The sequence below is a fragment of the Neofelis nebulosa genome, chromosome 1 (assembly GCF_028018385.1).
Source record: "Neofelis nebulosa isolate mNeoNeb1 chromosome 1, mNeoNeb1.pri, whole genome shotgun sequence".
Lineage (NCBI taxonomy): Eukaryota > Metazoa > Chordata > Mammalia > Carnivora > Felidae > Neofelis > Neofelis nebulosa.
This window is the reverse complement of record NC_080782.1, coordinates 152,455,181-153,018,002: the sequence shown is the minus strand read 5'-3', so window position 1 is coordinate 153,018,002 and position 562,822 is coordinate 152,455,181. Positions and strand designations below refer to the sequence as shown.

Below are 562,822 nucleotides of genomic sequence, written 5' to 3'. Positions count from 1 at the left end.
ATGTCTGAACTAAAATTTAAAACAATTATAAGGATATGTGGGCTCTTTCCATAATTTGGCTATTGTTGAAAGTGCTACTATAAACATCAGAGTACAAGTGCCCCTATGCATCAGCACTCCTGTATCACTTGGGTAAATTCCTAGTAGTGTTATTGCTGGGTCCTAGGGTAGATCTATTTTAAATTTTTTGAGGAACCTCCACACTGTTTTCCAGAGTGGCTGCACCAGTTTGCATTCCCACCAACAGTGCAAGAGGGTTCTCATTTCTCCACATCCTCTCCAGCATCTATAGTCTCCTGATTTGTTCATTTTAGCCACTCTGACCAGCGTGAGGTGGTATCTGAGTGTGGTTTTGATTTGTATTTCCCTGATGAAGAGTGACGTTGAGCATCTTTTCATGTGCCTGTTGGCCATCTGGAAGTCTCCTTTAGAGAAGTGTCTGTTCATGTTTTCTGCCCATTTCTTCACTGGATTATTTGTTTTACAGGTGTGGAGTTTGGTGAGTTCTTTATAGATTTTGGACACTAGCCCTTTATCCAGTATGTCATTTGTAAATATCACAGGCAGGATGGAAGTGGCTTCTGGTGGTGGTTCGAGTATTACCTTGCCTCCATGTACATGCCTTGTTTGATTCCACATCCACACTGTGTCTAGGCTACTCTCTGCCCACATGCCCTGATTTGACCTTGACCAACCTTAGGGAGCCCTGGAATCTTTGGCTTCGCCTCAATGTAGCTCTGTCTGCACCGACCTGCCATGGGGTGGGAAGACAGAGGCATCCAGGGTAGACCAGATGACTAGGACTTTGTGAGTGTCAGAGAGTGGAGGAGAAGGGGAAGTGGGTAGGTAGGAGAGGGGGGTGGGCAGGAAGAAGGTGGGAGAGGAGGGAATGAGCAAGGCTAGTATTTACAGAGCAACTACTTCATGTCTGGCACTAGGCTCAACATTAAACATATGCCCCAAATTCATTTCAGAAAATCACCCCACAGCATGTAATGATATGGTGTAACAGTCAGCTTGGTCTCTGTAACAAATACCACAGACTGGGAGGTTTAAACAACGCATTTATTTTTTCCCAGTCCTGGGAACTGGAAGCATGAGATCCAGGTGTGGCAGGGCTGGTTCCTCCTGAGGCCTCTCTCCCTGGTGTGCACATGCCATCTCCTCCCCATGTCCTTACACGGTTGTCCCCTGTGTGTGTCCACGCCCTGATCCCCTCTTCTATTAAGGACCCCAGTCACATGGGATCAGATGGGATCAGGGCCTACCCTAGTGACTTCCTTTTACCTGAACCACCTCTGTAAAGACCCCATCTCCAAATATAGCCCCATTCTGAGGCCCTGGGGGTTGGAGCTTCAACATGTGAACTGGAGGGGACATGATTCAGCCCATAATATACTGCCAGTATTTTACAGGGAAAGAAAATGAAGGTAATAGGGGATTATTCAGAAAGGTTTAGCCTTGTATGTGATCTAGCTGGGACTTAGAATGGATACATCTCCCCCAAATCGGTGACAGGCTGGAGCAGAGAGATCATGGGTCTTGCTGGAGGAGGGTTCCCACCCTGTCCTGTCCCTCACCCTGAGGAGGCCCCAAGGCCTCTGGGGGCTGCCGTTCTGAGCAGATGGTCAGGGGGTTGGGGTCGTGTGTCCAGAGGCAGAGGAATGGCCTCAGGGGTGACGAGAAGGACAGTCCAGAGAACGCGTAGATGAAGGATCCATTGCCCATGCTGTAGAAGGACATTCTGCCTGCATCACAGTCCAGGAAAACGCCCACACGATACAGGGGCTCCGAAGGGTGCAGGTGAACTCTTGGGAAGCCAAGCGCCCAGAACCCCTTCTTGTACAGCTCCAGGGCCCAGAGTCCAGGCTGGGGGGCCTTGAGGATCCTTCCCGTCCAATCCAAGCTCTCCAGACACACGCCTAGGTTCCAGGTCTTCCTGTGCCCCACCTGGACCTCCCAGTAATACCTCCCAGCTGAGAACTGCTCCAGGCCCAGCACACAGGGGTCCCGGTCGAATCTGCTGGGGGCGTTGGGCAGCTCTTGTTCAAAGAACAGCTGCCTCACAGTCTTCCTGTCCTCAGAGAGAGCGAGCTTGGGGCTTGCAGTGTTGGGGTCCAGGGATGGGCTCACTGTGGGAAGAGGAGAGGATCAGATTTAGGGGTTAGGGTCCCCACCTATGCTCCTGCATGGAGGTGGAACCATGCCTCCTTGGGAGTCCCTGTGCGTCCCCATTCTCTGTCCAGGACCCTGTGCACACAGGCCATCCCAGAGCAGCGGAGGTGGCTCCCTGTGTGTCACCATTCTCTGTCCAGGACCCTGTGCACACACCCCACACTTCCCACTGAGACAGTGTCCTGGCTCTGCACTCTCTGTGTTAACAGTGTCCCCCACAGTGATTGTGCCTCAGAAGATCTGGCTCTCTTGCTGCCCAGGCTCTGCAGCCCGTCTGTCCCTCCGGTAGTAAACAGGAGCTAAGGTCTCTCAGGGCAGCTAAACTTGGTGTTTACAGCCATGGAACCAGCATTTAGCACAGCATTTCTGCACTCTGCAATAGAATGGATCACACATGTGTGCACATACGTGCACATACACATGAGCCCATGTGCATACACATGAGTGTATGTGCACACATACACACAAACACACACATGCACATAGATGTACAACATGCAAACACAGCACCCATATGCACACGCACATACACACAGAAACACGAGTGCATGTGCATACAAGGCACACATGAACACACATGCACAAATGCACATACTTGTACACACTGCACACACACACATGAAAACACATGCACATATGTGCATAACATGCACACACATGAGCACATAAATGTACAACATGCACACGTAACACCCACACATACATGCACTCACACATGCACCCATAAACACACATGCAGGGAGCAGACCCTTCCAGCCCCCAGCATGGTCCTCACCATAGATGATGTCCTCTGGCCAGCCTGAAATGAAACAGAAAGATGTGAAACTGTAGGGTTCACTGACCAGATGGGGCGAAAGCTCATGTTCTGTGAAGCTAAGTCAAAACAGGATGTAATGAGCTCTCGCAGGGACCCTGTAAAGGAAGAGCAAATATCCCTTCTTCAGCGCCCAAAAAACAATCCAGGTCACTGTATTCCTAGGGAAAGGTTTTGTGGGGCGTAGCCTGATGGCCCAGCCTTCCCATGTCTGTCATAAAGACACATCTCTGACCTGTTCCCCAGATCGGGGCCTGACAGCTATGAGCAAGGACACAGGAGGCAGGGAGGAGAGCAGACAGGCGAGTGGAATGATCCATACTGATGATCCCCGCGCTCACAACAAGATCCTCTCAGGTGACAGGCTTGCTGCTGTATTTGTTGCTTGAGCATTTTCAGGATGTTGTCATCACCCTCGACTGATAGACTTTCCCAGGTTCAAGCTCACATCTGTCTCCACAGCAGAGACCCGCCAGTCTTCCCCAAGTCACCCAGTGAAGAGCAGCCAAGCACCTCTTAGTGATGGAGGATCTCACTGGGCATATGGTATGTGGGCAGTCCCTGAGCTGTCTCTCCCAGTCCTCCTATGCTTGAGGGTGCACGAAGGAGAGCCTTCATGCAGGGCTCTACACAAGTGCTCTGGCTGGAAGGGGCACGTCTGTCCCACTGGGGCCTGCTTACCTTGGGGCAGCTGTTCCTCTTCTCTGTTCAGTCTCTCTTCTTCCAGCTGCACCCTATTCCTGTCCCTCTGACGTTTCCAGAAAAGACAGGTGGCTCCTGCCACAAGACAGCTGCTACAAGCCCCACCACAATGAGGATCACAGGCACCACTGCCCTCCATGCCATTGATGGGAAACTTTTGGGCACCTGAGCTAAAAGAGAGTTTGGGGAGGCAAGAATACCAGGGTAAGAGAGCACCTGTGTTCTTAGGGCACACAAGCCACAGGGTTAATGAGTCAGGGGACAGGTGCTTGTGAACTAACCTGACATGACCTGAAAACATGTGTGTGCCTATGCACAGACAGACATGGACAGACACACAGGAGAGAGATGGTAGACAAATGGCAAAAGGTTAAATACTGAGTGGGTCTGCATTCTGTGTATCATTCCTGCAAATTTTCTGAAACTTGAGGTTGTTTAGAAGGAAAATTTTATACAGAGTGAAACTTGGGAGCCCCCAGGTGTCCTTCAGAATGTGAATGCATAAACAGGCTGTGGTTCATCCAGACAAGGGAATACTGTTTACTGCTAATACGAAAGGAGCTATCCGTGCAGCCACTGTGGAGAAGATGATGGACGTTCCCCCCCAAAATAAAAATAGAACTACCACATCAATCCACTTCTGGGTATTAATCCAAAGAAAACAAAAGTATTAACTGAGAAAGATAATGCACCCCTACATTTATTGCAGTGTTATTTACAATAGTCAAGATACGGAAACAGCACAAGTGTCCACCTATGGATGAAAGGATAAAGAAAAATATATATATATATTTGTACAAAGGGATGCTATTCAGCTATAAACAAGAAGGAAATCCAGGCATTTTCTGCAATATGGATGCACCTGAGGGCACTTTGCTAAGTGAGGTTCGACAGGGAAAAATGTGTAGGATCTCATGGATAAGTTAAATCTAAAATGAAACAAAACACCATCCAAACCTCCAGAAAACCAGAAAGCCTAGTCATAGACGGAGAGAACAGATTGGTGGTTTCCAGAGGTGAGAGATCAGGAAGCTAATGGGTGAAGAGGGTCAAAGGTGCAAACTTTCAGTTATAAAATAAGTCCCAGGGAGGTGACATACAGCATGGAAACTATAGTTAACTACTGTGTTGTATAGCTGGAAGCTGACAGACTAGATCTCACAAGGTCTCATCACAAGGAACTATGCGGAGTATTGGATATTAACTACTGATTGTCTGGGGTGCTCAGAGATCTTGAGGTCGAATGGAGCAGAACACTCACCAGGTAGGTGGCTCTTGGTCTCCATCCTCTCCTGGAGGAGGGGGTTGGAGATAGAGCAAGAGATGTTCCCCATGCCCCTGTCCCAGACAGTCACATTGGACACCACCGCAAAGAGGCCCGTCGGTAACACTGTGAGGTTGGTCGTGGAAGGTAGGGTCTGTCCCCTGAAGTCTCTCCACTCCACCCGGGGCTCTGGGTACCAGCCCTCCGAGGTGCACTCTGCCCTGATACCTTCATCCCGGCCAGCTTGCACTTGGATTCTGGGCTCAGAGCCCAGCCCTGTGGGAAGAGACAGGCTTTGCAGCCTCTGCAACCATTACCATATCTGACAGAAAAGCACAGATCCTGAAAATTTCCAGCAGGTATCAGGGTTTTTCAGACTACTTGCTTTGTGTAATATTTATATGCCATATATGCTACCCTCTTCTGGGAAACCACAGAACGAAACAGAAAAGGCCCAGGAAGATCAAATTACCTTTCCTGTATTGCAAAATCGGTGTCTTTTCCTCTCTGTGTCTCTTTCTGCCTCTGTCCTCCCATCCCTACCTCTGCTACCCCTCTCTCCGGGACAGTGGGGGTAACTTTGAAAAGGAGCCAGGTGTCCTGAATGTACCTGTCCTTGTGAAACACATTAGTGCATGCTGTGGGATGCGCCCAGGCTGCCACAAACACATTAGCGCCCACTGTGGGAAGCGCCCAGGCTTGGGTCATAATGGGACGATCTGCAGCTGGGGGAAAAGGTCTCAGGCAGACCAGGAGAAGGTCAGGGGCCCCAGCAGCAACCCTCACCTGCCACTCTCAGCCACAGGGTGGCGTCTGCAGACCCTGTGCTGTCTTTGAACTTGCAGTGGAAGGTCCCGTTATCGAACACGGTGACGTTGTGTATGGTCAGCACAGCTTGGTCCTTGGCCAGGCCAGCCGTCCAGAAGGTCGTCCTGCCCTTATACTGCCACATCTGCTCTTCAGGCATGTCCCTGCCTTTCTTGCTCAGGTGCACGGCTGGGGACAGCTCCTCCCTGTACCACCTCACCTCCATGTCCTCCGCACTGATATTGAGGGACAGATGGCATTGCAGCTTCGCACTTTCCCCCACCATAGCCAGGACCGGTTGGCCGGGACCAGAGACAGAGAAATCGGCTTTTCCTTATGAGGTCATAGCAGAAAGCATGGGTTAGGCCAGGTGAGAGGAGACCATGGGCCATCCCCCCCACCGGGCACAGGGTCCCCGCCCCGCCCCCCCCAAACTGTGCCCAGTGTCTCCCCCTGCCCACGCCCAGGGGACACCCACCCACACAAAGGTTCCCCACCACCACCCCATGCTGGTGCCCAGGGTCCTTAGGGAAGGACTGCTTGAATCAAGTTCAGCCCTCTACTGTGTTCCTGTCCATGCATGGGGTTCCCTCCTAACATGGGGAAGGGACATGGGGAGCTCTCCTACCGTTTGCAGAGAGGCTGCAGGACAGAAGCTGCAGGAGGAGGAAGATGATGGAGCAGCTGGGTGGAAAGATGTCTCGACCTTGTGTGTTTGCCATGGCTGCTGGAGACAGAGAGGCCTGAGCCCCAGACACTGGAGACAGGGCAGGACTGAGTTAATTTCTGTCTCTCTCGGTTTCTGTCTCTGTCTCTCTGTATTTTTCTGTTTCTCTCTGTACCTGTCTGTCTCTGTCTCTGTCTCTGACTCTCTTTCTGTCTCTGTCTCTCTCAGTTTCTGTCTCTTTCTCCTTCTGTTTCTATCTTTGTCTCTCTCTCTCTCTGTCTCTATCTCTGTCTCTCTGTTTCTATCTCTCTCTGTCTCTGTCTCTATTTCTGTCTTTGTCTCTGTCTGTCTCTGTCTGTGTGTCTCTTTGTCCATCTCTGTCTTTCCCTGTCTCTGTCTCTGTCTCTCTGTTTCTGTATCTGTCTCTCTCTGTATCTCAGCCTCTCTTGGTTTCTATGTCTCTCTCCAACTATGTCTGTCTCTCTCTTTCCTTTTTTTTCTGTCTCTGTCACTCTCTGTCTCTGTCTCCCTTTGTTTCTCTCTGTTTCTGTTTCTGTCTCTGTCTCTCTCTGTTCCTGTCTCTGTCTCTATCTCTGTATGTCACTGTCTCTCTTGGTTTCTATCTCTGTCTCTCTCTGTTTCTGTTTCTGTCTCTGTCTCTGTCTCTGTTTCTGTCTCTGTCTCTCTCTGTTCCAGTCTGTCTGTCTGCTTCTGTTAGTCTCGGTTTCTGTCTTTGTGTTTCTCAGCTTCTCTCCCTGTCTCTCCCTGTTTCTCTCTCTGTCCCTGTCTGTCTCTGTCTCTGTCTCTGTCTCTTTCTCTCTACTACTCTATCTCTCTCTGTCTCTCTTTCTTGTTCTCTCTCTCTCTCTGTCTTGGTGGGGGATGAGTCAACACTGGGAGGCTAACAGAAGTCAAGGAAACATGGCTAGGGGAGAGAAAGGTCCCTTTTCACTATCTTGGCCCCTCTTACTCCTGCACAAGTTGCTTACCCTAGAGACAGAGACACAACAGTGGCCACCTGCTCTTGTGTCCACCTACTTGTGGATGGCCTTTCTCTTGTGGTCATGTGTCTGCAAAACACCATGGACACATCCTCCTGTGAACGGGCTCTGTCTCCTCACCTGTTTGTGTAGGAGCCTTGCCCGACCTCTGGCTGTGCTCTGTCATGGAACATGAGCACGCTGGGAGAGAAAAGCCACCCCCTAGTTGGGTGACTCCAAGGCCAGAAGTACCTCTGTCGACCCCTTTACAGCCCAAGGAAACTCGCAGTTGGAGGAAGGAGCACTCGAGCCAGAGGGCTCCTAGACAGACATGGCCTGAGGCCAGCATGTTCCAAAGATTTATATTTATGAACTCAGCTTTGAGAACAAGTGTTCTGAACCACATGTGCTGGTCTGGGCGATTCGGCCCAGCACCTCCTCATGCAGGACTGGCATGAGGAGGTATGTTGGCACTTGCCCTCATTCTCTTCCGTGTTTGCCTTCCTTTGGTCAAAGCCACTGGGGTCTCCCTGTCACTCAAGAATAGGGGAGAGGTGGAGAACACAGACATGTGGATGAGTGCCCTTAAAATAGAAAGTACTCACCTTTCCAAATAGTAGTAGGGCTGGAGGGCTTCCCAGGGAGATTCTGTGGCCTTGAGGGGATTGCTTGACTTCTCCACAAGTTCCAGGAAAGGTGTAGAACAAGTCTTCCGGACGTGATAGAACAGCGGCTGAGCTCCCCAGCTTCTGTAGAATCCTAGGAGTTTCTGGAAAAAATGATCAACTGTGCCTTTCTGGAAGGTGCAACAAAAAAATAAACAAACCAAGGGCTTCTTAAAGGGTGTGTTTGACAGAACTGAACACACTAAGTGTTGGGGAGCAAGGCCCTGGTAGCAGGAGATAAGGGTAGAGAGAAAGACCCAGCAAGGAACCCCTGGGGTGGGGATGGCTGTCTGGGCTGGTGCCAGGAGCCCCTAGGTGGAGACCTGGCTCTTGAGTGCGTGGATCCAGGCCAAGGGCAGAGGCTGGGGGACTCAGATAAAGTTTCTGCATTATCAAAACACCTCCAGTCCTGGACAGGCTGGGCCTGGTCCCTTTGGGAAAGTTTCTCATGTTCAGGTTGAAGTTGGTCAAATTCTAGCATTTGCCCCCCACGCCAGACTCCTGTGCAGGAATTCAGGCCACCTCCTCCTCCATGTCTGGGGCCATGACAGTCTTTCCTCATTGGGGACCTGACTTGGGCTGGGCTCAGAACACTCGGCCCCATTACCCCTTGTGTGAGTAAGACACTGGCCTGAACCCTACCTGTTCTTCCCTCCTGTTGACCCAAAAGTCTGCACATTTTCTGGGAGAGTTTTGGAGGGAAAAAAACAGGGAAAGTTTGCGTCCCTCCTGGAGGTGGGATATTTGGTTGAATTCAGCAGAATGTTATGGACTGAAGATTTGAGTCCCCTTCCCAAATCCGTGCTCACACAGGGACTGATGCTGCCAACCCACACCGTCCTCTGTGTTCCTATAAGGAGAGCGAACTATTTGGTAATCAAGTTGCTCCCCTGTTCTATATAAATACGAAGAGTTATGCTGCCACTAATTTTCATCTCCCTGTGCATTGCTTTAAGCGGATAATGACATCATCTAAAACCCAGGTTGGGTTTACTTCTGAGTCAGGATGGAGGACTGGGGGTGTGACATTAGAGGAAGCACCTAAAGGGTTTGGCAGCCGTGATGGAATGGATCCTGAAGGTGGGCACACCTGGACAAGTGGTCCTTGGTGAGCATGCACATGGTCCGCAGCCTTTTACCTGAGTGGGAAGAGCTCCTGGAGAGAGCAACCAAGGCCCTCAGGGGCAGGGATAAACCCCAGATGGGGACGGGCTCCCTGAGTCAAGGTGGAAGGAAGGACACAGGGGGCCCCAGACTGTAGAGTCCCATTGCCATGGCATGTCCAGGACAGGTACATGCAGACAGACAGAGAGCAGATTGATGGTTGTCAGGCAGTGGGGATGAGGGGGGAAAAATAACCACAAAGCAGTTCGGGGGTTTGTTCTGGCACGAGATCCAGGTGGTGGCCGTACAAGCCTGTGTCAGTGTGCTGAATGTCTCTGGATCGTTCACTTCAATGTGGTTGACTTTGTGTTATGGGAATGTCACCGCAACTGGAAAAAAAGAAAAAAAAAAAACAAATGGAAAACACATAAGGTAGAAGGGAAATCTCCAAGTTGCAGGCTCCCAGGCGCCCCTGCAGAGATGCGTGTGCAGTCCAGCACTCTGCTCCAGGGATGCGCCAGGACCCAGTGAGCTTGCGTGGTCCACGCGCACCTGCACCTGCCTTGAGCCTGGCTCCCTGCAGTGTCTGTCCTACAGAGGGCAGAGGCCCTAGGAGAGCTGAAGGGCCCCTCCCCGTCCCCCCCACCACCCCGCGCCCACCTGCCCCTGCCACACGCCAGCCTCTTGCTTCCTGCCCTGGGCTGTGTTCACAGTGTCTTTTTGGGTCCTCCCAGCATTTAAGCTGGTGTGTGCCCTCCCCCCACCCCATCACGGGTACTTGGCTCAGCTCTCCAAGTCCACTGAGACTTTATGGCTTGGCCGCAGGCACCGCCTGGGCCACCCCCTTGCAGGACCCACCCACTCCCCTGGCTCCCTGGCCTCCAGTCCTACAATGGGAGGGTTCCTTCTGCACATTAGGTCCTTTGTCACGTGATCTCCGAGAGGTCCTTGCGTCTCCTGCACTGACCTCAGTGAACGAGAGGGCAATGCCTCCACCAGGAAGATCCTCGAGGACTCCTCCAGGGAAAGAAGCAGCTGGGGGGTGGGGGGTCGCGGTGCAGGTGCCATGTGGTTGGGGCAGGGAGGAAAGGTGAGATGTCCTCAGAGAAATACTGCGGTATCAATGCAATGAAGCGCTTGGGTCATCCAGTTCCTGGTGGTAGTTCTTATCAACATACCTCTGCATGGGTCCTTTGTGTCCCCGGGAAGGCAAGTGCTTGGTTCATGCAGTGCCCGGTGGTAGTTCTTTCCCACAACCCTCAGCCTGGGGCCTTTGTGGTCCTGGGTAGGCAAGGGATTGGGTCATCCAGTGCCTGGTGGTTGTCCTTACCCACACACTTCTGTGTGGGGTCTTTGTGGCCCTGGGAAGGCAAGTGCTTGGGTCATCCAGTGCCTGGTGGTGGTTCTTACCCACAACCCTCTGTGTGGGCCTTTGTGGTCCTGGGAAGGCTCTCATGAGTATAAGAAGGAAACTCTCCCTTACCTCCTATGGAGCTGGGGGGGGGGGGGATGGTGGAGAGTGGCGGTTAATGTCTGGCTTCCCTCCCCTTCCCTCGCCTTCCTCCTCCTCCTGGTGCTCACCTCTCCGACCTCCCCTCCCCCTCCTCCTCTTCATTTCCCAATCCTCCTCTCCTTACTCTTCCACCTCCCCACCCCTACTCCCCTCCCTGTCCTCCTCCCTCATTCTCTGCCCTCCCCTCCTCCTCCTCTTCTCCCCTCCCTCACGTCTCCTCCCCTCTCATTCCTCCCCTCCCCTCCTACTCTCCATACTCCTTCTCCTCCGTTCCCTTCCTCCACCTCTTCATTCTACTCCCCCTCTTTCTCCCTATTCTCCCCTCCCCCTCTTCCCTCACTTCCCCCTCCTACCTTCCCTGTCCTCATCTGCTTCTCCTCTCTCCTCCCTTCACCTCCTCTCTTTCCTTTTTTTTTTTGATATGAAATTTATTGTCATATTGGTTTCCATACAACACCCAGTGCTCATCCCAACAGGTGCCCTCCTCAATATCCATCACCCACCCTCCCCTCACTCCCACCCTCCATCAACCCTCATTTTGTTCTCAGTTTTTAAGAGTCTCTTATGTTTTGGCTCCCTTCCTATCTAATTTTTTTTTCCTTCCCCTCCCCCATGGTCTTATGTTAAGTTTCTCAGGATCCACATAACAGTGAAAATATATGGTATCTTTTTCTCTGTATGACTTCTTTCACTTAGCATAATATTCTCCAGTTCAATCCACATTGCTACAAAAGGCCATATTTCATTCATTCTTTCTCATTGCCATGTAGTATTCCATTGTGTATATAAACCACAATTTCTTTATCCATTCATCAGTTGATGGACATTGAGGCTCTTTCCATAATTTGGTTATTGTTGAAAATGCTGCTATAAACATTGGGGTACAAGTGCCCCTATGTATCAGCACTTCTGTATCCCTTGGGTGAATTCCTAGCAGTGCTACTGCTGGGTCATAGGGTAGATCCGTTTTTAATTTTTGGACGAACACCCACACTGTTTTCCAGAGCAGCTTGACCAGTTTGCATTCCCACTAAAAATGCAGGAGGGTTCCCATTTCTCCACATCTTTGTCAGGATGTATAGTCTCCTGATTTTGTTCATTTTAACCACTCTGACTGGCATGAGGTGATACCTCGGTGTGGTTTTGATTTGTATTTCCCTGATGAGGAGCAACGTTGAGCATCTTTTCATGAGCCTGTTGGCCATCTGAATGTCTTCTTTAGACAAGTGTCTATTCGTGTGTTCTACCCATTTCTTCACTGGATTATTTGTTTTTTGGGTGTGGAGTTTGGTCACTTGGCTTCTTAGCAGAATTCATTTCCTTGTGGCTGCATGACTGAGAGCCCCAGCTTCTTACTGAATTTCATATGGGTCCACTGTAGATCTGAGAGGGCACCTGAAGTCTCCTGACATGGCATGTTTCCTAGTCCAGCAAAGGGTCTATCTCTCCAGTGTACTAAGTCCTTCCTTATATGATGAATTGTAATCACAGGGGTGCCTTCCTATGGCCTTTGTCATATTAAATTGTCTAGAACAAGTCACAGGTCCCTCCACACTCAAGAAAACTGACAGTAGAAGCCACCAACTGGGGCAATCCCATACATTTCCAGACACTGACAAAAGTCCCGGGAAGACAAATTTACCCCAGTAGAGAACCACTGCCCTACTCCATAGATGTCCATACACACAGTCACAGGCAGCCTTTCTTTGTAACATAGTTTGGGAAGGTCAAAACTCCTGCACCTTTCTACTTTTTGGCATGTTACATAAAACGGAGTGAGCATCTTTTCTATGCCTTGGAAAATTGTCATTTTCCTCCTAGTTTTGAATCAGCATCCAACCTTTTATCCTTTGCATTTTAAATGCTGTGACATATCTCTGAAAATTACTTTAATGTGAATACTTTTGGCCGCATCAATTACTTTAGGATATCTCCACCTTTTTGTCAAAACTGCTTTCCTTCATTATTTTGAACGTGCTATTTACACTGAGTTCTTCTGGATGGATGTCTGGAGACAACTGAACATAGGTTATGTCCACATTCCCATGAACAACTGTGTTTGTATGAGTCCACTTACATTGGATTTTAATCTAAACTCTCTTTGCATGTCTTCACTGCACTTGAATCTCTGTTGACCAATTTCCTCTTTGGAAAATCCATTTTGCAAAAATTTTGTGGACTCATCACTAAGCATCAAAGGGGGCAACACAACTACAAGCTTTTCTAGCTATGTGTGAATTTAATAACAGATGCACAGTGACCAATCCCCAACAGACTTTGAAAGAAGCGACACGATACGTCAGGGAGAGTGATGCTCATGTTATTTACATACTGTGGTAAGTTATGTTTCTACTGTTGTGTTGTAGGGGCACCAGGGTTTTTCAACAGAACCATCATGAATGAAAAGTTTATATAGTACAATTATATACTCACCGCAGCTATATTTTCAGAATGCACAAAGGCAAGATGCTGAAACCAGTAGAAAATATATATGCAAATGGGTGAAAATAAGAAAAAAAATGACCACAGACAACAAATGAACCAGAAATTTTTCCTATGAGAATATCCTCAGAAAGACTCTACAGGAGAATACATGAAGCTCTGCACCACTGCCTTCACCAGGAAGGATGTGTGATGACAGGAAAGTAGAAATAACATTAATGTCCAAGTGTCACAAAATGAAATAGGATAATTGCAAAATATGTTCATTGATAAAGCACTGTCTCAACGTTAAATGCAACTAAATTAATGGGTGTTCCTAGGAAATTACTCTGAATATCAGAAATAGTGAAGAACAAGAAGGTTTATAAAAACTATACATATAATAAATGTATAATTTTAAATTATAGTTTAAAAAATAATAGGGATTGGAAGGACACCTTGAAATTATTACAAATTTCCCCCATGGAGATAATGAGGATGACCTAGGATGACAGATAAAGAGGACTCTAATTTCTACCTATAGACGCATTTCTTATTAAAACTGAAAAGAATCTATATTATGATACTACTTGTAAAATTATTTCTGGATTGTGACTATGTGGGTAATTGACTTTCATTTTGATTTTTATGAAATTTATTTTATTTATTAAATTTAGAAAGTGGAAATGCTAGAAGTAGGGAGAAAATAACTGTAGAAATATATCCAAGCAATAATCAGTTATTAAACATCTGTATGAAAACAATTTCTTCCCCAATTTTTTTTCCTGTTCATTGTACACTAACTTTTTCTTTTGTTACCAGTAACAAAATCAGTATGTCAGCATAAATCTAAATTACTTTTTTTTTTCGGGGGGGGGGGGAATCTAACCCTTTATTTCACTTCAAAAGTTCAGCTTTGTTTTGTTTTGTTTTTTAAATATGAAATTTATTGTCAAATTGGTTTCCATACAACACCCAGTGCTCATCCCAACAGGCGCCCTCCTCAATACCCATCACCCACCTTCCCCTCCCTCCCACCCCCCATCAACCCTCAGTTTGTTCTCAGTTTTTAAGTGTGTCTTATGTTTTGGCTCCCTCCCTCTCTAATCTTTCTTTTTTCCTTCCCGTCCCCCATGGTCTTCTGTATCAGCAGGTGGAGAATTTCCTTTAGTGCCTGAGCCTGTGGACAGTGTGGAGGCCACAGTTATGACTAGTGCCTCCCAGCATCTCAGTGTTTTGTCCAAACATGAGGTGATGATGTACTTGTGCCTAGGGGCAGTCTGGTAAAGAAACGCAGATATAGAGGTGAGAGTTGGGAGGGCCCCCAAGGATTTCCAATGGCATAGGAAAAAAGGAGAAAAATGCAATAAAATGGAACAGCCTGAGATAATAATGTTAAAGTTCAAAGCTCCTCATAAGGCTAAGGATGCTGTTTTTTTCTGCATGTGTGTGTGTCTATGCATTGGCCTCATTCATTATTTTTTTAAGGTTTTAAAAATCATTAAAATGAATTGTAAGCATGCAGGTGCTATAACACAGGCATCTTTGGAAAGTCCTGTAGGTAGAGCTGACTCAGTGTTCTATTTTCTCACTGGTTGGTTGATGCCCAATAGGATTATCCAATTAGCATGCATAATCCTTCTTATCGAATCAGAAGAGGCTTCCAGGAGTTCTCATTTGACTACAATGAATATTACTGGGCTGCTCTTGCCTGGACCAGAGGCTTTGTTTTCTCCAGTGCCTGGCTGGTTTGCTCTGAGTACTTCGATCTGCTACTTCTGGCGGGTGCTCAGAGCTTCTGCCCTAATCCTGAGGAGAGCAAGGTGAGGAGCACGGAGAGGCAGCAGGAAGGGCAGCCCTGAAAGTGCATGAGGTACAGGAGCAGTTTCCCTTACATGGAGAACTTTCCTGGGTCCACGTGCTTCTAAGTGCCCTGAACCCTTGACTCCCAGAGCCCCTTTGTCAACATCTGTGAGCACAAAGCCTGGACAGGATCCCCTGGAGGGCAGAAGGCAGGAAGAATACATTATGACATGATGTGGTGTGTGTGTGTGTGTGTGTGTGTGTGTGTATGTGAGTGTGTGTCTCCCTGGAATGGCTGCTGCTATGGGAGGTCCCCTGCAGATACTGCCTGGTTCTGGTAGGTCCTTCCTGCAGGTGCTGCTGGTTCTAGTGGTCCCTCCTGCAGATGCTTCCTGGGTGTGCTGGTGCTTTCTCCAGGTGCTGTCTGGTGCCTCAGCATCTCCCAACAGGAAGGGACACCTGAGTTCCCACAGGGAAGAAGGCAGCTCCAGTGGTGCTCATCATTTCCAGGATCCAGGTCTATCCCATCCAGACTGAACTGGGCTGGGGGTCCCCTTCGGTGTCAGCGGTTCTCCAGTCAATCCAGAGAAGAATGAGGCTACATGGCTATCTTGTGCTGCTTGATTGAGAGAAACACCAGATGAGTCCCTTCATAGGTTAGGTGCGAAGAATAAGCCACCCTGCCATTCCATTGTTCCTTCTCACTGCTTTCCAGAGTTCTACTTTGGGTGATCCCCATGTTACTTCCAGGGTTTATATTGGTGCTTACTGGAGAGACCAGAGAAAGTGTGTCTACACCATCTTGTCCAGACAGGAAGTTCCCATTCACAGAGTTTTTATTGACCCCGGATTCTTCTCCCATTCTGAGCCTGTTTATGTACGTTGGTTTTGAGGGTCCTCCAACACAGCAGTCACAACATATACTTCCTATACCCTTTGTCGTTTTGAACTGTATTTGGTTGCCATGGTCTCCGAGTTACACGGTGCTGGAAATAAAGAAGCTGTGCTTGCTACCTTCATCAAAATATAGCAACGTCAGCACATTACTGACAACACCCCATTTTATTTGACAGGAAAATTAGGGTTCCAAAAAGAAATCTCCACTTTCTTTGATGCAGCTTATGAATGATTCAAAAAGTTACATCTGTCACTCCCATCTCTGGATTCTCTTTCAGTCCCCAGATTCCACCTGGACTGGTGGCTGGAGTCCAGCTTCCTTCCTCAGCAGCGATGTTCTCCTTACTTATCGCTATGCCTGGTGTCGGCTTTTTCTTTTTTCACGACCTTCTGCTCTGAACTCCCTTATTCCAATGAGTTATGGGGTATGTAGCATTTGTCCACGTTTCACAGGAAGGTTGGGAAAATTTTAAATGTCACAACACTTAGCTTTAAACCTCCTAAAATTAAAAAAAAAAAAAACTCCTAAAATTTTAGAAAAGATCAAAACTTAGACCTGTATTATTTTTGCCAGAAGCCAATCTTAGAGGGATTTCAGGATCTTAGAAATGTATGAATAAAGTTGGGAAACAGATGAGGGATAGACAAAAAAAGTATTGTTGCTGTGACTTTCTCCAGAGTGCTAGATGGCCTCTGTGTGAACCTTGACTTCCTCATCAGTTAGTGTGGTTAGTCAGTCACTAACCATGGGCTGTTTCCTGTCGTTATAGGGCAGGTTGTATTTCCTAATCTATCATGACAAGAAAGCAGGTCAGTGGGCCCTGGAAATCAGCAGCAGGGACCGGAGGGATAGATCACAAAGGGAGACAAGGAAAATTTGGGAGAGATGGATGCTCATTATGTTGACACTTTCACAGAACACGTGTGTGTGTGTGTGTGTGTGTGTGTGTGTGTGTCACACAGATGATATATGTTTCAACCAAGCAGTTTTGAAACCCAAAACAAAATGTATCAAGCAGCTTATTTACAAGATAATTACTAGAGACCTGAGATTTTTATGAGATAGTAGAGTAGGAAACATGTACATCATCTCTGAAAATATGCCCGAGACTTAGATCCATATACAGTGTGGGTGAACAAGATGAGACAAACCCCACAGGGGCATTCTAAGGATGGTCTGTGTAAGCCAAAGCAGGAAGGACCGCCAGGACCAAAGCCAGATTTCCCCAACCTGTACAGTGAGGGAGGGTGTCTTGAGTGTTGTGGGTGTGCACTTGGCAAAAGGGGGCGGTGAAACTTCCTGATCAGGTGTAGATTCCCACTGAAGGATTCTGAGGAGGGTCCAGGGATGTGAAGGCCACTTGGGGGCAGACGCTGTGTCTGAGGCAAGACTGGGAACAGCAGTGACTAACTAAACATGGCCTGTGGTCACGAGGCAAGGGTAGATGAGTACTAGATCATCCCAGGTAATGGACTGCAGGAAAGGGGATACGAGGCCTCACTTGTATGAAACAGGAGTTATTAAAACGGGGGTTGTTTCTGGCCCTTTCACACCTGCTGCATGACCATGGGCTACATGAGGTTTCCTATTAACTTTGCAGCTGGATTTATCTGTATTTATCCTCTTACTTTGATTATCAGCTGAGATGATTTTTGTTTCTTGGTTTTTATTTTCCAGTTCTTGCTGATTTCATATCTGACACGTGGGAAGCTGTAGGAGGGCAAAGTGTCAGCTGGTCAGGGAGCACTGACATACTGCCTTGCTGGTGCAGGGAAAGCAGAGAAGGCCCCAGGCTGCTAGGAAAAGGAACTGACGCTGGATAAAGCCAGAAAGGTCAACGTGCCATAAACCATTAAAACTGCAGATTAGAGGCAATCCACACAGTGTCAGGAGATGAGAAAGAAAGCGGCTCAGGAGGGCCCAGTCTAGGACGGAGATGAGAAGGACCCTGAACTCAGCTCTTCCAGGGACACGCAGAATCCACGCCTACTCATACAGCAATGTCTCCGGAGGAACTGAGCGTCAGGACAGACAGACTCTGGCAGTGCGGGGACCCCACTCCTGGCTCTGGGAACTGCATGGGGAGGGACAGCAGGGAGGGGCTGTGTGTAGATCCACCCGTGCAGGACACAGAAACAAAGCCACAGTTTAAAATGGCAACTAGAAGGTAAAGGAGCTCACCCTTCACCAGATATTGGGGGGCTTGCCGGAACTGTCCCTGGGTCCTGTTTATCCTGCAACTCAGTAGCGCTGAGTCCTAGCCCACACCAGGCCCAGATGCCCTGGAGGCCAGAGAAGGATCAGCAGAGCAACTAGGCTGTAAAGGAAGCAGAATTCTAAGTCTGCCAAGTCGCGCGGGAGCCACAGAGTGTATTGGGGAGCAGGTGGAGGAGGGGAGGGGAGGATGTAGAGGGGAGCTGGAGAATGAGGGAGGAGGACAAGGAGGGGAGGAGGGGGAGGGGAAGAGGAGTGGAAAGGAGAGGAGGGGAAGGGAGGAGGGAGAAGAAGCAGATGAGGGCAGGGAAGGTAAGAGGGGGAAGTGAGGGAAGAGGGGAAGGGGAGGATGGGGAGAAAGAGGGGGAGTAGGAAGAAGAGGTAGAGGAGGGGAAGGGAAGAGAAGGAGTATGGGGAGGTGGAGGGGAGGAATCAGAAGGGAGGAGGAGAAGTGGGAGAGGGGAGAAGAGGAGGGGAGGGGAGGGGAGACAATGAGGGATGAGGATGAGGGGAGGAGGGGTGGGCAGGAGGAGTAATAAGGGGAGGAGGATTGGGATATGAAGAGGAGGAGGGGGAGGGGAGGAAGGAGAGGTGAGCACCAGCAGGAGGCGGAGGAAAGGGGGGAGAATGAGGGAGGAGGAGAGGGAGGGGAGGAGAGGAAGTGGGGAAAAGGGGAAGGGGAGGAGGGGAGGAGGAGGCGGAGGAGGAGGGGAGGGGAGTAGTGAGAGGGGAAGAGAAGTGGGAAACGGTATTGAGGGGAAGGAGAAGGTGAGGAGTGGGAGGAGACCATGGAAGGGAAGAGGGTGGGGAGGAGAGATGAGCATGCGGAGGGCAGGGTAGGAGGGGAGAGGACAAAGTCGGGGGAGGAAGAGGGGTAGGGAGACTGATGGGGAGGGGAGAAGGGGGAGGAGCCAGAACATAAACTCCCCTGGAGGAGGGAAAAGAGTTTCCTCCCTATTTCACTAGAGCCTTCCCAGGGCCACAAAGGCCCCATGCAGAGGTTTGGGGGTATGAAATACCATCAGACACTGGATGACCCAAGCCCTTCCCTTCCCAGGGCCACAAAGGCCCACACAGAGGTTTGTGGGTAAGAACTACCACCAGGCACTGGATCACCCAAGCCCTTGCCTTCCCAGGACCACAAAGGCCCACACAGAGGTTTGTGGGTAAGCACTACCACCAGGCACTGGATCACCCAAGCCCTTGCCTTCCCAGGACCACAAAGGCCCACACAGAGGTTTGTGGGTAAGAACTACCACCAGGCACTGGATCACCCAAGCCCTTGCCTTCCCAGGACCACAAAGGCCCACACAGAGGTTTGTGGGTAAGCACTACCACCTGGCACTGGATGACCCAAGCCCTTGCCTTCCCAGAACCACAAAGGCCCACACAGAGGTTTGTGGGTAAGAACTACCACCAGGCACTGGGTGAGCTAAGCGCTTGCTTTCCCGGGGACACAAAGGCCCCATGCAGAGGTATGTGTATAAGAACAACCACCAGGAATTGGATGACCCAAGAGCGTCATTGCATTGACACCGCGGTGTTTCTCTGGGGACATCTCACCTTTCCTACCCGCCCCAACCACATGGCACCTGTGCCATCCGCCTAAGGGATGCGCCCCCCCCCCCAGCTGCTCCTTCCCCTGGAGGAGCCCCTGAGGATCTTTTGGTGGAGGCACTGCCCCCTTGTTCACTGAGGGCAGTGCACGACACCGAGGGCCTCTCAGAGATCACGTGACAGGGGACCTAATGTGCAGAAGGAGCCCTCCCATTGCAGGACTGGAGGCCAGGGAGCCAAAGGAGGGGGTAGGTCCTGCAAGGGGGTGGCCAAGGCGGTGCCTGCGGCCAAGCCATAAAGTCCCAGTGGACTTGGAGAGCTGAGCCAAGTACCCGTGATGGGGTGGGGGGAGGGCACACACCAGCTTAAATGCTGGGAGGACCCAAAAAGACACTGTGAACACAGCCCAGGGCAGGAAGCAAGAGGCTGGCGTGTGGCAGGGCAGATGGGCGCGGGGTGGGGGGGGACGGGGAGGGTCCTTTCAGCTCTCCTAGGGCCTCTGCCCTCTGTAGGACAGACACTGCAGGGAGCCAGGCTCAAGGCAGGTGCAGGTGCGCGTGGACCACGCAAGCTCACTGGGTCCTGGCGCATCCCTGGAGCAGAGTGCTGGACTGCACACGCATCTCTGCAGGGGCGCCTGGGAGCCTGCAACTTGGAGATTTCCCTTCTACCTTATGTGTTTTCCATTTGTTTTTTTTTTTTCTTTTTTTCCAGTTGCGGTGACATTCCCATAACACAAAGTCAACCACATTGAAGTGAACGATCCAGAGACATTCAGCACACTGACACAGGCTTGTACGGCCACCACCTGGATCTCGTGCCAGAACAAACCCCCGAACTGCTTTGTGGTTATTTTTCCCCCCTCATCCCCACTGCCTGACAACCATCAATCTGCTCTCTGTCTGTCTGCATGTACCTGTCCTGGACATGCCATGGCAATGGGACTCTACAGTCTGGGGCCCCCTGTGTCCTTCCTTCCACCTTGACTCAGGGAGCCCGTCCCCATCTGGGGTTTATCCCTGCCCCTGAGGGCCTTGGTTGCTCTCTCCAGGAGCTCTTCCCACTCAGGTAAAAGGCTGCGGACCATGTGCATGCTCACCAAGGACCACTTGTCCAGGTGTGCCCACCTTCAGGATCCATTCCATCACGGCTGCCAAACCCTTTAGGTGCTTCCTCTAATGTCACACCCCCAGTCCTCCATCCTGACTCAGAAGTAAACCCAACCTGGGTTTTAGATGATGTCATTATCCGCTTAAAGCAATGCACAGGGAGATGAAAATTAGTGGCAGCATAACTCTTCGTATTTATATAGAACAGGGGAGCAACTTGATTACCAAATAGTTCGCTCTCCTTATAGGAACACAGAGGACGGTGTGGGTTGGCAGCATCAGTCCCTGTGTGAGCACGGATTTGGGAAGGGGACTCAAATCTTCAGTCCATAACATTCTGCTGAATTCAACCAAATATCCCACCTCCAGGAGGGACGCAAACTTTCCCTGTTTTTTTCCCTCCAAAACTCTCCCAGAAAATGTGCAGACTTTTGGGTCAACAGGAGGGAAGAACAGGTAGGGTTCAGGCCAGTGTCTTACTCACACAAGGGGTAATGGGGCCGAGTGTTCTGAGCCCAGCCCAAGTCAGGTCCCCAATGAGGAAAGACTGTCATGGCCCCAGACATGGAGGAGGAGGTGGCCTGAATTCCTGCACAGGAGTCTGGCGTGGGGGGCAAATGCTAGAATTTGACCAACTTCAACCTGAACATGAGAAACTTTCCCAAAGGGACCAGGCCCAGCCTGTCCAGGACTGGAGGTGTTTTGATAATGCAGAAACTTTATCTGAGTCCCCCAGCCTCTGCCCTTGGCCTGGATCCACGCACTCAAGAGCCAGGTCTCCACCTAGGATCCTAGCCCAGCCCACACAGCCATCTTCACCCCAGGGGTTCCTTGCTGGGTCTTTCTCTCTCCCCTTATCTCCTGTTACCAGGGCCTTGCTCCCTAACACTCAGTGTGTTCAGTTCTGTCAAACACACCCTTTAAGAAGCCCTTGGTTTATTTATTTTTTCTATTGCACCTTCCAGAAAGGCACAGTTGATCATTTTTCCAGAAAGTCCTAGGAGTCTACAGAAGCTGGGGAGCTCAGCCGCTGTTCTCTCCTATCACGTCCGGAAGACTTGTTCTACACCTTTCCTGGAACTTGTGGAGAAGTCAAGCAATCCCCTCAAGGCCACAGAATCTCCCTGGGAAGCCCTCCAGCCCTACTACTATTTGGAAAGGTGAGTACTTTCTATTTTAAGGGCACTCATCCACATATCTGTGTTCTCCACCCCTCCCCTATTCTTGAGTGACAGGGAGACCCCAGAGGCTTTCACCAAAGGAAGACAAGCATGGAAGAGAATGAGGGCAAGTGCCAACATACCTTCTCATGCCAGTCCTGCATGAGGAGGTGCTGGGCAGAATTGCCTAGTCCAGCACATGTGGTTCAGAACACTTGTTCTCAAAGCTGAGTTCATAAATAATAAATATTCGGAGCATGCTGGCCTCAGGCCATGTCTATCTAGGAGCCCTCTGGTTCGAGTGCTCCCTCCTCCAACTGCAAGTTTCCTTGGGCTGTAAGGGGGTTGACTCTGGCCTTGGAGTCGCCTGACCAGGGGGTGGCTTTTCTCTCCCAGCGTGCTCATGTTCCATGACAGAGCACAGCCAGAGGTCGGGCAAGGCTCCTACACAAACAGGTGAGGAGACAGAGCCCGTTCACAGGAGGATGTGTCCATGGTGTTTTGCAGACACATGACCACAAGAGAAAGGCCATCCACAAGTAGGTGGACACAAGAGCAGGTGGCCACTGTTGTGTCTCTGTCTCTAGGGTAAGCAACTTGTGCAGGAGTAAGAGGGGCCAAGATAGTGAAAAGGGACCTTTCTCTCCCCTAGCCATGTTTCCTTCACTTCTGTTAGCCTCCCAGTGTTGACTCATCCCCCACCAAGACAGAGAGAAAGAGAGAGAGGGAACAAGAAAGAGAGACAGGGAGAGATAGAGTAGGAGAGGGAAAGAGACAGAGACAGACAGGGACGAAGAAAGAAAGAGACAGAAACTGAGAGAGAGACAGAAAGAGGCAGAGACAGAGATATAAACAGAGACAGACAGACAGAAACTGAGAAAGAGACAGAAACTGAGACAGAGACAGATGGAGGCAGAGAGAGACAGAGAGATACAGAAACAGGCAGAGAGAGACAGAGAGATACAGAGACAGACAGAGAGAGACAGAGAAAGACAGCAAGAGAGAGACATAAAAACTGATAGACAGGTACAGAGAGAAAGAGACAGAGAGAGACAGAGAGAGAAACAGAGAGATATACATAGAGAGAGAGAAAGAAACAGAGAGACACACAGAGACAGAGAGAGATGGGACACAAATAGAGACAGAGATAGAAACCTAGAGAGATAGAGACAGACAGAGACAGGAACAGAGACACACAGAGACAAAAACAGAGAGAGACACACACAGAGACAGAGAGAGATGAGACACAAACAGAGTGAGACAGATAGAAGCCAAGAGAGACAGAGACAGAGAGGGATAGAGAAAGACAGAGACAGGAACAGAGACAGACAGAGACAGAGACAGAAACAAAAAGACACAGAGAGAGACAGAGACAGAGAGATACACATAGAGACATAGATAGCCAGGTACAGAAACAGAGAGACAGAGAGAAAAAGATAGAGACAGAGACAGAGACAGAAACAGAGAGAGACAGGACAGACACAGAGAGAGACAAAGACAGAAAGAGACATAAACAGAGAGAGACAGAGGCAACATACAGAGACAGAGAAACAGGCAGAGAAACTGAGACAGAGACAGGCAGAGATAGAGAGAGACAGAGACAGAGAGACAGAAACAGAGGGAGACAGAGACAGAAACCGAGAGAGACAGAAATTAACTCAGTCCTGCCCTGTCTCCAATATCTGGGGCTCAGGCCTCTCTGTCTCCAGCAGCCATGGGAAACACACAAGGTCGAGACATCTTTCCACCCAGCTGCTCCATCTTCCTCCTCCTGCAGCTTCTGTCCTGCAGCCTCTCTGCAAACGGTAGGAGAGCTCTCCCCACCCTCCCATGAGCCATGTTAGGAGGGAGCCTGTGCATGGACAGGAACACAGTAGGGGGCTAAACTGGATCCAAGCAGTCCTTCCCTGGGGACCCTGGACAAGGGCATGGGGTGTTGTTGAAGAACCTGCGTGTGGGTGGGTGTCCCCTGGGCGTGGGCAGGGGGAGACACTGGGCACAGTTTGGGGGGGGCGGGGCGGGGACCCTGTGCCCGGTGGGGGGGATGGCCCATGGTCTCCTCTCACCTGGCCTAACCCATGCTTTCTGCTATGACCTCATAAGGAAAAGCCGATTTCTCTGTCTCTGGTCCCGGCCAACCGGTCCTGGCTATGGTGGGGGAAAGTGCGAAGCTGCAATGCCATCTGTCCCTCAATATCAGTGTGAAGGACATGGAGGTGAGGTGGTACAGGGAGGAGCTGTCCCCAGCTGTGCACCTGCGCAAGAAAGGCAAAGATGTGCCTGAAGAGCAGATGTGGCAGTACAAGGGCAGGACGACCTTCCTGATGTCCGGGCTGGCCCAAGACCAAGCTGTTCTGACCATACACAATGTCATGGTGTTCGATAACGGGACCTTCCACTGCAAGTTCAAAGATGGCATGGCGTCTGCGGAGACCACCCTGTGGCTAAGGGTGGCAGGTAAGGGTTGCCACTAGGGCCTCTGGTCTCCCCTAGCACTTATCCTCCAGCTGCAGATCGTCTGATCATGGCCCAAGCCTGAGCACATCCCACGGCATGCACTAACGCATATGTGGTGGCCTGGGCCTGTCCCACAGCTTGCGCTAACATGTTTGGGCCTGGCCTGAGTGCGTCCCACAGCGTGCTCTAATGTGTTTGTGTCGGTCTACACGTGTCCCACAAAATGCAATAATGCACTAGAACAGGCAGGTTCTGGATGCCTGGCTCATTTTCTAAGTCGGCTTCTGTTACCCACACTGATCCCAGAAAGAAAGGAATGGAGGTATGGAGAGAAGGAAAGAGGCAGAAAGAGATACAAAGAGAAACAGGAAAAGACACCAATTTTGCAATACAGGAAAGGTATTTGATCTTCCTGGGCCTTTTCTGTTTCGTTCTGTGGTTTCTCAGAAGAGGATAGCATATATGGCATATAAATATTACACAGAGCAAGTAGTCTGAAAAACCCTGATACCTGCTGGAAATTTTCAGGATCTGTGCTTTTCTGTCAGATATGGTAATGGTTGCAGAGGCTGCAAAGCCTGTCTCTTCCCACAGGGCTGGGCTCTGAGCCCAGAATCCAAGTGCAAGCTGGCCGGGATGAAGGTATCAGGGCAGAGTGCACCTCGGAGGGCTGGTACCCAGAGCCCCGGGTGGAGTGGAGAGACTTCAGGGGACAGACCCTACCTTCCACGACCAACCTCACAGTGTTACCGACGGGCCTCTTTGCGGTGGTGTCCAATGTGACTGTCTGGGACAGGGGCATGGGGAACATCTCTTGCTCTATCTCCAACCCCCTCCTCCAGGAGAGGATGGAGACCAAGAGCCACCTACCTGGTGAGTGTTCTGCTCCATTCGACCTCAAGATCTCTGAGCACCCCAGACAATCAGTAGTTAATATCCAATACTCCGCATAGTTCCTTGTGATGAGACCTTGTGAGATCTAGTCTGTCAGCTTCCAGCTATACAACACAGTAGTTAACTATAGTTTCCATGCTGTATGTCACCTCCCTGGGACTTATTTTATAACTGAAAGTTTGCACCTTTGACCCTCTTCACCCATTAGCTTCCCGATCTCTCACCTCTGGAAACCACCAATCTGTTCTCTCCGTCTATGACTAGGCTTTCTGGTTTTCTGGAGGTTTGGATGGTGTTTTGTTTCATTTTAGATTTAACTTATCCATGAGATCCTACACATTTTTCCCTGTCGAACCTCACTTAGCAAAGTGCCCTCAGGTGCATCCATATTGCAGAAAATGCCTGGATTTCCTTCTTGTTTATAGCTGAATAGCATTCCTTTGTACAAATATATATATATTTTTCTTTATCCTTTCATCCATAGGTGGACACTTGTGCTGTTTCCGTATCTTGACTATTGTAAATAACACTGCAATAAATGTAGGGGTGCATTATCTTTCTCAGTTAATACTTTTGTTTTCTTTGGATTAATACCCAGAAGTGGATTGATGTGGTAGTTCTATTTTTATTTTGGGGGGGAACGTCCATCATCTTCTCCACAGTGGCTGCACGGATAGCTCCTTTCGTATTAGCAGTAAACAGTATTCCCTTGTCTGGATGAACCACAGCCTGTTTATGCATTCACATTCCGAAGGACACCTGGGGGCTCCCAAGTTTCACTCTGTATAAAATTTTCCTTCTAAACAACCTCAAGTTTCAGAAAATTTGCAGGAATGATACACAGAATGCAGACCCACTCAGTATTTAACCTTTTGCCATTTGTCTACCATCTCTCTCCTGTGTGTCTGTCCATGTCTGTCTGTGCATAGGCACACACATGTTTTCAGGTCATGTCAGGTTAGTTCACAAGCACCTGCCCCCTGAGTCATTAACCCTGTGGCATGTGTGTCCTAAGAACACAGGCGCTCTCTTACCTTGGCATTCTCGCCTCTCCAGACCCTCTTTTAGCTCAGTTGTCCAGAAGTTTCCCATCAATGGCGTGGAGGACAGTGCTGCCTGTGATCCTCATTGTAGTGGCACTTGTAGCAACTGGAGCCACATGTCTTTTCTGGAAACGTCAGAGGGACAGGGATAGGGTACAGCTGGAAGAAGAGAAACTGTACAGAGAAGAGGAACAGCTGTCCCAAGGTAAGCAGGCCCCAGTGGGACAGACGTGCCCCTTCCAGCCAGGGCACTCGTGCGGAGCCCAGCATGAAGTCCCTCCTTTGTGTACCCTCAAGCACAGGAGGAATGGGAGAGACCTGCCCAGGCCCCAGCTCAGGGACTGCCCACCTACATATGCCCGTGAGATCCTCCATCACTAAGAGGTGCTTGGCTGCTCTTCACTGGGTGACTTGGGGAAGACTGGCGGGTCTCTGCTGTGGAGACAGATGTGAGCTTGAACCTGGGAAAGTCTATCAGTCGAGGGTGATGACAACATCCTGAAAATGCTCAAGCAACAAATACAGCAGCAAGCCTGTCACCTGAGAGGATCTTGTTGTGAGCGCGGGGATCATCAGTATGGATCATTCCACTCGCCTGTCTGCTCTCCTCCCTGCCTCCTGTGTCCTTGCTCATAGCTGTCAGGCCCCGATCTGGGGAACAGGTCAGAGATGTGTCTTTATGACAGACATGGGAAGGCTGGGCCATCAGGCTCGCCCCACAAAACCTTTCCCTAGGAATACAGTGACCTGGATTGTTTTTTGGGCACTGAAGAAGGGATATTTGCTCTTCCTTTACAGGGTCCCTGCGAGAGCTCATTACATCCTGTTTTGACTTAGCTTCACGGAACATGAGCTTTCGCCCCATCTGGTCAGTGCAAACCCTACAGTTTCACATCTTTCTGTTTCATTTCAGGCTGGCCAAAGGACGTCATCTATGGTGAGGACTATGTAGGGGCTGGAAGCGTCTGCTCCCTGAATGTTTGTTTATGTGTGCATACGTGTGTGTGCAGTGTGCATGTATGTGTGTATGTGTGAGTGCTGTGTGTGCATGGTATACATTTATGTGTTCACCTGTGTGCCTGTGTGCCATATGCACATTTGTTAGTGTGTGCACATGCACATGTGTGGTGCTTTGTGCACATAAGTGCACATGTGTTCTCGTGTGTGCAGTGTGTGCATGTTTATTTATGTGTGCATGTGTATGCACATGCACTTGTGTCTGTTCATATGTGTGCACGTGTGTGCACACATGTGTTTGTATGTGCACGTGCACTTGTGGACACATATTGCACACGTGTGCACATGTACTTGTGTGTGCATGCATTGCACACATGTACTTGTGTGTGCACCCACGTGCACATGTGTATTTGTGTGTGCACATGTACTCATGTGTGTGTGTGTGCATGTGCATGTATGCATGTGTTCTCCTTTCTATTCCAGGATGCAGAAATGCTGTGCTAAATGCTGGTTCTATGGCTGTAAACACCAAGTTTTGCTGCCCTGAGAGACCTTAGCTCCTGTTTACTGCCTGAGGGACAGACAGGCTGCAGAGCCCGGGCAGCGAGAGAGCTAGCTCTTCCAAGGAACAGCTACTGTGGGGACACTGTTAGCACAGAGAGTGCAGAGCCAGTGCCTTTCTGCCCCAGGGCACCATATAGGTGGGAAGCATGGGGGGAGAGTCTGGCTGTGGAGAGGGACCCCCAAGGACAGGAGGGGCAGTACTGTGAGCCACGAGCTGGGCAGATGAAAGCAGGTAGGGGATCTGGGGACACCTGTGCCACCACAGCCACATGGTGAGGGCCCAGGAAGAGACAGAGAAAAGCCAGTCTCCATTCATTCATTCAGTTACAACCATGACCAGATATCTTCTGTGCAAGCAACTGGCCTCCATTAGTGAATGTACAGCTTCCTCCTGTCCTCATGGAGCATAGAGTCTATGTGGGGATGTGAGCCACTAGTCAGCATTTGTTTTTTTAATTATTAAAACTGGAATAACTATGATAGAAAAGAGCCAGAATACTAGGAGGATGGCCAAGAGCATGTTCAAGTGGGATGTCCAGACCCCTGGGAATGGTGGGGTGCCAACATCTAAATGAAGGAGTGGGTGATGGCAAGACCACAGCCATACGAGGAGGGGTGAACTCACCCCTGTGGCAGGGAGAGTGGGGTCTGTGGTGTGTGACAGCTGGGCATGTGGAAGAGGTACCAACAGGGCAGGAAGGCTTGTGTGTGCCCCTGCAGAGCCTGGGAGGCTGAGGTAGAGGCCTGGACTTTACATGAAGCACCATGCAATATGAGTGAGAACGTGTAAGCAGGGGAGCAGCACTAATGGAGGAGAGGATACAGCTCTGAGATGGGTCCTGGGGCCACAAGCAGCAGAGTCCAGAAGGGGCAAGGCAGAGGGAGCAGCCCAAGGTGACCCCAGCTGCATAAGTCTCTGGCCCTTCTGGCTCCATCTAACAGAAGGTTTGGGGCAGATTTGGGCCAAATAAGTGAAAATCACCATGGACCTCCTAAGACTGAGCTGTTCTCAGACATCCTGCTAAGGACGTCAGATGAATCATTGGATATGCGAGTCTGGAACTCTCAGGAGAAATCAGGACTGGAGACAGGAATTGGGGTCCATGGCAAATATCTGGTATAACTGAACGTGTGAGTGCTACATTTTTTGCTACACCTAAAATTATTCTTTAAAAATTTCTCTTTGGAAAAGAATTAAGATTTTTTAAAAAGGGAAGATACAGGGAAACAAGAAAGATCCAAGATCTAGCATTGGAGAACCCTGGTATTTGAAGGTTAGAGCAGTGGTTGTGGGAGGGCCAAGGGAGACTTCACTGTGGAAATGTGCAAGTGCAGTGTGTTGAAGGAGCATTAACTTTCATGCACCTGAGAAGTAGAGTCAGGTGAACCCGGGAAAATGGCCCAGAAAAACTGGCAAGCATGGTACAAAGAGAGGCATCTCCTGTGGAGAGAACTGGGAGGGAGGTCTCAAATTTATTGCCTGTGTAGTTGAGCTAAGACTTGGTGAGTGGGGAATGGGAAGGTTCTGTTTGTGTTTGCTGTGGTTTTACTTTGAGGTCCGTGGCAGGAGAGCATGCCTGTTGCCTAAAAGGAACCATGTGGCATGAAGATGCCTGAAGCCTGAAGGGAGGAAAAAAATCAGTGAGAGAATGACGATGCAGAGAAGATAGTCAGCAGCTGTGGATGGGATGGAGCACAGGTCTACACTGTCGCCAGGTGGGGGGTGGTGTGCAAGGGTCCAGCGCATACATGATGGACAGCACAGGAGAAGATTCACAGCCAGGTGTGGGTGGTGTGCAAGAGGAATCAGTGTACACAGGACACAGACTGAGATCCAGGGACAGGTGTGGGTGGTGTTCAAGAGAAGCCAGTGCACCAGGACACAGGATGAGCTCCAGGGACAGGTGTCAGTGTGTGCAAGAGGAGTCAGTGCACAAGGACACAGGATGAGCCCCAGAGACAGGTGTGGGTGGTGGGTGGTGTGCAAGAGGAATCAGTGGACAAGGACACAGGATGAGCTCTAGGGACAGGTGTGAGTGTGTACAAGAGGAGTTAGCACACAAGGACACAGGATGAGCCCCAGAGACAGGTGTGGGTGGTGTACAAGAGGAGTCAGCACACAAGGACACAGGCAGTGCTCCAGGGACAGGTGTGGGTGGTGTACAAGAGGAATCAGTGGACAAGGACACAGGGTGAGCTCTAGGGACAGGTGTGAGTGTGTACAAGAGGAGTTAGCACACAAGGACACAGGATGAGCTCCAGGGACAGGTGTGGGTGGTGTACAAGAGGAATCAGTGGACAAGGACACAGGGTGAGCTCTAGGGACAGGTGTGAGTGTGTACAAGAGGAGTTAGCACACAAGGACACAGGATGAGCTCCAGGGACAGGTGTGGGTGGTGTGCAAGAGGAGTCAGTGCACAAGGACACAGGATGAGCTCCAGGGACAGGTGTGGGTGTGTACAAGAGGAGTCAGCACACAAGGACACAGGATGAGCTCCAGTGACAGGTGTGGGTGGTGTGCAAGGGGAATCAGTGCACAAGGGCACAGATGGTTCTCCACAGTCAGGTGTGCAAGAAGTCACTATAGAATATTTTTGTATCAATGTCAATTGTACGGTTTTGATCCTATTACTGTGGGTTATATGAGATGTTATCATGGGCATATTGTGTATGGTATTTTGCAACCTCTTTGTAAGTCTCAAACTGTTTTTTGACATGAATATTTTTTAATGATGAGGGAATTTGGAATAGAAGGAGCCGGGCCCATTGTTCAGCTAGTGAGTCCATGTTTGGCCATCATAGATATGAATATGGGTGGGCTCAATCTGCATGGCCCAGACTCTACAGGGAAAGGGTTTGCATGGAGCAGAGGGTGCAGACTTCAGGAAGCAGCAATGAGAAATCGGGGAGAACATTTGGTCTTTGCTGGAAAGCGAAAGGGAGCAGGGTTCCTTCCAGAAGGAAGTAGAGACCGGGGAGAAAGTTGTGGTTCTGTTAGGAGGAGAGTGTGTGTTCTGTCCAGCTGACAGGGATGGATGGTCAGGAAACATGAGTGTCTGGGGCATCGTATGCAGACCCCAGCAACCAGCAGCATGCCTACTGAATGGGCAAGGGTGGACACCAGCCAGGAGGTTTCTGTTGTCGTGAAGGTGTCTGCACAGGCAGCTGGGGCTCCCAGCTGATCCCCACCCTCCCTGCCTCTCAGGTGTAGACAGACCCTCTCCCAGGTGACATGATGAGGGCCTGAGGGCTCTGAGAAGGACAATGGGACAGGAGAGAAGGGATCTGTTTTGGAAGGTGTTCATCTCAGTTTGTGAGGCTGCTAAGGTGTCTCTCAGGGTTTTCCAGATGGGATCTCCCCTTCAGTGGTTGACCCCAGAGCTGTCCAATGGCATCAATGCACCTGTGACCTCATCTCATGTCACCCTGTCTCTTCACGTGTCCTCCTATGTCTTTCTCTCTATCTCTGTCTCCCTGTGTCTTTCTCTGTGTCTGTCTTCCTCTGTCTCTGTCTGTGTCCATACCTTTCTCAGTCTCCCTCTATCTCTCTTCCTGTGTCTCCCTATGTGTATCTCTCCTTGTTCTCCTTGTCTCTCTGTCTCTGTCTCTCTCTTTCCTTGCCTCTCTGTCTCTGTCTCTCTATCTCTCTCTCTATGTCTACCTGTGTCTGTCTGTCCCTGTCTCTCTCACATGCACGCCCACATAGCCCCCACACACACAAGTGCATATGCACACACACACATGCACATCCACATCCATCCTGACACACGGGGCCCTGGGAGCAATGCCTATCTCACAGTGTGCCCCCCTGTCCCCTCATAGGAATCCCCCCTGGTTCTCCCTGGCTCCCCCTGGAGCCGCCTTTGCTGCCCTGGGATGGCCTGTTTGCACAGGATCCTGGACAGAGAAAGGGGACTCACAGGGAGCCGCCTCCGCTGCTCTGGGATGGCCTGTGTGCACAGGGTCCTGGACAGAGAACGGGGACGCACAGGGATTCCCAGGGAGGCATGGTTCCACCTCCATGCAGGAGCACAGGTTAGGGACCCCAACCCCTAAACCTGATCCTCTCCTCTTCCCGCAGTGAGCCCATCCCTGGACCCTGACACTGCAAGCCCCAAGCTCGCTCTCTCTGAGGACAGGAAGACTGTGAGGCGGCTGTTCTTTGAACAAGAGCTGCCCAATGCCCCCAGCAGATTCGACCGGGACCCCTGTGTGCTGGGCCTGGAGCAGTTCTCAGCTGGGAGGTATTACTGGGAGGTCCAGGTGGGGCACAGGAAGGCCTGGAACCTGGGCGTGTGTCTGGAGAGCTTGGATCGGAAGGGAAGGATCCCCAAGTCCCCCCAGCACGGACTCTGGGCCCTGGAGCTGTACAAGAAGGGGTTCTGGGCACTTGCCTTCCCAAGAGTTCGCCTGCACCCTTCGGAGCCCCTGCATCGTGTGGGCGTTTTCCTGGACTGTGATGCAGGCAGAATCTCCTTCTACAGCGTGAGCAATGGATCCCTCATCTACGCGTTCTCTGGACTGTCCTTCTCGGCACCCCTGAGGCCATTCTTCTGCCTCTGGACACACGACCCCAACCCCCTGACCATCTGCTCAGAACGGCAGCCCCCAGAGGCCTCAGGGCCTCCTCAGGGTGAGGGACAGGACAGGGTGGGAACCCTCCTCCAGCAAGACCCATGATCTCTCTGCTCCAGCCTGTCACCGATTTGGGGGAGATGTATCCATTCTAAGTCCCAGCTAGATCACATACAAGGGTGCACCTTTCTGGATGATCCTGTGTTATCTCCACTTTCCTTCCCAGTAAAATACTGACAAAATATTATGGGCTGAATCATGTCCCCTCCAGTTCACATGTTGAAGCTCCAATCCCCAGGGCCTCAGAACGGGGCTGGATTTGGAGATGGGGGCTTTATAGAGGTGGTTCAGGTAAAATGAAGTCACTAAGGTAGGGCCTGATCCCATCTGATCCCATGTGACTGGGGTCCTTAACTGAAGAGGGGATCAGGGCATAGACACACACAGGGGACAACCGTGTAAGGACACGGGGAAGAGATGGTGTGTGGACGCCAGGGAGAGAGGCCTCAGGAGGAACCAGCCCTGCCCACACCTGGATCTCATGCTTCCAGTTCCCAGGACTGGAAAAAAATAAATGCGTTGTTTAAACCTCCCAGTCTGTGGTATTTATTACAGAGACCAAGCTGACTATTACACCATATCATTACATGCTGTGGGGTGATTTTCTGAAATGAATTTGGGGCACATGTTTAATGTTGAGCCTAGTGCCAGACATGAAGTGGTTGCTCCATAAATGCTAGCCTTCCTCATCCCCTCCTCTCCCACCTTCTTCCTGTTCACACCCCTCTCCTACCTACCCACTTCCCCTTCTCCTCCACTCTCTGACACTCACAAAGTCCTAGTCATCTGGTCTACCTTGGATGCCTCTGTCTTCCCACCTCACCATGGCAGGTCGGTGCAGACAGAGCTACATCGAGGCCAAGCCAAAGACTCCAGGGCTCCCTGAGGTTGGTCAGGGTTGAATCAGGGCATGTGGGCAGAGAGAGTATACTAGACACAAGTGTGGATGTGGAATCAAACAAGGCATGAGCATGGAGGGAAGATGAGACTAAAACCACTGCCAGAAGCTGCTTCCACCCTACTTACGGGTATGATGATGGAGGGAAGCTGGAAGGAGCCCGGGAGCTCCTGGGGAGAGCGCTCAGGGTTCCCCAGTGAGGCTGGTCCCCTGAGTGCTAGGAGAGGCCAATGGGGGCATGAACAGGATTGGGAGGTCCATCATGTGCCTCCCCTGGCTGCAGCTGCCAGATCTGATGTAGAGTGAAGACTTGCCCCCCAGACATGGAAGGGGTCTTTCTCCCAAGGAGGGTCCCTGGGCTGTGACCCCATGTGACCTTGAGGGTAACTCAACACTCACTCTGTGCACATTCTGTTGGTTAGTGTGTGTGCTCACACCCAGACATGAAAGAGAGATTCTACCTTAAGCAAGTTGTGTGCATTTGCACATACATGGGAATGTCTCATTTCATCCCAATGCCCCCCACCCCAGAGGGCTGTGTTGCTGCTCCCTAGAGATGGGGACCCAGGATGTGCACAGTAAGGGCCCCATGGTGGCCATGATGCACCTGCATCCACTGCTGTACTGGGAATGTCCTCCGATTTCTCCCAAGCCTACCCGTGGTCCCATGATGCCCTTCTGCCATGGGGCACAGGCCTCCCAGTGCCCACCTGCAGGGCTCATGGGGGCAGAAGGGTGCCCTACAGAGGGGTCACAAAGTGGAGAGGCAGCTGTGGGGGTCCACGTGGGCCTCCAGCTCCTCCTGGGTTCAAAGGGCATCAGGCAGTCACAGGTCAACATCACAATGTAGGGACAGCATGGGTCATGGTGAAGGATGCACTTGTGTTGGAAAAGAAGAAGGAAGGAAGAAAACTTGGGGAAACTTGGAGCAGATGTCTGCCGAGCAGATATCCAGGCAAACACTTGCAGCTCCTGAGAAACTGCAGTGAGTTCAGTTGTAGCCCCCAGAGGATTTGCCCACCCAGGACCTCACTATGTGGCCTCATGTGAAAATGGGGTCTTTGCAAAGGTGATAAGGTGGGGGGTGGATCTTGAGGTGAGAGCATCCTGGATCAGGGAGGATCTTTATGAGACAAGGGAGGGGGTTTGAGACAGCCATGTGGTGATGGAGGCCACAAACCCACAACGCCTGGGAGCTCGGCAGCTGGGAGAGGCAGAAGGGACCCTCCTGAGCCTTCAGAGGGAGTACAGCCCTGTGACATCTTGACTTCAGACTCCTGGCCTCCACAGCCCTGAGAAAACGCATCTCTGTCATTGTAAACCACTGGTTTAAGGTAGTCTCAGGGCAGCCAGAGAGGCTAATACTTATATCTTTGAGCCCAAATTATGCAGGAGGAATGGGACCTGTCCACAGCAGGGACTGTCCTTTGAGCACAGGACACACAGAGTGGAACCCAGGTTCCCGCTAGCCTGAGAAGGTTTTTTGAAGCTGTTCCCTTTCCAAATAAAGTCATTGTGGTGGTTTCTCCTATGTCCACTAGATGGGGCCCTGGAGTAAGCATGATTCTGGGTGTGTCCATGAGGTGGTTCTGCATGACATTCACAGCGAATCTGCAGACTGAGGGAAGAAGATGGCACTCCCTAATGTGGGTGGGCCTGATCCAATCAAGCTGACCACCCAAAGAGGGCGTTCTGAAGAGGACATCAGCTTCCTTCCTCCCCTTGGATATGAACAGACACACGACAGATCCACTCTTCTGGGTCTCCAGCCAGCAGACACCCTGTAAACCTTGGGATTTTCCAGCTTCCATAATCATGTGCACCATTCTTTAAAAATGTATAAGGAATTTTGGGAGCGCCTGGGTGGCTCAGTCTGTTAGCATCCAACTTTTGATCTCAGGGATGTGAGTTAGAGCTTTGTGTTGGGCTCTCCACGGGGAATGGAGCCTGCTTTTAAAAAAACATGCTTAAGGAATTTTTATAAATATTTATAAAATGTTTCATCTATCTAAATAATAAGTGCTATAAAATGTGTATATTTCTACACATATATAAATATAAATATTTATGTTAAAATTTATTAAAATGTTTAGATTTATAAATATAAATATGGAATATTCATGAAGTATTTTAAAATATTTTGTATCTATATAAATAAATAAGATATGTTATACAATGTGTATATTTCTATACATATATATAAATAAATATTTACATTATTTATTAAATGTTAATTTTATAAATATAAATATGGAATATATATACAGTATTTATAAAAGTTTTATATCTATGTAAGTATAAGTAAATAAATGCTACAAGATATGCATATTTCTGTAAATATATAAATGCAAAACAATTACTGAAATGCTTATATTTATATATATGAATAAAATGGACTATTTATAAATATTTTGTAGCTATATAAATATAAGTAAATAAGAAATGGTATAAAATGTGTATATTTCTATAAACATATAAATACAAATAATAATAAATAATAAATAAAAAGTCGAGGCCAAGTCGAGAAGGGGGTTCAGAGAAGCCTGACCAGAGTCTGGTCCAGGAGAGAGCATTTGTCAGAGGGAGGAAGGCCCAGTGCTCCATGCAGCCAGCCCCTGCCCAGCCCAGTGGGCTCCTCATGGAAGGTCATATCCACTTCCATAACCCAGTGGGCTCCTCCTGGAAGTTCGTGTCCACTTCCAGACCCAGTGGGCTCCTCCTGGAAGGTCGTGTCCATTCTCCAACCCAGTGGGCTCCTCCTGGAAGGTCATGTCCACTTCCCAACCCAGTGGGCTCCTCTTGTAAGGTCGGGTCCACCTCCCCAGCACAGTGGGTTCCTCCTGGAAGGTCGGGTCCACCTCCATGTGGGATAGAGAAGGCCCTGCATGTAGAAGGGTTGGATGTGAGCTCTGCATACACATGCAGTTAGAGCCAAGATGTGTACCCTGCCTCCTTGTCCCACACTGCTTCCCGGGAAGACACACCTTCCCATGCCACATTTTACCTGTCAACAGGAAGCAAGGTGAGGCAGTCAGTTCCTTGGGCCACGTTTATTCTCCTACTTATGGAAAGAGTGTTTTTTAGGCTTGACACAGATTTGCATCATAAGGTCAAAGCCAGGCCCAGAGCCTGGAAATGTTTGTTTCAAGGATGACCCCAGAAATGCAGCAAGGAAGGTAACACTGGGAGAGGAGGAAGACTGTTTTCCCTGTAAATTTGACTAACCAGAGACACAACAGGAGAAAAACAAACAGAAACTGATTAGCATGTGCATGATGCATACACGTGGGGGACTTGCAGGACTGCTTGGAACTTGGGTCTAAAAACTCACTTAAGACAGGAAAGTGGGAGTAGGTAGGGAGCTTATGGAAAAGCAAATGTCTTTTTGGAAAGATGAATGAGCCCTCAGGAAATAGACCAGAGATGTGCCCGTTTGGGACCAAGTTCATCTGGGATTGAGGCTGGCTTCTCTCCTCCAAGAAGAGATTAGGATTGTTCTTGGGGCGTATTTAGGACCCCTGAAGTTTCCTTTTTTCAGGCGGCCCTGCCTTAGGCTGATGTAGGATTTCAGGATCTTAAAGGCCTTAAACTGAAAATAATTATGCCGCAGTCCCATATTTTGGGGTGGCATGCCCCATCTCATCTCCAAGAAGCATACAAGTCTTATTCCAGCTGTGATATGACTCAAAACCACACCTCCAGTCATAGAGAAAATTAGCAATTTTGTCCTGAAAGAGTGAATGTAACAGTGTCTATAAGATATACAGAGGCTTTTACTAACTGAAAGAAATCTGAAGAGGACTTTTGCTTTTACTAAAAAGGTGAAAAGCAAAGATAGCATTCAGCATTTGATTGCAGCAATCTGTCCAGAGGCAGCGCACAGCAGACCAATGAGAGTGGCGCCACCCAGCTCCTTCCCCGGGAACCACACTTAGCATCTCAGCATCCAGCCGCCAGAAATTTGAACTATCTATGAGCATCTGTGCTTTATCTTGATTTATATTGTGCATCTGTTAGCAAGGGGTCAACATGGTGGAGAAGTAGGGGGATCCATACTTCCCACGTCTGTCAAACAAAGAAGTTCAGAAGCCAAAGGACTTTGAAAACCAGAGCCTGGGAGGAAAAAAGACAGAATCTACTAGGAAGAAAATGGGAAAGCTGGAAAAAAGATACGACTACTCCAAGGAACAAATCAAAACACACCTGGTGGAGGGTCCAAAATATCACTATGAGTAGCGTAATAAAATAATCAAAGTCACAACAATAGACAGCATGTAACAATCTCCAAAAAAACACCTCCTGAAGGGCCAGGACCTGGGCAGTGTATGACCCTCCTTTAATATAGAAGTGCTTGCAGGTGCAGAGCAGACAAAAAGCTTTTAAAATGTATAAGGGACAGAAAACGAGACAAAATGATGAAATGGAAGAATGTTCCTCAAAAGAAATTCCAGGAAGTAGCGACAGCTAATATATTGATCAAAACCTTTTAAGCAATATAACCAAACAAGAATTCAGAGTAATAGTTATAAAATTAATTGCTTGGCTTGAAAAAAGCATAGAGGACAGCAGAGAATCAATTGCTACAGAGATCAAGGGACTAAAAAATAGTCATGATAAATTAAAAAATGCTATAAATGAGGTGCAAAATAAAATAGAGGTAGCCACAGCATGGATTGAAGAGGCAGAGGAGAGAATAGGTGAATTAGAATATAAAATTATGGAAAAAGAGGAAGCTGAGAAAAAGAGAGACAAAAAAAATCCAGGATTATGAGGGGAGAATTAGAGAACTAAGTGATGCAATCAAGCAGAACAATATCCCTATCATAGGAATTCCAGAAGAAGAGAGAGAGAAAGGGGCTGAAGGTATACTTCAATGAATCATAGCTGAGTACTTCCCAGATCTGGGGAAGGAAACAGGCATTGAAATCCAAGAGGCATAGAGAACTCCCTTCAGATGTAACTTGAATCAATCCTCTGCATGATATATCATAGGGAAACTGGAAAAATACAAGGATAAAAAGAAAATTCTGAAAGCAGCTAGGGATAAACGGGCCTTAACATACAAAGGTAGACACATAAGGGTGGTAGCTGCCCTATCTACTGAAACTTGGCAGGCCAGAAAGGAATGGCAGGAAATCTTCAATGTGATGAACAGGAAAAATATGCAGCCAACAATCCTTTACCCAGCAAGTCTGTCGTTCAGAATAGAAGGGAGAAGTGTCTATTCATGTTTTCTGCCCATTTCTGCCCATATTTTATGATTCTTGGAGCAATTGTGAACAGGATCAGTTTCTTTGTTTGTCTTTCTGTTGCTTCATTATTGGTGTATAAACATGCAGCTGATTTCGGTACATTCATTTTGTATCCTGCGACTTTGCTGAATTCATGTATCAGTCCTAGCAGACTTTTGGTGGAGTCTGCTGGGTTTTCCATGTACAGTATCATGTCATCTGCAAAAAGTGAAACCTTGACTTCATCTTTGCCAATTCTGATGCCTTTGATTTCCTTTTGTTGTCTGATTGCTGATGCTAGAACTTCCAACACTATGTTAAACAACAGCAGTGAGAGTGGATATCCCTGTCCTGTTCCTGATCTCAGGGAGAAACCTCTCAGTTTCTCCCCATTGAGGATGATATTAGCTCTGGGCTTTCCATAAATGGCTTTCATGATGTTTAAGTATCTTCCTTCTATCCCAACTTTCTTGAGGGTTTTTATTAAGAAACGATGCTGAATTTTGTCAAATGCTTTTTCTGCATTGATTGAAAGGATCATATTGTTCTATTCATTTGTTTTATTAATGTGATGTATCACATTGATTGATTTGCAAATATTGAACCAGCCCTGCAGCCCAGGAATGAATCCAACTTAATCATGATGAATAATTCTTTTTACATACTGTTAAACTCGATTTGCTAGTATCTTGTTGAGAATTTTTGCATCCATATTCATCAGGGATATTGGCCTGTAGTTCTGGTTTTTTGCTGCGTCTCTGTCTGGTTTGGGAATCAAAGTAATGCTGGCTTCATAGAATGAGTCTGGAAGTTTTCCTTCCCTTTCTATTTTTTGGAACAGCTTGAGAAGGATAGGTATTATCTCTGCTTTAAACGTCTGGTAGAACTCCCCTGGGAAGCCATCTGGTCCTGGACTCTTATTTGTTGGGAGATTTTTGATAACCGATTCAATTTCTTTGCTGATTATGGGTCTGTTCAAATTTTCTATTTTTTCCTGTTTGAGTTTTGGAAGTGGGTGGGTGATTAGGAATTTGTCCATTTCTTCCAGGTTGTCCAGTTTGTTGCCATATAATTCTTCATAGTATTCCCTGATAATTGCTTGTATATCTGAGGGATTGGTTGTAATAATTTCATTTTCATTTGTGATTTTATCTATTTGGGTCATCTCCTTTTCTTTTTGAGAAGCCTGGCTAGAGGTTTATCAATTTTGTTTATTTTTTCAAAAAACCAACTCTTGGTTTCATTGATCTCCTCTACAGTTTTTTTTAGATGCTATATTGTTTATTTTTGCTCTGATCTTTATTATTTCTCTACTCCTACTGGGTTTGGTGTGTCTTTGCTGCTCTGCTTCTATTTCCTTTAGGTGTCTGTTAGATCTTGTATTTGGGATTTTTCTTCTTTCTTGAGATAGGCCTGCATTGCAATGTATTCTCCTCTCAGGACTGCCTTCGCTGCTTCCCAAAGCATTTGGATTGTTGTATTTTCATTTTCATTTGTTTCCATATATTTTTTTAAATTTCTTCTCTAATTGCCTGGTTGACCCATTCATTCTTTAGAGGGTGTTCTTTAACCTCCATGCTTTTGGAGGCTTTCCAGACATTTTCCTGTGGTTGATTTCAAGTTTCATAGCATTGTTGTCTGAAAGTGTGCATGGTATGATCTCAACTCTTTTTTACTTATGAAGGGCTGTTTTGTGACCCAGTATGTGATCTCTCTTGAGGAATGTTCCATGTGTACTTGAGAAGAAAGTATATTCTGTTGCTTTGGGATGCAGAATTCTAAATATATCTGTCAAGGCCATCTGATCCAATGTATCATTCAGGGCCCTTGTTTCTTTATTGATCCTGTGTCTAGATGATCTATCCATTACTGTAAGTGGGGTATTAGAGTCCCCTGCAATTACCACATTCTTATCAATAAGGTTGCTTATGTTTGTGATTAATTGTTTTATATATTTGGGGGCTCCCGTATTTGGCACATAGACATTTATAATTGTTGGCTCTTCCTGATGGATAGATCATGTAATTATTATATAATGCCCTTCTTCATCTCTTCTTACAGCCTTTAATTTAAAGTCCAGTTTGTCTGATATAAGTATGGCACTCCAGCTTTCTTTTGGCTTCTAGTAGCATGATAGATAGTTCTCCATCCCCTCACTTTCAATCTGAAGGTGTCCTCAGGTGTAAAAGAGTCTCTTGTAGACAGCAAATAGATGGGTCTTTTTTTTTTTTTTTTTTAATCCATTGTGATACCTTATGTCTTTTGGTTGGAGCATTTAGTCCATTTACATTCAGTGTTATTATTGAAAGATATGGGTTTAGAGTCATTGTGATGTCTGTAGGTTTCATGCTTGTAGTGGTGTCTGGTAGTTTGTAGTCCTTGCCACATTTCACTCACAGAATCCCCCTTAGGATCTCTTGCAGGGCTGGTTTAATGCTGATGAATTCCTTTAGTTTTTGTTTGTTTGGGAAAACCTTTATCTCTCCTTCTATTCTGAATGACAGACTTGCTGGATAAAAGATTCTCGGCTGCATATTTTTTCTGTTCATCACATTGAAGGTTTTCTGCCATTCCTTTCTGGCCTGCCAAGTTTCAGTGGATATGTCTGCCACTAGTCTTATGGGTCTTCCTTTGTAAGTTAGAGCCTGTTTATCCCTGGCTGCTTTCAAAATTCTCTCTTTATCCTTGTATTTTGCTAGTTTCAATACGATATGTCATGCAGAAGATCGATTCAAGTTACGTCTGAAGGGAGTTTCTGTGCCTCTTGGATTTCAATGCCTTTTCCTTCCCCAGATCAGGTAACTTCTCAGGTATGATTTGTTCAAGTACACCTTCATCCCCTTTCTCTCTCTCTTTCTCCCCTGGAATTCCTATGATACAGATATTGTTCCATTTAATTGCATCACTTAGTTCTCTAATTCTCCCCTCATACTCCTGAATTTTTTTATTTCTTTTTCTCAGTTTCCTTTTTTTCCCATAATTTTATCTACTAATTCACCTATTCTCTCCTCTGCCTCTTCAATCCATACTGTGGTCTCCCCCATTTTATTTTGCGGCTCATTTATAGCATTTTTTAGCTCCTCATGACTATTTCTTGGTCCCTTGATCTCTGTAGCAATAGATCCTTTGTTGTCCTCTATGCTTTTTTCAAGCCCAACATTAATTTTATGACTATTAGTGTAAATTCTTGTTCAGTTATATTGCTGAAATAGGTTTTGATCAATTCGTTAGCTTTGTTGTTCTCAATTGAGGATGATATTAGCCGTGGGTCTTTCATATATGGCCATATTATGTTGAGGTATGTTCCCTCTAGCCCTACTTTGTTGACTGTTTTTATCAAGAATAGATGCTGTGTTTTGTCAAATGCTTTTTCTGGATCTACTGAGAGGACTGTATGGCTTTTACTCTTTCTTTTGTTAATGTCATGTTTCCCATGGAATGACTTCCAAATATTGAATCACCTTTGCAGCCCAGGAATAAATCCCACTCTATAGTGATGAATACTTCTTTTAATGTACTGTTGGATTCTATCTGCTAGTATCTTGTTGAGATGGTTTGCATCCAGGTTCATCAGGGATTTTAGTGGGGCCTTTGGTTTTGGAATCAAGGTAATCCTGGCCTCATAGAATGAATTTGGAACTTTTCCTTCCATTTCTACTTGTTTGGAACTGTTTGCGAATAGTATTAACTCTTCTCTAAATGTCTGGTGTAATTCCACTAGGAAGTCATCTGGCCCTCGATTTTTGTGTCTTGGGAGATTTTTTATTACTGATTCAATTTCTTTGAGAGTTATGCATGCATTGCTTTGAGATGAATATGGATGCAAAAATTCTCCATAAGATACTAGCAAATCGAATTCAACACCATATAAAAAGAATTATTCACCATGATCAAGTGGGATTCATTCCTGGGCTGCAGGACTGGTTCAACATTTGCAAATCAATAAATGTGATACATCACATTAATAAAACAAAAGAAAAGAACCATATGATCCTGTCAATCGATGCAGAAAAAGCATTTGACAAAATTCAGCATCCTTTCTTAATAAAAATCCTCAAGAAAGTCGGGATAGAAGGAACATACTTAAACATCATAAAAGTCATTTATGAAAAGCCCACAGCTAATATCATCCTCCATGGGGAAAAACTGAGAGCTTTCTCCCTGAGATCAGGAACATGACAAGGATATCCACTCTCACCGCTGTTGTTTAACACAGTGTTGGGAATTCTGGCATCAGCAATCAGACAACAAAAGGAAATCAAATGCATGAAAATTGGCAAAGATGAAGTCAAGGTTTCACTTTTTGCAGATGACATGATATTATACATGGAAAACCTGATAGACTCCACCAAAAGTCTGCTAGAAGTCTGCTAGGAGCCACATAAGAGTTCAGAAGTGAAGTGATGAACTTTGTTATGTGAATTTCACCCCAATTAAAACACACACATACGCACACATGCACACGCACACACACACACCCACACACACACACACACACACACACACACACACACACTATGGCAATCCCTTACTCCAGAGTTCAACTTGGGAACATTTACAGGATGGCCAATTGGCCATAAGTCCTTCCATCCATGTAGATACCTCCAGGCTTCAAGTTCAGACACATCCAGGTTTTCCACATGCTGTGACTGGGTGTCTGTGTTCCCCATGTGGCACTTTTCTGCATTTTGCACTAGCAGGACCTCTCATGTTCAGCAATGTTCTGGACTGTGTCTGCTGCCCTGAGCCTTTCCAACCAACCCCTCCTCTTGGGATCCCTGCCCACCAAGTAGAGGGACTGGAGATGCTCCAATGGTCCCACCACCTCTGCCTGTCTACAGAGCATTCCTCCCCAGACTCACTTGGGCATGAGCCTGTAAGAAGCCACCATCCTCTGGGATTCTGTGCACATATGTGGCAGGGGCTTCTGATATCCTACATCCAGACCACGTACCTTCCCAGAGATTCTGGTCTCTGTCAAAATCTCCCATGGGTACTCAACTCCATTTCTGGTAGACAAGAGTCTGTGGTCCCATGACCCTAGAGTGTAAGGTGGTTGGAGGATCCAGTGGGATCACTGATGATAAGAAATCCACAGTGCTGCCCAGAACTCAGTGATACACTCCCCAGGGACAAGCAGGTTCAGTTGCTACATGTCGCCCACCAGGCTCTGCTGCTTTGATGGGTCATATAACATCTCTAAGCTCCAATAGCCTCTTCTGAAATGCTCGGAAGTGTCACTCCATGGTGCCACTGGAAAGCATAACTATTTGCAACTGTTCTGGGAGCAGTGAACTACAATTCACAGGGAAGGCAGTATCATTACACTGTCAGGAGGAACATAAGCAGATTGCCAAACCAGGACCAGTGGCAGCCAGGTGAAAAAACAAAACAAAACAAAACAAACAACACACAGATAAAAAATTAAGCAACTTTCACAAGGAAAAAAAAAAAAAAGTCAGTCAAAACCAATCTGCTCAGGGCAGTCTGCTGCCTGCAGGTGAAACACACACAGGTCAGCACAAACTTTTCAGAAAGCTTGGGGTCCAGGTAACTGCCTGGAGGGTGCAGAAGGGGTAAGAGCAGCCAGGACATAAGAAGCCCAGGAGGCCAGAGGGAGGAGGCAGTGTAACAAGGCCCCAGAACTATTTGGGTTTGTTTGTTTTTTTTCAAACCTGCTTTTCTTGCAGGCTGCCAGGTTGACCTGTTGACCTAGGTTTCTTTGCTAACTCAGCTAACAGGCACCTCTAGACTTCTCCACTTTTGTCCTGGTTCAGAACGGGCCAATACGGACCCACGTGACTGGGAGATTCTGGAAGAGCTCAGACCCTGTCTGAGGGGGGGTGGGGGGGCGCGGGGGACCAGAAGTCCGCAGTACAGAGGAAGGCACCTGCAGTTTCTGCTTCCTGCTAAAATCAGTTGTGGCCTTTGGGGACTGAAAACCATCCTGCAGGGGCGCCTGGGTGGCCCCCTCAGTTGGACCTCCGACTTGGGCTCAGGTCATGATCTCGAGGTTGGTGGCTTCCAGCCCCGCATTGGTCTCTGTGATGACAGCTCAGAGCCTGGAGCCTGCTTCAGACTCTGTGTCTCCCTCTCTCCCTGCCCTTCCCCCACTGATTTTGTCTCTCTCTCTCTCTCTCTCTCTCTCTCTCAAAAATAAACATTAAAAAAGTTAGTAAAAAAAAATTAAAAATTAAAAAAAAAAAACAAAAACCACTACCTTGGAAGCTCACACATTTTACGTCCTTACCTTTCTCTGCCTCCCCCCATCCAGGGCCGGCTGGGCCAGACTCAGGGAGGCTAGATTAAGGCTCACCTCTGGAGTCCTCTGCGCCAGACTGTTTCAGGCCATGGGCACTTGGAAGAACCTAAGTAGGGTCTTAGTTGCGGAGGAGCCGAGAGTACAACACTAGGTGGGAAAAAGGGGGTGAGCGGCGGGGGAGGGGTGGGGGAAGGGGGAAGTTTTCCTCAACCCTCTTAGGAGTCCCTGGCCGCGTCTGAAAATGAAACCGACAGAGGCACTGTCACAGGAGAAAAGCCTACGACCTCATTCAATAGAAGCTTTAAGGGAGACACGCAACCTTCCTAGGAGACAGACCGGTGTATTGAAGGCTAGGCTCAAGAAGAGTGCGCAGCCCTGAAGGAACAGGATTAAGAGCCTGGGGTTAGCTTTGCACCCAGGTGAGGAGCTCAGCAAGGCCTGCCTTGGGGTTCTCCGTATTCGGAGATAAGGCGTTAAGGGCCTGGGCCATTACCAGCCTGTGTGCCAACCTTGGCTGTAGGACTTCAGCCGCACAAAGACAAGGAAGGACAAGGACAGACGAGACGGGAAGAGACAGCAGTAGGTCTTCTGGCTGTGTTCGGTGTTGTAGCAGCACGGCCTGGACGATGGTCGCGCCGCCCAGCAGCTTGTGCAGCTGGGGGTCGTAGCGGGTGGCCAGTTGCAGGCTGACTGGATGATGCGCGCCCTCTTGCCTGCGTGCACCTTGCAGCCCTGCAAGTCTTGGTTACATGCCTCCCAGTCAGTCGCCGGCCAGAGAGCTTTATATTCCGGGAGCGCCGCCACTGGATGCTGTATTCATCAATGGAGTGTGGGGACTTGCGGCCCTGGATCCTCATTGGCTGCTGTGCGACGCCATGTCCTGCGCTTTGTCCAATCAGACGAGATCTGGAAAGTCGCTTCATTTGCATACAGCCCGGGAGTGCGGTCCTAGCTGAGCTGCCGGCTGGGCTCGCGCGCTTTGAAGGCGCGTGCTTTGGAGACGCCTGCGGCTCTCCGGCTTCCCGGTCGCCCCTGCGGGCTTGTCTGGCATAGGAATGGGTCTTTTGGCTCGGGCACACTCCTCAGGCCCCCGTTCAGGCTCCGGTTTCCTCCGAAGTTGCTGACCCCGGCTGGCAGGCGGGGTGCGCGGTGACCGCGAAAGCCCGCGGCAAGAGGAGGCCTGCAGCGAGCACAGAAACAAGGAGCACTAGAGCGGCTGGGCTGGACTTCCCAGAGTGTCGCCTACATCCTGGTCGCCATGGCACCCGGCCAGGCGCTGCGCCCCAGCTGTGCGCTCCCCTCCACCGGGGCAGGAGGGCCCGCTCGGTCACAGGAGGCGAAGAGGTGGCGCTTCGGAGCCTCGCAGTCAGAATAAAATTCCTCAAGGTAAGGAAAGAAAGGAGGCTGCGCGCAAGAGCGACCGGGAGAGGTTGCCTGTGCAAAAGGAGACCCCATCCTTGGTCACCGAACGAGTTCAGTGGTGGTTTTGCTTTGGGATTGAGACCGTTTACAAGATGATTGTTCTGCCCAGAAGGAGACATGAGTTTGTATCCATGGCCCACGTGTTGCGTTTTCTGTTGCTTTTTATGTAAATTTGCTCACTCGTTCGCGCAAAACCGACCTGAAGAAACAAGACTGTGGAGATGGTTGTCGTGTCCTTTGAAAGTTTCATTCTGACTGGTTGACCTACTTGACTATTTGTTGTGCTGATGATGTTTTAACTGACATTTTTTCCTTTCTAAGTGGTTTCATACTTACTTGGCTCACTAGCACATCTCTTCGCGGAGGAAGGTTTAATAAAACCTCAGAGTCCAAAAGATTATCTTCAAAAGGGGGGTGGGGGTGGGGGTGGATTTCAGTGTGTCTCATTTAAATTAGGTCTTCAGGGACGCCCGGGTGGCTCAGTCCTCTTGAGCTCAGGTCACCAACTCACAGTTCATGGGTGTGAGCCCCACATCAGGCTCTGCTATTACTGCACAGCCCAATGCAAACCTCTGCACCTCCCCCACTGACACCCTCGCTCTCAAAATAAATTTTTAAAAAATATTTAATAAATCATGACTCCAGAGTAAGATTCCTGTTAGGAAATGAATGAAACACCTCAACTTTGATAAGCCATCTGACTGAGGGGACTCCCGAGCGCCTGGCAGCTACTTTACTGCTTTTTTATTTCAACATATTTATTTTGAGAGCATGCTCCAGAGCGGGGAGGGGCAGAGAGAGAAGCAGAGAGAATCCCAAGCAGGCTCAGTACTGTCCTGGAGGAGCCAGAGGCAGGGCTCGAGCTCACAAACCTCAAGATGGTGACCTGAGCTGAAATCAGGAGTCGGATGCTTAACCGACTAAGCCACTCAGGCATCCCTTTACTGCTTTCTTCTGCCCAAACAAATGTCACTTTCTGATGAGTTCCAGCTGTTACCCAGTTTGTGGTCTTTTGTGCCCTTCCAGGAACTAGCCTTCCCTGAGAAGATTCTGGGCACGCACTGTGCCAGGTCTTTGGATGCTCCGGGGACAGCGACTCTGGAAGCCCAGGGAGACCCAGGGCAGGGGGCTTCTGGAAGCAGCTGCCGCTGGGGACCCCTGCCTAGCTTGGAGTCTTCAAGACAGGAAAGAAGGAAAAAGAAGACATTCCAAAGAGGATGGGCAGAGGAAGATCCCCAGAAATCTGCATGGTGCGTGGGGGGCCAGAGACCCGTGGAGTCTGTAGGTCTGGACCAGTATACATGCACATTAGAGTCGATGTTCTCTGTTCATTTATTGCAGCCCCCAACACCTTCCAGGATGTGCACCGCTGTCATATTCCAAAAGCTTCTCAGGATTTTCCCCCCTAAACATGCACAGGCACCCACACACTTGATGAGGAGCCAGTTACAGAAATCCAAGTGACTTACGCCACCCTGGAACTGACTTCCTTCCCAGGCGTGAAGTCCTGTGTTAGGTAGGGACCCCCAGTCCCTGCTGGGTCACCTTGGTGCCTTTTCTTCTGCTTTGCTGTCACTTCCTTTATCTTCATTGCCCTCCCCAAAGGCACCTACTCAGACAGGTACCATTCACCAGTTTGTGGAGTGTCCTGCAACCTTGAATTGTTCGGCGTGCACACATTTTAAGTTTCAGTAAAAAGTTCGTCCTGTTGTTTTGTGGTTTTTTTTTTTTAGTTTAATTTTTTTAATATCTTATATTTGAGAGACTGAGTGCAAGCAGGGGAAGGGCAGAGAGAGGCAGAATCTGAAGTAGGTTCCAGGCTCCAAGCTGTCAGCACAGAGCCCAATGCTGTGCCCGAACTCCTGAGCAGTGAGACCATGACCTGAGCCATTGTTGGAATGGACTGAGCCACCCAAGTACCCCAAATAGTGCCATCTTATACTTTATTTTTGTGACTCAGCATGGTGCCCTTAGACAGTCCAAGTTCCCCTGTGTCTAGTTCCTGTGTCCCCAGGGCTGCGGCCTACTCCGTGGCCTCCATCCCCCATTTGACTTCCCACCTCCGCCTTGTGGGGCACTGGAGTCTGCCCTGCCCACCCCCTCCCCCATGACAACAGAGACTCGAATGCTGGCATGTGCATCACCCTGTGGGCCTGGGGAGGACATCTTTGCAATAGGACATTTGTAAGCAGGGTTGCTGGGTCCAGGGTCACTACACCCTAAATGCCAGGACATCTGGCAGCTTGAACTCCAGAACGCAGCAGGAGAGCAGGGGCTTGGGGTAAGGGTGCGGGGGAAGGGGGGTTGCTGTCCACTGCCCCATCTCCATCCAGACATTGTGACTTCCAGGCACTACTAACTTTGAGCATTTCTCCCTGGGCTTCTGAGCCTTCTGGCTCCTCTTCTGCACCAGCCTGGGCTGTGGGTCTTGAACCCCATTACTCTGGGCTCTTCCTGATCTGCAGGAGTTTCCTGCATGGTCTTAGTATGACCCACGTCAGTTGTGACACGCCAGCCTGCGTTAACTCTGGCCGCGGGCCGCCTGGCTGAGCAGAACAGGCATTTTGTACAAGCCTTTGTATCTTACCTGAGGGGACAGTTCCAAGCACTGGGTGGCCCCACTGGCAGGCAAGGATTGACAGTATTCTCTTGCTGTGACCCCACCCCGCCGCAGGACCCCCACCGCCCACGGTGAGAGGGTGGGTGTCAGTGCCCAGGTCTACAGAGCTCTGCCCCTTGGGAGGAGCTGCACCTGCATCCAGGACACCATCGGCAGACCAGCCTCTCCCCGGACATCTCTGCTGGTCTTAGGCAAGCACATCCAGTCGGGGCACCCTGTGTGCACATCTCTGCAGGACCAGCTCCACCACACAACCCCCACACTGTAATGGGGACCCAGGTCATGCCCAACCTCTCAACACTACAAACAAGGTTCCGTGACTGTCCGAGGTGCACCGGGGCCAGAAGATGCTGTCATCCAAGGCACGCTGGAGTGCGGTGACACAGGGTACAGGGTAGCACCCGGCCCGGGGTGTAGTTGGCTGGGAGGCAATCTCTGAACCTAACCCCCAGGGCACCCTGCTAGGAATGTCTGTGTGCCCAGGGGCCCTGGGCCACTCCAGGTGGCCTGACCACGTGACACAGGGCAGGGTCTCTGGTCTGCGGCTGGACTTCATGGCACCTGTGTTGGGCACTTTTACTGGACTCTGCTGCTCCCCACTTCTCCCTTCAGCTGACCTTTACCTGTCTCCTCACCCTGTGATAAACAGTCACTGTGAGCACCACAGCCTTCAATGAGCTCTGGGAGCTTTTCTGGCAAATCACCAAGTCTGGGGGGCTGGGGGCGGGTCCCGGGCATGGGCCCCCCCCCCGCCCCACCGACCTCCCAGCCAGCCTGCCTCTCCTGTTTATGGAGCTTACTCTCTCAGGCGGCTGTTCAAAGCAGCGGTGCTGGCTCACACCCCCTCAGGGTGTCCTGACCCACATCATCCGGGTTCCTTGTTTCCAGCCCTAACAGAGAACTGGGGCGCCACCTCCCCGGCCCTTCCCGGAGCCTGTCTGACCAATGGTGTGGGCACCTCCTGCCGTGCTGCTGTCCTGCACGTCAATCAGCCCCTCCACTGGTCAATCCAGCACTCCGCAGAGTGCAAAGGGCCCCCCAGTGTGTCTCTCTGCCTGCCAGACTCAACATCCCTGAAACTGGAAACAAGCAGGTCCGCCTGGGATAGATAAGGGGGATCGGAGGGAAAGGCATTTGGGCCCTGTACAAAGGAACCAGTTTCCTCAAAGTGCCCCCGGTCTTCTAGCAGACAAACCTCCACTTCGGGGCCTCTGTGCAGAGCGCTGCCTGCTCTCCTCGGGCTCCTGCCCCTGCACGGACCTGGATCACACGGAGGGGCACACACGAGGACCGCTGAGAGCCCACACGAGACCTTGCTTTGCTTGTCCTCACACACAGGAGCTTGTGAAGATATTGTACAGTTTCTGTAAGATGTCATTTGAGCGCAGACTCGAAGGCAGGGGACTGGCCGGCCGCACAAATCTGGAGAGGCAACACTATTCCACAGGGGAATAGGGGTGCGAGGGTGGGGGGGTGCCACCAGGGAGCAGGCAGTTGGGGTGAGTCACGAGGCCCTGGAGGCCAGCGGGGCACTTCGAGAAACTACCAAGTGGGCAGTGGGCCTGGCTGCAACTGCAGGCCATCCACACTAGAATGTTCCTGGCTTGCTGGACACAGGCTCCCTACAGTGCCCTCCCTATGTCCACCCCACATCTAGAGCGGGACACTTCTAGCACCGTCCCTGGGTCTGAGGAGTCAGGATTATTGTTACTTGGCCATGGTCTCACGGTTTGTCCAGCACATCTCCACAGAGAAGGCAGGCAGGCAGCTGGCCAGGGTCACTCAGCGGAGGCAGAGAGCCCATCAGAAAGAAGTCCCATCTGCGGGAGCCCTCTTCCTGCAGCAGTGTGGATACAGCAAGTCCCTGGAGACCCTCTGGGCGGGGGAGGAGGCAGATGGGAGGAGGGATGCCAGGCAAACCGGCTGGAGCAAGCCCTCTCTACTGGGCTCCATGAACACCAGTCACACCCAAACTCTCAGAAACAGAGGGGCAATAGTGCTGAGGCCTCATCTGGGAATGTGTGAATGCACCTACGGGCCTTAAGTCTGCACCATCTGGGAAGACTCCCATCAGCCATCCTTAATGGCCCCGTGTCAACATTCTAGGACCCCACATCCCCATCTCTGTGCTGCGTCACTACTGCCTGCCCTAATGTACATGATGATGCTACCACTAAGTCACAACTCTGCCACATTCGTCTGTTGGAGAAAACCTGAAGCAAAGGGAGCCAGAGGCAGAGCGAGAGGGAACATGGCATCCACGTGCAGGCCTGGGGGTGACCTGCACCCACACTGGTCCTCTGCCCCAGGACACATCCTGTAGGGAGCTCTAGCCACAAACAGTTGACCTGCCTGCCCGCCCTCCCCTCCAGGTGCCGTGAGCCTTCTCTTCCCTGCACCCTAACTGGATGCCCCACACATGTGCAGGGGTCTGGTCTGTATGTCCAACAGAGCGGCCCCATCATGGGTGGAATTTAAATGGGGTGAGTGCCAGGCCTGCACAATCTGGGCTGCCTGGCAACCGCTGTGGGCCACGGAGACCCCAGGCAAATGAGACTCAGTGACAGCGACAAGAACTTTATGAAGAGTCGTGATACATTGGGGTCAACAGTACCCACCAGTAGCTACAGGTCTCTACGGTAAAACGGTTACAGCCTGGGGACCACGAATACCCACAGGGAAAGGGAACAGGGACACTACTAGGGGCAGTCTTGGCCCACCCAAGGTGGCCACCCGTGGTATGCATCCTGTGTGTGCACCTCGGTGCAGACCCTCATGGGTGAAGGTCATTGCAGGTCCAGGAGGAGGTGATGGAGGAGCTGCTGGGCGACAGGCCAGGGTGGATGGAGCTGTTACCGTCTGGAGCCAGCAGAGGGCAGGACATCACTGCAGGAGGGTGTGGAGGGAGAGGAAGCTGCTGTGAAAACACCCAGGCCAGAGGCGCCCCAGCCACCTGCTGATGCCTGCCCCCAACCCCACAGGGCCTTGGCACCCTCCTCTGGGGCCCGGACACAATGCGGGGGCCCACCTGAAGCAGCATGCTGAGCCCCAGGTTGCGGTGCCTCCTCTCCAGCTCCGAGACAGCCTGCAGCAGTGACCCAAAGCGCTCGGCCGGGTCTATGTCCTCGTCCTCTGCGGACCCCTCCTCTTTATCCGCCTCCTGCAGGAAACGCTCCTCCTCCTCGGCAAAGAAGGCCCGAAGCTTCTTGTAGTCGGTCAGGGCCTTCTTCCTGCGGTCCATCACGTGTCCCTGCAGGGCAGGCAGGTGGACGGCAGGGAGGGACACCTGTGTCCCAGGGCTAACCCTGGGGCCTCCCGCCTCACTTCTGCCCACCTGGGGAGAAGGGCTGGCTGCACAGCCAGCATCACTCCGCTGCATCCCTGCCAAATAGGGTCAGGGCTCACACCCACACCCTCTCCCTGGGCAGACCCCAGGCTGGAGGACACTTGCCTTCCAAACGGCAGCAGCAGACTCAGCCTGACCATGCAGGTCCCGGGCGTCATTCAGGTCTTTCCGCATGATCTCCACAGAACCCTTGTTCTCCTGGAAAGACACATGGTTACTGATGGGTGCAGTCAGAGGTCCAAGGTCCCCCTCACCTGGTCCGGGGGCAGACTCAGCAAAAACAGACTGCAGGGACCAGAGGGGGTCTCAACAACCCCTCTAAGCTCTCCCCAGAAAGAACTCTGATAGGAAAGAGTCTGCCAAGAATATAACCAGGTAACCAGACATAAGGCCACCCCTTGGGGGGTGCAGGGGGCCCAGTGTTACCGTCACCGATGGGAGGGATGGAGCACAGCTTTTCAAGAGTGCGCTGACCTAGACCTAGGGTTCCCCAGCAGAAGCAGAGCCCAGCTCCTGTCCACCTGCTAGCGGCAGTGCAGCCCCTAGCCACCACCCACCAGTGCCACCGCCCGGGGCTCACATGAACCCCAGGACCCACCCCTGATAATTTGCTGCCATGCTCTCTCCTCCCTCCTCTCAGGTGGGCACGGACCACCCTGTCTCAGCACCAAGAAAGGATCCATCTTTACTCTCGGAAATAGCACTGCCCCCAGCTCTTCGGGGGGGAGGGGAGGTGGTCCCCTGGGCCCACCTGCACCCAGACTCTCCAATGGCAGGTTTCTCTCCAGGGTCAGGTGCCCCACGCAATGGTCCACGGCACAGCCAAGGTTTCAGAACCAAGTGGGTGGGGGTCATGGAGCGCCAGTATGAAAATGGTCCAGGTAAAGGTGGGGGGCGGGGCCGCACTGGACCACAGCAGGTGACAGCCCAGGCCGACTGCCTGGTCCACTAGACAGAACCTCGGGGGGAGCAGGGGACACTGCCACAGGGTGACGTCACGCCTGGAGGAGGGGAATGAGGTGCGGTAGGTGAAATACGGGGGTGGGGTCAGCAGATGGACACTGTCTTCAGTACGGTGCAGGGAGGGGCGGAACTGTCTGAATCCTAGCTCGGAGAAGAGTGTCGGAGGTGGGGAAAAAAGAATACGGGCCAGGGATGGGGCGGGCACAGCCGCCTTACAGGGCTGGGGGATAAGGGGAGAAGGCACCGTCCAGGAGAGAAGGAAGGGGGAGAGGGCACCGTCCGGCAAATGAGGGGTAACCGAGCACACTTCAGAATAAGGAATCCGGATTGGAAACAGGACAGGGTACCGTCAGAGGGTTGGGGACCGGGGATGACTGGAGGACTGGGCCCCGCTCGGAGGATGGAGACTGCACTGTCCAAGGCCAGAAAGCACGGATGGGGAACAGGACACCAAGCAAGGGGGGGGGGGGGGGGGGGGATCCGACACCGGCCGAGGTGTGGGGGCGGGGAGCCGGGGTTCAGGCTGGGAAACAGAACACCTGCTGAGGGTGTAGGACAGACGGCTGGGGAGGGGAAGTCAGAGCAGCCCGGGGAGGCGGGGGTGGGGGACGCAGGCCGGGGACGGGACGCGCACAGATCGCCGCCCGCGCGCACCTTGCCGCGCAGCGCCTTCCTCCAGCGCGGCTCCCACTCTGGCGGCTCGGGCCCCGCGGCCATGCGGCAGGCGGCGCACAGCGGGCCCCCGTCGGCGCGGCACAGCAGCTGCAGCGCCGCTTCGGAGGCCGGGCCGTCTCGCGCGGGCGCAGCAGCCGCCTCCTCGAGCGCCAGCAGCCGGCGGCTGAGCGGCGGGCGGCCGGGCTCCACGGCGCGCTGCCAGCAGTCGTCGGCGCACTCGGGGCACGGGAAGGGCCCGTCCTCCTCGGCCCAGAAGCGCACCACGCACGCCCGGCAGAAGCGGTGGCCGCAGTCGGCGCGCACCGGCTCTCGCGGCGCGCGCTGGCACAGGGCGCAGGCGGCCTCGGCGGGCAGCGCCAGGGCGGCGGCGGCGGAGGCCCTCGGGAAGGGCGCGGGCGGAGGGACGGTGACCAGGAAGTGCGGGCGAGGCCGGCCCGAGACGCGGCAGAGACCGGGGACGGGGATGGAGAACACGGCCGGAGAGCCTAGGACGTGGACCAGGATGGCGACTGGGACGCGCGGGGCGGGGACAGCGGGGCGCCCCACGCAGGGTCCTGGCAGCGGTGCGCTCCACGCAGGGTCCTGGCAGAGGTGTGCTTCACTCCTTGGGATCCTGGCAGCCGTGCTCCCGTTACAAAGTCCTGGCAGGGGTGCGCGCTCCTCCTCCTTCGGAGTCCCGGCAGCAACGCTCTCCCCGGGAAGGTCCAGGCAGCGGTGCGCGCGGCCCCCCCCCGGGTCCTGGCAGCGATGTACTCCACCCCTCTAAGGTCCTGGCAGCGGTGCGCCTCACTCTCCCGTCCGTCGGCCGGCCCACGTCCTCGCACCCTGAAGTCTTACAAGGATGGTCATTTCCCCTTAAGTTACTCGTAAACAAGAGGGAGAGGTGTCATATTAGTATATGAAAACTAATTTCTAAATTTTTTTTTGTAAGCTGCCAGGACCTGGGCGGCGAGCACCCCGCCCCAGCGCTGTTGGGGCGGGGCTGGAAAACAGCCTCGGTGGGGCCCTCCCCTCCTGTAACGGCTGGGCACGCGCGGTCCTGCGTGGGCCTTTTCCTCGTGCAACTGCCACGCGCGGACCCTGCCGCATGCAGCCGCCCTGCACGCGCCTTGTCGGGTGGGTCCTTTCCCTGTGCAGCCGCTGGGCAAGCACCGTCCCGCGTGGGCCCTTTCCTCGTGCAACCGCCACGCGCTGACCTACCCCCAAGCAACCGCTCTACACGCATCGCCCCGCGTGTGCCCTTTCCTCGTGCAACCGCCACGTGCGGACCTTCCGCCATGCAATCCCTCTGCACGCCCGGCCCCGCGTGGGCCCTTTCCCCGTGAAAGATCTGGGCACACGCCGCCCCGTGTGGGCCCTTTCCCTGTGCAGCCGTGCAGCCGCTGGGCATGCACCGCTCCGTGTGAACCCTCCCGCAGAGCCTGTGGTCCATTCTCCTGGGCATCCCGTGGCCTGGAGGAATCCAGAGCCAGGAATTTTCACAGATTCAGACCAAAGAGATCCCAGATGACCCAGAGCTACAGGCCCCAGGACATTTGTTAGAATTTCTTTAGGACTGGCGCGGGGGGGGGGGGGGGGGGGGGGGTCGGGAATTGAGAGGAGGAGCAATCTGTTTTGTTGTATTAAAAACAACCAAGCGTGCAGTTTAAAAAAAAAAAAAAGTTACTGTAATTTACCACTACATAATTTTTGTTCTTTTAATTTATCTAAATTTTAGTTAATATACAGTGCAATTTTGGTTTCAGGAGTAGAATTTAGTGATTCACCACTTACATACAACATCCACTGCTTACCCCAAGTGCCCTCCTTAATACCCATCATCCATTTAACCCATCTCCCACCCACCTCCCTCCACCAACCCTCAGTTTGTTCTCTGTATTTAAGAATCTCTTGTGGGTTATTTTTCAACAAACCCCTTTCCCATATGTTCATCTGTTGTTTTTTTTTCTTAAATTCCACATATGAGTGAAATAATGACATTTGTTTTTCTCTGTCGTGTTCCATTCAGCATAATATATTCTACCTCCATTCATGTTGTTGCTAATGGCTAGGTTTCATTCTTTTTTGTGGCTGAGTAATATCCCATTGTATGCATAAGTATGTATGTGTCTGTTTATGTATACAACATACCACACTTTCTTCAACCATTCATCTCTGGTTGGACACTTGAGCTATTTCCATAATTTTACCATTGCTGACAATGCTGCTTTAAACATGGGGGAGCATGTACCCTTTGAATCTGTACTTTGTATCCTTTGGATAAATTCCTAGTGTAATTGCTGTGTCGAAGGGTAGTTCTATTTTTAAACTCTTTGAGGAACCTCCATACTGTTCTCCAGAGTGGCTGCACCAGTTTGCATTCCCACCAACAATGCAAGAGGGTTCCCCTTTCTCCAAATCCTCACCAACACCTGTTGTTTCTTGTATTGTTAATTTTAACATTACTTTTAAATGTTAAAAAATTAGTCTGTTATTCCATATGAGTGCAAAGTCTTCCAAATTACATTGGTTTTCATTTTTGTATGTTTGTAAAAACATGTCACAGACTTGAGAATACGGTAAATGGGCAGTGGGAAGTAAATGCCGGTTAGTTCTGTGGAGTAATCATCAAAAGAGGACTTCAAGCCTAGCATACCTGATTTGTTGGGTAAATTAAGAACTTAATGGAGAGAAAAGAGAGAGAAGGAAGGAAGGAAGGAAGGAAGGAAGGAAGGAAGGAAGGAAGGAAGGAAGGAAGGAAGGAAGGAAGGAAGGAAAAAAAGAACGGAAGGAAGAGAGAGACAAAGAAATTGAGCAAACTCCACGATGAAGTGGAACAATAATCAAGAACAATAAAGGTAAGTAGCCAAGCCAGGAAGTTTTCAGCCACAAATAATACAGGGTTCATAAAATTTAGTACAGAAAAATACAGTGGAGAAATACTGCCCTACCCCCCTGGGATTTGTCAGTTCACACAGTCAGCATTGCTGAGTAGATGTGGGGGTGGGGGGGAATACACCACTCTGACCAGTTATTAAGAAATAGGAACAGGTACACCTGGAAGGCTAGGTTGGTTAAACGTCTGACTCTTGATTTCAACTCAGGTCATGATCTCACGGGTCATGAGTTCCAGCCCCTGAGTCAGGCTCTGCACTGACAGCACTGACCTGCTTGGGATTCTCTCTCTCCTTTTCTCTCTGCTCAAGCTCTCTCTCAAAATTAAATAAATAAATAAATAAATAAATAAATAAATAAATAAATAAATTTTTTTTTAAAAAGGAAATAGGAACATAAGACTTTTTTCACTACTAAGTTAGCAGACCCCCCCAAAACCCTCATTTTGCAAATATTGCTTCTGTGAGACAGTGTAGTAATATGTAGTAAGCACCTTCAAATTTTTCTTAACATTGGAATTCCTTTTTTAAAAAATACGTTCTATTAAAATAGCCCAAAATGGAAATAAAGCCTTTCCTGATTTGGTTTGCTTTGGAGAAATGTTTGTCCATCCCTACTTGAGGAAAAAAACAAAAACCTCCAAGTTCCAATAACAGAATGAGCGAATCGTAGTAGCTATCCATTTGAAAATGTGTGCATGAGAGACTTGGGGTAATGAGAAATCACAAACATTGTTTCATAACCCCCTAGATCTGCTCCAAATTCCAATGCGGGCTTTTCCCCAACATCAAGTAATTCTCTGTGACATCAGCTGGGTGCTGTGCAATTTTAACTCAGTTCTACCCACGGACAGGGGCAGGCCCCACAGGTGAAGGGCTCAGTCCTACAAGACTGCTCCCAAATCCAGATGCCAGTTCCAAGTGCAGGTGTCACTGGTGCTTCCGAAGGAATGGCTATAGATCAGAGGTTCCAATCACACTGTCCCATCGTCCCTCTCCTGTAAGTGCTGTGCCCCATAGACATTAATAAACTTTTTCTTTCCTTACTCTGTTTTTCTCTTGTCAGTCTAATTCTCGGGGCCCCAGCCAATGAACCAAAGAAGGGTAAAGGAAAAAGGTTTTTCCTCCCCTACACTTTTCATTACAGGAAATAGTTACTCTACGTCTGCCTTGTGTATTTGATCTGTTTTATAGCATTTGGGGTCACCCTACGTTAAGTTCTGTTCTCATAAACCAGGCTGTCCAGAGGGACGGTAACCATGTGGTCAGCTATACACCTGGGGAAATGATTGAAGACACCAGGTGTTTAAGAAGAGATGATTGGGGGGGAAGGAGTCCTGGGGGGCCTCAGGGGGTTGAGCACCCCACTCTTGATTTCCACTTAGGTCCCAGAGTCATGAAACTAAGCCCTGCATCAGGCGTAGGGTCTGCTTAGGATTTTCTCTCTCTCTCTCTCTCTCTCTCTCTCTCTCTGCCCCTCCCCACCCTCTCTGTCTAAAAGCAAGTATTTTAAAAAATGTTTTAAAAATAGGGGCATCTAGGTGGCTCAGTGAAGGGTCCAACTTCAGCTCAGGTCATGATCTTACTGCTCATGAGTTCGAGCCCCATGTCAGGCTCTGTGCTGAGAGCTCAGAGCCTGGAGTCTGCTTCGGAGTCTATGTCTCCCTCTCTCTCTGCCCCTCCCCTGCTCACACTCTTGTCTCTTTCTCTCAAAAATAAATAAACATTAAAATTAAAAAAAAAAAAAAAAGCAGACTCGGGCCCGCGCCTGGCTGGATCAGTCGTTAGAGTGTGCAACTCTTGATCTCAGGGTCGTGAATTCAAGATACACGTTCACTATAGAGTTTGCTTTTTTTTTTTTTTTTTAAGTGACATGAGTGTTTTGGGTTTTTTTTTTATTTTTTATTAATTTTTTTAACGTTTATTTATTTTTGAGACAGAGAGAGACAGAGCATGAATGGGGGAGGGTCAGAGAGAGGGAGACACATAATCCGAAACAGGCTCCAGACTCTGAGCTGTCAGCACAGAGCCCGATGCGGGGCTCAAACCCACAGACCACGAGATCATGACCTGAGCCGAAGTTGGCGACCTAACCGACTGAGCCACCCAGGCGCCCCTAGAGTTTGCTTTAAAAGAAAGTCTGGAGCGCCTGGGTGACTCAGTCAGTTGAAGATTGAACTTCTTTGGCTCAGATCACTTGGTCAGTGGGTTCGAGTCCTGCGTTGGGCTCTGTGCTGACAGTTAAGAGCCTGGAGCCTGCTAAGGATTCTGTGTCTCACTCTCTCTCTGCTCCTCCCCTGCTCATGCTCTCGCTCCCTTTCTCTCAAAATAAAATAAGGAGCGCCTGGGTGGCTCGGTCGGTTGAGCATCCGACTTCAGCTCAGGTCATGATCTCAAGGTTAGTGAGTTTGAGCCCCACGTGGGGCTCTGTGCTGACAGCTCGGAGCCGGAAGCCTACTTCGGATTCTGTGTCTTCCTCTCTCTGTCGCTCCCTCGCTCGCACTCTGTCTCTCTCTCTCTCAAAAATAAACATTAAAAAAAATTTAATAAGATAAATAAAATGAAAATTTAAAAAATCCTGACTGTGCAAATGTCACATTTGGCAGGCGCAAAAGCAATAGGAGGTGGTTAACTGTCATTGCCCCTCATGCTACAGCTGGCGGGGTGGGCCTGGTGGGAGCAGGGAACAGTACCTCCCAGCTGTTAGGAAAAGGACGAAAACCACCAACTTCTCCCAGAAGCAGAGTAGAAGTTTTCAAATGCCCGCTGAGCCCCTCAGACCGCGCATGCGCCCTCCCCGGAACTACTGCCCCAAAGTAACCCACGGCCTCATTAGACTATATTTGCATAGTGGTTTCCCGGTGTTGGCTGGGAAAGATCCAAAATGGCGCACCGGAAAGAGGCCCTGCGGGGACTGGGAGGACGGAGGCGGGACCAGAGGAGCCGGAGAATGTGGAAATACTAAGGCGAAGGCGGGACCTTTCGGGGCGCGCTCTTCCCTGAGTTCCCGCTCCACCCTTCTCTGCGTTCACTGCCAGGAAACGCGTGCGTCCATAAGAGTCTGGGTCTGAACTCCGAGGGCGAGGACAGGGCGTCCAGCTGGCGTGTTGTCGGGGCCGGGCGGATCCGCAAGGACGGCGTGAGGGAGGGGCCTCGCCGCCCCCTTGACCCCTGTGCAGCTGGGACGCTGACCACCCCCCTTCCCCCCCCCCCCCCCCATCTTGCATCTCCTGTGCTTTCTGAGGTGGGAAACAGAGGCAAAAGGAAAAAAAAAAAAAAAAACTAAAAAAACTAAATCTCCTTACAACTTACAGCCCACTGAGGAGTCCCTGACTAGGGCGAGTGTAACATTCCTCAAGGAAGACCTAGTCCTCTTCATGCTTTGTTGGGGGGACAAGTGGTTATCTGACCGGATCGCAGTCATGCCTGACTGGAGTCTCCATCAGTTTGTAACTGCCTCAATCATTTACAAGGAAAAAAGCAATCTAATCACTAGCCAAACTTCCAGAAACCTATAGATTCAGTTTTCCGGGTCCCTGATGTCTTCCTCTCGCTGTAGGGGAGAAAATCTGATAGGCTCAGTCACTCCTCACAACCCCCCGTGCTGCCTCTGCCCACTGGTGCTGTCGCCGCCCTCTAATAAAACCACATTGTGGCACTGATGACGTCTCAAGAATTCTTTCTTGGCGGTTGGCTCTGAACCTCAGCAATTTCTACATTACTTCCCAAAGCCCTGTGCACAGAGACCCCACCATTTTCAAATCCTCTTGCTCTGCTCTCATCACTTGTGTTTTCTACATTTTGCCTGAGGCGTGGGAGGGAGGATCTTTGACCAAATCTTTGGTCTGGGGAGGATGGAGGGAGGCAGGGTGAAAGAAATGACCCAACACTGGTTTGCCAAACTAGATGGTATCTCAGTACAGGGAAGACAGTTCCCCCATCTCCTGAGGAAAGACACATCGACTAGGGTGGACAGGGTTCCCTCTTGGGGAGGCTCACCAGACCAAGAGGTCCACGGATGGAGGATGCTCCCCTGACCCAGGAACCGTAGTTGGGGCTTCCAGAGAGATGTCTCTGGGCCCCAGGCTATCCAGATGACTCTTAGGGTTCAGCGGGGACACCTGTAGCCCCAAAGGATTGTTACTGTCTTTGTCTTTCCTCTAGGTGGACAGGAGATCCCAACTCTTTGCCTACTGGAAGGCATGAAACAATGGATCTAAACCCACAAATTAACATGGCTAAGGTACACTACAGGCTGCCAGAAAAATCCTTTCTAGAAAGGCTCAGGGATGCTCTAACTACCCGTACCCATTTGGGCCCCGAATCCGAGGCTGGCCAACTGATTCCTCGCCCGGTCAACCCCTGACACCAGAAGACAACTTGAGAGGCTCCCCTGCCCAAATGCAGGTGGCCTCTTCCATGTTTTATCAGTGGGATTTAGAGGAGGAAGGCCAGGATAGAGAAAGAGAAGGGGAAAGGAAGGGCAGGACACCAGCACACTGCTGGCTGCCCTGTGACCTGGCCACTTTAGCCTCCGTGGTCTCGGTCCCCTGGAACAATGGCCGCTACTGGAAACTGCTACACTTTAGGGAAACCCAGACACTGGGGACACACATGTGTCCCCAGAGGGAGAAGCTATCCACTCCCTACCCCCTTTGCAAAGCAATGGGACACTGGAGGAGGGACTTCCCCCCAGGACTGCCCCTTCTCCATGGATGGCCCTGCAACAAGGAGACCCTATGCCCCTTCCAGCTCCTGAGCAGGAGATTACTAGGTGACCCTGGAAGTGGCAGGTAAGACTTCAATTCCTGTTGGATGCGGAGGCCAATTAATTACTGGGTCCTAACCTCCTCAGGGCCTGTCTCTTCTCACTGGGGTCTGTGTTGCTCAGCTGTCAGGACTCTGGGAGTATCTTCTCTGTCCATCCCCTGGGTCTGTGTTGCCCAGTTGTCAAGACTCTGAGAGTATCTCCTCTGTCCAGGAGCGCTCTGATTGCATGGACAGCACTGATTTTCCTGTAGCATTGCTGCTCTTGGTATGATACCTCTGTGTCCTTATCTGCTTTTTTTTTTTTAATTTTGTTAGAGTTTATTTCTTTTCAGAAGGAGAGAGCACTCAAGCAGGGGAGGGGCAGAGAGAGAGAGAGAGAGGGAATCCCAAGCAAGCTCCAGACTGTCAGCTCAGAGCCCGACACAGGGCTTGAACTCACAAACTATGAGATCGTGAACTGGGCCAAAACCAAGAGTCAGAGACTTAACTGACTGAGTCACCCAGGCGCCCCATCCTTCCCTATTTATTTTCCCAGAGTCTAAGGCATCTCAAGTGCCTAAAATAAGTAGGTAAATTCTCAATTTCCACATGGGTGAAACCTCCTCCTTTGCAGTGAAACCCCAACAACCCTCAAGGAGACAAGTAATAGTGAGGGAGCATAGGACAAGCTGACAGGTTACAAACTCCACTCCCCACCCTCCACCCCCTGGTGGAATGTGTGATATTCCTCAGACACTCCTGGCTGCCCAAGAACAAAGGAAAGGGGTTTTAAAAATGAAATTCCCTTACTGCCTACAGCCCATTGAAAAGTCCTTGACATAGGCAAAGTGACCTCCCTCTAGGAACTCAGCTGCCTGTATGAGGACACTTTGCTGGGGCAAAAGGGAATCTTGGCTTAACATTATCCTGACCCCCCAGGACCCTGTAAGTCTACTTCCTTTATCGCAAGTCCCCCAAGATAGATGCTGGCAATCATACTCCAAGCTTATGGCCCCCGATATATATCTCAAGGCTCTCATTACTGAGGTTTTATTAAACGGTAATAAATGGTGTTTCCCTAACAACAGCCAGCCCCTCTCAAGGTCCTGGAAACCTTGCTTCCAAAATTCCTTAGAGACTTACTCTATCCCTGACTGCCTCCCAACCTGAGGGTGTATAATCAGTTACCCCGTCATGACCCCAGTACAGCTTCCTGCCCACAGCTCCTGTCCTTGTGCTTTAATAAAATCACCTTTTTGCACCAAAGATGTCTTCAAGAATCCTTTCTTGGCCATCGGCTCTGGACCCCACAAACCCCCATCACCCCAAAACTTCATCACCGTGGTCTTCCCAAATCACAGGGCCCTAGACCTACTAACTGCAGACCAAGGAGGTACCTATCTATATGTAAAGGAACAGTGTTGTTTTTCCATGTTAACCAGTCAGGCAAAAGTCCAGGAAAACACCCAAAATGTCCTCCGTCCTCCACCAGGCAGACAAAACTGAAGAACGGGGCCATTCCCTCAAAGAAGGGAAATCCTTGTTGCTCTCTGTCCTGGGGCCTCAGCTCATCCTTCCAAGTGTCCTGGGCCTAGGCCTTGGCCCACACCTTCTTAGCCTCCTCTTTCACTTGCTCCCTTCCTGATTCGTTGGACAGTCCCTTGGAGTAACGCTGGACACACATTCCACACTAGAGAGACCAATCCTGACAGAAAGCAAGGAACTTTGACTCAGGAGCATCACCCCTTCACAGCAGAAAATAGTCACACAAAAGGCCTCCGCTGCCCCCCCTCAAGCCCCTCAGATTTCAGGCCAAAAGTCCTCGAGTGGGGAGTGATGGAGGAGGCAACTACCCAGGTGTGAGCAGGGAACCTGACTTACCAGCTGTTGGAGACCATCAACCACCCCACTGCAAGCAGAGCAGAAGTTGGGGACAGCCAGGGAAAGTTCCAGACAGTATGCATGCAGTCTCCCCAGTATCTACTGCCCCCAAGTGACCCACAACTTCATTGTAATACATCTACATTGCAGCTTCACCCCCACAGGTGTTACATGTCACGTACCCTTCAGGTTGCAGGAGACAGTGACCCCTTCCCCAGTGCCTCACCCTATACAACTCTCCCATCTGGCTGTCCCGGAACCAGATCCTTTTATAATAAGCTGATAATCAAACAAGTACAATGTTTTCTCTGGGTTTGTAAGAGATTCTGAAAATCACACCCATCAGGCTGATACGTCCCCCAAACTGGTAGACTTCCTAAACTAAAGACTCTTCCTTATGTATTTCCCTTTGGATTTTTCCACTTACTGTCTTCACTTTGGGGTCAAAAAGTGGGGGTAGGGATGAAGATAGGAATATTGATGATTAAACAAATTGCAAGTACTGAGAAAAAGAAAACTGTAGATAGGAAACATGGAAACATAAACTGCAGTTACAGTGTGATCTGTGGGAATCATTTTCCAGGATTTCTTAGGGTTTCAGAACAGGACACTTGAAAAGTCATCTTTCAGCCTGTTTTCAATCGTGATGTGTGTATTTAAAGCTGTATTCAGTCTAAAATACAGCTAAGCTCAATCACTCTTGCAGGTAGTATTTATTTCTTTTTATTACCATGTAAATATTTCTGGAGCATCTGTGTGGCTCAGTCGGTCACAGTTTCGCATCCGACTTCAGCTCAGGTCATGATCTCACGGTTCGTGGGATTGAGCCCCGCATCAGGCTCTGTGCTGACAGCTTAGCCTGCTTGGGATTCTCTCTCTCCCTCTCTCTCTCTGCCCCTCCCTTGCTCATGCTCTCGCTGTTGCTAAAAATAAATAAATAAACATTAAAATAAAAACAAAGGGGTGCCTGGGTGGTTCGGTCGGTTAAGTGATTAAGCGTCTGACTTCAGCTCAGGTCATGATCTTGCAGACTGTGGGTTTGAGCCCTTGAGTCGGGCTCTGTGCTGACAGCTCAGAACCTGGAGCCTGCTTTGGATCCTGTGTCTCCCTCTCTCTCTCTGCCCCTCCCCTGCTCTCACTCTCTCTGTCTCAAAAATAAACATAAAAAATCAATTTGTCAATAAATTATATTTAAAAAATTTTTAAAAATTAAGTTTTAGGAGAAAAAAAGAAAATCTATAATTCTATATTGCCAGAATTTCAATTAGACTACAATAAAAGCATGTTTGCTAAATAAATAAATAAATAAATAAATAGATAAATAAATAAATAGATAAATAAATGCTTTTAATACCACATACGAGTCCGTTTTTAACCCAAATGTGACCAGGTTATATCCTATTTAGTGTCCATATATATCAAATTTATACCTGATTTTGGTTAGTGACTTGAAACCATAGCACACTAGGAATGCAGAACACGACAGTTTAGAATGTAATGAGCCCTTTCACATGACTAAACAGATGATAAAGGTTTCTCATGCTCTCAAATGACAAGTGAGTTCCCTGCTTGTGCTAACAATGATTATGTTGATCTAGAGTTCCTTGCACTAGAAAGTAATGTCCTTCTTTCACGTTTTTGATCCATTTTACTTTACATTCTACCTTGCTAGAACTTAAGATGTAAACATGGTAGAAAAAATGAGAGATACTGGAAATATCTAGGCGTGATATATATGGGAGCTACTGCACGCTAAAATGTGTGGGAGCAGATAAGCTCTACTTAAAAGGAAATGTGTTTCGGGGCTCCTGGGTGGCTCAATCGGTTGAACGTCTGACTCCGGCTCAGGTCATGATCTCACAGTTCGTGAGTTCAAGCCCTGCAACGGGCTCTGTGATGGAAGCTCGGAACCTGGAGCCTGCTTCGGACTCTGCATCTCCCTCTCTCTCTGTCCCTCTCCCACTCTCTCTTTTCTCTCTCTTTCTCTCAAAAATAAATAAACATTTTAAAAAAAGGGAAATTGTGTTTCTTTAAACTCCTATATTGGGGGGCACCTGGGTGGCTCAGTCAAGTGACCAACTCTTGATTTCGGCTCAGGTCATGATCTCTTGGTTCATGAGTTCAAACCCCATGCTGGGCTCTGTGCTGACAGTATGGAGCCTGCTTGGGATTCTGTCTCCCTCTCTTTCTGCTCCTCCCCCACTCTTGCTCTCTCTTTCAAAATAAATGAATAAACTTAAAAAAATTAGCTCATATATTTTGGGGTGGGGAGGAGGCTGATTGCATCCAACAAAAAGATAACTGGAAATGTTGAGGTCCTACCCCTGGAGCCTGTTAATGTGACCTTATTTGGAAGGAAGGTCTTTATAGATGCAATCAGGTTAAGATGAGGTCATACTTGACCCATGTGGCTCTAAGCCAATGGCTGGTGTCCTTATGAAAAATGGGGAAATTGGGCCACACACCCATGCAGAAAGCCACATGAAGATGGGGACAGATTGGGGTGATGCGTCTACAAGCCAAGGACTGCCAGGGAGCACTAGCGACCAGAAGAAGCTACATGGAGGCACAGAATGCTCAGAGGGAACCTCGGATTTGGAGCCCCCAGAACCATGACACAATAAAGGTCTGTTATTACTTCAGGGTGCCCACTTTGTGGTAATTTGCTGTGGACACTGAATACACCGTTCAACTCAGTATGCTGAAGGAAAAACAGAGTAAACCAAAGTAAACACGAAGTAAAAAAGTAGATATAAAAGCAGAAATTATTAAGCCAAAAAATAATAAATAAACTACAAAGCAAACTCTTTAAATCTATGATTATATTCATCTAATGCAGGGTGAAAGGTTGTATAAGTTCTCCATTTATTGTGATTTTTTTTTAACAAGGAAAAATCAGCACTTAGATACAGAAGGAAACAGCATTGTAAAGGTCTTGTACTAAAGTGTTAATAAGTCGGGGGGTGGGAGGGAGGGCAGGGTGGGTGATGGGTATTGAGGGCACCTTTTGGGATGAGCACTGGGTGTTGTATGGAAACCAATTTGACAGTAAATTTCATATATTAAAAAATAAAAAAATTAAAAAAAAATTAAAAAAGAAATAAATAAAGTGTTAATAAGTCAAGTTATAACCCAAAAATTTTAATTAGAGATTTATGAACACTTACGTGTTATTTGAAAGCCTCCTTGAAGTATTCAACAAACTCTACAACACAGAAAGCCAAACTTTGCAGAAGGACGCAGAGAGATCACACAGATGGACGGACACATATCAGGTGAGCTGAAGTGAGAATTGAAGCAATCACCGGTCTTAGAAAGTTCACAGCCAATACCATGATGTTAACAGACAAAAACGTAGGACAGTACATTTGTCACCCAGAGGCACAGAAGGACTTCTTCAACAAAACTAAAAAAGTACAGAATTTAAGGCAAAATCAGTGAAATGGAAATTATAGCAGAGTTAAGAACAACTATTTTCTTAGTGATACTGTATTTCATATTCGAAAGTTGCTAAGAGGATAGATCTTAAAAATCTTGTGACCATGTGGGGTGGTGGACATTAACCAGACTTACTGCGGTAATCATTTCACGATATATCCAAATATCGAACAAAGATACTGTATACCTGAAACTAATGTAATGCTATACGTTGAATGGACCCCAATGAGAAAAAACAATAAAGGTCTAAATGTTGTTTGGCAACAACGTGAGACCAGTTTGCACCTTTACTAGACCAACAAGAATAGAAGAGCTGTCAGATGTTAAGATGAGCAAGGCTGTATGGAGAAGGAGGGAGGGTGGCCTGGGACGGCACTTCCTCTGGGGGGTCTCTCCCGTAATCTCACATGACTGCAACCTCACCAGATGAGTAAAGAAGGTCATTTCCTGGCAGGTGCAGGAACCTCAGGATATCTTTGAGACCTCATGAAGAGGAATTTGCCCAATTCTACAGGTATTGCAGCCTGTCTGATGGCAAGTATTTGGCTTGGCTTCCGGCCTGGAGAGGCTATTAAAGGTTCAACCCGGAGATTCCTTATAAAAGTTTCCAGCAAAGCAAACTTTAAAAGATCCTCATGACCAATCCCTATTCTTGCTGAGCTTATATAAATAATTAGGCCAGATTTGTTAAGACTGGATTTGTTCTACAAATGCATTGGTCTCAATTTTGCTATCTCTGGAAAGGGTGAGTTTTAGAACAACTAAATTTCAAGAATGCACAGTTATGGATGTTAAATGCTAGTTACGATTGTCTTTAAATGTTTGTTGTTTGCCTAAACTAGACAACTTGAAGTAAACTTCAGAAAATTGTTACAGTATTTCATATATAGGCAATCTTCTGTGCTTGTTATACTATGTGGATAATAATAAGACCCCATGGGCATATGATTATTTAAGCACCTGAACAGGATGGATCTCTAAATATGCAAACCATATCTTCCCTAAACCTGGTCTGATAGTTACCAGAAACCCACCCCTTTCAAAGACTTGGAGGTGGACTTTACAGATATACAACCAAATAGAGGATTCAGTTTCAGGTATCACCCCATGGGTCCATCACTCCAGAGTTAAGGCCAACTCAGATGAACCCTCAACCTGGCGAAGTGATCCAGATCCAGTCAACCCGCTTAAACTGACCCTCAAAAAGACACTGGCTCCTGAGATCTCCAGCCCTGCTCCAGCCACGCCCCGGAAGATGGCTGGCCTGCGCATGACAGAAGCTTGAGGAATCAACATGTGGACCAAGCCCAGGGGTTTGGATGCAACTCTGCCAGCCCTTGCCCCTTACTGGTGCCATAGCCCTGATCTTAATTCTTACTGTTGGGCTGATAGAGAATGCACCAACAAGCTGGACATGGGACAAAAGATGCATGCTGGGTCTCACATACCTCCTCTGAATGGGAGAATTATTAAGTATTGCCTATATATTATGATAACCTCTCTCACCTTCACAACTGCCTCTTACCCACTTTGCCCCCAGGATTGTTATATGACAGTAAGGGAGTCAAGGGCATTCAGCGCCTTCACCTCCCTCCACAAAGTTTGCTACAAGGGGAAAACATCCACTCTGTCAGTCACCCGGTGCCTCAATGATAAGTATTGGACCATAGAGATAACCCAAAATGTCGGGAACCCATGTCACAACAACGGCCTCCAGAGAGGGAAGAGAGCTTGCTACACTTACCTTCCTCAATGGGGGATCTCGGATGGGAGAGAGGTGCACAACAGATCCCTTCAAACAGTTATGAAGGATACCCAGGATAGGGTAATACAAGCCATAAAGGCAACCACTCCCCTGGGCAGCCTACCAAGGTTTGAACCTTTCAGCCCTCAATCAGATGCTTACCAATTCCCCACTCCAACGTTGGACTAACACCACTCTACCAGTCCTCCACAAAATAAATAATCACGCCCAAACCTGCTGGATGTGCTTCCCCTCAGCCGGAGGGCTTACTTAGCCACTCCTATCCCTTCGACCTGGGAATTCCTGAAAATCTCAAAACCAACACCTCTGTCTTAATTGGACCCCTGGCCACTGGGGTCTGGCTCACAAATGCCGAGAATCTAATCTGTACAGTCCCTGAAGGTATGAACAGTACCTCTCTATGAGGAAGAAATACAACCTTAAAGAGGAATGCAACCCGGTGTTTAACCCCTGGAGTGTTCTGTGTTCTAATTCGTCCTACCGATGCTTAGAGGCCAGCTGGACTCAGATATGTTATTCCGTCTTCCTAACCCCAGATATATCCATATACACTTAAGATCAGCTCCTAACAGCCTTTAGCCTCAAGTCCCGGGCTAAATGGGCAGTCCTGCTACCCATTCTGATAGGAGCGGGAATTTCAACAGGAATAGGAACCAGAAGAGGAGGCACAGGTTCATCCATAGGACTACACCATAGACCATCTCAAGAGCTAAATGAACAGGTGGAACGGGTGGCAGATTCTCTGGTAACCTTACAAAGCCAAATAAACTCTTGGCGGCAGTGACCCTCCAAAATAGGCAAGCCCCCGACCTCCTCACTCCAGAAAAAGGAGGGACCTGTATCTCTCTGGGGAAGGAATGTTGCTATTTCCTAAACCAGTCAGGAATAGTTATAACTAAGGTTAAGGAACTCAAGGAACGAATTCAATTTAGACAACAGGAAAGTATCAATGGAAAGGATGGGATCTCACAGATTGGGCATCCTGGCTTCCTGCCCTGGTGGAACCCCTCGTCTCCATAATTTTACTTATATCCATCGGCCCTTGTATACTGAATGCCATGGTACATTTTATTGAAAACACTGTTCCTCGCCAAACTACTGCACATATCTTAGCCTTCTGAGAGTACCAACCTGTAAAACTGAAAGGTGATGCTTACTAAAAGTTTTTTTAAAAGGCATCAAAGGGGGGAATGTTGGAGAAGTGGATAAAGTACACCAAAGATGGCTGATTGAGCTAAAGCAAACTCTGGTCTCTAGCTTAGAGACCCCTCCTCCGGGTTCTTCTTCCTTTGTTTGCTGCATGTGCAAACCACCAACCACCCCCGCACAAATATGGAGGCTGATAACTATAAATTACCCTTCCCGCTCACATTCAGGGCTCAGATCTTTGGAGAAATGGTCTCCTCTGACCCACCGGTGTTAAATAAGTCTCCGATCCACCAAGATCTCCGAATGCCGCTTGGTTTTTCCGCCAGTGTACCAGCCTGGTTCCTTAACAGACGCAGCCCTGGGAACCCACAGAAGTAGCCCCCTGAGGAAGAAAGGAGACTTGACTCCTGTAAGGAAGGGCAGAAAGTCCTAGAAGCACATGGCCTCCTAGTTTCTGCATCCTGAAGCCCTGACATCTGAGGCCTTGGGGCCCCAGCAAGGACTGCCGAGGCCATGGCTACCAGTTCCTTGCCCACAAGGTCTTGCCCACAAGACCTTTAGTGCAGACCCAGGGCTGCAGGTCCTGCAGACCCAGGGCTTCCCCATGCAGTCATGTGCAGCCACGTGCCCCTTCCTCTGGGTAACTGAGTGTCACAGCACTCTCTAGCTCTCTTTTTTATATTTATTTGTTTTTGAGACAGAAGGAGACAGAGAATACCAAGCAGGCTCCACGCTGTCAGCACAGAGCCTGATGTGGGACTCGAGGCCACGAATCTTGAGACCATGACCTGAGACGAAATGAAGAGCAGGTGGCTTAACCGACTGAGTCCCCCAGGCGCCCCCAAAAGCTGTCTCTCTGATGGTGGTCACCTCAGCATACCTGAATAATAATAGTAAGACCCCTATATTTTAAAATAGCAAAAAATGGCCCACAGTAAGAGGCAGTAGAGGCCACAGCCGGGCTGCAAGCTCAGGATTTATGGGTGGATTGTGGGAGGCAGAGGGGGGCACATTATGGGTGGATGTTGGGTGGCCAGGGGAGGCAGAAGGGGGAGCACATTATGGGTGGATGCTAGGTGGCCATGTAGATAGCCAATGCTTATGCAGGAGGGAGGTGTGACCAGGCTCCAGAAGGTCCCAGGGCCCAGTTGCAGGAGACAGCGAAGCCAGAGGCCAGGTTATCTATTTTTCTGGGAACAGCAGCAGGCAACTACTTTCTATGATGAGTGGAAGTTGCAAAAAGCATTCAGGTCTCTGACTTCTGAAGTCAAGACCAGTCATTCGTTGTAGGAAAAAACAAGCCACTGAAAAAAAGTGAGTATCAACCCACGGAGGCAAGTTGAATTCAGTAATAGTGTATGCTGGTAGCTTTGGGAAAGAACTGGAGTTTTTCCCTGAAGGAACACGAGATAAATCTGTGTATATCAGAATCACACGCTGTGAAACAAATAGGAACCGACAAACAACAAAATATGTGTAACTAACAAGAGAGAACTCATGGGAGTTATGCAGATGGGAACCCAAACCACAGGTGGGGAGGCGAAGTGAGCGAGAAGCCGGGGTGCAGGCCGGCGGTGTGCAGGAGCTCGCGTGGGTACGCGGAATAAGGAGGCTGAAACAGCAGCCAAAGCTCCCGCCACCACCCCCCTCCCCCAGCCCCTGGGAAAAGCATTTCTTGAGCCCATTCCCACTTTGGAGAAATTACTGGAGGTGGTTCCCTCTCTCAGATACTAGGATGCCTTTGCTGTCCCAGCAGAGGGCTGGCCACGGAGGTCGGAGACAGCCTGAGGCTGCAGACAGCCCACAGCAGGAGGAGACGAGGCAGAGCCTTGGAGGGGCTGACCCTGGGCAGCCGGATGCCCAGTGCAGGCCTACCACGGATTGGTGGATCCGGAGTTCTGAACGCGAGCCTCCCGTCGCCACCCCCCTCCCACAGTCCCGCTCCCAAGCGAGTCTGAAAAGCTGGCTCTCTCCCAAGACCGCGAACTGAGAGCCAAGGGCGTCGGGAAACCCCGCACAAAGTCACTTAGTTGGAACTGCTGGTGGCCCCCGTGGCTATCGTCGGCCGGCGCCGCCCCCCGGGGTCCCCGGGCGGGGCGGGGCGAGCGGGGCGACGACAGAGCACAGGTGGGGGACCGCGGAACCCCCTCCCCCGGCCGCCCTTCCAGCGCGCTGGGAGGGCCGGGTGGAAGCGGGGGGTGGGTACAGGGGTGCAGAGGTGCAGGTCGCAGGGCGTTGGGGTGGGAGCGCAGAAGTGCAAACGGTGCCTGGAGGTGTAGGGGTGCTGGGCACAAGGGCCACGGGGATGGAGAACTGCAGAAGGTGCCGGGAAGTGCAGAGGTGGGGGAAGACGGGGGGGGGGGGGGGGGGGGCACAGAACTGCAGAAGGTGTCAGGACCTGCAGAGTTGATGGGAGGCGGGGGGGGGGGGGGGGGGGGCGGGTGTTACAGAATTGCAGCGGGTGCTGGGAGGTGTAGAGGTGGGGGGAGGCAGGGGGGCGCACAGAACTGCAGATGGTGCGGGGATGTGCAGAGGTGTAGCACAGGGGCGCGGGGACGCAATACTGCAGGCGGTGACGGGATGCGCAGAGGCTGGGGGTGCGGGACCTTCGCCTCAGGGCCCCCTCACGCCCACAGCCGCCTGGGGGGCACCCCTTGGGCACACAGTCAGTCTCAGGAGGCCCCTGAGATGAACAGGAAGAGCCAAGCCTCTGGTATTTACCAGAACAGCCCATCTGGATTGGTTCAAACAATCCTACCCGATTGGCTGAGGCACGTTCTGGAGCTTTCCAAAGCTTCCCTTTCCCAATCGCCTTTGCTGCGCCCTCAGTTTGGTGTCTGAGCTTGGAATCTGTTGTGTTTTGTCCACGCTTGTGCCTTAATGTTTTCACCCCTGTCTTTGGACATCCTCGCGATTTCCTAGCATGCGGGTGACAATGGCAGTGCGGCTGCCCTGGACGGGAAGAGGGGGAACCTTGGAGAAAACCTAATGGCCTGGGGTGTCCCCAGGGCACGGTCCTGTGGGTGAGGCCAGCTGCCTGCCCAGCCCCCAGCCTCCTCCCTACACCCTTCCATCTGCCCCATTCTCCTTTCCCAACACCCTCGTGCACATCTCTCCAGAGCTCTCCCTTCCCAGATGCAGACCACCTCTCCTGAAAACTCAAAACCTATCAAATACATCAAGTATAGGAAAATCGTTCTCATAAAATGTCAGGTTTTGTGTTTTCGGGCGTATGTGCGATCCGGTTTCTAGATCTCTTCTGTTAAAAAGTAAACTGAGGCCTCTTGGGGCGCTTGGGTGGCTCAGTGGGTTAAGCATCTGACTCAGCTCAGGTCATAATCTCACAGCTCATGGGTTCCAGGCCTGCATGAGGCTCTGTGCTGATGGCTCAGAACCTGGAGCCTGCTTTGGATTCTGTGTGTCTCTTTCTTCCCCTTCCCCTCTCATGCTCTGTCTCTGTCTCTCTCAAAAATAAATAGACATTAAAAAATTAAGCTCCGGGGCGCCTGGGTGGCTCAGTCGGCTAAGTGTCCGACTTCAGCTCAGGTCACAATCTCGCAGTTCGTGGGTTCGAGCCCCGCGTCGGGCTCTGTGCTGACAGCTCAGAGCCTGGAGCCTGTTTCAGATTCTGTGTCTCCCTCTCTCTCTGACCCACCCCGTTCATGCTCTATTTCTCTCTGTCTCAAAAAATAAATAAACGTTAAAAAAATTTTTTTTAAATTAAAAAGAAAAGTAAACTGAGGCCTCTTAAAAATGTTACAAATTTATTTGAGCAAAACTTGATTGAAATCAGGCAGCACACAGTCTCCCAGCAGATAGCAGGGAGTGCCAGGGAGCTGTAGGAAATGAAAGACTTAACCAGGCAGAAGGGTGCAGGAATGAGGAAGTAATTCCAGGCAAGAAAGCAGGTGGCTTATGGCAAGGCCACTTTCCTTTGGGGAAGGGACGGCAGGGGCCTACCAGGCAGATTTTGTCACCAGTGCTGACCAGGGAATCCTGATTGTCTGGTCGAAGTTCCCATTTCTGGGAGAGCTAACACTGTCATTGATTGTTTCGGTTTGGTGAGCTGGGGCTTAGAAGTGACTCCATATTTGGGGTCTGGAGTCTTGTTTTTTTTTTTGTTTTTTGTTTTTTTGTTTTTTTTTTTTTTAATTTATTTTTGGGACAGAGAGAGACAGAGCATGAACGGGGGAGGGACAGAGAGAGAGGGAGACACAGAATCGGAAACAGGCTCCAGGCTCCGAGCCATCAGCCCAGAGCCTGACGCGGGGCTCGAACTCACGGACCGCGAGATCGTGACCTGGCTGAAGTCGGACGCTTAACCGACTGCGCCACCCAGGCGCCCCTGGAGTCTTGTTTTAATAATCCCTCCTACATTTTTAAAAAAATGTTTATTTATTTTTGACAGAGAGACAGAATGAGAGAGAGCAAAGCAGGGGAAGGGCAGAGAGAAAAGGAGACAGAATCCGAAGCAGGCTCCAGGCTCTGAGCTGTCAGCATGGAGATCATGACTTGAGCCCAAATCTGAGGCTTAACCGACCAAGCCACCCAGGCTCCCCCTCCCCTTCACTCTTGATGTTGCAGATTCTGCTACTGAACCAGTAGCTGCCCAGCAAAAACCCCTTGAGCCTCTGGCCACAGTCAGTCTTGATTATCTTTTAACTGAGTAAGGAGGTGTGTGCTGAGGCATTGGAAATCAAGGGGAAGGTTTGTGCCGGGCAGAATGACAGGATTGCCAGCATCGCATTGTGGAGAATCCAACAGACATTGGAGGTTAGATTATCCCCCTCAGCAATGGCCCGAGATATGTGGCCAGTGGCATTATCTGGTGTTTACAAATGACCAGATGGCAGGGGGAGCCTTCCTCAGTTTGGGATACGCACCCAAGTTTCAACATCTGGTGGCTTGGCAGTGGGGTCCGTGGTCAAGAGTACTCAGCAGGGTCCTTTTGCTGAATCTTGCTCTTGCAAGAACGTCAGAGTAAAACAACGGTCTGTAAATGGCAAAAGTTAAAAATGCCCATGGCCAGGGGTGCCTGGGTGGCTCTGTCAGTTGGGCTCCCGGCTTCAGCTCAGGTCATGATCTCGTGGTTCACGAGTTTGAGCCCCACACCAGGCTCTGTGCTGACAGCTTGGAGCCTGGAGCCTGCTTCGGATTCTGTGTCTCCCTCTCTCTCTGCCCCTCCCCAGCTCACACTCTGTCTCTCTGTCCCTCAAAAATAAATAAAAACACTTTAAAAAATGCCCATGCTCAAAGATTTGGTGAGTGTTCTTTTGATAAGGAAGTGTAGATGTTTCTGTGGCATACAATTTAAGGTGCTAGCTGGACAAGGAGAGTATCAACAGATTTCTATGTACTTTGAGCATTTCATGTATATTAGTAACATACACCCACACATACAACTTAAGGTTTACCATGATGTGTTTGAAGGTGCTTGCTGCATGATTTGTATACCATAATTGCATATCAAATCAAGCTAACTGGTCGACGTCTTTCTTTAACAAGGTGAGACACACGTCCTTTGAGATATTCCAGGATCCCTCTGGGAAATGTCAAAGTTATTTTGAGGTCAAAAGGCTCCAGGGGCTCCTGGGTGGCTCAGTCGGTTAAGCCACCGACTTCAGCTCAGGTAATGATCTCACAGTCAATGGATTTGAGCCCCACATCGGGCTCTGTGCTGACAGCTCAGAGCCTGGAACCTGCTTCGGATCCATGTCTCCCTCCCTCTGTCCCTCCCCTGATCATGCTGTGTCTCCCTCTCTCTCAAAAATAAATATATGCATATATATATATATATATATATATATATATATGTATATATATACGTATATATATGTATATATACATACATATATATACATATATATACATGTATACTGTATACATACATATATGTATACATATATACATGTATATATACATGTATACAGCTCTGTGCTGAGCTGTCAGCACAGAGGCTGATGTGGGGCTCAAACCCACATGTATACATGTATATATATATGTATATATATACGTATGTATATATATATATGTATATATATATATATATTTTTTTTTTTTTAAGTTTAAAGACAACATGGGGAGCCTATGTGGCTCGTCAGTTAAGTGTCCGACTTCAGCTCAGGTCATGATCTCACGGTCCATGGATTTGAGCCCCATGTCAGACTCTATCCTGATGGTTCAGAGCCTGGAGCCCACTTCAGATTCTGTGTCTCCCTCTCTCTCTGCCCTTCCCCTGCTCATTCTCTCTCTCTCTCTCTCTCTCAAAAATAAATAAACATTTAAAAAAAATTTAAGGCTCCATTTAGAATTTGATTTGGGGAAAATGTCAGAAGGTTTGGACATTTGGTTAAATAGGATCACAGATTATTATGAAATAATACTTACTCATCTACTCGACCAAAGTGGCAGTTTAAGATGTTAAAGGCCCGACCCTGTTTAGCTTCCAAGATCAGATGAGATCAGGGGCATTCAGGGTGGTATGGCGTAAGATGAGAAAACTGGATTTTCTTACATAATCAAAGACCTGCTACAGACAACGTGAAACACAGTAAGGTATTTTAGTAGGACACAAAATCTTTGCTGTCTGTGCAGATTACTTAAATGTTAAAAAAATCCTGGTTATAATTTCTTATTTTTTTTAAGTTTAGCTATTTATTTGAGACAGAGAGAGAATGAGCAGAGGAGGGGAAGAGAGAGAGGGGGATAGAGGATCTGAAGTGGGCTCTGAGCTGTCAGCACAGAGCCCTACATGGGGCTCAAACTCACAAACCATGAGATGGTGACCTGAGCCAAAGTTGGATGCTTTACTGACTGAGCCACCCAGGTGCCCCTGAAAATGTGTCTTTGATTTGGTGTCTGACATCTGTCCTCTGTGAGGTTTTATTTTTTTAATTTTTTAATTTTATTTATTATTATTATTTTTTCTTGAGAGACAGACATGAGCGGGGGAGGGGCAGAGAGAAAGAGGGAGACACAGAATCTGAAGCAGGCTCCAGGATCTGAGCTGTCAGCACAGAGGCTGATGTGGGGCTCAAACCCACAAAAGCAAGATCATGACCTGAGCTGAAGTCAGCCCCTTACCCAAGAGCCACCCAGGTGCCCCTCCAAAATCCTGATCTTTTACGGTATCTGCAAGCATCATGAAATGTATACAGGACATTTGGGGAATGGTAAAGACAGGTGGACCTTGAATTGTTTCTAGAACTGCATTTCTGCTTTTGCAAAGCAAAATCCCTTATGGGATAAGGACAGTGGCTTTTAATTCCCCCAAAGAATCATATTAGAGCCTGAGTGATATCAAGGCGCTGAGGCAGCCATCCAGCCATATTACACTCAATTTGCTTCGTGATATCAGGGACATTTCCAACTACAATGGAAAGCAAAAGATTCCTATGTTCTAGGTTTATAGCTGTGTGTCTTTGGAATATTTCAGTACATGCTTCAGCACAAAAGGCTTCAGAATGTTTTCCTTTATCTCTGTGTACATAGCTTTATTTAACTTAGGAGAAGAGGCCTAAAAATAAGTTCCTAGCAGGCTCTGAATATCAGCTTCCAGTTTGGCCAACCTGTGATGATAGAGCCATGTTTAAAAACAAAAATCCTTTTAGGGGAGCCTGGGTGGCCCAATTAGTTAAGCATCCTATTTCGGCTCAGGTCACGATCATGTAGTTCACGGGTTTGAGCCCCATGTCGGGCTTTGTTCTGACAGCTCAGAGCCTGGAGCCTGCTTCGGATTCTGTGTCTCCCTCTCTCTCTGCCCCTCCCCTGCTCATGCTCTGTGTCTCTCTCTCTCAAAAATAAATACACATTAAAAAATTTTTTAATAAAAAAAAACAAAGATCTAATTTTTAAAAATGTTTTTCTCCTGCCAGTCCGAATTTGGAAAGAAAGGGACAACGTGAGATTTCACCTTCCTCTCTCCATCAGGCACCACAGATGGAGATCTGCTAAGCCTTCTCACCCTTTGCCAGCTCCTGCTTTTACTCCCAGGACATCATCTGCAGGTTCTGGAGTGAGTCTAGTGTCCCAGCAGGTCTCATCTTGGTCACCAGAAACTGTAAAGGAGGAAAAACAATTTTCTGTCGAGCCTTTATGGTGACTACTTGGCTGAGCCCCCTTTTTCTCTGGGACACCTCTTCATCTAGGTTAAAAGTTCTCCACTGTGGCCACTGTGTCTCAGGATTATCTTTGGACATCCAGATGGCTAATAGACACATGAAAAGATGCTCAACATCACTCATCATCAAGGAAATATAAATCAAAACCAGGATGAGATACCTCTTCACACCTATCAGAATGGCCAAAACTAACAACTCAAGAAACAACAGATGTTGGTGAGGGTGTGGAGAAAGGGTAACCTTCTTGCACTGCTGGTGGGAATGCAAACTTGTGCAGCCACTCTGGAAAACAGTATGGAGGTTCCTCAAAAAGTTAAAAATAGACCTACCCTATGACCCAGCAATTACACGACTAGGTATTTACCCAAAGGATAAAAAAATGCTGATTCAAAGGGACACATACACCCCAATGTTTATAGCAGCACTATCACCAATAGCCAAATTATGGAAAGAGCCCAAATGCCTGTCAACTGATGATGGACAAAGAGGATCTCTTTTGCACTTCTAGTGGGAATGCAAACTGGTGCAACTGCTCTGGAAAACAGTATGGAGGTTCCTCAAAAAAACTAAAAATAGGACTACCCTATGACCCAGCAATTGCACTACTAGGTATTTATCCAAGGGAAACAGGTGTGCTGTTTCAAAGGGGTACATGCACCCCAATGTTTATAGCAGTCCTATCAACAATAGCCAAATTATGGAAAGAGCCCAAATGTCCATCAACTGATGATGGATAAAGAGGATGTGGTATATACATGCATTGGAATAGTACTCGGTGATGAAAACAAAATGAAATATTGCCATTTGCAACAACATGAATGGAGCTAGAGTGTATTATGTGCTAAGTGAAATAAGTCAGTCAGAGAAAGAAAATACTGTATGATTTAAGTCATATGTGGAATTTAAGAAACAAAGCAAATGAGCAAAGGGAAAATAAGAGAGAGAGAGGCAAAACAAGAAACTGACTCTTAACTATAAAGAACACACTGATGGTTACCAGAAGAGAGATGGGTTGGGGGTGTACTAAATGGGAGATAGGGATGAAGGAGTACACCTGTTGTGATGAGCACTGGGAGTTGTTGAATCAATTCTACACTTGCAACTCATATTACACTGTATGTTAACTAACTGAAATTAAAATTAAAACTTAAAAGGAAAAAGATTATCTCTGGTTGTTCAGCCTTTAAACAAAATCTGATTTACTTGAGGCCTCACATAGGACCCAATCCAACCCCAGACCTAGCCCAGTTTCTAAGTCGGACCCAGTCTGACTTCAGCCGATTTCCAGTCTGGAAAGAGACATGCTCTGATAAAGTCTGAAAGTTCATAACACAGGAGGACCAGGACCAACCAGGACTTACCCATGACCACTGGAGGCGGCAAGACAGCCATGGGCTCAGAGGGGCTCAGCAGGTGCCTGTGCCTGGTTCCCGGTTGCTCTGGGACTGACAGGGGTTTCCCTGAGGTCCCACTTCTGATACCAGCACTGCTGAAAGAGAAACTGAGGTACATTGAAAATTGTGAGAGTGTATTTCAGCAAAGACTGATTCGAATCAGGCAGCACCCAGTCTTGCAGACAAGAAGGCGTTCGGAGGAGCCGAAAATGAAAGACTTCTATAGGCAGAAAGGGGGGAAGCAAGGAAGTCATAAGGGGCCAAAGGTGGGTGATTATTGCAAGGTCACTTTCCTTTAGGGAGGGGACAGCAGGGGCCTATCAGTCAGATTAGTGGGACAGGGTGATTCCTGATTGTTTCATTTTAAGTTTATTTATTTATTTTGAGAGAGAGAGAGAGAGAGAGAGAGAGAGAGAGAGAGAGAGAGAGAGAGAGAGAGAGAGAAGAGAAGAGAATCCCGAGCAGGCTCCTCGCTGTCAGTGCAGAGCCCAACACGGGGCTCGAACCCACAAATTGTGAGATCATGACATGAGCCAAAGTTGGACACTTAACCTACATTTTTACCAGGTGCCCCAACATTTTTACTTTTTTTTTTCCTTTTTTTAGTTTATTTTTGAGAGAGAGTGTGAGCAGGGGCTGAGCAGAGAGAGAGGGATACAGAGGATATGAGCCAGGCTCCATGCTGTCAGCACTGAGCCCGCATCGGGGTTTGAACTCAGGAACCGGTTGAGATCACGACCTGAGCCAAAGTCAGACACTCAACCCATGGAGCCACCCAGGCTCCCCACATGACTTTTGCATATCTGTATGTAGACGGGAAGTAATAGAAATATACTATATACGCATGAGGACGGGAGCTCACTCTCGTGGAGGAACAAGTAACCAGAAAGGCCTGTGTGGCCTCCAGAGCATTTTGTCCCCTGACCCCAGCCCCTGGGGGCACCCGAAACCTGTCCTAGGTGGGGAATGGGTAGCTGTGCAGCTCAGGGGCTGAGGGGCCAGCACATCTGGCCTTTGTGTCTGCGTGTCTGTGTGGTCACTGAGATGGCAATGATCCATCCCACAAGCTGCTCACCCAACACCAGATTCAGTTCCCTGACCCGCCCCCCACCTCCCCTCCACCATGGTCTCCAGCCTTTCGTTCCCACCTGGAGCTGGGATTTGACTGAAGACTCCCTCTCTCCTGCCTGCTGAAACAACATGGAAATGAGCACAGGAAGAAAAGGACAGGCCCAGCCTGAGAAGCAACCCCAAAACCTTGCATGGGTGCGGGGTTAGCACCTGTCTCCTCCAGGGTCTTGTACGCAAGGCCGGTCACAGGAGCCCCAGCACCCCCGCCACAGCCTTTGTCTCAGGTGCACGCTGGAGGCTGTCTCCAGGACAAAGGCCGGCCAAGCTGCCTTCCTTCTTTGCTTTGTAAACCTGCAAAGCATGCAAGGAGGTTTACCTCTTCTCTGCAGAGCTCCAGTGTGCGTGCACTGTCACTGCAAGCACCCACCTACCTGCAGCTCCCCGCCCCAACCATTATGGTCTGGCACCCTTCCTGCATCTTCAGGGTGCTGCCTCCCTGCAGAGCCCTCCCCCCACCCCACACCCCTGCAGGATCCATAAGCAGCGAGTGCTGCTGTAGCTGTTGGGGGCGGGGGGGCTTGCAACATTTCATCTACAGCAATGCTCATTGGTGGGAATGTGTAAGACACCAGGCTGGGGTGGGGCAAAAACACTGCACAGCATCTTTATCCCAGCAGAGAAAAATGATGGTGTCCGTGGTGGGCACAGGAATTCAGGATGATGAAATGTGCTCCTTTCACTGACTCCATCATTTGTTGAGCATAGTTAAGGAATTGCTACCAGCACCAGGCACTGTGCACTGAAACCATTAAGAAAAAAAAAGTTTTTCTTTTTTATTTTTTTATCATCCGACCCCCTTTTTAAATTATTCTTCTAGAGGCGCCTGGGTGGCTCAGTTGGATAAGCATCCAACTCTTGATGTTAGTTTAGGTTGTGATCTCATGGTTGGTGAGATTGAGCCCTGCATCAGACTGTGCTCTGGGTGTGGAGTCAGCTTGGGATTCTCTCTCTCTCCCTCTGACCCTTCCATGCTCCCAAGTGCTCACTCCCTCTCTCAAAAAAAAAGACAGGTCCAGGGCGCCTGGGTGGCTCAGTCGGTTGAGTGTCCAACTTCGGCCCAAGTCATGATCTTACAGTTTGTGGGCTTGAGCCCTGCATTGGGCTCTGTGCTGACAGTTCAGAGCCTAGAGTCCGCTTCAGATTCTGTGTCTCATTCCCTCTCTGCCCCTCCCCCACTTGTGCTCTGTCTCTCTCTCTCTCTCAAAAATAAATAAACTGTAAAAAAAAAAAAAAAAAAAAGACAGGTCCTCCCCCAAAAAAAAGACCCTAACTGCCATCAATACCTTCCTGGGGTTTCATCACAGGAGGGAAGAAAGAAGTCCATGCCACAACCAGACAAACGTTGTCACAGACTATCACACCTGCTATCTATTCTCCAAAGGGCCCACTCATCTTTCCTAAACACCATTCACTGTCCCCCTCAGAGGCTCACAGCCCCCTCCCCTGCTCCAATTAGGATGGTATATAAGCTCTCAAGGGGCGCCTGGTGGCTCAGTCGGTTGAGTGTCCAGCTTCAGCTCAGGTCATGATCTCACAGTTTGTGGATTTGAGCCCCACATTGGGTTCTGTGCTGAACACTTGCTCAGAGCCTGGAGCCTGTTTTGGATTCTGTGTCTCCCTCTTGCTCTCTGCCCCTCCTCTGCTCGTGTGTGCGTGCTCTCTCTAAGATAATAAACATTCAAAAAAAAAAAGATGGTATATAAGCTCTCCAATCTCACCGCTTTGGGAGATAGTCACCCTTTTCCCCTGGGAGGCCCCCATGCATGTAATAATAAAAATTAATAAATTCATACACCTTTTCTCCTGTCAATCTGCCTGTTGTCGGTTCACTTCCCAGAACCAGCTATCAAAGCCAGGAGGGTGGAGTGAAAGCATTTCCTCCCCAACATTATAAATGTGTTAGAGCTTCAATATCCACCGGAAGTGAGCCTCACTGAGACAGAAAGACCTTCTCCAAACAGTGAGTTTCAAGACTATGTCAGAGAAGTCTGTGCTCACGAAATCTGCAGGCAAAAGAAAAGAGATTCTTGCTTGGAGTGCACCTCGTGTGCAAGATCGGGCTTCCGACGTCTCCCACTGGTGCTGGGAAGCAAGACTATCATTTTTATACTCATTAAGCTCCCACAGAAAAAAAATAATGATGGCTACAAAAGTGGTTTGGGGTAATGATCCAGCAACAAGCCTTTTTTTCTATTTCCTTAAGGCACCTTGTATTCAAAGGCTTTATTCTTTTAATGGAGTCAGCGATTGTAGAATTCAGTACAATTTCGTCTACAATACTTTCATCTTTCCAGGAGAGACCAATGATAAGATTTTGGACTTTTTTTTTTGTCAGAAACTGAAACACAGAGTGATGCATTGGTGTTTTACTATTTTTCTTCTACACAGCACATCATAAGTAGTGTTCCTTCTTCAAAATTGAGTGCAATTCACTATCCAAATATTTAAAATTTCTTGGCACCAATCAGCCTGATTTTCAGGGTCAGCTCCTGCCTCCCACGTGTTTAACTCAGGACATATTTTCTTCAGCCTTTTGCTACCCATCCATAAAATGGAGTTGATAATAGTGCATACCAGGAAAGTGTCTTATCAGCACTAATGTGAATTATGTATTAAATGGTTACCTAGATCATAATGAGCTCTATAGAAATGTTCGTTAAATCAACTCCATTTTTTAAGGTAAATAGATAAAATGGTCAATGCTGAGTATATCCAAAGCAGCTCAAGGCACCCACAATCTCAAGAGGCCCATGGATCTCACAGGACATGTGTGCACACACAAGACATGTTTGTACAGACCTATTTGTACATAGAGGGCATTTGTGTGGGTATCTTGAAAGCATCTTGCTGACTGTTCTGAAGCTGTGATCCATTTTGTCTGTTGGGGGCACCATTAAGTTTCTTGGCCTCTGGATAATGCTCTGGATGGTTACAGTGGCCAGGTAAGTGACACCCAGACCAGACCTTAGACCTTCTCAAAGTGTGATATGCATCTGAGTCTGTTTAAAATACATCTGGTGCACCTGGGTGGCTCAGTCGGTTAGGTGTCCAACTCTTTTTTTTTAATGTTTATTTATTTTTGGGAGACAGAGCATGAGCGGGGGAGGGATAGAGAGAGAGGGAGACACAGAATCCGAAGCAGGCTCCAGGCTCTGACCTGTCAGCACAGAGCCCAGTGCAGGGCTCAAACCCACAAACTGTGAGATCATGACTGGAGCCAAAGTCAGACACTTGACTGACTGAGTCACTCAGGTGCCCAAGAGTCCAATTTTTGACTTGAGCTCAGGTCATGCTCTCACCGTTCTTGAGATTGAACCCCACATCGGGCTCTGTGCTGACAGTGTGGAGCCTGCTTGGGAGTCTGTCTCCCTCTTCTCTCTGCCCCTTCCCCACTTGCTCTCTCTCTCTCTCTCTCTCTCTCTCAAAATAAATAAAAATAAACTTAAAAAAAAAAAGAAAAAGTGGGGCCTGGGTGGCTCAGTCAGTTGAGCATCCGACTTCGGCTCAGGTCATGATCTTGCAGTCTGTGAGTTCGAGCCCCACGTCAGGCTCTGTGCTGACAGCTCAGAGCCTGGAGCCTGTTTCCCATTCTGTGTCTCCCTCTCTCTCTGCCCCTCCCCCGTTCATGCTCTGTCTGTCTCTCTCTGTCAAAAATAAACATTAAAAATTTTTTAAAAAAGAAAAAAATACAACTTTTGAGTCAATACCTTTGAAATGGGGCCCAGGATTCTGCATTTCTATTTTTTCTTATGTTTATTTATTTTGAGAGAGAGAGAGAGAGAGAGAGAGAGAGAGAGAGAGAGACTGCACAGGGTAGGAGCAAAGATTAGAAGAGAATCCCAAGCAGGTTCCATGCTCAGTGTGGCCCAACACAGGTCTCAGTCTCAAGACCATGAAATCATGACCTGAGCCCAAATCAAGAGTCGGACTCTCAACCCACTGAGCCACCCAGGCACCCCAAGAGTCTGCATTTCTGAGCTTCCCAGGTGTGATGCTCAAGTAAGTAAATTCTTAACACCTTATATTTCCATCTTGGCATTTAACATATAAGAGACCTTAACTCATGTCTATAGGAGTTAATTTAATGGGGGAGGCAACTCAGGGACTGATAACTTCTTGTGAAAACAAGACAACATATCCAAAATGGAGTGCCTCATGCTAAGTGCCATGTCACAGAACCAAGACTGAATTTATTGCAAGTGTCAGCTGTCCCAGAAGTGGAGCATTAAGCTCCAGTGAATCAGGAATCACCTGATTGTGGGAGGCTGGGCCTGGTGCCAGGCTGAGACCGGGTCGAGCAACGGTTCCCTGTTGACTCAGCCAACCTGGTGGTTCCCCCTCCCATTCCCCCATTTTCAAGGGCATACGAAAGCCTTGTCAAGGCTGAGAAAGTTAACTCCTGAAGCCTGTGGTCTGTGGGTGTTGGCAGTAATGTTACCTCCCCTTTTTCTACCCTAAGTCAAATGGAAACAAACATGGGAACTGTGTTTTGCTAGCAATCTTATCAACAAGGTCTTGCCGTGACCCGTTTAGAAAATTCACAAGGAACACAGAACTAAATGTTTTGGTTGGCAGCGATTATGTGAAACCTGTTTATTCTTACAATGGCCTGACCCATAAGAGTCTTGATATAAAAGATTGTGTACAGCAACAATAAAGCCGTCACTTGGGCCATCAGCCCAGGGGACCCTCCAGTTCCCAAACTGTCTTCTCTTCTCTCTTTTTTTCCTTACATTCCCCTACCCTCAGGACCCTGATCTCGGTGTTTGTTGCACCGGTCGCAACACTGATCAGCACTAGTGAGGTAATCAGTCTAATAGGCCTCTTCCATTCTCTAAAAGAAAGTGACCTTGCAATAATGCTATTTTTCCTTTCCTGTGACTTCTTGTTCCCTCTCCGTTCTGCCGATACAAGTCTTTCATTTTGTACGGCTCCATGGAAATCTTCTCTATCTGTTAAATTGGATGTTGCCTGATTCTAAGCAACTTTTGTTCAATAGATTCTTAATATTTTTGGTAGGCCTCAGTTTAGCCTTTAACAATTCTATAAGCCTGTGTTCTGATGCGTTCACAGACAAGATGAGACCCTAGATACGGAGTACCTAGCACGCAGCGATCACTTCAAAAGAAATTAGTCAGCATTGAAATCAAAGGACTGTTTCCCCGGAAGCCCCTTCATCAGTCCTTCCACTTGCAAGTCTGCCCTGTTGCTACACCTCCAATGTGAGTGCCTTCACAGATTTTCAGTGTTCAGCCATTTGGATTTACGCCTGAATTCTGACATTGGACTTTTGTTGGGGGAATGATGGGAAATAAATAGTTAAGTTATTCCCATTCCCCTTTGCTGAATAAGCATCAGCTTGTCCTCCCTAGCTTTGGGCCTCAGAAATGTGTTTACCCCTTGCCCGGAGAAGATGGAGATGCAGCGTTAAACAGACTTTTATTTCCTTATTTATTATTATTGTTATTGTTTATGTTTATTTTTATTATTATTATGTACCCCATCCAGAACCGGTGACCACACAAAGGACCCTCCTCTCCCGGTTTGAACAAAGATGCTCAACCTGACTCCCAGCGCGAGGCACCTGTGTCTTCGGATTGGTGGGATTGCCGTGCAATAGGAAATAAGAGCCAGCATCCGCTATTTACATAAACTCCTAGCGGTCCCGGAGGCTCAGAGCCTGCCGTCCAATCAGATTCCCACGACTTGGAGGCTTCATTTGAATATGGACACAATAAATAGCGCTGCCTGCGTTCGGCGCACTCATCTCGGTTCCTGCGATCCCACCGCCCGGTTCCGGTGCCCGGTCCGCGGCCCCCTGCCCCTTCGCCCGCACCCTCGCGCCCCAGCTACCTCCACCCTAGCCGCCTCCTGGCGTTCCTGTGTACCCCGCAAGCCCCGAGCCCGCGTCCCTGCGACGCCCCCGCCGCCCCCACCCGGGCATCCGTGCCCCCCTTGGAGCTCCTGTGCCCGCGCTGCCTGAGCCCCGGAGCCCCCACCGCCGCGTTGCCCCACCCCCACGCCCGCGCTGCTCGGCCAAGCCGGATCCTTCCCACTCCGCCCAAGAAGGGCTCCAAGAAGGCCGTCACCAAAGCACAGAAGAAAGAGCTGCCGCAAGGAGAGCTACTCCATCTACGTGTACAAGGTGCTGAAGCAGGTGCATCCCGACACCGGCATCTCGTCCAAGATCATGGACATCATGAACTCGTTTGTCAACGACATCTTCCAGCGCATCGCCAGCCAGGCCCCTGCCTCGACCATCACTCCCTCGAGGTGCAGACGGCCGTGCGCCTGCTGCTGCGGGCGAACTGGCCAAGCACGCTGTGTCTGAGGGCACCAAGGCCGTCACCAAGTACACCAGCTCCAAGTGAGGCGCGCCGGGCCCTGGAACCCAAAGGCTATTTTCAGAGCCACCTCTGGGCTCAGAAAGGAGACTGCCAGCCGCTCTGGTTGTGATGTGCTGCTCCAGCAGGGTTCTGGGGGGCGCTGCAATGCGCCACGGAAAGCGAGACTGGACCTTCAAAGGCGCAGACCCTGCAAAGGCGCGTTGAGTCAGCATCTACCCAGCCAGCAGCCAGAGAGGGCGCGGCCTTAGCTTTAGGCAGAGACCCTGTCACCTCCAGGAAGGCCTCAGGCCAACCTCCCTACTAGCACCCCCGTGTCTCTTAATGGATTAGGTCTGCGTGTGCTAGACGGACGTGGGGTTCGATGAGACCCTGGGTGTTGGGCTCAGTCTTGGCGGTGACGCTTGGGCTGGTCCTTCCTTCCTTTGCCTCTTGCCAAATACACGAAAGCAGTGTTCAGTTTAAGCAGCTTTTTGTGGGCACCACAGTTCCTGTTTGAAAAATCAGAACAGTGGGTGCACAGGTAGTGGCCTCCATCATCATACTCTGCTAAAATCATTCATATTAGGAGATCGGTTTATGTGGGTTTTTTTTAATTTTTAATGTTTACTTTTGATAGAGAGAGAGAGAGAGAGAGAGAGCGTGAGCAGAGGAGGGGCAGAGAGAGAGAGGGAGACACAGAATCTGAAGCAGGATCCAGGCTCTGAGTCCCAGGTCACTCAGGGCTCCAACTCACAAGAACCATGAGATCATAACCTAGGCCAAAAAGTCTAGGCCCAACGGACTGAGACACTCAGGCGCCCCTATTTTGGTTGTTTTGTTTTTTGTTTGTTTTTGGTATATACTTTTTTTTAATTTTTTTTTCAACGTTTTTTATTTATTTTTGGGACAGAGAGAGAGACAGAGCATGAACGGGGGAGGGGCAGAGAGAGAGGGAGACACAGAATCGGAAACAGGCTCCAGGCTCCGAGCCATCAGCCCAGAGCCTGACGTGGGGCTCGAACTCACGGACCGCGAGATCGTGACCTGGCTGAAGTCGGACGCTCAACCGACTGCGCCACCCAGGCGCCCCTTGGTATATACTTTTAACGAAAGCCTTGTAAATGGTGATAGAGCCTTTTTGACAAAACGAATGGAGCACTTTAAACACATACACACAAGTAAACCATATGCAAGGTGGATTTAATTTGCCCACTTTATTTATAACTGAAGCAGCAGGCTTGACTGTGGCCCAGGCTTCTCTCGCTCTAAAAAATACCCCAGACTACAAAAACCACCACAAGAGCATCCCAGTCTGAAAGCAAAAGACTTCCCAGGATTTGGATTTCCAGTTCAGTCCCGAGAGGTGGGCAGAGGCCTTCTGATTCCTGGCCCCTAGGGGTGTCCATCTCCGGTGATGTCACGCTTTCATCAAATCTTAGCCTCCTACACTAAATTTTTTGTTTTGCGTTTGTACTTTTTTATTAAAGAGATAGCCCTTCCCTCTCCATCTTTGGTTTACTCCATAGTAATTAGCAAATTGGACTTAAAATTTTTGGCTGAGATGAGGGGAGGAGAGAGTCTCTTCAATGCATTTTATTTTTAAAGTTTATTTTTATTTATCTTGAGAGGGAGATAGAGAGTAAGCAGGGGAGGGGCAGAGAGAGAGAGGGAGACAGAATCCTAAGCAGGCTCCACGCTGCCAGCATAGAGCCCAATGTGGGGCTCAAACTCACCGTGAGATCATGACCTGAGCCAAAGTCAAGAGTCAGAGGCTTAACCAACTCAGCCACCCAGGTGCCCCCTCTCAAATACATCTCAGATGGGATACCTGCAAAATCCCTCCAGTGCTTTCCAGAGCCTTACTCTTTGGCCTGTACTTTTGGTATTTCAGGCCTAGAGAAGTCTTCCATTGTGTTGATTCCTTACTCTGTGAGTCTAAGCAGTTTTAAATACTCAGTGAACCCCTTCCTTCAGCCTCCAACTTAATATATTTTTTTTTAACGTTTATTTATTTTTGGGACAGAGAGAGACAGAGCATGAATGGGGGTGGGGCAGAGAGAGAGGGAGACACAGAATCGGAAGCAGGCTCCAGGCTCTGAGCCATCAGCCCAGAGCCTGACGCGGGGCTCGAACTCAAGGACCGCGAGATCGTGACCTGAACTGAAGTCGGACGCTTAACCAACTGAGCCACCCAGGCGCCCCACAAACATTTCTCTTTGTTGTAGTAGTATTACTGACTGGGCTCTGTATTCAGATTCTCTCCATTTTCTTCATTATAAATTCTCAAGGGCAGGAACTCTGTCGCTCTGCATCGTCCTTAATAGATTCTCACTCCCGTGGTAGGAGAGGGCCCAACCAGGCCCATTCTTCCCCTGGGGCTGCCTCAGCATCCTCCACACTGTTCAGCAAATAGAGGCAGCCTCCTCCCCTCCTCCTCCTCCTCCTTCTTTTACTTCACACTAATTCTGTGTGTCTGAGGAGTGAAGGGACTGAGAAATTAATCGACATTTTGCATTACCCACAACAAAACATTTTCATGCAACTGTATTTGGGAATTATGTTTATTCTGCTTCTTGATTTTATTTTAGGGACTAAATAAACTGCGTTGTTTCTCACTGCTAGCACAGTCCCACACTACTGGAGATAAGTTTCATTTTATTAAACCTAGGTCTGAAGCTTATTATTAAAGCAGAGAATGACCTGGATCTGGGACACTAGTTTCCTGTTACCAGAAGTGCTCGTTAAGATAGTGATGCCTAATCTCCTTCCTTCCATAGGTAGAGGAGGGCTCAGACCCAATCAGGAGGCCCCTGCTTCATAGTGTAGGACTGGATTCTGTAGTTTCCGAGAAGAATCAGACAGCTCTTGAGAGGATTAAAGGTGTTGATTTTGATGTAGATTACTGTTTTCAAATCTGGGGATCATAACTAGCAGGGAAAGAATTGAGTAAAATAACTGTGGCAAAACTTCCGTATCTATGAGTTGTGTTGTGTTGTTTTTGTAAATATCATTTCAGAGTGTGTATCTATGGATATACACTAATAATGGAAATGAAATGATGCACACTGCTATCATTGTAAGCATAACAATACTCTATATGTCCACTGATGCATAAAGTGAGGCAATAGGAACCACCATCAATCCCAATAAATGAGGTAGGTTTCACTAAAATTCTAACTGAGAATTACTTACGATCATGTATCTGTGATAACTAGCTATCAAAACTTATGTTTTCAATAAATGTGTACTGCCCAGATGACTTTTAAAACACTTTTTGTCACCTGCAAGTATTTTTAAATTTCAATTTACGTTGGTGTGTGTGTGTGTGTGTGTGTGTGTAACGAAAGGTAATAGATGAAAACACTCAAAAATATAGCTTACATTTGGATGAAATTCTCAGGAAGAAGTACAATGGGGGTGAGTTCAGGGAGGAAAAAAAGGATCATGTAGACTATCTCACTGTTAACGAAGAATTTGATCATGTGTTCTAAGAATTGATTACAGTATTGAATTGCTATTTCAATAGATATCTTTAAAAGATTGATGTGATCGTGTCACCCATATTTCAGTAAGAAAGATTTTTATAAGAGCATTATTTGAAAATGTGTCAAAGCTCAAGAACTTTATTTAAAAATTTATTTTAATTTCTTTGATGTGACCATTTTGCTTTTTTACAACGTCCTACGTTGGGAATTGCGCCCTTGTAACTATAACAACTAAGGATAAAAATATTTTAGATGCCAACTGAAAAACGTGTCAGATCTTAAATTCCTTTAGATTGGACCCACGCAGGAGAAGGAACAGGGTGGGTGGGCTTCCAGACGCTGGGGAGGAGGGAGCTCGGACTGTGACGTTCTCAGACCCTCCCGCCCAGCTTCCTCTGGAGATGATTTGCAAAACACGACTGATACCTTTCATTAAATGTTTGTTCCTTGCCTGAGCGGATGACAAGACCAATCGGTACATCTAAATCTCAGAGTGGCTCAAGGAAGTGCTTGTTAGGAATCCCCTATTTACAACGAAGAAAAGCCAAAGCGATGTCCTTTTCCAAGTAAAGGCTCTTCGTGCCAAAGCGCTTTCCCTGAGCCAAGATGACACTTCCCTTAATAAATGCCATAAATTCGAAAAAAGAGGTAATTCTGTGTCACTAATGCTTCACAGAAAATGTGGCTGAAAGAGGGAGTTATTTGTCCAGAAAAGGGAATCACATTAAAGGGGAATTACTTTCCTCCTGAATTGATCTCCCCCATCCCCACATAGGCTAAAGCTACCCGCAGCAGAAATCGGCTTGTTACATGTGGCTCGCGCGCACCAGACGCTTCCATCTCCCTTTCGGTTTCGAACGTTTTGCCTTTGTAAGGTCCAGTTACGCCAACATTCTCCCAGAAATGTTCACTGCTTCAGGATCAAGATGTCTGGTCGAGGCAAGGATGCAGCTGCAGGCGACACCGCCTGGGGCCGCGCAACACCGGAGACCTCACTTCCCAGCCCATGCATCAGAGACACTGGGGCGGGGGGATTGGCACCTCCTGAAAGAGGTGACCCGCGCCCTTCACCCAGACGCACGCCGCGCTCAGACAGGCCTGGGTCTCGGAGTCTGCGCGCGCAAGCGCCGGGGATGCACCCTTGCAGCCACCAAAGGACGAAGAACTCAAGGTGTCTACTTAGCGGGGCGATGCATCAACAGCCCTCCGCAGAGGGGAGGGTGGACACGGATCCTTGACCGCCAAGCCGGTTACCATCCCAGACCTCCATAAGAAACAGTTACACACTCTCGCCTTCCACGCACACACACAATGGCGCGCGCGCACACGCACACACACACACACACACACACACGGACCCAGTAACCAGGAAACCACTAAGGTGCACAGAACGGAACTGATTCACAGGACAACCCTTCACCGTGTTCGAAACCCTTTTTCGATTATGTGGGTGGCTCTGAAAAGAGCCTTTGGGTTCCAGGGCGCCCGGCGCGCCTCACTTGGAGCTGGTGTACTTGGTGACGGCCTTGGTGCCCTCCGACACAGCGTGCTTGGCCAGTTCGCCCGGCAGCAGCAGGCGCACAGCCGTCTGCACCTCGCGGGACGTGATGGTCGAACGCTTGTTGTAATGCGCCAGGCGAGAGGCCTCGCTGGCGATGCGCTCGAAGATGTCGTTGACAAACGAGTTCATGATGCCCATGGCCTTGGACGAGATGCCGGTGTCGGGGTGCACCTGCTTCAGCACCTTGTACACGTAGATGGAGTAGCTCTCCTTCCGGCTGCGCTTGCGCTTCTTGCCGTCCTTCTTTTGCGCTTTGGTGACGGCCTTCTTGGAGCCCTTCTTGGGCGCGGGTGCCGATTTAGACGGATCAGGCATGATGGCAAGTCTCTCCAAACAAAAAGAACGTGCGGCCCGAGCAACTGTATTTATACGTCCCGTATGCAAATGAAGGATTCAGAGTTCCTCGTATCTGATAGGTTCGAACGCTGCGTAACGTAATCACTGGAAAAGGTGCATGCAAATTAGGGGATGATGGACTCCTTTTCTGGTTGGTCTCCATTACTATCCAATCAGATGAGGTCAGCTCCACTACCTCCGGACCATATATAAGGGCTCAGTGGGGCTGGCGGCCTCGTTACTTTGGGTCTGTCTTCTCGTCTTTCTTCTCTCTCCGCGCCCGAGTTGGCAATGTCCGGCCGAGGCAAACAGGGCGGTAAGGCGCGCGCCAAGGCCAAGTCGCGCTCTTCTCGCGCGGGGTTGCAGTTCCCCGTAGGCCGCGTGCACCGGCTGCTCCGCAAAGGAAACTACTCTGAGCGGGTCGGGGCCGGCGCGCCGGTGTACCTGGCGGCGGTGCTGGAGTACCTGACTGCTGAAATCTTGGAGCTGGCGGGCAACGCGGCCCGCGACAACAAGAAGACGCGTATCATCCCGCGCCACCTGCAGCTGGCCATCCGCAACGACGAGGAGCTCAACAAGCTGCTGGGCCGCGTGACCATCGCGCAGGGCGGCGTCCTGCCCAACATCCAGGCCGTGCTGCTGCCCAAGAAGACGGAGAGCCACCACAAGGCCAAGGGCAAGTGAGGCTGCGGAGGCGGGCCGGCAACGGCCTTGTGCCCCGGGGGCCCTGTGACACCAAAGGCTCTTTTCAGAGCCACCCACGGTTTCAAGAAAAGAGCCACACTGACCACGCAGCTTTGTCTTACCAAGGCTGCGTCCTCCCGGGCGCACGGAGAGCCGGGCCCGAGGCACAATCCGGGAGCGGGTATGCGCACCGTGGCCTTCCGTGTTCGTTTGCCGCAGGGAATGCTACCGGACACGTAGCCGCCCTTTGCGTTTGAATCTCACTCCTAAACTGCGCCTGGGGTCTTAAGTTAACCCGCTCACCGTGAAGGTATCTGTCGTTATCGGTGACCAGTTGCCTTGCACTCTGCAACGGGTCGTTCGGTCACATTTAGACACCCAAGTACAGGCTGTCTGCTTATCCCAGGCCTGCATAACAGGGCAGATTCACCTGCCTTTGAAAATAAGTCTAGTTGTTAGAATCCGCTATTTGCGGTTCTTATGGGTAACCCTTAAAGATTTACGTTCTAGAACGTATGGGTGCTTGAGGGAGTGGATATTGCAAAGTTTTAGGAAACATGAGGTCGTTGGGAATTATGATCTGGAGATTAAAGTCTTGTAAAGAGTCTGTTCTAGAGGCATTTACAACATTCAGAAAGAAAATTATATTTTTAAACGAAGTGTAAACTTTTTAAAGAAAATCTTAACTGTAAGTAGAATGACCAAAAGGATTTAAATTGTTCAGTCTGGGTTGGTCAAACATTAATTCGAGTCCCTTAACCTGATAACTAAAGTTAGAGAATAAAATAATTTGTACATTGAGTTTGGTCAGCAAGACCAGGTTGTTAGGATTAGATTATGTAATATATGAGTGGATATTTCAGAAGATGACTGTTTACACGAGCTCCTCACTCTGTAATAAAGGGGAGTTGGACATTCCCAAGGGTCCTGGCGAAGTCGTCAAAATGTTAATACCACCTACCTCATGGGGGAGAGGGATTAAGTGGTTAATTCATAATAATTCCTTTAAAACAATGTCTGGCATGTGCACAACACACACACACACACACACACACACACACACACACACACACAGAGCTTGATAACTGCTAGTTATTCCTAGTATCAAGATCTTTGCCATTTTCATTAATTTTTTTATTATTATCACAATAAATGCAGGCCAGTAACACAATTCAGGAATATTATATAATTTATATTAAACTTAGTAAAATTAGGTCTACTCAAACCAGGGCTCCCTAGACACCATCTGGAGCTAACCACATATCTGCTGGTCTTGGGAAAATATCCTAGTGCTGTGAAAGTATTCGCACCAAGGATCTATAAACCCTGCTCTGACGGTGTGCATCTAAACACAGGAGTCTCCTGCAGCAGAGGTGGGTAGTGGACCACATTGCTGAGTGGGCAGCATTTCTGTGACACAAGCAAGGACTGTCCAAGAGACCATAGAGCCTTCTGGAGATGGATCCATTATGTTCAATTGTAGCATAAATTTTTGTTTATGCACTGATGTTCATGTAGGCCATTGTATGTCGTCAAACCCCTCAGTGGTATTTAGGAAATGTTTTTTCAGGGCCAGCAAGGTTAGGTATGCCACGTATCCATGGAGTTCCCAATTTTTAATTTCTCAAATGGGACGTTGAGAGGGAGGCAGTGAGGTGGGTGGTGCTCACAGAAGCAGCCCTTCATCTGTTATCTCTAAGGCTGAGCTGTCCCCTGGAGATAACATCAAGCAACAAGAGCTACTCAATCTTTTTTTTAACTTTATTTATTTTGAGAGAGAGACACAGAGTGTGAGCCAGGGAGGGTCAGAGAGAAAAGGAGACACAGAATACAAAACAGGCTCCAGGCTCTGAGCTGTCAGCACAGAGCCCGATGCAAAGCTCGAACTCACAAACAGTGAGATCATGGCCTGAGCTGAAGTTGGACACTCAACCGACTGAACCACCCAGGTGCCCAAAGGACTATTCAATTTTCAATGATTTGAAATTAAATACAAGGGGTGCCTGGGTGGCTCAGTTGGTTGAGCCTTAGACTCTTGATTTCGGCTCAGGTTGTGATCTCACAGTTCATGAGATGGAGCCCCAAGACAGGCTCTGCTCTGACAGCATAGAGCCTGCTTGGGATTCTCTCCCTCCTTTCTCTCTCTCCCTCTCTGCCCCTCTCTCATGCATGTGCACTCTCTCAAAATAAATAAAACGTTAAAAAATTTTTTAAATGAATAAATTAAATTAAACTCTAGGATGCAGTTTCTTAGCCTCCCTAGCCATGTGTGGCCAGCAGCCAACGCATGAACAGCACAGGTGGAGAAGCTCCATTGTGGAAAGGTCAGGTGGACAGCTCTGGTCTAAAGTTTAATCGTCTCTTGGGGGTTATCTGGTTCAGGAATGTGATGCAATATCCAGAGCTGCCTGCCTATGCAGGAGAAAGCCCATCAGACCCTCGCTTCAATAAGGAAGAGCCATATGGCCCAGCAATTGCACTCCCAGGTATGCACAAGGACTCAGTTACTTGTACACGCACATTTACAGCGGCATTATTCCTCATGTCCCAAAGGTGGAGACAGCCCAAGCAAATGGATGAACAAAATGTGCTCTGTCCACACAGTGGAACAGCATTCAGCCATAAAATGGAGTGTAGCACTGGTACATGCTACCACGTGGATGACCTTCAAAGACATGATGTTCTGTGAGAGAGAAAGGTCACACAGGGTATGATTGCATTTATAAGAAACAGAACGGGGGTGCCTGGGTGGCTTAGTCGGTTGATCGTCCGACTTTGGCTCAGGTCATGATCTCACAATTCGTGGGTTCGGGCCCCACATCGGGCTCTGTGCTAAACACTTGCTCAGAGCCTGGAGCCTGCTTTGGATTCTGTGTCTCCTCTCTCTGCCCCTCCTCTGCTCGTGCTCTCACTGTCTCTCAAAAATAAATAAATGTAAAATAATTTTTTTTTTACAGAAACAGAATGGACAGAGCCATAGAGATGGGAAGCAGATTAATGGTGGCCAGAGGCTTCCCGGGAAGTGGGGAGGATGGCGGGGAGACTGCCAGCCTCTACAGAGCTTCAACACCTTCTCCATGCTTACTGCGTCAAGTCACATGCTCCCTTTCCCCATCCCCAGATCGTCTCCGTCATGCTCCCCATGTCCCTGTGGTATGAGCAGTTTACTGAGAAAGGTGAACCAAAGATGTACAAGGTCCCACAGGAAGAATGCAGAAACACCCACACCCCCTGCCAGGAAACTGCTCCCAGCTTCCGGAATTCTCCACTCACCTCTTCCAGGTCCCATAATTCAACTTGCCCCTCCCCTGGGCAAGGGTCTGGCCCCAGCCCCAGCCCCACATCCATTCATTCTCATCTTTTTACCGACGTTTTCAAGAATCTTCCAAGTGAGCAATCATGAAGGACCCCCTCAATTTCTGTGTTGGCTTAGAGCCTGAGTAAGAGTGTTGGGTACAGGCCTTGAGGTGGACTGGGTCACCCAGCTTGAGAGCTGACCTGAGCTGTTCTGCCCACACGCTGCTCTGTCACATGGAGGTCCCACACCTGGTCATCAGAATTTACCTTCATGTTCCCAGGAAGGGCAGTTTCCATGCATTGCTCACCAAGCCTCGCCAAGGGTCTGCTTTTCCCTCATGCCCCTCCCCCCACCCCAGCAAAAGCTTGAAAAGTGCATCCTTCTCTCTGCCCACTTCCTTCCTCATGAGTAATTTGGTCCCAGGCAGGATTCTGGGAAGGGCAAGTCTCTGGGGAGGCCAGGTCCTGATGCTTCCCTCCTCCCCAAGACAGTGGAGCCCATGACCTCCCCTCTGGCCAATGCTGCCCTTCAGGACACCCTCTCTTACCCATTGCCCTGTCCTCAGCTTGCCACAGCCCCTGGCAGCCCTTCTGGGGGCCTGATCTGCCTGTTCTCTCCTGTGGGATGATGGATCAGCCCAAAATGTCCCAGCTGCTGGTCTGAGAATCAGTGGTTACAGTCGGGCTCCCCAGGAAAGCTGGTGGTTGGTGACCATGCCGAAGGCCAGATTGTGGGAATTTGGGATCAGCTGGGAGGGTATCATCTGAGGGGGGTATCTAGGGGGTCAGGGGAAGGGTCAGTGGTGGGGGTGGTGTTAATCTGGTAGGTCAATGTGGAGTCAGCTGGGAAGACACTGGTCCAGGTGGCCTCCTTCACATGGCTGGGTACCTTGTTTCTTCTTGTATACAGTCTCTTTCCAAGGCTAATTTGGGCTTCCTTACACCATCCCTGGAGGACAGAGTCCCCTGGACCCCTGAGGCTCAGCCTGCACACTGTGACTCATACCCCATGCTGGGGTTCACAACAAGTCTCACTCCACGGTGCTGGGAACATCAAGAGCCACGCTGCCATCCACCACGGGTTCTGTGGCTCAGCTACAAGGCTTCCTCTCTCCTCCTGCTCTCAAGCCAGGGCATCAGTGGGGCCCGAACGTCGCAGCAGCTGTCTTCCAGGAGCCACAGGCTGTCACCTGATTGGGAGTTCCATCCTCTCCTGGCGGCCAGGCTGCACTCTGCCTCACCCCCCATGGCGGCACCTCCTCATCTTCCCCAGGCAGACATGCCCTGTTGGAGACCATCAGCAAGCCGGGAGTCTCGGGATGCAGTTAGTCTCCATGTCCCGGGTCCCACCCCTAGTGCCACCTCCCCCAAAATAGATATGACCCCGTTCTAATGTCCAGAACTTGTGAGTGTGATCTCATTTGGAGAAAGGGTCTTTGTAGTGTAACTTAAGGGCCCTGAGATGAGGTGGTCATCTGGACCACGCAAAGAACTCTCAGAACTCCACGCTGAAAAAATCACTCTTTGATTTGTGGACAGGCCAAGCCCCTCTTTTGCCATTCACCCTGTTCCCTGCATCCTAATTCTCTGAGCCTGGCTGCCACCTCCTGGAGTGACTATTTGTTATAGTAGAATCTTCCATTCTGGTGGAGAAGACAAGGAAATAGAGTGGGCAGTGGGGGGGGGGGGGTGGGGGCAGGGTGGGGAGAGATGGATGAATTTCCTAAGATGTAAGTGTAGATAAAAGTGAGTAGAGGGGCACCTGGGTGGCTCAGTCAGTTGAGCGTCCGACTTCGGCTTGGGCCCTGATCTCACAGTTCGTGGGTTTGAGCCTTGTGTTGGACTCTGTGCTGACAGCTCAGAGCCTGGAGCCTGCTTCGGATTCTGTTTCCCTCTCTCTCTGTCCCTCCCCTGCTTGTGCCCTGTCTCTGTCTTTCAAAAATAAATAAATGTTAAAAAAAAATTTTTTAAGTGAGTAGAGTAAGTGGATCTTAAGGATAATAGAGACCCGAGGACCACAACACAAGGTAGTTAAACGTGAGGCACTAAATATTCATGATCACCAAGTATACTAGTAGACACTCAGCAATCGGGACCCCTGAGGCACTCGGTTTCCATTAGGTCTTAATCAGCTACATCTGGGGCTCTCCACAGGTGAGCCTGTCCCTGGGGGACCACACCTGTGTGCATCAGCCCAGCTGTCCTGGCGACCCCACCATCAGCGAGAAGGCTGAGTCAGCAGGGAGTGACAGGACACAGGACTTCCTGTGGCTCCCTGACATCTGTCCTAAGTTTGTCAGCTCACCCCATGTCTTCCACCTTGCTTCTGCTGGGAGTTTTGTTTTTTGTTGTTTTTTTTTTAAGTTTATTTATTTATTTGGAGAGAGAAAGAGAGCGTGCGAGATGGGGAGGGGCAGAAAGAAAGGGAGAGAGAGAATCCCAAGCAGGTTCTGAGGCTCTGTACACTCTGCGCAGAGCCCGAAGCAGGGCTCGAACTCCTTAACCATGTCATCATGTGAAATCATGACCTGAGCAGAAATCAAGAGTCTAACGCTCAACCAAATGAGCCACCCAGGCGCCTCTTTTCTGGGTCTTTTAAATGGATTTAATAAACCACCTGGTTTGAGGTTTCTGACAGGGCTGAGAGCTCTTCCGCGCTAAGCCCTGCAGTGAACTGGGGAGCACGTTAGTCTCCAGTGTCCCTCCACAGTGGTTGGAGGCTACCCCCAGGCAGGTGAGCGCGACAGGCCACTTAAATGGAAGCGCTGTGTTTCCTCCCCTCACTGCACTGGATAGTGTGGGCGACTCTCAGAGCCCCCCGACAGCAGGTGAAACCCTGTCTGCCCTGATTCCCGAGGACACCCGTGCACTTGGGTGTCGCGGTCCCCAAACAGGTGTACCAGGCACGCAGGCGTCCGCGTGTGACACATGGCCGTCTTCCTGCTTGTGAAATGCCATCTGCACACGCCACGTGTGTGGCCCGAATTGCTCCAGCTCCCTGGGAACAAAGCCCTTGAAAGCAGTCACTGCACGGAAGCCATCCAGAGACTGCGCACTGCTCAGAGCAGGAGCCGACTCCGGGTGTGGGTGGAAGTCACCCAGAAAAGAACATCAGGGACTCAGGAATGAGGGCCACCCTCCTGCAGGCTCCCAGATGCGACAGAACGGTTTGCAAAAGGCGCGGCCTCTTCAGAGGCCATCGGGGAGAGAGGACTCCAGTGTTTTTGCTGAAATGCAAAAAGGGACGTGGGCTTGATGGTGTCTTTGGAAGCCGGGGTCGCCATCTCCTGGCGGCTCCCAGAGGATGTGGCGCATGCGCTGGGCGTCCCTGGGCGTGCCGGGGACGCGCCGCGCGGGGTGGTGCCCTGGCCGGCCTAGCGCCTCCCGCCGGTGGTGCCACGGCGGCAAGGCTCGAGTTCGCGGTCCTCGGTCCTGGAAGGCAGCGCGCCATAGGGAGGCTTGGCGAACTCCTGGGGGTGGCGCGGCTCGGGGGAGCCGCGGTGGTGGTGACAGGTGGCAGGGATGCAGAGGGGCGGGGATACAACGGCACAAAGGATGCAGGGGTACCGGGATGCTGGGGTGCAGGGGAGCAGGGAGCTGGGGATTCCGCGCTGCTTGCACTTGGGGGCGGAGGGGACGGTCGCGGACTGCTGCTGGGGCGCGCGCGCCGAGGCTGACGGTGGCTTCGGAGGCTCCGGATCCTAGTCTCTGGGTGAAGACCCGAAGCCTTTGAGGCCCCTGTTTATGCTCGGGCACGTGTCCCGGTTGGTCGTTTCAAAAGCCCTGGGGCCAACCGCCCTAGAGGCGATCTCGCCCTGGTGGCCTTGGGATGCTGACCGCCTCGCCGCTGCTCCTCTGGGCTCCGAATCCCGGATGCTGACCGCATTGTGCAGACTGGAGGTCTCTGATTTCTCGAAGGGGCGCGCATTCCCTGGATACAAATGGCTAGGTGCGTTCTCCCCGAAAGGGATGCCTGGGTCGGCGGGTCCCGACGGCTGGCGGAGGCCTTTGCGCCAGTGCGCGCAGGGATGGAGCGCCCCCAGCACGCCTCCTGCAGGTCGGCTGTCCCCTCGCCGCTTCCCCGGTGCATCTATCTCCTCCTCCCCTATGCTCCGCGCGCATTTTGTTTTCCCGGTTCCTTCCCGGGAGGAATCCGCGCATGTGCACAGCTGAACGTTGTGGATGCACACATTTTTAAGAACCAAATACGCTTATGTATCAACGCTTTCCTTTATACCAAAATCGATAACAAGTCAACACAATCTTCTTACATCGTTTAACTTTTTTTTTTTTCAATTTTTAAAATGTTTATTTTTGAGAGCGAGAGAAACAGAGTGCAAGCTGGGGAGGGGCAGAGAGGGAGACACAGAATCTGTAGCAGGCTCCAGCCTCTGAGCTGTCAAGGCCAGAGCGAGGCTCGAACCCACAAACCGTGAGATCAGGACCTGAGCCGAAGTCGGACCCTAAACCGCCTGAGCCACCCAGGCACCCCTTCATGACAATTAATAACACAGATGACGTCCAGGAGCTGGATGCACACCTGACAGTGGCTCTGGGGGCAGGGCAGTAGTAAGTGCTGCTTCTGTCAGGTCCATGATATGTGTGCATGTTGACTCGGCCATTCTTATTCCTCTTGTTCACTGTCCTCTCCTCATGGTGACGTGCATGTACCTCCTATGAAGACACATTGATCTCCAGAGTCCTGTAATCACTGGGGGGTCCTGTATAATTTCCAGACCTCTGGTTGACCCAAGTGAGCACAGGGTAGAAACAAAGGAGACATATTTCTTTTTTTTTTTTTTTTAATGTTTATTTTTGAGAGAGAGAGACACACACCCTGAATGCAGGAGGAACAGAGAGAGAGGGAGACACAGAACCAAAGCAGGCTCCAGGCTCTGAGCTGTCAGCACAGAGCTCCATGTGGGGCCCGAAACCACAAACCGCCAGATCACGACCTTAGCCACAGTCAAACGTTTAACTGACTGAGCCACCCAGGCGCCCCAAAGGAGACATAGTTCTGTGCCCACAGTTCTGGAGGCCATGTCCGCATGTGCATGACCACTGATTCAAGGGAAAGGACATGTTCGTCATTACCAGGAGACCACTGCCACTTTGCCATTGTTTTCCTGCCACCCATGCAGTTTTCCCTGACACAAAACCACCAACAACGACAAGAACTGTCCTTGGGGCACCTGGGTGGCTCCAGCAATTAAGCATCTGACTCTGGCTTCCTGCTCAAGGCATGATCTCAAGGTTCATGAGGTGGGGCCCTGAGTTAGGCTCTGTGCTGACAGGGCGGAGCTGGGATTTTCTCTCTCTCCCTCTCTCTGTCCCTCCCTCAGTCGACTGTCTGTCTCTCTCAAATAAATAAACTTAAAAAAAAAAAAAAAAAGAACCTTCCTTTCTTCCACATGACTTTTTATGTGGCCTTTCGCGTGTACATTGTGTCCTCAGATTCGCTCCATTTAGCAATACAGATTCAAGAAAAGTCACCAATGTGCTGTTTACTTAGTTTCCGATCATGACAGCAGGTGGGTCTACCCTGCGCTAAATCTCCCTGTGCTGCTTTGAGTTCAGCGAATGTTCCCCCATGTGTAACCTTCCCCCCCACCCCTGCCTCACTCCCAGGAGTCAGCCACCCTGCTCCGCTGACCTGGGGTGTGGCCACAGGTGGCAGGCCCAAAAAACCGCTCCTCAGCCAAATATTCTCTTTATCAAGAATCCACGATTATTACCCTGTGTGGGAGAAGGGAGGAAATCAATGATCTCCAGAGGAGGGGCTTTCCCTAGATTATCCTGGGCCTCAATGTAGTCACATGTCTCCCTTCTTCTTCTTCTTTTTCTTCTTCTTCTTCTTCTTCTTCTTCTTCTTCTTCTTCTTCAGTTTATTTATTTTTTGAGAGAGAGAGCAGGGAAGGGGCAGAGAGAGGGAGAGAGAGAATCCCAAGCGGGCTCCTCACTGTCAGCACAGAGCCCAATGCAGGGCTCTCGAACTCATGAACCATGAGATCATGACCTGAGCCAAAATCAAGAATCAGATGCTCAACCGACTGAGCCACCCAGGCACCTCCCAACATGTCTCCTGGTAGGAGAAAGGCAGAGGGAGTGTGGACACACACAAGCGGAAAGGTGAACATGGAGGCAGAGATTGGGGTCATGTGGGCACAAGCCAAGGGAGCCCCAAGGAGCTGGAAGAGACAGGAAGGGCTCACCCCTAGAGCCTCCAGAGGGAGCGTGGCTCTGTGACACCTTGATGTTGGACTTCTGGCCCCCAAGCCCAGGAGGGTAGGGGAGCCCCTGTTGTAAGCCCCCCAGGTTGTGGTAGTTCCTTAGGGCAGCTCCAGGAAGTTGACCCACCATGGGCTCCCCCTGGCTGACAGCAGGTAGCGGGGGGGAAGGACCACGCCCCATTTCTGGAGCAAGCGCTTCTGGTGCAGCGAGCCAGGTACTCCTGTCCTGCACCAGAGACCCACACGCCCCAGAGAAGAGTGCTCCCCGATGCCAGACAGGGAACATGTGAGTCAGGATATTAATAATAATAACAAGATCAGAAAAGATCTTGGCTTATTTACTAGTAGGGGTGAAAGACAAAAGAGAGCACTGATTCTAGGTTTTATAATCCAGGATTCTTAAGAGACACAGAAGCTATAGGATATATACAGACAGATATATTTTAAGGAATTGGCTCACATAATTGTGATAGTGGTGACTCTGAAATCCATGGGGCAGGCTGGGGACCCAGGAAAGAGTTGACAATATAGGTCTGTCTAAAGGAAATCTGAGGTCACTAAGGTGAGTCCAAATCCAGTATGCCTGGTGCCTTTGTTTTTATTTGTTTTGAGAGAGAAAGAGAGCAGGAGAGGGGCAGGGAGAGGGGGAGAGAGAGAGAATCCCAAGGAGGCCCCGCACCGTCAGCACAGAGCCTGAAGCAGGGCTTGAACCCACAAACTGGGAGATCATGAGCTGAGCTGAAATCTAGAGTTGGATGCTTAACCGACTGAGCCACCCAGGAGCCCCATGACTGGTGCCCTTTTGAAAAGAGATTAAGACACACACACACACACACACACACACACACACACGCAAGGAGGGATGACCTTGTGAGGACACAGGGAGAAACGCCAGGGAGAGAGGCCTGGGGAGGGACCAGCCCCACCCCCGCCTGGATCCCAGACTCCCTGCCTCCAGGCCTGGGAGACAATACATGTGTGTTGTTCACGCTGCCCAGGCTGGGGTATCTGTTATGTCAGCCTTAGCAAATCAATACACAGGGACTCTGGCTCAATGCTCAGCTCATGTTCATGGTTTTATAAGACTGCTTTGCTACTGCACACAGTCACGTGGTCGACACCAAATGAACAACGCTTTTTCAAAATTTTAAAGAGAAAGGAAAAGAGTTTTATTTGAGCCCAAATTGGGACAGCTGCCTAGATACACAATCTTCACAAGGAAGAGAGTGGTCCATGGAAGGGACATTTGGTACAGGGTTATATATGCTTTTTTACATAAAGAGTCATAAGTCATCATGGTGAAGAACACTCCAGAAAGTCACAGATTTTATCTTATGTTTTTAGTATGTGCAAGGCTGTGTGACTTTAACCTTTTTTAAAAAGTGTTTATTTATTTTTGAGACAGAGAGACAGAGAGACAGAGCATGAATGGGGAGGAGCAGAGAGAGAGAGAGAGAGAGGGAGACACAGAATCCAAAGTAGTTGTCAGCATAGAGCCGGCCTCAGGACTTGAACCCAGGAGCCATGAGATCATGACCTCAGCCGAGGTCAGACACTTAACCAACTAAGCCACCCAGGTGCTCCTGTATGACTTTAATTTTAAAAACCAGGGAGGTTTTTGTTTTTCTTATCTTTGTGTTTGGAATGTTCCTTTTTGTTGTGTTGTGTTGTGTTTTGTTTTGTTTTTTAACAAAGCAGACATACAGAAATAGACCCCACGCTTTGAGGTTTTGCTGAATCATTATGGCTATGGTAAATGTTAAAGTATAGCTTCCCTGGGAACCCAGGATTGGGGCCCACAAACATTAAAAGTTGAAACAGTTCTTCATCAATGCTTATAAGCTCTGTGTAGGATACTGTTGAGAAGTTTTATTACTGCTTAACATCTGGAAGACAGGATCTTCCTGTCTCATCAGGATGATGAGTGTGATTAATTATATCCCTGAAATATCATACAAAATTCTTTCAGTCAACTGGGATGGCATAGGAACTCAGGGAAATATTTATGCATGAAATTATACAATATTTTGGATTTTATTTTTCAAAAGAATCTGAGCAAGAGAAGGAAAGACGTATAAAGTCAAAATTGGTCTTCAGCTGATAATTGTTGAAATCTAGTCCACCTGACTATTTTGTCTACCTTTGTATGTGTTTGAAATTTTCCAGTTTTATAAAGAAAAAAAAACAGTTATTTAACACATTATAGTTGACCCTTAAACAACACAGGTTTATGGGATGCCTGGGTGGCTCAGTCGGTTAAGGCATCTGACTTTGGCTCAGATCATGATCTCGCAGTCCGTGAGTTGGAGCCCTGCGTCAGGCTCTGTGCTGACAGCTCAGAAGCTGGAACCTGCTTCAGATTCTGTGTCTCCCTCTCTCTCTGCCCCTCTCTGCTCATGCTCTGTCTCTCTCTCAAAAATAAACAATAAAAAATAAATAAATAAAAATAAATTAAAAACAACACAGGTTTAAACTGTGCAGGTCCACTGATACACAGATTTGTTTTTTAATATAAACACAATACAATACTATAAATGTTTTTTCTCTTCCTTATGATTTTATTAATAACATTTTCTTTTCTCTAGCTTTATTGTACGAATACTGTATATAATACATATAACATAGAAAATGCATGTTAATTGACTGTTAATGTTTTTGGTAAGGATTCCCATCAACAGCAGGCTGTTTAGTAGTTAGGTTTTGGGGGAGTCAAAAGTTATACATCAATTTTCAACTGCTTAGGGGATCAGCACCCTAAACCCTGCCTTGTTCAAGGGCCAAGTGTATTTTTGTTTTTCTTGAGTCTGAACCACAGACTTTTTTTTTTACATGTTTTTCAATATATGAAATTTATTGTCAAATTGGTTTCCATACAACACCTAGTGCTCATCCCAAAAGGTGCCCTCCTCAATACCCATCACCCACCCTCCCCTCCCCTCCCTCCCACCCCCCATCAACTCTCAGTTTGTTCTCAGTTTGTTTGTTTTTTAATTTTTTAACATTTATTTATTTTTGAGACACAGAGAGACAGAGCATGAATGGGGGAGGGTCAGAGAGAGGGAGACAGAATCTGAAACAGGCTCCAGGCTCTGAGCTGTCAGCACAGAGCCCGATGCGGGGCTCGAACCCACGGACTGTGAGATCATGACCTGAGCCACCCAGGTGCCCCTGTTCTCAGTTTTTAAGAGTCTCTTATGCTTTGGCTCTCTCCCACTCTAACCTCTTTTTTTTTTTTTCCTTCCCCTCCCCCATGGGTTTCTGTTAAGTTTCTCAGGATCCACATAAGAGTGAAACCATATGGTATCTGTCTTTCTCTGTATGGCTTATTTCACTTAGCATAACACTCTCCAGTTCCATCCACGTTGCTACAAAGGGCCATATTTCATTCTTTCTCATTGCCATTGAACCACAGACTTTTTAAGGTCACCTTATTTATCATGACCCTGATCATAAGGTCATAATGAAAACCATGGCCACACATGTGTTAAGCATACATCCTGGGAGGATGTAATTTTATTACTGCCCTCATTTCTTTCCAGTGAGAGTAGACATATTCTGCTGTGAATACATTTTGTACCCATGTGTAACCCTAATGTCTGTTTGCTCCAACTTCCCATGCATGCCCCCAGATTGTCCTATTCGTTCACTCAAGAAAAATATTCCCACCCTGCAAAAACTCAGACCTAACAGTGCCTTCTTTTCCACGTTAGGGCTCTCTGGCACACCTGAGTTTCATCAGGCCGTTTTTCTGAAAAACAAAAGAAGTAAAAGGCGGCTTCCAGCTTTGTTGTATCCCCTTTGATTGAGCCATCTGTGAAGGTCCATGTGGAGATGTGAACCCTGCTTACACGTATGAGTCCACCTAGGGAAGAATGAGCTTTATTTTTACTACATAACCTCCCTGATTTGAATAATAGACGACTAAGTAGGTCCCAAGGGAAAATCTGTTTATAGGTGTCTACAGTAGGCCGACTGCAGCCCCCACCCCCACCCCCACCCCCACCTCCACCCCCCCACCCTCACCCGCCCCTGCAGGACTTGTCACAGGGCTAAAGGGACTTTGCAGCTGTCATTAAGGCTACAGATTGAAGATAAGGGGATCATCCTGGATTTCCCCCCATATAATCACAGGCGCCTTAAAAGCAGAGAGGAAGAAAGACGCCAGACAGAAGTTGGACAGATTGGAAACAGGAGGGGGATGTGACCCGCCCCTGCTGGGGGCACCTGGGTCGCCAGAGCAGGACTGTGGGCAGGGTGTGGGCGAAAGGAGCCCACACGCAGTCAGCTAGGAAAGGAAGCCTGGGGGCGATAATCCAGAGCCCCCAGGGAGGAAAGCAAGGTTGCGGACACCTTGATGTGAGCCCCGTGAGCCTCCACAGAGGACCCGGTTGAGCCTCGACCTCCACTGGCAGAACCGCAAAAGAATAACTAGGCTTTGTTTTAAGCTGCTATTTTGGGAGGTAATTTGATACGGCAGCAATAGGAAACCAATACGAAATATTTTTATTTTTATTTATTTTTATAAAGTCTATTTTCAAAGTAGCTGGGAAGGTTTGGGTAACAGAGAGGGTCTTGGAATTTACCGCAGAAAAAAAGCAGCCCCCTTGCAGCTAGTGAGCCTGGGGATCTAGGCGTTTCCATCCTTCTAACACCAGCCACATCTCGCCGTCACTCCCTCCCAGGAGCAGAAATGCGTTTCCAGTGCAGACGGCGCTGGTCCTAGAGAAGGTGGATGGCACCCCGGTACTATTTATATGGATTATATGCAAATGAGGGATTGGGCAAACGCAACATGTGATTGGATCAAAAAACATTTTTAAATAGCCAGAGGCAGTGCGGCTGTCTGATTGGATGAAATTGCTGGGGATGTCAGCCAGTCAGAACACAGATATCCCCAGAAGCCTTCCAAATACCGCTCCGGCCAGGCATTCCCAGGATGGGTTACTGGCATGAGTTGGAGACTTTCCCACCTGGGGAAATCTGTAAACATAACCCGTGATGTTGATGGTAAATTCATGATTCCTCATTGTCCTAAAACACGTAGCTCTCAAAGCCCAGCAAGACGTATAGGTGAAATCTATCATTTCTCGAGTATCAAAGAAGTCAGGGACTATCTTTATTCTGGAATATTAGAAAATGTAGAGAAAGAGGGTTTGGTAGTGTTTTTGTGGATTTTGTTTGTTTGAGTTTTTAATGCCTGGAAATCCTAGAGCAGTACAGAGTGTGGTCCTGAACCAGCATTGGGTCATTTGAGAACTTGTTAGGAATGCAAACTGGGGTTCAGCCCAGACCCACTGAGTCACACAGGGGATGAGGCCCAGTCATCTGCTTTGGAAACCTTTTCAGGTGTTCAGATGGATGTGAACCTTTGAGAGCCAGTGCCCCCACAGAAACAACTAAAACACAATTGAAAGGGCTCACTGGGAGATTCAGCGACACACAAAATTATCTTTCCTGTCTCCAAATGAGTCAGTAAAAAATCGAATGGGGAAAACTTTGCTCATTGTGGTAAATAAACAAGGGTAATCTTGGAAAAAGTAGAATTTATTTTCATGAAAGTATAAACCTCATTGGGAGGTGGATAGAGGTTTAAATAAAACAGGGAGATCCCATTTCCTTGGCTACTAAATTTGAAAAAAAAAATCTATTTTCCCTTAAATTGATCTATAAATTCAGGATTTTATTTGTTATTTGAAAAAAAATTGTAAAGATCTTGTACAAGGAAATAGAAAACAAGCAGGAAAAAACTCTTAAAAGTATAAGAATTTTCTTTCTTCCTTTTTAAAATGTTTTAATATTTATTTATTGTTGAGAGACACATAGAGTGTGAGTGGGGAGGGGCATAGACAGAGGGAGACACAAAATCTAAAGCAGGATCCAGGCTGTCAGCACAGAGCCTGACGGACGCAGGGCTAGGACTCACAAACTCCAAGATCATGCATGACCTTAGCCAGAGTCATACACTTACCCAACTGAACCACCAGGAGCCTTCAGAAATTCTACCTTAAAATATTAGGTACAACACTAAAACAACGACAATGACAAATTTTAATTTCTTGGAGGAATCATAGAATCGTTCAGTTTTGGAGAGAACGTAAGTCACCTCAGTTAGGTCTGAAGAGAAAAGAGATGCATGTAAGAGATGCTTAATGCATCTCTAATCTTTTATCATTTTTTGAAATTAATAATCTGTGAGTTAGGATCAGTGGAGGTCCAGCATCATGTTGCTGGTGAATTACTTTAGTGTGGCTGCTATTAGGGCTGGAAACAAATCAGAGAAGCCCACTGTTGCCATTAGTATTTACCTTTATCCTGGAATGTCCACTGTCACTCAGTATTTGGCAAAGAAGAAACTTTTAAAAGGTACCGGATATGCAGAAATGACAGAGTGCAGTTACACAAATACAAAACAAAACAAAAAACAAAAACACAAAAACATAAACCCTGTGCCCATTCAGTAATCGATTACAAACAAGGAAAAGGGAATGTAATAAGACATCCATTCAGTAGAGCACAATAAATATATACATAAATATTAATATATTGTTGAAAAATTTTACAGCTACAAATATCCTTGATGAAGTGTTTGCACATTGGGATGAAGAAAAGTGTGCAAGTTTGTAGATGGTTAAACATGATTCTAAGAAGCAGAAAATGGGGCACCTGGCTGGGTGGGTTGGTGGAGTGTGCAACTCTTGATCTCCGGGCTGTGGGTTCAAGTCCCACGTTGGATGTAGAAATTACATAAAAATAAAATCTTGGAGCGCCTAGGTGTCTCAGTCAGGTGAATGTCTGGCTCTTGACTTTGGCTCAGATCATTATTCCAGGGTTGTGGGATCAAGCCCCACATTGGGCTCCATGCTCAGCGTGGAGCCTGCTTCTGATTTTCTCTCTCCTTCTGCCCTTCTCCCCTGCTCTCTCTCTCTAAATTAAAGAGGTAAAAATAAAATAAAATGTTTTAAAATATTCCCAGCTTCACCAAACTGCCAGAGGGGTTCATGAGGCCAAAAAAAGAAAAACAAAATTAAATTCTTGCTATCTCTTCACAGTAAACAGAAAAAGAAAACCTCCCGAAGAGGCCAAAGTTACAAAGCACGATTAGGAAATGTATTTAACCACATGGCAGAATTCTTTCATACTGTGGAGTCCACGGGGAATCACTGCAGTGTAGACAACCCCACACCGAGCCTCTTATGAAATGGGCTAAACGGGGAGAAGACCCTGTCCTGAGGACCCCATTAGGGCTGGAGAAGAACCAGGTGCATTGCATGGTTTCGGAGCACTTTGGTGCCATGTGCATCCTTTGAATGCTGCGAGGTGGCTGATGGTGTGAGTGACTGGGGCGTGCCCCATGCCCCTGGCACTGCGTGGGGCTCTGGGCAACTCAAACTGAATGCTGTCTGTGCTTCAGGCCCAGAGAATGGGAAAGCAGGACCTGGACATGGTCAATGGGAGTTTCCTATAAAGGGGGCCAGAGAAATGGGGTACTAGCTGGGGTATCAGCAGGGTCCCCCCAACAACTGGGAACCCTAGCGTCCGCTGTAGCTGTCAGCTCTGGAAGGGCTTTCACACACTGTTTACAGGACCATCTGCCCCTGCAAGAACCCCACTCTGCCTTTAGACTGAGCTCCTGAAAGTCCAGATGGTTCCCAGCTTGCTGTCACGCGAGTGAGGGCGAATAGGGAGTTTTTACGCTGGAGAACGGCATCGTGTGTGTGTGTGTGTGTGTGTGTGTGTGTGTGTGTGTGAAAGAGAGAGAGAGAGATGACGCACACGGTCAACCCCCTGTGACCTAAAATCCCTAAGGATTTACAACAAAGCACTACACACAACCCCATATTTCCTTAGTTGTGTGTGCAAATTCCATGAGTGATGAGAGCAAGGGAAGAACATTCCAGGTTAGGGAGGGAGCTGGGTACCTCCATCACTGGATGGTAGTCGGTGCTTGGTTGCCAAGCTCAATGGTCAAGAATGAATTCTTGAGACGTTTTATGGTGCAAAAAGATGCTGATATCATAGCACAGGGACAAGACACATTGGGCAGAAAGAGTTGCCCTGGGATTGTGAGGAGTTACTGATAATATATATTTAAGTTTGTGGAGGGAGGCTGAGTAGAGATAATGCAAGTTTCTAAGGAATTGCTGTACGCTAAGACTGACATTTCTTGAACCTTGGAGGTCTGGCTGTTGTCAGGATAAGGTTGGTTTTAGTCTCTACTAAAACATCAGCATGAAGGCAGCCATGAGTTACTGGAGGAAGGTCATGCTCCGCATGCCTCAGGGATTAATGAGTGGGCTCCAAGTTGTAAGGACACTTAACGTTAGCTACATCTCTCTTCCCTTTGTTCTCCCCATCAAAGTGATCAGCACCAAAGGTATGCACAGACCTGATCTATAACAAAGTGTATGTGTCCTGGACAAGCCAGTATTTGGGAGGAAATGCTTGCATCTGAAGCGCTCTTCAGAGAGACCAAATCTCTCAGGAAGTTTTTTTAGGGGATGTGTTTCCCTGGGCCTCAGTGCCTCTGAGGGAGTAGGAACCACATGGAAGTCAGTTGCTGAGATCATGAAAACTTGTCAACTGAACCAACTGCGAAGAGGTTTTTGTTTTGTTTTGTTTTTTTAAATTTGTTTAATGTTTATTTATTTTTGAGAGAGAGAGAGAGAGAGAGAGAGAGCATTGAGAGGGGGAGGGACAAAGAAGGAGACACAGAATTCGAAGCAGGCTCCTGGCTCCCGGCTCCAAGCTGTCAGCACAGAGCCCCACGTGGGGCCCAAACCCACGAACCGTGAGATCATGCCCTGAGCTGAAGTCGGACGCTTAATTGACTGAGCCACCCAGGTGCCCCTAAAAAAGAGGTTTAACATGTGATAAAGGAAACTCTCAACTTTTCTTTTTTTTATTTTTTAATGTTTATTTATTTTTGAGAGAGGGAGAGAGAGCACGGGCAGGCGATGGGCAGAGAGAGAGGGAGACAGAGTCCCAAGCAGGCTTTGCGCTGTCAGAGCAGAGCCCGACACAGAACATGACCCCATGAACCGTGAGATCATGACCTGAGCCAAAATCAAGAGTCAGACACTTAATTGACTGAGCCACTCAGGTGCCCCAATTCTTGACTTTTCTGGTTTGTGGGCTCTGCCTTCAGGCTCCCAGGGAAGCTATACTTTAGCCTTTACCAAGGTCAAAAAGACTTGGCAAGGGGTGCCTGGGTGCCTCAGTTGGTTGTGTCCGGCCCTTGATTTCCACTCACATCATGATCTCATGGTTCATGAGTTTGAGCCCTGTGTCAGGCTCTGTGTTGACAGCATGGAGCCTGCTTGGGATTCTCTCTTCTTCTCTCTCTGCCTCTCCCTTGCTCTCTCTCTCTCTCTTTCAAAAATAAATAAATAAGCATTAAAAAAAACTCAGCAGAACCTCAAAGCATGGGCTGTATTTCTGTATATCTGCTCCATTATATATATATAACGAAATATATATATATATATTTATATATATATTATATATATATATTTCATATATATATTTCGTTATATATATATATATATATATATATAAAATATATATAACGAAAAAGGAGCATTCCAAACATAAAGAAAAACAAAAACCTTCCCTGGTTCCCATAAGATTAAAGGCATACAGCCTTGCACATACTACAAACATAAGATAAAGTCTATAACCTTCTGGAATGTTCTTCATCGTGATGACCTGTAACTCTTTATGTAAAAAATAAAGAATAATAATGATGATGATGATACTAATGTAACCCTGCACCAAATGTTCCTTCCTTGGAACACGCTTTTCTTTGTGAAGATGGTGTATCCAGGCAGCTCATATAAAACTCTCCACTCTTCAAAATTTAAATAGGTGGGGGAAAATTTTTTTTAAAGGTTTGCTCAATTTGCGTTGACACATGTAATGCAGATTATGGTTTCAAATCCCACTGCAGGTGGGGAGGGTGCACAATAGGCAGCCCCCAATTCCATGTTTTGTGTGTGTATTTGTTCAGACACATGGAACCAGGTAACATTCTGCCTCATGTCCGGGGAATGGACTCAAGTCCCCTGGGAATCTAGAAACATAAATCTAAAAACAGAACTGGAGCGACAGGGTGACTCAGTTGGTTGGGTGTCCTACTCTTGATTTTGACTCTAGTCATGATCGTGCGGTTTGTGGGTTCAAGCCCCATGTTGGCCTCTGTGCTGATAGCTCAGAGCCTGGAGCCTGCTTCAGATTCTGTGTCTGCCTCTTCCCCACTCACACTCATTCTCTCTCTCAAAAATAAATAAACATTAAAAAAAAAGTAAAAATAAAACTAAAGCTCTTGTGGTCAGAAGAGAAGGCCTTAGACATGCACCCAAACAGTCTCAAAGTGCCGCCTGGGTTTCCATCCTCAGCCACGTAGCCCAGGTTGATCCCCAAAGGGCTCCTTCCTAGGTGCTCCTGTGCAAGTCACAGCTGGTGCCAGAAATCCAGCATCCACCCACCAATGTCCCCTTTAGCCCTTGGGACACCCAGAGCTCTGGACTCTGTCTGCCCTGAAATAGGGACAGCTCTGGGAGATTAACCAACAAGTCCCTGTCAGACTGCGTCAGATCCACACCATGCACACCAGGAGACCTTAGGTGGGTCCCTTAGTCCCTCTTCTGGTGCTCAGCCAACCCAACCTGACTCAGGGATGGCAGTGGGGATTCTGTGTGACAATCATTACCAAATAAAAAAACACGCAGATTTAGTAAGGAGAGATTTTATCTGAAAGGATTATTACAAGGCAGGGGAAAGGACTATTAGGACAGGAAAATTCTTTTTTCTTTTTTTTCAACTTTATTTATTTTGAGAGAGAGAGAGATGCATGGGAGGAGTAGAGAGTGAGGGAGAGAGAGAGGAAAATTCTTGCCTCTACTCATCTTAGGACTTGGCAGGGGCTCTGTAACCAAAGACAGATTAAAGGAAAGCTTTTAGGTTTTATTGTGACACAGGACCCTTCAAAAGGGAATGAAGACTTACAGAAGGGGCAAAGCCTAAATGCTTTTACACTGGGTTGAACAGAGGCAACTGTGGGAAAGTAACTTAAATGCAAGGGGTGGGGGCGCCTGAGTGGCTCCGGCAGTTGAGTGTCCCACTTTTTTTTTTTTTAATTTTTTTTTTTCAACATTTTTTATTTATTTTTGGGACAGAGAGAGACAGAGCATGAACGGGGGAGGGGCAGAGAGAGAGGGAGACACAGAATCGGAAACAGGCTCCAGGCTCCGAGCCATCAGCCCAGAGCCTGACGCGGGGCTCGAACTCACGGACCGCGAGATCGTGACCTGGCTGAAGTCGGACGCTTAACTGACTGCGCCACCCAGGCGCCCCGAGTGTCCCACTCTTGATTTCGGCTCAGGTCTTGCTCTCAGTTTGTGGGTTCAAGCCCCGAGTGGGGCTGTGCGGTGATTGTGTGGAGCCTGCTTGGGATCCTCTCTCTCCCTCTGACCTTCCCCCTGCTCATGCTCTCCCTCTCAAACTGTAAAACAAAGAGAAAAAAAAAAAAAAAAAGACGTGGGCAGACCGAAGGAAGATCAGAATTACGTCAGCAAGGCCTGTGAGTGCGGGATCTGGTGGGTGATGATACAAACGCTTCTTTCCTCCAGGTACAGGTCAGTCTTCACACACAGGAGAATTACCTCCTATTTTCAGGAAAGAAAACGGAGGCATCCGAGCTCTCCTCTTACGTCTGCCGTTTTTCAAGTGCCTTTAGCTCAGAATAATCCTTGCAGGGAAGTTGCATTTGAGGATGGCACATCGGGGTGCCCAAGTGTCACTGGGGTGGGGCAATGAGGGATCTCCTTCCATAGGATGAAAGGAACACGACAGGGAAGCTGACGGGACAGTGGGTCAGGGAACGTTTGCCCTGGGCTGACGGGTTCCAGGAGGGGCCAGGGATCAGGACACGGAGCAGCACGGACGCTTCACCACATCCGGGCAAATGGGCACCTTGTTTGGATCCGCCTATGGAGACAGGCAGTTCAGCCAACTGTCCCTGGGGGAAGGACGGGGATGTGGACAAGTTGTGCCCCATGGTGTCACGGGTCAGCAAAGGGGCACCCCTGATTCTCGTCAGAGTCAGGCAGACACGAGGGGTGGGGGAACCCCTTTAACTGCTGGCAGGGAAAACTATGTGGTCACCCCGGAAAAGCTGAACTCAGAATGCAGGCTTCTAGAAGGGTCTTCGGGCCCTGGAGCGTTCGGGAGCCAAGAGGAGTGTTGAGGGGGAAAGGAGGGAGCTGTGTGGGAGAGGCAACGCCCACAACGACGCCCTTGGCGAGATGACCTGACCTTGACCCTTACTCTGACCCTAGCCCCTGGCCTGCAAGTGCATGAACAAACACTCCGTGGAACCAGGAGATCTCCTCACTACTAACAGTCTTGCCGCAGAGGTGCGGAGATAAAGGGGCAGGCGGCCGAGTGGAGCGTCCCGCGGGCCAATCAGAGCACAACTTACCATCACGCCACCAGCCGTCAGCCAATGGGACGGCCGAGGCCTCTATAAAAGCTGACACTGCCTTGGTTTTTGTTTTGTTTTTGTTTTTGTTTTTTGTCGATTTCCATCCGGACAAATGGCTTCGGTTTTTTCTGTAACACTGCAAGCCATGGCTCGCAGGAAGCAGACAGCGCGCAAGTCCACGGGCGGCGAGGCCCCGCGCAAGCACCTGGCCACCAAAGTGGCCCGCAAGAGCTCGCCGGCGACCGGCGGCATCAAGAAGCCGCACCGCTACCGGCCTGGCACAGTGTCCGCCACTACCAGAAGTCCACCGAGCTGCTGATCCGCAAGCTGCCGTTCCAGCGGCTGGTGTGCGAGATCGCGCAGGACTTCAAGACCCATCTGCGCTTCCAGAGCTCGGCCGTCATGGCGTTGCAGGAGGCGTGCGAGGCCTACATGGTGGGGTTCTTCGAGGACACCAACCTGTGCGCCATCCACGCCAAGCGCGTTACCATCATGCCCAAGCACCTACAGTTGGCACGCCGCATTCGCGGGGAGCGCGCTTAAGCGCCACGCGCATGTGTGGGCCGCCAAGCCCTGAGTCGTCACTCTCCCCCTAAAGGCTCTTTTCAGAGCCACCACCAGTCCACAAAGGGTGCTGTGCCAATCTGGGGTTCTTTCTGGCTGGTTCCAGCTTCCTTAGCTTCCAGTTGGCTGGTTGTGTTCCCTAGGGTTCATGCGGGGGTTTAACCAAATGAAAACCCTAACAACCGGGGTGGTTACCCATAAGTCCAAGAGTGGAGTGGAGAGGAGCCCACCAGAGTAGGGCTACCTAGAGAATGCGGTTGGAGGGCTTTTTCCCACTGGGTGCCAGCATGTTTGGTTTTATTTTAATGTTTTTTATTTAAAAAATTTTTAACATTTATTATTGAGACAGGATGAGCAGGGGAGGGGCTTCAAGTCTTTAATCTGTCAGCACAGAGCCTGATGCGGGGTTCGAATTCACACGCGAGATCATGACCTGAGAGGAAGTCAGTTGCTTAACTGAATGGGCCACCCAGGTTCCCCTAATGTTTATTTTTGACCCAGAGTGTGAGTGGGGGAGGGGGAGGGTAGCAAAAAGAGGGGGCAGAAGATCCAAAGCGGGCTCTGCGCTGACAGCAGAGAGCTCGGTGTGGGGCTCGAACTCCCCAACCAAGAGATCATGACCGACCTGAAGTTGGCTGCTCAACCGACTGAGCCATCCAGGCACCGCACAAGCATGTTCATAATTAAAATTTTAGGTTGATAGAACTCTAGGGGCTCCTGGGTGGGGCTCCTGGGTGGGTCAGGCAGTTAAATGTCCAACTGGGCTCAGGTCATGATCTCACAGTTGGTGAGTTCGAGCCCCGCATTGAGTTCTGTGCTGACAGCTCAGAGCCTGGAGACTGCTTCAGATTCTGTGTCTCTGTCTGTCCCGTGCCTACTCATGTACCGTCTCTTTCAAAACCAAACTTTAAAATAAATTTTGTTTTTAAAGTTGGTAAAACCCAGTCGCTGGCCAGTGCTGGTGACCTGCAGACGGCCAGCCTACACTTCCCAAGGTCCTCCTAGCTGAGTGAAGGCTCAGACGGAGAAACACTTGGTGTGAACGTGTTTACATGACAGCCCAATGCTGTCTGTGTGCAAGGGTGCATTTTCCAACCTCAGACCCAGTTTGTTATCCGTTAGACTTAATTCAAAAGCTTCAATGAAAGTAGCACACGCAGAAGTGTGTTTTGAATGTTGAGAAGAATCCTGAAGTTTTAGGATGTACACAAGCTTACAGTGTTCAGGGAAGCCCATGTTCTGGCTTGAAAATCAGTGCTAACCTTCAATGCTAGGCTCCTTCTAAGTAAATCCAAGTCTGGCCACTGTGTCTTTACTGTGCTCACAAGTCCCTTTTCTTGGCAAGGGTTTTTCCAATACGGGAGAGCTAACCCTCCATGCCCTTCCCCACATTACCATATGACCTGGGGCTGGGCAACTAGCTACATCTGGGGAAACCCAGATGATGGGAAACCATGCAGATGATGTGTCCTTGGCAGGATAGGCTACATATCATGATGGAAGACCATGGGGTGGGGGAACGGGGCGGGTCCACGTCATTCTGTTCTGTTCCAGAACAGACTCTGACAGAGCATGTTCTGCCCAAGGACCAGAGGTGAGGAGCAAAGAAAAACAAAGAAGTGATGATAAAGGAAGAAAGTAACTGACATCCCTCACAGTCATATAAATGGATAGTGAAGGAAGCCTTTCCCACACACTTATCTGAACCTGTGGTTGTGTCCCTGCAGCAGGGGTGGGGGGGGTTGAGGGGGTGGGAGGAGTGGGGGAGTGCAAGTTGGGGGGAGTGGCGGCGGTTCCTCATTGAGCAAACCCTCTGCACAAAACCACCCTCAGGAGATCTGATCTGGGCAGAGCCACTGCCAAGGGAGACACAGCCTCCTTGCTCTCCGGAGAACGTTCTGGCACCCTCGCAGCATGGCAGGGTACGAGAGAGAGGACCATGGGAAAAGTGGGAAAGGGAGACAGCACAGGGGCAGGACGTGCCAGGAGTTGCCTCACTTGTGGTGTAGCTGGGATCCCTCAGCAAACACATATATATGCACATCGCGGGAGTGCTGTCATCTGAAGTGCACAATTGCATGAATATTTGTTTCAAATTTTTTAATGTTTATTTATTTTTGAGAGAGAGTGAGACACAGAATCAAAGCAGGCTCCAGGCTCCAAGCTGTCAGCACAGAGCCCCACGTGGGCCTCGAACTCACGAACTGTGAGATCATGACTTGGGCCAATGTCAGATGCTTAACTGACAGACACCCAGGTGCCTCATGAATATTTTTTTAATGTTTATTTACTTTTGAGAGACAGAGTATAAGCAGGGGAGGGGTAGAGAGAGGGAGACACAGAATCTGAAGCAGGTTCCAGGCTCTGAGCTGTCAGCACAGAGTCCGATGCAGGGCTTGAACTCAGGAACCGTGAGATCATGACCTGAGCCAAAGTCGGACGCTCAAGCGACTGAGCCACCCAGGTGCCCCACTTTTTTATAATGGTTTATACAGATTAAATATTTTATTTTTTTAATGTTTATTGAGAGAGAGAGAGAGAAAAAACACAATTGAGGGAGGGGCAGAGAGAGAGGACAGAGGATCTGAAGCAGGCTCTGTGCTGACAGCAGAGATCCTGATGCGGGGCTCAAACTCACGAACCATGAGATCGTGACCTAAGCCAAAGTCAGATGCTTAACAGACTGAGCCACCCATGCACCCGTCAGGGACAGAAGTTGTAAAACTAAATGAAGGAAGGTAGGCCTGGACAGGATCGCTGGCTGGGGGTCAGAGTGGGACTACCCAGACAGACACCTGTGAGACAAGAACACACACACGTGCTCGAATTGATGAGAAAAAGCTAGGCTCTGATAAATCGAGATGGTTCATGGTGGGGAGGGGCAGGACGGGGCACATGGTGGTTCAGACATATCCCGTGGGCCAGCGATGTTCCTTTTCTCATTCATCATACCTCATGCATACTATATTCCGGTGTGTGCATTTACTGCTTAGTAAAATGAATCTTTCTCCTTATGCTCCTTACGGGCTGTGAATATATGCCCTAATTTGGTGGGGGGGGGGGGAGCAGGAGGGATCCTCAGTGCCTGAAATATTGCCAGCACACACACACACACACACACAAAGTGCCACACTGAAAGAAGAGGATGGGCCACGTGGATTCCAGCAATCCGTGGAGGACACAAGAGTGCTGGTTCAGGAGCCCCATGACAGGCCGTCATGGAAAGGAGGGCACAGCAGGTGCATTCAAGGACAGCCCTGTGGGGCTGGCACTCCAGAAGGACATGGGACATAAATAGCTGGGGTTGCACTGGGCCTGGGGCAGAGTGGGGAGCAGGCTGGGCTTCCCGACTAGGGAGTCAGGAGGAATCAGGGGCCCCCCACCCCTGACTCTTCTTAAAGGACAATGTTGGGGAATGACATCAAAAGACACAACCACCGTGGCACCTGATTAAGCATCTGACTCTTGATTTTCGCTCTGGTCATGATCTCACCGTTCGGGAGTCCGAGCCCCATATCTGGCTCTACACTGGCGTCGTGGAGCCTGCTTGGGATTCTCTGTCTCCCTTTCTCTCTCTGCCCCTCATGCACACACACTCTCTCTCTCAAAAGAAATGAACATAAAAAAAAAAAAAAAAAACACATGACCACTGATTGACCCGAGAGCTGGCCCCAGGCATTCAGAGGCCCCTCACTTCCACCCCTTGTCTTAGGAATGTGGCTCCCATTTGCCTTTCCCACTCCCAGAGGCTGCTCCAAGATAGAGCCTTGAGATGCTGATGTGGTGTTGAAAACAGCTATGTGATATACGTGGCTGAGTCCAGTTAAGGCCCCTTTATAAGTGTTTCAGATCTGGTGGGCCTGTGTGGGGATCTATTTGTCTTGCTGGCCCCCAAGACAAGCCTTGGGTATAAGTTCCCTTTGCTTACCACAGCTGCCTCCTGCCATCCTCTCTCTTGGATGTCCCCCTGCCTTCCGAGTCCAGGGACCCATTCCAGATTGCACCTGGGGAGCTCCCCGGGGGGTTACAAACCAGCAGATGGCTCCTGGTCATCTGCCAGCCCTACTGCCCGAGATCTCCAGCCATCCCACTGAGCCTGTCCTGCGGTTTTTGAAGGACATAATACCTTCATTTGAGTCCCTGACTCAGGTGTGCATATCCACCCTGAGTTGGGCCACAAGCCCTGGGCATAAGAATGTCTGTTCCCAGACCAGAGGGTTCCCAGAAAATCACATCAGAAAGTCCCACTAAGGGGATGCCCAAGTGTGTCCACTCCCTGTTATGGGGCGAATTGCGTGTACCCCCAAACTCTGCAAAATTCCTGTGCTGCAGTCCAACTCCCAGGACCTCAGAATGAGACTGTGTTTGGAAATGGGGCCTTTAAAGTGGTGTTAAGATAAAATGAGGTCACTATGGTAGGTCCTAACCCCTAGGACCAGTGTCTTTATAATAGGATAGGACACAGACACACACAGACGGGCGACCGTATGAGGACACGGGAAGAGGATGGCTGTGATGCTGTGATTGATAATGAGACATATTTGGTCTCCCTCTGCATGCCTGGCATAGAGCTCCCAAAACCTTTGGAATTTTCTGTAATGAGAATGATGGATGTCATGATGTCCATAACAGGCTCCTGTATCTGTGTTGTTGCAGTGACTTTGGAAAGCCCCCAGGGATGGTGGCTAGTGACTGGGGGACCCAACCATGGGACCAAAGGGTTAGAGGCTTCAGTGCCGCCTCCTGACCTCTGGGGAGGGGAGAAGGAGTCAATCACCAATGGGCAATGGGTTAATCAATCATGCCTGTACAATGAAGCCCCCATGAAAACCTAGGAGGATAAGGTTCAGAGGGCTTTCGGGTTGGGGAACAAGAATGCATCCACATACTGGGAGGGTCGTGCTCTCTCCACTCCATGGGGACAGCAGCTCCTGCAGGCGGGATCCATCCAGATCACGCTGCTGATTCATATGCTTTCATTTCTTCTGTAATAAGCCACGAATCTATCAAGTGAAACATTTCCTTAGTTCTCTGAGCCCCTCCAGAACATCAAACCTGAGGAGGGCCCGTGGGAACCTCTGATCTGTCGCCTGTGGGTCAGAGCACAGGTGACATCTGGACTTGGGATTGGCGTCTGAAGTGGGGGTGGTCTTGTGGGGCTGAGCCTGTGGGGTCTGATGCTGACTCCATGTGGACAGGGCCAGAGCAGAGTCCACATAGATAGTGTCCTAACTGAGTTGTGCTGTAGGACCCCCCCCCCATCTGCTGTCGCAGACTTGCTGGGTGTAGGGAAAGAACCCCTCCATCCCCCCTACATATATGTGGTGATTAGAAGTGTCAGAGGAGGGGTACCTGGGTGGCTCAGTCAGTTAAGCATCTGATTTCAGCTCAGGTCACAATCTCCTGGTTTGTGAGTTCAAGCCCCGCGTCGGGCTCTGTGCTGACAGCTCAGAGACTGGAGCCTGCTTCGGATTCTGTGTCTCCCTCTTTCTGCCCCTACCCTGCTCACACTCTGTCTTTGTCTCTATCTCTGTCTCTTTCTCTCTCAAAAATAAATAAAAACTAAAAAAAAATTTTTTTAAAGGAAGTACAAGAAACACACAGAAGTGCATTTTTTTCACAGCAGGCTCATCTACACACCAGGGAGAGACACCTGGGGACGAACCAGCCCCGCCACCACCTGGGTCTCAGACTTCCTGCCTCCAGGCCTGGGAGACAATGTATGTGTGACAATACACATCCAGGCTGTGGTATTTGTTATGCAGCCCAAGCTGACTGATATGCTATCATCACAATTAAAATCAGCACTCAAATTAGTTGTTTTTCTCCCTCCCACTAGACAGAGGTTTCTAGATTTGGGGGCAAGAGAGACTTGCCTTACTCTTGTTCTGGTGGGTGAAGCTGAGACTCTGGGGCTGTTGGTCATGCCATTTAGTGTCATGTGAAGCTCGCCCAGGAAGCTGGGACCTGGATTCTAGGCTTTGTCCACTGCCCTCCTGCTTCTCCCTGTTTGATGGACCCCACCAGGAACTCCCTCTGACGGTCCCCTGACCCATCCCCAAGAAGAAAGACAGGTGCTACCCAGGGGGCAGAGGGTGCACAGTGGACAGAAGGGCACATACAGAAGATGGTTACCCAGGAAAGGATAACATCAGACCCCAAAACAGGAAAGCCCCCGTGGTCTTAGCTGCCTGGATTGGGATATGGGAAGGAGCTGAGACATGGTCCTGGGGAGGCTGTCACCACCTGCTAAGGCAGCAGAGGCCCAAAGAGACACTGCCAGCCATCACTGCAGAGCCCTGGGCCTCGGGTCCCAATGGCTCAGATTCATCGGGGGTCTCATTAAGCCAGAGGAGCAACCTTCCCACATTTTCTAGAGCCACTGGCTTTGAGAGCTGGTGACCCCCGTCACGTGGTAGAGGCTGCGAACTGGCCTCCTGACTGAGGATGTGTTGCCGTATGATCACCGAGAGGCTGAGGGAAATGGGGCTATGCTACCCCAAAATACACCACCTCGGCATCCTGATGATTTTAGCTGAAGGCAATTGAGAAACAGCAAACACAGGAGGAGCTCTCTGCCCTCCCACCTATTCCACTTAAAAGCAAAGCAAAAATCCCCATTTGGTCAGGAAATTTCCATTGGTAAAGGTGCCCCCTCTCCTGTACCAGAAAGAGGACAGGGTGAGCTCCTATCACCAGAGATGGGACAGAGATGAGTCTGTGTAAACAACGCTTACCTATCATTGGTTCCTCCCTCAAGTTTCCCAGACACCCTCCTACAATTCACCTCCAGAAGCCCCAATCCCCTTTCCTTTGTCTAGTTACTTCTCCACAACCTGTCACCCATAAGCCAATTTGTGTTTTTGCTTCCTTTCTGTGAAGGCCCATACACATAACATTGCAAACATAAGATAAAATCTGTATGCCTTCTCTTCTATTAATCTGGCTGTTGTCACCTTAATTCACAGACCCCAGGTACAGAAGATAAGAGGGTAGGAGAAAAGATCTCCCTCCTCCCCTACAAGGTCCCTGGTGCCCATATAGTGAGTGTGAGAAACAACCCTTGCTGTGGTGAGCCTCCAGGATGCAGAACTGTGTGCCTCTGCCACAGAATCCTCACAGATACAGCTGGTTCTGTGGCAACTGCAGATAAAAACAATCACGTTAGCAAGAAATTTGGAAACCAGGGTCTGCAAGAAATGGTGACAGTAATGCAGGTAGGGGGCTACAATCTGGTAGGCAGGGGACAGGGGGAACGGGGTGGGGTAGGGTGAGCCACAAAATTGAGACCTGCAGATATTTGAGGGACTACACGAGGTAGAAGAAGACAAGGATGACTCTGTGTGGTTTCCAAAGGAAAAGCCAGAACCCCGCCTTGAAGCTGCAGGGTTGCCGGCACTTGACCTAAGGCCGCTCCCCCCAGATTCCTGGTACAGGACAGAAAAGCATGTCGCTCTCCAGGAGCCAGATGCCCATTGTGAGGGTTCCTGCAGGAAGGGTCCTGCTGTGTCAGGAGGGGGAGGGGAAGGGGAATGGCCCTCCAGCTTCCCCATCTACATCCCACATCACAGCTCTGAGGGCGTTCAGCTCATGCTTCAGTGCTGACCAAACCAGCCAGGCCCCCTTGAGTTCTCTTCTCCACGAGTCACCTGTGGGACCTCACCCACTGGGATGGGACTTCTGTGCCCATCCCAGCAGAGCCCAGCTATAGTAAGAATCCTGCTGAGTCTGCCTGGTGATAGATCTCACCCTGCCCCGACGCTTGATGTCTGAGTAAGTTCCTCACCCCCCATCTTTTTTTTTTTTTTAGGTTTTAAAATTTATTTTGAGAGGGAAAGAAAGCGCAAGTGGGGGAGAAGCAGAGAGAGAGGAAGAGAATCCCGAGCAGGCTCTGGGCTCTCAGCACAGAGACTGATGAGGGGATCAAACCCACGAACCACGAGATAGTGACCTGAGCTGAAGTCAGATGCTTAACTGAGCCACCCAGGCACCCCCCTCACCCCCCACTTCTGACATTTTTGTATATCCTTGACCTGCCTGAGTAAGAATATTGAAAACCCAATGCCACCCACTAAAGGTTTGTGTCTCTCCAAAATTCATATGTTGAAACGTAACTGCCAGTGTTGTGGGTTTTGGAAGCAGGGTCTTTGGGAGCTGATGAGGTCCTGAGGGTGGAGCCCCCACTGGTGACATTTGTGCCCTTATAAAAGAGACTCCAGACAGCAGCACCATTGCCCCATCCACCAGTGAAGACACAATGAGAACACACTTCCCACAAACCAGGAATTAGGCTTTCACCAGATACTGAATCTAGCAGCACCTTGATCTCAGATTTTCCAGCCTCCAAAATTATGCAAAATATGTTATTTATAAGCCACCCTGTCTATAGTAGCCTGTTAGGGCTGAGCCCCTCTCTCACTCACTGGTAGAAACCTCCAGCTGTCTCTGCTGCATTCAGAGTTCAGCTCAGTTGAAGTGAAAAGAGCATCTTTCCATTCTTGCTGAATAAAATGCCTTTACCACCTTTACCTAGTAACCAGCTCTGTGTATCTCAGATCAAATATGTCAGGGAATCAAAATATGTCACCCCTGAACATTCCACTTTGGCATAAGGGTTATTTTGAGCACAGGATGGGCTTTCTGCTCTTTTTCTATCTGCCTAAAAGCAGGGCATAAATCCCCTTTGTGAAGGAAACGGAGAATGACCTTATTACCAGAGATGGAGGCAGCACGGAGATGAATCTGCATAAGAAAAACCTTACTATAACCCTTTTTAGTTGGTTTCCCCCACATATATTTACCTTCTCACGATTTAACATCCAAAGAAGCCCAAACTCCCTTTTGTCAGTTCTGCACAATATATCACCCTTTGTTAAAATTGCATACAGACCCCCGAGTCTGTTGCTCTGGGTTTTTCAATTCTTTTCTATGAAGCCCCATACACATAAAAAAATAACATTAAATCAAATTCATAGGCTTTTCTTCTGTTATTCTGTCTTTGTCAGTTTAATTTGCAGACCTCAGACCAAGAATCTAAGAGGGTAGAAAGATTTCCTTTCCCTACACCTCAGAAGCCCTAAAGACTAAACACTACAAATGCACAAAAATCATCATTTGAAACTTTGTATTTCCTTTCATACTTTAATTTTGTGTTTCTGTTCCTCTGACTAAAAGTGGCAAATGTGGATAGAAACCAAACATCAAAATCTTTAGGTAAATCAGATCATGCTCTAAACCAACCTGGTTCACAACTGTGGCAGCATGTTAATGCTGGGGAAATATAATGAAATACAATGAAATTTCCTCCCAATCCAGTGAAACAAAGAGAGAAACAAACAAAGAAAACAATTTTGTTGTCGAATGAACATTCAACCAGACACACCCACCACGTGTTCCCCGTCCCTTCTTCAGACATTGAAAGGATGCATTTCAAAAGCACCAGGAAAAGGAAGTCTCTTATTTTCAACAGAGAGAACCAAACCTCTTGTTTTTTATTGTATTTTTTCTGACAGTGAGAGGCTTTCTGACAGCTTTAAAAATAGTGGTGCAGGGGCGCCTGGGTGGCTCAGTCGGTTAAGCATCCGACTTTGGCTTAGGTCATGATCGCATGGTTCATGAGTTTGAGACCTGCGTCAAGCTCTGTGCTGACAGCTCAGAGCCTGGAGCCCACTTCGGATTCTGTGTCTCCCTCTCTCCCTGCCCCTTTCCTGCTCGTGCTCTATCTCTGTCTCCCCAAAATAAATAAATGTTAAAAAAAATAGTGGTGCCAGATCCCTCCACAGAGATTCCGAGCTGCTCCTGCACAGAGTTGTGTAAAGCTCCCCGGGGGAGGGGCCCCTGGGTAGTTCAGTCGGTTAAGTATCTGATTTCGACTCAGGTCATGAATTCACAGTTCCTGAGTTCGAGCCCCATCTCAGGCTCAGTGCTGACAGCTCAGAGTCTGGAGCCCGCTTCAGATCCTCTGCCTCCCTCTCTCTCTCTCTGTCCCTCCCCCACTTGTGCTTGCTCTCTCTCTCTCTCAAAAATATAAACATTAAAAAAAATTAGGGGCGCCTGGGTGGCTCAGTTGGTTAACCATCCGACTTCTGCTCAGGTCATGATCTCACGGTTCGTGAGTTCAAGCGCCGTGTCGCGCTCCGTGCTGACAGCTTGGACCCTGGAGTTTGCTTCGGATTCTGTATCTCCCTCTCTCTCTCTGCCCCTCCCCAACTAGTGCTCTCTCTCCCTCTCTCTCTCTCAAAAAAAAAAAAGAAATCAACATTAAAAATTTTTTTTTGAATTAAAGCTCCCTGAAGAAGACCTAGGGAGTCCCCACTGTGTAGCCCTCTTACAAAGCTCAGCTCTAAAGCAAACCTTCCTTGGCAAGGAGTTCCCAGGAATGACAGTCGATGGTGGTTATGTAAGAAACCCAGTTTTGGAGATGTGTGGGAAGTGTGGGGGCCACTCCGGACCCCAGAACTGCCACATTATTTTAAGACAAAGTCACTTAAGATTCAACAGATGCAAAAGAAAGCTGCCTTGGGGCTTCTCTTGTTTGACTAAAAGCAGCAAGTTCTGGAAACGAGGTTGCTGGAAACCTCTCCATCCCCAAGGAGACGGAAAGACCACTGGCAGCTGTGGAGACAAAGCTTATCTCCTGTTCTCCCCCAAAACCCACTTGCCTTTCCTAAAGGAACCTGTTTTCCCCACAAAGGCTACCTGTCCCCCTCCCAAGGTGCGCATGAAACTTACACCCCTTCTAACCTTTTCTGGCTCCCCAAGGATACACAGTAAGGTAGTTTTTTGTCCTGTCATTCTGTCTGTCCTCCTCCAGGTATTGTCTGGAGCAGGCAAAAGATGAATCCAGTGCTGTCTGGGGTTTGCTTAAACAACACAACGTTCGGGGCGCCTGGGTGGTTCAGTCAGTTAAACGTCTGACTTGGGCTCAGGTCATGATTGCACAGCTAGTGGGTTTGAGCCCCGCATTGGGCTCTGGTGCTGACAGCTCAGAGCCTGGAGCCTGCTTCAGATTCTGTGTCTCCCTCTCTTTCTGACCCTCCCCTGCCTGTGCTCTGTCTCCCCGCAGACAAAACAACAGGCCAGATACATCAAACGTGGTAAAAGGCTCATCTGGGCACTTTATGCACGGGATTCGTTGCTCTCCTGTGGGTCTTCCTGACACCTTTTTATTCAAGGTTTGAACATTCCATGATTCTGTTCCCTGAAGGGAAAGACACCCTCCGCCCAGAACGCCCCAGCTGATGGAAAGGGCAGCAGAGGGGTCGTGGCTCTGGGAGGGGGGATTAGAATCAGCATCAGGCTGTCCGCCTGGAGCCTCTTGCACCGCCCAGGCCCAGGCGCACATAAAAAGGGTGAGCGCCCAGCCTGTCCTGGTCCTGTGCGTCTACAGCCACATGCCTGTTTTCACCGCCCTCCTGCCCTGGCCCAGCCTCAACCTCCTCATCTGTCGGGTCCCCCAGACCCTAGGACTTGGGGGTGCTCAGCCACCAGCGAGCTCTAGGTCCGGGTTGGGGGCAGCTACCCGCCGAAGCAACCTCCGGGCGGGGGCCGGACCCCAAGGGGTCGACCGTTCCCAGTGCCCGTCCGATATGATCCTCCTTTCCTAACCGGGGATCTGGACGACGCCCCCTCCCCTGGACCCGGCTCTGAGCACTAGCGAAGTCACCACCGGAGAGGTGGGGCTGTTGTGAGAGGGTCGCCCGCCCTGCTGCCTCCTCCAGCGACCCCACTTCATCCCTACCCGCACCCAGCGATCCCTTCACCTCCCGCACCTCCCCCGCTCCACGCCGCGGGGAGCCCAGACTTGCTCTGTCTTCTGCTCTCATCTCTTCCCCATTGTGGATCCACCCCTTGCCCCTTCCCCATCTCCCCCCTGCCTGCAACCCTCTTTTCCCACACCTCTCAGAAAGATTACCCCCCACTGGCCTTTGCCCCTGCAATCTCTATCATCCCTCTTCCCTCCCCCCGGCTGGGTTGCCAAAACCGCCGCCGTCCCACCCCTGACCCACTCTGCGCTGGCCCCCGCCTCATCCCCAGGCTCCTGACAACCCGCCCCACAAAGCCTCCCGCCCCCATCCCCTGCCCCCACCTGATAACTAGCGCCCCCCCCCAACGCCGCCCCTGCCCCCGCCCCTGCTGACGCCACAAAGCCCAGCACCCCCGGGGGCCCCCACGCCCCCTGTGACCACCGCCCCATGGTCTTCACTGCGCAAACGCAGGCTTTCCAGGGCGCTATTTGCGCGCGTGGCTGAGGACGACCGCGGCCTGTGGCCCCCTCCCCGGTGGTGAGTACCGGTCCCTCCAGGGAGAGGGCAGGCGGCACGTCACCCCTTGTGCGCTGAGGCTTTGGTGGGGACTTCGTGCGCTGCCCCTGTAGCAGACACAGCTTCCAGGATGGTTACAGCCTGGGACCAGACGGGTGAACTGGTTTTGTCCCTTTACAGAAAAGCATTCTCGGATGGAGGGTGGCCTGTCCATCCTCACTGACCTGGGGTCCTTGGGCGTGTCGCCTCCATCCTGAGCCAGACCCCCAGCCCACCAGCTTGCCCCGCTGTTTCTGTTGGCTGGGCAGCAATGCCCCTTAGGGTGGAGAGAGCAGACGGACACCCTGACCTCACAGTGTCTGCAGAGACAGCTCCAGATAAATTGAACCAGGGTCTGGGACGTGGGAGGCCTGAAGCATCCATCCCTGCTCACTGCAGATGACTGCAGAGAAAGGAGCTGGGATAGTAAAGTCCAGAAATGATGTTCCAATCCCCTAACAGGGCTCGAATAACACCCTGTGACCTGCAGAGGGGGCTTTGGACCTCCCTGGCATAGGGTCAGGGGTACAGCCACACCCAGTGTGACCATGTGTGTGCATGTGTGTGTGTGTGTGGTCTCATGTGGGCATGCATGTATGCATGTACATCTGTGCGTGTGTGACTGTGTGTGCATGTATGTGTGTGCTTGTGAGACTATGTGTGCGAGTGTGTATGTGTGTGCTCTCATGTGTGTGCATATATATCTGTGCGTGTGCTCTCATGTGTGTGTGCATGTGTGTGCGTGTATGTGCTCTCGTATGTACGTACATGTGTGCATGTGTGTGGCCGTATGTGGGTGTGCTGTCGTGTGTGCGTGCATATTTGCATGTATGTGTGCATGTATGTGTGTGCATGAGTGACCGTGTGTGTGCATATACGTGTGTGCGTGCATGTGTATTTGTGTGCATGTGTGCACTGTGTGTGCATATGTATGCTCTCGTGTGTGTGTGCACGTATGTCTTGCGTGTGTGACCATGTGTGTGCGTGTGCATGTGTGTGCGTGTGTGTGTATGTGTGTGTTCTCATGTGTGTGCATGTGTGTATTTGTGTGTGTGCTTGTGAGACTGTATGTGTGCATGTGTGTGCATGTGTGTGTATGTGTGTGCATGTGTGCATCTGCGCACATGTACATGTATTTGTGTGTGTGCATGCATGTGCGCACATGTGTGCATACATGTGTATTTGTGCGCGTTTGCGTGTGCATGTGTGCTGTGTGTTCTGTGCATGCGCGCACACGTGTGTGCATATATGTTCTCTGCACATGCGTGCTCTCGTGTATGTGTGCATATGTGCGCATGTGCGTGTGTGCTCTCATGTATGTGCATGTGTGTGCATATTTGCATTGCGTATGTGCATGTCTGCTTGTGCGCGCAGGTGCATATGTGTATGTGTGTGCACGTGTGTATGTTTCTGCGTTCATTTGTGCACGTATGTGTGCAAGCATGCATGTGTGTGTATTTTTGTGCGTATGTGTATACATGTGTGCGTGTGTGTATGTTCTGTGCATGTGTATGTGTGCATATGTGCGCGTGTGCGCATGGGTGCGCTCTTGTGTGTGTGCATATGTGCACATGTGTGTGTGTTTGCTCTCGTGTGTGTGCTCTTGTGTGTGTGCATGTCTGTGCATGCACTCACGCACACCAGGTGTCTTTTCTGCACTGCACCATGTGGCAGAACACCAGAGCTGACACGTAGTCAGGACAGTAAAAACAGACTTTGTTCAGGATTACTGTAATAGGGGATGAGAGATCCCACCAAAGAACTGGCTCAACTCAGTATAGGGTGGACCAGGGGGGATTTATGCCGGTTCAGGGGAAGTGGGGGTTAGTGATGAAAAATCTCTGAGAGGGAGATTCTTGCCAAACTGGCCAAACAGGATTCTTGCTGTAGACAGGTCAGTGGGAGGTGAGGAGCCAGATCAGACATCATGTGGGGGGTGGGGGGTTGGGGGGACGCTAACGCAACCTAGCAAGATTCTCCCTACAGTGGGTGGGGCCGGCCACAGACAAGGGTTTGGGGTGGAGAGGATCAAGGAGCATGTGAGGGACACTCCACTCCCTGCCCAGGAAGCATGGATGCCTTGGAACTTGCCAGAAAGCTGCAGGAGGAGGCCACGTGCTCCATCTGCCTTGACTACTTCACGGACCCGGTGATGACCTCCTGCGGCCACAACTTCTGCCGCGAGTGCATCCGGCTGACCTGGGAGAAGGCCAAAGGCAGGAAAGGGGGGAGGAAGCGGAAGGGCTCCTTCCCATGCCCCGAGTGCCGGGAGCTGTCCCCGCAAAGGAACTTGCGGCCCAACCGCCTGCTCACCAAAGTGGCTGAGATGGCGCGGCAGCACCCGGGCTTCCAGAGCAGAGACCTGTGTGCAGAGCACCAGGAGTTGCTGAAGCTCTTCTGTGAGGACGACCAGATCCCCATCTGTGTCGTCTGCAAGGAGGCCCGGGAACACAGGACCCACAGGGTGGTCCCGGTCGAGGAGGCCGTGCAAGAGTACAAGGTGGGTCACAGGGACGTCCTGGTGCACATGTAGTAGGCAGGACAAGAGCCCCCATAATGCACGGCCCAAACGTCCACAAAGCTGGTGGCCTGGAGTCCACACTGTTGGAGGCTCTGCCCCAGGTCCGTGCAGTTAGGGCTCCAGCACCATGGGCTGAGAGCCCTCATCCTGGTTGCCTGTCCTCACTGGACGGGGAGCTCTGTGGGGTCTGTTGTATGATCACACTAATCCCATTCCTGGGGGGGCCACCCTCGTGACCTGATTGCCCCCCAGGAGCCCCACCTCCTCACTCCACGCTGGGGTTCGTATTCAGCATGTGGGCTTGGAGACATGTGCCAAGCACAGCAGAAAGCAAATATAGGGAAACTCACGGAAGAGAAGGGTTGTTAGTGCACATGCATCGGGGCACCAGCTCGCCACCTTCCTGTAGGGCCATAAACCTTCCTGGGATGAGACCCCTGGCCCTCCTCTTTCTCTGGCCTTTACTCAGTTAAGGGGAGCCCCGAGAAGGTCTATTTCTGCAGTGCTGATCCTTGATTGGCTCCAGCTCATAATAACCCTCCTGCCCAAGGCGCATGTCTCGGGTGCCATGTGTTCTTCCCCAGGACCCCCTCACGTCCTTCTCTGGGGTGGGGGCACTGGGCAGATGCCAGGGCGTAAGGGCCTCTGACCCCACACTCTGCGGTCCATGTGTCTCACAGCTGAAGCTGCAGGCCGACATGGGGCACCTTCGGGAGGAGATGATGAAGACTGGGAGGCTGCAGGCCAGGGAGAGACAGACCTTGGCTGAGTGGCAGGCAGGTGCCCGGGGACCGGGTGCACACACAGGAGCCCAGTGGGTTCGGACAGGCCACACAAGAGCTGTGTGGATGCGAACACATACCCGGAGCTCAGGATTCCCGCTAGAATCAGGATCCAGAACACACGCCCAGCCCAGGCCGGCCGCCTTGGAGATGCAGGGACGCTTGGGTGCCGCTGCTTGGGGCTCAGCAGGTGACCCCACAGAGGGGCTCCCTCCCCTGCTAGGCTAGCTTCTTCTCTGTGGGTCACCAGGACCCTGGGGGGTTACAGCGTCCTAGGAGCTGCCCTCCCATCTGGCTGGCGGGGAAAGGGAGTGGACCCGGTCCGGGGTCCTTCACACCCGCAATCCCCCCTCCCCCACCGTCGGCTCCTGCAGGAGAAGGTGAAGGAGCAGAGGCGGCGCATCCTGGTGGAGTTTGAGAAGATGGGCCTCTTCCTCCTGGAGGAGGAACAGCGCCTGCTCCAGGCCCTGAAGACTGAGGACGAAGAGGTGGGAGCCAGGCTGCGGGAGAGCTCTGCCACCCTGGAGCGGCAGGGCCACTCCCTGGAGATGCTGCTGCTCCAGCTGGAGGACAAGAACCAGCACAGCCCACTGCAGATGTTGCAGGTGAGGGGGCGCCCTGCTCTCTGGGGGGAGGAGAGTCCTCAGTACACCTGCTCCCTTGGGGGGGTGGGGGAGAGTCCTCAGTACACCTGCTCACCTGGGGGTGTGGCGAGTCCTCAGTGCACCTGCTCCCTGGGAGGGAGTCCTCAGTACACCTGCTCCCTGGGGGGGTGGAGGAGAGTCCTCAGTACACCTGCTCACCTGGGGGAGGGGAGACCCCAGGACCCCTGCTCAGCTGGGGGGGAGACCTCAGGACCCTTGCTCACCTGGGGAGAAGGGGAGACCTCAGCAACCCTGCTCACCTGAAGGAGTGGAGACTTCAGCACCCCTGCTCCCTGGGGGAGGGGAGTCCCCAGTACACCTGATCCTGGGGGAGGGGAGACCTCAGCACCACTGCTCATATTGGGGGGTGGGGAGACCTCAGTACAGCTGCTTATCTGGGGGGGGAGGGGAGACCTAGCACCCCTGCTCACCTGGGGGAGGGGAGACCTCAGTACACCTGCTCACCTGGGGGGGGAGGGAAGACCTCAGCACCCCTGCTCACCTATCTGGGTGGGGGGGACTCATGCCCAGGTGTGGTCAGGTGGTGACTGCAGTAACTAGTACACACAGCGGCAGGCTCTGTCTCAGCTCAGGCTGCCTCACAAAGACCACAGGAGGTGGCTCACACAGTGGACTGTCTCCTGGTCCTGGAGGCAGGAAGTCTGGGATCCAGGCGCAGGCAGGCCTGGTTACTCCCCAGGCCTCTCTCCCCAGTGTTAGGGAATTAGGGTCCAACCCTAGTGACCTCACTTTACCGTAAATCGGCTCTTTAAAGACCCAATCACCAATAGGGTCCCCCTCTGAGGTCCTGCGGGCTGGGGCTCCAGTGTGTGAATCTGAAGCCCAGTCAGCCCATAACAGGCTCTCGTCCTGCAGATGTGTGTCCCCTCCCTTCCTAGCCCAGGGAGGTGGCCTGGGGGCGGCTGTCATTAGTGAGGTGATGTGGGGCACAGACACACCAGCCCAGATAGACACCCACGACTTCACAGGCAGGAGGGAGTCATGTGATTGCACCCCAGGATGACAGTCACGAGAGGCCACAGCTGGCCTTCCAAGGACAGACCGGCCCACCGAGGCCCTGAAAGCAGGGGGTTATGTTGGCCAACAAGTGGGTGATTCACCAACTATGTGGAGGGACGGAATCCACGGCGACAGATAAGATTGCACACACTCCTGTGTGCATGTTTCCACAAGAGAAGCAAATGCCACATGCAGGGAATCCATGCGTCCGTCCCGTTTGCCTGGCTCAGGCCCAGGTTTTTGTCTGTTGTCCTGACCTCTGTGGGTTTTGTCCCCAGGAAGGGGCCTGTTCTAGATGACAGGTTATATGGTAGCTCAGGCTACGTAGCTCAGAGGAACGTTTTGTCTTCTATAAAAAGCAACCTATCTACAAACTAACATGTGGACCTTTTTGTCACTCACAGTGATGCTGAACTACAAAAGGCACATTGATGGTCACCTGCCCTGTGCCCCCAATTCCACCCATAGGTTCACTGGCACAGCTTCCATGTCCCCAGGCATTATGTGGGGAGAACAGGAGGCCTGGCTGGACCAGCGCGTAGGATTCCTGTGTGCAGCCAAGACCGGGCTACACTCTGGAAAGTGGGCACAGGGCTGTGGGAAAACATCTTAGCCTTTCTAGCACTACAGACCAGAAACGCAGGCACAACGCCCCAGATTCCTCACGAGGCTTTGCCAATCTCCCTCCTTCTGTGTCTTGCAGGACATGAAGGAGCTCCTGAGCAGGTACGTGGCCAGCTGCAGGGGAGGCACTGATGGGCGCAGGGAGGGCTCCGCGTGGGGTCAGAGGGGACAATGACCCTGTGTCCATTGGAGGAGGAACAGCCTGAGTGTACAGTACCCAGAGGCCACCCCAACTGTGCTGAGGACAGTCTGCAGGGTCCCTGGGCAGATAGAGGTGCTGAAGAGTTTCCAAGGTAAGCAGGGGCCCAGCCGGGGGGACTGTCCTTTATGGGACATTCACACTCTGTACCCTTTCTGTTCCTATGGGGACACACGGTGAGGTGCCCAAATGGCCCCCCAGCTCCCAGCTCCTTAGCACCACCAATATGGACAGTTGGGGGAGGGACCCCAGTGGCCCAGGTGTACAGCTGGACTCAGCCCTGGGGCCTCGTTAGGGAGAGCAGGGATGATTCGCTGCCCCCTTCCCTCCATCTGCAGAGGATGTGGTGCCGGACCCCGCCACCGCCTACCCCTACCTCCTCTTGTACGAGAGCCGCCAGAGGCGCTACCTGAGCACGCCACTGGAGGGCGCGCTCCACAGCAAGGACCGGTTCCTGGCCTACCCCTGCGCCGTGGGCCGGGAGACCTTCTCCTCGGGCAGGCACTATTGGGAGGTGGGCATGAACCTCACCGGTGACGCTCTCTGGGCCCTGGGCGTGTGCAGGGACAATGTGAGCCGGAGGGACAGGGTCCCCAAGTGCCCCGAAAATGGGTTCTGGGTGGTGCAGCTGTGCAAAGGGAAGAAGTACACACCCAGCACATCTGCCCCAACCCCTGTCACGCTGGCCGAGCCCCCCAGCCACATGGGGGTCTTCCTGGACTTCGAGGCGGGGGAGGTGTCCTTCTACAACCTGAAGGACGGGTCCCACCTGCACACCTACGCCCAGCTGCAATTCTCCGGCCCCCTGAAGCCCTTCTTCTGCCTGGGAGCCCCCAAATCAGGCCAGATGGTCATCTCTACAGTGACGCTGTGGGTGAAGGGATAGGGGCACAGGCCGGGGGAAGGGGGGCGCGGGCGTCCCTGGTTTCTCCAGAAGGTGAGGTGGCTCCACTCAGCGCAGGCCACCTGCCAGACATATCTAAGGTGGTGGAGCGCTTGTGAGCCACTGGCTGGCTGCTCTCAAAGCTGAAGTGTAATCGCGATTAAAGCCTTTAAATATCAAGAGACTGTATTCACACATGCGTCATAAAGGCTTTGAAAACCGCTGGGTTTCACAGTGGGCCGATTCTAAGTGGGGACCTCCCGTGCCCGACGCAGCATGGGGTGCTGGTGTTTAGCCCCCACTCCGACACACGCCCACGCAGGGATGCTGCCTGCGCATAGGCTGCTTGTGACTCGCAGAGCAGGGCCCACCTTGTCTTCCAAAACTTCCACGTTTGCACGCACCTTTCGCGGGTGTCATGGGGAAGGGGGGACCATGGGAAGATGACACTTTTCAAACTGCATCGCTGAAACCCTCAGAGCAGTCCAGCCTTGAAGGTGCACCTGCAGGGATCACGGGTCACGGGGGGGGGAGGGGCGTGGTGGTGGGAGAAGAGTCCTTTCTGGCCCCCGCCCCCGCAGTTTCAGGCGCATTAACCGCCCTACGCCAGGCCGGGCACCCAGAATCCCAGTCGGTGTATGTCTACCTTAAGGCCAGAGTGCCTACAGGCCGAGCCCCTTCCTGCACTGATCCTGATCGTGCCCGGCGCAGGGGCGCACGGGAGACGGCTTGGGGCTCGCCGCCGCGGCCTCAGGCTCCCCTTGTTCTCGAAGTCGCTGTGCTGTGCGGGGAACCCAGCGAACGTGCGAGGCGCCCGCCGGCCCGGGTCCTGCAACCGGTCCTTCCCGGGACGCCAGGGAGAGGTGACCCACAGCCTGGAGCGCACGCGCGCGCGCGCACACAGCGGAGGCTACGCCACGAGGTCAGCGGGTATGCAGCCTCCAATTCGGTTGGGCCCGCGGGCCGCGTGGCCGGCCTCAGCCAATCGGGAGCTAAAGCGGGTTGTTCCAAAAAAAAAAAAAAAAAAAAAAAAAAAAAAAAAAACCAGCTGCTTCCTGCTTCCGCCCTGAAGCCTCTTCCTCCGCGCGTCCCTGGAGCCCCCGCGTCTCCGAGTGCTCCCCGGAGTCTCGGTGACGGAGGCCACACAGCCCGAGCCGGCGAAGAGCGCCGCCCATCTCCGCCCGACCGGCGCCATGGCCGCCCCCGACCTGTCCACCAACCTCCAGGAGGAAGCCACCTGCGCCATCTGCCTTGACTACTTCACCGACCCCGTGATGACCGACTGTGGCCACAACTTCTGCCGCGAGTGCATCCGGCGCTGCTGGGGCCAGCCCGAAGGCCCGTACGCCTGCCCCGAGTGCCGCGAGCTGTCCCCGCAGAGGAACCTGCGGCCCAACCGCCCGCTCGCCAAGATGGCCGAGATGGCGCGGCGCCTGCACCCGCCGTCGCCCGTCCCGCAGGGCGTGTGCGCCGCGCACCGCGAGCCTCTGGCTGCCTTCTGCGGCGACGAGCTGCGCCTACTGTGCGCCGCCTGTGAGCGCTCGGGGGAGCACTGGACGCACCGCGTGCGCCCGCTGCAGGACGCGGCCGACGACCTCAAGGTGCGCGGCGAGGCCCGGCTGGAGTCGGGGCCCGGGGGTGGGGGCTCGGCCCGGGCGGGATCCCGGGGGTGGTGTACTCCTGGCTCGGGTGCAGGGAGTGCACGCAGCCGGCTTCACACAGCACCCTCTGGTTGTCGGGGTTACCCTGGCCCGGGTTCTAAGGAGCACGGGATGTGTGTGCAGCAAGCCCACACCAGCATCCTCCTGGCTGGGGGTGCACCCTGGCCGGGTTGTAGGGGTGAGCGTGCAACAATGGAGACTGATACCCTCTTGGGGGGGTGGGGGGGAGTCTAAGGGTGTGTGTGCAGCCAGTCCCAGACCGGTACCATCCTGGCTGGGGTCTAGGGGAAACAGGGTCTGAGTGCAGCAAGCCTGCACCAGCATCCTTCTGGCCAGTGAGTAGGGGACACAGGGTACCTGTACAGCCGGTCTAGGCTGGCACCTTCCTGGCCAAGGTCTAAGGACGAGGCACAGGGTGTGTGTGCAGCCTGTCCCAGACCTACTGGCTAGGAAACCATTCACCAGTGGGGCACCGGCCTGAAAATCAGGAATGGAGCCCAGAGAAGGAGAAAGCAGGAAGAGAACCTTAGGTTCTCTGCGTAGACAGAAGTGGGCTCAGCCCTCAGAGGGCCATGGGCGAGGCAGGGCTGTGGGGTGGAGACGAGATTTGAGGAATCACTGGGTTGGGATGGGTGGGGACACAGCCATTTCCCTGGGAGGCAGGTGCCAGGGTCCCCGCAGCCCTCAAGCTTTCCGAGTGGGATGCTTGGAGCCACTTGTGCCACCTGACATGGCAAGATCCACCCCGCTTTGTTCTGGAAACGCATTTCCTCAAAATCCAGGCCAGCCCTCGCCCGTCTGCTGAGAGCTCGGGGCAGACACCCATGTGCGGTCCTCACTGGGCCTCAGGAGTGTTTGCTCCTGGGCCCCAGGTATTGACTACACGGCTGACACCTTGCCAACGTTTGGATTGGTGTGCGTTGTGTTTCATGGCCCAGAGCGTCTGCTGGCTTGCTCCAAGGACGTGGCATAGCCACGTGAACCAGTACTTGGCCAGTTTGTCACTGTTCTAGAACGAACAGGACAAACTTGGATCCTGATCTGCATCTGTGGGCTCGTCCTGACCCCTGAAGTCTTGCCTTCCACTTTGAGGCACAACACGTGGATGCCCCACCCCTTTTGTCGGTCCAGCAAATGTGCTCTCCTGTCACTGAGCAGAAAGTGACCATGCCGCTCTCCAGAGGCCCCTCTCGGTTAGCCTGATAAAGCCTCTTGGGGCAGCACTTAAACCCCTTCCTATCGTAGGGGAGGGCAAAGCTTTATGTCCAACTTGTTAGGTTCAGTGACTGAGGCTTGCAAATTAAGCTAACAAAGGCAGAGTAACAAGTGAAAAAAAACATAATTTTATTAGCCTTTAAAGAAAAATTTTTTTTAGGGGCGCCTGGGTGGCTCAGTCAGTTAAGCGTCCAACTTCAGCTCAGGTCATGATCTCACAGTTCGTGAGTTCAAGCCCCATGTCGGGCTCTGTGCTGACTGCTCAGAGCCTGGAGCCTGCTTCGGATTCTGTGTCTCCCTCTTTCTCTGACTCTCCCCTGCTCATGCTCTGTCTCTCTCTGTCTCAAAAATAAATTAAACATTAAAAAATTTTTTTTAATTTTTTTTAATGTTTTATTTATTTTTGAGAAAGAGACAGAGGGTGAGCAGGGGAGGGGCAGAGAGAGAGGGAGACACAGATTCCAAAGCAGGCTCCAGGCTCTGAGCTGTCAGCACGGAGCCCAATGCAGGGCTCAAACTCGTGAACCTTGAGATCATGACCTGAGCTGAAGTGTGACGCTTAACCGACTGAGCCACCCAGGGGCCCCATAATTTTATCAGTCTTTTAAATGTTCTATGGCACAAGAGCTTCACAGAGGCAAAATGAAAAACCCTTTTAGATATGGGATTATGTTCTATTTTGACAAAGGGTGATGATAAACTGGGGAGAAGTGGCTAGGCAAAAGAAAGGGAATTAGGGCTTGTAGGGTCAGTAAGTTGTGGGAAAGGAACTAGAGAATATATGGGGGGAACAAGTGATAGGTCAGGGTTATCTGAGTCATAAAGTCCCTTCAGGCACAGTCCTGTCTGACAGACATTGTGATGACTGCCGTCCCCTTCTGGGTACAGACAAGGAGGGCACCCTTGTGGGAAATTTCTGCTCTGCCTTGAGGCAGAAAGGAGGGCAGAGGGCTCTTCCTACATCTCCAGAGAGTCCTTGTGCCAGAGTGGCTCCCTCTGGGCTGGCACCTTCTGACCTCCTTCCCTGTACTAGCAGGTAGCTACCCTTCATGCTAGGGGTGTGCAGCACACCATCTTTACCTGCCCCCAAAGGGCTGTGCCTGGCATTTGCACACCCTGGGGTGCTGGGTCCCGCAAAGCACCACCTCCCCGGGCCTCAGTCCATCTAGAAGTTGGAGGGAGAGCGCAGTCAGTTGGAGAGGTGTGGGGCCTGCAGGGAGCCCAGAGCAGGCCTGGAGAAGGAAAGGGGACTGAGTCAGGGGAGGGCAAGGGGCCTCGGTGCTGGGGGGGAGGGGACTCGTAGGTTAATTTGAGGCTGTCCCATGTGTCGTGCCTGGCCGGGTTGACTGGAGCGGGGATGGGGCCCACCCAGCCAGGGTCACACTGGCCTTACCTTCCCGTAGGGTAAGCTGGAGAAGTCCCTAGAGCATCTGCGGAAGCAAATGGAGGATGCGCTGCTGTTCCAGGCCCAGGCCGAGGAGACCTGTGCCTTGTGGCAGGCAGGTGGCATGGTGCCCCGAGGTGCCCAAGGTCGGGGGGGGGGGCGGGGGGGGGGGGCAGCAGGTAAGCGGGCCCCTGCCTCGTGCTGTGTATGAGGAAGACTCCCTGCGTGTAACCCGCCCAGGAGGGTGAGGCTGGGGACTGGACAGGACATGGGGGCCCCAGGTGGGGTATGGATGGGGTCCCTGGGCCCTCAGTTGCCCTGTTCACCCTGCAGAAGATGGTGGAGAGCCAGCGGCAGAACGTGCTGGCAGAGTTCGAGAGGCTGCGCCGGCTGCTGGCAGAGGAGGAGCAGCGGCTGCTGCAGAGGCTGGAGGAGGAGGAGCTGGAGGTCCTGCCCCCGCTGCGGGAGAGCGCCGCCCGCCTGGGTCAGCAGAGCGCGCAGCTGGCCGAGCTCATCGCGGAGCTGGAGGGGCGCTGCCAGCTGCCTGCGCTGGGGCTGCTGCAGGTGAGGCACGCTGCGCCCCAGGTGTGTGCGTGCCGGCTCTGAGAAGGGATGGGCAGCGCTGTGCCCTGGGGGTGCCTGCGTGGGGGCTCTGGGCAGGGATGGGCTCACGGGGCAGAGGGAGGAAAGCAGAGAAAGCCACAGCCGGATGGGGCAGTCTGCACGCTCAGCTCACCCAGGTGTCACCCACCTGTGGGGGGGTGGGGGGGGGGGGGGCAGGGGGTAGCTGGGACCGGGAATCCACATGTGGCTGCGGGTCCTGCGGAGTGGGTGCAGATCTGGAACTCCTCCCGGAACTGCTCCAGTGCCTGTCCTGTAGCCCTATTGGACCTTGTGACAGGTGGCATCTGGGGTCTGTGTGTCACCAGGCTAGATCCAGAGGTTCTGGTCCCCTGGACTGTGAAGGGCTGGCGGGAGTCCTGTAGGATTCCTGCGCCAGCCCTGTGGGGGCCCTGAGACTCTGCCTGGCTCTTGGCAGAGGGTGGGAGTGAGGACGCTGTGTGTGTAGCCCTGGGCGTCTCCCACGGGTGGTGACCCTCCTGCGTCTCACTGACAAGGCAGAGGCTCCTGGCTGCCCTCCTGGGGTCTGAACTTGGTCCTTCCGCCCTGCTGAGACACCAGGCAGTTTCAAGCCTGGGAAAGAGGAAGAACCCAAGACCGAGTATCTCGCGGGGATTCAGGCAGAAGTAGGCTGTGGTCAGTGAGGCAGAGTCTGAGCCGCCAGCCAAGAAGGTCAGGGGAAGTGAACCAGGCTGGAGAAGGCAGGGACACCCCAAGTTCTGGAAAGAGGAGGGGTCAGCCCCAGACGTGAGATGATAACCCCAGGTCTGTATGAAACGTGATTTGGGACAATGTGAGATGTCCCAGTGGGTTCACTGGAGGCTCCAGTGGCGCGGGCACTGGGTTCACTGGAGGCTGTGGGTGGGTGGGTGGTCTTGACTGGCCTGCTGCACTCCTGAAAGTGGCCACTGCCCCCCAGTGCCCCCTGCCTGTTCCCCCACCTGCCCTCCACTGCCTCCCCCAACCTGCTCACATCTCCTGGCCTGGATCTTTAGCTGGCTGGCTAGCTAGAGGGAGGACCCCTGTCCCTTCTATCACCCCCCAGCCCCAGAGCCCCCCTTGCCTGTGCTAGGGGTGGGGTGGGGTCTGCCATGTGGAGGGGCAGGAGAGCAGACCCAGCAGTACCCTGTGTACTGGTGTGAGGGAGCGAGGTCATGTGCACCTGCACCCTCGGACCTCAGTGTTAGGCGGAGGACTGCTGCATGGGTTCTGGCACCTGGGTGGATGGGGATGTGCACCCTTATGGACAAGGAAGTGAGGGTTTGGGTGACTTCCAGGAACCCACACCTATGAGTCCCAGCTGTGTGACAGAGTCTGGGGGTCCCAGCTTCCCCCACCAGGCTCACCCTGTAGCCATCCTGGGTCCGCTCAGAGCCTTTTCTTAAAGGGATATATGTGTCTCCAAGGAGCCATGTGGTCTGCATGGAGGCCAGCCCCTTTCCTGGAGCTCAGGGCCCTCCACATGACCCTCAGGGTAGGTAGGGCCTTGCTCTCGCCTCAGGCCTTGTGACAACCAGAACTGCCCCCGTCATTCCCCAGTGCCCCCTGGGTGGGCTGCCCACCCAACAAAACTACCAAGGACAGGCTGTTTCTGCTTTGCATGCTACCCACACCAGGTTCCTTGTCTCCTCCCTGTATCCTCACATGGTTGTCCCCTGTCTGTGCCCCAGTCCCCTCTTCTGATAAAGACCCCAGTCATGTGGGATCAGGGTCCACCCTAGTGACCTCCTTTTACTCAAACCACCTCTGTAAAGTCCCCATCTCCAAATCCAGCCCCGTTATGAGGCCCTGGGGGTTAGGCCTCCAACATTTGGATTCGAGGGACACAGTCAATCCCTCATGCTGAGTACAATGCTTGTGTGTGACATTATGGGAGAGAGGAATGTCCAAGTGGAGAGGCCTCACCTGGAAGGTGGGTGTGAGTCTGGGACCTGTGGGAGGGCAGGCAGCAGACAGCCAGGTACCCTTGAGCCCTGGAGGCCAGGACCCCGCCCACATGTCCCACCACCCAGGGGTGCTGGGGGCTCTGGGTGGGCAAGCAAGTAGCCAGTGCCCTGCATCCTCTAAGCACATGGGGGATGTGAGGCCAGGTCTGCAGGGTGGCTGAGCCCAGGGTCTTTCCAGGGTCCCCATGTCCAAGCTGCACTTGGGACAGCCCACCACTGGTTCCTGATCACTGGTGTATGAGTGTGTGAGTGACTGTGAGACGGGGGGCAGAGCTGGGTCTTGGGGGACACTGGTGGCCGGGGCGTGGGGGGGCCCAGGGTCGGGGACAGGCGCTGACTGGCGTGTGTCTCTCCCACAGGACATCAGGGACACCTTGCGCAGGTAGGAGCCCCGGCCTCTCCCCGGGGAAGGTGGGCGGGGTGCAGGGCAGGGCTGCCATGGGGGGTGACACATGCTCTGCCCCCTCCAGGGTCCAGGACGTGAAGCTGCAGCCGCCTGAGGTGGTGCCCATGGAGATGAGGACGGTGTGCAGGGTCCCGGGGCTGGTGGAGGCCCTGCGGAAGTTCCGAGGTGGGTACCCTTGTGGCCCAGAGGACGCACTGGTCCTGAGCTCCTGCAGGCATGCAGGGTGGGTCTGTTCCTGTGGTGGACCAGTTCACAGAGACCTGGAGGGTTCAGGCACCAGACAGCAGCTAAGGGAGGGCCGGTCTGGATGCTGGCCTGGGCATGTAGGAAGAGCAGAGGTCAGACCACCGCCGGGGTGGACAGGTCCACCCGCACGGACCCCAGCTGTGGGGAGTCCAGGATGCGAGTAGGCTGGACACTCCTCCCTTGCCCCAGGAACTGGAGGAGTGGCTGCAGGAAACCCTTGGGGTTTCACAGGTCCTCTGAAGGAGGGTGCATCGCGAGGGAGCCTGGACCTCCTTCTGGAACATTCCGAATTGCAATGGCAGGTGGTTAGGTGATAGCTTTCAGGGAGAGAGGCAACATGGGGCGTGGCCAGTGCACAGCCAGCCCCCACAGAGGTCCACAGGGGCGCACAGGCAGGGCTGCCCACTTGATCCCCCAGTGACCTCCACTCCATCTGCAGGGGATGTGACCCTGGATCCTGACACCGCCAACCCCGAGCTGGTCCTGTCAGAGGACAGGAGGAGCGTGCGGCGGGGGGACCTGCGGCAGGCACTGCCCGACAGTCCTGAGCGCTTCGACCCCGGGCCCTGTGTGCTGGGCCGGGAGGCCCTCACATCGGGTCGTCATTACTGGGAGGTGGAGGTGGGGGAGCGGGCCAGCTGGGCGCTGGGCGTCTGCAGGGAGACAGCCAACCGCAAGGAGAAAGGCGAGCTGTTTGCCGGCAATGGCTTCTGGATCCTGGTGTTCCTGGGCAGCTACTACAACTCATCTGAGCGCGCCTTCGCCCCACTGCGCAACCCGCCACGGCGCGTGGGCATCTTTCTGGACTATGAGGCTGGGCACCTGTCCTTCTACAGTGCCACTGATGGCTCCCTCTTGTATGCCTTCCCTGAGACCCCCTTCTCGGGGACCCTGCGGGCCCTTTTCTCACCTCTGTCCAGCAGCCCCACGCCCATGACCATATGCAGGCTGAAAGGTGGGCCCGGGGACGTGCTGGCTCCCCAGTGACGGGGGAGCCCCGTGGCTCCTCACCCTGGCTCCGGGGATCAGGGACTTCTGGCTACACAGGACCCTGGGTGGGTAGTGCTGTCCTCTGAGCCAGGGAGGTACACACAGTGCCGTGCACAGATGTGCGCACAGCGGAACTGAAGTGTGCTCGCTCCTGCAAGCGTGCGCTGGCATGTGCGGGGCCAGCTGCATTCTTTCCTGGGGCCACAGGGCACTGAGACATTTCCAGTCACCAGCTCTGGTTTCGGAGCCCTACAGAGGTCTGGGGAGAGGCACCACGGCCTGTGGGACATTCTCCGGCTGAAGCCTGAGCCCCCGACGGCCCCGGAGCTGCCGGCAGGAGGCCACTCCAAGCCTGCCACCCTGTGTCCAGGTCCCGTCCACTACAAGGCAGGGCAGAATGGGCTTCGGAACAGCCAGGTACCAGGTGGTATGCGGAGGTGGCCAGAGGAAGCTGAGAGCGCAGGTCAGGGGGCCAAGTGACCACGCCACTCCCCCAAATGCAGACCACTTGGGTCTTCTGGAAAATGCCCTTCCCTGGCTCCCGGTCAGGTGCAGCAGAGGTTAGGGCCCCTGAGGTGAGCAGGCACAGGAGCCCACAGTCTCCCCTGGGCTGAGAACCACCAGCTAGACAGTCACCCTCTCGCTGATCCCAGAACTCTGTGTACCCGGTCCCTAGGCATCCCTGCCCTGCCTGGGGAAGGCTAGGCTCAGAGAGCCCCCTCCCTTTCCTCCTAACAGTCTGGGATTTGTCTTTGCTTTGTTCAGACTCTTGGTCACCCTGCTTAAAGGTGTGCTGCAAATTCTTTGTACCCTAGATTTTATTTATTGTAAGGACCGATGTCACAGCAAATAAATTAACTGTTGTCTGTAATCTGCTGTCTGCAGTTGTGGAGGTGAGGAAATGCACCAGTGAGGGGGATGGCCCCGGGAGGGTGACACATAGGCAGGACCCCGAAGGGTGAAGTCAGGGGCACAAGTCACCCCCATGGGCACAGCAGACTCCCAACCGCGTTCTCCTGTGCATTCATCTCATGCACCTGCCTCAGGAACATTTTTCTTGTTTTGTTTTGTTTTTCCAGATACCCAGAAAGTGCACAGTAGCTAAGTGCTCCATTTATTTGGTTATGCGTTCTCCCATTTTTTGACTTTTTGCTATTGTTACTTTTCTTTTTATGTTTATTTTGAGAGAGAGTGTGCGTGCACAAGTGGGGGAAGGGCAGAGCGAGAGAATCCCAAGGAGGCCCATGCTGTGAGCACAGAGCCTTATATGGGCTCGATCCCACAAACCATGAGATCATGACCTGAGCCACCATCAAGAGTCGTGTGCCTAGCGGCCTAAGCCCCCCCAGGTGCTCCTTGGCTATTGTTATAAATTTATACCACTTTGAACATCCTGGACAGCTCCCTTACGTTACATACCAATGGGCGAGTATTTTCTCAGTATAGCGGGGGTCTGGCAGTGTTTCCTGCCTCTTCCCAAGTGACTTCCTGCTGCGTCACTCCTGCTTGAGGATCAGGGAATACTGGGTGCTCCCACCTGCAGCAAGATTGGCCCTACGGTTTGGGACTTGGCACAGTGGCCATCGGGAATGCAGACGGCAGCATGACAGCCTCATGGGCAGGAGAGTGGACAAGCACCAAGCCACACCCAGGACACCAGGACAGATGCTCTGGCCACGGCTTTAGGAGGGCACTGGGTGCTGGTGTAAGGGTGGAGACCTCATTTATCCTCTGCCCCTCTGACGGCTTCACTGAGAACCCTGTAGTAAAAGATTAACAAGAGAAAAACAGGTTTTCGACACAGAGACTGATAGGAGATACCTATGGAAAATGAGTAACTCAGACCAGCAGCTTAGGTAGTTTAGGGGCGGCTGGTGGCTCAGTTGATTAAGCGTCCTACTTCACCTCAGGTCATGATCTCTCAATCCATGAGTCCGAGCCCCTCATCGGGTTCTGTGCTGACAGCTCAGAGCCTGGACCCTGCTTCAGATTCTGTGTCTCCCTCTCTCTCTGTCCCTCCCCTGCTCACACTCTTGAGTTTCTCTACCTCTAAAAAATAATAAACATTTTAAAAAAACACAGTTTGAAAGTATGACTTTGTGCAGACGTCACAGGACACAGGAAGTGGCATCAAGCTTCAAGGTGTCATGGGAAGGTAAACTGAAAAGGCTAGTTAGTGGGATCATGTGGATAGCCCTCCCGCCTTGCCACATTCAGGCTGACGGTCTAGAGCTCTCCTGTGACCAGTAGTCCTTCCTGGCATGGAGGACAAATGGACACCTACATTTGAGTCCCACTTTTAGGGACATGGGTACAGAGCTCATCTGCCTCCATCTCAAAATAATCCTAATGCCAAAGTGTGATATTTTCAGGTGGCGTATTCTGGTACCCTTCACCAGGCGAAACAACAGCAAGCTTCAGTGATGCCCATTCACAAGCACACACCCTAAATTCACCACCTTTCCACCTGGTCTCCCTGCTTGACTCTAGTGGCCTGAGGGTGCCATCCACTGTTCTAGATGGTGGACAGACCACAGCAACATGCCAGCTCTTGCCTGTGGGGCTGATGCCCTTGTGCAGGCGGGGGGGGGGGGGGGGGGGTTGATGACCAGTGCATGATGTCCTACACTGGCAGCAGCGGGTGTGAGCCCCTCCTCTGGTTTTCTCAGCCCCCTCATCCCCTCAGAGTGATGAGTGCTCTGGAGGCGGATAACTCAAGGCTGGGAGCAGAGAACCAGGATGCGCACCCCGTGTGCTCAGCCAATCCAGAGGCTTCCACAATAACCCAGCACAGAGCCTACCACTTCCTAAAGTTCCCAGACGCCTTGCTCCCTGGTGGCTCAGCCGTCCAACGGGGAGACAGCAGAGAAAGCAGGTAGAGAAGAGAAACAGGCATGGTGGGTTGTAATTCGTGGAATGAAGAAAATATTCAGGAAGGGAGCGCCTGGTCTAATCTCAGGGCATGGCTCCGTGGAGGTAAAAAGAACATTAAGAACTAAAACCATCCCTGCTGGTGCTGGCTGCTGGTCATTCCCTGCAAGCCCTTCCCCTCCTGCACCTCTCCTGGTCAGGAAAGCCTCCACAAGACTGTCTTAACAGACAAGCGTCTTGTTCCCTGCACCTGCGGGACACATTCCTGCATCTAGTGCAGCGGCCGGTAGTGAGGTCAGCACCATCCTCCCTCACACCCGCACAATCTCCTGGAGCGCTGCCTGCATTCCAAAAGCTTTGCTGAGGACTCATTGTACCCCCGCTTCACCTGCTGCAAACGTACAACTAACTGGGTGATTTCCGTAAACTTGGGCAGAGTTGCGCAACCATCCGTGCGCACCGCGTCCCACCTCCCTGGCGCGCTGGAATCCCTCCTGGGGTGGAGCCCCCCACCCCCAGCGTCCCTGGCCTGGGCCGCACCTGCTGCGTCTACGCGCCCTGGAGTCCACACGACCCGCGGTGCGTTCGGGGGCTGCCGCGAGTCTCCGCACCTGCTGTGCGCGGGCGCGGAGACCCTGAGGGACCCGTGGAGGACAGCTCGGTCCCACCTGCGTTGCGCTCGACAGCCCCGCCCAGCACCCCCACAGACTGGGCACTTCCCGGAACCTGGCAGGCTCTACGATTTCCTCCCTCGCCCAGATCCCTGTGTCCTAACCCCGCCCCCGCGGTCCTCTGAGATCCCCGTGTGCTCTGTGGCTCCAGACCCCGCCTCGCAGCCCGCGCATCCCCCGCCCTCCATGCCTCCCACGTACCCCACAGCCTCCCTGCTCCCCGCGCCCCAGTCCCCCACGTCCCCTGAGTGAGCGCGCCCGCCTGGCCCCTCTGCTTGGACCCCTGCACTGACCCCTCCCCTCCTGATTACCCCAGGCCCGAGGTCTAATTTTCACGCCAAAGAATGCAGCTGTCCCAAGCGCACACTGGAGGGATTTTTACTAAATCCGCCCATCTTGCCTTCCTGGGTAAATCCCATTGGCTCGTGTTCCTCTTCTTGGACTCCGTGAGCTCGTACTGTGTCAGGGGGCTTGCATTCATACCTGGGGACCGGGGTCTCCGTTCCCCCGCCACTGTTTTCTGAGAACTAGCTGGCACAGGACTGTGCTGTGACCTCATCCGATTCCAGGGATTCTGGGGAGTCTCTGTTCTTTCGCTACCATCTCAGTTTCTTTGCTGTGGCAGGTCTGTTCAGATTTTACATTTCTTTCTTTCTTTCTTTTTCTTTCTTTTTTTTCTTTCTTTTTCTTTTCAATGTTTATTTTTGGAGAGAGAGAGACAGAGACAGATCGTGAGCAGGGGAGAGGCAGAGAGAGGGGAAGACAGAATCCAAAGCGGGCTCCACGCTCTGAGCCATCAGCACAGAGTCCGACGTGGGGCTTGAACCCACAAACCGTGAGGTCATGACATGAGCCGAAGTCGGACGCTTAACCCACTGAGCCACCCAGGCGTCCCTGCTCCTCTCTATCTGCTTCTTAAAATTGATTTCAGCGTCTGTTCTGACGCTGGCATTTGCAGCTATAAATTTCCCTTCATGCCCCACTTTAGCTGTGCCCTATAACTACTGTTTCCATTCCCATCTGGCCCAAAACGCTTTCTAATTATGTTCATGATTTCTTTCTTGACACATGGATTATTCCCAAATATATTGTCTAGTTTGCAAATGCGTGTGGCATTCCCGAGTTTCCTTGCATGGCTGACGTCTGATAGATTTTGCATGCCATTAGCTGTGAACAGTCTGGGGCAGGGCGTCCCCTGGAAAATGTTCCAGGCACACCTGTGTTGTCCTGCTCATTCTGCTGCCAGTCAGTGTTATATTGTGTGCACACAGGAGTTTAATTTATGGGATGACCTGCTGAGCACTGGAAAGAATCCATTACTGATATGTCTCAAGAGAAAGGGGCATGCCAAGCCACCCAGGGCCACTTCAGGGAAACAGCAGTTTTGGTAGGAGGCAGAAGAAAGTAGTGAAGGGAGAGACCCAGGTTTGTTCCCCTGTTTTCCACAGGAAAGAGAAGGCAGGACGGGGTAAACAGCTTAGCTTGGCTGGTTTAAATAATTCTAGTGGGCTGTGGGGCAGAGGGGCTAGCTGTCCCATACCTGGTCCTGCATTGACTCAGGGCAGGGAGAATATTGGCTTGGTGGCTGAGAATCCAAGTTGGCTGGTGGTGTGGGATCTGCTCTGGATACCTTGCTTACAAAAGAAGAGCATTTACTATCTCTAAGAATTTTTCAGCCTGGGAAGGGGTAGTCTTTCCCCCTCACCCCCGTCAGAGAGGACATAAACACCAGAGCATGAAAAATACAGAAAATAAGAAAATATATGGGGCACCTAGGTGGCTCAGTCTGTTAAGCATCTGGCTTTGGCTCAGGTCATGATCTCACGGTTGGTGGGTTTGAGCCCCGCCTCAGGCTCTGTGCTTACAGCTCAGAGCCTGGAGCCTGCTTCAGATTCTGTGTCTCCCTCTCTCTGCCCCTCCCCTGCTTGCTCTCTCTCTCTCTCTCAAAATAAATAAACTTTATGTATAGATATATATTTAATACAACTGGCACTATAGACAAATAGACAAATCTAGAATCTGAGAAAACACAGCATACTTATGGATGTCAGATTTGCCAGGTTGCTTGATGGTGTTTGGTAATTCCATATTCTTGCTGTTTGTTTTCTATTTATCCTGTCCATTACTAAGAGGAAGCTATTGAAATTTCCAGCTGTTATTGTTCAAGTGTCTGTTTCTCCCTTTAATTCTGGCACTTTTTGCTTTATGATTTTTCAGACTCTTTTGTCAGGTGCATACATGTTTATAATTGTCATATCTTTGTAATATTAATTTTTTTATTATAAAACATCCTTTTTTTCTAGTAACCTTTTTTTGTTTTATAGATTATTTTCAATTATTTTATTATAACCACTTTAGCTTTTATTAACCATAAGACAGTTTGCAAGTTCAGCCTTTTTGATTTCAATCTATTTGTGTCTTAAAGTGTGTCTCTTATAAACACCATTTCTATTTGTTTGTTTATCTATTTTGCTTTTTTGATCAGGGACAATTTCTGCCTCTTAACTGGAGTATTTCATGAACTTTCACTTCAAATTATTTCAGATTGCTTTATGCAGGTCTATCAATTTGCTATTTATTCTCTATCTCATGTTTTCTGTGTTACCCTGTGCTCCTTTACCAATTTCTTTTATATTAAAGAAGTGTTTTCCAGTGGTCATTTTTATTTCTATTGGTGGTTCTTACTGATTGCTTGTGACATGGAAATATGCATCTTAATTTATCACAATTTACATCAGATCAATACTTACTTAATCCCAGTAAAAAACAGAAGATTTTATTCATTATAACTCTATTTACTCTCCCCTTCTGTGTGTGTATGTGTGTAGATAAATATAAATAGGTAGGTTGATAGATGACAGATAGATGATGTCTATATGTTTTAACCCAATGATACAATGTTTTCATTATTGCTTTATATAATCTTAGGTATTTTATTTCATTTTATTTTTTAAAGTTTATTTATTTATTTTGTTTAGAGAGAGAGCAAGGGAGGGGCAGAGAGGGAGAGAGAGGATCCCAAGCAGACCTTGCACTGTCAGCACAGAGCCCAATGAAGAGCTTGAACTCATGAACCATGAGATCATGACCTGAGTCAAGATCAAGAGTTCGATGCTTAACCAACAGAGCCCCTAATCTTAGGTATTTTAAAGAAATTAAGAGAAGTAGAGAGAAACATATTCATAGAGAGTTTTACATTAACCTACATGTTTCTCATATTTAGTACTTTTTTTTTCTTCCTCTGGGTTAGCATAACTGTTGTCAGTGCCTCTTCAGTGTAGCTCCATTCCTCACTTCATTCTGTGTGATTTTCTTGTTATATATGTTAGATCTTTACGTATTATCCTCCCAGATGTACAATTTTATAAATATTGTTGCATGCAGTTGTTTTTTTAATCAGTTAAAAACAAATTTTATTGATATTGTCTTTCATATCCTCCCATGTAACTGTCTTTACTGTGCTTTTTATTTCTTCAGGTCAATTTGAATTTTCTTTGGGGTCAATTTCTTTCTGTCTGAACAATGTTCTTTGGTATTTTTTGCAAGGGAAGTCAGCTATCAACAAATTCTCTCTGTTTTTGTATATCTGGGAATATCATTCTTTCCTTTTCCTTTGTGGAGGACAGTATCCATCTGTTTCCTGGATATGATTTCTCTGTTTTGATCATTTTCACCTATATGGATCATTGTCATCATCCTTACAATTATTTTTATATCTGTATTGAAATGCCTACTGATTTCTTTTTTTAGTTTTTATTTAAATTCCAGTTAGTTAACATATAGTGTAGTATTAGTTTCAGGTGTAGAATCTCATGATTCATCACTTCTGTACATCAGCCTGTTGCTCATCACAACAGGTGTACTCCTTAATCCCCATCACCTATTTCCCCCATCCCCCCCTACCTCCCCTCTCGGAACCATCAATGTGTTCTCTAGAGTAAAGGGTCCATTTCTTGGTCTCTCTCTCTCTTTCTCTCTCTCTCTCTCTCTCTCTCTCTCTCTGCTTATTTCTTTTATATCTTAAATTCCACATATGAATGAAATCATGCCTACTAATCTTTTAAAAATAAGGCTAAAAGCATCTAACAAAATTTACCATCTTCACCATTTTAAGTGCACAATACAGTAGGATTAATTATATTGGAATTCTATACCCAATTGTTGAACAATTTCCCTCTTCCCCCTGTCTCTTCTGCTGCTGGCAAGTACCACTCATGTTCTTGTGTCTAAGAGTTTGACTAGGTTAGATACCTCACAGAAGTGGATTCATGCAGAATTTTTTTGTGTGTGTTCCTGGTTTATTTCACTTAGGATAATGTCCTCAATGTTAATCCATGTTGCAGCAGATGTCAGGATTTCCTTCTTTTTAGTGGTCAAATAATATTCCATTATATGTATAGACCACATTTGCTTTGTCCATTCACATGTCCATTGCCAGTAAGGTTTTTTCCACCTCTTGGCTATTGTGAATATGTTACAGTGAACATAGTTATACAAATATCCCTCTGAGATCCTATTTTCAAACCTTTGGGGTACATACCCAGAAGCGGAATTGCTAAATCATATGGTAATTTTATTTTTATTTTTTAATGCTTATTTATCTTTTTTTCTTTTTTTTCTTCTGTTTTCAATATATGAAGTTTACTGTCAAATTGGTTTCCATACAACACCCAGTGCTCATCCCAAAAGGTGCCCTCCTCAATACCCATCACCCACCTTCCCCTCCCTTCCACCCTCCATCAACCCTCAGTTTGTTCTCAGTTTTTAAGAGTCTCTTATGCTTTGGCTCTCTCCCACTCTAACCTCCTTTTTTTTTCCTTCCCCTCCCCCGTGGGTTTCTGTTAAGTATCTCAGGATCCACCTAAGAGTGAAAACATATGGTATCTGTCTTTCTCTGTATGGCTTATTTCACTTAGCATAACACTCTCCAGTTCCATCCATGTTGCTACAAAGGGCCATATTTTATTCTTTCTCATTGCCACGTTGGTATGGACATTTTAACAATATCAAGTCTTCCAATCCATGAACATAGGATGCTTTCCATTTTTGTTTGGATTTTCTTTAATTACTTTTGGCAACATTTTGCAGTTTTTAGTATACAAGTCTTTTGCCAATTTGGATAAGTTTATTCCTAAATATTTTGTTCTTTTTGATGCTATTTTAAATTTTCATATTTTTGACCCATAACTTGCACTCTGGGTATAAATCCAATTTAGTTATGATGTGTTTAGTTCATGTGTTGCTGAATTCAGTTTCCTCATATTTTGTTGAGGATTTCTGCATCAATATTCATGAAGGATATTGGCCTGAAGTTTTCCTTTCTTGTCATGTCTTTGCCTGGCTTTGGTAATGGGGTCTAACTGGCCTCATAAAATGAGTTTGGGGTGTTCTTTATTTTTTAAAAATATTTTTAACATTTATTTACTGCTGAGAAAGAGAGAGAGAGAGAGAGAGAGAGAGAGAGAGAGAGCATGAGCAGGGGAGGGGAAGAGAGGGAGAGAAACAACAAAATCTGAAACAGTATCCAGGCTCTGAGCTGACAGCACAGAGCCTGACACAGGGCTCTAACCCACGAAGTGCGAGATCATGACCTGAACCGAAGTCAAACACTTAACCCACTGAGCCACCCAGTAACCCCTTGGAGTATTCTTTAAAGTTTGATGAAATTCTCCATTGAAGCCATCTGGTCGTAGGTTTTTCTTTATTAGGAAGATTTTGATTCCTGGTTAAATCTCTTTATGAGTTATAGGTCTGCTCAGGATTTTTATTTCTTTGTGATTCAGTCTTGTTACATTGTATGGTTCTAGGAATTTATCCATTTCTTCTCAATTACCCAATTTATTGGCATTCATTGTTCACAATAGGGTCTTGATCCTCCTAATTCATCTGGCATCAATTGTAATGTTTTCCTTTCATTTCTCAGTTTCGTTATTTGATTCTTCTTTTTTCTCAATTATTCTAGCTAAAAGTTTGTCAGTTTTGTTGATCTTTTCAAAAAACTAACTCTTAGTTTCAATGATTTTTCTATAGTTTTCTATTCTGTTTTATTAATTTTTCCTCTAATATTACCTCGCTTCTGTCACCTTTGGGTTTAGTTTGTTCTTTTTCTAGTTCCTTGAGTTGTAAAGTTAGGTTATTGATTTGAGACCCTTTTTTTTAATGTAGGCATTTACCACTATAAACCTCCTCTAGCACTGCTTTTGCTGCATTCCATATGTTTTGGCATGTTATGTGTTCATTTGTCTCAATATATTTTCTAATTTTCCTTGTGATTTCTTCTCTGGCCCACTGGTTGTTCAAGACCATTTGTTTAATTTCCACCTGTATATGTCCCCCCCCCCCCCATTTTCGTTTTGGTATTGATCTCTAGTTTCATTCTATTGTGGTCAGAAAAGACACTTTGTATGACTCAGGTTTTTTATTTTTATTATTTTTTTTTAAATAATTGATTGTCAAGTTAGCTAACATTCAGTGTATACAGTGTAGTCTTGGCTTCAGGAGTAGATTCCCGTGATTCATCACTTACAAACAACACCAAGTGCTCATCCCAGCAAGTGTTCTCCTCAATGCCCAACATCCATTTTCCCCACCCCCAACCCTAACCCCAGCCGCACATGAGTGAAATCATATGATATCTCTCTTCTTCTGACTGACTTATTTCACTTAGCATAATATCCTCCAGTTCCATCCACATTGTTGCAAAATGACAATATTTCATTCTTTTTCATCACCAGTCACTGTCTTTTTAAGTTTGTTAAGACTTGTGTTGTGGCCTAGCATGTGATCCATCCTGGAGGATGTTCTATGTTCACTTGAGAAGAGTTCATATTCTGCTCCTTTGAGGTGGAGTGTTTTGTATATTTCTGTTGGTTCCAATTCATCAGTAGTGTTGTTCAAGTGCTCTGTTTCCTTACAGACGTTTAGTCTGTTGTTCAACCATTGCTGAAAGTGAGGCACTGAAATTTCCTACCATAGTTATATTACTGTCTATTTCTTTCCTTCAGGTCTGTCACCTCTGACCTCATGTATTTGGGTGCTCTGCTGTGGAGATGGGGAACAGAGCCACTCCAGGCTAACATGCCCCAGATGCCCCATCCCCATCCTTGCCAAGGTTCAGGATATTCTGTTAAATAAATATTTTCAATTTGGTGCATGCTTTTTGTCAATTTTCAGTTTTTATATAGTTGCTTTGACAACTTTGTCCACTTTTAATGTTACTTTTTGGGGAGAGAATTTGCTGAGTTCCTCAGTCATCCATTTTTTAAGTGGCTGGGCAGGTTCTCCACTGTTCCCTTATTCATACAGGGATGAATGAGGCACTGGGAGATGGATTTCATGGACCTTGGAAGAAATATGTGCCCTGAAGTCTAGCTGTGTCCCCCTCAAACATACACCCCTCCCAGGATCCATTCAGTCATTGGGACAATGGGTCACAGACGAACTAGGTTATCTTGGGGCCATCAGCTCCATGTCCTTGCCTCAATGGCCTCTTTACTCCCTCCAGCCAGGTCCCCAGCACCCAGAGGACCCTAAGTGTACACTTCCAGACACTTGCAACCCAACTCCAAGCTTCTTGTGATGGTACAAAATTAACAAACATTGGAGACAGTTACTTCCTCATCTTTTCCTATCCCATTTGGCATAAATTGAATTTTACTCAAATTTTATTTCTAGATGGTTCTGTATGATTCTCTAAGCTAATTAAAAATATTTTGGCATAAGCATCCTAGATTAAGAATTGTCTGTATAAGAAGTAGTTATGGGGAGCCTCGGTGGCTCACTTGGTTAAACATCCAACTCTAGGTTTTGACTCAGGTCATGGTATTATACTTCATGGGATTGGCCCTTGCATTGGGCTCTGTGCTAACAATTCAGAGACTGCTTGGTATTCTCTCTCCCCCACTCCTGTACCCTCTCTCTCTCTCTCTCTCAAAATAAATAAATAAATTTTAAAGAAGAAGTAGTTATAACAAAAGTACTCTGATACTATCAGGTTTGTAAATTCTAAATTAATATTATTTGAGATTCATCCATTATGCAACTATAAAGACGTACCCAATAGCTGAAGATTTACAGTAATGACACTATTTATCTCTTGTACAGATTATTTCATTTTTAAAAATGTTATCATTAGGGATGCCTTGTTGGCTCAGTTGGAGGAACATGTGACTCTTGATCTCAGGATTGTGAGTTCAAGCCCCGCATTGGGAGTAGAGATTACTTAAATAAATAAATAAATACTTTAATTTTTAAAAAAAAATAAATAAAATGCTATCCTATCATTAATAAGCTCGCCCAGTAAACTCCTTTAAAATCTTTGGTTTTCATTCTAAATTGTGCTTGTCCAAAGATAACATTCATTTACTCATCCAACCAGCAAATATTTATTGGGCACCTCTTTTAGTCTGCTTTCACCCCCATAACAAAATACTGTAAGCTGGAGGGGATTAAACAACAGATATTTATCTTCTCATATTTCTACTGACTGAAAAGTCCAAGATCGAAGTGCCAGCTGATTTTATTCCTGGTAAGAACCTCTTCCTGGCTTGCAGATAGCCACTTTCTTGCTGTTCCCTCACATGGTGGGGAGAGAGAGCTCTGGTCTCTTCCTTTTTTTATAAGGACACCAATCCCATGATGGCTGCTCTACCCTCATGACCTCATCTAAACCTAAGTACCTTTCAGTGGCCCCACTCCTAACACCATCACATTGGGAGTTAGGGCTTCAACATAAAAATTTTTGTAGGAACCCAGGGATGCCTGGGGAGCTCAGTCGGTTAAGCGTCCAAATTTGGATCAGGTTGTGAACTCTTGGTTCATGGGTTCGAGCCCTGTGTTGGGCTCTGTGCTTAACAGCTCAGAGCCTGGAGACTGCTTCAGATTCTGTGTCACCATTTCTCTCTGTCCCTCCCCCACTCATACTCTGTTTGTATCTCTCAAATATAAATAAACATGTTTTTAAACTAAAAAATAAAATTTTTTGTAGGAAGACAAACATTCATCCCATAATAGTGCCTGTATCTGCTGGGCATTACTTATGGTGCTGGCGACATACCAGTGAACTCAGATCCTCTGTCTTCATAGAGCTGGAATGTGCCTCCTAGAGAAATGTTTAATAAAACATTGCGTGAGGTGGGAAGGACAGGCATATTTACACCAGAGAACACATTAGAGTTTTATACTTGTAAGGTGATCATTAGGTCACATCTTCATAACAAGTGATTTAAACAGAATCTGGCATATGTTTCATAGCAACCCGAAAAGCCAACTGGGAGGGCATGGAAGAATAAATCCCATGGTAGTATAACAATAACCAGAATAACATAACTATTCTAGAATAACACAGAACAACCCAGAATGTTTGTTCCACATGTGTGTGGTTGAGTGTCTGCTGGGTTCTGAGATGCCAGAATGGACATGGCCCTAGCACAAGAGGGAGACCAGCCAGATGGACATGGAAGAGGAAGTGGAGCTATGAACAGAGAAAAGATTCCAAGAAAGTGGCATGGCTATTTGAGTGTGCCTTACAGAGAACCTACTAGAGCATGAGGAGGGGTTGGGGAGGGGACATAGGAGTTTGCAGGTGAAGATAAGTAAGGATTGACCTTATTCTATAAGCATTGGGAAGCCACTTGGGGGGACAGGATGAAATTTGTGTTTTCAAAAGTCATGGTGGTATGGACAGCAGGTTAGGAAGCTAATTGGATGCAGAGGCAGTGGATAGGATACTGTTGTCATAGAAATGAGAGATGTTGGCTTGAATTGGAGTGATGGTCATGCATGTGGGGTAGGGGAGGGAAGATCTGACAGACTCAGGACATGAGGGACAAGGTGGAGGGGATGATTGGGTATGGGAGTGCTATTTGCAGAGAAATTTTGGTACCTGTTTCCAGATTGAACATCTGAGAAATGATAGAGCCCCGGATGAGGTTTGGGTCAGGTCGGGTGTATCAAGTAGAGACTGCATTGTGAGTTTTGTTTGATGCTGAGTGTGTGGGGGTCTTTGAGGTCTCCAGGCAGAAGGGTTGAGCTGGTAGTTAGCCAGGAGTTTCGAGTTCAGGAATAATCACAGCAGATGCTGTTGGGGTGTGCACCAAGACCACCAGTGATTCACTACAAGTACTCTCAGAACTCAGCAGAGTTATGGTTTATTATGGGAAAAGGTCACAGGTGAAGAAAATCACCTCAAGAAAAGAGGCACATGGGGCAGGGATACACCAAGGATACACCAAGAGCACGCTTCCAATTGTCCTGTCTCAGTGGAGTTGTGGATAGCACTTAACTGATCCAGAAACCATATATGGCAACATGGTGGCAGAGGAGTTAATGGAGCTTTGCTGCTCACAGAGACTTGGCTTATGGTCTGCAGTGCTGACCTCAGTACTTTAGTCTCTCCAGGGGTCAAAGTGATGCTGCATAGGTCTTGATATCTTCATATGGTTTTGGGTTACTATCTAATTCCTTTCATTTCAACCTCAAGGACTCCCATACTCGTGTGTGTGTGTGTGTGTGTGTGTGTGTAGAGCAGTGGTAATAAACTCTCTAACCTTTATACCTGAAAGTCACTAACACTGTATGTTAGTTATACTTTAAGAAAAATGTGTTTAAAAATAAACTCTCTCACCTTTTGTTTATAAGGAAAGGTCTTAATTTCTCCCTGAGTTTTGAAGGACAGTTTTGCCAGCTATAGTGTTCTTAGTTGACAGTTTTCTTTTCTTTTACAACTTTTCAATCCTGCCTTCTGAGCTACAATGTTTCTACTGAAGAATTGACTTATGATCTTATTTAGAATTCCTTGTATGTGATTAGTTGTTTCTCTTGCTGCTTTTTTTTGTCTTTCTCTTTCAACACTTTGATTATACTATGCTTCAGTTCTTAGTTTACCTTGTAGGAGTTCATTGATTTTTAGTTTTTTTTAATATTAAATATAATTTATTGTCAAATTGGTTTCCATACAACACCCAATGCTCATCCCAACAGGTGCCCTCTTCAGTGCGCATTACCCACTTTCCCCTCCCCCTCCTCCTCCATCAACCCTTAGTTTGTTCTCAGTATTTTAGAGTCTCTTATGGTTTGTCTGCTTCCTTCTCTGTAACTTCCCTCCCATCCCCTATGGTCTTCTGTTAAGTTTCTCAGGATCACATATGAGTGAAAACATATTGTATCTGTCTTTCTCTGCCTGACTTATTTCACTTAACGTAATACCCTCCAGTTCCACCCATGTTGCTACAAATGGCTAGATTTCATTCTTTCTCATTGCCAAGTAGTATCCCATTGTATATATAAACCACATCTTTTTTATCCATTTGTCAGTTGATGGACATTTAGGCTTTTTCCATAATTTGGCTATTGTTGAAAGTGCTGCTATAAACATTGGGAGTACAAGTGCCCCTATGCATTAGCACACCTGTATCCCTTGGGTAAATTCCTAGCAGTGCTATTGCTGGGTCATAGGGTAGATCTATTTTTAATTTTTTGAGGAACTGCCACTCTCTTTTCCAGAGTGGCTGCACCAGTTCGCATTCCCACAGACAGTGCAAAAACGTTCCCATTTCTCCACATCTTCTCCAGCATCTATAGTCTCCTGATTTGTTCATTTTAGCCACTCTGGCGTGAGATGGTATCTCAGTGTGGTTTTGATTTGTATTTCTCTGACAATAGATTTTTTTTTAGATTCTTGGAGTTTAGGATTTCTGTATTTCATTAATTAGAATGTTTTTAGCCATTGTTTCTTCAAATAATCTCTCTGACCTTTCTCTGTCTCTCTCTCACTTCTCCCTCTGGGATTCCCATAATGCCTGTGTTGAGACCTTTGATGTTGTGCCACAATCCCTTAGGCTCTGTTCACTTTTCTTCATTTTGTTTCTTTCTGATACTCAAGCTACATAATTTCAAATGCACGGTCTCTTTATTCTGCCTGCACAAATCTGCTGTTTAACTTCTCTTTTGGGGGACAGCTGGCTGGTTCTGTCTGCGGAGCTGCAATTTTTTATCTTTGGCTGTGAGTTCGAGCCCCACGTTGGGTGTAGAGATTGTTTAAACATACAATCTAAAAATATATATAAACAATAAAATAAATTATCTTTTTCAATATATTTCCTGTATTTTCAGCTCAGAAGTTCTTATCAGTTTTTTATGTATTTTCTATCGCTTTGTGGATATTCTCATTATGCTCATATATTTTTTTCCTGAATTCTTTTAGTTCTTTGCATTTGTTTTCCTCTAACTCTTTGGTTATACTGAAAGCAATTGTCTTCAAGTTTTTATCTAGTAAATCCAATGCCTGTGTTTCTTCAGGGACAGTTTCTGGAAATTTACTTTGTACCATTGGATGACCCATTTTTTCCCCTCTTCTTTATATGCCTTGTGATATTTGTTTTTTTAGAAAAGCAGACATTTGACAAAAGAAGTCACTTCCTCATGTCTTTTTTTGTTGGCTCTTGGCTGGTACAGTTCTCTACTGTTTAGTTGAACATGCTCCAAGCCTAGAGATCTTCTCAAGGTGTTTTGGGGACTTTTCTGATACATATTGCCTGGAACTCACTGACTTTTTAAATTCTCATGTACACATGGCTGCTTTTGAATGTCTTAATTTCTCAAAGAGAAATCTAGCTTCTCCTTAGGAGATAGATATATATAACTCAGCCATCAAAAAGAATGGAATCTTACCATTTGCGAAGATGTGGATGGAGCTAGAATGTGTCATGCTAAGCAAAAGGAGTCAGCCAGAGAAAGACAAATATCATATGATTTCACTCATGTGGAGTTTAAGAAACACAATAGATGAACATTTGGAAAGAGGAGGAAGAGGAGAGATGAAAACATACAACAGGAGACTCTTAATGATAGAGAACAAACTGAGGGTTGATGGAAGGAGGTGGGTGGGGGATGGGCTAGATGGGTGATGGGTATTAAGGAGGACACTTGTTGAGATGACCACTGGGTGCTGTACGTAAATGATGAATTACTGAATTCTACTCCTGAAACCAATATTGCACTGTATGTTAACTATAATTTAAATTTAAAAAATGGAGCTTCCTAATGTGTCATTTGACTAATGTCACTCTCTTACACTGATTAATTTTGAATCGTAAACCAACTTAGTATTCCTAAGGTAAGTCTTACATTATCATCATGGTTATCCTTATATATTGTGGGATTCTATTTGCTCATATTTAGTTAGGTGGTTTTTTTAAACTTTTTTTTGAAAGTTTATTTATTTTGAGCAAGAGAGAGTAAACAGGGGAGGGGCAGAAAGAAAAGGAGAGAGAGAATCCCAAACATGCTCTTTGCTATCAGCACAGACCCCAATGCAAGGCTTGAACTCATGAACCATGAGATCATGACCTTAGCTGAAACTGAGTTGGATGCTTAACTGACTGAGCCACCCAGGTGCCTAGTTAGGTGGTTTTTTTTCTGTTCTTTTTAAAATGGAAGTATAATTGACATACAGTGTTATGTTAGTTTCAAGTGTACAATATAGTGATTTGACAAATCTATACATTACTCAGTGCTCATCACAATAAGTATAGTTGCCATCTGTCACCAAACAATGTTATTAAAATCTTACTGTTCTACTTTTCATCTCCACGACTTCTTTATTTTGTAACTGCAAATTTGTACTTTATCTATTTCACCCATTCCCGCCCCCCCCCCACCTCCCTTCTGGCAACCACCAGTTTGTTCTCTGTATTTAAGAATCTGTTATTTTGTCTGTCTCTTTTCTCTTTGTTTTGTTCATTTGCTTTGTTTCTTAAGTTCCAGATATGAGTGAAATCTTATTTGTCTTTCTCTGACTTATTGCACTTAGCATAATACCCACTAGGCCCTTCCATGTTGTCACAAGTGAATGGGAAGCTCTCCTTGTTTTCTAAGGCTGAGTGACATCTCATTGTATGCATGGACCCCATCTTCTTTACCCGTTAATCAGTGGTTGAACACCTGGGTTAAAGAAAGTGAGATACTCCAAAATGGTAACTAAAGGACCCTCACTTCTGAAGATAATAGAGTATGTGAGCTTCTTACTATTCCCTTCACTAGATACAAATAAGAGCTCAGAAATTACATATAAAACAAACATAAGAAGACCCTTATGCTAGTCAACTCAGCATAATAAACACTAGGAGGTTTAAATAACAGACATTTACTTTTCCCCACTCCTAGAGGCTGGAAGTCTGAGATCCAGGTATGGTCACGGATAGTTCCTCCCGAGGCCCCTCTCTCATTGGTGTGTCCTCACATGGTCTTCCATCTGTGCCAGTCTGTGTCCTGATCTCCTCTTCTTATAATGACACCAGTCCTGTGGGGTTAGGGCCCACACTAGTGACCTCATTGTACCTTAATTAACCCTTTAAACACCCTATTTCCAAATATTGCCACAAATATAGTCACCTCAGAGGTCCGGGGGGTTAGGAATTGAACATATAATTTGAGGGGGTGGGGCACAAGCCTACAACAACCTTGAAAGGTAGAGACACAAGGTAGACCGTAGGGAACTTGTGATCCTAGGAGCAACACCATGGTGATTTTCCTGCATTTTCTTTTTCCCTCATGTGTCCCAGACTTGGAGAACAAGAAGCCAGCAACTCAGAAACACAAATGAGCACTGACAAAAAAATGTCCCCCAAAAGCCTATTCCTTCTAGCCATAAGACCAGGACAGGAACAGCCTAGCAGGACAGAAAACTTGAATATCCCAGACTTTGGCCCCAGCCAGGCTGTAATGAGCCTTCTCAAACCCACCCCTGCTGGGAGAGTTCCATAAAAGACCAAGTGGGGAGCTGGACTTTCAGCCTTGCTGTGCAATACCTGGGAGTCAGAGGAGACCAGAGGGTAGCTGCAATGCCTACCTCTGTTCAACAGTAACTAGAGCCCCCACCCTGCCAGCAATGTCAGTGATACCCCTTCCCCCTCTGCCAGGCAGTAATGAGGTAACATCAAACCTTCCCCTGCTGGAGTAGTGTTGGAGACAGCCAGTCAGGGCTGCTTTCCATCACCAACAACCAATTCTCTTATTCTCTGGACATCAGCTAGGCAGCCAACAATTCAATTTGGTTTTGACACTGCATACCTAGAATTAACATCGGATTCCACAGGTTAAAGGTCCAGACCCCACAAGTCGTTCCCACTTACAATCCAAGGTGCAAGTCCTAGGTCACCTGTACTTCTGACCAACCAACAATAAATTGGAGACTCCCACAAGCTCCTCCCCAGGTTTGATGATTTGCTAGAGTGGCTCACAGAATTCATGAAACACTTAGGTTTACCAGTTTACTACAAAGGACACAACTCAGGAACATCCAGGTGGAAGAGAGGCACAGGGAAAGGTACAGGAACAGGATGGTGCTTTAATACCCTCTCTGGGGCATCACCCTTTCCGGCAAGTTGGCGTGTTCATCAACCGAGAAGCTCTTGGAATCTCGTTGTTCAAGCGATTTTATAGAGCTCAAACTCCAGCCCCCTCCCCTCCCCAGAGATCAGGGATAGAGATGGAAGTTCCAATCCTCTAGGCACTTGGCCCTTCTGGTCATCCCGAGGCCACACATGGTTCCCATCCTAAGTCACTTCATTAGCATAAACTAAGGTGTGCTCTAAAGGAACTCTTCAGGAGTAACAAAAAAAACATTTGCACCACTCAGGAAATTCCAAGGAGCCTGGAATTTTAGGAACTCTGCCAGGAATGTAGGACAAAGACCACATATACTTCTTCTTATATTACAGGCAGCTAAAACAGAAGCCTTAAATAAGAACCAGAGTCTCATAACATGTTATGAAAGTGTCCACATATCAGTAAAAAGTCATAACTTGTCATAACTAAGAACCAAAAACTAAGAAGATCCCAAAATGAGTGGAAAGCAAAAAAAAAAAAAAAAAAAAAGACAAGGAATAGACACCAATATTGACATGACAATATTGTTGGAATTATCTGATAAATGTTTTAAAGCTATTATGATAAAAATACTTCAACAAAAATTACAAACACACGTGAAACAAGTAATAAGTCAAATGTTTCAGCAAAAAAATCAAGAGTCTTAGGAAAGAAGTAGAGACATAAAGAATAACCAAATGGAGGGGCGCCTGGGTGGCGCAGTCGGTTAAGCGTCCGACTTCAGCCAGGTCACGATCTCGCAGTCCGTGAGTTCGAGCCCCGCGTCAGGCTCTGGGCTGATGGCTCGGAGCCTGGAGCCTGTTTCCGATTCTGTGTCTCCCTCTCTCTCTGCCCCTCCCCCGTTCATGCTCTGTCTCTCTCTGTCCCAAAAATAAATAAAAAACGTTGAAAAAAAAAAAAATTTTAAAAAAAGAATAACCAAATGGAAATTTTGGAACTGAACAATACAATAACCAAAATATAATATAATATAATATAATATAATATAATATAATATATCTGGGGGCGCCTGTGTGGCACAGTCAATTAAACGTCAGACTTTGGCTCAGGTCAAGAGCTCAGGGTTCGTGAGTTCCAGCCTCGCATCAGGCTCTGTGCTGACAGCTGGGAGCCTAAAACCTGCTTCAGATTCTGTCTCTCACTCTCTCTCTCTCTCTCTTTTTCTGCCCCTCCCTGCTCATTCTCTCTCTCTCTCTCTCTCTCAAAAGTAAACACTAAAAAGACTGTGGTTTGCCTCTCTTCCCCCCCCCATGTCTATTTGTTTTAAAATAAATAAATAAATAAATAAATAAATCGTTCTAGGGGTGCCTGGGTGGTTCAGTCGATTAGCCATCTGACTCTTGATCTTGATCTGGTCTGGCTCTCAGGGTCATGAGTTCGGGTCCCTCACATTGGGCTCCATGCTGGGCATAAGGAGTACTAACAAAAGAAATAAAAATAAAAATTACTGTCCTAAAAAATTAAAACTTGCTCTTTGAAAGGCCTTGTTAAAAGGATGGGGAAAAAAGCTGCAAAGTGGAAGAAAATATTTGTAAGCCACATATCTCACAAAGGATTAATATTCAGAATACACACATAATCTTCAAAATTCAGGAGCACCTGGGTGGCTCAGTCAGTTGAGCATCTGACTCTTGATTTCTGCTCAAGTCATGATCTCAGGGTCATGGTATCAAGCCTTGTGTCAGGCTTCTTGCTGAGCGTGGAGCCTGTTTGATTGTCTCTCTCCCTTCTTCTGCCCCACTCTGTCCCTCTCTCAAAATAATAGACTTTAAAAAATCATTTTAAAAAGTTACCACATCATAAAGTACAACACAACTGTCAAAAACAAGTTGTGTTAGATTTGATCTCTAGAAACAGCTTACAAACAAAATGTCATAACAGATAAATGCAGGGACTTTGGGGCTGAGTGAGTTCATTCAACAGGGTTCAGTCTGGGAAAAGGGTCATGGATCATGCCACATGACATCAGAAAGGGCAAGTCCAAAACAAGGCTGTGAGGATGCACTAGCCACTGTGCACTAAGCACAGGGGCAGAGTAACAAGGTAGAACTCTCAAGGACACCTGGGTTTGCTGGGAAGTTAGGCCAGCCACCAGCAAGGACCAAGGGAAGCTGAGCCACTGGAGGAGACATTGCCTCTCTGCAGCCCCAGTGAGTATCTCTCAACATATGCTAGTCGGAGCTGGGCTGACCCTGCAAAATTAGATCTAAACAGGCTTAGACAAGGATATATCATCCCAGAACATCACACAGAGGAGGTTACCAAAGAAATGCAGTCTCAGAAGACAGGTTGCTCAAAGTCTCACCTGGGTCCCCATGTGCAGAGCCAAGCCAGCTGGGGCTGGATGAGCATGTGATGGAGAGGAAGGAGTGGGCTCAGATGTAGATCATGAGGACTGAGACTAGAGGTGTGTTCACTGTGTGTCTGAACAAGAGTGGTCAGGGCTACAGGACTGTGGAGGGACTCTCAGTAGAAGGCTCAGAGTCCCTGCGCACAGTGGACCTGTCCCAGAAGGGAGTGCTGGAGGGAGGCCATTCCTAACTGAAACTAGAATTAGAACTGGTAGAGATCAAACAAGGCAGCAAGTGCTTGTGGCACATCAGAACCACACATTCTTTCCAAATGAGATTTCCCCGTGAGAGTGGCCAGAACATCTAGCAGGAGCAGGAGGCAGGGGGTTGGGGGGACTCTGGTTCAGGATCCTTCTTCAGCCTCGACGGCCCTCCTGTATAAGAATCCACCTCTGCCTCCCTCTGGCGGGGAGGGACTGCTGGTCACCCACCAGGCTCCTTTCTGCCTCCGACTGAGATAGAGCTGCTGTGGCCAATTCTGGAGGCCACACCAGGCCAGGGAGGTGACAATGGGGGCCAAGCTGATGATTTTCTATCCATGCACTTTGGAGCATCCAGGAGCCCAGGAGAGGTGCCTTGGGGGCCAGCTGGTGGGGCGATGCTGGGGACCAACTGTCCCAGTTTCCCCAGGACTGTAAGCTGGATGAGCTGGTCACCTCCATTGAGGGTGCCCTGGCTGCCCCACTCCATGAACCAGGATGCCTGACTTCCACCCACTCCACAGGGAAGGGCAGTTCTGCTGTCTGATTGGCCCCCAACCTCCAAGTGAGGTGGCGGAACCCTCTCCTCCTTCTCCAAACAAACAAACCCACAAAGAAAGAGATAACACTTCATCCGGTTCTGCTTTTTTATTGGCCTGTCTGTTCATATACAGCGAGTCCTAGAGCGGAAACTGAGGGGCGCAGCCCAGAAGGGCGACCTCCCACCCCCCATCACACACACACCCTCTCTGCCAGGCCGGGTGCTTAGTGCACCTGGGCCAAGTTGTGCTTCTTGTACAGCAGCGCCCTCTTCTTCTCTCGCTGGCGCACGAAGGCTCGAAGTCGCGCGGTGGAGAAGGAGACAGCCGCGGGCTGGGAGCCCGCAGGGCCCTCCTCGGTTAGCCATGGACACTGTAGGCAGCTGGTCGCGCACGGCCGGCCCCTGGAGAGAGGGAAACGGTACCAGCTGAGCTCTGGGAGCGGAGGCCGAGCGGAGAAGGGACGTAGGGCGTGGGCCAGGCGGGGTGGGAGGGCTGGGCGCGGGGCGGAGCGCAGGGTGATGCGACGGGCAGGACGGCCACCTTACCAGGGGTGCGCACACAACGTGCTCCGGAGAAAAGCCACCGCGCCGCCGGACAGCCCCGCGTAGCAGCAACCCAGACGGATGAGCCCCTTGCGCAAGGCTTTCTGCAGGTCGCGTGTCCCTTCACCGTTCACCGGGTACTCCGCGCTCAGCCTGCGCGCGTGGGGGATCAGGAGACTCAGGTAACCATCGGGTGTGTGTGTGTGGGGGGGAACAGCGGGGGGTCTGGGAGAACCCTCCGTGGATGCCCAGTCTCTCCGCCCCCCCCCCCCCGCCCCTGCGCTCGGAGAACTCACATGATGAAGGCTGTCACGCCTATAGCCCAGATGTCGGTCTGTGGGACGGCACCCTGGCCCTCCAGGAGCTCGGGAGCTGGGAGTGAGTACAGGTCAGGGCACAGGTGAGAGGCTGGGGAGGGACGCAGACCTGGGGGCGGGGTTTCCTCCTGGCCCACCCTTCCCCCCAGGTCAGGTTGGCTTCCGCTCCCCGCGCACCCATGGTCTCCACGTAGTCCTTGAACCTCTCGGAGGGCAGGACCTTCTCCTGGGCGAGGCTCTGGGCGTTGCCCAGGTCGACGACCTTGAGTAAGTTGTATTCGGTGACGATCATGTTCTCGGACCTGAGGTCCAGATGCAGAATGCGCTGGGCGTGCAGGTACTGGGCGGCGCTAAGCATCTGCCATAGGTAATCCTTCACCTCCGACTCTGAGTAGGAGACCCTGGGGGCGCGTGAGAAGAGGGGCTCGGCTCTGTCCACGGCAGAAGGGGCGCGGAGACACAAGCCCTGCCCGTGGGCTTGGGAGGGGCACCCCCGCTCTGCTAAAGTTCCGGGACGTGGGCTGGTCGGTGGAGGCGGAGCCCGGAGGTGGTACGCACCGCGCGCCCCTCCGCGCTCCGACGCTCGTTACATTCCCGCCCCGGGACCAGCAGGCAGGCCACCCCTCACCTCTCCGCCAGGCAGGGGAGCAGCTCGGGTCCCGAGCAAAGTTCCAAGATGAGGACCAGGTGCCGGGGGCTGAGGTAGGCGGCCTGCAGCTGGGCCAGGTGCGGGTGGCGCAGGCTCTTGAGAGCCTCGTATTCGCGCAGTACGGCAGTCCTGTCCTCGGGGCGATAGGGAACGATCTTCGCGGCCAGCGCGCGTCCACTGGCCTTCTCCCGGCACTGCCGCACCACGCTGAAGCGGCCCCTGGGCGAGGGGGCACCGGCCAGGCTTGTGAGGACACCCCCCACGCACCCTCCTTCCCAGTATCAGTAAAGCAAGCCCAGCGGGAGGTGACCAGAGCCTTCCGGGAAGGGGGAGGACGGCACAGAGGCTCTGAACCAAACTTGGGTGGAGGCGCCAAGTGGGGAGGGAGGCCGGGCCAGCGGGGTGGTGGGCTGTGGCGGGGAGGTCCGCCTTCCCTTTACCTTCGGATCTGCGTCTGGAAGGCGAACGTCTGCGTGCTGGGGAGGGGCTGGGCTGGCCTCGAGGCGCTGCTCTCCTCCTCAGAGGCTACGGGAGAAGGAGTCAGTGACGGAGGCACCCCTCCAGCCCCAGCTCCCCCCACCTCGTCTCCTCTCCCCCTTCCCAGGCACCCTGACAGGGGCCCTTCTGTGAATCCCCACACTTTGACCTCATTCCTTGGGCCATGGAGATGCAGGGACCTACAGGTTAAACCAAACTTTCCCAGTGGCAGTCCCGGGGGCTCAGTCCCTTAAGCGTCTGACTCTTGATTTCTGCTTTTGTCATGATCTCATGGTTGGTGAGTTCAAATCCGCAGCTCAGAGCCTGCTTAGGATTCTCTCTCCCTTTCTCTGCCCCTCCCCTGCTCATGTTCTTTCTCTCTCAAAAATAAATAAAACAAAAATAAATTTAAAAAGCATCCCAGAGAGTACGTGTGACTGGAGTGGCAGCGCATGGCCACCGCCCCGCCCAGCAGGCTCACCCAGGTGGCTGGGCCCTCCCAGGAGGACTGGCTCTGAGGGGCTGCTGTAAGGACCCATGCCCGCCTTGCTGACGCAGGCCGTTCGGAAGATGTATGTGCCGCCCCTCGAAAGCTTGCTGGCACCGTAGCAGCAGTCGAAGATGTCAGAAGCCAGGGTGTTCCAGCTGCCACCTGGGCCACACAGGAGGGGCATGGGTGAGCACTAGTCCAAGGCCCCCCTCCCCAGGGCCAAGGGGTGGACAGACCCCTCCCAGAGGGAGCACGGAGTTGGCTGGGCTCTGCCTGAGGCCACCCAGCCAGGCAGGCTTCCCCGATGGGCACCCGGGGGCCACCGGGACGGCTCGCACCTTCCAAGCTGCACTGCACAATGTAGGTCACGGGGCCGTATGACTCCACGGGTTTCCAGACCAGCAGCACCCCATCGGCATATACCTCCCCGATGTCTGGGCGGGGGGAAGACGAGGGGCGCTCTGCGGGGCCACAGTCAGCAGTCAGGGTGGGGGGGGCCTTTCCAGGGCTTCCGATGCAGCTCAGAGCCCCTGCCCGCCCCGCCTTGCCCTCCTACACCTGCAGCCAGGACCCTGAGCCCACCATCCCCTAGTCCCATTCGTTCGGGGTCCCCTTCCAGCACTGACCAGTAAGTAGAAGGGCCCAGGGCCTCCTGTGGTGGGGGCCTTGGTAGGTGTGTACCCTGCCAGGCTCCCTTCCCACCATGTACTCAGGAAGCCCGTAGAGTGGCCCTCAAAGACAGCCCTCTGCCAGTGCCAGGCCCCCTACAGGGAGGCCTGTCCTGGCTGCTCAGGTTCACCTAACATCTGCTGGTTGGCCATTGCTGAGAATCAAGCCAGGGCCCGAGAGCTGCACCCACAGCTCCTGTTTGGCGTCCCCTGCACTGTTTTTGAGATCATAGTTTGACCATAATAGAAATACAAAATGGGAAGCAGCCTGGTCCTCCATTGGCTAGAAGAACTGGGAGGGGGGGTATCATGTGAAATGCAAGGAGAGGAGCCCCCCCCCCCGCCGCCCAGAAGGGCAGGGGAGAGGGCTGGGCCAGGTGGGCCACCCTGCCTCCTGCCTTCTGCCTCCCATCCTGGGGGTTCCAGCCTGCAGAGCGGACTCCTACCCTCTGTGGCCCCTCCAGGCCTGGCAGTGTGCTGGGGTGTGCACAACTGGCTGGTGAGCGTCACATTCTGTAGGCCTCCAGCAGAGGGGCCCGGCATAAACCCACCTTCAAAGTGATAAGGGGTCTCCAGGCACCCCAGAAGAGTCTCATCCCCTCCCCCGCCTCCGTGGGCCTGGAGGAAACCTCCAGAAGGAGGCAGTGGCATGTGGGGTGGCCCCTCTCCCTGTCCCCCCCCAGAGGGCCTGGCACGGTGCACCCACCTGCCTTCCGGAGGACGGCCGTGGTGGCCGCAGTCCCCAGTGTGTTGTGAACACTGCACGTGTATACTCCCAGGTCATCAGCATTCACCACCAGGATGGTCAGGAGCTGGAAATTCTTGAGTGTGGAGGAGATAAGGATGCGGCTGCTACTCTCCAGGGGAGTCCCATCTGCATCAGGACAGAGCACACCTGGGGAGCAGCTCGAATATGCACCCTGCCTGGAGACCGGTGCCCTCCTGGGGCCTCAGGTTCCCTCTGTACAGTGAGAGCAGTGCCCTCCTCCTTCCTGCACCCCAGCCCCAGGACACCTCCTTACCTTTGCTCCAGGTGGCCTGTGCAGCTGGCTGTGCTGACACTTGGCAGGCAAGAGTCACTGACTGGCCCAAGACCACCATTTCATCTGAGAGCTCCCTTAGAAAGGATGGCGCTGGGGAGCATGAAGGGAGGCAGGGGAGCCTTCAGAGATGATCCCCAACCTGAGAACCTGGACCCCTGAGGCGGGGATGCTGGGGAAGCCCACCCTCACTCAGCTCATCTTCAACACTAGCACCTGCCCCAGAAAGTCCTCCAGAACTGCCCCAATAATGGGACCAGAGCACCCCCCTTCACCCATCTGGGCTCCAGCCGCCGTGGATGTAAGCTTGTCTCCCACACTGGTCTGGGCACTGAGGAGGGGCTCCCATCCCCCACAGCTGGGTCCCCTCAGCTGCAGTGTGGCTCGGCCCCCCAGGGCAGCACACCCACCTCGGTCCTTGCTTTTCAGGCCCAGCCGAAAGGAAGCCAGGCCTGCCTTCTTCCTGGGGGGGCTCTCTTTCTCCAGACCTGCAGGGAGGAGGCCTCCAGAAGTCACACCTAAGGGACCCAGCTGCCACCCACAGTGGACTCCCACATGGGGCACAAGAGCCCAGATCCCACAGACTTTTGTTGCAAATGAGCTAAATTTGCTGCAGAGACCACCCCCTTCTGACCCCTGTCAGGATCAGCCTGTCCTGGGCAAGGGCACCAGGGACAGGTAAGACGGGGGCCACAGGTGCCTGGGGAGGCCAGGACTGGGTTGATTCTCTTTGTACCAGTGTCTCCAAGCCTCCTCATGTCCCAACACAGGGACCTCAGATGCACACGGGGGTTGCGGGTTGAGGCCACACAGGAGACCTCAGAAACAGAGGCCCCCATGTGGGGCAGGGGAGAGGACCCTGGAGCAGAGTGGCTTCTGTGTCACCCAGCTCTTCCCAGCCGCGGAGGCGAGGTGCCCCAAAGTGCAAACAAGACACCTACTACCTGCAGGGAGGGGGTGGAGTGGGGTGGGGAAGTCACCTTCCGGCCTGCCCCTCAGGAGGCGGGAGATGTGGGCCACCGAGGCCCTCACCCTCCTTCGCAGTCCCAGCTCCAGGGGCTCCTCCAGCGTGTGTCTCCTGGGGAGGTAGAAGAGGCCACCGGAGGGGGGTGACCATTTCCGCTTCCTACTGCCAGTGGCCTCCCCGAGCAGGGTCTCCATGTCCTCTGGCTCCTCTGTGATCTGCAGGCTGGCTGGTGGACTCAGTGCGCCTGGCCAGGGCCACGTGGCCTCTGGGAACTCAGCCAGCTCCTCCTCTGCCTCGGATTCCGGGGAGGAAGGTGACTCTGGTTCCACAGGCTTGGGGACCTTCCTGAAGATCATGAACTCGAAAGGGAGGTACTTGATGTCATACAGGTCAGACAGGTTGAGGTAGGCAGGCTCCACCTCTGAGATGTCCAGGGACAAGGTGTCCGCTGCTTCTGAGTCCCCAGACAGGTCTCGGATCTGCACCAGGGACACCTGGGAGCCCCTGCCGAAGTCTTCCCACGAGCTCAGCTCTGGGGAGGCCCTTGGGGGTGCCCCGCTGCCCTCGGGAAGGGGCGCTGCGCTGGCCTGGGGGGGTGGGCTCTGAGCCCCAGTGTCATCATGCTCCTCTGAGGACTGAGAGGTAGCCCAGGCCATCCTGGCCCACAGGGGACCCTGCCCCAGCATGCCTCCTGCATCCCCACCAAAGGCAAAGGTGCCATAACCCGCCACTCCTGCGTAGCCACCACGTTGCCCCAGGGAGAACTTCCGCATGGTGGCCTGCTCCTGAGGCCGTTGTGGGCTGGGCTCCGGTTCTGATGCATCCTCCAGCTCCAGGGTGGCATCCTGGGAGGGACCAGGCCCCGTGCCCACCTGGGAAGCCAGCCCTGAGGAGCTAGGGGGACTCAGCCTCCCAGGGAGACAAGTGTCCTTTGGACCCTCCATAGAGCCTGGCTGGCAGCTTTCTTGGGCTGGGGAGAGGGGAGCCTGGGTCTCCCCTGAGAGGAAGGGGCTGGAGGATGCCCAGAGGGGCCCCGTGCACTGCTCTGAAGGGAAGGAGCCAGAAAGTTGTGGTGTAACAGCCTTAAGGGGTTGACAGCCTTGCAGGGGAGCGGAACCCCACTGGGGATGGAAGGAAGGGGCGGGCTGTTCCCTACAGCTGTCCTGGGATGACCCCTCTTGCTGAGCAGACCCTGGGAGGCCCCCTATGGATGGCAATAGTCTTGGCCCCTGCTGGGATCCCTCTGGACGCTGCATCTCCTGGGCACATGTGACCCCTCCTGGCAGGCTCTCCCCTGAGGCTATCTGGAGGCCTGAGAGGCCTGGGGCAGGGCACTGCCCCCGGCCACAGGCCTCAGTGGAGGAGCTGGCGGAGTGTGGCTGGTCGAGCTCCAGGGATCGGCTGCGGCTGGGTGCCACTCGGGCGCTGGAGCCAGGCAGCCGCAGGGCGGTCTCGAAGGAGGGCGCTTTGGCCATCAGAGCGGCCTGCTCCTCCCGGGCGGCCTCCTCCTCCAGCGCGCGATGCTCCAGCAGCGGCTCCCGCAGGCCGGGCAGGGCCTTTGCGAAGTAGCCGCCCTTGAGCAGGTGCCTCCGCCGGGCGGGGTGCCGCCTGCCGCCCATGGCGGGGCCTCCGCGCTCCGGGGCCTCGCCTGCCTGCTGGTAGAAGAGGCTGCGGATGACACTCTGGCGGGGAACGCAGCCCGGGGTAGCAGGCACCTCTGCACCTGGGGGCGACGCCGGCCGAGGCGCGGCGGCGGCAGATGCGCAAGCCTCGGCCTCCTCCGGCAGGCTAGCGGATGGCCGCAAGAAGCCCCGCGGGTGCAGCAGCGGGGAGTGGGTCACCGGAGAGGGCGGCAGCGATTTGGCCCGGGCGAAGGGTGCCAGCTCGTTGTCGGAGGACGAGGACGAGCTGCTGGAGGCGGCGCTGGCGCCTTCGTGCAGGTGCCGGGCCACCCCGAGGGACGGGCTGTCGGGCGGGCCCTGGAGCAGCTCGGGAATGGAGCGCATCACCAGGATGGACTTGTAGCTCATCAGGGAGCGCTGGGGGTTGCGGGGGACAGGGGCGCGTCAGCCGCGTGTCCGCCCGCTTTGCGGCTCCTAGTGGTCCCTGAAGGGGCACCCAGGAACTGGAGCGCGTTACAAGCTCCACTCTTCATCCCCTAGGGCTGTGTCATTCTGTTCCTGCCCAGGCTGGGGCATTGCGCGTGGCACGCACCTCCTCCCAGACCCGCCCCGGGGGCTCAGAGAGCGCATGCCCCAGCCTGGCTTCCCTTTCTCCCAGGCCCTGCGGGGAAGCACAGCCAGCCCTGAGGGCCTGGTTTCTTTGCGGGCCTCCAGCCCCCACCTCGCAGCTCTGCCCCCTCTTCAGCATCTTTTGGGGGGGTCTAACCCTAACCCTCACCCCCTCCGCGAGGCTGCACTGCTCACCTGCCAGCGGCTGCGGGCTAGCAGGAACTTGAGTTGCTTGGTGTTGATGAAGTGGGCTTCCTCCGCGGGCACGGACTTCTGAGAGGGCCCAGGTGACAGGGACGGTGAGGGCAGACCCTGGTGCACCCTGTGGTCCACGTAGACCTCCGCCTCCCCAGCCCCATGGCCTGTTTCCCTCCCTGTGCAGGCCTGCTTGGGCTCAGCCTGCTCACCTGGAACCAAGGGTGGGCCAGGCACTTGGCTGCGCTAGGTCGGGCCCTGCGAGGAGAAGAAGGCCAGGGGTCAGGCCAGGTGGTCAGCTGCCCCAGGGGCAGGCCTGTGAGAACCCGGGGCGGGAAAGGGTGGCACACTCACTCTGGGGCCCTCTTCAGGGCAGCCTTGATAAATTCCTGGGCATCCTCGCTGAGGTGGGCAGCCATGGGGCTGCTCCAAGACACCCGCCCCTCCAGCACATTCAGGAGGGTGGCTCGGTCACTCTCACCGGCAAACGGTGACGAGCAGGTCAGGCTGAAAGCAGAGACATGACTTTGCCTTCAGAAGTGACCTGGATTTCTGGATGCATAGGGGGCAGGTGGCCAGAGCAAACAGTGCTGGGTCTTTTACAAGGCCCCCAGTGGCCACAGAGCCACTCCTATCCAGCCCTGAGAGTCCCAGAAATGGCCAATATTTGCCCAGAGATCCATGCTCAGCCTGGGACAAGGATCAAGGGTCAGCCTGGAGTATGTACCCAGCCTTAGCTTGAGGTGGGATCCAGACTCAATCTACACGAGCAGCCTCCTCGAGGGCAGCTGTAACTGTAATGAGGGAGCTCTGGGCAGACCCTTTAGGGAAACAGCTCAGTGCTTTGCCTGGTGACCCAGCCAAGCTCCTCTGGGCCACAGTGTGTAAGAAAAGAGCGCAGCAGAAACTACTTATCAGAGTTGGCTGACCGCTGGTTCCCATAATAGCTGCCCTGTGGGTCTTGGGTCTTTGATCTGGGAAGCAGCCAGTAGTGCACATGGCTTGTCATGGGTCTGATGGGGAAGGGATCGGCGCTTGGTTTCAGAGGGGGTGGTTGACAGAGGCAGGTGTCTGCTTACCTGAGATAGGAGATGACCCCCATGGCCCTGCAGGAGCAAAAGCACAGTCTTGAGTCATCCCATGCCTGGGCTTCGGGCAAAGGGTATGCTCAGAGTTGGGGGGTGTGGGAGGAGGGGCAGCGACTGTGTGTGGGGCAGGGGCTGCTGGCATCCCCAGTGGCCATTCACTTACCAGATGTCCGAGGCCTCGCTCACGGGAGTCTGCTCAATGATCTCAGGGGATACAAACTCTGGGGAGCCATACTTGCTGTATTGTGGCTCTGCTGGGGTGATTTTTTGGGCAAAGCCGAAGTCGCAGATTTTAATGTCCTCCCGAGCAGGATGCACCATCAGGATATTTGGGGGCTGTGAGACACAGTCAGGGAGAGGGGAGGCCATGCCCTAAGGAGGGGGCTCCCAGGGCCGCAGGGAACACACAGGGGTCTGTGAAGGGCTGTCCCAAGGCAACGGTGATGCCGGTGGGACAGTGGGCAGTCTTGGGGTAGGTTTTAGTGCTATTTGGGGACAGCTTCCAGTTCATCCAAGCTGTACCCCACCTGATATCACTCTGCATCCCCAGAGAGTCTGGAAGTGCTAGACTTGCATCTACCCGCCCCCTATGTTCAGGGTCCCTCCCTGGTCCCTGCAGGGCCCCAAGAAGGTCAAGCACCTTTATGTCCAAATGGAGAATGCTCTGGCCGTGCAGATAATGCAGCCCTTCTGCCAGCTGCTGGATGTACACCTTGACCTGGAACCGAGGCCAGGGCTCAGAGGAGGGCCATCCTTCACCTACTGCTCCACTCACCCCCAGATCTGAGCTGGGCACGGATCCCACGGGGCAGGTGGTGTGCAAAGCCTCCCAGAGCCCAAGGCCAGAGGATTCCTCCAGCCCGGAAAGCAGATGGGCCTGACCAAAGCCGGAAGCACCTGGTGTCTCAGGAGGGAGGGCCCCACCAGCCAGGTGGTGACTGGGAGAGGAAAGCAGTGGCCCCCCGGGGAAGGGGGGTGCATGGAAGGGCTTAGAGAGCCCTACTGAGGAACTACCACACCCCATGAGGCCCTGGGGAACCCCAGAAGGTTTCCAAGCTGGGGCGTGCTGGGTGTGGCCAGGGAAAACAGGAGACCGTGCAGTTACCTCAGCCTCAGTCACCACACTCTTCTTGAACAGCCGGTCCAGCAGCTCCTCTGAGGAACACCTGGGGCTTAGGTCAAGGAAAGCTCTGGAGTCTGGAACCCACCTGGCCCCACACACACCTCCTATCTTGGGGTGGGGGTGGGGGCCAAGCTGGGGAGGTTGGTGCTCAGACTGTGGAGGGTGGGAGGGACAGGGACCCCAAGGAGGGGGGCCAAGGTCAGCGGACAGCAGCAGAGTGGGAGGGGTGAGTAGGGCATGTGCACCCCTCCCTGGAGCTCGGGTAGGCTGCCTGAGGACCCTCAGCATTAGCGCTGAGTGTGGCCCATAAGTCTGACCTCCTTGCTGGGCAAGGCCCCGTGGAGCGTGGGATGGCCCAGTGAGGGCTTGTCTTGGACCCTGTGACACAGCTCTGCCAAAATTCCTGAGCCAATGGACCTCGAGCTACAAGGCCAGGGCTGTGTCCAGGAATAGCAGAACAGGCCCTGCTGGGGCCCTCGGACCTATGCCTGCCAAGGGTCTGCGTGCGCGCCCCTTTTCTCTGGCCTGGCTGTGGGATACAGCTCCAGGACAAGGATCAGGGTCTTCCGGGTCTCAAACTGGTCAAGCAGCCCTGTGACCAGCGGGTGGCTGAGCGTGGCCAGGATGTCCCTCTCGCGGTACGCCTGAGTGCGCGTCCTGCTCCGCAGGGGGATGAACTTGGCCGCGCAGAACATCTGGTTTCCCTTGTGCTGCACCCTCTTCACGAAACCGAACACGCCCCTGGGAGGAGGGGAGCCACGCTGGGGGCGCGCGCTGGTTCCCCAGGACGGGGTTGGAGGAGCGGTGGAGCTCCGGAGAGCAGTGCTCACGAGGGTCCTCCAGGGAAGGAGGTTTCTGGGGGACTGGGTTCTGGGTGGGGGTGCCCGTGCCATTGGGTCAGCGGGAGGGGTGGAGCTCCTGAGAGGCGGAATTTCCGGAGAACAGGGGGGCGGGAAAGGAGGGTGCTTCGTGGACGGCGGGGTCCCGAGGCGCAGGGGTTCCAGGGGATACTGGGGGCTCCCTGGAGAAAGCTGGTGCTCCGTGGGGGCGGGGTGCCGGGAAGCTGGGGCTCCCGGGGGGCTGGGGGCGGGGACTTGAAGGAAGGGGCTCTGGGAGGTGGAGGTTGAGGGGCAGAGTTCAGGGGACGCAAGGGTCCCCGGGGACCAAGGATTCCAGGGGTGCTGGGGGCTCCCGGGGAGAAGGCAGGTGCTCCGTGGAGGGTGGGGTTCCTGGGGCGCAGGGGTTCCCGGGTCGCAGGGTTTCCAGGATCCTGGGGGTTCCGGGGGCGGAGACTGGGAGGAAAGAGCTCTGGAAGGCGGGGGCTGAGGGATGGAATTCCAGGGATTCAGGGGTCCCCGGGGGCGCAGGGGTTCCAGGAGGTGCTGGGGGCTCTCAGGGCGGAGAGTGGGGGGAAGGGGCTCTGGGACGCGGGGGTGTCGAGGAGCGGCCCTCTCCTGGGGCTGCGTTTGTGAACAATACCTTCCAATTTCCTCCTTGACCTCATAGAAAGAGTGCAGCTTCCTTCGATAGCTTTGCTTCTCAGTGTCAGGATCGCTGTCTCCTGTAGTCGAAGAGCGGGAGTCGTAGGTGTAACTATGTCCACTTACCCCCAACTGGAGCGTGTCTGTGCTGGACGGCCTATGCTGGAGCCTGAGAGAGGCCGCAGACCACCCCCGTCCCATGCCCTCGAGGAGGGTTCCCTGGACTCACCCCCGTGGACCACCAGCTCCGCTTTACACAGCACCTGGCCACCAGCGTTTTGGGCCAGGCAGGTGTAGACGCCTGCGTCCTGCTGGGTCACGTCCCTTAGCACCAGGGAGTAGGTAGTCCCTTCCCGCTGCTGGCTGAGCCTGGCGCCGTCCACCACCTGGGCATCATCCTGGGGGCACAGGCGGGCGGGGCAGCTGTCAGCCCAACCGGGGGGTATGGACTCTATCCCTCCCCCGCCCTACTGCAAGTGCTTTGCTGGCGGGTGGGAATGCTACACACTCGCCAGTCCCGGCCCCCAGCCCGGTGCCTGTCCCTACCCGGTACCAGGTCACTGTGGGCTGCGGGTTGCCCTCGATGACCGCTTGGAACTGCGCGGTGCTGCCCCTCTGTGCCTGCACGTCTTCGATGGTGACCTGCATGGATGGGGGCCCTGGGGTGCAGGAGGGAGCCCATGGAGAGAGGTCCAGGCTGTGTCATCAGCCCACATTGAGTCTTGGAGCTGGGCCTTGCAGTCAGAGACTGCCCCCCTACAGTGGGCCAGCATTGACCACCCACCCACGCCTGTCCTGATACCCCCAAGCCTTGTGATACGCCCTGGGGCAACAAGAGCCCACCTGCCTCCCTAATGGGGGCGCCCCCCTCCTGACTCTGCCCAGGCCCCTGATGGTCAGGAAGTGCCTCCTTCCCACGAGCCTCTGTCTCTCCTAGCTGTCCAAGGGCAGGGCGTGCAGAGCATGTTGACGCCTGCTGGAGAAGGTGGCCCCCAGCAAACAGTTCACTACCTTCAGCCCCTCAACCCTCCCAGGTGACAGCCCTCACCTCTCCCTGGGGGGACACGGGCAGAGAGCTCCCCACCCCTGCCCCGCCCCAGCAAGGCTGGGACAGGCCAGGTGGCTCTGCAGGTTCCTCTGCACGAGTGTCCCTCCCCTGGTCCAGGGCACTGGGAGCACACACAGACATGACCCACTAAGCCCCCGCCTACTTGTGGCACCCGTGTCGCTGGCCTGGTACACGTATGTCCGATGCGTGGTCTCCATGAACACCTGGCTGTGGATGTCCCATAGGTCCACTGCTCCTGCTCCCGGCCAGGCTGTACCCTCCATCCTGTGGTCATGGAGCTGGATGAGTGTCTGCTCTTCTCCTACACCCCTGGAGTGTGGGCGGCTCTGCCTCCTCCCCACTGCACTACAGCAGACTTTTAGAGATGGGATGCACAAAGAGGGGACCCAGCCCCGGGTGAGGTGAGGGCTCCACCCCTCACCCTGAGAGCAGTCTCTCCTCTGTGCCCTGACCCTGGGATGTCCCCTCATGAACTGCCCCCACCCAGCACGCCAAGCAGGTTACCGGATGGGCACAGTGCGTCCCTGGGCCTCAGCATGGGCCCCCAAGTCCTGCTCCTGGCCCTCCTGGGGGAGAGGCTCTGGCACCTTCTGAGGCTCAGCTGGTAGGAGACAGGGGCTTAGTGAGAGGGCGCTTGGGATGGAGCTGGGACTGCCCCTCACTATGTGTCCCCATGTCATCCTGCAGGCCCAGAGAGTGGGAGCACAAGGCGGAGGAGGGACTGTGGGAGCGCAGGGCCCCTGTGGGTAAGAACAGACAGGGACTACCCTCCTCCAAACCCAGGGGTCCTGACCTCCCCACAGAGCCCAGAAGCCAATGCACCTTCCTGTCCTAGCTTCTGGCCTGGGCCATCAGCCACACGACAGGGTCCCAGCTACCCAGACAAGGGCCATTCTGACAGCCAGGTGCAGCAGCTTCTGGGGGGGAGGGGCCCCAAGGCAACATCCCTGGGGGGGCTCTCATCAGGCCAGGGTGGTGGTGAGGGGGTCTACCTCTCCTCTCCTTCCTCCTCCCTCTCCCTCCTCCTCCTTTCTTCCTCCTTCTCCTCCCTCTCCTCCTCCCTCCCCTCCTCTGTCTTCCTCCCTCCTCCTTCCCCTTCCTCCCTCCTCCATCTCCTCCTCTCTCTTCTCTCTTCTTCCTCCTCTCTCTTCTTCTTCCCCCTCCCTCCTCCTCCTCCTCCTCTCCATCTCCTCCCTCACCTCCTCCTCCCTCCTTTTTCTTCTCCTCCCTCCTCCCACTCCTCCTCTTCCCCCCCTCCTCCCCCCCCTCCTTCTCACCTACCCAGAAGCACAGGGCACTCAGGCTCTGTGCCCAGGGCTAACCACCAAAGCCTCTGGCTTCCAGGACAGATGTACTCAGGGTAGGAAGAATCTCCCAGCACCCACCCCCTGCCTATAGCTTCACAGTTGGGGAGCCTGAGGCTGAGCTAAAGTGGGCCTTGTCCAGATCCCCCAGTGCATGGGGCCATTGGGATGTCAGGGTCCCCAGGGCTCTTCCCATTCACCTGAATAGGATGGATACCTGGGGTGGCCAAGGTTGAAGCCAGCACAGGGGGGACCCTGAGAGCAGGTGGCACTTTGTGGTCAGCCTGAGGCCACTGGGCCTCACCAGATGCATCTGCAACCTCCGGGCCTAGGAGTTTGGGGCCAGCCTCCTGGAGTTTGGGTGGCCCCCCAGGGCCAGGGATGGGGCCAGCGTGGTCCCCTGTGGAGGGTCCTGGAGCCTCGGGGCACACCAGTGTCCTTGGAACAGACGTGATCTCCTTGTCTGCTGGCTCCAGGGCAACTGGGGGAGGGGCGGCAGCATCTGTGGGAGAGGCGGGTCAGCGTGTAGGGGTGAGGCATGGCCTAGGCCCAAGAAGAGGGCTCCAGAAACCTTGTCCCAGTCCTCAGAGGCTGCCCCAGTGAGCTGACTCCAAGCTGCCCTTCCCACCAATCTGACCCACCACACACTCAAGGCAGTGAGCCCAGGACTTTTGAAAATGGGGGCTCCTCTGGGCACAGGTGGGTCTGGACACCTGGCCTCTGTCTTGGTCCTCCCCCTCAGTCTCAGTTCATCCCATACCTTCACCCTGGGACTGGCCTCCACACCATGGTCCACTCCAGACCCCAGGGTACTGGGCCACCCAGGCCCAAGGGAACCCAGCCCCACACTCTAGGGAAGCCTGGGAACAGCCTGATGCTGTCAGGGGCCAAGGGGTCCTTCCTGCCCTCCCAGGCCAGCCATGCATGGCAGCGGCCTCCCCTCCACTTGCAGCCTAGCCCCACTGAGGCCACTGTACCCTTGTTGGCTCCCTGCCTCTAGCTCCTGGTACATTTTCCTCCCCCACCTGGGGGCCATTCTTCCTATGGTCACACCACAGCCTCACACATGCCCAGGGATGCCTACCACTCCATTCCCAGCAGGTCCCCCCGCCTGGAGCTCTCCCCTCACCCCAGACTTTTTCTCTTGTTCATCTTCTGTATCCTCAGACTCTCCAAGCTGGAGAAGCGACTGTCAGTCTGCTGTCTGTGTGCCCTCAACGGCACTGGGACACGCGTCTCATCCTTCCCCAGTCCAAGGAGGTCAACAGACCCCGAACACATCACAGCCTCTGTGCCCATCTCACCAACAACTCCCCAGGCACAGAAGGTAGGGAGGGCTGCTCAGCCTCCAGAGGGATGGGAATGACCACTAGTCTTGTCACAAGGTAGCACCTGTCACCAGCCACACAGCCTATGTGAGCAAGCTACACCGGCAAGCTGTCACGCCCTCCACCCAGGGAGCCTAGGATGGGCCAGAACCCACAGGCTGGTGTCAGGTGCCCACCAAGGGCTGCTACTGGTGGTCCCCAGGGCCAGGCATAGAAGGCCCTCCCCAACAAGTCGCCGGAGCCACCAGGCAGAGAAGCAAGAAAGCAGAGAAGACACAGTGCAGGGAACCAGTTTATTATCATCATCGGGGCCATCTGATGGGCCACTTCCCATGCACAGACCCTGGTCCACCCTGCAGAAAGGCTCAGGAGGGCCTGCAAGGCTGTGCCCCGCACAGGCCTCCCAGAGGCCAAGACAAATGTTCATGGTGAAGATGCGGCTGGGGAGCCCCCACCTGAGAGGAAGACCAGGACCCTAGCCTGGAGCAGACAGGACAAACCTGACATCCCAGCCTTGTGAACATGGCCAGACAGATACAGTGTCCCTGACTTATGTCTAGAGCCCTGAGCCCAGAGCTGCAGTCCATGAGTCTCTCCAGCCTGTACTCTTCAGAGGCTTCTGTACTTTCTGAGACTCCAGATCTGTATGCAGTGTCCTCAGCCAGACCAGGCCTTGTGAGGTAGCAAGTGCCTGGGGTAGAAGGGGCAGGCAGGCTCCAGCCCTGAGTTCTTGGAGAGTGGAGGGGAGGATCAGAGCACACATATCCATGGGGCACTGGCTTCCTCCACACAGCCACACTGGCTGCATCAGGGTGCCTGACAGCCAAGCCCCTGACGCTTATGGCCTCAACCCTGGGAGGGGCTGGGGGCCTTGTCCCCATCTGGGTGGATGTGCAGAGTGACTGTCTCACCCACTGTCCCAAAGCTGACTGTCTGGGTGGAAACCTCTGTTTTGAAACTGCTCTGGCCACTGTCTGCAGACCGCTGGACCTGGGTGCAGAAGGATGGCTTCCAGGAGGTAGCACCCCCAGCCCGCAACTCCTGCACACAGAAGGAGACTCCACTGGGGCCAAGGACTTGAGGCCCTGACGGAGACACTTCCCGGTGACTGAAAAAGCTGGATGGGCCTCGTGGGCCCAGGGGACGCCCCACATTGAGCAGGACAGGCTGCCCCACAGTGGGCTCACTGATCTCTCTCTGAAGCACAGAGACCTCGCAGGGTGGGTCATCAGAAGGGCTGGGCACTGGGCCATGACAGCCGAAGGTCTCCCCCTCCCGGGGCACGTAATCCTCCAGGTCAGCCAGCGTCAGCACTCGGCCGTCGTGTGTGAGGACCTTGGGGTCACGGCTCCAAAGGCTGTTGGTGCCCTGAGGCTCCTCTATCAGGAGGGCACCTCCTTCCTCCATCTCCTCCAGGGGAGCCTCTTCTTCAGCTGCTTGGGGAGGGAAAGGTTCAGGGGTCTCCTCTGGCCCAGCGTCCATGCAGAAGGTGAGAGGCTCTCCAGCACTGACTATGGTTCTGCCCTGGGCCTGGGGCTCCTGAGCCAGTAACTTGTTGTTGGAATTGTTTGCATTGGGGTCTCCTGTGGGTGTCCCACCTGACATCGTGAAGAGGAGCCCTGTGGAGCTGTCGGGTGCCTCTCTGGCAGGAGATGCACCCCTGGAGCCCGTCTTCTTCACCTGGACTTCAATAGTCTCCTCGACCTCTACCCACTTGGGTTGGGGCCTCGTGCCCTGGGGCAGGGCCGGCGTGTGGGACTCAGGCTCTGTCACGTACAGCGTGGGCACAGTGGGCCTCCAGCCTGGTTCCACCTCAGGCTTTCGAGGCTGGCTGGCCCCCAGTGAGTAGAGCACCTCGGGGGCCAACTGGCCTGGCCTGGGTGGGCTGGCAGTGCGGCGAGAAGGTGAGCGGGAAGGGGACTTGTTGGGGGACCGGCGCCGGCCACGGGGGCTCTTCACCACGGTGGTGATGGTCTCCTCTCTGCGGGGAGAGGGCCAAGAGGAAATGTGCACAGAGACCTGCAGCCTTGCTCAGTGCCCGCACCATCAGCACATGCAGGGGCCACATGAGTGATAGGGTTAGTGTCCTCACAAGCAAGTGGTGACACTGCACAAACTCCTACACATGTGCTTGAGCCCAACCTCTGGAACCTACAGAGAACCAAGGAAACAAAGCACAAAGCCCCATCTGGCTAACCTCAAACTCTAGTGTGCATATCTCAAAACAAGAGTTGAGGCATTAGGGGAGGGCCATGCCACATTACAAGGTGCCTCAAAACCCCGGACTGAGACTGGTTTACAATGTCTCTGTGTGCTAGTCTCTCCTCCATTTATGACCATCTCACTTCGGAGATCCCAGTGCTTTTTGTGCAGTTAATGGGAAGGTATGCAGGGACATAGCCATATGGCCTTCCTTGTCCATCCCACCAGTGCCTTATGCTTTATATCATGTGGGTTACCCCAGTGAGCCCTCAGAGAGCAGGAGCCATCCATAACATGTAAATAATAGAGATGCTCCTTTCATGGATGAAATGTAGAGTTAATCTGTATAAAGCTCAGACACAGTCACATAGCTCCAGGGATGGGGTACTTACTACTACCCCATGTATTGTGGGGCAGCAACGTGCCTTGGGGGAGGAGGGAGGAAGTCGAGGAAGGGTTAACCCAGGATCTCACCAAATGTCTGATGATAAGATTCTCCATAACTTGGACAACTTCAGGCCCCTTGAGGAGGTCATAGGTCCATGGGGACCAACCAGAGTTTCCCAGCCATCTGGTCTTAGACCAGTTTTTCTTGCCTCCTGGCTTTTGCAAGCTTTTCCACAATCTCCACCTGCACACACCCTCTAGTGGAAGTCCTCCCCGATCATCCAGGTCAAAACCAATTCTGTCTTCTGTGGTTTCACTCAGCTCCAAACCTCTTGTGTAATTTAAGTAGCAACAACCCCAGCCTTGAAGGCACCAAAGAAAGAGATGGCGGGCGTGGCACCGAGGAAATGGGTTATCCGTTGGCTTCCAATCATGAGACACCCTGAGCAAGCCTCTTCCCTGAACGTGAGTTTCCCCATCTCCCTAATGCTAGGGTTGGGCTTGGAGACATGTAAGGGACCTAGAGCTGTGCTGCCCACTAGGGTTACACTATTTTAATTAAATGCAAGTTAATGAGAATAACTAAAATCTAGCATTCAGTTCTTCAGTTACACTTGACACATTTGAAATACTTGGCAGCCACATATGGCTAGTGGATGCTCTTGTAGTGTGCAACATAGAGAATACTTCCAACATCACAGAAAGCTCTGTTGGACAGAAATGTCCTAGATTCTAGGGTTTTGAGTAGAATTCTGCCTCTGACCCACTGTGGGAAACAGCTCTCAGTCCCGGCTCCAAACTAACTGGTGTGATTCTGGGTCCAAGCTGGGTGTGCTGCTGTGAAGTATACAGAGTAAGTCTACCCAGCGGAAACAATGGAGCCATGGAGGCCCTGTAAGAGAGAGCTGTGAAGTGTGAAGGTAGTCAAGACCCCAGGGGAATGTGGGTCCCCTCTGGAGCTTCTGCAAAGTGCTGGCAGTCTGCGTGGTGAGCAAAAGCCATATGGTAGTCAGACAAGCAGGTGGCCGGGCCACACGGGCAAGGTCCAGGTGGGTTAGTGGGCATGCAGGGGGCACTGCAGTCAGAAGGAAAGTTAGGAACACGCCTGCACTTACATGATGATGGTTTTCTTGGGGACTTTAGTCTCCTGCTCAGTGACTACAAAGAAAACAGTCGGAATAGCCAGGGTTACAGATCAGACAGCGCTCTGGAGCTGAGCTGTTTGAATGGCATGGCCGTGTAGTAACCTGCTCGGCTTAGGAGCACTGGATCCAAGCCCTGCCTGGCCTATTTGTCTTAGCTTGAAGCCTCAGTTGTCATCTTTGAAATGGAGATGACAGAGCCTTATTTGAGTGTCTGGGGGATAAGAAAGTAGAACATCAAATGTGTCTAACATGAGGAAATGAGGGTCTTTCAGGGACCGTAGGAAGAGTAGGGGCCCCACCTAGGCAGTCCACACAGAAATTCCAGCTCTTTCTTCAGCTCATGTGCCCAGGGAGCCCTGTGAGTTTGTCAAACCTAAGGTCCCACTGCTCAGACAAAAACTGAAGGCTAGGAGTGGGGAAAGGAATGGCTCATGGGAATCAAACTGCGACTGGGATGGCTGGTGCCTGTTTTATAAAAAATCCTAAAGAACAAAGGCATCTCTCCAGGGAGGTGGCACATATGAGCTTTGTAGCGTGAGGCCATGAAAATCCCATCAGGAGCAACCAGAAATGCCTGGACAGGGTCCTGAGCTCCAAGTGAGTAAAGAAACTTAGGTCTCCTCATAGAAGCTACCTACAAATTCAACTGCCTTGATTACCCTACCTTTCTACCCCTCTGGAGCCAGCAGATGGAGGATCAGAGTCCCAGAGACAGGATAGGACTCATCTGGGACCAAGCAGCACCTATTCCAACCTGTCTCAAGGTCTCTTCCTCTGCAACTTCTGGGAAGGGCCAGGTTTGCCACAGAGATGCCCCCTCCCAACCACACCCTGCTGGACAGCAGGCAGTCAGCGGCTACCAGTACCCTTAGGTCTCAACAGTCCCTTTTGCCATTCTAGGGACAAAGCTGAGTGGGATGCTCAAAAAAGTCAAGTGGCATGGCCTGGGGCACACAGCACCCTGGCTTCGTGTGTGGGATTTCAGGCTTTGCTACAGTGCCATATAGAAAAAGGATTTTCCTTTTAGATGACCAAGAGTATTTTAAACTTGTCTCCGATTGGATGCACATGAATTAAATGTACCAGTTGTATCCGTATGGCCCTTGGGAGCCTCATTTATTTGTGTATATGTGTGCACACAAGCATGTGCATGCACACATGCATGTATGTATGTACATGTGTGTGTTTGTGCTAGCTGCCTCCTGGAGAGGGAAGCCCCCTGGGAGAAAGAATGGGATGCACCAACATGCCCTGTGTGTGAGGATTAAGTTGGGGCCAGAGAGAGCCAGCCTGTTTGCCACCTGAAGACTGGACCCTGTGTGCAGAACTCCTCTCCTCACCCCCCCCCCATGACTGGGGTCCCCTCCTGCTGCTCTATGGGGTGGTAGTCAGGACATGTTTTGGCTGCCTGGTGCTTTTGTTCCTGAACTGGCCAGCCACCTGATGGGCCCTAAGCTCCAGTGAGTACTGGCAGCTATTGGAGAGGTGCAGCCGTGCGAAGCAAGGCTCCTGGCCCAGTGCGGTTCCACAAGCGAGGGGGCAGCACCCACCCCACAAGGCTGGCCAGGGCCGTGCTGGCCATAGAGCCACCAGGTTAAAGATGAAGCAGCAGGATAGGGTTAGGAAGCAGTAGGCGCTGGGCTCCAATCCTGGGTCTGTGAGAACCCGCCTTCTTGGATGTGAGGCACCAGGAGGCTGCCCCTCTTCCAGACTCCACAGCCGTCGGACGTTGACAGAAAGTGACCCATCATGACAATGAAGTGAATGCCTCTGTAGGACATGCTTGTTGCCAGCCTGAGAGGGAGCACTGAAGTCCCTATGCAGCACCTCCCCTACATAAGATGCTACACTGCAGGAAGTGCAGGTGCCTGCAGACATCACAGGATCCTCTTGGGGGCAGGAACAAGGACCCCTGCCCTCTCTGTGATGTCTGTGGAGGGTCTCAAAGGCTGTGAGGCCAAAGTTCAGGTGCCAAGTAGGCTGACTGTAGGAGGGTCTAGATAGACAGAGGCGCCCAGGCATGGGGCCCCAGGAAGGACTGGATCCAGTAGCCCAAGGCATCACAGAAGCCAACATTCAGAAGTTGGGAGGACATGTATTCCAGCCCTTCCTACTGTGGGAGCTGAAGCCCCACCAGGTATTAGTCAAGCCTCTGCTTGTATGCCTCCAGGAACAGAAGACTTACCACCTTATAGGTGGGGATACTTGCACTGGGAGAAGCTGTCCCTCGGGCTGCACCCTGCCCCATCAGGCTGCTCTCTGGGACTGAGCAGGCCCAGAACAGATTCCAGTTGCCACCCTCCCCATCCCAGCCATTCTTGGGCTGGGCCCAGCTGGGATCTTGGACCCAGGCATGAGTGGAGGCGTGAGGTCCCCTGCCACCCACCCTTCACCTCCCACCCCAAAGCACATCTCCCCCTAGTGAGACACATCTCAGGACCCCAGGGGCCACCCCCGGCCAGGTTAGGGAGGCAGAGCCACGACATTCTGTTTTTCCCATGAACAACCCAACCCCAACACCACTCCCTCTCCTGGGAGCCAAGCTGAGACCCGGCAGCCCTGTGCTCTGCACACGGCAAAGCTGTCCTACCTAATGTTGCTGCCACCTATCACGAGGCCTGGCTGGCTACTGTCCAGCAGCCTGCCTGCCCCAGATAGGACCTTTCTACGCACTCATTACTGCCCCAGAGATGGTGAGGAAGATGCCACCCCCAGGGCAGCCCTTCAGCCTTGCTGAAGCTCTGGGCTCATGGCTCACCTCATGCTGCCCCAGTAGGGCGCTGGGACCCAGCCCTAGCTCCACGGTCTCTGCATCCCCTCCTCTCCCAGCCAGACCCCTCCTTGGCCCTCACTGTCCCTCCTCCAAGAAGCACACCTTGATTGGAAAAGCTGGTGGGAAAAGCCCAGCCCCACAGCACTCACCTTCCACAGCTGCAAGCTGCTCTCTGCGACGTTGTTCCCGGGCTCGCACAGCTGGGCTCTGCATGCACAGCTCTGCCCCGCCCCTCGCAGAGCCCAGCCGGTTCACCAACTGCAGGGCAGATGGCAGGAGCCTGCTTAGAGCCTGCGGCTCCCTGGGGACCATGCAGGTTGTTTGTAGTGGGGGCCCTCCCTGGCTGTGTCCCAGAGGCATAGAGCCTATCACCAAAGAAAGGGTTCCCACACAGACCCAGCATTGCCCAGGGTTTCCTAGGCACTGGGGACACTGTCTACACACTTCAGTGTGGTGGCCATATGGGCCCAAGCACTTGCATGGAACTGAATCTTTACCTACAGGTAACTTATTGATTTCAATTCAAATTGCATGTGGCCAGTAGTGACTGAATCAGACAGTATGGGTCCAGAGCTGGCTCAGGTCTGTGTGTTCCCACAGGAACCCCCATAGGGGCCAGGCCCCACCTAGGCTGCCAACAGCAGCCACACAGAGGGGGCTGGTAGCCAGGAAGAGCCACAGCCTGCACACACCATCCACAGACCACCCCCGGCCCTGCAGGTGGGCAAGTGGCTTTGGGAGAAAAGAGGATGCCACCCAGGGTTCCCATCTGGGTCCCTGTCCCCTGTCATGGACACTGGATGGTGGGCCAGAGATCCCCTCCTTCACTGGGGATACTGGGTGATCGTGGGCCAGGGATCGCTCCATCATCAGGGGCACTGGGTAATGGGGGGCTAGGGTTCTGTCTTCATCATGGTTCAGGGACACTTGGTGATGGTCGGTTGGGGTCCCTCCCTCATCAGGGACACTGGGTGATGGGGGACCAGGATCCCTCCCTCATCAGGGGCACTGGGTGATGGGGGACTAGGATTCTGCCCTCATCATGGTTTAGGGACACTGGGTGATGGTGGGTCAGGGTCCCTCCCTCATCAGGGACACTGGGTGATAGGGGGTTGTGGTCCCTCCCTCATCATGGTTCAGGGACACTGGGTGATGGGGAGCCGGGGTCCCTCCCTCATCAGGGACACTGGGTGATGGGAGGCCCCAAGCTAGTCCCCTCAGCTGCCCTTATGTCTGCCCATGTCACCTCGCACTCATAGTGGCCCAGGTCCTCCTTGTTGGCCGCCAAGATCTCCAACACCAGCAGGCCACTGCGGGGCTCGTTCAGGGTTCGGTATTTGCCGCTGGGTGTCAGCAGGGCCCCGTCCTTGTACCACCTATGGCCAACCCTACAGTGTGAGGCAGAGCCACCCCAGCCTCCCCAACTTGAGACCCTCCTCTCGCCCACGCCCTGCAGTCTGGGCTTGCACATGGAGCCCACCCACACTTTGCCAGCGTCCAGCAGACCCTGTCCCAGCCCCCACGCTGCCTGGCCTACCTGATCTGGGGGTGTGGGGCACCTTCGATGGTACAGGTGACCTGAACGTCCTCTCCCTCCACAAAGGGCACTGCCCGGACCTTTTTCACAAACCGTGGGGGTACTGTGGGGCCACCGAGTGGTGGAAGGGGAAGAGATATAGAGAGAGACACCATGATGGAGAGGGACCCTACTCCACCAGTGAGTTCCCCAGATGTGGTCGGAATCCACATGGCCACCATCAGCCCCACCCGCAGGCCTGTGCCCCCCATTGAGTCCCCAAGGTAGAGCAGGGTCCAGATGCCCCACACCCCAGCCTCCCTCCCAAGGCTCACCTTGCACCAGTATCTTGCCTAGGGTGCTGGCATTGCCAGCAGCACTGGCCGCGAAGCACATGTACTGGCCGGAGTCCACGCCAGTCAGGTTGTCCAGAATGAGGGCACATGAGCCATCGGGGTCCTCGATGAGGATGTGGTGAGGGTCCACTTCCACTGGCTTCCCGTCTGGAAAGGAAGGCAGGGCTGTCATGGAGGGGACCCTGCTGGGGACAGGAGGCTGGCCTGCCTGGGGGGTTGCAGTCATGGGGCAGCGATGGAGGAGCACTTCTGGAGCATGGACCCCTGGTGGGGAGCCTGGCTGGCCAAGCTGATCCAGAGTGCCATTTCCTTCCCCAGACCTCCATGTCCCCTGTGCAGCCTTGCAAAGTAGGCTCCTAGCTAGAAGTAGGGGCCGGGCAGAGGGGCCTGGCCCCAACAGATGATGTCCCATTCTGGCATGCAGACCTTCACTCATCTGCCCATTGATTCCGTTACTCCCCGGGACCCCACCCAACAGACACGCTCAGACACTGCCCATGTCCCTCATCACTACCCAACTGAACGTCTCCAGCTATCATGCGATTCTCCCCTGCGTGGAGGCCAGGAGAGGTGCATCTTTCCCCGCAAGGAACTGTGTCCTCCACAAATACCTAAAACTTCACAGGGGACCTTGTATGTGCCGAATGAAGCTGTTTAAATAGTTCATAAGCAGCATCATGACCCCTAACTCAGAGGAACCCGTGCCAACTGTTTTTAAGCCACGTCAAGTGACCCAGTCACTTTGGGGAAGAGGACACAGGCAGGCCTGCTAGTAGCCCCATAGAAGTCCAGCGTCTCCTAGAACCTGAGGTGTCTCCCCTGAGGGGGCAACCCACTTCCTGCAGCTAACATCTGGCCCCCAAACGTGGGGACTGGCATATGTGGCTCCAGCCAGAGGGCCTTGTTTTCTATCTGTATCTGGCTGGCCTCATGGTTTCCAAGCGGGGAAACACCCCAGACCCTTCATGCTTCGGTGACAAGAAGGGACACGGTCAGGGACGAGGTGTTCCAGAAGCGAGAGGAGGAAGAAGATAAACAGAAGGCCCCGCTGGGCCAGGTAACAGGACCCATGACAGGTCTGTGGAGTCGGTGGCAGACAGCATGAGGTCCACTGGGCAGGAAACCACCCCCCGCCCCTTCCCCGCCCCCCCCTCCCCCCGCCGCCGTGGCCTGTGGAGGAAGAGCCGTGGGGCCGGAGGCTGCAGTCTGGGCACCGAGAAGCAGGGTCAACAGCAGATCTCTGGGTGGTGCTTTGGCTGACACGCTCCCTCCTGACGCCTGACGTTGACTGGCTTCCTAACAAACACGAGACCCCATGCTGGGTGCAGTCACCAAGTCTGGATGGGCAGAAGGCAGGAGGGCCAGCACCTGGGCTGGGAGGCCAGGCACCGGAAGTTTGTGAAGGACTCCTTCGGATGACAGCAGAGGAGCCATGTCCCCACAGGGAGCCTTTGATGCCCGTCCTGTGGGCTGGTGGAACCTGCATGGCATCCATAATGTTGTGACAGGCTGGAGGAGGCGGAGGTGAGTGGAGGGCTATAGGAGCATTCTGACAGGTGGCCCTGAGAAAGGCTGGGATGTGACTGCTGCTCTGGGCCAGAAGGAGCCCCATCAGCAAGGTCACCACCTTGCGGGGGGTCCCCAGCCAACCAAGGGGCACAGAGCCTCGGGCGGTGATGTGACGTGGCTGCTAAGTCAACATCCCCGAAGCCAAAACAGTATTCGCAGAGACGCTGCTCCAGACGGAGTTTTGGGTGAGCCCCAAATGCGGGACATTACTGAGCTGCGGAAGTGTGTTGTGTCTTCCTGCTCCTCCACCCTGACCTGACAGGTGAGCCTTGGTCCCCTGTGCCCAGAGACCCCAGGCAGGGAGAGGTAGGATTTTCACAGCACCTGCATCCACTCACGGGACTTGAATGTCACCTTGAGGCCAAGTCAGAGTTCTGTGGCTGCAACTTCTACCTCTGGACCCAATGTTTGCGGTATGGAGTTCCCGGGCCAGAGGGAATGTGGGGAGGGGACATTCCAGTGTGTACTCGCCAGGCGCAGAGGTGGCAGCAGCCACCAGAGGGAGCAGGTGGCTGGTCAAAGGCAACTGCTCCTATGGCTCCAGTAGGTGTAGACAGGCCGGCTGTAAGGGGATCCCCCGTGCAGAGCAATGGATCCTGCTCTTCCACCCTCAGGCACTCAGGCACTAGGACCTCTCCACATTCTTGAGGCGAGGTCTCTGATTCGTGTCCGGGGCCCTCCATTCTGGACATGTGGCCCCTATGGGTGGGTCAGCACTTGCCCCTCTCTGCCTGCTCCTAACATGGGAAGCGTCCACCCATGACATTCTGCCGTTCTGCTGGCTGGCAAGTCAGAAGTCTCCCCACGCTGAGTTCCTCCACTGCAATAACCAACCTTTACCTCTTCGACGCCTACAAAGGGGACCCCCACCTACAGACTCATGTACTGGGACAGAACCTCTTAGGGGACCTTCCCTCCAATTCCCCCTCCCCCGCCCCATCATCCAGCTCAGGGGGAGACCCAGGCTATGCAGTGAGCGCAGCAGCGGTCCAGGCCACATGGTGGGGAGCCGGGTCCCAGTTCCATGGGCAGAGCTCAGAGCCAACTGTGTGGCTCCACTGGCGATGCTCTTCCCAGTGAAGGCTGCTATGTGCCCACCAGCCTTGAGCTGTTGCAAAAGACACAGCCAGAGAGGCTACAGACCAGTCAGTTGAAGACCCCTCCTTGGGGCGGTGAACGAGGTGAGGTTCTTGCATGGGACACCGCTCAGAGGCCAGGCTGGGGGCCGACTCCCTATCCTGGCAAATCAGTGTCTCCGTCAGCTACCGGTGGGGTTTCCTGCCGTGACGCTGCTTTGGGTCACAGAAGCTCTGTCCCTACCACATGACTGTGTGCGCTGCGTGTATTGTGACAGCATGTGTCAACACGGGCTGACCATCTGGCTGCCCCCACCTCCTCCATCCACCCCTTGGGGAGGCAGTCTGGTCATTGGACACAGCTATCCCCAGCCAAGTTATCCCCTCCAGAGCACTCACTGTCCACTCCTGGGTGGCACGTCCCCCTTTCCCCTTGGATGTGGGCCCCGGCCAGCACACCCTCCTGGAGGCAGCCTGGCCAAAACAGGTGGCCCCAGGGGTTCGTTCTTGCTTCCAGGAAACTGTATGAACCACTCTGTCCCTCCCAGGATGGAGGGTATGAACCTGTCCTCACAGGTCAAAGGTCTGGCCATGAGGGGACAGCAGGACGGACAGGTACCCTCCCAGGTTCTGTGCAGGGGAGGCAGCTGGGGATGAACCTCCTCAGACCCCAGGACGAGGTGGCTGCGGGGCCTCCCTCCAGAAGACGACCTTGGGGCCGCTCTCCCAAACTGCTGACGGGAACCAGTCCCTGTGTCCCCCAGCTTCAGCCTGTGGCTCTGACTGCAGGACACGGGGAAGGCCCCTCTTGTGTCCCAGCAACACCACCAGTATCCGCTCTAGCCCCATCCTCAGCCATGAAGGACAAACCAGTGCCCCTGGCTGCTCAACCCGAGGGCCTGCCCCTGGGACAGCTCCCCAAAACTGGGACTGGACTTGGTTATTCAGACTGAACTGAGGACTTGGAGACCTGCCTGCCAGCCCAAGTGACCCACAGTGAGAGTGTCTCAGTTTACCTGGGGGCCTTGGACCATGTCAGATGGCTGTACTACACTGTGGTTTAGGGCTGGGGCTTAAGGTCACATGTCATTAGCTTGACCTCTGCAGGGGCCGTGACAGGACACCTGTGCCTGCATGAGTGACCCCGAACAGAGACCCTGGACACAAGGCCACAAGCCACAAGGCTCAGAGGGATGTCCCCAAAGGGCCAGACTGAGTGCTGCCACGCATGCATGTGGGAGCAACATGCAATCTGCATGTATACTGGGTGGGGGGACCCTGGGACCCTTCCCCATGTTGCTTTTCCCTTTCCTGCAATAAAGCACACCCTGAGCGGAATGTTCTGCTGAGTTCTGTGAGTCCTTCAGGTGATTCATTGAATCCAAAGCTGGTCGTGACCCCCCCCAAAGTGAATTTGATGCCAGAAGTGGGCTGGTCCCGGGGACCCCCAGAATACAGCCGGTGTCAGAAGTGGGGATGGTCATGGGGACCCCCAATGTGCAGCTGATGCCAGAAGTGGGGGTGGTCCCTGGGGACCCCCAGAATACAGCCAGTGTCAGAAGTGGGGGTGGTCATGGGGACCCCCAAAGTGAAGCTGATGCCAGAAGTGGGGGTGGTCCCCGGGGACCCCCAAGCTGCAGCTGATGCCAGAGTGGGGGTGGTTCCAGAGACCCCAGACTACAGCTTGTGCCAGAGGTGGGAGTGGTCATGGGACCCCCAAGCTGCATCTGGTGTCAGAAGTGGGGGTGGTCCCATGGACCCCCAGAATACAGCCAGTGTCAGAAGTGGAGGTGCTCCTAGAGACCCCCAAAGTGCAGCTGATGCCAGAAGTGGGGGTATTCCTGGGGACCCTGACCACAGAGCCAGCCTCAGTGCCCTCTCCCTGCTCCTGGCCTCCTGGTTGCCCACCCAGAGCTCCTGAATGTTCACCAGGGAGGCCTGCCAGCTGCCCCCTCTGCCTCATTTCTCTAGCTGGCCGTGTTGCCTTCATGCCACATGTTTGTCTCCTGGTTTGCCATCTGTCTCCTCCCCTAGATGACCAGCACCCCTTGGCAGGGCCTGGTGCCTGGGACAGGGTGTGAGCCCTCGGAGAGCTAAGGAGTGAGTTTGGGGTGGGTAGGATCACTGTGTCGGGATCATGGGTGCACGCCCTCTGCCTCTGTCCCACCTCGTCCACCCACGCACCCACCCAGGCTGGCGGTGATTGTGCCCAGCCCCCCAGCAGGCTGCCCCTCCACCATGCCCCACACCCCGCACCCGATGGCCCTGCCCAGGCCCTCCACAGCACCCCACACCCCGTACCCACATGGCCCCGCACCAGCCCCTGCCTGGGATGGATTCCCTCCCAGCGCCTCTTCCTGGTGCAGGATCAACATCCCTTGAGCCCCAGGGGCCTACCTTTGTACCAGCTGACGATGGGCTTGGGTGTGCCTGTCACACGGCAGGCCAGCTTGACAGTCTCACCCAGCTCGGCTGTGCAGTCTGCCAGCTCCTCTTCGAAATCTGGGGGTTCTAGGTGCACGCGTGCACACACACACACACACACACACAACACACACACAGGCTTTGAGCACTTGGTGGGTGGGATAGCCCCCCCCCCAAGTCCTTGGTGCGTCCCTGGCACAGCCAGAAGCCTCAAGGTCAAAGAGTGAGATTGTTATGGACACCACCCCCTGCAACCTTCCATCCAGGACCTGGGTCCGATGGGAGTCAGGGTGAGTGAGGCAAGCTGGGTGGGTAACAAAGAACCGTGGAGAAAGGGGATCCTCTCTCCTGTCCTAGGTGGGGAAGCCCACCTGGGGTTGCCAGGTCCTTCACGTCCCTAACAGTCTGGGTGCCTGTCTTGTGCTGGGGTGGGGGGCTGTGTGAACCCCGAGGCTTCCTGTACTCAGGTCAGGCTCAGGCTCCCAATCTGGCAGCACTGCCATGGCCAGTACACTCACGCCACACGGGCAGGGCCAGGCGCTGCTGGATGCCGCAGATCTCCTTCACCCAGGAATTCTTGGTGATGACCGTCCGCGCCTGCAGCAGATACTTGCGCACAGAGTCCTCTCGCTCGTGCCAAACCTCGAAGGCGCGGTCGTCACCCTCCACCTGGTCATTCAGGTCGATGCTGCTCAGCTGTGGGGGGAGGCAGGATGCAGGCTGATCGTCTGGAAGCAGGACTCCACACCCCCTGCCCAGCCGGCACCCCCCTCTGCCCCACTCGGGCTCCATGGGCACCCGCAAACCTTCATCATGTTCCGGAAGACATAGCTGAAGGTGTCGGTGCGGGAATCCCGTCTCGGCTTGCAGACCACCAGGTGGTGGCGGAACAGGAAGACATGCCGATGGTGGCCCTTCCAGGGCATCCGTGCACCCGGCGCCCCCTCCCACACGATGAAGTGGCCCTGGGGAGCATTCAGCTCTCAGCTCGGTACCTGGCGCCCACGTGGCCCCGCCCAGGCCCTCCACCGTGCCCAGCACCCAGCACCCCGCACCCACATAGCTCCATCAGGCCCTCCACCGTGTCCTCTACCCCGCACCCATGTGGCCCCGTCAGGTCCTCCACCCTGCCCTGCACCCGGCGCCCACATGGCCCTGTCAGGCCCTCCACCATGCCCCACACCCCGCACCCGATGGCCCTGCCCAGGCCCTCCACAGCACCCCACACCCCGTACCCACATGGCCCCGCACCAGGCCCTCCACCGTGCCCCATTCCCCCCACCCACGTGGCCCCGCCAGGCCCTCCACCGTGCCCAGCACCCAGCACCCCGCACCCCGCACCCACATAGCTCCGCCAGGCCCTCCACCGTGTCCTCTACCCCGCACCCATGTGGCCCCGTCAGGCCCTCCACCCTGCCCTGCACCCGGTGCCCACATGGCCCTGTCAGGCCCTCCACCATGCCCCACACCCCGCACCCGATGGCCCTGCCCAGGCCTTCCACAGCACCCCACACCCCGCACCCATATAGCTCCGCACCAGGCCCTCCACCGTGCCCCATTCCCCCCACCCACGTGGCCCCACCAGGCCCTCCACCGCGCCCAGCACCTGGCGGATGGGCTCGCCCAGGGCCTGCAGGGTGCCCGGGTAGTTCTCCATGAGCGACACGTGCAGTTGGTTCTCAGCGCGCTGCGGCAGGGCCGACACCACGGCATACGCCTGCTCCAACAGCGCGCAGTTCTGCCTGTTTCTCGCCTTGTTGCGGATCAGCTCCTGGGGGAGAAGGCGTCAGGCCCGAGCCCCACCGCCTGCCCGACTGCCCGACCGCCCACCAAGGCCAGGGAGGGTGGCCACACGGCGACCCTGTACCTTGAGCAGGGCCTGGTACTGCTGGACCCGCTCCACAGGCTGTTCTAGGAAGTGCTGCAGGGGCGGCAGTGGTGGCTGCGAGGGGTCTAAGGCTGACAGCACGTCTTCCGTGTATTTCTGTGGGAACCGCAGCACGGGGTTGGGGACACACATGTGCACCCCCGATGGCCAGTGTTACCAGGGCAGAAAGCTGAAGGGCTGGGGCGTGGGGTACATGCACATGTGTATACGCATGCACTGCTCCTCCCTCCAGTGGGCCTCACACCCTCCTCCTGCCCCCTGCGGTGTCACCCTCTGAAGCTGAGCCCAGAGCTTCAGGGACCCTGCTTTTCTCAGAAAACTATGAGGCACGGGCTGGGGGGCACCTTGTAGAACTCCTGCACTGCTGTGCTGACCACCGCAGACTCGGCTTGTACGCGGCCTACCAGGAACTCCAGGTACTTCTCAAAGGCCGCCTGGTTCTTGATGAAGCACATGGCCACATCGTCATCTGTGTCACACTGCTGCAGCTCCCTCTGGAAGCTGCAGAACAGGGGACAGTGGTCAGGGGGATGGCGAGCCCTCAGGCTGGGGGAGAAACAGGCTGCTGCCCAGGTCTGGGCTGGGGAGGCTGCAGGTGCGGTGTGTGAGGGCATCCACATCTGCACACATGACGTGTGTGTATCGTGTACACATGCATGCCCACACGTGTCAGAGTGTGCGTCTGAATGCAGGTATGCACGCCTGTATCTGTGTACACAGAAGTGCATGCCGTGGGACGTGCCTCTCATGTGTTTGGAGAAGTTTCTGGAGCGTTCTCACATATGGGTGCTGGCAGCAGGCAAGGATACTACAGGCGCTTCTGTGGGCGAGCCAGGTACACATGCCTGTGTTCCTAGGGACATCTGTGCCCGTAAACAGGGGTGTGGTGCGCCAGTGGGTAAACCCAGTCAGTGAAGTTCTCTCAGGCATGCGTGAGCATGTGTGCATGTGTGCAGGTGCATCACTGATATGCATGCATTCGTCTTTGTGCACTTGTGACTGTCACGTGTGCTTGTACCTTTGTGCATGCCTGGCTGGCCCATGTGCACGTGTCTGTGTGCACACCTGGGGGCTCCGGAGCAGCCGTGGGGCCTGCCTACCCACCCACCTGCTGTGGAAATGGCTGATGTCCTGCACGTTTCGAAAGATGACAGCCTTCTGGGAGGCCACAGCCGCAGGTACATGGGGGCAGTGGTCCAGGTGCTGCATGTGGTGGCTTTGCAGGAACTGCAGCTTGCCCACAAAGGCCTGCTCAGAGCTCAGCAGCTCCTGGATGATGGAGCTGGGAGGGGATGGGGTGAGGAGAGACCCAGGAGCTCCTGAGGGGGGCAGGCAGCTTCCTCCTCCCATGCAGCCCACCGCCACCCACCTTCAGAACAAGCCCGGCAATGTGGGCAGCACCCCCAAGGCTACCTGGAGGCCACAAAGCCGCTCCTGCCCCTGCCTGCCGGACCCTCACCTTAGCCTTGTCTTGTATTCATCCTCAGACACGGCCTCCCCCGGGAACTCGGGGGCCTCGGTGGGCCCCCACTCGGGTGACAGCTGGTGAGAAAATGAGGGACGGTGGCAGGTGGTCCAGTCTCTGGCCCAGCCCTGCCCTGTGGGAGGACCCAGGGGTCCATCCCAGGACCCCACCCCAGCCATCCGGTACCTTGAGCCGCCTGTCCAGGTAGGCAGGGGACACCCAGCCCTGCCGTGAGGGGCTGGACTTGGTGGGCTTGGTGCGCACAAGCCAGCGCAGCGGGTGGGCGGAGTCCAGCACTTCCACATACTGGCCCTCCCGCAGTGAGATGGCATCCTGCTCGGCCCCCAGGGGCAGGTAGTCAGCCGTGACCACATAGATGTCGAAGATCTGGGGGGGATGATGCCGAGTCAGACCAGAGGGATGCCAGCCTGACCTACCAAGGCCCCCACAGCCCCCACAAAGACCCCAGAGCAGGGAAAACCCAGACTGGAGCCAGCCGGGCCTCCTGAGGCTGTGGAGTGCCTGGCATCACGTTGGGGGAGAAGCCATCCTGAGGTTCCAGAAGTTCCAGGACAAGCTCAACCCAACTCTGCTGATGGAAATCCCATCAGGGTGGCAGTGAGGCCACCCCAGAGGGCCCAGGGGTCCAGGCCATCCCAGGTGGCAGTATTATGCTCCCACTCCTCCCCCCACCGGTGCCCTGCCCGCTGCCTGCCCCCCACTGCCCCATCAGAGCACCTCGCCACGGGAGTCCCCATCCTCCGACTCCGAGGATGACTCCTGGACGCTGGAGGAGGGGCGGGAACGGCCATGCCAGGGGGATGCAGATGGTGTCTTAGATTCCTCATCGCTGTCACCTCCAGGCACCTGCAGCTTGGCTGGGGGCATAGGGCATGTGATGCCCAGGAAGGGCCTGGCCCATATCCCCTCCCCGTGGGTCCCCAGGGTGCGTGGACAAGGGAATTCAGTCACTGCCCCTACCCTTGCCCCACAGCCAGCGGCGCCCTCACCCTGCGTGATCTTGGCCGACACTATCTCTGTGATCTGGGAGGTGAGCTTCTGCAGGAACTCCTCTGTGCCCACCTCGGCCAAGGACAAGTGGCTACGGGCCTCCACCGCCATCGGCTCTCCTGGGGACCAGAAGCTGGCTCAGCTAGCTGCAGGCCCTGCAGACCTGTGCTCTCCAGGCCTGGACCTGGGCTCAAGTGTCAGCAGTGCAGAGGAATGCACAGACTTGGGGCCATCACTGCTGGAAGCTTTGCAGGGTCGGGTCAAGAGTGAATGAGGGCTGCCTGGATGAGTGGGGGTCAGCCAAGAAGTGATCCCAAAGGTGGGCAACCAGCACACAGAGCACATGGCCTTCCCTTCTCTACTTCTGTGCAGACTCCCTGCTTTCCATTAAAAAGTTACAAATACCCCAAGGTGCCAGAAGGCCCTGTGCAGGTGGCCAGGAAATGAACTGAAGGACCCTGCTGGGGACGGGGGAGAATCCAGGACCGATCAGGTCTGGATGCTGGCATGCCCAGCACCTGCCTCCTGCACTGCCTTCACCTAGCCATCACTGCCACCTGTGTCCAGGCCAGGAATCCACACAGCCCGCTGGGCGTGAGCTGTGAGCCAAGGGTCAGATCTGCAAGGCTCAGAAATGGCCCTGACACCAACTAGCATTCAGAATCAGGCCCAGGAGAGGGCAGGAAGCCCTGGCCCAGAGAGGACGAGCAGGTATTTCTGGAGCAGCTGTGGGCCTGGAGCAGCCTCCTCCATGCCTCACCCCTGCACTGGGTGCATTGACCCCCACCCTGCTCCCTGCTCCCAATCAGCCCATACCTTTCCTCTGCCCAGCAAGATCAGTGAAACCTGCAGGTTCTGACATCTGCGTGGAGACGGCTTGGGTCCTAAAGGGGAGGGGCATCCTGAGGGAATGCTTCAGCCGAAGCCCTGGTGTTACAGTGGGGACACTGAGGCACAGAGAGGGACAGGGCCTGGCCCAAGCCACAGAGTCCTTGAGGGGCAAGGCTGGGCTGCAGTCTGGATGGGGTTCCCTCCCAAGGGCGGCAACGCCCCACTCCCAGGCCTGCTGCTGCTGACCTGCTTCCCCTACTCACCCCTGCAGGAAGGTGGAGATGAGGGCCTCCTTCACCCCAGCATGCTCCTCTGCTGCCCCTGCTTCCTTGGGCACTGTCAGGAGAACAGGGTGAGCCTCAGGATGACGCCCCACAGCCCTGAGCCAATTCTGGCGGGGACCCGACCCAGGGTGTCTACCCCCAGCAGGGACATTGACCCTCGCCCTTGGGAGCCCCAAGGTGGAGTGGGGCCCAGGAGGATAACACTCAGGGGGGCAGGGGGTTTCTAGGAGGGTCTCATCCAGCTATGCAGAGCCTACAAGACAGGGGTGGGAGCTGGCCCATGGGGCTCTGTGTTCAGGGGGCCAACAGGAGAGGGCTCTGGGTCGGGGGCTCAGTGAAGGTCAGCTGCCCGCAGTCACCCACGCCCACTCACGGCCAGAGATGTGCAGGCTAGCGGAGCAGAGGGCCTGGCCAGCGCTGTTGCTGGCGATGCAGGTGTATGTGCCCTGGTGCTGTCTGCCCACATCCAGCAGGACCAGACTGTGCTGCTGTGCAGAGCTGGCCACCGTGTAGCCTGGCGTGTCACGGCCAATCCACAGCACGCCTCGCTCAGCCTCCTCCCGCAGCCAGTGCACGGCTGGGGCTGGGCACCCTGTGGGCAGGAGGGAACAGTGAGGGAGACTTGGGGAGATGGGAAGACTGAAGGGCCTTGGGGGGTGTCCTAGGTAGGAAGAGGGTAGGGCCCTCTCTGATCCTGGGGGAGGAGTCCCAGGTGGGAAGAGGGAGGGGTCCCGCTCAGCCTGGGGGAGGAAGGAGTCCCAGGTGGGAAGAGGGAGGGGCTCGCTCTGAGCCTGGGGGAGGAGTGCCAGGTGGGAAGAGGGAGGGGCCCCGCTCTGAACCTGGGGGAGGAGTCCTAGGTGGGGAGAGGGCAAGCCCCGCTCTGATCCTGAGGGAGGAGTCCTAGGTAGGAAGGGGGCGGGGCCCGCTCTGATCCTGGGTTTGGCTGTCCTTGTCAAGGGGCAGGACAGTAGGAGGGCCCCACCTTCCACCTTCACTGAAAAGGTGATGCTGGAGCCTTTCTTCACTTTCTTGGAGGTGAATCTTTCCAGGAATCGGGGCGGCACCAGCTGCTGGTACACATCTGGAGAAACAGCAAGCATTGGTGATGAATGCATGTCAAACCCCTGCTCCCCATCCTCGGGGCACCAAGGCCCCCCTCCCAGGTCTCAGCCCCATCCCATCTGGAGGTTGGGTCTCCACGGCCTACAGTGCACCCTCCTCCACCTGCGACGCTGTGTCCCTCACTCACTTTGCTGAGCCACCCACCCACCTCTGCCCACCCGAGTCGGCTCACCTGATTCTGGCTTCTCTTCGGGATCTTTGGGGCCTGAAAGAGGCAAGAAATGGAAGTCAGGCCTGTAGCACCAGGGGGCCTCCCTCCTCTGGGCCTGTGCACCTGCTGGGGGTAGGAGTCTGTAGGGGTGTCCCACCCACTCTCATACACACACCCCTCCACGGCCCCAAGAGTGTGGGCGTCGATCTGGAGCCAGCACGTGGGGTGGCACCCAAGGGCGAGTGAAGCCTGGGCAGAGCTGGGTCCCTCGTCCACTCCCTCTGGCATGACCTGGGAGCACCTTGCGATGCTCAGAACTTGGGACAAAGGAGCTCATACCCATCCTCCAAAAGTGACTCCTGACCTCCTCCTCCGCAGTCTCCTGGTGCTCCCACACTTGTGGGTCTGTTTCACTGCCTGCCTGCCCCCACCCAGGCCACTTGCACTGCCCAGGTGGGGACACCCAGTCCCCCGCACCCACCTCGGACCAGCAGCCGGGCTGATGAGTAGGCGGCGCCCACGGCGTTGCTAATGTAGGCTGAGTACTGGCCGGCATCCTCCTTGGTGACAGATACAACCTCCAGGGTGTGAATCGTCTTCCTGTCAGCCATGCGGATGTGTGCAGAAGCCGTCAGGGGCTGCCCGTCTTTGAACCAGTACAGCCGTGGCGCTGGGTAGCCTGGGACCACAGGGGACTGGTCAGCACACAGCCCCCGGCCAGCACGCCCTGCCCTCAGAACCCCCTGGCCCCCATGCCCACCCAGCCTCCACTGTCCAGATGGCGCTCCGGGCCATCTGTCTCTCTTCCTCACCTTTCACTTTGAGCTGGAACTTGGCCAGGCGCGTGCCAGGGGCCACCTGGAGGTCCTTCATCTCCTCCACCACCTGGGGCAGCTGCCCCTCCTCTGAGGTAGACTCCGTGCCCTCTTGCTCCCGGCTGGTGGGAGAACAGAGAAGGGGCATGAGGTGGACCAGCAAGGGGTCAGGCCTGGATGGCTCCTGCAGACCCCTGCTTGCTGGCAGGACACTGCCAGGGCCTGGCTGAGAGCTCCAGGACTCAGGTTCCGTCTGCCCAGGACAGCACTGCCGCCCCCCCTGGGCCTGCACCACCAGCCTGCTGGGTGCTGCCTGCGTCCACATGGACCTCTACCTGGACAGGTAGCCTTGGGCGCTGAAGTAGGAGGAGGTCTCCGTTGCATCGGCCGCAGTTTCATAGTCCGTGCTGGTCACTGGTAGAGGAACAGTGGCTGGAGTGAGCTCTGTGCCCCACCTGCCCAGGCATGGCCCCCCACCAGAGGCTAGCCACCTGGCTCTCAGTGCGAGTCCATCCCTAGGAGCCACTGACACTCCTGGGGGAGAGGCCATGGGGCACATTGTAGACGGTGTCCCTTCCACACCCCAGGCTGTCTCCATGTTTCCAGGCCTGTATCTAACTGCAAGTCCCAACAAATTGTCAATACTGGGTGATGCTGGGCCTTGTGACTGGCAGAGAGCGGCCAAGGCTATATCCTCCAGTCTTCCCCGCTAGGGAACAAGGAGTGACATATACAGCCAGCCGTGAAGGAGTAACAGGGTCTGGACTCACCCTCTGCTGTAGGCAGGATGTTCGTGTCCCCTTGACCTCAAATGTGGAAACCTGCAGTGTGCTGGTGTCAAGAGCAGGTGCTCTGGGAGGTAGTCAGGGAGTCAGGAGCTCCTGACAGCAGAGCCCCCACCATGGCAATGGCATTAGTGCCCTGACAGGAAGCAACCCCATGCGAGGAAGAGCTTGACTGCAGCCACGAGCAGTACACTTCTGTTGTTTCTACCGCCTGCTCTGTGGTCCCTGCTGCAGTAGCCCCAACAGCCTCCCCTTCCCCCATACAGAATATGTGGGACAATGGCTGTGATAGTGTGATTTATAAGAAATATGGACTCAGCCCTTGTCACTGTTCCTGGCTTAGAGGTCCTAAAGCCCTTGGGTTTCCCAACTGAAGACAGCAATGAAGGTGTCACAGTGTTCATAACAAGCCCAAGTTCATGTTGTTGTGGTGACTTTAGAAAGCCCCTAGGGATGGCGGCTGGTGGCCTGTGGACCCCACCATGGGACCAGAGAGTTGGAGGCTTCAGTCCTGCCCCTGACCTCTGGGAAGGGGAGATGGAATCAATCACCAATGGACAATGGGTTAATCGATCATGTCTATGCAATGAAGCCCCCATGAAAACTCAGAGGGACAGTCTCAGCGTTGGGGGGGATTGAAGGCTGGGGAGCACGTAGAGACGTGGGGAGAATGACGTGCCTGGAGAGGCATGGAAGCTTCCCATCCCTTCCCCAGCATCTTGATCTGGGCGTCTCTTCTAACGGGCTATCCCTGAGTTATATCCTTTTGTAATAAACCACTAATCTAGCAAGTCAAACATTTCCCTGAGCTCTCTGAGTCCCTCCAACACATTCATCAGACCCGAGGAGGGGCTGTGGGAACCTGTGATCTGTTGTCTGTGGGTCAGAGCACAGGTGATGTCTGGACTTGGGGTTGGCGTCTGAAGTGGGGGTGGTCTTGTGGGGCTGAGCCTGTGGGGTCTGATGCCATCTCCACATAGATGGGGCCAGAGCTGAGTGAATTGTAGGACCCCCAGCTGGTGTCAGAGAATTTCCTGTTGATCCCTTACAGATAGGAAATAATGGTGAGCCCTGTGATCACCCCAGCTTCCTGCCTTCAGTGTCCAGGTCTAGGAGGGGAAACTGAGGTTGGCAGAGCCAGGTAGACCCTGAGTTGAGGAGACAGAGCTGGCATCCTGGAAGATGAAGGCTACTGGAGTCCACAGGACAGAAGCCAGAGAAGAGAGAGCTGCACACAGAGTGGGGACCCTCTCACTGGAGGGTCAGCAAAGCACTGACTGGCATGTGCACATGGGGTAAGAGACCTCTGAAGGGGCCATGGACACAGTGCGGAGGATACTGTGTTTCTAGTCAGACTGGAAACTTTCACAATCTGTGGATCAGGTGCTCAGGAAGTCTTTCCTTTCAGTAGAGGGAGGGAATAAGCCCAGCTTCCTGGGCCCCACCTCCGAGGAGGATCTCAAGAAGGTCTGCAGACACACTGATCCTAAAACTCATGTAGAAATGCAAAGGACCCAGAGGCTCAAAACAGTCTTGAATGAGAGCAAAGTTGGAGGACCCACATGTCTAGATGTCAAAACTTACAATGAAGCTACAGCCATCAAGACAGCATGCTGGTGGCATGATGGTCAGATCACGGATAAATGAGACAGAATGAAGAGCCCAGAAATAAACCCACTTGTTTCATGGAAATGAGATTTTGACAAGAGTTCCAGGACCATCTTATGGAGGAAAATAGTCTTTTCCACAAACAGTGCTGGAACATTGGATTTCCACAAGACAAGGATGAATTTGGGCCCTTAGCCTCTCACCATATACAAAAAGCAAACCTAAATGTCAGAGCTAAACCTGTAAAACTCTTAGAGGAAAGCATGGTTGTAAATGTTTATAGCAAAAACTAGGTGATGGTCTTGTAGACGTCACAACAAAAGTACAAGCAAGCAAAGGAAAAGTAGTGGACTTCATCAAATTGAAAATTTTGTGTATCAAGAAAGTGGAAAGAAAACCCTCAGAATGGGGAAAAATGTTCAAAAATCATATATTTGATAATGGCCTACTACGCAGAATATATAAAGAACAACTCAAAATCAAAACCCAATCTGAAAATGGGGAAAAGACCTGAGTAGACATTTCCCCCAAAAAACATACACAAATATCCAATAAAAGATACATGAAAAGATACTCAACATCCTTAGTCACCAGGGAAATGCAGGTCAAAACCACACTGCTTAGGGCAGCAATTACTAAAAACCCCTGGGTGGCTCAGTCTGGTTGAGTGTCCAACTTTGCCGCAGGTCATGATCTTAAGGTTTGTGGGTTTGAGTCCCACATCAGGCTCTGTGCTGACAGTACAGGATCCTCTGTCTCCCTCCCTCTGCCCATCCCCTGCTCGCTCTCTCTCTCTCTCATAAATAAATAAACATTAAATTTTTTTAATAAATAAAAAGGTGAATAATAACAAGTACTGATGAGGATGTAGGGAATTCGAACCTGCATCCATTGCTGGTGGGAATTGACAATGGCACAGCCCCTGTAGAGCATGGCCATTCCTCCAAAAGTTAGCCACAGAATTGCCATATGACCACGTGATTCCATTCCTAGGTATGTGTCCAAGAGAACTGAACACGTATGTCACAAAACACAATTACTTGTACACAGATGTGTGCAACAGCATTACTTATAAGACCCAAGACAAGTGATTGATAAACACCACCTGATGAATGGATAAGCAGTCCACATACAAGGGAGTATTGTTCAACCTGAAAAACAGATGAGGTACTGATGTATTTTACAACACACATAGATCTCTGGGACATGTTCAGTGACAGGAACCAGACACAAAAGGCCACGTATCATATGATTCCATTTATATGAAATGTCCAGAACAGGCAAACCCACAGAGACAGAAAGTAGCTTAGTGGTCTCCAGGGGCCAGGGAAGGCAGAGTGGGGATTGACAGTGAATGGACACAGGGTTTCTTTCTGGGATGACAGAAATGCTCTGGTGTGGGAAATAAGCGTAAGAATTCCCTTAGCTTGGGGGCGCCTGGGTGACTCAGGCGTCAACTTCAGCTCAGGTCATGATCTCGCAGTTCTAGAGTTTAAGCCCCACCTTGGGTTCTGTACTGACAGCTCAGAGCCTGGAGCCTGCTTCAGATTCTCTCTCCCTCTCTCTCTGTCTCTCAATCTCTCTCTGCCCCTCCCCCACTTGCACTCTGTCTCTCAAAAATAAGTAAATGTTAAAAAAATAAAAATAATAATTCCCTGAGCTTGCACTAATGAGTTAACAAGGCTTAGGATGGAAAGCCACCTCAACAGGATGAAAGTGTCCGAGACCAGTTAGAGGCGGAAAGCCACTACAGGGTAGAAGCACCCGACGTTAGCTAGAGAAAAGGTGCTTTGTTAGCCTTGAGGCACCCTGCTCCAGCAACCTTACACTTTGGAGATAGGAGCTGCTTGGCTGTATCACCCACAGAGAAACACTGTCCATCTGGTGTATCATTGTGCTTTAATCTCAACTTTTTTTTTCAATATATGAAATTTATTGTCAAATTGGTTTCCATACAACACCCAGTGCTCATCCCAAAAGGTGCCCTCCTCAATACCCATCACCCACCCTCCCCTCCTACCCACCCCCCATCAACCCTCAGTTTGTTCTCAGTTTTTAACAGTCTCTTATGCTTTGGCTCTCTCCTACTCTAACCTCTTTTTTTTTTTCCTTCCCCTCCTCCATGGGTTTCTGTTAAGTTTCTCAGGATCCACATAAGAGTGAAAACATATGGTATCTGTCTTTCTCTGTATGGCTTATTTCACTTAGCATCACACTCTCCAGTTCCATCCACGTTGCTACAAAGGGCCATATTTCGTTCTTTCTCATTGCCATGTAGTACTCCATTGTGTATATAAACCACAATTTCTTTATCCATTCATCAGTTGGTGGACATTTAGGCTCTATCCATAATTTGGCTATTGTTGAGAGTGCTGCTATAAACATTGGGGTACAAGTGCCCCTATGCATCAGTACTCCTGTATCCCTTGGGTAAATTCCTAGCAGTGCTATTGCTGGGTCATAGGGTAGGTCTATTTTTAATTTTCTGAGGAACCTCCACATGAAAAGATGCTCAATGTCGCTCCTTATCAGGGAAATACAAATCAAAACCACACTCAGATTTAATCTCAACTTCTAATGCCACTCGCCCCCCGAACCCTTTGCTTGTTACACACACAAGTTATTGGTCCCTAGCTTATTGTTTCTTCAGCAAGTTCACCACATATGTAAAACCTTGAGAGTTCAATCAATACAGAGACAAAACCCCTGTTTGGGGCTCTTGTCTCCTCCCGGACATTAGCCTCTCTCATATGCAATTCTGCATCTGCTCTCTTGCTGGACACGAGAGAACTTCAGATTCAAAGTCTGCAACACTCTGGCACTGGATGGTCATGCTGGTCGCACAACATTATGAATATACTACAATCCACTGAATTGCACATTTTTAAACAACAACTTCGATGGTGTGTAAATATCTAAACACTTTAAATCCCAAGAGAAAAGGCAAATTTTGCACAGAGAAACAAAGGTAAGAATGGCATCCTATTTCTCAGGTGGAAACAATGCAAGTTAGTAAACAGTGGAACAGCACCTTTAAGGAATGAAAAAGAGGAAAAAAAAAAAAAGTCCTAACAAAAATATCTTCCAGAACCAAAACAGAAATAGACATTTCTTTCAGGCATACAAAAGCTGAGAGAACTCTAGCATACCCAGACTACAAAAAAGATGCAGAAAGATGTCCCTCAGGCAGAAAGAAAGTGAGAGCAGATGGAAATCCAGATCTACACAGCAGAATGAAATATCTCCTACTGGGTAAACACACAATCTGGTCTCATGCGAGGTAACTGACTTACTGTTGTGTGCAGTTGTGCTGATGATACTGACTCCACATTTGGCCCTACATCTTGTTAGTGTTGCTTGATGACCTCTCCTGGGCCCCTGTGTTCCCAGCCCCTTGGAAACTCATATACAGGTCTTAGAAGTGCCCGCCAAAGCTGGGATGGGGGAGGTTTGCTTTGGCCTCCCGTGAATCTGTTAGAGATAACCTAGTTTTTCTCAGACCTTATATACCCTTCAGTCTCCAGCAACCGAGGTCGCTTGTGTCATAACTACAGAAGGTGACACTGACACATCTCTTTTCCTTGCCAAGCAGTGTTCCCTACAATGGCTGTATCACCGTGTAACCATCGCCCACTGAAGGACAGCTGGGTTGTGACCAGTTACCGGCTGTTGAGAATAAGGTTGCTAAGAGCCTTTGGGTACAAGTTTTATTATGAATTTGGGATTTCATTTCTCTGGGATAAACACCAAAAACAGCAACTGTTGCATTACATGTTAGCTATGCGGTTGGTTTTGTAACTGACTGCCACCCTCTTTTCCAGATGGAGTGTACCATGTTACATTCCTGCCAGCAATGCATAATCAATCCTGTTTCTCTGCCTCCTCGCCAGCACTGGGTGTTATCTCTATTTTTTATTTTAGCCATCCTGCTAAGTGTAGAGTGATGTCTCGCTGGGGTTTTGATCAGCATTTCCCTGGTGGCTAATGATGGTGAATATCTTCCATGTTATTTGCCTTCAGGGTGTCCTCTGGTGTGAAACATCTGGACATGTCTTTTGCTCCTGTTCTAACTGGATTTTTAATTTCTTTTTTTTTTATTGTTTACTGTTGACCATTCTTTATATACACAGTAAAACTGGATTGTGAACAACTTGTTCTGCGAGCATTCCACAAGATGAGCAAACATTTCTAATAAATTTTAACTTGATAAACTGAGCGATGTGTTGCAATATGAGTAGTATGTGACACTGAATGTCACATGATTACAACTGAGTCAATGGTTCTCTCTCTCTCTCTTTCTCTCTTTCTCTCTCACTGCAGGATTGTGGGTGATTGCCTTCTATGCTCAGATGCTCATGCTCAGTCTCAGGCCATGGCATTTCACATAAATCAGTGGTTTTTCAAAACATTGGAAGGTGCCCACAACTGGCACTTGTGCTTTTTTTTTTTTTTTTTTTTTGTCACTTCCAATCACCTATGGATGGCCCTTTGCTTTTCCATACAAGAGTGAGCTTAGGTAGGAATGCTTAGCTTCATTCTAGGTCAGGCTGCCTGCAGATATAGATCATTTCCTCTGCCGCCTTATTGACAGTTACATTCAATATGTGACAAGAATTTATTAATACTGTAGTGAGGTCAACATCCATGTGAGTGTATAAAATGGCCCCCATGCAGAAGGTTCCATGGAACCAATAGATAGCAGTGATTCCATTAGTGATAGTGAAGGTTGCCCTACACAATAATCCTCCTCTCCCTTGTCTCCCTTACACCAGCCACAAACGTTTTCAGGGTAAGTACATGTTAATTTTTCTTTATATTTTGTATTTTCTTGATTATTTTGCATTATATTACAGTATTGTAATCATTTTTATATGAGTATTTGGGGGCTGTGGAGCAAATCATCTGAGTTTCTATTATTTCTTATGGGGAAATTTGCTTTGATATACGAGCACTTTGGATTACAAACATGCTTCCGGAATGAATTATGCTCACAAACCAAAGTTTTCCTGCACATATATTTCATGCTTTCCTTATTTTTATTGGTTTCAGAGGTAGAATTTATTGTATTTATTTTTAGATAAAGTCCTTTACTAGATATGTGGTTTGCAGATACCTTCTCCCATCCTGTACTCTGACAACCCTCTGCACGGGGTCTTTCTCAGAGCAAACATTCATAACTTTTACCAATTTTCCCTTTTATGGGTGTGCTTAGTATCAAATCTAAGAAGTGTTCTCCTGGATCCTAAATATTTTTTCCTATTTTTTTTTCCTGAAACCTTCATAGTTTTGTATTTAACATTTACATATATAGTCCATTTTGAGCTAATTTTTATATAAAGCCAAGGTCTAATTCTTTGCCTATAAATGTCCCAATGACTCCAGCACTACTTGAGATTCTATCCTTGAATCTGAAATTCTATCCTGCCTCCACTTAATTGCCCTTGCACTTCTGTCAACAATCAAATGGATGTACTTGTCCTGAGGCCCACCAGGAGTCTCGGCATTAGAATACAACATGCCTCCTGGTCCCTTATCACTCGGGAAACTTCCAGGGATTTAAGAACTGTGTGCTAGGAACCCGGAACAAGACCAAGTACATATTTCTTGTTGTGCCATAGGTAACCGCCCAAGTGTGCCAGACACCTCCAAACTGTCCCAGGCCCCTCCCCAGCCTAGGCACCTCCCAAGGAGATAAGGTCTCTGCCCCCACCCCAGCCACAAGATATGAGGCTCCACATCCTGTCCGACCCAAAACCAGTGCTCTCTGGGGGCTGCCACACTCACGGTCCACACGGAGCTCTGCCTTGGTGGACGACACACCCATGCTGTTCTCAGCCATGCAGCGGTAGACACCCATGTCTGCAGGTACCACTGCAGTGATGATGAGCTGGTGGCCGCCCTGTTGGTCCTCACTGATCATGTAGTGGTCATCCTCCTCCAGCATCCTGCCATCCTTGAACCAGCACACGGTGGGCACCGGCTGGCCTGTCACCACACAGTCGAAGCTCACGGGGTACCCGTCCTGCACCTCCTGATTCTGCAGCTCAGTCAGGAACACTGGGGCTGGGAGGGTCAGGCAAAGTATGCAGTGAGCTGGCCCCAGGGTCTCCACCAGTCAGCCCAGTTGCCAGCGGCTCAACGTGCATCCAGTTCACGGCACCCATTCACGTGGGAGTGCTTGCAGACCCCGGGGCTAAACACAATTCTGCGTCTGCCAGCTTCACCCCTGTTCTCTAGGAGGATCCTCTCCTTGCCAGCCTGCATCTCAAGCCACTGAGAAGCCAGAGGGATAGTGGGCAGGAAACAGGTAGGAGGAGCAGGTAAGGAGAGACATAAGTCGTGTGGGCTGCAAGCGTGAGAATGGCCCATAATTGCACAGGGGAGGTTTCCAGACATGAGGCCATGGGGGTTATATACCTTCTTTACTCCTAGGGAAACACAAGGGAATGATGGAGTAGCTTTAAAAGTAATGCTGGAGCAGAAGATGGGGGCCGTGGAATGCCACCTTTTATACTGGTTTTACCCCAAACCCTCACGGAGCAAACACAAACTCTGGAAAGTCCATATTCCTATACCCACTTCATAGACAACACTGAGGCTCAGAGTGGCTAGCATGTAACAGACAGAGCTGGACTTAAACCGAGCTCTAACCCCAAATTCAGGGCTCCTCCAGCTCGGGGCAGCTGCATCCGCAGTGGCCCCAAGCTGGAGCCCAGCCAGCTCCCTGAGTCTTCAGCTGACCCAGGTCACACCGGCCCTGCCCCTCCCCCTCCCGGCCCTGCTCCACCCTCCCTTCCAGGCCCCCTCTCGCCCTCCCTTCCAGGCCCCTCTCCACCCTCCCTTCCAGGCCCCGCCCCACCTTCCTTTCCACGCCCCGCCCCATCCCATTCTAGGCTCCACCCTTTACCGCCCCAGCCCTCCTCATCCCAGGCCCCTCCCCCTTCCAGGCCCCGCCCCCTCTTTCCCTACCCCGCCCTCCCTTTCCAGCCCCGCTCCTCCTCTTCCAGGACCCACCCTCTCCCTTCCTGTCCTCCCCCTCCAAGCCCTGACCCCGCCTCTCCCCCTTGTCGCCCCTCCCCCTTCCTGGTCCCGCCCCTCCCCTTCCCGCCCTTCCCCTCCAGACCCTGCCCCCACCCCTCCTCCCTTGTCGCCTCTCCCCCTTCCGGCCCAGCCACCGACAGCGCGCAGACTCACCGGCGTCTGTGGTCAGCGGCCGGGGCACCACCTCCTGAGCTGCTGCGGGGGCAGGAGCCACCTTGCTGATGCGCATCTCCACCCCCCGGGGCCCCTGCTCTGACAGGCTGATGTCCACGCCGATGCCCATGGTGCCAAACATCTCCCGGAAGCAGGTGACCGCACGGTGGGCCTCGGCAAGCGCCTCGAAGCGAATGTAGACAAAGTGCTCTTCTTCGCGGTACGTCCGCCAGTCCCCCGGCTCCTCCGCCTCCGCCGGGCCCTCGTCTGCGCTCAGGAAGATCTCTTCGTCCGATACTTCGGCCGGGCCCTTGGTGCGGAACAGGCGGTGCAGCCGCCGGGCTGCTCGGCGGAAGGCGTCATCCAGCTCGCCCCCAGAGGAGCTCTCCGCCTCGCTCTCCGTCCCGCTGACTACCACACAGGCGCTGTGGGCCACGTGGCCGAACTTGCTGCTCACCTGGCAGGTGTAGCGGCCAGCGTCTGCACGGCCCAGGCCTGTCACCAGCAGACAGCAAGTGCCGTCCCCAAGCTGGTCGATGTGGTGGTGCCGGCCGTCAGTCAGCTCCACGCCGTCCTTCAGCCAGCGAGCACGCACATCCGCCTTGCTGGACACCACACACTCCAGACGCAGGACATCCCCCACCTGTGCCTCAGTGTCCCCAAACGTGCGGGAGAACACGGGTCCTTCCTGCTGCTTCATCTCTTTGCGGACCTTGTAGCCTTTGAAGGCAGCCTGGATCTTCACCGCTGCCTTGTCCATGGACAGGTCACCCAGGTCTTCAGCCCTCAGGTTTCCCAGGGGTGGGTGAACTGCAGGTAGCTGTTCCTGATGCTTCTGTGGCTTCCCAACTGCAGGGATCCCAAGCTGTGTGCACAGGTAAGGCGGGGAAACTGAGGCCCATGACGGAGAAAGGACAGTGCAGGGACATACAGGAAGCTGGAAGCAAAGCTCATGTTTCACTTCACCATGCTGCTCTGCCTTCTGCCTGCCTGAAATTGCATAACTTTCACAGAGGCTGGATGCTTATGACTCCTATTGCCACCGAGAGGCAAGCCCACCCTCCCTGAAATCATTTCTAATGGTTACCTGGACAGGGACTGACAGGTTGTGAGGAACACCACAGAGAGACCAGTTTAGCTCTTAGCAGCCAGGTGGATGGTGGGTGGGAGGATGCATGGGTGGTGGGAGATGGGTGGGTGGATGGTGGATGGATGGGTGGGTGGGTGGGGGATGGTGGATGGATGGGTGGGTAAGTGGTGGATGGATGGATGGTGAATGGTGGATGGGTGGGTGGGTGAATGGTGGATGGATGGATGGATGGATGGGTGGTGGATGGGTGGGTAAATGGTGGATGGATGGATGGATGGATGGATGAATAGTGGATGGATGGATGGGTGGGTGGGGATGGTGGATGGAGGGATGGGTGGTGGATGGGTGAATGGTGGATGGATGGATGGATGGATGGGTGGGTAAATGGTGGATGGATGGATGGATGGATGGATGGATGAATAGTGGATGGATGGATGGGTGGGTGGGGATGGTGGATGGAGGGATGGGTGGTGGATGGGTGAATGGTGGATGGATGGATGGATGGGTGGATGGATGGTGAATGATGGATGGGTGGGTGGATGCATGGATGGGTGGGTGGTGGATGGGTGGGTGAATGGTGGAAGGATGGATGGATGGTGAATGGTGGATCGATGGATGCATAGATGGGTGGGTTGGTAGTGGATGGATGGATGCATGGACAGAGAATGGATGGCAGATGAGTGGTGAGTGGATAGGTGGTTGTATAAATGGATGTTAGATGTACAGATGTATGGATAATGGAGAAATGGGTGGGCATATGGCTGATGAAGATCTGAGACATCCAGGCCTCTCTTCAAAGGCCACACTGGACACTCACCTTGCTGGCCAGTGGTGAGGTGCTGGGCTTCCCAGCCTTCTTGAGGTAGGTAACCAGGGAGGGAGTGCCTGCCCGGGACTCATCGTCAGAGCTGGTATGCGAGAGGTCGGCTTCGCCAGTGCGTGCCAGCTCGTCTGCTGTGGAGTAGTCCTCAGAGAGGTCTGGGGCCACTTCTTCTACCTCCTGCCGCGGGCGTGGTGAACGACCATCCTCCTCGGGCAGCTCACTGATGGAGTCCAGCGTGGGTTCACGGCTCATGCGACGCTTCCGGGCCAGGGCCTCCCACAGCAGGTGCAGGTCACCCTCCTGGGCTGCCTCGGGGGGCAGGCTGGGCTGTGCAGGGGTCTCGTCCTCAGATCCCGTGGTCAGCACCACTAAGAAGGACAGGAGACTGGTCAGCAGAGTCGGGACAGACCCTCGACCCCAGGCTGGCCATGGCGGCTGTGTGGTTCCCCTCAGTAGGCCTCTGGCACCTCCCTGGGCCACCAGGGTTTTCTGGAGGTCCAGTCTTTATGAAGTTTCAGAGGCTCTGAACTGCTCTCTCAGCCTCAGCTTCCCCTGCTGAAGCCAGACTTCACCCTACCTTGGGCACCTGCACAGGAGGAGTGAGCCCAGGGGAGCACGGGGCCAGGATCAGTGCAGATGCAGTGGGACAAATAGTGTGAGGGGGTTCAGAGCACAGGGGAAGGTGGTCAGAGTGGGGAGGCTCATAGCGGGGGGTTCAGAGCACAGGGGAGAGGTGGTCAGAATGGGGAGGCTCATAGTGGGGGGTTCAGAGCACAGGGGAAGGTGGTCAGAGTGGGGAGGCTCATAGTGGGGGCTTCAGAGCACAGGGGAGAGGTGGTCAGAGTGGGGAGGCTTATAGTGGGGGTTTCAGAGCACAGGGGAGAGGTGGTCAGAGTGGGGAGGCTCATAGTGGGGGGCTCAGAGCATAGGGGAGAGGCCATCAGAGTAGGGAGGCTCATAGTGGGGGTTCAGAGCACCAGGTAAAGGTGGTCAGAGTGGGGAGGCTCATAGTGGGGGGGTCAGAGCACAGGGGAATGTGGTCAGAGTGGGGACGCTCGTAGTGGGAGGTCTCAGAGCACAAGAGGTCCCTGTGCATGAGGAGGAGGCTCAGAAGGCAGGGTCCGAGAGCTTAGGGGACCAGCAGTGGGTACCAAGGGATGTGTTGGCCAGGACGTGCTCAGGGAGCAGTGTGGCTTGAGGTACCAGCTCTATGATTTGTGACAAGAGACTCAGCCACACGGGTCTGTGCATCTCCCCACCAGACCTCAGTCTTCTTTGGTGTGAGAGGGGCTCCCCAGGAGGATCAAGGAGCTAATGAAGAGGAGGGGCTGGCTTACCCCCACCCGCCCCACCCTACCCCCACCCCCACCTTAGCTGGGTCCCAAGGACACACCCTGGAAGGAGGCAGCTGCAGAGGAGGCCGGGTCTCTGGTGAGGCCACAGTGGTACTCCCCCTGGTCCTCCGCTGAGAAGCCCCGGATCACCAGCATCCGCCGCTGACCCTGGCAGAGAACCTGGAAGCGCCCGCTGGGTTGGATGACCTCCGCCCCCTTCAGCCACACCACCTCGCCCGCCTCAGCCACCTCGCACTCCAGACACACGTCCTCGCCGGCAGCCACCTGCCGGCTCTCGGGAGCGAGAGGTGTGGGAGCTGGGTGCGCAGGAACCGGGGCCACAGGCACGGGGACTGAAGACACGGGGGTGGGGACCGCAGGCACGGGGGCGCTGGCCGCAGGCACCGGCTCCAGGGGCTCTGCCGGAAACAAAGTCACTTCAGAAAGGACGCGCTGGGGCTCTCCATCTTGGGGAGGTCTGGAGCACTCCAGGCGGGACTACCACCACCCACCTTAGGAAGGCCAGCCACTCACCGAGCTTCACTGTCTGCGGCAGGTGCACGGGCTCCCCAGCCCCCGCTGGGCCCACTGCTGCCACGCGGAAGCGGTAGGTCTCCCCGGGGGCCAGGCCGTCCACCACGCACTCAGGCCCAGGCACCAGCTCATGGCACAGCCGCCACTCGCCTGTGGCCGCCGCCTTCATCTCCACCCTATAGCCGCAGAGACCGCCTCCACCGTCGCTTGCAGGCGCCACCCAGGACAGCGTTACTGAACGGCCGCTGCGCGCCACCACCTCTGCGTCCTCTGGAGGGTCTGGGAGGCCTGCGGGGACGGAGCTGGTCAGTGGAGGCTCCCCGTCCGCGCCCGCGGGTGCCCAGGCCTGCCTGCCTGGTTTCTGATCCTGGGGTGAGAAGTGGGCACTGGCCCACGAGCCCCTGTACTTGGTGGCCCCGACCGTCTGAGAGCACAAAGGTCGTGCGCTTCAGAGCCAGGAAGACAGTGTACCCTGAGCCTACCTGGATGGCAGCCTCTGGGGCTGGAACAGCAGAACCCTGGTCGCAACCTGCCTGCCCGCAGGCGGCCCAAACCACCCACCTAGTACGGTGAGCCGCGCGGAGGCCACAGCGTCGCGGGCGGCGAAGGTGACCTCGCCAGCGTGCTGTGGCTGGGCACTGCGCAGCTGCAGGGTGTGGTGGCTGCCGTCGGCGGTGACCGTCCAGTTGCAGTCGTCCGGCTGCACGGCGGCCCCGTTGATGTACCACGTCGCCTCGCCCACCGGCACCGCCTCACTGAGCGTGCAGCTGAAGCGGACCTGCCCACCGGCTCGCACGGCCGCGTCCTGCGGGGACTCCAGTACCTCCAGGCGCCAGCCTGCGGGGTCCGGGGTATGCGGTGAGCGTGCCGGCCTGGAGGCAGGGCTGGGAAACCTCCCGGCCACCAGGTCCCGCCAGCCCCGCCCCCCTGCTCCTGGCAGAGAAGGAAGTCCGGCATCTGGCAGGAAGGGTCTCAAAAGACCGACGCCCCCCCTCCACCGCCAACGTCCTCAGCCCCCAGCCCTGTACCTCCACAGCGAGGATGCGGTGGGAGGGGTCTCAAGAGACCCCACACACCCGCTGAGCGGCAGCCGGTGGGAGGGGTCTCCAGATACACGCCCCCCCCCCCCGCGAGGCCTCAGCCCCGCCCCGCACCCCTAACCTCTGACTGTGAGGAACGCGGACGTCACCACGTCCCCTGCCAGGAAGGTCACCCGGCAGCTGTCCTGCGGCCGCAGGTTTTTGAGCAGCAGCAGGTGCCGCAGGCCGTTCTCGAAGTAGACCACCTCCGCGTTCTCGGAGGTTCGCACAGGCTCGTCGTCCAGCAACCAGGTGTGGGCGGCCACCTCGGGGCGGGACAGCTGGCACTCGAACAGCGCCTCGCCGCCTTCGAGTGCGTCCACGTTCTCCAGGCCGCGCACCACTGTGTTCTTGGCTGCAGGGAAGGCGGCGGCTCAGGGTGCGCTGGGGCCCTCTGCCCCAGGGCCCCCTGCAGAGTTACGTGAAAGAGCCCACCCCCATTAGAAGGGCTTAAGGGCTGACCAGCATGTGGCCCAGTGGAGGGCAGTGCACGGTGTCCACATGGGGCCACCACGGGGGCCTCTTGAGGCCCTGCCCACTCCCATACCGTCACCACGCTGGTAGCCTGCCTTGGCTGGTGGTCAGGGAGGGGATGCTTCTCCATACCAGACAGGTGAGAAGCCTCACAGGTATTCCCAAAGCTGACCAGCCCACAGCCAGGCTCAAACCCTGCCCCCAGCAAGAGTTATATGCCCCTGCCCAGGTTGCAGTGTGGGACTCTGAAAATGGCCCCCTTTCTTCCCAATCCTCATCCAGCACTATCAGACATGCTGGGCTGCTCCCCTCACTACAGGGACCAGAGAGACCCCTGCCCTACTTCCCCACCCCTCTCCAGCTCTCTCGTTCGCACAGTACACCAGACTTAATAGGTGGATGTGTGTTTGATGTGTTAAGCCATGAGCTCAGGACTGGGCTTGCCTGGCCCCAACAGCAGCCCAGGCTTACCACCTGCCACGGCCCATTCCCATGATACACCGCCTGTACAGTGATGCCAGTGGGAAGTCTGAGCAACTTCCTGGAGGAGGAAGAATCTCAGGCTGGGCATGACTGAGCTGGGCAGGGCACATGTGAGGCAGGAAAGGAGAACCAGGTGACCCAGGGCTGGTCTGGATGCTGGGAAGGGTGTGACCTTGACCCACATGACTTCAGGAAGCCGCTACAGAGCCTGACCTGGGCAATGGGGGATGGGGCAACCACAGCCCCAACTGCTCTCTGGGATACATACCCAACTAGAACCTATTCACAGCCCTAGTGCTCAATCCCAGCTTATCCACAGAGTACACATGCCCTGCAGGTAGGGGCATCTGCTCTGGACACGAAGCCCCAGGGAGTGAATGGGGTAGGGCATCTCAAAGCAGACATCCCCACAGGACCCACCCATGTCCCTCTTCTGGCCACCATCCCACTCCCGGGCTCCTCATACCACAGACCAGACTTCCCCACATCCCAGCTCCTTTCCTGCCCACATCAGAATCAACAGCACCAATGGGGGTTAGACATCCCAGATGTCAAAGCAGCAGTGAGCCCCTGCCCTTTCTGCCTCTCTGGGCTCCACTGTACACTACCCATCCCAGAGGGTCTCATGCCTCAGCTGCACCCCCCGCCTCCCTCAGGTCTGGGCTCAAAGGGCAGCCCCTCCCCATAGCTGCTGTCATGTCTAACTTCAGCTCCCAGAGGGACAGCCCCCTGGAGGGAGAGATTGCTGTCTATTCCGAGCTGTGCCTCCCGGGACCAGAAAAAGGTGTTTTAAAAACATCACTGTTTACAGAACCAGGACCTGCTTGTCCTGGCTTGGATGGCCCTCTCACTACCGCCTCCAGATCACTCCTCACTGGGCAGTGTTCCGATCTTCCCAACCAGGAACTGGCAGCGGCCAAATGATGTCCCTCCCCTGGGGGCTGCAGTCAACTGCCCCCCCCCACCCCTGGTCCCCCACAGGGGGACCTTGCTGTGTCCCCCTGGGACACAAGGGTATCCTTGCTGTGTGCAGACAGGGACACAGGGCTCCAGTGCCCCACCTAAGATCAGGGACTCAGGGCATGCAGCCCAGTACCTCCCTCCTGTCCCATCAGGCAGCTCCAGGAAGAGCAGAGGCCTGCCTGTTGGGGCCCTGTCTTTCCAGCACGGCCACATAATGCTGACTGTCACACCCGCCTCTGCACCAGGAAGGATGGCCCCAACCACGCTGGAGCCGTGCAAGGCCTCACCTTGCACCTGCAGCAGGGCCACCACACGGGTGCCCGCAGCCTCACAAGAATAGATGCCACTGTCGCAGGGCAAGGCCGGCCTGAACGACAGCCTGGCCACGGTCCAGTCCTGCTCTATGATGACACGGCGCCCGTCAGCGCACACCTCTTGCTCGTCCATCTTCCACGTGGCCTGCACAGGCCTCGAGTACTGGCAGAGGAGCTCGGCTGGGCCGCCCTCCTCCACGGCCAGGTCCTGCATGGCACTGACCACCTCCACCGTGGGATCTGTCGGCCGACACCCCGGTCATGTGTCAGCTGGTGCAGCGTGGCTGCACCCCACCCGCCCTCTGCTCTCAGCAGCTCAGCAGCAAGCAAGCGGTGGGGGTGGGGGGCTGCGGCAGGAGGAGAACCCATCGCGGCAGCCCAGGGCCCTCCTCATGGGGGAAGCTGTGCCCTCCCTGGGGTAGATGGCACTGGAGGCTTGGCCTCTGTCAGGGCTGGGCCCTTCCTGAACCCTCTGCCTCCCTCCCCAGCCCTGGTCCAGGGCATGCTTTGCCTCAGCAGGGACACAACACCCCTGCTCAGGGTCTATGAACTCTGCTGGGCCCATGGCACCCCCAGGGGCCTCGCCAACCTCGGGGTCCCTGTCCCGTCTCAGCCTGCTGAAATCCTACTCAATAACTGATCTGCCCCTTGGACATGGGCGAATGTCTGCACTTATTCCACAGAAGCACCGAGTGAAGCCTTGTTGGCCAGCCATCCTGGAGGACCGGACACCCCACTGTCATCCTCCCCAAAGATGGATCTTTCCCAGATGGTCACAGGACCCCAACTGAGCCCACAGCAAGGGAAGCATTGGTGAGCAGGGACAGAGCAGGCCAGGCCCAGGACCAGGAAGGGGGCTCTCACTCCCCAGCTGCCCTCTGGGAGAGCACCTGAGGGATAGACAGCCACAGAATGGTGACCAGGCAGGAAGCCAGGCCTGGCGCCCCACAGGGAGGTGGGCATGGGGTTGGCTTCACCTCTCCCCAGCCTGGCCTCCTCCTCCACAAATCGGTACAGCAGACCTCCCACCATGCCTGCCCACGGCACACGCAGAGCGATGCCCAGCTCGAGTCCTGGGGCCAGCCCTGGACCCGGCACCCTGGAAGCCCGCAGCAAGCGTTCAGGGTCAGCAGATACAGAAGCGTCAGCTCAGGGCAGGGTCCCATTGGCCAATACCTTTGACCAACAACTTGGCCGTGGAAACCAGGGGCCCTGCACGGTAGGTGATGGTGCCTGAGTCAGCAACCCCCAGGCCCGAGAGTGTGAGGGAGTGGAAGGTCCCGTCACGCACGGAGATAGCACTCTGGGGACCATCCTGCAGCAGGGTGCCATCCAGCCACCAGCGGGCCTCCGGCCCCCCCGCACAGGACACCTCACAGGAGAATGTGGCCGCCTCCCCCGCAAAGACGTCCACGTTCTGCAAGCCACGTACCAGGCGTGGTACTGCCTCTGTGCAAGAGGGCAAAAGGAGGGGGTCTGGGCACCCTGGGTCTGTGGAGCCAACCTGGGGTCTGCAGAGGCTGCCTTGGGGCTGAGACAAGAGGTCCACCCAGGCCAGCTGACCCACCTTGCTTGCAGAATGAGACACAGAAACCACCCACAGCAAGCCCATGGGAGGGCAGCTTAGCCCCCCTGTACCCAACACCCCCATTGGGACATGTCCTATTTCACCACAGGAGACTGGTCACCTGCATCCACGCCCTTTTCAGGAGGCAGAGCAGACAAGCCCTAAGGCTTCAATCCTTGGGGGGTGGGTGTGGGGTGGGAAGAAGTCATGGGGCCCCCTGCTCTCATAAAGTGCGGGATCTCCCTTGGGAAGTAAGACCGCCATCCCTGGGCATTTGGAAGTAGATGTTTCTCCTGTCCCCAGAGGTCCATTTACCCAGACGTGCCCCGAGGTCCTTCCAGCCCTCAGATTCTCGGGCCCTAATGTTGCATGGCAACTGCCCCTTGCCCTGTCACACAGTGGGGCTTGAACCCAGGGGCTTCCCAGATGCAGACGATGCCTGCTGTGTACCCCTGTACCCACCATGGCTGGGCCCTCCTGCAGAAGACCCCCCATACCCTTCCCGGGGTACACCATTGATATTCCAGCCCCCACCTTCCCTCCTATCCTTTCCCAAAAGTGCACACCTGACCATGTCCCCACCCTACTGCATCATCTCCCCATTCTCGTCTCCAACAGAGCTCCCAAGCTTGTCCATTTACCACCTACCAGGACACCCATTTGTACCCCACCCCCATGCTCATGGCCCTCCCATAAGACCATGGCCAGGTATCTTTACATCAGTCAGCACACTTCAACTGGGGACACCAGGCCAAGAGGGGCCAAGGCACAGCCCTCAGTGGGACCTGTAAGGCTCAATCCACTCCCACGCTGCCCCCTCACAGACACCCACTCTTAAGAACACACAGGCCCTTCCTGGACCCACCTGGATCACAACACCCAGGATACTTCCCCTCTCCCATCACTCAGCTGGAGGGCACTGCACTCTGGTGCCTTTCTCAGCCCCCCAGTTCACAGAGCTGACTGCGTCTGTCCACCCTCTCAAGATCTGGGCTGGTGGGGCACCTGAGACTCAGGACACACTCCATCTCTATGTCTAACTCTACCAGCAGACTGGGGACTCCCTGATGGCACAGCTTCAGGCCCTCTCCAGGTAGAGGCATGTGGGGTAGATTGATGCCAGGTGGATGGATGGATGTCCATGGATGGATGGTGGGTAAACAGATGGATGGTAAGTGAACAGATGGATGATAGGTGGTAGATGGATGAGTGGATGGATAATGGATGAACAGATGGACAGTAAATGAACAGACGTATGGTGGACAGATAGATGAGCAGTAGATAGATGGATGAATGAAGGATGGTTGGATGAATGGTGGATGCATAAATGTTGGGTGGGTAGATGAGCAGATAAACGGATGGTAAATGGACAAAAAGGTGGTGAATGTGTAATGGATGAATGTGTAGATGAATGATAGATGGTGGATGGATGGATCATGGATGAATAGATGGTAGATGGATAGATGAGCAAATATATAAGTGGGTGGTGATTGGACAGATGGATGGGTGGTGGATGGAAGAGTAGATGGACAACAGATGGATAGATGGATGGTAAATGGAAGGATGGATGGATGGATGGATGGATGGATGGATGGATAGTAGGTGGGTGAATGGTAGATGAATGGATAAGCATATAGGTAAACAGATGATACATAGACAAAAACATGGGTGGTGAACGTGTAGTGGATGGACATGTAGATGAATGATGGATGATGGATGCATTGGGCCAGCTTGACAACCAGGAGTAAGACAGCACAGGAGAAGCTCTCAGGGTCAGGCACTCAGAGATGACCAGCTCTGGGGACAAAGTATAACCCAAGTTGAAGGTCTTTAGGTCCTCCCTACATGCCTGGGACCTTGTATGCTGTTGTATAAAACCACATGTGTCACTTGGAAACCTGTGGATGTGCAGGCATGTATCAATGTAGACATGATTATCTACATGGCACACACAGGCGTGTGCCACAAGAGTAGACATTCACAGGGGAGAAATCCCAAAGGCCCAGGCCCACATCTCCCTCCTGTGGACAGCACTAATCCAATACTGGGATCCCACACACACTATCCTTCTGGTGTGTGACTTTAGCCATCAAGGGGTGGACAGTCACCATCCCAAGGTAAGATCACCTCTGGAAGGCATGGGCTTCTGGCCACACCACTGCCAACAGCTCCCCAACTAAGGAAATACAGACATCCGCAAGCAAGGGGCTGGTTAGGAGAGGGGGCTGCCCACCTGTGACCTTCAGCTGGGCTTCTGAGCTACATGAGCCCATTTGGAAGCTGATGGTTCCCGCATCTTCCAGGGTCACCTGAAGGAGAGAGGGGGTCTGTTCCATCTCTGCAGGCCTCCAGCCAGGTCCGAATGGAGTGGGAACCTCCCCTCCACTCCCCAGGGAGCACCATGGCTGGCCCCCAAACAGGTCCGAATGGAGTGGGAGCCTTCCCCCCCACTCCCCAGAAAGCACCATGGCTGGCCCCCAACCAGGTCTGAATGGATGGGAACCTCCCCCTGGCCATTACCCAGAGAGCACCCCAGCTGGCTCCCAGCCAGGTCTTAATGGAGTGGGAGCCTTCCTCCCCACTCCCCAGGGAGCACTGTGGCTGGCTCCCAGCCAGGTCTTAATGGAGTAGGAGCCTCCCCCCCCCCAGTCCCCAGGGAGCACCCCAGCTGGCCCCCAGCCATGTCTGAATGGAGTGGTAATCTATCCCCCCCCCACTCCCCATGGAGCACCATGAATGGGGCAGGACCCAGAGAAGCCACCTTGTGCAGGGTGAGCAGATGCAGTGTGCCATGCTCCACGGTGATGTCATTCATCTCATTGGCCTGCAGGGGCACCCCTCCCAGGGCCCAGCGGGCCTCCTGGCTGCAGGCCCTGGATAGCTGGCACCGGAAGTGGGCGTCCTGGCCCTCACTGAGCTGTACATCCTGCAGGGGCTCCAGGATGCTCACATCAGGGACTGCACAGCGGACACACAGCGTGGGCCTCAGCATCCGGGATGCCACTGCCGACTGTCAGGGGTGCCTCCCAGCACCCCATCCCACTTCCTGAACACAAGCATGTGGGGCACCCCTCCATCACACCTCCACTGTCCCCAAGTCACCCTTCACAGGGCCACTTCCCCACCCGTCCCTCAGACCCGGGGACAGGGACCCCGGCATTTGTCTCTGGCATACAGAGGGCTTGAGCTTGTGTGGCACCCGTTACCTCGGACAGTGAGCTGGGCAGAGGATGTGTGGGCGCCCACGTGGAAGGAGACGGTGCCCGCATCCTCAGGGGTCACACCCTTCAGCCGCAGCGTGTGGGTGCGGCCACCCCGCACAGCCAGCTCTGTCACCTCGTTGTTCTGCAGTGGCAGGCCCTGGAGGTGCCACTCCACAGCCGTGGCCCCAGCCCGTGACACCTCACAACTGAACTCCACCTCCCCGTCGACCTGCACCTCGGCATCCTCCAGCCCCCGCACAATGGTCACCTCAGGCTCTGGGGGGTGTAGGCGATGGGGTCCCTTTACCAGCCACACCAGTGCACCAGGCCCACCTCCCACTCCCCTCCTCCAGCAAGTCTTCTTGAACATCCTCCCACTCTCCCCCTGCCACAGCCTCTATTTGCCATGCACCACCTTTGTCTCCATGACACTTAAGTCTGGGCACTCAGAAGAAGCAGAGGGGTTGTGGGGTGGGGGGCTGCCTCTGTCCACCCCCACCCTGTGGCCAACCCCAGCAGGGAGGCAAGCCCATCAGGAAGTCCCAGGACATGCTGTCCCTCTGCATGCTGGGGCCACCCACACCAGAGTGAGCAGAAAGGAGAAGAGCCTGTAACTGCAAAGGCCTCAGAGCCACGTCCAGAGGGGTGCTTGGCCCTAGTGGGTGCCAGGCCAGGTGTTCCCCCAGGACAGCTACCGGGGCAGTGGGTGTGGCATGGATGGCTCACCTTTGACCATGACAGAAGCCATGGTTTTCTGACCACCGGCCATGCAGACGTACTCGCCCGTGTCCTTGGCCTCCAGCCCATGGATCAGCAGCTCGCACATGGTCCCCACACGCCGTATCTCATACTTGGGACTCACATGCAGCTCCACACCCTCCTTGAGCCACTGCACTGGGACTCTAGGCTCTGCCTCACTCAGCTGGCAGCGTAGCCGGGCCACATTGCCGGCCTCCTGCTCCATGCTCTGCAGCTCCATCTGGAATGTGGGCCTAGGGGCTGGGGGGCCAGGGAGGGGTGCTTAGGGCTGATGAGCACAGTGCCCACTGCTCCCAGGGTGGGGGTGAGACCCCAGGGAGGGCAGGAGCCGCTGGGCAGCTCACCTCGGACAGAGAGGCTGGCCGTGCTCTGTGCGTGGCCCGTGTCACAGGTGTAGTGGCCAGCATCCTCCTGCTCAGTGCGGTGTACCCACAGCTCGGCAGCCCTTCCCTCCTGCACCATCTGGTACTTGGCACAAGGGAAGAGCTGCAGGGAGTCCTTGCGCCACTCCACGCTAGCACCCTCTTGGCTCAGCTCACAGTGCAGGTGGGCAGTGGCACCTTCATCCACCTCCTGGGCCTGCAGCTCCCGGAGAAAGCGCACTGGTGCAGCTACAGGGAAGCAGGGCAGCGTGAGGGCAGGTGCAGTGAGGGCAGGTGCAGGGGCAGCTATGGGAGTGCAGGGAGACCACAGGGGTGCAGCTATGGGAGTGCAGGGAGACCACAGGAGTGCAGCAATGGGAGTGCAGGGAGACACCACAGGGGTGCAGCTATGGAAGTGCAGGGAGACACCACAGGGGTGCAGTTATGGGAGTGCAGGGAGAGATCATGGGAGTGCAGTTATAGGAGTGCAGGGAGAGACACGGGGTGCAGTTATGGGAGTGCAGAGAGACCACGGGTACACCTATGAGGTGCAGGGGGACCAAGAGTGCAGCTATAGGAGTGCAGGGGGACCAAGGGTGCAGCTATGGGGTGCAGGGAGACCACGGGTACAGCTATGGGGTGCAGGGGGATCATGAGGGTGCAGCTATGGGAGTGCAGGGAGACCACAGAAACAACTATGGGGTGCAGGGGGACCATGAGGGTGCAGCTATGGGAGTGCAGGTAGAGACCACAGGAGTGCAGCTGTGGAGTGCAGGGAGACCACAGGGGCACAGCTGTGGGGATTAGGGAGAAAGTGAGGGCAAGACCCAGGGTTCCCACAAGGGTGCATGGGGGAATCACAGGGGTGTGGCTGCAGGGGGTAGGGGTAACCTCAGGGGCTCAGCTACCAAGGTAGGAATCATGGGGGCTGAGGCTCCCACCAGGCCTGATATGTCTACAGAAGCTCCTATCCCCCAAGGGACTCCCAGGGAGGCGCTGCATCCCAGAGGCCCAACCCAAAGCACAAGGGACTTGCCCCTGGGACAGGTGTTGCCTTGGGGCCCACCTGTAACGGTGAGGGCAGCACTGGTGGCTTGGGGTCCACAGGCACAAGTGTACTCGCCCGCGTCCTCTCTGCGCAGGTCCCACAGCACGAGCTCCGCAGTGTAGCCCCGCTGCCGAGGCTCCCAGCGCCCATCAGCCTGCAGCTCCAGGCCACCCTTGCTCCAGACCACAGCAGCATTGGGCTGGGAAAGCTCACACCTCAGTGTGGCCGAGGCACCCTCCTCAGCCTGCACGCTCCTGAGTGGCTCTCTGAATACCACCTGTGGGGCTGCAGGGAAGCGGTGCAGAGGGGAGACACAGTCAGCCCAAAGGGGAGCACCCACACCCAGCTAGGCCCAATGAGGGCAGGAAAGCTGGACAGGTTGGGGTAAGGTGGGAGGGGGACACCAGGTGAAGATTCTACCCCACCAGCAGGATGACCATGCGAGGCCACGAGGATGGGGTCAGTGAGCAGACTAAAACGACTGGCCAAGTGAGTGGACACGGCACAGAGCAGGTAAGAGCCCACGACACAGTGGTTATACACAGACATATACAAGGACAGGCATGCGTGCAGTCCACCTGGCCACACACAGTCTTTACCACTGACGGTCACCGTGGCTGACGTTCTCTCCTGCCCGCACACACACGAGTACTCCCCAGCATCTGCCACAGCCAGGTCACGGATCTCCAGCTCACACACCGTCCCATCCTGTCTCAGGCTCACTCTGTCCCCGGCTCTGAGGGTCTCAGACCCCTTCTTCCACTCCACGGGGACCGCCTTGCTAAGCTCACAGCGCAGTGTGGCCGTAGCCCCTTCTGTGGCCTCTTCCTTCCTCAGGCTCTTTGTGAACTTGGCGGGCAGGGCTGGGGAGAGCCAAGGATCAGGAGGACTCCAGGCTGTCTCGAGGACTCTATGTCCAGGACGAGACACCCACAAGCACCACACAAACTGCCCAGAGCCAAAGCAAGAGAGTGAATGGAGCACAGAGTCAGTGAGGAAACAGTCCAGGAAAGGCAAACACAAGCCTGGACACAGACACCAGAACAAATACTTGACAAGGAGATGGAGGCTGGGAGTTCCCAGGTGGACACAGCTGGAGAGACACAGATGCTCACAGAGTCTGACAGGGAGAAGGTGGTGATAATGGACAACATGCAGACACCAAGACATTGGCCCACGTGGCCACACATGATCTTTACCCTTGACAGTCAGCATGGCCGATGTCCTCTCCTTCCCGCACACACACGAGTACTCCCCGGCGTCCTCCATGACAACGTCACAGATCTCCAGCTCACACATGTGTCCGTCCTGCCTCAGGCTGATTCTGTCCCCAGCTCTGAGGGTGTCAGAGCCCTTCCTCCACTCCACAGGGGATGCCTTGCTTAACTCACAGTGTAGCTTTGCCGTGGCCCCTTCCGTGGCCTCTTCCTTTCTCAGTCTCTTTGTGAACTTGGCAGGCACGGCTGGAGATGGTCAGAAAGACACAGACACAATCACAGTCTCTGAACACATGGATGAGAAAAGACACTAACAGCACAGAAAAGACACAAACCAAACTGGACATGGGCCATGTGCTGGATGTGCAGAGCACACACTGTGGGTTGTGGCTTCCCTCAGACCGGCTTATATACAGCGTGGCCATGGCCTCTTTGATGGTTCATCAAGCCTCATACTTTGTATGACTCTGGCTAGCATGGCTGGAGAGTCGGACACAGAATGGAGAATTGTTGAGGGCAGGACACAGTAGCACAGAGGACAAGACAGACTCCCACAGGACAACAGAACTACCAGGGACTGAGAGGTCAAAAGTGGCTTGGATGCTGGCTTCTCTTGGTTCATACAACCACCCAGGGAAGGGGAGACATTTCACGAAGTACCAGTGGAGGGTGACATCAGAGAATGTGGGAGACAAAGAACGTGAACATGGAATGAGTGCACATGGACATCACGAGTCACTTGGACACTAGATCACATCTCTGCTTGGCCACACACAGTCTTTACCCCTGACGGTCACCGTGGCTGACGTTCTCTCCTGCCCGCACACACACGAGTACTCCCCGGCATCTGCCACGGCCAGGTCGCGGATCTCCAGCTCACACACCGTCCCATCCTGTCTCAGGCTCACTCTGTCCCCGGCTCTGAGGGTCTCAGACCCCTTCTTCCACTCCACGGGGACCGCCTTGCTCAGCTCACAGCGCAGTGTGGCCGTAGCCCCTTCTGTGGCCTCTTCCTTCCTCAGGCTCTTTGTGAACTTGGCGGGCAGGGCTGGGGAGAGCCAAGGATCAGGAGGACTCCAGGCTGTCTCGAGGACTCTATGTCCAGGACGAGACACCCACAAGCACCACACAAACTGCCCAGAGCCAAAGCAAGAGAGTGAATGGAGCACAGAGTCAGTGAGGAAACAGTCCAGGAAAGGCAAACACAAGCCTGGACACAGACACCAGAACAAATACTTGACAAGGAGATGGAGGCTGGGAGTTCCCAGGTGGACACAGCTGGAGAGACACAGATGCTCACAGAGTCTGACAGGGAGAAGGTGGTGATAATGGACAACATGCAGACACCAAGACATTGGCCCACGTGGCCACACATGATCTTTACCCTTGACAGTCAGCATGGCCGATGTCCTCTCCTTCCCGCACACACACGAGTACTCCCCGGCGTCCTCCATGACAACGTCACAGATCTCCAGCTCACACATGTGTCCGTCCTGCCTCAGGCTGATTCTGTCCCCAGCTCTGAGGGTGTCAGAGCCCTTCCTCCACTCCACAGGGGATGCCTTGCTTAACTCACAGTGTAGCTTTGCCGTGGCCCCTTCCGTGGCCTCTTCCTTTCTCAGTCTCTTTGTGAACTTGGCAGGCACGGCTGGAGATGGTCAGAAAGACACAGACACAATCACAGTCTCTGAACACATGGATGAGAAAAGACACTAACAGCACAGAAAAGACACAAACCAAACTGGACATGGGCCATGTGCTGGATGTGCAGAGCACACACTGTGGGTTGTGGCTTCCCTCAGACCGGCTTATATACAGCGTGGCCATGGCCTCTTTGATGGTTCATCAAGCCTCATACTTTGTATGACTCTGGCTAGCATGGCTGGAGAGTCGGACACAGAATGGAGAATTGTTGAGGGCAGGACACAGTAGCACAGAGGACAAGACAGACTCCCACAGGACAACAGAACTACCAGGGACTGAGAGGTCAAAAGTGGCTTGGATGCTGGCTTCTCTTGGTTCATACAACCACCCAGGGAAGGGGAGACATTTCACGAAGTACCAGTGGAGGGTGACATCAGAGAATGTGGGAGACAAAGAACGTGAACATGGAATGAGTGCACATGGACATCACGAGTCACTTGGACACTAGATCACATCTCTGCTTGGCCACACACAGTCTTTACCCCTGACGGTCACCGTGGCTGACGTTCTCTCCTGCCCGCACACACACGAGTACTCCCCGGCATCTGCCACGGCCAGGTCGCGGATCTCCAGCTCACACACCGTCCCATCCTGTCTCAGGCTCACTCTGTCCCCGGCTCTGAGGGTCTCAGACCCCTTCTTCCACTCCACGGGGACCGCCTTGCTCAGCTCACAGCGCAGTGTGGCCGTAGCCCCTTCCATGGCCTCTTCCTTCCTCAGGCTCTTTGTGAACTTGGTGGGCAGGGCTGGGGAGAGCCAAGGATCAGGAGAACTCCAGGCTGTCTCGAGGACTCTATGTCCAGGACGAGACACCCACAAGCACCACACAAACTGCCCAGGGCCGCAGCAAGAATGAGTGAATGGAGCACAGAGTGGGTGAGGAAACAGTCCAGGAAAGGCAAACACAAGCCTGGACACAGACACCAGAACAAATACTTGACAAGGAGATGGAGGCTGGGAGTTCCCAGGTGGACTCAGCCGGAGACACACAGATGCTCAAAGAGTCTGACAGGGAGAAGGTGGTGATAATGGACAACATGCAGACACCAAGACATTGGCCCACGTGGCCACACATGATCTTTACCCTTGACAGTCAGCATGGCCGATGTCCTCTCCTTCCCGCACACACACGAGTACTCCCCGGCATCCTCCATGGCCAGACCACTGATCTCCAGCTCACACACAGTCCTATCCTGCCTCAGGCTGACTCTGTCCCCAGCTCTGAGGGTCTTGGACCCCTTTCTCCACTCCACAGGGGCCACCTTGCTCAGGTTGCAGCACAGCTTGGCTGTGGCCCCTTCTGTGGCCTCTTCCTTCCTCAGGCTCTTTGTGAACTTGGCGGGCACAGCTGGGGATGGTCAGAAAGACACAGAAACAATCATAGTCTCTGACCACTTAGACGAGACAGGACATGAACAGCACAGAGAAACATACAAACAAAACTCGATGTGGGCCACATGCTGGGTGTGCTTGTGGGTTGTAGCTTGTGGGTTGTGGCTTCCCTCAGACTGGCTTATGTAAAGGCCATTGCCATGGCCTCTTTGGTGGCTCCTCTAGCCTCATACTTTGTATGACTCTGTCTAGCCCAGCTGGGGAGTCAGACACAAAATGGAGCATTGTTGAGGGCAGGACACGATACCACAGAGGACAACACAGACTCCCACAGGACAACAGGATGAGATGTGACCAAGGGGTATATGTGGCTGGGATTCTGGCTTCTCATGGTTCACACAACAACCCAGGAAGGGGAGATATACCACGGAGTAATGGGTATAGGGTGACCCCAGAAATTGTGAAAAAGAATGTGAACAGGGATTGAGAGCACATGGACATCGCAAAGTAAGCTGGACACTGGATCACAGTTCCGCTTGGCCACACACGGTCTTTACCCTGAATGGTCAAAGTGGCTGATGTCCTTTCCTGCCCACACACACACGAGTACTCCCCGGCATCCTCCACAGCCAGGTCACGGATCTCCAGCTCACATGCTGTCCCATCCTGCCTCAGGCTGACTCTGGCCCCAGCTCTGAGGGTCTCAGAGCCCTTCATCCACTCCACAGGGACCGCCTTGCTCAGCTCACAATGCAGCATGGCTGTGGCCCCTTCTGTGGCCTCTTTATTCCTCAGGCTCTTTGTGAACTTGGCAGGCATGGCTGGGGATGGTCAGAAAGACACAGACACAATCACAGTCTCTGAACACATGGATAAGACAAGACACTAACAGCACAGAAAAGACACAAACCAAACTAGACATGCACCATGTGCTTGCTGGGTGTGCCAAGCACACACTGTGGGTAGTGGCTTCCCTCAGACTGGCTTATATACAGCGTGGCCATGGCCTCTTTGATGGTTCATCAAGCCTCATACTTTGTATGACTCTGGCAGCATGGCAGGAGAGTCGGACACAGAATGGAGAATTGTTGAGGGCAGGACACAGCAGCACAGAGGACAAGACAGACTCCCACAGGACAACAGAACTACCAGGGACTGAGAGGTCAAAAGTGGCTTGGATGCTGGCTTCTCTTGGTTCATACAACCACCCAGGGAAGGGGAGACATTTCACGAAGTACCAGTGGAGGGTGACATCAGAGAATGTGGGAGACAAAGAACGTGAACATGGAATGAGTGCACACAGACATCACGAGTCACTTGGACACTAGATCACAGCTCTGCTTGGCCACACACAGTCTTTACCCCTGACGGTCACCATGGCTGACGTTCTCTCCTGCCCGCACACACACGAGTACTCCCCGGCATCTGCCACGGCCAGGTCGCGGATCTCCAGCTCACACACCGTCCCATCCTGTCTCAGGCTCACTCTGTCCCCGGCTCTGAGGGTCTCAGACCCCTTCTTCCACTCCACAGGGACTGCCCTGCTCAGCTCACAGCGCAGCGTGGCCATCGCCCCTTCCATGGCCTCTTCCTTCCTCAGGCTCTTTGTGAACTTGGCGGGCAGGGCTGGGGAGAGCCAAGGATCAGGAGGACTCCAGGCTGTCTCGAGGACTCTATGTCCAGGACGAGACACCCACAAGCACCACACAAACTGCCCAGAGCCAAAGCAAGAGAGTGAATGGAGCACAGAGTGGGTGAGGAAACAGTCCAGGAAAGGCAAACACAAGCCTGGACACAGACACCAGAACAAATACTTGACAAGGAGATGGAGGCTGGGAGTTCCCAGGTGGACACAGCTGGAGACACACAGATGCTCAAAGAGTCTGACAGGGAGAAGGTGGTGATAATGGACAACATGCAGACACCAAGACATTGGCCCACGTGGCCACACATGATCTTTACCCTTGACAGTCAGCATGGCCGATGTCCTCTCCTTCCCGCACACACACGAGTACTCCCCGGCATCCTCCATGGCCACACCACAGATCTCCAGCTCACACATGTGTCCGTCCTGCCTCAGGCTGATTCTGTCCCCAGCTCTGAGGGTCTTGGACCCCTTTCTCCACTCCACAGGGGATGCCTTGCTTAACTCACAGTGTAGCTTTGCCGTGGCCCCTTCCGTGGCCTCTTCCTTTCTCAGGCTCTTTGTGAACTTGGCAGGCATGGCTGGGGATGGTCAGAAAGACACAGACACAATCACAGTGTCTGAACACATGGATGAGACAAGACACTAACAGCAGAGAAAAGACACAAACCAAACTAGACATGCACCATGTGCTTGCTGGGTGTGCCAAGCACACACTATGGGTTGTGGCTTCCCTCAGACTGGCTTATATACAGCATGGCCGTGGCCTCTTTGATGGTTCATCAAGCCTCATACTTTGTATGACTCTGGCTAGCACGGCTGGAGAGTCGGACACAGAATGGAGAATTGTTGAGGGCAGGACACAGTAGCACAGAGGACAAGACAGACTCCCACAGGACAACAGAACTACCAGGGACTGAGAGGTCAAAAGTGGCTTGGATGCTGGCTTCTCTTGGTTCATACAACCACCCAGGGAAGGGGAGACATTTCACGAAGTACCAGTGGAGGGTGACATCAGAGAATGTGGGAGACAAAGAACATGAACATGGAATGAGTGCACACGGACATCACGAGTCACTTGGACACTAGATCACATCTCTGCTTGGCCACACACAGTCTTTACCCCTGACGGTCACCGTGGCTGACGTTCTCTCCTGCCCGCACACACACGAGTACTCCCCGGCATCTGCCACGGCCAGGTCGCGGATCTCCAGCTCACACACCGTCCCATCCTGTCTCAGGCTCACTCTGTCCCCAGCTCTGAGGGTCTCAGACCCCTTCTTCCACTCCACGGGGACTGCCCTGCTCAGCTCACAGCGCAGCGTGGCCATCGCCCCTTCCATGGCCTCTTCCTTCCTCAGGCTCTTTGTGAACTTGGCGGGCAGGGCTGGGGAGAGCCAAGGATCAGGAGGACTCCAGGCTGTCTCGAGGACTCTATGTCCAGGACGAGACACCCACAAGCACCACACAAACTGCCCAGAGCCAAAGCAAGAGAGTGAATGGAGCACAGAGTGGGTGAGGAAACAGTCCAGGAAAGGCAAACACAAGCCTGGACACAGACACCAGAACAAATACTTGACAAGGAGATGGAGGCTGGGAGTTCCCAGGTGGACACAGCTGGAGACACACATATGTCCACGGAGTCTGACAGGGAGATGGTGATGACATAGCAACAATATGCAACACCAAGACATTGGCCCACGTGGCCACACATGATCTTTACCCTTGACAGTCAGCGTGGCTGATGTCCTCTCCTGCCCGCACACACATGAGTACTCCCCGGCATCCACCACAGCCAGACCACGGATCTCCAGCTCACACACGTTTCCTTCCTGCCTCAGGCTGACTCTGTCCCCAGCTCTGAGGGTCTCAGACCCCTTCCTCCACTCCACGGGGGCCACCTTGCTTAACTCACAGCACAGCTTTGCTGTGGCCCCTTCCGTGGCCTCTTCCTTTCTCAGGCTCTTTGTGAACTTGGCAGGCATGGCTGGGGATGGTCAGAAAGACACAGACACAATCACAGTGTCTGAACACATGGATGAGACAAGACACTAACAGCAGAGAAAAGACACAAACCAAACTAGACATGCACCATGTGCTTGCTGGGTGTGCCAAGCACACACTATGGGTTGTGGCTTCCCTCAGACTGGCTTATATACAGCATGGCCGTGGCCTCTTTGATGGTTCATCAAGCCTCATACTTTGTATGACTCTGGCTAGCACGGCTGGAGAGTCGGACACAGAATGGAGAATTGTTGAGGGCAGGACACAGTAGCACAGAGGACAAGACAGACTCCCACAGGACAACAGAACTACCAGGGACTGAGAGGTCAAAAGTGGCTTGGATGCTGGCTTCTCTTGGTTCATACAACCACCCAGGGAAGGGGAGACATTTCACGAAGTACCAGTGGAGGGTGACATCAGAGAATGTGGGAGACAAAGAACATGAACATGGAATGAGTGCACACGGACATCACGAGTCACTTGGACACTAGATCACATCTCTGCTTGGCCACACACAGTCTTTACCCCTGACGGTCACCGTGGCTGACGTTCTCTCCTGCCCGCACACACACGAGTACTCCCCGGCATCTGCCACGGCCAGGTCGCGGATCTCCAGCTCACACACCGTCCCATCCTGTCTCAGGCTCACTCTGTCCCCAGCTCTGAGGGTCTCAGACCCCTTCTTCCACTCCACGGGGACTGCCCTGCTCAGCTCACAGCGCAGCGTGGCCATCGCCCCTTCCATGGCCTCTTCCTTCCTCAGGCTCTTTGTGAACTTGGCGGGCAGGGCTGGGGAGAGCCAAGGATCAGGAGGACTCCAGGCTGTCTCGAGGACTCTATGTCCAGGACGAGACACCCACAAGCACCACACAAACTGCCCAGAGCCAAAGCAAGAGAGTGAATGGAGCACAGAGTGGGTGAGGAAACAGTCCAGGAAAGGCAAACACAAGCCTGGACACAGACACCAGAACAAATACTTGACAAGGAGATGGAGGCTGGGAGTTCCCAGGTGGACACAGCTGGAGACACACATATGTCCACGGAGTCTGACAGGGAGATGGTGATGACATAGCAACAATATGCAACACCAAGACATTGGCCCACGTGGCCACACATGATCTTTACCCTTGACAGTCAGCGTGGCTGATGTCCTCTCCTGCCCGCACACACATGAGTACTCCCCGGCATCCACCACAGCCAGACCACGGATCTCCAGCTCACACACGTTTCCTTCCTGCCTCAGGCTGACTCTGTCCCCAGCTCTGAGGGTCTCAGACCCCTTCCTCCACTCCACGGGGGCCACCTTGCTTAACTCACAGCACAGCTTTGCTGTGGCCCCTTCCGTGGCCTCTTCCTTCTTCAGGCTCTTTGTGAACTTGACAGGCAGGCCTGAGGATGGTCAGAAAGACACAGACATGATCACTGTCTGAGCACTTAGACAAGACATGACATGAACAGCGAAGGTAACACACAAATCCAACTGGGCATGGGCTAAATGCTAGGTGTGCTAAATGTGCTGTGTGTTGTGGTTTCCCTCAGCCCAGCCTGTGCACAATGTGGCTGTGGCCTCTTCTGTGGCTCCTCAGGCCTCATACTTTTTATGACTCTGGCCAGCATGGTTGGGAAACAGCCAAGAAGCAGGGAGCTCAGTAGGCTCTCTGGGCACTTGTGTCCAAGATGGTACCCACACAAGGATCCCACAACTGCAGAGGGCCATGGGGCTTATGAGATACACATGCACCAACAGGAGGGGGCAAATGGCCTTGCAGAAACAAGGGGCACAAGGACTGACACCAACAGCAGGACATGTGCTGGATAACAATAAGGATCCAGGAGACCCTGAAACCACAGTTGAATAGAGACAAATGCCCACGAGTCCTACACAGAAGATGGTGATATGGTGACAATGTGCCCACATCGAGCCACTGGTCCACATGGTCACAAATGGTTTTTACCCCTGACAGTCAGTGTGGCTGAAATTCTTTCCTGTCCACACACACACAAGTACTCCCCGGTGTCTGCTAAGGCCAGGTCACAGATCTCCAGCTCACACACCATCCCATCCTGTCTCAGGCTCACTCTGTCCCTCGCTCTGAGGGTCTTGGGCCCCTTCCTCCACTCCACGGGGACCGCCTTACTCAGCTCACAGTGCATAATGGCTGTAGCCCCTTAGGTGGCCTCTTCCTTCCTCAGGATCTTTGTGAACTTGGCGGGCAGGGCTGGGGAGAGCCAAGGAGGACTCCAGGCTCTCTTGGGGACTCTATGTCCAGGACGAGACACCCACAAGCACCACACAAACTGCCCAGGGACACAACACAAATGAGTGAATGGAGCACAGAGTGGGTGAGGAAACAGTCCAGGAGAGGCAAACACAAGCCTGGACACAGATACCAGAACAAATACTTGACAAGGAGATGGAGGCTTGGAGTTCCCAGGGGGACACAGCTGGAGACACACAGATGCCCACAGTCTGACAGGGAGAAGGTGGCAATAATGGACAACATGCAGACACCAAGACACTGGCCCACGTGGCCACACATGATCTTTACCCCTGACAGTCAGCATGGCCGTTGTCCTCTCCTGCCCGCACACACATGAGTACTCCCCAGCATCCTCCATGGCCAGACCACGGATCTCCAGCTCACACATGTTTCCGTCCTGCCTCAGGCTGACTCTGTCCCCAGCTCTGAGGGTCGCGGACCCCTTCCTCCACTCCACAGAGGATGCCTTGCTTAACTCACAGTGTAGCTTTGCTGTGGCCCCTTCTGTGACCTCTTCCTTTCTCAGGCTCTTTGTGAACTTGGCGGGCACAGCTGGGGATGGTCAGAAAGACACAGACACAGTCACGATCTCTGAGCACATGGACGAGACAGGACACAAGCAACACAGAAAAGACAAAGAAATGGACACGGGCCATGTGCTAAGTGTGTTGAGCACACACTATGGGTTGTGGTTTCCCTCAGGCTGTCCTGTGCACAGTATGGCCATGGCCTCTTTGGTTGCTCCTCAAGCTTCATAATGTGTATGATTCTGGCTAGCACAGCTGGAGAGTCAGACACAGGACAGAGGATTGGTGAGGGCCAGACACAATAGCACAGAGGACAAGACAGAGTCCCATGGGACAACAGGACCAGCAGTGACCAAGGAGTGGGTAAGTGACTGGGATGCTGTCTTCCGGTGGTTCACACAAAAGCCCAGGAAGGGGAGAGATTCGATGGAGTAACAGGGGAGGTGACACCAGAGAATGTGAGAGAGAAAGAACGTGAAAACAGAATGAGTGCAGATGGATGTCACGAAGTCAACTGGACACCAGATCACAGCTCTGCTTGGCTGCATGTGGTCTTTACCCCTGATGGTCAGCATGGCCGACGTCCTCTCCTGCCCACACATGCATGAGTACTCTCCAGCATCTGCCACGGCCAGGCCACAGATCTTCAGCTCACACATGGTCCCATCCTGCCTCAGGCTCACTCTGTCTCCAGCTCTGAGGGTCTTGGACCCTTTCCTCCACTGCACAGGGGCTGCCTTGCTCAGCTCACAGTTCAGTGTGGCTGTGTCCCCTTCCATGGCTTCCTGGGTCTTCAGATTTTGGATGAACTGAGCAGGCAGTGCTGTGGAGGGTCAGATGGATAGAAGTCATCAATCCCTCTGGAGGATTTGGGGCATGACGTGAACATTCAGGATCAACAAAGCAGAAGTATGGAGGACAGGCAGATCAGCTCATGTTCGACTGCAATGGCCTCTGGCATCTTGCCCTGAGGGGCATTTTACCCAGGGACTGCCTCTTTCCAGGTGTCATATCTTCTCAATATCCTCATACCCTGACCTTTCGTACTAGCCCAGCTCTGGCCTCACCTGCACTGAGCTTGAAGCCAGGCTCCTCCCACTCACACATGACATTATGGCTCTTTCATGGAAGAATGCCCATGAGGCACCTCGTGGCCATGACATTCACTGCTCCACTGCTGCTTCTCACCCCATGTTTCCCAGCCAAAGCAGGGCATCCATCTCTTGCTGCCCACACCTGGGTTCATTGCACACTATCCCCACCCACACTAGGCCCTCTCTGCTCCACCTCACATGTTCTTGTCCAGACTCCACCAGACACTCACTCTCCTGCTCAGATTTCCAAGACTATGATGGATGCAGCCATGGCCTTTTAACCACCCCCCTGGGCCCTTGTCACCTGAATTCCAACTGTAGGCACAATTAGGTCCAAAAGTTACAGGTGACCAGTGTCCACCCTAGTCACACCATGTTGTGGGGTGACCCCCGTACCCCAAATTCATGTCAAGGCCCCAGGGGGCCTCAGAACAGGGCTGGAGATGGAGTCTTTAAAGAGGTGGTTAAGGTAAAAGGGGGTCACTAGGGTGGGCCCTGATCTTATATGACTGGATCCCTATCAGAAGAGGACATTGGGACACACACACACACACACACACACACACACACACACACAGAGGGACAGCTACGTGAAGACACAGGACATGAGAAGGCAGTCATCTGCAAGCCAATGAGAGGACTCTGGAGGAACCAGCCCTGTCCTGACTGGATCCCAGACTCCAGCCTCCAGGACTGGGAGACTACACGTTTCCAATGTCAAGGCCACTTCTCTATATCTCAGTCATGCCTGTTTTGATAGCAGGAGCAGTTCCTGCCATAACAAAGACCTCAAGTTCTAGAACCAGCTCTGGAACTGATGTTGAGTGAAGGCTGGGTTTTGACAGACAGCCGGATAGATCTAGATTGCCTGGAGTAGATCATGGGAGCAGGGGTCAGTATAGGCATTACGGCACTTCTGGTGAGGCCCAAATCAGCAATGAGAAACAGCTGACTGGACACTTGCAGGAAAAGTAGTATCTGTAGGAAGTAGCAAGGAACCTGGATGAATTCTGCCCAGTCTGTGGGTGGATGAATTCTGCCCAGAATCTGTGGAAGGTGGGCCTTGTGAGCAGTGAACTTGCACTGGTTAGCTGAGAGATCTCCAAGAAGAGAGTTGAGGGAGCAGCCTGATTTCTTCTCACTCCTTGTGGTGAAACACAGGTAAGAGCAGGGCAGAAGCTGGGAACAGAGATGGGGTTGCCCAGGCAGGGTGTGCGGAAGGCTGGTCTGATGAGCCACACTCCTGAGAGCTGCATGGGAGACCAACAAAGTTTTGGAGAGCATGCAGAAATGCTACAGCCACGCCTGAATCAGAGAGGTGAAGGCTGAAATGGAGGAAACCATCAGACTTCCAGGGGTCCTATGGGATGCACCCATGGAGCTGCCCAGCTGTGGACACGTATCACTCGTCAAGAAGGGCAAAGAAGGAAAGCAAGGGAAATTCAGAGGCTGCAGGGCTGCCACAGCAGGGAATCCACAGGCCAGGTCGGCCACATCTACCCACGGCCCACGGCACCACTTGTGGGCCCAGAGGACAGAGCATTGAGCCAGAGGCTCCTTGTCCAGCCTTAAAATCCAGGAGTCTTTCCTGCCCAGTGTCGTGCCTCCAGGGACCAGGGACCTCTTCCCTCATTTCCGTTTCTCCCCTTCAGAACAGGAATGCGTATCTGGTACATGTCCTGCGGCTGCGTTTGGGAGGTGTGCAGTCTGACCTCGCAGGTTCACAGCTGAGAGGAAGCCACCTTGAGTGTCACCCAAACCTGGTGCACATGCTTCCATCACACTCTGGATTCTGTGGTGACACTGGACTCAGGTAAGGCTTTGGAGCCTTGGGGACGGGGTGTGCATATGCTGCACGTGGGAAGGACATGCATTTCCAGGGATGTAAGAGGGCAGAGTGTCACACACAGACTTGTCCCACCAGCAAATTGTATCCTGGAGTTGTGCCCCTGAGACCTCAGAATATGAGCACATATGGAAATATGATTACCTTTCAGAGGGGTAATTAGGGTAAAGAAAGTCACTGGGCAGGTCATTATCTAATCATGCTGGCATCCTAACAAGAGGGGATCAGGACACAAATAAAGGGACAGCCACGTGAGGACATGGGAGGAGACAATGTGTACACTCTAAGGACGGATGCTGCTGGGTCCCAACACCTGGATTCAGACTTCCAGCCACTACGAGTGTGGGACCCGTGACAGTGTTTGTCCTGCAGCCCAAGCTAAGTGGGACAGAGCCCTTCAGAGGGCAATCAAACCCTGTCACCAGACAAAGGAGGGCCTGGCCTGTCTGGCCACCTTATCCCTGAACACCCCAATGCTGCCCTCAGTCCTCCTTCACACATCCGTCATGTGTGTGACATGCTCCCAGCCCCACAGCTGGGCCCAGGATGCGTGCCCATCCACAGCCCAATCACAGGCCAGGAGCCCCGGGCCATTCTGCTGGACTGTGATGCCCATCTGTACATTTTTGCCTGGGGGTCCCTGTACCATCCACCCCGGGGCCTGGACAGGACTGACCAGTGTGTTCTTAGTGTGAGACTGTGGGATGCTCCACATGGCTATTGTGTGGTCCTGGAGAGACAGCAACATTGAGAGACACAGGGGAGCAAAGACCAAGAGGCAGGGGGAAGTCACTCAGATGGCCACACACAGTCTTTACCTCTGACGGTCAGTGTGGCTGATGTCCTCTCCTGCTCACACACACATGAGTACTCCCCAGCATCATCCATGGTCAGGCCACGGATCTCCAGCTCACACATGGTCCCGTCCTGCCTCAAGCTGATTCTGTCCCCAGCTCTGAGGGTCTTGGGCCCCTTCCTCCACTCCACAGGGGCCTCCTTGCTCAGCTCACAGTGCAGAGTGGCCGTGGCCCCTTCTGTGGCCTCTTCCTTCCTCAGGCTCTTTGTGAACTTGGCGGGCAGGGCTGGGGAGAGCCAAGGATCAGGAGGACTCCAGACTGTCTCAGGGACTCTATGTCCAGGACAAGACACCCACAAGCACCACACAAACTGCCCAGGACCACAGCATGAATGAGTGAACGGAGCACAGGGTGGATAGGAGGCAAATGACCCAGGAAAGACAGACACAAGCCCAGACACAAACATCAGGACAAATACTGGATGGGGAGATGAAGGCTAGAGTCCCCAGGAGGACACAGCTGGAGAGGCACAGATGCCCACGGAGTCTGACAGGGAGAAGATGGTGACATAGTCACAGTGTGCAGACACCAAGCCACAGGGCCACATGACTACATGCAATCTTTACCTCTGACAGTCAGTGTGGCCGATGTCCTCTCCTGCCCACACACACACGAGTACTCCCCAGCATCCTCCATGGTCAGGCCACGGATCTCCAGCTCACACACGGTCTTGTCCTGCCTCAGGCTGACTCTGTCCCCAGCTCTGAGGGTCTCAGACCCCTTCTTCCACTCCACGGGGGCCACCCTGCTTAACTCACAGCGCAGCTTTGCTGTGGCCCCTTCTGTGGCCTCTTCCTTCCTCAGGCTCTTTGTGAACTTGGCAGGCAGGGCTGGGGAGGAACAAGGTGACACAGAGAGCATCAGACCAAGTAACTTAAGAAGTCAGGATGTGGACACTCAACAATGAAATGCACCCTGGATCAAATAGGAAATCAAAGAATGGACACATGGACACATGGGTGGATCACAGTGTGTGGGGGCTGGGCAGCAGGGAGACAGAGGAGCTGGCATCTACAGTGGACCTCAGGACATGGACACATGCATGGGAATGGTCATAGTGCCCACAGAACAGATAGACATAGTGGCCAACGGGGACATCTGCCAGCATCTTCCATGGTCAATCCTGTCTCAGACTGTACCTGATGCTAGATTCAAGGTCCCAGGTCCCTCATCCACCTCGCATACCCCAGGCTGCCCTGCTTGGACCACATGATGGCCGCAGCCTCTGACAGCTGCTCCCAGACTAGAGGGCACCCACGCTCCATGAGGTCACCCAGTGCTCCTATGGCAAAGATGCTATGTTCGTCCACACAGTTCAAGCACCATAGGGGCCCGGGTGCTCCTAGGATACCCTCGGGATGTGGGGAGTGGCCTCATCCTACCTTGTCTCATCTGCTTCCCTGCAGGAAGTGACCAGGCCCCCATAAGGGCCCCTGAGGACCCTGGTCCCATCAGGGAGCCACCAGCCACACCATGGCAGGGCCTGTACTGAGCCCCTATTCCCAAGGGTCTCAGGCCCCTCGCACCACTGCACAAGTTCCTCCCAGAGCCTGCTCAGGCCCCAGGACCTTGGTATAGGGGTTGTCAGGCCTGAGAGGAGCAGACAGACGCACAGAGAGCAAATGAGAAATGGCCACAGATATCAACCTGGCAACACAGCTGCTTTTTGGAGGCAGGGCCTCGGGGACAGCAGGCAGGATGACCCATGGCAGGCAGCTCCACTGCATAGGGACTCCCACCTGCCCCTCACAGGGCCTGTCATCCCTAACCCCTGGACCAGCCCTCCTGTCCTGCCCTGCATCCTGAATCCCACCATGTCTGAGATGCCCCACTCCCAAAAGACCTCCTGCCAATGCTGTGAGCATACCTACCCACCTGTCAGCATCAGACCTGGACCCCACCTCCACATGGATGTCCCCCTGTCTCCCTGGGCATGGCACACATGACCTTCCCCTCCGTCACCCGCAACATTCCATCCATACCCACTGTCACCTCCACACCTACCTCACCTCACCTCCATACCTGCCTCGCCTCATGTCCACACCCACCTCACCTTCCTGACCACCTTACCTCACATCACCTTACCTCATCCACCTCGCCTCATCTCCACACCCACCTTACCTCACCTCCACATACACTTCACCTCTCCACACCCACCTCACCTTCCTCACCCACCTCATCTCACTTTCCACACTCACCCACCTCACCTCCATATCCACCTCACCTGACCTCATCCACCTCAATTCACCTTCCTCACCCACCTCACCCCCACACCTGCCTCACCTCATGTCCACACCTACCTCACCTTCTTGATCTACCTTACCTCACATCACCTCACCTCATCCATCTCACCTCACCTCCACACCACCTCACTTCTACAATCACCTCACCTCACCTCATTTTTCTCATTCACCTCACCTCAACACCCTTCACCTTCACACCCATCCATCCACCTTACCTCAACACCCATCTAATCTCACTTCCACACCTATCACCTCACTTCACTTTATCTCTGCATCTACACCCAGACTTCATGTCACCTCAACTCAACTCACCCCCCCACACACAGACCTCCCCTCAACTCACCCTACACACCCAATCTAGCCTCACGTCACTTCACACACTTTCTACATAAACTCACCTCACTCACCCTCCACACCCACCTCACATGATTCACCTCATAGTCTACATCTACATCACCACATCTTACCTCCAAACCCAACTCATCTCACCTCACCCCACCTCACTCTGCACACCTTGACCTTGCCTCCATCCACCCTCCACATCCACACTTCACCCCCCCCCACAGTTCTTCCATGTCCCTGCATGTGTTTCCTGGCTCCCCTCCTCAGTCAGCCTCTCAGTATCGCTGCGTTGAGTGCCAAGCTTTGATCTAGTTCCTAGCTCCTCCGCGGCACGTTCCCTCCAGAGAGCTCATGAAGTCTGTAATCCTCAGTTGTAGTGTAGGATGCCCCCCATTTCTCCCTGAGATGTAACCCCCTGAGGGCAGAAAGAACCTTATTCTCTGCAGTTTATTTGGGATGAGCCTCACACAAGCAGATGCTAGAGACTCATGCTGCAGGATGCAGGAGACAGAGGCAGAGAGGCAGAAGGACCCTATGGCAACCAGGGCAGAACAACAGGACATGACACAGCTTTTTTGAGACATGGAGACACTGCTCCACATGACCACACAAAGTCCTCACCCCTGACAGTCAGTGTGGCCGACGTCCTCTCCTGCCCGCACACACATGAGTATTCCCCAGCGTCCACCACAGCCAGGTCACAGATCTCCAGCTCACACATGGTCCCATCCTGTCTCAGGCTGACTCTGCCCCCAGCTCTAAGGGTCTCAGACCCTTTCCTCCACTCCACAGGGGCCTCCTTGCTCAGCTCACAGTGCAGAGTGGCTGTGGCCCCTTCCGTGGCATCCTTGCTTCTCAGTCTCCCTATGAACTCAGCAGGCAGGGCTGGGAAGAGTCAGACATAGAAGATCAGATTCTCTGGAGATTTTGGGGGGTGGTGGTACATGACGGGACAGATGACAAGACAGACTTCTACAGAACAACAGGACCAGCAGTGAGCAAAGAGTGGTAAGTGGCTGGGATACTGGCTTCTCACAGTTCATACAACAGCCCAGGAAGGGGAGAGATTCCACAGAGTAACGGGTGGAGGGTGACACCAGAGAATGTGGGAGAGAAAGAACATGAACATGGAATGAGAGCAGATGGACATCACAAAGTCAACTGGACACCAAATCACGACTGCTTGGCCACACGTGGTCTTTACCCCTGACAGTCATCATGGCTGAAGTCCTCTCCTGCCCACACACACACGAGTACTCCCCAGCATCTGCCACGGCCAGGCCACGGATCTCCAGCTCACACATGGTCCCGTCCTGCCTCAGGCTGACTCTGTCCCCGGCTCTCAGGGTCTCAGACCCCTTCCTCCACTCCACGGGAGCCTCCTTGCTCAGCTCACAGCGCAGCGTGGCTGTGGCCCCTTCTGAAGCCTCCTTGCTTCTCAGTCTCCCTATGAACTCAGCAGGCAGGGCTACAACAGGGCCCAACAGGGAATGTCACCTTTGACCTCCCACAGGGATGAAAGGAGCATGTGGGCAAGGCAGGCACAGATGCTTACCCTTCACTGTGAGCATGGCCAAGGTCATCTGGTCCCCGAAGTGGCAGGAGTACTGCCCGGTGTCCTGGGGCCGCAGGTCCCGGACCACCAGCTCTAGCACTGCGCCCTCCTGACGCAGGCTGTACTTGCCTCCGGGCCGCAGAACCTCATCTCCACGGCGCCATTCCACAGGCGCAGCCATGGATGACAGCACACAGCGCAGTGTGGCAGCTCCACCCTCCGGCACGTCCAGGTCCTTCAGCCCCTCACGGAACCGCACCGGCCGTGCTGCAAGCAGGCACAGGCTTGGCTCGACCCCTCCATCCTGCACCCCAGCTGAGGGCCCCTGGGGTTGGGGACAGCTGAGGACACAGCAACCAGAGGGCTCAGGCAGGCCCACCTCACCCTTTCTACACTGGGGGTTACGGGCAGCGAACTCCAAAACTCTGTCCTCCGGCGGGGGGAGGGGGGAGGCGGGGGCAAACGGTTGGGAAGAGAACTGTGTCCCCCACCCCGATTCATATGCTGGAGCCCCAACCCCCAGAACCTCAGGATGTGACTGTGTTTGGAGATGGAGTCTTTACAGAGGTGATTTCGGTAACCTGAGGTCATTGGGATGGGCCGAATCCCACGTATCTGAGCGATCACATAGGAGCTGAGGACACAGACAGAGAACAAAGCCAGGACATAGGCAGGGGGCGGTGTGTGCAAGCCAAGGAGAGAGGCCTCAGTGGGGAAACAGCCCCGCCCACACCTGCATCTCAGACTTTCCCCTCCAGGACTGGGACACAGTAAATGTCCATGGTTTAGCTGGTCTGTGGATCCATGGTATTTGTCATGTGGCCTATGCTGAGACACTTGGAGATGAACCAAGCCAGGAGGAGGGGACACAGAGATGTCAGAAAACAAGACATAGGAATGAAGCAAGTCAGACACTGCTGGTCAGGAGACACAGGTGGAAGATGGTCAACTCTACCAAAGCAGCAGACACCTGGACATGCACGGGGGGGCCACAGGCTCCCCCACACAGAGAGTAGGACATGAGCCTAGGAACTCACCGTGGACCCTGACAATGGAGCTGCTCCAGGAGCCCCCGGCCTCACACTTGTAGCGCCCACCATCCTGCACAGTGGTGCCCTTGATGACCAGCTGGGCCCGGTGGCCCTCCTGGCTCAGCTGGCACCGGGCTGATGGCCGCAGGGTCTTTCCATCCTTGGTCCAGCACACGGGGCTGTCCGGGGCGGTAGTCTCACAGACTAAGGTCAGATCCTCCCCCTCTGTGACCGTGGCATCCGTGAGCTCCCGGGAGAAGACACTTGGCTTTTCTGGAGGTGCAGAGGAAAGCTCAGGACGTGTGGGCCCCTGCCCCATGAGGCTGGGGTCACAAACGGGCTGCCGGGGATACAGAGCAGGCCTGGCATGGCCCAGCCCACACTTTGGAGACTGAGGGATCAGCTCTGCATACCACATGCCGCAATCACCTTCAAAGAGCCCCACCTCCCCGGGATCTGTGGGCCGGGCACCTTGTCTGTGAGCCCCAGGACCATGCTCTGCACACGGCCAAGATCTGCCTTCTACAAGGCTGCACCCTCAGCCTTATGGACCAGGCCCCATGCCGGCACTGGGCACACAGCCCACCTGTGACCTGAAGGGTGGCTGAGGTCCGCTGGTCCCCTGCCTCAAAGTGGATGGTGCCTGAGTCCTTGAGCGCCAGCTGCCGCAGGGTCAGCACGTGGTAGCCACCTGGCTGAACCTCAATCTCATTAAGCTCATTCGGGTGCAGGGGCGTCTTGTCCAGGAACCAGTGGACAGGCTCGTAGTCGGCAGGGGAGATGCGACAAGAGAAGGTGGCCGAGGAGCCCTCACGCACCTCCATGTCCTCCAGATCCTCCGTGATGAGCACTTTCCGGCCTGCAGGGCACAGACCAGCAAGTCACGGTCCCTTGCAGCCAGCTGCCAAGGGAAAGGGGCACTCCCCAAGACTGGGGGTGGGCTCACAGCTGGACTGAGTAAGGCTCAGAATGATGAAACCCAGAGCACAGCAAATGTATCAGAGCTCAACTGTTCACACGTGCGAGTTTTGGCTCCACTGATGAACCCCAAGCCCACTTCTGGGGTCCTTCTCAGAGCACATGGGGTGGGTCAGAGTGAGCCCCCCTCTCCCCAAACTCTTCTCCACACCTGCCTACGTCCATCCCCAAGGTCACAGAATGCAATTAAATCATGGATTAAAAGAAGAAATAGGAGGGCCCCTGGGTGACTCAGTCAGTTAAGCATCCAACCTTGGCTCAGGACATGATCTCACAGCTCCTGGGTTCAAACCCCATGTCTGTGCTGACAGCTCAGAGCCTGTAGCCTGTTTCGGATTCTGTGTCTCCCTCTCTCTCTGCCCCTACCCCATTCATGCTCGCTCGCTCTCTCTCAAAAATGAATAAACATTAAAAAATATTTTTAAGAAAAGAAGAAGTAGGAGTGTGAAAACAGTTGTGGCTGTTGCCACACTTTTACTCCTCACACCTGGAGGCATCCCCAGGCCATACTCCCTGCAGAGCCCCGGTGTGGGGGCCAGGCACATTCCAGCACACAGGTTCCGAGCAAACAACTGCGTGAATTCATGAGGACACGTGCTCATTCACACTGTGTCCCTTTAGTAGGACCTCAGAGACGATACCACCCAGGGCCAAGCTCCCAGGGATGTGGAAACTGAGGCTGGTCCCTGACAGCCTCCAAGCCCACTTTGAACAAAGCTTACTCCCAACCACACCCCCGGCCAGCATGGCACCGGGCCCCACCTAGCACCAGGAGCCGGGCCTGGGAACAGGCCTGGCTGATGTCACAGGTGTAGGTGTCGCTGTCCGCCTTCTCCAAGGCGCTGATGGTGAGCCTCAGGGTCAGGCCCTCCTGGCTGGGTGCGTGCTTCCCAGAGGCATGCAGCTCCATGAGGCCCTTGCGCCAGATCACCACAGCTGCGGGACGCTCTGTCTTGCACGTGAACACGGCTGTGCCCTTCTCTTCCACGTGCAGGTCGGTCAGCTCCTCCGTGAACCAGTTGGCTTTTTCTGGGAGGCAGTGGGAAGAAGTGGGGGTTGAGGGCTGTGCAGACCCCATGCCAGCCCCTCTGGACAGGGAACAGCCCCCACCATGGGCAGGGAGGGAGGGACAGAGGCCAGGGGACCCATCCCAGGGTCTCCTGTGGGGTCACCTTCCACACGGAGACTTGCTGTGCTCTTGGAAGCTTCTGTCTCACACGTGTATTCTCCTGAATCCTTGAGCGACACCGCACGGACCACCAGAGTGGCCCAAGTGCCTTCCGTGACCAGGTCATACTTCTGACTCTTGCGAATGGCCTTCCTGTCCTTTAGCCAGCGCACCGGGGTCCCAGCCCGAGACAGCTCACAGCTCATCACCACATCCTCACCTGGAGCAGCCTGCTGGTCTTCTAGAGGCTTCGTGATACCTGCCGGCCTCTCTGAAGAGAGCAGAGAGCAGAACAGCCCCCGTGAGGCATGGCCACACCCCAGCCGTGCTTAGGGCGAGGGCAGGGCAAGTACTACAGAGGTGGAGACCACAGGACCTTCTGGGGCCTCAGGGTCTGGAGTGCAAGAGACCCCACAGTCACAAGGCAGGGGCCTGGGAGGGGAGATATGAGACCACAGACCCTCACACCTTGGTATCACTCAGAGCCCCAAGACTCAAAGCGTGGCCACCACCATTGCCAGCTGTGAATTGAATATCACCCACCTGCACCAGTATTTATACCAGGTACACAAGCTTAGGAATGCCAATGGCGATTTCACTAGCTCAGTGAGCAGTGAGCCCTAGGGGCCACCATGCTGTCAGACCCCCAACCCTGCTCCTGCCCACAGACTGGAGGCTCTCGCCCCACAGAGTGAGCTCTCTGAGATGACCAGACACCCCTTGCACCCCAGCAGGTGCTTCTGGGCCTCCAAAAGGGGAGCTCCCTGGGGATTGGGGGACTGTCCCCAGAAGCACCATTTCTGGCCCAAAGCCCCACTCCACCCTCACCCCAGTGGAGACAGGCCCCCATCCCTGCACACGGTGCCCACCTCTGATGATGAGGGAGGCCTTGGAGGTGAGGTCCCGCACGGAGAACACCACCTCCCCAGCGTCTCCAGGAACCACATCTTGAACAACCAGGGTGTATTTGCGGCCCTGGCGTGTGGCCCGGAAGCGGCCAGAGCCACCCACTGTCTTCCCGCCAACTGTCCATATGGCCACATCGCTGGGGTTCTCATGGGACAGGACACACTCGAAGGTGCAGCTCTGGCCCTCCGGCACCTCCACCGACTTCAGCCTCTTGGTGATGCCCACATGCAGGTCTGTGGGCCACGGAAGATGGTGGTCACGCCGGCCAGGCCCTCGGACACCAGCCTCTTAACACTGGCACTGTCAAGCCCATTGCTGCCTCAGGTCAGACCCCACAAGGGGCAAGACCTCACTCCCTCCCTCCCCAGTCCCACTCCCCGCTAAGCAAATGTCTCCAGCTGGCCGAACCCTGTTGTATGGATCACAGAGAGCTGTGAGTGTAAACCAGCGTGGCCACCCTCCTATCTGCTACAGAACACTCACTGTGCGGAGAACATTCACTGTCCATGGTGGCGGCCAGCTCAAAGCTCCAGGAGGTGAAGGACAGGCCCGAATGAAGGAGCCATCCAGCTCCAGAACAAACTCACCATGCTTCCCTGCCCCATTCCCTGTCTCACCTCAAACCCTGGCCAGACCACCAGGGACACGTCCCAGGGTGACTGCGGAGCGAGCCTGCCATGCACATGCAGGAGAGAGAATCAGACCAGAGGAGCTGGGCCAGGACAGCAGTGCACACAGGAGGCCAGGCCTAGGCTGACAGTGACTTCTGAAGGGACTGTGTGTTCCAAGCCAGGGGGAAGGGGGGGCAATGCTGCCCTGCTGGCTGTGTAACCCATGGTGCAGCTCAACCTTTCTGAGGCAACTTGATAAACCAGAAACGTGGCCTGCCAACAACCACCTTCACCAGGCTATTCGTGTGGCCTGGAAGTCCTTCCAAAGCATCCTATGCCTGACATCTGGGCCTCTGCCATTAGCCACCCCCAAAATGCGACCTTGACTGTGCTCCCTCTGTGGTTCCCACACCTGCCGACACACATCCCCTGATGCAGATTGAATGTCACTAGCCTGCACTGAATCCCTGGCATCTTGGGACTCTATCACTCATGGCCAGCCCAGTGTCCCCGAGAGCTCTTCTTCTCAACGTCCCTGCCCCACTGTCTGCAACCTAGGCCTCTTAGGGACCATCAAGCCTGGTCTTCCAGGAGCCTGCCCCTGACCTCCTGGGCTCTAGAAAGCAGCTCCTGGCACGGTTGAGCGGGTGGGCACCACAGTGGCAGGCCCCGCCTGCCCCCTGGACCCGGACCCGCCTCCTGGACCCAGACCCACCCCTGGGCCCGGCCCCGTCCCTGGACGCGACCCCGCCTACCCCCTGGACCCAGACCCACCAGTGGACAGGGCTCTGCCCCTGGACCCAGACCCGCTCCTGGACCCGGACCCGCCCCTAGAAACAGTTCCGCCCCTGGACTCAGATACACCCCTAGACCTAGCCCTGTCTGCCCCCTGGACCCAGACACGCCCCTGGACCCGGCTCCGCCCCTGGACCCGGCCCTGTTCCTGCAACCAGCCTGCCCCTGAGATGGCCCCACCCCTAGAGACGGCCTCGCCCATGGACCCAGCTTTCCTGGAGCCTGCTCCATGCCTTGGACCCGGCCCCACCTCATGGACTCTGGCCCTACCTTGGACCCGGACCCGCCCCTAGAGACGGCCTCGCCCCTGGCGACAACTCCGCCCCATGAACCCGTACGCGTCCCTGGACCCGGCTCCATTCCTTGAACCCAGACTGTCCCCTGGACCCGGCCCCGCCCCATGGACCCGGCCCTGATCCTGGTGCCTACTCCATCCCTTGGACCCGCCTCCGCCCCATGGACCCGGACTCGCCCTGCACCCGCCCTCACCCCATGGACCGGCCCTGCCTCCTGGAGCCCGCTCCATCCCTTGGACCTGGCTCCGCCCCAAGGACCCAGCCCCGCCCCTGCACCCGCCCCCGCCCCATAGCCCGGACCGGTCTCCTGGACCCGGACCCGCCCCTTGGACCCGGACCTGCCCCATGGACCCGGACCCGCCCCTAAACCCGCTCCCGCCCCGTGGACCCCGCCCTGCCTCCTGGTGCCCCCTCCATCCCTTGGACCGCCTCCCCACCAAGGACCCGGACCCGCCCCCTGGACCCGGACCCGCCCCCTGGACCCAGCCCCACCCCTGCACCCGCCCCGCCCCATGACCCGGCCCTGCCTCCTGGACCCGGACCGCCCCATGGACCCGGACCCGCCCCTTGGACTCGGACCCGCCCCTGCATCCGCCCCGGCCTCCAGAACCGGGACCCTCCCCTTGGACCCAGCCCGCATAGCCACGCACCGTGCACGCTGACTCTGGAGCTGGTCTCCTCGGAGCCCACACTGCAAGTGTAGAGGCCGGTGTCTTCCCAGCTCAGGTCGTGCACCACGAGCCCGCGCGTGCCCGCCGTGTGCAGGAAGTCGTACTTGTCACTAGGGACCAGCTCCACCCCGTCCTTGCGCCACACCACGCGGGCCTGGGGGTCTGAGATCTCGCACTGCAGGGCCAGCGTGCCCCGCTCCTCCGCGGACACATCGTCCAGCGCTTTCAGGAACACCACCGGCTTTGCTGCGGGGAGGTCGTGGGCAGGTGAGCGAGTGCCACCTTCGGCCTGCAAGGACCCCGGCGCCCCGCGCTGGGAGGACCCCAAGGACCCACAGCGACGCCTCACCTTTGACCTCCAGGCGGGCAGTGACCGACACCTTGGGGGAGCAGGCGCGCACAAGGCCGGCGTCGGCCCGCCGAACCCGCTTCAGCACCAGCGTGTGGCGACGGCCTTCGTGGGAGATCTCGTGGAAGCTGTCGTTGTACAGAGGTGTGCCGTTGAGCGACCACTCGACCTCCTCGTCCTCATGGGACAGCTCACACGAGAAGCAGGCGCGGCCCTCCTCCGTGGCTTCTGCGTCCTGCATCGGCTGCGTCACTGTAACCTCGCGCGCTGCCAGAGCACAGAGCCACTCAGCACCGCCGCAGGAGACCCTTCCCCCGGGGGAGAGGGGTTCCTCGCCTCCTCTCCCAGACCCTCCCCACTAGGGACGCTCCTCCCCTTCCCCGGCGAGGACCCTCCCCCCCCCAAACCCTACCCCCTGAGGATGCTCCCCCCCCACCCTCCCCCTCCGGAGCCCCCGCCCCACGGCAAGGACCCTCCCCACATCCCTGACCCTCCTCCTTGGGGACCCTCCCCCCCAGACCCTCCCCTCCGGGGACCCTCTCCCCGCCCCTCCCCCCTCTACCCCGGGAACACATCCCCCAGGCGGAGACCCTCGCCCTGGCACGGGGCGACCCCGTGCGCCCTGGCTACCTTCCACCGTGACCTCAGCGCTGCTCTGGGCGCTGCCGGCCTGGCACCGGTAGACGCCGGCGTCCGCGGGCGTGAGCCGGAGGACGCGCAGCTCCGCCATGTGGCCCTCCAGCCTCATCTTGAACTTGTCGGAGGGCGCCAGGGGCGTGTCCTCCTTGTACCACTGCACGGCCTTGGGGGCCGGCTTGAAGTCGCAGGACAGGACCACCGACTGCAGCTCGCGCCCCGCCTTGGGCTCCAGGGGCCGTGTGAGCACCATGGGGATGTCTGCCGCGGGAGGGGAGAGGGCAGCGCTGCGTCAGCGGAGGGACTGCGGGGTCCCAGAACCCACCCTGTGCCAGGTCTGCCACCAGACCTGCCAGGTCTGTGCCCCTTCGCCCCAGCGGCGCGCTCACCAGAGACCACCAGGCGTGCGGTGGAGCGCGACTTGCCGATGGTGAAGTGCACCGGCCCAGTCATGGTGGAGCAGGTTCGTCGCAGCGTCAGCCGGTGCACCGTTCCCTCCTGCTCCATGCCTACGGTGGGCCCGGCCTGGAGCACTGTCTTTCCCAGGAACCACTTGGGCGGCCGCACCGAGGGGATGGAGGTCTCGCATTCGAACCAGGCAGGTGCGGGCTCCATCACAGTCACGTCTTGCAGGCCTCGAACGATGGTGATGGATTGCTCTGTGGGTGAGGGGCTGGTCACTGGGGCGGTCCCACTGGGAGGACCGCCAGCAGCCACAGGCACAGTGGGGAGGTGCCAGGGCGGCCCCGCCCGCACCTTCCACAAAGAACTGGGCACTGGTCTTCACGTTGCCAGCGTCGCACGTGTAGGTGTCCTCATCCTCCGGCTGCACGTCGTTGATGATCAGCTTGCGGTAGAGGCCGTCGCTGACCATCTCGTACTTGGGTCCTGACTGCAGCTCCACGCTGCCCTTGAACCACTGCACCTGGGCGCTGGCCCTGGACATCTGGCACTCCAGCACACCGCGGTGCCTCTCCATGGCTATCTTGTCCCGAAGTGGGCGCAGGATGGTCACCGGCAGCTCTGAGGTGTGACCGGGGGTGAGGGGACAGGATAAGGGATGCTCAGTGCCCCAAAAACCCCACCTGAACCCCCACCCATCCAGCCTCCAGAGGGCTGGAGCCCCTCTGCCAGGGCCAGCAGGTGGCGAGGCCAGGTGTCACCCTCGGCTTCTCTGGGACCCACTGCATAGAGCTGACCAGGGGAAGGGTGGGCGCACCACTCCCCCCCCACACACACACCACTGCACCGTGCGCCCTTGACAAGCTCATCCAGAGCACCTTGGCCTCACCCCTGCCCTGCCTCTTCACATCCACACCCCTCACCCTGCACAATCCTGCATCAAGCAATTCCAAATCTCATATACCTTCCCCCCAACTTGTGGCAGACCCTCCCTCCTCTATGCCCTGACTGTGGCTAGGGCCACCTGTTAAGGCCTCATGCTCACCACATGCCGGGACCCCACAGCGCTTTCTCTCCATTGCTAAGTCCCAGGAGGAAGGATTTACTGTGACCTCCTGAGCTGCCTCTCCAAGACCCCTGTCTTCCTGGTGAGGAGGCAATACCTCCTTTTCCTCCTTCTGGGTCATTGGTGTCCTGGGACTGCTGCCCTGTCAGTCCCTGTAAGGCTGCAAAACTGTGCATTCACAAACACTGTCCAGCAAAAACCCTCCCCTGGGCTCCCTCACCTTTGACTCGGAGCTCAGCTCGAGATTCTGCATTTTCGGCTACAAATCTGATCTCTCCTGCATCTTCTGCCAGGACCCTCCGGTAGATGAGGGTGTATGTCCTCCCTGGAAACACAGGCCACTCAGTACTGGGAATAGGCCCTGGGGGCAGGATGGAGGACGAGCCCTCCTGACACCTGCCCAACAGCTCACCTTCCTGGCGGATGCGCACATTGTCACTGGGCCGAAGCTTACTGCCCTCCCAGAACCACTGGGCTGGCACCTCATCGTGAGAGATCTTGCAAGAGAAGGTGGCGCCCTCCTTTTCCATCACCTCCACATCCTCCAGGGGCCTTACGATCTGGATGTTACGACCTGGGGCGGCAAGAAGGCCGTGCCACTTGTGGATGCCCAGAGCTCCCCCTTACCCCTCCCACCCAGATTGCTGAGGGGTGCAGGGCAGGGGCAGAGCCAGAGGGCTAAGCACTTTGCTGGGGGGATGCAGGGTGGCCAGGAGGCTCTTGCCCAGCAGACCCTGACCTTTAATCTGCCTACCTTGCACCTTCAGGGAGGCTGAGCTCTGAGCATCACGAGCATCGCACACGTACACGCCCTGGTCACCAAGCTCACAGCGGAAAATGATGAGACTCCGACAGGCGCCCTGGGCCACCATGCCCACTGTCTTGCCCACCCTAAGCTCCACGCCGTCCTGAGGAGGAACGAGGTCGGGTCAGGCACTGGAGGTGGCCAACAGAGCAGTCCCACCCCTGCCAGCCCACAGTGACAGGCGGGAGCAGCCCAAGCCACCTTCAGCCAGCGCACGTCCACGTTGGGGCGAGACAGCTCACACTCCAAGGTCACCCTGTCTTTCTCTGTGGCCACCACATCCTGCAGAGGGCGGCTGAACCTCACAGGCAGCTCTGGGTTGGCAGGAAGGGGGAGGTGAGAAGCGACGCCTGAGATGTGTGGTCTCACACAGCCAGTTCTGGGAATGACACTCCCCACCCTGCCCTTGCCTGGCTCCCCGGACCTCACTGGGGACAGAGGCAGGTGCACTCAGGAGTGGGCCCCCCCTGTGCCCACGCACCAGTGACCGTAAGCCGTGCAGACGTGTGCACCCCCTCGGCTTTGAAGGCGATGAGGCCACTATCCTGCGGCCGCAGCCCCGACAGGATGAGGGTGTGGATGGGGCCTTGCACGGCCAGCTGGCACGTGGACCCTGGCTGCAGCCGCACACTGTCTCGCGTCCAGCTGCCCTCCACGTTGTCGTGTGACAGCTCCACATCCATGGTGGCTGTGCCCTGCTCCCACACCTCCACCGCCTGCAGGCCCCGCACAAGCCGGACCTGGCGCACTGAGGGACAAACACGGGGGTGCATGAGGCACTGCCGTGAGACCCAGGCCCTTCAGCCAGCCCCCACTCACCTCCCCAGGAGCCTCAGAGCCAGCCAGGCATCCTGGAGGGAAAGGCCCAGCCCTTCCCTTCCTTCTATCCCATCCTCCCTGCCTCCCACCACCCCCCAGGGCCTGTCCCTCCAGGGGGACACCCCCTTCCGTCCTCCTTCCTTGACGCCCGACCCCCACGCCCAGCCTGCTGCTGCCACTCACTTTCCACGGTGAGCTTGGCCTGCGTCTTGTCGTCTGGAGTCTCACAGCCATAAAAGCCGCGGTCGGCAAAACCCACGCAGTGAAGAACCAAGCGGTGCCTGGTGCTCTCGGCGTGAATCTCCACGTTCTTGCCTGGCACCAGGGCCACTGCGTTCCGTGTCCACTTGACCTCGGGCCATGGCCGTGTCAGCTCTACCTCCATGGCCACTGAGCTCTGCTCCTCCACCGTCTGTGGCTCCAGCTTCTTTCTGAACAGCACTGGAGCCTCTGGGGTCATGAGAAAGGGAGGTCACCGCAGCCACTGCCACTCCCAGGAATGCCAGGGCACAGAGGGGCCTGACCTCCACAGTCAGCACAGCTGCCCCCACCGTGACCTCATGTTCTCACTCCACACTAGGCCCAGCTGCACACCTGTACAGATACAACTGTAGAGAAGGGAACAGAGGCCCCGGGAGCTGCTTCTTCCTCAGCCTGTCTCTCACCTCCCACCCTCCTACTCACGACAAGCCCACCACGACCAGCAGCAATGGGGCATGGTTGGGGGGGGCAGGTAACACAGACGCTGAGCCCCCAGCCAGTCTGCCCCAAGGAGACCCTGGACACTCTACGTGAAGGAGTAAAAGGAGCCAGTCAGGTGCACCTCCCAGTCCCAGGCTCTGGATGACCTTTCCAGGTGTCCATGTTACTAACTCACTCAGAACCAGCAGCAGGTCCCCAGGTGAGGTCCCAGCAACCCCCCCACCCCCAACCCTGCTTGCACTGGCTAACTCCACTCCCTCCCACCTTGCCGACCATGGGGCTCAGTTTGGGATGCCTCCTCCAGGCAGTCTCCCTTGACGGCCTAAACCTCTGCCCACCCACAACCAGATGCACCTTACAGGGGTTTACTTTGTCCCCTTCAGAGTAGGTATCTGGCCCCTGGGTCCCACCTGAGTCTCCTTTCCTTAGCCAACAAAGCCCAGTGTCCCTCGAGGTCACCCGAACCAGCTGGACACAGGTTGGCATCAGAAAGCGGCCTTCAAACCAGTCTCCCTGGGAGGCCCTCCCACGTACCTCGCACCCGGAGGGCAGCAGCGGAGGAGACCCCCTCGGCCTCTGCGGTGATCTGGCCTGGGTCGTCCAGGGTCAGGCCCAAGATGGTCAGGCTGTGGCTCGCGCCACTCTGTGAGATGAGGAACTTCTCACTGGGCTGCAGCAACGCGCCGTCCCGGAACCACCTGACTGCTGCATCGCTGGGGGACACCACGCACTGGAAGGTGGCCTCCTGGCCCTCTTCTGCCACCACGGCGCTTAACCCAGACATGAACTTGACCATGCGGGGGGCTGCAGACAGAGGTTTTGCTTGAGAGGTGAGTAGGAGAGGCAGAGACCCCCCGCCCCATGCAGACGCAGAGAGCACACACCTCCTCCAGGAAGGCCCCCAGATGCGTCTTGCCCCTGCCTACCGCTGACGGAGAGCTGCGCGCTGGTGCAGTCATCCCGGGTCTCACATGCATACTGCCCTGCATCCTCCAGCCGCAGGCCAGACACGGTGAGCGAGCGCCAGGGACCTGTGGCTTCCATCTGGAAGCGCTTGCCAGCCCGGAGCTGCGTGCTCCCGCAGCGCCACACCACCTCGGCCTGCGGCGGGCTCAGCTCGCAGGCCAGCGTCACCGTGCCACCTAGCTCCCCGCTCACAGGCTCCAGGGGCCGGCAGAACTTAGCGGCCACCTCTGCGGGATGGAAGGGGGGGTGTCAGCCACGGGGCTTGGGCCAGGGGACAAACTCTGTGCCAACCAGTCATGCGCCCAGAGTGCCACTCCGGCTCCACGCCGGGATGCTGCCTACGCAACCTCATGGGAGACCCTCCAGCCCCACGGGCGCCCCAGTGCACACGGGGCTCCCAGAGGACACCCCAGCCCCTCTGACCTTCCACCTGCACTGGGAAGTCCTGCCCATCTGCGCCCACGCGGCAGCTGTACACTGCAGTGTCCAGGGTTTGCGCGCCGCGGATCGTCAGGGTGTGGGTGTCCCCCAGGCTGGCCGTTTCGTGCCGCTTGCTGCGGCGGATCTCCACGCCGTCCTTGAGCCACGTCACTGCGGCCACGGAGGGCGTAGCCAGCATGGCGGTCAGGACAATGTCCTCGTGCTCCCTGACCACCAGAGGCTCTCTGCGGCCAGGTCTCTCCACCGTGGGGGTCGCAGGCTCCAGCTCTGTGGGGAGATCAACGAGCATGAGAACAGGGCCCTTTCATTCCTGGCCTCGCCCATCCCACCTAGGGGCTGAACCTGGGGACGAGATCTGAAATGGGACACACACACCCCACCCAAACTTCCACTGCTGTGCCGCTGCCTGGCCCGTCCAGTCCTCTGCTGAGACTCTGCTGAACAAGTCTGACAGTTAATCCAGCAAGGCTCCATGCCACCTAACGGTCACTATCCAGGCTCCCAGGGGTGCGACAGGGTGGCCAGGGAGAGACACCTGGGGTCACGGGCCCGGGAGCCAAGAGCTGAGAGCCCAGCATCCCTGCCCAGCAGGGAAGAGGGGGGCCTCATGAGCAGACACTGTAGACCGTGGGCAGCAGGCAGGTCAGAGAGACCACAGCCTGGGGCCTGGGCCCACATTACTGAAAGACATTGGAGCAGGGCCAGGAGAGGAGGCAGCAGAAGACAGCTTGGCCCAGACCAAGATGGGCATCAGAGCAGGGCAAGCCCGCAGGGCTGACTGAACATCAGCTGGACACTCGGGATCCCAAGGCAAGAGACAGGGAGCCAACCCTGCTGAGGGCAAACCCCTCAAGTAAGTCTCCCAGAACAGGGCTGAGCTCCAAAACTGTGCATGGTGCGTTTGCAATGGGAAACGTGTCTGCTTACCAACCCTAGACAGAATGGCTACGGCCACAGACCACAGGCCTTGGTGGTCAGGTTGTGTGGGGGTAAGGTGGGGATGTGGCAGAGAGGGGCAGAAACTGGGGGACGCAAATGTCGGGAATGTCCCAGAACAGGGGCTACAGGGAGTGTCTCCAATCCAAGGACCTGGGCAGTGGACAGAGCCCTGGGCCAGGCCCGTCAGCAGAGACCCCAACACAGGACAACACACAGCCCTGTCTGAGAAGGGCTCATTTCCTGATTTGTCAGGAGTTTATACCCTCTTCCCAATGCTGGCCCCCACCTGTAATGTTTAGGCGGAAGGACACCTTCTCTCCCCCAGCCTCACAGCTGTACTCCCCAGTGTCCGCCTTCCCCGCCTGCTGCACCACCAGCCTCCTGCTGCAGCCTGTGGCCTCCATGCACACTTTGGAGCTTGCATTCAGCTTCTTCCCATCCTTGTACCACGTCACCTCTGTCTTGTCCTGAGCCACCTCGCAGCTCAGCGTGACGCTGGCCCCCGCCTCAGCCTGCACCTCACTGTATGCCAGCTGCTCCTTGGCAAACATGGCCAAGGGCTCTGGGGACAGAGAGGGACACACAGGAACAAACACACCATCTAAGTTAGGAAGGCAGCACTGGGAAAGAAGAGGTAAACGGGATGGCTGGAATAGTCTCCAGGCTCTGCACGTGCATGGCTTGCAGGGTCTTTCCCATGTGGGCACAGAGTCCCCACAGCTCCCTGCTGCAACCTACTCCGTGTCAGCATCTACTGGCAATGCAGGGAGAGTGGAACTGTACCTCCTATCAGTGCATGATTCTGTTGATACACTGCTGATTTCAGTTCACTGATATTCTGTCTAAATATAGGCCTGGAAAGCCATGACACACTGGCCTGCGCTCTTTCTCCTGTCCCATCGTGTTGTACTACAGAAGCTACGCTACCATGTAAGATGGGATAAGAGTGTATCTCCTTTTCTCTACAAGAATGTCTGTGAACAGGATATAATTTCCAGAATGCCTGGAAAGATTTACCAGGCAAGTCACCAGGTTTCCATTCTGTTCCATGAAGACACTTTGGTTCCTGCTTCTGTTGTTCCAATGACGCTGTGGGCATTGTCCACTTCTTACGTCCGTTGAGATTTGCTTTTCTACAACCACTAGGACCATACATCACCACTGTTCTGATGTTCTGGCATTAAAGAGTGCCAGATTCTCTCAAGTGACTTGTCAGAAAGACACACAACAGGTTTTGTGGTGTCCATACACACCCACAAACCATGATGTACTGATACAACTGCAAACTGCTATGGGGGCCCCCAGGAGTCAGGCGGGGCTGCTCTGAAGTTCAATTTGCCCACAAGAAGGAAAATAAAGATAGGTCACAGACTTGTCTGGAACCAGTCAGGAGGCATCAGTGTCCCTGAGCACCACCTGGAAACACAGTGGGATGGATACTGCCTTATCAGTCAGGGGCTGCTACCACTGAGTGTGCTCATGTCCCACAAGCCACTTACTCCTCTCCCTCCCTCAACCTTTACCTCATCCAGGGGGAATTCTGACACAGGATATCCTAACTGAAGACAAAAATAAACAAGATTTGCTTTGAAAACAGCTCCAAACCACACACGTGCTCATCACAGGTGTTCAGCTACTACCACTTCGCTGCTTGTTATTTATTTTGCCGAGATGCTACAATAAACATCTATCTGTGTTTTGCACTCAGGGAGCTTCCACACCCGTGAGCATGGCCCAGAATACCTACAACCTCAATAATGCAAGTTCAACCTCGAGATGATTCCAGCTATGATCAGGAGGCTGAAGCGTCCTCTTATCCTGGCTTACTGAAACCCAAACATCTCTTGATAGTGAGAACCTTTAAATGAGGCTATGGAAGCCACTAGAGCATCTGCAGGTGAGGACGTCTGGTCAATCTCAGCCCAGTGCAGCACATAGAGCCTGAATCCTGGACGCCAAAGGAGCCACAGTATGTTCTGAAGGGGTGCTGGGGACAGTGGCTGAGCATGGCCATGTGGACACACCATGGGGTACCCAAGAGGAGCTCTCTCTTGTCTGGACACTCTTCCCTTCCCACATCCGTGGGTTCAGCCACCAGAGTGAAATGGGAGGCAGAAGGCTGGGATCTGGGAGGAGCATCAGGGTCTGTCTGGGCTGCGCACTAGTGCCATCATCGCTGGCAATCAAGGATAAAGTATTAGCCCCAGAACTGACCTGTGACGTCCAGGTGGAAGGACACCTTCTCTCCCCCGGCCTCACAGCTGTACTCCCCGGCGTCCACCTTCCCTGCCTGCTGCATCACCAGCTTCCTGCTGCAGCCCTTGGCCTCCACACGCATTCTGGAGCTGGCACTCAGCTTCTTCCCGTCCTTGTACCACGTCACCTCCGTCTGGGCCTGGGCCACCTCGCAGCTCAGTGTGGCACTGGCCCCCGCCTTGGCCTGCACCTCACTGAGTGCTGGCTGCTCCTTGGCAAACATGACCGAGGGCTCTGGGGACAGGGAGGGACACATAGCATCAAACACACCATATCCATTAGGGTCGCAGCACTGGGAGAGCAGGCCTGGATGAGGGTGCAGGGCCACGGAAACTCCTCCAGGCTCTGTGCTGGCTGCACAAGTACCCAAAGTTCACTATAGGCTCTACCACTGTTCCACGTGGGGATGCTGGAAAAGACTTCGCTGTGCACACATACCTCTGGGAGAGGTGCAGGGGTGTTGCAATGCACACGCACCCCAGCCTTCCCAGGTGATGCAGTCTTTCCTCACAGTTGTGCAGGGAGCTGCTGCCGCTCCTTGCTCTCACCTACACTGTGATGTCCACTGCTGGCACCTGCAGGGAGGGACATGTCCCTCCTGTGGTCTTTCCATGTAAGTCCCTGATGACTCACACAGTGGAGCACCGTTCAGGTTTCTCTGACTCTTCTCTTCTGCAGTGTGGTATCATTGCAATGCCCTGTCTGGTTATCAGTTATTGCTAATTATGGCCTGTCCTTTACATATTCGTTTTTAGGAGCTCTTGCACTTGCATTAGAGCTTTGATAATCATGGTTTTGTGAATAATTTATCCATCATCGTCACTTGCCTTTTCATCCCTTTGCCTTTGTGTCCTCTGATGATGTAAAGTTCTCAGTTGTGATTTAGGCAGGTATGTCAATGTGTCCTTTGTGGTTGGTGTGTTCATATTCTGTTTCAGAAATCTTTCATTACCCTGAGGCCATTAAATGTTGTGTGTTCTCTGCTAAGAGCGTGTTTTGTCTTTCACACTGGAATCCTAGCTTGGCTGGAGTTGGTGCCTATGCGTGATGTGGGGGAGCCCCCCATTTTTATTATAGATAAATAGATCATTTGAGAGAGACATAGAAGATAGATAGATAGATAGATAGATAGATAGATAGATAGATAGATAATACAGGTAGATGATGGATAGATATAGATAGATGATACATATATATGTAGATACACACATAGGTAGGTAGGTAGATAGGTAGGTAGGTAGGTAGGTAGGTAGATAGATGATCCAGATAGATGATGGAAAGATGGAGTAATGGATGATACAGATAGATGAGATAGATAGATAGATAGATAGATAGATAGATAGATAGATAGATAGATACAGATAGATGATATAGTAGATGATAGATAGATAGATAGATAGATAGATAGATAGATAGATAGATGATCCAGATAGATGACAGAAAGATGGAGAGAGAGAGAGAGAGAGAGAGAGAGAGAGATCCATATAGATGATGGAAAGATGGAGAGATGTAAGACACAGATAGATGATATACAGATAGATAGATTAGATAGATAGATAGATAGATAGATAGATAGATAGATAGATAGATACAAAGTTACATAGTCTGAGCACCATTTATGAAAAGACAATCTATCTCTATACCATGTGCCAGAATTACAGAATAAAAATAAAAATAATTGAAAAGGGGGGGGTGCCTGGGTGGTTTAGTCAGTTAAGTGTCCAACTCTTGGTTTCAGCTCAGGTCATGATGTCACAGCTTATGGGTGTGAGCCCCATACTGGGCTCTGCAGTAGCAGCACAGAGACCATGCATTCTGTCACTGCTCCACCTGGGCTCTCTCTCTGCCCCTCCCCTGCTCTAGCTCCCTCTCTATCTCTCTCTGAAAATAAATAAATAAATAAACATTAAAAAATCTCCTTTTAAAAACTGGAAAAGGATGGGGTGGGTGAAGCTGGTCACAGCATGGTCTATTTGAACCTTACCACTTGTCCCTTTGTGTTATGCACCTATCCCCAAGTTGCAACCTGATGTCTTCCTACTACAGCTTTATTAGTTATATTACTTCATTTTATATTTCTCCTGATTCACTGTACAGTGTTGCACACAGTTGTACCAGTGGAGCCATGTACGAGCTCCAGTTAGAAGGAGACACCCTGTGAATGTGATGTGCTGTAGTTTTCTGTATCCTGCGTCAAATTAAGGAACAATCCTCTTATAGTTAATCAAGGACTTGACTACCTTGAATGTACGCTACATTTTATGAAATTCTTCTTCTGCATATAATGTAAAAATTTTATCAAGCAGTCATGTGAGAATAAAACAAAACAAAAAATGTGTTTTCCCTTTTAAGTTCTAAATATGACAGATTATACTGATATTCTAATGTTCTGGTGTTGGCCAATCCTGTGTTCTTAGGAGATGAGCTCAGTGTGTCTGCACTTTGAGTATTGCACTGTTACTTGGACAATATTTTGTGTAAAATTTGGTATTGACATGCATCCGAGACTGGCCTCCAATTGCAATTCTTCACACTTGTCCAATTTGGGTATCAATGCGGCGTAAAATGGGTTAAGAGTGTACATCCCTTTTCTGTCCTCTTAAAGAATCCTCCATGATCATGGGACAATTTCTTTCCAGAATTTGTAATTTGTAATCTATAATTCGTAAATTGTAACTTACCAGCAGAACCACTGAATTTAATCTTGTCTAATGAGAAGGCTTTTTGGGATGGTTCCATTTTTTAAAAAAGTTATAAGATTGTTTACATTGTTTATATCTTCTTGTGGATGTTTTGATACAGTTTTTGAGGAATTGGACAATTTGCCAAAACTTTTCAATTCTACTTGAGTAAAATAATATCACGTTCTACTGAAATGACAGGGTCAAAAGTGTTCCTAGTAAGTTTCTTACTATCTATACACATCTACAAATCATGTAATGATACACTACTGAAGAGTCACACATTACTATTAGGAGTCAATGTGGGGCCACAGACCACCTATTTGAGCTTAACCTCTCTTAACTTAAAGTAAGTTTGCAGATATCTCTGTGCACCAGCCAGGGATGGGCATACGCGTGCACGCCCCCCCCCCCCACCACTAGCAAGTGCTATGAAATAAATACATAAATACTGCTTCACCAGTCAGTGGCTGCCACTATAGTAACTTATCTGTCCCAAAGTGTGCTGATTTCAGAGAAGCTACTCATTCTTCCCAGCTTCAAAATCTATGAATCAAACTCCAACCACAATACTGACACAGAACATTCTCACAGAGACAAAAGGAAACTGAAATTTTCTTTCAAAAGAATGTTCCAGGGGCTCCTGGGTGACTCAGTTGGTTAAGCATCTCAGTCTTAAGTTCAGCTCAGGTCATGATCCCACAGTTCCTGAGATTAAGCCCTGCTTCAGGTAATGTCAACACAGAGCCTGATTGGGATTCTCTCTCTCCCTCTCTCTGTGCCCCTCCCTTGCTCATGCTTTCTCTCTCTCTCTCTCTCTCTCTCTCTCTCTCTCTCTCTCTCTCTCTCTCTCTTCCTCTCTCTCTCTCTCTCTCTCTCTCTCTCTGAAAATAAATAAATAAACATTTAAAAATTATCAATAAGTAAGTAAATAATGTCCCACATGCCAGGTACACATCCAAGTCGCATATCTCCCAGCCCTCTGCTCCTGGTTTACTATGTGCGGACATTGCGACAGAACAGGGATCGAGATTTGGGTACACATAGGTGCACAGGTAACTTCCATGTCCACATGTGAGGCAGGAAGAGTGTCCCAAAATGACTGAAATTTTGGTAATGCCAAGTTCAGTCTCAAGACAACTCTAAGACAACTGGGTTGGGTATCTGAAATGCGCCTGTATCAGGTTCAAAGATTTTCAGCCCTCATGTGGTGCTGGGTGAGGTCATCTGGGAGCTTCTAGAAGTAATTTGCATGCCCTGGGGTGAGAGACATTGGCTCTACTTTAGGCAGTGAAGCCAGATGGAGCGACTGTACTGGACACAGGAACTCCAGGAGCATTACTCCATGGAAACATCATGCAGGGTGCACAACAGGGGTGGTGTGCTGTACACAGATCTTCCCATCCACTCTCCCAGGGCTTGGCCACAGGCATGAAGATGGGATATGGGAGATGTGAGGACAGGAGATCTACTGGAGAGACCACAGGTTCTTCATAGCTGTCAGTCAACACATCATGCTGAAACAGGGCTAACATGGCACGCCACCACCACCCAAGTACTGACCTGTGACATCCAGGAGGAAGGACACCTTCTGGCCCCCAGCCTCACAGCTGTACTCCCCGGTGTCTGCCTTCCCCGCCTGCTGCACCACCAGCCTCCTGCTGCAGCCCTTGGTCTCCACGCACACTCTGGAGCTCGCACTCAGTTTCTTCCCATCCTTGTACCATGTCACCTCCGTCTGGGCCTGGGCCACCTCACAGCTCAGCGTGGCGCTGGCCCCTGCCTTGGCCTGCACCTCACTGTGTGCCGGCTGCTCCTTGGCAAACACAGCTGCAGGCTCTGGAGAGAGGGAGGGATGCATGAGGTCAAAGATACAATCCATGTGAAGAATGCAGGTCTGGGAAAGAAGGTCTAAACAGGGAGGCAGGGGGACTGGAACTCTCTCCAATCCCTGCATCAGATGTGGGCCAAGAAGCCTCAGCACCTTTTCAGCAACAACTAACACAACTTATTTACACACTCTACCACTTTCCTGGTTGTTCCAGTTGGGGACCATATATTGTATCCCTGCTCCACCCTGTCTGTCCTAAGTGGGGACCATACATTCTATCCCTGCTCTCCTGGGCTGTTCCAGGTGGGGAGCATACATACATTCTATCCTTGCTCTCCTGGACTGCTCCAGGTAGGACCATACATTCTATCCCTGCTCCTCCTGGGCTGTTCCAGGTGGGACCATACATTCTATCACTGTTCCATGTGGGCTTTTCCAAGTGGGACCATACATTCTATCACTGTTCTACCTCGTCTGTTCCAGGTGGGGACCATACATTCTATCCCTGATCCACCTGGGATATTTCAGGTGGGACCATACATTTTATCCCTGCTCCTCCTGGGCTGTTCCAGGTGGGACCATACATTCTATCTCTGCTCCTCCTGGGCTGTTCCAGGTGGGACCATACAGTCTATCACTGCCCCACCTAGGATGTTCTAGGTCTGGACCATATGTTCTATCACCACTCTACTTGGGCTGCTCTAGGCTGGGACTCTTGAGAGACCTCTGTGCACATGCAACCTGTGGAGTCATGATGACTTTCCACCTTTCCACACATTCATGCTGGGAGCATCTCACCTTTAGTGCAGGGAGTTCCTACAGGTTCAGGGCTTCATGCTCTGGCCTACTCTGCACTGACTAGTGCTGGCAATCTGGGGGGAGTGTAGATTGCCCTCTGTGGCTGTGTTTTGCACGGTCCTGAGGACTCAAACAGTGGAGCATTCTTTCCGGTCATTACTGTTTGTGTTTCTGAATCGTCACTGTCATGTTTTCTGTCCAATGGTCAAGACCACTCTCTGTCTCTTTCACATTCATTTTAGGAACTCTATTTAACACGACAGAGATTCTCTCTTCCATATGTGTGGGGTTTGCCTTTTCACTCTTGGGGTGTGTTCTAATGAATCAAAGATTGCAGGTTTAATGTGGTCAAACATGTCATTCTTGTCCCATGGTGGCTAGTGCATTTGTGTTATATCAGAAACCCCCGCTTACCCTTCAATCCATATCATCATCTAAGAGTGTCATGGTGCCACCTGTCACCCTGGTGTCTCCAACCCACATGGAGTTGGATGGGTATGCAGTGTGAATTACCAGACTTTTTTTTGCATATGGTTAAATGACAAAAAAAAATTTCTATGAAATTAGTGTATATTGAATTTCTATGAAATTAGTGTATATCTAGTGTATATATACAGAAGTGTTTTCTTTATGTCAACATTTGTACGTGGTTATCTTTCTAATACTCACAAAGCCTAACAATTTTTATTTGTAATTTCAGACGTGGTGATCGTGATCATGTCTTCTGTGAATTCTACTTTGTTTACCAAGGTTTATGCATTTTATTTCATTTTCCTCCCTTCCATGCTGTGCAATGTTGGATAGAAGTGCTAACAGTGCACCCCTTCCCTTGTTCTCTATCTCATAGGTAAAACCTTCAAGGTTTCCCATGAAGTATGATGTTACCTGGTGTTTCCTGTAGTACTATTTATCAATTTATCAAGGTAAGGAAGAATTGGTTTATTGATAGTTGGTCAAGAATTTTATGGCATGAATTGAGGATAAATTTTATCAAATATTTGCTCAGGGTTTATGTTAAACTTTATCAAATTTTTCTTCTGCATTTATTGAGATAACCATATCCTTTTTCTCCTTCAAGCAGTTAGTTCACATTATGCAGTTGATGCTAGTTCAAACAACATGGGTTTGAACTGCAGGGGTCCATTTAAACATTGATTTTTTAAATGAATACAGTACAGTACTATAAATGTATTTTCTCTTTCTTGTTCTTTTCTTAATATCATTTCTTTCCTCTATCTTACATTATTGTAAGAATACAGAGTATAATACATATAACATGCAAAATCAACTAAGTTATCGGCAAGACTCTCAGTCAACAGTGCGCTATTAACAGTTAAGTTCTGGGGGACTCAAAAGTTATAAGTGGATTTTTTACTGCACTGGGCACTACCACCCCTAATCCCTACATCACTGAGATCAACTGTGGTGATTTTCTACTGTTTTGAATATTAAACCAACTTTGCATTCCTGGACTATGACTTCATCAAAGCATATTTTTTGACATCTTGCTTAGATGACTTTGCCAATGTTTTGTTGAAGATATTGGATATTGATATCCATAAGAGATTGGCCTATAATTTTAATCCTTCCTTCTTTCCTTGTCAGATTTTGGTGTTGATGTTATGTTAGCTCCATGAATCAAAAAAGAATGTACATCTTTATTTTATTCTCTAGGATAATCTCCATGAATACTTTCCATAATATTTGGTATAATTTTTCAGCAGAGCTACTAGGCTTAGATCATTCTCTATGAAAAAAAGTTTTATTACTGTTTCCATTTATTTAAATTTATGGGACTACCTGAGTTATATATTTCTTCTTGTGTCACTTTTTCAGATGGTTTTCTAAGAATTTGGTCAATTTATCAAAACTTTCAAATTGATACCATAAAATAATATGCCATATGCTCTCAAAAAAACACTTTGGAAAAATGTAGGATTTCTGGCATCTGTACACACCCAAAAATATTATATACTGATATACCATCACAACTATTATGGGCTGGCAGCTAGGATTAATGTGGTGCTATGGCCCACCCTCCTCTGATGTTAAGACAAATTTAACAAAAGCAAAATAAATTTAGTCCTTAGACTTCCCCATGAAGCAGCCAGGAGGCACAAACACACAATACCCACTAGGAAATCCTATGACATACTGCTATACCAGCCAGTGATTGCCACCACAAGGATTCATCTATAGCAGAGCATGGTGATATTTACTTCTTCACATTTCTAAATCTATAAATCAGACTCCAAGAGGAATTATGACACAGAATGGCCTTACTGAAGACACAAGGAAACAAGATGTGCTTTAGAAAAAGAACTCCAGAACTTACATGTACATGTCTCAGGTACAAATCTATCAACCCTCTAGTTCTGTTTACTTTGCACAGGCACTACAAGAAAACAGCAGTCTAGATTTTGCTACATACAGGTGCACAGATAACATATATTCATGTGCAAAATAACACATTAAAACAAACAAAACATTAATAATCCAAAGTTTAGTTAAGATCATTCCAAGTATGATTATATCATCAAAATTTCCCCTACTCTGGTTTAAAGGAACTGAAATGTCTCTCACTAGTAAGCACTCCTTACAGCACTGAAGGGGGCATCTAGGGAGCCCAGGAAAGCACAGTCACATAACCAAGGTGTGAGATGCCTAGTCTACTTCAGAACCCAAACATGAAGAACAGCCATAGTCCTGGGCACTGAGGAACTCCAGGAGGGCCCTGTGCAGGTGCTCAGATGCATGACTGAGAGAACTGCTCAAAGACACAAAAATGGCCCCTCTCACTCCCTGAGCACCCTTCTCACTAAACTTCTGTCAGTCTAACCTTGACTATGAAAATAGGAGGCAACAGGATGGCAGAGGGGAAAAGATGAAGAGTAAGGGAAGGAACATCAGAGCCTGTGGGATCTGTAATGCAATTCCTCCATTATGTCCAATCAAGACTGTTAGTATCAAAAGGAACTGACCTGTGACATCCAGGTGGAAGGACACCTTCTGGCCCCCGGCCTCACAGCTGTACTCCCCAGCATCCACCTTCCCCGCCTGTTGCACCACCAGCCTCCTGCTACAGCCCTTGGCCTCCATGTGCACTTTGGAGCTCGCACTCAGCTTCTTCCTGTCCTTGTACCATGTCACCTCTGTCTTGTCCTGGGCCACCTCGCAGCTCAGTGTGGCGCTGGCCCCTGCCTTGGCCTGTACCTCACTGCGTGCAGGCTGCTCCTTGGCAAACACCACTGTAGGTTCTGAGGACAGGGAGGGATACACAGGGTTAAAGATACTGTGCAAATCAGGAAGGCAGCACTGAGAAAAGACTGAATGGAGAGGCAGGAGAATTGAAAGTCTCTAGGCTCCACATAAGAGTGAAACCATATGGTATCTGTCTTTCTCTGTATGGCTTATTTCACTTAGCATAACACTCTCCAGTTCCATCCATGTTGCTACAAAGGGCCATATTTCATTCTTTCTCATTGCCATGTAGTACTCCATTGTGTATATAAACCACAATTTTTAGCTCTGCACCAACTGTGTGACTTGGAGAAGCCCCACTGCCTTCCTAAGGACAAGTAACACTATTTATCTGTACATTCTACCCCACTTCTCCATGTGGGCTGTTCCAGGTGGGGACTATATTCTACCACCACTCTGCTTGAGGTATTGTGGTGGGGGGCGGGAATTCTGTGAGAGACTCTTGTGCATGTGGGATCTGTGGGGTCATTATGCCTGCACACCTCAACATTTATAGATGATGCAAAGTCTTTACCACATGACTGCCTAAGAACATTCTCCCTGCAGTGCAGGAATGTTCCTACAGCCAGAATACTTGGTACAATTTGATAGTAGAGTCACTAGGGTTATCCAGTATTGTGTGACAAGATTGTTTATTATGGTTCCAATAATTTATAAGGTTATAGGACTACTCAAATTGTCTATGTGTTCTTCCATGAGTTTTGATATAGCTCTCTTGATCAATTGGTCAAAACTTTCCAAATTTACTTGCATAATGTTATATCATATTCTCAGATAATCACATCACAAATATACACATAGGGTTTTAAACATTTGTAAACACTCACAAACCATTAAACCCCAATGTAATACCAACATGTTATGTGCTGGCATCCAGGAGCCACATGTAACTGTACATATGAATTATATGAAAGGAAAATAAAGTCAGTTCTCAGACATCTCTATTGATTAGCCAGGGAAGCACAGATGCACACTAATCATTAGGAAATGCTGTGAAATAAATGCTAAATTACTTTCAGTGGCTGCTCCTGTGACCTCATTCTTAGCGGGGCATGCTGGTAGACAATATGCTACTCAGCATTCCATTGGCAAATGTATAGGTCTAACTACAAACAGAATTCAGAGGCAAAACACCAACTTATGACAAAGTGAAAATAAGATATGCTTTGATAGGAAATTCCAAGCATCACAGGTGTTTGTTGGGGCACATACACACCAGTCCTCTGCTCTCTGTGTAATCAACACAGACATGGCAACAAAATATGGATCTAGATTTGGCTACGTATGGGTGCAGAGAGAACTCCTATACCTCTGTGAAAGGAGGAAAGTATCCCAGAACACCTAAGACTTTGAAAACCCAAGGCACAGTCTCAAGATAATTCCAAGTATGACTGTGTGGCCTACATTTCCCTGTCCCCTGACTCAGTGAAGCCAATATGTCTTGCTAGCAGGAACCCTTAGGTGTGTTTGGTGAAGATACAATGACCTCTCAGAATGACTCCAGGGGAGAGACATCTGGTTTACTTCAGCCCCAAGCATCAGGGAGATCCAGAGTCCTGGACTCCAACGTCCACCAATGGGTTCTGAGCAGGTACTGGGAACATGTGACCAGCACTATTACGTGGAAATACAACCTCTGGCGTATGAGAATGACCTGTCTCCCTCCTGTGCACTCCTTCCAGCCATGTTCCCATGGCCCCACTTGGGATATGGAAATGGAGGTGGTGAATGGGTGATGTCAAGGGAAAAAGTCTAACTGAAAGAGCACGAGAGTCTGTCTTGGGGATAAATCTGTTCCACCTTCACCTCACAAAAAGGCTAATTTTGCATTCTCTAAGAACTGACCTGTGACATCCAGGCAGAAGGACACCTTCTGGCCCCCGGCCTCACAGAGGTACTCCCCAGCATCCACCTTCCCCGCCTGCTGCACCACCAGCTTCCTGCTGCAGCCCTTGGCCTCCATGTGCACTTTGGAGCTCGCACTCAGCTTCTTCCCGTCCTTGTACCATGTCACCTCTGTCTTGTCTTGGGCCACCTCGCAGCTCAGTGTGGCGCTGGCCCCTGCCTTGGCCTGCACCTCACTGCGTGCAGGCTGCTCCTTGGCAAACACCACTGTAGGTTCTGAGGACAGGGAGGGATGCTTGGAGTCAAAGATACCATCCATGTGAAGAATGCAGGTCTGGAAAAGAAGGTCTAAACAGGGAGGCAGGGGGACTGGAACTCTCTCCAATCCCTGGATCAGGTGTGTGGCCAAGAAGCCCCACCACCTTCTCAGCAACAACTAACAAAATTTATTTACACACTCTACCGCTTTCCTAGTTGTTCCAATTGGGGACAATACATTCTATCACTGATCTGCCTGGGCTGTCCCCAGTGGAAACCAAAAATTCTATCACTGCTCATCAGCGATGTTCTGGGTGAGGACCATACATTCTATCACTGTTCCCTGTGAGCTCTTCCAGGTAGAGACCATACATTCTATCACTGTTCCACCTGTGCCTTCCTGTGGCTGTCTCGTTCATTGACTTGATGACTCGCAAAGCACAGTAAATTTTCTGAAGTTTTTGGACCTTAATATTTGCTCTTCTGTGGTGTCATTGCTCAAGTGTTTTGCCTTATTTTCAACAGCACTGTCTCTTACTCATATATTCACTTGGGAGCTCTTTATTTAAGTAAATGTCAGAGTGTTTGTGGTTATGTGTGTTTATATACCCTCCCCATCTTGTGATTTGCCTTTCCACACCTTCATGTTTCTAGTGACAAAATGTTAAGAGCTTTCTTATGGACAGATATATTATTTTGTCCTTTTTATTTTGTGCACTTTGTTCTTTTTAGGGACAACTTCATGCTGAAGTCATTAATGACCCACATTGTTTGATAAGAGCTTGAACCACATTTCTCACTGAGGTCTCTAACCCACATTGAGCTGAGATTTTGCATAGGAAGAAATAGACATCCATCTTCAATTCCGTTTTCCATATGGTTAATAGTCTTAGTACCATTTGTGAAAGACTGACCCTCCACTACAGTTACACTTAGCACCACGGTGAAAACCAAACTAAAAAACAAAAAGCAGAAGGGACTCAGGTTTTATACAGACCTGTTTCTGGATTCACTTTCCTGTTCTCTTGGGCTGTTTCTCAGTCCCTACATAAAGACCCAATTGTCTGAATTGCTGTAGTTTTATCAAAAGTCTTGATATCAAGTAAATTAAATATCATTATTTTGGAGGATTTTTTTGTTTTTTGTTTTGTTTTGTTTTGTATTTTTCAAAGTGGCCTTCCTCTCTCTGGCTTTGCAATATACTTGTCAATACTCTTACTCACAGAAGAACTATTATTTGGGTGTTGAAGAGGATTGAACACTTCGGGTGTTCCATCAATTTCCATCCATGATTTAGATCTTATTCTGTCTCTCAATAAAGTTGAATAGTTTTTGCCCACAAAGCACCTCAAGATCCTTTCTTAGACTTGGAATTGGTAACAGGATTTTTCTGATGCTATGTTAACCCCTTTAAAATGTCACTTTCCAGCTTCTGGTGTCTGGTGTATAGATACAGAGTGTTTCCTGTAGTGATTTTTCTATGTCCTAATCTTACTCTCTTTCCCATCCAAAATGTAACTGTTTGGGATTTTCCACATTGATAACCATATCTTCTGTTAGTTTCAGTTTTCGCTTTTCCAGCTTTCATGTCTTTAATTTTATTTTCCTCCATGGTGTGCTGTGAATATTGCATAAAAGTAAGGACACTCAGTTTCCCTGTCTTGGTCCCATCTCAAAGGCAAAGTTTTCAAGTTTTCATGTGAAATTTGATGTCAGGTATTCAATACCACCAATTATTACATTAAAGACAAAATGTTCTACTTAAAGTTTGTGAAGAATTTTTTGGTAGTAATTGATGCCACATATTATGGAATATTCTCCCTGGATTTCTGATGTTATATTTTATCTAGTGCTTTTATTTATCATTTATTGGGGAAATAACATTGCTTTTACTTTTATTTTGTTAATATCAAACCATTGTTGATTTTTCTGTTAGTTTTTTTATTAATTATTTTTTTAAATTTACATCCAAGTTAGTTAACATATAGTGCAATAATGATTTCAGGAATGGAATCCAGTGATTCATCCCCTATATATAACCCTCAGTGCTTATCCAAACAAGTGTCCTCCTTAAAGCCCTTGCCTTTAGCTCATTCCCCCACCTAACACCCTTCTAGCAACCCTCAGTTTGTTCTCTGTATTTAAGAGTCTCTTATGGTTTGCCTCCCTCCTTGTTTTTACATTGTTTTTGTTTCCCTTCCCTTATGTTCATCAGTTTTGTATCTTAAATTCCACATATGAGTGAGTCACGATATTTGTCTTTCTCTGACTAATTTCGCTTAGCATAATACTCTCTAGTTCCATCCACATTGTTGCAAATGGCAAGATTTCATTCTTAATGATTGCTACTTGTTGATTTTCTAATGTTTCTGGTGTTGAACCAGACTTGCATTCCTGGAATATGACTGTTGTCCTAGTGTGTTGTTCTCTTGATAAATTGCAGAATTCAGTTGGATAATATTTTCTGGAAGGTACTGCCTTGACATCAACAAGAGGTGGCCTGTGAAAATTCTTCATATTTATCTTGTCACATTTTGATATTGATATGCTATATATGTAAAATAAATTGATGTGTGTGTCTCTTTTCAAAACTCTATAAGAATCCTATAAACATAAACATGAGATAATTTCTTTCCAGAACATTTTATAGAATTTAAGAGGCACTGGGCTTAGACATTATTCTCTAAGATTACTTATGATCCTCCATTTATCTTAAGTCTTAGGACTGTGCAACTTGTCCAATTTTTCTTGTGTAAGTTTCAATATAATTCCCTAGGAAATGATTGATTTGTAAGTGTCTGCTCTCTTTGTAAACTGCACAGACATTGCAATACAATACAGATCTAGATTTGGCTACATATAGGTGCAGAGAAAACTTCTACATCCCTGTGAAAACAGGGAAGTGTGTCCCAAAACGCCAAAAACTGTGACTCAAAGCACAGTCCTGGGAAAACTCCAAATATGACGGTGGCCCCAATTTTTCCCTTCCCCTGGTTCAATGAAATCAAACATTTCCACCATCAAGAACACTCATGTGATTTGGAGGAAGATATTTGTGACCTTCAGAACGACTCTCCTGGAAAGACATCTGGTCTACATCAGCTCCATGCATCAGGGAGATCCAGATTCCTGAACTCCAATGTCCACCAGTAGGTTCTGAGCAGGTGCTGGGAACATGTGACCAGCACTATTACGTGGAAGCACAACCCATGGTGTATGAGAATGACCTGTCTCCTTCCTGTGCATTCCCTCCAGCCATCCTCCCATGGTCCCACCTGAGATGTGGAAATGGAGGTGGTGAATGGGTGATGTCAATGGAAAAGTCTAACTGAAAGAGCACGAGAGTCTGTCTTGGGAATAAATCTGTTCCAAGCTCACCTCATAAAAGAGGCTAATTTTGTACTCTGAAAGAACCGACCTGTGACGTCCAGATGGAAGGACACCTTCTGGCCCCCGGCCTCACAGCTGTACTCCCCGGCGTCGGCCTTCCCTGCCTGCTGCACCACCAGCCGCCTGCTGCAGCCCTTGGCCTCCACGTGCACTTTGGAGCTCGCACTCAGCTTCTTCCCATCCTTGTACCATGTCACCTCCGTCTGGGCCTGGGCCACCTCACAGCTCAGTGTGGCACTGGCCCCTGCCTTGGCCTGCACCTCACTGCATGCTGGCTGCTCCTTGACAAATACAGCTGAAGGCTCTGGGGACAGGGAGAGATGCATGGAGTCAAAGATACCATCCGTGTGAAGAATGCAAGTCTTGGAAAAAAGGTATAAACAAGGAGGCAGGGGGACTGCAACTCTCTCCAATCTCTGTGCCAAGTGGGTGGACAAGAAGCCCCACAACCTTCTCGGTAACAACTAACACAATTTATTTACAGACTGCCATTTTCCTGGCTGTTCTGGGGTGGGGGGGACCATACATTCTATCACTGATCTGCCTGCCTTCCTGTGGCTGTGTCCTCCATAGTCTTGATGACTCACAAAGTACAACACCCTTTCTGAAGTTTTTGGTAGTTATAATTTGCTCTACTGTGGTGTCATTGCTCAAGAGATGTGCCCCACTTACAAGAGCACTTTCTCTTACTCGTATTTATTTAAGAGCTCTTTATATAAGTAAATGTCAGACTGTTGTGGTTATGTGTGTTTATATACCCTCCCCATCTAGTGACTGGCATTTCTACCCCTTCATTGGGGGCCCTACATAGACACCCAATTTTTTGCATTGCTGTACTTTTATCAGAAGTCTTGATATCAGGTAAAGTTAATGCCATTGCATTGGGGATTTCTTTTGGTTTTTGTTCAGTTTTGTTTTGCTTTGTTTTTGTCAAAAGTAGATTTCCTCTCTCTGGCTTTACAACTCACTTGTCAATACTCTCACTCACATAAGAGCTATTATTTGGGATTTAATGAGGACTGACTACCTCTGGATCTTTCATCAATTTCCATCCATGATTTAGATCTCTTTCTCTCAATAAAGTTGAATACTTTTTTCCCACAAAGCATCTGAAGATCCTTTCTTATACCTGGAATTGGTAACAGGATTTTTCTCATGCTGTTATAACCCCTTCAAAATGTCACTTTCCAGCTTCTGCTGTCTGATGTCTAGATACAGAATGCTTCCTATATATTGATTTTTGTATGTCTTATTCTCTCCTCACTCTCTTTGCCATCCAAAAAGTAACTTTGGGATTTTCCACATTGATAATCATATCTCCTGTTAGTTTCAGTTTTCATTTTTCCAACTTTCACCTTCACTTTTATTTTCCTCCAGGATGTGCTGTGAACGTTGCATAAAAGTGAGGACATTCAGCTTCCCTGTCTTGGTCCCATCTCAAAGGCAAATCTTTCAAAGTTTCACGTGAAGTGTGATGTCAGCTAGACTTTTCAATACCACCAGTTATTACATTAAGGACAAAACCTTCTATTTAAAGCTTATGAGGAATTTTGTGGCAGGAATTGATGCCAAATATTATGGAATATTCTGCCTATGTTTCTGATGCTTTATTTTATCCAGAGCTTTTACTCTTCATTTATTGGGGAAATCACATCATTGTTTCTTTGATTTTGTTAACATCAAGCTTTGTGTTGATTTTCTAATGTTTCTGGTGTTGAACCAGCCTTGCATTCCCAGAATATGACTATTGTCCTAGTGTATTGTCCCCTTGATAAAATGCAGAATTCAGTTGGATAATATTTTATGGAAGATATTACTTTCACATCAATGAGGGGTGGCCTGTGAAAATTCTTCATATTTACCTTGTCACATTTTGGTATTGATATGCTACCTATGTAAAAGGAATTGATGACTGCATCTCTTTCAATACTCTATAAGAATCCAATGAACATGGAGTAATTTCTCTTCAGAATATTTGGTAGAATTTGACAGTAGAGTCACTGGGCTTAGACATTATTCTGTGAGAAAATTATTTATGATCATCATTTATCTTAAGTGCTAGGATTGTACAAGTTGTACAGTTTTTCTTGTATGAGTTTCAATATAATTCCCTAAGAATTGATTGATTTTTAATTGTCTGCTGTCTTTGTAAACTGCACAGACATTGCAGTACAATACAGATCTAGATTTGGCTACATATGGGTGCAGAGAAAACTTCTAGATCCCTGTGGAAACAGGAAAGTTTGCCCCAAAATGCCAAAAACTGTGACTCAAAGCACAGTCCTGAGAATCCAAGTATGACTCTGTGGCCCCAATTTCCCTTTCCCCTATACAGTGAAATGAAACATCTCCACCACCAGGAACCCTCATATGGGTTGGGAGGAAGAAATTTGCGACCTCCCAGAATAACCCCAGGGGAGAGACATCTGGTCTACATCAGTCCCAGGCATCAGGGAGATCCAGAGTCCTGGACTCCAATGTCCACCAATGGGTTCTGAGCAGGTGCTGGGAACAATGTGGGAACACAACCTCTGGTGTATGAGAATGACCTGTCTCCCTCCTGTGCACTTCTTCCAGCCATGCTCCCATGGTCCCACCTGGGATATGGAAATGGAGGTGGTGAATGGGTGATGTCAAGGGAAAAAGTCTAACTGAAAGACCACGAGAGTCTGTCTTGGGGATAAACCTGTTCCACCTTCACCTCACGAAAAGACTAATTTTGCACTAAGAACTGACCTGTGACATCCAGGCGGAAGGACACCTTCTGGCCCCCGGCCTCACAGCTGTACTTCCCAGAATCCGCCTTCCCTGCCTGCTGCACCACCAGCCGCCTGCTGCAGCCCTTGGCCTCCACACGCATTCTGGAGCTCGCACTCAGCTTCTTCCCGTCCTTGTACCACGTCACCTCTGTCTGGGCCTGGGCCACCTCGCAGCTCAGTGTGGCACTGGCCCCTGCCTTGGCCTGCACCTCACTGTGTGCTGGCTGCTCCTTGGCAAACATGACTGCAGGCTCTGGGGACAGGGAGGAATGCATGGTGTCAAAGATACCATCCATGTGAAGAATGCAGGTCTGGAAAAGAAGGTCTAAACAGGGATGCATGGGGAATGGAACTCACTCTGATCTCTGCATCAGGTGTGTGGCCAAGAAGCCCCACCACCCTCTCAGCAAAAACTAACACAAATATTTACTCTACCACTTTTCTGGCTGTTCAGGTGGGAGTATACTTTCTATCACTGCTCCATCTGTGTCTTCCTGTGGCCGTCTTTTGCATCGACTGGATGACTCGCAAAGTACAGCACCCTTTCTGAAGTTTTTGGTAGTTAGATTTTGATCTTTTGTGGTGTCATTGCTCAAGTGTTTTGCCCCATTTACAACAGCACTGTCTCTTACTCATATTCATTGGGCGCTCTTTGTTTAAGTAAATGTCAGTGTTTGTGGTTATGTGTATTTATATACCCTCCTCATCTTGTGACTGGCATTTCCACCCCTTCATACTGTTTTGTGAAAAAAAAATGTTAAGCAAGAGTTTTGTTATAGGCAGATATATTACTTTCTCCTTTGTGTTTTGTGCATTTCGTTCTGTCTCAGGAAGCTTTCCTTATGCTGAGGTCATGAATGACTGACATTGTTGGTAAGAGCTTGAACCACATTTCTCACCGAGGTCTCTAACTCACATGCAGCTGAGTTTCTTGCATGGCAAGAAATAGACATCCAACTTCATTTCAGTTTTCCATATGTTTAATGGTCTTAGCACCATTTGTGAAAGACCAACCCTTTACTACAGTCACACTGAGAGCTCTAGAGTGATTTAAAAAAGAGAGAGAGAGAAGGGACTTTGGTTTCATACAAAGCTGTTTCTGGACTCACTTCCTGTTTCCCTGAGAAGTTTCTCAGTCTCTATTTAAAGCCCCAATTGTTTGAATTGCTGTCGTTTTATCAAAAGCCAAGTAAAGTCAACATCATTGCTTTGGGGATTTCTTTTGGTTTTGGTTTTGCTGGTTTTTGTCAAAAGTGGATTTCCTCTCTCTGGTTTTACAACTCACTTGTCAATACTCTCACTCACATAAGAGCTATTATTTGGGTTTTGATGAGGACTGACTGCCTCTGGGTCTTTCATCAATTTCCATCCATGATTTAGATCTTTTTCTGTCTCTCAATAAAGTTGAATACTTTTTTTCCCACAAAGCATCTGAAAATCCTTTCTTAGACCTGAAATTGATAACAGGATTTTTCTGATGCTGTTGTAACCCCTTTAAAATGTCACCTTCCAGCTTTTGGTGTCTGGTGTATAGATAGATAAATGTTTCCTATATATTGATTTTTGTATGTCCTAATCTCTCTTCATGCTCTTTGGTGTCCAAAAAGTAATGGTTTTTAAGACTCTTAAAAACTGAGAATAGGGGCGCCTGGGTGGCTCAGTCGGTTAAGCGTCTGACTTCAGCTCAGGTCATCATCTCGCGGTCCGTGAGTTCAAGCCCCGCGTTGGGCTCTGTGCTGACCGCTCAGAGCCTGGAGCCTGTTTCGGATTCTGTGTCTCCCTCTCTCCCTGACCCTTCCCCATTCATGCTCTGTCTCTCTCTGTCTCAAAAATAAATAAACGTTAAAAAAATTTTAAAAAAAACTGAGAATAAACAGGGTTGATGGGGGGTGGGAAGGAGGGGAAAGTGGGTGGGTGATGGGCATTGAGGAGGGCACCTTTTGGGGTGAGCACTGGGTGTTGTATGGAAACCAATTTGACAATAAATATCATATTTTAAAAAAAGTAAAACACTACATATGAAATTTCCAGAATAGGCAAAAAAAAATAAAAATAAAAAATAAATAAAATAAAATTTATTACAAATGCAATTAGTTAAAATCTCATAGAAAGTGCAAATTACAATTAAAATTTTAATGTGACTAAAACTTTTGAACAATATAAATACCTTGAAAAGTAGACACAATAACTATAATTACAATGTTTACTAAATTTTTTACTTTATTATTATTATTGTGGAGAGAGAGAGAGGGCATGAGTGGGTGAAGGGCAAAGAGAGAGGGGGACAGAGAATCTGAAGCAGGCTCTATGCTGATAGCAGCAAGCCCGATGTGGTACTCAAACTCCCAAACCATGAGATCGTGGCCTAAGCTGAAGTTGGACACTCAACAGACTGAGTCACCCAGGTGCCCCTAAATTTGTTACTTTATACCCAAACTACTCAAACTTAGTGATGCTCTGATTTCTTTTTTATTTTGATATATATTCTTAAATACCCTTGTAGGGTTACAATAATACTTGTTTTAATTTAACTTAAAAAATAGTAACTGTTTGGGATTTTCCACATTGATAATCATATCTCCTGTTAGTTTCAGTTTTCATTTTTCCAACTTTCATATCTTTACTTTTATTTTCCTCCATGGTGTGCTGTGAACGTTGCATAAAAGTGAGGACATTCAGCTTCCCTGTCTTGGTCCCATCTCAAAGGCAAATCTTTCAAAGTTTCACGTGAAGTGTGATGTCAGCTAGACTTTTCAATACCACCAGTTATTACATTAAGGACAAAACCTTCTATTTAAAGCTTATGAGGAATTTTGTGGCAGGAATTGATGCCAAATATTATGGAATATTCTGCCTATGTTTCTGATGCTTTATTTTATCCAGAGCTTTTACTCTTCATTTATTGGGGAAATCACATCATTGTTTCTTTGATTTTGTTAATATCAAGCTTTGTGTTGATTTTCTAATGTTTCTGGTGTTGAACCAGCCTTGCATTCCCAGAATATGACTATTGTCCTAGTGTATTGTCCCCTTGATAAAATGCAGAATTCAGTTGGATAATATTTTGTGGAAGATATTACTTTCACATCAACGAGAGGTGGCCTGTGAAAATTCTTCATATTTACCTTGTCACATTTTGGTATTGATATGCTACCTATGTAAAAGGAAGGAGTTGATGACTACATCTCTTTTCAACACTCTAAGAATCCTATGAATATGGAGTAATTTCTCTCCAGAATATTTGGTAGAATTTGACAGTAGAGCCACTGGTCTTAGACATTATTCTGTGAGAAAATTATATAATCGTCCATTTATTTTAAGTGCTAGGATTGTACAAGTTGTCCATTTTTTCTTGTGCCAGTTTCAATATAATTCCTTAGGAACTGATTGATTTGTAATTGCTCTCTTTGAAAGATTCATGGCCATTGCAATAAAATACAGATACAGATTTGGCTACATATGGGTGCAGAGAGAACTCATAGATCCCTGTGAAAACAGGGAAGTCTCCCAAAACACCTATAGCTGTGGACACTCAAAGCACAGTCCTGGGAAAACTCCAAGGATGATTGTGTGCCCCAAATTTACCATTACCCTGGTTCAGTGAAATCAAACATCTGCACCACCAGAAACTCTCATGTGTGTTGGAGGACGACATTTGTGATGTTCAGAACAACTCCAGTGGAGATATATCTGGTCTACCTCAACCCCATGCATCAGGGAGATTCAGACTTCTGGATACCAAGGTCCACCAGTGGGTTCTGAGCAGGTGCTGAGAACATGTGACCAACACTATTACGTGGAAACACAACCCATGGTGTATGAGAATGACCTGTCTCCTTCCTGTGCACTCCCTCCAGCCATTCTCCCATGGTCCCACCTGAGATGTGGAAATGGAGGAGGTGAATGGGTGATGTCAATGGAAAAGTCTAACTGAAAGAGCACAAGAGTCTGTCTTGGGTATAAATCTGTTCCAAGCTCACCTCATAAAAGAGGCTAATTTTGTACTCTGAAAGAACTGACCTGTGACGTCCAGATGGAAGGACACCTTCTGGCCCCCGGCCTCACAGCTGTACTCCCCGGCATCCGCCTTCCCTGCCTGCTGCACCACCAGCCGCCTGCTGCAGCCCTTGGCCTCCACGTGCATTCTGGAGCTCGCACTCAGCTTCTTCCCGTCCTTGTACCACGTCACCTCTGTCTGGGCCTGGGCCACCTCGCAGCTCAGCGTGGCGCTGGCCCCTGCCTTGGCCTGCACCTCACTGTGTGCCGGCTGCTCCTTGGCAAACACAGCTGCAGGCTCTGGAGAGAGGGAGGGATGCATGGGGTTAAAGATACAATCCATGTGAAGAATGCAGGTCTGGGAAAGAAGGTCTAAACAGAGAGGCAGGGGGACTGGAACTCTCTCCAATCCCTGCATCAGGTGTGGGCCAAGAAGCCTCAGCACCTTTTCAGCAACAACTAACACAATTTATTTATACACTCTATCACTTTCCTGGTTGTCCCAGTTGGGGACCATATATTCTATCCCTGCTCCACCCTGTCTGTCCTAAGTGGGGACCATACATTCTATCCCTGCTCTCCTGGGCTGTTCCAGGTGGGGAGCATACATTCTATCCTTGCTCTCCTGGACTGCTCCAGGTAGGACCATACATTCTATCACTGCTCCAACTGGGTAGTTCCAGGTGGGAACCATACATTCTATCCCTGCTCCTCCTGGGCTGTTCCAGGTGGGACCATACATTTTATCCCTGCTCCTCCTGGGCTGTCCCAGGTGGGACCATACATTCTATCCCTGTTGCACCTCATCTGTTCCAGGTGGGACCATACATTCTATCTGTGCCCCTCCTGGGCTGCTCAAGGTGGGACTGTACATTCTATCCCTGCTTCTCCTGGGCTGTTCCAGGTGGGAACCATACATTCTATCCCTGCTCCTCCTGGGCTGTTCCAGGTGGGACCATAAAGTCTATCCATGCCCCTCCTGGGATGCTCCAGGTGGGACCATACATTCTATCATACATCCTGTCACTTCTCCACATGGCCTTCCCAGGTGAGGACTGTGGGAAATCTACCCATGCACATGGACTCTGTGGGGCCATAATAGATGTGCAACCTTCCTAGAAGACATCAGCTTTTTCCTTATGGTTTGAAGGGAATGCTTTCACCTGTCATCTTCAAAGTTGCTGAGACTCAGTGCTCCTTCCTTAGTATTGTTGACTACTGGCTCTCTGGTGGGAGTCCTTGTACTTCCTCATGATTGTCTTTGCCATTGTCTGAAGACCAGTGAGGCTGAGTACCTTCCCCAAGATTACTGGTCTGACCATTACTATTTGTCCTGTGTGGTGACTCTGTTCAAGTCATTGCTCATATACCAACAGTATATTCTTCTCTCTATCGTTGTAAAGCACTCCTTACATATTTAAATGTTAGAGAATGACAACTATGTATTTTATAGGTGTTTTCTGAATGCTGTGACTACTTTTCACTCTCTCATGGAGTCTTCTGATGAGTGAAATTTTTAGTTTTAATGTAGCCAAATATGTCTATTTTGTCCAATTGCATTTGGGGCATCTGTGTTCTGTTGAAGAAACTTTCCTTACCTAAATCTTTAAACAAGGGTATTGTCCTCTATGGGTTTTATGGTTTTAGCTTTTATACTGAGGTCTCTAACCCACCAGTAGTTGACTTTTGTGTGTTGTGTAAATTCCCAGAATTTAATTTTTTCCATGCATTAAATGATTCAAATGCCGCTTATGAAAACAACAAACTTCTCTACTTCTTTTTATTTTTTTTTCTTTTCATTTTTTTCTCTTTTTTTAATATGAAATTTATTGTCAAATTGGTTTCCATACAACACCCAGTGCTCATCCCAACAGGTGCCCTCCTCAATACCCATCACCCACCCTCTCCTCCCTCCCACCCCACATCAACCCTCAGTTTATTCTCAGTTTTTAAGAGTCTTTTATGGTTTGGCTCCCTCCCTCTCTAACTTTTTTTTCCTTCCCCTCCCCCACGGTTCTGTTAAGTTTCTCAGGATCCACATAAGAGTGAAAACATATGGTATCTGTCTTTCTCTGTATGACTTATTTCACTTAGCGTAACACTCTCCAGTTTGATCCACGTTGCTACAAAAGGCCATATTTCATTCTTTCTCATTGCCATGTAGTATTCCATTGTGTATATAAACCACAATTTCTTTATCCGTTCATCAGTTGATGGACATTTAGGCTCTTTCCATAATTTGGCTATTGTTGAAAGTGCTGCTATAAACATTGGGGTACAAGTGCCCCTATGCATCAGCACTCCTGTATCCTTTGGGTAAATTCTTAGCAGTGCTATTGCTGGGTCATAGGGTAGCTATACATCGCAGTAGAAACAAAACTGGGGTGACACGAGTCCATTTATGCAAGAATATGTTTGTGTTTTATTATTTTGTTCCTTGATCTGGTAACTATTCCTGCATTGAGATCCCATTGTCTTATATACTATCGCTTTATGATAATTCTCGACATCTGGTATAGCAAATGCTCACACTTGGATTCTCTTCAAGAGAAAAGTGTATCAGCTATACTTTGCCTTTGGAATCCACTTATTATTTTTCAACCCTCCCCTCAATTTTTGTTTAGATTTTGATTAATGAAAATATTTGATTTTTCCCGGATTTCTACCCATCTATTTATATCTCTTGGCTGTCTCAAAAATGTTTAATAATTTCCCCTCACAGAGCCTCCTAGAACCTTTTATCAGAGTTGGAATTAGAAACACAACATTTTTGATGCTATTATAACTGTAAGGTTTCGATTTCAAAGTGTTTCTTGCTAGCACATATAGAAATGTTTTTTTACATGGTAATCTGCATAATGTTTTTTTACATGGTAATCTTCCTCAAGAATCTTATTTGGCCTAGTAATTTATATTTAGGATTTTTTGAATTGGAAATCACATCATCAGTGTACATTCTATCACTGTATCTTCCATCTTTATGGAATCTATTTTATTTTCCTCCTTACACTGCTCAGTGATTACAGTGGCCTGCTTGTATGGTCCCCAAATCAAAGCTTTCAGTGTCTCCTATAAATTCCTCATGTGTTCTGTAACTTCACTTTCTGAAGCAAGAAAGAGAACTGTCATACAGCATGTTAAGAATTTTATGGCATGACTGATGCTGAGTTTTATCAAACACATTTTCTGAATTTATGACATAAAAATTTAACCAAACACTTTTATTCTGTGTTGAGAGAATCACACCATTTTTCACTTAGTTTCTTAATGTCAGGCTTTACATTGATCTAACGTTCAACCAAATTTGCAATCCTGGACAATGACTTCCATCACCGTGTGGTACTCTCTTGCTATATTGTTGCATTAATTTTGCTAATATTTCATTTATGATTTTGGTTTTTGATATCCCCAATAGGTTGGTCTGTAATTTAATTCTTCCTACTTTTCTTGTAAGATTTTGGTACCACTGTTACATTTGCTATTGTGAGAAGTAAGGGAGATGATTCGTTTTCATCATGATGATTCAAATAAAAGCTGTGCTGTCCATTTGACAATAGGTGTACAATCTAGAGAAAATATGTTCGACCCCTTCCCAACAATGGAGTCCCAAACTTTACTTCCTGGTTCTTCTTCCTGTCTCTGTTTCAGGGACTTATTTTCATGGGATTTGCAATGAGCTTGCACCAAAGGACAAAGAGAGAAGGTGAACAAATGTGAGAGGTCCCAGGATTCACCTCAACCTGCAGGGTCCAAGTCCTCCTGTGGGTGAGGACTTAACTGGCTCATCCCAGTTAGGGTGGCCTTTCCATGGGAGGGCTCCTGGCCTCTGTGGTATCTGTGGAGCTAAAGACTTTTTATCTTTGGAGAAAGAAGTGATGCTGGGGAAAGGGTAAAAGGCAGCACCGCGGTGACCCATAACTCTGTGCATGTGATGAGGGAGTATAAAGCAGGCTAACGGCAAAGTATAAGCTAGCACCCACCCACCCCCAGGTGGAATGTGTGGTATTGCTCGGACACTCTTGGCTGCCCAAGAACAAAGGAAAGGGGTTTAAGTGCTGGCCCCCATGATGTGGGGAAACTACAGCAAATGAAAAATGAAATTCCCTTTCTGCCTAAAGCCCGTTGACAAGTCCTTGACACAGGCAAAGTGACCTCCCTCTAGGAGCTCAGCTGCCTCAATGATGACACTTTGTTGGGGGCAAAAGAGAATCTTGGCTGAACATTATCCCCAACCTCAAGGATCCTGTAAGTCTATTTCCTTTATCTCAAATGCCCCAAGATACATGCTGGCAATCATGCTCCAAGCTTATGGCCCCCAATGGACATCTGAAGGGTCTCATGCTGAGGTTTTACTAAATGGTAATAAATGGCATTTTCCTAACAACAGCTACCCTTTCAAGGTCCTGGAAACCTTGCCTCCAAAATTCCTTAGAGACTTACTCTATCCCTGACACCTTCCCAGCCTGAGGGTATAGAATGAGTTACCCCATCATGACCCCGGTGCAGTTCTTCCTGCCCGTGGGTCCTGTCCCCGTACTGTAATAAAATCAACTTTTTGCACCAAAGACGTATTCAAGAATTCTTTCTTGGTCTTCAGCTCCTGACCCCATGAACCCTTACCATCATCCCAAAACCTCATCACCCAGACCAAGGTAGGAAAATTTGACTACAAGTACTGCCTTGGGACAGGAAATCCTTAGAAGCTGAGTGTGTATGACTGAGACGTACCCTAGATATGAAGACAATGCAGAGTCTAGATCTGCAGTCCCATTCTCCTATGAAGGAAATGGCTGGAGACAGACAAAGTGGGTTCTGGAGAGTGCAGGAAACCTCCATTAATGGGGGGATCAAGCACCCCAGGGAAGCTCAGGAGCAGGAACCAGCCTTTTCAAGGATGGGGAACAAAAATTCTAGGCCTAGGGGTAAAGAAAGAGACCCAGAAATAGGTGGGGTCTCTTCAGCTTCCCCCAGATAGTCACTGGGGCGAATGTTATAGTACTGGGAGGGTGCTCCTTATACAGGGAACAAGGACAAACATAAAATGATCAAATTCTGCTGCTTTGTTTGGACAAGAGACACAGTTAAAGGGCCCTCTGTTTTTTGGCCTCAGTTTGTCTCAGAGAAAGACTGGGTCGCCAGGCTCTAGTCCTTTATGTGAATGACAAAGTTCCAGTACACTGTAGGTGAGGGAATATGCTCTCTGCTGTCTATCAAGAACTCTTCTATGTTTCCTCTTAACACAAAAAAAGAAAGTACTAGGAATCTCTAAAGGAGAAGCCTTGGGACGCCCTCTCTTGTACTCCTCCTCCTTATAATCCCCAGGTCAACCCACAGGAGGGGGTAGGAGGGAACAAAACAGAGAATTTGGGTGGACAGGAGGAACCTTATGCCTTACTGGTTTGTATCCAAACCTCAGGAGGGAACCGAAAAAATGTAAAAAGCACATAGAGAACTTCCTTCTTCCCTCTGGGAGCTCTTCATTCCCCCAAAAAAGATTTCCTTAAAACAACTGGGTGAAATAGTTTGCAGGAAGCAGTTTCCTATTCCAATAGAAGGGGAAAAAAAGTCTCCAGCCAGTGATCGCAGATATTATCAAGGATAGATTGCTGGAGCCCTAAGTTATTTCCATTAAGGAAGGTCCTTTTAAAGGGGACAAGGAGAGATTGGTTTTGTCAATGCCCACCACCACCAGTACTGAGGTGAGGAATTTCAAGAAGGAAATGAAACCACTGTTAGAAGATCCACTAGGTTTGGCAGATCAGGTTGATTAGTTTTGCAGACCTAATATTTATTCCTGGGCTAGGCTGATGTCTATCATGAATATCCTATTTACCGGAGAGCAAAGAGAAATGATCAGGAGAGGTCGATCAGTTTGGGGGACGTAATATTTATTCCTGGGCTGAGCTGATGTCTATCATGAATATCCTATTTACCAGAGAGCAAAGAGGAATGATCAGAAGAGCTGCAATGTCTGTTTGGTGGAGAGAGCACCCACCTGGCCAGGAGTTCAGCCAGCGGAACAGAAGTTTCCTAACCTAGATCCTGGTTGGGACAATGATGATCTTGGGCACAGAGTTAGGAGGAAGCAGAAATTAAGAAAACCAATCATCACAGGGATCAGGGGATCAGCTCCAAGATCTCAGAGTATCATCAAGGAATTTTAAATATATATATATATGTTTTATTTATTTTTGAGAGAAAGAAAGACAGAGTGCAAGCTGGGAGGGTCAGAGAGAGAGGGAGACACAGAATCCGAAGCAGGCTCCAGGCTCTGAGCTGTCAGCACAGAGCCCAATGCAGAGCTCAAACCCAGAAACCATGAGATTGTGACCTGAGCTGAAGTCAGACGCTTAACCAACTGAGCCACACAGGTGCCCCTTAAGGCTTTTGAGATACAGAAAGAGAAGGAGGAAACCCCAACTGCTTGCTTACAGAGGCTTAAGGATCAAATGAGGAAATATTCAGGCCTTGATCTGGAGGACCCAGTGGGGCAGGGTCTCCTGAAGGTTAATTTTGTCTCCAGAAGTTGGCCTGATATTGCCAGAAAGTTATAGAAGGTGGATAGAGGAATTGCGCAGGGAGGCACAAAAGGTATTTGTAAAGAAGGATGAAAAGAAGCAACAACAGAAAGCAAAAATTATGGTGACTACTGTGGAGAAGATGATTGAAAGGGAAGGAGGAAAAAGAGATTCCCCCAGGGGGGAAATGAGGGATCATAGGGAACAAAGTAAAACGAGAGGAATGCGAGAAGGAGAAGAAAGGAAATGTTATAAATGCAGACCGCCTGGCCACTTTAAAAGGGAGTGTCCTCTATGGAAGAAGGAAGAGGAACTGACCTCCTTATGGCTCTGGAAGAAGAAGATAAAGGGGGTCAGGGGTTCCCCTTTGCTAGACTCCAGCAGCAGTCCTTGATACATTCAAAGGTGGGACCCAAGGGAGAAGATACAACCTTCTTGTTTGACACCGAAGCTGCCCATTCCTCCCTAACATTTAAGCCACAGGGGACAAAATTCTCACCAGAAAAACTTTTGGTTTCAGGAATAAAAGGAGAAAAATTTCAGGTTTGTATATATGAAACCATGACTGTAAGAACTGAGACTGAGGAAACAGAGGTGTCTTTCCTGTCCATTCCTGAAGCAGGAGTCGACCCCCTAGGCAGAGACCTCACTATAGAGCTGGGTTTGGATATAGGGATAGAGAGGAGCCAAATTAAAGTTCTCATAGCTTACCTCATAGAGGAAGAAGAAAGTAAGATACATCCAGAGATATGGGTCAAAGAGAGAAACAGAAGAGGGCTTCAAATTCTCCCAGTGAAGATTTGCTTAAAACAACCAGGTGAAACAGTGTGCAGGAAGCAGTCTCTTATTCCAATAGAAGGAACAAAAAGACTCCAGCCAGTGACCACGGGTCTTATCAAGGATGGGTTGCTAGAACCCTGTATTTACCCATACAATACTCTGGAACTCCCAGTATGAAATCCAGATGGGTCCTACCAGTTGGTGCAAGACCTGGGAGCAGTAAACCAGATAGTTTGAACCCAATACCCTACAGTCCCTAATCCCTATACCCCCCTCAGTAAAATTCCTTATGGGCATAAATGGTTTAGCGTAGTAGATTTGAAGGATGACTTTTGGGCATGTCCACTAGACCCAGAGAGCAGAGATCTCTTTGCCTTTGAATGCGAGAATCCTGTAAGCAGGAGAAAGCAACAATACCACTGGACAGTATTGCCACAGGGCTTTACTGAGGCCTCCAATTTGTTTAGTCAAATGTGGAATCTATAATAAAAATGTCCCCCCACCTCCGCCAGACACTCAACTCTTTCAATATGTAGATGAATTCCTGATTTCAAGGGAAAGTGAGCTGAAGTTTCCAAGGCCACAATAGGTTTGCTTAACTTCCTAGCAGGGTTGTCTGCCTGTGAGCTTCTTGATAGGCTACTTTATTTAGGGAGGGCATTGGACTTGGACTTACCCACCCTGGAAACTAAAGGTCAGTTCCTCAGAGATATGTACTGGCCACATCCTCTGTTCTATCTTCCCTTAGGGTAAAAGGGCTCTCACACAGACCCTGACACTTGAATTCATGGCCCATCACTTTCAACTGGGGGATCAGGCATTAATCAAATGTTGGAAAGAGGAAAATACTCCAACCTAGCTGGCAAGGCCCCTATGAAGTTCTTGTAACCACTGAAACTGTTGTATTGACTGCTGAAAGGGGATGGACTCATTACACTCAGGTCAAGGGGCCAGTAACGCGGACTCTAGACAGCAAGGTGAAGGGACGATGGGAGGTATATAAGACAACCAAGGACCCCTTAAAACTACCCTTAAGAAAGGAAGTTCAGAGTGTACAATAAAGGTTAGAATCTGGCCTTGCAACTGGGGAATACTATGGCTTGGGTAGGCAACCACCAGAGGATGAGAAAATTCCAAAAAGGAAGTGCCTCAAGCCTATCCCATTAGCTTAGTAATTAATGTAACTAGAACTGAATCCCCTCAAACTTTGAAATTTGATGCCTGCCTCAACCTATCATGTGGGAATTTAGAAAAACAGAGGTGGCTATCACAGGCAGATAAATATCTTTGTATTGATACCTTTGATCTTTACAGTCATCTGGACCTCAAACCTTGTTTGGGAGTTGGGACTTGGCATCGTAGACTACTCAGATTCAGGAATGGACAGCCAAACCCATGGACACTTTAACAGTTAAAATACATCCATCTAAGGGTATCCCACTGAAAAATTGCCAGAACTTAAAGTGTGACCCCATGCTTCTAACCATTAACAGCCCCCTCACTGCAGATCAGGACCCAAGGGCAGCACCTGGAACATATGGATTAGGAGTAGATGTTACAAGAATTTAAGAACTTAAGGGACTACTGTCCCTTAAGCCAGTTGATAACCTCATCTGTAGTATGCCTCAACCAACCACAGATCCAAGGGGGTATTTAATTTCTCCCACTAATGATCCAAAGAAGATAAGCAAAGTTGAAATCAAAGACCTGACACAAACCCTTAAGATCTAGACTGGATACGGAGATGTTAATGCGTGGGTGTAATGTGTTTACTTCTCTGTGCAGATGTTTAACAAAAGCAATTGTTATGTTTGTGGTGCAGAAAGGCCACAGGGGCAAATTGTTCCATTTCCCTCTGGATGGGATACAGACCCTGCAGGAATGAGTTGCATGATGGCTCTCCATCAGTCACGGATGTTTGGGGAAATGAGACCTGCAAGATCCTGTCATTGCTCTTTCATGCACTACAAATGTCAGACCCAAGGGCCATCCCCTCTTTCTTCATAGGGACAAGGAATCACTCCTCCTGTCTCTCAAGAGTAGGGAAACAATTCAACAAACCTGTGGGATATTGGCTGACCCACGTGCACATCCTAAATGCCACTGGTGAACAGAGCCACAACTATTCTAACTTGAACATCCCATGAGCAGATGTTTGGTGGTACTTTGGGAAGAGAAGCCTACTTAACCAGTTTCTGCCCAATTGGAGTGGAACTTGTGCATTAGTCCAAATGGCCATTTCATTCACTTTGGCATTCCATCAAACCGATAAAGACAGTGACATTCACCACAGAAACCAGAGGGCTTTACAGTGATATTTTTATTCCAATGTGTACATTAGTGCAATAGGAGTCCTATAGGGGTGTCTCCAATGAACTTAAGGACAGGAATCAGATAGCTGCTGGATTTCAGTCCTTACTTTTCTGGTGGTTTACCATTGATAAGAATGTGGACTGGATTAATCACATCTGCTAAAATCAGCAAAGGTCTATCAATTTCACTAGGGCTGCACTCCAAGGAGTAGCCAGTAAGTTAGATGCTACCACTCGAATGGCATGGGAGAATAGGATAGCCTTAGACATGATGCTAGCAGAGAAAGAGGGAGTCTTTCTTTTGTGTTATGTTAGGAGACCAGTGCTGTACCTTTCTCCCCAACATTGCTGCAGACGGCACCATCACCAAAGCTTTGCAGGGACTACCAACTCTAGCCAATGAACTAGCATAAAACTCAGGGAGTAGTGATTTGTTTAGTGACTGGTTAGAAGTATGCTTTAGTAAATGGAAAGGAATGGTTGCTTTGATTCTAAACTCTTTGGACAATGAGTCCAAAGACTCATTGTTATTAATGAACAAATGTTTGTGCTTATGCCCAAAATGACCTATTATTATTGAAAGATAAACCTTACTACGAGGAGGAGAGCCAACACCTACTAAACATGTTTGAGTGAGAGCTCAAAAATGAAGGAAATATAAATGAAAATGGAATCAACTTAGAAAAGAAGAGGTGGGATTGTGAGAAGTAAGGGAGATGATTCATTTTTGAATACCAAATAAAAGCCATTGTGTCTAGTTAACAATAGATTTACAACTTATTGGAAATATATATGTACCCCACACACACAGTGGAGTCCCAAACCCTTAGACTCTTCACTTCCTGGCTCTTCTTCCCCTCTCCGTTTGGTAGACTTTGCAATGAACACGTGCCAAAGAACAAAGGGAGGAGGGGCTGAAAGTCTCTGCGTCACCTTAGGGAATGTACAGTTGTTCCAATGAGACTACTTTTTGCCTTCCATGGGCACAAGCAATGTCTGGGTAAGACTGTAATCTCCGCAGTGCTCAGCCAATGAGGAACCACGGGAGGGACTTGCGTGCTAAGAGGTAAATTGCTGTAACTGCCCTGAGTGTGCCTATCCATCAGATACTGCTCTTGCAAGAACATCGCTCAAAGCCTTGTTTCACTGTGCTCCAAGTCTCTGTGTCCCTCCTTTGATTGAGTTGGTGGGCTTATTTCTCACACTACCTAAAATGAGTTATGAAATATATCTTGTTTTTATATTCCCCAGAACAATTATTTCCTCAAGCATAGAATAACCATTTTAAAGAATATTGAACATAGTTTACCAGAGAACTACTTGACTTCAAAGATTTTGTATTATTGGTTCCACTTATTTAAAAGTCATAAAACTATTTGAGATTTCTGTATCTTTTTGTGTCCATTCTCACAATTTATTAGGAATTAGCCAAATTGTCACAACTTTTCAAATTTATTACCATAAAATATTTTGTCATATTGTCTTAAAATAAGATTTCACAGACACCTAAATGGGATTTGGGGTGCCTACCCCCACCCATGGATCATTATATGCTGATAAAATTCTGAACTGTTATGTTCTGGCAACTAGGAGTCAGAGTAGGATGGGAGCCCACCCCTATTTGGTATCAAGATTCTCTCTTTTTTTAATGTTTATTTATTTTTGAGAGAGAGACAGAGACAGAGAGAGACAGAGTATGAACAGGGGAGGGGCAGATTGAGAGGGAGACACAGAATCTGGGCCAGCCTCAGGCTCCGAGCTATCAGCGCAGAGCCCGACAATGGGCTGGAACTCAGGAACTGCGAGATCATGACCTGAGCCAAAGTTGGATGCTTAACCCACTGAGCCATCCAAGCACCCCAAGGTTCTCTTAACAAAGGAAAAAAATTTTGAATTTTTCCACTTTATGTACCAGTCCAGCAGATGCAGATACACACAAAACATTAGGAAAATGCTACAAAATAAATGCTGCTTTCCTGGTCAGGCTGCTACTGTGGGAACACCTCAGTGACAAAGCACACTGAGTGCCAGGAGTTACCTGCTCCTTCCCATTTCTAAGTTTACAAATGCAACCAGAAGGGTAAATCTGACACTGAGAGTGTATCTCCAACCTGGAGAGAAGGGCAAAGTGAGGTTTTCTTGAAAACAATAATCCTAAATGTCACAGGTGAGTATCTACAAATCATCCATTCTTCCTTCCCTTTGCACAGCAGACATTGTCACAAAACATGCACCTACATTTTGTCACACACAGGTAACAGCGAGCTTCTCTATCAGTGAAAAAGAAGGAAGAGTGTCCCAGACACCTCAAGTGTGATAATCTAAGGTTCACTCTTGATATCTCAATTCCAAGTATGATTGTGTGGCCAGAATCTCCCCTAATCTAGGCCCAAGTGAATTGAAACACCTCTCACTGACAAAAACTGGTCAGAGCTACTGATGGGTGGCATGGGTAGTTGTCAAAACATATAATGGAGAAAATGTGCCATATCCAAGGGTGAGAGATACCTGGTTGACCTCGAGCCCAAGCACAAGATGGAACTAGAATCCTGGACACCAAGGAACACCAGAAAGAGCAGGGCAGGTGCTAGGAATGTGACTGAGCATTGTTGCACCAAATTGCCATTCCAGATTACAGAAACAGCCCCTTTCCTTTCCATGCATACCCTTCCCAGGAGGCCTCCCTTGACCCAAAACTGATGTGAAAAAAGGAGATGAAAACAGCATATGGACAAATGGTAGACATGAAGAGATTAGGTCTAAAGGAAAAGGACACAAAAGTCCATCCGGGTGTAATCCTGGATGGTCCCATCATCACCTTCCATCAAGGCTAGAGTATTACCCCCAAGTACTGACCTGTAACGTCCAGGCAGAAGGACACCTTCTCTCCCCTGGCCTCGCAGCTGTACTCCCCAGCATCTGCTCTCCCTGCTTGCTGCACCACCAGCTTCCTGCTGCAACCCTTGGCCTCCACACGCACTCTGGAGCTTGCACTCAGCTTCCTCCCATCCTTGTACCACATCACCTCCGTCTTGTCCTGGGCCACCTCGCAGCTCAATGTGGCACTGGCCCCTGCCTTGGCCTGAACCTCACTGCATGCCGGCTGCTCCTTGGCAAATACAGCTGCAAGCTCTGGGGACAGAGTCACCTTGTAAGTCAGGAAGGCAGCTCTGGTAAGAGGAGCCCGAATGGTGAGCTAGGGGGTCAGAAACTTCTCCAGGTTCTGCACCAGCTGTAAGGCCTGGAGAAGCCCCCTGCCTTTCCTAGAAATGGGTAACCACAATCTATCTATACATTCTATCACTGTTCCATGTTGCTGCTGCAGGTGTGGACAGTGGAGACATCCCTCTGCACAAGCTCCTCTAAGAGAGGATCTGTGGGGTCATGATACATGCACACCCCAGCCTTCTCAGATGATGCAGAGTCTTTCCACAGGACTGTCAGGAAGGGAGTTCCCACTCTTGCCTCCCCCGTGTTGTCAACTGTTGGCAACTTGGTGGGACTGAAGTTGTCCTCCCTGTGGTCCCATTACTGATAAAGCGATGCACATTTTCTGATGTTTTTGGCCATTAGCGTTTCCTCTTTATGATGTCACTGTTCAAGATTTGCCCCATTTTCAATACCACTGTATGTTTCTCTTATATTCATTTTCAGGAGCTCTTTGTTAATTAAATTTTTTTAATATGTATTTATTTTTGAGAGAAAGAGATGGAGTGTGAGCAGGGGAGGAGCAGAGAGGGAGACACAGAATCCGAAGCAGGCTCCAGGCCCCGAGTTGTCAGCACAGAGCTTGATGTGGGGCTCGAACTCATAGAACCGTGAGATCATGACCTGAGCCAAAGTCAGACTGTCAACTGACTGAGCCACCCAGGCACCCCAAGCTCTTTGTTACTTTAAATGCTAAAGGGTTTGGTCATTAAATGTCTTATTAAAATTCTCTACATCTGTGTGTCTTGCATTTTCCCTTCTTCATGGTGTCTTCTGATCAAAGTTCTTAATACAGACAAACATATCAACTTGTCCTTTGTGATTAACCCATTTATTAAGTCTTTTGTTACATTTATGTCACTAAATAGTCTGCATTACCTGCTAAGAGCTAATTGTTTTACCTTTTACGCTCAGGTCTCTACCCACCTGGAGTTGGTGTGTGTGTGTGTGTGTGTGTGTGTGTGTGTGTGTGTGTGTGTGGTCTGTTCTGTATATTGCTTTTTTTTTTAAGTTTTAATTTTTCCAAGTCTCTTATTAAAGTCTAATCATTAATCTTTTGGATTTTCTGAAATTGATATTATCTGTAAATTCCACGTTTGTCCCCATATTTTATACCTTTGTCTTATTTTCCTCCTTATTGTACTGCCCATTGTTGGACAGAAAGCCTCCTTACCTTGTTTCCAATCACAAAGTCAGGTCTCTTTCATTTTAAGGGTGATTCTAGCTGGTATTTCCTGTAGTACTGTTTTCCAAATTAAGGAAGAAACCCTTTATCTATAGTCAGTTAATAATTTTATATTACGAGATTATGTTAAATTTTATCAAACATTTTTATTCAGCATTTATCGAGATAACCACATTTTTCTCTTTCAATCTGTTAATATCATGCACTGTTTTGCTTTTTTAATGTTTCTAATGTTAAAGCAACCAGACATTCTTGGACTACGACTTCAATCATAGCGTATTGCCTGCTTCATGTGTCGGATTACTTGGTTGACTAATATCTTGTTTAAGATTTTAGCTTCGATATTCATAAGATACTGGCCTGTAATTTTTAATGTTTATTTATTTTGAGAGAGAGAGACAGAGTATGCACAGGGGAGGGGCAGAGAGAGGGAGACACAGAATCTGAAGCAGGCTCCAGGCTCTGAGCTGTCAGCACAGAGCACAATGCTGGGCTCAAACCCACAAACCGTAAGATCATGACCTGAGCTAAAGTCGGACATTTAACCGACTGAGCCACCCAGGTCTCCCTTTAATTTTTTAAATGTTTATTTATTTTTGAGAGAGAGAGAGAGAGAGAGAGAGAGAGAGAGAGAGAGAGAGAGAGAGATGGGCAGACAGGGAGACACAGAATCCCAAGCATTGGCCTGTAATTTCAACTCTACATGTTTTCCTTGTAAGATTTCAACATCAATATTATGTATCTACATCTACATAAGATGAGTTGGAGAGTGTATACCCTTTTTCTGTTGTCTAGAAGAATCTCCATGAAAATGTAATAATGTCTTTCCAGAAATATTTGGTATAACTAATCAGTAGATCCACTGAACATAGACTCTTTCTATGAAATATTTTTTTTTTATATTTCTGGATCCATTTCTTTAAAAGTTATAGGACTGTTTCAGTTTTCTATTTCTCCTCATGTCATTTTTGATATAGTTTTCTATCAAATTTTAAAACTTTTAAAATGTTTAGTATGAAGTAAGTTTTCAAGTCCTCTTCAAATAACGTTTCACAAAGATAACTAGCATGTTTCTCTGTATCTATATACACACACAAACCACTGAATACAAATACAATACCACACTGTTTTGTGGTGGCACCTAGAAGTCAAATGTCAGACCTTTACTGAACATTAAGACTCTCCTAACAAAAACAAAACAAAAGACCCTCTTAACAAAATAAAATGAATACATTTCTCAACCTTCTCTACGAACCAGCCAAGAAAGCACAAATACACACTAATCACTACATAATGCAACAAAATAAATACTGGTCCACCAGTCAGTCTGCCATTACAGTAACTTGTCTTTAACAAGATGTGCTGATACAGCTTAAGCTATTTATTCCTATTTCCAAATTTATACATCAGACTCCAAGAGGAATTCTGACAAAGAATGTTTTAACTGAACATATCTTTTGTGTTCAGTTGGTGTGGAAGGACCACACCATTCCTTTATTTTAAAGGAATAAAGATATTCCTTTAAAAGGAATATCCTGTACATCAGAGGTACATATCACAAGCACATGTCTACCGATCTCTGCTTTTGTATACTTTGCACAGACATTGCAACATGGAATGGATCTAGATGCTACAGCACACAGGTGCAGAAAGAGCTTTTCTACACATGTGCAAGGAAGGAAGAGATTCACAGAACAGCTAAACTTTGATAATCCACAGTCAGTCTGAGGTATTTACAAGTATGGATGGGTAGTTGAAATATCCTCCTATCCTTGGTCAGTGAGATCCAAACATCTGGCTTGTGATAACCTGCCTGTGATTCTGAGTGAACAAACCTGATAGCTGGCAGAACATCCAATAGGAGGAAATTTACAAGAGGCACTTGGTCTAATTCAGACCCAAATGCTAAGTAGATTCAGAGCTCCAGGACACAAAGAAATTGGGTAGGTTCTAGGAATATATAACTAAGCATCAGTGTTCAAAACACCACTGAAGATGGACACAAGTGGTCCCCTTCATTCTTACACACCTGTCCAACCCAGCCACCCTTGACCCTACAATGGGAGGAAAAACAGGAAGGTAGGAGGATGTGAGATGGAAGAGCACTGATGGTGAGAACACTAGGGATGATCTGCGCTCAAAGTCAGTCCCATTCTCTCAAACAAGGCTAATTCACTACCCTAAAGATTACTGACCTGTGACATCCAGGTGGAAGGACACCTTCTGGCCCCCGGCCTCACAGCTGTACTCCCCGGCATCCGCCTTCCCTGCCTGCTGCACCACCAGCCGCCTGCTGCAGCCCTTGGCCTCCATGCACACTTTGGAGCTGGCACTCAGCTTCTTCCCGTCCTTGTACCACGTCACCTCTGTCTTGTCCTGGGCCACCTCGCAGCTCAGTGTGGCACTGGTCCCCGCCTTGGCCTGCACCTCACTGCATGCTGGCTGCTCCTTGGCAAACACAGCTGAGGGCTCTGGGGACAGGGAAGGACACACAAAGTCAAAAAGTAATTCAAGATGTAGCACGGGGGAAAGAAGAACTAAGTGGGGAGGTGGTAGAATCTTATCCAGGCTCTGCACCAGCTGTGTGGCCTGGAGAAGCCTCACCACCTTCTCAGCAACAACTAACACAATTTATTTATACATTCCACCACTGCTCCACGTGGGCTGTTCCAGGTGGGGACCATACATTCCATCACTGCTCCTCCTGGGCTGTTCCAGGTGGGGACCATATATTCTATCCCTGTTCCATGCGAGGACTCTGAGAGACTTTCCTATGCACACACTTTTCTGGGTGAGGAGATGTTGGGTCATGATGTGTGCACACTTCAACTTTCCCAGATGATACAGAGTCTTGCACATGAATGTGCAAAGAGCATGTCACCCACAGTGCAAGACAGTCCCTGAACCTCCACACTGTCACCTACTCTGTGTTGTCAACTCTTGGCAACTGTGGGCAGTGGAGCTCTACCTCCCAGGGCTGTCTCTTACCTGGTCCTGATGATTCACAAAGTGAATTACCTTTTCCAGTGTTTTTGGTTATTAGTGTTTGCTCTTTTGCTAAAGGCTTTTGCCCAATTTTCAATAGCATTGTCTGTCCTCTCTATGCTTGTTTTTAGGATATTTTTATATATATGAAGGCATATCTTTGGTGATTATGTGTGCTGTAAATATCCTCCACATCTGTGTGGCTTGTCTTTGCTGTCTTCTGATGATTCGACATTTTTAGGTTAATGTCCTCATATATTTCATATTTGTTTCATTGTGGTTAGTGCACTTGTGTTCTGTTCTAAGCAATCATTCCTAAGCTTGAAGCAATTAAAAACATCTACATTACCACCTGAGAGTATATGGTTTCACTTCTGCTCTGAGGAGAACACCAGGGGTTGACTGTGAGTGGTATGAGTTACTAGTCCAATCCTTTTTCCATATGGTTAAATGGTCCTAGCACCATTTGTTTAAAACAATGCTGTCTCTACTTCGTACACAGTTCCACATTAAACACACACACACAGAGGGGGAGGGGATGGAGTCATCAGTTCCTGCATGGGTCTGTCTCAGAGATCACTATTCTGGTTCTTTGGTCAGTGTATCTTTCCTGGCATCAAGACACCATTCTCAATCACTCTATCTGTAATATTTCTGATACCTGGTCCAGCAAATGCTCACCCTTTGCTCTACTTCAAGAGGTATATTGTCTGTGTGTGGCCTTGATGATCTGTTTGTCAATTTTCAAAGTCCCCACCACTACCACCACCAAAAATGACCATTTGGTTGGATGTTTATTAGTATCAGGTATGCCTGTTTCTTCCATGGTTTTCTATCCATTTATTTCCATCTCTTGACTGTCTCTCAATAACATGTAATAATTTACCCTCACAGAGCCACCCAACATCTCTTTATCAAACTAGGAATTAGAAACATGATAGTCTTGATGCTCTTATAACTCTTAAATTTTCGTTTTCAAAGTGTCTCTTGGCAGCACAGATACAAGAGTTTTCTCAATATTGACTTTTTACACAGTAATCTTTGTCAACTTTCTAGGTCAAATAATTTATCTTTTGGATATATCATATTATCCATAAATTCTATTTTTGTTTTTTTCAAACTTCCTTTGACTTTATTTGCCCCCTAACTATGCTGCATAGCATTGGATAAAAGTGATAGCGGTTAGCTTCCTTGGGTAGTTCCCTGTCTCACAGATCACTCTGTGTGATTAGCTGGTTTTTCTGCAGCATCATTTATAAGCTGAAAAAAGAACCATTCTATTTATAATTGGCTAAGAATTCTATGTCATGAATTGATGTGAACTTTATCAAACACTTCTTCTGGATTTATGATGTTAAATTTTATCAACTACTATATTCTGTATTTATGGAGTAATCACTTCATTCTTTTTCATTCAGTCTGTTAATGCCATGCATTATACTGATCTGCTAATATTTCCAGTTTAAAAAGCCTTGAACTCCTAGACTATGACCTTCATCATGGTGTATTATCTTTTAAATACTTTGCTAATTTATTTTCCTAATGCTTTGTTTAAGATTTTGACCTTAAAAATCCATAACAGACTGACCTGTAATTTGAATTTTTCATCCTTTGCTTTTCAGAGTTTGGTTATCAACATTATACTGTCTCTGTGAAGTAAATCAGAAATAGCTTCCTCTTCTCTTTTCTAGAAAAATCTCCAGGAATAGGCACTAACTTCTTTCCAGAACATTTCACATAATCTACCAGTGAGAAAGTGCACATGGTGTGAGATTATTTACTACATCTCTATTTGTTTAAAACATTCTAGGACTATTTGAGGTGTTGAAATCTCCTTGTGTCACTTTTATCTGGTTTTCTAAGAATTTGGTCAATTTGTCAAACCTTTTCATATGTATTACCATAAAATAATTTGTAATATCATCTGAAAATAACACTAAAAAAAGACACATGGTAGATTTTTTGTATCTGCATATACCAACAAATAATTTTCTGCAGATACAATACCAAACAGTCAGGTGGTGGCACCTAGAAGCCAACGTAGGACTGCAGCCCATTTTTATTTGCCATTAAGACTCATAAGGAGTGGTGCCTGGGTGGCTCAGTTGGTTAAGCATCTGACTTTGGCTCAGGTCATGATCCCATGGTTCATGAGTTTGAGCCCCGTGTCGGGCTCTGTGCTGACAGCTCAGAGCTGGAGCCTGCTTCAGATTCTGTGTCTCCCTCTCTCTCTCTCTGCCCCTTCCCTGCTCTCTCTCTCTCTCTCTCTCTGCTGACAGCTCAGAGCTGGAGCCTGCTTCAGATTCTGTGTCTCCCTCTCTCTCTCTCTGCCCCTTCCCTGCTCTCTCTCTCTCTCTCTCTCTCTCTCAAAAAAATAAATAAAAACATTTTTAAAAATTTTTAAAAGACTCATAAGGAAAGGAAAATACATTTAGTTCTGACCCTTTTCTGTGAACCAGCCAGAAATGGACAGACACACAAGTCTCTAGAAAATGGTATGCAATTCTGCTTTACCAGACAGCAGCTGTTAAAGACCTTGTCTTTAACAAAGTGTTCTTGTGTAAGATAAGCCACTTATTCTTTTCCATTTCTAAATCGATGAATCATACCCCAAGGGGAATTCTGACACAGAATGTTCTAAGAGAGGGGAAGCAAGATTTGCTTCAAAAAGAGAATCCAGACTTCACATGTGTCTATCACATATCTGTCAGCCCTCTGCTCTCAGTTTGCTTTGTGCAGACATTGCACAGAACAGGGATCTAGACTTTGCTAGATCCGTGTCCATGTGCAAGGTAACTTCCGTGTCCATGTACAAGGAGGAAAGGGTGTCCCAGAATGCCTATAACTTTGATAGTCCATAGTTCTGTCTGAGATACATCCAATTATGATTGGCTGGAATAAATTACTCCTTATCCTGGTTTAATGAAATTCAAACATCTCTCCCTAGGGTGAAACAACATGTTGCTAGATGAGGGCACCTGGGAGCTGCCAGGACATTAAGCAGAGGGAAATGCATATATCATGGGTGAGAAATGCCTGGTCTACTTCAGACTCCAAGTGCAGGGAACAGCCAGAGGTCCAGGTACCAAAGAACACCCAGGAATTTCTGAGCAGATACAGGGAAATTACAACTGCCATTACTGTGTGGAAACAGCACTTGGGTTTCTGGGAGCACAATCTCCCTTCTGTTCATACCCTTCCCACCCAACCTCCCTTGGCCCAGCCATGGGTAAGGGCATTGGGAGAATGGGCCATGTGAACACATGAGGTCTGGTGGGAAGAGCACCATGGTTGGCTGGGGATGTAAGCCAATCCCATCACCTCCACACAGGCTATGACAGTCCCATAAGAACTGACCTGTGACATCCAGGTGGAAAGACACCTTCTGGCCCCCGGCCTCACAGCTGTACTCCCCAGCATCCACCTTCCCTGCCTGCTGCACCACCAGCTTCCTGCTGCAGCCCTTGGCCTCCATGTGCACTCTGGAGCTGGCACTCAGTTTCTTCCCATCCTTGTACCATGTCACCTCCGTCTTGTCCTGAGCCACCTCACAGCTCAGCGTGGCACTGGCCCCTGCCTTGGCCTGCACCTCACTGCATGCTGGCTGCCCCTTAGCAAACATGGCCGAGCGCTCTGGGGAAAAAGAGGCATGCACAGGTTCAGAGACACAGAGCTGTCACCAGCCTAGGTCACAGGAATGAAAGCCTCAGGGTTCAGTAAATTTTCTACTTGGAGCAAATGCCATCACATGCCCAGAAGAGTGCTGGAGTGTGTTTGTAAACATATGCCTCCTGTCCTAGAGCCCAAGTGTACATTTGGATGTGTCCTGACTCAAGAGCAATTTCTAAGGCTGGTGCAAGGTGGCAGAGGCTGTTCCATCACCTGTCTCTGCTAGTTCATGGTCCTTCCCAGGTGACAGCCAGCCCTTGTGGGCAGGTGGGGTTGTTCACTCCTGTATCCCCAGCACATGGTGTGTCCACCACAGGCTACCTTACCACAGTGTAACTCTCATGTTAATGCACTAATTCGTTTGCACAACCCAGTGGAGTTTGGTATGACTGTCCCCACAGAACCAAAACAAAAACAAACAGAAAACATCTATCTCCCCACTCACTACTGACCATGCCCAAAAGTAACCATTATTTTGACCTCCGCCACCATCAATTACTTTTGCCTGGACTTTGATTTCACATGAATGCATGATCCATTGGGTGTTCTTTGGGTCTGTCTTCCTCCCCTTGACAGAATGTGAGATCTACCTATGCTGCTGCATGCATGGATAGTTTTCTATTGTATGAACACCTCATCTTATGTTTGCTTTACCTCTTGTGATTCATCTGGGCTATTTCCCATTTGGGGATATGATGAGTAAAGCTGCCTTGAACAGTCTTGTATGTCTCTTTGGGGACAAATATAACTGCTAGTACATACATATGGCTAAATTTGGCTTTAATAGATACTTCCAAAGAGTGTTCAATAATGATTGTGACAACTTACTCTACCACTGACAGTGTGATAATTCAGATTCTCCACATCCTTACCAACACTTGAGATCATCGTTTTTTAAAAAATTGTGTATATCCCATTAAACTCAAGTATGTACATGCAGGAAGGATCTTAGGGATTCCATGCTCTGAGCCCACCAGAGACAGACTACCCTGAACAAAACTACAAGGTGGTCCCAAGTCAACATGGTCCTGGAATGAGCCAAAGTTTGATTGTCCTCTCCCTGCCTATCACAGGAAAGAGCAACCCTCTTTCTGGAATAAGATAGCATCATCCATATAACAAGTTTTCTCATGCAATATCTGACAGTCAATCGAAGCATTGCTGATGTGCCACAGACAGGAGTAAATAGAAAACTAAACAAGAAAAAAGTACAATATCAGACGATTGATTATTATGTTTTTTCAGACTGGGATACAGACATGATTAATACAGTTTTAAAATGAAATTTAAAAAAAAATAGGTCAAACATGAAAAATTTACTACAGAGTCTGGAATCTATAAGAAATCAAAAAATGGAAGTTATATCACTTGAAAATAGTAAACACACTATAAGTGAGTTGGACAGCACATTAGATATAGCAGAATACAATATTAGAAAATTGGAAGGGAGGTAAACAACATACCCAGAATAAAGCAGAGAGAGAAAAATAATTCGGAGGCAGAGAGAAAGATGCAACAAGATATGTGGGGAAACATAAAAACGTCAAATAAAATATAACAAGAGTTCTGACAAAGGAGAGAGATAGGACAGAACAGAAAAAGGCCAAGGATAGCCTATGGTTGATGAGGACATAAACCCAGACACTCAAGGTGATCTACAGCTCCAACCGGTATGAATACAAAGAAAACCACATCCAGGTTCATCAAAGTAAAACTTCTGAAGGCCAAAAACAATATCTTAAAAGCAACAGGAGAAAAGAAAAGAAAACCCTTGAGAGAATATAACAGATCTGACAGTTGATGTTCTAAGAGAAAATATGGAACCTAGGAGACAATGGAATGATATCTTTAAAATGTGAAAATATATAAAATTGACTCTTGACAACACAAGGGTTAAGGGTGCCAACCCACCATGCAGTAAAAAAAAATTCATGTATAACTTTTACTTCCCTAAAATGTAACTACTAGTAGCCTACTGTTGACTGGAAGCCTCACGAATGATATAGTCAATTAACACACACTTTGTATGATATGTGTATTATAGACTACACTCTAACAATGAAATAAGCTACAGAGAAAAAAATGTTATTAAGAAGAGAAAACACATTTGCATACTGTACTGTATTTATAGAAAAAATCCGCATATAAGTGGACCTGTGGAGTGTAAACCCATGCTGATCAAGAGTCCACTGTATTTACATATGTAACTTGATACCCAGAGAAAATAGGCCTCAGAATTGAAGACAAAATGAATACTTTTTCAAATAAGCAAAAAAAGAAATTAAAGTACCAGAATACCTACCAAAATAAATATGCATGATGAAGTTTTTCAGGCAGAAAAAGTAAATAAATAATCTCAGAATATTGGGCCCAAACCCTGGCTCTTAGGTTTTCTGGCTGTGTGAATATCAGCAAGTTATAGAATTTTCTTAGCTCATATTACAATGAGAATATTCAGAATTCCTCCTCTGAGGTTGTTGTAATGTTTGCACAAGTGAAAAGACAAGAAGCATTCGTAAAATGCTGCCATGGGTATATAATTAATAACTGCTAGCTATATGAAAGCATGATGACAAAATAGACCATTAGATGTCACCTGTGCACACCCCCAATCCTTAACAACTAGCTTAAGGAGCATAAGACAGACGTCAAGGAACTCACCAATGACATCCAGGCGGAAGGAGACCTTCTCCCCCGCAGCCTCACAGCTGTACTCCCCCGCGTCCGCCTTTGCCGTCTGCTGCACCACCAGCCTCCTGCTGCAGCCCTTGGCCTCCACACGCACTCTGGAGCTTGCACTCAGCTTCTTCCTGTCCTTGTACCACGTCACCTCTGTCTTGTCCTGGGCCACCTCACAGCTCAGTGTGGCACTGGCCCCCGCCTTGGTCTGTACCTCACTGTGTGTTGTCTGTCCCTTGGCAAACACCAATACAGGTTCTGGGGATAGGAATGGACAATTAAATGTCTAGAACTGAATAAGGGCCCACCTTCTGGGTCTCAAAACCAGGATTCCTTGGGCACAAGCCTGCCTTGCTCCTGGATCCCTCCACACAGAGAATTCCATACTCAGGAGATGCATAAAGCAAAGAATAGGTTGCTTCTCAGAATCTGAAGGCTCCAGGTCAAATAATTTCCAGGTCAGTATGTGTCATGTTACAGGATTAGGCATTTACCATTTGTGATACCATAATTATCCTAACAAATGGAGGCATATCTTGTCACTTGTACATCAAAGCACAGGTATTTTCAGGGAGAATTTCTTGTGCACTGTCACCAAGAGTGGGTGATGCCCAAGGCACAAGAACACACACACAATGACTTCTAATGCAATCTGTAACTTCTAGCAAGCCAATCACCATTCCTGTAATCAAACCCCTGTCCTTGGGACTGGATGTGGTTTAGTAACTTACTTCTTTTGCTTCACATCACATTACTTCTAGGACCCACTTATTCACTCTAGACTAAATTTTCTTCCTTTTGACGTATATCCATCAGCATTTTTTTTCCAGCAAGGTTTTGTGATGGTAAATTCTCTCCATTTGCTTCCTGAAAACATTTCTATTTCATTCTGAATTTTGAATGATAGTTTGTCTGGATACAGAATTCCAGTTGACAGTATCTTCCCCAGTACATTGAAGGTGATGCCTTCTTTGTGCTCTTCATTGCTGTTGACAAATCTGCAGGAAGGATAACTGCCCTCCCATTAATCTTTATTTTTCTGTGGTTCACTGTGATGTGTCTATCTGTGGACTTATGTTCCCTACATTCCTCATGATCACTTGTAAATCCTGAAGCTTAGGATTCACATCTTCAACCAGTGCTAAAAATTACCTACGTGATTTCTTTCATTATTTCTTCTTCCTCATTCTCTCCAGTCTCTCCTAGAAGTCCTTTTAGACACATGTGTGGCCTTCTGCTTCTCTTCCCCACATCTGTCATTATCTCATTTTTTTAAATCTCTGCTTCATTCTGAGTAACTTCCCCAGATCTATCTTCCAATTCAGTGATTTTTCTTCAGCTATGTCTAATTTGCTACTTATCGCTCCACTAAATTGTTTATCATAAATGTGTTTCCCATTCAAGAAGCTTCCCAAATGTGCTTCTCATTCATTTGGTTCTTTTTTGAATCTGCCTATTCTTTTTCTTACTATTTTACTTTTTTCTTACATTTTCAAGTCTCCCATATAACTCATTTTAAGTATGCTTATTTCAAATACTCTTTCAGATAGTTGTTCTATTATCTGAGGTCCCCAGGTGGCCTAATCCTGATATTTACTGTGACTTCCAACTCTCTTCTATGTAGGATTATTCCTCCGGTGCTTAGATGAATTTTATTGTGAGTGCATCTAGCATGGTTTCCTTAGCCAGTGGTATTAAGTGTGGCCTGGGTGGTGAGGTAACCCACCCACCTGGGCCAAGGCAGAAAGACAAGTGCCCTATAATCTCCCTGAGCTCAAGGCATATTGCTTTATTGGTCCATCTTTTCTTTAATGATGTGGTTTTACAACGTTTCCATCCTTGTATGCTGGTCTCTGTTCCACTTCCTTTTTGCTCCCACAGCCTATTTGCAAGCTGGTGGTGTAAGTCAGATGCAGATCCCTGGGACCCAAAGTCCCCCAATTGTGCACCAACTCATCACCCATTCCTTTAGTTTCTTAGTGCCTCTTCCTTTCTAGCACCTGGAAATGTCCCTTTTTCGTCTTGCCAGTCCAGATATTAACTTAACTTGACTTTATTACATTCTGTCCCACATTTTAAGATGTCTATGATGGGAGAGTTTTCACATTACAGAAGTCCACAGTACCGCTGGAACCCCAAATCCAGATGGGGTGTTTATAAGCCTACCTTTCCACATAAGATTATTCAATTTCATGCACTAGGGACTTTCTGCTTCAGGAATGCCTCTCTATTTTCTCAACAGAAGTCAGTGGAACTCTTGGTTTTTGGCCTGCACATCAAAGCATTGGTATTTTCAGGGAGAATTCTTTACATGCTATCACCAAGAATGGGCACTATCCTTGAGTTACAAGATTTTTAATTGGATTTCTAATATTTTTTAAAATTCAAATAGCCAAAGTAAAAATGGTCCTATTTTTATGCCTTAAATATATTTTTCATGGAGAAAAAGATAAGGCATCCAGGTGGCTGAATTTCACCTACCTGTCCTCAGTGACCTGATACCACCTAGGACAGGTGTCTGGATGGAAGGCAGTGATGATGATCCAAAAATCTATGCAGTGACTGGCAGGGGCTGTGGTCAGCCTCAATGTTCTTTGCTTCTCCTCCCACCCAAGCCCCTCCCTACATGGTCTCATGTCCCCCAGTGTCCCAGGGGGAGGTCCCATCATCATCCACTCCTTCCACGCCACTTCTTCCCCCAGTCCCTCCCACCACAAACATGCCAACAAATCCTGAATCTCCAACCCCAGACCAGTGTCAACTGAGTACCATGCCCAGATAGCTGACCATCCCTGGACATCCCAGGCTAGCATGTCACCTGCTTCTTCCAGCAAATATGCTCCTGTCTACCTGCCATGTCTCATATGGTGACCCCTAGATCTATGTATTCACACATGGGTTTAAGATTCATCTATGTCTCCTGCTTCTCAGCCCACACCCACATGAGCACGAATTCACGCACTCATTATCCCTCTCTGTCCCCTCAACCACAGCCTCTGTTTGACTTGGACATCTCCAGAAGCAAAACCTCTGCAGTAAGATGTCCTTGGGGACCAGATGGGTTAAGTGGAGTCTGCATGCTTCTTGTGGATGCCATGCCCACCTGAGCTTCTGCCACATCTGCCCTCCCAGCCAACAGCTTTGCTTTTGGAATCATGGTCTCTCTATCATTTCTCCACCCATGAGGCTACCACCAGATGAGTCCTCACAAACACTACCATGTGAAAGCAGAGAACACCTAACCACACAGCCAACTGTCACCTTTATCCATAACCAGCTGAACACACAACTTTCATACTGTACAGTGAGGCACCTCCTATTCATTTTGTGGCCCCAGACTCAGCTGCATCCCCAAGGTGGGGTTGCACCAGGTCTCCGTTATTTCTGACATTCACTTCATAGGAGTCCTCACAGACTAATCTTAAAGAAAACTGTATCTCTTTGATATGCATGTCATGAAATCATTCCTGATCACACTGTGTGTGTGTGTGTGTGTGTGTGTGTGTGTGTGTCTATGTGTATATATGTGGGGGTATGCAGGTACGGTGTATGTGCACATATATGTGTGTGCATGTCTTTGTACACGTGTTTAAACGTGTGTATGTTGTTGTATGTGTTTAAATGTGCATGTATGAAGACGCCTGGGTGGCTCAGTTGGTTAAGCATCTGACCTCGGCTCAGGTCATGATCTCATGGTTTGTGGGTTCAAGTCCCACATCAGGCTCTGTGCTGACAGCTCAGAGCCTGGGGCCTGCTTTTGGACTCTGTGTCTCCCTCTCTCTCTGCACTTTCCCCACTTTGTCTCTCTCTCTCTCAAAAATAAACAAACTTTAAAAATATACATGTATGTATGTGTATATGTGTCATGTATGTATGTTTGTGTGTATATATGTTTGTGAGTGTGTATGTGCATTGAAATGTATGTGAATACATATATGTCTATTCATGTGTGTATGTGTGTTGTGAGCATGTATATGTGTTTATGTACATGGGTATATGTATGTCTATGCATGTGTGTATGGATGAGCATGTATGTGTTTAAATGTGCATGCATGTGTATGTGTGTGTGTTTGAGATGGCCTGCCACTATCTGTGCCCAGGAAGAAGCACATGTGGGAGCCCTCCATGATTACTCTGACCCCACCACACCATGAGGCCCCCAGCTACAGTGTTTTGCCTTCAAAATTCACTAGAATGAGTTATAAATATCCCTGAAAGGGTGCTTAGGATTTGTCCCACACTAGAAATGCCAAAGTTTGGGTCCATCTGCATAGTTACAGAAAATTAAAACCCATATTTTTACAAAAACACCTGCACTTGGTTCCAGTTCTGGGCATAAACACTCCACCGTGTTTCAGTCACCAAATGCAGCCACAGGACCATGGAGCAGCCATCTGAAGATTCTCAAAGTAAGCAGCAGCAGGCAGATTGGGGAGAAAAACCAGAATTCAAAGTCCACCAAACCAGAAGTGAGTCTACCTTTCCCCCCTTGCCTGCACTCAAGGCAGCTCAACATCCAGAAGCAGGTCCCCATCCTTCTCCCAAAACTTAGGGAAGAGAACCCCGAGTGCTGAGAGAGAATGGAAGATACCCCATTTTTTCTCCATGTTCTCATGCCCCAGCCCATGAAGATTAGAGACCCCTAGAACACTGAGGGTATAGAATATAGTATTCCTATGCAACTGAAAGAGGACACTGATCTTTCTCTTTTCTATCATTCTGCCACTGGACACCGGTGCAGGTGGGACCATTAAAAGCAAGTATCACAATAACATGCCTAGAGCTCCAGCTTCCCAACTAAAGAACTGAAAAAGAAGACAGAAGATCTGGAACAGGTGGTTGTCCAGAAATGCCAGGGATCACCACTGAGTCACATTTGAGTGAATATGACCCCAAAAACCAAACCAAAAATTTTGAACTCTGAACTGGGCAGAGGCCACTGTCCAGAGCCACACCTACCACTAGGTGGGCACATTCAGGACAGATTCAAATGGCACTGCAAAGTCTCTGTAAAGAAAACAATCTACGGGGAGTTGGCAGGAACCCATAGCCTGAACTCAACAAGGCCTATTTCCAGCTTTACTAAGATCAACATACCTCATTAAATGTAATACTCAAGGTTTCAAAACATACCATTCAGTATATACGGGATGCCATCCAAAACAGCCCCCTGAAAAACCAGGAAGCTCTCAGTTCACATGCATAGGATAGGACTATTAACAGATACCAATGTCAAAATGACACAGATGCTGGAAATATCTGACAAAGATTTTCAAGCAACTATTACAAAAATGGTCCAACAAATGAAAGCAAATACTCTTGAAAGAAATGGAAAGACAGAAACTCTCAACAAAGAAAAACAAGATATAAAAACCCAAATGGACCTTTTACAAGTGGGGAAATAAAATAATTGAAATAACTCACTGAATGGGCTCAGTAGCAGAATGAAGACAACAGAAGACTTACTGAACTTGAAGATAAATCAATGGAAATTATTCCATCTAAACAAGAGCAAGAAAGGGAGTTTTTAGATAGAGCCTCAGGGACCTATGGGATGAAACCAAAAGGACTGAAATTCATCTCATCAGTCCTGGAAAGAGAGGAGTAAAGGTCAGAAAAATATTTTCAAGAAACAGTAGTTCAAACCTTTTCAAATTTGGTAAAAGACATTAACCAGATTATGAGAGCCCAGTAAAACTCAGACAGAATAAATCCAAAGAAATCCACACCTAGACACACCATTTCAGAGCCACTGAAAATTAAAAGACAAAGACTCTTGAAAGCAGGCAGAGAATACAAACCCATGATTTGTAGGGGAACAGCTTGAGTGACCATGAATTTTTCTCATCGAAAATTAGTGCTGAAAGAAAGAACCATCAGCCCAGAATTCTGTATCTAGCAAAAATATCCTTCAGGAATGAGGATAAAATAAAGACATTCTGTATGAAAGGAAGTTAAGAAAACTCACTGTCAGCCAATCGCCTCTACAAGAATTACTAAGGGAAATGACATTGTAGGAAGATTCAGAGCATCAGGAATTAAGGAAGACCAACACACATGGTAAATATTTGGGTGTTATGGACTATGAACTGTCTTCCCTCCCATGATCCATTTGTTGAAGTCCTAACCCCCAATTTTGGCATTAGGACACTTAAGGAGTTAATTATGGTTAAAAGAGTTCATAAGGGTGAGACCCTAATCCAATAGGACTGGCACCTTTATAAGAGAGAGATACCAGAGATCTCTCTTGCTCTCCATAAACCCACAGAAACCAGGCCAGAAAAGGAGGCCTCACCAGTACATGGCCAAGCTGGCACCTTGATCTTGGGCTTCTAGCTTCCAGAACTATGAGAAAATAAATTTATGTTGTATACACCACACAATCTGTGGTGTGTGTGTGCGTGTGTGTGTGTGTGTGTGTGTGTGTTTAAGTAGGCTTCAAGCCCAGCACAGAGCCCAATGCAGGACTTGAACTCATGACCCTGATATCAAGAACCAGACCCTTAAGCGACTGAACCACCCAGGCTTTCCCTGTGGCCTTTTGTTATGGAAGCCTGAGTTGACTAATACACTGGTGAAACAAAATAGACTATTCTTCTTCCATTGAAATCTTTGGAATATATTTGATCATTGAAATCAAGAATTACCACATTGTCTGATGAGGTTTTCAATGGTAGACATAGTGCATAAAACAACTAATAACATAATGGTAGGAGAGTAAAAGGACCTACAAATTGATAAAAGTTCTACATCCCAATTGAAGTAGTAAAATAATGATTCTAAGGAGTTGAATATGTTTAACACAATCCCTAGGGTGACCACACAAAAATATACATAGAACCACAACAGACAAATTAAAATGGAATACTAAAAACATGCCAAATGACCCAAAAATGCAGGAAATGTGAAAAAAAGGGAAAAAGACAAAAAATAGAAGCAAATAATAAAATAGTAGACCTAAACATACCAATTATTTCATTAAATGGATATAGTGTAAACACACTGATTATAAGATAGAAATTGTCAGAATTGATTTTTTAAAATGTACCAACTTTATGTTAGCTACAAGAAATCCACTTCAAATATGTGTAGGTAAAAATAAAAGAATTTTAAAAATATACACAGTGCAAGCAGTAATCAAAACAAAACTGGAATATTTATATTAATATCATATTAAAATTAATTTATATTAATATTATTATATTAAAATTAAAATAAAGTAAACCTTTGAGCCAAGAAAATTACCAGAGATATTATAAAGATAAAAGAGTTACATTTACAAAGAATGCATAACAATACTAAATGAGTAAGCCCCTGACAACAGAGCTTCAACACATGCAAAGTAAAAACTGACAGAACTGAAAGTAAAATAGAAAGTCCACATGTATAGCTGAAGTTTTCAACACTCTTCACACAATTGATTGAACTAGTAGACAGAAGATCATCAGGGGTATAGAAGAATCAAACCATCAACCAGCATGACCTAACTCATATTTGTAAGGCATTCCACCCAACAGCAACAGAATATACCTTCCCTTCAACTATACGTGGAACATTTACCAACATAGGCCATAGTAGTTCAGAAAAGAAATTTCTAAAACATTTTTTAAATTGAAGTAATACAAAGTATGTATGTATGTATGTATGTATGTATGACCAAAATGGAATTAGACTGGAAGTCAATAACAGAAAGATAAGAGCATGCTTCTGAAAAATATAGAAGTCAAAGAAGTCTCAAAGGAAATTAGTAAATATTTTAAAGTGAACAACAATGAAAATCAACATATCAAAATTTTTAGGATAAATTTAAAGCAATGCTTAGTGAAACTTTAACACTATTAAATATTTTTAATAGAAAAGAAAAAATTCAATCATTAATCTATACTTCCACCTTAAGAAATTAGAAGCAAATAAACCAAGAGCAAGCAGAAAGAAAAGTAATAAAGATAAGAACAGAAATCAGTTAGATTGAAAAAATAGAGAAATCAATGAAAACCATATCTGGTTCTTTGAAAAGATCAGTAAAATTGATAAATCTCTAACAAGACTAGTAAAGAAAAAAGAGAAAAGACCTAAACTAACAATGTCAGGAATGGAACAGAACATCTCCCAGACCCTGCTGGCATTAAAAGTATAATAAGAAAACATTATGAGCAATTCTATGCACATAAATCAAACAAATTTGATGAGACAAAACAATTCCTCAAAAACCACAAACTACTAAAACTTGCCCAAGAGGAAATAGGTAACTTGAACAGTTTCATCACTATAAATAAAATGTTTTCAAAGTTTAAATCTTCTAAAGAAACAAATTTCTAGGTTAGAAAGACTTCACTGACTTTATCAGGGAAATAACTAAAACAAAAATAAAGAAGGAAGAGAAGGGGCGCCTGGGTGGCTCAGTTGGTTAAGCATCTGACTTCGGCTCAGGTCATGATCTCGTGGTTCGTGGGTTCAAGCCCCGTGTCGGGCTCTGTGCTGACAGTTTGGAGCCTGCTTCGTATTCTGTGTCTCCCTCTCTCTCTGTCCCTCCCCCACTTGCCCTTTCTCTCTCTCTCTCTCTCAAAATAAAAAAAATTAAAAATTAAAAAAAAGAAGGAAGAGAAATCACATTGATTCTACACAATCTCTCACAGAAAACAGATGAGAAGAGAACTCTTTCCAACCTATTTTGTGAGGCCAGCATTACTCTGGTGACAAAACCAGACAAAGACAGTATAAGAATACTACAAGCCAGAATTCCTTAAGAAAATAAATATAAGAATACTCAACCAAACAACATCACATTGAATCAGAAACAGGTAAAAAGAATAACAAACCACAATCAAGTAGCCTTAATCCCAGGATTACAATGCTGGTTAAATATTTTAAAATCACTCAAAGAGATGTCAGCAAAAATGGCAAAATAACTTTTTAAAAATTGCATAAACCTTGCAAAATTGTTGCAGTCAACTTTTTTAGTGTTCTGGAAATTAACGGAAGGCTTGCAGCAATCTAGGAGGCATGTACTCAAGGAAAACAGCTGAATCTCAGTAAGAACATCAAGATTTGTGGTGTTTTAACATACCCAATCCTCATACTCTCCTCCCTAACTCTGAGGTAGCCTGGAAAACCAACAGTCCACAATCACAGGGAACACTGGCACTTGGAACCCACATGAGGGAGTAGAATGAGACAAGAGCTCTTTCACAGCCCATTCCCAGGGAATTATCATTATTTGACCTATTGGTGGTTCACTGGCAAACTCCACTCACAAGCCTGTCTGTCTGTCTGTCTGTCTGTCTGTCTGTCTGCCTTCATTCCTTCTTTCCTTATTATTCAAACCTAAACAGAAGGCCATCCCATGCAAACAGCCTTTTCCCCATTGGCATTTGTTAAAAACAATCACATGCACTACTGATCATGGCTGCTCGAAGTGGGGTCACAGTCAGGCAGAGAAGAGGCTAACTAATCAGCTTACAAGGAAAAGCTGAAGAATGAGATGTCTATAGAGGGCTTTGGAAAGCTCTGGCACATCCCTGGGCATCTAGAAGTCCACATATATATGTATACTCAGGAAACACTTGAATAGGCCCTAAAGTCACACATCAGGCTAACCTTGAGGCTGTAAAGCATAAAGTAAGGACAAGTGTAAATTCAGAAACTGCCTTGCTGAGTGGCATATGCATGTAACAACACAATGGCCCTTGGCAAGAACTGGGAGACCTCTTGGTTACTAGCATCTAAGGAAATCACTACAAAACCATTAGCTGACCAATAAACTAACCAATCAGAGACTTCAGTGGTTCACACAGCACAAAAATGCATACTTCACAGAAGTCGTTCAGAAAAGTCACTGGACACACAAACAACAGCAACAATAACAAAAAGCAACAACAACAACCTGGGGGAGGGGTTGGAGAATCTGAACTCAAGTTCCCATGTTAAATTATTTAACATTCCACTTATCAACAAAGAATGACATGGCATGCAAAGAAGCATGGCCTGTTACAGGAAAGGAAGCAGTCAACAGGAACTGTCCCTGAGAACACCCAGATACTATCTCACCAGTCAAAGTCATTATGTCATCCAGTTAAAATATGTTCAGAGAACCGAAGGAAATCATTTCTCATAGAATAAAGTAATGTTTGAGGAAAATGTCTCACCAAGTAGAGAATATCAATAACAAGATAGATCTCTAAAACTAAATAGAAATTCTATATTTGAAAAGTATAACTGAAATGGAAAGTCACTAGAGGGGTTCAGCATCTGCTTTGAGCACACAGAAGGAAGAATTAGCACATTTGAACATAGGTCTCTTGAAATTATCCAGTCTGAGGAGCAGAAAGAAATAAGAATGAAGAAAAATGAACAGAGCCTTAGATGCCCATTGGCCAATATATGCACATGGGGGATATTTATAGGGAGAGGGCAAGAGGAAGAGGCACCGAGAATGTTTAAGAAAAAAATGATCAAAAATCTCTAAAATTAACATCCAAGAAGTTCAACAAACTCCAAGCAAGACAAACTAATGGAGAGCCACACGGAGAGAGATTATATCAAAATTGTCAAAAGCCAAAAACAAAAAGAATCTTTAAAGCAGAAAGAGAAAAGCCAGTTGTCACAAGTACTCCTACTAAGAGTGACAGTGTATTTCCCTTCAGAAACCATAGAGGTCAGAAGGTAATGGGTGATGTGTTTAAACTTCTCAGTGAAAAAAAAAAAAAACTATCAACCAAGAACTTAATATCTGACAAAACTATCCCTAAGAGTGAAGGAGAAATTAATACATTCCCAGTCAAACAAACACAGGATTTTGTTGCATTATAACTACCCTACAAGAAATGGTAAATAGGCATTTCAGGTTTAGATGAAAAAACACTGACAGTAACTTAAAATCATATGTAAAAATAAAGGACAAGAATAAATATATTTACCAGTAAAGGACACTGGTAAATATAAAAGCCAGTATTTTTAGTTTTTAACTATTCTTTTTTCCCAGATGACTTAAAATGCAAATGCATGAGCAATAATTGTAAAACCATAAAGTTAACTGACTAAATTTGGTATGTGAAGACATAATTTATGATGATAACAACATAAAGCTGTCCTTTGTGTGTGCACACAGAGCTGTAAAGAAGCAATTTCTTATTTAAACTAAGATGGTATAATTTTAAACTTGATTATTATAAAGTTAAGATGTTAACTGTCAAAACCACTAACAGTAGACAGTAGACACTAAGAAAAAACTAGACAGGTAGGTAGGTACGAAGGTATATAGACAGACAAAAGAGTAAATATTGTACATAAACATATATGATATATATAAAGTCATGTTAAATTAAATATAATAAATATATATACTTAGTTCTGAGTACAGAAAAGGAAGTGAGAAGGAAATGAAAATAGAAAAAAATAAGTTAAATGTAAAAAACAGTAATAGAGAAAATGAGGAACAAAAAAGATATGACATATTAAAAGAGAAAAATACAGGGTGCTTGGGTGGCTCAGTCGGTTGAGCGTCCAGCTTTGGCTCAGGTCATGATCTCATGGCACATGAGTTAAAGCCCTGCATCAAGCTCTGTGCTGACAGCTCAGAGCCTGGAGTCTGCTTCAAATTCTGTGTCCCCCTCTCTCTCTGCCCCTCCCCTGTTCACACTCTGTCTCTCCCTCTCTCTCAAAAATAAAGAAACATTTTTTTAAAATTTTAAAGAGAAAAAAATAGTAGAAGTCCTTCTTTGTAAATATTAATTTAACTGTTAATAGTAATTCTCCAACTAAAAGGTGGAGATTGGCAAAACAGATTAAAAAAAATATATGCTGTCTACAAGAGACTCACTTTAGATCCAAAGACACAAATAGGGTTTTTTGAAACAAATAATTTTAAAGTGAAGATATGCTCCTTACAAAGAGCAACCAGACAAGATGGTTTTTATGTTGTCAGGTTGAACAGACTTTAAGGCAAACCATTACAAAACACTATATATTGATTGAATAATGTATTGATTAAGGACATCATAAGTTGATAAAAGGGACAACTCATCAAGAAGATCTGATAACTATGAACATAAGCACAACTCACAGGAGAGACCAAACTACACGAAGTGAAAACCAACTGATTAAAGAGAGAAACAGACAGTCGTACAATAATAGTTGGATAATTCAATGCCCCACTTTCAGTAATGGACATACAGCCAGACAGGAGCTCACTAAATAAACAGCAGTGCACACCAGCAGACCCAGCTGAGTCTACAGAACTCTTCAGCCAACCACAACAGGAAACACACTTCACTAAAGCACAGAGCATGGGAGAGGCCAGGAAACAAGTCTCAATAAATGTAAAAAGATTGAAATAATACAAACAGTCTTTTCCAACCACAGTGGAGTGAAGCTAGAAATCAATAATAGAAGGAAAACTGGAAAATTCACAAGCCTGTCAAAATGAAACAATGCACTCTTAAAAAATTATAAGGAAAATTAGAAAACATTTTGAGATAGATGGAAATGAAAACACAACACCTCAGGACTACTAAGGTGCACTGAAAGTAGCGCTGATAGTTGTATATTATAGGTCTATGTCAAAACAGACGAGCACAAATCAATAACTTAACTTCGCACTTTAAGAAACTATGGAGCACCTGAGTGGATCAGTTGGTTAAGTGTCTGACTCTTGATTTCGGCTTCAGTCACGATCCCAGGAACATGGGATTGAGCCCCACGTCCAGCTCCACACTGAGTGTGGAACCTGCTTAAGATTCTCTTTCTTTCTCTCTGCCCATCCCCCCTCACATGCACACACATTCTCTCTCTAAAAAACCATAAAACTATAAACAAAACTATAAACTATAAAACTATAAAGCTTAAAACTATAAAACTATAACAAACCTATAAAGAGTAAGCAAAACCCCAAGTTAGAAGAAGGAGGGAAATAAAGACTGGAGTGGAGACATGAAATAGAGAATAAAAAAGCAATAGAAAGAACAAAGGACATTTTTAAAAATCCACAAAATTGACAAACCTTTAGCTAGACTGACCCAGAAAGTTTGAAGTCTCAAATTATTAAAACAGAAATAAATGTGGGGACATCAGTACAGATCTTAGAGAAATTAAAAGCATGGTAAGAGAATACCATGAACAATTGTATGCCAACAAATTGGACAATCCAGACAAAATGGACAAACTCACAGAAATACACAAATTATCAAAACTGACCCCAGAAGAAATAGAAAATCTGAACAGACCTACAAAAAGTAAAAAGGTTCAATCAATAATCAACAACAAAATGAAAGGCATCTAGACTGTAAATAAAGAAGTAAAACTATCTGTACATGCAGGTGACACCTTTGTGTATCTAAAAAAATATCCTTAGGGGCGCCTGGGTAGCGCAGTCAGTTGAGCGTCTGACTCCGGTTCAGGTCATGATCTCATGGTCCATGAGTTCGAGCCCTGTGTCGGGCTCTGTGCTGACAGCTCAGAGCCTGGAGCCTGCTTCATATTCTGTGTCTCCCTCTCTCTCTTCCCCTTCCCTGCTCATGCTCTGTCTCTCTCTGTCTCTCAAAAATGAATAAACATTAAAAAATGTTTTTAAATATCCTTAGGAATCCATGAAAGAATTAATAGGTGAGTAAACCAGTTCAGCAAGGTTGTAGGACTCAAGGCCAATATTCAAAAGTTAGTTCTGTTTCTGTGTATTAGCAACAAACCATCTGAAAGTGAAATTAAGAAAACAATTCCATTTAAAGAAGCATCAAGAAAAATGAATGCATGGCAACAAACTCCACAAGTCTTTTACACTGAAGACTGTAAAATTTTGGAAAAAAAATTAAAAAGCTTGATAAATAGACAGGTAGCCTGTATTTACGGATCAGAAGATTAATGTTGTTAAAACAGCAATACTCGAATTGATCTACACATTCAGTACTATAATAATCAAAATACCAGCTGTCATTTTTGCAAAATTTGAAAGCTGATCTTAAAATTCAAGTGGAAATGCAGGGACCTCAAATACTCAAAAAAAATCTTAAAAAAGAAAAATGAACAAAGTTTGAGGACTCACACTTGCCAATTTCAAAACCCACCACAAAGCTACAGTGATCTAAACTGTGGTACTGACATAGAACAGACAGTTCTATGTATCAATAGAACAGAATTGAGAATCCAGAAGTAAATCCCAACATTGACGGTCAGATGATTTTTTTAGTGTTTATTTTTGTGAGAAAGAGGGAAAGAGAGAGCACGCATGCACACGTAGTGGAGGAAAGGCAGAGAGAGGGAGACAGAGGATCTAAAGTGGGCTCCACACTGTCAGCACAGAGCCTGATGCGGGGCTCAAACGCATGAGCTGTGAGATCATGACCTGAGCCTAAGTCCAATGCTCAACCAACTGAGCCACCCAGATGCCCCAATATCAACTTATATTTGACAAATGTACCAAGAAAACTCACTGGGGGAAACGTCTGCTCAACATACAGTGCTGGAATAACTGAATCCCCACATGCAGAGAATGAACCTGGATCCCTATATCACACCATATAGAAAAACTAACTCAAAGTGAATCAAAGACCTAAATGTAAGAGCAAAAACTAGACAACTCTTAGAAGAAAACAGGTGTCAACTGGTGTGACCTTGGATCAGGCACTGGTTTCTTAGGACACCAAACATACAAGCAACAAAAGAGGGTGCATTGTATTTCATCACAATTAAAAAACTTTTGTGCATCAAAGGACACTCTTAGCAAAGTGAATGGCAGAAAATATTTGAAAATCTTTTATCTGATAAGGATCTAGTATCCAGAATATGTAAGGAACTCTTACAATGCAACAATAAAAAGATAACAGAATTTAAAAATAAGGCAGAAGACCTGAATAGACATTTCTCCAAAGAAGACATGCACATGACCAACATGTACATGAAAAGATGCTCAACATCATGCATCATCTGGAAAATTCAAAACAAGACCACAATGAGATACCTCCTCATGCCCACTAGTGTGGCTAGAAGCAAAAAACAAATAGATAAAAATAATGAGCACTGGCAAGGATGTGGAGAAAGACCTTTGCACACTGTTGGTGGGAATGTAAAAGGGGGCAGCCACTGTGGAGAATGGTCCTCCAGGGAGTTAAGCATAAAATTACTTATGACCAAGCAACCCCAAGAGAACTGAAAATATATGTTCACCCATGTAAGAATGTTCTAGCAGCACTGTTGGTAACAGCCAAACACTAGGATCAACCATGATATGCGTTAGCTGATAAAAAGATGAAATGTGGGACGCAATCCACATGGTGGAAATGTTACTGGCCATAAGAGAATTAAGCACTGATGGTACAGCATGGATGGACCTTGGAAACATGGTGCTCGATGGAAAGAGCCGGACTCAAGAGTCTACATGCTGTATGACTCCATTTAAATAAAGTGTCCACAACAGGCAAACCCACAGAGGCATAAAGTGGATTCATGAGTCCATGGGGGAGGGTAAACACAGGGTGATGGTGGGTTTAGCATGTCACAGCGTTATGACAATGTTCTAGAACTAGGTGGTGGTGCAGTCGATCACACAGCCTTGTGAATGTACTAAAACCACAGAATTGTATGCTGTACAAGGGTAGACTTTATGGCATTTTACTCAATTACATGGCACCAGTTCCTGTTCAGCCTCCTATCCCAAGCCTCAACACACCACCAGCTGCCTTCCAGAACTTTTCGGGCACCCTGATGTACACTCACTCCCTGAGCACCACCCGCCTGATACACTTGGGCTCATCCTCCAGGACTTGATGCCAGGACCCTCCTGCCTGGACCTCAGCCCCAGCCCCACCAAGCAAGCTGTTGTCCCCTCTCTTCCCTACCTCACCCCCAGAACCTTGGTTCAGAGGCCAGATTTCACAGTGTCTGGACGGGAGGCCTGTGCTTCTCACAGAGCACCAGGGATGGTCTTATGGACAGAGTCTCTCAGCAAAGTCTTAGAAGCTCTGTTACTACTTCGCAGAAAACGAAACTGAGTCACAGGTGGCAGGATCAAATGACCACAAATGGGGGGCCTAGGACAGCAAGCTTTGTTCTTTCCCAGGTCTGGAGGCCAGGAGACAGGTGAAGGTGCCATAGGGCCGCGCTCCCTTGGAAGGTTCCAGGAGGGTCCCTCCTGCCTCTCCCAGCTGCCAGGGCCCCAGGCATTCTGGGCTCATGGCTGTGCCCAGATCCCCAATCTCTGCCTCTGTCTCCATGTGGCCATCTCAAATCCCCCTCCCTCATCTCATAAGGACCCACCCTGATCCAGGATGCTCTCACCTCAAGATCCACCTCAACCTTGATCACCTCTGCAAAGACCCCATGTCCACATTAGGCCACGTTCTGAGGTCTGGGGGCACAGGTGAGTTTCAGGGACACACAACACTGACAAGTTGCCCCAGTCACCCAACAGAGGTTAGATCTGACCCTATCTACACTCTGATCCCTGCACTGCTTGCCTTGAACAGGGTGTCCAATCTCAGCGTGCAGCCACCCCGTGGGACAGGGCAGTCCCAGCACACACACAGGCCAGCCATGTAACCACTGGCCCACCTCCTCCACTCTCGACGTCCCACTGCTGAGGCAGTAGGGCCAGAGGTACATTTTTCCAGGCTATCTGCAGGGGGGTGTGGCCATCAGAGTGTTTGAAACCACTGAGTTTGTGATAATTTATTGCACAGCAGACAAAAAAGGAATAAAAAAACACCTCTTGCATGTTTTCCCACCTTGAATGTGATGGCCAGAGCTGTGGAAGCCATCTTGTGACCATGAGGCAACAAGCATTAGAAAGATCCTTATCTTGTGTTCAGGAAGGCAGAGAATTAGAGACAGACAGAAACTGTGTCCCCGGGATGTCCCTGTGATAGACTGTTAGAAGTGGTCCCTGATAAGCCAAGCCTCCCTGCGTCCACATCCCTCAACGGTGGGGTCTACTTCTCCCCCACCTTGAAACCAGACTGGCCTTATGCCTGTCTTTCCACCATACAAGATGACGGAGGTCACACTCTGAGCACAGACATTAACGAGCCCTGTAGCTCTGCTATGCCCTGAGGGGAAGGAGCCGGCTCTCCACAGGAAGAAATGGGCCCTGGGGTGAGGCATCATGAGGAAAGAAAGGGATCCCAGACAGAGGAGTGAGCCTCGCCAGCATCACAAGGAGAGAGAGGCTTGCTGTCCCCGATAGATGCATCCACTGAAACCACCCCTACTAGGACCTCAGATGCATGGATGAAGCCAGGCTGGATCTTCCTGTCCCAGCAGAAATGAACAGTCTCACTGAGCCCTGCCCGAGTTCCTAACCACAGAACCAACCGTCTCCAAAGTTTGGGGGTACTTCTTACATGGCACCAGATAACTGACTGATACAGGCCCTGACCAAGCTGCAGATCACTGCCCCAGCCCCCACCTATATACTTCCTCCAGGCCTGTTCCTGGGATACGGTCATACATCTGCCTCATCAACTGACCTGTCATGTCCAGGCAGAAGGAGACCTTCTCTCCCCTGGCCTCGCAGCTGTACTCCCCGGCGTCCACCTTCCCCGCCTGCTGCACCACCAGCCTCCTGCTGCAGCCCGTGGCCTCCATGCGCACTTTGGAGCTGGCACTCAGCTTCTTCCCGCCCTTGTACCACGTCACCTCCGTCTTGTCCTGGGCCACCTCGCAGCTCAGCATGGCGCTGGCCCCCACCTTGGCCTGCACCTCACTGTGTGCCGGCTGCCCCTTGGCAAACACGGCTGAGGGCTCTAAGGACAGGGAGGGACAGGTGGTCAGAGGTCTTAGTTAGGTGAGGTTCCCCAAGACCTGGAGCCAAGGCACAGACATGCTGTAGACTCCAGGCCACCTTGGGAATCCTTCATGTCAGGTGCTGCCAGTGGGACCCTCCTCAGGCACAGGGTGGGGCTTGTGCCCTGACCCCTCTGAGCATGATGGGTACCCCGGCTGGTGCCTGGGGACAGATGGAGGGAGGCATGGGGGGCAGTGGCCAAGACCCTACTAAGGCAAAGCCAGATCCTGAGAATCCACCAAGATGCACCAATAGGTTCTAGAAAGAGCCAGAGCCTCGTCCATCAAGATACCAATTTAACCTGCCGAGGTGGCTTCCGGCACCTTTTGGGTCTTGCCAGCCTCACTTTTTCATCCTCGAAAAGAGAAAAGGGCTGCAAATTTCTTATCTTTTATTCTTCATACCCACACTCCTCTCTCATCTAAACGTTAGTTCTGTGGGCACCTTCTTTCCCCAATTCCGGAAGCAACTGCACCCCCACAAGCATTCTTGGAAAAAAGGAAGGGCCGGGCAGCTTGGCCTCACAAGTGCTTGATGCAGCCGGACCTGCTTCCTACCACCAAGTCCTGGAGGCTGCAGCTCACCACTGACACGCAGCTGGAAGTCCACGGAGTCCTCGCCCACACGGCATGAGTAGGTGCCCTCATCCTGCTTGGTGACCGAGGCTGCCACCAGCCGGTGCCACGTTCCCACGTCCTCCTGCAGGAAGCGCTGGCTGGAGCGGCTGAGCTCTGTGCCATCCTTGTACCAGCGCACACAAACCTGGGCCTCAGAAGTCTCACATTCAAAGTGGGCTGGGCCCCCGGCCACGGCATCCACCAAGCCACCAGCTGTGTCCTTGTGCAGAAAGGGAGTGAGCCCTGCAAGGGCACATGGGCAGGTCAGGGAGCTGGCAGAGCCCTGGCCACACGTCCACCCACTCAGACAGCAGATGGAGATGCCCAGAGCTCCAGGGCCTCACTGACCAGGGTCCCATTCAGAGGCAGGACTGGCCTGGGATGCTGACCTCCAACCACTCATGCACCACCTGCTCTTAGGAAGACCCTCCCCACCCTCTCACAGGCTGTCCACCTCTCACACCATAGTGTCACTGGAGCCAGTTCCCCAGACTCCCGCTCCCCAAGATCAGCTAAGTCCCCCACCCTCCCACAAGGACAGAGGACAGGGGCTCCCACTGCCCAGACCCCCTAGAGCCTGCCCAGAGCTGGGAACATAACGTGTGGCCGTGACCATGGTGATGGTGGGCAGGCGAGGACGTGGACACACACACACACAGAGGACATCACCTTGCACCAACAGCTGGTAGGCGATGCGGCCCCCACGGCTGACACACTCGTACAGGCCAGCATCGTCTCGCACCACATCCCGCACCAGCAGTGCCCACTGTCCGGCACTCGCCTGGACCTCGTATTTGGGGCCCAGGGGCAGCACGTGGCCGTCCTTCAGCCATGTCACCGCCGCAGCCTGGTCTGAGAGCTCTGCCAAGAGCTGCGCCTCCTCATGCAGCCGGGCCAGCACTTCCCTCACAGCTGCCACTGGACGCTTGGCGGCCAGCCCTGGGGCTGTGTGGGGCCACACAGGTGGACACAGGAGACATAGATAGAGGGGTGGACAGGGGGGGGGGGGGGCAAAGGGGGAGGGGGCAGAAGGGGAGGGAGCAGAGGGAGAGGGGGCAGAGGGAGAGGGGTGGACAGATGGGGAGGGGACAATGGGGATGGACAAAGGGAGGGGACATTGGGGAGGGGACAGAGGAGGTGGACAGAGGGAGAGGGGGCAGAGGGAGGGGGTGGACAGAGGAGGCAGACAGAGGGGACGGACGGGGACAGGGAGGGGGAGGGGACAGTGGAGAGTGGACAGAGATGGACATGGAGGGGGAGGGGACAGAGGAGGTGGACAGAGGAGATGGACAGGGATGGGGAGGGGGCAGAGGAGAGTGGACAGAGGAAGCGGACAGAGAGGATGTATGGGCAAGAGAATGAGACAGTAAAGAGTGGACACAGTGGGGGGTGGGGTATGGGAGAACAGACAGAAAAAAAGAGGAAGAGACAAGATTGCAGAGAGAGAGGGGAGCAGACAGATGCAGAAGTGAGGTCCTGCAGCTCCTCCTCCACTCACACTGAGGCTGAGGCTGCCCCCAGCCCTGGGCAAGCTGCCTCACACCCCCCTCCTCTGTCCTGCCCACCGCATCCAGGAGACCACTTGGGAGCCCACCCTGCCCCTAGGGAAGAGGCCTGGGGGGTCACAGCTGGGGTCCCCCTACCTCGGACCTCCATACGGATGCTGTTCTCAATTCCGTTGGCCACGAACTTGAGCTCAGCGCCATGCAGGCTGGCGGACACGGAGCGGATGGTGAGGGCATGCTGCGTGCCATCGTGACGGATCACATATACACTGCTGGCCTTTAGGGCCTGGCCATCCAGGAACCACTCTCCAGCAGAGGCCAGAGTGAGGTCCACCGAGAAGGTCACCTCGCCACCCTCCACCGCCTCCACCGCCTTCAGAGGAGTCTTCACAGCCAGCTGGGGGGCTGCAGAGTGAGGGCCTTAGGAAGAGGCCGGCCTCTGCCCTCCTCTGCTCCCCCTCCAGAGCCCAAGTTCCCCCTCCCCCAGGAAGCCCTCAGGGCAGGCTCCAGGAGCCTTCCTCACTTACCCAGGTGGACAGTCCCTGGAAACTCCAGGTAGGGGCTCTGGCCAAAGCTGTTCACAGCTGATACCCGGAACTGGAAGTCCCCCTCCTCAGCCACGCTGGCCACAGTCAGCTCACGTTCAGCCACCAACTCCGCCTCGTGGCACCGGCTCCAGGTATAGGCACCAAGCCGCTTCTTTTCCACCAGATAACCGTCGATGGGGACAGGGCGGTCCCCATGGGGTGGTGGGGACCAGGCAAGGGTGACGGAGCACTCTGTCCTTCCCTTTACCACAGGGGCCTCAGGGGCATGCAGGGGCGGCCTCCTAGGGGCTGGAGAGAGCACAGTCAATATCACTGACCGGCAGTTCCCTCCCAAGGCCCTGGGTCCAAGCTCAGCCCTTCAAGGTGTCACAGAACCCCACCCTGCTGGGGGAGCTACTTTCATGATCTGGGAATGGCCAAGGCACAAGGGGACACTGGGCCCAGGGAGGGCGTGGGCCCGCCACCCCTGTCCCAGCCCTGTGGCCATTTCTTTGGTTGCAGTGGGAAGAGTGCTCCGGCTTCAGGCCACTCAAACTGTGCACGTGGCCTGGGGACCAGGCTTATCCGTTTCTGCAGGTCTTAGGCTAACCAGTGACCAAAGCAGGTGCAGTGACCACTCTGAGGGTGCTCAGACCTGTGTGCAGGGACACATTCCTACCCCAACCAAGGACTGACCAATGGGTGTGGGTGGGGGGAGTGACCTACCACCCAATCTACAAATGGGATACCAAAGGTCACAGAAAGAGGACATGCCTACACCTGACATCCCACACCCACCCCATGCCACCCACAACAATCCCTACCTTCTAATTTGGTTCATAGAGTGGGGAGGCCAACAGGACTGCTACCTCACAGTCACCTGGGGTGATCACAGTGAAGAAGGGCGCAAACAAACCAGGGGCCCCAGGAAACTGAAGCTATGACCCATTGGTTCAGTCCCCCAAAGCCCTCCGTGCAGCGGGCTGGAGAGCACAGCAGGGCCCCATGGACGAAGGAGGCAAAGGGCACTGTCCATCCAAGGGCACTCCCCAGGCCCTTACCAGACACGAAGAACTGGGTGGACGTCCGGCAGTCACCAGCAGTGAAGGTCACCTCGCCCATGTCCTCCAGGCTGCACTGGGAGATGGTCAGCGTGTGGCACATGCCTTCTGTGGTGATGGCCACGCGGCCCCCGGCCACCATCTCCTCCTGGTTCCTCAGCCAGTGGACAGGGCCCTCGGGCCTGGCCAGCTCCACACAAAACATGGCCGTGTCACCCACGCGGACCGCGGTCTTCCTCGGGAGCTTCCGAATGAGGTTTCCTGTGGTGGTCAGGGTGAGGGGCTGGTCAGACAGGACCCCTGCCCCAGCCTCCCTCCAGCACACCTTCCAGGCCCCTGTCCATCCCCGCAAGACACCCTCCCCGCAAGACACCCTCCCCCCACCCCCCACATGGCCCCACGCCCCCTGCATGATGCCCCCAGTGCCCCCGCAAGACACCTGCCCCCCCCAGGACCCCTGTCCCCATCCCTCAGGACCCCTGCCCTGCCCCTTCCCATCCCTGCCCACTCCTTGCAAGGCCCCACCCTCCACATGACCCCTCCACCTGCATGGCCCCACCAGCCGCAGGACCCTTGCCCTCCCCCCACGCGACCCCTGACCTTCTGTAGGACCCCTGCCCTCACCCTCACATGACCCCTGCTCCCCCCGTAGGACCCTTCCCCCACCACCGCAGGACCCCTGCCCCATCCCGCATGACCCCTGCCCCGCCAGGACCCCTTCCCTGCCCCTTCCAGCCCCTGCACCCCCCCCCACAGGACCCCCGTCGGCATCCCGCAGGACCCCTGCCCAGCCCCTTCCGATCTCTGCCCACCTCCTGCAAGGCCTCACCACCCGCATGGCGCTGCCACCCGCAGGACCCCTACCCCCCAACCCCTGCTGCCACCCACAGGACCCCTGCCCTCCCCCGACACGACCCCTGACCCCCCATAGGACCCCTGCCCTCACCCCCACATGACCCCTGCCCCCCCCCGTAGGACCCTACCCCTTTCCCGCCCGACCCCTCCCACCTTGCACCGCGAGCTCTGCCACGGTGCGGCTGCCCTCCGTGGTCTCGCAGATGTAGACGGCGTCGTCGTCGGCCGAGACGTTGCGCACCGTGAGCCTGCGCTCAGTGCCCGCCTCCTCGATGCCGTACTTGGCGCTGGCCCACAGACGCGTGTCCTCCTTGTACCACGCAGCCTCCGTGGACGGCAGCTGCACCTCGCACTGGAACGTGGCCGACTCCTTCTCCCGCACCTCCAGGTCCTGAAGTCGCCTCTTGAAGGGCACGGCGGGCTCTGAGGGGAGGAGGCGCGTGAGAGGTGCTGGGGCGGCGGGATGCTTGCAGCGGCGAGGCAGGGAAGAGAGCTCCGAGGAGACAGAGGAGGGGGGAGGGGGCAGAGCGTGGGGATGGGGCAGCGGTGAGCTGCGGGGGAGGGCAGGAAGGGGGGCAGGTTAAGGGGCTCGGAGTGGGAAGCTGGAGCGTGGGGGCGGGGGACCAGGGCAGGGTTGAGGGGGCTACGGGGCAGGGGGGAGTGGAGAGGCAGGCGAGCAGCAGGGAAGCATGTAGGGAGGTAGGGGGATGGAGGCAGGACAGGGGCGGGCGAGGGCACAGAACCTGAAGAGCCCCTTTCCCTTAAACAGAAGAAGATGTCCTGAAGACAAAAAGGAGAACCGAGGCCCCAGCCAGCAGCCCAGCGCAAAGCTCGGGGGACTCACGCCCACGCAGCAGCCAGGCGGCAGGGCCAGCGCCAGATCACTGCAGTCCCTGAGCACCGGCTGTGGGCCAGGCCCCGCTGCCCTGCGCATTTCCCCCTGTGCAGCCCCCCTCCCCAAGGAACCGGGCTGTTTCCTCCGCGTGGGCCATGGCCTGGGGCGCGCACTGAAGGTCGGAGCGCCCTGAGATCCTACAGCGGGTCAGAAGTGGAGGTCAGTCTCTGCTCTTAGGAGCCTCGCCAACTTGCCCGCAGGACCTGATCACGTCGCCTGCCAGGGCTTCCCTCCAGAACCCGGAGGGAGCCCCAGACCCCTCCAGGGATCCTCAACGGGAACCTGTGAACTGGCTCAACCCGGCTCGGCCCCAGCCCCGGCCCCAGCCCGAGCCCCAGCCCTTGCCTTTCTCTCGGACTCTGCCTGGGATACCCCTTTGGCAACCTGTCACTGGGGTGGAGGGCCTGGCTCACCCCGACAGTGTCTCAGGAGGAGGGGGTGTTTAGGACAAAGCGCTTTGTTCACTCATGTGACTCTCACAAAGACAATGGGACAGGCCGAGGGTCATCCGTGTCGCCCTCATTTCCTGGGCCCGAAGAGGCGAGAGCCGCCAACAGCTCTGCCTCAGGATTCCACCACGGATTCCATTCCAGGTGGGGGCGGGACTGGGGAGGCGCCTGCTCCTGCGCTCTGCGGGCAGCGACCTGGGCGGGGACCGTGCACTCCCCGCCCCTCGGGCGAGGCGCTCACCTCGTACGACGACCAGCACGGAGCTGTAGGTTTGGCCCACCAGGTTGGACGCCGTGCAGGTGTAGAGGCCCCGGTCCGACTGCTTGCAGAAGAGGATCTTGAGCACGAAGTTCTCCTGAGCGTCCTCGTACACCAGGTGTCGCCGGCCCTCCACCACCAGCTGGCCATCCTTCTTCCACACCGTCTCTGGCTTAGGCTCGCCCGTCACGTAGCAACTGAGGCGCGCGTGCTTGCCTTCAGTCACCGTACAGGTGCGCGTGCCAGAGCCAGGTGGCGAGGCAGGGATGCCCTCGGCGCGCATCGCCTCCCGACGCCGCTGCAGGTGCGCCAGAAGCCCGGCAGTGGAGGCTCCCGGCGGGGCGGCGTCTGGGTCCGCGTCTACCGTGAGCGCGGCGTCGGCACTGGCGACGCCCAGCGGGTTCTCGGCGCGCACCGTGTATGTGCCCCCGTCGCGCGGCCGCGCGGACTGAATGCGCAGCGCGCTGGCCTCGCCGCTGGCCTCCACGCGCACCCGGGGGGCGTCGGGCGCGCCCAGGCGCCGGCCGTCCTTGGCCCAGCTCACGGCCATGGGCGGCGAGCCGCGCACGCGGCAGCGGAAGGTGGCCTCGGCGCCCTCGCGCACGCGGATGGACGTGGGCCGCAGCAGGAAGTGGGGCGCCTGCTCGGCGTAAGTGGCCTCGGCGTCCACCTGCAGGCCCACGGCCGCGAAGGCCTCGCCGATGGCATTGCGCGCGCGGCACACGTACTGCCCGCTGTCGCCCAGGGCCAGGTCCAGGATGGTGAGGCGGTACAGGTCGCCGTCCTGGGCCAGCCGGAAGCGAGAGCCCGCCTCCACCGGCTGCTGGTCCTTCTCCCAGCTCACCTGCGGCGTAGGGTTGCCCACGATCTGGCAGCTCAGCGTGGCGTCCTTCCCCACCGACACCACGAAGGCCTTGGGCCGGGTCAGGAATCGGGGCGCCCCGCTGAATGAGTGATCCATGGTGGGGGGGCGGGGGCGGCGGGACGGACCTGAGAGCAGGTTGGGGGAAGGTCATAGTGGGGATGAGCCGCAGGTGCTGTCCGAGTCCTCCGCGGCTTCCCAATCAGTGTCCCTGAAGAACCCAGTCTAACCCAGGGTGGACACCTCCCGGCCTTATCTCCACCCCCGACCTCCAGGCGCAGGTAGAACTACCAGAAGGCACAGTGGTGCAAAAAATCAGATTTACCCCTTTCTGGGCACCTGGAGTCTAGTGCACCCCTCGACGGGCTTTTCTAACGGGTGAGCATATCTCCTTCCTGTCCCCCCAGCTCTAGCCCTCCGCCCCAACTCAGGTCCAGTTGAGAACCTGTCCCAAAACAGCACACCAGCAGCCAGGCTGGCCCTCCTCTCTGTGCACCAGGGTCCTCCCTACCCTGGGGGCCATGCTGTAACTCTCCACACAGACCTGCCTGTTCCCCCCTGCCCACTCCAGCTGCTTCCTGGTGACCAGTTCCCGTCCCCCACACACCTCTGCTTCCTGGAGTCTGAAACTCCAGTCTGCTTACATCTCTGCCACTCAACTCTCCACACCTGGACGGGGCCTGGCCCCTGGCAGGAGTGCACCCAAGGTGACCCATCTCCCAGCAGGCTCTCCTCTGAGCCCTTGGCCCTGCGTGTCCCCTTTTGTCCCCCCACTTCCTCCTCCGGGTGACTCATCTTCCAAAGCTGTTGGGCCACACATCCTGCCGGGTGCAGCTCAGCCCTCCTCGCCCCGGGAAGTGCCCACAACAGAGGCCTGTCCCACCTGTAGCTGCCTGCACCTGTCCTGCGATGCCTCCTCCCCTCCCCTGCCAAAAAACCCTGATGAGTAGGAAAGGATTAGAGACCCTGTTGCCAGGTGACTTCCTCCTAACTGGCTGAGCTGCCCACACCCCCTCACTGTGAACAGCCACAGGAGGATCTGGAGGGCACACAGTCAGCAGTGAGCCCAGGGAGGACAGGCAGAGAGTCCCCTGGGAAGGGCCTGGCCAGGTTGACTGTCAGGAGCCCTGTCACTCTACAGACTTTGTGGCTCCACTGGCCAGGCACCCTGTGGGGATGGGGTGGGCACCACCCGAAAGCCTCAGGGGACAGGCCTCTGCCTAAGCCTCCCCTCCCCCTCAGGCCCCAGCTGGCCTTCAGCACAGGTGGGTATGGTGAGCCTGGGCCTTACCCCGCCCCCCCCCCCCCCCCCCCGGCTTCTTTAGGTAAGAACAGCAGCCCACTGGGCTCAGGGCTGGGCTCAAGCACCTTTACTCCTTCCCCAATCCACAGCTGGGCTTCTAGCATGGGCTGCCCACTGGGGGACAAGCGGGGTGATGTCCTGTGATTCAGGGCCTAATCCCCCTTAATCCCCCTCTAGAAGGTGAGACCGCTCCAGCCTGCTGACTCACTGTGTGGTCAGCACCTCTGGCCCCTGCCCCCCATGGCCTGGCCATGTTCTGGAGCTGGGAGGACCTGGGCGGGTGGCCACCCGAGCCCCGCCCCTGGGGACGCCCTCTTGGGCCTTGATGTCCCTCTGGGGAAGGCTTACTCAGATCTCCCCTGAGATCTAAGCTCCCAGGGCCCCCCTCCTGAATCACAGTCGGTGGGTCCCCCAAAGCAGGACACTGAATCCTCCCCCCAACACACCAGGTGCAGCTATGGGAGATAGGTCCTCTGAGCTCATGAGTGGGCATGGGCAGGGGCCACCCCACAGCTAGTGGCCTCTGGGGGGCAGGGACAGTGACAGGGACAGGAGAGGGAGCTCCCATCACCACACGTGCTTAGGGGGAGCCAGCCCAGGACCTTGGCAGGTGCACTGGCTGACCCCTGGCCTGACAGGGGTGGGCAGAGACCTCCAAGATCCTCTGAGGCCCCCAGGGACAGTGCTGATGCCTGTCTCCTCATTTAACAGCCTGTATTTCCCACCTCAATGCAGCAGACACCATGAAGCCAGGGTTGGGGGCTCCCACAGATACAGCTGCCTCCGAGTCTACCCTGCCAGGCAGGCATCCCCACTGGTCAGTACAACCCTAGCTCCAGAAATGCTTGCCCGAGGACTCCAGAGCCACCCACCGTCCTTCAGGCCAAGTCGGGAACACCCTCTGGGGGCCCCCAGAACTCCCACTGGGCACATACATGCAGCAGTGCGCTCAGAGACAGGAGACTCAGAAAGGGACACAGCCCCAGCCTCCCAGGAAAAGCCCCTTCCTTCCTCAGATGCCCACCTGGGAAGGCAGCTCCTTGTAGACCCCACTCAGACTCCTGATGCCTTGGAGGACCTAGCTTGGCACTGGCAGGAGCCTCCCTCCACATGGAGACCATGACTCCCCCACCCCCACCTGGGGTCATTTCTCTAGAGCCCAGGAGTCCCTGGGGCTGACCTGAGCCCTGCCCACACCCTCCATCCTGGCTCTTCTAGAACCTGGCCAATCTCAGGTCCTCTTCCAGGGGCCCCTGGGCCATTTCTCAGATGCACCAAGGGTGGGAAGTGACTTGCAGCCTGACTGCAGAGTCTGGTCCCTTCCTGGGAATCCCTGCTGCCCCCGCCCCCACCCTTCCAGAAAAGACTTCCAAGGGCAGCTCCTGGAGTCTGTGCCTCCCCCTAGACCCCTGGGCTGGCGGCTTCCCGAACTCCTGGGGAAATTGTTTCCTGGAGTCAGGTGTCAGTGCCCCTTTGGCTGTCCCCTCTGCTGAGCCAACAGGCCTAAAATAGCCCCAGCTGTCAGCGGACATCCATCTCAGCAGAGCTGGGGGCAGGGCCGGCCAGACCTCCAGGCCTGCCTCACAGCAGGGAGCCCCCAGCGAAGGAGGAGGTGGATGCACCCCATGGCCCCCTGACCTCACACCCCAGCTGCTCCTTCCCCAAATGAGGGCTCAGGTCACTGCAGGGACTGGATTCCAGGGCTCCAACCCTCAGAGGAGTGGCACAGCCTGGCTAGACCAGCCCCCTCCCAGGGCCAACTGTACCCCACAGCCCTGACCTTCAACAGAGCAGTCCTGGAGGAGAGGGGCTAGGCCCAGGATGGCCCCCACCCCTGTCTATCCTGCCTCCTCACCTGTCTCTACGGGAGGCTGGGAGCAGCACCCAGGCGGGGGGCTCAGACGGCAGGGCAGGGGCTGCTGGGCCTCACCTCCCTCCACGGGCCCAGGACCGACACGGCTCCCACCCAGCAGCCCACTCTCTGGCCGGTCCTCAGACTGGACAGGGACGAAAGGACAGGCGGACGCTGTCAGCTGGAGAAGCCTGGGCCCGCCCCCACCACCAGCCAGCCCAACCCAGCCCAACTCCAAAATAGCCCGGGTGTCACTGCCCCGGATTTGGTTTCACCCCCAGCCCCACGGAAGCAAAGGGCACAGACTCTGCATGGCCAGGTGTTTGGTGGGGGACAGCAGGGATGTGGGTAGGGCAGGGACCCCATCTTGTGGGGAACCCTGTTCAGACTAATATCCCGGAGTGCAGGGAAGGAGGGAGCCTAGGGGACCCAGAACCACCCAGAGGAGAGAGGGGGACCTGAGACCCCCCAGAGGATATCCAAGATCACCTTGAAGGGACCTGGGACCCCTCCCCCAGAAAGGGATCCAGAACCAGTCAGAGGGGACCCAGAGCCAGCCAGATGGGATCCAAGACTGCCCAGAGGGGACTAGAACCAGCCAGAGGGTAGGGAGGGACCAGAAACCACACAGAGGGCACCCAGGACTGCCCAGAGGGGACAGGGGTCCCAGGACCATGCCAAGTGCACTGGCCGTCTGAAGGTCCTGCAGACTCTGGGTATAGGTGGGCAGCCAGAAGCTACACACAGGCCTAGGGCAGGCGCTTCTGGCAGCACCTGGCCTAGCTGTTGTGTCCATGGCGCCTTTAAATGGGAACCCCTGAGAACCCAGCTAGGGGCCTTTGCTGGCCATGGACAAGGGAGGGCCCCAGGCCCCAGGGTGGGCCGGCAGGACAATGTGTGTGCTGCAAATGACCCAGGAAGACTGTTCCCAACTCCATGGCTATCGCCCTGATGCAGAGACAAGTAGGGACAAAAGGCCAGCCCTGCCTGGGTGAAAGGTGGCCTTTGTCTGGTGGGGCTTAACCAGGACCCAGAGGGGCCACCTGCTGGGAAGTGGTTGATCCCCGCCTCCAGCAGCCCAGGTCTGAGAAACCCCCTTCAGGAACCCAGATGAGGGTGGGGACCAGGGGAAGACACGCAGCCCTTGCACCTGCTTGATCTGAGGACTTTTCCTGCAGGTGTGTCCACCAGTCGACCCTCACCACGGCCAGCTGTAAGGGCCAGGCGTCCAGAGCACCCAGGGAGGTGGGAAGGAGGGTAGGGAGGAAGCAGACCCACCATAGCCAGCAAGATGGGAGTTCTATGCACACTCAGCTTCACCCCTGCCCTCAGCCAGCACCCCTGTGTCTGCTGGGGAAACCGAGGATCTGAGCACAGACCAGATGCACCCAGAGTGCCCAAAATCTGAGCTCAGTCCCCATGATAAAACCACAGAAATAGAAGGCTTCAACAGACATTCATTTCTCAGGGTTTGGGAAGCTACATTCTGAGAAGAAGGTGCCTGAAGATCCTGGACACCGAGGTGGTACAGACACAGATAGCTAGTCACGCTGTAGCCAACAGAGGGCAAGCCCTCCAGGGTCCTTCTTCCTCTTCTGTGAACACTGATGCCACATGGGGACTGGGAATGATCTCAACTTTGATGATCCCCTGACACCAGCATATTAGCGGTTACCCCCCCCCCCCGACTTCTGACTTCCTGTAGTCCTGTGATCCTCCTCTTCCAGTCCTCCTCCCTGACCTGTGACACTCCATAGAGGGGTCTGGAGACCCTCCTCCATCCTCCTCCCTGACCTGTGACCCTCCATAGTTTACCCTCCTCCTCTGTCCTCCTCATGACCTGTGATCCTCCATAGCTCACCCCCATGCTCATCCTCCTCTCTGACCTGTAACCCCCCATAGCTCACACTCATAAGTCTCTCTGAGTCCCTTGTCCCTATGCCCTGTCAAAGACAGGCAAGTTTGGCTCTAGGAAGTGGCACCTGCAGGTCAGGATCCCCCCGGCCATGCACCCCTGGCACCAGCCCATCTGCTGCCTGTGGACAGACCCCAGGCCACCAGCTGCAGCCCCTGCCCATATATCACCAGGCTCTTGTGGGACATTTGGCCTCCTGGGTGCTCCCTGCATCTACACTCTGCTCATGTGGTGTGCCAGACCATCCACATGCTGGCTGCATGCCATGGGACTGTCCCGTCCTCCTCATGGCTCTGACAGGAGCAATGGGCCTGGCTGAGCTGTGAGTGGTCCATCTGAGGGGAGAGGCCCATCTGGGAGGCACCAAGGGGAGGGGGCCATGCTTGCACTGCTGTGTGGCCCCGGGCACACCCCTGCAGGGCCCATCTCCTTCTGGAGCTGCCCGCTTGGCTGTGTGGCCCTGGGCACACCCTTGCGGGGACTTTTCCTTCTTTTTTTTTTTTTTTTAATTTTTTTTACCTTGTTTTATTTTGTATTTTTTTAAAATTTACATCCAAATTAGTTTAGCATATAGTGCAACAATGATTTCAGGAGTAGATTCCATACTGCCCCTTACCCATTTAGCCCATCCCCCTCCCACAACCCCTCCAGTAACCCTCTGTTTGTTCTCCATATTTATGAGTCTCTTCTGTTTTGTCCCCCTCCCTGTTTTTTTTTATTTAACTTTATTTTTTATTTTTTAAAATTTACATCTAAATTAGTTAGTATATAGTGAAGCAATGATTTCAGTAGATTCCTTAATGCCCCTTACCCATTTAGCCCATCCCCCTTCCCACAACCCCTCCAGCAACCCTCAGTTTGTTCTCCATATTTATGAGTCTCTTTTGTTTTGTCCCCCTCCCTGTTTTTATATTATTTTTGTTTCCCTTCCCTTATGTTCATCTGTTTTGTCTCTTAAAGTCCTCATATGAGTGAAGTCATATGATTTTTGCCTTTCTCTGACTAATTTCACTTAGCATAATACCCTCCAGTTCCATCCACGTAGTTGCAAATGGCAAGATTTCATTGCCATTTTTTCATTGCCAAGTAATACTCCATTATATATATATATATATATATATATATATATATATATATATATATATATCTCACATCTTCTTTATCCATTTCTCCATTGATAGACATTTGGGCTCTTTCCATACTTTGGCTATTGGTGATAGTGCTGCTATAAACATGGGGGTGCATGTGTCCCTTTGAAACAACATACTTGTATCCCTTGGATAAATGTCTAGTAGTGCAATTGCTGGGTCCTACAGTAGTTCTATTTTTAGTTTTTTGAGGAACCTCCATACTGGTTTCCAGAGTGGCTGCATCAGCTTGCATTGCCACCAACAATGCAAAAGAGATCCTCTTTCTCCGCATCCTCGCTAACTTCTGTTGTTGCCTGAGTTGTTAATGTTAGCCATTCTGACAGGTGTAAGGTGTTATCTTATTGTGGCTTTGATATGTATTTCCCTGATGATGAGTGATGTGGAGCATTTTTTTCATGTGTCGGTTGGCCGTCTGGATGTCTTCTTTGGAGAAGTGTCTAGTCATGTCTTTTCCCCATTTCTTCACTGGATTATTTGTTTTTTGGGTGTTGAGTTTGATAACTTCTTTATAGATTTTGGATACTAACCCTTCACCTGATATGTCATTTGCAAATATCTTCTCCCATTCTGTCCGTTGCCTTTTAGTTTTGCTGATTGTTTCCTTTGCTGTGCAGAAGCTTTTTATTTTGATGAGGTCCCAGTAGTTCACTTTTGCTTTTGTTGCCCTTGCCTCCAGAGATGTGTTGAGTAAGAAGTTGCTGCAGCCAAGATCAAAGAGGTTTTTGCCTGCTTTCTCCTCAAGGATTTTGATGGCTTCCTGTCTTACATTGAGGTCTTTCATCCATTTTGAGTTTATTTTTGTGTATGGTGTAAGAAAGTGATCCAGGTTCATTCTTCTGCATGTCGCTGTCCAGTTTTCCCAGCACCACTTGCTGAAGAGACTGTCTTTATTCCATTGGATATTCTTTCCTGCTTTGTCAAAGATTAGCTACCCATACGTTTGTGGGTCCATTTCTGGGTTCTCTATTTTGTTCCATTGATCTGAGTGTCTGTTCTTGTGTCAGTACCATACTGTCTCCATGATTACAGCTTTGTAGTATAGCTTGAAGTCTGGGATTGTGATGCCTCCTGCTTTGGTTTTCTTTTTCAAGATTGCTTTGGCTATTCGGAGTCTTTTCTGGTTCCACACAAATTTTAGGATTATTTGTTCTAGCTCTGTGAAGAATGCTGGTGTTACTTTGATAGAGATTGCATTGAATATGTAGATTGCTTGGGTAGTATCGACATTTTAACAATATTTGTTCTTCCTATCCAGAAGCATGGAACCTTTTTCCATTTTTTTTGTGCCTTGTCAATTTCTTTCATAAGCTTTCTGTAGTTTTCAGTGTACAGACTTTTCCCTTCTTTGGTTAGATTTATTCCTAGGTATTTTATGGTTTTTTGTGCAACTGTAAATGGGATCAATTCCTTGATTTCTCTTTCTGTCACTTCATTGTTGGTGTATGGGAAGGCAACCAATTTCTGTGCATTGACTTTATATCCTGCAACTTTGCTGAATTGATGAATCAATTCTAGCAGTTTTTTGGTTGAATCTTTTGGATTTTCCATATAGAGTATCATGTCATCTGCAAAGAGTGAAAGTTTGACCTCCTCCTGGCCGATTTGGATGCCTTTTATTTCTTTGTGTTGTCTGATTGCAGAGGCTAAGACTTCCAGTACTATGTTGAATAACAGTTGCGAGAGTGAACATCCCTGTCTCATTCCTGGCCTTATGGGGAAAGCTCTGTTTTTCCCTATTGAGGATGATATTAGCCTTGGGACATTCATATATGGCTTTTATGATCTCGAGGTATGCTCATTCTATCCCTACTTTCTTAAGGGTTTTTATCAAGAAAGGATGCTGTATTTTGTCAAATGCTTTCTCTGCATCTATTGAAAGGATCATATGGTTCTTGTCCTTTCTTTTATTAATGTGATGAATCACATTAATTGTTTTGCAGATATTGAACCAGCCCTGCATCCCAGGTGTAAATCCCACTTGGTTGTGGTGAATAACTTTTTTAATGTATTGTTGGATCTGGTTGGCTAATACCTTGTTGAGGATTTTTGCATCCATGTTCATCAGGGAAATTGGTCTATAGTTCTCCTTTTTAGTGGGGTCTTTGTCTAGTTTTGCAATCAAGGTAACTCTTCATAGAATGAGTCTGGAAGTTTTCCTTCCATTTCTATTTTTTGGAACAGCTTCAAGAGAATAGGTGTTAACTCTTCCTTAAATGTCTGGTAGAATTCCCCTGGAAAGCCATCGGGTCCATCTCCTGCACTTGCCAGCACTGCTGTGTGACCCTGGGCACACCCCTGTTGGGGGCCCGTCTCCTTCTGCACCTGCACACACTGCTATGTGGCCCCACCCATGCCCACAGCCACACCTGGAGCGTGTTTCAGGACATGTATGGCTGACCTCCAGGCCTGGGCCCTGCCACCAAGGGCAGGGGAGCTGCCGCAGTGGAGCTCAGGGCAGCTGCAAGCCTGAGAGGCCACAAGGGCTACAAAACTAAGTTGTCACACAATTACACTGTGTGCAAGAAATGGGGGGCCAGACTCGGCCCCAGGGGAGGCCTCCAGCTGGTCTGATTCCTGACGAAGCGTGTGATTTCCTCAGCTGCAGAAGGCTGTGTCCCAACCCTCCCAGGCCTAGGAGGAATGGCCTCAGGAGGAATGGCCTCGAGAGTTGTGGGGGCACACCATTGGGGCAAGAAGGGAGCCCAACAGCCCACACTGTCTCCGACCCTCCACCAGAAGCCGCAGGACTGGGAAAAAGGCCAGAAGGCCAGGAAGCCGAAAGCCGTCAGTAGGCCATGGTGGCCAGCACCAGTACCCTTGTGCTGTAACCCAACATGCCCACGTGTTACCCTGACTCCAGACCCCGAGCATGTATTTCTTTGCAAGGAAAGAAGTGAGAGACAAAAATTCATTCTTGGAAAAACAGGTGATGATGCGAGCCACCTGGGTATGGGGGGGTCCTCCCCTCCTGTCCTGCTGGCAGCCCGTGGGGGCAAGGAATGCAGTTCTCCACAAGGCTTCTGTGAACGACAGTGGGCCACGCTGCTGGCTTCCAGGGACCCCCCCCCCCCGCCACTCATTCCAGCCAGGTTCAAGTGTACTTTCCCCAGGAGTATTTCAGGAACAAGGTAAGATCTACTGGACCAAATGAGCTGGACCCCAACCGCAGGGTGCTGAGGCTGTAACCCAACCCAGGGCGCTGAGGCTGTACCCCCACCCAGGGCGCTGAGGCTGCACAGGGGAAGCGGGGGAGGGGAGGGACACCAGCCCATGCAAACAACCCGACTCAGGTGGGGAGAGCAGAGCCCCCCCCCCCCCGACCCATCCGCTCCTACTCCCCCCCACCCCGCATTGTCAGCGTGCCTCTGGGTAGCCCCTGATGGATGCCGTTGAACCCGTTCCTTCTCCCGCCCGTGTGCCTCTCTGGCTTCGCGCATCGTCCAACAGGAGAAACCCTGACTGTGGAGGAGACCGGCTCCCATCACCCTCCTTTCCTCCCAAAGATACTTCATTTTAGTTTCCATCGCAAGAGCAAGAGTGCAGGCCCCCAAATCTTCCAAGTTACTGCCCTTGCTGCCCGCAGCGAGGCCCCGAGAGAAGGGAGCACAGAGGCACGACGGAAATGACCCGAGCTTCTGCAGGTGCGTGCAGGGCTCACTCAAGCCCCTGGGCTCCTCCAGCCGCACCCCCAAACAGCACAGCCTCGTGTCTGCGGAGCTGAGTCCGTGTGCAGGGGTCTGCAAAGCTTATCCGCGACATGCGCTGGGGCAGACCCTTCCTAAGGAAGTAGGTTTGGCCTCTGCGAAGACTTGCTCCCCTGGGCAATACATACGCATTTCTAAGTAGTGCCGGCTACGTGGGGTCCTAGCTGAGGACGTGGGCCCTTTGAATCCACCTGCTAGCTTTTGAGTGTGGCCTCATATGGTTATGTCCAGCGAGTAACAAGTGTCCGGCAAACGTTATCATCTGGAAAACGCTCACTGAGCCGAACACAGAGGCAGGCCAAGCCTCCGCTTCCCTGCTGACCTTCCTGGGGGAGGGCGGGGCTGGGGGTCGGCCGTGCCCTCTCCCATCCAGACAGAGCGTGAGTGAATCTACATTTGGGGCAAGCCACCCTTTCTTCAGGGACAACTCAAGTGTGGGCGGAACCTAGAGACCCTTTATCCCAGAAGGAACCTGAGCCTTCCCGGCCGCAGCACAGACTGAAGGGACTGGCACCTGGGCTTAAGACTAAGCAGCCAGTTACCAGGCACCCAGCACCACCCTGGGACCTGAGCCGGCTTCCACAGCCTGGATACCTCGGTTCCCCCACCCCGAATTCATACTGCCAGGGCCTCAGTCTTGGAGGCAGGGCCTTTGGTGGGTGATGAGGTGCTGAGGGTGGAGCTCCAATGATGGGATCAGTGCCCTTAAGAAGGGGTCACCCCTGCCCCTTCCACCACAGGACACCACCAGGAGATGCCATCCGTGAACCAGGAATCGGCCTCACCAGACACCATGTCTCAGACCTCCAGCCTCCAGAGCCCTGAGAAAGAAGTGTGTTTATAACCCTTGGTCTGTGGTGTCCGGGCACAGCACCCTGGCTGACCTGGCATTGGAAAGGCCACACCCGCATGCTTGAAACCATGACTATCACATCCTCACAGTGAAGCATTCAGTGAAAGGGTTCTAAAGGGTTAGACAACCCCTGCTGGGTTTACTCGGAGGCAATCACTGAGTCCTCCGGAAAAGCAGGTGTGCACACGGTCAGGTGCTCGGCGCGTGGGCTGCTGCCCAGCTCAGGACCTGTGGCATAAGGAGGGTGGTGCATCTGGTCTCCATCCTGGTCCTGACACCAAGCTCCTTCCCACCTTGGGATTTCCCGGTGACAGAGCGTCTCTTGATCTAACCAGGCGACTCCTGGCTGGTTCCTTCCTGGGTGGGGGCAGGTCCCCAGAAAGATGGAGACCTGACTGGAAGCCTGGAACGTTCAGTCCCACCCCTGTCCCCTAGGAAGCTATCACAATCCCTCGTGCCTATGTGGCAAAGACCCCAAAGATCCCAGTAGTGGGGGGTTCAGGGAGCTTCTGGGTTGGGGCACGCCTCCACTGGGCTCAGGACCCTCCCGGACCTCACCCGTGTGCCTCTTCATCTGGCTGTTCATCTGTGCCCTTTATCACATCCTTTCCTATGTAAGAAACCACTAAGTTTTCCATATGCGTTTCCCTAGGATCTGTGAGTCCTTCCAGCACATTCATCAAACCCGAGGAGGGGCCGTGGGAACCTCTCATCTGTCTCCCATGCGTCAGAGCACAGGTGATGTCTGGACTTGGGGTTGGCGTCTGAAGTGGGGGTGGTCTTGTGGGATGGATCCCCGAGCCTGTGGGTCCCACAGAGATGGGGCCAGAGCTGAATTAAACTGCTGGACCCCCAGCTGGCATCTGTGGAGAATCAGAGAATTGGTTGATGTTGTCGGAAAACACCAACACACCCATCTGTTGTAAAACCTCAAGGGGCACTGCAATTGTAACAGAAAATTTCCCTGAGGACACGTGTGACTCTTGTGGAAAATAAAACCGTGAAGATAAGCTAACGGATCTTGTCACCTGCACACCCATGGGCACTCCTTACAGCCACTGAAAAACACCAAATTTCACATCTTCACCCTGTTGGCGTCCTGAGAAACCACTACTGTAGCATGGATGTTGTCAGTGCCAAACATTCTTTTAAGCAGGCTCCACACCCAACGTGGGGCTTGAACTCAAGACTCTGAGACCAAGAGCTGTATGTGCTACTGACCAAGCCAGCCAGGCACCCCTGTAAATGCTGAGCACTTTAATGAATCAGCTTTTTTGCTTTCCAAAGCATCAGCCACTTGCAGAAATTACCTGGTGCTAAGAGACTGCCTCATGTCACTGGAAAAACTCCTGTGGCCTTTGAAAATACTTTATAACCAAGATTAAGGGGAGGTCACACATATTGCAAAGAATGTTGAAAGGTGCATTGTGTCCTCAGTTAGGCTGAATGTGGTCAATCGGCGCTGGGATGAGGCTGGTGTGTCCAGAGACCAATGGAGAAGCTCCCCCATCAGTTGCCATCTCCGACCCCATGTGGTTCACACAGTGCTGAACGCCCTGGGTGCAGTCAGCCCTGGGCACACATTACGGTCCCTAGAGAAGGCCACAGCCCGGGACAACCAGATCTCACATACCCCGTGTGGCTCATGTAGTGCTGAACACCCTGGGTGTAGTCAGCCCTGGGTGCACATTATGGTCCCTACAGCAGGCCACAGCCCGGGACAACCAGATCGCAACACCTGGGGTGCGGAGTCCAGGCAGCAGAGGTCCTAGGCCTTGTCCGAGAACCATGGGCATATACCTTAGTGCAAACAGCAGGTGCAGAGGCCCACTTCCGGGGACAGCACTGCAGCAAACCAGGTGTAAGTGATGAGAGCCAATTAGAGAAAACGTTTCTAATTTCTGGAGTTGTCCTCAGTGCATACAGCCAACGCTTCAGGAACATCTGCTAAAACCTGGTAGGAACCATGAGCTTCTGACCCCAGCTCAAGCGGGACACAGTGCCACTCATGGTCGGTGTGACCAATACGGGGCTCCTGATCAGGTGTGGTATCAGAGCAACATTCCTCAGCTCCCCATCCAAGTCAAGGGGGCTAAACCCTGCAGCACTGTGGCCCAGAGTCTTCCATTTGGAGGCTGTACCCCATGCACGGAGGTGTGGCAGGTTGAGCTTATCTGGGACCTGGCTGCCCCCAGTCCAGCGCACTAGCGGAGCACAGGAGTCACCCCAGGAGAGCAGACGGGGAAGGTTAGGACCGCTGCCCAGGGCCTGCTGAGACCCCGCCTCAGGGAGGAGAGGCCAGTCAAGGGGCTCTCCAAAGGAACTGACCTCCATTGACACAGAGCGCAGGAAAATTCAGGCTGTAGGCTACCCTTGAAAACATTAGCTTGTCTTAATTAAGAGCAACAAGCTGAACCTCGGAAAGACTTGGCTCAAGAGAACCTCCTGGGGTTGGGCAGAACCTACCCACTGGCCTTGAGAAGCGCTGCTTGCCCGAGGCTGAGCATTGCTGAAAACAGAGATCAGTCAGCCAGCAATCAAGGGGGCCCGAGGCTGACTGAGACATCAGCTGAGACAGGCCTCCGAATGGAGGGACTGGAAAAGCGATGGGAAGAGAGGCCCCGGAAATCCCTGCACCCGGTGGCGGTGCTCACACTCAAGCTGCACGCTGACTCAGCACCGACACCAGCAGCTTCACCCTGCAGGGCACAGAGACCCCATTGATACAGTCCAAGCACACACGCCCACCCGCAACCACGAAAACAAAACAAGCCCACGCAAGCAGGACTGGAGTGTGTCCAGACTTGTTGTACAACGTACCACCTGAAGTATACAGTTTTCAACCACAAACAGGAGATATGCCAAGAACAGGAAAGCCTGGCCCCAACACAGGAGGGGAAGGCAGACCACAGAAACAATCGCTGCTATTTCTACTGCTCTGAGAGCACCAGGAGACTGCGGCCGTGATGCTGTGCATCATCAAATAGGGAACAGCAACGAAGACAGAGGAGTTATAAAAGTCAGCATTCGCTAGAGCGGCTCAGTGGCAGAAGACAGCACCTGTGAGCTTGAAGATAGATTGCAACAGGTCGTGCAGTACAAACGACAGAGAGAATAAAGGATAAGGGGAAACGGAGAGTCCTGGGGAAATGCGGGATGGTACCCAACAAGCACACCAATACACACATGGTAAAAACAACGCCCAGTGGACAAGAGCAGAAGACCACCCACAAGGTCAGAGACAGGCACTGGCCAGGTACACGGCAAAGGGCACAGCTCCTGGGAAAACCACTCATTCTCTCCCCTAAACAGTGAAACACGAAACAGCAGCTCAGCCAAATGGTATCCTAAAAAGTGTAGAGTCAGAACACGAAAATAAATGCAATGTGCTTTCAATTATTATTATTCAGGGTAGTAACTGTTCTCAACACAGGCTTCCTATGGGGGGGGGGGGCTGCTTTACATGCTTTAGCCCACCTGTGGGGTGGTGGTGGGAGGGGGGTAGCCCACCTGAAGGGGGGGCGGCAGGAGAGGGGGTAGCCCACCTGCGGGTGGGGGTGGGAGGGGGTAGCCTACCAGTGGGGGGGACAAGGGACAGATAGCCCACCTATGGGGGGGCGGGAAGCAGATAGCCCACCTGGTGGAGGGGGATAGACCATCTGTGTGGGGGGGGGGAGGGGATAGCCCACCTGTGGGGGGGGGGCGGAGAGAGGATAGCCCACCTGTGAGGGGGTGGGAAGAGGATAGCCCGCCAGGGGGGGAGAGGATAGCCCACTTGTGTGGGGGAGTGAGAGAGGCTAGTCCACCTGTGGGGGTGGGGGGGAGAGGATAGCCCACCTGTGGGGGGTGGGGAGGTAGCCCACCTGCAGGTGGGGGGTGCTGGAGGGGGGTAGCCTGCCTACGGGTGGTAGGGGGAGGTAGGCCACCTGCAGAGGATGGCAGGAGACGGGTAGCCCACCTGCAGGAGGAGGGGGGCTGCAGTGCTGCTGGGTACAGTGTAGACATTCTCATCAACCCTGAAAGTTTCAGAGCAGAGAGATGCTCTGAACAGCATTCAGGAGGAATTCACCTGCAGCGACTAACTTGGGTGAAAACCCAAAAGTGAATCCATAATCTGACAAGAGAGTTTCAGGAGCAAACACCAGGCAAGACTTTTAACAAAGTAAATGTAAGGATTCTGAGGATCTAAACTGTGTCTGCTAAAACAAATGCCAGAGAATGTATGTGGAAATTTTTCTGGCCCAGAGTATTTGCCAAACCTTTGAAAAGGCTCTTGGAAAACCTTGTTGATGTGCCCAAAGAAAACGAGCCCCCGGGCACCCCGGTACTGGTGTCAGCAGCACAATTGTATGCCCCCCCTCCCCCCGCCACCATTGTCATGGTTTAATATTAGAGCCCACAGGGTCTGGGAGTTGCCACGGAGCATGGAGCCACCCGCCCTTCCAACAGCTGCCTTCCCTCCCTGGAAGGGCTAAGATTAGGGCTACACAAATTCCTAGAGTAGAAATTAAGGGCCACATTTAACCGGGTGACTTAATTTGGCAACCCTGCCCCTTCTGTCATAATCAGAAAGTGGCTCTTCTCACGGCCAGAGCTTTGCTACTAACTGACTCCATCATTTCCGATCAGTCACTGCCTTGTTGGCCTTCCTAAAGAACTTCAAGACCCCCATTCCTTATCCCCTGAGCATCACAATCTGAGAGTCAGCTCGTTCAAAAGCCTACCCTTGTCTTTTACGCAAGGGCTGTACCGAGAGATGCTCTCAACAAAGTTGTTACTATCCAAGCAAGAAACACACCCTACTTTCTAAACACTCACTCTCAGATGTGCTAACACCTTATCAGAAAGCTCAGTAATGAAGATAGTGGCTCAGGGGTGGGCAGATGAATGGAATGGAATGGAATGGAATGGAATGGAATGGAATGGAATGGAATGGAATGGAATGGAGTAATAAAGTAGAATAGAATAGAACAGAATAGAATAGAAAAATAAAGTAGAATACAATATAATGGAATAATAAAGTAGAATAGAACAGAATAGAATAGAATAATAAAGTAGAATAGAATAGAATAGAACAGAACAGAATAGAATAATAAAGTAGAATAGAATGGAATGGAAAATAGAACGAACAGAGAGCCTGGGAACCAGAACCATCAGTTCTCCTTGGAAGACACAAACATCAGGTCACTACTTTGCACCTGAATGGAATGAATGGTGATTCCAGAAAAAGATATGTCAAAGTCCTTACCACCAGAATATGTATGGGACCTTATACAGAGGTAGGGTCTTTGCAAATGCAATCAAGTTAGGATGTGGTCATCAGGATTGGCCCCAACCCAAGAAATGGCATCCAGGGAAACTTAGGTGCACAGAGAGGGAAGGTGACCCAGATACACACAGGCAGAAAATGGTCATGTAAAGACAGAGGGAGAGACCATCTGGGGCACCAGGATCTGGAAGAAGCAGGAAAGCCCCCTGCCCCTACCCAGAACCTCTGGAGGGAGTGTGGCCCTGCCCCCACCTTGGTGCTGGGAGAATACATTTCTGCTGATTAGAGCCACACAACTTGTGCCAGTTTATTACAGAAGCCCTAGGGAATGAATACAATGCCACATACAAAATTCAAGATGACTTTTATCCCAGGAATTACCACATGACCCATCAATCCTGGATGTGTACCTGTCCACACAAAAACTTGTATGCAAATGCTCACAGCAGCACTATTCACAGACGTCCCCCTCAGCTGATGAATGGATAAACAGTGTGGTCTCTCCTTACAAAAGGAGAGAAGCACACTCACCTGGTGCAACATGGCTGGATCTTGAACACAAGATGCTTGGTGAGAGAAGCCAGACACAAAAGGCCACATGTGAATGTCCAAGAACAGGCAGATCCAGGGACAGAAGGTGGGTTCTTGGTTACCAAGGTCGGGGGAGGGGGTGGGGTGGGGATGAGGGGGCAGGATATGACTGCCTGATTCTGGGGAGACAAAAATGTTTTGAAGCTATATACAGGTAATGGTTTCACAATAGTGAATGTAATAAAGCCACAAAGTTGTACACTTTAAAATGGCTAATTTTCCAGTCACTGTGTGCACCTGATATCATTATAATATCATATGTCACTTATATCTCAATGAAAAAATTAAAAAGAAAAATAAAATGGCTAACTTTATGTTATATGAGTCTTACTTCAAAAAAATAATCAAGCTGAGCTGAATTTTAAAACCTAACTTACAAAATCAAGGGGCGCCTGGGTGGCTCAGTCAGTTAAGCATCTGACATTGGCTCAAGTCATGATCTCATGGTTGGCAAATTCAAGCCCTATGTCAGACTCTGTGCTGACAGCTCAGAGCCTGGATCCCGCTTCAGATTCTGTGTCTCCCTCTCTCTCTGCCCTTCCCCCATTCACATTCTCTCTCTGTCTCTCAAAAATGAATAAACATTAAAAAAAATTTTTTTAATCAAAACAAGGGGCGCCTGGGTGGCTCAGCCAATTGAACATCCTACTCTTGATTTCAGCTCAGATCATGATCCCAGGGTCATGGGATCCATGCTGAACATGGAGCTTGCTTAAGATTCTCTCTCTCTCTCTCTCTCTCTCTCTCTCTCTCTCTCTCTCTCTCCCCTCCCTCGTGTTCTCTAATATCAAAACAAAAAACTTTTAGAAGAAAATCAAGAACATGTGTATGCAGAGATTTTTTATTTTTTAATGTTTTATATGCAAACATTTCTTATGCAAGACACAAAACAGCAGCCATCCTAAAAGAGAAAAAACTAATTTGAATGGCTGCCTGACAAAAGACACCAAAAACAGACTGGAAATGACACCTGCCACGCTCAAGGCTTTTGGGATTTCTAACACGTGTGCACTATAATACAGAGATGTTCAAGGTGGCACACGATGGGAAAACATTGTCAACAAGCTCAACCACAAAGGAAGAATCCAATAAATCAGGGCACCACCACAGCGGCAATGTCTCAACCACCTGAGGAGAATCCAATAAATCAGGGCACCACCACAGAGGCAATGTGGCAGGTTCTCACCCACTCACATGGGAAGACACTGGTGTTAATGTTCTCTACAGAGATGGAACCAATGGGGTGCCCATACATATACATACATCTGGATCAGCAAGCTGGAGACCCAGGAGAGCCAATGTTCCAGTCCAAGTCCAAGGACAGAAGGCCTTGGGGGAGGGCCATGATGAGGGTCATGGTGAGGACCAAGATGAAGGCCACAAAGAGGGCCATGATGAGACCAGGGTAAGAGCCAAGGTGAGAACCAAATTTAAGATCAAAGTGAGGATCAACATGAGGACCATGGTGAGGGCCAAGGGAAGGATCAATATGAGGGCCATGATGACAGCCACGGTGAGAGCTATGGTGAGGGCCAAGGGGAGGGTCATGGTAAGAGTCATGGTAAGGGCCATGGGAAGACCATGGTGAGGGCCATGGTTAGGGTCATGGTGAAGGCCAAGGGAAGGATCAAGGTGAGGGCCATGGTGAGGGCCATGGTGAGAACTAAGAGAAACATCAACATGAGGGCCATGGTGCCAGGGGAGGGTCATGGTGAGGACTAAGGGAAGGATGAAGATGAGGACCAAGGTGAGGACCATGGTGAGGGCCATGGTTAGGGTCATGGTGAAGGCCAAGGTGAGGGCCATGGTGAGGACCAAGGGAAGGATCAAGATGAGGACCAAGGTGAGGACCATGGCAAGAGCTATGGGAGGACCATGGTGAGGGCCATGGTTAGGGTCATGGTGAAAGCCAAGGGGAGGGTCATGGTGAGAGTCATGGTGAGGGCCATGGTGAGGACCAAGGGAAGGATCAAGATGAGGACCAAGGTAAGGAACATGGTGAGGGCCATGGGAAGACCATGGTGAGGGCCATGGTGAGGACCAAGGGGAGGATCAAAATGAGGTCCGTGGTGAGGGCCAAGGGGAGGGTCATGGTGAGGATCATGGTGAGAGCCACGGTGAGGGTCATGGTGAGGACTAAGGGAAGGATAAAGATGAGGACCAAGGTGAGGACCAGGGTGAGGGCCATGGTTAGAGTCATGGTGAGGGCCATGGAGAGAGCCATGGGGAGACCCATGGGGAGGACCAGGGGGAGGACCATGGTGAGGGTAATGGTGAGGGCCAAGGGGAGACCCATGGGGAAGACCATGGTGAGGACCAAGTGAGGGCAAAAGGGAAGACCTCAGTAAAGGCCACGAGGCAGGCCCAGCTGGGCTAGGGCAGGAGTGGCCTCACTGCAGCTGTGAGGCCCAGCCTGGGGTCAGGTATCCCCTTCACTAAGCACTTTCCAACCTACCTTCAGAGCATTTCTTTCAATGAAATCTTAATCAGAGCTCAACATAAGAAGCTAGTAGTGGCTCTCACTGTGGGGTCCCCATACCTCATGGGTCTCTGAGGCCCTGCAAGAGACCTGGCAGTCAGGACAGTCCCCATGGAAAGTGTCATCTTCATTTTACACATGCTCCCACATTTGTGGCATCATCCGAGGCTGTGGGGCTCTGGAGCAGAGAACCCAGCATTGTGTGTGAAGCTGGCTGTTAGAGAGATCTGCACGCTGTGACAAATGCCACTTTTGCGTTGTTGTTGTTGGAAAACATGATTATTTTCTCATTAAAAATATGTCTCTTACATTAACATCTCCTGGGCTTACTTATTACTAGATTAGTTAATAAACATTCACATTTTTTCTGTTTTGATATCAGTAGACTTATCCTACAGGGACTAAAGCTCTTTGGCATCTGTGAAAGTGTTAAGAAGTGACATAATTCTGAGGCCACAAGGCTCCAAGGGACCCCTGACTTGCACAGGACATTAGCCTAAGGCAACAGCATTAAACAAGAGCAACAGATTTCAAGGAGCAGCTGCTGGTGCCAGAGGCAGGAATATACCCAGAGTCACATACACATGTGTGGTTTTACATGCACACACATAGACATGTATTTCAGCTAAACAAGAAAAGATCTGGGGCATGCATAACAAAAAGAAAACTTGAAATGATGTTATTGTTTTTTTTTTAATTGGAGAACCATTGGAAATATAAGCATATAAAAAAGTTCAAAGACAAAGAAAAGGAAAATAAAGAAAAGGCAATATCAACCAAGAGAAAGCTGATGCAACTGTATTACCAGTAAACTAAACTGGCTTTGTAGGAAAATAATAACTAAAGTTTAGAAGTCATTTGAAAAGATTTTATTCACCAGTCTTGGCGATGATCTTTTAGACATAACACCCAAGCACCACCAACAAAAGCAAAAATTAACAGGGAGGGAGGGTTACATGGAAAAAAAAAGCTTCTGTACAGCAATGAAACCATCCATAAGTGGGGAAAGACAGACCAAAGAACGGGGGAAACATTTGTAAACCACGTCGCTGGCAAGGGGGTAGCATCCAAAATGAACTCATACAGCCCCACTGGGGAAGAAACAAAGGTCGAATTCACAGTAACAGAGAGTAAAATTGTGGCTTCCAGGGGCTGGGGGACGAGGAGAGGGGCGCTGTCAGCCGAGGACACAAACTGTCCCTTCTGAGATGGAAAGTCCCAAGGATCTAATGTGCAGCATGGTTAAAGAAACAGAAGACAGTAAGACACTGGCCAAAATTCACTGGATTGTATGCTTTAAATGGATGCAGTTTACTGCACACCAGCTACACCCCAATATAGCTTATGTTCTTAATGATACTGCGAACAATGTTTTTCACAACAAATCTGAAAATGTGATGATACAGACAAGTTTTCAGAAAGGACAAGCATCATTTATTTCAAGGTGTGCCCACAAAAATCAATAAACTCCAACAAGCATTCATGACTTTAAAGGAAAAAAAAACCTTAACACACTAAGACTTCCAGTTATGGAAACTTTCTCAGCCTGAAAAAGGATATCCACCAAAAAAATAGCAATAGCATCTCACTGAGGAACAAGAATGGCGGGTGGGAGGGCACCTCATTCATCCCTGTTTAACTCAACACACTGCAGGAAGGCAGGGAGGCGGTAAATGCATGAAGGTTGCCAGAAACAAAACGGTCGCTCATCTCAGATTATAGGACTGTCTACAGTAAAAGCCCTGGACCACGTACAGAAAAAAAAAGAATCATGAAGAATCAGTTACAGTTTTGCAAATCTATTTCGACACAATCATGAACAAAAACATAAATGCAGTTTCACAAAGCTGCCATTTGTGGCAGTAATACAGTCATTTTTTAAAAATTTTTAATGTTTATTTTTGAGAGAGTGTGGGAGATGCAGGAGAGAAGCATCAAAGGAAAAGACTTCAAAAGGGAAGGGCTGGAGAAGGTGCAAGGCCTTAGGACATGTTTACATAGCTGAGCGTGGCTGTGGCTCATAAGGAACGTCTAGAGCCATTAACATTGTCCAGGGCCAGATCCTCCTCCACACCTGACCCTTCCTAGTGTTATAGAAACCAGCTAACTCGGAATTCAACCTTGAAAAGCTAAACCATTAGATTGATCAACACACTTGCTTAGCTAACTTTATGCATGTAGTCTTTAGTAATTATCCTAATAAAAAGAAGCATTATTCTGGAGTCGGAGCATCATTCCCAGACGACTAGACAAGACTCGAGACTCAAGTATGAGGACCTTCACTTAACTGCACTTTGTTTACAGACTCATCTTTTGTGACTCCAGCCACACTCCCTGCAACGAGAGAGAGAGAGAGACAGAGCATGAGCAGGGGAGACACACACACACAATCCGAAGCAGGCTCCAGGCTCTGAGCTGTCAGCACAGAGCCGGACACGGGGTTCAAAATCACGAACCATGAGATCGTGACCTGAGCCAAAGTCGGACACTTAACCAACTGAGCCACCCAGGCGCCCCAGTACTGCAGTCATTTTTAAGAGTACGTGGATAAATAAAACAAATATGTAAGAACTTTAGGAAAATGATACAACTGTTGTGAAAGACATTAAAGTTGACTTAAATACATGAAGACATACATGATGTCCATGGGCTTGAAAATTCAGTAGCACTAGGATAACAGTTCTCAATTTGACAAATTTAATGCAATGCTGGTCAAATGCTATCGTGTGTGTGTAAGAGTATGTGTGAGAACAGACAGCAGTCAGTCTGACTCAAATTCATATGGAGCAGCAAAGCACCAAGAGCCAAGATATTCGTGAAGTCACAGGACACAAAACCAATACACAGAAATCTGTTCATTTCTATACACTAATTACAAACTATCATAAAGAGAAAGTAATAAGACAATCTAATTTCAATTGAATCAAAAAAGAATAAAATACCCAGGAATAAATTTAACCAAGGAGGGTGAAAGATGTGTACACTGAAAACTGTAAGTCATTGATTAAAAAAGAAAAACTGAGGGGCGCCTGGGTGGCTCAGTGGGTTGAGCATCTGACTTCGGGTTCGAGCCCCGCATCGGGCTCTGTGCTGACAGCTCGGAGCCTGGAGACTGTTTTGGATTCTGTGTCTCCTCTCTCTCTGTTCCTCCCCTGCTTGCTCTCTCTCTCTCTCTCTCTCAAAAATAAAGACTAAGAAAATTTAAAAAAAAGAAAAGAAAAGAAAAATTGAAGTCACAAATAAATGGAAACGGATACCATGCTCATGGATTGGAAGAATTAATATCAATTAAAATCTGCATACTACCAAAAGCAATCTACAGATTCTATGCAATCCCTATTAAAAATCCAAAGGCATTTTTCACAGAAAAAGAGCAATCCTAAAATTTGTATGGAAGCATGAAAGACCATAAATAGTCAAAGCAATTTTGAGAAAAAGAACAAAGCTGGAGTCATTGGACTTCCTGATTTCAAACTGTATTAAAAAGCTACAGTAGTCAAAACAGTATGGTACTGGCATGAAAGTAGACACATATCAAGGGAATAGACTACATCAAACTAAAAGGCTTCTGCACAGCAAAGGAAACCATCAACAAAATGAAAAGGGAGCCTATGATAGGGGAGAAGCTATTTGCAACTCATATATCTAACGAGTTAATAACCAAAATACATAAAACAATGAATATAACTTGGGACACCTGGGTGGCTCAGTTGGTTGAGCATCCAACTCTTGATGTCAGCTCAGGTCATGATCTCATGGTTCTCATGGGACTGAGTCCCATGTCGGGCTCTATGCTGACAGCGTGGAGCCTGCCTGGGATTCTCTCTCTCTCTCCCCCTCCCTCTCTGCCCCTCCCCTGCCCTCACGTATGTGCACACTCTCTCTCAAAAATAAACATTTAAAAAAATAAAAAATAAATATAACTCAATAGCAAACAAACAAAAAGACAGTATGATTAAAAAGTGAGCAGAGGATGGGGCGCCTGGGTGGCGCAGTCGGTTAAGCGTCCAACTTCAGCCAGGTCACGATCTCGCGGTCTGTGAGTTCGAGCCCCGCGTCAGGCTCTGGGCTGATGGCTCGGAGCCTGGAGCCTGTTTCCAATTCTGTGTGTCTCCCTCTCTCTCTGCCCCTTCCCCGTTCATGCTCTGTCTCTCTCTGTCCCAAAAATAAAAAAAAAATAAAAAAAAAAACGTTGAAAAAAAAAAAAAGTGAGCAGAGGATCTGAATAGACACTTTTCCAAAGAAGACATCCAGATGGGTAACAGCACATGAAAAGACGTCCAACACCATGAATCATCAGGGAAATACACATCAAAACCACAATGAGATATCACCTCACACCTGTTAGAGTGGCTATTACCAAAAAGATGAGAAATGCCAAGCATTGGTGAGGATGTGGAGAAAAAGGAATCCTTCCACACCAGTGGTAAGAATGCAAACTGGTGCAGCCACTGTGGAAAGCAGCATGGAGTGTCCTCAATTAAAACTAGAAATGCCATATGATCTAGTATCCACTTCTGGGTATTTATGTAAAGAAAATTAAAGCACTACATTGAGAAGATATCTGCACCCCAATGTTTGTATCACGTTATTGACAACAACCAAGACAGGGAAACAGCCCAGGTGTCCACAGACTGATGAATGGATAAAGAAGATGTGGTGTATATATACAAGGGAATAGTACTCATTTATAAAAAGAATGGAAACTTTTCACCTCCAACAAAATGAATGAACCTCAAGGGCATTATGCTAAGTGATATAAGTCTAACACAGACATTTAGTTCTCAATTACAGGACTTTACTTATAGGTGGAATCTTAAAAAAAAAAAAAAACCTTAAGCAAAGAAAAACAAAGAAACGCATAGATACAGAGAACAGATAACAGACGGGTAGTTGACAAAAGTTGGGGAGGGGAATGAAATGGGTGAAGGTGGACAAAAGGCACAAACTTCCAGTCATGAAATGAACCAGTCCTGGGGACATAACGTATAGCATGGTGACCCTAGGGAGGAACACTGTAGTGCACATTTGAACACTGCGAAGAGAGTAGTTCTTCAAAGTTCTACTCACAAAGAAAAAAGCCCTGTAAGTAACTGTGGTGATGATGTCACCTAGACGTCCTGTGGCGATCACTTCACAGTACCTACAAATATCAAACCATCATGTTGTACGCCTGGAACTCATGTCATCTTGTATGTCAGTTATACTTTGATTCTAGAAAAGAATGGCCTGGTGCTCTCTCAACATCTTGGCTTGCTCTAGGGCCACACCAGTTCCCAAGAACAATCCCCAAGATGCAGAAATTAAGATGACATGGTACCAGCCCAGGTTTGGACAGACACAGGGACAAGGGAAAGAAGGATGGTTCGGTGGGCAGCACTGGGACAAGTGGCCATCCACAAGGGACAATGTGGAAGTCTGTGTTAAAGCTGACCCCTACCTCACACCACTCATCCACATCTGTCTGAGGAAGATTAAAGCCTCAAAGCCTCAGTGTGGGGGGCACCCAGGTGGCTCAGTTGGCTGAGCATCCGACTTCTGCCAATTCGTGGTCTGAGCCCTACCTCTGGCTCTGTGCTGACAGTTCAGAGCCTGCTTGGGATTCTCTGTCTCCCTCTCTGTCCCTTCCATGCTCTCTCCCTCTCAAAATAAATAAATACACTTTAAAAAAAATCCTGGGGCACCTGTGTGGCTTAGTTGGCTTAGGTCATGATCTCCTAGTTCGTGGGTTCAAGCCCCACATCAGGCTCTGTGCTGACAGCTTGGAGCATGGAGCCTACTTCAGATTCTGTGTCTCCCTCTCTCTCTTCCCCTCCCTCACCCTCTCTCTCTCTCAAAAATAAACATTAAAAAAATTTAAAAACAAAAACAAAAAAAACCCAAAACCACAATGTCAGTATGGCAAGAACAACTGCAGAAGTATCAGAAACCAATGTAAAAAGAATGAAATCTGGCCATTTGCAGCAACGTGGATGGAACCGGAGGGTCTTATGCTAAGTGAAATAAGTCAGGCAGAGAAAGACAAATACACTATGTTTTCACTCATATGTGGATCTTGAGAAACTTAACAGAAGACCATGGGAGAGGGCAAGGGGGAAAAAGCAAAGTTATAGAGAGGGAAGGAGGCAAACCATAAGAGACTCTTAAGGACTGAGAACATACTAAGGGCAGATGGGGGTGGGGGAGAGGGGAAAGTGGCTGATGGGCAGGGAGGAGGGCACCTGTTGGGATGAGCACTGAGTGTTGTATGGAAACCAATTTGACAATAAATTACATTTAGTATAAAAATAAATAAAAAATAAAATCTTCTATATCTTTAAAAGAAAGAAAGAAAGAAAGAAAGAAAGAAAGAAAGAAAGAAAGAAAGAAAGAAAGAAAGAAAGAAAGAAAGAAAGAAAGAAAAAAGAAACCAATGTGGTAGGGTCACAGCGTCATGACCTTTAGGGTGGTGCGGATTTTTTAAGCATGGTAAATGCACACACCTTAAAGATGCTGATAAAAGTTAACTGTGCCCCAGTAAAACATGCATGTCCCAAGACGGCACCATGGAGAAAGAATCTGTGTGCTGGATCCATGTGGCCTGGGGAACAGGTCAGGCACACTGTTTGCAGGCCAGCTGCTGTGTGGACCATCTGTCCGCTGTGGAGCTTGAAGATGAGGCCCGCACTGGTGTTTACTGTGTGTCCCGCCCTGGGAACCTTCTAGTGCTTGTTCTGTGCTCCAGTGCTGGGTGCATACACACTCAACAGTGTCATGGCCCTCTGACAGGACACGCGGTGGCCTTCTGGGTCTCCTGAGTCTGCTTTGTCCCAGGCTCCCTTTCGGTTCCCATTCCCACAGAGTATCTTTTCCTTGCCTTTCCTTGTCTGTGTGTCCTGGGGCCACAGCCATCACCTAGCTTCACAGAACAGGGCAATGCTCTCCAAACCAGTCAGTCAATGCAGCGGAAGAAAGATCAGCCATGGTCTTAAAGTGGGTAGAGCTAACTGACGACTGTAGAAGTCCCAGATCACACAACCCCTGCAGATCCGCAGGCTTCTTAACCCATCGCAGCCTGACACTGATGCTCTGGAGTCTGAATTCCTACACATCTTAGCCCTGCCTCTGTGCCCCTGCTCATAACACACAGGTGCACACACTCTCCAGGACGCTATTGCCAGGTGCCTGTCCACCTCTCTGTCCCCACACCCCTCCTACCAGCTGCTTGATCTACCACCCTGCCCCCACCTCCTGCCACCTGCGTGATCCACCTCCCCTCCTCCCTCCCCCTCTCCTGCCACCTGCTTGATCCAGCTCCCCGCCCCTACCCCTCTCCTGCCATCTGCTTGATCCACCTTCCCTCCCTCCTCCTCTCTCCTGACCCCTGCTTGATCTACCCCCCTCCCCCTCCCCCTCTCTCACCCTACATGGCACTGTATGTCATTTACAGAATTCAGCTTTGGCATCTGACTCCATTCTCCCAAGGAGGGTGAAGTTTCAGTGGATGGCTCTAGGTCTGAATTTTTGTTGCTGGTTCTCTGCCTCTGAGAGCCTGGCAGAGCTTCAAGGTTTGCTGCAGCCCATCATCCATACTGTCTGTCCCCTTCCCTTTAGGACAAAACCTGCCTGTGAGGACCCAACTTACAGTCCAAGTCACCATCTCCCTTGTGTCCCCTCCCCCCCATCGGGGACTCCTCTCTATGGACTGTCCACCACCTGTCTTACCTCTAGCCATAATGTAAATTTCTGGAGAAGGAATCACAATTTTCCTCTGAGTTACATTTACAATAAATATGGTAGGGATGCCTGGGAGTCTCAGTTGGTCAAGCATCGGACTCAATCTCAGCTCAGGTCTTGATCTCAGGGTCATGAGTTCAAGCCTGCATTGGGCTCTACGTTGGGTGGGAAGCCTACTTAATAACATAACATAACATAACTACATGAATACTATAGATAGGTTCCTTAGCAGAAAAGTCTAAGCTGAAAAACTTAGTTCACAGTCTTCCCCATTATATACTGGAAAATACTGTTTACAATTATGCCTTGTGGGTCAGAGATTTTCCTAAATCATCACTCGAGTCTTTCAGACCTTCAGACACTCTGTCTTGTGCTTGACATCTTCAGTGCTTCAGGTGATAACATCAGACCCTGCACGGAGGTGATGCATTCCAACACAAATTTTTTTAATGTTTATTTATTTATTTTAGAGAGAGACACAGAGAGTGAGAGGGGAGGGGCAGAGAGAGGGAGAGACTCCCCAGCAGGCTCTGCACTGTCAGCACAGAGCCCAACTCGGGGCTCAAACTCATAAACCATGAGATCATGACCTGAGCCAACATCAAGAGTGAGACGCTTAACCAGCTGAGCCCCCCAGGTGCCCCAACACAAATTTTTACTGATACCGGACAAGCCTCTTAATTTCCAATATTCAACTACTACAAAATAAGGTAGCGCCAAACTGATCAGCTGTTCAGAGAGTCTACCAATACAAAGAGTCCATTCACAACAAGTGGCATGGGCTGAAAACGCCGTGTGTGCCAACTGTCCACTGCTAGATTTCCAGCACCCAGCACGAGGCCTGCACTCAGAAGTTCCTCCACGTGTTTGCAAAGGTACTTAGATGAGCTAGTGTGCATACCTGAATTCTACACCAAAGTAAAACTGCCTTGAAGAGAATTTATTTGCTAGTGTAGGTAGAGAAATTCATAGTCCTCTTTTACACAGTAATCACCATGCTTCAAGACAAAAAGAAGGAAGGGAGGGAGGGAGGGAGAGAAAAAGGGGAAGGGGAGGGAGGGAGGAGGAAGGAGGAAGGAAGGGAAGGGGAGGGAAAGGAAGGGGAGGGAAGAGGAAGGAGGGAGGGAGGAAGGAGGAGGGAAGGGTAGGGAAGGGAGGGAGGGAGAAGAAAGGAGGAGGGAGAAGAAAGGAGCAGGGAGGAAGGAGAAAGGAAGGGAGGGAAGAAGGAGGCAGGAGGAAGGAGGGAAGGGTAGGGAAGGGAACAGCAGGGAGGGAGGGAGGAGGGAAGGAAAGGAGAGGAGAGGAGAGGGGGAGGGGAGGGGAGGGAAGGGAAGGGAAGGGAAGGAGGGAAGGAGAAGGAGAGGATAGGGAAGAGAATGGAAGGGAAGGGAAGGAGAGGGAAGGGGAGGGAAGGGAAGGAGGGAAGGGGAAGGAAAGGAGAGGAGAGGGAAGGGGAGGGAAGGGAAGGAGGGAAGGGGAAGGAAAGGAGAGGGAAGGGGAGGGGAGAAGAGGGGATAGGAGGGGAGGAGACGGAAGGGAAGGGAAGGGAAGGGAATGGAGAGGAGAGGAAAGGGGAGGGGAGGGAAGGGAAGGGAAGGGAAGAGAAAGGAAGGGGAGAAGGGAAACCACCACAAGGCTTCTTGCAGGTACACACTTAATCCAAAATTCATATGGAAAGGCGCAGGCCCTAGAAGGCCTAAACATCTTGAAAAAGAAGGTAGAAGAACCATTGTGCCTGACGTCCAGCACACGTGCAGCCACAGGAATCAAGAGGCGTGGTGTGGCAGAGAGCCACACAGATGAGCGGGATGGGGCACACACGGGGGCCCACACAGGGATCCACGTAGACATGCCCTCCTGGCCCCTGTCAGTAGTGCAAACACAACCCAAGGGAGCAGCCTTTTCAACAGATGGTGCTGGGCACCTTTCCACAAATCCCACACCTCATGTTCGCCAAACTGGTTCAAACCACGGACCTAAACACACAACAGAAACTGTAAAGATCTCGGAGAAAACCTTCAGAATCTAGGGCCTCGGCAAAGAGCTCCTGCACCTGACCCCAGAAGTGTGATACGTAAAAGGTAGAGTGGACATCGATACACCACGATGGGGCGTTTACCCACAGAGGGTGAAACACTGATCAGAAAAGACAAATGCACCCCTGTGTCTCGTGCAGTAGTGTTTATGACAGACAAGATGTGGAGGCAGCCCAAGGGTCTATCCACAGAGGGATGGATACATAAGACAGTGCAATAGTATGCAGCCACAAAAAAGGATGAGATCTCGCCATTTGCAAGGACACGGATGGAGCCAGAGTGTAATATGTTAAGTGAAATAAGTCAGACAAAGACAGACAAATACCATATGACTTCATGCCTACACAGAATTTGAGAAACAAATAAAAAGCAGAAACAGAACCACAAATACAGAGAACACACAGACAGCTGCCAGAGGGGAGGGAAAAATGGGTGAAGGGAAGTGGGAGATCCAGGCTTCCTGTATGGCACGAGTAAGTCACAGGGATGAAAGGCACAGCACAGAGAACAGTCAGTGGCTCTGTGGTAGTGTGGGTGGGGTGGGGAACACAGTGTAAAGGGGCAGAGGAGCTGGATCAGTGTGGCACACAGCTGAGGCCAATGTAACGCTAAGTGCCAACTACACTTTGGTGAAAAATAAATATGCTAAACAAATGAATCAACAAATACATGAGAGGCGAGGGAGAGAAGGGGCATTACTACGGGCCCCACGGACGTTAGAGGATAACAGGAATATGGTGCATAACCCTGTGCCCCAAAGCTGATAACCCAGGTGTAACAGGCCAATTGCCTGACATGCCACCTGCCAACACCCTCTGAAGGACAAATAGCACAAATGGGCCTCTATCTACTGGTAGCTAATAACCTTCCACGACAGAAAGCACCAGGCCCAGTGGGGTTCATGGGTGAATTCCACCACACATCTCAGGGAGAAACAACACCACCTCCGCAGCCTGTCAGGAGGCAGAGCACGAGGACACCTCCTACCTCATCTGTGATGCCAGCATTGACCTAAGGCCAAAAGCAACGGAAACTATAAACCAGGAGCCCCTGGGTGGCTCGGTCGCTTAAGTGTCCAACTGTGGCTCAGGTCATGATCTCACAGTTCGTGGGTTCCGGCCCCACGTCGGGCTCTGTGCTGACAGCATGGCATTCTCTCTCTCCGGCCCTCCCCCGCTCGTGCACGTGCACACTCTTTCTCTCTCTCAAAGTAAATTTAAAAAATAAAATGAAACTATAAACCACTATTGTCTCCACAACAGAGATGCCAAAAAACAAGGAAACAAAAAAGGAAGCACTGATAATTGCACCAGGTCAAAACCTAAAGCTTCTGTTGTGTGCAAGGATAGCAGGTCTAGCTACCCAGGGAGAAAGTATCTGCAAACCACAGCCGACCCTCATTCCTCTGGCCTCTGTAGGTGCAAGTTGGCCCGCTGGTCCAGTGTGTCTGTGACCCCTTATCAGTTGTCCTTGCGTATAGGCTCAGAGCGGTGAGACCGAGCTGGGGCAGGTGCTTTGTTCCACACTGAAAGCAGTGTCTTCTTCCCCGTCTAAGGTGGTTGGCTCAGGGCCATGCCGCCTGCATTTCTGGACCTTTGCTGGTGGTTTCCCTACTCACGCTGCCTGGGAGCGCGGAGGATGCAGAGCCGTCTGGTGGTCCTGAGTGCAAGAAGGCCACCCTGGGCCTCACCCGCTGACTGCGGGTCGGGTCGTGTTGTGCCCGACATCAGGCGTCCGTGAACCAAGCGCACAGCATGCCAAGTTGCCTACTGATGGGCCATGGTCCCCCAGGAGCAAGGTGGCAGTATCTGCGGCACCTGCCGCAGGTCGTGAGTACCCTTGGCTTCGGACAAGGGAGGAGGGCCTGTACCCCACTGCCGAGGAGGCGTTCCACCAGTGAATGCACCCAGGAGCCGCGGGGAAGTTCAGACCAAAACCAGCACCACACACCTATGGGAGCAGCTAGAACACTCTCCGCCCCAGGATGCTGGGCAGGAGGCAGGAAACGGGGTGCCCCCCCTCACCCCGGAGCGCACTGCGGTGCAGCAGTGCTGGGAAAACGTGCAACTCCTGGGACAATAAGCTTGCCGCCACCACCACGTGAGGCAGCCTGGCCTCTCCCGGACCCGCATCCCAGGGACACGGAAACCGTGCGCACACAGCCCGGGGTGAACATGCACCACCCAAACGTCCCCGCCCCCGCGGGGCTGGAACAGAGCGTGACAGACTACTACACCGAGCTGCGCGAGGAGATAAGGACACAAAGCAACCTCACGAGACACAGCAGCGCCCCCTGGTGATAAGACTAACAACTCACGGGCACGCGGACCGCGCGTGCAAGAGGGGCTGCATGAGGCCAGCGGGTCCTGTGTGATACCGCGGGGGTTCTGCAACAGTCCCCACCGCGAGGCTTGGGGGGGGGGCCTGCAAACAGTCCCCACGGCGGGGGGAAGGCTGGGGGTGTACCCTGCAAACAGTCCCCAACGCGGGTCTGGGTGCAAACAGTCCCCACGGGGGGCGGAAGGGGGGTGCTGGGGAGGGAGCCTGCAAACAGTTCCCACTGCGGGGCTGGGGGAGTACCCTGCAAACAGTCCCCGCGGGGTGGGGGGAGGCTGGGGGACCTGCAAACAGTCCCCACCGCGGGGCTGGGGACCCTGCACAAACAGACCCCACGGGGGGGGGGGGGGGTGGGGACTAGAGGGGCTGGGGGGACCCTGCAAACAATCCCCACTGCGGGGCTGGGGGAGTACCCTGTAAATAGTCCCCACAGGGCGGGGTGGAGGCTGGGGGACCTGCAAACAGTCCCACGGAGGGGGGGGGGGGGGTGCTGGGGGACCTGCAAACGTCCCCCCGGGGTGGGGGAGGGTTGGGGGGAATCCTGCAAACAGTCCCCACGGGGGGCAGGGGGGTGCTGGGGGGAACCCTGCAAACAGTACCCAGGGGGTGGGGGGAGGCTGGGGGACCTGCAAACAGTCCCACGGAGGAGGGGTGCTGGGGGACCTGCAAACGTCCCCACGGAAGGGGAGTGGCTGGGGGACCTGCAAACAGTCCCCATGGGGGGTACTGGGTGGGGGGATCCTGCAAACAGTCCCCACGCCAGGGGCTGGGGGCGGGTCTGGGGTACTTGCAGACAGTCTCCATGGGAGGGGGTGGCTGGGGGATGTGCAAACAGTCCCCGTGGGAGGGGTGCTGGGGAACAGGGAAGTGGGACCTCATGGTGGCGATGACCTCGTTAACAGTTCCCATTAAGCCAGAGGTCCACACAAGGTGTGGGGGGACCTGAGGCAGGTCCAGAGAGGACCTGTGAGTCCCATGGCCCCCACTGGTCTTCATCCTGCCACACCTCCTGTGCTCAGAACTTCCAGGCCATCTGACACCCCACTGCCCTCTACCCAAGGGGCAGCCCTAGGCAGCGTCCCCCATTCCTCCAAACCCCATGCTTTAGATAAGGTCTAAGCCCCTGACTCCTCACCAGGGAACCCTGTCCCCATGCCCCCACCCGCCACAAACCCTCCCGCAGCTCCTGCCCTGCATGGCAACAACCGCTCTCCCACACTGCCCCTAAACTCTGCCCTACTCTACCTCTGCCCCTTGAGGCCTCAGGATCCTGCCCTTTGCCCACACCCCTTCCCAAGAGCCCTGCCCCTAGCCACACTGGCCTCAGCTGTTTGAAGGGGATGCGAGGTGCGGTATTGGTCAGGATCTTTCCCCCACGGTGGGCCCTCTGTCTGGACACAGCCACCACAAATGCTTGACCCCATGCTGAATGTACCCAGCCACCCAGTGCCACCGACCCTGCACACAGTCCAAGCTCCCAAGGTGTCCCAATGCTCATGAGCCCAGCCCCCCAATGTGCCCCAACCCTGCACACAGCCTATCTTCCCAATGTACCCCACTGCGCATGAGCCCAGGGCCCCAGTGCTCCCGGACTCTGCACACAGCCTATCCTCCCAATGCACCCAGTCTCCCAATGTGCTCTGACCCCACACACACCCATCCCCCTAATGCACCCCACCTCCACACACAGCCTGCCCTGTTCCCAGCTTAATCACAGAAAAGCTAACACAACCCAGCATACTTTGTGCTTTAGTTCATGGCTGGTGGGCACTCAGTAAGCCTCTGAGTGAACAGATGAGAGTGAAAGGTAGCCCAGGACTCAGCAGTCTCCAGAACATTCTGTTAATCAACAGGGTCCCTGCTGGCTGGCAGCTGACCTTCCCTGACCATCTCCTCCCTTTGAGGGCTGACACAAAACAAAATCTTTGGAAATCACTCATTTTTCCCGCAAACACGAATGTGACCACATTAGATCAACATCCTCTGGGAAGAAAGTGGAGCCAGGGACCCTGAACTGTCCGGGTGCCCAGACCATAGAGAGTGGACGGGGCTCCCCACCGACCCTGAGACACAGGCAGGCATCCACCCACGATGACTGAAATCTAAACACCAAGTCTCCACGTGGAAATTACGAAGGCTGACCACACCACATGGTGGCAAGGCCATGCTGCTGGCTGGAGCAGGAAACGGAACAGTCGCCAGGTCTCCCAGAGAACACAGACAGCTCCTTACTGGGGACCTCCCCCTACCCGCAGCTCTGTGATCCCACCCCAGATGAGGCATGTGTCCACAAAGGGCTCGCTCCCACAGGAGGACTCGGAGATGCTCACCATGGTCCAGCCACCCGCCAGGCAGCACCCCACCTGAAGCCCCAGGCTCTGCACATCTGTGGCAGCTGGGGCACAGGGGACTGGCCGGGACAGGCCGGTGAGTGCTGCCCAGGGATGGAATGTTCCAGACCTTCCTCCGGTCTTGGGTGCACAGCCATATGCACTCCGCATAATCCAGGAAATAGCAAGATTGGTACATTTCATGGTAGCCAAATTTTACCTCCCAGGGAACGAAAACGTTGATGATGAGGAAGGCATTAGGAGTGAGGGTGTGAGGTCTGCCAGTTTGTTGGAAATGCAGCAAAACACAACCAAGGCTGAGGGGGGGGCCAGGTGATGGGGTCTGGCAAGTGGGGGGTCATCGGGCACGTGCACCAGTGCTCACAGCAAACTCTCACGTTCCATGCGGGGTGCTCATGATGAAACGTTGGGGGAAGCATGTCTTAACCAGCTTCACAGTGGGGGCAGGGGGTTCCCCCAGGAGGGCCAGGTCTCCAGAACCCAGCGCCCTCTGCCATCTGCCCACTGGCCACACTCTCAGGGCATTGGGGCAGAGCATAAGACCACTTGCTTCCTGGAACTCCGTACTTCTTACAAACAAACTGAGGTGGACCCAAGAACCAGCAAGGGGCTTCCCGAGTGCCTGCACTGTCCTCCTGGAGCTCGACATTGACGAACACGGAGAGAAGCAGACGTAAGCATCAAACCTCGACGGGACCCCTTGGTCCCCTGGCATGTACACTGGGCAGCGCACCTTACAGCCTCTGAAAGCCGCAGACTCTTGGAAGCCCTGGTGATTCTGTGAGGAGTGACAAGGTCTGTCCAGCAAAGAACACTTGTTTTGGACAGCAGCTTTCAGCTATGATCCCTGAGGTAGAACTCAGACTGAACAGAGCTATCTCAGCTCCCAATGACCTGGATGCCTGAGGACAGTAGGGGACACATGATCTGGAAGGCAGCATCTCGCTGGGCAGCTGCTGGAGCTTTCCGCCACAGTGGCCACCTCCCTCCCGGTTACTCTCTCAGCTCCCGGCATGGGACTCCAGGTACCCACTCGGCGGGTGGGTCCACGGACTGTGAGGAGCCCAAGCACGTCCAGCACAGCACAGGTGCTGGGCACAGGCACACACCCACTGTGCAAGGCTGGCTCCCAGGCCCCAGGTCACATGCAGAGGGGCGCTGCACAGTCTGCAGCTGGACAGGAGACAAAGTCCTGATGTGAGGTCTGGGTGTTGGCCTGGAGACCCGCCAGTGGGGGCTGAGGGAGGGCAGTGCATACTTGCCAGTGAATCGCCCCGTGAGGGCCCAGATGCTGGCACTAACTCGGTTTCCTGTTAGCCTCTCCCCTCCGTGGATACGAAGGCAAGCCACACCATCCACCGCAGACTTGGTGCTCCCTTGCTGTCCCAGAACAAGGCCTCTTCCTGGGACTCTGCTGGCGTACTTCACCTGGAGTGCTCTCGGTGTATCTGCTCTACCCAAAACGGAGTCCCACCACCTTCAACCCAAAATGAAACCAGAGCTCCACACATGCTGCTTGTGCGTCACACTTTAATAGCCACTCCGGGGCATCACGCGGGACACCCCTAACCATGAGATTCACATTGCATGGGACAGTGCAAGTCAGTGGTTTCAAGAAGAGAAGAAAGTCAACCTCTTACTGTGAAAACATAGCCACGCCTCAGAAAAGCAGCAAGTAAACCAAGCAGAAGCTCCTCCTTGTCAGAGCCCTGCTGTCCCACCCCAGGGCAGCTCCTGGGGTGGAGGGGGAGGGGTGCAGCAGAAACCTTGGTGCACAAGTGGGGCCCCCATGTGAAATTCACAGGGTGTCCCACAGCCAGCCCATGGCACACCAGTCCCCAGGGCCCACCTACCCTTTCAGCCAACCCCAGATGGAGAGGAATGCAGGTAGCCTGGGGACAAGGCTCTGGACCGTCCTGTCCTCAGCCAATAGATGAACCACCTCCAAACCCACACAGCTGGGACCCTGTCCTTCCCCATCGGAGGTAAACTGCAGCTCACCTTGGCACAGGGGCACCTGAAGGGCTGGCTCCTCTTCCTGGGTCCCCAGGAGGACTCCTGCAGCTCACAGCCACAGAGCAGCAAGGGATGACAGCCACAGCTGCCCATGGGACCCTCTTTGGGAAGCATGGTGGGCGAGAAACACAAGCCAGCCACACCTGCAGCCCTGGGAGCTAGGAGGCCAGCCTGCAGAGTGCAGCAGATGGACAGAATCCTCCAGGGCACCCTGGCAGCCCCAGGGCTGCAGGAGCAGAGGGATGTCCTGGCTACTTGGCGACTGTGGGCCACCAGTCTGGCACAGACACAGTCAGGGCCACCAGGCTGCTGTTGGAGGTCCTGATGTGGAGAGGGCCCTTAATCTTCTCTGCCCGCAGCAAGGCGAGGCCCACGTCCCCCTGGCCAGCCCTGTACTTGCCAGCGGCCTGACCCGACTCGGTGAGCACTGGGGCGCCCAGAGCAATGCCATCCTCAGGGACAGGCCCCAACAGCTGCACTGGGAACAGGCGTTTGCGGATGACGCCCATGTGGTGGGTGCGGGCGGTCAGCTCCTGACCGATGTAGCAGCCCTTAGTGAAGCTGACACCATTCATGAAAGCCAGGTTGGACTCCAGGGGCAGGGCCACTCCTGGGGGCAGGTCCCGGACCCCCTCAGGAACGCCTGCGGGGTGGGAGGGGAGAAGCTCCCTGAGGACTAAGGCCTCCTCGGGGGCTGGGGGATAGTGGGCTCGCGGAGAAGGGCCAACACTGGACACAGCCCCTGAGCCCTCCCCCCGCCCCCACCAGCACAGCCCCACCCCGTCCCTACCTTGCTGGTACCGGTGCCTGTGATAATCCCGGGGGTCTCCGAGCTGGCCTCTGGGCACCGGCACCAGGCCCTCATCCCGGACAAGAAGCCGCCAGCCCATGCGGGCGGTCCGGGGGTCAGGGGTGAGGACACTGGTTCTGTCGGTCCACTCCCGCAACGGCGCGGCCCCACAGACCTCCTCGGGGCGGTCAGGCAGCAGAGCCCACACGCGCAGCTCGGGGCACGGCTCCACCACGACCTTCCGCCGGATCCTGTACAGTGCCAGGTGTGTCTGCAGGGCGCCCAGCACCGCGCTGTCGCACTCCAGGAGGAAAGCGGGCGCCTGTTCAGCGAGCTCATGCTCCGGGAGCCTGCAGGTAGGGGCAGGGGATCCTGAGGGTTGACCTGGGGCCACCGCTCTCCACCCACCATGCTCCAGACCCCAGGTCTGCTGCAGGACCCTCCCCACCCGGGGTGCGAACCACAGGGAGCGGTCCACTTGGTGGAAGACAGGCCGTGGCTGGGCAGGTGGGACCCAGGTCCGGGGACCACAGTGCTGTTGGTCTGGTCCTCCACGTGAGGGGGAGAGCTGCAGGCAGCCTCACAGGACCAGGACCTGCCTCCTCCAGCCCACAGAAGCCAAGGGTCTGAGGTGGGTGCCCTCAGCACTCACGATGGGGGGCAGGCTGGGGGGTAGGTGGGACAGCAGGCAGCGGACAGAGCCGAGGGGATGTGCTGTGAGGCCACACACAGTCTGCCCAGAACCACCTCCCACTTCCCAAGGAGAGCCCTGGAACCCTGTCAGGGCCCCACAACCACCCTAACTGCACTCTGGACCCCCACTGCCACAGCAGCAACCCTGGAACCAGGTGTGCTAACCACATGGGACACGCAGCACAGAGAAGAGACTGGTACAGGGACCTCAGGGGAGATGTTCAGGACCCACAAGAGTATATAACCAAGATCCTGGTTGTAGATGTGGACTAGACTAGGATCCCCAGCCCAGTGGAAACAGAAAGGGAACGGATAACACCTTCCATGAGCGTGCCTGAGAAACTACCAACTAGTGCCCCCGACCCCTCCCCCAGGGCCCATCATCTGGTGTCCCAGACCCCTCCTCAGGGCCCAACATCTGGTGTCCCAGACCCCTCCACAGGGCCCACCAATTGGTACCCCCAACCCCTCCCCCAGAGCCTATTATCTGATGTCCCAGGCCCCTCCCCCAGAGCCCACCAGCTGGTGCTTTTGACCTCTACCCTTGACCCCATTAGCTGATGCCCCAACCCCTCCCACAGAGTCAACAACTGGTGCTCCCCCACCTCTCCCCTCAGCACCCACCAGTTGGTGCCCCTGACCCCTTCCCCAGAGCCCACCTACTGTGACCCCAATCCCACCCCATCACTTGGTGTCCCTTACATGTACCCTTGACCCCATTAGCTGGTGCCCCAGAACCTTCCTCTCAAATCCATCAGCTGGTGCCCCTGACCACGCCCCCACAGCCCACCAGCTGACATCACCCACTCCTCAGAGCCCACCAGCTGGTGCCCTGACCCCTCCCCTAGCAGCCATCAGCTGGTACCCCTGACCAGTCCCATAGAATCACCACCTAGTATCCCTAATCTCTACCGTTGACCCCATTGCCTGGTGACCCCGGAAACTTCCACTCACACCCACCAGCTGGGGTCCCGGACTGCTCCCCCAGAGCCCACTAGCTGCTTCCTGACCCCTTGCCCAGAGCCCACCAGCTGATGTCATTGATCCCTTACCCTGAGTCCACCAGCTGGTGCCCCTGAACCCTTCCCCACAACCACCAGTTGGTACCCCAGACCCCTCCCCCAGATTCAACAACTGGTGCCCCCCTACCTCTCCTCTCAGAGGGCACCAGCTAGTACCCCCAACCCCTTGCCCAGAGCCCATGAGCTGGTGCCACTGACCCCTCCCCCAAAGCCCATCAGCAGGCGACCCTGACCTCTACCCTTTACCTCATTAGCTGGTGCCCCTGACCCCTCCCCCAGAGCCCACCAGCTGGTGCCACCCACCCCTCTCTGCAGAGCCCACCAGCTGGTGCTCCCCACCCCTCCCACAGAGCCCACTAGCTGATGTCCATGGCCCCTCCCTCAGAGCCCATCAGCTGTGCCCCCAGACAGTACAGGATTAAGTGCTGCCCTGGAGAAACCAGTTACCCCACAGGAAAGAAAAGCAAGGACTTGCTTGGGGTCCCACCTCTGGGGGCTCACCCTAGAGTGCACACTCTATTGTGTCCACATTCCCCACCCCCACTCCCACCACAAACAGCAGCCATGGGTCACACTGATACAGGTGGGCAGAACCACAGGGTATCAAGGTGTGTGAGTCCAATCCCAAGCAGTTCCACTTGTCAGACTTCGAGGTGACCTACTGGTCAGACAAATGGTAAAAAGCCAGGAGAGGAGCTGGGGTGAGAAGGGCAGGTGTGCTGCACAGGGAAGAGGGGACCCAGTGGTGGTGATGGAACAGCTGTCCTCATCGAGGTCACAGGGGCCACATGTGTGACCAAGGCACAGACACCAGCAAGTGTGTTCACACATGCTGGCGCATCGAGTCTGGGGGGGACCCTGCATGAGCTCTGTTAGTGGCCCGTGTCCCACCCCTGATAGTGACCCCAGACTCCAGGAGGCAAGACACCACCCTGTGGGACTGGGGCAAGAGTGCACAGGCCTCCCTGCTCCTTCCCGTACTCCCTGTGAATCCACCATTATTTCAAAAGAGTCATAAAGGAAAAGAAGCTGTCTCAGAGGACGGGGCTCCGGATGTCTATGCAGGTTGGGAGAAAGCAGCAAAGGGGTATCTCCCACCGTAAACCGCCCCGCACCGTTAGGGTTCTCTGCCACATGTACCTGTGTTTTCATTTTAAGTCTCGTGTAAAAACCACCCACAAAGACAACATGAAAGATGGCAGAGGAGGAATCAGGCAGGGCTGGGCACAATGTGAGGTCATGGGCACCACGTGAGCACCAGCCTCTGAGGGTCCTGGCCAGGGAGCCAGGTTCCCAGGGGCGCTAAGGCAGGCCAAGGCGGGCAGGTCCCCATTCTGGGTTCAGGCACTTCCCTGGCCACCTGTGCCCATGACTGTGCGCCAGGCAGACCCTGGGGACCAACAAAGCTAGAGTGCACCCCAGCCCCCCTGTGCCCCCAAATCAGACTGTCTGCTGCACTTGCTACAGCTGAGGAACAGGGGGTGGTGGGGAGGAGGTGCACCTGTGCCCAGGGTTGCTTGCCAGGCCTGACCCATTCGATGTCAGGAGCACCAACACCCCCAGCCCTGAGTCACAAGCACAAATGTCCCCAGATGCCCGGTGGCACTGCCTCTGGGCCAGTGTTGCCAGGTAAATTTATCAGATAAACAGTGAACGATGTCTTTAGCAAAAAGCACCTTCCAAACACTGCAGAGGACGTCCTTACTCTAAAAGTCACCCGCTGTCTGTCGTGCCCTGCACTCTTGTTGCTAAGCATGGCTGCCCCTCCTCGGGTCACAAGTGCAGCTGCAGGAAGAGGGAGGCTGGGGGACAGCTGCGGCCTCACCAGCTTGCCTGGCTGTCAGGGCACAGGCTGTGTGAACACCAGAAAGGGAGGCCTGGGCCCGCCTAACCCCATGCCCAGAGCACAAGGAAACCTCTCCCCCAAGAGTCTGATGTCCTCTCTGCACAGCACCCATCACCCTGTCATCTGCGACCTCCATAAACACAGGGGGTCTACCCTATGATCACACAAATACGGTCCCTCGAGGACGTGGCAGGTGTCAGGGTGTGAGGTGTGGGCAGGTATGGGACACAAGGAGGCCAGCAGGAACAGGATTGTACCTGGAGAATTGAGTCAGGCTGACTGGTGTGCTCCAAGGCACTTGGGGGAGTGGCCTACCGGGTGCCCATGGGGGACTGAGGACATAGTGCCCTCCAAGGTCCCCAAGAGGTGCCCCAAGGAGACCACGGCAGGGGGACTGAGCGGAGGCCACATGGGAGCCACATGGGAGGTTCCTGGAAGTAGGTGTCCCTGGCCCCACATTCCACTGAGCACACACAGACCAGACTGCACCACCCAGGAACTGCTGAGATCCACACGAAGGGAAAGAGGTGGGAAGGCGAGGTGCATGTCCTGCTGGAAACAAGGGAGCAGGGGACCAACCCGATCCACAGAGCAGCAAACTGGGGAGCTTCCCACAAGAGCCAGCAATACCGTCCGTAGTGGAACCCAGAGCACCTTGTATGCAGCCAGTGCCTGAGGAAGGCTCCCCAGACAGCACACGTGTGGCTGGGACAGGAACACACACAGCCTCGCCAGAGGGAACGAGGACAGCAGGGGGAGGAGACCTGAAACATCACATGTGACCAGGGGCCATCACTCAGAACACACAAGAACACTGAAAAGTTCAAGGGTCAAGAAACAGACAACCCGATTAGAAGTGGGCCAGAGACCTTAACAGGCACCTCCCCACAAAGAATATGCACGTTGCAAACAAGCCATTGCTTGCTGGTGGGGACCCGAAACCGCACAGCCACCATGGAAGGATTTGGTGGTTTCTTACAAAACCAAACATTGTTGCATGGTGCGACCCAGCAGTCGAGCTTCTGGGTCCTTACACAAAATCCTGGACGTGGATGTTTACGGCAGCTTACCCACAACCACCCAAACTTGGAAAAACCAAGACATCCTCCACGAGGTGACAGGTGAAGAGACTGCGGTCCATCCACGCCAAGCGACATCACTCAGCGCTAAAGAGAAATGGCTTAACCACATGTCACTAAGTGGAAGCAGCCAATCCAAGATGGCTGCGCACTGTGGGACTCCAAGTGCCCAGCGCTCTGAAAAAGGAAAACCACGAAGACAGGAAAAGGATCCCCCCCCCCCCCCCCCGCAGTGGCTTTGGGGATTAGGGAAGGGAGGGATGACTCGGGACACAGGCGGGCTGGGCTGTCAGGGTGGTAACAGCCATCACGTGATGGGTCCATGTCATCCCATACTTGTCCTCCCCACGAAAGGATGGGCCCTGGGTGCTGCAGCATCAATGCGGGTCCCCCAGGTGGGGACGCTGCCCTGAGGTAGTCTGTGCCTTCCCCGCGGTCATGCTGTGAACTTAAATGGGCTGCAAAAACTAAAGTCCACTTTCAAAGCAAAAATCCCAAGCTACCCCTAGAACAAGGTGTTACACCTGGGAAACCAGAACAGGGGGCCACGAGGCAGGAAGTAGATGAACCAAAAGGAGAAACTCCAGAGAGCACCAGGCAGGGACAGAAAGCGGGACAGAAAGCTGGACAGCGCTGGGCTCCCAGGAGGGTGGCCCTCTCCCCAGAGCAGCCCAGTCAGCCTCAGGTCAGGTGTCCTTCCCCAAGTGACCCGCCCTGAAGATCCTTTCGCAGCCTCTGAGAGTTCACGCCAGGTGCCCGGGCTCCGGGTGACCCCTAGCAATCCGCACCCTACGCGTGAGGCGGCCTGCCCCTTCGCGGCTCCCGTCCCTCCTCCCTCCCCCTGGGTGCCCCTGCCCCTCGACCTTCCCCCTGGCTGCGGCCGCCTCTCCTCCCTCCACCTAGGTAGCCCAGCCCCTTCTCTCTCCACCTAAGTGACTCGGCCCCGCCCGAGCTCCCGCCCCTCCTCCCTCCCGTTGGGTGCGGCCGCCTCTTCTCCTTTCCTCGGTGTGTCCCCGCCCTCCTCCCGCCCCGGCGGCCTGCCCTCCTCTCTTCCCCCCACCCGGCCTCCCGGGTGTCCCCGCCTCTTCCCCTCTCTTCTCCTCTCCTCTGTGCGTCCCCGGCCCGGCTCCCGCCCCTCTCTCCCTCCCCCTGGGTGGCCCCGCTCCGGATCCCGCCCATCCTCCCTCCCCCTGAGTGGCCCCGCCCCTCCCCCGCCCCTCCGGGTGGCCCCGCCCCGGCTCCTGCCCCTCCTCCCTCCCCCGGGTGCGGCCGCCTCTCCTCCCTCCCCCAGAGGCCTGCCCCTTCTCCCTCCGCCTGGTGCGGCCGACTCTCCTCCCTCCCCCGGCGGCCTGCCCCTCCTCCTTCCCCCTGGGTGTCCCCGCCCCTCCTCCCTCCTCCGTGTGGCCCTGCCCGCCCCGGCTTCCACCCCAGCTGCCGCCCCGGTTCCCGCCCCGGCTCCCGCCCCTCCGCCTTCCCCCTCCCTTTAGGTACTGCAGACGCCCGCTCTCACCGGTAGACAATGACGTCGTATAGCGTGCGGCCCTGAATGTTGAGAAAGTGGGCGTAGCCCGCCCGCGCCGGGGGCGGGGTAGCGCCGTCCGCAGGACCCGGAAGCGGCAGCTCATTGGTCAGCAGCCCCAGGAGGAACGGCGCGGAGTCTGGCCCGCGCACGCGCACCAGGGTGCGCTCGCCCAGCGGGAAGCAGGCCCAGGCCGCTCCGTCTGCGGGGTCGCCGCCGTGACGGCTCGAGCCGTGGGCGAGGCGGCGCTTCGGGGTCGCACGCAGCCGCCAGCGCCAGGCCCGGCTGCCGCGCCCCTGAGCCGCGCCCCGGAGCAGCGCCGCGGCCGCCATCTTAGGGAGGAGTAAGGCGGCTCGAAGGGGCGGGCTGGGCGGCAGCGCTGGCAACCGGGTGGACGCCACAGCGGCCTCTGCCGGAGGGCGGGGCTACACGTGGGGGCGGGGCGTGCGCGGGGACGAGACGTGTGGGGCGGGACTTGTGCGGAGAAGGGCGGGCCTGCGCGCGAGACGGAGCTTCGAGAGGGGCGGGAACGAAGTGTGCTGGGCGGGACTTGTGCCGACGAGGGGCGGGGACGGAGCTATGAGGTGGGGCTTGTGCCTGAGGGGCGGGGCCAGGCGCTATCCGTCAGCCTCCCGCCCCGCCCCCTGACTGTCCTGGCTGGGCACCTCCATAGGACGCACCTGCCCTGCTCCTGGTCTCCAAGAGGTTTCCTCTTGCTTTACTATGGTGATGTGCATGTAAGATGAGGGTCTCCATCGCTGAAATCTCAAGCGCATAGTTCAGCCCCAGCCAGCGCGCGCTTATCGTGTACAGCCGTCCCCCACTTCTATCCAGAACTTGCCATCTTCTGCCGACCACTAATCCCCTTCACCTGGCCCCCAGCCCCTGGGGCCCCCAGTCCCCTCTGTCTCCGGGAACCTGACTCTCATGAGTAGGATCGCACAGTGTGTGTCGTGCTGTGACTGGCTGATGCCATATAACGTCCTCCAGGTTCGTCTGTTCGGTAGCAGGTGTCCGAGCTTCCTCTTGAAGGATGGGTGAGATTTTGTTGTATGGATGTCCCACAGGTTGCGGACGTCTGTGTTACTTCCACCCCTTCGGTGTTGTAGATGTTGCTGCCATATGTATGCACATCTCTCGGAGACCCTGCTCTCAGTTCCTTTGGGTGTTGTGTGCACAACCATGCTCCTGTGTGTCCTCTGCTCACACTCTGCCCTTCTCTCTGACACTTAGGATCACCCCCTGTGCTTGAGGGGAAGTCTGCCACACCAGCTGGAAGTCTGCCACACCAGACTGCCACACCAGTCTGACCCTGTCCACATGGAGTCAGCGTCAGACCCCACAGGCTTAGCCCCACAAGACCACCCCCACTTCAGGCGCCAACCCCAAGTCCAGATGACACCTATGCTCTGAGCCACAGGCAACAGATCAGAGGTTCCCACGGCCCTTCCTCAGGTTTGATGAATGTTCTGGAGGGGCTCAGAGAACTCAGGGAAATGTTTCACTTTCTAGATTAGTGGTTTATTACAAAAGGATATGACTCAGGGACAGCCTGATGGAAGAGACGCCCAGGGTGAGGCACTGGGGAAGGGGTGGGAAGCTTCCATGACTCTCCAGGCATGTCACTCTCCCCACATCTCCACGTGCTCCCCAGCCTGGAAGCCCCCCCCCCAACCCCAAGACCGTCCCTATCAGTTTTCTTTGGGGCTTCATTGTATAGACGTGATTGATTAATCCATTGCCCATTGGTGATTGATTCCATCTCCCCTCCCCAGAGGTCAGGGGCAGGACTGAAGCCTCCAACTCTCTGGTCCCACGGTGGGGTCCATAGGCCACCAGCCGCCATCCCTAGGGGCTTTCTTTTTTTTTTTTTTTTTTTAATTTTTTTTTTAACGTTTATTTATTTTTGAGACAGAGAGAGACAGAGCATGAATGGGGGAGGGGCAGAGAGAGAGGGACACACAGAATCAGAAGGAGGCTCCAGGCTCCAGGCTCTGAGCCATCAGCGCAGAGCCCGACGCAGGGCTCGAACTCACGGACCGCGAGATCGTGACCTGAGGTGAAGTCGGACGCCCAACCGACCGAGCCACCCAGGTGCCCCCCCCAGGGGCTTTCCAAAGTCACCGCAACAACATGAACTAGGGCTTGTTATGAACACCAAGACACCTTCATTGCTGTCTTCAGTTGGGAAACCCAAGGGCTTTAGGAGCTCTGAGCCAGGAAAGAGTGACAAGGGCCAAGTCCGTATTTCTTACTATAAATCACACTATCACAGGCATGTACCCTGAGGGCAATTGCCAGTTCATACGGTAATTCTGTGTCTAATTTTTCAAGGAACCTCCATACTGTTTTCCTAGGTGTGTGAATCAGTTGTGCAACAGATGCCACACACTGGGTGGCTTATACAACACACACCTGTTTCTCAAAGCTCTGAAGGCTGGAGGTCCAGGAACAGGGCCGGTGTCTGCTGAGGCCTCTCTCCCTGGCGTGCACATGGTACCTTGTCACCTTTGGTGTCTCTTCTGAGAAGACACCAGGCCTGCAGGGCCAGGGCTCGGGATCCCTAATTACCTCTGGAGGGCCTATCTCCAGACACAGTCACACGGGGGACCAGAGCTTTGCATGTGGGTATTTGGGGGGCATAGCTTTTGAGCCCTGTTTCCCCCATCAGCTGTTGTCCTGTTTTTGCTCCCCTTTGGGGGAAACTGAGAGACTGTGTGCTGCATAAGAACTGCCTCTTAATCCCCCTGCACTCCCCAGAGCCCCAGCCGAGGTGGGAGATGGAAGCTGGCTTCCTGCCCCCACCCTGGATCTGTGTGGTCTGGGCTCCACTGCCCACTGCCCCTCCTGTCCTGATCGAGCTTTCTGAGCTCTAGTCCCAACACTGTGTGCAAACGGGGCTGGAGGCGAGGCCGAGCCAGCCCCCGGTGTGGGGCTCCAGGGCCATCCTTGGGCCCAGCTCCGTGCGTCCCCACCACGTCACCAATTCCCCCAACCACACTCCAAGTCTGTGTCCGCACACAGGGCATTTCCCCAAAAGTCCAGACCCACAGCCTGCCGGGCACTCCCCCTTGAGTGTCCTGTTCCTGAAACACAAGCATGTTTGCACAAACCTGACCTGCACACCCCTTCCGGGGCCCTAGAGCTCCATATCTGACACCTCCCCTCCACACACCTGCATCCAGGAAGTGGGGTGGCTGTGTGACACCTCACTCCCACAGCACATCCCCCTGGGATTGATCAGGTGGTCTTCTCAGGACTGGATGCTGAGAGGACCACGTGAGAACAACTGTGAATGCTAAAGCGCACCCCACTATAAAGGGGTTACGGCTCCATGGTTAGTGACCCCACGGCCTTCCACCCCAGGTCTTAGCACTGGCCCCTCACCCTGGCCTCCTCCTAAGGCCCTGGACACTCTGCTGATTCACCTGGTCTGAGTGCCTATGTGGCTCCCTGCTGGATCCCGAGGGCACGGGTAACATGGGCCATCTCAGCGTGAACGGCCCATCAGCACACAGTCGGAGCGCCAATGCTGGGTGCCCGCCCATCCCTGAGCCTCAGGCTGCTCAGCCCCCCTACTTGCCCAACTCCCCCTTGTCCTGTCCAGCCCTACCCAAGGCCATGCTGCCCAAACCTGTGAGGTACTGGGTCTCTCCCAGCCGGGCCTGGCAAGCCTGGCTGACAGCATGGTGAGGGATGCGGATGGCCCCCCGAGCCCCCTAGGGTCTCCCAGGCCCTCGGTCCCCCTCCTGGCTGGCATCCTGGCTGTGACCTGCCATTCCTGGTATGTGGCTCCCCTGGCCGCTGGCCACTGGCTGCTTGCCCTTCATGGAGAAGGTCTTCCTCTGCCTGGCCTGACATTCCACAGGTGACCCGGCACGTCGCTGCCAGCTTGGGGAGGATGGAGAGGAAGCGGCCAGGACAACACGGGGTGGGCGGGGAGGGGCGCGTTCCTCCAGCCTCACGTCAGCCGGCCCCTTGGCCAGCAGAGGAGTCTGCTTCCCACCAGCACTGCCGCCCGGCGCCACCGGGAACCGTCCCGACCTTCCTGGCACAGTCCACTCGGCGCTGTCCAGCACAGCAACTACCCACACTAGGGCTGGTCAAGTGCACAGCAACTCAGACCAAGTTAAATGAAACTTTCAGCTTCTCGCAAGAGCCACACTGAAGTGCCCAGAACCACACGTGGCCAGTGGCTGCCTGCACCTGCCAGCTAGCACTTCTCCAAGCCCTCTACTCCGGGAAGCCCTCCCAGATCTCTGGGCCAGCCTGGCAATGGGGATCCTTGCGCATAGGCTGCCCCTTCTCAGGTGCCCCCTGCCTTGCGCCTTCAGCTCTGCATTTGTTGGGGACGGTGGCTGGGGTCTGCCTGGCTGCGGGGGAGGGGGGGAATGCCTGGCCACAGAGCCTCCCAGGGAACCGCACTGGTGGACCTGGGTTGTGTGCCATTGCCTCTTCTGAGGCCATGAGCCCTGGAGGGGTGGAGAGCTGGGAACCCAGCAGGCGTGGGGGTCCTGGACCCTACTTCCCAGCTGCCACTGGGCCAGGGGTGGCTTCCTGTTATTCTCCCCTCACGGTCTCCTCCCTTCCCAAAGGCAGAGAGGAAGCTGCCTCCATTCTGGGAGCGCACAAGCAGCCCCCCCCCCCCCCACGGCCCTCCGCTCTCCCTGAACAGCCGGCCATTTGGCTCTGGCCGTGGAAACGGATGACAGTGAGACAAGAAGGCCATCCAGTCTGCTCCTGTTCTGGCCACCCCCCAGCCCAGCTCAGGGACCACCCCCCACCACCACCACCACCACGCAGTGAGGTGAGGCGGGGAGGCCTGGGCTCTGTGCCTTGGGTTCAGCCCTTCATCGTCATGCCATGCCAGGTGCATGGGGAAACCAAGGCACGCACTGAGAGGGGTCTGTCCAAGTAGCACAGTGAGCATAAAGCACTGCCTCTGGGAGTTCCCAGCCCCAAGCAGCTTATATGCCGCGTCCTTCAGAGGATTGGTTCAGGCGTGGCATTGGGGCTGTGTCTGCAATGACAGGGTGTCAGAGGCAGGACCCTGGGTGATGCACAGGTCTGCTGAGGCTGGGGACAGCCAGTGACATCAGTGGAGAGGGCGTGACATCAGTGAGGCATGGCATCAGTGGGAACCTAAACCATGGCCATGGAAAATTCACAAAACTGAAGGCCCCCAGTGGTATCCACAGGCCCCAAGCCTTGAAACAGGATGCCCTGTTAACACACTCTGGCCGATAGGATGTGTATTAGCTGGGGTTCTCCAGGGAAACAGAAGCAATAGGAGATATATATATATATATATATATATATATATATATATATATATATATATATATTTATATTTAGAGAGAGAGAGAGAGACTTATTTTAAGGAACCAGCTCATGCCATTATGGGGCCAGCAAGTCTGAAATCTGCAGGGTAGGCTGGAGGCCTGAGAGCTGGGTTGTCGGCCCAGCCTGAGTGAGTCTGCAGGTTGGAGACCAATGTCCCAGCCCACTCAAGCAAAATGAGTTCCCTTTCACTACTCAGGCCTTCACCTGATTGGGTCAGGCCCAGCCACACTAGGGACTTCACTCAGTCTAAAGATTCAGTGTGAATATCATGCAGAATCACCTCAAAGACACCCCCAGAATTATGCTCACTCTGGGAATCCTAGGGCCCAATCAGGATGACACAAATATTACCAACAGCAGCACTTTGGACATAAAATGGCTTCTTCTTCAGGAACCTCAGTCTTTGCTCTTATGGCCGTCACCTGATTGGATGAGGCCCACCCACGCTGGGGATGGTGATCTGCCTTACCAAAGAATACTCATTGCCAGTGTTAATCTCATCTAAAAACACACCTTCACCGTGACATCTAGACTGGTGTTGGCAGGAACCACTGGGCACAGATACTCAGCCTGACCCACAGCAAACCAGTTTCCCCAGCAGCCCTGGGGGAGAGTCCTCCTCCTAATGACCCAAACTGCCTCACGTTGTATCTAGACCAATTGAGAGTGGGTGGGGGGAGGGGGGCTGAGATATAGAAATCGTACAGGCTATACCCTTGAGGGGATTTATAGGAGGATGGTAGTGTTGTGGTTTAAGAAGGGTCAGTGGCTGCAAATTCCCAAGAGCAGTCCCCGGCGTGGGGTCAGGGGGCTTCATCTATGGCGGGGGGGGGGGGCACAGCTGACTAAGCCTTGCAGGGTCCATGTAGCTGATGGCATTCTCCATGAGGCCACAGAGATCCTATCCCACATGTACCTCTTAAAATGTAACCCTGGTGGTCCCAGAAGGATCCTGGTTGCTCTTGGATCCCACAGGCCTGTGGCTGCAGTGGAAATGGTGTCACTTGGGGGCTGCTGATAAGAGTCATTGGCCTTTGCCAGGTACTCTTGAGTCACCGTGCTGTGAGGAGGCCTGAGCCACACACAGAGACCCTGACTCCCCCAGGACAACACTGCCGGTCACGTGAGCCTTTCTATCTTGGAGATGCAAGGTGTGTCTCTGCTCTGAATCTGGATTGGCATAGCTCTATGGGACTCCCTGGGACAGGGCTCCCCCAGGGGACCCAGCGTGCTCTTGGCATCAGAGGCAGGCTGACATTGGGATCGGAGTTTGGTCTGGGGACACCAAAGAGGGTTTGCAGGCCAGGAGGGGTGCTCTGGGCCTGAAGGGGACTGGGGGACCACTGGGGTCAAGAGCGATGGGGTTCCCCACCTGTGTGCCCACTTCCGCCCTTCACGCTACAAGCTGTGACCAGCGTCCACATAATGACATCCACTGTACTCTGCCTTTCGTGCCTGTGACTGTAGGCTGAACTTAGGCTCTGGGTATGTGCGCCAGGCTGTGTTCTTTGTTGTCACCATCTGTGTGTTCGGCTGTGCCCCCCATCCAGCCCCGCCCTGCCCACTACCCAACACTGAAAGGCACCCAACTGGCCTGGGCCTTGCTTCTTCCAGCCAGACTGGAGCTGAGTCAGGTGTCCCAGTAGGGCCATGGCAGACATACACATAAACGTGCACACTCACACGCGTGTGCGCACACATACATGTACACACACCACACCCGGGCACACTCACACACGTGCGCACGCCAGGGTAGACATACATGTGTGCACCCACAACCTACGTGTGTGCATGCCCCACATGCACACACAACACGCAGTTGTAAACAAAAGTTAGTTTTATTTTGTTTCCTTTGCTTTGGCGGCTGTGTCTGAATTAGGGAGGGGGACGGAAGGCAGAGAAGGGGTAGATAGGAGCCAGGATCCCCATCCCCCAGAATGGCCCAAACCGGAGTCCCAGCACTCCCTGGCAACAGGCTAGCGGCCTCTTTGCAGAACCACAGTCTGTCCCAGGGGGAGGGGCCGAACCACAGAGGTACAGAAGCTCCAGAGAGTGCAGTCCCTTCCACCCACCCCAGGGCCTCAGCACAGGAGGGAACTGGGGGGGGGGGGGGGGCTGCCCCCTCCCACGGGATGATGCGGCACTCCCCTTCTGTCCCTCCCTTCCCGTCCAGACCTCGGTTTCCCCTTCTGTACCAGAAAGACCTAGGAGTGCTCTCAGCTCTGTAGGAAACAGGAAGTGGATTGGGGATGGAGGTGGGGGGTTTGGGAGGGAACCCCATTTGCTGCTGCAGGCTGTATGGACGAGCGCCGGGCCCGCCATGACACACATGGGCTGATCAGGGGAGCAGGGTGGGGGAGGAGAGGGCCAAGACCCCTCCCCCCCCCCCCACACACACACACAGGTGAGGCTCAGACTGCCCCCACCCCCGCAGCCACAGTCCCATAAACCCTTCCGGGTTTAGGGATCAGAGCTGGGGACCCTTCGCAGGTCCCTCCTCCTCCTTCTCCCCTGGACAGAGACCTCAGGCAGGGAGGGGCAGTGACGCTGAGCGGGTTATGCCTTCAACCTGGCGCCCCTCCCGGGTGGCCCGGAGCAGGTGGAGGAGAAAGAGAGGGCAGGTGGTGCTCCTCGCCCTGCGCCCTGGCCTTCCCCCAGAGCCCCAGCCCTCCGCCCCAGCCGTGGCCTGCAGGGGATCGGGCCACTTCAGGGGCGGGCCGTCAGATCCACACCGTGGTCTTCCCCTCCCTGCTGCTGGCACTGCCCTTCTCTGAGCCCGCCCTGGGCTTGGCGCCCGGCCTGCCCTGGCCCGTGCCCCCCGACGTGGCGCTGCCCGACCCGGAGGCGGGGGCGCCGGACCGCTGGGGCCCCCGGGCAGCCGCGGGGAGGCCGGGGCACGGCGGGCTCTCGCGGTCCTCCAACGCGTGCCCGTCCCGCAGCGCCTGCAGCGCCAGGCTCGCCAGGTCCCGGTCGTGGGAGCGCGCGCGCTCGGCCGCGCGCACCACCAGGCTGTAGTCAGGCGGGCAAGCCAGGCCGGTGGGCGCGGCGGGCAGCACGCAGGGCGGCGGGCGCGGCGCTGGGCCGGGGGCGCCGGGCGGGGGCCGGCGGCCGCGCACTGCGTCCTGCGCACTGCCCAGGCCGAGGTGCGCCATCTCGCACAGGTTGAGCAGCAGGCAGAGGCAGCTGACCACGTACATGACCAGCAGAAAGATGGTCTTCTCGGTGGGCCGCGACACGAAGCAGTCCACCACGTGCGGGCAGGGCTGGCGGCTGCACGGGAAGAAAGGCCGCACCTCGAAGCCGTACAACAGGTACTGGCCCACCAGGAAGGCCACCTCGAAGGCAGCCCGCGCCACCAGCTGGGCCACGTACACGCGCATCAGGCCCTCGCGCTGGATGCGCCGCCGCCCGTCGTGCTGCCGGGCGGGACCCGGGGCCCCCGCCGCCTTGGCGTCTCCGCCTGCGCCCTTGGCCGCGCCCGCGTCCTCGGCCTCGGCCTCCTCGCCCAGGCCTTCGGGCGCCCCCGACTCCTCGTCCTCCTCGCCCAGGCCCCCCAGCATGGGCTCCTCCTCGCCCAGGCCGGCGGAGTCGGGCCAGCCGGGGTGGGGCGGCAGGGGCAGCGGCAGGGGCGCGCGGGTCGGACGGCGGCGGGGCGCGCGGCGGCGTTCCTCCTCGGAGGCGCGGGCAAGGCGGTGCACGGCGTACCCCAGGTACATGACGGAGGGCGTGGAGATGACGACGATCTGGAAGACCCAGAAGCGCACGTGGGACAGGGGCGCGAACGCGTCGTAGCACACGTTGTCGCAGCCCGGCTGGCGCGTGTTGCACGTGAACTTGGTCTGCTCGTCCGAGTAGATGGACTCGCCGCCCACGGCCGTGAGCACGATGCGGAAGACCACCAGCACCGTGAGCCACACTTTGCCCACGAACGTGGAGTGGTTGTGGATCTCCTCCAGCAGTCGCGTCAGGAAACTCCAGCTCATGTTGGTCATAGGGGCGGGGGGTGGGACCTGCGGAGCGGGAGCAGAGCTCAACCTCAGGGGGAGACGGACCGTCTGCCAGGAGGGGCGCACGCGGCGGGGGGGGGGGGGGGGGGCGTCGCGGGAGGATAGGGAGGGGGCGGACCTCGGGCGCCCGGAGCTGGGACTCTGCCTAGCCCTTCCAGGAGCGCCGTGCCCACCCCCCCGGTCCTGGCCGCATCCTGGGAATGGATACCGGGAGAAGCCAAGGCCTCCGTGAGCAGAACTGGGCACCAGCCAGCCTGCAGCAGCACCAGCGCCCAAGAAAGCCCAGAGCCTTATAAGCCGCGCCCCTCCCCCAGCTCTGGGGACCCCACCCACCCCAGGCCCTGAGAGCCACAGGGTCATGGGGCCAAAAGGGAAACCAAGGCCAGCCCCATTCAGGGTCAGCTCAGATCCATGGCCCTCACCGCACCCAGGCAGCGCGCAGGTCATTGGAGAGGGTCTCATGGAGTCCTGTTCCCAGCATCCCGGAGGCCTCCAGGATCTGGGCTCCTCAGCTCCCTCCCCCCCTCCCCCCACTGGCCCTCATCCCCCCCAGACCCACCCCCTGGAGCCCCATGGCCGCCCAGAACCATCTGTCCCAGTCTCCCCCAGCAGTGCACCCCTCCCCCTTCCCTCCTCCACACCCTGCTTCCTCCGTCTGTACAGGGGACCCCCATACACTTCATGCCCCCCCCAAGGGACCTGCTGGCCCCAGGCTGCTGCCCAGCCCTCTGGGCTGTTTTTCTCTCTAGTCCCGACACCACCCTGCCCTCTGCTGTCTCCTGGCCCAGACATCCCCTCGGGGAAGACAAGTGAGGCCAGGCATGTGTCCAGGACAGACCAGTCCGTGAGGCACACAGACACCAGGGCATCTGTGACACTTGGAGACAGCCGCGGGGCCACTCACCACGTCCCAGACCAGTGCCCCCTTGCAGATCAGCTGATCCCTGGGTGGGCCCGTGCCGGGGAAGAGAAGGCCACTGCGTTCACCTCCCTGCGCCTCCAGGAAGGGGGGAGGGGCTACAGCCTCCCCCCCCCCCCCCCCCCCCCGCCCACCCTACCTGCTTCACTACCAAGGCCAGTACCTGCTGCTGAGTAGTTTGGGGACAGGAGACCCCGGGGTGCCTAATGCTTCTGGTCTCCTCCCTCTGGAATGGGCACGGGAGGCAGCGTGGGCAGGTGTGGGATGGCGCAGCAGAGGCGGGCGGGCAGGGGCTCCGGGAAGCTCCACTTTATGCAGCTGGGGCCTCTCCCCATGGGTGGGGGCAGGAAGAGGGGGCAGCCTGGGTTCCTGGGGAAGTGACCCTCTTTCCTCACATCTGTGCGCAGCGCCCCTCAGAGCCACACAGGCACACGCGCTTCTCAAATGCACAGCCACACATGCACTCGGACACACATGTGCATACAGCAGGGCACATGGACCCACAGACACACGTGCACGCTCGTGTGTGCACATACTTATAAGCAAATGCACAGAGGTTTGGAGCACCTGGGTGGCTGAGTCAGTAGAGCATCTCTTGATTTCCGCTCAGGTCATGATCTCACAGTGAGTTTGAGCCCTGTTCTGCCATGACAGCATGGAGCCTGCTTTGAATGCTCTCTCCTCTCTCTCTCTCTCTCTCTCTCTCTCTCTCTCTCTCTCCCCCTCTCTCTGCTCCTCCCCTTCTCTCTCAAAAGAAATAAACTTAAAACCCAAATGTACATGGGGCGCCTGGGTGGCGCAGTCGGTTAAGCGTCCGACTTCAGCCAGGTCACGATCTCGCGGTCCGTGAGTTCGAGCCCCGCGTCAGGCTCTGGGCTGATGGCTCGGAGCCTGGAGCCTGTTTCCGCTTCTGTGCCTCCCTCTCTCTCTGCCCCTCCCCCGTTCATGCTCTGTCTCTCTCTGTCCCAAAAATAAATTAAAAACGTTGAAAAAAAAATTAAAAAAAAAAAACCCAAATGTACAGAGGTTCACTCAGATATTTGTACAAGCACTAGGCGTGCACATTCACATCTGCACACAATTATAAACAAACACACTGGTGCACATGCACACACACTCTCGGGTACACAGACATGCACACCCAGCCCTCCGAGGCTGCCTTCTCCAACCCCCATCTAAGGCAGTGACTCTTCCCCCCCCCCCCCCCGTTCGTTCTAACCTCAACTCTTCCAGTATATGTCCCTGCCCCAGACCACATCACCAGAGGCTGACACCCACAGCCCCACCCCACAAGAACCCAGGAAAGGGGTGGCAGAGAGGCCTCCACCTCTTCTCTTCCTGCCAGGAGGGTGCCCCAGAAGTGGAAAGAGGAAGAGCCCTTGGTGTGTGGTATTTAACAACCAGCTCTAGGCGTGTGGGGGAGCCTCACTGTAGGGTGTGCCAATTCCCGGGTGTATGTGTGCCCACCACGCCCATGACCGAGCGGAGGGGCCTGCATGGGGGACTCTTGGACTAGCTCTAACTCTGCACTGGGGCAGACCCTGCGGGAGGTGTGAGGAACGGCGCAATGCCCTGGGGGGCAAGCCCACAGGGTCAGAGCCCCAGAGATGAGATTTGCCCTGGAGAGAGGGCACATCAGAGCAAGCCCTCCAGACCCTCAGCTCAGGAGAGAATCGGGCCAGCAGGAGCTGGAGGGAGCAAGGCTCCTCTCCTCCATCCCCTGCGCACTGGGGGAGGCAGGCTGCTTTTGGAAGGGGGGCAGAGACTCATAGGCGGCACCCATCAGATTTAGGGTTCTCACTGCTTGGGGGTTGTAGACTGGCGGAGGGGGGGGGTGCTGGAATGTCCCATGTGGTCGTGGGTTAGCATGGGAGACCTGGTTGTGAACCCGTGTTAGCTGAACATGACACAGATGGCTCCCTAGAGAATGTCACCGGCACGAGTGTGGACAGGGTTTGTACACACGCGTATTCCCTTGCCTATCAACTGACAGGGTGGAGATGCGCAAACATCCATAGCAGCAAACACACGCACCACGGTCCCACTCTCTGTAAAAGACGCTGTGCTCCTGGAGAAGCGACCAGTCCCTGGTTGGGAACAAGAAAGGTGCCAGGGCACGTGCTTGGGCGGGAGAGCAAAGAGCCGATGAGTTGGGGTGCGCACGCCCACGCACGCACTGACTCGCAAAGCACGCACACACGCGCGCGCCCCATGCCCACAAGCGCGAGCCCACGCAATGACACGCGCCCACTGACGCACAAAGTATGCATGTGACCACGCCCACGCACCGATGCCCACAAACATGTACGTGCGCACGCCCACGCGCGCACTGATGCGCAAAGCACGCACACGCGTGCGCCCCGGTGCCCACAAGCGGGAGCCCACGCACCGACACGCGCACACCGACGCACAAAGCACGCACGTGAGCACGCCTGCGCGCACACTCATGCCCACAAGCACGCACATGCTCACGTACGTGCCCACACATGAGTTCACAGCCACGCACACACACGCGCACACGTACACAGTGAGGGAGCCGGAAGCACGTCGCAGGAGCGCCGTGTGTCGGAAGCTGCACCTATCTGGGTGATAGCGGAATAAGGCAGTATTACAGATTGGACTCTAGCGTCTAAACCAGACTATAAAATAAGTGTGAGTCCGTACTGATATAAACGACTAAACGAATTAAAGTGGAAGAGAAGGGAGTTCTACACAGTTTATACAACCCATGCCACACGGCTCCCCATTCCTCGGCAGGGCCCTTCCAAAGAGCCGGCACCGCAAGAAGGGACGGACAGTGGACGCTGGCCCAAGTCCCCACCCTAGTGAGAGGCCGGTTTGTAGCACACGTGTAGACGCCCTGGTGTTCCGCAGAAAGCACCCAGGTAATGGAGAGACAACAGGAAACAGTTGTAGAGGCGGCTACAGATACCTGACATCAACACAGTCAGGGGTGTGATCACAAGGGAACTGAGGGCTGGACCCGGCAGCGTGGACAAGGAGACCTGATGGCCACGAGCCACTGAGACCCTGGGGGCACGCGCAGGAGACAAATACCACCCGAGACCTTAAGGAGACCCTAAGAGATGACTAAATGTCACATGAGACCCTGCAGAAAAGTACATGCCAGGAGGGACCATGGGGTGACCCTCAGGAGACAACCACGTGCCTGAGACCCTGGGGTGGACCTTTGGTAGATGACCACATGCCTGACACTCTGGGGGGGGGGTGGAGCTCAGGAGACGATCACATACCTCCTGAGACCCTGGGGGGACCCTCGGGAGATGACCACATGCCTGAGACCCTGGGAGAGGGCCCTTGGGAGATGACCAGATGCCTCCTGAGACCCTGTGGGGACGCTTGGGAGTCGACCAAATACCTCCCGAGACCCGGGATGGGGACCCTTGGGAGACGACCAGATACCTCCTGAGACCCTGCGAGGACCTTTGGGAGACGACCAGATGCCTCCTAAGACCCTGGGGGGACCTTTGGGAGACTCAGGATGCCTCCTGAGACCCTGCGGGGATGGTTGGGAGATGACCACATACCTCCTGAGACCCTGGGGGGACCCTTGGGAGATGACCAAATGCTTCCTGAGACCCTGCGGGGATGCTTGGGAGATGACCACATACCTCCCGAAACCCTGGGGGGACCCTTGAGAAACAATCACATGTACCTGGGGGGCTGGAGGGCAAATGCTCTGGTGCCCCTGGTGGACTCCAGGGCAGAAGAAGGACACAGAGAAAGAACGTGGACTTATGTTCATGACAGGGTAGTAACAGTGGTAGTGACACCGGTGCACCGATGAGAGGCTGTAAAATAACCACACTGCAGTACCTTCCTGCCCCATCAGTGGGAGCCCCCTTTCCCGGTGTGCCCCCCGCCCCACCTCTGGCAGGTATGTCTCTGAAGGCTGCAGGCAGGGAACAGACACCTTGGCTGATGGCTTCCTAGGGCTGCAGGCCCAGGGAGGACCCTGATCCTAAGGAGGGGTGACCACCTGGGGGGTGTAGGGGTGCTGGTTTGCAGGGGCCTTTGCTCAGATTAGATGCCTCAGAGCAGGTGTGGGTGGGACCACACTCAGCGGGATCCATCAGCAAGTGTTCAGGCTGGGTGTCAGGATCTGGGAGGGGACAGCAGTGGGGCTGGGGGAAGGGAGGACTTCCAAAGGAGGCTGGTGGGCTCTGCACTTCAAGCTCCTGTCACCCCTGGGTCTGGACAAAGGTCCTGGGAGTGGAGGGGGTGTGCAAGGGGCTGAGGGCCAGGGCCTGCCCAGCCATTTCCTTCCCATCCCTGACCCAGCTTCCTCCCAGGAGCCCCTCTCAGGGCAGGCGGGGCTTCCTCCCACTGAGGTGGGGCTGCCAGCCCCCCCTCCCCAGCTGGAATGCTCAGCTGAGAATCACTGAATATGCAGTGGGACCCTTCCCTGGGGACCTTGGAGCTCCAGAGCCTAGCCCCTTCCTAAGCACGCCCAGCCCTGGGTGGCCCCTTGTTCATGTGACCACCTGCACGGCCCTGAATGCGTTAGCTCAGAGCCCAGGGCCTCACCCAGCCGTGGGACTCACCCAAGGTCTCCCCCTGTCTGCTCTGTGGTTGTTCCACAGGGTTCTGTCCTGCATGTCCCTCCCTGGGCCCCTGGACCACTGTCCTCGATGCCCCAGTCAGGTTCCACCTGGACCACCTGGCCCAGAGGAAACTGCATACCCCTAGGCTGCCCAGTCCCCAAAATCTGGGACCCTCTGCCACATTCATCTGCCCCCTGCAGCTCCCAAGGGTACTACAGCCTCCCCGTCAGTGTGGACACTGGTCAGCCCCCAGGCTCCTCTCTGTCTCCCCTCACCAGGCCCTCCCCCAGGCTCCCCACCTCTGTCTCCCCTCCCCAGCCCCTCACCCAGGTGCCTCCTGTCTCCCTTCCTTGCCATCCCCTAGGTTCCCCTCTCCCTCCCCTCTCTAGCCCCCAGAGGTGCTACCTTCATGCCCCCTCCTGTTCCTCACTCCACCTATAGGTTCCACCCCCACAGCCCACCCTTGGGGTCACAGGCCCACAGGACTGGGTCCCAGGGAGCCCTGTGCACTCAGAATGAAGCCCCCACCCTCACAGGGTCCTAGGGCCTTCCTGATGCCCTCCTATCCAACTCAGCGCTAGTCCACATGCAGATGTCCACACGTGTTCACAGGTGCATACACAAGCGTTAGCACACTCACCCACCTCACCCTCTGCTCACACACACAAGCCCCTCCTCCAGACCCACCACATGGGTGCTCAGCAGAGGCAGGATGCACTGGGGGAGCTTGGCCAGGCTGACGACAGCCCTCCTCTGCGGCCACAGTGCCTCCCCTCTCCCCCCCCCACCCCCCCGCCACACTCCCCGCTCAGGACCCAGGGCCCCTCTGATTAGCTTCCCCTGCAACCCAGGAAGGGAGGGGTCCTCGCCCCACAGTCATGGTGATTCTGGGGCCACCACTGCAGAGAGGCCCGGAGAGAGCCCTGGGCGTGGGGCGCTGGTCAAGACCTCAAGGGCACCCCACTCTGGGACCCTCCAGACCTTCCCAGGCACCACCGACAAGGGCAGGAGGCCGCGCTCCCTCTACAGCCGGGTGGGTACCTCCACTTCCCTTCCCCCCTCTCCCCAGCTCCTGCCACCCTTCCCAGGTCCTGGACACCCCTTGCAGCCCCTCCTGTACAGACCCCATGCCCCATACCGTCGCTGCACCCACCTGCCCTCTCCGGATAAGCTTGCCACAGGCCTGGGCCACTCCTGGCCTGGCATCCTGCCCAGGCCACCCGCCCTCTCCCCCATTCTCCCCTGGGCCGCCCAGACGACTCACTCACGACATCTGTGGCACACTGGGGGCCGCTCCTGGAGAACAGGGGTCTGGTCTGCCCTCGGTGACCCCTGAGGCCCCCGACGCCTAGTAGGCACCCGTGAGGACTTGTGGGAAAGAGGCCCCAGGCCAGGTCAGGAACCGTGTGCTGGGTGGACAGGTATACCCACCCGGGTGTGTCTGCCTCCCCAGCCTCCCTGAGCAGACTGAGGCCCAAGGCCCAGCCTCTGGACACACTGCAGCTGCCTGGCTGGCGTGGGCCAGTGGGACCAGCGCCCTGAGGAGCCCCAGCTGCTGGGGAATGTCCGAAGAGCACCCCTTCCCTTCCTGCTCAGCAGCTGGCCTGCACAGCCCCCGGGGCTTCAGGTTCCCCCACCACAACGGAGGGTGGGCCCTGTCGGGAGAAGCGAGCCTGGGCCCACAGACAGGGTGCCTGATGCTTTGCACCAGGGGGCCGCCCACACCTGGGCCCCTGGGCAGTGCCCTACCTTTTCCAGGCCAGGAAATGTGAGTCCCTGAGCTCTTCCACCTGCCAGCCGGCCGGACACTGGCCCTCCCAGGGCATGTGCCTGGACGAGTCGTGGGCCCGACCCAGGGCCACCTCTCACCACCAAGCACAATGCGGGGGGAGGGCCTTCAAGGGCTCCATTGTTCCCCTCAAGGCCTGGGGTCTGAATCCCCGATTGTCCCTGGGGCTGGACAGGGCCCAGAGAGGGAAGGGGCCTCCCCTACTTGCCCCCCCTTCCTCTGCACATCAGCCTGGCCCCGCCTCACCTGCCTTCAGGCCTGGGGTGGGGATGTCCGGTAGCCCTCAGATTCAGGCCAGGCCCCCACCTGCCCTTCTCTCTGCACCTGGGCTTTGGGACAGAGTCCAGCCTCCCTGTCCACTCCCTGCCACCTCAAGTCTGTGTCCATTGTCTGGGTCCCACCACAGAAGCGTGGCATAGGCACGGACAAGGGCTAGGGGACAGCAGCTCTCCTGCCCAGCACAGCAAAGCCACAGCAGCCCTGACTCGAGAAGGGTGGCTTCTACAGGTGTCTTGTGAGACTCTGGGAATCTGGGAACCCCAACAGGAGCCCCCAGGGGTCCTCCCTGTGCTGGCCTTTCTGGGCCCAGCGGACCACGCACGAGGTGGAGGGGAGCCCAGCAGACCACGCACGAGGTGGAGGGGAGCCCTAGGCCCAAACAGGCCCCCAGGATGCAGGGTTCTAGCTCCCTCCTGCATCAGATCCTGGGCCACGACTGCAGCCCAGCTCAGGGACCAGGACAGGAGGGGCTCAGGCAGGAAGAGCCCCAGGTCCTACTGCCCACAGCCTCAGGGTACCTCCACCAGGCAATGCTCTCCAGCAGCCTCATCTACTCCATGAGGGCCCCACCCAGCACCCAAGACTGACCTCCCTGACCTAGGGAGGCAGTGCACAGGGAAGCTGGGGGTGGGCTGCCCAGAGCAGCAGATGCCAGAAAGAACTGAACCGCTAGCCTCCCACACTGAGGGGGCGGCCAGGAGTCGGGGTCTGTGATGGACAGCATGGCCCGGTCCCCAACACCCTGGCTTGAAGATGGCAACCCACAGGCTCAGGGACACGGTTACACAGCAGTTTTTATTAGGACATGGGCCTGGCCCCCATAGGAGGGGGAAAGGGGAGACCAGGGTCCCCCAGACACAGCAGTCTGAGGGGAGAAGGTGCTGGCTGATGTGAGCAGAGTCCCCATCGGGGAGGACACAACTGGCAGTCCCTCTCAGGAGTGGCTGGTCCTTTGGGCCTTCTTGATTTCCTGCCACAGGGAGAGAAGGGTATCAGGAGGGCCCAGGGGATAGGCCACATCGTCTGTCCCAGCCCCTCTCCCTGCGTGCACTACAGAGAAGTCCTGACCCTGCAGAGCCCACCTCGGACAGTGCCTCCTCCAGGGCCTGATAGGCCTTGTCCAGGTTGTCATTGATGATGATCAGGTCGAACAGGCCCTGCTCCTTGCCTGGGGAGGGGGGAAGAGGGAGGGCAGGGTCATCTCTGGTGACCAGGGACCCTGGGGGTCTCCCTGGTGGGTGAGGAGCCTGGGGGGATGGCAGGTGGCCAGTGCCCACACTCACAGCTCTCCATGTCAACACGAGCAGCAGCCAGCCGCTTGGCCAGGCTCTCCTCAGTCTCTGTGTTCCGCTGCCGCAGCCGCTGCTCCTGAGGCACAGGGGAGGGTCAGGGTGTCTGGGCGGGCCCCGCCCCCAGCCCCGCCCCCCCACCCCAGCCCAGGCCCAACCCCCACCAGGACGTCCAGCGAGGGCGGCTGCACAAAGATGTAGATGGGCCGCAGATCGGTCTTCTTGATGTTACGCACGCCTTGCAGGTCCACATCCAGCACACAGATGCGGTTCATGGCCTGCACAGCCCGCACCGCTGCTTTGCTGGAGGACAGAGTGGGGAGGACAGAGGGGCGGCAAACGCTCAGTGGGGCTTCTGGGGCTCAGCAGCCCCTCACGGCCTCAAGGAGCCTCAGCAGGGCATGGGCCTGGCCAGACATGAGTGCAGAAACCTACCAGGACCCCTGCACCTCCTCCACCTTTCTGGAAGTACACGTGTGCTGGGCTGAGGGTGGCTGTGGGAAGCGGCAGGAGGGCTCACTGCACAGCCCCAGGGCACCAGGTACCCACCCAACATAGCCCCACTGTCCTGTCCAGCTGTACCTAGAGCCTAGGATGGAGCAAAATGGGTCTCATAGGGTCTCTGGCTCACCCTTGCCAGCGGCTCACGAACAGGATGTGCACACAGGCTGACGTAGGCCTCTCAGCAGGGTGGGAAGAGCTGGCAGAGAAGTATTGGGGACTGGGGGGCACCCCCATGCCAGCCCACTACTGGGAGAGCAAGCTGAGTACAGCCTGTGGTCCTAGAAGACCCAGATTGCTGGAGTCCTCATTGAGTGCCAGTCCCTAGAGGGGCCCGCGGACCTCACCATGGCTTGGCCAGGTAGACAGAGGTGGCTGGGAGGAGGGGCCTGCAGAGCTCGACCCCTGGCTGGGCTGGGGACCTGACTCCCAACTGCCCAAACGACCCTCAGAGGTCCCGTCCAGCTGAAGGCAGAGCCCCTGGGAGGGTGTGGAGGTGCCAAGTGTGGCCCACCTGGTCCCGTACAGGTTCCCCGAGAACTCCGCGTGCTCAATGAAGTCACCAGCTGCAATGTCCCGCTGCATCATCTCCCTGGTCACAAAATAGTAATCTGCAAGGAGGGGCTATCTGAGCCTTGCCCATGGCCAGACCACCAGGGGCTTGGGCACCAAGTGTGGCCAGAACCAGCATCTCCGGTGCACCCGTCCACCCCACACGGAGGGGCTGTTCTGGGCGCTGAGCAGAACACACACATGACACCGAGGAGAGCCTGGAAACCACTGGCTTCCAAAGGAAGGCTAGAGGGAGCCTGGACACTGCTGGCCTCAGAAGGGGGGCCTGGACACTGCCAGCCTCGGGAAGGGGGGCCCTGGACACTGCCAACCTGAGCAGGGGGCCTGGACACTGCCGACCTGAACAGGGGGGCCTGGACACTGCCGACCTGAGCAGGGGGGCCTGGACACTGCCAGCCTGGGCAGGGGGGCCTGGACACTGCCAGCCTGGGCAGGGGGGCCTGGACACTGCCGACCTGGACAGGGGATCCTGGACACTACCGGCCTGGACAGGGGAGGTTCAGGGGACTCCCATGATCCTACTAAGACACAGAAGATACCTGCAGTATCAGAGGGACCCTGATGGTACACAACTGTGATGTCTACATCAATCAGAGGACCATGTGCGGAGTGGCATGTGTGTCAAGACTGGTGCCTTCAGGGACCTTATGCAGAGATTGGGGCCCCCACCCCATCTCTTCCTGGGTGCCAGCATGCTGCCTGCCCACCCTGTGCGGGGGTCCATCTCTCAGATGAGACAGACACCAAGGGGGGAGCTCACCTTTCCCATTCTCTTCTCCAGGCCGTGGGTCCCTCGTGGTGTCTAGGAACAAACACCTATGACCAATCTGGGAAGCTGGTGCCCCTACACCCATGCATGGCCTTCTCTGCAGGGCCTGGCTCAGCCCACGAGTGGGTGTGGGGGCCCCAGGTCAGGGGATGCAGTGTGGGGCTCTGGGTGGTGTGGGGCTCCCCAACGGGTGGGTGTGGGGGCCCCAGGTCAGGGGGTGCAGTGTGGGGCTCTGGGTGGTGTGGGGCTCCCCAACGGGTGGGTGTGGGGGCCCCAGGTCAGGGGGTGCAGTGTGGGGCTACCCCACGGGTGGGTCAGCAGGCGGCCTGGTCCTACCCCCAGCATCCCTGAAACCCTCCTGCCCCCTGCCCCTGCAACCCAGGCCTCACGGGACACGCTGAAGCCGAAGATGCTGCCATGTGTCTGCAGGAGTCTCTTCAGCAGGGTGCTCTTCCCCGCCCCTGATGGTCCACTCAGGACGACAGGCCTTGGTCCTGACATTCCTGTGGGTGAGGGAGAGGGGATCAGCGAGGCCTGAGGGATGTACCCAGAACTGGAAGCGGGCGGGTGGCTGGTGCCCCCCCTACCCTGTGTGAAGTCAGCCGGGGACTGGGATGGAGCTGGACTTGGAACCCAGCGCCAACCTAGTTGTGCCTCACCCGGGGCTAGCTGGTGTCACACACATCAGCCACAGATGTGTGAGTTCCCTGGCCATGCAGTCCTGGACTTTGGAGCCTGGGAGGGTCCCCATCCCTGTGTCTCCAGGCACCACACCCAAGACAGCCTCGGTCAGTAAGCAGCACCTGAGCCCTGTTCTGGAAGCTTCCAGTGGGACGTGGGAACCCAAGGGACCACAGCTTCTTCACCCCTCCGATGCTTGGGCAGGTGGACCACCCCTAGCACTTGGCTCAAGACAGGGAAGGGGGGGAGCTCCAGATGACAGCCGTCCAGCTCTGCGCCCACCCGACCACCCCCAGCATGCCCAGCAGGACCCACCTCCTGGTGGGATGCAGACTCAGGGACCAGCCTGGGGCAGTTCCAGAAGAGCCTGCAGGGGGTGGTAATCCCTGCTCGCTCCCCACTCTCTGAGCACTAAATCCCTCCCAAGGCAGCCAGCCCCGCCCACTGAGCACAGGAAAAGGCCACTCCTCAACTCACCCACCCAGACACCTTGTGCTCAGGACACGTGAGCAGGGCCAGGTGCAGACTTGGGGGCTGGGGCACCCCTGGTGCACAGGGGCACCCAGGGGGACTTGTGCTGGGCTGGTGCAGCTCCCTACTCTGCCCACCCCTGCAGAGCTCCATCTGGGGGCCCCCAAGGTGGCTGGCAGACTCCCCTTGGCTGCCCTGTATCCCAGCCAGGGCGGCCTGTCCGCAGGTCCCTGGGCGGGCCCCGATCTCCTAATCCTCGATGTAGGCCAACACAGTAATCTGGCTAAAGCACCGCTATTCTGAGACCACCTCACCTTATGGACAAGCCCTGAGGAGGATGGGGGGGAAAGGGACCCTCTGCTGGAGACATAACAGGCAGGGACCTGGAAGAAGCCGTCAATACGCTGATGAGCATCGCCTTCAGGTGACGCCTCTTCCAGGTGTCCTTCCCAGCAAGGATCCCACTGGACCCCCAAGTGAACTCTGGTGGTCCTGCCTTCCCGCCCACAGGCCCAGGCCCACTGCAGCTGCCCTCTCCTTGGCAGGACAGCCCTGGGTGTGTCTGGGGATGGGAGTGGAGGGAGGGGTCTGTCCATCCCACACCTGGCCCTGGCCCTCCACCTAGGTCTTCCTGGGAGCCTGTGGTGTGTTGGTGCCTTGGGAACACGAGTTCCTCTGGGCAGGGCGGCCCAGAGAGTACACAGGGTGGTGGTCAGGGAGCTGAGCAGGAGGATGTCCAGATCCTGTTCACAGCAGCACATGTATGGGGAAGCTGTGGACCCATCTCGGAGTGTTCCCTCTAGGGATTCTCCACCACGGACCTCATGGGGCAGGTGCCTCTGCCCCAGGATGCCCCCTCCCCCACACACCAGCTAGCACCCTGCAGCCCCCAGCGGTAAACTCCCCGGTGGTGCCAGCCCTGCAGCTCCGACATCCCAGGACTGCAAACGCACCAGGAGAGACATGTCTTCAGTAAGGGCCAGACCGCACACAGGGAAGTGCCACACGGTCTTACTCACCACCCCACCCTCCACCCTGTCCCAGGCGTGTGTGTCCCAGAGCCCCACCCTCCAGGCCTCCTCCCCGTTGGCCCGAACTGGCCGCCATGCCATGGGCAGCAGGTGCACACTCAGGGTGGGCTGAAGGCAAGAGCAGCCTGCTTGGCTCTGAAGCAATGCCACTCCCTGTCAGCCTCCCCCGGCAGGGGCATCCTCCTGGGCCCCACCTGACCCTCAAGCCCAGGCTCCAGACCACCCTGTTGCCCTCCCTCAAGGGCTAAAACCCTGACAGTGTGGGGTGGGAACACCATCTGGCCAGCCATGGCCATGCTGCAGGGGTGGGGTCTGGCCAGCCAAGAGCACTAAGTCCTTCCTGACGTGGGGCCCACGGAACTGAGCTCCCTCACCCCAACACAGGCCACTACCTGGCCCCCATGTCCAGTGGCCATGGTGGCACAGTCCTGACAGAAGCCACCTTTGACAGGAGCACATCCAGCTGGGATGGGACTGGAGGCCCCAAGGCCCCAGCTACACTCAAGTGTGTCCTCTTGTGAAGGAGGTCGCCCAAGTGGATCTGGACCAAAAGGGCTGGTCATACCTGTCCCCAAAAAGGCTGCATGGGCAGGGCTGTGTGTGGGGTACAACCAAGCCAAGAGGCCCTGAGAAACCACATAGCTCTCAGGATACCCACAAAGTGGCTGATGTCTTCTTCCCCACTTCCTGTCCCCAGTGGGGTAGGACCAGTCCCTCCTTGAGAGGAAGCTGGGCTGTCTGACACTGTGCAGGACTCTGGCACCTGGCCAGGGCCTGGGGCATAAGAACTAGAGAGCAGGAAGGAGCCCAGGCCCTCCAAGGGGAGGGACCATCCTTCTCCTAGAGACTGGGGTCTTGTCCTTGCACTCCTAATCGTTATCAGGACGCCCCCCCCTTCCTGCTCCTCTTTCCATCGTCTGGATCTTCTTTCTTGGCAACACAACACTCAGCAAAAAGCAGAAGCCAACTGTTCACTTCTTTAAAAAAAAAAAAAAAAAAAAAAAAAAAGGAACATGGGCGTGGCCAAAAAAGAAACCTATGGAGAGTCTTAACCCTCAGAACTGCCAGAAACTGATACCTCTTAACTGCTGCCCCACTGGCTCCAGCCAAAGATGAAGCAGCCGTACAATGTGTTCCCAGGACTGAAGAGAGCCCCACCTGGGCTGTGAGCGGGCCTGCTGTGTGCAGCTGACGTGGGAGGTTCCCACAAGGGGGCAGCACGGGGCACACTCAGCCGTCGGTGGTGAGATAGGAAAGCACATGCATCCCAGGCCCCTCCTGGGGATGAAGGCCAGGGTTCCCCCCCCCCCCCGGGGGTCCCTCGCCCATGGTCCAGGATATGTAAGACTGACAGAAGAATGCCCACAAGTCCGCGCTTGGGAGGTGTGCTGCCCAGGAGCCTTGTAGGGGGCTCATACAGCTACATCTTGGCCTGTGTCCTCCCTGCCCCATGGGCCCTACCCTGTGGGCCCTACCCCACACTGGCCACTAACACCTCAGCTCCCAGCTGCCCTTCCTCCCCGTGGAACAGTGACGTGGCTTGCCTCCCTGCTCCTCCCCAAACCAGCACCCCCAATGACCTAGGCTCACTACCTCTCCTGTTCCCAAAGTAGCGTCTAATCACACCACACGCGCAGTTTCCAGCAGCCCAGACTAAAGCGTCGGGTACTGACGGAAGCTGAGCTCCACCTAGGACGCCCATAAGCCACAAAGGTTTGCCACCAACTCCCTGCTCCGTACAGCCTCGGGGCGCTGGACCCTGGGGGCAGGCCAGGAACCCGCAGCAATCAGCAATCCCGGGGGGCGGTGGGGAGGTGCGGGAGACCTCCGAGGGGCCAGCTCCATCTGTCCAGGACCCCCCTGGGTTTGCCCTCGGAGGAGGGAGCTGAAGCACAAAGAGCCAGACTACCAGGAGTTTCCCTTCTTGAGCCCAGGGAAGACTGTGTGGGCTTTGCGTGGCGGCCACAGACGGGCCTTCAGAACCCTCTTCTCCCAGAGTCTCCGGCTGTGCTGTGCGGCCCACCTTGGGGAGGGGTGTCAGGCTGCTCCCCCTCTCTGCCCCTCCGCATGCAGCAGGGTCCACAACGGCATCCAGCGTGAGGTCCTCAGGCCGCGGGGGATTTACAAGCTGTCTGGAGCTTCACGAGCCAGGAGAATCCCCTCCTACATTTTGAGAACTAACACAGGGAACCAGCTTTTAATTCCTCTACACGAGAGCAGCAGCTACCAGAAGCACCTGCGCTGCACGGAAACGCGCGCGCGTACACGAGAAGGGCGGCCCGTGACAGGGGCCGAGCTACATTCATGGACAAGCACACTGCCCTGCTCTGCTCGCGGAGACCGCGGCCGGCCAGCCCTGGGGCGGCCCGCAGGGGCCGCAGGGCACGACCCCGCGTGCTCAACCCCCGAGTCTCCGCGACAGAGGCGTCACCAGTGCGACGGGAGGGCTGACCGCGAACGGCCCCCGATCCAGCCCCGCGGCCTGCGCGCGCCCCGACGTTCGCCCGCCCGCTGCTCACCGTCCGAAGGGACCCGGCCCAAGGCGGCCGCCGCCAGCCCGGCCAGCGGGCGTCGCAGCATGAGAGGCCGCCTCCACCGCCCGCCTGCGGGGCTACGTCAGCGCCGCGCCGGCCCGCCTCCGTCCGCAGCGACCTACGTCACGGCGTCGAGCCGGCCGGCTGGCGCCCGCGGAGGTCGACGTCACTGAGCATCGCCGGGCCGTGTCAGTACGTAATAGTACGGCGCCGGCCTCGCCCCGCCCCTCGTACGTGTCGTCAGCGCCGCGAGACGCGACGCCTGCGCAGGACGGCGCGTTGGGTTAGCCCGGAGTGTGTGTGCTGTACCTGCGGTCGCCTTCGTTCCCCAGTGGCCGGCGGAAGCCCGGACGCTGGGAGTCGAGGTTCTCCGGTGAGCAGGGCAGGGTGGTGCCGGAAAGGCGCGGGCGTTGCGGGGTGGGAAGGGCTTTCCCCGAGGGAGGGTCCGAGCCCCGCCGCCGGCCCTCGAGGGCGACAGAGCATGGGGGGGCATCCGCTTGGATAGTTCGTTTTCCCGCGAAGTGCCTTCCTGAGGCGGTGGGAGGCCTGCAGATACCCTTGCCCATCAGGTAGGGGACCCCACAGCAGAGCTGCGCATCTCGGCCGGGAGGTCTCTCTGCCAGGGATCTGAGTGTCCGACATCCCAGGCAGGGGTTGGGCTGTGAAATTCCTGGCTTGCCGGGCACGGATCTCTGCACCGACGGTTTCCTGGGGGTCAGGGCTCAGGGACAGTAGTTCCAGGTCTCGGCTCTCCTTTTATAATCCCGACATCGCGTGGTGTCGTGAGAAGTAGGTGACCTTGGGAACCAGGGAAACCCCCAAGGTGCATCCTCAGAATGGCTTCCCTGCGTCTGTAACCCACTACCGAGGGTCTGGGCCCTGCCGTAGACTTACGGACTCAGGCTTGGGAGGTAGGACCTGGGCATCCGGAGTTCAGGAACCCCACCCCTCACCCCCACCCCCACGGATGATGCTAATGGTAAGTCAGGGCTGAGAGCCTGACGGTTTACTGGGAGGGACTGGCAGAAACCCGGTGATAACTTCCCTGTTGTAGACCTCCTTAGGTCTATGGTTTCTTCCTGGCTGGGATTTGATGGTTAGGTGGGAAACCTTGTCTTTTAAAAAACTCTCAAGGGGCGCCTGGGTGGCTCAGTTGACCATCTGAGTCTTGATTTCAGCTCAAGTCATGATCCTAGGGTTGTGGGTTTGAGCTCTGTGTCTATTCTCTCTCTGTTTAAGGTTCTCTCTCTCTCTGCTCCTTTCCCCTATCTCTCTCTGAAATAAAAACCTAACATATAAATAACTAGTTAATCAGTGTTTTTTCTTCTTGTCCAGCAGGTTGCACACCAGGCCAGTGGCTGATCCTGAGCCTCCATGTACCACAGGGGCCCCCCGGGAAGAATGGCCACCATGGGCAGTCTGCTTGGGTAAGCAGGGACTTCCAGGCCCCTAGGGACTGCTGTCATGGGGCCGCCTAGCCAGCGTGTTTATCTGAAGAGTACGTACAAGTACATACAGATGATATGGTAGGTGTCGAGGGCAGAACAGAAGCGACTTGTGAGCACTTAGCAGCAAACACACGGTGGTGGTGGTGACTTTCCTATTCAGATCGCACAGCCCAGCCTGACTCTGGGTCCTTCCCACTGCTCCCACTGGAACTGTGTCCTCATCTGCCCTTCCCCTGACGTCGTGTCCTCCCTCCGATGAGAAGTATGGTGTGATCACAGTGTTGCCACAGAGCTAAAGGAGAGCAGGGTCCTAGTCGGTTCTGTGGCATCTAGGAAGAGGGATGGGGCACCGGAAGCTGCGGGTAGTGTGAAGCTAGGGAAGGGACTCCAGTGCAGCGTTCCCAAGAAAGTTCATGTTAGAAACGCTGTTACCGTGAGGGAACACCCAACATCCCTTCCAGCCCCTTCTGGAAGCCTCCCCAGTCTACCAACCCAGGGTCCTCCGAGGTGACTGTGTCCTGTCCACCATCTGCATGACTGATGGCAGGGACTGGCTTTCTGTTGCCATACTGAGTGCCCAGTGACTTAACGGCAGATGCAGTGTGGTTCTTGCCCTGAGAACAGCAGTCTTGGGGAGGAGATGTACCCTCGGCCTGAGGGATTGCTGGGAAAGCTGGGTGTGGTAGGAGCTCCACACAAGGCAGGTGGCACTGTGTCAGGCTGTGAGGTTGCAGGACACGTGGTCAGCCTGCCTTGTGGAAGGGGCAGGCCTGAGAGCTGAAAGACATCCCCACCTGTAGAGGACAGGGTCTCCATGAGAGCCGATGTGGGGACCAGGTGGGAGGTGTGGGCTGGATGGGGCTGCTCACGCAGCGAGAGCCTTGGCAAAGTCAGGTGGGGAGCTACTGGGATGCCTGCCTGCCACGGGCGTGTGAAAGAACACTGGGCAGACAGGGCCACCTCTGGCATACAAGACATTTCAGGGAATTCTCGAACTCTGCGGTCGGTCAGGTGCCCTCATCCTCAGACCTGGGCTAGAGCCGAGTTTGCAGGAAGGGTAGACTGGAGTAGACCTTGGGGGTCGTGCGGCCCAGCAGAGTGGGGTGACTAGGGCTTCCCTTGTCCTGTCACTCGAGAGCACACACCCTACTGTACGGAGGGAGGCCGAGTATCTGCCGCACTCAGAAGCCAGGTGGGCTCTGGGTGTTTCGGTCCACTTGTGCTGCCCCAGCAGCAGGCCATGGGGGCTGGGAGTGGGGAAGCTGGAAGTCTGAGCTCAGGGTTCTGTGGAGGCCTGTCTTCCTGGTTCCAAGTCCTCACAGCAGTGTTCCGGTCTCTTGCCTTATAGGGGCACCGGTCCCACTGTGAGGGCCCTTGTGACCTCCTCTCACCCTAACCACCTCTGAGAGGCCCCACTTCCAACAGCACATCATGGGAGTCGGGGCTTCAGTGGGGGGAGACACGAAGGTCCGGGCCACAGCACTAGGTCTCTGTTCCCCTAGAAGTCTGGTTCCTGCCCGATGCTGGCGTCCAGTGCCTGAACTGTACAGCCAGGCCTCACCAGGAATGGTGCCTGAAGCCCACTGAGGTCTGCGCTGCTGACCTCTGCCTTCACACCTCTGAAAGCCTCGTGATCTTGCCCAGCTGCTATGACCATGCCCTGTTGTGGTGCAGGTCAACTGTGTGCACCCTTGGAAGCTGGACAGCTGGGCCCTGTGGGTACTCCAGTCCCTGCACCAGCCACTGACCCGTGCACATGCGCGTCTGTGTCTATAGCCTACTGCGGCAGCACATGCTGATGGGGGCTGCCCCTGCGTGTCGCCACCTGCACCTGTCCTCCCAGATCGCTGACAGCAACAGGGCCTCACTCACGCGCGTGCGCCGGCAAGCCTATGCGCGCCTCTACCCCGTGCTCCTGGTCAAGCAGGATGGCTCCACCATCCACATCCGCTATCGGGAGCCACGGCGAATGCTTGAGGTGGGCCTCTCTCCCCTGTACTCCCTGGGGTGTGGGTCCTGGCAGGCTTGGCCGTAGCAACTGCTCCTGCAGGAGCTGTGGCCTCGGCACCCATGGCAGCCTAATGGGTAAGGGGAGACGGGGGCCATGAGGAGAGGGAGGAGGGAGAGTGGACTTAGCTCCACACGTCAGGACCAGAGAGCAGCTCTGAGCTGTGTGTCTGACCAACATCAGTCTTGGGAAAACAACTGAGAGCTTTGAAGGCAGACAAACCTAGCGAAATGTGAAAACCTGAACCACACAGTGGAGGACAAGGTGAAGCAGAGACAGGGACAAGGCTCTGGGCCCTCTGACCGAGCCCCTCCCCACAGATGCCCATGGATCTGGACGCCCTGTCCTCAGAGGAGAGGAGGGCCCGGTTCCGGAAACGCATGGCCCAGCTCACAGAGCAAAAGCAGCAGGAGCCAGAGCTGGGCGACGACTTTGATGTGGAGCGGTACAAGCAGTTTTGGACCAAAAAGTGACTGTGCCTGGAAGCTGGCTGGGTTGGGGACACCGTGGGCGGGGAGGGTGAGCCTTTAAACATGGTGTGTTCACAAAGCCGCCTCTGCCTTGCCTATCTTTCTGGTGTGTGTGTGTCTGGCTTGGGGTCTCTGTGGCCACAGGGTCGGGTGAGAACTGCAGAGCCAGCCCTCGGGGCCTGGAGCCCCTCCCCCCTGCACTGCCTTCCAGCAGGGCACCACAGGCTCTCCTGGCGGGAGTGTGGCAGCCACAGGGGTGGAAGTGGGTGGAAGGAGCAGGGTGTCTGGGATCCCTGCTGGTGGCTGGCCCACCCTGCCCAGCACTGAGGCGCTCTGCCATACCCAATGCCAACAGGAGGTGCCATCGGCCCTGTTGTGGACTCACTCTGCTTGCAGCCCCGCCCGGTGCAGCTACAACAGACCAGCCTTCTGTGGTTGACTGCTACTTTTCCCTCTTGTGGTGGGTGTCACCTTGGTCAGGCTTTTGCAAGACTGAAGGCTCAAGTCCTAACCTTTCCAAGTGCAGCTGGCCCAGCCCCAGCCTCGGGCTGCCCTTGGGTGTTGACTGTGGGGCGCTGCCTGACAGATGGTGGGGAAGGTGTACCCGGCATGACTGGAGAGGGGCGCTGGCGTCTGATTGTGGCTCCCAGAGAGGGATGTAGTGCTAAGCACCCACCTTTGGACTCCTGAGTCCCCACTGGTCCACTGAGCACATTGGCCCTGAACAGGTTTACAGGGACATGCACCGCCCCTGCACCTGTGCCTGCCCTCCAGCTCCCTGCTTGTGAGATGCCCAGTGGCATTGTCTGATCCCAAGGTAGCCAGGACGTTTCTGAAGATGGCAAGGCACTTTACCTGAAGTGGGGTCAACAATGATGGATGCAGGAGATTTGTAGCCAAAAGGCAAGGGTGGGTGTTGGTGATGAGAAATTACTAAGAGGAATCACCCAGGTAGGGAGCGTTCTGGCAGATGCCACCTAATGGGATCATTGCTGAAGGCAGGCTTGGCAGCAGCCCCACATCTGCATGGGATCCTGCTGAGATACTGAGGCGGGGGTGGGGTGGGGGGGGGGAAGGGAGGGAGGAGGTGGGCCTGGGCAAGCTGGCCAGGGGTCATGGGATCCTGCTGGTACTGAGGGCAGGGGTCTGGGCAAGCCGGACCGGAGGCCCAAGGCCTGGCTGGAGAGCTCTGGAGACCTGAGCAGTCTGGTCAAGCAGAGAACTCCATCTGCGCTACAACCTTCGAGGACCCAGGGACTTCCTATACACGGACCCCCAACTCCAGACCTCCGCAAGTACCACCCCCCCTTCCAGGCCCATTTGGGGACTTCAAACTTTGTGCTGACGGCTTCCAGTGTCCAGACCCTGGTGGCTGACCCTGCCTGGCCAACCACAGGCGGCCCCCGTGGCCCACGCGCTCCCCAGAGGAGCCTGCGGTCTCAGACCGGCGCTCTGCGCTCCCGCGCTGGAGCCCCCACGGGGCAACCCCCGGCCCAGGGGAGGCGTCGGCTCTCCGGGCCACACGTGGGGAAGCCCAGACTCCAAGACGACTTAGCGGCAGTGCACGACGCCGCAGGGGTGCCTAGGGAGCTTCCTCCGGATCCGAGCCGCTTCGAGCCGCCCCCTCCCGGGACTGCTGATCCAGACGGCGAGCCTGGACCGCCAGGAGCCTAGGTGCGCGCTTGGAGACCCCCTCCCCTATCTCCGGGGGCGCCGGTCGGGGGTTCCCAGGGGCCGCCCCTCTCCCAGCGCAGCCCTGGACCCCGGCGTCAGCCGCCCAATGTGGTTCCTAATAACAGCTGTTGTGCCAGCGGTACGCTCAGGACCAGGCCCAGCGCCGTGGACCGCTCCTTCCCCAGGGCGGGGCGCAGGCGCGCTGAGCGAACGCCAGGGGAAGTGGAGCAGTGAGCCGTGCGCAAGCGCGCCAAACCTTGGCGCGGGAGGGGAAGCAGTGCGCATGCGCGCGTGGCGCTGCGGAGCCAGCGCGGGTGTGACGTTCAGGCACGCGACGCGGGAGCGGGCGCCGGCGGCGGCGGCGGCGGCGGCGCCGCCCGGGGCGGCGAGGCCGGGGCTTCGGGAGACAGGCCCGGGGGCGGTGGACGGCCGGGAACCATGTTCGGCTCCAGCCGGGGCGGTGTGCGCGGCGGGCAGGACCAGTTCAGCTGGGAGGACGTGAAGACCGACAAGCAGAGAGAGAACTACCTGGGTCAGCGCGGTGCCAGGCCCGGGGCTGGGGGGTGCGGGTGCGGAGGACGAGGGGGCGCGGGTGCGGGGAGCGACGGTGCAGCGCAGACCCCGCGGGCCGAGCCCTCGGCGCTGCATTTCCACAGGCAACTCGCTGATGGCCCCTGTGGGCCGCTGGCAGAAGGGCCGCGACCTCACCTGGTACGCCAAGGGTCGGGCGGACGGCGCGGGACTGAGCCGGGAGGAGGAGCTGGCGGCCGTGAGGCAGGCAGAGCAGGAGGCGCTCATGGCGGCGCTGTGAGTGAACCCCGCGGGGTTGGGGGAGCTCCGGGTGGGGGGCGCGGCGGGGACGGAGAAGCAGGGGTCCAGGCGAGGCCGGCCGCTCCCTGAAGCTTGCGCGCGCCACCCCCGCAGAGGTTACAAGAACGTGCGGAAGCAGCCCACTGGCCTGAGCAAGGAGGTGAGGGGATCCTCCTGGGGGGCGGGGGCGAGGCGGGGCAGGGCCGCGAGCTGCCCGCCGCAAGCACCCTCTGGCCCTCCGCGCAGGACTTTGTCGAGGTGTGTAAGCGGGAAGGAGGGGACCACGAGGAGAAGGGAGTGGACCGGCTGCTGGGCCTGGGGAGCTCCAGGTGTGTTGCGAGGGGGGTGGACTCTGCCCAAGTTGCCCAAATGGAAGTGCGACCAGATTAGGGAGGCCGGGGCGTTCTCACCAGGGGGGCTTATCACCCGCGTTCCCGCAGTGGCTCCGCAGGCCGAGTGGCGTTGTCCCGAGAAGACAAGGAGGCCGCCAAGCTGGGGCTCTCCGTGTTCACGGTAAGTGCCCATAACACCCGGGGATCCCGCGGTTCAGGGTCAGGGGCTGGCTGTCTCTGCTCATGGGGCACTCCCGTTTCCCGGCCCGGGAAACCGGAGCTGGTCCTCCCCGTTGGCATCCCGGGGCACCTCCCACGCACCCCCCCAAAGTGGCCTCCCACCGCAGCACCATCGCGTGGACAGTGGCCGGCTGGCGTCTTCTCCGGCCTCCGCCAGGAAGAAGCCTAGGTCTGAGGACGAGAAGGCGGAGCCGGGGTAAGGGCCGCCCCCCAGCTCCCAGGGAGAGGGTGGGGCTGCACATAACTCCAGGTTCTCTTAGTGGCACGGCTGCAGGCTGCCTTTGGGTCTGCCCTTCCCAGCTCCTGTCCCTTCTTCCCTCCGGGGCCTGGGTCCCCATTGCCTGCTGGGGTCTCTGGAGGGAGGCGCTCAGGTGGAAGGGGGAGCCCCTGCGCTCTGCTGGTGCCCTGCATAGGGGGTGTGGGCGTTGTCACCTATCGGGGCATACGTGGTGGGGCGGGGGCCAAGTGGCATTTGCCGCAAGGGACTGTCCCTCGAGTTGCCTGTACCTGCCGCTACTTAGCGGTAGGAGGGTGGTCGGTACCCGGTGCGACCCTCTCACCGCCCAGCACTGTGTGCCCTGCCCCTCCCTGCAGCCCCGAGGGCCACAGGAAAAGCAGAAAAGAGAAAAAAAAGAAGAAAAAGAAGAAGCACAAGAAAGAGAAGAAGAAAGAGAAGGCACACAGGAGCAGGGGGACTTCCCCACTGCCCCCAGCTCCTGCTGGGTAGGTGTGCCTCTGCTTTGGGGCAGCCTGGTGGTGGGGTGGGCAGGGCAGCCTTACACCCACCCACCGGGTTTCGGTTTCCGCGGTCTCCCCAGGCCCGGGCGTCGCAGGCACAACTCGGACTCCAGCTCCTCCTCACCCAGCTGTAAGAGGCGGCGGCGTGGCCACCACAGTGACTGAAGCCAGACCTGCTGACAGTTTCCAGCCTCCAGCAGACCCCCTCCCCGCCCCCCCTGCAGGGGCCCTGGCCCCAGAGACAGCCCCTGGCGGGAGGGCAGGGGGCATAGCCTGGGGAGCCCCCGTGCGGCTTTGGGGTGGCCAAGTACAGCTACTTCTATTTTTCTTTAATTCACTCTTTGTACTTAAATAAAGTTATTTTAAGGGGAAAGTATTTCACACTCAAGGGTAGGTTGTCACATGTTCCAGTAGAAAGGGGCAGGGGAGAACATGACGACGGTATCAGGTTCCAGTAAGACCAGCCAGAGACCCTGGTGGGCCTGTCCCTGGGCAGTGATGTCAGATGTACCAGATCATCTGGGTCACATCTCACCCTGGGTGATAGGCTGGACATGTAGATCATGAGGGTGAAGACTTGTACCTGGAGTCTCCTCCACCCCACTCCAGGTGCCAAGGAACCTGCCCCCTGGACTCCTTGGAGAGGGGGGCAAAGTGGGGCACTAGCTCCCTCCCCCAGGCCTCCCCTCCTCTGCAGGGAGGGGACCTCTTAAAACCCAGCAGAGTGAGCACAGGACCCAGGCTGGATCCCTAATAAGGAAATATGCATCTTTTGCTTTGGATTTGAAAATTAATCTAACTAAAGACAATTATGTCTGTCTAACCCTGGCCCTGGCTTTTCAACCTGTTAGTGGAGGGAAGGGCCAGACTGGGCATCCCCAGGGCAAGGGAGCCTGGACTCCAGCCAGTCCACAGTCACAGCTGGCTGGGGGAGCCAGGGCACTGAGGATTCAAGGATGGCCTACATGGCAGCAACACAGAGCTTGGCCAAGGGCAGCACCCCCCCCCCTCTGGTCCCCATGCAGTGACCCTGCTGTCCCTATCATGGCCTGCCACTGCCAGCAGGGAGGCCAACGAGGCAGTCACTGCCAGGGCACTGGGCCACGTCCACACCTGCCACGAAGCCAGTGGCCTGTGTGTCCTGCTCCTGTTCCCAGAGGTGAGCTGTGGCTAGTGGCACCAAGCATTGGAGAGCCGTGAACTAGTTAAGAGACTTTATTCTAGTAGCTATAATTACAGTGCTTGTTTGTCGAAATGAAAACTGAAAACAAGTATACAAAACAGTTGATTACTAATTGTGTATTGAAAGCAGTAAGAGGTTCCACGACACCAAATAAACCAGTTCTGAGGATTTCCCCAAGATAAAGTTGAACGGCTCCAGCTTCTTCAGTGTTTATCAAAATACGAAAGAAAAAAGTAGACGTCGTCGTTTCGGTGGCAAACCTGACCCTTGCAGGCTGAGGGAGTGAAAGCACATGTGGACGGGGGCTCCGGGGGTCCCCCTGAGGGCCCTGGGAGTGGTGGCCGCAGCCCCCAGCCCATCCCCCCTGGGCGGCCATGTGGGCACAGGTGCGAGGACAAACGCTAGGGGAGGCAGGACCACCGGAGACAGCAAATCACGGGGACCCTGTCGTGACCATGCAGGATAGACCATGGCCGGCTCTGCCCCGTCACGTTCCCAACAGGAAACGGATCACCGGTGGACCAGACGCCAGCCCTTTACCGCAGAACCTAACTAGGCACGTTTCTCCCTTCCGTGTGTTCAAGTGTTCTCCTTGCCTTGTGTTTTTATCTGTTTTAAAAATGCACTGAGTTCGGGTTAAAAACCAACCACCAAAATTGATTCCAACACAGACCTAACGCCCATAGGAGAAGCGAGCGCCAGGCTGGCCCCGACAGCAACTCCTGGGGGCCCCGTGAGCCTAAAATCCCTTCTCAGTACTGAACAGTGGGCTGATTCTTTTTACAATAAAAAAAGCTGAGTAATATTGCATAGGAGTACCAGAAACTGCCTCGTTGGGAACAGAAACTATTTACATTAAATAAAAACCCGGCTGCAGGCTGCGTCTGCACATTTACAGCATGGTGAAGCACACTGTGACCGACCATGGAGACAGCTTCTGGCACTCACACCACATGAGAGTAAAGCAGGGTGGAAGGAGGGAGTGGGGGGGAGGGGGCGCAGCTCACTTCTGGTTCCGGAGCTGATTGGACAGCCAGTCCAGTCCCTCATAGAGCCCGTCCCCGCTGGTGGCACAGGTGGCCTGAATGTACCAGTTCCTGTGGCGCAGCGAGTGCAGGCCCAGCTTGTCCGTGATCTCGGCTGCATTCATGGCGTTCGGGAGGTCCTGGTGGTGGGAGAGGCCGACGACCTCCAGTCAGTGGGCAGCAGGGACCACCCCTTCCCGCCTCCCACCCCGCATGGCCGGGGCCCATGGGCGCACATACCTGCTTGTTGGCGAACACCAGCAGGACGGCATCCCTGAGCTCGTCCTCTGCCAGCATCCTCATGAGCTCCTCACGGGCCTCGTTCACACGCTCTCTGTCGTTGCTGTCCACCACGAAGATGAGGCCTGCGGAGCCGTGGGCGTCAGGACGGGCGCCTATGGCGCCCCAGACTCTCCCGCAGGCCACAGCCCCTCCGCTCACCTTGTGTGTTCTGGAAGTAGTGGCGCCACAGGGGCCGGATCTTGTCCTGGCCGCCCACGTCCCACACGGTGAAGCTGATGTTCTTGTACTCCACTGTCTCCACGTTAAAGCCTGTGGGGGCCACGACCCTGGTCAGCCTGCCACCCCAAGCAGTGAGAGGCCCATGCCCCTCCCCTGCTGCACCCCCCTGCCCCCTGCCCGCGGTCTCCTCACCTATGGTGGGAATGGTGGTCACAATCTCACCCAGCTTCAGTTTGTACAGGATGGTGGTCTTCCCTGCAGCATCCAGGCCCACCATGAGAATGCGCATCTCTTTTTTGCCAAATAGGCCCTTGAAGAGGTTTGCGAAGATATTTCCCATGCTGTAGACTGGGGGGAGCAACACTGGCCAGAGAAACCTGTGGAGACAGGGGTCCCTGGGTCTCTGTGCTGCCCAGGGCCAGCAGCGCAGGGGCACTCCGGCGGAAGGACAGGTCTGACCTCTGACAGCTCACAGGGTGGAAGCTGACCACATCTGGTTCCCAAGCAGCAGAAGGGAGACTGATGTACAACCCGCAGAGGGAATGCTGTTCACCCAATGGCTGTGGCTTTCACAGGACGCAAGCTCCTCAACCATGCAACAAGAGGGGCCAGAAACAACCATCCCGGCAGTGACGCAGGCCAGAGCCAACCACACCAACGTGACGTGCTCAGAGCTTAGCGCTCACCCACAGACAGGATTCGGAGCCAGACAGCATCTAGGCTCTTGGGCAGCACACAGGCCATGAAGTCCCAGGGGGAGCGACCCCATGGGCCGCATCAGGGACTGCGTTTGCCACAGGCTCCCCTCGTTCAGAGCAGAAACGCTGGGCCCAAGGGAGTGGTCTTCCATCCCACAGCCCCCAGGGCACAGGAGCCACCCGGCCCTGACCTCCCCATAGGCGGGCACTTTCATTTCCAAACAGGCACCTAGAAGAGCTGGCCACCTTCTCAAATGCACACTGTTTGGGAATCTGGGTGTTTATGGCTGGCTGCCTTTATGAAGCCAAGCACCCAGGCGCTGGGCAGCCTTTACACCGAGCGCCCGCAAGGCCAGGAAGAAGGCTGGCCACCTGCCCCCGCCCCCAGGAGCAGCCAGGAGCTCCATGGTCTGCGGGAGTTGCAGAGGGTACAGGTCTGCCCTGCGTCACCAGCTGAGACCACACATGTTCCCACTCCTGGTCAGCACCCAACACACCCACTTTACTGCCAGGATGCCTGTCAGTTCTGTGCCAGTCCAGTCAGCACTGGGTGGAAATCACCCACCCTACTGTGAACCTGACGCTCCCACGGGCCTGGGCATGCCAGCAGAGGCCTTCAAGCTGGTTTCTGTGCACTTGTTACTGTTAAAGATTTTATTTTTAAGTCATCTCTACACCCAACGTGGGGCCTGGCCTCACAACCCTAAGATAAAAGTCTCACGCTCCGGTGAATGAGCCAGCTGGACGCCGCACCTCAGTGCATTTCTGACAGTTTACTGCTGCTATTACCTATTCAAAAAATTAAAATTTAAAACGACCTTTACTGTAACGCTTCCTTTTCTGCAGACAGCCCATTCTCCTAATATACACAGAGGATGACAAATCCTTTGGGAACACAGAACGGACCAAACACACACATTCAAACTCGGCTCACTGTTGAAATCACTAATGAACAGGTGCCCAAGCGACAAAGACAAACAGAAAAAGGGGAAGACAGGTTCTGGGAGCAATGAGAATGTGGCTGGACCTTCCAGGAGCAACAGACCCAGGAACTCTGCCACCCACGTCCAGGCGGGAGGGTGTGGGTGCACACTGTGCTGCACACAACGACAGACACCCACAGGCTGCCGAGCCAGGACGCACGGCTGCCTGCATCTGGATGACCGCAAACAGCCATGCAAGTCTCCCTCTAAGAGCCACCAATGGAAGAGAACAAAAGAAAAGAAGGAATTTGGGGGGAAGGAAGAGAGAAGACTATTTCAAAGGAAAAAACAAACAGAACCCCCAACCCTCACATGGCTGCAGCCAACAAGGTGGGGACCCAGCGCACACAAAACAAGAATGGGGAGTCAGAACACAGCAGACCTCACGGCCAAGGTGAAACACACAAACCTGTGCACACGTTATGGAAAAAAAAAGGATACTTTCACTATGGGGATGTCTTTTTAGATACGACACCAAAGGCATGGTCAATAGAAGAATTGATGAGCTGAACTTTGTGAAAGCTACAAACTCCCAATCCGGGAACAACCAGGTCAAGGGTCAAGAGACCCAACCAGACAGAATATTTGCAAGAGACACGCCTGATCACGGACTGCCATCTAAGAAATGCCAAAAAAAACCACTTAGAACTCGATACCCAGCAGACTGAAACTGCACGTAAGAATTTTAAAATGGGTCAATGACCTTAACAGACCCCTCCCCACAGAAGACCTACAGATGGCAAATGAGCACAAGAAAAATCTCTAAGTCAGTATGTCTTCGGGAAATGCAAACGAGAACACCCAACTGCCCACTACACACCTATGAGAAGGGCCCAAACCCCCCACACCCGCACAAGCTGCATAGCATGGGGGGGGGTGGGGGTGGGGGTCACAGGAACTCTGCCTTGCTGGTGGGGACCTGAAACCGCATAGTCACCGTGGAAGGGTTTGGTGGTTTCTTACAAAACCAAACATTGTTGCATGGTGCGACCCAGCAGTCGAGCTTCTGGGCCTTTACACAAAGTCCTGGACGTGGATGTTTACGGCAGCTTACCCACAACCACCCAAACTTGGAAGAACCAAGACGTCCTCCACGAGGTGACGGGTAAAGAGACTGTAGTCCATCCACGCCAAGCGACATCACTCAGCGCTAAACAGAAATGGCTTAACCACATGTCACTAAGTGGAAGCAGCCAATCCAAGATGGCTGCGCACTGTGGGACTCCAAGTGCCCAGCGCTCTGGAAAAGGAAAACCACGAAGACAGGAAAAGGATCCCCCCAGTGGCTTCGGGGATTAGGGAAGGGAGGGATGACTAGGGACACAGGGGGGCTGGGCTGTGAGGGTGGTGACAGCCATCACGTGATGGGTCCATGTCATTCCATACTTGTCCTCCCCACGAAAGGATGGGCCCTGGATGCTGCAGCATCAATGTGGGTCCCCCAGGTGGGGACACTGCCCTGAGGGAGTCTGTGCCTTCCTCACGGTTATGCTGTGAACTGAAAACAGCTCCCAAGGCTTGCAGGATGAGGGGGAAAGGACAGAAATTCTAAATTTTACCATCTGACTGATGGAAACTCCAAAAAACAACACAGGAAAGCGTGGGGAGGAGATTCTGCTGTGACATCCTGCAGGAGCACAGAAACCTTTAGCCTGAAAGAGCCTGGGGTACAGACACGGACACAGATGCAGTCTGAGAACACCAAGGGTCCCAGCACTCTACCCCAGTGACACAGCAGTGCCCTCAGCCAAGGTGGCGATGCAGGGGAAGGGCAGAACAAGAGCCATGTCCCTGCAAAGAGGTGGAGGAGGGAGGCAGAGCTCCAAAGAAGGGGACATGCCACAGGCATGGCTTTACAATGGGGCCTGGCTATCCCAGGGCAAGGGAAAAACCGGTGACAGGTACAGAAGGCTCGAGGATGAAAATGAACACAAGAGATCACTTGAAACATATGCCATCCCCACCTGGCTCTGCAGCAGGTGATCCCCCCCCCACCCCTTGCCATACTCTTCCTGTTGCTGGGGTGAGGGTGATCCAGAGGGCTGAGGCCAGCACGCACTGTCCAAGCGGACCCCCAAGGGGGTGTCATCAGCATGCTCATCTAGAGATGTGGCTACTGCAGTGGAGCCACGACAGGGGTGATCTCGGGGAGACGGGAGTGGGCGGGCTATCTCCACTTGTCTTAGCACTAATGTAATCTTGTCCTTACCATGATCACAGAGTCCTGGGGACCGAGGGGTAAAAATGTCACTTGCACTCTCCCCAGCCCCCACGTGGGCAGGTGGACCATTTCAGGGTAAAACTGCCTGTTAGCCTCCTCCCCCCAGCGTGCCGCCACTAGCCCCCAAGTCCCCACTTGCCCACACACTGCCCCTGGCCTGCTCGGCTCTGCTGAGCCCTCGTTACCAATGTGGTCTGGGTCCTTCCCCTGTGGTTCTCCAACACATCAAACTCTGGAGCCCCAAGGGGACTGATGAGGTGAGCGTGCAGTTTTGGGTGCAAGACACTACCACACGGGCGCTTGGTCTCCCCCAGCCGAGAAGTGTCTACACCTGCACCTGGCCCACGACCCTGCTGGCTCCTGGCCTACCCCAGCACATTTACTGTTTTGCAAAATGTCAAGACCTAACAGAGGATCTGCCACAGGAGAAAGGTGGACCTCAGGAGAAAGGTGGACCTCGGAGCCATCCTGTGGCCTATGTCACACCCTCTGCCACCAGAATCCCTTAAGCTCAAATCAAAACTCATCTTTCCTGTTTACAATGATGACCCTCTGCACCAGTGAGCAATGAAAACACAGACTTTCTCAGAAGGGCTCCCTCCAGCCCCACAGCCTTGAGGGAACAAGTTTTCCCTCTGTTAGGACCAGAAACAACGTAAAGCAAAGACCTTGGCGGCCCACGTTCTCGGATAAAGAGGTCTATGTGGCTACGGGTCAAGGCCAGCGATGGGGCCTCTGTGGGGAAGCCAGTCCAGCCAGAAAGAAATGTAGCTTTGTGAGTTTACGCCCGTTCCGCTCCAATAAATGAATCCAACATGACTGGTTTAGCTGCCAAAGAGAAAAAACTTACTGTGACTTCCGCCTGTAACCCCAGCCTCTCCTCTGACAGGCCTCTGAGGTTTCAGAGTAAGCAAGGAACAAAGTCTGTCACCTTCTCTGAAATCATCGACTCAGCAGAATCTCTACCAGCGAAGACCAAGATGACCTGAGCAGTTTGCCATCATGGCCAAGAGGCAACCACCAACGTAGAGCTTGATTTGACCCAGGGACAAACACATTGGGGTTTGGGCTCCATTCTGCACTGCGGACACGATGCACCACTCGGCCTCCTCCATAAAGGGGAGCTCAGATGTTTGAGTTCCCTACATGAGTGAAAAGCTGGGTGACCTTTCAGCTCTTCATCTTTCAGCCTTATTTTTTAATTTTTTAACCTTTTTTATTCATTTTTTAAGAGAGAGAAAGAGAGACACAGAGCACGAGCAGGGGATGGGCAGAGAGAGAGGGAGACACAGAATCCGAAGCAGGCTCCAGGCTCTGAGCTGTCAGCACAGAGCCCGACACAGGGCTCAAACTCACCAATGGTAAGATCATGACCTGAGCTGAAGTCAGACACTTAACTGGCTGAGCCCCCCAGCTGCCCCCCCACTTCTTACAAGTCAAGTTTATTGGACTCAACTTACATACAGTAACATGTTCCGCCTCACAGTTCATACCCTCGTTTTGATTTTTCCAGAGCTCATATGCACTAGGAACCGTTTTTTAAGGGTCTCATGAATGAGCAACTGCTTTCTAGCAGCCCCCTATGTGCACCAGTCGTCAATCACTCAAGCCCCATCCATCCCTGACACAGCAGCCACCTATGTGCACAGGTTGTCAATCACTCAAAGCCCCATCCATCCCTGACATATAGATCCTAAGTGTAAAATGGGTCCTCAGGGCTCCTGGGTGGCTCAATCCACTGAGCGTCCTACTCTTGATTCAGCTCAGGTCTTGATCCCAGGATCATGGGATAGAGCCCTGTGTCCACACTCAGCGTGGAGCCCGCATGAGATTCTGTTTCCCTCTGCCCCTTTCCCTGCTCGCGCTCTCTTAAAAAATTAAATAAAAATACATACATAAATAAAAGGGGCCCTCTACTTTTGTAGGCCACATGTAATCTCTTGCAAACTGCTTTCTGCACACGAGCTTTGGACTCCAGGGCCTCAGCTAAACAAATAAAACCTCAGGCCATCACCCTGCCCATCAGCACAACATGTCATTCTGTAGCCTAGGGCTTCTTCTACAGCAGAGTATATTACCTAGTGTACCTAGTTTGTAAACACCAGTGGACCAGGAAAACTGAACGTGCTAGTACTAGTGCTAGGCAGATACACCACAGAGCCCTAACGCAGTGTGACACACAGGAATCCACACAGCCAGAGGGGACACTACACAGCCCGGCACACTCAAGGCACCTAAGTGGACTGATCTCTCTTATTTCCATCAGTTTTATTCCTATGACTGACCTATACCTTGTATTAGTTTCAGGTATGCAACAAGGTATCTCCCTGTAATTACGTGTTCACAACTCTAGCTAACACCCACCACCTCACACAGTTCCATGTTACTCTCCTGTGAGAATTTCCAAGGTTTCTAACACCATCCAGTACTGTCAATGGGTCACCACACTGCCCCCCCCCACGTCCCAGGACATGTCTCTTTCCACCTTCACTCAGTTCCCCCTCCCCCACCACATCCCAGGACATGTCTATCTTCCACCTTCACCCAGCTCCCCACCACCACATCCCAAGACATGTGTACCTTCTTCTTCACCCAGCTCCCCAACCCCCCCTGCCCCCACCCTGTACCACTAGGAACTTTCCATATGAAACACACAGTGCAGAACCAGATCATTCTGACCAGCACCCCAAGGCCAGTTCTGATGAGGAACTGCCTAGGGACTGCCATTGGGCCTTCCGGCACAAACCTTCAGGGTGTTTTACAGGACCCAGTCAGGCCCAAGGGCTGGCCCCTGTGCAGTGATCCCAGCCCCCACCCCCACCCCTCACTTCACACTCAGTCTATGGTGGCTGACGGTGGGGGCAGGACCTGGCAGGTCTGACTCCAAGGGCACAACACTACTGAGATTCAATTTAGCTGGCTCTTTGCCAGCTTCTGATTCAATGTGAAATATAACACCCAGAAATGAGTTTCCTCATCACTTGCAGCTCCTATCAACAGTAACAGCAATGTGAATACCCAAGGGCCACTGTCCACTGTCCACCAGAACAGGCACCGGTGGGACAGTCTAACCACATGCAACGAACCCTACTCACTACCAGCTACAAAAAACAAGGCACTGAACAGAAGAATATGTTTACAGTTCCTAGTTCCCCCTTAATTCAGTCTTACACTTTTACTTACTGTTTTGTAACATAACTACCCTCTAAACACTTCACCAAACTTCTGTTCTTCTGAAATGTATACAATGGAGCAAAATCCTAAGGGGTGCTGAGCGGCTCGGTGGGTGGAGCATCTGTCTGACACCGACTTCAGCTCAGGTCATGATCTCAGGGCTTGTGGGTTCGAGCCCCACGTTGGGCTCTGTGCTGACAGCTCAGGGCCTGGAGCCTGCCACGGATTCTGTGTCTCCCTCTCTGTCTCTCCTCCACTCATGGTCTCTCTCAAAAATAATTAAGTGTTAAAAAAAAAATATATATATATTAAAAAAAAATCCTACGTAGGCTAGCCCAATGTAACCAATACCCTTCTACAGAAGACCAATGAATACAAATGTCACATGTGTCTCCAACTAGACAACAAGGACCAATGAGACTCAGTCCACGCAGGACCCTTGACACACGTGTCACACTTTCCAACTAGACAACAAGGACGGATCAGACACGGTCCACGCAGGACCCTGGACACACGTGGCACATGGTCTCCAACCTGAGAGAAGGAGACACACAAGTTGAGCCTGGCCAGGATGCTGCTGTGTGGAAGAGCCCCTCAGCTCTCTGCATCTGTCCTGATGGCAGACACGGACCGCTCCACAGTATTTTCTTATTCCTGATTGGTTCCTGGCCACGAGGCCTTCCACTTCTGGCTCCGGCAGTCATGAAGGTCCCACAGTATTCTAGCCCATAGGACAGACTCTTGGCCTCCCATTCTACTCTGGCTTACACCTAAGGGCACAGATACCCTCTCTGACCCCAAATGCAGTCAAGTCTGAAAGACTTGTTACTGAAAAAAACTGAAGATCAAAAAAGCAAATTTGCATCAACCAACAACACTGAAATGCACAACAAATTGAGCCGAAAACGGGGAAATTCAAGTAATTTGTGAGCACAAGGCAAAGCAGCATCTGAGAAACCATGGCAGCTGTACAGCACCTATCAGCCTGAGAAGGGTCCTACCACCGACCTTACTGATCCGCGCAAGCCTGGACCAGCTGCAGGGGAACACAGGGGAATGTGTCCAGAGACCCTGGGGCCCCACCCTGACCACACCCCCAGCACCTTCTCCACGGAGGTGCCCGCTCAGTCTGTTACTCCACCATCCGCAGGAAGCAGCCCTTTGGCTCCAAGCTCAGCACACTCACACACGGAGGCTGAGCAGGACACGAGTGGGGCAGAAGGGTGAGGAGTGCCAGCACGTGCACAGTGAACAGACTGTCAGGGGCATCTCTCTCGGTGGGGTCCCCCACAAACGTGCTGTGGCCAGTCGCTGCACCTTCTCCTACCACATGGACTCCAAGGGGCCAGAGACCCCCGTCCACACCCTCCAAGGACGGGGAGGTAGGAGCAAGCCCTCCTGCAAACCACCCAGGGTGGCAGGAGGTCCTGAAGCTCTCTCAGCACAGGGGCCAATCCTCAACCCTCGGTCTGGGTCTTCAAGGGACTTGGAGGGACCATTACTGAGAACAAAATTAAAAACCCGCAGCCCCACCTCTTCTGGAGGAAGCTTGGGGGGGGGGGGGGCCCTCCGCCGGAACTCCCAGCACCAGACAGCTCTGAGAACCACTCCTCCGACCCTGCCTGCAACCTCAGGCAGCCCTGGTGGGGGGTGGGGGATGACTCTGGTTCACATGCCTAATCACACCGTTCTCCACCTGAAGCCTCTCGAGGGTCCCCACGGACCCCTAGGCCGGACCAGGTCAGCACCCTGCATTCACACTCTGGTGCCACCCTCCACAGGACCCCATCTCTACCCCTCCCCACAGGTCTCCACTAACACCAAACCCCCAACATTAACCAAGAACCTCCTCTCCATCCCCCTCGTCCCAGATCTGCCTGCCTCACCCTCTGAAAGGCAGCCTCCCCACCCCGGTACCTGCCTGTGCCCTGGTATCCTTATCTCCCCTCTGGCACCAGCAGGGGCCCACTAGGCAAAGTCAGATGCCTGTACACCACCCGCCAGGAAGGGTCCTCACAAGGGTCGGAGCCGACACGCCCGTGGAGCTTCACAGTGCCACCCCACCATCCCGAGAGGAAGCTGGCAGCCGGCACAGCTGGGGTACATCCCGTCCTGCAGCTCCATCTGCTCATCACAGGGAAGTCACAGGACAGTGAGTTGTTGGCGAGTGTGAGCCCCCACACAGGAAGCTCCGAGGAACCACCCGCCAGGGACCAGGGACCACTGCAGACCCACACGCTCACTTCCCATACACAGGGCGGCTGCATCCACCACACAGGCCATTTTCTCCTGGAAACGGAGGGCAGCTCTTGAGAAGGTACCACAGAGAACAGAATGCAATCGCCCTTGATTTACAAGGTAGTTGCATTCCTGGAAAATTCAGAACATCTATCAAGGCTGCGTACAAAAAAGAAAAAGTGGTTTGGTACACAAACCATGATGGAGTGTATGAAATCACTTTTTTTTTTTTTAATTTTTTAATGTTTATTTATTCTTGAAAGAGAGACAGACAGAGAGGCAGAGAGAGAGGGAGACACAGAATCTGAAGCAGGCTCCAGGCTCTGAGCTGTCAGCACAGAGCCTGACGTGGGGCTTGAACACACGAACCCACAAGATCATGACCTGAGCCAAAGTCAGACACTTAACCGACTGAGACACCCAGGTGTCCCAGAAATCAGACTTTTTATGACCTGAGGGCACATGGAACATACTCTTTCTGGGGACGAGGACCACTGGCCTGCAGCAGGTCTCCCCAGGCCCCCCTGCCCTCACCTGCTCCTGACAGTTCTCCAAAGGCCACGTGCCCCTGCCTGGGAGAGGCTTTGTTACCAGACCCACAGGACCCTGCACCCCATTCTGCTCACTGCCCCAGCACCACACATCCACCCGTTCCCTCCTCTGAGGCACACTTCCCTGGGCATCCGAGACTGACCGTCAGGGACAGGAGGAAAAACTGTAAAAGCACATCTATCAGGGCCCAGAAATTAATCACACACATCTACACATACACTTCTCCTAAAAATGAGTTTGTGGGGAAGAAGCCATCCAGTCAACAATGAACTCCACGCTGGAGCAATCTGACCGTCCTGGACATTTCAGGGAAGGAACTAAGACTGAAAGTCACTGTTGACTGCATGGGACCTGCCCTCAGGTACCAGCAACGGGGACTTAGTGCCTTTTCGTCCATCTCCCCAGGAACTGGAAGTCTCCCATCACTTTGACCGACAAAAACGCTGAAAACTGTAAATATCTTCAGCCAAGTTTCACCACCAAAATCAACACAACAGACAGTATTTTAAGTATAAATTAATGGATTCAGTTAATTAGGAACCCCGTGCTCACCTACAGATGATAGGAAAATTCACAGGATAACGCTGTTGACAGCAATGTTTGAGACAGACTTTGTTTTGGATCCAGTGATCAAAATGCTGGCATGTCTAACTCACCCTTCATTCCCACTCTTCACGAAGGAGACCAGACGGAATCTTGAAATTGTTTCCTTGGCCACTGGCCGAAGTCATACCGATGGGACACTGACACTTCACAGTAAAGTTTTCAGGACCTTAGAGAACCAGAACCCCCAAGCTTCCTGTTTAGCTTCCATGTACGACTCCACAAAACTGATTTCCTACGTAACACAAACTGAAAAGCATCAGGTATTTGCCAGATGAAGTGCCTCTTGGAACCCTTTCCGGCACCCCTTCAAGGAGCAAAGCTTATTAAATTCTGACTAAACGCTAGTTAGTGTTTCCCAAATCTACCATGCACTTCCAACTTCTAGAACCGTGTGTGGATCATAACTGCGCATCCAGTAATTTATGGTACGCACTAAGGGTCACCTCTGTGGCCTCTTCAGAAAAGTCGGCCTCCTGAACAGAATCACTCCCACATCTGTAACATCTCCCTGCCTTTTATGTTTTTGTGGTTGCTTCCTGACTTTAGTCAGGGCTGCTGATGACAGGATGCCAAGCTCTGGTGGCCACGGTGTGCAGAGACCAGGAAATAGGGGTCCATGGGGACCCAGTGGAGGGCGGCACGTCCCCGCATCAGTCAGCTCTGCCACTGCTTCCAACTCCTGGAAGGAAGCTGAGGAGGTGTGTGTGTGGGGGGGGGGGGGGGGGGGGGTTGCTGAGGGACTCCTAGGAATCAGGAGCTTGGATGCTTTTGTGCCAACCTTGCTACATTGCTTTCCACTAATCAGGCCACCTGACCCCTCCAAGTGTGGACCACCTTCCTGAACAGTGACAAAGCCATAAAGCTGCAATGCCTTAACAGTCACACACCTATGCTTTCAAGAGTGCCTAATAATCACCAGAACAAGCACCCGAGCGGTTACACTGTGACCTGGAATTACCCCCCCCCCCCATAAACTCGGCAAAGCCGTCCTTTGCCAGCAGGCAGGGTTCCGGCCAACCCTCTCCCAGGTCAAAATCGCTTCTGAAAGACTGGACACTGCCACACCAATGAGGAGCAGAGAGCACAGCTCAACTCTCTCATTTTAGGAACCCTGAGACCCGGCCTCCAGGCTCTCCAATGAGCACAGGGGTTTCCATGTGACTGTGACATCACCTCCGCAGCTCATAGCCCACAGACTTTACCGGAGCCCACGGGACAGGGAAGTGCAGTGGAAGTGTCCTCTTGAGTTGTCCATGACACAAAGCAAGTAACCAGACCATATGACCTACAAAGCAGAACCATGAGGGGCCAGAACCAGCTTCCCCTTCTGCACTTTCCTTAGAAGCTGATTGCTCAGCACGTAAGTTAGCCGTTCGCCAAGCCAGACATTTCCAGTCTTGTGTCTGCAGACAGGGACCACGCCAGGGGGCCTCCTGGAGACAGGGACCTCTGTGCTCAGCCACACACACTCCTGCCAGGGGGCCTCCTGGAGACAGGAGCCTGTGCACTCTCCCAGCAACCAAACCAGCTCTGTGCTTGGACACGACCAGACATGGGCTCATATACACACACTCCTGCCAGGGGGGGCCTCCTGGAGACAGGGACCTGTGCGCTCACCCAGCAACCATGGACCAGCTCTGCACTTGGACACCACCAGACTTGGGGCTCATACACATACACTCCACCAGGGGCCTCCTGGAGACAGAGACATGTGCGCTCACCCAGCAATGACAGACCAGCTCTGCACTTGGACACGACCAGACATGGGGTTCATACACACACACTCCTGCCAGGTGGCCTCCTGAAGACAGGGACGTGTGCACTCACCCAGCAACCAAACCAGCTCTGTGCTTGGACACCTCCAGACTTGGGGCTCATACACATACACTCCTGCCAGGGGCCTCCTGGAGACAGAGACATATGCGCTCATCGCAGCAACCAGACCAGTTCTGCGTCGGAAATGGCCGGACTTGGGGTTTACACACACACACACACACACACACACACACACACACACACACTCCATTCCTTCCATGCAGACCCCTCTGCGAACAGCGCTTGCACTTGTGGCCACTCATGTGGCTGCTGGAAACTGCACACACCTGGCCAGTGTCAGCGGAGCCACGACGTGGCCCGGCGTCTCGCACACACGCACACGCACGCACCGCTGGAAACGCAGGTGCGACCATGCAGACGGCGGGCACACAGAGGAGTGCTGACCACTCGCTCACTAGTTCTGAAACAAGCCTGCCGGGACACACGAGCGGCAGCACCCACTTCCGGGACCCTCTCCTCTCGCCACGGGCGCTGCTGCGGTCCTGCGGGACCGACCAGCACACAACTACTCGGTGACTGAGGAAAACGGGAGGGCGGGCCGCCGCACGGCTCCGGGACTCGGCACTGACAAGCAAGCTACCGTCTCCCACGCCCAGACCCACTCCGACTGTGCAACAAGTAAGCGCAGGGCCGCGGAGGCAGCTCGCCCCCGACGGCCCGTCCACAGGTACACTCCGCAGGCGCCAACTAGGAAGGAAGAGTGTTCTCATCTCCGCCAGCCGCGACCAGGAAGTCGGCCCTGGCTTGCATCAAGTTTTGGTAAAGGGGCCCCGCACAGACGCGGACGCGCCCGCCGAGCGCCCGGAGCCTCCGCTGGCAGCAAGTGCCCAGCACTCAGACCCCGGGACCTCGCCCCGCAGCCCCGCCCCCGTCCTGCCAGCCAACAGGAACTGGGCTCAAACCCTGGCCGTCGCGTGACCTTGGCGGCGTCCCGGGCCGCGGGCTCCAGTTTCCTGGTCCTCGAGACCCCGAGGCGGGAGGCGGAGCAGGCGGAGCAGGAAGCACCGCTTCCTGGGGAGCCCGCGGCCTGGGCCGGACTTCCGGGCGTGCACCCCGGTGGCTCCGGGGGGCGCGAGAACCACGGCGGAGGCTCGGGGGCCCCGCGGTGCGACCGACCCCTGCCCCGGCCTCCGTCCCCGGGACTCCTGGCCCCCGGCGCAGCCCGCGCCCCACCCCCCCGCGCCTCGACCCCGATCCCGGTCGCGGCGCCCCCCGCCTCCACCCGGCCTCAACTTGACCCCCAGCCCAGCCCTCTGCGCCCGCCCCGCCTCGATTCTCATCCCAACCTCGACCTCGGCCTCGACTCGACACCCTCCCCACACTCGACCCCCGGCCCGGCCCTCCGCGCCGGTCCCCGGTCCCCGGCCCGGCCTCGGGCCTCACCGCCCCAGCCTCACCTCGGCCCCCGCCCGGCCCGTCCTCACCACAGCCCTCAACACCCTTCCGCCGCGGCAGTGGGCAGTGCGTCGCGTAGCCCTGGCAGGCCCCCGCCGCCCGCCACCCGGCCCCTGGCCCGCCGCCTCACCCTCGGCGGCCGCGGCGAGGTTACTGCTCCGAGCCAGGCGTTGGTTTCGCTCCCACAAGATGGCGGCTCTGACGGCGGCCACGTCAGTGCCTGCTGCCGCAGGGAACACTGGGGAACGAGGCGGGTCTGCCCGCGGCCCCGCCCACCCCTGCTGCAGCACGCACGCGCAGACTCCTGGCTGGGGGCGGGAGTGCCGGGACAAGGACTCCGCCCCGCCCCGGGCCGCGCCCCTCCCGCCTCTGCGCTTGCGCACTCGCTTCCCCGACTCGGGGCGGAGTCCGTCCGCGCCTCAGTCGCGCTTCTTAGGGGAGGTGCCAGGTAGAACCCACCGGTCCATTTTGTAGATGGGGAGACTGAGGCGAGGAGGGGATTGCGGCCCCGGGAGAGGCGGCGCCCGGGTGCAAGAGAGGGTTCCTGTTTCCTCCCCGGCCAGGCAGGTCCCAGCGGACCAGCGGGCAGCGGGCTGCGGTCCCTTTCCCCGGGCGCCAACCCCCGGTGTGGTAATGGTGGCCACCAGTAGGTGGTCCGGGTCCTGGAGTGACCCAAGCAGCCGCGCGCGTGCCCGGAAGAGCGCCCCCGGGGAAGCATGCTGCAGATCACATGAAGAAGCCTTCCAGTTGGACAGGCTGAGCAGGAACCAAGCCAAGCAGGGGACAGTGCTGCTCTGGGGTGGTCAGGAGCCCAGACCCAGGAAACTGGAAGGTGGAGACCCCTTCTCCGGGAAACCTTGGGCGGATCAGAAGGGAGACGCGGACAGTTGCCTCCCTTCTCCATAGTCTCCAGGCTCAGGGCTTGGCTGTGGACCCCACATGGAAGCTTACTCTGGCCTCCTGCCAACCCCGGTTCCCCCTCCTTTCTGCCACCTGGGCTCCTCCCCCCCGCCCCTCGTGCTGGTTTGAGTGGTCTTCCACTCGAGAGGGTTGTTACGATTGTTGGAGGGGTTCTCCAGACCCGTGTGTTGTAGAGGGCACAAAGCAGGGCCATCACTTGTCAGAGAAGGGCATGAGGTATTTTGCTGCCTGTGGAGCAGCCTCCTGCTCCTCTCTGCCTTCCTCCCCCGCCTGCTCCAAGCTGGGGGGCTGCCCCAGTCCTCCTCAGCTGCCCTTCAGCCCCAAACAATGACAAACCCATCTTCTGAGAGGCTGAAGGCCCTGTGAGCCAGGCCTTGCAGGTCCCACTTGGCAGTCCCAGCCTCCCCCAGACCTCACCCCTTATGGATGAAGCAGTCTGTGATCTGCACCGCAGCATCTGCCCCCAGTGCTATCATCCTCCCTCCTCTGCCTGAGGCTCCCAGCTCAAATGCGACCTCCATGGATCTGCTTGGGTTGTCTGGGGGTCTCTCCTGCCCTAAACATGCCACAAATGCTCAGGCAAAGTTACCCTCAGGAGTATGTATCTCTAGGGAGTGACACAAAACCTTCTGCTGGTGCTGGCTCCCCACCCCCAGAGAGCCAATCTCCCACCAAACGTCTTCTGAAGCTTCCTTTGAAATTTAAGCTGTGAAAAAAATATATAGGCATGAAAGATACATGCACAGTTTTCGGAAGATTAATTCCTGTGTATCCACCTCTAGGTAAAGGCATTCACTTTCCCTCTTGATTCCATCCACCTGGTGTGTCCTCTCCGGAGGAAAGGGACCATCTGCAGGCCAGGCCACACATTTATGGGGGCCCCATGCAGGCACAGCAGGGGAAGGATCCCTGCCCCTGGCAGGGAATGAGGAAGTGCCAGGTGGTTACCTGGGGAAACTGAGGCCCAGCTGCTCATCTGAGATTACCTAAGGTTACCTGGGGCCTCCCTGACCCTCCTCCCTGGAGTCTGGGGATAGGGATGGATGGATGGAGCAGGGCGCCTGCCCAACTTCAGCCAGGAGGGGGTGAGGCGAGCTGTCTACAGGGTCCTGCAGCCCACATTCTCACTTTCAGCCAGACCACAGGTGTGGGGGCTGGCTGGGGTTTGGGGTCGAGCTCCTCTCCTCTGGGGGTTCCCAGACCCAGGACCAGGTCAGACGCCAGGATGCTAAACAAGAACCCCCCACCCCAGGGAAGAGACCAAGGACTGGCTGGAGCAAAGGGGCAAGAGCAGGAAAGACGGGGAGTGCAGATGTTCACACCCTCCAGGACCCCCAGCCTGGCAGGCACCTCACACAGCTCTGTTTGCGGCCCCTGAGAAGTGGGCAGTGTTCGCGGCAGACTGAGTCTGCTCAGGGAGGCTTAAGCCCACTGCAGGTCATGAGGCTGCGACTGGGGCCTGAGGATTTTGGCCTCTAGCAAGCCTGCGGCCGACCCCACACTGCCTCTCACGACACAGGCACTTCACTGCCTCTGTGCTGCTCTCTGGTTATCCTGGGTTCCTCCACAGCAACATGCATATCCCCTCTAAGAGTTCTCTGGATAGTGTGCGGAGAGGGGCCCTGGTGTTGCCTGTGTCTGGACCCAGAGAGGACCCCGAAACCTATCCAGACAAGTGGGTACAGAGAGCGCCTGTACCCTTCTGCAAGAGCCCACCCTTCTGCATGTCCTTCCTGGTGCAGCCTGAAGGTTGACCATGTGGGCCCAGCCCTCACATCCACACCTCATTTCCCCCCCACTCCAGGGCTGCCCTGCCCCTTGGCCTGGGCCTGGGGCTGGGCCTGGGCTGGGGCTACAGCCAACCAGGCCTTGACTCTTACCTCTTTGGTCATCCCAGAAGGTCATGGCCACAGAGCAGTTCCACTCACGTGAGAGTCCTGTGTTACCTCAGGGCCTTTGAACGTCCTCATCCTCCCCATAGCTGCTCCTGCCTCAGATTCCTCATCTTATGTCAGCCCCTCCTTGCCCTGCACCCCTACTGTTGAACCCTCACCCCAGCCCTGCCCCTGAGGCTCCTTGCCATTCCTGAGACAGACTGGAACCGGTCCTGGCCCGGGGCCGTGCTCCCTTCTGTGCTGGGGTGGTTGGTTCTCCCTGGCAGGCCAGCTCCACCGGGCAGGGCTGTTTCCAGCCTGGTTCTCAGCCCTGCTCAGCAGGCACCACAGGGGGTGGGGGGGGTACCCTTAGGACCTTCTGCTTGACATTTCGCATCTCCTGCCCTTTTGAATGTGGGCGTCACTCCCAAACAGCAGTGCGCACAGGACCTGCCACAGAAACCTCAGATACTTTGATGTCACATTGTAGCTGTTGCAGGAGCAGGGGGAATGTTTCTGCTCCCACACCACTGAAGCCAGGGAGGGCGTCAGCTGCACCTGGTGCTGCTAACCGAGGCCACCAGGCACAGCAGTCCTGCATGCCATGCCCCTTCCATGAGGCCCTTCACTGTCGTGACTCCTGGCTTTCTGGGGGTGCAGTTGGAATGCAGCCAGCAGGACCCCCTGCAGGTGTTGGGTCTGGGAGGTTGGTCTGGAAGGTTCTGACCACCCTCACTGCATTTTGGGATCTGGCGTCCTGTCCATACAATCCTCACCCCTAAAGTCACGTGCCCCAGATGTTTGTCAGCTTTCAGTAACTGGATCTGTTCCTTTGGAAATGGTGCATCATTTATTCTAGGCACTGATCAAACCTCATTCTGACACAGGGCCCATTTCACCAGGCTGTCAGGGGGCCCCGGCACACACAGCCTCCCCACTCTAGACTGACGGTGGCCCCCAACATCTGCGGGTCTCAGATGCCCCTTCCGCTTGTGAGACGGTGGCAAGTAGTCTGCCTGTTCCAGTATCAGCCCCACCACCTGCGCCACTCCCTCATGGTAGTTAGAATGGGGTCTCTGTGGTTGACCTGGCCCTAGCCTCCACCCCAGCCAGCAATGGGTGTATTTGCTGGATCGCACAGCTGAATCTGTAGCCAGAAGGACTTAGTGCTTCCTTTTTTTAAAGTTAATTTATTCTGAGAGAGAGAGAGGGACAGAGCACAAGCAGGGGAGGGGCAGAGAGAGTGGGGGAGAGAGAATCCCCAGCAGGTTCCATGTGGTCAGCACAGAGCCTGACACAGGGCTTGACCTCACGAATGGTGAGATCATGACCTGAGCCGAAATCAAGAGTCAGACACTTAACCGACTGAGCCACCCAGGAGCCAGAAGGTTTTAGATCCACCAGGTAAAAGCATGCCTCCCGCCAGCTGGAGAGGAAACCAGGAGCTGGCAGGGGGTCAGTTTTGTTGCCAGGCTGTGTGGACATGTGCACCCCAGGCTGCAGTTCATCCGAACCACTTGGGGAATGGCTGGATCTCCAGGTCCCACGGATGTATTGGCCTGGGTTCTGCGGAGAAGGGGAACCATAGGGACATGCAGAGATCTAGACGAGACAAGATTTATTATGGGGATTGGCTCCCATGGTTCCGGAGCCCGGGAATTCCAAGACTCCGCTATCCACAAGCTGGAGACCCCGGAGAGCCTGGTGTCATCATAATCGCTGAGAACCAGGGGCACTGGTGTCTGGGGGCAAGAGATGAAGGAGGTGTCGCTCAGGCAGCAAAAGAATTCCCCTTCCTCTGCCTTTCATTCTATTCAAACCCGGGGTGTTGGAGGAAACCCACGTGCTTTGGTGAGGACAATCTTTGCTCAGCCCACAGCTTCTGATGCTCCTGTCTCTGGAATGCCCTCACAGACACACACCCAGGAATGACACGTTCCTGGCCATCCAGGCAGCCCTCAGCCTGGTCAACATGATGCAAGATTAACCATCTCTGCAGGGCTAGGTGCGGCCCAAGAACCTGCTAACAGGTTCCCTGCTTCTGGCCCAGGGGCCCTTTTTGGCAGGAGGCCAGGGTGGGTGACACAGGGCAGTGCCACACCTACAGACTGCAGCCCCAAAGCTCTTGGATTTGGATTTCCGCTGGCAAATGTCTGCCTGTGCACCTGCTGTCTGGCATGCATGGGGGTGCAGACTGCCAGTGCATTTCAGGAGTCTGCCCTCTGGGAAGAGCCCCCTTGCACCCCCAGCCCCGTCCATGCCTGGGCCTGGCTCTGTTGCTCCCCCGCCCCGATTTGGGGGGTACTCTACCTGATCCCGGGGCACATTTCACCCCCAGCCTCCGGCCATGCCCATGGAGAGTGGCCAGGGTGCCTGTCTGTTGGGCACCCACTTCCCCAGGAGCCCAGGTCCCGGTGGGGCGGGGGAGGGGGAACCAGTCTTTGCTCCCATTCTACTGGGGACAGCCAGCTTGTCTTAGAGTCCTAGGACTCACCCACCTCCTCCACCTCCACACAAGAGGACACCAAGGCCTGAGGACAGGACCAGTGGCCGTGGTGACCAGTGGGGGTCTCTGGGAACAGCCGGCCATGGTGAGTAGACAGCCCAGTCCTGGTGCTCTGCCGAGTTTTTCTCTTTTAAATTGGCACGCACAGATATTCAGTGAGCCTGGGGATGTGGACACATCTGTGTGTACCCCGTAACACCCACACCCCAACAAAGGTGCACACCACGCTCACCCCCGCAGCATCTTCCAGCTGCCGTGCACCTCACCCCCGGCTGCTGCATCCCGCCGAAGGGGCCGTCGCCAGTCCAGAGGGAGCTGTGAACACAGCTGCAAGGAACACCCTCATGTGGCACTGTGGGAAATGCTTTCACTTCCACAGTGCCCGGAGTGGGGTTGCTGGTGTGTGCGCAGCAGTCCCTTTATGCCGGGACCAGATTTCTGGAGCAGCTGTGCATGTGGCTGCACCCCCCAGCAGAGGGGACAGGGTGAATACTCACAATGGCCTGGCCAGGCTGGGCTCCCCTCCTGGGGGGGAAGTCTCAGACCTGGGTCTTCCCTGGCCTCCTTGGCCCCACCGTCCACAGGACACCTCCTTTTCTTGCCCCCTAATGTCCTTGTTGGGGACAGATGGTCCTGGTCCTCTCCTGTGGCACCCCTGCTCTCTGCCCTCTCACCTGAAATAAAGCCCAAGCCTGCCTCTCTCCTTGGGGGCCCAGGGAGGAGAGAGGGGCCCTCCCATTTCTGAAGGAATCCTCCCTCGGATCCTGCAAAGAGACCAATGGGACCCTTACCTGGGTTCTGAGTGGGTCACCCTGCTGGTGGCCACCAGCAGGGCCTGCATCTGAACTCAGAGCTCCTGGGAACCAGGTTTGCAGTGTCCTATCAGGGAACACGGCTGAGTACATGGAGCTGCTCTGCTCTGGGGGGTTGGCACTGGGGCCTGTTCGAGTTAGAGTTCTCTGGGAATGTTCAGGGGCTGGTGGTGCAGCCAGGTTGGCAAGGGGCCAGCACAGAGCAGGGAACAGCTCCATAGGTTGGGACAACATGAGTGAACTACTGTTGCTGGTGGCATGCAAGAGGAGGCTGAATGGCTTTTCAACACAGGAGGCATCAGGTAAGGCTTGCTCAAGGTGAGCTAGAGCTAAGATTCCATTATTTCTTGAGTAGAAGTAAGTCAGAGGTGGGAGAGGCATGTGATGATGAGAACAGTTAGACTAGAGGGGCTCCCTTTTGTCCTTGGAGAACATCTGAGTATATTATACCCTGTTGGGGGGAGAGCAATGTAGGTAAAGGGGTAGGGGTCCCTTCGTGATGTGGTCAGTTGGGGTGGATGAAAGACCTTATATGGGGACCTGAGGTGTGGCTGGGGAGGGCCTGGCACCCAGTGAGGTGGTGGTGGGGGGACGGAGGAAGGAGTTGAGCCCCCACAGGTCGTGCAGGGGGACACAGATTGTGAGGGGTACAGTCCCAGGCTCCACCTGGATGAAGCTGTTCTCTTGAGGTCCACCCACCAAGGGTGAGGGGGGCTGGTGTCTGTGTCCCTGTCTCTGCTCCCTCTCCCTCTTTCAGGACCCGGACAGAGGACAGTGGGAGGGAGGGACCCCGCAGAGTCTGGGGGACACAGAACGCATTCTGGCTTCTGGAAGCCCTGGCCATGAGCCCAGGAATGTGGGGCACCGGCAGCTGTGAGAGGTGGGGAGGACCCTCCTGGAGTCTTCAGGCCCCCAGGGCAGGGCCGCATCCCACAGACCACACCCCAGACTGCACTGCCCCCAGCTCAAAGTAGCTGTCAAGTGGGGCCGTGGGCCACTGGGCAGCTTCCTGATGGCCCAGTAGGTGCCCAGTGCTCCGCTGGGTGGAGGACTTGGAGCTGAGGGGCTCTGCTGTGGATTGGGGGCTAGCCCACTGCTGCTGCACATGTAAGGGTGTCCAGGACCCCAGGCGAGGCCCCCCACCCGCCTGTATGGTCCCTGTTCTGGTTCTGTGGCCTGGCCACAAGGTCCACAAAGCTTCAGATGAGTCTTCATACATGATATCTCATCGTTCTGGGGCTCGGGACCTGGGGCATCTCGGGGACATGTACTGGCCTGAGGTCTTGCATGAGGTGCAGGAGATGGCCACAGTGCCTGTGTTTACCCCACAGGTTCTACAATGGATGGAGCTTTGTCACCCCAAATTCCCAGTGGTCCAGGACCACAGAATGTGGGCTCATGTGGAAATGGGGTCTTTGCAGAGGTGATCAAGGTGGGGTATCTCGAGGTGAGAGCATCCTGGATCAGGGTGGGTCCTTATGAGACAAGGGAGGGGGGTTTGAGATGGCCACATGGTGACAGAGGCAGATATTGGGGAGACATGGCCACGAGCCCAGAACGCCTGGGGCCCTGGCAGCCGGGAGAGGCAGGAGGAACCCTCCTGGAGCCTTCTGAGGGAGTGAGGCCCTGTGACACCTTGACCTCAGTCTCCTGGCCTCCAGACCTGGGGGTCTGTCCTAGGCCCCCCGTTTGTGGTACTTCATTAGCAGACCCAGGGCCTTGGGCAGCCTTCTGTACTCACTGAGCTGGTACACGGGCTGGAAGGATGGGGACCCCGTGGACACCGTGTCTCTTCTCTGTGCCTGTCCTGGTGCTGCCTGCACACAGCAGCCACAGGGTGGCCGACTTCTTGCCGCTGGGCTGTGGGGCTCAGGGCCACCTAGTGGTCACAGTGGCTCTGGCTCTTGGGGACAGAGCAGTCCCCTCTTGGGCATCCCCTGCCCTGCACCCCACTCCCACCAGCAGAGCAGGCCTGGCATTAGCTTACCAGAGAGCACCCCCTCACCCTGCTTCCCTCACTTGTCGCCCCCAAAGCCCCATGTCTGCAGGAAGCCAGGCATGTAGAATGTCGGCCCTGCAAGCCTCAGCCAACTACCTGGGGAAAGACGGGCCACTGTGGGGCAGGGCTCCCTTGCCTACTGGCCACCCTCCCCACCCGGGCCGCAGGCCCAGGCCTGGAGCACATGTCAAGATGCATGGACTCTCTCAGGGCTGCAGACATGTCTCACTGACCATCCCATCATGCAAAGCCCAGGCACCTGGACGACAAGCAGAGAGGGGTGCCACGGGGGTCAGACACCTAGTGAGTGGCCCGGTCAGAGGCACCGAGTGAAGCTAACAGCCTCCCCCTCTCTGTGCCCATGGCTTCTGCCATCTGATGCCCTCTTCCCCCCAGCTCATTCCAGTTCACGGGCCTCAGGTCCTCTGGGCCCTGTAGCTCCTCAGCTCTGTCCAGGCTCCTGCCCCAGGGCCTTTGCACTGGCTGCCCACCCCAGGTAAGCTCCCTCCCTCCCTTTGTGTACCTGTGCTCTCCCCCTCCTGCCTCTCTCTGCCCCTATGCCCCTACCTCTGCTTTCTTCTACTACACATGACACATTTGATGCATTTTTTTGTTTTACTGTTTTTGTCCCCCAGTGACAGGCAGGACATTTGCATGGACACACTATATAGACACTCACTAAGTGCTTGTCAATTGTTCCTGGGCAGATGACTGACAGGAGAGCAGGGTGGGTCTCAGGGGCAGCCAACAGGCTCAGAGAGGGGCCTGGGGTCATGCTGGGGTCTGCTGGGTGGAAGGCCACCTGGTGGTCACAGTGGCTCTGGCTCTTGGGGACAGAGGAGAGAGATCCGAGGAGATCCAGGCGGAGACGGTCAGATGGGGGCGCTCCTGCCCAGGCCACTGTCACCGGGCTGGGAACTCTCCATGCTTTAATTAAAGCCCGCCCCTCCGCCTGACCCCACTCTGCCATCACATTCTCCACTTAATTGGGGCCCTTCAGAGCGGCCGAGGTTAATTAAAAAGCCCAGCTGAAGGCATCGCGGTGTCCTGGCATCTGCCGCCAGCGCCTGCCCGCGCCCAACCCGCCTCCCCCCCCACCCCCATCCCCTGAGGGCCACCCCCTAGACTGTCGCCCCACCTGGGCCCCTGAGTCCACCTCCTCACACCTTGCCCCTCAGAGATCCTGAGTTTCTGGCCCCACCAAGGGGCGGGGGACATGGCCTGAGTTAGGTTTTGTCCAGCCCTGGGGTCCAGGCACTGCTTCTGGCTCCCAGGCCAGGGTGGGCTGGCCTGTCTTCTGCAGCCCAAATCCTCCACCCACAGGCCCAGCTGTGCACCAGAACCTGAGGAGCCCCTTTTCTAGGGGAGGGAGGTCTCAAGCCTCTTCCCACCACCCTGTTAGGATATCTGTGAGGAAGAGACCAGAACTGGCCGCAGATGGGCTCCTGGCTCCCCAGCTGGTTCAGGGCTGTGGGTTCTCTGTGAGGACAGCTGGCATGGGGAGATGAGGGGATCTGAGGCCCACCAGGTGAGAAGCCGGTGACCCTGGGGTCTGTGAGCCAAACCTTCAAAGACTTCATATCCCCAGGCCTGGCCGCAGACAGGGAGACACAGGCCATGAAAGGCCAAGGCCCTGACAAAAGCTGGCCTTGTTTGGCCACGGATGGGAGGAGAGAAGGTCACAGCATCATGCTGCTGCCCACACCCCCAGCATCTGGGCCTCCAGGCAGTGTGCCGGGTTGCCCAGAAGAGCAGGGCTGGGACTGGGGGAGCCTGAGCCGGCATCCAGGTCCCGTTGGGAGGTCTGGTGTTGTTTATGGCCAGAGAGAAATTATCCCTCATGACACCTGACAGTGGAACACAGCCAGTGCTGGAGGCCACAGGTGTGCTGAGATCTTGCTGGGGCTGCTGCCTGAGGGCTGCAGAGGGAGCCCTGGGGAGGCCCTGGTTGGTTTCCCGGCACAGGTATGTCCCCAAGGGCCTGCTCAGAGCCCCCAGGGCAGGGGACACAGGAAGCCAACACGTCCCTCCTCTGGCTGAGGATGCAGGCACCTGACCTGTGGGACTGGGTCAGCTCATGGTGGAGGGTGTGTCCAGGGGAGGCGCTTGGTCTGGAGCCAGGAACGAAACATGTGACAGGACCTGTGACAGGGACAGGCAGGGAGTCCCCCGCCTGCAGCAGCCCCCTCCATCAGAGTCCCCACCATACCTGTTACCCTCACAGCTCTCTGGAACCAGGCTGCAGTCCCAGTGCTTGGAGGGGAAGTCGAGGCCTCCAGGTCCGGGCTGAGCTGTCTGCTGGTCCAAGCTGGTTGCTGGGCCCCAGCCCCACCAGCTTCCCCACGTCAGCCATCTGTCCTCCCTAACTGGGAGGAAACATCTGCTCCCCCCATCCCACCTCACCCCCGTCTCCAGGAGTGCTGGCAGGGATATGGGCCGCTGGGGCAGTACTGGGTGGCTCACCAGTGGCCCAACAGGGGCATTAATGTGGCTCATCCAGCCTGGCCTGCCTAAGGCCTGGGGCTGGGGCTGGGGAGGGTAGACCTGTTGGGAGCTGGGTCTGCCGGTAGGCAGAGAGCTGGGCCCTAGAGCCAGGAAGGGCTCTTTTGAGGCTCTGGTCTGTAGCTCGAGGGACAAAGCAAGGAAGGGCTTGGCATCAGAGCCCTCCCCTGGCCACCAAGGCACATGCACACACATGCAGAGCTGTTCAGGCCTCCCTGTGGCTGAAGCGGTGGAGGCAAGGGTGAAAGAAGGCATGGGGGGTGGGTATGACTTAAGGGCTCTGCTTCCCCTGAGACTCTGCCAAGTGCCTGTGGGCAAGCCATGCCCTAACTGCTGTCAGTCTCTCCGACATGAATCAGAGGACCCCCTTCGGCTCAGAGTGGGACCAGATCGCAGATCGCAGCAGGTGCAAGCTGAGACACAAACACCATCCTGTGGGCACTGGGGAGCTATGGAAAGTTCTGGAGCAGAGGAGGAGCTGGCTCCGGGCTGTGGCCAGGAAGGTGGTGTGGCCCCCCGCCTCAGTTCCCAAGGTTCTGGCCCAGGCCTGGGACTTAAAAGCACACTCAAGGAAGAGTGACTTACAGGGCTGCAGACCTCAAGTGGCCCTACTCACTTTCCGCCTTGCTTCTCTGCAGACTGCAGGCTACAGGCTGGCGGGGCCTGGTCTAGCAAGAACCGTGTGGACTGTGGACAGAGGGGGTGCTCAGACGCTCTGGAGGCTCTGCATGGGCCTGCCTGCTTCTCTGCACCCAGTTCTCAGGCGAGGGACAGACAGGAAGGCAGTGCCCTTGTCCCACAAGCCTTGTGCACTGAGGCTCCAGCCTTCCCACATTCCTGCCGTCTGCTGTGCAGATGGCTGCAGGGCTGGGAAGGGGTGTGTGTGTGGGGGGTGAGGGGGGTCCTGACATTTGCCATTGGGACTTGGAGGAGGCCTGTTAGGTGACAGGGACTGGGCTTGGATGCAGGGCACCCCTGGGGAAGCTGGAGCCCACAGACCTCCTCTCTGGAGGGGCCTTTCTGCCATGGAAGTCTCACCTCCTCTTGGAAGCCCCCCCAGGATTGACTGCAATGTGCCAACCCTCCCACTTAGATGGGCTGTGGGAAGCAGGACAGCCTCGTCCTTTAGAGTTGGGGGGGATGAGACACCCCTAGAGCTGGGCCTCCACAGTGGGGGGTGGGGAGGGTGGCAGACGATGCCGTCCCTGCCAGCTGGCGTGTTTGGTGGACGAGTCCTGGTCCTCACACCATAAACACCAATTTGCAGGGCCCCAAGAGCCAAATGACTGTTTACCGTGCACTCCAGAGACTCAAATAAAAAAGGGAGAGAGAGAGAGACGTGATTGAGGTGCCAGCCTGCAGCTAAACGTCTATTAGCACCTCTGACTAGCTCCTGTCCCAGCTGCCAGGCGGGCGGTGGCGGCTCCCTGGCTGGGGCCCTCCCAGGGCTTCCCTGGTGCCCTGGGCACCCCGCCTGGTCCTGGCAGCTACAGGGATGGACTCCCACAAGTGGAGGGGGCCTCAGGGGCCTGGGAGAGGATGAAAGAGCCATAGAAAGTGTGCCCCATGTTCACCTCCTCCTGGAAGCCCTTCCAGGTGACCCACAAGGTAGCGAAGGGGCCATCACCACCTAACCCTCCAGGGCCAAGGTCACTGGGCCAGGTGGGAGTGTGCTCCCATCTCCCCCACTTTATGGAGGGACATGGGGGTGGCCTAGCTCTCATGCACTCACACAGGGGAGAGCGCCCTCATCCAGCATGCCTCAGTTTACCCATTGGTGCCTATGAACACTAGGGCTGGCAGTGCCCCCACCCAGGTGGGATGGGAGAGGCACTGTCCCAATCTCCTCAAACCTTGGATGTTGTCCTTGGGGATCATGTACAGTCCACACTGAGCTTATCCAGGTTGGAGGGTGGCATAGACAGGTCAGGTACTCTGTTCCCGTTTTAGCCAGAGGCCAAGGGGCTTCCAGAGAGGAAGCTGCTGACTGCCAGCCCGAGACCTCACAATACCCTGTCCTTAGGATAACAGGAAGGCTTCATGAAGGCAGATGGGGTTCCAACAGGGAAACGGATGTCAAGAGGGATGAGCAGGTTGGGGAGGACCTGGGGCTTGGGGTGAGGGGGAGCAGAGGGAGTGAGGTCACTCCAGGTCATCCCAGACCGAGCCCCAGGGCAGGGCCTTATGCCCCAGACCCCAGGGCAGGGCTCTGTCCCCCAGACTGGGTCCCAGGACAGGGCTGTGTCCCCCAGACCCTAGAGCAGAGCCATGTCCCCCAGACCAGACTCCAGGGCAGAGTCATGATCCCCAGACCAGACCCAGAACAGAGCCGTGTTCCCCAGATGAGACCCCAGGGCAAGGCAATGTCCCCCAGACGAGGCCCCAGAGCAGGGCTGTGTCTCCCGGACTGGGCCCCGGGGCAGGGTTGTGTCCCCCAGACTGGACTCCGGGGCAGAATCATGATCCCCAGACTAGATCCCAGGGCAGGGCTGTGTCCCCCAGACCCCAGAATAGGGCCATGTGCCCCAGACCAGACCCCAGGGCAAGACCATGTCCTGCCAGACTGGACCCCAGGGCAGGGCCATGTCCCCCAGACTAGACCACGGGGCAGGGCAGCATTCCCCAGATGAGACCCCAGGGCAGGGCTGTGTGCCCAGACCAGACTGCAGGGCAGGGCTGTGTCCCCCAGACCAGACCCCACGGCAGAGTCATGATCCCCAAACAGGATCCCAGGGCTGTGTCCCCCAAACCCCAGGGCAGGACTGTGTGTCCCAGACTAGACCACAGGGCAGGGGCAAAGACCTGGCCAGGGGGTCCTTGGAGCCCATTCAGCCCAGGCTGCGATGCAGGGCAGGGGGTCACATCATGCAGGGCCTGGGGACAGGGTGTGTGTGTGTAAGGGGGGTGGGCTCAGCACTCGGTGCCAGGCTGGGGGACCCAGAGCTGGCCCTGCACCTGCTGCCCTGGGGGTCCCAGCACTGGGAGGTTCTGGCTCAGCACAGGATGGGGAGGTGGCTTGAGGAAACTGGGAGTCTGGGAGTCTGGGGGAGGGAGAGCTGGTGGGGGCTCAGAGGAGGGGGCTGGCCACACCCCTTCCAGGACTTCAAAGCTGCTGGCCTGGGAGTGTGAGATTTGCAGGGGGCTGAGCCAAGGGGGGCCTGGTGGGGTGAGGCCCCACCACCTCCGGGCCTTTAATATGGTTATTCCTCTCCTGTCTCAACTACCTGCGAACAGGCCCACCCGGCCCATTTCCTGCCCTCTCCTGGGGGCTTCGGGAGGGGCTGTCAACTCCCTGGAGAGGGGGAGAGGCAGAAAGGCCGAGAGGCCAGGCCTGGCTGCCCAGCTCTGCCCTCCTGAGTGGGGGTCAGGGCAGGGCTGGGGGGGTTGGGCCAGGCTTCAGACAGGGCTCTGGATGGAATATCCCACACCTGCAAAAGCCAGGAGCAGAGAGGCCCTGGGGAAACCCCCTCATCCCACTTCCTCTTGCACTGGAGGGAAACTGAGGCCAGCTAGTAGAGTTGAGGGTTTTGCCTCCTCATTCACTCAGGCTCTTCTTCCCCACCCCCCTCGCCCAAACACCAGGCCTGCTCTGCGGCCCCTTGGGGCAGGGTCAGCCCATCCTGGCCCCCTTCTGGTGGGCTCCTCCTCTCTCTGCCCTGGAGCCAGGGAGAGCTGAGACCATCTCCACGGTGGTCTTGCTCCCAGGCCTACAAGGGGGCCTCACACTCAGCACCCAGAGGCCAGAGCCTGCCCAGGTCCCTGATATGTTGTGTGTCCTCAGGTCAGCACCTTGCCCTCTCTGGGTCCCTGGGGAACAGAGCCTGGTCTGGCCGACCCCTGAGGGTGGCCCTGCCCCTGCATTCTCCCTTGTGACCTTGTGGCCATGCCCATGCATTGCCCCCCACCCCACCCGCCTCTCCAACCCTTTCATCTGTGGAGCCCCCAGCACCTGATACCCAGCAGGTGCCAATTAGGGCGGCTCCTGCCTGGGCCCTGACTCAGAGGTGCTGTGTGGCCACGCTGTCTGTGTGTGGTGGATGGAGCCCAAGGGTGACTGGAGAAGGGCATCTGTCACCCCCTACCTCCAGGCCTGACACTGTGCCGAGTGTCTGATCCAGCTTTATAGACCAGGATGGCCTTCGGGCTGCGTTCAGACTCCCCTGCTCTGGACTCACCCTGTGGAGGAGGCTGGCTGCCTGTGCTCCTGCCTCGGCCTGGGCCCTGTGCACTTAATCACTGGCTCCTTCTTATTAGAGCATCGGCCTACAGCCCCACCTGGCCCAGGGGACCCCCGGGGGCCCCAGCTGGGGATCCCCAGTGGTCAGCTGCAGCCCTGGAGCAGGGGCAACCCAGCCTGCAGTACACCTGGTGGCAGCACAGCCAGCAGGAGGCCATGGCCTTGGGGTGGGACATGGGAGGGCCAGCCCAGTGAGGTGTGGTGGGAGGGGTACTGGGAGTTCAGGGCAGGGTCTGTGTCCTGCCCCACTGCCCCGCCTGGCCCCATAGGTTCTGTCCTATGGGATAAGGCCATGACTCCTCACCCCCAGCATATCTCTAATGGCCCTCCCTCTAATCCTACAGGGCTCTCTTGGATTGCTTACTCCTGCCTGCCCTGGGTCTGTGAATCCCTGTCCAGAATCCCCTTCCTGCCCTGGGTCTGCATCCCCTTGTCTGAGATCCCCTTCCTGCCCTGTGTCTGTACCTTCCTGTGTCTGTACCCCTGCCTGCCCTGGGTCAGCACCCCCTTGTCCAGAACCCCTTCCTGCCCTGGGTCTGTACCTTCCTGTCTGGGATCCCCTGCCTGCCCTGGGTCTGCACCCCCTTGTCTGGGACCGCCTTCCTGCCCTTGATCTGCACCCCCACCTTGTCCAGGATCCCCTGCCTTCCCTGGGTCTACACATCCCTGTCCAGGGCCCTTGTCCAGCCAGCTGTGGCCTTTCTGCAGAGAACAGCTCTTCACCCCTGTGCCCTCAGGGATGCCCTGGGGCCCAGACACTCTGGATACTGAGCTGGCGGGCACAGGGCTTCTTTCCGTCTGCCCTGGTGAGGCCTCCTCCAGCCTGCCCCAGCCCCCTCCCTTCCTGCAAATGGCCCCTGCAGGGTGGCTGTGCTGGGCCTGACCTCTAAGAGGGTGGGGGCTGGGTCTTCAGCTCTTAGCTTCCTATCATCTCTCTCCCATCGCTCACCCATCCCAGCCTGTGCCCCCACCCCTGACCCCTCTGCTTTTTCCCTCCCTGTGCATTGGTCTGGCACAGCACACAAATGGGGCACAGTAGGGCAGAGACAGGAAGAGGGATCCTGCACCTGGCTTGGAGAGGTGAATGTATGGCCTTGGGAAAGCCCCAACCCCCACTGCTGCTCAACCCTGCAGACCCCACATACCCCGAGTAGAGTGGACGTGGGTGGGCAATAGCCACGGAGAGACCAAGTGGGACTCTGTCCAGAAGGATGCCTTGCTTACCCTGGGGCTCTCCCTGCCTGGCCTGAAAGGAGGGTAGGGGACCCCAAAGGCAGGGTCACCCCATCCTCATCCCCAGGTCTTGAGCATGGTGCTGGGACGCAGCCCACCATACACTTAGAAGCTGCTGACCCCTGCCAAGCCTTGCACACTTGAGCTATGTCCTGCCACAGAGGGGAGGCCAGGCACCCAGGGTCAGCTCTGGCCCCTGGCCTGACATGGACATGAACAGGTGGGGGCCCCTGGGGGATCCGGGCCTCGTGCAGTGGCTCTCTGCCAGCAGGAGATGTTCCTCATGGCCTCCAGGCTGGATTCCAGCCAGGTGAGCTGTGGTGTCTAAGTTGGCCTTGGCCAGAGGCAGGAGAGGCCAGGCCCAAGAGAGGCACCCTGATTTTCAGGCTCTGTCTCAGCTGGCGAGTCTTGAATTGAGGTGGTCTTTCTTGCCTCCCAGCCAGGCCAGGCTGCTGGAAAACCCCGTGACTGGGCCATGATGTGGACCTCCAGGAATGTTCACTGAGTGAAGCGTACTGTGGATATTTGGGGACATGTGGGGCTTACAGTTGACCTGGGGAAAGGCCCACGGCACCACTGATTTGTGTGAGGTCTTCCCGCTGCACGGCACATCCCTGGGGCAGGCAGGCCTTCCCCACCCCTCTGCACCCCTTCCGTCTGTCTGCTGTCTGCCCTGCCCCAGGACTCAGGGCCGCCTCTTTTCCTTGGTGGCCATCCCTCTTCCTTGTCCTGGACTTCCGGCCTGTGGAGGCCACAGCAGAGGCCCCAGGGGTCCCTGAGGCACGCTCCTCTGTCATGGCCTTCAGACATCTCCCCTCCCAGAGGACCACCTCCAATCCAGCCCCTGTGCCTCGCCAACCCATTGCCAAAAATCCAGTACAATCCAGGCTCATTTAGTTCTTCTTCTTTTTTTTTTTTTGTTTGGTTTTTACTTTCCCCATGGTTCGAAACTCACAAGCTATGACTAAAATAGTTTCTTTCATAGAAAGAAAAGGAAACCGACAACAACAACAACACATCTGTTTGTCTAGCTCCAGTGTATGGTGGATATAGCAGCATCGGAAATAAAATTAAGATAAAAAATGCACAATTCAAGGCAGAGGGAGGTTGTGTCCCCAGAGGTGTGCCGGGCACCTTGCCTGAGTGCGGGCCCTCAGGGCCAGGGGCTGGGGCACATTTCACAGTGGCAGAGGCTGGGTGGGGACAGGTCTCCTGGTGGGAGGTCCCTGTGGGTAGTGGCCAAGGGTCCATCAGCCTCTGGTTCCCAGGCAGGGCAAATGAGTCAGGAGGAGGCTCCAGAACAATGGCCAGTGGCAGCCAGGTCAGGCATACAGCAGCAGGAGCTGGGGTCAGTCCTGGCCACGGCAGGGGGCGGGGGGGGGGGGGGTGGACAAGGGGAAGGAAGACCACCCTTCTGGGGGCTGTGGGTCCTTTTCCTGCGGCATGGGTGTGGACCCATCCTCCTCAAAACTCCCAAACAACGCAGCCCAAATCCAAGTGAGCATCTGAGGCAGGGTATGGAGTCTGGCAGGGCAGGGGCTGGACGGCAGCAGAGATGAGTTGCTGGGGCAGTCTGACCCCCTAAGGGCAGTGGACCAGGGAGGTGCAGTGAGGTCCAGAAACTCAGAGGGAGACAGGGTGGGGCTGGAAGTTTCCAGTTCCAGCTTTGCTCCTCTCCGGTGGATGTGAGATGTGAGGACAGGGAGGACGGTGGGCCAGGCAGTCTGCATAGTAGAGGTCCCAGCTCATCAGGTCTGACTGCAGCCAGGGTTCCTGGGAAGATGGCCCGGGGGGCGGTCTGAGGCAGGAGCACATAGCAGCCAGGGCACAGCTAGGCCTCGGGGGCCAGGCCCCTCTGCTACAGGACTCCTTGTCTTTTCCCCAGTTCTTGGGGCTCAGCAGGGTGAGCGTCTTCCCGGTAGGTTCCTGGTTGCGAGCTGTGGCAGATGCCAGGGTGAGGGAGGGGTGTCATAAGACCTCCAGTCGCCTGAATTGTTGTAGAGCACCAGACTTGGAGGGTGGACTCCAGGGCCCATAGGAAGGGGTGGGAGGGCCGGATGCCACCCCACGGGGTTCCCGCGGCTAGTTCTGCCCTGAGAAGCTGCTCCTCTCTCGGGCGAGGTGTAGCGGAACCTTACAGGTAGGCCGGTGGGGAGGAGGAGGGCAGCACGGGAGCCCCGCCCCCAGAGATGACCCCTCCCCACCTGGTAGCTCCACCCACGGACCCCGCCCTTCCAGGGGTAGCTCCACCCCACCCCGCCCCGTCCCCATCCAGAAAGCCCGCACCTGTGTAGAAGAACCCCACCCCACTCAGGAACCTCACCCTTGCCCTACCACAGGTTACCCTGATCCCATCCAGGGGAGTCCCAGTCCTGGGGCCCCGCCTCCCGAGAGAAGCCCCGCCCCATCGAAGGAAGAAACCAGAACCAGTCGGAGGACCCCGCCCCTATTCAGGGATCCCTATTTCCGCCCTTCTAGGGAGGAGCCCACCCCCATCCAGGAGCCCCACTCGGAGGCCCGCCCCCAGAGAGGAGCCCTGCCCCATTCAGGGAGGAAATCTGCACTTGTAGGGCGGCCCAGTCCCCTCCCAGGGAGCCTCATTTCCGCCCTACTAGGGACGGGGCGGGGAAGGTCCGGCACCCATCCACGAGCCCTAGTTGGGAGCCCTGCCCTATCCAGATTGGAGCCCCGCCCCCGCCCTATCCGGGAAGAAGCCCGCCTCCATTCAGAACTCTCAGTTGGGGGCCCACCCCTATCCAGGCAGGAGTCCTCCCGATTCAGGAGCCCAATCCCCACCCGCAACACCCTATCCAGGGAGGAGACCGCCCCCAGAGAGGAGCCCGCCCCCGACTTATCCCGGGAGGAGTCCTCCCCCATCCGGGACTCCCAGATGGGAGCCCCGCCCCCAGACAGGAGCCCCGCCCTCGCCCTATCCAGGGAGCAGCCCGCCCCCTGCAGGAGCCGCACGCTGGGCGGGCGCGCTACTTGCAGGTGTGCACGTCGTAGACACGCGAGCACTCCTGGCAGCTCACATAGCAACACCAGTGGAAGACGCAGTGGCACTTCTCGCGGCGCCGCTCGGTGCGCGCGTTGTGGCCGCGGCCGCAGCACAGCAGGTCGCAGCCGTCGATGCCGTGCGAGCTCACGTTGCAGGTGCGGTCGCGGGTACCGAACGAGCCGGTCTCGGGGTTGGGCTCGCAGAAGTTGGGCGAGGCCTCGTAGTAGACTAGGTCGCGGTCCGTGGGCACCTTGAAGTAGGTGTAGCGCGGCCGCAGGGTCTCCACCCACCCGCGCGACTCGCGGTGCTTCTCCACCACCATCTCCGAGGCGCTGTCGTACTTGTCTTTGAGGAAGTCGCCAATGGTGCGGAAGTCGGGCTGCGACCACCAGCAGGTCTTCACCTCGCAGCTGCCCGACAGCCCGTGACACTTGCACTTGAGGTGCATGTGGCTGGCGATGGCCTGCAGGAGCGCGCCAATGAGGGGCATCAGGGCCCGCCCAGTGCAGCTAGTATGTGCGGGGGGGGGGGGCTCTCCCCACCTTCCCCGGGGCTGTGCTCTTGGCCTGTGGTCCCCCCGCCCCATGTTCTCCTGGCAAACTCAATGCAACCTGTCTGTTCCATAAAGTCCCCTCTCCATGCGTCACCAGTGCCACCTCTTGAGCCAATGCCTCCCCTGGCCGACCCAAGATCACCGGAGGGCACCTCCGGTGCCTGACAGCTTCACCTCTCTCCTTGGCTGTGTCTTATGACTGGGGGAGTGAAGGAGGGAAGGGACGGACAGTAATGATCAGGTTCAGGCATACAGGAGGGAGGACATTAATTCTGACCTGGAGAACCCAAAACCGCAGCCCAGAGGACGTGTACAAGGCCTGGTGGCAAAGCTGGGGGCTGAACTGAGCACGGATAATGGGGGTGGCTTGAGCAGAGCCCCTTCAGGGCCCAGAAAACTGGATTTATGGGGCTGTAAGGGAATAGGAAGAGGAGGGAGGTAGTGCAGAGAGACAAGCTTGGGGGATCTTGGGGTCTTGAGGAATGTGTTTCTTTCCTTCTCTCTTTTTATTTTTATTAAAAAAATTTTAAGTGTATTTATTTATTTTGAGAGACAGAGAGAACGAACAGGGGAGGGGGCAGAGAGAGGGAGAGAGAGATCCCAAGCTGGCTCCACACTGTCAGTGTACAGCCCCATGTGGGGCTTGAACTCACCAACCATGAGATTATGACCTGAGCCAAAACAAAGAGTGGCTTACTTAACTGACTGAGCCACCCAGGTGCCCCTCTTTCCTTCTCTCTTTGAGGGAAGGGATGGGATTGGGGGAGAAGGGGCCTGTGACTCAATCCGAACTAAGGTTGCACTGCCCACTGTGGTGGGCACCTGCCACCTGTGAGCCCTTGAGATGTGGCCAGTCCACAGTGTGGTGTGCTGTATGTACAAACCAGATGCTGGCTTGCACAGAGTCCCCAGGCTTCATGCAAGAAAAGTACATAAAATATCCCCTTCACTATTTTAATATCGATTGTGACCATTATGGCACTGATAACACGTTGGTTGATATACTGGCCTTAATAAAATTTCATGGTAAAACTAATGCCACTTGTTTCCTCTTTAAAGGTGGCTACTAGAAAATGCATAAGTATGTATGTGAGTCCCATCATACTCCTGTTGGACAGTGTAAGGTGGGCTCTGTGTCCATACGTGAGTCCTGTTATACTCCTGTTGGACAGTGTAGGGTGGGCTCTGTGTCCATACGTGAGTCCCATTATACTCCTGCTGGACAGTGTAAGGTGGGCTCTGTGTCTGTACATGAGTCCCGTTATATTCCTGTTGGGCAGTGTAAGGTGAGCTCTGTGTCCAGATGCTGCCTGCACCCCATCCCCCTCACCTACACTTCCCTCTCATACTGGCCCTTTCCGGGGGTATCTGTAATGACTGCATCCCTCCCCTCAGTTAATTTCTGTTTCATCTCCATTTTCTTCTTTTCTCCAGAGACCTCTTCAGTCTCTTTAATTTTACTTTTGTCAAAGTTATACATGCATATACTTTAAAGAGACCAAGAGTTCCTGAGACTTGCTCCCACGACCATGCACACATAGCATCTGACTGACCAGCCAAGGCAACAACTTGTGCATCTTGCATCTCTAATAGAATGTTTGCTTGCTACTCCTTGAGTTTGGGGGGTTCGGCAATGTCTCCCCTCTCACCATGGAGGGTGGGAAGCCAGCTCTTTATCATCAACCCAAACGTGCCAATGCACATCTCCCCAGCCCTCTCCACCCCAAAAAACTAAAGCAGAATCCAGTTACATGGATATCGAGTGCTGATGCTATTGGAACTGTGTTCAATGTCATACTCAGCTGAGCCCTGTTGTAGGGCATGATTACTTTTTCTTCCCTACAAAACTTTCTTGTTGCTGTTTTTAATGTACTTATCACGGATTCAGACTCAGACTTTCCCCAAACTGTGTAAATATTCTCTTCAAGATGTTCAAACATATCATGTATTCTAAGATTTCACCTTCTCGGAGACATCTCTTTGAGAGACCTTCTGGTAAATTTTGTGAAATGTGCATGTCTGAAAACACAGTTTTTCTACTTGAAAAGTTGACAGGATGGTTTAGCTGGGTATAAAATTATTGGTTTACAATATTATTTCCCTTCCGAACTCTGAAAGCAGCACTCCATTTTTATTCCAGCTTTCATTGTTGTTCTTGGAAATTCCGATGCCATTTTGATTCCCAATCCTTTGCATGAAACCCAAGACTTGGAGGGCTTCTCTGTCATGGGCTGTGAACTTCATAACGCTAGGTCTTGGTATGGGTCTCCTCTTTCATATGCCAGTCACTTATTTGGGCTGTTTGGTCTGAAACTTGTGATCTTCAGTCCTGGGAACCTTCCTGCCTTCTTTGCTGATTTCTTCTTCATGTTCACCATTGACTGTCTCTGACAGAACCTTCATATTCTCCATTCTTTCCTATTTTCCATCTCTTTGTTATTTTCCTCTACTTTATAGAAGGGTGTCTCAAGTATCTGCCAACCTTTCTGCTGGGAGATTTGTTTCTGCTATCCTACTTTCAATTTCTAGTGGCATTTTTTCCTTCTCTGAATATTCTTTTAATTAAACATCCTGTTCCAATTTTATGGAACAGTATTTTATATCTCTGGGTATAGTGGTTTTTTTTTTTTTTAACTCTTTTCTTTCTTTTTTAAAACAGTGTTTATTTATTTATTAGGAGAAAGAGAGAGTGCAAGTGAGGGAGGGGCAGAGAGAGAGGGAGAGAGAGAATGCCAAGCAGGCTCCATGTTCAGTGTAGAGGCTGACTCAGGGCTCAATCCTACAACATGATCCTGAGATCATGACCTGAGCCAAAATCAAGAGTCAGACACTTAACCGACTGAGCTACCCAGGTGTCCCTAAAATTGTTTCAATTTTTTTTTAATTTTTAAAATATAAAAACAGGGAGGGGGACAAAACATAAGAGACTCTTAAATATGGAGAATAAATAGAGGGTTACTTGAGGGGTTGTGGGGGGGGGATGGGCTAAATGGGTAAGGGGCATTAAGGAATCTACTCCTGAAATCACTGTTGCGCTATATGCTAACTAACTTGGATGTAAATTTAAAAAAATAAGTTAAATAGAAAATATATAATCTTCTCACCCAACATGGAGCTCGGACTCATGACCCTGAGATCAAGAGTTGCATGCTTTACCGACTGAGCCAGCCAGGTGCCTGAAATAGTGGTAGTTTTGAAGTTTTCATCTCTCTTTACAATGTCTCTTTCCCATAAGTTTTGTTTTTGTTTGTTTTGGTCTTTAACTTTGTGGTTGCAGGAGGCCTTCCTCAGATGTCCTGTGATCCTTGGATGTCTGCTCATATTTAAAAGCAGGATACCAGGGGCCCCTAGGTGGCTTAGTTGGTTAAGCACCTGATTTGGCTCAAGTCATGATCACAGCTTGTTTGTTCAAGCCCCGTGTTGGGCTCTGTGCTGACAGCTCAGAGCCTGGAGCCTGCTTTGGATTTTTTGTCTCCCTCTTTCTCTGCCCTCCCCCACTCATGCTCTGTCTCTCTCTTTCTCAAAAATAAATAGACATTAAAAAATAAAATAAATAAAAGCAGGACACTAAACATCTTGTTGGAAGCTCATGTGCTTGGTGGAGACTTGTCAGCATGGGCCCTCACTACAGAGTGACCTGGCTGTGACCAGGGGGGAGTCCCAGGTAGGTATCTTTAAGTCTCCTCTTGGGTTGGTCCAATTCCCAGGGGAGAATCTTCTACTCCTGTCTGGAGGGTCAAGCTTCACCGTGGCATATGGAGACTAGGAAGAGAAATGCATGTGTAGATGGGGACTACTTTCACTTGGGAAACCAGGCTGTGCTTGGTGTCCCTCAGTCCAGACACACTGTGCTTTGCCCTTTTCAGAGACTACATACCTAGACTTCTGCCATTGTAAAGGACGGTGTTTCCTGGATGTAAGGAGATGGACAGAAAACCTGGTGGGTTCCGAATTGCTTTTAAAATAGATGATCAATCCATTTCCTGTTTTTAGACCCAGTATTTGTCTATACTTTTCAAGACACCTGTTACTAGTAGTTCCTGGGTTGGCTGTCAGAGTTCTCCTCTACTGGTTTAAGATTCTGCTTTCTCCTAAGACCCAGTTATTCATGGATCTGCTTCTCAGTTTGCAAACTCTGGCTGCCATTGTTAGGTACTGCTTTCCACGTTTTCAGGAGTTATCATGAATTTATATGTTATGTCATTCATTTGTTATCATTTTATTGGGGTTCTGGGAGGTTGCAGAGGGAAATGCTTATGTTCACTTTGTTGTCTTTCACTGGGATTTCTCATACATCTTTCAGTTCTACAATTGCGATGTGATTGTTTCCTAAATATATTCTACGCTTTTTATAGTTTCCAGTTCTCTGCTGAAACATTCAGACTCGCATTTTGGCTTTGTAAACCTAAATAAGCATGTATATATTTTCACAATCTGTGTCTCGTAATTGTAGTATCTGGAGTCCCTGTGGACTCATTTCTGTGATTTTTGCTGATGATCACTCATTCTGTCACCAGCTCATGTGATAGGTTATCTTTGATTATGTGCTGGACACTGTGGTTGAAAAATTATTTGTAGTAACATTTTTTAAACATTGAATAAGGTTATCATCCTCCAAAGAGGATTTGTCTGCCTTTTTCCAGGTGCATGGGAAAACCAGCAATTTGGAATCACCATAATTTGTTCTCAGATCTTGGGATTTTTCTAGCCTGCACATGTGTACAAGGGCTGGGCTACTTCTGGTTTTCCTTTAGTCCTCAGGATCCCAGGCTAAACTGAGGAGTGATGTCCTAGAGATAGCACCCTTGATGAGCCCCTTTGGGGCTCAGTCGATTAAGTGTCTGAGTCTTGATCTTGGGTCAGGTCATGATCTCATGGTTTCTGGGATTGAGCCCCATGTTGGGCTCTGCGCTGACAGCATGGAGCCTCCTTGGGATTCTATCTCTCCCTCTCCTTCTGCCCCTCCCCCACACACTCTCTGTCTCTTTCTCTCAAAGAAAATAAACTTAAAAAAAAAAGAAAGAAAAAAGAAATCTTTGCCTACTCCAAGGTCACAGAGATGTTCTTTCATGTTTTCTTCCTAACATTTTTGTTTCATTTTGTTTTACCTTTTGCATTTGGGTTTGTAATTGGCTTTCTATATGGTGCGAAGTAGGAGTCAGGTTAATTTTTTCCACCATATCGTTATTCAATTCACTGAGCACCATTTATTGAAAAGAGACTATTTTTTGCCTGCACTGGACTCATTGTCCTTGGGATAAGTCAGGGGACTGTATACTAGTGAGCTTCCTATGCTTTTAACAGGGCACTTTCACATCTGATGGGGTGCTTTGTGCCCAACACGAAGATGAGTCACTCATCTTGTTTTCTGTTGCTGGCAGGTGAAGCCGCTGGTTCCAAGGCCAGCACCATCTTTGTGCTGCTCAATCTGCTGGAGCCCTCCAGGTCCCCACATGGATCCCCTCGCATAGGCAGTCAGTCCTTCGGGCCCAGTTCTTTTGAACAGGGCTCACAGAGCCCTTCACGGCTTGGTCCCTGTTTCTCTGTCTCTCCTCTGCTTTCCGTGTTCTGTTCTTCCAGACAACCTCACTTGCAGTCCTGTCCTATACTGTGGGCTGCCTGAGGCTCTCCTGGCCTTCCCCCAACCTAGATAACTGCTGGTTACTTTGCACATCTCCTCTCAATGCTACTGCCAGCAGGAGGCTTTTTCTGAGATGCCAGCCTGGAGTGTGGCCCCTCTGCAGTGCCTGAGTCACCTTGAGAATGTGCATTTCCTTATCACAGAACTTCCCTACGCTGTGCTGTAGTGGCCTCGCTGTCTTCCTCCCTGGACTTGTGGGCACTCCTGCAGGCCAGACCCTTATCCCTCCTGCCTTCCAGTGGCCTTAACTGCACCGGGCTGTTTCAGATGGCCTTGCCACCCCACTCAGCCCTCCCACAATACTCCCACCAAACCGCACCCTGCAGGGAACCAGGTCATACATCCTGCCCAGAAAGCTTCTGTTTCTCTGGGGCCTCAGGAATGTGGCCAGAGGGGTTTCCCAGTGTATCCCCCAGACCCCACAGGCCCATGGTAGGATGCCTCCCCACTGTACCCCCAGGATGCACTGGGCCTGGATGGATGACCCCCTGTGCACCCCAGAGTGTGCAGGGTCATGGTCACAGCCACTGCCCCATGCTCCCCCAGGACGAGCCAGGAGCTGTCAACATACCTGGCGTCCAGCCTCATTGTTGTGGCGGTTCATTGCAGAGCGGGCATCTGGCCGGTTCTCCCGCGCGTCTGCAAACTCCCGAGACACCATGCCACCGAACTCGATGTCCTCGCTGCAGCCGCCCCACTTCCAGCCCTCACCCGGGGAGCCCTGGTGGCGGCTGCTGCAGCCACAGATGGTGGCGGAGCCCTCAGCACAGGAGCGCGTCACGGCAAAGGCCACGCCGGCAGAGGCAATGGCATGCACAAAGGCGGACTCCCGGGTGGCTGTGGAGAGAGGCAACAGGGTGGGCAGGACCAGGCAGGGCTGGGGTGGTGAAGCCAAGCCCTGGGCATCGCCGCCCCTTTCAGGGCAGGGCTCTGGGCACCTGGGGTGGACATGGGTGCTGGAGGCCAGGCAGGGCTGCAGGGGAGAGGGGTGCCCTGTGCCCAAGGAGGAGGGTGGGTATTGGGAAAAAGTACTTGGAGGGCCTACGGGCCCCAGGAGAGATGCTGGACATCATTCCCCGCGAAGAGCCACAGGGACCCCTGTAATATGAAGGTCAGATCAGAGCCAGTGCTGGAGAGGATGTGCAGAATCTGAGCCCTGTGCACTGCTGGGGAACTTGGTGCTGCATCTAGGAAAGCAGTTTGATGGCTTCTTGCAACCCTATGCGTACCAGGTGACCAGGCCACTCAGCTGGGTATTCACCCCTTGAGGAAATGAGGTGGTCACAGAGACCAGGGAGCAAACATCATGCTCCAGGGACACCATGGAGGCCTTCTCAGCAAAGAATCAGGAAACGTCAGATAGACCCAAGAGGCCTGACCTGGAAGCTTCCAAATGTCCATCAACAGGTGAATGGACAGAAAACTGTGGCACCAAATCAGTAAGTCCGGGGACATGATGCACCGCACGGTGACTTGTCAGCAATACCGTGTTGTGTGCTTGAAACTTGCTAAGAGGTCTTACATGTTACAGTCAAAAGAGAAACAACTGTAACCGTGTGGTGTGCGTGATGCGTAGTCACCAGACAATCATTTTGGTGATCGTTTTGCAGTATATACACATGCATGTGGGGATGGGCCCAACCTGGCCTTCCATGCCGGGCATGGGGCGTGTGCCCTGCTGTGTCCCCGCATCCATCCTGGGCAGCAGGCCTGGACGGTGCTGGGGCTCCCAATGGCTCCTGTCACTGTCACAGGGATGCTGCTGCTTCCTGACCCACATCAGTGCCCAGGGGACTTTGGTCCTGGGAGGGGGATGGGCAGGGAGGCTTCACCTTGGGAGGGGGATGGGCAGATGGGGGGGCATTTTCCTGGGAGGGGGATGGGCAGGGGGGCTTTCGTCCCAGGAGGGGGATGGGTGGGGGGACTTTACCCTGGGAGGGGGATGGGCGGGGGGGACTTTGGTCCTGGGAGGGGGATGGTGGGGGCTTCACCCTGGGGAATCAGCAGAGGCTGTAGCCTACCCCTCACTCTTCCTCAGGCTTGCCTGCCCCAAAGCCCAGGCAGGTGGAGGCAGGGGAGCAGTGAGGGTTCCAGCCAGGAGCATGCACACACTGAGACTCACTCAGCACCCAGCACACCTGTCACTGAAAATCCCACATTTATTCATCTGGCACTGCCCCCCCCTTCCCTGTGAGTCCAGCCTTCAGCATCAGCCAGCTGCACCATCAGAGGCTCCTGGTTGGAACCTGCACTCCCAGCCTGCAGCTTCCCCCATCCACATGCATGTGCCACATGTGTTGCACACACACACACACACACGCACGCACATGCACATGCATATGCATGCACAGCCATGCAGGCAAACACACATGCACATACGTATGCACACACGGGCTGTGCCTGGTCCCTTTGGAGTTCCTGGCCTTATGTCCTTGCTTCACCTGCACACGGGCCTCCCCCACACTCAGCCCTCATCCTTCCCTCAGGCTATTTCCACTGCTCCTCTGGTCACGTGCACCTGCCCTGTCCCTTGTCTGCTCTTCAGGGTATGGGCCTTGCAATCCCGGTCCAGTCGGTGCCTGGCCCAGGTAGCTGTCTCCTCAGTCCTCTCCCCGGCATGCAAGCTCCCTGAGGTGGGGGGCTGTGTTTCGTTCATTTTTGGTTTCCAATTCCTGTAGATGGTGGGTGGGGAGTGAGGGCCCGGTCTAAGCAGAGGGCCGGGCCCTGGGCTGGACCGGGAGGCCCAGCAGGGCCAGAGCCTACCCTGGACAGGCCTGTGCCGTGAGACTGGATCTCCACCCCTGCCCACTCAGCATCCTTCCCTGCCCCTTTTCCCGACGGCCAGCCAGCGGCCACCTCCCCCAGATGCTTGATGCCTTGGCCTCACTTTGCTTCCATAATACGGCCAGCAGTTCTCAGGCAGGCATGGAGTGGCCTTCTGTGGGCCCAAGGCACGGTGAATAAAGGCCAGTGTGCCCTGGTTGTAGACCCCCTGCCCTTCTGCCCCTGCACTCCAGCAGAGCCACGCCTTTGTTTTGCCTTCCCTGAGGGTGGGCTTGGCTCCTTGGGTCCTCACCCCTCCAGAGCCCAGGCCTGGGGCTGCTCCTGCCCTCCAGGCAGGGCCATGTGGGCTGCTGGGCCAGGCAGGTGTTTCCTAGGTATTCCTGGATCTCAGTGCACACAGCCGGGTGCCTTCTGCCCTCTTGCTGCTTCCAGCTGGCTGAGGGCCCCCTGGTGGCCCTTCTCCAGGCCCTGGGTACCAACTCCTGCCCAGGGGGCCAGAACCGCTCCTCCTGGAGAACATGCCTCCCCTCCTCTGAGATAAGCAGAGAGCCAGCGAGCCTGGGGCCTTGCACCTTCCTTGAACAAGGGTGTGGCCGCTTAACAGGCTCAGGCAGAGGGGCCAGGAGGGGCCAGGTCACCAGACACACTTGAGGGGAAGGGCGTGCTCAGGGCAGGGGGAGGGGTCTCCCTTGAACTTGGAGGAAGAATTCAGTCCTGCCCTGCTCTCTCACCAGCTGGCTGTGTGACCCAGCCCTGGCCTCCCTCCCCTGTGGGCCTCAATCTCCCCTACCCAGTAAGGAAGGGGCTCGTCACACATGAGGTCCTGAAGGCTGACGGTACCTTGTAGCCTGCCTCCAACTTGTTCATGAGGAAAGGAAGCCTCTAAGGAGAGGCCACAAGACCCATGGCCAGAAAACCATGAGAGCTTGTTCTGGCAAAGAGAGTCTGCTTGGAAACGGAAGTCACAGCGTCCAAGCACTTTGGGACGGCCGTGCCCTGACTTTGCAGACGCCTGGCCCACCCCACCTTACCTGAGGGGTTGGGGCTGCGGGGACCACAGCAGCAGACAGGTGGCTGACGCAATGTGCCTCCTGAGAAGATGCTCCAGGGACACCATGGAGGCCTTCTCAGCAAAGAATCAGGAAACGTCAGATAGACCCAAGAGGCCTGACCTGGTTCCTCCTAGTCTTGTGGGCATGAAGGGCCAGGGCCAGGCATACCCAGGATGGGATCCTAGATGGGTGGGAGAATGGGAGAAACCTGGGAGTGTAGTTATCATGGACGGATCTTTGTGCTGATGGATGCAGCTGGCTTTGCTAGCACTGGGGATGTCTGACAGTGGACATGGACCCTGAACATTGCTCCTGCCACATTTCTGTATGTCTACAATTCTTTCTAAAGAAAAAGTTAAAAGGCATGCTGAGGTCATGGAGAAGGAAGACCCCCAGCATGTCCAGGTGACACCTCACAGTAGCAGGGACATCTGACCCAGGGGTGTGGGATTAGGCTTCACTGGGGCAGGAATCACAGGGCATGCCGGAAAGTGTGTGTGTGTGTGTGTGTGTGTGTGTGTGTGTGTGTGTGTGTGTGTTGGATAGAGAGCCCATTGCTTTTATCAGATTTCCACAGGTCATGAGCCTACTGGCTGGAGTAGGAGGAGGTAGGACAGGGCTCCCCCGAGGCTGTGCGTGGGGAGGACACAGCGAGGACTCCAACCAGGCAGGGTCTGGAGCCCTGGCAGCCGCCCCAGTCACAGGAAAGTTCTTAGCCACCAACAGCTGCTTTGTCAGATGTTTCTGCTTCTGTTTACACAACAGAGGCAGCTAGGGAGTGGGAGGGGAGCCATCACACCGTGGGAAGGGAATCACATCTTTGGAATGAGATTGGAGACACCTCCATCATGTCACTGTCACTGGTAATGGGCTGTGGCAGGTCAAGAGAAGAAGAGGGGGCGTAGGCCCCTGGGAGGGAAGCCAAAGGGCCAATGCTGCCAGTTTGCCAAGTCCCTGGGACAGAGCCTGCATGAGCCTTTGGAGCTGCTCAGGACTGCCCTGCTGGCCCCAGGATTCTTCTTCACACCCGTGAGATGGGCTCTGCCTCCCTGGGTCTCAGAACTTCAGGACTAGACCCATCTTGCTTCCAGACTCGGATTTCACAGGCTTGTCAAACACCAGAGATCATTTGAGGACTGAATTAGGACTGCCAAGGCTTGTTGCTTTTCCATGAGAGTATAAGATATGTGAAAAATGACTATCATAATTTTGGAGGTGAGGTCAGGTTTGGAAAAAGGAAGAAGAAAGGGAATTTAGTGGCAAAGTCATTCTGTGAGTTAAGCATCCTCCATGCGGAAAACCATCTTTGCCAGAAATTTGCCATTGTTTCATTACTAATTAGTTACGGAGTTCATGCAAAGTATCAGTGATCTATTCTTCCTTCCATTCATCTGCCATCTATCCATTTATCCATCCATCCATCCATCCATCCATCCATCCATCTGTCCATCCATCCACTATCCATGTATCCATCCACCATCCATTTATCCATCCATCCACCCATCCACCATCAATTTATCCATCAAACCATCCATCCATCAATCCATCCATCCATCCATCCATCCATCCATCCATCCATTTATCCATTCTTCCACCCATCCACTATCCATGTATCCATCCACCATCCATTTATCCATCCATCCCTCCATCCATCCACCATCAATTTATCCATCAAACCATCCATCCATCCATCCATCCATCCATCCATCCATCCATCTGACATCCATCCATCCATCCATCCAACCATCTATTCACCCATCCAGCATCCATGTATACATACATCAAAACATCCATCCATCCATCACCATCCATTTATTCACCCATCCACCATCAATTTATTCATCAAATCATCCATCCATCCATCCATCTATCCACCATCCTTCCATCCATCCATCCATCCATCCATCCATCCATCCGTCCATCCATCCACCATCCTTCCATCCATCCAGCCATCCAGCCAGCCAGCCATTTACCCCTCCAGGATCTGAGAGTCTATAAGAAGCTATACACTAGGCTCAGAACTAGGAATATGAGGTGAGTAAGATGTAAGGTGCCCATTCTCAAGAACCATGGTAAGAAATCTGCAAGATAGTGATTGCTGCTCTCTCTGATGAGATTTCTAACAGCCCAGGCTTTTGAAAGTTCAAGGAATTACCCATCTAATCGTTAATTAAGTAGAAGCTGGATGACCCACTATCAAGTGGAAGGAATCCCTGCATTGGCAAGGCGGAGGGTGAACCAGGGGAATCCTGCCTTTAGTGAGAGACTCTACTGTTGTGGATCAGGTTCTTTGCTTTGGGCTGTGCTAAGTCACCTGCCTTTGGGATCTTACAGTTTATGAGGAATAGAATAGAAGAAACAATGACACACAGTGGCAGTGTGAACTCTGGGGCAGGCTTGGGATGGATGGATGGGTAGATTAACTGGTGAGTGAGTGGCTGGCTGCCTGGCTGGATGAATGGGTGGGTGGGTAGATGGGTGGTAGAAGGATGGATGGATGGATGGATGGATGGGTAGATGAGTGGATGGATGGATGGATGGATGGATGATGGATGGTGGACAGATGAATATTAGATGGATGGATGGGTGAGTGGGTGGGTGGGTGGATGGGTGGATGGATGGATGGAGGGTGGTGGGTAATGAGTGTGTAGATGGTTGGATGGATGGGTGGATGGATGGATGGATGGGTATGTGGATGGATGAGTGGGTAGGGATATATATTGGATGGATGATGTATGGCTGGCTGGATGGATGGATGGGTGGATGGAAGGATGGTGAATGAATGGATGGATGGTGGATGGATGGATGTATGGATGGATGGATTTATGGATGGGTGGATGGATATAGACGGATGGATGGTTAATGTCTGGGGCAGCTGAGGGAGTCCCATGTGGTGAGAGGTGGGTGTCTAGCAGAGGGCAGGGAGAGATGTCCAACAGGCTCCATCACAGCTAGGTCAGTGGGGCACTAGGTGTCACCTGTGAGATCGGCTTCGGCAGTTACTTTGCTTCCCTGGGTTTCAGAACTTTAGAACTAGGCACCTTAACAAATTCTTGCTTCCAGATATGGGTTCCATGGGCTTGTCAAGTATCAGAGATCATTTGAGGACTGAATCAGGATTGCCAAGTGTTGTTACTTTTACTATTTCATGAGAGGATAAGACAAGCTTAACTATCATAATTTCAGGAAAGAACATTTAACAGAAAAAAAGGGGTGTTTTTTCAGAGTACTTTATATTGAAAAAAGTTCATCTTGCACATTTCACCATGTAGCTAGCAGTTAGCAACTGTTAATTGAGCATTGACTATGTTTTAAGTGGACAAGAAGGCTGCAGCCTCTGTTCTGGAGCAGACCTTCCTGTGGGGAGGTCCCCTTGGGGGGCTGTTTCACCAGGGACCAACAGGCCACCCTGCCTTGACTTTGGCAAATCCTTTTATTGGGGCTGAGAGAACCGGCTCAGGCAGGAGGAGGGGCACTCCTCTTTGGCTGCTGCGATCACAGGTTCTGCAGGCTCCTTCAGCCCAAGCATGCAGAGGCTCAGAGTGGGTCAGCCACAGACCCTGGGCTGCACAGTAGTGAGTGCTGAGCCCAGACAGGGTGGACGGAGAGGCTCCTGCACCCCCAGTAAGGCTCCTGCACCAGGCCGTTTCGGTGGCTGCAGCCTCGAGGTGGCTGGGCCCACCTGTCCTCTCCTGGGGGAAGGCTGTGGGAGCTTACACTGGATGAGAGGATATGGACACTCATATATGCTCTTGTGATGAGACTATTAGCCGGAGGGGGCACTGGGAGGGCTTTTCTAAGAAACAAATGTGACCTCTGGCAGCAGAAGGTCCCGGAAGGGGGCTGTGGCTCAGATGTGACCACTGATGGATGAGGTGAAGCTTCTGAAACATTCTGTGTCTGCCTGGGTGGACCCCTCAGGAAGCACTGCAGAGAGGACGGCCTGGGGGCTGCCCCAGCACCAGTCACTCCAGTCAGTGTATCAGTGCAGACACCTGTGGGCCTGGGGCCATAGTTCTTGGAAGGACACCTATTTCTCTAAAGGGTCCCCAGGTGATTCTGATGAAACCCTGGGTTGAGCCCACAAGCTCTATTATACCCTAGGGCTCCATGACTAGCAAATTCACCCCCTCCTCAAGATGGTGGCCAGACCCAGCATCTGTCCCTGTGGAGGGAGGCCTCCAAATGGCACCCAGCCAGGAGAAGGGAGGGAGCATGGGGAAGGGGGAGGGGATTTCTGATACCACCTCCTCAACAGGGATGTGCAGGGGCCTAGCATGGAGGGTTCTGATACTTGCCCATCAGAGGAACGTCAGTGGGGGGGGGGGAGGGTGGTGGGCGCTAATAACAGGGGCTTTGATGCTTTCCCCCCATCAGAGGGACATGGGGGGATAAAAACAGGGGCTCTGACACCTCCATCAGAGGGACTTGGGGGCTGATATGCAGGGCTCTGACACCTCCCCCATCAGAAGCACATGAGAGGGCTGATATGGGGGATCTCTGACATCCCCCATCAGAGGGACTTGAGGGGGCCAAAATGGAGGTCTATGACACCTCCCCCATCAGAGGGGCTTGGGGGGCTGATATGGGGGGCTCTGACACCTCCCTCATCAGAAGCACATGAGGGGGCTGATATGGGGGATTTCTGACATCCCCCCTTCCTGCATGGGCGGCAGACATTCTGTCTGGCCCCCACATGAAGCCTGGCTCCTGATTACCAGCCTTTGGGACTTAGGGGTCTGTCTCCTGTCAGATGGCTGCAGGGAGGGACCTGGGCCCAGGGCAGGGTGGGTATGAGTGCCCCTGAGAGCTGCAGGGCCTATCAGAACTTTTCTTGGCTGACCAGAGGCAGAGGAAGGGCCCTCCCTCAGGTGAGCTCACTTCCCTAAGACCCTTTGGGACTCCGGGCTGTGTTTCTCCCCTGGGCAGGGCTAACCTTGAGGCAAGACCCCCAAAGCACCAAGGTTAGTGCTGCTTACATGTGTGCAGAGGAGTACAGCGGGGGTGGGGGGAGGGCTCTCCTGTCTCTATGGAGCCCCCCAGGACACTGCCTGCAACCACAGTGGCCCTGGCCAGGGCAGGGGTTCCCAGTCCTCAGCCCCAGCACTCGACCACCTTACAAGGAGGCTCCCTGAGCACACCCCACTGCGGCTTCCCTCCCACCAGGTGTGTGGGGTGAACCCCCATTCTACATACCAGCACTGCCCAGCCTCACCCACCATGAGTCCTCCCGGTGCTCTGGATGAGGAGAGCATATCCCTTGTGGTATCTATGGTGCCCACAGCTGATGGGCCTTCCCAGAGCCTAGGATGGGGGTACCCAGCCTCGGTGAGGGCCTGGAGCATCTGGGAGAACATGGGGTGCATGTGGCACCCCCAGCATAAACAAGGCGCAGGCCTTACTGAGCTCTCTCCCTCTCTGGGGCCTCCCAGGGCCCTGCCCACCTGGCAAGTGAGGCCCGGGGGAGCGGAGGACACAGAAGGGCAGGTCAGGGTACCCTGCCCCTCTCCTGCTACGCCTGAGCGGGGGCACAGGCCAGCAGACGCTCCCGTCTCCCTCCCTCTGGCCAGCGCGGGCTCCCAAGACTCCCCCAGAGCACTGAGTGCGCTGGCGCCTCCTCCGCCCACCGACGCCCCAGCACCAGGAGGGGACTGCGGCTCCGCGGGGCCGCCAGACGGTCGGGAGGCCTGCCAGAGCCCCGGGCCAGCAGGTGCGCCCCTCTGACGACGCCCACCGGCCTTGGCCCGCGGGAGGGGGTGTCGCGAAGGCGGCCGCACAAAGGAGGGGGCACCTGAGAGCGGAATGTGCCCGCGCCCCGCCGCGGCCGCGGCCCCTGACACCGCCCGGCCGGCAGCGCGGCCGGCGTCCCGATTACCTGCTGGGGCTAATGAATCTGGCTTTGTGAGCCACTGTCACGCCGCGTTAGGCCCACAATGGCCCGCGATATTTTATATGAATTTCCCCCTCGTCGGCGATTAGGCCATAGCCAGCCAGTCATAGCAACCGGGAGGTATGCGCGGCCGAGGGGCCGGCGGCGCGAGGGGAGCGCGCTATTCACACGCTTTAACACAGCGCTCCGAGGGCGTGTGAATCGCCCGCAGCATTGCTCTCTGCCTTGTGCTTAATCTTGTCCTCGTCGTGGGGACATTGTGTTCCGAGCCGGGCGCGGCGGGGCGTCGCCGGGGTCTCTCCTGGACCCTCTACGCGCCCCCGCTGCGCAGAGTTAATGATATACAGGGGAGGCCGCGGAGACCGGCCGGCTCCCCCCCAGCCACCGCCAACCGAAACACTTTCCGATGAGGGTCAGGGGTCGCAACCTGGATTCGGGACGCGTCTTCCCCCCCGCCCCCCAGGGGCCTCAGTCTCTTCCCCAGGCCCCTCCTGGGCCCTGCGGCTTGTGCCGGGCCCCGTGCCTGTGCGCTGGCCTGGACACACAGTGCGCGGATGGACCACCCGCTGGAGCCTGACGGGGGAGGGGGGGGGAGGGGCTGCTCCGGTTGGGGACGGGGCGGACACATCCCCAGACCCTCAAGGAGACAACAGGAAGGTGGGCATCAGCGGGGGGAGGGCACTGACCTTGCAGAAAACGTGATGGACACCTGTGGACCCCGCCCAGAAGCTCCTGGAGAACTGACCACTCGATCCTGTCAGGGATCAGCCTAGGCGCCCCCCACTCAGCTGCCTAGTGGGTGAGGTCCAGCTGCAGACCCCACAGTAGGGTCAGCCCACCTCTGCATGGGCAGTGAAGTCCCCTCCCCATGTACTGCTGGGGACATCTGCTCCCTGATGAAGAGGAGCAGGCCTAGCTCGCCTGTGGCCCTGACACCCCAGGGGAGCTGGGGAGTGCGGCCCCAGGGCACCAGGGCTCTGAGTGAGTGGATGTGCAAGCTGGGGCTCGGGGTCCTGGCCACACCATCCCTGTGCACTGCAGTGCTGGGTGCTGATGGGACAGGCATCAAGGCCCCTGGGCCCCTTTCCCTGCAAAGTCACATGCTACCTGAAAGCCCACGGGCCTGGACCTGGGCCACTGTGGCCACCGAGATCCCCCAGGGGCCCGTCCTGGCTGGGCCTCCTTCAGGCTGGCAGCCAGCCTGTGTGCTGGGACACCGAGCCCTGGGATGGCCCCCTCACCTCCCTGGGGGTCAAGAGGAGGTGTTGGCCAGCTCTCTGAGGAGAGCTGGTCCTTCAGGTGCCTGGGGGCCTGCCTGGAGGCACAGATAGCCGCCATGCACTCGACATTCTTCACATGCTTTCTGCCCCAGGACACAAGTCCCTTCTAGGGTGAGCAGAGGGCGGTTCTGCCCAGCCTGGGCTCACTTCAAGTGCCCAAGCCCAGGTTCCGTGCAGGCAGCTTTTGGGGGCCCGGCCGGCCCACCCGGCCCCCAGCCCCGCATGCACACACGTGCTCACACACACATGCACATGCTCGCACACGTCCACACAGGGCCCGGCCCCTCTCCTCAGCTGGCTGGGCGGCGTTAAGCCCTGTTCAAGAGGCCGCCTCAGCAGGGGTGGCCAGGCGCCCCGTGGACCCTGCCACAAAGCCTGGGTGACCTCTGACACGATTAGGGTCGCCCTGACCCTAATCCAATCAGATTGATTACCGCAGGCGCGGTCAGGCAGGCAGGCTGGGGCCTCCACAATGGCCTCCCAGAGCTGGCCTCTCTCTGGGGCACCTGGCAGCTCCTTCCTTGAGGGCCATTCAGCTCTGTGGCCACAATGAATTCCGCCATTTCTCAGCTCCGTGGAGGGCAAGGGGGAGAGGGGGCTTTCTATTTCCATCAAAGACAAGTGGTGAGGGCCTGGGGGCTGAGACAATTTTCCTGCAGCAGAAATGGAGGAAGGGTGGAGGCAGAAGGGGCAGACGGGAGGGGGCAGGAGAGCAGAGGGCAGAGAAAGGAGTGTGGACATGGGCAGGAGACATGGGGGTCATGGGGGAGTGGATGTGGGCAGTGGATGGAAGTGGACACAAGGAGGGGACATGGGGAGAGGATATGGGACGGGACGTGGGAGACATAGGTATAAGTGGACATTTTATAGGAGAGGTGCCAGGACACAGGCTTTCAAGAAAGCAAGGGGGTACAGGTGAGGATGGGGCTCCCTGGGGCTAAAGCCCAGAAGCCAGGGGCTTGTGTGGTTCTTGGGTCCCTGCTCCCTGGGCACTGGGGGGCCTGATCTCCCCTGGAGAGAGCTCTGCTGTCATCCCAGACCCCTGGCAGGTATTCTCGGCACCCTGCAGATCCCTCCACAGGCTGGGGTGTCCTCAGGAGTCCTGGCCAGGCCCTGCACCACTCCTCAGTGTCCTCACTTGTGACCAGAGCCGCCATCCACCAGATAAGGGTTGGATTCAAGTCCTCCCTCCATGTGCGAACACTTAGCATGCCCCTAGAAAGCACTGTAAACATGCCCCTTTTCTCCAGCTCAGGTAACACCTCCTCTGGGAAGCCCACCCAACCACTCAGCACTTCCTTCTGTAGCACCAACTGTGTGCTTGGCACTGCCCCAGTGTCTTCCCTGCTTGCGTGCTGCGTGGGCATCTGCTGTGTGTGATGGGGGACCCACGGTGTACTGAGAGCACCCTGCAGTGCCTGGTGCTTGTCCTGGGACAGTGATGGTGGGGATGGAGTCAGGAAACGTGGAGAAGCTGTGGGGGCCTGGGCAGAGGGTGAAGGAGGAAATGGAGCTGAAGACCATGAGGACGGAGCCACTTTCAGACTGCAGGGAGCAGGGAGCAGTGAGGACAAGGTGCACAGGCAGGTCTCATGGGCAGGAAAGCCTGTGTGTAGCGGCAGTCCAAAGGGGTGGGGGTGGATAAGTCCCAAGGAGAGGGCCGGGGAGGAGGTGGTGGTAATGCAGGGCAGAGCAGTGGGGAATGGGTATAGGGGCCAAGGACCCTCAGAGGCCACCCTGCCTGAGGAGTTTGCAAGCATGTCTGAGCATAACTGGTGGGTTGTGGGTTTGCCCTGAAATGATGTAACCTGATGTATGCACATGTATGAAAGGGATAGAGCTCGTGGCCAGGGAGGGTGATGCTGCATCCCAGAGGAATGACGGCTTACCCCAGGGATCTCCCAGGCAGGTCCATGTATCGCGGGGGGCAGTGGGGGCAGTGATGCTGTGTCCCAGCAGAATGACGGCTTACCCCAGGGGTCTACCAGGCAGGTCCATGTATCGCTGGGGGTGGGGGGGCATGGAAATGGGCCAGGATCCTTGGATCACATGGGTGCTCCCAAGGCATCCTCACTTCCTCTCTGCCTGCCCCCTTAAACCCACCATCCCCAACTTGTCCCAGGAGGGGACTCCCTCCCAGGCTTCCAGGCCCTGGAGCTCTGTGCAGATCAGGTACATCCAACTCCTTGCTCTCCACAGTGAAAGGCAGACCCAACCGAGCCATGAGCTGACAGATTTTTAAAACTTCTTGATAATAGATCACTATGTGATTTTTGTCACACATAACTCAGGAAGAATTCAGAGAATCGAGAGATGCATCACAGCAAAACTCTCCTGTGTTACCTATTCTTTTGTGTGAATGAGGAACCTCACACCTGGATCTTTAACATTTAAGAACAGGTTGCCCAGTGGTGAAAGACAGAAAGCTGCCCCTGAGATCAGGAGGAAATCGGGGTGCTCATTCTGCTCACTGCCGCCCCACATTGTTCCGGAGGCTCCAGCCAGGGCTAGGAGCAAGAAAAAGAAATAAAGCGTATCCAGATTGGGGGCAGGAAGGAAAACTGTTCCTGTTACTAAATGGTATGGAAACCCTATGGAATGTATAACACCTCTATCAGAACGGATAGACCATCAACAATGTTACAGAACATGAGGCTGATGTTGGAAACCAATCATCCCTTTCCATGCACAGCCACAAATAACCCAAAGGTGAGATTAAGAAAACGTTTCCACTTACAACAGCATCAAAAAGAGTAAAATACTTTGGAATGAATGAAACAGAATAACTGTAAGGTTTGTGCACTGAAAACTGCCCCATGTCTCTGAAAGAAACTGAAGGAGACCTAAGTATATGGAGAGACATTCCATGTTCATGGATTGGGTGGCTTAACATCAAAATGGCAATACTCCCCAGAGCGATCTGCAGAGTCAACCCAATCCTTAAAAATTCGAGGTGTTTTCTTTTTCTTTTTTGCAGAAATTGACAAGCTGATCCTGAAATCCATACAGAATGATAAGGGGTCCTGGATAATTGAGCAGTCTTGAAAAAGCAGAGCAAAGTTGGTGGACTCACACTGCTTTCTAACCGTATGACAGAACCAGCAGAGAACAGACATGTAGAGTATGGGGTAGAATAGAGGCCAGAAGTCAACCTATACTTCCTTCTCTGACCTTCTGGTGGGGTCTGACCCAGCCTCACACTGCCTTCCTCCACCACCCAGGGGGTAGCTTCTCCAGGTAGGTCAGGCTCCTCTCTTCTTCCTGACATTCTTTCTCACCTGGGCAGCTGGAACCATCCAGGGGGTGTCTAGGGACCTGCTGGACATGCCTTCTCAGGCCACAACACCCCTGGCCACAGGATACCATAGGACCTGTGTGGGTGGCAACCACACCACACATGTGTGCTTACACATGCACACACACATACATGTACATACTCATGCACACATAGGCACACCCACCCACCACACATGCCCCCACATGGCTGATGCGCCACAGCGTCCTGTGACCCTGACTCCTCCCACACATGGCAGCAGCTGTCCCTATGGGGATGACCATGTAATTACCCCAACCAGCAGTTCTGTGAAGTCAGCTGAGTGGCAATTAGTCTCCCATTTTATAGACAGGGACGCTGACACTCCAGGAAGCCAGCTGACTCACCAGTCAAGGTCACATGGTGTGATCCCCCTCCCCTACATGGCCCCTGGGCATGGCCACAGCCACTTGAAGTCATGGAGCCTCAGGCCCTTGAACAAATGCCATCCAGCACAACCAAGCCTCCATGAATGTTGGGTTGCACTCTCAGGAAACCCTTCAGCTCTCCATGCACACCAGTGGTCCCAGGGCCCAAATGTCTCTTGTCCTGCCTTCCTCGGCATACCAGAGGCAGCTGCACTGGTGGATGTTCTCCCTAGGGGACCTCAACATGCCACTGAGGGATGGGGTCTGTGCCCCCTATCTTAGAACCCAGGTGGGTCTTTGTAACTATCTTTGACTACAGAATGTAGTGTTGCATGGCCTCTGAGGCCAGTTCTCAAAAGGTGGTATGGAGTCACATCAGCAAAATGGCAGAGTGAGAAGCTCCCAGGGCCCAACCCTCCAGAGAAACATGGAAAAAAGTGGAGCAAAAACTGTCAGAGCCAATGTCATCAGAGCCCTGAAAAGGGGTTCAAGGTTGTTAGCAACCAGGCAAATGCTGACTCCAGGAAAAGGTATCTCTGAAAAGGTTACACAGCCTGCCACCCTCAGCAAAGAGAGGTCTTAAGATGGCCAAATGCACTGATCCCACATAGGTGGATGGTTCCAGAGGGAGGAGAGTAGATGTTCTCTGGAAGAATTTGTCTGATTTGACCTGTCTGGGGGTTCCCTGAAAAACTGATGCCCACCTCAGAACTCTCTTGGGATGTAACAGTGGTTAAGCAGGGGGTATTCCTGGAAAACACTGAAAATGAAATGAACAAGCTGCTGCCTGTGAAGCAAAAAATTATAGTTGGGGCCAACAATAGACATACTGATTGCCTGGGGGGAAAGGTGTGGGAGAGCTGCTTTGGGGAGTGAAGGGTTTGCAAATCTCCTGTGGACCAGGAGACCTAAAGCCCACGTGCAAACCAAGGGCAGAATGCATACTCAAAAGAGACCTTCAGCTTCCACCTGTGCTGATCTGCTCAGTGCAGGCAGGAAGCGAAGGCTAAGGCAGAGCAGTGAGCAGACTAGCTGAGGTTGAAGGCCTGCACAACACAGCCAATCTGCAGAGACCAGAGGAGTATTCTTTCTTCGCTTTGTTTCCCTTTTTATTTCCTCCAAGGCAAAGGAAATTTTTGCCAAACCACAAGCTAAAGAAGAGTCGGTAATGAAACAAGCTAGTACAACCCACAATAAGCACACTGAACTCTATGGAGGGGAAATAATTTGATCTCCTGAGTGACCATTTATGAGAATCACAAGGTACAGATTCCAACAAAAAGTTACAAGGCATGCAAAGATACAAGGAAGTACAGGTCCTTCATAGGAAAAAGGAAGTTAACAGAGGGTATCTCAAGGAAGCACAAATATTGGATATAGTGGACAAAGACTCTGAATCAACTATCCTAAGTCTGCTCAAAAGGATAAAAGAAACCAGGAGAACACGGTCTCAACAAAGAGAGAATTTCAGTAAATAGAGAGAAATTACAAAAGCAATGAAATAGAAATTGTGGGGCTGACAAGCATGATAACTGAAACAGAATATTTGCTAGAGGTTTTCAACAGCACAGCTGAGCAGGCAAAAGAAAGAATCAGTGACCCTGAAGATAATTCAATTGCAATTATGCAGTCTGAGGAACAGAATGAGATAAGAATGAAGAAAAATGAACAGACCCGTGGGACACCATCAAATGTAGCAACAAACACCACATTGTGGGAGTCCCAAGAGAGGACAGAGAGAAAGAGGCAGAAAGAATATTTGAAAAAACAATGGCCAAAATGTTTCAAATTTGATAAAGAACTTGAATCAATATATCCAGGAAGTTCAACAAATTTCAACTTGGATAAACATAGAGATCCACACTGATACATATTTTAATTAGCTATCAAAAGACAGGGAAAAAGAAAATCTTTAAGCAGCAAGAGAGAAGCATCTCATTGTGTACAAAGAGTCCTCCATGAGATTAATAACCAATTTCTCATCAGAAATCAGAGTCAGAAGGCAGTGGGATGATATATTTAAGGTACTGAAGGAAAACAGTGTCAACCAAGAATTCTACATCTGGCAAGACTATTCTTCAAAAATGAAAGATTAACCTAGATGAAATGGATACATTCTTAGACACACACAAATACCAGAACTGACTCAAGAAGAAATAGAACATCTGAACAGACCTAAATAACAAGTAATAAGATCAAATCAATAATTTAAAACATCCCCAAAAAGCAAAGCTTCGCTTGTGGACTCTATCAATTAAAGAAGAATCAATCAACACCAATCCTTCTCAAGCTCTTACAAAAAATAGAAGAGGAGGGAACACTTCCTAACTCATTCTCTGAGGCCAGTGTTGCCCTAATACCAAAGCCAGACAAAGACACTACAGGGAAAGAGAACTACAGACCAATGTCCCTTGTACATATTGATGCAGAAATCCTCAACAAAATACTTGCAAACCAAATCCTCCAGCATGTTAAAGGGATTATTGACCATGACCAATGGGGATTTATCCCAAGAATGCAAGGGTGCTTCAGTGTAGAAAAATCAACCAATAATAACACATCACACTAAGAGAATGAAGGAACAAAACCGCATGGGCATCTTAATTGGAGCAGAAAAAGCATTTGATATAATCCAACACCCTTTCATGATATGAAAACTCAACAGATGAGGAATGGAAGTGAATTTCCTCAACCTGATAAAGGGAAGTTATGGAAAATCCACAGCTAACCTCTTACTCGATGGCGAAAGACTTAAGTGCTTCTCCCTAAGATCAGGAATGAGACAAGCTTGCCCGCTGTTGTCACTGCTACATGACATAGTGTGGCAGTGCTGGACAGAGCAATTAGGCAAGAAGAAGAAATCAAAGGTATACAAATCAGACAGAAAGAAGTAAAACTGTCACCATTAATAAGTGATATAATCCTATATATAGAAAATCCTAGGGGTGCCTGGGTGGCTCAGTCGGTTAAGCGTCCAACCTCAGCTCAGGTCATGATCTTGTGGTCCATGGGTTTGAACCTTGGGTTGGGCTCTGTGCTAACAGCTCAGAGCCTGGATTCTGCTTTGGATTCTGTGTCTCACACTTTCTCTCTCTCTCTCTCTCTCTCTCTCTCTCTCAAAAATAAACATTAAAAAATTAAAAAAAAGAGAAAATCTAAGGAACCTACAAAAAACCTCTCAGAGCTACAAGACAAATGAAGCAAAGTTGCAAGATATAGGATCAAAACACAAAAATTAGTTATATTTCTATATAGTAGCAATGAACAATCCAAAAAGGAAATTAAGAGAATAATTCCAATTACAATTACATCAAAAATAAAATACTTAAGAATGCATTAATGAGGGAGGTACAAGACTTGTGCACCAAAAACTACAAATTGTTGCTGGAAGAAACCAAGGAAGACCTAAATACACAGGAAGGCATCCCATGTTCATGGATCAGAAGGCTTAACATTGTTAGGATGACAATACTCTCCCAAATAATCTCCAGACTGAATGTATTGCCCATCAAAATCCCCAAAACCTTTTTCACAGACATGGAAAAGCTAATCCTAAAATTCATATGGAATTGCAAGGCACCCAATTGCCAAAACAATTTTGTAAAAGAAAAACAGACTGGATGATTTGTACTTCCTGACTTCAAAACACACCACAAAGGTAAATCCATGAAAATAGTGTGGAACTAGCAAAAGGGGAGTCGTATAGACCAAAGGAATGGAATTGAGAGTCCAGAAATAAATCCACACATCCGTGGTCAATTGATTTTTGATGGGGGGCCAAGACCATTCAATGGGGAAAAAAATAATCTGTTCAACAACTGATGGGGCTGGAGTAACTGGATTTCCACATGCAAAAGAATAAAGCTGGACCCCTACCTCACACCACACACAAACATTTACTCATTATAGATCAAAGATTAAATATAAGAGATGAAACTATAAAACTCTTAGAAGAAAATACAGATGTAAATGTTTGTAACCTTAGATTAGGCAATACTTAATTTGATATGACATTTCAATAGATAAGTTGGACTTCACCAAAATTTAAAACTATTGTGCATTACAGGACATGGTTACAACAATGAAAGGACAACCTATACAACTGGGAAAAGATTTGCAGATCATAGATCTGATAAGAATACATAGTCTAGAATATATAAAGAGCTCTGAGAACCCAACAACAAAAAGACAAGCACTCCAATTAAAAATTGGGCAAAGAACTTGAATAGGAATTCCCCAAAGAAGACATACTGATGACCCACAAGCCCATGAAAAGATGCTCAACATCATTAGGCATTGGGGACACGCAAAGAAAAACCACAATGAGATACCACTTTGCACCCACTGGGATGGCTGAAGGGAAGACACAGAATAACAAGGGTGGTAAGGATGTGGAACTGGAACCCTCATGCACTGCTGGTGGGAACGTGAGATGGTGCAGCCCCTGTGGAAAACTGTGGTGTTTCCCCCAGAACTTACACAGAACAATTCCACGTCTGAGAATACATGCAAAAGATTCAAAAACAGGTATTTAAACAGATACTTGTACAAAAATGTTCACAGTAGCTCTGTTCACAAGAGCCAAAAGGTAGAAATCACCCAAATGTGCATCAGTGACCAATGCATAATAAAATGCGGTCTATCTGCACAGAGAGCTATTACTCACCCCTAACAAGGCCTAAAGTGCTGACACACGCAGTGTGGACGAATCTTGAAAACATTATGCTGAGGGAAAGGCACCTCTCTCCCTCCCCAACTGTCTGTGGGGCCCAGCCACCATATTGCAGAGGCCACTTTTGGGTGTTGTTGCTGAGCATAGCCTCAGCTGCCAGACGTGTCCCAGACCAGGGACCAGCTGAGATGCAGCACTGTTGACCTCTGATTTGCAGGTGTCGGGACATATGGCACATGGTTATTACTGCATAAACCACTATGTTTAGTGAAAATTTGCTCTTCCCCAAAAGTTAACCAACACCCAACCCTCATCTTCTTCTCCTTCCTGGACCCAGGACCCAGGATAACTCCTTCGGTGTGCCTCTGTGGCCCCCAACCCCTCCTCCCCTCCCTATGTTTTATTGTTTTAATACAAATTTTGTTATTTTCTCTCCAAGACCCCCTGAAGTCCTGGCTCCTGTGGGAAGCCTGCGATGGTTAATCTCGTCCTCCCGAGACCATACAATTTGCTCTTGGGGAAGGGGAAGCAGGAGGGATCTCTGCATTACCCTACTCCTTTTGGAGCTGCAGGAGCCCCCTAAGAGGCTGAGGTCTGCAGGGCACTGCCCACCTGCTGGAGGCGCCGCTCCTATGCTGAGCACAGGGGAGACACTGAGGCGGGTCAGGGCAGAGCAGCTCCTGGCACTGAAGGGGAGCTGCAAGGACCTACCACGTCCACCTGAAGGCCGAGATGGGGGCCCGCGTACCTTTGTCCAGCACGGGGCCGAAGATGGCCAGGCTGTTGTTGACGGTGGTGCAGTTCCAGCGGCGGCCGCGGAACTGGTGCTGGCACTCCTGAATGCTTATCTTGATGCCCTCCGCCACGCTGGGCATGATCTCCACGTAGTTCCGGCAGAACCGCAGCTGCTTGGGCACCAGGCCCGGGATGCTGGCACACAGGATGGGCTGAGTGCCCAGGGATGAGTACTGGGGCCCGATGGCCAGGGACCTGGGGAGGAGGGGAGGAGGCCTGGTCAGTGGTGCAGTCGCCCTGCCCGTGCTCCTCAGTGCGCACACGGCCATTCTGCATGAAGGAAGCACGTCTGCACCCTGTACTGGATGGTACCAAACATCGTCCAGACGTGCATGAGGCGCGGTGGGAAAGCAACCAAGGAAACGGAGAGTGCAAGCCTGCCTGGTGCTCTGCACAAGTATAGGGGCTGTTCTGTCAGGGTGGGGGTAGCAGGGCAGCGGAGCTTTGGAAACGTGGGGAGCACAGTGTACGACCAGTCAACCCCAGGGGGCTGCCCAGAGGAGGGGGTGCCGGCGGCCAGACAGGGCACAGCAGCGGCTGATCCGTGGGGTGAAAATCACCCTGCACTCACGCCCGCATGACAGCCGCTCTTGGCTATTTACCCAACAGACAGAAGGCCATGTGCCCTCCATGCCACGTACCCACAGACATTCATGGCGCTGTGATTAGGATGGAGCCACTCGAGTCTGCACCCACAGGGCGCAAGGGTGAACAGCTGCTGTTCACTCCCTCTCAGAAATGCAGCCCAGCGTACTTCTGACAGGTAGCAGGTGCCAAGGGGACACCTGGCTCGGCCAGTTTGTGCCTGCACCTCCGACTGTGGCTGTGGCCATGAGCAGTCGTAGATGAGGACATAAACCAGGGCTGCGGTTCCTCCTGAATTCCTGTGGGAGTACCCCCCTGAGCGGAGGTGCAGAGGGAATGTCTCGGGGATGGTTCCCACTTACCGCGCACCTATGAAATTTAAGTTGAACAACAAAAGAGAGAGAATTTTGGCTTTCCAGTCCCACCAGCTGCACACAGCTGTGGCTACCGAGCTGGACGGTCAGATAAGGGACATTTTGGTCCCTGTGGAAAGTTCTATCAGACAGCACCGGCCTGGGGCGATGGAAGTGCTCTGTGTTGGTTACACACGCGTTTATGTCTCAAGGCTGACTAAACCATGTCTGTTTTACTGTATGGACTTGCATCTTGATTTCAAAGAAAGAACTGTCAGGTCCTTTTGGGGGCAGAGCAGAAAGAACTTCTACAATTGTATGGGTGACAAGTTGAAACACCTGCCCGGACCCGTGGGGGACGCTGGATCCCGCCACCTGTGGACACGTCGGCCCAGTCCTGTGGGGAACACTGGATCCCGCCACCTGTATACTCCTCGGCCCAGTGCCCCAGGCGACCCTGCTGCCTGTTCACGGTCTCCCACGTGCTCTCCACTCCCACCTCGGGAGCCCATCTCTCTGCTTCCTCTGGGCTGCTGGGTATGCTGCGTCCCACGCCTGGAATGAAGATCTAGAGCAGCCCCTGGCCTGGCAGGGAGGCCCCTGCTTATCTGGTAATTTACTCTGGTGGGCTCCCGGCGGGAAGGTCTGACTCTCCTTTGTTTGGAGGGGGAGACGCCTCAGCTGAATCCCCAGAGGCTCTTCTTGTTTGCGTCGGGGGGTGGGGGGGGGGACCAAGCACCCAGAGAGAAGGCAGGTGGGAGGCTTCTGTATGTCTGAGCCATCCACATCCCTGCATGATGACACCGATGTTCCAGATGTCCTACGTGGAGTCTAACCCGGTTCCAACCAGCTGTGGTGAGAGCCATAGGAAGCAGGGACTCACTGTCAGAGAAACAATCCTCCCCCCTGGAAACACTCTGGAAATACACAGCAGATCCCCCTGCCCGCCTCCCGCCCATCCTTCCCTCCTTTTCCCAAACCTTCAAGGCCTCCTTGCCAGTAGGCACCAGCCCAGCCCTCCAGCACCTGAGGCTGCCTCCTGGCTGCAGAGAGAAGCTTCCTCAGTGCTGTCCTGCCGGATCCAGATCTGTCTGCTCTCCCCACACAGCCTGTGGGCCTTGTGCAGTCACACTGGCCTCCCTGCCTCCAGCAGGCCCTCCACTGCCCCTGTGTGGGTCACCCTCCTGGGCTCCCTGTGCAGCACCTCTGCCTCATTTAGGAAGGAGCTGGGGAGCAGGCCACTGGCCCTGGAAGTCCCACCTCAACTCGTGCTCCCCTGGCCAACTCCCGACAGCGTGTGCTCCCCCACATTCCTGGGTGGACCACCACATTCACCCTGTCTTCACCTCTCCTCCTCCTCCCCAAGAACATCTCCTGAGAACTAAAACCTATCTCTCTGCAGCCAGATGCCTGAGCCAAGCCTCCCTGCTACAGGCAGCAGGTCCTGTGTCCCTGATCTTCCATGCCCTCAGTGTCTTGGGTCCCTTCCACTTTCGAGCCTCAGTATCTGACCGCCCTCCCTTGGCGTGCTCCCCACTGGTCCTGTCTGTCCTCACGCTAGTGCCTTGATGAGCAAACCGGCCAGGACCCCGTGTCAGACACTGCAGGCCACACCACTCTCGAGTATGTCTGTGTCCTTGGCCTGGCCCGGGATGGTGGGGCCGGGCCATTGCTTGTGGGGAATGGGGCAGCAGGGCTGGCTCGTTCCCTCGCTCATTCCTTCATTACACACAGACCCTACTGAGTGCCAGTTGCCCGGCCATCTTTCTTCCACATCCACCCCACAGTCCTGAGAACTTCAAAGTTTCCAGAAAGCCCAACCATCTGCCTCACCCCTGTGTGGTCTTTCTTCCCCAGAAAGTGTCCTGTGATCTGGGCCTGGCTCTCCATCACCCCGGCCTGCACGGACATCTGGGAAGGGAGACCAGAGGCAGGGGCCACTCCCATGGGGACCCCTGCGCCGACCTGGGCCATGAGCATCCCAGGGAGCTGGCAGAGCAGGTGGGCGGTGGGATGGGAGGAGAGCTCGGCTCGTGGGCTGACTGGTGGCATGCAGGCCAACGTCAGTGTTCTTTGCCCTCGGGGAGGGACCCTCAGCCTGTGGGTGCAAGCAAGGCCTCTAGGCTGACAAGATGGGCCTGGCCAGGCTGGAGCACAGGAACCAGGCAGAGAGGCCAGGGGGCGCAGGGGGGGCGGTGTGGGGAGAGACAGGTGGCATCTGTCCTGTGTTCCCTCCACTACTCAAGCTTGCACAGAGAATCTGTAAATACAGGGCGAACTCCCCCAGCCTGTGCTCCTTCAGAACATTGCCACCAGCACTGCATGTCCAGGCCACTCCTGCCGGGTCCTATGCCTCCCACCCACCCACCATGCTGCCCCTGTCCTAGCCCCAGGGACCCCAGCCTGGGTCAGTGCGTGTGCCACGCAAGGGTGGCTCTGCCCACACCTGCCTAATGTCAGGTGTCTGCCTCCACTGTGAGGTATGTCTTGAAGTGAACCCTCCTCGTGTTCCCACCGTCCACACGCATGCAGCACGCTCCGGGAGAGGCCACATGCCCCTCCCCCTCTGCACCACCAGATGTCAGCAGGAACTGTTGAGGTGACACCCTCCCTAATGAGTGGAGGGACCCAGGGGGAGGGTTCCGGAGAAGCAAGTAACCAGGCCTTGTGAGGACACAGCTGGAAATAAAACAGGGCGGGACCTGGATGGGGGTGGTGGGGTACTCTTTCAGGATCCTTCTTCAGCCTCTACGGCCCTCCCATACAGGAGTCCACCTCTGTCTCCCTCTGGGGGAGGCCTGGCTGGTCACCCATGAGGCTCCTTTCTGCCTCTGACCGAGATAGGGCTGCTGTGGCTGGTCCTGGAGGCCACACCGGGCCAGGGAGGTGACCGTGGGAGCCAGGCTGATGATTTTCTATCCATGCACCTTGGAGCATCCAGGAGCCCAGGAGAGGTGCCTTGGGGACCAGTTGGTGGGCGAGGCTGGGGACCAACTGTCCCAGTTTCCCCAGGACTGTAAGCTCAGCTGGTCACCCCCAGTGAGGTTGCCCTTGCCCCTGCACTCCATGAACCAGGATGCCTCACTGATGCAGGACCACACAGGCCGTGATTTCACACAGATGTGGACCTCTCGCTACTGATGAGCCGGCCCGCATGCTCGGGGTCAAAATGAAAATGTGAGATGAACAGATGGGTGCGTGGAGGCAGTGGTCAGTGGCGGGATAGCCAGGCAGAATAGCCCGGAGTTGTGGGCACACAGATGTTCCCGCAACCATTCCAACCGTGGGCCGTTCTCCACAGGCAACACTTGGAAGGTCTGACGTCACGGTCTGGTGCGGGGCTTTCCGATGGGGGCTGGCTTCCTCCAGCTTGTCCTCTGTGGTCACAGCCTTGCTTCAGTTGAGGAGGGGTGGGGAGGGTCTGCCAGGAGGAAACCTACTCACTCCATTTCTCTCTTCTTTACTTGGAGACTTGGGACGCGTGGAAAAGAAAGGCACCCTTTAGTTCAGACATACTCCATCAGGCCTGTGGTGCTGGCCTCCTGGCCAGATGCCAGAGCCAGGACTCATGCCGAGCGGAAGCTGGGAGGGAGACAGAGAGCCCAGAGCCTGCCCCCCGCCCCCAGGACCCCTCAGCTCCCAGGTCAGAGCCTGCCTTCCATCAGGCTTCCCTTATGCCCCCCAGGCCATGCCTTGGGGAGAGCAGAGCCGGGACTTCCCAGCTCACAGCTTCTGGCAGCAGCCTGGTTCCAGGGTGCTGAGTCAGCTCCTGCCCCCCCACCCCCCTTCCAGGGCAGGCCCCAGCTCGCCACATCCTGGAGCCAGGCATCAAGGCCAGGGTGCCAGCCCAGATGCTGCTCCAGCTGTTCCAAACCTCTGCCCCACCCCCACCCCCAAGCCCTGTCTGGGTTCGTCTCACACCCACGCCAGACCCCATGCCCAATGCCCCTTGGACTGCTTCCAGAAAGTTTCCTCTGCCCCAGAGGTGGCCAGGGGAGGGTGGAGAGCTGGGAGCTGCCGGTCCCACACAGAAGGGGGCTGGCATTGTGGGTGAGAAGCGGTCAGGGGGGCTTGGCGGGACACTGGATTGTGGCTTGGCCTCGAAGGCAAAACCCAGTCATTAAAAAAAATCACATTAAAAATTTAGCTGGTGTTCACGAACCTTAGTGTGGTGATCATTTCATAATATATACATGTATCACATCATCATGTTGTACACCTTAACCTCACACAGTGTTATCTGTCAGTTATGTCTCCATAAAGGTAGGGAGAACATCCACAGTGGATGTGCACTATCCCCCCATACCCTCAGATCCAAATTCCTCATATACAGGGAAGGTAGATGTCCTCCATCCATCAACACTTGGGAAACCGCAATCTCTAAGTCCCTCCTCCCACACTCTCCTGGGAGGAAGCGGGGCGCTTGGGGTGAGGCCAGGGGCAGAACAGGGGGGCAGGGAGAGGCTCCAAGCCATGCAGTGGCTGCCTCCAGGGGATGGTGATGTACTGTCCGAGGGCCTTGCCAGGGGCTGGAGGCAGCACTGAGAGCTAGAGGGCACCACCATCCCCGTGCCCTTTGTTCCTCCAAGTTCTCTGAGCACAATAAAATGCAAGGGCACTGAATGCACTCTGAACTCCTGAGTCATATCCTGGAGGAAAGGACATCCTGGAAAGGTGGTGATGTCAGCCTGCGCTGGCTGATAGTAAGGCACCGGTGGTCACCCTGTGATGAGAGCGATGCGAGCATGAAGGTTGGGTAGGGGCAGGCTCTCGGTGGTGCTGTCAGTGAAGGGGTGGGTAGGGGTGGGACAGACGGATGAAGATCTCCATGGTGCTGTCAGTGCAGGGGTGAGTTCGGGTGGACTCTCTGTGGTGCTGTTGACCAAGCAGAGGAGCCAGAAACGGGACTGAGTCACAGCACAGGGTAAGGAAGCGAGCCGACCCAATGGTTGATCAATGCCTGGGCTGTCATATCTGCTTTCTCCTGGTGACATTGGCTCCCAGGCCCATCACTGCTACCCTTCATCAGAGGCAAGTCTGGTTGCTGTTCACGGTGGGTGCAAATACCGATATCATTTCCCCGTCCCGGGGGTCCCACACCCCGAGCTTCCAGGAGGGGCTGCGTGGCTGTGCACCCTGGGAAGGAGGCACTCCCTCCAGGCCCAGACACTGAGGGGCCCCCAGAGGCCCCACCCCGCTGCCATGCCATCGGGACCGTGACCATAGCCAGGATGCCAGGCCACACCTACAGACGTAAATCAGGATCACCTATCTCACACGTGCTTTCAAAGCATAGCCTCTGTCCAGGAGGAGAGGTCAGAGATGTTGGGGCATCCAGAGCAGCCGCTGGCTCTGTGCCAGGAGCCCACGTCCCTGGACCAGAGAGGCACCCCCGCCTCTCAGGAGCTAGAACGATCTGGCTGGCAGTCGCCAGCACGTGGGGACTGGGTCCCCTGAGCCCAAGGACCCACACGTGACAGTGGGCGAGGTCAGGAGCTCACTCTCCCCCAGACGAGCTAGCACTGTGAGTGAGGCTCCAGAGACCACAGTGGGGACCACAAATGAGCCACCCAGACGTGCCACCTGCTGAGTGCCACTGTGTGCCGTTTGAAGCTGTGGAGTCTGGCCACTTGTAAGTGGCAAAGGGGGCCTACTGTCTGCTACCTGTCCCCACAAGCTGCTCACACCCAGGGGACGGAACTTCCCCAAGCAGTCGAAGGCCCTCATCACCTGGGCACCTTGGCCTTTGCGAGTCTCTCCTGCCCCTTCCTATCTCCCCATAGGCCCCACTGGCACCATCATGTCACCTGTGTGGCCTTGCACTTGGCTGGCCCAGTGCGTGACTCCCTGTGACCCTCGCAACCTTGTGGATGGCACCCTGGGACCTCCTGGACCGGGAAACTCGGCCCAGATGAAGACACCTGTGTGGCATCCATGTGTTAATATGACTGGATGGCTCCTAAGGGCCCCTTTCTCCCCATACTCTGATGCCCTTAAAATGCATTGAACTCCAGGCTTGCAGAATAGCATTTAGGGACCAGAGTCTCAGGCAGTGTAGGCTGCCCCAATGAACACCATGGACCAGGGGGCTTACACAAAACACATGTATCCCTCACAGGTCTGAGGCTGGACCTCCAACATCCAGGTGCTAGCACATTCGGGGTCTGTGGGGACCCCCTTCCTGGGCTCCTTGAGATGGTGGTGGGGACAGAGAGAGCCCTGGGCTCTTGTTCTCCTTATGAGGACACGAAGCCCATCACGGGTCCCCCTTCCTAACACTGTCACCTGGGCTCATGCATGAATCTGGGGGGTGGGTGTGAACATGGGTCTGTGACAAGTCAGATATATGTCTCAACACACAGCCAGCACTAAAGACCCTCAGCACCACTAGTCTCTGGGGCCCCACTCAGCCCCGTGTCCCCTGCAGGATGGTCACAGAAGGGTGACGTGACTGGCAGCCTGTGCCTGCGCCCAGCCAGCTGCGTTAGGACCCACTGTGCCTCAGTTTCCCCTGCTGACACGCAGGTATGCAGCTGTCTCTCCTGATGTCGGCACAGGGGCCACCCAGCTCTAGGTCCCAAGGAGGCGAACCCGGGGTCTCTGCCCCGCACTGTGAGGGGGCCGAGGACCTGGCCTCACAACCCTCAGGCACCATGCTGAGCTGTCACTGGGTGTCGGGGCTTTGGGTTAAACCCTCATCTTGCCCTCGGCCTCACAGCTGTTACAGGTGTGTAAATGGCTCCAGACAGGGACGGGAGGGGTGGGGGTGCAGCCAGCCGTCCCTCACTTACACCTCTGTCCCTCTGTCTGGGTCACAGTGAGGCCCTGACCCTACTACTTCCTTCACCCTGCACCTGGTGCCATGATTCAGCCTGTGAGGAATGAGAGCACTTCTCCACAGTGCAGGGAGCTGTCCCAGAAGGTGCCCACACCCGGCTGCCTGGTTGGTTGTCACACCCGATACCCCGAAGGCCCCTCAAACCCAGAGTGCCCTGACCCTGAGACACGGTCCTCCTCCTCTGAGCCTCTCCCCGGAGTCCCAGCCCTGAGAGACTTTCTGCAGGGCCGTCCACACGGCCGAGGGGCCAACGTCCAGGAGCAGGTGGTGGTGGCCCCGCTTTGGACCTGGGACAGGGTCCCTGAGCTGCAGACCACATGTGGCGGAGAGGCCGGCTCAGGCAGAGCAGACACGGCGCCCCCACAATCCTGGGAGATGTGTGAGGCATTCAAGTGGAAGGTGGCCCACTAGGGAGTGTTCCAGGGTCCGGGGAACACACAGTTGCTTAACAGTTTAGTGATAGCTTGTTTCTCAGGAACCGGGGGATGTCACCTTCAACCCAGAGCGCACATGCGTGCGGCCTGGAAAGCGGCCCCTGGACTCCAGTCCCAGCCTGTGGCTGGGGCCACGTGAGCCGCGCCTGCCGCCCGCCAGCGTTAATGGTTTTCTCCCTCCCGGGAGGGCAGCGCTGTGGAAGTCTGGGCGCCTTGCCAGGCCATCCTGCTCAGGGTGGAGCGGAGGCGCTGGCTGTAACACGCAGGGGAGGGATGGGCTGATGGCCGTCACCCGCGGGCTTATATCGCGATGGTGCAGTGGGGGTGGAGGGCACAGAAGCAGCTCTGGGCAGAGGAGCCCCACTCGCCCCACAGACGCAGGAGGCACCTGTGCACTGTCCCTGCAGGTCTTGTGGGGCGGCAGCCTCTTAGGTGTCTGTGAACCTGGCTGGGTTTCCTCCTGCAGTAAATCTCAGCAGGCACGGGGTGCCTGTGGGCTGTGGGCTCCGCTCCATCCTCGCCTGTGGCCCTGTGTGCTCCGGGGTGAGCAGAGACTTTGTGAAGTTCCCAAGGACTGTGGGACAACATCTGCCTGAGGCTCCAGAAGGGGCTCTGAGCAGTGGGGTGGCATGTCCATCTGCACCTTCTTGAGGAAGCGCTCTGTGGCCCCCGCCCTGCTGGCCCCCTTCTCCGGGCCCCGCAGAAGCCGGCAACGTCTTCTCTTGTCCTTCGAGGACACAGAGCTGCACATGGGCCCCGGGGGAGCAAGGAGGTCAGGGGCCCACACTCTCCCTGTGGGTCTCTGCCCAGGAGGGCTCTGGCTGGTCCCATGGCTCTCTGTCTTGGGGACAAGGTGTGAGGTCTCGCTGAGCCCTGAGGGCTCCCTAGAAGATGAAAGGGGTCTGTCCTGTCTGTATGGAGCTGTCTGGGAGCCATAGGGGCCACGGGCTCCTCCAAGGGCATTCTCTCTGCACCCTCCATGCACTGGGGACCACTGGGAGACCCCCACCTGCCTCCACGCTCCTGCCCTCTTCTGCCTAGAAGACCCCTGTGGGAGTTTGTGCAACTTGGGCACTGGGAGGGCCCGTGGGGGGTTGCTGCAGGACCCTGGTCCGTGCTGGGTCCCCTCCCTGCCTGCAGCCCGCCCCCCCCAGCCCCGCCGGCTGAGCCGGGATTACTGACACATACTTTGAACAAGTCCTGGCAGGCGGGCAGAGACTCCTGTGCCCACGGCCATGCATTTGCCCGCTTCCCTGGGCGGCTGCAGCACGTTTTGTTGGGGAAGGAATGCAGAGGCACCAAAGCGTGAGACACCTCCAGGGTGTCACCTGGGGAGGCTGTGAGGGAGACCGAGGCAGCGCTGCCCAGTATGCTGTGGGGATCCGGCCCCAGAGCTGGGAAGTCAGCCAGGAGGTGTACTGGGAGGAGCCCAGCTGAGGGGCTTCTGTTTTTCACGGGAAAGATCCATCATTCACTCTGGAGGGGGGGTGTCAGGTCTCCGGGGCCGGCGGGCTCTGCCTTCCTGGGCCTCCACTCCTGCTCCCCATGAAGTGTAGCTCACCACCTCCCAGCACCGTGTGGGCACGACCGTCACCTTCAGCAAGCCCATCTGGAGCCACTCCGCCTCTGGAGACTTCTGAGCCCTTCACCCGGGCTTGGAAGGAGCAGACGCAAACTCTCGCATGTGGACAGTGCTGGGTGGCTGACTGTGGAGGGACGCTGGTCCACAGGCAGGATCCCCCACCCAGGCCTGCCGGGCAATGTAGAAGGTGCTCCCTGACTTAACAACTTGGGTTTGGGGTTTTTCAAGTGTCCAACCCACTATTACAAAGTGCATAGAAATGCTGCATGAGAACAGTACATAATACAAAACCCAACAGGTCACAACAGCCAGGACATCCCCAAGCGTCCCCTGTCTTCCATTTCTGTTCTTATTTCTTCACGGACAACGTCCCAGGATGGGCCCCGGGGGCCACTTGCAGCGTGACTGCTCCTTTCATTGAGGCTCTTGTCCTGGGCCACGCCCGCCGGCCCCTGGGGGCTGGAGATCGGTACCCGGGAGCTGGGAGGGAAGCACAGCTTTACAGCTTTTCTCTAACTAAGACCATTTCCTCCATCTCCTCCCCCATTGTATTGCCTGCCACAAAGGATTCTAGCAGGTTTATGCAAATAAAACAGAAAATCGTCTTCTAAAACAGCGAGCCCAGTGAGACACAGGGGACACCCTGGCTGGGGGAGACAGTCTTGAGTGTGTGGGCGGTCAAGTCGGGGGAGCCCCAGGTGGGGGTGCAGATGTGGACCTGGTGGTTCTGACCATGCGTGTTTTACCTGTGGCCATTTCTCATGTGGCCCCTTGATATAAGGATGGCCACTGGTGGGCTCCCTGCACCCTGAGATCCTACAACACCAGAGGAGTGACCTGGTGTCTGGATTCCTCTGATCTTATGACCTCACTACTGTCCTCACCAGCCTCAGGGCTAAAGAAAGAGGCAGAGAAAGAGGGAGAGAGACAGAGACAGGGAGAGACAGAGAGACAGAGATAGGGAGAGACAGAGAGACAGAGACAGGGAGAGATAGAGAGACACAGAGAGACAGAGACAACAAGAGACAGAGAGAGATAGAAACTAGGAGAGACAGAGACAGCGAGAGACAGAGAGATAGAGATAGGGAGAGATAGGGAGAGACAGAGACAGACAGAGAGACAGAGAGAGACAGAGACAGATACACAGCAGCAGGCAGACTAGAGAAGTGAGCGGCAGGGGTGCCCTGGGGAGGGGCGCAGGGGTGCAGAGTCACCAGAGGCAAGGCAGCTCAGGGAAGGCTTGTGTGTGGGCCCTGCTGTCTGAGCAGGTGAGCCCTCAGGTCCCGAGTCATCTGACACAGGTCACCCCTCACCCTGGTGGCTCACCCTTGGGGCCATAGTGGCGCCTCCAGAATGCTCCTGGCTGGCTACCCTCTCTGACCTCGAGTGCACCTGCACCCCACAAACACAGAGGAGACCCATGTGGGGGTCCGAGGGGCGGCACGGGACAGGGCATGCAGAAGAAGCTCTGGGAGGTGGGCAGGCTTGTTTCTGAGTTGGCCTTCCAGGTGGCAAGCAAGGCGTAGGGGCCAGATACTAGCTTTTAGCTGGGAGTCCCCTGCCAGGAAATCTGTGTGGGGGCAGTGGTTAGGGACGGTGAGACGATTCTGGTGTGGGGGGAGAACCAGGGAGCACTGCAGTGGGAGCACATCCCAGGCCACAGATCTGACCCGGGTGGCTTCACAGGGGAATGTCCTGGGTCAGCCCGGGTGGCATTGGCTCCCAGCACAGAGGCTGTGGAACGCAGGGTCTGACTCAGACGGGTGAGGCTTTTTGTGTTGATGAAGACAAGGCAGCTAGCTGCTGGCCACCGGGGCTGTCACTGCAGGGCAGTGAGGGAGTGAGGTGGACGGCAGAGGGCAGGCTGGCCAGAAGGGGCAGGACATGGAGGGAATGGGGCAGAACAGCCTGGTGGGGGCAGTGGGGGGCCTGGCCTCTGCTAGGGGCCCAGGTTAGGCCCAGGGGGATTACAAGATGCCTGCAGTCCAGACTCAGGGACACAGGAGGAAGGGGCCCAGAGCACAGCACAGAGCTCTGGTGCCTACAGAGTACTGTTCTCAGTGTTCCGCGCATCCTGTGTTTGCTTAGTTCTAATTCCGTGACACTCCTGTCTGCTCAGAGGAGTGGTGCAGCCCTGTCACCTCTCTGGTTCCTTCCCTGGGAGCCCCCCTCCCCCCCCCCCCCCATCTGTCACAGGATCGCATAAGGAGCCCACAAGGCACGCTCTCAATGTTCAGGTCGTGGGACTGTGACCGGGTCTGGGCTCCGCAGGGACCTGCCCCTGGCACCGAGGGTGAGGGCTGGGTGAGGGGCGCTTCCGCCCCGCGCTGGGGAGCGGTGGCTTTGGGATTCCCTGCAGGGCGGCGGCCAGCTCCTCCACCCTCCCACCAGGAGCCACACCAACTTCAAAAGCCTAATTACTCCCGATTTGGGCTGTTTCCTCAGCGTCCCCGCAGGTGAGAAAGCCCCCGTTACTTTCACTTTTATATGCAAGGTGTGGGGAGAAGGGGGGTTGCGGTAGCTTCGCTGGGGGAGGGAGGGAGAAACGGAACAACCAATTAGGGGAGGCTGAGCGTGAAGGTGAGAAGTTATAAAGAGAGGGTCCCTCAGCCGCACTGGGGGGAGGGAGGGCTGGGGAGAGGAGGGGCCACGGTGGGAAAGTCCTCCAGGTAGGGCGTGCAGACAGGAAAGCTTTCCCCAGCTAGAAAACCCTGAGTCTCTCCCTGGGAGCCGTCCTTCCGGTCTACTTGGCCTGGGAGCCTGTGGGGGTACGGCTCCTTCCCCTGCGGCTGGCTGGGGCAGAGAGGACGCAGGAGGGTAAATCCGCTGTCCCCAGGGAGCCCTGAGACTGTGTCCACCACAGACGCTTCTCCTCAAGAAGCAGAATCCCCAAGCGTGAGAATCCCAGCAGGAACAGAGTTGGGGTTCGGGGGCACCCTTCTCTCTGGGGCCAAGGGCTGCTCCAGAATCTTGCTGGGGTGGATTGCCCAGAGGAAGGGCCTCTCCCAGCTGACCTGGGAAGCGCAGGGTGCCGAGCATGTGCGGGTGCGCTCACATGGAACACATGTGGCCGGGGTGGAAAGGGGGGCATACCTGTGTTTGGGGGGGGGTGGTAAGGCCAGGGAGCCTCAGGGCCAACAGGACAAAGATCCCGAGGTGTGGGGTAGCCAGGAGGCTGGTGACAGGGCCCTTCCTTTCGGGAGGAGCGCGGGGGCGAAGGGCGCTTCCTCCTGCGCCCAGGAATGCGGCGGCGGGTTCTAATTAGAAGCCTGCGCTGGAGCGGGCGGCCTCGGGGCTCTCTCGGACGTGCCCCCCAGCCCCCCGCGGCCGGCGAGGCGGGCGTCAGGGTCCCCGAGGCCGCAGCCCCCGCTCCAAGGCCACAGGGCGCTGCAGGTGCGGCGCGCGCCGGCGAGGGACGCCCCGGGTCCCCGAAGAGCGGCCCAGCAGCCTCTCCCAGGTCCCTGGACTGGCCCGGGCCTCCCCTCCCACCCCGCCCCGCCTGGCTGCGCCTGGACCCGCGTCCCCAGCCAGGCGCCCCTGCTCCTGAACCATCTCGAAGAGAAAAATTATTATCGGATTAGATGTACTTCGGCTCGCTTGGTTCCCCCCACCCCTTCCCCTCGGCGTAATTATTATAATTCCAGGCAAGCCGTCGGAGAAGGTTCCTGTGTGTGTGTGTGTGTGTGTGTGTGTGTGTGTGTGCGCGCGCGCGAGTACCCGCCCGCCCGCAAGCATGGGTGTGGGGAACCTTCTCTGGAACCCCGGGTCTTCTGGTTTCATGCCCCTACTTGTGACCCTCAAATCTTGGGCTTCTCAGAGCGCAACGCCGCATACTGCCTCCCTCCCTCCTTTCCCTACCGCCGGCGACCCTCCCGGTGGGGGCTCTGCCAAATCAGATCCCGAAGGGATGGTAACACTGATCCCCCCCCCCCCCCCCCCCACACACACACCATATCTGTGCAGTAGACACTCGGGACCTTTCCTTTGGTTCGTCTACATTTCCATCGTCAGATTGAGGAAGGTCTAACTGAAATGTGCCTCCGACGGGAGGACCATGCAGAGAGAGCTCCAGCGGCCCCTCTTTCCTTCCCCGTTCAGACAGGGGCTCACGAAGAAACCGCTCGGGTCGTGCCCCCCGCATCCCCCGAGCCTGAGAGGCCAAGGCTGGTGCTGGCCCCAGGGTCCTGGCCCGCCACTCCGGGCAGGTCCCGCTGTCTTTACGTAACTGCGCTGCTGCCCAAAGCTGTTGGGTCTGGTCTCACCGACTTTGTTTGAAGGTGTGGGTGCGCGTAAGACCGGGTCCGTAAGGAACGTGTCCTTGTCCCCCGCGCTGCGCCCAGCTCGCCCGCCCAGCTGCTTCGGCTTCGCGCTGCCTGGCCGTTGGTGCCATCTGCGCAGACAGTGTTCCCGCCTCTCCCCAGCCACTGCGCCCTTTCCGACGCCGGGGGCCCCTCTAGGCCCGGGACACCACTGTCCCCGGAAGCTCCGACACCCGCGTCCCAGCCCTGGCCCGAACAGGTCGAAAGTGGCCGCCAAGGAAAACAACCCGCCAGTGCCCCGTGGAGCCGCAGGGGCAGGGCGCGGGCTCCGGGCCACCGCGGGGCCCTGCCCGAGGGGACGGCGGCGGCTTGGGGCCGCTCACTCACCACCAGATCGGGTAACTGCCCAGCGCCTGCTTCAGGCCGTAGAGGAATAAGAAGTATACGAGCAGGGCCATCGCCGGGCGGGAGAGCGCGGAGGGCCGGGAGTCCGCCCCGAGAGCACGGGCGCCGGGGCGGGCCGGGCTCTGGGAGCTGGCGGGCGGCGGTGCTGGGCCCTCCTGCGGCCGCGAGGTGCGCGGGGTGCGCGGGTGTGCGCCGGTGCGCGGGCTCCGAGGGCGGCGCTGCGCCAGGTGGGCCGGCGGCCGGGCGGCGGGCCGGGGCCCGGGGCGGCGCGGGCCGGCGGGGGCGGGGCAGCGCCGCGGGGGGCGCCCGCCGGGGCCCGGGCTAGGGCCGGGGCGGGGCGGGCAAGGGGCGGGCGGGGCCCTGGAGCTGGGGCGGCGGCGGCCCCTCCCGTGGCCGCGGGGTGCGCAAGGCGCGCGGGGCGCGCCAGCTCCCAGGGCCGCGCTGTGCCAGATGGGCCGCTGGTCGGGCGGCCGGCGGGGGCTCAGGATGGTGGTCCACAGGCGCCCCTCCCAGCCCCAGGGTCGTGCCTGCCCGGGACTCCAGGGCCGCGCTGCGGTGTGGAGCCCTGCGCGCCCTGCGCTCTCCGTGTGACGCACGGTCCGGCTCTCGCTCCTGCTCCTGCTCTGTAGTGCGCTCTGTCTCTCGCTCTCCAAGTGGCGGGTCTGCTCTTCCTTTCTTCCATCTCCTCGCCAGGGGGGTCTCTTCGTCCGAGGCCAGTCCCTGGAGCCGCTCCCCGCTGGTCCGCTGGGAACCGAGCTGACCGCGCAGCTCGGCTGCGGAGACCCGCGGTGATGAAGGCGGTCTGCCCTGGGGACAGTGGCTGGGTGGGCGGCCAGGGCACGGGCCCCTGTCTGAAGGTCAGCACTGGGACACGGGCTGTCTGGAGCGTAGGTGTTGACGCCTCCACTTTGTTCTCCGCACCCCACCAGGAAAGAAGACGTCCAGTCCCGGGCGCTTCCTAGCGAGGGCAGGCAGTGCAGCCGGGCATCTCTCGCCCTGGGACCTCCAACCTCTGGGGCGGCCCAGAGCTCCTAGTCTTCCCCAGAAGGGATTTCTGACGACCTAGGTAAGCTTTATGAGTTAGCTGATGGGGAAAGGGCAGACCAGAGATTAAAGAGACCTATCCGAAGTCTCCAGGAGCAGCTAGCCAGTACCCAGCGGATAGTCCACTGCAAAGCCCTCCTTGCATATTCTGGGGTATGACAGAAGGACACCAGGGAACTTTTATTTGGGAGGGGAAGACCCGGTTCCATGTCTCCCCAGCTTCCCCTGGGGAAGCTGGTAACAGGTGAGAGGGCCTGTGCCTGCCAAGCGCCCTGTGGGAGACCTGTAAGTCCCTATGATAGGAATTCATGTCACTGCTGTGGAGTTTAGGGGAGCAACCTGCGGGTAGAAATCCCAACTCCGGGCTCTTTGATGTCTCTTTTCTTGTGGGTCACCTGCTTCTCCCATGAGTCCTCTCCAGCCATGCCTCACCACCTGGCCTGCAGTGTGGGGGCCCCATGGAGAGACCGTGGGGTGTGCATGTGGCCTTTTCTCTGGGCAGAGGTGCCTTAGCGTCCCTCCAGGTGCCCCATTGAGAAACAGAGGCAGGCCACGCCCACTGCTTGCTGCCCCCACCCACCTTGGTTTCCACATCTGGGAAAAGAGTCAGCCCCAGGGGTGGGTCACCTGGGTGATGGGTCAGGAGTCTTTTCCCATGTATGGAGCGAGAGCCCTTCTCTTTCAAGGAAACTTTCCTGCACACTGCCTTTGGGATCCAGTTAAGTCTATGCATGCCCGGACCCTCTACTGCACCCCTCCCCTCACCTCCAGTCACCGCAAGCCCCCCACATGCGGAGGCAAGGAGGAAGATTCTGGAATGAAGTAGGGTGGGTGGGAGGGGAGCTGGCTCACCCGCCTCTGGACTTCCCCTCTGTCTCAGTGAAAATCCCACCCAATTATCGCATTACCGGGGGCCTGGGCTGTGGGAGTGGGGTGGGGGCCCCGCCGAGGCAGCTCCCGCTTCCCCTCGCAGCTGTGGGGCCAGGGGATTAGAGTCCTAATGGGGGGCCCCCAGAGGCTGCTGGCTCTGCACACACAGAGGGGATGGAGCTGGTGGACACAGTCTTCTCATCTGCCAGGCCCCTCTGGGCTCCCTTGGCCAGTGGTTTCTCCCTCCTTTGCCTCTTCCCTCTGCTGTGCAGGTGAGTGCAGGGGAGAGTGAGCTGGGCAGCCCTTTCTGATGCAGGGGGAGAGAGTGGGGGAGTTCCTCCGAGGATGTGCATCTTGGCAAGCCTTTGGGCAGGCTGCAGCCTGGTTGAGCAGCTTGATGGTGGCCCTGGGCTGGGGGCTTCGAGAGCCCTTCCTTACCCACCTGTGGTCTTCGCATGCAGAGACCTTGGAGGGAAAGCTTGCCTGGCTTGGCCTCCTGGGTCTGGATGGCAGGGGGACACCAGTCCTCCAGGGATCCTGGGAGACACCAGAGAGGGGGAGTGGGCATCCTCCATGCTCCGGAGTCTGTTTCCCGAGACCCCGGAAGCATGGGGGTGGGGTGGCGTTCTTTCCCACTCCCTGACTTTTTCAGCGGGAAATTCTGCATCTTGGCATGAGGGTAGAGTCCAGCCTGACAGGTCTTTGCTCTGTGCTGGGGGGTTCTGTGGCGCCTGCCAGGGGCCCGCTGGCTCCAGGCCTCCAGCGAGTCCAGGAGCCCGCTGTGGCTGAGGACGGTTTCCTGGCAGCGCCCCCTGCTGTCATGCAGAGGGAACTTCCTTGGCAGACCCCCGCCACAGGGCTGTCGAAGTATTCCCCACTCAGGGATGACCCAGTAGGAAGGATCCCATGGTGGGCTCCCAGAAGCCCCAGGGTAAGCCCCCAGGGGAAGAAGGCACTGTCCCAGGAGGTCTGGAAGGCCAGCTGAGAGGGCAGTTTGCTTAGTGAGGTAGTGAGCTCCCTGTCAGTGGTGGTATTTGAACCCCCTGTGTCAGGTGTCAGTCCTTCCTGTCCTCGGAGGGGAGGACCAGACTGCAGACCTGCTTACTTGCTTCCTGGAGCTTGGAGCCTGTGGTTGTGAGCTCAGGAGGACCTGGGATCCTGCCCCATGCACGGGTCACCCAGGGACAGCTGCTTGTCAGGTGGAGACTTTCTGTCCCTCATCACCATTTACAGAACCCAGGCCAAGAGAACAACCTGGTGGTGTGGCTTAGCAAGTGACTTGGTCCAGATAACAAACGTAGTAATCAGTAGGTCTTTGAAAAAAGTACGGTTTGTAAGTCATTCTCCCATGACTGCAGTTATGTGGGGAGGAGGTGAGGCCCCTCATGTCACCAGCACCTCCTCTTTATCACAGTAGCAGCCAGGAACCCAGCGGAGGCAGCATGTATCTCTCCCACAGATGAGGCTACTGCTGTGTGTCTGTGAGCATGGAAAACACCCCCCCCCCAACACCCTCGGGGATTTGCTGGCACACCCCTGGGTGCCTTGGCACACAGTTTGGGAACAGGGCTCTACTGACAGCAGTGGGGGCAGGGGGAGGGGGAGGTCCGCTGTCACCACTGGCCCACAGTTTCCCTCTTATGTTGTGTTCTAAGAGCCTTTCCTCCCCAGCCCAGATCCGAGTCAAATGTTCACTCCCTCTTGGTTTCCAGAAGGTCCCTGTAAAGGTAAGCTTTCACATCAGATGACTTGTCTGAGACTGTTTGAGTACAGTGATGATGCCACATGCTCTGGGGGCCTGGTCCCCCACTGTCCCAGGAAGGGACCCCAAGGAGGCTCAGGGCGGTGTACCACCAACTTCCCCTATGCTCCAGAGGGACTCCAGGCAGGTCAGGGTTCTCTGTGGATTACATATGCCACAAAAGTAAGGCCCTCCAGATCTGAATGTCAGTGGTGGGACTCAGGGCCTCGAGGCAGGGAGAGAAGCCAGGACGGGGTGGAGAGGGGGTGGTGGGGCATGTTCTTGCGGGGAGCACCCATGGTCCCTGGGGCTCGTCTCTGTGCCTGGGCTCCTGGGAGATGGGGCAGACCTTCTGAGAACCCACCCATCTGTCTCAAGTTACCCTCCACAGTGGGCACTCCACCCCAGCCGACACTGGAGCCCTGGGTCAGCTCCTTCTTGCACAGAGGAACCGGGCTCAGGGCAGTGACAGGGGATCCAGGGGTGTCTGGACCCCTCCTCCAGACACCTCCAATGCCTTTCTGCTGGGGGATCACCAGCCTGCACCTCTGGGGCGTTCAATGGAAGGCCGCCATCAGGCTCAGAGAATGTGTGTCCCCCACAGCCCAGACCCCCCTGTGCATTCTGGGATGTGCAGCCCTAGCTCATGCGTCTTACTCCGTGGGCACCCCAGACTCCTGCCTCTGCTCCACTTAGGACATGGCCACCTAGCAGGCGTGGCTGACACTGTGCTTGCCAAAGCTTGCGTTATTCTTGAGTCCACTGTCCCCGGTCACTCTGACAGACAGAAGTGGCCTCATGATGTTGGAATTTGGAGGGCAGGGGTGGGGGGAAGGGTGGAATCCTGGAGTCATAGAAGCGGGGCCCCAAGTTCTAGGTCCCCAAGTAGCCACGCTGTGAATTCTCCGTGAAGGAGTACATTTGCTCCTGATGTGCTGGCATCTCCCAGCCACAAAGTCATGGGGCCCAGAGCAGCTGGAAATAGAGCCATTGAATCCTGGCATCATATGATTCCCAAAGCAGGGAGCCACGGCTGCAGAGTCTTAGACCCATAAAAAAACAGAATGTGGGGGTACAAATAAGCATGGCAGTCCTGTCATCACCACTGTGATGGCAAGTCAGCTGCCCTGGGGTCTGGACCTCTTTGGGGTCTCACTCACCTGCCAGATGCCGAATTTAGCCCAGCCTCCCTGCCCAGGTGCTACCGGGTTGCACAGCCGCGCTTCTGGGCCGACAGCGCCACCATGTGGAAACGCTAAGCAAGGTAGTGTGGTCCGGAAACCAGTGGTCGCTTGCGGATTCCCCCGCCTGCAGGCCTCTGGGCTCAGCTGCGGGTGGGGCAGGCCCAGCCCCTCCTCAGTCCTCAGCATTCCTGCCTCCCCCACCCCCCTCGAGTGCAGATCACTCTCCTCCTGGTAACCAGTGCCCACAGCCCTGGCTAGTCTGCATTGGGTGCAGCTGGAAAACTGCTTGATTCCCAGACAACTCAAGATGTGGTGTCACTACCCCTCAGGGCATGAGTCACCGCTCAGGCCCCAGGGGTCAAGATTGAAGCTCTTGGGGTGGGCGTTCAGAGTGTCAGGGCCTCGTTAGTGGCACCCTTCCTGTGCTGCCCATGACCTGCCCACGGTCTGTGATTCCCTTGACACCAAGACCCTCACTCCTTCTGTGCACCCTCAGTGCCACCTCCGGTTCCATCAGCAAAAGCAGGGGGAAGCATGCACCCCTCCACGCCCCTCCCTGGTCTGAAGAGGCCGGATGTCACCTCCCCACACCTCTCCAGTGGGCACTGTGGGTCAGAAGGGGTGAGCAGGGCAGGCCAGGGTCTCCACTGGCCACTCCTTCCATTTTGCTGCATTGGGATGTGGTGCCGTGTATCCTGCAAAGCTCCATCCCTGCCTTCCTGCTCTGTAGCCCACCCGCCACCCCCCCCCCCCCCCCCCCCGCCTCCCCAGCTTCCCCATCAAGTAGCTTCTCTCCTGCTCTAGGGGACAGCATTTCCACCAGTCCAGCTGGCCCAGGAGAGTCAGCAAAGCCTGTATTCCCATGTCCTGACGCCACAACCATCTCCTGTCTCTGAATCTTCCACCTGCCCTACAGCCCAGCTCCTTCCTCTTAGGCTACAGGCTAGATGCTACCTCAAGTGGAACTATGTTTTCGCATTTCCACTTCCATTCCTTGTGGCTACTATGTAGAAATAATACTGATTTTACTGCATTGAACTTCCACCCTTCCTAAACTCACTTGCTAGTTCTAGTAGTTTCCCCCCCACCTCCATAGATTCTGTAGGGTTTTCCAGACAGACATGCTGTCATCTGTCAATAGAGACCCTTTTACATCTCACTTTCAACTCTGGATATATTTCATTTCTTTTTCTTGCCTTATTACATTGGCTAGAAATGCCAGAACAGTGCTGAATTAAAGTGGTGAGGGTCAATACCTAGTTTTGCTCTTGATTTTGGGGCACAAGCGTGCAGTGTTTCATTTAAGTATGATGTCAATGGTAGTATATCTATATCTATATATCTATCTATATATATATATAGATATATATATAGATATATATAGATATATATATAGATAGATGCCCTTTATCAGGTTGAGGAAGTTCCCTTGTCTTCTTAGTGGGCTGAGTTTTTATCCAAATGTCAGAATTTGTCAGTTGATTTTCTGCATCTGTTGAGACAATTGATACTTTGTATTATTTTGGTCTGTTAAAATACCAAATTGCATTAATTGATATTTAAATATCAAGCCAACCTTGCATTCCTCGAATAAATTCCATTTACTCGTGATGTACAGTCCTCTTTATATATTGTTCAATCAAACCTTAGTTAAGGTTTTTTGAATCTGTGTTCATGAGGGATATTGGTGTGGTATTTTCTTTTCTTATAATATATGAGTTTGGAATCAGGATAATTCTGGCCACATGGACTATTCATGAATATTAAAAACTCATTAGTGTTCTAGAAGAGTTTGTGGAGAATTGTTAGTATTTTTCTTGAATATTTGGTAAAACATGCTGATCAACACTCAGGGATGATTTGAGGGAGCACTCTGCAGATCATGGGAGTGGTGTGCACACAGTTCTGTCATCTCTGCTGCTCTGTCTTGTGAACTCCGGCCAATCTGTATTCCTCCACTCCCAACTGTGTCCTCTTAGCTCCATGAAGTCTGAGGACTCCTGCTGGGTCATCCTCCCTCTGGCAGTGGGGACTCTCCCCAGTTGGCCTGGCACTTGTAGGGCTCAGCTTGTTGTTTCCCCTCTTTTAGGGATAACTGCCCAGCATGTTTTGATCCCCACTCTCTGTAGTTTCACATATTTTTCTCATCACTTTTCTGTTCTTTGTTGTGGTTGTTTTATATAGGAAGGCAAGTCCATTCCCTATTCCTCTGTGTCAGATAGAAGCAAAAGTCTTCATGTCAGTCATCTTGACTCATTTGGTTTTCATCTGGATTTTTTCTAGACATTTATGTACCTTCTTATTTTGAGGTATCTGGGTGTTTTACACATGGTCTCATTGATAATTTTGCCTTCTTTTTTGTTTGTAGAAGTTCTTTATACATCATGGATGCAAGTCCTGTGTGTGTGTGTGTGTGTGTGTGTGTGTGTGTGTGTGTGTGGTTTCATGAAATTTTCCCACAGTGTAGAACTACCACTATAATCTTATGAAACTACTCTACCACCTCAAAAAACTCCCTATATGATTCCTTTTGTCCATAACCCCTGGAGACCACTGATGTATTCTCCGTTCTCAATAACGTTGTCCTTCTGAGAATGTCCTATAAATGGAATCATGTGGCATGTGACTCTTTGAGACTGTTTTCTTTCACACAGCATAATGTTTTTGAGCTTCATTCACATTGTTGAATTTATCAATAGTTCATTCCTTTCTGATACTGGGGAGTATTCCAACATAAAGAGGCACCATGTTTGTTGACCCATTTACCCATTCTCTTGTTAAAGGACATCTGGGTTTTTACCAGTGTTTGGCAATCATGAGTAGGGATGCTATTAACTTTAGTCTGCATGTTTTTTTGTGTGAACAAAAGTTTTGTTTCTCCCAGGAATAAATATCTAGGAGTTTTACAGACTGGCTGCACCATTTTGCATATAATGACACATATATGTCTCACCAGCAACATAGAAATTCCGGACACTCCACATTCTTGTTACACTTTGCATTTTATTGGCAGGGACTTTTTTTTTAATCTTAGCTGACTTAATAGTTAATGGGTATGTAATGATTGTCTATTGTGGTCTTCATGTTTATTTTCCAATGGCTGATGTTGGTGAGCATCTTTTCATGGATCACTTTACCTTTTGTGCATCCTCTTTGGTGATGTATGTTCTCAAATCTCTTACCCATTAAAAAATACTTTGTATTTAAAAATAACTAGATCCACACACACAAAAATACATAAAGTTTCCATGTACCTTCATTTGCTTTCCCTCCTTGGTATATGTTACATAATTACAGTACAATGTCAAAAGCATGGAATTGGCATTGGTATGATGTGTGTTTATGGCTTTTCTCCTCTACATGTCATTTACTGCCACCACAACCAAGCTATGGACCTCTTCCACCACCATAGAGCTCTCCCTCAGATTACCTATTTAGAGAGTCATCCACCCCTGCCCTCAAATTCCTACCCTGGCACCATGCATCTATTTTTCATCCCTATAATTTTGTCATTTCACAAAGGTTGTACACATAAAATCATACAGAATGTGACCTGTTCAGATTGGCTTTTTCACTCAGTATAATGTCCTTGAGATCCATCTTAGTTGTTGTGTGGACCAAATGTTATTTTATTTTTGTATTGGTAGGTACTACATTTAATGGGTGTGCTAGAGATTGATTAGGCATTCACCTAGATATTTTGGTTGTTATTTTAGCTATTACAAATAAAGTAAGCCATTTATATTTAATGTAATTGTTGATATGTTGTGGTTTATATCTGATATTTTATTTTTCGTTTCCTGTTTGTTCCCTCTGTGTCTCTGTTTTCTTTTACATACATTCCTATGGGTTACTTGAACACATTTTAGAATTCCACTTTAGTTTATCTACAGTGCTTTTGTGTTTTTTGTGTGTTTTTGAAATAATTTAGAATTTTAATACAGTTCTTTCACATATGAGTAAAATGAGTCTTGCTAATAAAACCGAATACAAATGAGTTTTAAAAATCATATTCTCTACTGTGCTTTTGAGTAGAGATTTACTTATGACTTTGTAAAGCTTTTTTACTGGTTGGTCTATGTATTATATTTTGTGTTTGTAACACACAGTCTACTGGAGTTTGAGTACAAGGTAGAAAACTTCCATCTCTTTGCCAGATATTTTACCAGTTCAAGAACATCCTTTCGTCATCTTTCATTTATAACATCATCATCTTAAACATTTCCTTCTACAGACTGTGAGAATCACACAAAACAGTGTTCTAATTTTTGCTTAAACCATCAAACACAATTTAAAAAACTTAAGAGGGGGAGGGAATCCTATTGTATTTACCTACATTTTTAGTCTTTCTTCTTCCATAATGTTCCTTGATTCATTCTTTCATCATTTCCTTTCTGTTCCATGAACTTTTTTTTTAAATTTTTAATCTTTATTTATTTTTGAGAGAGAGAGAGAGAGACAGAGCATGAGCAGGGGAGGGACAGAGAGAGAGGGAGACACAGAATCTGAGGCAGGCTCCAGGCTCTGAGCTGTCAACACAGAGTCTGACACTGGGCTTGAACTCACCCACTGCAAGATCACGACCTGAGCCGAAGTCAGATGACTGAGCCACCCAGGTGCCCCTCCATGAACTTCTTTTAACTATCCTTTCAGAGCAGGTGTAATGGGGACACATTCTCTTCATTTTCCTCCCCCTGGATTGACTTCAGTCTCTCTTCATTACAGGATTTGGCTGACCATAGAATTCGAGGTTGACAATTCTTTTCTTTCTTTTGAAAAATATGCCACTTCCTTTGGTTTCCATGGTTTCTGATGATAAATACACCACAATTCGAATGGTTTTCCCTGGTCAGTAAGGTGTCGCTTTCCTCTTGATCTTTTCAAGATTTTTTCTTTGTCTTCAGTTTTCTCAAGTTTGACCGTGACGGTCCTGCTGTGCATTCTTCCCATTAATCTTGCTCAGCTTCTTGAATCTGTAGGTTTAAGTCTTAAAAAAATTTTTTTTTAATGTTTGAGAGAGGGATGGAGGGAGGGAGAGAGAGAGACAGGCAGAGAGAGAGAGAGAGAGAGAGAGAGAGAGAGAAAATGAGAGTTGGGGAGAGGCAGAGAGAGAGGGAGACACAGAATCCGAAGCAGGATCCAGGCTCTGAGCTGTCAGCGCAGAGCCCAACACAGGTATCTAACCCATGAGTTGTGAGATCATGACCTGAGCCAAAGTCTGCCACCCAACCAACTGAGCCACCCAGGCGCCCCTGTAGGTTTAAGTCTTTTACCAACTTTGGGAAATCTTTCCCACCATGGGCATCTTTCTCCTGTCCTTCCAGGATTCCAGTGACACAGGAGACCTTCTGCCGTCCACGCGTCCTTTGGCTCTGCTCTTTTCTTTTCTTTCTGATGTTCAGATTGGGTGGTTTCCATTGTGCTGTCTTCGCATTCCCTGAGTCTTTTATCTTTCCTCTCCATTCAGCTGTGAAGCCCACACTTTGATATTTTTATTTAGTTGCATTTTTAAGTTCTAAAATTTCTATTTGGTTCTTGTTTATATCTCCTATGTTTTGTCTGACAATTTCTTTTCCCCCCATTTATTTCGAGTGTATTTGTAATTGCTTGTGAAGCATTTTTCTGATGGCTTCATTAAATTCCTTGTCAGATAAGTTCAATGCCTGTGTCATTTCGGTGTCCATTGATTATCATTCAGGTGGAGGATTTCCTGGTTCTTGGCAGCATGAGTATAGGGTGTCACATTGAAGTCTGTTGTGCAGGTCTGCTGTGACACCAGCCAGAGGGGAAGGGGCTGATCAGTGATCACCACCTCACTGATCCCAGGGGACAGACATAGTACCTCACCATGCTCCCCCTGCACCTCAGGGATGAGGTGGGGGCTCATAACTCCCCGGGCACTGATCTTCCATATCATCTTCTTACACAGCATGTCCTGCTACTTCTGCTTCAGTTGGTGATGGTGTCTGGTGGCTTTTGTTGTGGGATGTCTGGCATTTCAGGTCTGTGCTCCTTTGGGGGTGCAAGCTCCCTGTTGAGTCAGATGAACTGGGGAGGCCAGAACCAGCTCTGGTCTGGGTCGATCCATAAGTCTAAGAAGATGGCATAGATTGAGCCCCAGAGCACTAGGCCCAGGGCCCACAAAACTCTGTGAGCCACTGTTCCTGCTGTCACTCCATACTCTGGTGTGGCAGGAATTGACACTCAGGGAAACGCAAGACCAGGGGCCCCTGCTGAGGTCCCTGGGCCAACCCACCATGTTTGTGTCTTCCCCACCAGAGCTTTCAGGTGGCCCTGAGATTAGTTATATAGAGACACCAGAACCAGGGTCAGGATCCACAACTGGTGTCTGTGTCCAAGGGGCAGGTTGAGAAATGGGCGGAGCCAAGATCAGACATAAGAAACGATCCTCCTACTGAGATAAAACCCAATATATAAGACCACCACAGGCACCCTTATATAGCAAGACATCCTTGAGTGCATTGGCTTACCTATGCAGAGCACAGGAGGAAGCAGGGGCACCTGATACTGTGCTGGGTGATTCTGAGAGCATCTGTGAGACAGAGCAGCTCTGGGTCATGAGCCATCAGTAACTGGGGCCCTGGAAGTCTTCGTGGGGGTGGGGCAGGGTGGGGGCTGGAGGGAGGGAGTGGTCCTCAAGTTCTGGTCGCTTGGAGGTGGGCAGTGCAGGCTGGGGATAAACCTTATTCCCAAGGCCTCTGTCTGTGGGAACCCTAAGTGAAAATCATCATGGAAAGTCAAGTTGTGAAGGAACCCCTTGACCGAAGCTTGGCTCAGGTGTGTGAATTTTCTGTTGGCATGTAACAAATCAGCACAAGGCCAGCCAATCACCAGACTAACGTATCACATCAGTCTGTAGATGGAGTCTGGGCACAGTGTGGCTAGGTCCTCTGCTCTGCATCTCACCAGGCAAAACCAAGGACGTGGGCAGCCTATGTGTTCATCTGGGGGCTGGACTGGGGAAGGAGCTGCCTTGAATTCCCCTGCCTCATTGGCAGAACTGTGTCCTTGTGGTTCTAGGGCTGAGGTCCCTGTTGTCTCACTGCTGTTGGCTGGGGACTGCTCTCAGGAGCTAAGAACCATCTTTGTGTCCTTGTGCTCCTGGCCTTTGACACTCCTCCAATATCTGTGACCTCCAGGAGGAGTGGTCCCAGGTACAGGGTCACCTCATTGAGCCAAGCCCACCTGGATATTCAGCCTTTTCATTTAAAAAAAATTTTTTTTAATGTTTATTTATTTTTGAGACAGAGAGAGACAGAGAATGAACAGGGGAGGGGCAGAGAGAGAAGGAGACACAGAATCCGAAACAGGCTCCAGGCTCTGAGCGGTCAGCACAGAGCCCGACACAGGGCTCAAACTCACGAACTGTGAGATCATGACCTGAGCCGAAGTCGGACGCTTAACGGACCAAGCCACCCAGGCGCCCCTATTCAGCCTTTTCAAAGTCAACTGGTCAGTAACCTGACCCCATTACACTCACAGGTTCACCCTGAGTGAAGGGTTTGGGTTTCTGCAAGGGGTGCACATCCAGACTTGGGAATCTCGGAGACACCCTGGAACACTGCCTATAACTCTGGGTTTGGAAACCAATGCTGCTTGCCTGGGTCAGAGCAATGCATGGGGCTTCAGTCTCTCAGGCAAGAGAGAGTGGTGGTTTCAGACTGTGAGGTCCCAGTTTCTATGAGTTTGGGGGGCAAGGCTTCTCAGAGCAGGTCCCCCTGTGCATGGACATGCAGATCCACAGGCTCACGGTGGCCTCTCCCTTAGTGATGCTGAGTCCATGTGTGCCTATCCTGGTGGGGTTCTATGGCTGCTGTGCAGTGCGTTGTCTGTTACTGGTGTCCTTGGTGTCTGGAATCCAGGGCTGACTTTGCAAGATGGGGGTTGCAGCCCATTCTAATCTGCCATGCCAGCGACTGTTTTCTGTCAGTTCTATCCTTGATGCCAGTGACCAGCGCGACACCTCACGCATCACATTGCTGGTGCTCCCATCTGAGCCAAGCAAGGGCAGCCCAGCCTTGGGGCCACCCGGCTCTCTGCGTCCCTGCAGGGCTGGCTGGAGCCTCCCCGGTTCCTTCTTCCTTGCTTGCGCTGCAGTCCGATCTTAGTGTGACAGCCTGAACGACCCCACCTTAGGCCCCTGAAGTGCATGCCTGCTCTGCCTTCTTGGTGTCTGACTCGCCCCTTGTCCCAGCCTCACTCACCTCCCCGCTGACCTCCAGCATGCTGTGTGCCCCACCCCAAGTCTGCTCAGAGCTCAGCCCTCACCATCTTCTGGGCTGGAGCACATGCCACTGTCCCAGTGAAGCTGTCTCTAACCTGGTTCCCCCGGACCCCTGATGACTTTTCCCTGATTTAAGTGTCCTTGGGCTCTTCCCCTCCCTGTCATTCGTGTACCTGCCCGTCAGTCTGTATGCTCATTTATGGATCTGTCTGCCTATCACCTATCTTCTATTATCTATCATCTGTCTATCTATCTATCTATCTATCTGTCTATCATCTATCTATCCATCCATCATCTATCTATGTATCTAATCGATCATCTATGTATCTATCTAATCAATCATCTATCTAATCTATCATCTATCATTCTATATTATCTATCCATCCATCCATAATCTATCATCTATGTATCTATTTAATCTATCAACTATGTGTTTAATCTATCAGTCTATATTATCTATCTATTCTATCTAATGTATGTATATTATCTATGTATCTATCTAATCTATCATCTATCCTTCTATATTATCTATCTATCCATCTATCATGTATTATCTATCTGTCTATCTAATCTATCATCTATCAATCTATATTATCTATCTATCTATCTATCTATATCATCTATCTATCTAATCTATCACCTATCTATCTATATTATCGACATCTATGTATCTATATATCTATTATATTTCTATCATCCATCATCTATCTCTTATCTATTTTCTATGTATCTATGTATCTATATATTTCTACCTATCATCTATGTATCTATGTATTTATTATCTATCTAATCTATCTATATTATCTATCTCTCTAACATATCTATATTGTCTATCATCTGTCTCTCTCTCTATCATTTGTCAACCTACCTGTCATTTATCTATCACCTATTGATCTGTCTATCATCTGTCACTTAACTACCTACCTCCTGTCTGTCTGTCCACCTATCTGATTTATTATCTGTCTTCCCATATAGAATGTAAGTCTCAAAAGGACAAAATTTTGCCTGCCTGTTCCCTGCTCTATCGCCGGTACCTGGCAGAGCTCGCAGCCCTTAGTGTGTGATAAATCTTGGTCAATGAAGTGAACGAATGCATCTGAAGCAGCACTGACCAGAGGGAGGCCCTGATGGGCAGGAGCTGTTGTCTGCATCAGCTTCCTCGCACCTGAGATGTGGCCGGGGCAGCTGAGGACCTCAGCGCTTCGTGGCAGCTAATTTTAATTAATTTTGGCTTGCATTTAGGTAGCCACCTGCCAGCTTGAAGGTGTTTGGTGGAGACGTGGTGGGTAAGCAGCACCTACTGAAGACCCAGTGTCACCACAAAGGTCATGCCAGCACTGTCCCACCACAAAGCACATGCCAGCACTTTTTTGCCATTACCCCTTGGGATTCAGCTCTGCTGGTAGCCCACACATGGACTGCCTGGACTCCTCCCCAGCCCTGCAGGAGGGCACTTCATCTCCTGTGTTGTCACACGCATACCTGGTGGAAACCCCCAGCTTTGTGGGCACCATGGGTACACCTGTCAGGCTTCTGGGGCCCATGTATGGCTTGTGACAGGTGCACAGGACACGGCCAAGTGTGGGATTGCTGAGCCTCAGCTGAGCGAGGTGTCCAGAGATCTCTGTCCCTGAGGTCTGAGGTCCCGGGTCCAAGCACAGGCACCCTCAGCTGGTTTTGGTGAGACAATGCTTGGCAGGGCTGTGGCTTCCAGGACTTTCCATCAGAGCACAGGCTCAGAGAAGAGCGGGGTCTCCACACATTCCCGATGCTGGCGGGCAGACAACCCGTCTGCGTCTTACCCTCCTGGCATGCTGTGTAATAGAGAACCTCAGAATGTCAGCTCAGACGCCCAGGCTTCACGCTTTGCAGGTGGGCAGGTGAGGCCTCCAGGCCTACGGACAGATGCAGCAGAGCGTGTGGCCTGGGCTGTGCCCCCTCCACCTTCCTCCCTTGGATCAGGGCCCCTCAGTGGCCTCAGTTTACCCAAATCACCTCTTTACAGGCTGTCTCCAAACATGGTCATACTCTGAGGTCCTGGGAGTTGAGGCGCCCACATATGGATTTCGGGGCAGCGATCCAGGCCACGGCTGCCTCTGTGGACTCCAGCTGTGTTCTCAGCTGGGGGGTCTGCTGGACCCCACCCTGACTACTCTCTAGAACCCTGGACTCCCTCATCTGTTTTCTTTCTTCCAGAAGTCTGCTGTAATCTCTGCCCGGCTTCTCCTGAAGACTGTCCCTTGGGCCTTATATGTTCTCATTCATTTATGATCATTTTAGTGAGGTCTGGGGGAGGAACAAATCGATGTGTGAGCTCCAAGGCTATTTTTTTGTTTTGTTTTGTTTTGTTTTTAACGAGAAGTTTCCTTGTATCTCTAAACAGTTAAAATTTCCTGGAAACATTGTCTGAACACAGATCTCCTCTGGGGGACATTTATAATGCTTGTAATTTTGTACCATTGTGAGTACTGCTTCAGCCACCATATCCGTCCAGAGTGTGCATGTCTGTTATTTTTCTAGCATAAATGCCTAGAACCTGGGCCAATGCTTTGACGAGGCTGAGACTTCGGAGGTCTATTGCCAGATGCCTTACAGACACGTGCAACATTTTGCTCTGGGACCACTGACGTTTCCTTCTTATGCTTAAGAAGGGCTTTCTCACCCTGAAATCAACAGAAAGGTGTGTATTTCACTCTCACTGGGTTATAGTTTCTTACACCTTCTGAGCACTGTTTATGGGGATGTGACTTTCTCTTTTTCAAGTAGTTAATTCCTTCCTTTTATTTATTTACTTATTTATTTCAATTCCAGGATCTTCAAGTGTTTTTTTTTTAAGTTTTTAAGTTTATTTTTTATTGTGAGAGAGAGAAAGAGCATGTGCACACATGAGCAGGTGAGGGGCAGAAAGAGAGAGAATCCCAAGCAGGCTCCATGCTGTCAGTGCAGAGCCCCATGCAAGGCTCAAACTTATGAACTGTGAGATCACAGGTCCAATCTTAACCGCCTGAGCTACCCAGGCACCTCATTCATTCCCTGTAAATTGGGTTTTGTTCAGGACTGCCCCCTGCTGGACGCTTATGGGTCCTCCCTCCTCCAGCTGGCTGAACGCAGGACCACAGACAGCCCTGGGGTTGGACTGGCTGGACAGCCGGGTGGACCGGCTGCTGGGTAAGGCTCACAGGGACGACCGTCATGTCAAGACAGTCCTGCTGTTGTGACAACAGTGACACAACCAACAGCCTCCCTCATGGGCTCTGGGACAGCCACACCAGTCCTCACTGAAGGACATCTTTCTCATCAAAATGTAGACATCATAGTTTAAAATTTTTTTTTAATTTTTTAAATTTATATCCAAATTAGTTAGCATATAGTGCAACAATGATTTCAGGAGTAGATTCCTTAATGCCCCTTACCCATTTAGTCCATCCCCCCTCCCACACCCCCTCCAGTAACCCTCAGTTTGTTCTCCAGATTTATGAGTCTCTTCTGTTTTGTCCCCCTCCCTGTTTTTATGTTATTTTTTCTTCCCTTCCCTTACGTTCATCTGTTTTGTCTCTTAAAGTCCTCATATGAGTGAAGTCATATGATACTTGTCTTTCTCTGACTGACTAATTTCACTTAGCATAATACCCTCCAGTTCCATCCACGTAGTTGGAAATGGCAAGATTTCATTCTTTCTGATTGCTGAGTAATACTCCATTGTATATATATACCACTTCTTCTTTATCCATTCATCCATCGATGGACATTTGGGCTCTTTCCATACTTTGGCTATTGTTGATAGTGCTGCTATAAACATGGGGGTGCATATGTCCCTTCAAAACAGCACACCTGTATCCCTTGGATAAATGCCTAGTGCAGTTGCTGGGTTAGGGAAGTTCTATTTTTAGTTTTTTGAGGAACCTCCAAACTGTTTTCCAGAGTGGCTGCACCTAGACATCATAGTTTGAGCAGAGACAAATGACTCAGAGATGCACTCACGTTTGTGAGTGAGATTTGGCCCCACACAATTTTTGGAGTTGGTTACCCAGCTCTGTGCAGCTGCTTGTTTGGAAACCCAGGTAGGCAGAGGGAACGGGGCAGTGGAGGTGTCCCTGCAGGATGCGCTGTTGACTGTGGCATGACGGTCAGCACACATGGTGGGAGCAGGGGGCCTTGCTGACTAGGCTGCACGTTCTCCTCCACGCACCTGTCCTGAATCACATGCAGAGCAGTCCTGGGGGTCCAGGCCCCTGAACTTGCTGGAGGAAGTTGCAGGAAATGCAAGTCCAGTGACTTTGGAGTCAGGGCTCCACAATGGAGGGGCTGCTCAGTGCCCCTCAGCTGCTGGCATCTGCCCCCCACTGCTGAGCTCAACAGCCACCCCCTCCCCAGCCTCAGAGGAGCCTGCAAAGCCTCAGAGCCTGGTGGGTTCTGGTTCAGGGTCTGGCCCTGGGGAAGGGCTCAGCATGGCCTGTTTGTCCGCATCCTCCCTTGTGGGGGGATCAGCCATAGGGATCAGGGGGACCTGATGAAACACGGAAGCCTTGGGGTCAGAGCTCTCTGGGGTCAGTGTGGCAGAGGGGGTATAGAGTGAACAGCTTGGATGAAGGATCCACATACCCCCAGGCCCTCCAGGGAGCCTGCAGCTAGGGTGGGAGTCCCAGTCATGGGGTGGGGACTTCTGGGATGGGGCACTGGCCCCTACATGCAAATAGCTCCCCTTCTGCTGAGTCCTGACCCACAGTGTGGGTGTGAATGTCTTCTCAGTCCCAGTGCCTGCCCAGCTTTCTCTGCTGGTCTGGGGGTGAAGGTCAGTACATGCCTACCAACCCAGGACCATATCCTGAGTGGCACCATCCCTGACAGCAGTACTAACAATATGATAGAAATGAAATGCTTTCTCAAATCAGGTTTTGCCATCAAGTCAGGGCATGGACTATTTCTGCTTTAGTTACAAATGTGGACATGTATGTTCTGATTTCCCTTGAGACTCGGACCCATGGATTATTCACAAGTATGCATCTTAGTTTCCAAGCATTTGGACAATTCCCTGATGTCTTTGTGGTATTGATTTCCAGTTTGACTTCACTGTGGCCAGAGAAGACACCCTGTATGATTTCAGCTCTTTCAAATTTGGTGAGGTTATGTCACACCCCACGGTATGGTCTATCTTGGCAGATGTCCCATGATATTTGCAAGGAGTAAATGGTCTGCTGCTGTTGGGTGGTGTTAATCAGACTGTTTGGTCAATGGGCTTGCTGATTTTCTATCTAGTAGCTTGATCACCTGCTCACAGAGGCTGAGGTCCACAGCTACAAGGTGAGTTTGTTTACATCTCCTTTCAGCTCTAACAATTTTTACCTTGTGGATTTTGAAGCTCTGTTGTTTGGTGTGTACACATTCAGGAGGGAAAAGGAAAATAGAACATATCAGAACATGTGGGGTGCAGCAAAAGCAATGCTGAGAGGGAAATTTATAGCACTGAGTGCTCACATCAGAAAATAGGGCAGGTTTCAAGGCAATATTGTCAATTACTGCTTTAAGGAACTGGAAAAGGGGGAGCAAAGTAAAACCAAAGCAAGAAGAATGAAGGAAATAATAAAATTAAGAGCAGAAATGGATGAAATTGGAAACAGGAAAATAGAGAAATCAATGAAACAAAAGCTGGCTCTTCAAAAAACTCCGTCATGTTTATAAACCCCTGGCAAGACTAAAGAAGTTAAAATGGGGGAAGACACAAGCCACCAAGATCAGGACATCAGGACAAGGGGCATCACTACAGACCCCAGGACATCACAAGGATCATGAGGCAATGCTACAAACAACATTATGCTAAAAAAAGTCAACAAGTTAGAAGAAACAGGACCAATTCCTCTCAAACTATAAATTACTGAAACTCAACCAAGATGAAAGAAATCACCTGGATAGTCCTATAATTTTTTTTAATGGTGTAAATAAAAAGCTCCTTAAAAAAAAGAGAAGTCTCCATTACCCAGTGGTTTCATTGAAACTTTTATCAAACATGTAAGGAAAAAACATCAATTTTATACAATTTCTTTTTTTTAAACGTTTATTTATGAGACAGAGAGATACAGAGCATGAATGGGGGAGGGTCAGAGAGAGAGGAAGACACAGAATCCAAAGCAGGTTCCAGGCTCTGAGCTGTCAGCACAGAGCCTGACGTGGGGCTCGAACTCAACAGACCGCGAGATCATGACCTGAGCCAAAGTCAGACGCTTAACCGACTGAGCCACCCAGGCGCCCCTACAATTTCTTCTAGGAATATAAAAGAGATGGAAATAGACCCCAACTCATGTTAGGAAGCCAGTATTATCCTGTCTGATGCCCAAACCTGGCAAAGGTACAAAAAAGGAGAAAACGACAGACTAATAACCCTTAAGAACTTAGAAGCAAAATTCTCAGCAAACTATTAGCAAACCAAATGTAGTAATGTTCAAAAAGAATTATATACTATGGAAAGTGGGATTCACTTCAGATGTGCAAGTCTTGGTCCACGTTTGAAAATGAACGTCTGCAATCAATCACACCCACAGTCTATAGGAGAGAAATCATATGATTGTATTGATTGATGAAGAAAAGGCATCTGAAAAAAATCCAACAGTCATCCAAGACAAAAACTATTAGCAAACTAGGAATTGAAGATAACTTTTTCTACTGATAAAGACCATTAAAAAATAAAACCCAGGGTTGCCTAGATGGCTCGGTCAGTTGAGTTTCAAGCTTGTGATTTCTGCTCAGGTCATGATCTCATGGTTCATGAGTTCAAGCCCCACGTCAGGCTCTGCACTGTCAGTGCAGAGCCTGCTTGGGATTCTCTCTCCTTCTCTCTCTGCCCCTCCATGCTCATTCTCTCTCTCTCTCTCTCTCTCTCTCTCTCTCTCTCTCTCTCTCTCTCTCTCTCAAAATAAATCAATAATCATTAAAAAAAAAACTCCTGCAAGTAACATACTTAATGGTGAAAAATGAAAGCTTTCTCCCTAAGATGGAGTACATGACAAGGATGTCTACTCTTTTATTCAACATAGAATTGGAAGTTGTAGCCAGTATGATAAGACAGGAAAAAGAATATTGGCAGATCATGTGATTATCTCATGCCAATCCCAATCCCAATGAATCTTACAAAAAAAAAAAAAAGACAACTCACAAAACCTTCTGGAACTAAGTTCTGTAAGTTTGCAGCATACAAAATCAACACATAGAATCAACTTCATGTCTGTATACTTACAACAACTTGTGGAAACTGAAATATGATTTTAATCCATCCAAGGAAAGGAAATACTCATTGATAAACTTAAAACACATACAAGACCTGTGTGCTGAAGTTACAAAACAATGATCAAAGAATTCAAAGAAAACCCAAATAGAGATGTGTTCATGTTCATAGATTGGAAAACTCAAACATAGCAAAGATGCCAGTTGTCCCCAAGTTGATCTATAGACTTCATGTAATCCCTAGAAAAATCTCAGCAAGGAGTTTTTTCATAGGCACAGACAAGCATGTTGTAAAATGTATACAAAAAGGCACAGATCCTAAACTACCCAAAAAAGTTTGAAAAAGAAGAATGAATTGGAAGAAACAGTCTTCTCAATGTTCATGCCTGTTGTACAGCCACAGAAATGAGGGTACTGTGGTGTCTGTGGAGGCACACTGCAGACCCTGGGACATCACATTTGCAAACCAGCCATCTGGCAAAGAATTATACCTACAATATATTAAGAGCTTCCAAAACTCAACATTAAAAAAATCAGTACAATTAGAGAATGAGCAGAAGATGAACACATTATTCACCAAAGAGGAGATACAGATGGCAAATAAAAATCACTAATGTTCAACATCATCAGCCATTAGGGAAATGCAAATTAAAACCACAATAAGACACCACTGCATGCCTATAAAAACGTCTAAAAAACAGTGACACGCCCAAAATGTTGGCAGGGATGTGGAGAAACTGGATCTTTTGTACGCTGCTGGTGGGATTGTACAATTGTGCAGCCACTCTGGAGAACAGTTTGACAGTTTCTCACAAAACTGAACATGCAACTACCATATGACCCAGCATGGGTCTCCTGGGCATGCATCCCAGAGAAATAAAACGTATGTTCACACAAAACCTTTACATGAATGTTTACAGCAGTTTTTACTCATAATAGCCAGGAACTGGATGGAGCCCAGATGTCCTTCAATGGGTGAGTGCTTAACAGACTGTGGTCCATCCATACAGTGGAGTCCTCTGCAGCATAAAAAAGAAGAAACTTACACTTGGCAATCTGGGTGGGTCTCCAGGGAATTAGGCTCAGTGCAAAAGCCAGTCCCCAAAGGTCACATACTGTATGATTCCATGCATGTAGCATTCCTGAACCGACAAAATGATGGATGGAGGTCAGGTTAGTGGGCTCCAGGGGTGGGAGCTGGGATGGGTGTAGCTATAAAAGGGAAGCAGGTGTTACCCTGTGGTGATGGGGGTGCTGTGTATCGGCCCGTGGCAGTGGACACATGAACCCCCATGTGTGATGACATTGCATGGAACTGAACACATGGACACACAGAGTGCATGCACCAAAGTCAACTGATTGTGTCAATGCAGTTCCCTGGATGCCATATTGTCCTAGAGTTTTGCAACAGTTTTCTTCTACCAAGGGTAGCCAGATGAAGGCTACAAGGGCTGCCTTTATTATTTCTTGCAATTATATGTGGATCTACATTTATCTCAAAACAACAAATTTTAAAAACTTTGAAACACGTTAAGAAATGTTTATTATGGACCCAAGTTTCCCAGCACACATCTCACAGAAGGCAAGGTGGTGTGAACACATGGTGTCCCACCATTAGGAAAAAGCTCCATGTCCACTGGCATCTGTCCCAGGACAGGTCCTGTGCTGGGTACTGTCCAGAGGGTGTATGCGTTGGCTGGGACACTGGACCAGGATGCTGGTTGGGATGCTGGACCAGAATACTGCCTGGGATGTTGTACCAGGATGCTTCCTGGGATGCTGAACTGAGTGCTGACTAGGACACTGGACCCGGATGCTGGCTAGGATGTTGGACCAGGATGCTGTCGAGGACACTGGACCAGGATGCTGGCTGGGATCTAAAGTGGGTGCTGGCTAGGAGGCTGGACCAGGATGCTTCCTGAGATGCTGGACCAAGATGCTGGCTGGGAAGCATCCTGATGCTGAACTGAGTGCTGACTAGGACCCTGGACCTGGATACTGGCTGGGATGTTGGACCAGGATGCTGTCGAGGACACTGGACCAGGATGCTGGCTGGGATGCTGGACCAGGATGTTAGCTGGGATCTAAAGTGGGTGCTGGCTAGGAGGCTGGACCAGGATGATGGCTGGGAGGCTGGACCAGGATGCTCTCTGGGATGCTGGACCAGGATGCTGGCTGGGAAGCATCCTGATGCTGAACTGAGTGCTGACTAGGACCCTGGACCTGGATACTGGCTGGGATGTTGGACCAGGATGCTGTCGAGGACACTGGACCAGGATGCTGGCTGGGATGCTGGACCAAGATGTTAGCTGGGATCTAAAGTGGGTGCTGGCTAGGAGGCTGGACCAGGATGATGGCTGGGAGGCTGGACCAGGATGCTGCTTGGATGCTGAACTGGGTGCTGACCAGGATGCTGGACCTGGATGCTGGCTGGGATGTTGGACCAGGATGCTGGATGGGACGCTGGCTGGGATCTAAAGTGGGTGCTGGCTAGGAGGCTGGACCAGGATGCTCCCTGGGATGCTGAACAGGGTGCTGACTAGGATGCTGGACCCAGATGCTTGGTCCAGCCGGCTGGATGCTGAGCCCTGTCTGGGATGCTGGGCCCTTAACTCGCTGACCTGCAGGGGGCAGCCTGGTCACACAGGGATGGGCCCTGGTAGAGGTTCTGCTGGGCTCAGCTTCCCAGTCCCAGCTGTGAGAGGACCAGTCTTCTCTTCCTTCCTCTCTCTCTCATGAGCGTGCACACACACACATGCTCACGATCTCACACACACATACGCGCCCCATAGCCCATGAGCTCATTCTGCCCACGGCTGGCAGGCTGGGTGGGATCATTTCTCCTTGAGCTCTTTGTCCAGCTCAGTTTCAAATGACTCATGAGTGGCTTTCACCATCTCCCCCAGGGAGACCCCCTGCTTGGCTCCATAAACCTTCCCAATTAGGCAATGTTTCCTGATAAGCGGCTGCTTGCCCGCTCCTTTCCAGACCACCCGGAGAACTGCACCCCCTCTCCATCCTGGCAGTAGCTGGCAATACCTCCCCAGCCTGGCCCTCCCAGAGTCTCCTGGAGCTCCACACTCATTGCTGTTGACTGGGCAACTGAGGCCCAGAGAAGGGGTAAGGATTGGGTGGGTGACAGTCTTCCTCCTGTCCTCTGTCCCCTCCATCTCTCTCTGTCTCTCATTCTCTCTCTGTCTCTCTCCCCAATGCTCTGTCTCTGTCCCCTCCATTTCTTTGTCTCTCTCTCTCTCTCTCTCTGTCTCTCTCCCCAACGCTCTGTCTCTGTTCCCTCCATCTCGCTGTCTGTCTCTCTCATTGTCTCTCTGTCTCTCCCCCAGGCTCTGTCTCTGTCCCCTCCATCTGTCTCTGTCTCTCTCATTCTCTCTCTGTCTCTCTCCCTAATGCTGTCTCTGTCCCCTCCATCTCTCTGTCTCTGTCTCTCTCATTGTCTCTCTGTCTCTCCTCCCAATGCTCTCTGTCCCCTCCATCTCTCTGTCTCTCTCATTCTCTCTCTGTCTCTCCCCCCAACACTCTGTCTCCGTCCCCTCCATCTCTCTGTCTCTCTCTCTCTCATTCTGTCTCTCCCCTCAACACTCTGTCATGTCCCCTCCATCTCTCTGTCTCTCTCTCTCTCATTCTCTCTCTGTCTCTCCCCCCAAAATTCTGTCTCTGTCCCCTCCATCTCTCTGTCTCTATCTCTCTCATTCTCTCTCTGTCTCTCTCCCCAAAACTCTGTCTCTGTCCCCTCCATCTCTCTGTCTCTGTTTCTCTCATTCTCCCTCTGTCTCTCCCCCCAATGCTCTGTCTCTGTCCCCTGCTAGGAGGAGGGGACTGAGGGCATCATTGATAGACAGTGGAGACCCTCTGCAGCCACATCCAGTTGGGGCCTTGGAGACATCAGGAGGGGGCCTGCCCTTGCCCAGCCTGGGGTCATGGTGGCACCCCAACTTTGCAGGAGTCTGCTGTTCTGCGGAGTCCTGGGCAGCCCCTCTGCCTGGCTGAGGACCCACTCAGGGTCCGTTGCTGTGTGGGATTCCAGCAGTTCATGGGGTAAGCTCCCCATGAATCTGGATACTTGCAAATGCATCAGGACCCGGTGCATACTGAGGTCTTGGAGTTTTCCTTCCCCAGGTAGCCTTCTTTTTGGAGCACAATCCCCTCCCTGTTGTGAGGCAGCCCTCTTGGGCCAGTGCTCTTCCCCTCTGTGTTTCCCAGTCCTGCTCCATGGGGATGCTTGCAGAGCACACACAGTGCAGCCTGGTCGGCACCGTTCCTCCGTGTCCCTGCAGGCCCTGGACCATCAGCAGCAGCTTGTCCTGATCCCCGCTCTGCATACCCTCCCCTGGCATACTGGCCTGTGCCCAGGCAGACCTAGGTGACCGTGGTGGGGGACAGAGTGCTTCCAGCCAGGGGAGCCTCAAGTCCAAGCTTTTTCAACAGAGACACAGGCAACCTTGCCTTTGGCCATTGCCAAGGGTGCCAGTGAGAAAGGCCTACCCTCCCTGGAAAACATCCCCTTCTCATGCTGTGCTGAGGCAGGGATGTTGGATCAGGCCTCAGTTTACCATCTGGGGCTGGTTCTGTGGACACCTGTCTTATGTGAGGAACCCTGCACCTTCCAGCTCCAGCCTGAGTGGACGCAGAGTGGCGCTGCTGTTCCAGGTGGACAAGGGGCTGGGTGTGGGTGGAGGCAGGGGTGCAGGTGCAGAGGTGGGGAGCCCCCAGGCCTCTCTGCACAACTTGCAGGGCCTGCGAGCAAGGTTTGTGCAGAAGGTAGGATTGCAGGCAGAGGCAGGGGAGGTGAGGGAGCCTGGGGTTGGGGTACCCAGCGGTCTCCCCAAGGTGCAAGGGCCAGGGGCTGGCACAGCCCAGACCCTTAGTTATGTCTCCAACATCACACTGCACGGGGCAGTGGGCCCTCCTGCTTGATGGCGGGCAAAGCCTGGTGGTCCTGCAGGCCTTGGTTCCCAGTCCCCATACTGGAGGGTTCTCTCAGAACCCCTCTCCTGCTGCTATCTGGGGCGGCTTAGCTGGGGCTTACATGGGGCAGGGTGGGCTGCTCGTCTTTTCCAGCCTCCCTCGGACCAGCTGCGGCCCCAGGGCTGGGACCACCACCGCCTGCGTCCTCGGGACTCACTGGGCGGCCGCCGTAAGAACCCTCAGCCCCCTGCGGAAGGGAGTTCAGTAATGCCTGCAGCGCCTTCCAGACACACGTTTACAATCTCACACTTCATTTTTCTTGGACGCAATCTCCGTGCTTTTAAACATGTCATCACTCTGTGTCCCCCCCACCCCACCCCTGGCCCCACACTTCCCGGGTGTGGGAGGCAGGCCTTCAGGTGGAGGCCCTGCGGGGGCTGCAGGAGGCCAAGGTCGTGGGGGCGGGGCAGGGCGCCCCCAGAGCGCGCAGCCTGGGTGGCCTTGGGCTGGTCCCTCAGCGTTCTCTTTGCAGAGCCAGCCCTGGTGGTGAGGTGGGTGTGAACACATGAGGGCAGGAGAGCGCCCCCTCCCACAGGAGGGGCTAATGACGTGAGGCCAGTCACACCCACGGAGACGGCTAACCATGGGTGGGGGCCTCCGAAACATGACATCACAGCTTAGACAAAGCCACGGCTCCCCAGTCTCATGGGTCTCAGATGGGGCAGCTGAGGCCCTGAGAGAAAGTGACTTGTCCAGGCCCCACCTACAGGAGCTCCGCAGGCAAGAGGGGGCATGTTCACCTGCCCCCAGGGGCCACTGTCAGGTGCATTCCCCACCCCCCTGCTTTGCCTCTGAGCACAGAATGGTGGATTGTTAGAACCCACCAGCCCAACCTCTGAAGGCGCTCGGATGCCCCGGATACAGGGCCCCTGAACAGAGCCCCTGGGGGCTCTGAGACCCCGCAGATCCAGGGTCCCTGTGCACAGAAGCAGCTCCCCCAGTTCTCCCCTCGCAGCAGCGTCTTTAAATTATCTGGAGGCTGGCCTTTTGGGACACCTGCACCGCGGCCTGGGCGGCAGAGCTGTGCTCTCTTCCCGGGTATATGTGGCTACGGACACGGAGCACCCTTGGCCCGGCCGGCGTCCAAGGGTTCTCCTGGAACCCAGTCTTGTGTCCGGTAATTTGTATATCTGTCCGGATTCTGGGTTCTCTGACACCCGTCTTGCTTCAGCAGTGGCTCTATCGTGTCCCCTGCTGCCCCTTTAGTGCCCCGGTTTCGCTTCCTCCCAGGCCCCGCTGGACAGAGGCGCAGAGAAGGGGCAGGTGCCCGGGCATCCAAGCCGTCAGTGACCTCAGCCTTTAGCTCAGCTCCCTCGATTTAAGGATGGGGAGACAGAGGTCCCCAAAGCTTGAGCGACCCGGCCCGTGCCCTCCGGTGGCCAGGTTGCCTGCTTCCCGAGGGATCCGGCTTCGCGAAGAGCGAAGACCCGCCTGCTGCCGGGTCTCCGGGTCCACGCAAACTCCCAGGGGAGCGGGCGCGCGCGCTTCAGCCCAGGGCCGACCTCGAGTCCGCTAGGCCCCACCCCTGCGCGTCCGGGCCCCGAGCTCCGCCCCCGGGCCCTCCACGCGCCCCCCCCCCCCCCCGGCCCGCCCCCATGGCCGCTCCGGGTCAGCCCAACCCGGCGGGCCGCTCGAAGCCAGAGCCGGCGCTCCGCCTCGGCCCCGCCCCGGCCCTCCACGCGCCCCCACCCCGCCCCGGCCGCCGTGGCTCGGAGCCAACGCTCCGCCCCAGCCCCCCCCCCTCGCCCGCTCCCCACTCCTCCCGCCCCCCACGCGCTCCGCCTCCACGCGCGGGGCGCGCCCCGACACCCGAGGGGCCGGGCGGCGGCGCGGCGGGGCGGCGCTCTCGGCTCGGGTTTCGGCCCGCCCCCGGCGCCGGCGTGACCCCTCCTTGGGTGCGGGCGGGCCAGGCCCAGCTGGCCGGCGCCCCGCCCCCGGCCCGGCGCTCCGGGCGCTATAAGAGGGCGGCGGCCGTGGGGCGCCCTGCGCGGGGCCGGGAGCGCGATGGTCAGCCGCCGAGGCGCGGCAAGATGCTGGATGGGCCCCTGCTGGCGCGCTGGCTGGCCGCGGCCTTCGCGCTGACGCTGCTGCTCGCCGCGCTGCGCCCCTCGGCCGCCTACTTCGGGTAGGTGCGGGCGGCGCGGGGACCGGGCGCGGGGCGGGCGGCCCAGGTGCGCGGGCCCCAGCCGGCTGGCGGGGGGCCGGCGGGTTGCCGGGCGCTGTTTGTTTGCGTCCTGGCGGCGCGGCGTGGGGAGAGGGGCCGGCGCACCCGACGACGGGCTGGCGGCGGGGCCGCGGTCCCCCGTGACCCCGGAGCCGTCGTGGCCGCGACGCGCCCGTGTGCGGGGCTCCCCAGAGTTCGGGGACCCAAGCTGGTCCTGGCTCCCTGTTAGGCCGCCGAGTTCTGGCGGAACGGCTGGAGCCTCCCCCGGCCCCTACCCACCCACCCGCCTTGCAGCTTCCCCCCTCCTTTCTCTCCTCGAGAAGTTAATTTAACAACAACAAAAAAAATACGTACAAAATCCAGATGTTCCTTGCACCGAGCCCCAAAGGAGGAAAAAAAAAAAAATAACTCTAAGCTGGAGGCATTTATTTTTCTTGCGCTTTGCTTCTTACGGCCGCTCAGGCCCCGGCCCCGCGGGAGCGCGTCTGTGGGACCCGACCGGTGCACAGGGCCCGGCCGGGGCCGTGAACGCCGCCCCCCCCCAACCCCCGCCGTCTCAGGGGTCGCCTCCCGGAGCGCGTCTCCGTAGTAGCAGTGTGTGTGTTTCCTGCGCGTCGCTCCCGGCCGTTCGCTCCTGCCCTGTACTTCCTCGCCCCTGTCCCCCAGATCTGGGATGTCCAGCCCAGAGACCTTTGGGGACCCTCCCTCGCTGCGCCACGCAGATGGGCACCCGGAGGTCCGGGGGTGGCACGGCGCCAGCACCCCCGCGGGGTCTCTGGACTCCTCTCCTGCTGCCCAGGCACCGCCCCTGGAGCCGCGCGGCCCACCCTCTAGCTCTGGCCCCTGCCCTGGGCGCCCCGTGGCTGCTTCTGGTCGCCGCCCTCCGCCCGTCACCTGTTCCCTCGCCCAGGGCCCGGACGCCGTCGCGCGGCGGCTGGCCGGCAGAGGGCCCCGTTGGTCCAGAAATGTGGCACCGTCAGGGCGGGGAGAGGCCACTGGGCTAGGAGCCCTGCAGGTGTATCCTGTTCTCAAAGAAAATAAAATATTTTCATGGGAAACTTTCCCTTTGTGTTTTTCTTTCCCCCCCCTTCTCCTTCTGTTCCTTTCTCCTGGGTCGTCTTCCAGGGTCAGCTCCGTGTCTACTTCCCCTGGAGACCCCACCCGGCAGCCCTCTCCTGGCTGGGGCCTCGGCTGTGCAGAGGCTGGCACGCCCCTGCACGCCATCTGTGCAGCCTTTGCCTCGCCCTCGCGGGCAGAGGGAGGGTCAGAGGATGGCCGTCTGGCCGCAGGTCCACGGTGAGTCACGGCGGCCTGTTGGCCAGCTGTGCCTCCCCACTCTCCCGGCCCAGCCTCGGGTCTGCGCACCAGGCTTCAGACACACCCTGGGCTTGTCTGCTCCCAGCAGCTCCCTGCTGGCAGCCCTGCTCCTCCTGGGGAGGTCAGAGCCACAGAGGGGAGGTGGGGGTCTCGGGTCCTGGCTGGAAGCCCTCCACCCTTACCACGGGCAGCCTCCAGACTTTTTACCTCTGGGGGAGTTGTTGAGCTCTGCTGTTTAGTTCACGGGCCTGCGGGTGGGACATGGAGAAGGCCTGGTGCCCCTGTGAACTCCCCTGACCAGCCCTCTTGTCCAGAACGTTGGCCCCAAAGGCTGTCCTGTGCAGAGTGTACCAGGCAGATGTATGGCCAGAGGACAGCTGGCTCTGCTGGGGGCCCTGCCACCACCGTACCAGGCAGGAGAGCTGGGTTCTGTTTGATGGACAGAGGTCCTGGGGTGGGGTCTGCTGGGTGCCAGCAGGATGGGCAGAGAGAGTAGACTTTATGGGTCTTTGCCCAGCAAGCACCTCAGGGGTTGATTCCCAAGGTGGGGCCAGACCTGGGAAGAGAGGAGGGGGAAAGACACACTCTAGACCAGTCTGTGCATGGAGGCCCAGCCTTTCTGGTCAGCAGTGACTGGCTGGGCCTGGGTCTGGGGCCCTTTCTCCCGGCCCAGCAAAGTGGCAGGGGCTGAAGTGCCAGGGGAAGGAGATAGCCTGAGGTGGGCAGGGCAAGGCTGAGGCAGGGCCTGGGGCTGCGGCTAGGGTTGGAGCTGGAGCTGGGGCAGGGCTGGGGCTGGGGCTGGGGCAGGGTCAATGCTGGGTCTGAGGCTGGGGCTGGACTGGGACTGAGGCTGGGACTGGGGCTGAGGTTGGGACAGGGGCTGGGACAGGGGCTGGGGATGGGTCAGGGCTGGGGCTGGGACTGGACTGGATCTGAGGCTGGACTGGGACAGGGGCTGGGGCTGGCCTGGGGCTGAGGCTTGACTGGGGCAGGGGCTGGGGCAGGCCTGGGGCTGGGGATAGACTGGGCTGTGGCTGGCTTGGGACAGGGGCTGGGCTGGGGCTGGGTTGGGGTCAGTGTCAGTGCTTGGTCTGAGGCTGGGGCTGGACTGGGTCTGAGGCTGGACTGGGACAGGGACTGGGGCTGGACTGGGGCTAGGCTGGGGCTGAGGCTGGGGCTGAGGCTGGGACAGTGGCTGGGTCAGGGCTGGGGCTGGGACTGGGACAGGGGCTGAGGCTGGACTGTGGCTGAGGCTGGACTGGGGTTGGGGCCGGGGCAGACCTGGGGCTGGGGCTGGGGGCTTCCCTCCCAGCCTGGTGTGCAGAGTGAGCAGGAGGAAGGAGCTGGGATTCAGGTCCTCTTTCTCCCTTCCCCCTCTCGGAGAACTCTGCCTGGCACGGAGGCTCACAGGCAGGCAGGGCAGCTCCTGTTACAGGCCAGAAACTGAGAGAGGCTGGCCTGGGGTTGGGGGGGGGTGGTGGTGGGGTGTCACGTGGGCGGTGGGAGCCCTCCCTGCCCCCTCCCCGAGGCTGCAACCTAACCCGGCCTGTTCCCATTGCCCTCCCAGCCTCTGGCCACTAGGCAGGACCCTCCGGGCCGCTGCCTGGCCTCGGGGAAGGGGCTCTTCCCTCTTCCTCAGTGGCCTGGCCCTGCTTCTTGGCGGTGTGATTAGCAGGTGGCGTTTCCATCTGGTTCTCCAGGGGCCTAGACGGCTTGGCCTGATGCCCTCCTGGAAGGAGGGGTGGCCTGGCTCCCAGCAGAATGGGGCTGGCCTGAGGTCTCCTGGCGAGTTTGGGAAACAGACTCAGACCCTTACCCCCCCATGCCCTGTGGACCTGGGTGGGCTGAAAGCTTTGCCTGCCCCTGCTTCTGGTGTTATAGGTGAGAACATGGAGTTGAGGAGTGATCTGTGTGTGCTGAAAATCTGTTCAGGAAGGGATGCCCCCAAACCCAGGGCGAGGAGCCCTGGTGCTCCCCCAAGCATGGAGCCAAGGGCTGGGTCCAGCAGAGCGGGGCCTGGGCTCCCTGGTACCTCGCTGCCCTTTTCTTAGAGATCCTGCATGTGCCAAGCCAGCCCCAGCAGAAGCCCCTGTGGCTGCCTGTAGACTTACATCCGGGGGCTGCTGGGGGAGTGGAGGCCTCAGGCTTCCCATGTGGGTCATCTTCAGAGAGCTAGGAAGGGCTGTCATGAGCCCTGAGGCCCTTTCTTGGGGTTGGCCCCAGCAATCTGCATTCTGTGGGTGACACTTGCAGGCTGGCTTGGGGGAGCAGGGCCCTGCTGGGAGGTCTGTCTGGTCCAGGCAGCCTGGAGGCCTGTATGGAGGAGGCTCCCCCAGCCAGGCCAGGCATTGGTGTGTGGGGTGCTCGAGGCAATGTCAAAGGCAGCTAAGGTGCTCTGGGCTGCAGTGAATGGGGCCTGAGGGCGTTTAGGGCCCACTGCCTTTCCGTGATTGAAATGGAACTCCTATCCCATAGAGTCACCCTGTTGGAGCCTGCGGTGCAGTGGTTTCTGGTACATCTACAAGGCTGTGCAGCCAGCACCACTATCTAATTCCAGAGCGTTCCATCACCCCAGAAACCTCATATCCTGCCTCCCCACCTCCAACCCCAGCCCTTGGCAACTGCTAATCCACTTTCTGTCTCTGTGGATTTGCCTGCTCTGTATGTTTTACATAAGTGGAATCATACAGCACGTGGCCTTGGTGTCTGGCTTATTTCACTGAGCATAGCGTTTTCAAGACTCATCCACGTTGTGGCATGCATCCGTGCTTCATTCCCTCAGTGACCATGTTGTGTTCGATTGTGTGGATGCACAGCAGTCTGTTACGTGCACTCCCCTGCTGACCGACACCTGGCTGGCTTCCACCATTTGGCTCTTGTGATGCCGCCGTGGGCATCAGTGTACAAGTTCTTCTATAGATGTAGGTTTTCAGTTCCCTGGGTATGTATACTGAGAGGTGGAATTGCTAGATCGTATGGTAATCACCATGCTACCCTCCCGCCAGCAATACAGAAATGTCCAGTGTCTCCACATCCTCGCTGGTTCTTGTTGATCAGCTCTGCCTTTTCTTCTAGCCATCCCAGTGGGTGTGGAGTGGTATTTCACTGTGCTCTGACTTGCATTTCCCTGATGATGGGCGACGTTGAGCATCCTTCATGGGCATGTTAGTCATCCATATGTTTTCTTTGGAGAAATGTCTACTCAGTTTCTTCGCCCAGCTCTTGGCTGGGTTGTGGGTCTTTGTTGTTGATTTGTCAGAGCTCTTTATATATGCAGAGGTTTATTCCTAGATGGAGGAGAACGTGGAGTGTGAGCCGGCACGCTGTCTCTCAGCTGTGCCTGGGCCTTCACAATGGGTCCCCCCCGCCCCCCAGCATGACTGTGTGGTGAAGGTGGTCCTCTGTTTACTAGAGGCTTGTCTACGGGCCTGGTCAGGGGTTCTGGGGACTTGTATGGGAGCCTGCCCTGCCTTCGGGGCTGTTGTCATGGTGGGAGTGGCTGACTGTGCGTGCAAGGTCAGTGTCAAGAGGTGGCGGTGCCCCTCTGTATGAGCCTGGAGCCCAGCTGGGGGTTCTGTGTGGCTATGTGCCTATTGGCTGCTCAGAGGAAGGGCTCCCAGAGGGCTGTGTACTGGGGGTGGGGGCTCAGGCTCACCTGTGGGGGAAGTCAGCCTCTCATGGTGAGGCCAGGGTGACCCAGAGCCCAGGGAGGCCGGGGTGGGGCTGGCAGAGAGGGAGGTGTCCCCTGTGTTTCCCCGGCTGGGGGCCAGGGGTGTGGAGCTAGAGCTGAGTGAGAAGCAGGCTGGGCCCATGGTGTCCACAGACCCACCTCAGGACGGACGTGCCCACAGTAGCCCTGCAAGGCCCCAGCTCCAGCCTTTGGAAGGGAGGCCATGGAGTGGGCTCAGCTCTGCAGTCAGAGCTGAGCAGGAGGGCAGGCCCAGGCCTTCTCTGCAGTGTCCAGGCAGCCGAGTGGCCAGCAGGGAGACTGTGCGGCCCCTTGGAAGTGGCCCTGTGGGCAAGGGGGCACGTGGGGTGGGCTGGACAGACTGGAGGGCACTGTGTGGAGGGGTTGGGGCAGGTGTGGGGAGGCAGGTGGACAAGGGTAGGGATACGCCCCTGCATCTCTGCTCTCCAGACTCTGTCCCTCCTCCCTGCCATTCTGACCAGTCTCCTCTGTGGGGCCTGTGGCCCCCCAGCACAGAGACCAGTAGAAGCAGGTGCTAAGTGCCAGCCCAGCCCAGGCCTCTGGGCTGGGGGCCTCCTGAGGCCTCGTGGTGAAGCCTGAGGTGAGGAGGAAGCCACTGCCACCTGGCCCCCCTCAGCTGTGGGAGCAGATGTCCTGCCACAGCCGGCGGCCGTCTGGACGGGGGGACAGCTGGCCTAATCTCGCCCCCATCCTCTCCACTGTGGCCGGGACCCAACTCTGCAGATGAGGGCACTGGTGGGACTCTGCTGGGGCTTCCAGGGTGGCCTTGGCCCAGGGCGCCACCCGCGGCCCGTCCCTGGGGGCCCCACCATGTCCAGGACAATAGCAAAAGTGTGTGGGTAGCTTTTCTCCTGGAAAAGAATGCACACACACAATTTCTCCCGGGGGGCTATGGGACCTGGACGCAGGACGAGCGATGAGCTGATAAGGGGCCTGGCTTGGTTTTCCTGGTTGCAGAAAAATGACACCAGTCAGCAGGGCCAGCACCCGGCCCTCTTAATCCGGGCCTGGAGGGGCACTGGCCCCTTTGTGTATTGTCCTGGTGGGCAGTGCCTGTCCCAGCTCTGCAGGCCCAGAGGGGTATCAGTGGAAGCACAGTTGTCTGGGAGGTGGGCGAGGCCAGGCCCCTGCTGGCAAGTATGCCTCTGGAGGGTGGCGAGCAGGGCTGTGGGCCTCTGCCCTGCTTGGGGTCTGTGTCAGGAAACCAGCATGGCCTAGCGGGCCCCTCCGTACCTGCAGTGCCTCTAGGGAGCCCCGAGTGCTCCAAAGTGCACTGGGCAGGTGTGTCCGAGGCTCTGCTCCCTCGCTCTGCACTCAGAAGCCTGGCCTGGGGTCTGAGGGGCTGCTGCATCAGGCTTCCCAGTCCCCCTCCCCGCCCCCACTGGCCCTGACGTCCCCAGCTACATGAAAGGTGGGCTCAGCCTGAGACCTGTCTGATGGCCGTTCAGTGGGCTGTGTGCTGAGGGGCAGGGCGTGCCTCTGGAGCTCCCAGGGCAGGGGTGTGGCTGGAGGGCTGGGAGCACCCCCTGGTATGGGTGGGGAAGCTGGGGGCCTGAGGCTGGGGCGGATTGCGGGGTGGCTCATCGTTAAGGGGCCTCCGTGGGCTAGCAGGCGGCAGGTGGCCGTGCAGGGGCCTCCACAGGAGGGCAGCGCCGACCTGGGTGGCGTGCTGGCCGCCCGGCTCCGTGACCCGCGGGCCCGGCCTGCCGTCCTCCCCTGCCCCTCCCAGCGCGGTTCCTGGCTGGCCTGGCGCCTCTGGCCGCAGGAGGAAACCCAGCCGCCCAGCTGGCAGGCCGTGCACCTCGAGACTGGCGGCCGGACGAGGGAATGGAAAACGGCAAGCCTCAAGCTGCGTTTGTTTTTCTTAGCGATACCTGAGGTAGATGCGGCCAGGGAAGTGGTCTGGCCCGGGAGAGAGGCTGCCAGGGGCTCCCAGACCAGAGCACGTCAGAGCCGGCTCCCTCGTGGACAGACAGAGCTGCCGCAGCCGCCCCGGGGCCCTCCCCGTGTCCCCGGCTGTGCTGGGCATGTAGGAGGCCAGCTCCAGGCAGGAAGGTGGGCGCCAGGGGCCTGCCCCACGTCCTGCCCGGCCCTGCTTGTGAGCTCCTTCGGACTCTAGCTATCTGGGAGGCCCAGGGCCATGGCACAGCCTGGCTGCTCCCTCGTCTCCCCTCGCCTGCCTGTGACTCGGGTCCTGGACGGCCTCAGTCGCTCTCCTGGGTGCCCATAGCCTGCCCTGCTGGCCGGTGGCCAAAGAGGCCAGCTGACTGGTGGCCTTCAGGGCCTGGGGTCCCAGGGGCTCTGCTTGTCCCGGCGGTTGCTAAGGGTGGACAGGGACATTTCTGTTGGGCTCGGGGACCCCAGGCCTTGTGCAGTGGAGTTTGCTGAGTCCTGTGTCCCCCTGGCCTGGGAGCATCCACTATGCATTCTCACCACCCCTGTGTGGACACAGCCTGTTGACAAGGGAGTGGAGAGGGGGTGCCCTGGAATGTGGGGAAGTAGAGTGTCGGCAGCTCTTATAGAAGTGACAGCTGTCATAAACACAAGGGTGCTCGCCACGCTCCTGCTCTGGTTACCATGGCCTGTGGCCCATGCCTCCTTCTTGGTGGGCCTGGGCATCAGATGGGCGAATCAAGCTGCAGGGAGCCCCCTGGCTCTGGTGGTGTCTGCACCCACCCCACCATATCCCCCTGTCCCCTGCGCAGGGCCGAGTCAGGCTGCAGGGAGCCCCCGGCTCTGTTGGTGTCTGCACCCACCCCAACGCACCCTCACATCCCCCGAGCAGGGCCGAGTCAGGCTGCAGGCCCCGGGAGGATGGAGGGTTAATCTCAGAACCAGTTTCTCCGCATTGGAATTTGTTTTGAATTCGATTCGCACAGAAATTAAACGCTGTCTGGTGGGGCTGAGGTTCCTTGGCAGTGCGCTGTGGCTTCTGGAACTCCGGCCTCTTCTCCCTCCGCCCAGCCCTGGGAGCTGGGTTTGTGGGCAGGGTGGCCCTTGGGGTGGCCGGGCCTGCTGGCAGGAGGAAGGGCCATTGGAATCCGCCTGGCCTCAGAGCTGGAGGAAGCAAGCACTCTGGGGACCGGCCAGCTGCCGGCTCCTGCTGAGGACAGGGACATCCCCCATTCCTTGCTGGCAGTGCCGCCCTGCCCCCTGGCTGCCCGAGGGGGCAGGTTTGGGAGTGTGTGACCAACTAGGTGCTCAGAGGGGTGGCCCCATCCCCAGGCCGCCAGCATGCCAGTCTCAGGCCCCTCCTCAGAAGGGGACAGGCTCCTAGACTTGGCTGTGTCTGTCCTGGGTTCTTTCCAGGCCTGCTGGGACTAGGGTGGGGTCTCCTTGGTGTCACTGCAGGCTGATCAGGAGGAGGGGCCCTCAACAGCACAAAACCCAGTGTAGGGAGGCCTTGTCTCGAGACCCTAACCTTCATTACATCTACTAAGGCACTTATTCCAAAAAAAGCACATGTCAAGGTCCCAGCGGATGTGAACTTGGGGACATGTGCCCTCTGTCTGTCACGTATGGTGAGCAGCACAGGCCAGGGGTAGCGGGGCAGGCATGTGTGGAGGTGCCTTTCTCTGTGGGCCTCCCCAGCTCTGTCAGCGGACCCAGAGTGGAGTGTCACAGGCCGAATGGGAGCTCTCAGCATGCTTCCAGGGAGGAGATAACCTTGGAGTATCCACAAGGAGTAAGAAACCGCAAAAACTGACCCAGCAGGTTTGGAGAAACCAAATGGGACTGGGGGGAAGGTGTACGTCGTTGAAAGCGGATTTGAAATAGCTGAAGAGAGCCAGTAAGGCAGATGATGGGGCAGGAGACTCATGTGGAGTGTGGCCTGTGTTGGCAGAAATGCAGAGAACCAGAGGCCAGAGGCCAGATTCAGGGACTGGGTGGCCAGGGGTCCTGTTTGCAGAGAATGGCAGAGTATTTTCCAAAAGTCTCAGAATTTGTCAGGGTCACGTGCAGGATTCAGGAGACGCCGAGTCGTCCTAAACAGAGAAAACAAAAATACTTCCAGAACATGAACTAGAAGCATAAAACACCCAAGACAAGGAACCATAAAAGCAGCCTGGGCCAGCAGATGCAGATACTGTGGGAGGCTGGTCAGCCTGGTGGTGAACCTCAGAGCAGAAATGCACACAGTGCATGGCAGGCTGGGGACTTGCCCAGGGAAGTGAAATACAGACCTTTACAGACAAGCTGCAAGATGCTCAGAAGGCCACTGTCCAGGAGCCGAGGAGTGTCCAGCATCCTATTGGGTCCTCACAGTGGAACTAAAATACACGACGGCCTGTAATTTGGGAGTGGGGTTCACAGGCTTGTGTCCTCAGGCCTGGTATTGCCCACCACTGGACGTGGCTAAGCCACAGACGTGTGCAGTTGTGAGGGTGGCTGTGAAATAGCGGCAATGCAACATGAAGGTTCAAATCACCAGGGGGAGATGGGTTATCAAGGAGTAACTGGAAAGGAGGCAGGAGAGGAGACAAAGTGAAACGGGGCGGACCTGTGGAGGAAATACCAGCCGTGTGGCTGAGGAGACCAGGGTCCTAGCCAGGGCCTTGGTCTGATCACTGGCTCTGCGACAGGACAGGATGTAAGCATAGACAACGTAGGAGGTCAGGGAGAGAACACACCACCTCAGTGGACCTTGAGGGAGTTTCACTGTGACCCAGGCTCTGCATGGTGACCTGGGTTGTGATCCAGGCTCTGCATAGTCTCCAGGCTGTGACCCAGGGTCTGCACAGTGACCAGGGCTGTGATCCAGGCTCTGCATAGTCTCTAGGCTGTGGCTCAGGATCTGCCTAGTGACCTTGGCTGTGACCCAGGCTCCACATAGTCTCCAGGCTGTGATCCAGGCTGATGCACCGTGACCTGGGCTGTGACCCAGGCTCTGCATAGTCTCAGGCTGTGACCCAGGGTCTGCATAGTGATCTGGGCTGTGATCCAGGTTCTGCACAGTGACCTGACTGTGATCCAGGCTCTGCATAGTTTCCAGGATGTGACCAGGGTGTGCATGGTGATCTGGGCTGTGTTCCAGGCTCTGCACAGTGATCTGGGCTGTGACCCAGGCTCTGCATAGTCTCCAGGCTGTGACCCAGGGTCTGCATGGTGTTTTGGGCTGTGATCCAGGCTCTGCACAGTGACCTGGCTGTGACCCAGCCTCTGCATAGTCTCCAGGCTGTGACCCAGGCTCTGCACAGTGACCTGGTCTATGACCCACGCTCTGCATGGTGACCTGGGCTATCTGGGGCTGTGATTAGGGCTGTACACAGTCTTTGGGCTATGAACCAGGCTCTGCATGGTGACCTGATTCTGAAGCAGGAGGTGCAGAAGTGGAGAGAAGCCTGGATGCAGTCAGCAGCGGTTGGTCACAGATTTGAGGAAAAGAACAGTAAGCTAAAGCCAAACATGGCAGAAGGAAGAAAACAGAAGCCGCGCGAAAACCAACAAAGTACCAACTGTGCATTAGAGATGAAGGGTCCCTCTCTGGGAATTGCTGAGGGGTCTGGTGTGGTGGGAGGGCTCAGTGCGGTTGCATCCTGCTGCTGGGAAATCGCTACAGATTCTGCAGACAAGAGTAGGGGATGCTGAGCGCTTTCCTGCCAACCAGGCTGCAAATTCTGAGGCAATGCAGAAAACCAGAGGAGTAACAGAAACTCGAGACAGAGAAATACTGAGTCTTTGTGAGTAGGGAAGCGGGTTAGCGGTCACGATCTGACAGTTCCCTCAACAATGGTGACTAGCACTTCTGCTCCTTGGTGGACACCAGCGTCCACGCACAGATGTGCATGGGAGGGGCAGCGGTGGCTTGCGCATGATGGCGAAAGGGTGGATGACTCAAGTCCACCGCCCAAGGACAGGTGAGCACAATGCGGTCTGTCCATATGGTGACACACAGCAACATGGACATGCTGTCAGCACAGGAGCCCTGTCACCAAAGGCCACCTACCATATTTGTCTGAAATGTCCAGGACAGGCTGATCCACAGACACAAAGTACATTAGTGGTGGCCAGGTGCAAAAGAATAGGTTTGTCTCTGAGCCAATGAAATGCCCTGAAATTGACTGGCCGTGTTTGCACGCATCTGTGAAAATGCAGCAAAACACTGAATTGTGGACTTAAATGGGTGAATTTTGTGGTATGCGAGTTGTATCTCAATAAAACTGGAAAAGAGGAGAGGAAAAAAAAAGAAAAGTAATTGGATCAGCAGGGAGATCTTTTCATCCAGAAAAGGCCAGTCCTACCAAACAGTTAAGAAGATGTGATTTTGATCTGACTCATCTTCTGGGAAACTGAGACAGTGAGCGCTTTGCTAAGGCACTGAGACCCAGTGGGAAGAGCATGGAAGAGAAAATTACAAACACAGATGCAAATGGCCTAGACCCGACATCCTCAAGGTACAGCTCACAACACAGAGGAAGGACAAAACCCCTTTCATCCGAGGCGTGCTGCACAGCCAGCATTGGAAAATCCAGTTAGTGGCATTCCTGTTTTAGCAGAAAAATCACATGCCAACAGATGCAGGGACCACATTTGAGGACACTTGACATCCGTTTATGAGTTTTGAGCAGCTTGTAGCAAATGAACGGCCGAGGGGTCTTCTTTAACCTGAGCTGGGTGCCCAGGGGATACCCGACGAACTTGCCATGCTGGTCACGGAAATGGCCAGGGCTTCCTTCTGAGAACCAGGACACAGACAGGGAGGCCCGCTGTCCTCACAGACCCTTGGGTGGGAAGGGAGCGTTTCTGTGCTGCCGCAATAGAGTGCTGGCTCTGCAGACAGGTAGGTTCCCCGGCTTTGGCCTCTGATGCTCTAACCACCTGTAGGGTGTCTGCGTCTCCGGAGAGCCAGGTCTGGGTGGTAGAGATGCAAGTTTGGGTGTGTGGACAGGGTGAGTGGGGGGAGGGTCCCCACTTCCTGGCACTGAGGTGGCAGAGATGTGAATTTGGGCATGTAGATGGGGTGAGTGGTGGGGAGGGTCCCCGCTTCCTGGCACTGGTGCCCGTGGGTCTCTCTCACCTTGGGGCCACACCTGCACACAGGTGCCCTGAATGACTCTATGCTGGTGGGTGGCCACGGAGCTGGGGTGGGGGGGCTCTGGGCCCTGCACGGCAGTTGGCAGATTCTGCACCGTGGCCGGAAGGCAGGAAGGATGGCTGAGGATAGAAAAAGAAAGCCAGCAGCCTCGTCTCTCTGCAGACCGCACGACCATACACAGAGGTGAAAACCATCAGAGATGAATCAGCGCACGTGACTTGTGTGCTGAAGGCCAGTTGGACGTCAGATCAGTTGTGCCTCTGCTGGAATCCAGGACTGGCCAGCACAGGGCTGACCTTGGTGGGAGTACCTGTAGGCCCCCAGACTGCAGCAGCAGGGAGAGGCTGTGGGTGCCCCAGCAAGCCCATCTCACGTGTCAGCCTTGCCGAGTGGGTTCTCAAGTGTCCCGTGCAAACACAGAGCCAGCACATGCCTGCTGGACCTGCTGGAAGGAGCTCCGGACACAGTCCCAGTAAAACACCAGCCCAATGACCACTGGCCAGGGCAGAGCCCAGAACAAGGAGCCTGCAGAAGGCCGCTGGCCCCGCCTGGCTTGGACAGAGCACTGGTGTGCCTGCGTTTAGGAGACGGTGTTCAGGACATTACAGGAGGGGCAGGCCTGCAAAATGAGATAGGAGAAATGGCACACACAGAAGAAAGTTGTGCAGTAAAGAGGGTTAGTGTCTGGGAGGACACTAAAAAGTGCCTGACGAGGTCACCGTGGGGATCGGAGCGTGGTCCCCTCTGACTCGGCAGGAGGGACTTGGGGGATCCCAGTGTGAGGCTGCGAAACATTTCCGTGCGTTATCATGTCTTTGAAAATGCCTGAATGTCACCAAGTGCCGTGCTGACATTTAGACCTCCTTAGGATTTATTTCCTGGTGGGAGATAGCCCAGCACTGGGAGGAGCTTGCCCGATGGGACGGGGATGGGGTGCTCCTTGCCTGCCCAGGAGGCCGCTTGCCTGCAGACAGCCTGCCCAGCCTCACCCCCTCCACGGCCGCCTCTGCCAGGCTGGATGCCTGCTGGCAGGGGGCAGCTGCATTGAGCCTGGAGGCAGGTACACTGTTGTGGGGTGGGCAGTGGGGCCGGGGCCTGGAGTGCTCTGTGGCCTGGAAGGTACAGACTCCAGAGACGGGTGTGTGGGAAGAGGCCAGCACATAGGGCTGACGGTTGTGTGTGGAGTCGTGTGGTCTTGAATAGCCCACACGTTGTCCCTTGCATGTGTGCCAAGCTCTTGGGCTGCGGAGAGAGGAGTGAGCTGCATATGTCCCCGGGCTCCTCTGCTCTGGGCTCCCCATGGGTGCAGGCCCTCTGGGGGCACGGCCTGTGGGCTGTGGCTTGCTGATGCCTGCAGACTCCATGGCATGGGCGGCCCATTGTTCAGCCGGCCCTGGTCTTTTCATGCAACAGTGGGTGTCGGGGCAGTGTGTGAGCGAGACACCTTTGGAAAGAGAATGGGGTGAATTTCATAGACATATGAGTTCAGAAATCCAGCCACGGGGGGAAGACCTCTTCCCCGTGTCCACAACAGCCCTCAACCTGTGCTCCTTTGATGACTGGAAAATAACACCAGGGCGGTCTTACTCTGTGTTTCTGAGTGGGGCGGAGCCACGAACAAGTTCTCACAGATGCGCTCCACCCTGGAACTGTGTGGCCACATCCCATGGCCATGTGCAGCTGGTTCCTTTGGTTGCTGATCTGCAGGAAAGGGGTCTGTCCACACCCACACCTCCATACAGAAAGGCAGTTGGCTCTTGGTCTGGGATCCAGCTCGCAGGATCTCCCCTGATGCGGGACTCTGCTGCTGTGCACGGTAGACCCTCTCACACTTAACCGTTTTTCTGGGCCTCTGGATTCTGGGTCACATGGAAAAGAGCCTTCCGTGTTCCAGGAGTGTTTTATGACCCTCTTGCCTTTTGTCTGGCACTTCTGAGGGTTCCTCTCCGTGTTTGGGTTTCTGTCCTGGGTGTCCATGCTCACTGATGCCCACCCCGTTCTCTGCACCCCATGTACCGTCTGCCTGCTGGCACCTCTGTGAGGGTCTGTCCCCTGCCACTGCAGCCCCAGGCTGGTCTCAAGCAGAGTGCACCCCAATAGTTAAGGAGGCCTGAGGCAGAGGCCAGCCTCAGTGAGGACACAGACTGGCCCTGGGTACGTGTGGGGACCCCCTCCCTCAACCCCCCCATGTGCAGTGAGGACGCAGCCTGGCCCCGGATGTGTATGTGGGGACCCCTGCCCTCAGCTCCCACGTGCAGTGAGGACACAGACTGGCCCTGGGTGTGTGTGTGTACCCCCACCCTCAGCCCCGTGTGCAGTGAAGACGCAGGCTGGCCCCGGGTGTGTGTGGGGACCCTGTCCTCAGCCCCCACATGCAGTGAGGACTTAGGCGGGCCCCAGGTGTTTGTGGGGACCCCCACACTCAGTCCCCACATGCATTGAGGATGCATGTAGGCTTGCCCCAGGTGTTTGTGGGGATCCCTGCCCTCAGCCCCACACATGCAGTGAGGACGCAGGCTTGCCCTGGGTGTGTGTGGGGACCCCATCCTCAGCCCCCACGTGCGGTGAGGATGCAGGCTGGCCCTGATGCCCCAAGGCAGGCTTGGAGGTGGGCTCGCCTGCCATCCCTCCCCCTCCCCACACCCACAGCTGCTGTCACCAGCACAGCCCCAGGTACCCCTGGGCCAGCCTTGCTGTGGTTGGTCCTGTTGGACACAGGCATATTTTGGCACCAGCCTAGAGCTGGGTTAATCTCAGAGAATCCAGTCTGGGGGCTGTGCAGGTTGTAGGCTGCAGCCCTTCCGGTGTGTGGCGGCACGCCGTTGTGGGCACAGCTGTTGACATTCCTGTCTGGGGACACGTCTCTGTCGTGTGAGCTGCCTTTGTGTGGGGAGTGTGGCTCTTCCACTCCGCAGTGTGGGGTCCCCAGGCCCCTGCCTGCCCTGGCCCAGCTCAGCTGTCCTTGTGCTCAGGGCCGCTTGAGCTCAGGCATGAGGCCTAGAAGTGCACGAAGTGACCCCTGCCATGTCCCCATGCTCTGAGGCAGGATGCCCTGACCCCGGGATGGGAACTGGGGGTGCAGGTCGCTGAAGCTCACAGGTGCCTTCTCCCCAGAGGCCTTGCTGCCCGCATGGAGCCTGTCTGTGCCTTGCGGACCTTTGTGGTTCCTCCAGCCCATACTCTCACTGGTCACAGCACACCAGTTGGTCCTCCTGGCTCAGTGTCCCCAGGCATGTGCTGTGCAACATGTGTATGGACTCAATCTGGTGGGAACACACCTTGGGCTCTGCTCACTGACACCCTGGGCTTCTGGGACACTTGTAGCCTGGCTCTCCTGCAGCTCAGGGCTCAGCCCCAGCAGCCCATTGGTGCCATGCTAGCCCAGAACACCCTGGGGTGTCCTCCCAGGGTGCTGGCCAGCCCCTTGCGCCCACTGCACCTGAGTGTGAAGAGGATGGTTCTTCCCGCTCTGTGTCCTTCATGGCTTTACCCTCCAGGGTCTTTTGCAGGGATTCGTTTCTCCCACCTGCCTGCCTACTCCCCTCTGTGCCCCATGCCCTCTGCTTTGGCATCCCTGCAGGCTTGCTGGGCTCCTGCCTGGGCCTCCTTTGGGCCTGGTTCCCAAGTCTCAGCACCTTGGCCTCCTGCCCTTGGGGAGCTGACCAGGAAGGGCAAGGCTGGTGCTGCTCCGTCAGGAACGTGGGTCTGGGGTCCTTAGGGCAAGGATCAACTCTGCCCTGTACAGGCTCTGCCCTTGGCAGGGTACATGCCTATCCCCCTAGCACACTCTGGCCCCCCAAGCCCAGGCAGGGCCAAGGAGAGGCCATGCTGGAGTGTGTGCAGGGCAGGGGAAGGGAGGGGCCTTGGAAGTCATTACCCTAGGTTGTCCCCAGAGGAGCCTGACCTGCTGTGTCATTGCTGGGTCCATCCAGCTTCTAGGAGCACCTGCCTGAGCACCTTACCCTGCAGAAAGCTGCCAGGAGCCAGCCCAGTGGCCACCATGCCCTTGAGGGGGCTTTTGAAGGGCAGCAGTAAGAGGGATGGGACATGATGTGGGGTGTAAGTGTCTGAGAATACTGGAGCCCCTGGCTCCTGTGGGTCACTGGGGTGCAGAGGCTTGTTTCTTGTGATGCTCATGTCAGAGGACCGGAGCCCCACCCGTGTGTAGTTGGGCACCTCTCCTTCCTGAGGGCTGAGGGTCTGGATGTGCCTAGAGCCCGGATGTGGCATCACCTGTGTGGGGACATTGAGATGTGTTTGAGCACAGAACAGGCAGGAGGTCAGGACCAGTCGGACCCTGGGTGGAACAGCTGAAATGGGGGTTGGGGGCACCTGAGAACAGGTGATTGACTCTGAAGGTCAGGGCCTTGGCTCAGATCAGAGGGTCAGAGCTGCAGGGGAACCAGGAGCCGGCTCTGGGCCTCCCCTGGGTTCGACCGGGAGCTCCTCAGTGGCCCAGGAGTTCCTGGAGACCCTACTGGGACCTGCAGGGCCATCTGTACATGCTGCAGGAGAGCAGGGAATGAGCCAGGACCCTCTCCTAGAGGCCACAGGGCCATTGTGGGGTTGAGTCACTGCAGCTTTGGGTGGCAGTGGGTGGGGGTCCTGGAGCAGCAGTACATGCTCCAGCTGGGTAAGCAGACACAGGAGTGGGTGGGGCAGAGTGTTGGATGTGGTCCCCTTGTGGCCTGGGCTCCTGTACCCCTCCCTGCCCTGTCCATCTGCGCCCTTGGCCCACCCCTGTGCTGGGCTGGCCTGAAGGTGCGTGTGCCTGTGCGTGTGTGTGTGTGTCTGTCTGTCTGTCTCTCACCTCGGGCGTGGCCCTCACCCTGGCATCTCTGTACCCAGGCTAACGGGCAGTGAGCCCCTGACCATTCTCCCGCTGACCCTGGAGCCGGAGGCCGCTGCCCAGGCACACTACAAGGCCTGCGACCGGCTGAAGCTGGAACGCAAGCAAAGGCGCATGTGCCGCAGAGACCCGGGGGTGGCCGAGACACTGGTGGAGGCGGTGAGCATGAGCGCACTTGAATGCCAGTACCAGTTCCGGTTCGAGCGCTGGAACTGTACCTTGGAGGGCCGCTACCGGGCCAGCCTGCTCAAGCGAGGTGAGTGCACTAGAGGTAGGACCTTCTGAGCAGGTCTGCACCCCTAGGACATCGTCCCTTCGCTGGGTCCCAGGGCACCTGGGGGTAGGGTGCGGAGATGGGGGTTGCTCTGTGTGGCTCGTCCTCCTGACTGGTCCCTTGGCCCCCACTACCGCACCCGCCTGTAGCTCCACCTTCCTCCCCACACTGCCCTAACAGCCAGGCCCCTCCCTCCTGCCCCGCCCCTCCTGGGGAACAGTAGCTGGCAGCACGGGGCGCATTTGGGCAGCTTTGACAGGGTGCAAGGCAGCTCTGATGGCTGTTGCCACATGGTGGTGACCAAGGCCCAGCCGCTGGGCATGAGGTGCAGAGGTCCAGCTGGTGCTCCGAACAGGGAGCCTGCCTTCTCCTCTCTCCTTGCGCTCTGATCTGAGACTTTGAACAGCCTTGTTTAAAAACTGAGGACCTGAGGGGCAGGGCAGGGCTCGCCAAGTCCCGGAGAGAATCTGGTGGGTCGGAGACGCAGTCTCTGATCCCTGGGCAGAGCCTAAATCTCCATGCACTTGGAATTCTCTCTACCCCGACACATCATGTGCCTGGAGCACATAGGAGCACCTCGTACCCCCGGGGGCACATGGCGGTCCAGGCAGGGATGCCCCCCACCCGCGGTGCGCACCCGCAAGGATCCTGACTGCAGACCCCGCATGCTGTCAGCATTCGGGGCTCCAGAAGCACCTGAGTGAGGTGGGGGTTGCTCCTGCCTGCTCACCCATCCGCCCTCCCTGCGCCCCCACAGGCTTCAAGGAGACCGCCTTCCTCTACGCCATCTCCTCGGCCGGCCTGACGCATGCGCTGGCCAAGGCGTGCAGCGCAGGCCGCATGGAGCGCTGCACGTGTGATGAGGCCCCCGACCTGGAGAACCGGGAGGCCTGGCAGTGGGGCGGCTGTGGGGACAACCTCAAGTACAGCAGCAAGTTTGTCAAGGAGTTCCTGGGCCGCCGCTCAAGCAAGGACCTGCGAGCCCGCGTGGACTTCCACAACAACCTCGTGGGTGTGAAGGCAAGCGGGGCGGGGCGCGGGACAGGGCAAGGGGCCAGGGGCGAGGACTCTGGGTGGGGAGTGGGCATGGGCGGGGTGCAGGGCGGGGCATGGATGTGGGGAGTGGCATAGGTGTGGGCGGGGCATGGGAATCAGACATAAGCATGGGCGGGGCGAGGGGGGCATGGACATGGGGCGGGGTGAGGGTGGGGCATGGGGCCAGGCACAGGCCTGGGCAGGGCCAGGGGCCTGGACTCGGGGTAGGGTGTGGGCATGGGCGGGGTACAGGGCGGGATGAGGGGGTATAGGGTGGAGCATAGGTATGGGCAGGGCATGGGACCAGGCACAGACTTGGTGGGGGCAAAGGGTGGAGCACATGGGTGGGGTGGAGCATGGGGGCGGGGCATGGGAGCAGCCGCTAGTGCTCAGGACCCGCAAAAGTGGGGGACAGGGCTGGGGGCTAGGAGGAGGTGCAGTATTGCCGCCTCCGGGTCTGTGTTCCCGGCATGTGGTGCCAGCCTGGGCCCTGGAGTCTCCTTACCTTTGAGTGTCGTTTTCTTACAGAGATACTGGTTGTTGTGGAGGGGGCGGGGGACAGACTTGTAAGGTCTTTAGCTAGGCCCTTCTGGGGGCTGCTGGCTGCAGGCTGGCTGGACCTGGGGGTACCTGGCTCCCGGCCATCCTTCACCCTCCCTGTAGCCCCTTAGCTCCTGGGCCCACACCAGTGGAGGAGGCATGAGTGCTGTCAGCTTCACTGCAGACAGAGCACCCCGTCCCCTTAGTCTTCACACAATGCGGACCACCAAGGGCCCCCCGAGGCTCTGCCCGGCCTGGGGATGGTCAGGGGCTCTGCGTGCTCGCCAGGCAGCCCCCAGGATGTGGAGCCCCAGCCTGGGAGGGGGCCAGGTAATTAGAGCCAGCCCTGATCTGAGCCCCTCTTTATTGAGAAACCAGACTTCTGAGTCTTGCACTTATTAAAGAATCAATTTCCCCCTTTTTATTCGGAGCCCTTGTCCCTCCTTCTGCCCTCTGCAGAGGGATGCGGGCAGATTAAATCCCCAAGGCGAGGCTATTTCTTTTCTTTTGCATTCTCTCCTTTGTAAGCTATTAATGAAAAGTCAGAATATGGAAAGTGCTCCATTAGCTCTGCCGGGCCTGGGTAAGCAGCGTTTTAATTAAATTTGTCCAGGTTTCTCAGCAGAGTGTCATTAAATGTGACTCTTCTATTGCCGGGCCAGAGGGCAGCCACATTTCCTAATCCCCCTCAAGCCAGCCAGCCCTCCCTGAGGGCAGCATGGGAGTTCAGGCCTATCCTGGGATGGGGCCCACTAGAGAGGGCCTCCTCCGCTCTCTGCTGCCAGGGACCCCAGTGTGGGTGGTCAGGCAGGAGGCCCCTTAGGGCAGCTCTGTGCGTGTGTGTGGAAGTGGGGGTACCGTCCCTCCCCTCTGGGGCTGACCTGGAAGATCCGGGGGCCAGTTCTGCCAACTGGGCCAGCTAACTCGTTTCTCCTCACTTCTCCAGGAAGTAGGCTAGTAGGCTGCTGAGCCCAGACTGGGGGTTCCTGTTGGGGCATTGACAGCAGGGCTAGAGGGGAGGCTTGCTCAGTCCCTTCAGAGGGGAGCCCTGGATGCAAGGAGGGAATGTCTCCACAGGGCCACAGGTGCTGCAGTGGCCACTCTGGAGGCCATGGTACTGGACGTAGGGCTTCTGTCTGGGGACATCTGTGGCTTGGAGGTGGAGGGACAGGTGCAAGAGCCAGGAAGCCCGGGTGATGGGTAGTGGTGGTCCCTCAGGCTGGGCTTGGATCCGGGGGAGCTGTGTGGTCGAGCCCCTCTGGGGGTCATCTGCAGGGGCTGTGCCCAGCCTCTCAGTGTGGCCCTCATGCTCAGCCCCCTCCCCTACCAGGTAATCAAGGCCGGGGTGGAGACCACATGCAAGTGCCACGGCGTGTCAGGCTCCTGTACTGTGCGGACGTGCTGGCGGCAGCTGGCACCCTTCCACGAGGTGGGCAAGCGCCTGAAACACAAGTATGAGACAGCACTCAAGGTGGGCAGCACCACCAACGAGGCCACCGGGGAGGCCGGTGCCATCTCGCCGCCTCGGGGCCGGGCTGCAGGGACAGGAGGCAGCGACCCGCTGCCCCGCACGCCAGAGCTTGTGCACCTGGACGACTCGCCCAGTTTCTGCTTGGCCAGCCGCTTCTCCCCGGGCACCGCCGGCCGAAGGTGCCACCGGGAGAAGAACTGCGAGAGCATCTGCTGTGGGCGTGGCCACAACACCCAGAGCCGGGTGGTGACACGGCCCTGCCAGTGCCAGGTGCGCTGGTGCTGCTACGTGGAGTGCAGGCAGTGCACCCAGCGTGAGGAGGTCTACACCTGCAAAGGCTGAGCCCCGGGGCCGGCCAGGCTGCTGCAGGGGGAAGAGGCCGTGCACCCAGTGTGAGGGGTCTACACTGCAAGGGTTGAGTCCCTGGGATGGGGCCCCCAGCACACTTGGCACATGGTGATGAGAGCCCGGGGATTGGCTGGGTTTGCTGTCCCTGCCTCTTTGTCCGTACTCTCAAAGACCCAGAGGCGGGAGGTGGCCCTGGTCTGGCCCCTGCATCCCCTCTGTCCGTGCCCCACCCCCACCCCCATGACCTGAGAGCGTGGCACCATGCTTTCCAAGCTGTGTCCGTCCCTGAGAGGCCAGTTCCTGCGAGCGGCACCCTTCCCTGCTCTGGGCTCCCTCTGAGGAGCACCGGGTGCACCTTCGCGGCCATACAGGGTCTCTGTGTGGCCGCCTGTGGGCTGTCCTGCTCCAGCACTGGCTTAGAGAGTCAAACCACTAGGAGAGAGACAGCCCGGCCACCCAGCCGCGGGGGTCACTGCTGTCCCCTCTGACATGGAGCACTTCTCTTGGGAGTGATGTTGATGACTGTTAAATTATTTTTATTTAACTAATATATAATAATTATTATTTCCATCCCTGCCTTGCCTCAGGCTTGTGGCTCCCCCTCCTCTTGGTGGTGCCCAGTCTGGAGGGTCCCCTTCGTCCCTCCCCTCTACGCCCCCTCCTAACCTCTTTGCCTGATCTGCTTTGTCGTTTGAAACCACTAAATCAAGAGGGATGTTGCTGTTGTTGTTTTTAAAGTAATAAAGCAGGTTGTGTGTGGACACTGCCCTCAGGGCTTCTGGAAGCCAGGCCCCTATACCCAGCTGCCCCCAGTGAGACTGTCCTGGGAAGTGGGTGGACCCCACTCTGGGAGACTTTGGCACGCACCCCAGCCACTTTGGTGTAGGTTTTAAGGCCTGGGGTGGCAGCCAGTGGCCTGCCCTCTCCCCAGGGGTGGGCACAGCAGAGGGGAGGGGCCAGCCCCTTGAAGGGTTCATTTCCTAGCTTGCTTTGTGTTACTGCGGGAGGAGGCAGACGTGAGGACACATGTGGATGGAGAGAATCTGGGACTAGGATTTGGCAAAAGGCGGGCTGTTCTCTCTGGCCACTCTTTGCCACTGCAAAGTTGTCTTTGCAGGGAAGGAAAATGGATGGGCTACACTGACCTGGCTTGGTTTGAGTGTGTGTGCACATGCGTGCATATGTGCAAGACTGTACGTATGTGTAGTGTGCTTGCATAAGTGTGTTTGGTTTTGTGTGTATACGTGTGCATGAGCACACGTGTGTGTGAAGTATGTGTGCATTTATGTGCATGCATGCGTGAACACGCTTGCAGGTTTATGCGTGAGCACGTGCATGAGCAAGTCTGAAGTGTGTGCATGCATGAGACTGTGTCAGCATATGTATGTGTCTGCAGAAGTGTGCATGTGAGCACAGGGGGCTTGTATGACACATGCATCTGTGCTGTGTGTGTGTGTGTGTGAGCATGTGCATGTAGCTATGCATGCATGCTATATGTGTGATGTACATGTGCATGTGTGATGTGCATGCATGCATGCATGCATGTGGGTGAATGTGTAGCCACATGTATCTGTGGTGTGTGTGCCTGTTCTGGCTGTGTTGATGGTCAGTGGTCAGCTGGGGCGTGGCCTCTGCTCAGTGCCCTCCCTCAGCATGAGGCTGTCCTTCCCACGTTGGTGTGAATGGCAGCCTTGGCTCCTAGATCCTTTGGCTCTGGGCCTGCCCTGGTCAGGCTCTGTGGCTGTGCTCTGGGTGGGTACAGAGCTGGGTGGCGGTGCAGACACAGGAACTACTGAGTGAGGGGGTTCCTTGGAGTTCCATGGGCTCCAGGAACCCTGGGGACTGTGTTTTTAAAAGAAAACCTATTTATGTTGATGTGGGTCTCTTGGTCCCTGTTCTATAGTGTAAATAGTGAAGTCTATTCTGTGGTTCAGAGAACATCCCGTGAATGCCTGCATGCTGAGAGGGTGGGGGCCAGGGGCCCAGAGTGGGTGCAGCCACACCCCCGTGACAAGACTGGAGCTCAGTCACTTCTGGGTCTGGAAAGGCAGCAAGTCGGAGGAAGGATATTTTGTTAACCAGATACCACATTTAGCTCTATGTCATAATATAAAGGGAAGTATTTTTTTAAACAAGGCAGACTGAAAACGTCTGCTGGCTGGTCTGTTTATATATAAACATATATCAGAATATCTTGCTAAGCAAACTCCTCCTGACGGAGCCTCTGGTCAGCGTGCTGCTCTTCGTGCAGGAGAGCCTCTAGAAGAAACTGTGCCCAGGGGTCAGCCTCTCTGGGACGGGGCAGGGGGCGGGCCACAGGGCTCAGCCATGCTGAGGGCCAGGCGGGTCCCGGCCACCTGCTCCCTGCCAGCCACACACATGTGGACTCCTGGCTCGGTTTGGGAGGTCCGGGTAGGCTGGAGGGAGAGGGGCATTCACACACGAGAACCCTCGTGCGAGCCTATCGATTTCTCTACCTCATCTGTATAGCGAGTAGGTGTGTACTCGAGTGACTTGGAGAATGTATTTATTTAACGGCTTTGTGTAACAGAACAGAAACGAAATGGACACTAAATAAATGTATTTTAAATTATAGCCCCATCTGAGTCTGCTGCCTTCAGAGGGGTTCTGGAGGGCCGGAGGGAGGAGGAGGGACTGAGGCAGGAGGACCTGAGGGAGGAGGAGGGCCTGAAGGAGGAGGAAGACCTGAGGGAGGAGGGGGGTCTGAGGGGGGAGGAAGATCTGAGGGAGGAGGAGGGCCTGAGTGAGGAGAAAGACCTGAGGGAGGAGGAGAGCCTGAGTGAGGAAGAGGGCCTGGGGGAGGAGGAGGGCCTGGGGGAGGAGGAGGAGGGAGGAGGAGGGCCTGGGGGAGGAGGGGGGCCTGAGGGGGGAGGAGGACCTGAGGGAGGAGAAGGGCCTGAGGGGGAGGAGGGCCTGAGGGAAGAGGAGGGCCTGAGGGAGGAGGAGAGTCTGAGGGAGGAGGAGGGCCTGAGGGAGAAGGAGGACCTGAGGCAGGAGGAGGGCCTGAGGGAGGAGGAGGGCCTGAGGGAGGAGGGTGAGGGGAGGAGGGCCTGGGGGAGGAGGGTTTGGGAGAGGATGGGGGCCTGGGGGTGAGCCTGAGGGGGAGAAGGGCTTGGGGGAGGTGGAGGGCCTGGAGGAGGAGGAAAACTTGAGGGAGGAGGGCCTGGGGGAGCAGGGGGGCCTGGGGGAGGAGGGCCTGGAGGAGGAAGGCATGGGCGTCGGCCCCAGGGGGAGGAGGGCCTGTGGCGTGGAGGGGGGCCTTGGGGAGGAGGACCTGAGGGGGGCCCAAGGAGGTACAGGCTTTAGGGAGCAGGAAGGCCTGGAAGGCTCAGCACGGCCCAGCTGGCTCCAGAGGGGAGGGCGCTGTCTCCCTGTTCATGGTGCCGAGGCTCCAGCCACACTGTGCAGGGGCCCCATCTGAGGTCCCAGGGATCTGCTGATGGGCTTGTGTCCTGCTCCTTCCAGCTCAGCCTCCGCTCCCAGCATGCCCTCTAGCCTGGCTGTCAGTGGTGGTGGGGGGCCGTGTGAGCCTGGAGACCCTAGTCTGCAGCAGTGGGCTGGTCAAGGTCCCATCCCACTTCCCACTGGAGCAAATGGCCACACGGGGGTCTCCCAGATCTAGAAGCCAGAAGATCAAGCTGTGGGCCTCAGAGACTCTGGGGAGGGTCCTTCTTGCCTCTCCCAGGTGCTGGTGCCCCAGGCAGTCCTGGGCTTCTGGGCACTGCACCCCAATCTCCACTTCTGTCTCTTTCCCTTCTTTCCCTTTCGGACACCTGTCATGGGATGTGGGACGTGGGACCCACCAGACTACGCAGGATGCTCTCGTCTTGGGATTGCTAATCAAGGCTGCAAAGACTCCACCTCCAAATAAGGTCATAGCCTGAGGTTAAGGTGGGTGTGAACTGGGTTGGGTGGGTGGGGGGCACCTGAGAAACCGGGGACCCTGATGGGGGAAGGAGTGAGCTGTCCGTCATGTGGGGCTGGGCTGGGCAGGGCAGAGCACACCCCTTCTCCTTCTGGGGTTACTCTTCCCTCCTCACCCAAGACCCACGACCCTTGGGGGGCAGTGAGGAGAGCCCTTGAGCTGCCGGGGGACAGGCCCGCCCCTCCATGCCCCTGCCCCTGCCATCCTTTCCCTGCTCTGTGGGGTAGTGACCCAGTGTGTCTGAGAGCCCCAGCTGCTGGGTCTCTCACATGGGCCCCTCTATCTGCATGTCCACCTGCTGGGTCTGGGGACTTCCAGGCATAGCACATCCTCCCTCAAAGTGGTCCCCAGTTCCCTGCCCCTCTGCTGGCCTGTCTTCTCTTGAGCCTACCTGTGTGACTCCGTAGCTGTGACATGCCTTGCAGGACCCCTGGGGCCAACCTGTGTGACCCCGTAGCTGTGACATGCCTTGTAGGACCCTGTGGCCCCTTTCCTGGAAGATTGCCTCCCTGCAGCCTCAGTTTTTATCTGTGACCCCAGACCCCCCAGGAGAGGGGTTGCCACAGAGCAATGTGGGATTATCTGCCTAAGCCTGGTGCTGGAGCAGAGGGTTGTGGCACCTCCTCTCTGTCCCATGGACACTGCCACTAAGAAGGTAAGGGGCAGCTCCTGGTGCCAGACCTTCCTCCAGGCTGAAGATGGGGCCCCTCAGCTGGCCACTGGGTTCTGTGGTGAGGGATGGGGAGGGTGCAGGGTGGAGGGAACCTGGGGGGCCCATGGGAGCGGTTCCTCCTCACTGCACAGGGTGGAAACTAGGGCCTCCTGCCCAAACACTGATACTGAGGTACGGGCAGGGGCTCAGGCCTGGGCGGGCAGGGGCTGCAAGTGGCCCAGGCCAGGGAGCAGCAGGGAGGACAGGGCTCGTGGGGCAGGATGGGCTTCACAGGCCACTGTGCACTGCCTTGCACCAGGACTTACCCTCCTCTCGCCTGGGGTGCACAGCCACCTGCCAGGAGCCCTCTCTGGACACCTGGGTCTCCCCTCTGTCCTGGGCTCTGTGTACGGTGGATATGCTCTGTGCATCTGGCCTGTGTCTGCATGTGTATGTGTGTGTGTGTGGATGGGCTGTGTCCATGCATCTGTCTGTGCATGGGTGTGTATGTGTGCCTGTGTGTCTGTTCACATGTGTGTGTCCACACGTGTGTATGTGTGTATCTGGGTTGTGTGTGTGTGGGCATGTGTGAGCACCGTGAAGACGAAGTGCTGGGCTGTCACTCTCCTCCTTTTCAGCCACCCGCCTTGCCTGCTGAGTGGCCACTGGGGCCTTTCCCGCCCCATCTCTAGCCTCCTCCAGCTGATGACCTCCTGCTGGTCCTGCCTAGAGCCTGAGATAGAGGGCCTGCCCAGTATGACTGCGGCAGCCAGGTGGGTAGAGACACCGCAGGGGCTGCAAGGTACTTCCTGCCCTCCTGGGGCAGGCAGGAAGCCTGGGAACTTCCAGAGTTCAGGGCATCCCTGTGGCTTGCTGGCAGGGCCACCTGGGGTGAGGAGGGCAAAGCAGAGGAGCCCCACAGGACTCAGGGCTCCGGCTGGGAGGCTGCTCAAAGCCAGTCCCAGCCCACTGGCCCTGGTGCCATTCACAGGTGGGGAGACAGCTCAGGACACAGAGGTGGCCACAGGCAAGTCAGGCGGCAGCCCAGCCTGGCCCTATGGGGCGGGGGTAGGGGCGGGAGGCAGGAGATGGCTGCGGGATTAGGTAAGAAGGCACGGTTAGGTAATGTCTCAGACGGGAAAGGTATCCAGCTGGATCCTGCCTGCTTTCCATGCTGACTTCAGAGACAGGATGAGGTGGAAAAGTAGATGGAGGAGAAGGAAGAGTGAGGAAGACAAGAAGCAGAGGGAGGGGAAGGAGGGAGGAGGCAGAGGAGGAGGGAGGAGCAGGAGGGGGAGGAGGAGGAAGAGGAGGAAGGGGAGAGAGGAAGGAGGAGGAGAGGGAGGAGGGAGAGGGGAGGAGAGGGAGGGTGGAAAGGCAAGCTAGTACCTGGACAGGCCACAGCAGGGCCGCAGGTCACCTCACTGTGGGACCTGGGGAGGGGGCCCCAGGACCACTGGGACCATGGGAGGCAATGCTTGCTGCCAGTGGGGCCGGGCCAGGCTGCACAAAGCAGGTGCTCAGGGAGCAGTCACTGAGGAATGGGAGAAGGAAGGCACCAGGAGGACTGAGAGCCCAGCGCACAGAGGGACTGGAAGCTTGGAGGTGGTGAGCAGGCAGTGGTCACCCTGGCCCTATCCCAGGGGGCACACAGCCCCAGCAGTGCCCTGTTCTGTGGGGGGGTCCCTGAGTCCATGGCCTGAGCGAACTCCACCCTCCTGAGACGGCCTGCAGCATGATGGGCTGGTGTGCTAGTGCCCTGGATGTCCTGCGGCTCGGCCTCCTCCATCTGCTGCCTCCACCCCACCTGGGCTGCCCCTGCCCCTCCCCCTTCCTGGCTGCTGTGCTCCATCTGGAAGCAGCCCTATCCTCTGAGACCCTCCCCACTCACTGCCCAGGGGTTTCTCTCCTGGGATAGGACCCCATCAGCCCACTGTACAGCACACAGGTCATGGGGTGACACCCAGGCAGGACAGACACTGGGCAGAGCAGGGATGGGACAGTGTGCCTGGGGACCTCTGCTGCCTGAGCTCCTAGGCAGAAGGAGACCTCAGCCTGGGCACAGGTGTTCTGGTTCTGCACGATCTTGGCTCTGCCTGGCACCGGGGCCTTGGTTTCCCTACGCATACCTTGGAGGTGAGGCTGGTGAGGCGGATGGTCATGGCTGCTTCATGACAGCCTGGGATTCTGCATTGGGCCAGGCCCAGAGGCCAAGTGTGAGGTGGAGCTGTGGGCTCAGGGTCACCTTCATGTCCTGGACCAGCATTGCCCCTTGGACAGAGTGGAGGAGGGGTCTAGCAAGTTGCCATGGAAACAAGACCAAACAAATAGTTCCCCCCCACACCCCCCCCACAACAGGCCTGCAGGGCCCCCGTGGCAATGACTTCATCTGCCCACCAACTCTGTGCTGTGGGGGGTCCTGGGCTGGCAGGGGAGCTGCAGCATCCCATGTTTGTGTTGGGCCCTTGTCCATGGAAACGGCTGGAACTTGGGGGGGGTGGTGGTGTGCAGAGCCCAGAGGCTCCTGCTGTGGTTATTAGCTGGGCAGAGAGGGGAGGGGGAGGAGGAGGGCAGGAGGGGATAGGAGGAGAGGGAGGGAAAGGAAGGGGGGGAGGGGAAGAGGAAGGAGAGGGGAAGAGAGGGCTAAACGGAGGGGGGGAGTGAAAGAGGGGGGTCAGGGAAGGGAAGAGGAGGGAGGAGGGGAAGGGAAAGAGAGGGGCAGGGGAGGGTAGAGGAGGGAGAGGGAGGGGAAGAGGGGAAGGAAGAGTGGGGAGTGAAAGAGGGAGGGAGAGGGAGGGGAAGAGGGGAATGAAAGAGGGGGAGGGGAAGGCAGAGAAGGGAGAAAGAGGAGGAGGGGAAGGAAGAGAGTGGGGAGGGGAAAAGGAGGGGGAGGGAAAGAGAGGGGGAGGGGAAGGCAGAGAAGGGAGAAAGAGGAGGAGGGGAAGGAAGAGAGTGGGGAGGGGAAAAGGAGGGGGAGGGAAAGAGGGGGAGGGGAAGGCAGAGGAGGGAGAAGGAGGGGGAGGAGAAGGAAGAGTGTGGGGAGGGGAAGGTAGAGGAGGGAGAGGGAGGGGGAACAAAAGAGGGGAGGGGGAACAAAAGAGGGGAGGGGACGGCAGAGGAAGGAGAAGGAAGGGGAGGGAAAGAGGGAAGAGGGGAGGGCAGAGGAGGGAGAAGGTGGGGGAGGGGAAGAGGGGGGAGTGGAAAAGAGGGGGCAGGGGAAAAGGAGGGAGGAGGAAGGGGAGGGGGAGGGCAGAAGATGGGGAGGAGAGGGAGAGGGAGAAGAGGAGAAGGGGAGGAGGAGAAGGGGAATGGGTGGGCAGGGTACAGAGAAGGAGACGGAGGGAAAGGGGGGGAGTGGAAGAGGGGGGAGGGGAAGAGAGGGGGAGGGGAGGGCAGAGGAGGGAGAAGGAGGGGGAGGGGAGGGGGAGGAGAGGGTAGAGGAGGGGGAAGGAGGGGGAGGGAAAGAGAAGAGGGAGGTTGGGCAGAGGAAGGAGAAGGATGGTGAGGGGAAGAGGGGAGGGGAAGAGGGGAGGGGAAGAGGGGAGGGGAAGAGGGGAGGGGAAGAGGGGGGAGGAGAGAGCAGAGGAGGGAGAAAGAGGGGGAGGGAAAGAAGGGGAGGGGAGGGGAGTGTAGAGAAGGGGGAGGGAAGGGGAGGGAAAGAAGGGGAGGGGAGAGGAGAGGGAAGGAGGAGGAGGGAAAGAGAAGAGGGAGGGTTGGGCAGAGGAAGGAGAAGGAGGGGGCAGGGAAGAGGGGGAGGGAGGGGGAGGAGGAGGAGGAGAGGGGCACCCCACCCCCATGCCCTGCATGGTCAACCAGCTCCGCCTGGTGGGAACTTGGTCATATTTGCTTTATCTTCTCTCTCTGAGAACACAGGCATGTATCTTTGCCCTTGAGACTATGGTAGGGACATCCCATGAGTCACCTGCACAGGACCTAGCAGGTCTTCCCATAGCACAGGCGCTCACCCATGTGACGATTCAACATTGCCAAGGAGCTATTTTTGGGTTTCATTTTTTGACCTGGGACAGGGTCAAGGATGCACCTGTTGGCCCCAGGTGCAGACACTAAATGCCTTTACTCCTTGCTATGTAGGCACGTCATCTCCTGGTGACTGGTGATCCGCCCCTCAGCCCGTGGTCCCAGCACCCATGGATGCGTGAGGTAGATCTCCTGATTCTGTAACCTGCCGCATTTATTACCTGCCATGTCCTGTGAAGACAATTCCCTCCCCAACTTCTTGTGTCCTTTTCGCTACTGGCAAGGCCGTGTGGGTTCTTTGTAAATCTGCAGTAATACAAGGCAGTGCCGCTGCTATTCCTTGAGGCTTCCACTGGCTTCTCCGAATCTGTCTGGGAGGATCCCTCCAAGCTTGTTCTGCTGTCCTGTGATCAGTCTGAACAGGGTTCCCTGCTTTCTGGATCTCAGGGGGTTTAGACGGCAGTGACTGTGCCCGCAGAATCCGTCTCAGAAGGTGTGCTGAAAGGTGACACTGGAAGAAGTAGAAAGAATGCAGTGCTCCAGAGGGAGTTTTAAATGAACTCACTAGTGTCATTAGAAAGGTGTGTAAAGGAATTACACAAAGCAAGCATAGGATCTATGGAAAGGAACTGATTAAAAACAACAGTGAGCTATCAGAGATGAAACCATGGCTAGTGAAGTAAGAACTCCTTTTTGACAAAAATTGGAAAGCTGCAGCCCAGAAATGTAGGGTAGGAGATTTGGGCCAGCTTCAGCGCGGCCACATCCCTGCCCTGGTGGTCACCTGGCCCCAGGGGTATGGCGATAAATACCCTTCTCTGATAAAGAGCCAGAACTTGCCAGGAGGAGGCCATGTGCTCGGCACCTCTGCCCTCCATCTGCTCCTGCCTGGAACAGAAGTGTTGATGAACAACTTGCGGCAACAGCCATCAGGGAGCAAGAGGGCAGAAGCCACACGTGAGGGGTGACAGAGCCGAAGTGGAAAAGGCTGGGGTCCCCAGGGACCCTGTAGGGCTCTGGAACTACCCCCACACTGCGTCTTCCGTTCCTTCCGTGTGCGTGTGATTTAAAGCAAATGAACATGTGTCTGTTTCAATTCCTGGTGGTTGAGTTCTGTTATCTGTCACCCAGATCATTCCTGACCAGTGGGCATGTAGAGCCCCAAGGATTGGACAGACATTGCACACTGTCAGCAGCGAGGGGGTCCCAGGCTTCAAGGACAGTCCTATCTGACCCGGGAGTCCACGCTTAGCCAGGCTTACATAACACACCAGAACAGAAGCGTTTGGGGCAGGCAGATTCCCAGTTCACCTCCGTTGCATGCCTTTTGGGGTACATTATTTGAAGTGCTGCACAGAGCAATTTGGGGGCAGGGGCAGGGGGCCCCCAGGCATGCGGAGGGGGGAGGTAACAGGACCAAGGCAAAGTGGAGGACCCCAGGACTGATGATATTCAGCATGGGTGGGTCCTCCTGCAAAACCACACATGCCTCCTGGTGAGTAGATCCAGCCCCTGGAAAGGTGAATCCAAATACAAGATTGGAGTGGAGACATACGGGGCAGCTCGCCTGGCCGCCTGGCCAGAGCTTAGAGCCCATTTACCAACATACTGAGGCTGAACCCTGGAGGTGTGGTGTGCAGAGTCAGACCCAGAGCCAGTGAGGCCACGCCTGGAGCTGGGATTCCTCCTGACATCCCTGCTGGCCGATCCACCCCCACCGCCCCACATCTCAGGCTTGCTTTTACCTAAGTTTGCTTAGAAGCCCCGTTCCAAGTTCAGGAAGTAAATCCTTCCTTGGCTTCCCTGCCAGCCTCCTCCTCCCACTCCCCTCCCTCTTATGCTTCACCCCTCCTCCTCCCCTTTCTCCTGGCCCTCCTCCTCCCCCTCTCCCCCTCCCCTTCCCCCACCCCCCTCCTTCCCTTCTCCTTCCTTTCTTCCCTCCTCACCCTTCCCTCCCCTCCAACTCCCTCCCTTCCCCCTCCCCCTCCTCCCCTCCCTTCTTCCCCCTCCCCTTCTCTCCTCCCCCTCCCCTTCTCTCCTCCCCCTCCCCTTCCCTCCTCCCCCTCCTCCCCTCTCCCTCTCTTCCCTTCTCCCCCTCCTCTTCCCTTCTCCCCCTCCCCTTTCCTTCTCCCCCTCCCCTTTCCTTCCCTCCTCTCCCTTCCCTCCTCCCCCTCCCCTTCTCTGCTCCCCCTCCCTCCTCCCTTCTTTCCCCCTCTCTTTCCTCCTCTCCCTCTCCTTCCCTCTTCCCCCTTCTCCCATCCCCCTCCTCCCCCTCCCCTTCTCTGCTCCCCCTCCCTCCTCCCTTCTTTCCCCCTCTCTTTCCTCCTCTCCCTCTCCTTCCCTCTTCCCCCTTCTCCCATCCCCCTCCTCCCCCTCCCCTTCTCTGCTCCCCCTCCCTCCTCCCTTCTTTCCCCCTCTCTTTCCTCCTCTCCCTCTCCTTCCCTCTTCCCCCTTCTCCCATCCCCCTCTCTTCCCTTCTCTCCCTTCCCTTTCCTCCTCTCCTCCTCCCTGCCATGTCCCCCTCCTCCTCCCCTCCCCGCTCCCCTCCTCTGTCCCTTTCCCCTTTTTCCCCTTCCTCTTTCCCTTCCTCCCTCCCTGCCATAAATCCCTTCTATTGATTTCAAGCAGCTCTATAATTAGACTATAGATAGTTCTGCCTACATGTTAATCCCTAGATGTGTGATGCCTCGAACATGCCTGGGCTCAACTCCCTTCCCAATCACAGGCTTGCTTCTGAGTGAAGGAATATGGGGTAATGTTTTGCTCTATTGAACATATAGATCCCAACTGATTTTAAATACATTTCATCTGTTTAAAAAGTCTTTCTGAATGTGAAGTTGGTGTGGGTGGCTGAGACCAGGCAAGTCAGCAGCCTGGACATAGCATGTCCCGGAGGGAGAGCAGGAGGGGACAGGGTGTGTAGTCCAGGGCCTTTTCCTCAGGAGTCCTCCATTCACTCACGTAGAATGAAAACTGTCCACATAAGGGAGGAAGATATATTTGTGCACCACCATGACCCCTCCATGAGAGCAGAAGCCATGTGGAGGAAACAGACCGCCAACCCAGTTATATCAGGGAAGGGTTTCTGCTGGCCACCACGGTCACAGTGGGTGGACAGACCGCCTGCAGCGTCTGCCCAGAATCAGCCCTGTGGACAGGAACCCGGGCTTGCAGCCTGGGTGCAGAGAGTGGACGGGATGCACACCTGAGTACTGGGCATTCCCAACGGGGGCGCAGACTTGCCTGTGGCCTGCAGCCCCCTCCCTGCTCTGTGCATCCCCCCCCCCACCTCCCGCAGAGGTCCTCAGGGGGCCCGCCTTATGCACTCTGATGCTCTGAGAGACCCCGATGAGGGGACGACAGCAACCCAGGCTTGTCCAGGTACAGAATGTTATGTGAATGCAGCACTGCTCAGGTGACTTAAATACACACAAATGGGCAAGGAGAACCGTGCAGTCTGTGATCAGTACAGAAGGGTCCCGGGGAGGCAGGAGGAATGTGGGGAGAGGGCGCCCCCACCACCAGCACAGTGCTGGGGACAAGACAGCAGGAGAGAGGCCCTGACAGGGGGGCAGGGCAGCAAGTTGTCCACAGAGAGATCGTCAGGCAGACATGAAGCCGCAAGGGATGGGGCGGGGGGTGGGGGCTGGTGGGCATGGAGAAAAGGGCTCCAGGCAGTGGGTGTGGGGTCTGAACAGGGGCAGCTTCAGTGGTCAAGTGGAGGTGGCTGGCAGGGACCAGTGTTTGGGGAGGGGATTTTTTCTAGCACTGGAGCCACAGGTGGGCCTTGGGGAGCACTTTCCCACCCACTAGTATGGTGCTTCTCTGAGGCAAGTCTCCCTCGAGGCATCCCTTGCACACCACACCCAGGGGAGAGCCAGACGAGGCAGGGGGGACAGTCACACTGCTTGTTTCTCCCAGCCCCCCACCCCAGAGCTGGGGCAGATAGGGGGATGGTCAATGAGGGTGCTGCTGGAGGCCCCCCCTTTGAGAAGACAGCTCACAGTGTCCCTGTCACCCTGCGTTGGATGGCTCGAGGTGACCAGGAAGGTCTCCTCTGAGCCTGGACATGAGGCTAGGGGGACCCACAGCCATGCTATGGGGGCCACCCTCTGCCCTCCATGTTAGGAATAAGGGGAGTAGGCATTCTCCCAGCCAGCCTGAGGCATTGGTGACTGGCCATGGGATGGGCCTGCCTGGTGATATGGGAGCTGGTCTAGGTGGGTCAAAGGCTGTCTGTAGGGAGGTGGATGGAAGGGCAAACTGGGCATTGGGACATCTGGGGCACACAGGGGGAAGCTGGTGGGGGGGGCATGTGTGTGTAAGTGTGTGCAAGCCTGTGTGATAGTGTGTGCATGTGAGTGTGTTTGAGGGAGCTGAGATTGTGGAGAGGGACACGGGACACAGGACATGGGGACACAGGACACGGGGACACAGGGACATAGGACACAGGGACACAGGACATGGGACACAAGATGTGGGGCATGGGGACACAGAATATGAACACAGGACATGGGGACACAGGACACAGGGACACAGGACATGAGAAAACAGTGACACAGGACATGGACACAGGATATGGGGACATAGGGACATGGGGACACAGGACATAGGGATATAGGACATGGGGACACAAGACATGGGACACAGGGCTGGGAATAGGACATGGGGACAGGGAACACAAGATACAGGGACACAGGACATGGGGACACAGATCATGGAGGCACAGGACACGGGGACATAGGACATGGGGATATAGGGACATAGAGACACAGGGGCATAGGTCTGGGAATGGGACATGAAGACAGAGGGACGTGGGGCTGGGAGGAACCAGGACACAGGACATGGGACATAGGACACAAGACTTGGGTATACAAGTCACAGGGATACAGGGCTGGGAATGGGACATGGGACATGGGGACACAGGGACACTGGACATGGGACATGGGGATACAGGACACAGGGACACAGTACATGGCAGCATATGGACACAGGGCTGGGAAGAACCCAGCATATGGGACAAGGGGAGACAAGGACACAGGGACACAGGACGGGGCTGGAGGTGCGGTTAGGCCACTGGATCATTGTGGTTCTGGAAACCTGCGTGTTCTGGGCAGCTGGGGCAGGGTCTGGAAGGTGGACTTAGGGCCATACACTTTGGGGTACCCAGGGCTGGATGGTGCAGGCCACCATGGGAGGGGGACAGAGAGACCCACCCAGCCCCATGAACTCAGGGACCCCACACAGGGTCCTGAAGCCTTTTTGCAAGAGAGGGACAGTCCTGGGGAGCAGGGGTGGGGGCCTCAGTGTCACCAGGACTGTTTTTCTGTGTGGCTGTGATGCTGCATTTGGACCCTTGGGCTCTGAGGCACTCAGCCTACAGCACTGGCTCCCCCAACACCTGGAGAGCTGGTGGAGCTCATGTCTAGGGGCCACTTGGAGAGGGCTAGAACCCCCCAGAGCTCACACAGCAGGTGGGCAGGAGGGGACGAGATCCTGCCCTGGGTGGCACTGTCACTGTCAGTGGTGTCACTGTCAGTGGTGACAGCCGGGGATGTTTGCGTTGTCCCGGGTGTGTGTGTTGTGGAGGGGGGGGGCAGGTTCCTCGCTGAATAGCTCAGCAGGGCCACATATGACGAACATATGAACTTGAGGACGGCATGGGGGCTGTAAAGGTTTTATTACGGGGTGTCTGGGCCCGTGCGGTCCTCCCCCCTGCTGCCGCCCACGTCTGATTTCTGCCAAGTATGTGACTCGTCATGCTGGGGAATGTCTCCACTGCTGGGGCTGGGCTGGATTCCCGGGTCCCTGCTCTGCAGGGGTGGAGAGGTGGCTGATTTGCTGGGGTACACAGTGGTGCTCAATGCATGTTCCTGTGTGCTGTAGACATGGATGGGACAGGCAGGCCCCGAGGAAGCCAGCCCTTCTGGAGGTGGGGTCCCCTGGGCCCTCAGGAGGGGTGCCTCACCACGGGGTCCTGAGGGCCCAGCCCACTCTGGACATGAGGCATGGTGGGGAGAGCCTACATCTATTGGCAATGATGCTTCCCGGGCTGGCTCTGTGTGTGGGGGGGCACTGGCCAGGACTGTCCCTGCAGCCCCCTATCTCCTGCTGTGGGCCCAGCCTTGCAGCCGCTGTGGTCCACGGCCTCAGGAGGGCCATTCCCAGCCTTGGGCGGAAGGTTCTTGAACAGCTGGGGCTTGGCCTGGATTGGGGACATGCTCTAGTGGGCGCTGGGAATGCAGAGCCTGCCTGTTGGTGTGCTGGCTGAGTCCTTCTCCTCTCCAGGCCCTGAGGGTGGGAGCCGCCCGGTGGCCACACCAAGGTCACAGCCTGGAAAGGGCTTGGTTTCTGGCTCAGAGAAGTATCTCTACCAGCCAGTCCCTCTGATCACAGCCAGAACTCGGGGCCAGATCCCAGAGCAGGGCCATGACCTTCGACCAGAGGCCAGGACAGGGTCATGACTCCCAGACCAGATCCAGGGCAGAACCATGACCCCCAGACCAGGCCCCAAGGCAGGGCTGTGGTCCCCAGACCAGAAACCCAGGGCGGGGCCATGACCCCCAGATGAGACCCAGAGCAGAGTCATGATCTTCAGACCAGAACTTCTAGCCAAAGATCTGTGACCCTCAGACCAAACCCTGGCAAGGCCGTGATCCCCACACCAGAACCTGGGGCAGGGCCGTGACCTCTCACCAGACCCCGGGGCAGGGCCATGACCCCAGACCAGAACCCCCAGCCAAGGGTCTGTGACCCTCCGACCAAACCCTGGCAAGGCTGTGATCCCCACACCAGACCCTAGGGCAGGGCCATGACCTCAGACCAGAACCCCCGGCCAAGAGTCTGTGACCCTCAGACCAAACCCTGGGCAAGGCTGTGATCCCAAGACCAGACCCCGGGGCAGGGCCATGACCTCAGACCAGAGCGCCCCCCCCACCTCCCCCCAGCTAACCTAAGTGCAGGCTGCAGATTTCTCTGAGGGTAGATTTTTGTGAATTTGCACCTCTTTCATGGAGAGCCTGAAGACTGTGAGGCTTTGAGGAGGTGGAAGATGGACAGAGTGGGAGGTGTGCCCTCAGCCCACAATGCGTCTTTGGTCTCCTGGCCCCCAGCCTCGGCCTCCTACAGCTGTGGGGTGTGGTGGGCCCCTCCTGGCTCACCTGGGGTAGCCCTGGGCCGCTCTGTGTGCCCACACCCTGTCTTGGCCCAGGCAGCGGAGAGGTCTGGCTGGGCTCCAGATGGCCCATTGTGCCCACAGCCTCTCCCCACAGGACCCAGCTTGGCAGCAAGCACCAGCCGGGCCCCCTTGCTCCTCTTCGTGCTCCCTTCCATCTCATCTGCATCCTGTGGCCACAGCTGTCCTGGCCCTTGTGGGCCCCGGGGACTCCTGGACCCTTAGGGTAGGTGTGGTGGGGACTGTGATGTTGGCCACCCTTTGTGTTGGGCCCAGACCCCTGTCTCGGGACTGTCCTGTTGGCTCCAGAGTGGACAGACCCTTCTGTCCATCTACTTGCAGGAGGGTCCCACTCAACCTCCTCAATGCCTGGGTGGGGAGACTGAGGGCCGAGGTCCTAGGGCAGACACGAGACCTGTACCCTTGTGCAGGGGTCAGGCTTCAGACAGAGGAGGCCCAGACTGGCGCCCGGCCCCCATGGCGTGGGGTGTCAGCTGACCACTCTGCATGCACACCACATGTCGGACAATGAGGGAGCAGTGGAGCCTCAGACAGATGGGGACAGGCCCCAAGACCAAGCTGGAGGTGAGGCGTCCGTGGGAACTTCCTCCCACCTGACTCCTTCCATTCCTTGTGGGTACTGGAGCTAGGGCTCAGCCAGCTTGGCCCAGGGGCAGCCCCCATTGGGTCTCTCTCCTGGGCACCCCTTCCATACCACCAACCTCGCTGGGCTTCACAGTTCCTGCCCACCCAGCCTTCTCCCACTGCCGGCTGGAACTTCATCCCTGCCCTGATGCTCGGGTCCCAGTGGACATGTCCCCTCCGCTCCTGTGGCCCACATCCCCTCCCAGGGCTCTGAATTCTGCCAGGACTGTTCTGAATCTCTCTGCCTGCAAAACGCAGCTGCCTCCTGCAGGCAGCCATCCCAGATTGCCTGCTTCCAATGGAGCAGCACCTCTGAGTGTGACCATCTCTGTTCTGGGTGGGGTGGGTCTGTCTTGCTCTGGGGGGTAGCCCAGAGGGAGGGGGAGTCTTGCTGGGGTCAGGGGGCTGGCCATGGAAGGCTGGGGAGCAGGGAATGGGCTCCTGGCACTCTGCCTATTGGGGCGCCTCTGCAGCTGGGCTTGCACACGGCGGGGAGGCCTAATTGGCTGCGTCTGCAGCCTGAAAAGCAGCCCCAGAGACAGACAGCGGTCTGGGCCAGCTGCCTGGAGCCTGGGGGGCTGGGGGCCCCCCCGAGCAGCCCCACAAGACTGCCCGCCCTTCTGCCTTTCCCCGTTCCGCTTCCAGGACCGCGGGAGTATTTGTGTAAATACCGTGTGCCGCTGGATTCTGGATTCTGCCGGGGTGAAGTCATCCCCCTCCAGCTGGAGGCTGTGGAGGCGCATCCGGGTGGTAGGGGTCTCTGCCTGCCCCTCCCCCAAGGCCTGACAGCCAGCAGCCACTTGCGGGGCGCTGGGGCCCTGCCGCTTGCCCAGTCAGGCTCCTGTGTGACCTGGGCTGTTCCCTGAGCTTGGAGGCATGGGCCTATACACCATTGGCGCTCCATAACTGCACAGGTGGGTGGAGACCCAGGCCTCCCAGAAGGCAGGGGATTGGTGAGGGGCCTCAACACTGAGCAGGAGCCTGGAGTGACCACAGCGGGGAGCCCAGGGCAGGGTGGCATCTGTGTGCTGGAGCAGAGGGGGCAAGTGTCTGCCCAACACACGAGCGCCGCCCAGGGGAGCCTCCCACCTAGGACCAGCCCCACGCATCCCCACATCAGCGGCTCAGGTGGGCTGGGGGGCTTTGTACCCCCTTCCCGGCTCCCCCATCCACGGGACCCTGGTGTCGCCATGCAGAGCTGCCAGGGAGGTTAGTGTGAGATGGCTCTTGGAACACCTGTGTGTGTATGAGCTCTGCACCTGACGCATGAGCCCGTGTGCGCATGCGTGTGCACTGTGGGTATGCACCACCCCATTTAGGCCCCGCGGCCACCCAGAGGAGCACAGTTCCTCAGACCCACTTCACAGGCAGGAAAACTGAGGCACTGGGAGGTCCCAGGGGTGGTCACTTTGGCTCCATTATGTCCTGCCAGCTGATCAGAATTGACAGGTATGGGAGGAGACTTGTGGGCATTCGGGGGTCAGGATAGGGAGTCCTGAGGGCTGGGTGGCTAGACCTGTTCCAGGGTGCTCCTTGCTGGGCCCTCCTGTTAGCCGCCGGAACCCAGGTGCCCTTCACAGCAGCCATGCCAGGTGCTGTCCAGCCTGGAGGGAGATCATGGCCCTGTTCCCACCTGAGACCCACCCTGGTGGTCCCTGTTCTTGGCAGAGCAGATGAGGGGAGGGGGACAGTTCCCTGTCTGCTCTTGGGCCGGGGATCCTGCAGACATAGAGCCCCAGGCCGAGCTCCACAGCCCAGTCCATCCATGCTCCCCACCTAAGGACCCCTCACACCCCAGCCTGGGCAGTAAGGGATTCCCCACTGCACAGCACACGGTGTGGAGCCTGTCATCAATGGGCAAGCCCTGGGTGCCAGCACAGGACCATGTCAGGGCAGTCCTGCACTGTCTGTGGCCTCTGAGCCTGGCAGGGGGATGCCTGTGGGGTGTCTTCGTGGCCAGCGCTCCCTCCCAGAACCCCAGGACTCTGTGCTCAGAGCGGGGTCCCGGACTGTAGACCAGGGCCCTACTGGCATCATGCACACCCACCTGTGGCAGCAACCCAGACCCCGCCTGGCTGGCCGGCTCCCCTTGCTCCTCCCAGATTCTGGCTCCAGCCACTCAGGACCTCATAGGAGTCCCCAGAACTGGGATAGGGCCCTGCTTCCTGCCGTGTGCCCCTTGGTGTGGGGCCAGGGCCAGCTTCCTCTGTTAGTGGTGTCTGCCACTGTGGAGGGTGCCTTCTGGGAGGCTCTGCCAAACTCTGTTCAGGTGCCCACCCTTCCCCCCCGCCCCGCCCTGCCCCCCCCACCATCCTGGATGCCCCATTCTCTCAACCACTTAATGAAGCCCCCACCAATCCCTGTACTTCCCGCAGCTCCCACCTGGGGCTCTGTGGGGGCTCTGTCAGGTCTGTGGCCCCAAAGCACCACCCCGCCCCCCCCCCCGCCAGGATGGGGTTTATCCGATGATACCCCTCAGTGCTGACTCTGTTCCCTCACGCAGGTGGTACCTTTTCAAGGTCGTTTTCCCAAACCCTGGCTTCATTCTGAGTCCTGCCCCCAGTCTGCCCTGGGCCCTGTTCCATTCACCTCTCCTCCGGCCCTGAGGGACCCAATAGTCTTCTTGGCCAAAAGATGCTGGCAGGTGCTGGGAGGAGGCCGGCCCTCCTTCCTGGGGTCAGCCTTCACCAGAGAAAGAAGGCTCTGTGGCCTGTGGGGACTGTGTCCTCCCTCTCTTCCTCTGGCCTGGGATACAGACGTGAGACTCCGTGGGCGACAGCCACAGCCCTTCTGTCCTGCGAGGAGAAGGCCACCATCTCCTTGCTGGCCCCTTGGTCCCTCCCTGGGCTGTGTTGCCGTGGCCCCTGGTGCTGAGCATGGGAGTCATAGAGAGCTCTGTGTTGGAGTGTTCACAGCCCAGGAGGTGGGTGCTCTGCTGGAAACCCCCCCAGCAGCTCGTTCCACATCCACAGGAAGCATCCCCCGTCCCCAGGAGTCAAGCCTTTCTGTTTCCTCCAAGCCTCATGGCATGAAGATTTCCAAATCTTCCATTTGCTAAGGACAAGGTATGAATGCAATCCTGAATGCTTGGGAACAGGCAGTTGTGTTCCAAGAGGGAAACTGAACCCAGAGGAGGTAGGTGGAGAGGAGATGTGAGCTCAGGACTGTTTCCTCTGGCCTGGACCCAGTGAGCTCTGGGGAAAGGGGAGGGCAGTGGGGTGTGTGGACACTGCGAGGACACGGAAGCTCTAGAGGCTGAGGGGGCCCCTGGGGAGCCTGGGCAGGTGAGCTCAGAACTCTGCTCAGCTTCCCTGATAGGTGGTGGGGTCTCTGCAAGCGGCTGGGACCCGGAAGGTCCTCAGAAGACCTGCTCCTGAGGCAGGGGTCCTCTCCTCTTGAGGGGACAGTGGGCTGGGACCCTGGGGCCAAGACACTAGGCCTTGTCTCTCTGTCCCCCAGGGGCTGTAGTAAGACCTGGTATCTGTGGTGGGTGTGGGTGGGCAGGTGGGGGCTGTGGCTTTGGAGGGAGAGGAGGAGGGGACAGGGGGAGGAAGTGGTTTTTCCAAGCGAGCCTCCGTGGGCCTGCCCTGCCCTTCTCGCCACCTTCAGGAGCTGCCCGGGCTCCTCTGAGTCTCACTGCCCACTGGTCTATCCTGGGCTCCGGCTTCAGCTGCAGGACCCCAGAATCCCCAACCCCTTGGCACACCCTCCTTCGTGCCCACCTCTCCCTCCCCCGACCAGAGCATCCTTCCTGCTTCTTGAACTTCCATCTGCACATCAAAGCCCATCTCAAATGCCTCCTTGCCTGGGCCACCTGCTTTGACTACACTCCCCAGAGGGGAAGCTGGACACTGCCCCTGGGTGCTGGCACTGCTCTGGCCCAACTTGCTTGTGTGCCTGACTGTGGGCCCTCCAGGGTAGGCTTGGTTCCGAGCCCCTGGGGCCTGGCATGGGGTCAGGTGAATGAGCCATTTAGCAAATGAACCAATGACTCAGCAGATAAATGGCAGAAGGACAGCCAGATGGGGAAACTGAGGCCTGGAGAGGAAGGGAGCTCTCCCAGGCCCTCCCTCCTCTCAGCACGCAGACAGACATCCCTTGTCCCCTCCCTGTGCTAGCCAACAGCCCAGGCCCTGCTCCTGGGGTCAGGGCTGCTGGGGCTGCTGGATGCCGGGTGCCTTTGCCCAGTGAGACTCTGAGTGGGGCCTGGTGTGGGTTGCTGGTCCTGCACGCTCGGTGAGAGTCCTGCCTATCGGATCTGGCCCTCACACGGAATGTAAGAAATGAGGCCCTGGGGACACAGCTGGACCATGCCTTCATGGCTGGCTGTGCTCCGGAGCTGAGACTGCCCGGGCCCCAGAGGCCCTGTGTGGGAGAGTTGTTTGACCGGGGTTGCCGTGCAAATGCCTGAGCAAGGTCAGCGCTCGGTCTCTGGGCCTCTGGTCCATGGAACACCCTCCACCTCACCAAGGACACTGCTGTGGGCTCCTGGGTGGGTGTACACATGCACCTGGACCTCTGTGCCCTTGTGTGTCAGTGAGCACAGGAATGTGTCTCCTTCCCAGTCCATGAGCAGAGAGGAGGCCCCCATGTGTGCTCACACAAAAGTGGGCTCTGCAACCATGGTAGTGAGGGTGTGCTTTGTGGGTGCTGTGTGTCCTGGATGGATTGTGGGAGCTGAGCATTCTGGGTGAATGATGGGTGCTAAGTGGCCTGGGTGCATCCTGGGTGGGTTGTGGGCACTGTGCATCCTGGGTGCATCCTGGGTGCATGATGGGTGCTGGGTGCGCTGGGTGCGTCTTGGGTGGATCCCTGGCACTGAGCATCCTGAGTGCTCAGTGCTCTGGGTGTGTCCTGAGTGGATTGTGGGAGCTGAGTGTCCTGGGTGTATCCTGGGTGGATTGTGGGCACCATGCATCCTGGGTGCATCCTGAGTGCATGATGGGTGCTGAGTGCCCTGGCTACGTCCTGGGTGGACTGTGGGAACTGAGTGTCCTGGGTATGTCCTGGGTGCATGATGGGTGCTAAGTGCCCTGGGTGTGTCCTGGGTGCATGATGGGTGCTGAGTGCCCTCGTGTGTCCTGGGCGGATCATGGGTGCTGTGTGTCCTGAGTGGATCACGGGCACTGAGTGCTCTGGGTATATCCTGGGTACATCCTGGGTACATGATGGGTGCTGAGTGCCCTGGGTGCGTCCTGGGTGCATGATGGGTGCTGAGTGTCCTGGGTGCATCCTGGGTGGATCGTGGGCACTGAGCATCTGGGTGTGTTCTAGGTGGATCGTGGGCACTGAGTGCTCTGGGTACATCCTGAGTGCATGATGGGTGCTGAGTGCCCTGGGTGCATTCTGGGTGGATCATGGGTTCTGTGTGTCCTGAATGGATCGTGGGCACTGTGTGCTCTGCGTACATCCTTGGGTGCATTGTGAGCGCCCTGGGTAGGTCCTGGATGCGTCCGGGGTGCTGGCACAGGCATTTGTGCTCCCAAGACCTCTGGTTTTGAGCTTTGTCCTGCACCCCAGACTGTAGCTGCCCTGCATTTCATACATGGCAGATTTCCACCAACCAAGCTGCCTTTCAAAGGGCTAGGTTTATATTTCTAAGGTTCAGGAGAAACATGTCCAAGGAGCTCCAGGAGGGAAGCTGATCCTTTCTATTTGTTTTTGTGCTTTATCCTTGCTCTTTCCAGAGGCTGAATGTTTGAGAACTGGGATGGGTGATGGAGAGGCTGGAGGGGCCAGTGCTGATGGCGCTACGCTCTGGGACGCCAAATTGCAGGCTCCCCTACACTGCCACTGGTCTCCTGGCAGCTGGGTGGCTGCTCAGGAGGGCAAGTGAGCCAGAGGTTCCTGCAGGAGGAGGTGTGCATGGGCCAGGATGATGCCCAGCGAGTCTGTGGAGGTCAGCATGGCCAAGGGGAAGGAGACCCAGGAACTCAGCACCAGCCTCTGCGTTATCTCCATGAGCTCTCCTTGCCGGTGGCACAGCCTACTCTCTGTGGACCGTCCTGTGCTGAGGCCAGCATGCACTCTGTGGCAGGGCTCACCTCTGCCCCTGAATTGGGCTTGCAAACTGAGCCCGTACTTACTCTGGGGGATGTGCCTAGTGGGAGGCAGTGGGGTCAGTATAAGGGCCTCTTCCCTTCTGCAGCCTCAGGGCTGCAGCCAAACCACTGGACACCAGCCTGGGAGGCCGGGACCCCTGGGAGGCAGCCCAAGGCCTGAGCAGTGGGGGAGATGCCACCTTTTCTTTCCTCTTGGCCTGGCAAGCCCTGCACCCCACGTCCGTCTCCTGGCCTGGAACCCCAGAGAGGCCGAGGCCCTCTGTGAAGGCAGTGCGTGCCAAGCCAGGTCACAGCCCTGAAATCACGTGGGCCCTGCAAGAATGCCCCGGCCACTCCCTGCTCTGTCTGCTGGACATCAGCCCCTGGTTCCTGGGCCCCAAGGGTGCTGGGATGCACTCCAACTCTCAGGAGTTAGCATCGCAGAGACCCTTCTTGGTGGGTGCCAAGGCACATAGCCCTGAGACCCTCACTGAGCATCCTGGGCCTGCATGGGGTCGCTTGCTGAGCCCCTTCTGGCCCTGCAGGCCTGCCCTGGGACTTGAAGGCCCGTTCTGCCTCTATGCTCCCCAAGGACCTGGGGGAGGAGGGCCATGGCAGGGAAAGCCTGCTGGCCACTTGGGCTCCTGCAGGAGGGAGGCAGGGCCCTGGAGTGCCAAGTGAGGGGTTAACAGTTGTTTCTTCTGGTCCAGAGGCAGAAGGAAGAAAAGTCCCGCCCTGCCCCTCCACCCTGCCCCTCCTCCCCCTCCCAGCGTTCCTCCTTCCTTCTGCCGGTGAATTCCCGGAATTCCTTCTCAATCGCCTGGGTGTGATCCAGCGCCTGGCACTTCTCTTGAGTCCTTACCCTGTGGCCTCCAGGCTTGGAAGCCAGCGCCTGTCCCTGTGATCCAGGGTCCAGGGTGGGGGCTACAAAAGCCCGCTCAGTGTTGGGGGGGGCAATTCTTGGCTGGAAGAGGGGTTGTGGACGGCTGGTTCCCACTCCGTGCAGCCACAGGCACTGGGGAGTCAGGAGTCAGGCCAAGACCTGGCCCTGTCCTCTTAGTACCTGGCCTTGAAGGTCACTCCCAGCCACTTCCACGGGAGCCCCTGTTTCTGGCAGGGGGGTGCGAGGTTCTGAACTACCTCAGCACTGCTGGAAAAAGCATTCTCGCCTGTGCTGTCTTGTGTTTGTGGGGGGCTAGACACCCCACCTCAGCTGGGAGTTCTGGTCAGCTGCATTCCAGGACCCCAAAGGCCTGGTGTGGGTGGAGGGTGGGTGAGCGCCTGGGGAGGCATGCAGCAGCGGCCACAGAGGCAGGCAGCACCTCACAGCCCACTTCCCTCCCCTGGGGAACAGGTGCCTCTGCCTGGATATGTCCCTGGGGCACATGGCATGCTCTCCTTCTAGAGCTGGCCCCTACCTGGTCCAGAGGGTCATGGCTGCAGGTGTAGCCACAATACCAGATCCACCACTGCAGCTGTGCCATTAAGGCCAAGTCCCTGACTTGCAGGAGCTCTCAGAGCTCCCCAAGTGTAGGTTATACTAGCCAGCAGGGGTCAGGTGGCTGACCAGAGGAGCTGACCAGAGATTCTGCTGGTGGCTGCCAAGGATGAAGTGTGGCTTGTCTCTGGCCAGCCTGGAAGAGTGAGGAAGTGGGGGGTGGACCAGTGGACCACTGGACCACTGGAGCCAGTCTAGGCCTGCAGGCTGTCCCTCCCCGGAGGGAAGGCATCTCCTGTGGGCTGTTGAACCCAGACCTGGGCTGTCAGGACCCCAAGATACACAGTGCTGTAACATAGGCCAGGTTCAGGGCAAGGCTGTGCTCAGCTGGGAAAACCATCCTGTGGCCATGCCCTTCCCTTCCCTACAGGGACGCTACTCCCTGAGGGTCAGTCCTCCCTGGGGGACAGTCCTCCTGTGAAGATGCTCCTCCCTGGGGGACATTCCTCCTTGGGGGACAGTCCTCCTGTGGAACTGCTCCTCCCTGGGCACAGTCCTCCTGTGGGGACACACCTCCCTGGGGGACAGTCTTCCCTGTAGGGATGCTCCTCCCCGGGGGACAGTCCTCCTGTGGGGACGTTCCTCCCTGGGGGACAGTCCTCCTGTGGGGCACTCCTCCCTGGGGGACAAGCCTCCCTGTGAGAACACTCCTCCCTGGGGTACAATCCTCTTATGGGGATGCTCCTCCCTGGGGGACATTCCTCCCTGGGGGACAATCCTCCTGTGGAAACGCTCCTCCCTGGGCACAGTCCTCCTGTGGGGACACTCCTCCCTGGGGGACAGTCTTCCCTGTAGGGATGCTCCTCCCTGGGGGACAATCCTCCTGTGGGGACGCTCTTCCCTGGGGGACAGTCCTCTTGTGGGGATGCTCCTCCCTGGGGCACAGTCCTCCTGTGGGGACGCTCCTCCCTGGGGTACAGTCCTCCTGTGGGGACAGTTCTCCTGTAGGGATGCTTTTCCCTGAGGGACAGTCTTTCCTGTGGGGATGCTCCTCCCTGGGGGATAGTCCTCCTATGGGGACACTCCTCCCTGGGGCACAGTTCTCCTGTGGGATGCTCTTCCCTGGGGCACAGTCCTCCTATGGGGATGCTCCTCCCTGGCAGACAGTCCTCCTGTGGGGACACTCTCCTCCCTGGGGTATAGTCCTCCTTGTGGGGATATTCCTCCCTGGGGTACAGTCCTCCCTGTGGGGATCCTCCTCCATGGGGGACAGTCCTCCCTGTCGGGATGCCCCTCCCTGGGGGACAGTCTTCCTGTGGGGACGCTCCTCCCTGGGGGACAGTCCTCCCTGTGGGGATGTTCCTCCCTGGGCACAGTCCTTCCTGTGGGGATGCTTCTCCCTGTAGAGATATTCCTTCCTATAGGGACAGTCCTCCTGTGGGGATGCTCCTCCCTGTGAGAGAGTCCTCCTATGGGAATACCGTCCCAGTGGGGACAGTATCCCCCAGAGACACTCTCCCTGTGGGGACAGTCCCCTCCCCCTGGGGACATCCTCCTGTGGGGTTGGCCTGTGTGGGAGGAGCCCTTGTGTGACAGAGATGTGTGTGTCGTCAAGTTAGCTGAGGACACATCTTCACTGTCCCCACAGGCAGGAGGTCTGCAGCTGCCCCACCTCTGTGTCACCCCTCCTTGCTGCAGTCTGAGGTTGTCACCACTGCAAGGGCCATGCTGCCCATGACAGAAGCTCAGCCTTGTCTGCAGCCCTACAGGTTCTCCAGGCGTGGCCCTCTTCACAGGGGTGAAGGGCAGCCCATAAGGTGGCCCCTCCAGAGTGTGCTCTGCACTGTGCTTCCTGAACCACAGGCCACATGAGGACTTGGGCACAGACATGCGAATCCTGGTGTACTCGCCCAGCAGCCACTGACATGTGTGTTATTTCACCTGCTGGGTCCCAGCGTTCCAGAGCAGGGCTGGGGAAGGTCGTAAAAACGTTGCGGTAACCTATATATTATTTTTATGCCGGGGCTTAACACGGCGCCTTTGACACGTGTGCGGGAGCCTTGTCATAAATCAGGCCCTGGGTTCACCAGGCGCACACGCAGGAGGCTGCCCGTGCCTCACATGTATGCTCTGGGGAGCCTGGCCTTGGGGCCGGAGCTTGAGATCCTGCAGCCTGGGTCTGGGGTCCAGCCACTGGCTGGCCTTCCTGGCCTCCCACAAAGTTTCCTTGAGTGCAGGGGACAGTGACAGCTCTCAGCAGGTCCAGGCCGGAAGTTGAGGGAATGTCCACACGCATGTGTCAGTGTGCATTCTCTGGATGCGTGTGCATTTGTGTGTCTGCGTGCAGATGTGGCTGCGCAGAAGCCCAGCTCCTCTGTCCACTCCAGGCCAGCCTCCAAAGCATCCTGACTGGATGAACCGGCCGTGCCTGGTTACGGCCACAGGCGTTCCCCTGGGCAGACAGACGATGGCAGCCCCGGGGCATCTTCTGGTCCCAGGAGACCAAACGGAGTCAGGCTCTCTCTCCTCACTGGACCTCTGGGCATCCGCCTCTTCCTCTGCATACAGGGCTGGCTCCAGCGTAGGGTGGGCGAAGTGAGGGGCTGCAAGGAAAATGATGCGTTCTTTCTGGACCAGGAATCTGGAGGGCCATCCTGGCGAGGTGCACATCCTGGACGTGCAGCTTCACCGGGGGATGGCCCCTGAGGATGAGCCAGTCTTCTTCATGGGTGTGTGCATGGCTGGGTCAGGGCTCCTTCCTCACTGCCCTTCAGCTCTGGGCTGAGGCCCCAGGGCAGGGCTGCTGAGTGCTACAGCACTGCCTGCTTCCAGTCCTTTCTCTGGGCTCCTTGGGGGCAGGAACTGGCTCTGAGGGACCACAGGGTCCTGTGTGGTTCTGAGCCTCCTGCCCTGGTGGGTGTGTCTTCACCCTCCATCCTCTCTTCCAGGGAGAGGGGGCCCCCTGCCTTACACCCTGGCTGGGAGACACGCGGACACACATCCCCACAGCCCCCAGAATGTCTGTGTGCGCACGTGTACTGTGTGCCTTGGCAGGCCGGGGTCCCGGTGGCAGGTCACATCTATGGAGCCCAGGAGCAGGCTTTAGGAGAGGATGTCCTGGTTGCACAAGGTACAATCCCAAACTGTCCAACATAATAGCCAACATTGGTGAAAGGCCTGTTTTGGGGTCTGACTGGCAGTTCTGGCTCTGGGCCTCCCATGGGGACCTGGGCTGCATCTGTCTTATCTGTCCTCTGAGGAGGCTCTGGAGTGACTGCCAGGCACGAAGGCTCCTGACAAAGGTGTCATTTCTTCCCAGTTCTGCCCCTGATCCCAGGCAGGATGGTGGAAATAGCTCTGTCCCCTGACTACCTGCCCCTGCAGAGTCAGGCAGGGTCCCAGGTCCTCCCTGCTCTGGACAGCAGGAACAGCTGACCCCCTCGACCCCATTTGGGGGCAGCAGAGGGGTCAGGATGGGTGGTTGAGGGGAGCTTGGGGCAGGGCAGGAGCCCACTGGGGCTGAGCTTGCCAGTGGCCAGTGTGGCTCTCCAGTGCCTTTGCAAAGGCAGGCTGGAGCAGGCGGGCGTGGAGGTGGAGACTCAGACCTACGGGGTAGGTGGCCAGGAGGGGTCCTTCCTGAGTGGGAGTCATCCCTGAGTGGGGGTCCTGGGAGGGGCCTATCTGGCAGAGGCTGGCCGTAAGGGTCTGTGGCTGTGGGGGAAGTGGGCAGAGAAGCAGTTACACACACACACACACACGCACATATACATACATACACACACATACACATACACACAGACACACACAGACACACATACATAGACACACATACACACACAGGACACATGCATACACATATACATACTCACACACACAGACACACATAGATACACACACACACATACATACACCAACAGACACACAGACACATAGACACACACATGCACACATACACACACAGACATACTCAGACGTACACATATACACACACAGCCGGCCTCAGGGGCAGCTTGCTGAGCCACAGGGAGGAAGGGTGGGCATGTAAAGTGCTGACATGGCCCCCACCATTCCAGGCAGCCAGGCAGTGGAGGGCACTGGACTGACAGATAAGCTATCTGTGCCGAGTGCTGGAGAGGAGGCCTTATCAGTACTGGCGGAAGGACAGGCTCCTCAGGAGATAGACGCAGGCAGCTGAAGGTGACACCTGATAAAAGTCCTCATGCCCGGCTGGGGTTGGGGATGGAGAGCTGGCCTGACCTTCCACCTGCTGGGCCCTCCTGTTCTCTGGGATGTGGGCATCTGGACTGTGGGCACCTGGGATGTGGGCATCTGGGCCATGGACACCTAGGCCATAGGCACGTGGGAGGTGGGCATCTGGACCGTGGGCACATGGGAGGTGGGCATCTGGACTGTGAGCACCTGGGAGGTGGACATGTGGGCCATGGACACCTGGGAGGTGGACATTTGGACTGTGGGCACCTGGGAAGTGGGCATCTGGACCGTGAGCACCTGGGAGGTGGGCATCTGGACTGTGGACACCTGGGAGGTGAGCATCTGGGCCATGGACACATGGGAGGTGGGCATCTGGACTGTGGACACCTGGGAGGTGGGCATCTGGACCATGGGCACCTGGGAGGTGGCATCTGGACTGTGGACACCTGGGAGATGGGCATCTGGGCAGTAGGTACCTGGGAGGTGGGCATCTGTGCCATGGGTACCTGGGAGGTGGGCATCTGGACCATGGACAACTGGGAGATGGGCATCTGGACCATGGACACCTGGGCTGTAGGCACGTGGGAGGTGAGCATCTGGACTGTGGGCACGTGAGAGGTGGGCATCTGGGCCATGGACACCTGGGAGGTGGGCATCTGGACGGTGGACAACTGGGAGGTGGGCATCTGGGCTGTAGGCACCTGGACCATGGACAGCTGGGAAGTGGGCATCTGGACCATGAGTATCTGGGACATAGGAACCTGGGAGGTGGGCATCTGGTCTGTGGGCACCTGGGAAGTGGGCATGTTGAGTAATCCAGCATCTGTACTTTGGGTACCTGGGATGAGGGTACCTGGGCCGTGGACACCTGGGAAAGTCGGCATCTAGGCTGTGGGCACCTGGAAAATAAGCATCTGGACTGTGGACACCTGGGAGGTGGGCATCTGGACTGTAGGCACCTGGGAAGTAGGCATCTGACAATCAGGCATCTGGACTGTGGGTACCTGGGATGAGGGTACCTGGGCTGTGGACACCTAGGAAAGTGGGCATCTAGGCTGTGGGCACCTGGGAAGTGGACATCTTGGAAGCCAGTGTCTGGACCGCAGTACCTGGGATGAAGGCACCTTGGCTATGGACACCAGACTGTGGATACCTGGGAGGTGGGCATCTGGGCCATGGACACCTGGGAGGTGGGCATCTGGACTGTGGGCACCTGGGAAATGGGCATCTGAGAATCCAGCATCTGGACTGTGGGTACCTGGGATGAGGGTACCTGGGCCATGGATACCCAGGAAAGTGGGCATCTAGGCTGTGGGCACCTGGAAAGTGGGCATCTTGGAAGCCAGTGTCTGGACTGTGGGTACCTGGCATGAAGGCACCTGGGCTATGGACACCAGACTGTGGACACCTGGGAAATGGGCATTGTTGACATCTGGGTCATGGACACATTTGGCCTGGAATATCTCAGCCTGGGGCAGTCTCATGGGCATCTCGCTAGTTCAGGTGCCACCCTGGCTTGCTGGTGGTGGCATTTCTCCTGGGCCTGGGCATGGCCTTCTCACACAGGAGCAGTGGAAGGTGTCTGTGTGGAGGGTGTGGAGAGGCAGTGGAAATTAGCTCCACAGGAAAAGCATGGGACATTATGAAACACATTGGCTGTAATTCAGAGGCAATGTCCAGGTGCTGAGATTCAGATGGGGGCAGCCCCACTCTGAGGGGGGCCTCATACCAGCCCTGCAGCAGCCGGGGACCCTCACACAGGCCCTCACACACCTCTATCACCCACACTGCAGGCCCAGAGATAGGGCCTGGAGTGCAGACCTTCTCCTTACCAAGTCTCTCCAAAGGGACGCTGGATTGTTCCTTGAAGCCAGTTCCAGGGTGGGGCTCTGTGCTCCCAGCCCCTGGAGAAGCCCCACCCAGGATCCTGGGACAGTGGGCCCCATCTGCTCTGGGTCCCAGGCTGTCTGTCCTTCAGCTCTGCACAATGCGATGATGCAGGAGGGGCACCCCCGGCCCTTCCTGGTTGGGTGGCTGCTGTCTGGCAGGCTCAGCCCCTGCTTGTGCATGTGTCTGGGGGTTTCCAAAGCTGGCCCTGAGGTCTATCGGGACAGAAGGTGGGTGCAGTATGCTGGGCCGGTGGCCTGGCTGGGGAGCTGCCCGCCCACAGCACACACATGTGTTTTATAAGGACATAGGAGGTGGCTTCTGCTCTCTGCTCCACTGCATTTTATTTAAAAGGTAGGGGAAAGAAAGTCAAATAAACAGTGGTTCCCACAAGGACCACACACGTGGCACGGACCAGTTGGGGCGGGGGGCAGGCTGCACCCAGCTGGCATGCGTCTCCCAATGATGTGTGCTCCTGACCCCCACAGGGTGGCCAAGGGGTGGGATTCTAATTCATGGGTCTCCCTGGGTTGAGGCCAGGACTCCACTGTCACTGCCAACCTGCTCCCCAGATTAGGAACTGGGTTCTGGGGTCCTTTGCAGTGAGTTTCACCTGGCCCGTATCCTCTTGTCTGCTCTGAGCCCCCAAATGAGACCTTTGCTGAGGATGTCTGCAGCCCCAGGGGCTGTCACAATAGCGATGTCAGGTGGCGCTGACCCTGCAGGGACCTATCCTGGACGTCCCATCTCCAGGTCAGCCCTGGACCCACTCTGCTCCTAGAGTTCAGCTCTGTCTTGCCATCACCTCATACAGACCCTGGTTTGGTTTACTCTGTCATTTCTGGGCTGAAGCCCCCAGCCCCCTGCAGGGACCCCTGAAGCCCCAGGCCTAGGGTGGTTGGGTCAGGTGGAGGCAGCCACAGGAAATGAGGGCCAAAGGAGGTCACAGCCCAACAGGCTGTGCACCTGTGGGCCTGACAGCCACCAGGAAGGAAGGACTTTCCACCGCCAGAAGACGGGTGATTTGGGATCCTGGGGGCGGGGGGGGGGGGGCAGGTGGGAGGGAGGGGCAGGCAGAGGTGGGTGGGACGAGCTGGAGGGCCTGGCCTCTGGCCCCTGTTCCAGGGCGTGTCTGCTCCTGGGTGAGGGATGGGCCCAGGCAGGGGGGAGGTCGTGGCAGCTCAGAGCCCTCACGGGGGCCCAGGGAAGGAGACAGGCTGAGGACCTGGAAAAAACGCTCTCATTGTGAGTGTAAACAGGGCTCCACCTCCGCCAGATGTTCCTGGAAAATGTTTAGGATCCGTGTCAACATATGAAATTCCCATCAAACTTTTATTAATCAGAGACATTTGTTGTCAACCTCCCCCCGCCTGACTGCTCTGGACCTTCCTGGGAGGGGCCTGGGCTTAGGGGGCTGTCCAGCCCTGCTTCAGGGTCAGCGGGAGGGCGTGTGGCAGGGCTGGGCTGCAGCCATCCCTCCCACACTGTCCAGGGCCAGGCCTGCTGCGGTGACCAGGCCACAGCGACCAGCTTGCTGAGTGACCGAGACCCAGTAACCACCCTGGATTCCCACACTCAGAGCAGCCCCTCTCTTCCAGGCTGCTGGGGTCGGGGGCCGACAGGACTGAGGCCAGCTCTTTCCAGAGGTTCTGGACAGCATACAGCGGTGATCCTTTTATGGGGTGGGAGACTCATAAAGAACTGAAAGCCCCACTTAGGAGCTGAGAGCTGGGCTGGCTCTCTGGCCAGGGAGAGAGAGAGGCTAGGGCAGGACTCCTGGGGAGAGGTCCTGGGGAGGGGTCCTGGGAAGGGGGATCCTGGGAGAGGGGGTCCTGGAGAAAGGGAGTCCTGGGGGTCCTGGGAGGTGGGTCCTGGGGAAGGGGAATCCCAGGGGTCCTGGGAGATGGTTCTAGAAAGGGGAGTCTTGGAGGAGGGAAGTCCTGGGAAGGGATCCGAGGGGAAGGGGAGTCCTTGGAGGGGAGTCCCCTTGGAAGGGGGTCCTGGGAGAGGGAGCCTGGGGGGATGCTGGGAGACAGGGTTGTTATAGAGGGGAGTCCTGGGGGAACAGGTCCTAGGGGCATTCTGAAAGGGCTCCAGAAACCACCTGAACAGCCACTCTTCTTCAGGGCTAAGCCATTGCTGGCAGGACCCTCAGACCAACAGCCCCACTGGCCCACCTGTAACCCTGCCATGCTCCTTGCTGCAAACCCCTCCCAGTCCCCTTTACCGGCCCCCAGGCCTGCCACAGAGGTGGGCCGTTCTCAGTTCCCTCTTGTTCTGGAGGGAGATGGGCTGTCCTGGGAGAGCATCCCAGAGATCTTGGAGGTGAGGGGGAGGCCAGTAAAAATGCTTTAGTAAAAATCGCATGCACGGAAATCTGTGTTTTTGCTAGCTCTGACCAGGGCTGGGGAGATGGGGGAGCATGAGAACAGCCCCCCACCCCTGTAGGGGCCACCGCAGCTCACTCAATGTCTCTCTGAGATGGACCTGGATGGAGGGAGCACTGTGTGATCCGCTCTTAAGTTCTGTCCTGGCAGCCTGGGTCTGTTTTGGGTATTAGGTTACCTGGAGAGTCCCAGCGGGCTGGAGCGTGGGGTGGGTGAAGGAAGAGCTGTTTTTGTGATCAGCGGGGCCTGGGTCACCGGGGAAAAGGACCTGAGAGGGTCTTGGGTGGGCAGGTGGGAGCCTGGAACAGCCCATCTCCCCATGGCCCCAGCAGTGCCTGCCCACTCATCTCCCCTTTGGCTGGTGGGCCTGGCCTGGAGCCAGAGGACATCAGAGGCTGGGGCTGGGGTCTGCGGGGGTTTCAAGGAAGGGGGCCTTTGATCCCCGCTCCCTCCCGCTTTAGGTCCTGAGGCCTAGGGCTGAGGATTAGGGAGCGGCCCCTGGGTGGATGCAAGCTGGGGGTGCAGCATTTAACAGAGGGGGGGAGCCTCTGTCTTGGAGGGATTCCGGGGCAGTCAGGGGTTGAGGAGCCCCTGACACACACACAAGGTGGCAGGGGCATTCAGGCCCCAGTGCATGGGTGAGGGGACCCTGCCGCCCCCTAACTATTTCCCTGGGGTGGCTTTACAACCTTGCTCCAGCCCTTCCGAAGGCGGAGCAGGCAGTCCCAGCGCTTATTAAGCACTGACAGTGTGCATTCCCACAGGTTACTCACCTGCAAGCGGGGAGAGGGGATTTACCTTAGGTGCGCAGGTGCCTTTCCGGCACACACTCCCTCAGACCGAGGGCTGGCAGGACACCCGGCCCGCGGTTTGCACACCGAACATACATTACATTTAAACATGCTACTCGCTGTGACACGAACTCCAGGCCCACCCCGCTCAGAGAATCGTGCTCTCTCCCCGTCCACCGTCCCCGGAGCAGGAAGCCAGACGCTAGCCGGTGGGAGGGCCTGAGAGGGGCGGGGCGAGAGGCTTCCAGAGGGGAAGGGTCTCCGAAGGGGTGGGGCAGGGCGAGGGGGGTTTTCAGAGGCGAGGGGTCTCGGGAAAGGCTAGGCAAGGCGAGGGGTCCTAGAAGGAAGAGGCCAGGGGCTTTCAGAGAGGGAGGCTCCCGGAAGGGGTAGAACGAGGGGAGGGGCTGTAAGGGGGAGGGGTCTCAGGAGGGGTAGAGCGAGGGGGAGGGGCTGGGGGGGGGCCTGGGAAGGGGCGGAGGCTCCCTCTCAGAGTCTCCCAGTGGCCACTGCAGCAGGGCCAGGGGCGGGGATCCTAGGCGGCCGCGGGGGTGCTAGGTTCTCCGCGACCCCTCGAGAAATGTGTGTGAAGAACGGGATGTGAAGGGGGGGCACGCCCAGCACGACCCGCCAGTTCAGCCCTGAGCTTTTTGCCTGGCAGACCAGGGGCCCTGGGGACTCTGGGAGGGGCTGGGTCTCCGGTCCCCAGCGCCCAACTGTCCTGCTTGTGCGGAGGGAGAATGGGCTCCTGCGCCCCGGAGCCCTTCTAGTAGGGAGGCCATCCCCACCTGCCTGGTCCCGGCTGGGTGGGGGAGTGAGAACTCCATTCTCGTTCCAACACAAGAAATGATGGTCCACTTAGAAACCATGCAGAAGACCCGAAGGACATGTGTCTCAGGGCTGATTCCAGGAGAGACGGCCACGGTGGGGTCCCAGGCGGGTGACTACCCAAGGGACACTACCCAAGGACACGCTGGAGTCTGGGGGTGGCTGGTGTGGGCTGTGTGGCGCTCCTGTTCCCTTGTGCCCCCACCCCCCTTCCAGGGGCAGCAGCAGCACCTGGCCTGGATGGCGCTGGGCAGGCAGGGAGGGGGTGGTTGCTCCCCACGAGGCCACTGCCTGGTCCTGCACACAGCCCTCTAGGTGCGGGTGCGGCTGGAACGCAGGGTCCTGTCTTCACTTAATTTGGACGCCTAGGGGCCAAGCGGGGTCTTGGTCGGGGGGTGGGGGCTGTCTGACTTTGGCGTTTGGGGGCCAGAGAGCATCCCTTCTTTGAGCTCCGAGACCTTCTCAGGAGTGGGAGTCTGTCTTCCTGATCCCCACCCCGTGGACACCACCGTGCGAGGTGCAGAACCTGTGGGGAGCCAAGGGGTTGGCGGGTGCTCTGGACAACCAGGTGCCCTCCACGCATCACCACCAAACACATGGTCAGCTGAGGCTGGGAGAGGTGGGACAGTCAGCCCAGGCCACAGCGGAGGCAGGGCTGGAGGGGACCTGATCCATCAGAGGATGGAGAATTGGAGAGCTGGATGGACGGAGAAGCAGAGCACTGGACCACAGCTCTGTCCAGATGGTCAGCCCACCTTCTGCATCCAGCCATCCACCCTCCTCTGCCTGGGGCGGCTTTTTCCTGAAGAGCCATGGCCTGTGGCAAGCCTGGGGTAGGACCTAGCATAGTGGACACCGTTCCTGCTCCCGGAGACCCTCCTGGGGCTGAGGCCTCCACCCTGTCGGGGACCCCAGGTGGCAAGTCTGGGGTGGGGTATCACACCTGGGTACAGAGCCTGTGGAGTGCAAACTCGTGCCAGAGGTGTGGGGCCACTGGCCTCCCAGAGTTTGTGACCCTCTGCTCAGCGGGGCGCTGGGCATGCACTTGGGCCTCTAGCACCCCCTGTGACCCCTGCCGGCCCAGTGCAGCTTTGCAGAGCCCCATCTGCACAGGGGGAAGCCCCCTGTCCCTGCCTCCTGCTTGCTCACAGAACATTCAGTTGGAACTGGACACGCTGCTGCCACAGCCAGGCAGCCCACCTGCCTGCCCTTGGTGGTGCCCCTGGCCTGGCAGCCAGCACTCCCCCAGTAGCATGTCTGGAAGGTGGGGGAGGGTGGGGGCACAAGCGCTCCTCTGAGATGTGACCAGGGCCCTTGGCTTGCTGGGTAAGTCCTGGCCAGACGAATGGCTTTATATGGTCCTCTGGCTTGCCCAGCTTCGCCTTTTGAGGGTGCTGCATCCCATGAGGACTCAGACCCTAGATTTGATGGGTCTGAGGGGAAGGGGTGCTGTGGCTTCTCAGTCAGGGCCAGAGAGGCCTGGAGGAGCCAGGGCCATTCCACCACCCCCCCCCCCCTGCCCAGCCCCCACCCACACTGCCCTGGGGCTCCCAGCCCTGAGATGTCCCCTGCCTCTGGCTTTCCCACCCTTGTGGCCCCTCAAGACAGGCCACACCTGGGTCCGACCTCCCCTTCCTCCTCTCCCCCACTCCTCCTTCTCTCCCTGCCCTCCCTCCTCCCAGCTGCCCCATCCCCCCTTCCCTTCCTCTCCCTCCTCTTTCCTCCTGCACTCCCCCCCCCCCCCCCCCCCCCCCCCCCCGCCTTTTCCTTCTCTCCCTTTCCCCCATACCCTT

The 562,822-nt window shown here is 53.8% G+C and overlaps 18 protein-coding genes, 2 long non-coding RNA genes and 1 pseudogene across 78 annotated transcripts; 10 read left to right on the top strand and 11 right to left on the bottom strand.

Moving 5' to 3' along the window:
• Positions 1-1,047: 1,047 nt before the first annotated feature.
• Positions 1,048-7,748, bottom strand: LOC131518433 (putative butyrophilin-like protein 10). The gene is given in 8 exon segments (XM_058740839.1): positions 1,048-1,562; positions 1,564-2,132; positions 2,951-2,974; positions 3,671-3,779; positions 3,782-3,873; positions 4,953-5,231; positions 5,742-6,095; positions 6,391-7,748. Coding segments are annotated over 8 exon segments (1,611 nt in total). The 5' UTR covers positions 6,485-7,748; the 3' UTR covers positions 1,048-1,472.
• Positions 7,749-21,336: 13,588 nt separating this feature from the next.
• On the top strand, positions 21,337-32,927 carry LOC131518345 (putative butyrophilin-like protein 10). Of its 3 annotated transcripts, none has more exons than XM_058740837.1 (7): positions 21,337-21,853; positions 23,547-23,658; positions 23,957-24,310; positions 24,905-25,183; positions 26,273-26,452; positions 27,161-27,184; positions 31,850-32,927. In XM_058740837.1, the coding sequence occupies exons 2-7, from the start codon at positions 23,568-23,570 to the stop codon at positions 32,446-32,448; spliced, it is 1,527 nt and encodes a 508-aa protein (XP_058596820.1). In that variant the 5' UTR covers positions 21,337-21,853; positions 23,547-23,567; the 3' UTR covers positions 32,449-32,927. The 3 variants fall into 3 exon arrangements, with proteins under 3 accessions (XP_058596820.1, XP_058596819.1, XP_058596818.1); XM_058740836.1 differs by having other exon boundaries at positions 21,338-21,853; positions 23,566-23,658; positions 26,261-26,452; XM_058740835.1 differs by having other exon boundaries at positions 21,338-21,853; positions 26,261-26,452.
• Positions 32,928-33,857: 930 nt separating this feature from the next.
• Positions 33,858-47,926, top strand: LOC131484432 (uncharacterized). The gene is made up of 5 exons (XM_058682654.1): positions 33,858-34,147; positions 44,807-44,933; positions 45,405-45,734; positions 45,848-46,180; positions 47,243-47,926. The coding sequence occupies exons 1-5, from the start codon at positions 33,858-33,860 to the stop codon at positions 47,678-47,680; spliced, it is 1,518 nt and encodes a 505-aa protein (XP_058538637.1). The 3' UTR covers positions 47,681-47,926.
• A 3,471-nt stretch (positions 47,927-51,397) lies between these two features.
• RNF187 (ring finger protein 187) lies at positions 51,398-54,669 on the bottom strand. The gene is made up of 5 exons (XM_058682567.1): positions 54,658-54,669; positions 53,800-54,582; positions 52,288-52,380; positions 51,865-52,086; positions 51,398-51,722 (listed from the first exon to the last, which is right to left on the bottom strand). Exons 1-5 carry the CDS (start codon positions 54,667-54,669, stop codon positions 51,720-51,722), a joined length of 1,113 nt encoding a protein of 370 aa, XP_058538550.1. The 3' UTR covers positions 51,398-51,719.
• A 4,908-nt stretch (positions 54,670-59,577) lies between these two features.
• LOC131484293 (histone H2B.3, sperm-like) lies at positions 59,578-87,129 on the top strand (annotated as a pseudogene).
• A 4,379-nt stretch (positions 87,130-91,508) lies between these two features.
• LOC131518269 (histone H2B type 3-B) lies at positions 91,509-92,158 on the bottom strand. Its single transcript, XM_058740828.1, has one exon. The coding sequence runs from the start codon at positions 92,005-92,007 to the stop codon at positions 91,627-91,629; it is 381 nt and encodes a 126-aa protein (XP_058596811.1). The 5' UTR covers positions 92,008-92,158; the 3' UTR covers positions 91,509-91,626.
• Positions 92,159-92,250: 92 nt separating this feature from the next.
• On the top strand, positions 92,251-92,824 carry LOC131518258 (histone H2A type 3). The gene has a single exon (XM_058740825.1). It carries the CDS (start codon positions 92,320-92,322, stop codon positions 92,710-92,712), a length of 393 nt encoding a protein of 130 aa, XP_058596808.1. The 5' UTR covers positions 92,251-92,319; the 3' UTR covers positions 92,713-92,824.
• A 21,998-nt stretch (positions 92,825-114,822) lies between these two features.
• H3-4 (H3.4 histone, cluster member) lies at positions 114,823-115,772 on the top strand. The gene is given in 2 exon segments (XM_058740821.1): positions 114,823-115,004; positions 115,007-115,772. Coding segments are annotated over 2 exon segments (429 nt in total). The 5' UTR covers positions 114,823-114,832; the 3' UTR covers positions 115,264-115,772.
• An 11,677-nt stretch (positions 115,773-127,449) lies between these two features.
• TRIM17 (tripartite motif containing 17) lies at positions 127,450-134,439 on the top strand. Of its 2 annotated transcripts, XM_058740812.1 has the most exons (7): positions 127,450-127,568; positions 129,653-130,086; positions 130,788-130,883; positions 131,264-131,494; positions 133,257-133,279; positions 133,370-133,470; positions 133,715-134,439. In XM_058740812.1, the coding sequence occupies exons 2-7, from the start codon at positions 129,658-129,660 to the stop codon at positions 134,260-134,262; spliced, it is 1,428 nt and encodes a 475-aa protein (XP_058596795.1). In that variant the 5' UTR covers positions 127,450-127,568; positions 129,653-129,657; the 3' UTR covers positions 134,263-134,439. The 2 variants fall into 2 exon arrangements, with proteins under 2 accessions (XP_058596795.1, XP_058596800.1); XM_058740817.1 differs by lacking the exon at positions 130,788-130,883.
• On the bottom strand, positions 134,420-135,255 carry LOC131518239 (uncharacterized). Its single transcript, XR_009264970.1, has 2 exons — positions 134,906-135,255; positions 134,420-134,762 (listed from the first exon to the last, which is right to left on the bottom strand). It is a non-coding gene; the product is annotated as an uncharacterized LOC131518239 (long non-coding RNA).
• Positions 135,256-135,303: 48 nt separating this feature from the next.
• Positions 135,304-143,599, top strand: TRIM11 (tripartite motif containing 11). Its single transcript, XM_058740803.1, has 6 exons — positions 135,304-135,860; positions 138,539-138,634; positions 138,853-139,083; positions 141,446-141,468; positions 141,557-141,657; positions 142,178-143,599. The coding sequence occupies exons 1-6, from the start codon at positions 135,453-135,455 to the stop codon at positions 142,723-142,725; spliced, it is 1,407 nt and encodes a 468-aa protein (XP_058596786.1). The 5' UTR covers positions 135,304-135,452; the 3' UTR covers positions 142,726-143,599.
• Positions 143,600-164,841: 21,242 nt separating this feature from the next.
• On the bottom strand, positions 164,842-363,447 carry OBSCN (obscurin, cytoskeletal calmodulin and titin-interacting RhoGEF). Of its 48 annotated transcripts, none has more exons than XM_058740572.1 (123): positions 363,335-363,447; positions 326,897-327,904; positions 325,465-325,734; positions 324,457-324,717; positions 323,396-323,704; positions 323,007-323,273; positions 322,033-322,308; positions 321,331-321,606; positions 320,430-320,705; positions 302,959-303,234; positions 299,986-300,261; positions 295,839-296,114; positions 292,107-292,382; positions 279,665-279,940; positions 275,622-275,897; positions 272,914-273,189; positions 269,238-269,513; positions 267,113-267,388; positions 263,066-263,341; positions 258,780-259,055; positions 255,609-255,893; positions 255,146-255,412; positions 254,754-255,023; positions 253,701-253,967; positions 253,180-253,446; positions 252,900-253,012; positions 252,648-252,801; positions 252,306-252,467; positions 252,114-252,218; positions 251,182-251,448; positions 250,815-251,084; positions 250,420-250,686; positions 249,790-250,056; positions 249,420-249,686; positions 247,028-247,300; positions 246,163-246,429; positions 245,753-246,019; positions 244,599-244,871; positions 244,019-244,285; positions 242,982-243,248; positions 242,631-242,894; positions 242,048-242,311; positions 239,408-239,671; positions 238,803-239,066; positions 235,604-235,867; positions 234,806-235,069; positions 233,382-233,645; positions 232,782-233,045; positions 231,976-232,239; positions 231,376-231,639; positions 230,570-230,833; positions 229,970-230,233; positions 229,165-229,428; positions 228,360-228,623; positions 227,758-228,021; positions 226,956-227,219; positions 226,356-226,619; positions 225,554-225,817; positions 224,954-225,217; positions 224,373-224,639; positions 223,289-223,555; positions 222,912-223,184; positions 222,189-222,461; positions 221,744-221,940; positions 221,216-221,291; positions 218,592-218,864; positions 217,389-217,655; positions 215,264-215,536; positions 214,664-214,939; positions 214,103-214,390; positions 213,628-213,987; positions 212,229-212,602; positions 210,322-211,186; positions 208,912-209,190; positions 201,070-201,148; positions 200,732-200,856; positions 200,401-200,598; positions 199,941-199,973; positions 199,629-199,727; positions 199,020-199,238; positions 198,626-198,698; positions 198,348-198,415; positions 197,531-197,650; positions 197,259-197,398; positions 196,707-196,907; positions 196,515-196,597; positions 196,164-196,337; positions 195,400-195,556; positions 195,035-195,151; positions 194,774-194,938; positions 193,974-194,132; positions 193,686-193,863; positions 193,141-193,254; positions 188,078-188,245; positions 187,764-187,866; positions 187,473-187,602; positions 186,376-186,484; positions 178,609-178,893; positions 177,592-177,688; positions 177,230-177,351; positions 176,565-176,677; positions 176,248-176,416; positions 176,017-176,098; positions 175,078-175,278; positions 174,520-174,580; positions 174,055-174,132; positions 173,578-173,750; positions 173,406-173,432; positions 172,681-172,833; positions 172,539-172,584; positions 172,327-172,404; positions 169,914-171,939; positions 169,344-169,421; positions 168,916-169,026; positions 168,600-168,767; positions 167,564-167,686; positions 167,217-167,387; positions 166,699-166,783; positions 166,238-166,477; positions 165,787-166,010; positions 165,589-165,664; positions 165,296-165,445; positions 164,842-165,151 (listed from the first exon to the last, which is right to left on the bottom strand). In XM_058740572.1, the coding sequence occupies exons 2-123, from the start codon at positions 327,873-327,875 to the stop codon at positions 164,974-164,976; spliced, it is 28,743 nt and encodes a 9,580-aa protein (XP_058596555.1). In that variant the 5' UTR covers positions 327,876-327,904; positions 363,335-363,447; the 3' UTR covers positions 164,842-164,973. The 48 variants fall into 48 exon arrangements, 47 of the variants coding, with proteins under 47 accessions (XP_058596555.1, XP_058596550.1, XP_058596557.1 ...); XM_058740567.1 differs by lacking the exon at positions 363,335-363,447 and adding an exon at positions 330,935-331,123; XM_058740574.1 differs by lacking the exon at positions 363,335-363,447 and adding an exon at positions 330,935-331,123 and having other exon boundaries at positions 233,574-233,645.
• On the bottom strand, positions 362,847-370,702 carry IBA57 (iron-sulfur cluster assembly factor IBA57). Its single transcript, XM_058740793.1, has 3 exons — positions 370,290-370,702; positions 364,140-364,489; positions 362,847-363,992 (listed from the first exon to the last, which is right to left on the bottom strand). The coding sequence occupies exons 1-3, from the start codon at positions 370,628-370,630 to the stop codon at positions 363,601-363,603; spliced, it is 1,083 nt and encodes a 360-aa protein (XP_058596776.1). The 5' UTR covers positions 370,631-370,702; the 3' UTR covers positions 362,847-363,600.
• A 6,758-nt stretch (positions 370,703-377,460) lies between these two features.
• GJC2 (gap junction protein gamma 2) lies at positions 377,461-387,891 on the bottom strand. Of its 2 annotated transcripts, none has more exons than XM_058740542.1 (2): positions 386,882-387,891; positions 377,461-379,651 (listed from the first exon to the last, which is right to left on the bottom strand). In XM_058740542.1, exon 2 carries the CDS (start codon positions 379,631-379,633, stop codon positions 378,362-378,364), a length of 1,272 nt encoding a protein of 423 aa, XP_058596525.1. In that variant the 5' UTR covers positions 379,634-379,651; positions 386,882-387,891; the 3' UTR covers positions 377,461-378,361. The 2 variants fall into 2 exon arrangements, with proteins under 2 accessions (XP_058596525.1, XP_058596521.1); XM_058740538.1 differs by lacking the exon at positions 386,882-387,891 and adding an exon at positions 380,731-381,252.
• Positions 387,892-387,976: 85 nt separating this feature from the next.
• Positions 387,977-395,173, bottom strand: GUK1 (guanylate kinase 1). 3 transcript variants are annotated; one of them, XM_058740547.1, is made up of 9 exons: positions 395,035-395,173; positions 394,539-394,692; positions 390,722-390,835; positions 390,324-390,365; positions 389,505-389,601; positions 388,654-388,792; positions 388,484-388,568; positions 388,283-388,368; positions 387,977-388,170 (listed from the first exon to the last, which is right to left on the bottom strand). In XM_058740547.1, the coding sequence occupies exons 2-9, from the start codon at positions 394,582-394,584 to the stop codon at positions 388,135-388,137; spliced, it is 645 nt and encodes a 214-aa protein (XP_058596530.1). In that variant the 5' UTR covers positions 394,585-394,692; positions 395,035-395,173; the 3' UTR covers positions 387,977-388,134. The 3 variants fall into 3 exon arrangements, with proteins under 3 accessions (XP_058596530.1, XP_058596529.1, XP_058596531.1); XM_058740546.1 differs by lacking the exon at positions 394,539-394,692 and having other exon boundaries at positions 395,035-395,167; XM_058740548.1 differs by lacking the exons at positions 394,539-394,692; positions 395,035-395,173 and adding an exon at positions 391,329-391,423.
• Positions 395,174-395,260: 87 nt separating this feature from the next.
• Positions 395,261-399,057, top strand: MRPL55 (mitochondrial ribosomal protein L55). Of its 4 annotated transcripts, none has more exons than XM_058740552.1 (4): positions 395,261-395,422; positions 396,388-396,575; positions 398,274-398,475; positions 398,826-399,057. In XM_058740552.1, exons 2-4 carry the CDS (start codon positions 396,514-396,516, stop codon positions 398,976-398,978), a joined length of 417 nt encoding a protein of 138 aa, XP_058596535.1. In that variant the 5' UTR covers positions 395,261-395,422; positions 396,388-396,513; the 3' UTR covers positions 398,979-399,057. The 4 variants fall into 4 exon arrangements, with proteins under 4 accessions (XP_058596535.1, XP_058596536.1, XP_058596540.1 ...); XM_058740553.1 differs by having other exon boundaries at positions 396,385-396,575; XM_058740557.1 differs by having other exon boundaries at positions 395,267-395,422; positions 396,388-396,476.
• A 1,933-nt stretch (positions 399,058-400,990) lies between these two features.
• Positions 400,991-403,592, top strand: C1H1orf35 (chromosome 1 C1orf35 homolog). Of its 2 annotated transcripts, XM_058740514.1 has the most exons (8): positions 400,995-401,181; positions 401,306-401,456; positions 401,574-401,619; positions 401,706-401,788; positions 401,900-401,972; positions 402,139-402,227; positions 402,626-402,754; positions 402,850-403,592. In XM_058740514.1, the coding sequence occupies exons 1-8, from the start codon at positions 401,088-401,090 to the stop codon at positions 402,932-402,934; spliced, it is 750 nt and encodes a 249-aa protein (XP_058596497.1). In that variant the 5' UTR covers positions 400,995-401,087; the 3' UTR covers positions 402,935-403,592. The 2 variants fall into 2 exon arrangements, with proteins under 2 accessions (XP_058596503.1, XP_058596497.1); XM_058740520.1 differs by lacking the exons at positions 401,574-401,619; positions 401,706-401,788 and having other exon boundaries at positions 400,991-401,181.
• Positions 403,593-403,969: 377 nt separating this feature from the next.
• Positions 403,970-419,408, bottom strand: ARF1 (ADP ribosylation factor 1). Its single transcript, XM_058740530.1, has 5 exons — positions 419,273-419,408; positions 405,632-405,816; positions 405,419-405,529; positions 405,218-405,342; positions 403,970-405,117 (listed from the first exon to the last, which is right to left on the bottom strand). Exons 2-5 carry the CDS (start codon positions 405,777-405,779, stop codon positions 404,956-404,958), a joined length of 546 nt encoding a protein of 181 aa, XP_058596513.1. The 5' UTR covers positions 405,780-405,816; positions 419,273-419,408; the 3' UTR covers positions 403,970-404,955.
• Positions 419,409-436,815: 17,407 nt separating this feature from the next.
• On the bottom strand, positions 436,816-479,231 carry WNT3A (Wnt family member 3A). Its single transcript, XM_058740502.1, has 4 exons — positions 479,011-479,231; positions 464,526-464,767; positions 444,990-445,255; positions 436,816-438,687 (listed from the first exon to the last, which is right to left on the bottom strand). Exons 1-4 carry the CDS (start codon positions 479,079-479,081, stop codon positions 438,208-438,210), a joined length of 1,059 nt encoding a protein of 352 aa, XP_058596485.1. The 5' UTR covers positions 479,082-479,231; the 3' UTR covers positions 436,816-438,207.
• A 27,001-nt stretch (positions 479,232-506,232) lies between these two features.
• Positions 506,233-529,648, top strand: WNT9A (Wnt family member 9A). Of its 2 annotated transcripts, none has more exons than XM_058740482.1 (4): positions 506,233-506,435; positions 523,385-523,641; positions 524,417-524,667; positions 526,565-529,648. In XM_058740482.1, the coding sequence occupies exons 1-4, from the start codon at positions 506,341-506,343 to the stop codon at positions 527,045-527,047; spliced, it is 1,086 nt and encodes a 361-aa protein (XP_058596465.1). In that variant the 5' UTR covers positions 506,233-506,340; the 3' UTR covers positions 527,048-529,648. The 2 variants fall into 2 exon arrangements, with proteins under 2 accessions (XP_058596465.1, XP_058596456.1); XM_058740473.1 differs by having other exon boundaries at positions 506,234-506,435; positions 524,417-524,679.
• Positions 525,806-533,977, bottom strand: LOC131517839 (uncharacterized). The gene is made up of 2 exons (XR_009264865.1): positions 533,781-533,977; positions 525,806-526,675 (listed from the first exon to the last, which is right to left on the bottom strand). It is a non-coding gene; the product is annotated as an uncharacterized LOC131517839 (long non-coding RNA).
• Positions 533,978-562,822: the final 28,845 nt, after the last annotated feature.

Bases quoted from the DNA above. Each gene is read 5' to 3' on its own strand.
- WNT9A (XM_058740473.1), top strand. From the start codon at position 506,341: ATGCTGGATGGGCCCCTGCTGGCGCGCTGGCTGGCCGCGGCCTTCGCG. The intron at 523,642-524,416 runs GTGAGTGCACTA...GCGCCCCCACAG, and splicing joins GGCCAGCCTGCTCAAGCGAG to GCTTCAAGGAGACCGCCTTC. The intron at 524,680-526,564 runs GCAAGCGGGGCG...CTCCCCTACCAG, and splicing joins ACAACCTCGTGGGTGTGAAG to GTAATCAAGGCCGGGGTGGA.
- C1H1orf35 (XM_058740514.1), top strand. From the start codon at position 401,088: ATGTTCGGCTCCAGCCGGGGCGGTGTGCGCGGCGGGCAGGACCAGTTC. The intron at 401,973-402,138 runs GTAAGTGCCCAT...CTCCCACCGCAG, and splicing joins TGGGGCTCTCCGTGTTCACG to CACCATCGCGTGGACAGTGG. The intron at 402,755-402,849 runs GTAGGTGTGCCT...CGGTCTCCCCAG, and splicing joins CTGCCCCCAGCTCCTGCTGG to GCCCGGGCGTCGCAGGCACA.
- GUK1 (XM_058740546.1), bottom strand. From the start codon at position 395,095: ATGCTGCGACGCCCGCTGGCCGGGCTGGCGGCGGCCGCCTTGGGCCGG. The intron at 390,366-390,721 runs GTGAGGCCTGGG...GTTTGTTCCTAG, and splicing joins CTTCGGCTTCAGCGTGTCCC to ACACCACGAGGGACCCACGG. The intron at 389,602-390,323 runs GTGAGCTCCCCC...CCCTCCTTGCAG, and splicing joins TGGAGAAGAGAATGGGAAAG to ATTACTATTTTGTGACCAGG.
- OBSCN (XM_058740572.1), bottom strand. From the start codon at position 327,875: ATGGATCACTCATTCAGCGGGGCGCCCCGATTCCTGACCCGGCCCAAG. The intron at 247,301-249,419 runs GTGCGTGGCTAT...CGTGGCCCACAG, and splicing joins CTCCAGAGTCAGCGTGCACG to ACCTGCATGTGGGCATCACC. The intron at 214,391-214,663 runs GTGGGTGGTTTG...CCGTCCCCGCAG, and splicing joins CGCGCGGCTCACCGTACTAG to GCCTCCCAGACCCTCCAGAG.
- MRPL55 (XM_058740552.1), top strand. From the start codon at position 396,514: ATGGGGCCGCCTAGCCAGCGTGTTTATCTGAAGAGTACGTACAAGTAC. The intron at 396,576-398,273 runs GTAGGTGTCGAG...CTGTGTCTATAG, and splicing joins AAGTACATACAGATGATATG to CCTACTGCGGCAGCACATGC. The intron at 398,476-398,825 runs GTGGGCCTCTCT...CCCTCCCCACAG, and splicing joins AGCCACGGCGAATGCTTGAG to ATGCCCATGGATCTGGACGC.
- IBA57 (XM_058740793.1), bottom strand. From the start codon at position 370,630: ATGGCGGCCGCGGCGCTGCTCCGGGGCGCGGCTCAGGGGCGCGGCAGC. The intron at 364,490-370,289 runs GTGAGAGCGGGC...CCCTACCTGCAG, and splicing joins TACGACGTCATTGTCTACCG to GCTCCCGGAGCATGAGCTCG. The intron at 363,993-364,139 runs GTAGGGACGGGG...CCCACCCCGCAG, and splicing joins CAGGCACCGGTACCAGCAAG to GCGTTCCTGAGGGGGTCCGG.
- LOC131518269 (XM_058740828.1), bottom strand. From the start codon at position 92,007: ATGCCTGATCCGTCTAAATCGGCACCCGCGCCCAAGAAGGGCTCCAAG.
- LOC131518345 (XM_058740836.1), top strand. From the start codon at position 23,568: ATGGGAAACACACAAGGTCGAGACATCTTTCCACCCAGCTGCTCCATC. The intron at 24,311-24,904 runs GTAAGGGTTGCC...CTCTTCCCACAG, and splicing joins CCTGTGGCTAAGGGTGGCAG to GGCTGGGCTCTGAGCCCAGA. The intron at 27,185-31,849 runs GTGAGGACTATG...CTCTTCCCGCAG, and splicing joins GCCAAAGGACGTCATCTATG to TGAGCCCATCCCTGGACCCT.
- ARF1 (XM_058740530.1), bottom strand. From the start codon at position 405,779: ATGGGAAATATCTTCGCAAACCTCTTCAAGGGCCTATTTGGCAAAAAA. The intron at 405,343-405,418 runs GTGAGCGGAGGG...ACGGCTCCGCAG, and splicing joins CTACTTCCAGAACACACAAG to GCCTCATCTTCGTGGTGGAC. The intron at 405,118-405,217 runs GTATGTGCGCCC...TCCCACCACCAG, and splicing joins TGGTGTTCGCCAACAAGCAG to GACCTCCCGAACGCCATGAA.
- TRIM17 (XM_058740812.1), top strand. From the start codon at position 129,658: ATGGATGCCTTGGAACTTGCCAGAAAGCTGCAGGAGGAGGCCACGTGC. The intron at 130,087-130,787 runs GTGGGTCACAGG...TGTGTCTCACAG, and splicing joins AGGCCGTGCAAGAGTACAAG to CTGAAGCTGCAGGCCGACAT. The intron at 133,280-133,369 runs GTACGTGGCCAG...TGTCCATTGGAG, and splicing joins ATGAAGGAGCTCCTGAGCAG to GAGGAACAGCCTGAGTGTAC.
- RNF187 (XM_058682567.1), bottom strand. The intron at 52,381-53,799 runs GTGCGCGCGGGC...GTGTCTTTCCAG, and splicing joins GGAAGGCGCTGCGCGGCAAG to GAGAACAAGGGTTCTGTGGA. The intron at 52,087-52,287 runs GCAAGTGTCCTC...CCTGCCCTGCAG, and splicing joins CTGCTGCTGCCGTTTGGAAG to GGACACGTGATGGACCGCAG.
- TRIM11 (XM_058740803.1), top strand. From the start codon at position 135,453: ATGGCCGCCCCCGACCTGTCCACCAACCTCCAGGAGGAAGCCACCTGC. The intron at 138,635-138,852 runs GCAGGTGGCATG...TTCACCCTGCAG, and splicing joins AGACCTGTGCCTTGTGGCAG to AAGATGGTGGAGAGCCAGCG. The intron at 139,084-141,445 runs GTGAGGCACGCT...TCTCTCCCACAG, and splicing joins CTGCGCTGGGGCTGCTGCAG to GACATCAGGGACACCTTGCG.
- GJC2 (XM_058740542.1), bottom strand. From the start codon at position 379,633: ATGACCAACATGAGCTGGAGTTTCCTGACGCGACTGCTGGAGGAGATC.
- WNT3A (XM_058740502.1), bottom strand. From the start codon at position 479,081: ATGGCCCTGCTCGTATACTTCTTATTCCTCTACGGCCTGAAGCAGGCG. The intron at 445,256-464,525 runs GTACGCGGGCCC...CTCTCTCCACAG, and splicing joins CGGCCCCGTGCTGGACAAAG to CCACCCGGGAGTCCGCCTTT. The intron at 438,688-444,989 runs GTATGTTGACAG...GCGCTCCTGCAG, and splicing joins ACAATGAGGCTGGACGCCAG to GCCATCGCCAGCCACATGCA.
- LOC131484432 (XM_058682654.1), top strand. From the start codon at position 33,858: ATGGGGACCCAGGATGTGCACAGTAAGGGCCCCATGGTGGCCATGATG. The intron at 44,934-45,404 runs GTACAACACTAG...TCGGTGTTGTAG, and splicing joins TAGTTGCGGAGGAGCCGAGA to CAGCACGGCCTGGACGATGG. The intron at 46,181-47,242 runs GTAAGGAAAGAA...GTGCCCTTCCAG, and splicing joins TCAGAATAAAATTCCTCAAG to GAACTAGCCTTCCCTGAGAA.
- LOC131518258 (XM_058740825.1), top strand. From the start codon at position 92,320: ATGTCCGGCCGAGGCAAACAGGGCGGTAAGGCGCGCGCCAAGGCCAAG.